The sequence below is a fragment of the Acromyrmex echinatior genome, chromosome 10, assembly GCF_024713525.1.
Source record: "Acromyrmex echinatior isolate Ae372 chromosome 10, ASM2471352v2, whole genome shotgun sequence".
Taxonomy (NCBI): Eukaryota; Metazoa; Arthropoda; class Insecta; order Hymenoptera; family Formicidae; genus Acromyrmex; species Acromyrmex echinatior.
In genome coordinates this window covers 3,649,482-4,125,122 of record NC_141861.1, presented here as the reverse complement: position 1 = coordinate 4,125,122, position 475,641 = coordinate 3,649,482, and the positions used below count along the sequence as shown (strand labels likewise).

The window sequence follows — 475,641 nt, the reverse complement described above, 5'->3', positions numbered from 1 at the left end:
ATTTTGAATGAAAATTGTTAAGCAAAAATGCATTATAAGAAATAGGAAAAGATATATATATATATATATATATATATATATATATAAAATAAAAAAAAGGAGAGAAAGATAAAAAGACCTTTGTACATTGTCTGGCATAATTAAAAATTTAAAAAGCTGACGTCAAAGGAAACTTTACGTTAAACAGGCGTAATTACAGCTGTTTGTTATGTAAAAAATAGTATTTAAATTATATGTTTAATAAAAAAAAACAATAATTTTCTTAAAACTATAAATTAATTTAGATTTTTATTTAGCAATAATAAATTACTAATTAACATCGAATTATTCTTTAGGAAACAATTTTATATAAGCTGGCAATTAATAGAAAGTAGGTTTATAGTCGGTAGTTAAGAAAAGAGGTGAGCACTTTTAATAGCATAATCTTAAAATTACTTCATTAATATATCAAAAGAATACACGGAGAATAATTTCTGTTATTCATTTATTAAATAAATAAAAAAAATAATTATTATTTATGAAAGTTCGCTTGCGGTATTCAACAAAAAAAAGCAACGGAAAAATATAATAAACCTTTACAGAAATGCTCATTTCATTGTTGGTTTTTACAAGATCAAATATCATCCAGATACGTTAATCTTAACTAATCTTTCAGTATTTTCTGATAAATAAGGGTATTCATCACAAATTGTTGATTGGGTAAATGGCGAAACGTCTAGATCGACTTTCGATGCAGTCAATATCGCTCTAGAGTTCCAAGGAGATGATAAAAAAAAAATGATAGCAAGTGTTCTTGGAGCAAACCAAGAAAATCGAGTTTTATATTATTTCTTTCTACAGCGATTGCTGATTGGGTCTTGTTTATTCTAATTAGTACTACCATTTATTCTTTTCATAAACTTCATTTTATACTAAATGTCACCATGATAAAACTTATTTATTGTTTGTCACAACTTTTGAGATAATAAACTTTTTGGAATACTAATAATAAAACTATGCATAATATCTAGACATGCTTAAAAGCCGATAGTATTATAAATATATGAACTGTTAAATAGATACAATGTCTTAAGGAAATACAATCAAAAATAACATGTAGTAGTTCTTTTTGTTTTGTACATATACGTGTTTTTGTACATAACTTAAAATATTAAAGTCACAAATTGTAAAAGAACTATAAAATAAAAATTTTCGCTATGGATACAGTTAGTTTATAGATTTTTGAACAATCGAATTGTTATGTCTATATTGGCGCAGTTTTCGATGGAAGTCAAAAACGATCAAGCAAACATAATTCTATTTGCATGGTCTATATTTGCATTTCTCCGGCGCGTGAAAATGCGTCTATATTCTACGAAACGGAGGCCAAACAAAATGGAAGAAACAAGAAAAATTGCTATTTGTTTTAATTTTGAAGAAAGGACTAAATTTATTTTTAATCTAAGCATTTGTCCAGGAAAATTAAAAAATTACTATACATACTATATTATTTCTATTTTGTCATAAGGCAAAGTAAACTTTTATTGATTTTTGAATGTAGAAATATTTGAACGGTAATTATTAGGCGCTTGTAATTAAGATAACAATTCGAATTTAAAGCTTTTTAAATAACTGGTTATCTCGCAGTGTTTTCTTCATAAGCTACAAATATACTACATATTGCTTCGTGAGATATCGGATAAGAATGATAAAATTTATTATCTAATGATAACTCGATTTATCAGTGAGTTCAATGAGCATTATACTTCGAAGATCGTTTATTTTCGAATTTTTAAAGCGTACTTTTATCAATTCGGAATTTTCTTTATGAAACATAGCTTGCATGAATAATTACATTGCTATAACATTCTACAAAATGTTATCAAATATTCTATTTTAATTTTATCATGTTGCTTCACAAAATGTTTGAAGTATTATAAAAATATTTTTTGGGTATAATTATATAATTAATATTTATTTAGATATATTTATAATTAATATTTATCTAGATATATTTGTAACTAATATTTATTTTAGACGACAAATGTTCTAATAATTATTCTAATTATTGCTAAAACGTATTAAGAATATTACGAAGCGATTTTTTTCATCCTATTAATTTAAAACAAGTTGAAGTATACTGACGTGAAGAAACCACATTATGCACTCGCACATCATCGATGCAATTTCAAAGTACCCTAACTCTCGAGAGGCGAATTTGCAAAGGAGAAAATTATGCAAACACATACGCAGTCCACTGTTTTATCGAAGACTGGAATATCCCGAACAAACTTTCCCAGGGATTGTTTCTCAACGCTTCAGGATTGTCACAAGGTACCTATCTGGTTGGTACTGGAACTTTAAGCTTACCATCGAGTATAATGGCGTTCGAGCTTCTTCATTATGCAGGCCAATCATGACTGCAACTTCCTTCAAGTCATCCGCCGTGTCAGCCTTTCAATTATACATATACGCGCTCTCCATTTAACGCAGTCTGTAGTGTATTCCTACTACTTATAGTTGCTGTAGTATTCCGTGTTAAAATCTAACTGCAGATATTGTAAAAATGCTTAATAATTTTTTTAAATGTTAAAATGCAGAAATTAAAATATTATGAGAATGATAAAATATCGTTTCATTAATTAAATAGATAATTATTTTGTAGGATTTGTTATAATTCTACGGATTGAGAAATGTAAAATGATATAAGACAGCAATCATAATTATTTACTTTACATAGATAGAGAATGAAACAATTTTTCTACGTAATCTTATTAATACTAAGAGAATTTATTAAAATTTAATAATAAAACATTATTTGAAAGAAATTGTTTGTTTTAAGTATAAAAGTAGATCTTATAATATATATGTAAAAAATATCCATTAAATTCTTTCTCTTTCTTTTTCTAGGAAAATATGAATTTATCTCATGTGCGTAAATTCTCTTTATTCTTATTTTTAAAACAAAATGAATGATTATATCACATCGAGAAAGACCAGTATTTAATACGTTAATTTAATGCTTACAATTATCAAGATATTTACTAAAAAAATAATACTTCTGTATTCTGTGTCTTCGACAAGAAGTATAATCAAATATCAGTGCAAGTTTTATCGGAAAGGATTTGTCTCCTTCTTTCTACAAAGTAAGTATTTGCAAAAGAACAAATGAATTTAATTTATTAGAATATTGTTATATCTTTTTAATTAATTTTAATTTTATCAAGAGTTGCATATTTTACTTTTCTTTTTTAAATGTTCCCCGTAAATAAGTTATAAGTAGAAACCTACCGAGAATCATAACTAGAGGTTAAACTTACGGTATCGCTTAGGTTTCCAATATCAAGATGTATAGAACGTAGGTAAACCTCAACGCAGCCTAAAGGCAAGACATGTAGCCTACGGCAATTATATGCAAATCTCAGCAAGTTGTGCCTAAAACCTCAACACTGTCACCAACTAACAGTCACCATCTCGATCGAACGAAGAATGATACGAGTAATATCCATCAATAAATCAACAAATAAAACAATAAATCTAATTTAAAGAAATAATATTAGAGAATATTAGAAGCAGAAATTAAAAGAAACAATATCAGATTTATAATAGATTCTTCAGATAAACCGAGAATTCCATTTGATAAGAAATGGAAATAATTTCTGGATTATTTTTTTGATCCAGACAATATATTTGACACTTTATACAATTTATAGATAATTATTTGATATAGATAAATTTTTCTCTTTTCCTATTCTTTCGTATTTTTTATTTTATACATTGCTATGCTAATATGAAATCAATATTAACATTTAATAATCTTATAGATAGCGTAAGCATCTATATTCAACTGTGTTCTTACTGATACTTGTTATCGTTATTGTCAGAGATACAAATATTATCTCATTACGTGTCTAATCAAATTTGATGATCTACTTATGGTAAAAAGAGACTGTTAATAATAAATAATATGACAACTACACAATAATTCCGAATAGCATATAGTCTTAAGACGGCGATGCATCATAAACATTGCTGATCGTTGTGCTGTGCAATAAGTTATTAAAACTATCATGTTGTGGCAGTATCAGCAGAAATAGAACTAGTATTTTAGATTCACGCGAATGTAACCGTGTGTGTGCGTGTATCAATTTTTATCTCATTGTCAAATATATACACATATGTATAACGTAAGGTGATACCTTTACCACGAACTTTAACCGAAGGAAATTGATTAAGAAGATTGTTAAAAATCGATTGAGCAAATGTCTGACATTATCATATCTAATCACTCTCCGTTTTTCTTGCTTCTATTAATTATTTTTTTCGCTTTAAATCTAACGTTTGCACATGATAACGACGGCACGAATAAAAATGAAAATTCGAGCCATATTTCTGCACGGTATCGACTACCCAAGGAAATCGTTCCTATATCCTATGATCTATCGATCTATACACACCCGATTGACGCAAATTATGATGGTCACGTACGGATCATCTTACAAGTGCTTGAAAAAACAGATTTTATCGTACTGCACACGGATGCATTAAAGATACAAACAAATGCATCTTTATTTGATAGATCGGGTAGATTGACTCGGATTTTGCGTTACATCCATGACGAAGATACACAAATGCTTATGATTAAACTTGAGCGCGCACTAGATCCTATGAAATACACGTTAGAAGTATCCTTCAAAGGACGTATCGCAAATGATGTATTTGGCTTTTATGCAAGTCTATACGAAGTTGATGGAAGGCTGAGGTAATTCTAAGAAAGAATTATACAAGGTATTCAGAAATTCGAGAATCAATATATTACAGCAAGAAAGTTTTTGAAAAAAGAATAAGTTATAAAAATATTTACTATTTTTCCCGAGCGGTAGTTATTATAACTTAAAGGTTAAATACTGGCCACTTATAGATTACTGTATTATAGATTAGTGATGATGCTCGACACAAATAGTTTAACGTAATCGTCCAATTTTAAACCTCTGTATCTCAAAAATTACTGTTTTGTACGATAAAGGATAAATACTTTTATAATTTATTTTTTCAAGAATTTTTTTGCTATGGTATTTTGATTCACGAATTTTAAGACATACTGTATGTGTCATATTTTAAAGTTGCTACAGGGCAAGTAGTCGAAATAAAATCTGAATGTAATGAGAACTTTACATATATTAGGATATATACTGAGCATGAAATATTCCTTAAGATTTTTTAAAATTATGCACATTGTTATAATCTATATATTATCTTCTATACTTTAATTATAATTTTATTGCTCGTTCAATCGATAAAAAAATTAGAAAGCAGTTATTTAAAAATATCTGTTTATAATAATGAGAACACTCTTTACTTATTGTAATTTATTTTACACTGTTATATTTTTTTTAGACGAATTGGTGTAACACAATTTTCGCCCACATACGCACGCCGTGCATTCCCTTGTATGGACGAACCTTATTTAAAAGCGGAATTTCATTTGCATATTGGTCACCATAAAGATCAAAAGGCGACGAGTAATACTCCAGTGGAATCTATACGAATAGAGTTAGTATACAATTTTTTCAATCTTATCAAACTAAAAACATATACAAAGATATTCGTAAAACAAAAGCAAATAGTTATAAAAATTATTATAGAAATGATACGTATTATGTGACCACATTCCACCGTACACCGCGAATGCCCACGTACTTAGTAGGATGGGCAGTACACAATTTTGTCCCGGAACAATCACAAATTTCGGGAGATTTCAAGATGTGGACAAGAGACTCCATGAAGTTTCATGGATCGATGGCCTTGAATCGCGGTTGGGCAGTCTACTCGGCATTACAGATGTGGTTATTAGTAAAAAGCCCGCTCGTGAAGGTCGATCAATTTGCGATACCGGATTTCAATTTCAATGCGATGGAGAATTGGGGCCTCATCACTTATAGAGAATCTGTAGTGTTGCATGAGGATGGAACTCCGACAAGAAAAGTAGTGAACGGACTGTCAGTAATGGCTCATGAGTACGCTCACAGTTGGTTCGGTAATCTGGTGACACCCGTATTCTGGGATGTTGTCTGGTTAAAGGAGGGCTTCGCCACATATTTCCAATATTTTGGTGTGTCCTTAGTAGAACCGGATTTGAGAATGATGAATGTATTCGTAGTAGATTGTTTGCAGCCAATACTGCTCGCAGATTCTAATAATCATACACGCACATTAAATGGTCAAGAGGTCGGGGATCGTAACAGCATTATGGCTTTGTTTGATTTCGTCTCTTATGAGAAAGGTAAGTTACGTATGGAACACTTATTAACATATTTTATATTACTTAAAGATGGTATTTACACTAAAGAGATGTTTCCATTAATAAAAGAATAATCATTTTTAAATCTATTAAATAATAATTTTTAATTTAAGTAATTTAATTTAAGTAATAATTATTTTCAAACAAAACAAAATAAAAAAATATATAAATTTTGCCATATATATGAGATTTTATACATATATGTGATTGATTTGTATTCACCTTTGATCGTTTATGAATGCTGCGTCACTTATTTCTTACATAATCTGTTAATCGTATCACTGTAAGTATGTGTAACAATCTTGCAAAGACAGATAGGATTATCTTTCGATCATGTGATTTAGACTCTCAGAAATGATTATTTATTTAAATCATGCATAGAATTAATCATTGACGGATTTAATTTTCAACATTTTTATCTTTAATATTGTTTTCGTTTTTTTATATTAAGAATTTCGTAAGAATTACAATTAATTATCCATATTTCTGCTACATTTTTTAAATTTTAATTAAAATAGCGATTACAGGAAATTGTTAAAACTTGTTAGTCTAGGGTCTACATTACACTCAATTATACAAAGCTAATTATGTTATCTGAATAGAATTGTATTTAATATTAATTTTATTAGTATTAATATTAGTAATTTTAATAATATTATCATAAGCGCACAATACATGCAAGATATTTTCTTCTTACATTACTTTAACTTTTAATCTTTTATTAAATAATTTTTAATAACAGTAGATAATAATATGTTTACATATAATCATCTAAGATGCTAAACTTATAACAATTAATTCTATAAAATTAAAAATAGAAAAAATCATTGAAGTTATATATTAATTATAATTTATGTGTTTTTATTTAAATTTATAAAACATAGAAATTTGACTTCTAAAATACTGACATAAAACTCACCATAACATATTAGAAATAGAGTGTAACATATTGTGTCATATCATTTTCAGGTGCCTCTATAATTCGCATGATCAGTCATACCATCGGAAGTACAACATTCCAATTAGGATTACAAAATTATTTGCGCGAGTTGTAGGTGTCTGTATTATATGTGCAGAATGTTTCTAAATTCCTGTTGATATTTTTTTTTAACACAAACGATATTATTGTTGTGATGTATGCAATTATTTTATTTTTTTAAAGTAATAATAATTTTGATTTTTGGTAGTTAACACTATATTTATCATAAAAATTTTTATTATTAGGTCATTTAAAGCAGCCACTCCATTCGACTTGTATCGACACTTGCAAGCTGCATCAAATATAACAAGGCAATTGTACAAAGGCATATCTATAAAAGATGTCATAGAATCCTGGGCAAATCAGCCAGGATATCCCTTAGTGATCATTACACGAAACTACAAGACGATGGCTCTCTTTGCCTCGCAAGAACGGTTTTATTTAAACCATCAAGCAGCACAAACAAATTCCGAAAAATCAAGTTGGTGGATACCATTAACCTTCGTTACCGAAGAATCGAATTCCACATTTAATCGAACTACTACGGCTGCCTGGTTGAAACCACAGGCCAAAAACATGTTAATCAGTTCTGTAAAACCAAACTCGTGGGTGATTTTTAATGTTCAGCAAGTTGGATATTATAGAGTCACTTACGACGAAAATAACTGGAAAATGCTTATTCGCTACTTGAAGTTGAAGAATTTCCAAAAAATACATGTGATAAATAGGGCTGCGCTTCTAGATGATGCTTTTAATTTAGCAAGAGCTGGTTATGTGGATTATTCCATTCCATTTGATCTCGCGATATATCTTACTCGTGAAACCGAATACGAACCGTGGGTCGCTGCAGTAAATAACTTCAATTTTCTCAATCATATTTTAGCTTGCTCACCGCGAGTACAACGTCTCTTTCAGGTAAGGTTATTCTTCTATATAAGCATCAAATTGATTTCAAAATGTAACTTATTAATTATTTAAAAGATATGTCACAAATAAAAATTCTAATAAAAAGTTCTATTAAAAAGTTCTATTAAAAATTCTATTAAAAAGTTTTCTTATCACTACAAACGATTAAACTATAAAATTTGATGATATCCTTTTTTCTTGATATTCTTTTATAACGTTTTAATATATAATTTGCAGAACTATGCAAATAACTTACTTAAACCAATGTCTAGTTTATTAAGCTTTATGGAAAATCCCATGGACAGTTCAATAAAGAAAATGCATCGCGAATTGATTCTATCTACTGCTTGCTCGGTTAATAATATGCACTGCCTAAAGACATCGAAAACCTTGTTTAAAACGTGGATTTTATCTGAGAAAAGGTATGATCAATTACCAATTCTAAAACCAACAACTATTAAAGTTTAAATATTCAAATATTAGGAGATAATCTTATCAATTGTTTCATTTATGTTTCTAATATGTACTTTATCTTTTGGTAAATATTTTCGTGAAGTTTATCTTCGGGAAAGATAACTAATTAATTAACACAATATATTATACATTTATATATTTTCATGATATATTTTATGTATATGCAGTATAATATCAGCAAATCTCAAGAGCTTCGTGTATTGCGTGGGTATTCGAGCAGGCGATGATAATGATTGGCATACTGTTTGGAACAGGTTTCTGCACACTGATTTACATGCAGAACAAGAACTCTTGCTGAGTGCACTCGGATGTACTAAAACTCCTCATTTAATCGACAGGTGGAGTATAAGAAATGAATCATATAGATAAACGCGTTTACGATCCAATACTAAATTTGTCAGCTTTCAGATTTCTCAATGCGTCTATAATATATAGACTCAAACTTCGCAAACAATATAGAATGACAATAATCAATGCCGTTTTAAACGGCAATCCTGAAAATGTTAATTACGCCATTGATTTTATTCACCATAATTTGCCCCTGATTCTTAAATCGTATGTATATGCGTTCTTATTTTCTTTATTTTTATATTTTTTATTGTATAACTTTATTTTCTTTTATTACAATATTTTATTTTCTTTATTACAATAAACAGAGTATCTCAATCAAAACTTATTATTTAAGAGCCAAAATAATACTGTCATTTATTACGTTTTCGTTGTAACAGCAAATATTTGATTGTGCGCACCATTTCTATCGGAAAGTTGTATCGGAAAATAAAGTTTTACGAAAAAAATGTTAAACTCAAATAACCTTTTGTTTTATTTTTTATTAATTAAATGTGACTAAAGAAAAACATAATAGTTTGATTGTTTATTTGCAATAGATTCTTATATTTACAAAACAAGTCTTGAAATATTTTATCTTACGCTTTTACAGAAGAGGAATAGATTTCTTAACCAAAATGCTCACTGCTGTAGGCAATAAAATTGTTATGGAAACTCAATTAAACAAGGTATAGAGTTTGTATAATTCTAATTTAATATATCAATCACTCACACATTTCTCTTATATTTTAATTATATATATACAAAATAATTTAAAACTTACATTAGATAAGTACATATAAAATGTTTCTAATATTATAGCTTCGCTCATTTGTTAATGAGAACATTGAAAATCTAGGATCAGCGTTGAATTCAGCAAAAAAAGCCATAAGTGTTTCTACTTCATCCTTAACATGGATCGATAAATTTTTACTTACAATTGAAAAAGCATTGTTAACTAATTATTTAAAGATATGATATATGTACACATATATATATATATATATATATATATATATACACACACACATATATATATATATATATCATATCTTTAAATAATTTATGTTATAAATGTTATTATAATATATTATGTAATTATGTATGTAGAGTATTCCAATATACATTATATTTGAAATCGAATGTATATATACAATAAAATAAAAAGGTATTAAACTTAAAAGTTTATTATGCAAGCCTGTACAAGCAACTATCCCAATTTTAAAAGAAATTCAGTATATAAGATGTATTATTTTTACGGAAAGATTAATTATTATTTGATACCAAGACGTAAGAAACATGTTTTAGAATGATTTGATATAAGAAACATATTTTAGAATAGAATATTAAGATTTATTGGACTATTATTCCTAGATTTCGTTTTTCTTTTTACAAAAAAATTGATTTATATAAATATTAATACATAGAGGAAAGCCTCCTATTACGAGATAAGCGCCTAATATGAGATAGCATTTCTGCTAACCTAATAGACTCTATCTATTGGTTCCACCATAAATTTATTGGATTGAAAACTGTTTAGCAGAAAATTTATTATTAGATCATACTTGTAGTTATCATAAAAAAAGATTTTAGAATTTGGATATCTTTAAATTTTATTGAAATGAATTTTTAAACATTGTTTATTATTTAATAAATAAATATTTGGCAATAAATTCTTCATGTAGTAATAGAGTAAGCTCGTACTAATAGAAAAATACGGGATATGTTAAATTGCTTAATTACAGAAATTAGATTTGATCGCAAAACTGTAAGGTGTGAAAATCATAATATGAGATATCCAGGGTATTTCTAATATAAAATAATTCATGTTTCCATGTAGTGAAAATTGTTGCGAAAGTATAAATGTTATCGTACAATAATAAAAAGGACAATCAGAATGAACGTCGAGTGCCTATTTCTGCGATGTTTAATTTCAACTATCTGAAGACGAATTCTAAATATAATGTATCGCATACTCATTTTTCGCGCACCCTGGTTGTGTTTATTTATATTTAAGAAACATTAAATAAAGTTTTTTTAGTTGCAATACTGATATACTTTGCATTTTACTATCGATTTCTCGGGGCATCTCATATTAGGAACACAATTTTTTGACTTTGCGATTTGCTCACTTTTTACATTTCTTTAATTTTCAAAAAAAATGAAATTTGAATTAAATTTTATATGACATTATCTTAAAGCTTATTAAATTCTCTTCAAAAGGATCTATTATTTTTTTTATTAATTGTGCCCAGACTTCTAGCATTTACCCAAAAAGAACTCGGTATCTCATAATAGGAGCTTTTTCTCTATAAATATTATAAACCTTCTTAGTCCTTATTTTATACACAATAATCGCTTCTAACATTGATTCCTTACATATTATATATTTGTTTACAAGTTTTTTACAATATATTTTATGATTAAATTATGCTTTAGATAAAGACTGCTTTCTTTATATATAACACATATTTATTATAATTTTATTTCTTATATTTATATTTATTATATTGTATATTGCATGTGCGTGTGTGTGTGTGTGTGTGTGTATTATTTTTATTAACGCTATAAAAATACATACTTAACACGACAAAATTTTTCTCATTACAATTAAACATTTTTTTCCTATCTGCCAATGCATATATACTTTGTAATATTCTAAATGATATCATCAATTAATTTTTATCTCGGTTTGCGTACATATACTATAGATAACAGAAAATAAAGGTTAACCTAAAATCTTACTTTATGAGCATATATATTTTTATATACAATTATTTTATATACACACATATACATGTATATATATATAAATATATATTTCATATTTGTATTACAAATAAATAAATTAAATAATTAATTAATAATAATGATTTTACTAAATAATATAAAAAAGGTTGAATTCTATAAAAAAATTTTACAAAAGTAAATCTTGACTCACTGACCAACTCTAATTAAAATTTACATTTTAACTTTGACTGCAGGAAAATGGCTGCAGAAAATTAAGAAAAGAGAGAATTTATAGATATTTCCAGTTAACATAAAACTTTACTTAGCGAGAATTGATTTGCAATATAAAAGTAAAAATTTATAGTAGTGATACAAACTCTTCATAAATCGATGCAATGTGTTGTTTAAGCAGTACCATTCGATATGTTCTGAAAGATATGATAAAAAAAGTTAAATCCCGATAATATCTCTGTGTCTACCATCGATTGGTCGGATAATACTATATTTTAGTTATCGCGTTATCAGTGGTGCCGGTGCTGTCCCGGAAATTTTGCGATTCGTGTTCGGGATGGTCCACTTACTTTTCTTACCTCGAAGAGTATAATACTTTTTGCTTGCAAAGAACTAGACGATAAGATTAGAGGTGGTAGCAAAATTTTTTTTTAACGACACATCACGGCCTTATAAAGCCCGAAGTTTTAACCAAGTATAGTCTTTCAATAAATCTCGTCTCTGCGGGGACGAGGAATCGATCTGCACGGCTCTTCATCTTTAACTTTAAGGTACGTTATTAATTATTTATTATATTCATTGCACTTCTCTAGTGGAACAATCAATTATGATAAATATAAATAATATTTTTATTGATAAAACTTATAATGCACATTCTTATCGAGAAATTGTATATTTTTTATATAACATTCAATATGTAATTTACAAAATTTGATGTAATTTCTTTCTCTCTAATTTTATATTTTTCTTTTATCATATTATTAAATTCTTGATTTAATTAAGCAAAACAAAAATAAATAAATTATGTATAAATTAAATTATGTATAAATTTTGAGATTTTTTTAATATATCACATAAATATTAATTAAAAACATTTTAAAAATATTTTTCAAAATTAATGAAAATTAATAATTAAATATTTGCAACAAATATTTAATTAGTTTTTCTTAGATTTATTTATGTAAATTGTCATACACTTTATCATTACTTGAGTGTGTCTTAATTGTATTACGTAACAGAAATTAATTAAATCGATGTTTTCACGGAAAATTTTTTTTGCTAGGTACAATGTTAACGATGAGATTTCTGTTATCATTGATGCTTGTCCTAGCGACTTGCTGGGCGAGCTATCCTAGTTCCGATGATGTGGCTCCTCAACTTATAGAAGAAGTTTTAGATAACTATAGATTGCCACTAAATGTAATACCTACGGAATATGACATCAAATTGCAGCCGATTTTCGAGTCATCCAATCAAGATAATTTTACTTTTAAAGGAGAATCTGTGATCACTCTTTTTACTGCGATAGAGACAAATACCATAATTTTCCATGCTAAGGAAATTAATATTACTGAGAAGAGTATTAAGTTAACAGATAAAAAAGAAAATAAAATTTATAATATAACTGAGTTAAAGGAAGATATAAATAAGGACTTTGTGATTCTCATTTTTAAAGACCTCATTCCCGCAAAAAAAAATATACAACTATCTTTGCACTATACTGGAAAGTTAAACGATAAATTACGTGGATTCTACAGAAGTTCTTACCAGAATAAGGAAGGAAAAAAGATGTAAGGAAGCGTTTAAATTTCTATTGAAATTTTTGCTAGAAATTATTGAATTAAAACTAATATTTTTATATAAGCTTTAATCAACTTAATATTATTTAAAATAATTTTTAGTAGTCAATTGTAGCTTAAATGATTAAATAAGTTATTCAAAAAGAGAGTTATAAATTTAAGTAAATCTGGAAATTTTTTCAATTTTGTAATTAAAAAATTGTTTCGCTTTTTTTGTAAATTTTTTTAAGAATTTTTTATTATAAGAGCCGAAAAATTAATTTGTTTTTAGATAAAAATAGATATCATAATATTTTTTAAACAATATTGAATCGAATTTTTTATAAATTAAAATTAGAATAAACGATTCTTTTAAAAACAAATGATTTTACTTCAACAAATATATGAAATATAGAAAATTATTCATAATAAAATTAATTAATATGTTACAGATGGCTTGCAACGACTCACTTTGAACCAGTAAGCGCGAGACAGGCCTTCCCATGTTGGGACGAACCACAATTTAAAGCACATTTTACCATTACTATTACAGTTCCTCAAAAAAATTACATAGCGATTTCGAATATGCCTGAAAAAAAAACTGAAAATTTAAATACAATTTTCGAGAAAACACCACCAATGTCTACTTATCTCGTAGCTTTTGTAGTTTCGGATTTCACGTCTCTGCAAAACAATAAAAATTTTAGAGTTTGGGCGAAACCTACGGTAGAAAAAGATGCTAAAGAATTTGCATTGAAATATGGATTAGAAACATTACAGGTACTAAAAAATTTTACCAATATTGATTATTATGGAAAGGAGCAAGGAATGTCAAAGCTGGATCAAATTGCAATACCAGATTTCGCAGCAGGTGCTATGGAAAACTGGGGTCTTGTGACGTACAGGTAATGTCGGGTAATGATCATTAATCACAGAATGATCAAAGTTCTTCGACGAATTTATACTTATTTTTTTATTAGTATAGCCCGAATTTATATTTTAAAACTTATAATATATCTAATCGATATATATCTATATATATAATCTATTTGTCAATCTCCTTTATATTTATCTTTATATCTATCTATTACACTTTATCTATTTAATCTATTTTATTGATTGTTATTAAAATTACTTACAAAGTTTTATACAGAACGTAAAAATTTTTACCTTACACAACTTTTTGCCAAACTGACGTGATTATTATATCTTTTCAAACATGATTTTATTTATACAAATTAGAGTAATTATTATCACAAGAACAATATTATTAGTGCATTAAAAAATGTAACATACTGTTTCTTTTTTAGAGAATCTCGACTTCTCTATATAGAGAATAAAACAACCACGGAAGAGAAACAAGCTTTAGCGACAATAATAGCTCACGAACTCTCTCATCAGTGGTTTGGTAACTTAGTTACTTGCATTTGGTGGAATTACATCTGGCTAAATGAAGGATTTGCTACATTTTTCCAATATTATATTACCGATAAAGTTATTCCACAACTGGTAAATATAAAATACTAAAGTACTTTTAAAGTTTTAAATTATGTTATAATAACAATCTGTTGTATACTAAAGAAAAAAAATTAAGAAATATCAGCATAATTAAGCATAAATTTAAGTTAGTAAAAATATAATTATTATACCATTAATTTATTATGTTACTATATTTAATTGTACAAAAATTTAATTGTACAAAAGCCCGTTGACATTTAAAAAAACGTCTTATACTATATGAACTGTAATATCAGTTATCGATAAAACTATCATCTGAATTAATTTAAATTGCAGTATAAGGATGAAAAGTCTTGGCGTCTTATGGAACAATTTGTTATTAAAAATGTGCAAGCATCAGCATTTGTTGTTGATGCAAGTAGTAAAACTCGTGCATTGAATCCTAAAACTAGTAGTATACAAACTACTGCTCAAATTAGAAGTTTGTTCGACGATATTGCCTACAAAAAAGGTAAATCAATTCTTTCTTTTCTATATATATATATATATATATATATATATATATATATATATATAACGCAACAAAAATAATTAATTCAATTTTCTAATTTACGTTGTTCATCTTTGTAGGTGCTTCTATTCTTTATATGATACAAGGATTTTTATCGGAAGATGTTTTTCAAGAAGGACTTAAAAAATATCTAAATGATTAGTAAGTTTATTATAATTATTTATATTTAAAAGTAGAGAAAAAAAGTTTTCTCAACATTTATATTATATAAATATTTAATAATGCAAATCACAATTGAATATAGCTTTAATCACAATAAAATAATAGAATAATCCTACAATTTCATAATTTTAGCAAGGGCAAATCCGTCGATTCTAACGATTTCTTCAAATCTGTCCAAACTTCTACTAAGAAAGTGGAAGAATGTTTGCCAAAAAGTGTTACACTTACACAAGTTATGGATAATTGGGTTAATAAACCTGGATATCCTGTCATTACTGTCACGTGGAATAAGAAATTACCTGGTACTGTTAATATAACGCAGGAACGATTCTTTTCGGTGAAACCAGTGAAAGAAGATAAAACTCAGTGGTATATACCCATCAACTATGTAACAGAAGAATCGCCCGAAAAAGTGATGCCTACGGACAAAAAATCTCGCTGGTTGATACCCGGAACAAATGCATCAATAGACAAATTAAACGATACGAAATGGATACTTTTCAATAAGAATCAGACAGGTATGTATATATTGATCATCGCTATGTAACCTTTACATTCATTGCAGTGCTAATGATGCGTGCACCTATTAATCTACTAGATTATTTGACATATTTACATTAACTTTTTATATAAAACTAAAATAAAATTGTATATAAAGATGTAGAACAAATAACATTAATTTAATTTGTTATATTTGATTTAGCCTTTTTTATAATCATAATTATGTATACAAAAGCAAATTTATGGTGAAGATTAAATGTTGAATGTAGCAAAAAAAATGAAATAATATTATTTACAGGTTTCTATCGTGTAAATTATGACAATTCAAATTGGCAGAAGCTAGCGTCATACTTAAACTCACCTTCTTATCTTAATATAAGCGCAACTAACCGCGCCCAATTGATCGATGATGCATTAAATCTCGCGCGTACAGGACACTTGGCATATGAGATTGCATTGCAGATTACATTGTATCTATCACATGAGACTGATTATATTCCATGGTATACCGCTACCAGAGCATTCAATTATCTGGACACCGTATTAATAAGTAGAAAGAACTACACAAATTATCAGGTAAGTTGAATAAAAAAAAATATCATGTCATAATTGCATATTTTAATAGCAAAAAAAAAGAGAAATATATACAAGTGTTAATGTTTTAACACATCACTTAATTTCAGAAATATGTCGCTGAAAAGATAAAATCTTTTGCACTGACAGTCAACTACACGGATTTGAGAAATAGTACGCATGTAGATAAACTTGCCAAAGTATTAGCATTAAACACAGCTTGTAAATACGGATTGGAAGACTGCAATAACTTTGCTAATGAAAAGCTTGCAGATTGGTTGGACAATAAGACGAAAGAAGATGAGAAGAAGTAAGTCCGAGAGCTTATTGTAGTTTCATAAATTCATAATTACGATCCATTATATATGTTTGCTAAATAACAATAAGATTTCTGCATTGTCTATGAACTTACAGTTTATAGAATATGTTGAACAATACGATGCAAATACATTATACGTTTTATTCTTAAATATTTGTAAAAATTTTTAAACTTAAAAATTCTTCGTTACGAAATATGTGTACGTACAAAAGTAATGCAGATTTCTTGTCAACATTTAGCGATATTACATATCTAATTTATAGAAATTATATTAGCTATTGACTGAGTATTTCTAGACTCTTACCAGACTTAAGACGTGGAATACTTTGCGCCGGATTGCGAAATGCAAGCCCACAAATATGGAACGCGACTCTACAAAAGTACAAAACCACTAAAGATAAAGACGAAAAGGCGGACATTCTGGCCGGTCTTGGTTGCGCCACATCTAAGGAAACTATCCAGAAATTCCTCGCGTTAACTCTCGAGAAAGATTCCGACATCGATATTTTTGCTGCGTTGAATTCGATATGTGCGGGTAATGCCGAATCCTTCGACATTCTCATAGAATTCATCAAAGATAAAATTGAAACGATTCATAATGCGTAAGTTGCTTTTTATTTCTTACTTTGACAATACAAAGTATATCATAAACAAATTGATAATGTAATAATTTCTTTACAGAGATAAAGAAGATAACTCATTGCTGAATGCCCTCCTTAATCATCTTTCCGACAAAGTCGTAACAACAAAGCAATATGGAGAGGTAATACATCAATTAATCTCTTTCTTATTTAATCTATACTACTTTTAAAGATAATAAATTTTTATTAAACTAAAGAGAATTAAACATTCATCGAAAGATATACTCCTTCAAATTTAACATTTATATTGTACGTATCGTATACATATATAAAAATTGATTATGATTTTAGTAATATAATTTAATTAATGTCTATCAGAAAATAATATTAGATAATTTATACTCAATTTTACACTGTTTTAAATTTGAACATTTTTTTTAACTACGTAATTGAATGACATATGCGGATCAGATCGTGATAACATATCTTTTGTGTAACTAAATTTTAGTAATTGGAACCTTCGAAACATTTCGTTTCTATCTCGTGTTCGATCGCGCGCTTATATCTTATCTCAGAGTGGATTGATTGAATGTTTCACAATTTTGTGAAATATTGCGTCTCCAAAATGTATTCAATTCCAGTCCATCACCATGTTATAAAAATTCAATAATCTAATAATATCGATAAATTGAATCAATAATTCTAAAAAATGTTTTTAATATAACTGTTTTTGTATTTTAGTTATCGCTACTCATACATAGGCAACTGCAAGACGCACAGAAGCTTGAAGTATTGTCCGTTGCGATAAACAAACTTGCCTGGATCAATACCCACAGAGACGATGTTGAGACATGGATAGTAAAAAATTGTGAAACTTGTAATGAAAATAAGCCAGATTCTTCAAGTGCATGCTCCATTACTTTATCGTTGTTCCTTCCAATTATTTTGTTGTTACTCACACGATTCTATTAAAAAGTCAAATTCATTATTATGTAATATCTTCAATTGATTAATTTCCAACTTAATCATATTTTCTCAATAAAATCGGATGTATAACACTTTTCTGGCTCTTTCAACAATGATTTATTTGTTGAAACATTATTACATTTGATTTTGTAAATGAGAAGAAGATAAAATCCAATGAAAGATACTGCATATTATGATAATGTATATTATGCATTTTCTTCTCAAATTTCTCATATTCATTCCAAGTTACAATTTTAATGTAAATGCATTTATTGTAATTTATAAGATATCAAAAATGCTTTTAGTAATGATGCATTTAGCTGATAAACTAAATGACATTATAACATTTAACGAATTCTAAATTAAAGACCAAATACAGATCCATGAAAAACTTAATACTATATAATTAATATACTGAAAAGTTATTAAGACGTATAATATAGTTACATAATTGTATGTACATGATATGATTGTAAATATATTGATTGCTATTTATACTTATACAATAATTTATTTAATTTATGATTATTTATAACTGAAATAAAGAAGAATTATAAAGACGTTAATCTTTTCAACGTCAAATTTTATAACAGTTAAAATGTTAACAGAGAGATTATGTTCATAAAATTATATAAGGAAATTTTTTGCATTGTGATTGACTGATTGCTTTAAACTTGCCTTTTATAACATAAAATGTATTTAATAAAAGATATAATTATTTGTATTGTTCGAAATTAATTACGTATGATTTAACAGGTATTAATAAGTATATCTATTCCTAGTGTAGGTATAATTATTCATTATTACGTAAAAATATTCATAAAAGTTTTATATAGATTGAACATCATTAAAATGATCATAATAATAAAATAAGTTTTAGTAGAAAAGATTTTTTTACATTAAAAACGAAAACACGATAACAGAGATAATTTATATTCTTTTATTATAATGCGTAACATAACTCATCGTTTCATAATATGAGACATAGGTCAATCATGTAAATTATTCATGCCTTTAAACATGTTTGAAATAACAATGGGTGTGCGTCGAATATCCGATTGTCATACGAGTAAGTATTCTTACCGAATGTTATAAAAGAAGACTAAAGTCAATTTATTTCACAAGTAAAGACACTTTACTATCGAGCAGGAAGACACACCTAGTTGCAGCAACGTTTCGCTTGATTTCGGCAATTATATTCACGTAAATATATTGAATAGAAAGGTAATATTCATCGACAACAATGAGAAACTGATTACAATAATACAATACGAGAATTATCTCGCTAACATTTCGTGAAGCCATCAATAATTATCTTGAATTCAAATTCAAATATCGATGTATATTCTTGATAAGCACGATATTATATTGTATAGACGTGTTTCTAAACACGGGATTTTCCATAATATATTTAATATAGTGCATATAACTAAAAAAAGATTTTTATTGTGTTAAACAATATTATTAAAATTGTAACATATTGAAAATACCGCACTAAAAATAATTAATTAAATCAACGTTGATTGACGTCAATAATACTGATCCGTCAACGCCGATTCGGCCAATTATTTCTGACTAGGTAATATAAATAAAATTATTTATTAAAAATTTGTATATACATATGTTTGTGTTATAAATATTAAGATAATTTCTGTATTTTTCTTTTTAATCTTTTAGAAACTAATTCAAATAGTAACTATACAAAATTTATATCAATAATATTTATAAAATAAATGTAATACGAAGGGCTACGAGCCCCAAAACAATTCAAATTTAGTGTAATAAACTAACAGAAAATACAAAAACAATTGAGAATATAAACAGACGTTTTAATCTCTTTTAGGTCATTATCAATGCTAAAAATGATATTATGTATAATAATATTTATATACAAACTCTTTTTCTTAAAAACCAATTTATTGAAATATAATAATTGGAAGTAATATTCGAATAATATTCGTACAGATATTTAAGAAAAGAATTCGCATGGCGTTTCTGAAAGTATTATTAAATGTTGGCTTAATATTCACCGCTGCAACGACTCTTTCTATTGACGGAGATTCAGGGAATGATTTGAGCACAGTCAATTACCGTTTACCAGACAACGTAGTGCCAGTGCACTACAACATCAGACTTATACCGTATATTGAAAAGGATAATTTTACCTTTGATGGTAAATCGCATATCATCATCAAGATTCGTCGTACATCGCAGAACATAAGTTTACACGCACTGGATTTAATTATAAATGAAACAGCAACATCATTGATCAGCAGCGATACTGATATCTACGCACCGACGACGCATAATTATGACAACAAAACAGAAATCTTAACTCTTCATTTCAATGATAAATTATCCCCTGGAATTTATAGTCTATATATGCAATTCATCGGTATTCTAAATGACGAATTGCATGGCTTCTTCAGAACATCGTATATCAATGAGAAAGGAGAAAAAGTGTAAGTATAGAAATGTTGATTAAAATTTTAAAGATGTTCTTAATTATTATGTATTATTCTCGATACATGATTCATTAAAATTATCCATTCATTTACTTATTCTTTCAATTATTATTATAATATATGTCAATTTTTAGAACATCTTTATATAATTAAACATCCTCTTTAAATGTATTAGGTGTTGGAATTAATTCGTAGCGTTTTTTAATGAAAGAATGTTATTTATTTCACATGAGCATTAAAAAATACATTAATGAAAGTACTTCCCATCACTTGTAAAACGCTACGAATTAATTCCAACACCTAATATAATTATATATTATTACATTTTACATTTCTTTTTAAATTTATAATGAAATATTTTTATACATTTTTTTTAGAACAAAATTTTATCCGAAATATTTTTCTAAAGCATTTATAATAAAAACACATCTATAATAAAAAAAATAAATTTCGATTGTAATCGAAAAATTGATTTTTTTTTAATTTTTACACATTGCATAAAATTATTATTTTAATCATTATAATTATTCTAATAAAATTATATTATTAAATTTCTAAGCATATGTACTTGTCCTCATTCAAAGGCATCGGATACATATGTCACAACCAGATTGCAAAAAATGAATATTATTATTCAAATATGATTTCTAAACCGCAGTTGTTTCACATTTTCCAAACATTTTGCTCGTTTTAACAGTAGTTGATGTATCCATTATTGAAAACGTGTCATATTGAAATGTGATAGGTGGTTGGCCGCATCGCATTTCGAGGCAAGTTGGGCGCGACGAGCTTTCCCGTGTTGGGACGAACCAGCATTAAAGGCCACTTTCAATATCTCCATAAAACATCGACGAAATTACACAGCTGTGTCAAATATGCCAATACGGGATCAATCGGATGACAAAGACGATATGATATGGACACACTTCGACATGACTCCCATCATGTCTACTTATCTCATAGCGTTTGTAGTGTCCAATTATGTACGTATTCCTAATGTAGATGAAACGCTCAATATATGGTGCAGATCAGCATTGGCTCCGCACTCAAAACTTGTACAGCAGATTGCTCAAAAGGCTACAGACATATTAACAGAATACACCAACATCACCGACAAAGTTCCAAAAATGGATCATTTAGCAGTTCCGCAACTAACAGCTGGTGCCATGGAAAATTGGGGACTTATTATTTATAAGTAATACAATATAATTTAAGAGAAATATTAACAAAACAGATCTCTTATATTAACAAAGCAATTCTTGTATTTTGCATATTCTCCTTGCATCATAAATAGAAAATTCTTTGTGATTTTACATATTATATAATTTGCATGTTAACAGATTATTGGTACATGTATATTTATGTTTAATGCTATATAATTGTCAAAACTCTTTGAAAGAAAATAGCTAGGATTTTTCTCCAACTGCAAGTCAATTTTTATTTTCTTTATGTTTAAATTATATCTTTTCGAAATAATTTTAAACATTTTAAACAATTTAACTATGAATTTAAAATGGCATTAAGCAATTGTGAAAAAGATATAAAGATGATGAAATATAAAAATATAATAGAGTCATATTCTAAATTAAGAAAAATTAAGGATAAAGACACGTAATTATAAATTGTAAATTGTCAAGACTATAAAAACTCTTAATTTAAACAATTATATGTAAACATTATATGGACAAAAAGAGACGATATATAACTGACAATGAGTTATAAAATCATTTTTAGCGAAAAAGACTTTGCGTACAATGAAAAAAAAGATACAATGTTTCATAAACAACGAGTAGCAGTGACAGTAGCACATGAAATGGCACATCAATGGTTTGGTAATGTGGTCAGTCCGTCATGGTGGTCTCACGTGTGGCTAAACGAGGGATTTGCAACATTTTTCGAAGAGTATATTCTCAATGAAGTAAATACAGTTTAAATACAATTTGTTAAATTGAATTTATTCACATTTGTGCATTTCAAAAAGTTGTATAGCAGATAAATTAAACAGATCAATTGAAATAATGGATCTCTCTATATCTATATGATTATTAAATATAAAAATATAAATAATCGGTTATAGCAGTTTAAAAATATCATCAATAATTACATATTTTAAATAATTACTAATTAAATTAAAATAAATTTTTAATTATTTACTTTTATTGGTAATAATAATATTTCATTAATTTTATATTTAGTTAATCTTAATTTTCTAGAGTTCTATATGTTTCCAGATTTTCAAAGATTGGCGTATAATGGATTTCTTTGTTGTCAAGGTTCAACAAGAAGCTCTTGATACTGATGTTGCCAAAAAAATGAAACCTATTGTATTCGAAGTCAAAACTCGTGAAGAAATTGATTCACACTTTTCTTATTCCAGTTATGGCAAAGGTAAGAAGTAAATGTAAATAAATCTTCTAAGTCTCTAACACATAAATAACACGAAGTAATAGAAAAAGTAATGATTTTTTTTTAAATAGAAATTATTATTTACTTATATATTAAATTTGTCATAAGAACATGAAAAAATATGCGTTCTGTTTTTAAATTCCATAAATCGATTTTTGCCTAACATAAATTTTGCAAATTTATGGATGTCCTTATGTTATTTTAACATATTAATCGTACTTTATAACGTTAATTATCACAGCACCTGCTATACTGCGCATGTTACAGCATATTATTACTGCTAAAGTATTTCAGAAAGGTATCATTAAATATTTACACAAACAGTAAGTAACATACAATTCTTGATATTTATAGATATATGAATTATCGTAATATAGCGTATAAAACATTAAATATAATAATAAGATTAGAGGATGCTAAGGCCGGTTGTCATTTAAAAGGCAGGTTGATTTTTAAAAAGCTTATATAATTCAATTTATGTGTGTGTATATATATATATATATATGAGACAGAGAATCCTTTTCTTTTTACTATGACAACCACTCTCGATCTCCCCTACATTTAACTTTTCATTAATTTTTCACAATAAAAATTTTTTAAAATTTTTATTAAAAATTTCTTTATTTCTTATATGATCTATAAAACAAATTAAACAAAAATTGATCTTCTACATTATTTTTCATGTTTATTTTACATTGTGTAGCCAGTTTAGTTCGGTTACTTCCGATGACTTATGGAATGCCTTTCAAGCGGCCCTCGATGAATCAGATGTTCCACATAATGCCTATACATTGAAAGAGGTAATGGATACCTGGGTAAAACAAAGACATTACCCTATGGTACACGTGACCCGAAACTATGACACTGGTGAAATAATACTAGCTCAAGAACATTTCTATCCAAAAAGCGAAAATGAACATATCAATGGCGATAAGTGGTGGATACCTTTGACTTTTGCTACGCGGTCGAATCCCGATTTCTCCAGAACTCTGCCTACTCAGTGGCTAAGACCACAAGATAAAAATATCAGTGTTAACGGAATCGATCCAAATGATTGGATCATAGTTAATATACAACAAACGGGTGAATATGCCTCATGTATACATTTACCAATAATTTTATTCTAATGAAGAAGTATTAGTTTCCGTATACTATAATTTTTCTTTAAAATTTCAGAAATAATTTATTTTATAGTTTATAATAGGAATTTACTTATATATACGTCTTGAATATGAGAAAAAAAATTCAAACACATTTCTCAATAAATCTCAAAAAGATTTAATAATATAATTTTTAATATGAATTAAACAGGGTTTTCTTAACAGGGTTTTATCGCGTTAATTATGATGATACAAATTGGCGAAAAATTGCAAACTACCTCAACTCTGACAATTATACAAAAATACATGTACTTAATCGAGCTCAAATCATTGATGACTCCTATCATCTTATGATCACAGATCAACTTGATATCAAGATATTTCTGGATCTTGCAAATTATCTGTCTCGAGAGACCGATTTTATAGTATTATATCATATGTTTAACTTTTTTGACATGTATACGGAAAAATTTTACAAAATTTTAGAAATTGATTATATCAAGGTAACATTATTACATTTAATAATAAAAAAATATTTATACTTAATATTTAATTTAGTAGAAAGACCATTAAATTAATTTTATTTATAATCCTACATAGCAATACATACTACATATTTTGGATGAGCTTATTAAAAATGTAGGATACGAAGAAGATCCTGCTGAAAATGAATTTATAAAGCTTACAAGAGTCAATACATTAAAATGGGCATGTTATTTCAATCACTCCGAGTGCAAGAGAATAGCCACTATTAAATTAAATGAAGTTCTTGCAAATCCTGAAACACACAGGTAATTTTATTGAGATAAAGTTCTCAATGTACGACGCAAAGTAATAATAAATTCTTATTTGCTACACAAAAAGTTACAGACTAATCTTTTTATTTAAACAAAATAGAATATCTACAAATTTAAAAGAATGGATTTATTGTAATGGTATGATGCAAGCCAACAAAACTACTTGGAATAAATTAAGAGATATATACTTCATTAACCAAGACAAAAATATATTAGATTACTTGACTTGCTCTGAAGATCCTGATATTCTGATTAATTTCATAAATACAAGTATCTCGAATGAAATAATAAACAATCATTTACGAAACAATCATTACTATAATATTATTCAAAATATTATTCAGGAACATTCAGACAACGATGCGGTACTCAACTACATATTAATAAATTTAGAAAAAATCAGCCCTAGGTAATAACATTTTTTACTAATTATAAACATTATGTTTTTATTTACTAATTATAAATCTTTCATAAATTCTTTTATAGAGAAATCTCAAAACGAAAAATGTTACTGGCTACTATTTTTAGCGTACATTCTAATGAACGACTTGACAAGGTAATTTTATTATCTTAGGCATATCGTATCTTTATTTAATTAAATTTATTTTTATTTATTTTTATCGTATATCAATAATTAAACTATATAAACTAAATTTAGATGATATGATAGTTATACTATCATATTAAAGTTATATATATATATATATATATATATATATATATGTGTATGTATATGTATATTTTTTAAGAATTTATAATAATAAAATTTGTAATAATTTATAATTTAGATAAGTGATTTTGTGAAAAATAATTTCAACGAGGAAACATCCAAAAAGATTCAAAATATAATAGAAGACCGAAAATCTAGCATGACGAAAGAGTATAACAAATTTTCATCATTTGTAATACAAAATATAACTATAAAAGAATCATAACCAGGGATCTTTTAAAATAGATATCTGTATTTCTAATATTTATAGTTGAGAACTTACCAAAAAGCTCCTTCTTTTTTAATTTACAATACTTGTAAGTTATATATTTTGTATCTTCACTATTTCTCTCATGTGTATATTTTAATATAAAAAATTTTTATATTAATATTTTTGTTTTGTACTTAAATATATTATATTTTATATTACAACATTATATTTACATTTTAATAAAAATGTACGTAATAAAACATATTGTATTGAATATTATAGTATTCCTCTCTAAGATTAAATTTCTATATTATTATTTTTTCTATATATAAATATACTTAATATTATTCAAAATTGTATTGGCATTTACTTACTTTAACATGTTTAATTAATTTATATCAATTTATTTATAATTACTTTCTATCAATGTTTACGATTATTTAATAAATATTATTTTTGTTTCCTTATGCTACTTATATTTACTAATATTTTAGAAAATATAATCTTCTAAAATTTTTACATTTAAATATTGCCCAATTGTGTTTATTATTATATCTATTAATAATGCAAAGGTAAAAACGCATATTCAAAAGTCGTGCCATAATACTTATACATAGCAAAATTACTTGCCTTGCTTTGCTTTTTCGAAACGATCATTCTTTATTAACATCAAACGTTTCCAAAAATCGTAGCAAAGAGCTTTGTTTCTATAAATAAGAAGTAATAGTGGCTAGTATAATCACTACAATCGTCGGGATCTTGTAACACCTAATAACGTAGGTACGTAAAAAAAATATTTTATAGTAAATATCCATTAACGTAATTAGATCACTTTTACACAAAAATAATAAATATACTGTTAAACTAATCAATATTTACATACTATTTTTGTATATAAGAATTCTTTTTTTTCAAAAATTATTGATTTAAATTTTAAATTATTGATAAATTTTAATTGAATATGTTCTTTAAGCATAGCGCTATTACAACTTTTGTATTCTGCATTTTTACTTAGAAATTGCTTTTTATAATTAAACAAACAATAATTTAATATATTTTTGTAATTATTTGCAAAAAATCTTAACACAACAGTCATTTAAAATTAACACATTTATGATGTCCACAATAAATTATATGAATATAACATATATACATTATATATGTGATTTTTTTTTCAGGATTACCATTCGTTTGTGTTGAAATTATATAAAACTAAACTCAGCCTTGAACATGATACTCACTGCTATTGTTTAATATGCTTAATTCGCTTAATTAACACTACGGTCACGTTAGTTGTTTTGACGCAGAGACGCATTTCCACATTTGTTATACTTTGCGGTATTACATTCACACTTCTCTGATGAACGCGAAGCTACGTTTTTATAAATACAAGGTACACATGTGTTTAAGTTCTATTAAAATATTAAACATTAAATTAAAATAGGATCATCTGTCTATATATATATATATATATATTAATTAATTATATTTTTAAAAATAATATTTTTTATATATAAGAAAAATAAAAAGTTCTAATTTTATCAAATAAATTTTATCAAATAAAAAATTTTAATTTTATCAAATTATAGTTTATTATTTTTAAGCATAAATTGCTTAAATTTAAGTTACATACTAAACTGATACAATCCGAATATGAAAATCGATACCAGAATACAATTAGCATTATTCAAGTAACAAGACAGTAAATTTATAATAATAATGACGTATAAGAGACTTTCATTTTATGTTTGTTGTGAATTTTTAATAAAAAGAAATCTATCAATAATATTTAAAAGAAATTTAAACTAATTCTTTTATTTTTTCAGAATGCTGACATGCAAAATTATCTACATTGTTTTTGCATTCGTCGCAATAGACGCCGTTGCCATTCAAGACGCAAATCTGAATGATAAGGAAATAAATTATCGGCTACCTAATCACACAAAACCTCTATTCTATGATCTTAAATTGAACCCGCATCTTACGTCAGACAACTTTACATTCGATGGCGAAGTACTCGTCCATATCGAAATTTTGAACCAGACAAGAACTATCACACTGCATACAAAGAAGCTGATAATAGATGAAAACGCATCTTTTCTGAAAACTAACACTGGATTTGACTTTTACGTTCCCACTATATATAACAGTAACAATATAACTGAATTTTTAACTCTTGGTTTTGCCAAGGAACTATCTATTGGACATTATATTTTATATCTGAAATTTGCTGGTATATTGAACGATAGATCGTATGGATTCTACCGAAGTTCTTATGTTAATAATACAAAAGATATAGTGTAAGTATGAAATCATTCATTATCGGTTTCTGAATTATATATAAAAAATAAATTAATAAACAAAATCTTAGTACTTTATATAAGTAAATACTTTATAAATAAATAAATTTTAATAATAAAACTATACAATAAAAATAAATCATTGTCTTTAAAAATATAATATAATAACAGTTGAAATTTTAACAGATGGTTTGCCGGGACAAATTTCATGGCAACTTACGCACGTGCTGCTTTTCCCTGTTGGGATGAACCGGCATTGAAGGCCTCTTTTAAGATTGCCATCAAACATCATCGTAATTACACGGCTATTTCGAACATGCCGATTTCCGAAGAATCGGAAATCGACGAGAGTGACGGAAAGATATGGACACATTTTGAAGAATCGCCCGTCATATCAACGTATCTAGTCAGTTTCCTAATCTTCGATCTTCGTAATATAAGCAATTCCGATGGAACCATCAACGTCTGGAGCAGAGGCAGTGTAATTTCCTCAGCAAGTTTCGCCCACGAAGTCGCGCAGAAAGCGGCGATCGAATTGGAACGTTACACCAACAGTTCCGTTCGGTTGGCCAAAATCGATCATGTTGCGCTTCCTGACAGATATGTTATTGGATACAATAAGGGCATGGAAAGTTGGGGGCTTATCACTTACAAGTAATGTCATGATACGTGCGTAGAAATGCAATAACGTTTACAGAAAAATAAGATATGGCAATACATCAAATATCAGTGATGTGATATCTCATAAATGCTTGTATGAATTGAAAAATCTATTTATATATTAGGTGTTGGAATTAATTCGTAGCGTTTTACAAGTGATGGGAAGTACTTTCATTAATGTATTTTTTAATGCTCATGTGAAATAAATAACATTCTTTCATTAAAAAACGCTACGAATTAATTCCAACACCTAATATGAAATCATATTACATTAATTTTGTACAGTTAAAAACTCTTATATCATAACGCTTTAGAAAAATAGAATATTTTATAGACGTGTATTATTCTGCAATATCGCAAATTTTGTTTATATATAAAATATTACATTTGCAAAAATATTTTTTGTCCTCGCTTTGATGATGTTATATATTTTTACATATTTTCATATATAAAAAATAGTCGATACAGATGATATAAAATAACGTATCAAATTATTTTAGAATATTTGTGAAACGAACTTTTATATACGTTTGGTATATACATTACAATTATATTATCTATAGGGAAGCTACAATATTATACAATGAAGAGGGAAGTTCAATCAACGAATTGTATAGAATTGCAAATAATATCATTCATCAATCGAGCCATCAATGGTTTGGTAATGTTGTTAGTCCTTCCTGGTGGACTTACATATGGATGAATGAAGGACTTGCGGAATATTTCAAATATTACACTACTGATAAGGTAAAAATTTAATAATAAAGTTCACAAATGCATTTTATTTTATTTCACAATCAAACATTGTTTTGAAAATATATCACTGTACATCTCTTTATCTAATAGTTTTCGTAAAATATATGATTTTCTTCTAAGAAAACAAAAATATCAGAATTAGAGCATATCATAATTTTTAAATATAATATACATAAATATTAAGTAGATTTTTTTTTACATTTAGATTTATAAAGATTGGCGAGTTATGGATTTTTTAATTATGGAAACGCTAAATTCAATCCTATTTTTGGATAGTTTAGAATACACACAACCTCTTAATTTGGAGCCTAATACTATTGAAGAAATTAAATTTAAATTTTCTCCATTAAAAAATCAAAAAGGTGAAATATTAAATAATAACTACAGATTACTCAAATTTAAAATTATCTTATAAAAAAGTCGCGAATCCTTCCTTAAAAAATACGATTGTCATTTCAGCTTCTCTACTTTTAAGAATGCTTTCACATTGTCTCTCTGATGATGTATTCCACACAGGGCTCATCAGATATCTTAATAAGCAGTTAGTAAAGTATTATATTATAATTTTATACAAAAATGAATACATTTATAAAATATATTTTCAATTAGGCTATTAAATTACTATTATTTAAATAATAATAGAAGCCATTAATACACAATATATAGCTAACAATTGTCTAACACATTATAACAAATAAAAATTTATATTGTTTTATTATGTATAATTGTACGTTGTGTTTTAATATATATACATATATATATATATATATATATATATATATATATATATATATATATATATATATATTACAAACATATCATATATGATGCAAAATATGTTGTACATTAGAATGTTATGTGTATTATGGCTTTTCTTAGGCAATATCTCATAAAATTATTATAAAAGTTATAATAATGCTACAATATAATAGGTAATCTATAAACTCAATGTATATCTATAAAAAAAATTATTAGCAAGTACGGCGCAGCTAAGCCTGAAGATTTATGGGCTGCTTTGCAAGATGCATTTGATGAATCAGCGGTATCTCAAAACAAATTCAAAATTCAAGAAGTAATGGATACCTGGATAGAACAGAAAGGATATCCCCTTATTACAGTAATTAGAGATCAACATACTGGAAAGATAAAGATTACACAGAAATATTTTCAACCATACGAAAAAATAAGTGTACGTAAGAACCTCATTAACATAGATATTACGAATATAAAGTGGTGGGTACCAATAAATTTTGCAACTCGCACCGATCCAAATTTTTCATCAACCTTAGCAACGCATTGGTTGTCGCCAAAAGCTGAAGAACTCGTAATCGATGGTATCGACCCACAAGATTGGATTATCATAAATGTTCAACAAACTGGTAAGATTTACATGGTTTTATAAAAGATTATTTAGATATTAATTCAAAAATTCAATATTTGATAATATATAAATTTAAATTATACTAAAATTTTAGGTTTTTACCGTGTGAATTATGACACAATAAATTGGTTGAAAATTGCTGATTATCTGAATTCTGAGAATTATACAAAAATACATGTACTGAATCGCGCACGGATAATTAACGATGCGATTTACCTTATGTTCACGGATAAATTAGATCCCAGAATTTTTATGGACCTTACAAAATATTTACGACGTGAAACGGATTATGTAGTATGGTTCTCACTATTTAAAATTTTAAGAGACGCAACCAAATATTTTGCTTATAATGGAGGAGGTGAATTGCTTAAGGTAAATTATAATATTACATATAATAAAATGCAAGAATAATTAAAAAACCTGTACAAGAATTATTAAGAAATGTTTCAGATAATATATAGAACATTAAATTAATTAATAAATGCAATCATTACTGATTTTAAAACCCATTGATATATAAAACTGTTACATAACATATTATCATTTTAATAATACATATTCCTATTTTATTATAGTAATTGATTAAAATGCTCTATATTTAATTTATAGTACGAATGTATTATAAAATTGATCAAATTTATATAATTATAGTCATACATTTTGGACTTGATAAACAATATAGTAGAAACTATAGGTACACAAGAGCATCCGAATGACGATTACTTCACGAAATTCACGAGAAATGCAATTCTTGAAGATGCGTGCGTTTTTGATCATCCTGCATGCTTAAATAAAGCCTATACTCAATTAATTGATTATTTAAAAAATTCAACAATATTTTCAAATAGGTAAATACAAAATATTACATATATAAGGAAAGAAAAACAAATAATATGTAATACATTTATTTGCTAAAAGTAAATAATATTGAGAATAATTCTTTTTTATATACATTTCTAAAAATTCTGCTTTAGAACTTCATTTCATACGAAAAGATGGATATTTTGTAATGGTATAAAACAAGCGAATGAAACTATTTGGAACAAATTGTTATATTTGTACACAAACTTGTCTGAACAAACATTATACTGTCTGGGACACTCTAGAAACCCGACTATTATCGAGAAATTTTTAAATATGACTGTATCTGAAGATGCACCAATTGCGAAAAATGATATTCATCGTATTATTTATTCCGTATTAAATGGAGGTTTTCCAAATGTCGATGTCGTCATGGATTTTATTATGAATCACTGGGATAAACTTACAACTATGTAATAATCTTATTATATTATCTAATGTTTTAAAAATTGCATATTTTCTTTTAATCACAAAATTCTATAACACATTAAATTTTTTATTACAGCGTTGATCCAGTGGATTTAGTGTATGATATTAGTTGGAGTATTGTATCCAGGAAACAAATCCAAAAGGTATAGATTTTGCATAAAAAATTATATAAAAAATATATAATGTTATATGTATATATGTATAAATATTTTTATTTTTAAAAAAGAAATTTATAAAAAATAATAGTATATTTTTTAAATATGTATTTTTTAAATATATTTTATAAATATATATTTTTTTGTGGCTAGTATATCATATATATATATATATATATATATATATATATATATATATATATATAAAATAATGTTTTCTATGCAAAAATATAATTACAATATTTCTTTTCAGATAAAAGCACTTTTAGATAAACTTGGAATGGAAGTACCACAAATCATGAAACTTCAAGAGCACAATATAGATTTGATAGAAACAATAGTAAATAAAATTCGTGTATGGTTAGTACATAAAGGTTCAAATTCATCTACAAATGTTATATTACAATAAATTCGATATTTTATCGATAACGTCACCAATAAAAATTTCATAAAGATTATTATAATTGTCAATAATATCTTGTAAATAAGATTTTTATGTACAATAATGTATTCAAAAATAATTAATACTAAATAATAGTGTAATAAAAGATAAATTTAAATATATAGTTGATGATAACTAATAAATCTATCTAGCATAATTAACAATGATTTTATCAGACTATTAGTAACATTTCAGTAATTAGATATAAGTAGCCGGTAAATATTCGAATGCTATCGAACTTATAAGTGTTAGATACACATTTGTGATTTAATTATGTACCGCAATGTATCGTATCGGGTATTGGGTTGATATAATAAGTTCGAAATAACGTCAAATGCAACCACATCAACATATTCAAATTGATAATCGTGATATTTTTCTATTCTTTAACTGTTCATTAGAAAAAAAAATTTGTTTGGTAGGTCCACGCTATAAAATGTCAGTTAACATTTTTAGAAAGAAAATTTTTTAAATCACGTAATTTAAAAAATCGCATGATATTAAAAATAATTTTTTCATCCACCATGTGATTTTATAATTATCGAATTTTAAAGAATGATAAAAATAGAAGAAAAAAACACATTATCGTGTAACTTTTCAAATTACATGATTCTAAAAAATCATGTACTGATTTGGATCCGTTACTGATTTACTTGTCTTAATTACATGATTCCGACTTATGTGACTTCATAACGTGATTTTTTTCAGTAAAATAATTAGATCTTATCTGATATCAGAGTATCAAGAAATAAAATTAATATTTATACATTAAACTTTTATCTTATTTTGAAAATATTTTCTAATAAACATTTGATCATGCTTCATAAGAAAGAGAAATTGTAAAGTCACAAACAAAGTAATCAAGTTTATATTTTTGTATTATATTCGCTATTCATCATTATCAGAAGAGGTATATCACTTTATCATAATATACGTTATACAGTAAGAAGTATTGCGTCAAATGCAATTTTCTACATTTATATTTATAATAGAGAACAGAGATTATCGCGATAAATGCACTGTTGTCATTCGTAATGTTATATATGTTATATGTATGAGTACATAGATAACAGATAAAAGAAGAAAACCAGTTATGACAAGTAATAGGGATTTCCAGTGTAGTCAGTTTCTTAATTAAAATAAAACTATATTATTACATTCTAAACACAAAACAATTTTAAATAAAACAATTTTGTATTGTTATGAGCGGAATTATAAAATCTTTGATTATCACATAAATGTGCGCGCATACATGTTTTAAAATATACAAACAGCATCATCATAATTATATTTATAATATAATTATGTATGATATAAATATATTTATAATACATGTGTCATAATTCTATAAATTCATTATAATTTCTTATAATAGTTGCTTACAAAAAAAATCATTATTAGGCATATATCTTTCAAATTAAAAACATATTTTAGAAATAAAACAAAATAAATTCGTTTTAAATACATTTAAAAGAATCCGAGCAAATTTTAGCATTATTTATAAATGTACTATATTTTACTATCAAATATTATGTATTGCGTTGACATTTATTTTGTTACAAGTGTATTCTATTTTATGAAAAGATATATTATTTGTCAGACTTTGATATTATCTCAAAGATAAGGTTAGTGCAGATTTTAATTAATAAAATATAAAACTTGATTTGTATGTTTATTTAATATAATTTTTTAAATTATGATTTTTCACAAGGCAGTTATGAAATTTTAATACAATCGTACAATTTGATTAATATAATTAAATGATTTCGCGATTCTGATTTATAATAATTTATTAATAATAATTAATAATATTAATTACATAATTTATTAATTATGTAATTTATTCAAGACTTTTGCTTTTTCATAAAATATTATAAATCTTATAAGATATCAAGAATAATTTTAAAGATGTTAAAGATATATGAGAATTATTTGATAAAGTTGTATCTCTACACAAAAATTGCATTATATATATATATATACTATAGATCATCGATATAAATTAATTTGAGAATAACTTGCTGCAAACACAATTATAGTGATACAATTAGTAATAATAAATCTTGCAAGTTCTAATCTATAATATCTTGTTGGCACTCTCTCGTATTTTTTCTAGATATTTAATTATTAATTTGTTCTAATACGTGACGTTTTGTGCAAGCAAAGATACATTTGATAACATAGTTTATATGAAAAAATTACAGCATCGTCATTGACAAACCAGTGATAAGATATCAATATATTATAGATAATCTCTCGGTAACAAAAACCAAAACGTATTTAATAAGGTCTCATTTGATCAAGAACTATTCGTGCAAATTGTTTATGTGCTGTGAAAATCGGATACATCTATTGTCTGCGATAAATGTGTGACCACAAATCTTTATACCATAATTATTTTGTTTAAAGGTTGAAATATTAGGAAAAGTGGTGAAATAGTTATTTGGTGACGTCATTTTATTGTGGATATAATAAACTTTTTTGCTTTTACAGACAAAATTACGAACATTTATAACATTGTGAATTAAAATATAAACCATGAAAAAACAACAATATTAGCCATAAATGGGATGACACTTTTAGTAAAGGTAAATATAATTAACTTTTAAGTAGTTGAAATTTTTCTATTTTCGAAAGACTATTGTGTTAATGACATATGTTTACTGTAAAAAATTTTAAAAGCATTAAATCTCGGGTAGCTCGTTTCATTTAATTTAATACGTTTATGCATAGATCTGCTCAAAAAGTAAGTAAAGTTTTAATATTTTGTCAGGTTATTTTTTTTTGTAATAAATAATTAAGGCAAATTGTATTTAAGTAAAATACAAGGTAAATATTTATGCGACATACTTGATTAAGTTACTAAAACTAAATAAAAAAATTTATGTATTCACGGATATAATGTGTCCACGAATATCTTCATACAGTTCGAAATTCACGAAAAATTATGCAATCCTTTCAGATGAGGATCTCGCGGGAATATTTGTTCCTTTGCACCCTAATCACATTACTCTGCGGAAACGTAGCACACAATTCCCCTCTTTATGATGGTAATTCTACCTATTTTATATTTAATATACACATATTTTGTCACATCGATTAATCTTTCAAAAAATATTTATAAAAAAGTTGAAACGTATACCTATATAATACTAATACATAAAATTGTGTGGTTTTGCATTTTATATGAACAAACATGCATTCTCTTCAATATTTGTCTATCAATATATGTCCGTGTTCCAAAATAAATTTGAATTTTACAAGATTATATGTATAAAATGTTAGTGTTATTAATTAAAATTAAATACTTACATAAACTCATAATAAACTCATGTAAACTAATAATAAAAAATATTATTTATCTATATAACAGCTATAAGCACATTTTTAAATTGATGCACGCGATTACTAATTCTAGCTAATTTTGTGTGACAATTTTGCAATGTATCATTTTTTTAAATTGTTTCGTATATGCAGCTTTAAGATAATTTACGTAATTTTCTAGGTACATTTATGCGAAATCTGGATATCTCACAAAATGACTCCATCGACTATAGACTACCAACAAACATTAAACCCCTTTCGTACGAGATTATGTTGAATCCAGATTTTAATAATTTTACATTTATGGGAGTAGCAAAAATTGTTGCTGTAGTACAAAATTCAACTGACACTATTACGCTGCACGTGGGAAACATCAAAATTGAAAAATTGTCTCTTAATACATTCGCGATAGATTCTACATCTAATTTTCCGACTTCGTATGACAATATTACTGAAAAGTTTACTATTACCCTTCCCCGATTACTTCTAGTAAATATGAATATGACAATTAGCTTTGAGTACAGTGGAATCCTATCCGACAACATGATCGGATTTTATAAGAGTTCTTATTTCGATGAAAATGGAAAGCTTAGGTAAGTGATATGTCAATGTATATGTTTTATATCAATAAAAGAAATAATAAAAAGAATATAATAAAAGAATATAAATATATCCCAGTAAATGTCATGATGTTTTCTAATAAGAATGTCTGCTTAAAACTAGATGGCTAGCTGCAACACAATTTGAATCGACATACGCGAGACATGCCTTCCCATGCTTCGACGAGCCGAGTTTTAAGGCAAATTTTACGATAAGAATAGCAAGAGATGATAATTATACGACTATCTCTAATATGCCATTGGTAAAGTCTGAAAAATTGTAAGTGTCAAAAAAGTGTCAAAAAGTTTAATTGTCGATATATTTTCATTCCTGAATTTTTTTGCTTTAATACATATGTGATACATTTGCTTTTAAGAAAACCTGATGGCAAAACCTGGGATGTTTTTGACCAAAGCAACTTAATGTCTACATACTTAGTGGCCTTTGTGATTGCGGAATTCGTTCAAATGGAAAACGATACAAATTCATTTAAATTTGGAGTATGGTCCAAACCGTCCACCATCAATCAGACTAACTATGCGTTAAAAATCGGCACTGCAGCTCTCGATTTGTTTAGTGAAAAATTTAATCAAAGTTATACATTTCCTAAAATGGACATGGTGGCCATTCCTGACTTTGATGCCGGAGCTATGGAAAATTGGGGATTGGTAACATATCGCGAGAGCCGAATGCTGTACGATGAGAAAGAATCATCGGTGTTAGCTCAGCAGGATGTGGCTTCCGTAGTCGCTCACGAACTCACGCATATGTGGTTCGGAAATTTAGTAACACCAGAATGGTGGAGCTACCTTTGGCTTAGCGAAGCATTTGCCTCATATTTTGAATACTTCGGTACCGCACTGGTAAGATTGAAGATTTTATTGTTATATAATCATCGAATATAGTTAAAATATAATTTTGAAAAGAAAATCGAGATTTATATAAATGTCATAAATTTAATTAATTTTTTTTACAAAATTTAATTTTGCTCCATGTAATCCATGTAATCATACATTACATTAACATTTTTAAAAATAAATGATTGATTCACCTCGACATCCATAATAATATCAAAAAATATTTTAAAAAATCTTATTTTTACACAAAATTTTTTACATTATTTTACAAAAATTCAATTAATAAATTTTGCTTTTGTATTCTAACACTTTTATTTGTTATAGCTCGAGGATACATGGAACATGGCGGAACAATTCGTGGTAGATCAACATCAACCTGCATTAATGGCGGATAGTCTTGAATCTTCTCTTCCAATGACTCGGGACGTTTTTAGTACATCGCAAATCGAAGAAATGGCAGATACTATTACCTATTTCAAAGGAGCCAGTATTCTACGTATGATGAGTCACGTATTTGGAAACGAAATTTTCGAAGAAGCATTGCGCAGCTATATAAAAAACAAGTAAGTACAGTAAACTATTATCATATTTTAGAAAAATTTATTTATTTATTAAAAGATATTCGATTTTAAAATATTTATTGAAAAAATTGCATAACTTATAAAATCAGAAATAGCTTGTAAGAACAACTATTTTAATTAAATATACAAATCATTTTTTTTAATTTAGTGCCTTTATTATTAAATTAATCGTAACATATATTATTTTTTACGCAAGAAATTGATTTATTACTACTCGATTACATATTGTATAGATTAAAATCATTTTAAATCACAATTATCTCATAATAATCTCTTAATATCTCTTTCCCTTAATGCGGTTGAGGGATTATACAAACATAATACATCTTTTAGCAAAGAGAAAGGATTGGGCCATCCAGACACTTTATGGGAAGCAATAAAGTCAAGTTTCAATATTGATGTAAAAACAATAATGGATTCTTGGACTACAAAAGCCGGATACCCCGTTGTAACAATCGCAATTAATGACAACGGTATACTAAATATTACTCAAGAACGCTTTCTTCTGAGAAATTTGAATGAGACTTCTATCGATACCATTTGGTATGTCCCAATCACGTTTACTACACAAACAGATCCAGATTTCGATGACACGATTCCAAAATTTTGGATAGCTTCCAAAAGATCCACCGCTTATTACGAAATTAATCCGGAAGACTGGATTATATTCAACATTCAATCATCAGGTTAGTATAGAATAGTGTTTTTAACTGCACAAGAATAACATACAGAGCTATAAATGAATAGTAATATTTAATACACGTTATTTTATTAGTCAGTTATACTATTATATTATTGTATGTTAATTATTAAATTGTTATTAATTGATAAAATATATTATATTAAAAAAGATACTTTAACAAAATAATTTTGTATATATGTTAAAAATATTAAACAAAAACTTTTAGAATTTAAATCTTAATGCACTCAATTGGGTCATTTGTGTCCTATGCATTTCTTTTGTTTGAAATATTAGGAGCAATAAGTAATTACAATATTTATTGTAAGTTATAACATTTATATACAATTTATTATTATATATACTTATTGAAATCTTTCTTAAAGGTGTTATGGTATATGTAAAAATCACTTAATAATTATATATTTAATAATTGTATATTTATAAAAGTATTAGGTGTTGGAATTAATTCGTAGCGTTTTTTAATGAAAGAATGTTATTTATTTCACATGAGCATTAAAAAATACATTAATGAAAGTACTTCCCATCACTTGTAAAACGCTACGAATTAATTCCAACACCTAATAATATAATTAATCCGAGACACGAACGACGCATTATGTGTTGTAATGAATCGGAAAATCATCATGTATTAAGGATTAATGTCATAAGTTCTAAGAAAACTTACATTTTATATAAAAATTACTTAAATACTTATTGATAATTATTGTTAATTTTGATATTTTTATTACAGGTTTTTATCGTGTAAATTATGACAGCCGTAGATGGCAAAATATTTTCAATGTCTTGAAACACGGCAACTTGGATGATATTCATGTATTAAATAGAGCCGGCATTGTAGACGATCTATTAAATCTGGGTAGAGCAAAATATCTAGATTATTATACGATTTTCGAAGGATTGAGTTATCTTAAAAGGGAAACTAATTATCTGCCCTTTAAAGCAGCATTCAATGGTTTCGAATATCTAAATAGGCGATTTACAGGACATGAATTGCAACATTCTTTTGTCAAGGTTTATTTTTGTTAATTACAGAGCACTAATTTGCATACATAATTAAACGAACTTATCTTAATTATAACAGAAATTCTCAACTATTTACATTGTCTGTCATACCAATTTTTTTGAATAATTTGCAATTTCTTTTTTTATAAAATTATTTAAATGCATATTCAAGCAATTAGAATTCTAAGATATTTGTATAAATTCAAGTAAAAAATATAACAAATCTGTTATACATATTATTACATTATCATTTTACATATATTACATTATTATTTTATAACAATATTTATTTTATATTTCTTTTCTAGATCTATATCTTATCTCTTATCGATGGCATAAACACTCAACTAGGATATGAGGATAAGGAATACGATGATAGATTAACAGTTTTGTTACGACAAGAGGTGAATAATTGGCTCTGTAAGCTTGACAATGACGAATGTATAAACAATTATGCAAAGAAATACAAAAAATGGAAAGAAGATGCTACTGCTCGGTAAGAAACATTCTGTCATTTTTATTGAGATCTCCATAATGTATACATATAAAATAAAATATAATAAAATGTAGTATTCAAGTAGTCTCTAAATATCTTTATAAGATGTGTGTGTGGTGTGGGTATGTATTATATATGTTAAATTGTTTAATATTCAATAGTATCAAACCGAACGAAAGACCCACAGCGTATTACGTAGCCATAAGACACGGAACTTTTGAAGATTGGGATTTTTTGTGGAATGAGTATGTTCATTCCAATTATGCGACCGACAAAATGGTGATCTTAAAGGCTTTGGGATACAGTCAAAATACCACCATCTTAGAAAAGTAAGGTTTGAAATATACGCTGAAATGTGATTGAACTATCGCTACCACTTAATGTATAGAAGTATTATTGTTTAAGATAGCAAAATAAAGAGATATATATGATACTTATTACAGATAACAAGTTATCTAGAAACAGCTTAAATGTTTTCTAATTAATTGATATAATTAAAAATGTTTATTAATAATACACAAGTAATTTAAATTTTTTAACAATCCTTGGTAGCGTTAATTTGGCCTATATAGTTGTAGCTGTAATTCCGATAAAAGAAAATAGCACTATGATAAAGTTTAAGCAAATATTTTATGTACGCTACATAATATTTTCTTATAAAATTAATTTCTATTATTTTCGTGTAGATATCTGAACTCTGCCATTAGCAGTTATAGTACCAGCCGAATTCGCAAACAGGACAGTACAAGCGTCTTTGCAGCTGTTTATAACTCTGGCCTCCTTGGCGCAGAATATGTTCTTGACTTTGTGGAAAAATATCATCAACAGATGGAAGAATAGTAAGTTATTTTTATAATGCAGTAATTTTATACAATATTAATTCATAAAGAAAAACAGAATATAAGTACTTAATATTTTAATCACATAAATAAACGTGAGGTGTAATATTTTAATAGTGTACCTGCATATTAAAATGCATTACACATAACATATTCTTTAAAATATATTTGTTCAAGTTATTTTGGGCTTTACAAAATGTTATTTAAACGATATCAACGGATGTATAAAAAAAATCATTTCATTTCGTTGATTTATATACATGCAACTTTTAGCTACGGAGGACAGAGTACAATAGCCGCAATCCTCAATGGAGCATCACAGCATTTCTCTACCGAAAATTTAGTAAACAAATTCGAAAAATTCATAAACGCTCACAAAACAAACTTCGCGTCGATTCAAAAATCTCTGGAGTACTCCTTAAAAGTCGCTAAATATGAATTAGATTGGTATAATTCCTATTCGGCATCTATAACTCAATGGCTGCAAACATACGACAACTTAAGATTTCGTCTACCCAACAATATAATTCCTACACATTACTTCATTTCTCTTACGCCTCATCTCAATGAGAATTTTACCTTCGATGGAAAAGTGACGATCAAAGCCGATGTTATACAACCAACAAATCAGATTATTTTACATTTGTCGGAAATTGAACCTGACGAAGTAATCGTGAAAGCCAATCAGACAGAAGTAAAAAAATTAAAGGAAAAATTCGTAGATCGATATGAATTCTACGTTATATATCTCACAACAGAACTAACTACTGGAACGAAATTGAACATCAAAATCAAATACACAGGTCATTTGAATGCTGAGCTTCATGGCTTTTACAAAAGTTCTTATGTGAGTGAAAGAGGAACTAGGTAATGTTGAATATTATTATTATATTATTTATTCAATTTGTGTCAAGCAAGTTATCATTCGATATTTTCTTGAATATTCTTTCTATTTCAAGAAATTCGCGTTTATAAAAAATCCTGAGAAAAATTTCTAAAAACTAATATATTTACTATTATTTATTATAATTTATTTCATGTTAATGATAATTTTACAATAACGCCTTAACAATAATTTAATTTTAAGTTATCATTTTCACCAAATAGATTTAAAAAATTAGAGGAGACAAGATATAAGAAGTGTAAAGAAATATTTTTTTATATTTTATTATATTTTCTTTTTGTTTGTAAAATAACTCTGGTATTTACGCCGCGCGGAAATTTACATCACAGCAGTCAGAAAAAATAGAAGAAGTAGGGGTAATTTGCACACAACTATTCTCTCTCTATTATATGCTTTTATATTATATTAGTATTCTTACAATTTTTGTTCTTTACTGTTATTATTAATGAAATTACTGTTAGTTGAACCAATATGTAGTAAATAGCGCAATCATATATCATTACCTACATAAAATGATTATTATAGATATTGCAATAATGGTTATTTGGTGATATATAAGTGTAGAGAGATAGTAAAGAATAGAGTATAGCAAAATATAAGTGCTTAGTTCTTATATTCTTTGTTCATCTTAATGTCATGTATATACGGCATTTTTAGCAAACAGAATTTATTCAAAGCATATAAAGTGCGCGGATTGAATTCCATTATCTAGTGCATTAAATGCAATAGAGCATTATAATATTACATGTACCTCATATCGTAACACTTGTAATATATGCAAAATATTATAATAATTAATATCTATTATATATATATATATATATATACACACACATAATTATCATTCATATTTATCATTCTTGTTCCTTGATAAAACTTTGTAAACACATTTTATTATGTCATTTTACGTCTTATTTCTAAGCATTATTTGTAAGTTTATCATGAGCCATACATTTTACCTAATAGTCATATATCCCACCTCTATAGACAGTACAAAGTTTTTACTGGTATAGTTCATTTAGCATAAATATGTAATACTAATAGATTAAGTTTTTGTTAGATGCGGCGTATATATCGGAGTTACATTGACAAAAATTTTTACATTAAAAATCAAATGTTAAATGTTTGATGTACTAGATGGCTTGCAGCTTCGCACATGGAACCCGTTAGCGCCAGAAAAATGTTCCCTTGCTTTGATGAACCAGCAATGAAAGCGTACTTCACTATTCAAGTTATCGTACAAGAAAATGGTTACAAACCTATCAGTAATACGGCGATACAAGTGCAAAGGATAATGTATGCATAATGTATTTCTTAAAAAGAATTTAATTGGATCTTTTTCTTATAATTTTGCATCATCAATTGCAAACACACACACACATTTTATTTTAATATTATTATTATTTTTTTTATCTCTAGTAGAACAGAGAATAAAATCTGATTAATAAATATTAATATGAATAAAATATTAATATTAATATCTCTTTTGAAAAATGTGCTTTAAATATGTTGTGTGTGTTTTTGGAATATTTTTTGGAATTTATTAAAAAATATTACAGTATTAACAATAGAAAACATTATAAGTACGTTTGCTATTTTGAGAACAAAAAATTACATGTCTATTATAAATCTCATTGAAATACAAAAATTAAAATGAATTCTTAAAAAAATGTTGCAGCGATGGTGGTATATCATACACCTTTTTCAAATCAGTACCGATGTCGACATATTTAGTGGCAGTTCTCGTTTCCGATTTCGAGTCTAAATCTAACCAAACTAATGGAATTGAATTATCTGTATACGCACGTCCCAACGCCATCAATCAAACCGATTACGCTCTATCTGTAATGTCTCAATTGATAAATTTCTACGAAACGACATACAAGCAAAAATATCCACTTCCAAAACTCTATATGGCTGCACTGCCCGATTTCGGAGCAGGAGCAATGGAGAATTGGGGCCTTTTAACATACAGGGAAACGAGTATGTTATATGATGAGAATCATTCGCCGATCACAAACAAACAAGATATCAGAAACGTGATTGCTCATGAAATCTCCCATCAATGGTTCGGAAATTTGGTCAGTCCTCTGTGGTGGAAGTATGTGTGGTTGAATGAGGGATTTGCTAGATACTTCGAATATCACGCTCCAGCTCGTGTACGTAATTAATACACTCCGCCAATGTAATGCCAATTTATGATTACACTTGAAATTTAAATTTTTAATACATATAGAATTTTTCTAAGAATTAAAGAAAGATTTAGAATTTTTTTAGACTGCAAATACGTCAATTACAATCTTCTCTGTACATGTATATATCTTTCTACATTTTAATATTATATAATAATGAAATAAATACCAAAATAAAAATATTGCGCATTACTTAAGTGTTTCTTTAAGTAATAAATTTATTATTTACATTCCAGGCGTTTAATGACGAGACATTGGAATCGCAATTTGTTGTTGACCAAGTACATTCTGCTTTCAAAGCAGACAGTTCTTCCTCTACACATCCCATGAGTCACGATGTAGCAACTAACCGTGAAATTCAGAGTATATTTGACTCAATCACTTATAACAAAGGTGGTAGTATATTGAGAATGATCGAAAAAACATATGGAATTGACGTGTTCAACGATGCATTAATTGACTATCTTAATAAACGGTATTTAACAATAATATCTTTCTTATAATAAATATTTTATTAACAAATTGAACGTTTTCCATTTTTAATTGATAATTGTCAAACGTTTACTGAATTAATTGTTGTACATTAATTATGTACAAGTTTCAGTCATAGATAAATATAGCTAAATAAATGTTTGTTTAGAAATTGTAAAATGTAATTAATATTTTCATATCTTTAATTATTTGCATAAACATATTATCAGCTAAATTTAAATATCATTACGGCATAAAAGAAATTTTAAATTAACTGAATAGGTTTAATATGTTAAATGTTAATATGTTATATGTTTAATATATTAATATGTTTAATAAGTTTTTAATGTAGTTAAATTTTAGCAAAAAAACAAATTTAATACTTAAGATATAACAATTAAAAATTTTATTTTTTAAACGGATATTTTTATTAGGAAGAATAAATCACTTTTTAATTAATTTCTTAGAAAATATGACGTTGCTACACCGGATCACTTATATGCATCACTTCAACTAAAAGTAGATGAGATAGGATTAAAAGATGATGTCAAAGTTATCTTAGACACATGGACAACTCAACCTGGCTATCCCATCGTTACTGTCTCTGTTTCAACAAACTTTATATTTTTGAAACAAAAACGATTCTTCCCTAAAGAACATGAGAATACTTTTGATGATACTATATGGCACATCCCAATTACATGGGCAGTAGTTCAAAATACTTCAGACTATTTTAATACCACGCCGAAATTTTGGTTGACAAAAAAAAGGATAATGGAAAAAAAACAATCGGACTTATCACCAGAATCACTTTTAATATTCAATAATCAGCAATCAGGTAATTATGCAAATCAAATTAAAAACTAAGACAAACCAGAAAGAATGACAAAAATATAAAAGAATATAAAAATTTTTATATTTAAAAGAATATAAAAATTTTTATATTTAATAATGTTTAATGTATGGATCTGCATTATTTGATGATATTAGTTATTTTTGTATTTACAAATATTTATATTTGTTTTTAGGTTATTATCGTGTAAATTATAACAAACAACATTGGCTGAAGCTGATTGATTATCTTAAAACCCAGGACATTCAAACAATTCACGAAATCAATCGTGCAGCATTAATTGATGATCTTATGAACCTTGCAAGAGCAGACTATATTGATTATGAAACTGTTATATCTGCTACAATGTATTTGGAAAAAGAAAATAATTATTTCCCCTGGCGTGCGTTCTTCAATAATCTGCCTTACTTAAACAATCGTTTTGTAGGGCGCGATAATGAAGACATATATAAAGTACGTATGTCACAATTATATAAATTAAATTTTATTTTAAATTGCAAATCTATTTTAAGCTTTTCAATCGTTATTCAGTTTCTTTTATGTTTATTTTTATAAGAACTTTTGTAAGCAATTCCGTAGAGAAAAATTAATATGTATGATTTTTTTTCAGAAATGGTTAACATTGTTAATAAAACAACTTTACACACGAATTGGCTTTGAAGATTACACGAGCGATGACGATCTTACTAAGATATTAAAAATACACACTCGCAATTGGGCTTGTAAATTAGATGTAGCTGATTGTAAATTCTCCGCTGCAAAATATTTCGAACAGAAACAACGTTCAGAAATGTGAGTCCAAAAACAAATTAAAATATATTCCTTTTCTTCTTTGATATAAAGCTTCTATAGTACATAATTCTGATATGTAATTACAATTAAAAAAATTAAGATATAAATAAAAATGAGATATATATATATATATATATATATATATATATATATATATATATGTGTGTGTGTGTGTGTGTGTGTATAATATCATATCAATTATATTTAAATTATTGATTTTCTTACAGAATACCGCCAAATTATCGCGATGTTGTTTACTGTACAGCCATGAGAACGGACAAGACAAATAAAAATTACGCTTTCCTCTGGAATGAGTATTTAAATAGCAATGTGGTCACAGATAAGCTTGTAATTCTTAATTCATTGGCTTGTTCAGAAAATAAAGATGTTTTAAAAACGTAAGTATGCATAATTATATTCTTTTTATTGTCTGTATGAAAAAGTTGTAAAAAATAATTGAATCAATTATTTTATAAAATATAATAATAGCATATGTTGTATAAAAATTACAAAGATACAACTTCGGTAAATTTTCTAATATTACATTTATGATGTCGTTCTATTAACTTTACGAATAACAGACAATTTATAAACTAATATTTTAAAAAATTGTAATGCTAAACTAATTATGATAACAAATTTATTTATTATTTCTTATATTAAATAAATTAAAAATTTATATAATTAAATTTATGTATTATTCTTTATATTAAATAAAGGTTGTTACGGGAGGCAGTCACAGAGAATTCACAAATACGGTATCAAGATAGTGCAAAAGTATTCTCAAGCGTTTACGATGCGAGTTTAGTTGGCGTTGAAGTTGTCATGGAAGTAATTAAAACGTATTACGATGATATACTTCACCGAAAGTAAGTAAATAACTTTGTGCAATAAAAATTCTAATACTACAATGTAATAAATACCGTTCATGTATGTGTGTGTTTACAGTTTTAATGATTCTACCAAAATCGCAAATATAGTGAACGCTTTGGCAAGTAGATTATCTACTTATGATCTCTACAATCAGGTAATTTATCATGTCATTTTAATTTAATTTTATTTAATCAAAATTGCAAGAAAAATATCTATATCAAATTTTAAAAAATTTTTATAAGAAACAATACAATTAAATAATTTTTTTGTATATATGTGATATACATTTTATTAAATATTAAATTTAAATGACAAGAAAACAATTTAATAATAAAATAAAACAAAATATTTGTAATTAATAAAGCTTTATTCAAATTTTCGTAAAAAATGTAAATTCTTTAAACTCGTTGAAATACAAAATTTTTCTGTGTTATAATTTTTATATTTTATCAAATATTTTATATAAATATTCAAATTCTTAGTAAAATATAGTTTAGAAGAATTCTTCATAATTAATCAATTAATATCTATTCAATAAAATTTTTTTTTTTATTCGCAGTACCAAAAATTACTCGATTGGCTGGTTCAAAAAGAACCAAAATTCGAGAACTCTGTCACTTCCTATTTGGCAACGGCTGAAAATGAATTTGATTGGTATGAAAGAAAAGTTCCAGGAATTTTTAAAGCATTGGACAATCTATTTCCCAATACGTACCGCTTACCAAAAACGCTCAATCCAAACCTGTATAATATATCTCTTACACCTTATATGCAAAAGGGCACTTTCACAGGGAAAGTGAAAATACACATGACAGTTCAGGAAAATACTACTTTGATAGCTCTCAATGCTCACAAACTCAACATCTTAAGTGTCAAAGTCTTCAGAAATGACTCAGAAATAAATATACAAAATTATACGACAAAACATAGCCCACAACAACTAAGAATATATTTATCCAGCTACGTACATACAAATGAAAAAATAATAGCGGAAATCCAATTTAACGGAATTCTTAATGATGAAATGACTGGATTTTATCGTAGTTCGTATGTCGATAGTGACGGAGTGCAACAGTGAGTGTAACATCCATTATTATATTATACAATAATAAATAATACATATATATCTAATATAATTTATTAAAAAAAAAATTAAAGCGTTTTGAAATCTTAGTTTTCAACTTTTTAATTGAACTGTTATTACTTATGACTTAATATAAATGTCGATGCGTAGAAGTATTTAATAATATTTATAATTAATTATACTATTATTTTTAATATTTGATTTATTAATTTTTTTCAGTTGGCTGGCTACAACACACTTTGAGCCTACGTATGCTAGACAAGCTTTCCCCTGTTTCGATGAACCAGCGTTTAAATCAAATTTCACAATTAACATTCAAAGGCTAAATAATTACACCTCGCTAAGTAATATGCCACACTTAACAGAAACTAAAGATCCAAAGTAAGTATAAATGGAAATACATTTAACAAACTTTTTATTACTACTGCATATTTCGCAGTATAATTTTCAAGTATAAAAAAGTACCTAAATCAACACAACTTTATATCATTATAATTATTTGTTATTTAGGAACGATAGATATACGTGGGACACATTCGCCACTACCAATGTCAGTATGTCAACATATTTGGTTGCATTTGTTGTCTCTAAATTTAAATCAGCGGTTGAGCCTGAGAACGTAACTCCTGAACACGTAACTTTCAACGTATGGGGTAGACCGGAAGTCGTGGCATATGGCAAATACGCTCGAAATATCAGCATAGCAGTTATTGACGTATTGCAGAATATTACGGACATTGATTATGCTTTACCTAAGCTGGATTTAATAGGAATTCCAGATTTCTCTATGGGCGCAATGGAAAACTGGGGCCTTGTTACTTTCCGGTAATAATATTACTTTTTCTTAATAATTGTTGAAATAGATATATGTTATCTTTCAAATTTAGATTTTATGTTGCTAATTTCGTATAAATAATTTAATTTTTTTATCAGCGAATATGGACTTTTCTACGACGAAAAAGAAACTACAGCTACATATGAAAAATATATAATTATCGTAATAGCACACGAACTTAGTCATATGTGGTTTGGAGATCTCGTTACTTGCGACTGGTGGGATTATATTTGGCTTAACGAAGGTTTCGCGCAATATTTCGAGTCGTTTACATCTGATCGAGTACGTGATATTTTATATTTGAAATATAACGAATCATTTTTCTTTAAAAATTCGAGAAATTAACCAACATTTAATTGTCTTTCACTTTTAAATTTTCTCAAATTTTTAAAAGAACGTGCTAGTTTACTGTGAAAAATTCAATTGTACAGTAATTTTTGTAAATAATATAAAGAATGCAGATATTATAAATAACAATATAACTATATTATAAGTAACAAATAATTTTCAAATAGTAATAATAATTTTTATCCTCTAGATATTTCCAGACTACAAGTTCATGGATCAATTCGTGGTTTACGAGGTGCATTCTGCTCTGTCACAAGATGCTTCGATTTCAGCACATCCAATGACAAATTCTGTTAAAACACCGGATCAAATAGCTGGTATTTTTGACTACGTCACTTACGGAAAATGTATGTATAATATTATATCATATAAAAATTATAATAATTAAAATATGTAATGTATAATATTAAACATATACACACTTATACAAAATATAAAATTGTTATTATGTAATAAATTATTATGTATAATTGTTATTTGAAAATTTACTATTATAAACTTATTATTCCGAAAGTAATTAAAATATCATAACGATTTTGTTTTTTAATTACAAATTACTTTATTATTAAATTAAGTAGTTTATATATGTATATGTATGATATTCAAAACATTCTTTTAAATACTTTAATATTTAATATTAAAATATTTATATATATATATTTTTTTTTATTTTAGCCGCTAGTGTTTTACGAATGATGTTTAACGCATTCGGCGAAGAAGCTCATATATTGGCACTCCGTAATTATTTAACGAAACGAAAGTATCTTACAGCACGTCCTACAGATTTATGGGAAAGTTTCGAGTCATTTGTATCGATACCAATTGGCAACAGAAACGCAAGTATCGAAGAAGTCATGAATACTTGGACAAATCAACCAGGATATCCCGTTGTGAATGCTACGTTAACTAACAATATAATAACACTTACTCAGGTACATTATATAGCTTTTATTAAGCTCTTCTCTAACGTTTTTTCACATCTATTTCTATATAATTCTATAACTTAATTTAACATGTTGTAGGAACGATTCTTGATAGACAGAAATACCTCTGGCAATGAATTTTATTGGATACCAATTGATTTATTCGTTTCATCCAACCTGAAAACGTATGCTGATGTATCTTTAGAAAACAAAACGTGGCTAGGATCAGAACCTCAAAAAATATTTATTAATTCTATTAACGACTGGTTTATCGTGAATTACAAACAAACTGGCTTCTATCGTGTTAATTATGACAATTCCTCATGGCATGCGTTAATTGACAAGCTAAATAGTGCAAATTTCGAAGATATTCATGTCTTGAACCGTGCACAAATTATAGATGATCTCTTTAACTTGGCTCGCGCTAATTATGTGGAGTATAATCTATTGATAAAAGCATTGGCATATTTGGGAAGCGAGACGAATCACTTACCTTGGAAAGCATTTTTCAACGGCCTATCATATATCTATAGAAGATTCGAACTACCGGAGGATCTAAATAAGGAGAAGAATTTCCAGGAGGATCTAAATAAATACGTTTTGAAATTATTGTCTAAAACGTACGATAATGTAGGATTCAATGATGACGATAATGATACTTATTTAAATAGGTTACATCGAGAAATGATTCTTCAATGGGCTTGCAAGTTAAATAAAGAAGAATGTATACAAAAATCTGTAGACTTATTTGCGACTTGGCGTAATAGTTCTGAAAAGTAAGATTCTAACAAATTTTGAGTAATAATTACCACATTATGACATTTGTTTTAATCCTAAATACCTGACATATTTTTCACATGTTTTCATCAATTATCTTTTCACATAAAAATTAAAAATTTTCATTTAAAAAATTTCGAATAATTGAAAATTTCATATAATTGAAAATTATATATATATATATATATTAAAAATGAAAATTTTTATTTAAAATTATCTTGGAAAATTATAATATAAAAAAATTCCAGAAAAGATTAGAATTATAAATTTTTATTTTTTTAGAGTTTAAATGAGTATGTAAAGACTAACAAATTTAATAAAGAATTAAATTATCAATGCATCTATTAACTTAATTATAAAATTAAATTATAGTTTATTTTATTGTAAAATTTATAATTTTCATCTAAAATTTTCTTGTTCATAGAATTTCACCTAATGCACGACCAGCTGTTTATTGCACCGCAATAAAAAAAGGAAATACAGATGATTGGGAATTCTTGTGGACTCAATATCTACAGGCGAATCTTCAAACAGAGAAAAAGATCATTATAAATGCACTCGGATGCTCGACAAATAAGACGGTGCTCCAAAAGTAAGTTTCCAAATGTAAAGGATGCAACAATAACATAATTTACTTAAAAAAAAAAGAAAGTTTTGTTTATAAATATAATTTTTAAATGTTAATTTAATTTTGATGTTCTTAAAATGCTTGAAATAAGTTATTTTTAAAATTAGCTTGAAAAATTAAATGAAAACTTAAAAAATTATTTTTTAACTCTTGTTAGTAAACATATTTATGACAATAAAACTAAATCTATGTCTTTTTATTTTTATATTGTAAAACTTGTTAAAATTATAATAGTCATAATAATTTTTCTAATTACTTTGATCCCCCTCCCCCCTGAGCAATTATATAATTACTTAATTTACGAACAATTTATTTAACAGTTATTTAGGAAAAGCCATTGAAAAATATGATCCTGCAAATGCCGCCATTCGTCGACAAGATGTTTCAGCGGTGTTTACTTCCGTGTACAGCGCAGGTTCAATAGGAGTAAATGTTACCATTGACTTTTTAACAACAAATATCAAAAAACTGCATCGATAGTAAGTATCATTACAGCGTTATTAATTGCAATCGTAGCAATAAAATTCTTACGCTTGTATATTTTTATTACAGTTTTGGAAAATGGGACGATATCGTAGATATATTTACTAACGTGGCATCATATGTATCAAGCGAGGATCAATATAATCAGGTATGATTCAGAATTCTTATTTAATGAATTGAAAATGGACAGAACGAAAAAGAGAAACTTAATCAAAGATTTTTTTTTACATTAATTAAATTGCTTGTCAGTATATTACAATATTAAAATATTCTACACAGCGTTATATTACTTAATATTATTATTATTATTATTTAATTATATAAAAGTACGACAGTTATAAATTAGATAATTTCGTTGAGTAATAGATTAAATAATAATAATATATTCTTCTTTTTTTCTAGATGGTATACTTTATTGAACATAATATACATCAGTATCCTTCAATCATTAGAGAGAGATTAGTTTCTGCTCTTAATATTGTAGAAACTAACTTATTCTGGTTCCAAAATAACGGTGACAAAATTAGAGAATTAATGATCGGTTCGGAATCTGGAAATAATCCTGAAAATAGTTCTACCAGATTAGGATCACTGAACGTCGTTTTTATGACTGTCATTGTTTTAATATCGTACCTTTTAAATTATTACTAAATAATTAAACTGAACAGAAGACAAAAATTGCTCTTTAGAATTTTTATCACGCAATAAAAAAATATATTCTTAATCCATGTTTTTTATTTAATGATTTGATTTGTTTTAAATCTAGAAATAATGAAATTAGATTTTATTTATATAATATTTTAGTGTATATATATAATGCAAAAAAATTGTATTTTTAATCAAGTTTTATAATTAAGTGAATAAATATAAAATGACAGAAAATAAAAATAACAATGATGTACTATTTATTAAAAGATTTAATATTATAAAGTACAACCCATACAGAAAAAAAGATTTCTTTAAATCAAACAAATTTTTATGCTTTGGAATAGTCCAACTAAATGGATGTTTAAATTAAGAATGTGATTACTTTCATTAAAACTAAATTTTTTTAAAACTAATTTTTTTTAAACAAAATATGTTCCATTTAAAATTAAATTTGTTTCAATGAAACAAATGTAAATAGAATTCTCGAGTTTAAACATATCTTTTTCTCTGTGCAACTGACAACTTTAACTTGTAACAAAATTCAATTATAAAAATTGAACAATTTAAAATGAACAATACATACTCCTTGACATATATGCTTTTTGTTTTCTCGTATTAACATAGATAAATGTAACGTACGAAAGAGTCACGAAATTTTTTTAACTAAGAAATTTGATTAATTCGAATTATACATTATTTTAGATTTTTAAATTGCTACATTTCACAGTAGATATCGATTACGTAAATAATATTATAAAATGCGTAACATTATGAATTCTCAGTATAATTATATATCACAAGTTCTTTCGTTATACTTTATTTTAAATTAAATTAATATTTTTTAAATCTAAATCGGATCAAATTAAAAATAAATTTATATGAATACAACCTTTCGCACTGATACTCAAAATTGTTCCAATTGTAAGCATTGTGACAATTTTATTCTCTTGGTCTGTCGATTTTCTTTATCTTTTTTCACACTTGATTGTAGCGTCTCATTACTACGAATCAATCGTAATAAGATGAAAATTTGTACTGCAACCTGACAAATATTATGATCGTTTGCATAAATATAATTAACAATAATTATACAGAGAGATTTGTCTAGCGACAAATATTCTTTGTGTAGAGTCTACTTTTATATTTAATATTCTAAGGATACGTCTATCGATTATACAACATTTTTCTGTAACCAATTATAAATCTTCACATGATGCTTATCAAACCATCTTATGTTAGATTCTGCATTCTCTATTACTTGTTGCAGGGTTCTTGTCGCATTACTAAATTCATTCAGATGTTCTTTTACAAAGTTTATCAGCTAGAAAAATAACATAAAAAATAAGTATATTGCAAAATTATTTTTTTCCTAAAAAATAAAATTTTTATGAAAACTGATGATTATCAACCCATTGATCGAATTTATCAAAAGAACAAAACTAATTTTATTTTTCTTATTTAAATTATTTTTAAACTTATTTTAAATCACTTCCAATAAATATATTAGGTGTTGGAATTAATTCGTAGCGTTTTACAAGTGATGGGAAGTACTTTCATTAATGTATTTTTTAATGCTCATGTGAAATAAATAACATTCTTTCATTAAAAAACGCTACGAATTAATTCCAATACCTAATATATATATATCAATATATATATATATATATATATATATATATATATATATATATATATATATATATACATATATACATCGTAATTTCTCATAACTTAATATATCATTTTTTACACAACTTACATCTTTGAGTTCGTATTTTGTATTTATATTTCCTGCTACCGATGGTATGATGGCATTCATAGCTGATATTGAAGATGATATTCCGAAACTGAAAATGATAAATGATATTTATGTAATATTTAAATTTCACAAATGAAACATAATTTAATCTAAAATAAAATCAATAACCATTTAAACTATAAGTAAGAATAAATTGCTATCTTTCCATAGGAAAGATTACGGAGGATTAATCGACTCTTCTAATTAATGTTCTGCTTCACTTCAAGGTTTACCGTGATGTATAAATATATATATATAAAAATAAGGGAACTTACTATTGCCTGAGGTCCATCCATTTGTTTCTAATGTAATCAAATGTGAGTGAACGTCCGGCAACATTGCTGGCAACCGATTCAAAAACTCGAGTAGCATCCTGTTTTCTGATTCCTGAATTTTCCGTCACAGCCCAATCTAAATATCGACTCAACAACCATATTTCTCTTGAGCAGGATAATGCCTGCAAAAGCAGATCCTTTTCTGATCCGACGTTGGCTGCTAGATACCGTTGCCAAGCAAATTTCCACTCGCTTTGTCCACCCACCCGAATGGCTGTGCAATATACCACGCTCTTCAAGTTCGGTGGAACCCTAAACATAATATTAGTAATAGCTACATAAATATACATAAATTTCTTCATTAATTATTTTTCAAAGCGAAAAATTTACAACATTGAAAATAATATATTCAAATACTACAATTAATACTACAACTAATATATTCAAAACAAACAGGATGACTCAACCAAGAAGTACGATCATGTGCATTGAAAAATGTAATAGTATGGTTAGGTTAGATTAAGTTAGGTAAGGTTAGGTTTAGGTTAGGTTAAATTTAGTTTAGGTTAGGTTATGTTAGAGTTAGGTCAGGATAGGTTAGGTCAGGTTAGGTCGGGTTAGGTTGGAGTTAGAGTTAGGTTAGGTTAAGTTAGGTCGGGTTAGGTTAGGTCTGGTTATGTCGGGGTAGGTTGGGTTAGGTTAGGTCGAGTCAGGTCGGGTTAGGTCGGGTTAGGATAGCTCGGGTTAGGTTAGGTTAGGTTAGGTTAGGTTAGGTTAGGTTAGAGTTAGAGTTAGATCTGGTTAGGTCAGGTTAGGTTAGGTCGGGTTAGGTCTGGTTAGATCGGGTTAGGTCAGGTTAGGTTAGGTCGGGTTAGGTCGGGTTAGGTTAGGTCGGGTTAGGTCTGGTTAGGTTAGGTCGGGATAGGTCGGGTTAGGTTCGGTTGGGTTAGGTCGGGTTAGGTCGGGTTAGGTCGGGTAAGGTTAGGTCGGGTTAGGTCCGATTAGGTTAGGTCGGGTTAGGTCCGGTTAGGTTAGGTCGGGTTAGGTCAGGTTAGGTCGGGTTAGGTTAGGTTAGGTTAGGTCGGGTTAGGTTAGGTCGGGTTAGGTTAGGTTAGGTCGGGTTAGGTTAGGTCGGGTTAGGTCGGGCTAGGTTAGGTCGAGTTAGGTTAGGTTAGGTTAGTTCGGGTTAGGTCGGGTTCGGTCGGGTTAGGTCACGTTAGAGTTAGAGTTAGGTCTGGTTAGTTCGGGTGAGGTCTGGTTAGGTCGGGTTAGGTCGGGTTAGGTTAGGTCGGGTTAGATCGGGTTAGGTTAGTTCGGGTTAGGTCGCGTTAGGTCGGGTTAGGTTAGGTCGGGTTAGGTCGGGTTAGGTTAGGTCGGGTTAGGTCGAGTTAGGTTAGGTTAGGTCGAGTTAGGTCGGGTTAGGTTAGGTCGGGTATGGTCGGGTTAGGTCGGGTAAGGTTAGGTCGGGTTAGGCCCGGTTAGGTTAGGTCGGGTTAGGTCTGGTTAGGTTAGGTCGGGTTAGGTTAGGTCGGGTTAGATCAGGTTAGGTCAGGTTAGGTTCGGTCGGGTTAGGTCGGGTTAGGTTAGGTCGGGTTAGGTCGGGTTAGGTCGGGTAAGGTTAGGTCGGGTTAGGTCGTGTTAGGTTAGGTCGGGTTAGGCTAGGTTAGGTTAGGTCGGGTTAGGTCGGGTTAGGTCTTGTTAGGTTAGGTCGGGTTTGGTCGGGTTAGGTTAGTCGGGTTAGGTCGGGTTAGGTTAGGTCGGGTTAGGTCGGTTTAGGTTAGCTCAGGTTATGTCGGGCTAGGTTAGGTCGGGTTAAGTTAGGTTAGGTTAGGTCGGGTTAGGTTACATTAGAGTTATAGTTAGTTCTGGTTAGTTCGGGTGAGGTCTGGTTAAGTCGGGTTAGGTCGGGTTAGGTCGGGTTAGGTTAGTTTCGTTTAGGTCTTGTTAGGTTAGATCGGGTTAGGTTAGGGTTAGGTTAGGTCGGGTTAGGTCGGGTTAGGTCGGGTTAGGTTAGGTCGGGTTAGGTCGGGTTAGATCGGGATAGGTCAGGTTAGGTTAGGTCGAGTTAGGTCGGGTTAGGTCTGCTTAGGTTAGGTCGGGTTAGGTCGGGTTAGGTTAGGTCGGGTAAGGTCTGGTTTGGTCGGATTAGGTTAGGTCGGGTTAGGTCGAGTTAGGTTAGGTTAGGTTAGGTTAGGTTAGGTCAGGTCGGGTTAGGTCGGGTTAGGTTAGGTCTGGTTAGGTCGTGTTAGGTCGGGTTAGGTTAGGTCGGGTTAGGTCGGGTAAGGTTAGGTCGGGTTAGAGTTAGAGTTAGGTTCGGTCGGGTTAGGTTATGTTAGGTTAGGTTAGGTTATAGTTAGGTTAGGTTAGGTTAGGTTAGGTTAGGTTAGGTTATTTTATGTTAGGTCGGATTAGGTTAGGATAGATTAGGTTAGGTTTTGTTAGGTCGGATTAGTCGAATTAGGTTAGGTTGGGTTAGGTCGGTTAGGTTAAGTCGAGTTCTGTCGGGTTGGGTTATGTAGGTCGGGTTAGGTTAGGTCGGGTTAGTTAGGTTAGGTTCGGTTAGGTTATGTTATGTTGGTTACGTTAGGGTAGGTTTGGTTATGGTTAGGGTATCAACAAATAATTTTATTTTAAATTATGATATGTGATATTTCTATTTACGGATTATTAATATCTGGATTAGGAGTGTTACGCCAATATTTGAAGTATTGCACAGCTTTCATAACGCAATGCTCATGGTCCAGATAACATGCCCAATTTAAAATATTAATTCGATTGAAGACTGTCATCTGAGGATCATCCAGTTTATCAACAAAACCTACTTGCTTGTATGCATTATCAAGTATCTTTAACATATGTAACTGAAAGGTATTAATGATAGTATTAAAGATTAGAGTTAATAAAATATTATATATATCTGTATACTTTATATTAATATTACGAATCATCAAATTAAATTATCATTGAAATTTGTATCTCACAGATTTCTATTACTCTTGATTGACTATAATTTACCCTAAATTTATCGTAACCTCGTGATTTGATTAACATATTGTTGAGATAACTTATAGCCCGGAAAGCTGCTTTCCAGGGCAAATATTCTGTTTCATGAGCCAAATAAGATGTGATATTGAAAGCAATATCATAATCGAGTTTGCCAGCTCTAGCCAAGTTAAGAGCGTCATCGATCAATTGTGCTCGGTTAATCACCGAGATATTTTTGAAGTTTTTAATATTATTCAACTGTTTTATTATTAACTTCCAATTTCCCGTGTCATAATTCACTCTGTAATATCCTGTCACAAACGCAATATTAAATATTATTATCGTATTTATTTCTTCATATTTCAAATAATTCTATCACCTTTTAATACTTCCATTTCTGTTTACAATTGCTTTTTAAATAAAACATTCATATTATTATCAGGAGATTTACTCTCCAAATATTTCTATTAAATTTAAAACAAAGTTTTACAGAGATATTAGAATTAGTTCAAAAAAATTATTTAATAATTATTTTTTGAAAGAAATCTCAGAGATAATAAATTATTGATCATAAGAATATTTTTTTATTTTTACCACAAATAACTAATTACCAGTTTCTTGCACGTTAAAAAGTATCCATTGAGAGGGTTTCACATCTAAATCGTTAAGAGTGATCGAACGTTCTGCTTTCATCCATTTTGTAGGTTGAGTGTTATTGAAGTTTAATTGCTTCTCAGTCGTATAAGTAATTGGTATCCACCATAATGGTTCCCACTTATCAGATGTGATTCTCGTAACATTATTATCAAGCAGAAAACGTTCCTGCAAGAAGTAGAAAGAATGCTTACAATGCTATATAAATCGCTTACCAAACAATTCATTAATCAAATAACTATATCTTATTAATAGCGTTATAATGCAATATAATATGTATATATTTTATGATATTTTATGATAACAATATCTTATATAGAATATAGAAAATGTTGAGTAGAGAATTATTACGAATAAGACACTTCTATTTATTAAGTAGTAATTGTTGTTGAAATAATCATGCTTTATTAAATCAGCATTACATGTATACTTATTAGCATACCTGCGTCAGTATAATACTACCATTGCTATAGTTTCGTAAGACAGTAACTACAGGAAAGCCGGTTTGCAGAGTCCAAGTATCCATTATTTTCTTAACAGTTATGTTCGAATCAAGTACCTTATCTTTATGAGCTTGTTTGGTCAAAGCGTACCATAAATCATTTGACTCGGCACTTTGATATGCTCTGAAAACACATAGAATTGTTAATTTTTTTTTTAATTACATAAAAATATATTTAAATTGCTAAAATATTATTTACATTATTTATAACATTGCAAAAATTTATTTACATTTATGATATGATCAAAATATTACACATAATTACATATAATAATTACTTTGTAATAATCATGTTGCAAAATGATATTAAGGAGAGGGGAGAGTATTATTATTTTTAAATCGTTATTTATACAAAAATTTTCTAATTGATCTTTACTTACTTTTCATTCAAATAATTAGTCAAACCCTTCTTAAAAACATCTGTTGTGAGAAAATGATCCATCATTCTTATTACGGCAGAACCTAAACAATTTCAATGTAATATAATTACACAGTTTTGTTTAAAATCATCATATTTCATAGATCGTCATAAACTGTACCTTTTACGTAAGTAATGACATCAAAGATTTCATTGATTTCATCCGGATAGTCGACTTCAATAGATATAGGATGGGAAGATTCTAAAGCATCTAAATTGAATGAACTTTGAAGTTCATGAACAACATATTGTTCCAGCACTCTCCACTTCGGTTCTACCTACATATTTCATAAATATGAAATTTACATTATGATATAATTTATAAAATAGATTCAAAGCATTTTAGTACATTTTTAAATCAAAATTAATTTTTGATTTAATGTAAATAAATTTTTAAAAACATCAATTTACCATCATACAGTGTTACAATTCGACATTTTGTATGAAATGTAATCCCGTATGAAATAACTTACCGCATTTGTGCCAATGTATTCCATGTAACTAGCGAAACCCTCATTTAACCAAAGATCTGTCCACCAACTTGGAGTCACTAAATTCCCAAACCATTGATGTGAAAGTTCATGTGCTAACATTAAAGCTATTAGCTGCTTACTATCATTGTCTGTTATACCATCCTCCTCTTTCTGGTACAATATTCCTGTTTCTCTAAATTGATAAAATAGCTTACTAGGTATTTTCATATCTGATATAATTATTAGCGTCTTTTATATATATTTATTAATATAACTTATAATAATACAAATACATATAATCTAATTTATAAAGTTGTATAAATTGCCTCTAACATTCCAAGTATCATACTTTTGCTAATACTCACATAAATTATGTTCTAGTAAATTATTTAAATGCTGACAACATTTTTTGTTAAGATCAAATCAAATCTATCAGCAAAATATATTGTCTTATTACTTGTTTTAATATTTATTGATTAATCATGAGGTAAAATATAGAAATTAATATAATTATTCCATAAATTTATTTGCAAAAAAACTTCTGTCTCTGTGATATAAGTTATTAAATTATATTAATAAATAAAAATAATTAACGTGAAAATTTTACTATTAAATGAATATATTTATGCAGAATGTATCAACGAAATCGTAGACCAAAATACTTTTTATCAAAAAATATCGATTTAAAAAAAAAGATTTGCATCGTAAAATATAATAAAATAATAATTGCCAAATTGCTTTTATCTATTTAATATATACAAGTAATTACGTATTAAAAATATTTGAAGAATTTAGAAGAATAAAATATCTGAATAACTTTATTTTTATACCTCATTTTTTGAAATTGTTTCTGTATTACTTAGAATATTGGGAAATAAAATTAATAATATTCTCTTACTAATAATATATCTTACTAATCTTCTCTACTAATAATAATAAAGTAAATGTCATTTCGTTAATTCGCACTTGATAATCTTACCTAAACGTCATTAACCCCCAATTCTCCATGGCGCCAGCTTCGAAATCTGGTAACGCAGCTATATCCATCTTCGGCAAAGGGTACTTGATCTTGAAGTAGTCCTCATAGAATTTAAGCATTTTCGGTCCAATACTCAAGCTATATTCTGTTTGAGCAATAGCATCATGGCGTGCCCAAACTCTAAAGTCGCCATCTTTTGATTTCCTTACATTAAAATCAAAAACTATGAAAGCCACCAAGTACGTAGACATCGGTACCGAACGCTCATAGTGATCCCACACGTACGTATTTATATCGGGCCTGATTATTAAACAAAACAAAAGTATGCTTTAAACTCTGTGCACTCACTTAAATAATTTGTCCTAAAATTAATATCTTTAAAAAATCACACATTATTATTTTAAATTATTTCTTATCATATATATGTTTTTACTTAAATAATAGAAAAATTTTATCTCTGTGAACTTATTAATATCTAATGTCGCATATATGATATACATTAAACTTATAAATTTCATTTGTAAAATACTTAAATATAACTATATATTAATTGTGTTAAATTTTATATTTCAAATTCTTTGCTTTAAATAAAATTCTAAATTATAAAAAGAGAACAAGTTAAATCATAAATTTAAGCGCAATCGCGGAATTATTCCAAAAAATATAAATCAGATTTACAAAAAGACACAGCTGCGCTAATCCAAAAATATAATATAATTACTCACAGTGGCGTCGTTTTTTCTTTTTTGGGCATATTTGAAATAGATGTCATGTTTTGGGGACGCGCTATGTTGATCTGGAATTTGGCTTTCAAAGCTGGTTCGTCGAAACATGGGAAAGCACGGCGTGCATCCGTTGGTTCAAACTGAGTCGTAGCAATCCATCTATAATGCAGAAACTAAATACCTTTGGCAAACTGTCAACAATCCCTCTCTGAAGACGCATGTTAATCAAACACGTGATGCATCTCCGTCCACAACGAGATTATTTAAAGAATAATTATTCTATAATTAAAACACTTTGCTATAATAAGTATAAAATAATGTTAGAAATCAAGGGATTTTAGTGAAATAATTTTAAGAAGATCTTTTTTCTATTTTTTTCTTTAGGAAATAAACTTAAACTTTTTGAACATTCAAATTTATCTACTACGATTGTAACAGTGCTTCTTCATTTAATTAAGTATTATATAAATTGAAGTTTTAGATTTTAAATTTTATATTAATGATTGTAGTAGCAAATAAAACAGCTTTCTATTGGAAAATTGGTGCTTAAATTTAATAGTACATTTAATTAAATCAATCAAAACACAAAGCAATAAATTTAAATTTATATCACCCACAAAGTTTTATATTGTTTACCTTGTCTGATTACCAACTGTGTACGAACTTCTGTAGAAACCGTGCAAGTCGTCGTTCAAATATCCAATGAACTTAAGATGTACGATGTATTGTTTGCCTTTTTTCAACTTCGACGTTCTAATCACGTGAAATTGTCTATCGGTATCATTTTTCTGCTCCATAATCCTGATTACCGTAGTCTTATTGTTGCTCTTATCGTTAGACGAATACTCCCTGATACTCGTAAAACTCTCATCAATCTTTATGTCAACGGCATGTAAGGTAACATTATTCGTATCGTTTGTCACGTTTACCAAAATTTTGATCTAAACAAATCGATAATACTTCTATTTTTATAAGACAGCTTTTAAATAAATTAATAATACGTTCAAATGTTACAAAATTTTAATACTAAATTTTAATTATGTGTAAAATTCTTAATTATTTTATTATAGTATCCAAAGATACTTCAGAATTGTATATAGTAGTATATATATATATATATATATATTATATACAGTATCCTATATAAATATAATGCATAATTAATGCATAATTAATGCAACCGTGACCATAGAATTTTCTTTAAGATCCTTGCCGCCTATTGGAGCATGACGTCATAAACAAAAAGTATGACAAGTTAAAATTTCTTGCATGCCATTTATAAATAAAGAGAGATGGATCTTATTATTTTATAAATAAAATAATAAGATCTCTTAAAAACACTTGAAAAACGAGCCAAAGTTATTCTTATCCCTCCTAACAGTCAAATAGTCGTAATAGGTACATAAAGTGCATTTACCTAATGTTTACTTAATGACAATGACAGTTCATTTTTACTTTACTTTTTCGACTGTTTACTGACTGTCATGTGATAGCTTCCATTTTTTTAAGTGTTTTAAAGCGATCTCATTAGTTTGTTTATTTAAATTCTCTTTATTTAAAATGGCATGCAAGAAACTTCAATGTGTCATTTCACGCTCGGGTATGATGTCATGATCCTATATGACTGCGGCGATTAGTCAGAACCCTTAATATATGCAATAAAATGTTCTTCTTTGCATGCAATTCAAAAAATTGTTTCGAATCAGAACAAACAATTTATAGAAAAGACAAAGCAAAGCTTACAGGAGTTAAGAATGACACACATGATGGAATGGGATGATTTACCTAATTTTCCATAAATTTAAATGACATTGCATTAATTACTAAAGGCACGTTCGTAAACACACGTATATCGTTATAACCTTATTTAATTCGGTGAACAACAAGAATAAAATGATACATTGGAGCATTTGGATGTTGTTTCCGAATGTAACTTGATCGTTTCTTTATAATAGTAACAATATTTAAATATAGAATTAAATACATAGAAAAACATTTCAAAGTTCTCAATAAGAAGTAATCATTCATAACGCAGTCTAACCGATTTGTCTATAAATAATTGTAACAAAATCATAACGTCAAAAAAAATATTTTGATAAGTGACATAAATAAATAAAAAAGACGTAATAAAATAATGAATCATTATGAAATAATCTTTAAACATAAAAAATACAATTCTACAAAATTATAAAAAATTACATTATAATAGAGATCGAATAATACAATGCCAAACTTTTAATTCTTACATATTCTCACATATTCTCATAATTCTTTTAAAATTGTTTTTCTTTTAATAAGAGATACAGATATTTGTTAGAATGCGTTTGTCGATACATTCATCAAACTATTTTTTATTTATTACAAAAAAAATAAAATGGAAACATAAGACTAGCCAATTAGAGTATAACGCAGATCGCAAAACATAATAAATTTTAGAATAAATAAAATGGTTACTTACATTTAAATTCTAAATACAAAAATTCGAATTTTTGTATCTAGAATTTATATATATGTATCAATTTTATGATTATTAAATTTATTGCGCGTTACGATCTGGTTTGTACTATCATATTAGTTCTAATGTTTTTGTCAATTTTGGAAGTCTATTAATACTTTTATAACAAAAAAATGTTACTAAATTAAAAAGCATTACCTCGCCGTGGAAAGTGAAGTTGCCTTCCCATATGAATGGTATCAGCCATAACTCGTACAAATCCGGCACAATATTTCTCGGTAATCTAATATTTATATCTTTCTTTGTTGGTATCGTCGGAGAGAAAATATCCGTTTCCGTATTTGTCGAAACTTGCTTCTCATGACAAGGTGCGAAATAATACACTAACAAACCAGTGGTGGCCAAACTGAATAGAAAAAAAACGCCCAGAAAAGAAGCGCAATACCAGGGAACTGTACAGCCATTTTTGCGTACAAACGTAGTCGTATTCGTGTCCATCGTTGCCAGAACCCTACAAGACTGAGTCATATACATAACTGGCAAAAAGGCAAAAAAAAGTATACACGTACATTTTCAGTTTTATCGCGTCTGCAGTTGTGTAAACTACACTAATATTGCCCAGCATAATTAAATATAAATGAGTTAACATTATTTTTTATCTACGCCACGTCATCAAATTATTTGATACTTACCTCGTTATATTTTTATATCTATTCTCTGTCTTTATATTTATTTTTATTTAACTACATTAATAATTTTAGTGAGCCTAGTGAAATTATAATTATTAATCAATTTTTACTGTATTTTTTAAATATTTACTTACTTTCTCTTGTAATGTTAATTATCATCATAAATTTCTTATTCTCATACTTATACGTTAAATATTTTTAAAAATCTAATAAACAACAAATGTTTTTAAATTTTATTAAAAAATCGCATCTAAGTTCGTCAAAAATTGTATTATTGAATAGTATCAAGATTAAATTTTCTGCGAAATATAAATACATTTATAAAATTGATGATTAACGTAATATTTTATTTCTTGTACAAAACTTTTAAATATCAGATATAACATTATCATAAATGCTATCGTAGAAGATTGCACATACGCTGACGACTTTTATGAATAGTTGTGTATGTATGTGTGTGTGTGTGTGTGTGTGTGTGTGTGTGTGTGTGTGTGTGTGTGTGTGTGTGTGTGTGTGTAGTAAATACACTTCTACAAATGCAATAGTAATTAACAGTTGCTTTAAATGTACATACATATACATATAGACAGTAAATCTACATGTATTTATATTGTATGCGTATTTATTATTATCTATGCCAACGAATAAATATAAGAAGGAAAATAAAGTCACGAAATAAGTCATGATTCTATTTAATTTGCTTAACAATCATAACCTTTTCTCTCTAATTTTAAGGAAAATAAAGAAAAAGAATGTGTCATAATATAGATACTATAACATTCGCTTTCATCAATGTAGATTAATTTTAATCTCGGTTCAATTTACTCTTCATTTTTTTTTCTAATTCTTAGAATTAGTATCTTTTGCAATGAAATAGCATGCAAAAGTCGGTCGAAACAATTGCAAAGCTAATGCGATATCATACGAACCTAATTGCTATGGAAATGCTATACCTACAATACCTTCTTATGTAACGATACAAAGAGGACATACTCATTTAAACTTCAACTTCAATACTTTCAATATTCATTTTAAAATTTATAATATGCTTTAACTATCTATACAAAACGTTTTTATGAAATGTTACTCAAATGTTTATATAAAAAGTATTATTTTTTCAACATTCTTCTAATATCAATATACAAAGAATAAATGTGGAATATATTTTTTATCAAATACGAATATTCGTGTAGTGATTGTATCATCACTATTTCGGTTGCACATTCTAGTTACAAAAGCCTTTAAGATATGAAAATTCACGAGAATTATATACAGTTAAACGTACATATCTGCGAGTAGACTAAACTATCTGGTGAGAAAGAAAAAACGAAATCATAGAAACACGAGACAGGTGAGTCGGTCACGCATAGCGAGACAAAGCGTAACGATTTTCTCAACGCTTTATAAATAGCATTTATTTCACAGCTCATATTTTCTCGGACAAATAGAAAATGCAGTCAGTATACAACAGTTACGCCTAGTTAGGAGACATGGTAGTGTCTCGACGTTAAGAATAATATCATTAGCATTTTAATAACAATAAACGTCATTAAATATAATCACTACATCGAGAAAAAAAACTTGTTCATTGGACTTAATTAATTTAGTTGTCTTGATTTCTTTCGTTGAAAAATATATAATACGTAAATCAAATATAACATGTTTGATTTAAATACGTATATTCTTCATCAGAAAAAAATAAAAATAAATTAAATTAATTTAATTAAATGAACAATTTTCTCAGTGTACAGATTGCAAGGACGAACAAATTCAAAACGTTGCTCGATTTTAAAAGCTTAAATTTATAAAGTCTTTTCGAATAATACATAAAACAAATAGGAAGATAGATTCTCTCCGAAAGAAAGATCGCGACTGATCGCGAGATGACAACTGAGGCTTCGTTTGCAAGATTTCGACGTGAAGGGACGATATGTATGACAGTACAGAATATAACTTAATCTTAAAGCGAATAACCAGATGATCAACCTTTTCAAAAGCTATCCGAGACATCCTAACTTGTATTAAATAATCTAAATTCATTTTACTTTAAAACAAATATTATCTACATGAATTTGTTAAAATGTTTAAAACAGACACAAAGAAAGCGATAAAATCAATGATAAAAGTTTTTCACGTTTTAACTAGCCTTTTTACAATGTAAGTAAGTAACGCGTTACTTGTAAAGACTTTGTTGAATGTTACCTTGTTATAATAAGAATTTGGTAATGACATTGTTAATTTTTTATGACATCAATGCTAACATCGGAGATTAGAAAAGTCAATCGTTATTTGTAATGGGTTGAAAAAATTCGTTACTAAAAAAATAACTGTTAATTTGTAACGCGTTATTTTTTATACGTTACTTGTAATAAATATTGTTACGCGTTACTTATTACTTTTTTCAGTAAGACGTAATGGTAACAAATTACTTTTGAAAGTAACTTTTCTATTCTTAGCGTTTAATTAATTAACATTATCGTCATAAAAAATTATAACATCAGTATCAAATTGTTTAGTATAAAAAATAATAACAAAGTAACGTTTGCCAACTTTGCTTATTTTATATAAATGTATATCATTTATAAATTTGGAAATTGTGGAATTATTTGGCTTTCCTAATCGATAAAAATTTTTACTCGTACGTATTAAGATAAAAAATAACAGTTTCCATAAAATTATTGTACAAAAAAAACTTTTCGTTCTACGTATACCAGATAAAAGTAATCGTTAAAAGTAATTTTTATATTCTAAACAATTCGAGTGAGTATATCAAAGAAACGCGAATGTGGAAAACGCTTAAATTGATGAAGTTCCCGTGTTTATAATTTATCATAATATAAAATGAATCATTTAAATTATTAAAATCGTGAATCATTAGACATAAATCTTTGATTATTAAATATATACTGGAAATTAAGTAATATGTACTGAATGATATGTATATTTGCCGTAATCACGCAAGATAAACTATAATAAATCTTACGCGTAATTGCCAAATTTGTATTTGAATGAAGCGCTATGTTAAATTTAACAAACACTTTAATATCACAAATCAAATAATATTTGACTACGTGTTTTTTATTTGCAGACAACTCACTTTTTACTGAGGAATTATTTGCACTTATGTAAGTTTGTTGCACTTATACGTTTCGCGTTACAAACATTTGCGAAGTAATCAGCTATGTTTGCATCCTAAAAGAGATATAACTGCCTTAGATAGTTTAAGAAATCTGAGGTGGCATTGCAATTTCGACCATCACACTGATTGTGAGCATCCGTTCAACGGTTCGCGTGCAACTGTCAAAAGACAGAATGACAACTTCGTCGTTTTTTCTGCTGGAAGAGGAAACAATGTAGTTATGCAATATTTTAAATTCAGATTTAGATCAGATCATTTATATAATAATATTGTATTTTTAAAAAGCCATATTTTTCATTTTTAATATAAATGATATTTTTTTCTTCAAATAAAAAGTCTAATTTATTTTAATAAATTTGAGAAATTTACATTCAACTCTCTTACTCTTAAATTGATCAGCTTTTTTAGTCGAGTCTTTCATAAAATAGAGATATTGTTAAATTTATTATTTCTAACATAGAATATACAATATATTTACTTTGAGATTTACGCTACAACTTACGATGCTACAACTTATTTTGCCAAAACATATTTCAATTTCAGTATATTTAATGACAAATTTCATATGCATAGAAGAAATATCTGATATTTGTTATTACATCAATTAACAAAAATTTATAATAATGATATCTTATAAAAATAGAGAAATGCAGAATGCAAAAAATATAAAAATTATTATAAATTTCCTAAAAGCAATTTGTATCATAATATCTTACTTTATAATTAAATTAAGTGCGTAGCTCACATATTATGTTGATATTCAAATTTCAATGTTCAACTAAATGGTTTAATATTTCATAAGAAAGACTACTCTTTAATTTCTTATTATATGTATAGTAAAAACACTTTTTTACGTATTTTTTATGATCTATGTTCTTTTATGTAATAATTTGTTTCCTTTAACTAAGAACAACGAATTCTTTTTTTATGCAACGCTTTGGCATTACTTAATACAAAAAGCTGTACTTTTAATCGATCTTTAACAATAAATGAGTAAAATGATATAGTAAAATGTTAAAAAATAAAAAAATAATATAAATACGAGTAAAATATAAATGAAATATAAATAATAATCTAATATCCGTTTAGTAAAAGATTGAATTTATACTAATTTTTACTTTTTATTATTACATTCACATTTATCTCAATTTAATAAAATTATTAAAATACATCATTTTTAACAATTTTTAAACAATATTTACAAAATCATTTAATATGACGTTTATACTTACCGTAAAGTAGGATCATGATATAAATAATGATACACACTGCTTTATATTAATAATAACAGAATAAATAGCTATATTGATTTTATTGTAGCTATTCAAATTAATAGATGTAATTAAAGAATCATTCTTTCTTTACACTAACTTAATTTAAAAAGTTTATTTCAAAGTTTTAAAGTTCGAAAATTAATATTAAAAAAGCATATCTTTGTTTCTCTATTAATAAAGAATAAAATAGGTATACATAATTTATAAAAAAATCTATATGATTTTATTGTATCTATATGATATATATCAATATTTTTAAAATAAAGCAATATTATATTTTCTAAATTTCTGGCGTTATAAAACATAGACTGTCACATAATAGCCGCACTGCAAATCTTTAATAAATAATTAAATCTTATCGCATTGTCAGCAATTAGTTATATAACGGATATTCATGTATTAAGAATAGAGAATTCTTTAATATTCTAAGTACATGTGAAGCATTGACTTATGCTATAGATAATATTTAAATTTTAAGCAAAAAACTTTTGTATATATAATATATTTGCCACATTATACATTATAAATATCTTTATTGTCTTTATTAATGAGCGATTAAAAATATCTAGTTATTTTCAACATGTATTATATTCAATATTTTTCAACGGTTGTTGAAAATTCAACTCCTAGTAGTTATACATGAGTATTTATCAATCATTACTTACTAATTATTTTGATCTAATAGACAATTATCTATAATGACATAACTATAAACTGATTTCCAGCAATATTTAATTTGCCAAGAAAACTTACAACTTTAGAACTGACAATAAAAATTTTGCGACAAGTCGCTACCTCCAATAATATTCGTTTACTTCGAACATGAATTCTCTTTCCTGCTCCTTTGGTATCTATTCATGGTATGAATTCATGGTAAAGTTCTTCAGGCTTAGACTAATATGCGCAGTAATTGTAATCGGAAATCTATTATAAAAGAATTAATAACGTTATCACTTTTCTCATATTTAAAATATACTCCATAATCTCTGGCGGAATAATCAAGAATGTGAACACGGAACGCTGTGAGCGTCATATTTCGCTCTGTATTATAAATATCGCATTAATTATGCTGGCTGTATATTTACAAATACATACAAAAACACATAATACTCTTGTACGATTCAACGATAGACTATTTTGCAATTTCCTCGTGTCCCATTTATAGTTTAGTGCCCCATTTATCGTATAAAGATGTTTCGCGCGTCACTTTCACGCTACGATGAATTCGACGAAAAATCGAACAACCCATCTATGTTGCACTCACGATTCGACACCGTGAGGAAGATTCGAATAATTTTCAATATCGATGATTATGCGGTATTCCTCTGCAACCAATCGCGAATTGTCGCATGATAGTTGTCGAGCCATCGTATGTTGGATTCCGCTCGCTCTACCGCTTGCTGTATAGTTCGCGTTGCAGTACCAAGTTCATCCAAGTGCTCCTTTGCAAACTCTACCAACTAAAAAAATAACATAAAAAGAGTGAATAAATACATTACAGAATTATTTTTCTGAAAGAGTAACATGACATTCTTATGAAAATTATATATGTTCATCCATTTATCGAGTATATATTAAATTTAAGAAAATAATTATATTAACATTTGCGCGTCTCTTGTTTTTCACTAAAATTATTTTTAAGCTAGTTTTAGATCATTTCCAAAATATATTCACGTTATTACTCTTCAACTTACAAGAAGACTTACATCTTTCATTTCGTATCTTGTACTTATTCCTCTTGTCGCTGACTTAACGATAGTATTAACAGTTGATAACGACGTTCCAAAACTAGAAATAATAAAATTTTATCATATCAAACTTTCATAAATAAAATATAATTTAATCCAAAACAAAAATTCGATAATAAAAATCATAACCAATAATAAAAATCTTTGATATTTCTTAATTATTGATTGAAATTTTTAATTAATAATGTTCTCTATTTGTATAAATAAAACTTCCTGTTATAGAAACATACAAATACAGAATATACAAACTTATGAATATAAAAATAAAAGATTGACAACTTACTATTCCCTAAGATGCGTCCATTTGTTTCTGAAGTAATCAAATGTGAGCGGTTGCCCGACAATGTTGTTGGCAACTGATCCGAAAACTCGGGTAGCATCCTGTTTTCTAATTCCCGAATTTTCCGTCACAGCCCAATCCAAATATCGATTTAACAGCCATATCTCTCTTGTACAAGCTAATGCCTGCAAAAGCAAATCCTTCTCCGATCCTACATTGGTCGCTAGGTATCGCTGCCAAGCAAATTCCCATTCGCTTTGTCCACCCACTCGAATGGCTGTACAATAAACTACACGTCTCAAATTCGGCGAAATCCTAAATACAAAATTTATAATAGTTAAGATATACATAAATAGCTTTATTAATTCTCTAAAGGTAACGAATTTAGAACATAAAGATTAATATGTCTTAAATATGCATCTTGATTATTGTAACCATCTTATGCATCAAAGAATGCAACAGTGCAGTGTATAAATAATCTAGTCTTGAATGATATGATATTTACGGATTGTTAATATCCGGATTGGGAGTGTTACGCCAATTCTTGAATTGTTGCACGGCATTCATAATACAATCCTCATGATTAAAATTACACGCCCAATTTAAAACGTCAATTCGAGTGAAGACTGTCAGTTGAGGATCTCCCACTTTGTCAATGAAACCGACTTGCTTATACACATTGTCGAGCAATTTTAATATGTATAACTAAAAAATATTAAAAATTAAAATAATAAAGTATTATTTATATTTTATGCTAACATCATGGTACATGTAATTATTAATATTTCTTACAATCTCTATTCAATATCTATCATTAATGCAATTTGATAATACATACCCTGAATTTGTCATAACCTTGTGTCTTAATTAACATATCATTGAGATAATCCATAGCATTGAAAGCTGCATTCCAAGGCAAGTACTCGATTTCGTGGGCTAAGTAAGATGTAACATCGAAAGCAATAGTGTAGTCGAGTTTGCCAGCTCTAGCTAAATTAAGAGCGTCATCAATCAACTGCGCTCGGTTAATCGTCGAAATATCTTTAAAATTTTCCTTATTCAATTGTTTAATTATCATCTGCCAGTTTGCTCTATCATAAGTCACTCTATAGTACCCTGTTTTATAAACATAATATTGTATAAATATAATATTATAAATATAGTATTATCTCTAATGATATTTAAATTTTCATAACATCGGAAAATAAATCTATTAAGATTATTAAGATAAATCTATAAAAATATTTTATTTTTATCAGAGAAATATATTTCTTTTATCGACGATATTTTATCAGATATAATTACCAGTTTCTTGAATGTTGAAAAGTATCCACTCAGATGGGCTTACATTCAAATCGTTAAGGATGATCGAGCGTTCCGCTTTCATCCATTTTGTAGGTTGAGTGTTATTGAAGTTTAATTGCTTCTCGCTCGTATAAGTGATAGGTACCCACCATAATGGTTCCGCTTCAGATGTGACCGTCGTGCCGCTATTACGAAGCAGAAAGCGTTCCTATGAGAAATAGTTAATGCGTATAAGGTAATTATAAGTCGCTTAAAGCATAAGTAATTCGTTAATTAAATAATTATCTGCTATATTGTAATATTATATATATATATTTTTTTTTTATCATTTTTTTAAATATCTGTGTATAATAGAAGACGTAACAGATAAAAAATGACTGTACGAACCAAACACACATTGGCTTTTACTTATTAAATTTTTATAATAAATCACATTTTATTCAATTATTATTTTATTTGTAATTGTTAGCATACCTGTGTCAGTGTAATACTACCGTTGTCATAGTTTCGTGTGACAGTAATTAAAGGAAAGCCGGTTTGCAGAGTCCAAGTATCCATTATTTCTTTAACGGATACACTTGAATCAAGTACTTTGTCTTTGTAAGCTTGTTTGGTCAAAGCGGACCACAAATCATTTTGTTCGGCACTTTGATAAGCTCTGTTGGATATACAAAAAGACCATTAATTATTTTTGCATTATATTAAAATTTATATAAAAATATTTATATATAGTTATATTATAATTACGTAAAAATGTTAATCATTATTGATTTTAAATTATATAATTGAGCAGAAGTTTAAGATATCAATTAATTAATCTTTACTTACTTTCCATTTAAATAATTACTTAGACCCTTCTTGAAAACTTCTGTCGTGAGAAAATGATCCATCATTCTTATTATGGAAGCACCTGAATAATTTTAATATATATATAGTTACAGTAATTTCATTTAGAATCGTCATAATTCACGTAAATCGAGTACCTTTTCCATAAGAAATCTTATCGAAGATTTCACTGATTTCATCTGGATGACCGACTTCAATGGATATAGGATGGGAAGATTCCAAAGCGTCTAAACCGAAAACATTTTGAAGATCGTGAACAACAAATTGTTCAAGAGCTTTCCACGTCGGTTCCACCTGTATGTTTTAAGGATGTAAAAAATTTATATTATAATATAATATATATATAAAATAATTAAACATATAAAATAATTAAATATTCAAGGCATTTAACTTTTTCTAAATCAAATTTTTTATCGTTAATTTACCAATGAAATATTATATAATAATAATTTTGACATTACATACGTATGTAATTCTATTGATTAAAAGGCTTACCGCGTCCATGCCAATGTACTCCATATAACTGGCGAAACCCTCATTCAACCAAAGATCCGTCCACCAACTTGGAGTCACTAAGTTTCCAAACCATTGATGCGCGAGCTCATGAGATACCACGACGGCTACCCGTTGCTTGCTACCACTGGTCGAGATGCCTTCTTGATACAACATCGCTGTCTCTCTAAATTGATGTAACAGCAAATTAATTATTTCCATTTCTTATACAATTATTAGTATGTATCTTTCACGTATACATAAACTGATGTTACTTATAATTGATATAAATATCAATTACCTCAAAGAAGTTTTATAAATTTTGATCAAATACCATACTTTTATTGATATTTTTCTTTAAAAAAATAAAAAATTATTTGTATACAAATTCCTTCTCTAAACTTAGTTTAAATCCATCGCAAGTAAAATATATTCGATAAAAATTTTAATATTTAAATTAATCGTGAGTAAAAGTGTATACATTAATGGTTTTTGTACCATGATAAATCTATTCTTTTGCAAAGAAACAACTGTCCCACTAATTTCATTAAATAAAATAAAACGTAGAAGTATAAGAAAAATGTTGTTGAATTTTTTTTATTACAGTTTTAGCTTCTAAATAATTTTAATTAAAAATTTGTCGATGTAAAAAACTTCGGATAAATCTAGCGAACTTGGTAGTGACACAAACATGTACGTGACGTTCACGCATCACACAATTCGTTTAATATTTTTATGTCCTTGGTCGAGATGCCACCGTGTTATTATTAAAATAAAAATCAAGTAGTAATGAAGATACAAATTTTACTACTAAATAGATATGTTTACAGTCAAGAGAATTGTATACTGTATACTTCTTTAAAAAAAATCATCATTCATATATTATCTTCTCAAGTATCAAATATCAAATATAAATATTGTATCTAAAAATATGTTATATATTTAAAAATAAGTATATACTGCACGTTTAGTAAAGTGACAATTTAAATTACTTTTATCTATCTGATATACACAAATTATTAGGAGTGAGTGGGAAAAATGAGGACAGAGTAAACGCGAACGATACTATTGCAGTGTGTACGAGTAGTGACCTATTATTTCTCGCATCCAAAGATAGTCCGATATATTCCTAATCTCGCATTAATAATAGAACACACATTGTTTAAGGTATATATAATTACATATGTATATAATACATATCTATTATATATGCATGCAATGTTTATGCAGATGAATAATTGTATAGTGTGAAACATATTTATAATATTGCAAAATGGAATCGATAATATTTTCTTATTACGGTACTTTAATACGGTAATGAAACAAATGTAATTATTAATATAATTAAATATTAATGTAATTATTATCCTCACTGAATGCATGATTTACCTATATGTTATCAATCCCCAGTTTTCCATGGCGCCGGCGGAGAAGTCAGGCAACGCGACCATATCCATCTTCGGTAAAGGGAATTTGATCTTGAAGTAGTCCTCATAAAATTTAAGTATTTTCGGTCCAATATTCAAGCTATATTGTGATTGATTAATAGCATCGTGGCGCGCCCAAACTCTAAAGTTACCATCTTCCGATGTCTTTGCATCAAAGTCAGAAACTATGAAAGCCACCAAGTATGTAGACATCGGTACCGAACGATCGTAACAATCCCATACGTATGAGTCTAAACCGGACCTGATTATTAAAAGATAAAAAAGAAAGCTTTTTAAAATGGCACAATACTTTATAAAATAAATGTTCTGAAGTCGAATTTTTAAGAGAAATCCGTGTTAAATATATTTTAAATTATTTTTCATTGTTTTTGATTGTTATTTAAAAGTAAAAACAATATTTTTTTAATTTGTAAACTTTTAATGCTAAAATTAATGCTAAAATATGATATACATTGGATTTTTTTAAATAGATAAATATCATAAAATATTTAGATAATTAACAATTACTAACAATATCACTTTAATTAAATTAAATTTCACGCGTTTCAAACACTTTGCGCTGAACAAAAATTAAAGTTATAAAAAGAAATACAGTTAAATCACAAATTTCAATCACGAAAATTCTTCAGAGAAAATACGAACCAGATTTACAAATTGCCAACGCAAACGTATAATATATATTTACTCACACTGACATCGGTTCCCCTTTTCTGGGCATATTTGAAATAGATGTCATGTTCTTAGGGCGCGCTATGTTGATTTGGAACTTGGCTTTCAAAGCCGGTTCATCGAAACATGGGAAAGCACGGCGCGCATCCGTTGGTTGAAACTGAGTCGTAGCAATCCATCTATAATGCAGAAACCAGATACCTTTGGCAAACAGTCGACAGGAGTCCTTGTTTAAGCCTGTACGTAAGCCAAACATGCGACCGCAGCAAGACTATACAAAGGATAATCACTCGCTCTAATCAAAACACTTTGCGATGATAAGACCAAGTATGCGACAAAGTTAGAAATCAAAGGTTTTACTAAAATAATTGTCTTCCTTGCCTCTTTTTCTCGAAGAAATGAATTTAAATTTGTCTTTCGACATTCATATTTTATTTACAATATGATATTACTATGCTTTTTTATCTAATATTAATTTTGTAAATTAAAGTTTCTTTTTCTTTACATTTTATATTAACAAATTTAGCAATAAGTAAAGTAGATTTCTATTAAAATGAGTTTAGATTAAATAGTATATTTAATTAAATCAATTAAAGCACGAAAGAATAAGTTTTAATTTACACAGGCTACAAAGTTTCATTGCGACATCGTTTACCTCGTCTGATTGCCGACCGTATACGAACTCCTGTAGAAACCCTGCAGATAATCGTTCAGATGGCCAATGAACTTGAGATGCACGACGTATTGCTTGCCTTTCTTCAACGTGTTCGATGTTCTAATCACGTGAAATTGCCTCTCGGTGTCGTTTCTCTGGTCCGCGATCCCTATTAACTTGGTCTTGTTGCTCTTAATCGAGTACTCCCTGACAGTCGTAAAATCCTCATCAATGTTCATATCGACAGCGTGCAAAGTAACATTGTTCGTATCCTGTGTCACGTTTATTAAAATTTTCACCTAAACAAACCATTAATATTTCTGTAATAATAAAGCAACCTTTATATAGTAATATTATGTTAATATTATATATTTTAATTTAATTTTAAGCCACTTTAATGCTCTATTTTTAATTATGTATGAAATGCTCATATGTTCTAATCTTATAATACTCGAAGTAATACCGTTATTAAAATTATATATAGAATCCTCTAAAAATATAAAATTTTGTTAAATTTAACCACGACTTTAGCATTCTCTTTAGTCTCTGAAATATTCATAATTATAATTCGTACTAGACCGACAAGAATAAATCAATTAAGAGAAATAAACCTATTTTCAATCAAAATGGATCTTAGTGAATATAAATATTTCAGAGTGAATTTACATTCTGCAAATCCAATTTTGCAAATCGAATATCAAAAATAAGTTTCTTTCTCTTAACTGATTTATTCTCGTCGATCTAATACGAAATATAACTGTTTGTACACGTCTCGGAAAACGATGTTTCTCTCATTAGTTACTAATTATTGCGATAAATATTGCCATCGACAAATAAAGTCTTGGTGGTCGAATGAGAACGTCTGGAATATGAGAGATCCAAATTCGAATCCTGGCTGAGACAATATTTTTCGCAATAAATTAAATTATTTACAATTCTTAAAATATTCAAATTGGCATCAAATTAATATCCTTCTAAAATGCTTATTAGCATCAAAATTATTAATTGTTTATCGATTTAATATATGATAATGCAATTATACTTTAGTTCCGTTTATGATGTTGTGTTTCGAGACCAAAAAAAGATTTCGACGCGCGGTTGCAGAATTGGATATGTAAAATAATATGAAAATAAATTCATTCATACTTAAATTATTTAAACACTAAGATCCGCTTTGATCGAAAATACATTCATTTCTCTACAAGATATTTATTTAAATCTCTCTTGTATAATCCCTCTTTAATAATAAGCCCTCTTTGTATAATTTGAACAATCTTTGCAAGTCAGGACAAATAGAAGAAAGCAAACGAAAACGAAACTTGGCAAAGAGTTAAGATCAGAACGCATGTGATCTACCAAAGTCTATTTCTCATGAATCTCACATATGAAAGTGAACGGTTGCGTCAATCGCTAGGCGCGTCTCTCTTCGTAACAGTGTGGCAGTAACAGCTTACGTATAGAATTGTGAATTAAGTACATAAAAAAAATTACACTTTTAATTCTCAATAGAAAGTAGGCATTTATAATGTAGTCAAACCGGTTTTATTTGCCAATAATTTAAAATTGGAAAGAAATCTCTTAATATGTCAAAAAAAGAACAATATATTTCGATAAATAGTTAATAATACTTTACATTAAATACAATAATCAATCGACAAACATAAAATATTGTATTAATGTATTTCTAAATAAATAAATATATTTCTAAATGATATGAAATAACAAATTAATATCATATAATAATAAATTATAATAAAATAATATATAATAACAAGTAAAAGTCATAAGTCAAAAGTGATAAAGTAACAATAATCTATACGTAATCTACATAACAAGAAAATACATTGTTTTATAAAAAAAATTATATATGTTAATTTGCTCTTTTTTAATTCTATAAAAAATTATATTTAAATAAGATCCGATAAAATAACAAATGTAAAACAGTTGTTGAGCAATTGCATGTAATTTAAAATTATTTTTCTCTTGAGAAAAAAATTAAAAAATATAATAGAATACGATTACTAATAAAATCCGTTCATAAATAGAATTTTTTTTTATTCGTTACAAAATATTAGGTGTTGGAATTAATTCGTAGCGTTTTTAATGAAAGAATGTTATTTATTTCACATGAGCATTAAAAAATACATTAATGAAAGTACTTCCCATCACTTGTAAAACGCTACGAATTAATTCCAACACCTAATATATGATTATAACATAAATATAACAAAATAAAGTATTACCTCGCCGTGGAAGGTGAAGTTGCCCTCCCATATAAAAGGTATCAACCATAATTCGTACATATCAGGCACGATAGCCTTTGGTAATCTGACATCTATTTTCTTCTTTGTTGTCATCGAAAAACTCCTTCCTGTCGACAAGAGCGAATCGCCAGCAGAGTCCATGCATGGCTGAACGTGTTTTTCCTCGAGACAAGGTGCAAAATGGTATACCAACAAACCAGTGACGACCAAGCTGATTAGAAAAAATGCGCCCAGGAGAAAGGCATTACATCGGGAAATCGCGCAACCTTTTTTGCGCCCGAATGTAGTTGTGTGTGCGTCCATCATCGCTAGAACCTCACGAGACTGAGTCATATCATGCGTGAGCCTGAAAAGAAAAAAACATACATTCAGCTCACTTTTTAATTTCATCTTTTTTAATTTATGCTAAATTATTGTTTAGTATAGTTGTTTTATAAATGAATTAATATTAATTTTCTTTACTCTCTTACATCAATTTATTTAATTCTTACTTAATTTCATCTTCATATTTTTTGTTATATACCTGCATTAATAATTTTAATAAGTCCTATATATAATGCAATTATATTATCAATTCTCACTACGACTTTTTAAAATCTTTACTTTTGTAATCTTATTTTATAATATTACGACATTGTTTTTTATTGCCATATTCAAATTGAAAGGTCTAATAATATTTTTTTCAAAATTATAAGAGAAAATCGCCTTCGAATTCGTAAAAATTATTAAAATAAAAATTGTATCGTTTTCACGAAATGTAAAATATATATATATATAAAATTGATGATTAATGAAATTTTTGCAGAAATTGTACAAGCATCAAGTATAGCGTCATCATAATTACTATCGCAGAAGGTCACGCGCTTTAATTGATGATTATATAAGTAGTATGTGTGTGTGTAAAAGTGTAAGTATAGAAGTAATAGTAACATGAAAATTCTCAGTCACTTTAAATCTATTATATATGAATAGATCTACACTTGTATGTCTGTTATTTTCAGTGTCTGCAAACGTAAAGTAGAAATATTCTTACGTTTGTAGACATGAAGTGAAAAATAAAAAAGTAATGAAAAAAAAAGTACTCAAATACATACATTTAGAATCTTTTACAATAAAGTAGCATGCAAAAGTTGGTCAAAACATTTGCAAAACTAAAGCAGTACACGATTACTGTTAAACTGATATACCTAATCATACTTTTGCTTAACGAAAAGAAAACATATATTTAATTAAATTTTAACTACTTTTTTATCCGTTTTTTTTTTAAATCTATAATATATTTTTAACTACTTACAAAAAAACATTCACATAAAATGTTACACAAATATATTTCAATATTTTTCTTGCATTACGTAAGAATAAGTATAAGTTTCTATTAATTGTATATATAAATATCAATTTTGCTTTATACATAAAAAATAGATAAATGTTTAAAAACATTTATAAGATAGATACAAGAAAAATAAAATTAGCTATGAAGACTACCTAACATTTTAGATAAATATTCTATACAAATATACATGTATATAATCGTTGAATCTTGCACAATTATGCAGTATTTCTAGTTCCTAATTGGTAAAACTATCAGTCAAGCACATTAAAACAAGAATGACAATTTTAATAAGATCATTATATCGGAAGCTTTTTATCTTGCGTAAACCGGGTGAAGGCAACCGATCATTGAAAGTAATTTCACGTTCCAAACGGTTCGAGTGAGCGTGTCAAGGAAACGCGAATGCCATGCTTGAATTAATGTAAGGTTCTTGCACCGAACTGTCGTAAAATAATCTTACAACATAATCCTACGTGCACTAATCGCATGTAATTTGAATTAAACATGATTTTTATGCGAATATTAGCCGTATAGATGAATTAAAATTGGCACAATTATCCGATAAAAATGTTTGATAAAATTCATGCTAAGTAAAAGAAATATATCGTATCGTAAAATTTAATTATTCAAACAATATTAGCGTATTCATTTTAATTACGCGAGATAAATTATATATTTTTACGTGTGCTATCTAAATTGTATTTATTTATTTATTAAATAAATAAACACTGGTCTGAAAGCACAGCAAATATTTAACATCATAAATCAAATGCGTGTGTGTCCAAGCAGAATAAAAGTTATCATGACATGATATCAATATAGATTTAAAATAATTTTAAAGAGTCACTTTTGTAGTCATTTGTCATTCTGATATTATCATTGTTCTACTTGGACACGTGTGTTTTCCATTTACATTTTGTCGGTGAATTATCATACTTGTTGCACCTGTATATTTCCGCAAACGTTTGCGAAACAATCAGCTGCGTCGATTTCACATCGCAAACAAGTTGAGATATATTTCAGAAGTCTATGATGGCATTGCAGTCTCCTTCGACACAATGTCGCATCATGCTCACACCTCGTGTTGCTAATAATAAGATTTATCTATTGCGTTTATACTCTTAGGACAGGAAAGTTGATTGCAGATTTCCTGAACACTCAAGTCCCACTATTGCCGCGGATTACAAAAGACTCTTGCATAAGAAAACGACTTTTTATCGTTTCTCTGGCTATTCACATCCTCTCATTACGATGCACCGTTACTCAAGGTTATTCAAGGTTATTTAAAAGATATTTTAAAAGATATTATGTATTCATGTTCTTATTCAAAGAACACTTTTTTTATCTTTTTAAAGAATATACGAAAATTTAGTAACCATAAATAAATAAATCTAATATATTATTTAATTCTTATACTTAATTTTTTTTCTTACAGAATGAAATAATTTTGATATTTTGGATAAAAATGATAAAAATGACACTTAGGATCAAATCGGCATCAAAATATAGAAAACACTGGCTATAGTCTCACGTCTGAATTCAATGATTTACGTATATTTTTGCGCAAATAATGACGTTACAAATTCATACACATAACTCTAATAACATTGAGATTATCCTGAGATTATTATGTGTACGTCAACGCAAATTAAGAGACAAGTTCTAAGTTTTCCGACATCGTACGCCGGTAAAGCCGATCAATATTATGAACTTTGTTTTTTCTTGAAACCGAACGCTGAACTCACACGATAGGTATCTCTCGTACTCGTGACTATTTGGTCTTCTATTCCACGTCACTTTGTACCATCGAACACTGATCAGAAAACAGGATTACTATCGGCAACGAAAGCGCTCCGCTCCGCTCGATGGTTCGCGCGCAACTGCTAAGGAACAGGGCGCAATACAGCTTCGTCGCTTCCTCTCCTGGTCATCCAGGTTTCCTGATCATTGCCACGATCGTTGTATCAGCCAGCACGTACGATGTCTTTCCACCTGCCAGATGGATCACGTACATGTCGCCTTCCAAATCGCGGGATACCGTATGAGCGGTGTCCGGTTTGTCGCAACGACGATCGTAACGATCGATATCTAAAGGAAGGCATGTCTCTTTCTTTCTCTTTCTTTCTCTCTCTTTCTCTTTCTCTCTTTCTCTTTTTCTCTTTCTCTTTCTCTTTTTGTCTTTCTTTCTCTTTTTCAAGCATGCATACATTCCAAATCCAGTATGTTTCGAGTTCACTGTACCTTGCCCTCGTCCTAGTGAAGTCCGATCAAATTCGAAGTCAATCCTTGCTATTAATTATTATATACTTAATTCAATGTTATTTTCTATTCTTCAAAAAGAATGTTTCTTTATAATTGCCATTAATTGTTTAATGTTTAATTATTTTACAAATATCCGAGACTCAATTAGTTCTTATGTCATAGCATTGCAGCTTATTCTATAGGATTCATACATTTTTTATAAAAAAGAAGTAATTTTTATATTACAAATACATAAATTTCTGGTTTATTATCAATGTCAAAATTGCTAATAAAAAGTTTGCAAAAGTTACAAAATTGCAAAAAAACCCGGAACTGCTAATTTTTATGAACAATTAATTAGAAATCACATGTTTATGTAATACAGCACAACAGTTTCTAATGACCTTCTCACCAGAAAATCGTTAAATAAATTACAATTTCGTGCATGGTATATGCATTCATGCGGATATAATATATAAACAAAGAGCTCCAAGAACTATGTATCGCACGTTGCATTAACATATTGGTCAGTATATTGATTGGCTATTTTATAAATGTAGTGCCTTTACTAGCAGGCATTTCATTTATAAAATGTAATCTATCGATCAATTTTATATATGTAATGCCTGTTAGAAAGGGCATTACATTTATAAAATAAACTCTACATATTGATGCAACAGTATATTGATGCAACACGCGGTACATGCGATATTAAAAAAAATTTGTTATATTGTTTTTAATTATATTTTAATTCAATAAAATTTTACTTACATAATCAACCAATAATTCAGAAATTTATTTTATTAAAAGAGTTTATTAAATCATACAATGCGTAAATACAGAGTGCGCAAAATTCGCAATGATTAATCAATCGTCAAAAGAGAAAGAGATAAAGCAAACAGTTGTTTACTTTGAAAAAATAATATTATTTCAAAGTAATTTGAAACTACTTAGTAACCGTTTATTACAATGTCACAAAAGAATTTACATCGTGTTAACATGACAATTGCGGTGCATATGCAATTAATTCAATAATTATAATAAAACACATCATATATAATAAAAAGCGTGTTTATAACAATATAATAAATTATACAATATTTTTTCGAGATATTTTAAAAATAAATTGTTAAAATCCAATTTATTCTATCACAATTTTCAATTAATTACTTTTAAGCATTTAATTAATTTAATGTTAAGCTTAATATTTGTGTAAAAAAATTGTGTAAAAAAATTTATATATAACTGTTTCATTTCTATTAATTCTTATTTTAACTAAAATTCCACGATTTATACATTCTTAAACGCAGTACATACTTAATTAGATTTCAAATATAATTTATATTAAATAAAAAATAGTTTTAACTATTTTATTCAAACTTGCATAACAATCTGTATTTTATGAAGTTTCAAAATATAGAGTACGATTTCTTCATAATTATATAATTTATTTATTAACCCTAACAAATATTTCTAATTACAACTACGTAATCAATGTGATATTTGTAATAAGAATCACCAGCGACAAAGACACTACTGAAATAAGTCAAGGCACATAAACGTTTCTTCAGTTAGTGCAAACATTATACGTTGTGCGACATCTGACAAATCTTTCATTTAACACACAAGTGCGGAATATGAAACTCAAGAAAGATATATATATATATATATACAGCATGTTACCTAACGTAACTTCTCTCAACTTTGACAAATTAAACTTTTATTATATATAAGTAAAAAAAACCACAAAATGTTGTTTACGGATTTAATCAGCAAATATCTATTTTATTTAAATAAACATTAAATTGAAATAAAAGGAAAAAAATCAAATAAAAATTTATAGCATTTATAGGATTTAAGTAACACACTAATGTTAAAATCATTAAAAGAATCTAAACAGATTTACGTTTATGTTGTAAAACTATATTGTAAAATTTAAGAAAAACGATTTCAATATTTTCAATTGGACTCTACGTACATTATATATTTGTACATAATTTAATAAATAAAACATTTAAATCTTCTACAGATTCTATATCTAACCAACAATTACATTTAACAATGAAAACTGTTTCTATTTTAATAATTAGAAAAATTTTGTTGTTTTATATTAAATATATTATATCAAAAATTTACACCTCATTATGTGAATTTTAGTCACTCTCGTATAATAAATACGTGTAATTATTACATATCGTTAATAATGTAAAGAAAGATTTATTTAATCCACATTAATTTATACTTATAGTCTCATAATTTTAAGTAATCTGCAGAATGTAATGATTTCCTCCGCAGCAATAATAAGTTCTAATAAAAACATCAACGACCGTTGCATTTGTGTAAACAAACAAAGTAACGTAATTATTTCGAAGTGACGTAAATGCAGTTGTTACGAAATACATATCGTTTTATAAATACATATCGTCAAGCAATTAAGGCTAGTCTTACTTAAGCGACGTCGTGAATTACACGTCACAGAGAAGCGGGAAACGAGTCCTTTAATCCGTCAATCGAAAATCGATTAATTAAGATCGGGATATCGGTTCAGTAGTAAGTACCTAATAATCCTATAAATTACCAGAGCCGAATAATTGAGTTAGGCGAACGAGCGTCCCTAATTGATTGAAGTCATCCGCCAGCGACGCCGGCGACGGCTCGTAGCGCGCGATTTGTCACACACGAGACCCGCGTTATTGAATCTTCCATGTACCAATGCGCGCTGACGATATAAGTGCAAAAGTGAATTAACCCAGAACTCCACTTTCACAATCGTGTCATATCTCGAACGCAAAGCTACGAACTTCGTCAAGATGCGTATCATCCGCGCAAACGCGCGTGAGAACAACAAATACAGAATCATATTCACGCGTGTTTATTGTATTATTCTTAATTTTTATTCGATATTCGTAAAATTGCTTTAATGAGTCTCTTTTCAAATATTTACTTTATCGAAAAATAATTGATGCCATTTTCAATTTTGCAGCATGTTTATCTTTGTTTATAGTAACCAAAGGTATCCTATTACATTTAACCACCTCGAGCAAGTTGTTATTATTACGAGGAGTATATCTCGCTTAAAATCGTGGAAGAAAGATACAGGAATACCTTTGGTATTGGCACAATACCATTTTTCATTCACATCGTTTTAGCGACGTTCTATCACAACGCGGCGTTGTCGTAAGTCAAAGCGAGCGAGCTTCGCTATTCCATTAGCCGCAAAGACTCTTCTTATCAGCCCGTCGTGCTTCGGCGATCGAATTCCCGAGAGGTTGGCACATCAAATTTCTTTTTCCCGAGAAGCTCTTGAGATTCGAATACGGGTGAATCGAAAATCCCAGAGCATGCCGGTAATCCTATACCGTGAACAGTACGAAGACACGGTCCATCTGTGCCATGATAGAGGCTTAGGTTACTCTTCATTGTGGTGTGCCCTTACGGAACGAGACACCGACATATTCACTATTGTAATCGAGCATGCCGTGTACGCAACGTATACGAAACCTGCGTACAGACTGTTCTTTAGCGAGCCCAAAAATTTCTTAAGGCTTCTTCCGCCCGGATACGTTTCCTTCATACTTCCTCTCCGCGGTCTTACAGGATGTTCGGTAATAGATGATACGGTAATAGGCGATATTTGAAAGTTAAAATAATTTTCTTTTCAAAAGATGATTTCTGAGTGCAATCGATTTAGAAAGAAATTTTCGCGAGTTGCAGAGATGTTTAAAAAAAATCTTAATGTTTGGCTAATCTTATGGCATCTTCACTATAATTAAATATTGACTTAAGAGGCACAGTTATAATATCAAATTTATAATGTAAAAACTGCAATAAAAAATTAGGAAAAAAATTTCAAGAGCAAAAATTATTTTTATCTAACAGAGAATATTATCTTGTTTATCAAATATATTTATTATCGAATAATATGTCTTTCTTTAATGTGCATGCGTATCTCTGTACATCAAATTTTATCTGTTAAAACATAAATACGATGATTACGTGTGTCTCCATCTGTCCTAACTCGAGAGCCGCTAATTACAATTTAATATCACTGACCCTGACCTGGCACAAAATAAAAAGTAGATCGATTTTTCCATCTACTAAACACAAAAATTATCATAATGTGTACAACATGTCGATATTCAGCGACGAAATCATGAAACTAACATGAGGAAGATCAGTTATTTATCACAATGACAGACCACTTTGCTGAATAACTGCTAAATCATATAGATAAATGCGAGTCGAATAGGCAACTCAAGAAGGAATAACGAGATGTTTGCTTCTGAACAATTCGTTATACACATTATAAATAAGTGCGTTCTTATTCAATACAATTTTAATATAATTTTAAGCTAAGACTAAATGATAATTGATCTTTTACTTGACATACAATATTATCGTAAAAACAATATTTATTTCTTATTGTTCGATTATGATTATTGCTTCGTTAAAACACATCGAGTTCAACATCACAGGTAAAACTGTTAATAAACCGGATAAGTTTTGCATATCATTGCTCTAGCATATTACGATGCGGTTTAAACGAGATTCTCTTGCGGTACCGCAATTAAATACATGGATAATCACCGCAAGTCGTGTCGCCGAGATCTGTTTCAAATATATACGCAAATGAATGCACGTGTTACGTTCGCAAAAATCGCGAAATCTCGCAAAAACAGTGGTCCAAAGTAAACATCCAACCATCGGCGCCGAATACGCAATACGCATATTTGCTCATTGACTGTGGCTGCATACCCGGTGCATTCACCCTATATCTATTCTGCCATTATCCACTTGGATCCCGCCGCCCACCCCTGCGGTTCTACTTCCGCCCGTCGCGTATACTCGTAAAATAAATCGTATAATCGGATAACGAGAGCTGCCTCTTCGCAGCTCAAGCGAATAACTCGCGATAACTCGATCTTGGCGCGAATCGTCTTGTTCGAGCCAACGTATATCGACTACCTATATCAATATCGCGTCGGAATTGCACCACCCGTTGCGAGGTAATCGTCCCGCTATTTATGGATAAAATTTATACCGAGTAACGGTACTGCGAAAAATTATAACTCTTGATAACTGTATTCGAAAAAGATGGAATAAAGATTATATACAATTTGTTCGGATTATCTCTTCGCGTTGTTAATTAACTGGATTAAAAAGTTTAGGGGATTTTGTTCAGATTTAAATATCTTATTTAATTACATCTTTAATAATCTTCTGTTTTAATAAAAGTTTTATATTTTATATAAAGATTAAAATTTTGGTTCACTTAAATATATTATTATTATATATCCAAAGATGAGAACTTTTGCTGTTATTTTCTATAATAATAATTTGGTAATGACGCAGTTTGTTTGTAACGATAACAATACCTAACTAAAAGCTGAGATTGGAGAAGTCACTTTTGAAGTGTAACTTGTCATCACTGCGCATTATTTATTGATAAAAGTAACTCATTCTTGTTAACAATTCGGTATAAATAATGAGTTATTTTTTTTTAATAAACGACGTTTGACAAGTTACCTTTCAAAAATAACCTTTCCTCAACTTTGCTGTTAGTTAATTATCGTTATCATCATAAAAATTGCAACGTCATTATCAAATCGTTATTATAAAAAGTAACGATGTTATTTACTTTCCATCCCTGTATATCTATTTGTGCCATTAACGCTTGTTTCCTAAATATCTTCAGGTTTTTATTTATTTAGAATTATCAATATTTTGTAATTTTTGTTAATGAAAACTGTTGATTCTAAAGTTCAAGTTTTACATACGATCAAATTAACCGCGAGTACCGTAAATTCGAGAGATTATATACGCTATATATATCTACATATCTAAATTCTTGCTGGTCGCAGCTAACTGGAATCGATAATTGCTGTCTTCTGATTTCGATATGATCGTTCCAACGGCATTTGCATTGATATCATCAATAAATGCCTGACGTTATCAGAAAATGCACGCCCAAAGAGAAAATAAATACTTCGACCCGTTATCAATACTCTGCGTTTACGTCGGTCATTGACATTGAAATCCGTTACTTGCGGTAAGCTGGATACCAGAATCCTGCCCGTTTGAGCATAAGCCAAGTAATTCCAAGTAATTCGAAGAAACTAACGCAAGATATATACAACAAACTCTAAAAACTAACGTGGGACGACGTGAAATCTCCGGAAAATAATTCACCGTCGTGTCTTCAAGTTTTGCTTTTATTTTGAGACAAGCGCCACAAACTCTCCGTAGATCCGTCCGAATGTTCACGATTTTTTTAAGCGCGCATAACGCGTATCTCTACGGTAAACATAGCTTTCCCATTATCGTCGACAGGTTACGCGCCACGCGCGCCAGAGAGAGTGCCTCGCTCCAGATTCTATCCGCCGGTGGGCCGATACCGCGTTTAACGTCTGACCCGCATTCCGTCAAGCAGCTTGAAATTTCGCTCTGTCCGCACCACGTCCCTGTCTCTTCTTCCGCATCGCCTTCTGGCACGCAGCAGCCGGTTTGGCCGCGCCTCTCACGTCTCCACTCTTCCATCTCTCGCTACGACCGCACGGCGAAATATCTTTGTGTGTCTTCGTGGATGGCGCCGCGAAAATATTGTTATTCCACAGTCGAAGAGACGCCCCACAAGCATACGTGACGAACCTTGCGATGCGAACGATGCCACCATGCTAAATCTTTCCTTGTGCTCGCTGAACGCAGAATACCTTAATGGAGCACGGACAGACTGATGACTCCGGTTAGAATTTATTGCCTGAAGAAATACCTCTTGAAATTGCGACGCGTTGCATGCCGCTCTGCACTTTCGCGAGCGATTTGTCTAAGTCAAAAGTTTTACATACGATAAAAATTATGCTTATTACAGTTTTTCGAATTTTCCTCTCTTTGCGTTAATAAATATAGATGATACTAATGCGTATCAATTTTCAATGCTTTTAACGTTGATTTAACATTATTGACGAAAAATAGTACGAATGAGAGAGAAAAGTCAGATTTTTACAAAATATATTGGTATGATATATCAACGAAGTAAATTCTATTGATAACGTGAACGTAATTTAATAACGTTGGATAAAAAATCTATTTGTCTCGTTGTTTTAGAGCAGAAAAAAATATAAAAGTTAGAATGAAACTAAAGAGAATTTTCAAGCGTGTTAATATTAAATAAAATTATTAAATTTTTTGTTCTATGTTTATTATTAATACATTTTTATTTTTGATTTATTTAAATCGATCTCTCTGTAAATCTGTATAAAATAATCCCCACCCTAAATTTTTAGAAAAAAAAATAAGAAAATAGAATATTAAATGATAATTAAATACACGTCTTGAAACAAAGTCTTATTTTCTTAACGTACATTATTTTGGATGCACTTTAGCTGGCGCCAGAAAGAAGAAATCCAATAAGAACGTCGTTACATGGCGCCGCTTAATAGAATGTTATCAGGATATCCAATCGCACTATCTCGTACATCTCGTTGATTTATGTCACATTGATATAATAAGAGAATAACAATATTACACTCAAATGTGTATACGTAATTATCAACGAGCGTATACGTTTGTTCATCCGATATCAAGACGTTAAATATTTTGATTATACATGTCACATGTTGAATGTCACTTTGTAATGCTTTAATGCAATAGCGCGGTAAGACGCTACGCAATATCATCACAAAATTAGCACATCCTACACAGTTATTTCTCATAGTGTCAAGTATGTAAGTTAAAGTATGTTAAAAATTTATTTTTAAACCATTTGTTTTCTGTCCTGAAACTTCAACGAGCACTGCATTTTCTCGGCAGTGTTTTTTCTGCATAGCCAGAAAAATTATCAGTTTAAGTGTTTATAAGTAGAAGTAGATCTTTTTCTAGTGGTATCATTAATTATATAATTTTTTTATGTTATTCTATTTCTATCACTGTGTTTCTGTTTTACGTAAAGAATTTTATTTTTCAATATGAAACATCTCTCTAATAATATAATTTATCTGATACATCAAAGATATTTGAGTTACATTACGAATTATTGTGTGTCTAAAAAAATTTACAAAAATAGATTCTGTTTTGATAAATGGTGTCATTAATCATAAAATTTGACATTATTGCGTTTTCTAAACGAGAAACAATGTGACGTTTTGTGTTTTATAAACGCGAGGAATGTTATCTTTTAACATTTCTGATAACGCAAAACTTATCTAAAATATCAGATGTTTAAATATCATATATTTATAACTGCAGCTTATATAATTTTTTACATACGATTATAACAGCTCACATAATTAATATTGCACGAGTTATTTATATTATAACAAATATAAGAGTGCCATTCAAAATAATATCCGCAATTAGCGTCTAAACTTTTAATTCGCACTTGATTGAACCAGGAAAATGTGAATCACGTGATATTACCTTGAAACTTGATTCTATTAAGTGGAATGACAATTCAATATATCGGTCACTTAATCGACATTGTCGAAATATTGCCGATTGTATACATACGAGCGTATGTTGGTCGTTGTGTCGCTGGCACAAATTATCTCGAAATTTTGTCCTCACCTCTCATAGATAAAAACGATCACGCCTCGACAGTAACTTTCTCTTTCGACAATCATTGGAACGCTGCATATACTTCAACAAACGCGAGGGACGCCACGCAATGCAATTACATTTAAAACCAAGGCAAACCATTCTAATGTATTCGCAAAAACTCGTTAAAGCAGCGATCTTTAATTTAACATAAATTATATATGTCTCATATCAATCAGTGGTTTGTACACAAGAAGACGAAACTCATGCAGAACTGACAGTTAACAATCGGTCGTAGACAAGCAGTTGTCGCATTTTCGCATCTTTCAATTTTTGTTGAATTTCACAAGTGAATACTCACAGTTTCTGCTCAATCTTTTGACACGCGAGATAAGGTTTGGCAACTTAAAGCTAATTGTGAATAATTCTACCTATTTGTTATACTTCACAAGACGAGCCATCATGTTTCTCACACATTCACGACGGTCATCGTTGGCAATTATTATCTTGTTATAGTAATGACGTAGTAATGTCAAGGCACAAAACATATACTTAATTGAAGGGTCCGACATGTGGGACGTTATTTAAAATAGCAAACATATAATTTAAAAGTCAACTGATAAAAAATATGTTACACGTGTGTATATTTATCGTCTAATAACAGTTAAATGGTCAGATGATAATTTATTTGATGTCAGTGAGTCATTGTAGGGTTCGCTATACCCCATTTCCATTCTTCTGCGTTCATTGACATGTTTGTTAGCTTCTTAAAGGCTATATAACCATCCAATGATTCTATTGTGAAAATAATATGTCGTAAGAATTTCGATAAGAAGCATCGTGGTGATGCTGACTGGTGACAGTGGTACAATAATTAAAATTATTCTTAATATTGACTCTGTACTGACAGTTGAGTCTGAAAAAAATTGTAAAGTACAAAGAAATTATTCGGATATGCACGTCCTGTGTTTGTAAATTTGAAGAAAACGCTGTGAATTGGTGATTCTGTCAAGGGATTTCTCCGATATCGGTACTAATTATTTTAACAATTAATAATTGAAGATAAAAGAAATGTTAAAATGAAATATTTATGCGAACGCGAGATTTTTTAAAATTTGTGTTATCACGTGAACGTAATTAACGATATCAAAATTTAATAATAAAGTGATAGATTTATAATAATGACTGTGAGATTAGTTTTTAACATGACAATATATCGCGGAGAAAATAAACTTCAAATGGTGTAGAACAAAACCATTGCAACCACATCCTTTAATCGGTAAAGTCAAATTGCATTCCGTAAGCAACATAGCGAATAGAATTTTTTGTAGATTCAAAGCTATTAATTAAATGTAAAGTCGATCTTAATTAAAATTAAACTAATGTTAATTAAAATAATGTTATAAGATTATTAATTATAATATTATAAGATTATTAATTAATTACATAAAATCGTTTTTTAAATATACAGAGTGTTTTTTAAAACTCCAGCACTTAAAATATCTCTATTGTTTTTAATGATAAAATATAATCAAAAAAAGAAACATGTTCGTTTCAAAAAGACATTATAATAAGCACAAAATTTTCTCAAGTTCATATTTCTTCGAATTTTAATATCATTGCCATTTTTTAAATGGAATTATATGATTTTTTTACATAATATGATTTCTCTGTGTATAAAAATATTAAGGTAGAAGAAATCAATAGTCTACGAGAGATTTTATATTTTATTCTGATACATTTGTTGTGACTTAAAACATCTCATAAATTATTATTAAAGTAAATATTATGTTTTTTTCTATACGATAATAATTTTATGCAATAATAATAAGATAAACTAATCAATGTAAAAAAACACATGGTTGCCTTTCAAAAAAATCGTACAATTTGCAACATACTCTTTTTAAACAATTGTTTAATATCTTTAGATCAATTAAATTATTTCATTATTCTGTACATAAAAGTAGGAACAATTATTAAAAAATGAATAGTTTGAGATATTTTATGTCAAAATAAATTTTATGCCAGAATAAAGTGTAAAATATCTCATAAATTATTGATTTTTTTACTATTATAATATTTACTATTATAATATTCGTATGTGCAGAATAATTAGAAGAATTATATTATGCAAAAAAACACGCAACTTCGTTTTAAAAAATAATAGTGATACTGAAATCTTAAAAAATATGATCTTATAATTATATCTTAAATCATATTATCCATTTAAAAATGATAATGATATTAAAATTCGAAGAAATATGAACTTAAGAAAAATTTTTTGCTTATTATAATATTTACATTCAACGATCCGTTTTCTCTTTAAATAGTAAAGTAATTTCATAATATATTGCAAAAAATTAATTCCTTTCTCTTCCTTATCCTATGAATTTCGACATTGCGAGAATTGGCATCTCGGCGCGAAAGTAGGCATTTATCAAAGTGAAATGTCAGCATTTCCGACAGATATATACGTAAAAAAGTACTGTGATAATATGTGATATCATCATGCTTTGGCGGTTGCGCATACAAACTATTATTTGAATACCAAAAATAACTGTTATTATCAATACTATAATACTCTCTTAAAACTATAATTCTCTCTAACACTCTCTTAAAACTCGAGTTTATGTATATATAATCAGTATAATAATACTGATAAGGAATCGGTTTATTCCACAAGTTAAGCCATCAAGTAGTTTTCCACTTTTAAATAAATTTATTACTTAAAATATTATTTCAAGAATATATTAAATTAAGGGCGATGATAGAAAATAATTAATAATGATCGCAAAATCTTCACGCTATCACAGATTGATTAGATAAAAAACATTATATTGACCTAAAAATTTGTTAAAAATTATCAGATAAATATAATCATCAAAATTGAATTTAAATTAAAAATAAAATTGTGATCTTAAAATGTAATAACTAATAATCTTAATAATTTTGTCCAAATGCAAAATACATTATCATAAATGTATAATCATATTTTGATTTCTTATCATACAAGATAAACTATCTACATCTTTTTAAAGAAGGAAAAATGTAACATATTATGAAATATCTTTCAACTCTAATATTTTTTTATTCATCTCATTTACATTTGTGCAACTATTCAATTTATGCAACTAATGGTTACGTTTAGGAGATAAAATCACATGAGCGCTCAGTGATTTTTTAATATGTTTTTTTAATATAATTAGTTCTTGCCAGTTTATTGCTGAATGTAAGTGTAGCAATTGTAATAAAGACTTACTGAGTGCTCACTGAGTAGCTTTATCTTCTGACCGCAATCTATAATTCTGGCAGTATTATTTGTTATTTCTTATTTCTTAGTGAAAAATAACCGCAAAATTGCTTATTCAATCAAAAAATTTCAAGCAAAAATATCGATAATGATTATATTAACACATTGCTCTGATCACAAAGTCAAGCATATTTATAATTATTTGTAGGCAACTATTTATAGGCTCTCGATTATGGTCGTCGGTTTTTGATAACGTAATCGCCTTATGCGAAACGCTTTTTCCGAGCTTCACGTCTTGCTGAGAACAACTTACTGATCTAAAGGAATTCACGCGGAAAAAAACGAGCGTGAGTGACTGATCGCGACTGACGATCGCGCGAGTGACTGTATCGCGTGCAAGGGCAACCGCAAATTTCGTTAAGTACTACAAAGTCTACTTGGAAGAATCGTCCAATCTCCTACATTTATGTTGGAGAACGGAAAAGTCAGTCGTTCTCCTCAGCTCGCCGGAGATATTAGACAGCAAAGATTCGCGCAGCCGCTCTCCCACTTTTGTGATCGAAACCAATGCACCGGCAGATTTATTAATCATCGACACACAAGCCATCCGTTTGTCATTCGTCGTGATATGCCATTGCGATCGTGAGGATTTATTCTTCAGGCGTTGCACAATTACAGCTAAAATTAAGGTATTGCTTTTTATGTCACAGTAATAAGCTTTGTGTCGTCTAAATTAAAAGATTTAGTCTCTAACTTGTGCTTGATAAATAAATTTGAAATTTTTTTAATAACAATTAATTAGAATTAATCAGAATATAAAATTTCATCAATTATTATAGCAATCTATTTTTATTTCTTTTTTTATAAATATTTCAATGTTAACATTTAATAATATTATATGTACAAAAAGAAGAAGTTTGTTGAAGTATCAAAAAATTTAGCTATATAATTTATTGAGTCACATAATTATATAGAATTCTCAAGCACAACAAATTCTACAAAAAATTGTGACACTAGCAGTTTGAACATCTTACATAATCATTTGGATGGTCCAACAAAATTATTTTCAGATCTGTAGCTAGCTAAATTTTTAGATACTCCAGCAAAATCGTTCTTTCCGTGTACAATATACTTTCCTATAAAATTACTGAGGAATTTAATTTTTATTGTACGAAATTGATACTCTAATTTTCACATTTTTTTAATAGATTGAACAATTAGATCAAAGTGTATAGTAAAAGTATAGGTATATTTTTAGTATAGTCAGCAATTTACTGTGATATGCGTCACGCAAAAACATCAATAATTTGCAATATGATTATGACAGCATATGGAAAAAAAGTAGCTATTGCATTGCAGATATAATAGACAAGCAAACTATTACTTGCAAAAAAACGATTACTATGACATTACAGTGGCCCGTTTCTTTTACGAGTAAGATAAGTTTCTTTAAGCAATGCAAATAATTACGATTAAAATTTCTTTTTCTATATACAGACAAAAATAATGTATTAACAGTATTAGATCTAATTAGAAATAATTTTATTAATTTAATAATTAATGAAATAAATATTTGTTTTTTAATAAAATAAGAATATAACGTATAGAAAATGATTTATCATTAAAGACTGACATTGTTAATGTATTATCATTTTTCCATAATGTACAAACTATACATTTTCGTAAGAAAGAACATAAATAAAATTTATAATTAGTAGAAAAATTATTATATAATTTTAGTAAACAATATATGTATATGTGATATATAACAATTAATACATAATGAAAACTTTTTTCACAAATAATTATTAATTTTATATATATATATATATATTAACAAAGGAGGTAGTAAACATGGAAATATTTATTAATCATTTAATTATTAGGTGTTGGAATTAATTCGTAGCGTTTTACAAGTGATGGGAAGTACTTTCATTAATGTATTTTTTAATGCTCATGTGAAATAAATAACATTCTTTCATTAAAAAACGCTACGAATTAATTCCAACACCTAATAATATTTGAAAATTTATTCAATTATGACATAATGTATTTTCGATAAATTTGAATTTTTTCAATTTCAAACTTAAAATAACTTTCTTAATATATTTATAGAAAAATTATATATATATTATAATAATGCTTAAATGTTAAATAGGACTGCCATTTCATTTGATAGATCGATAGATATTATCTCCACGTATATTAATTTTTGTTATTCCTGAGATGGACATATTCATTATCAGAAACTTTATTTATGTATTAAATAAATATTAATATAATATTAATAATTTTTACGTTGTTTCCAAACTAAAAGGAAATTAAAAACTCGGATTAAAAAACATAAGGCTGACATAAAAAAACCTTCTTCCGAAATTTCAGTGGTTTCACGTCACCGTTTGAATGAGATGCATGAATTAGATTGGGATAATATAAGAATTTTAGATACAGAACAATCGTTAATGAGAAAAGAAGAATTTCGGAAATGATACATATAAAAAGACAAACAAGAGGTATCAATAAGCAAAGTGACACGGAAAGTTTGCCTGATGTTTATCTTCCTCTTCTTAAGAAGGATCTCTCTTTCTTTTAATAAATAATTCTAGAACTTTCTAAACTGTTGACTCAGATATATAAATAGTGGTAAAATACATGATATGACAAATAACAACACATAATGTCACGACAAAATTCTAATTGTGCAAAAGAAGTACTTGAGATTCATCGTTTTTTTGCTGTAAAACAGATAATGATTCTATTTCTTTATATTCCGATTAGAAGATAAAACAAGGGGTACATTGATTTAAATTTATACAAAAAATTGTATGTGTCGGACGAACTTCCGAGATCTTATGGACTGCCAAAAATAAAGAAGGTCACCCTCTAAGATTAATTGTCAGTTGTATTAACAGTGCTTTTTATCCATTGGCGACCTTCTTAAAAGAAATCATTGACAATAATAATATAAAAAATTTTAGTTATGTAAAAAACAGCTTAGATTTAGTAAATAAACTCAATGGTAAAGCAATTGATAAAAATTTTAGTATTATATCATTTGACGTGGTCTCCATGTACACGAATATTCCGACTGAATTAGTATCAAAAAGCATTGAACGTAGATGGAATTTTATTGAGAATAAGACTTCGACATTTACATGAGTTTATCAAAGCAATTATGATTATAATTAATTCCACATTTTTTAGTTTTGATAAAAAAATATTTAAACAGATTTTTGGCATGCCAATGGGTTCTCTTTTGTCCCCTATACTGGCGAACATAGTTTTACAAGATTTAGAACAAGAAATTATTACCACGAATAATATTATTTCATCTTTTTATTTTCGTTATGTGGATGACATTGTGTTAGTTGTACATAAATAAAAGGTTGAAGGAGTTCTAGAATTGTTTATCTCATATCATGAAAGGCTTAAATTTACTGTTGACTTTGGCGATGAAAACGGCATTAATTTCCTAGAGGTTAAATTAATGAAACAAGAAGGAAATATCATCTTCGATATTTATAAAAAATCTACCAATTCTGAGAGATATTTAAACTATTTTTCGAATCATTTGTTAACACATAAAAGGGGAGTAATTATTGGGCAATAAAATTCTATTTTTATCCCATCCTAAATTTCATGAAAAAAACATCTCTGAATTAATTCATACGTTTTTAAGTAATGGTTATCCTTCAAAGTTCATATTTTCAACAATAAAAAATAGAATAAAAACATTGGAAAATAAAACTAATTTAGATCAAAATCACGAAGAAATTAATAATGAATGTGATTCTAACGTTACTTCAAAAAAATTTTTCACGATACCATACTTGGACAAAGTATCTGAAAAATTCAAAAAACTTTCACATGTTTATGGTTTTAATATTTAATATAGCTATAAACCTATGAATAAAATGAATACATTTATTAAGATAGGAAAGGATTCTTTGCCTAAGGATGACCAATGTGGAGTAGTTTATAAAATCAATTGTTTAAACACACTGTGAATCGTCCTATGTTGGCCAAACTAAAAGGAAATTAAAAACTCGGATTAAAAAACAAAATAAACAAGAGGTATCAATAAGCAAAGTGACACGGAAAGTTTGCCTGATGTTTATCTTCCTCCTCTTAAGAAGGATCTCTCTTTCTTTTAATAAATAATAATTCTAGAACTTTCTAAACTGTTGACTCAGATATATAAATAGTGGTAAAATACATGATATGACAAATAACAACACATAATGTCATGACAAAATTCTAATTGTGCAAAAGAAGTACTTGAGATTCATCGTTTAGTTTTTTTGCTGTAAAACAGGTAATGATTCTATTTTTTTATATTCCGTCTAGAAGATATTAATGATATACAATTTTATTTAAATTAGAATCTGGAAATTCTTGTTCTACACTTTTCTTGATGTGACAACTGATGTTGTAAAATTATTGTATGAAGCATCTTCACATAGAAAACATGTTATTTAATTAAAACACCCGATTGTTGAATGTCAACTAGATGTAATACTCTGTGTTTTAAAAATATTATTGAATTACTGAAGATGGCCAGATTGTGGCCGAAACGTTTAATGTTTTAATTAATGTAATAATAATTAAATATCACAAACTATATTACTTGTGCTGTGGTTTTTTATGCTCTTCTTTTTATATGTTTTAATAATTTTTAATAAAAGATTTTATATATACATAATTATATAGATATATATAAAATGTAAAATGTAAATCCACATTCTCTCTTTTATTTCGCAATTTAAATGCGCTGAATAATTTACATTTGTAAATGTTCTTTCAGCGTAAACGCATGCGGCATCTAACTCGAGGACGATCAACGATTTAAATAGCCACAGTATCCGGCAAAATATCTGAATAAATTTTCCCATTGCAACCGAGATGGCGAGCGTGGACAAAGATCTCGAAGAGCTTATGTCTCACTTGGGTGAATTCGGTAAATATCAATTCCGGCAGCATTGCCTTCACTTATTCGCTGCTCTTACGGCTGGTGTGCACATGCTGTCTCTACTGACAGTCGCGGCGGTACCAGCGCATCACTGCAACATCCCTAAAGCGAACGAGTCGTTGACCAAGGAGCTGTTCAATTTTACCACTCACAATTGGAACAACTCGGACATAGCTCTTCCACGTCATCTCGATAGCTGTTACTATTTGGATCACGACAACATCATCCGGGAATGCGACTCGTGGACCTATGACACAACATACTTTCAGTCGTCACGCGGCATAGAGTGGAACTTCGTTTGCTCGCGACGTTGGATGAGCGCCGCGGCGCAATCCTCGTATATGTTCGGCGTGTTTGTGGGTGCGGTCACCCTCGGTAGCATGGCAGACAAATATGGCAGAAAGATCATATTCTACGTGTCTGCCGTGGCGCAATTAGTGCTCGGAGTATTGGTCGCCCTAGTGAATAACTACTATATCTTTCTGATAATACGCTTTCTGTATGGTATTTTCGGTTCCGCCGGCGCGTACATCACTGGATTCGTGCTGACGATGGAACTGGTGGGTTCGTCCAGAAGAACCGTGTGTGGCGTGTTGTTCCAATTGATCTTTGCCGCGGGTTTTGTATTGGTGGCTGCATGGGGCATTGTACTCAAGGATCGTATGTGGCTCCAAATCGTATATGGTTTGCACAGCGTAATTCTGCTTGGCCACTGGTGGCTGATGGACGAATCGCCTAGATGGCTGTGGGCACATAATCGTGCCGCTGAGGCGATCATCATCGTACAGAAAGGCTTAAAGATGAACGGCAGCGACATCCACGTGAACGCCGCCAAGCTGATCAGTAAATCGAAAGTACAACAGGAGACCAAGGAGGAAAAATCACACGGTGCGTTGGATCTCTTCCGAACACCAAATCTCCGCAAAAAGAGTCTAAATATCTGCCTCAATTGGTTTGCCAATTCAATCGCTTATTACGGACTGACGCTTAACATGGGTAGTCTTGTCGGCAATCCATATCTCATGCTGTTCCTCAGTGGCGTGCTGGAGGTACCGGCGTACATTTTAATAATATTTACCATGGATCGCCTTGGCAGAAGATGTCTAATCAGTTCGTTCATGATGATAGCCGGCGTGTGCTGCATCTGTGCCGCCATCATCACCGGCACGACTGGCGACTTGGTGGCCATGGTCACTGTCACGATAGTGCTCGTAGGTAAATGCTGTATAGCCGGTTCGTTCGCCGTAGTGTATAATTACACAGCCGAGCTGTTCCCCACGGTGGTGAGAAATACGGCGCTCGGTATTGGTTCCATGTGTGCACGTCTCAGCGGCTCTCTCACGCCGATGATCTTTCTACTGGACACGCTGGATCCGCGAGTACCAGCTGCACTCTTTGGCTTTGTCGCCCTGGTGGCGGGCTTCTTGGCGCTCTATCTACCGGAAACGCTAAACCAATCGATGCCGGAATCTATCGAGGACGGCGAGAACTTTGGTATAGGTGATACCTGTTTCACCACCTGCATAGGCGGAAGCGCGAAAGTTGCCATGAACGAAGTCACGATGGACAAGATACCCGAGAAAGACGAAAAGGAAAAGTTGAATGATACATAAACGATCATATCGCCTTAGAAAATTCATCAAGTGCTTTTAATTCAACTAATACTTAATTGTAATATGTTGAGATAAAAAACAGATACACTTTGATTTCAAAGTCATGAAGTTCTTGCGTATATATGCTGGTAGATGTGCTGGAGTATCAGAGATATTCAGAGTTAGAAATACTTATTCTTTAAAATTAGAGTTCAGCTAAGTAATACGCACAATTCTTCACTAAAAAGAAGATACTTAGAAACAATTTGTGTATCATATATAAAGAAAGAGTGTAAGTCATTTCTCGAAACTGTATATAAAAAATATAGTTGAATTAATTAACAATATTATATTCTCTATTTTTATAGAAATGATAAAAAATATTTTCTTAAATTTTTATAATAATAAATTTTAATAACATATAATATATATATAATAACATATAATATATATATAATAAATATATATATAATATATATAATATATAATATATATATAATATTATATAATAAATATGTAATATATATATATATAATTTAAAAATTATTTCTAAAAATAAAAATTTTTTATTTGATAAAATCATTAATATATTTTGTTGATTAAATTTATATAGTAGCATTATTTATATTATAGCGATACTTTACTGTAATCCAGTTATTGTAATTTTTATAAAATTAAACGCGTATATAGAAAATATTCAATGAATGCTTTCAACATTTTTGAGATTATTTAAATGTATAACGATTGTGTTAATAAAAATATTTAAATAGTACTTATATTTAAAAATGAACTAATTTGTCATATTAATTTTTCATATTAAATTCTTCCATTTCTTATAAGAATTATCATCGGGTTTCCACTACACGTGAATGTTCACAGTAGAGGTGATTAAAGATTCTAGATGCTATGTTCGCGTTTGCCATAAAATCCTTATGAAACGCTAGAATAATTTGAGAAAGAGAAAGAGAGAGAGAGAGAGAAAGAGAAAGACAGAGGAGTCAACGAGGGAATAAATTTGTTGACATCCCCGACTTATCTCGCTATCTTTAGTGAAATGGACCGACCAGAACCGACCGAATTGAGGGTTATGCGAGATAATGGGAAGGACGCAGGAGGGTTTAGAGCCCACTATGATCCTAATGGTGAGGATGCAATTCAGAGAAGATCTTCCGGGAAGATGCGGGAGATCTTCGGTTCTGATGAAACCGCCGACTCACCCCTCTCTTCCTAGCTAATGGAAAAAGTTTGTCGCCCGGTCCAACGCTTTTCCAATCATAAAGTTTGAAAAATGGTCACGTCTTGTTATCCATGGATTTTTTTACTATACAGAAAAATTGACGATAGTAACAAAAGGTCTTGTCTCCTTAGAAAATTTTGTAAAGTTTTCGCCGAACACTTCAAGTTATTTTTTATTTTATAACTGATATTATTATAACACATTATGTGCATTTTAGATTTAGGAAATTTATTTTACATTTATTTTGTAAATTTATTTTGGATTTAAATACTCTCGTTATTTATATTTCGTTTAAACACTTATCAGACCCTCATTTAATTACTCAAATAGGATGATATTATATATGATGAAATAAAATTCGAAAGCTCTCTGAGTTGTTGAAGATTAAATGATATTATATAATAAGACGCGAATTTTTTATCCTGATTTTAATCGGTTTTAATCAAACAATATTTTTTTATAAATTAAAAATTAATTACATCATAAAGTGACAAAAATAATAATAACTGAACAATGTAAATTTAGCCTCTTAAATCCCGCCAAAATGTACCGCGCAATAACTAAGCAATAACTAAGATATAATGCGCTTCTCTTACTAAAGTTTCTGATCCGCAATGTCACGGCAGCTTTACGAGATTTCACCGCACATTTTGTAGATAAGTTATTTCGAAGAAGAGTACAATCTGTGGCGTTATAATTTATGCACTTATAATTTATGCGCAAGTTACGATGCAATGGCTGATGGCGCAATGTGTCTCCCTGGTTGTCCGACGATTAAAAATAACCTGCATCGTGCAATCATTCGTGCAATGATGAACGCATTTTCCTTTCAACACGATGATTTGAATCAATACAATTAATAGTATTAATAATTTAATGCGATCGATGTATACATCATCAATTACTTTTATGCGAAATTAGCGGGATATTATAACGCTTCCGCATCCGAATTCCCGAAATTCCACACGTAACGTCGCCGATGTCGGTGGAATTAAACTATACTGCAGCTCTAATTTGTAATCTTAAAATTCTACCAACTAAATTGAAAACAATTAAATCGACAATAAATTATAAAAAATGAAATTTATAAATATCTTTAAAACGTTCTATCCTTTATTTCGCACAAATAGCTTGCAGTTTTTTAAAAAGACATCTCAATTAATAAATCTGAATAAAGAAGCGGTAATTTGAAATTTAGAATTAAAAAAAAATACATAATATGATTAATAAAGCGATATTTTTTATTTTTTATTCGCCTATTGCAAATGAAACATTTAAGAGAAATCCAGAAGAACGGAGAGAAATATATGTAACTTTTTATTCATCTGTTCGTTCATCTAGATATATTTAGGAGGAATCTGGGAGGACGCATTTCAGATGAATGTGCGCGAATATTTTAGAAAGTAGGACGTGTCCCTCAGGAAAATGAAGCGACTCCTTGCAACTGTGAGCTGTAAAGCTTTAATTTATGTATGTAAATCCGACCCTGATGATCGTACACTCACCTGCGTTATCGAGCGTGTACGAAGTCCATGCGCGAGGAATGCTGGAGGCCGGGATGTATACGGGAACACACGGTGACAGGGAGCGCACGTCGCCTACTGAACTCTCGCTCTGTTCTCATCCATTAAATCGCAGAAAATGTTGCACCAGCGCGCGCAACTCTGTCAAACACGCTGCCGCAAATTCGATCTCCCATAGGATTGGATCCCTCGGAAGTGCTGTTGTCCTCCGAGTTTACGTCCAAATAGAAGATCGCAAAACGGGTGAGTTCCCTGCAATCAATAATACGATCGAATAGCTTCGAAGTTGTTAGTGCAAGTTAATTGAAGTCCTCCGATTTTCTTCGTGATTATATATACTCTGTATCGAGACTTCTGCATAATGATCTACAATATTCAATTCCATAATTTCAGAAATAGTTTCGCTGAATAGTTTGCAAATAACATTTCTTTGGAATTTTTCGTAAAATGCTTTAAATAATAAAAATAAGGAATCACACATACATTATCATAAAGGGTGTTTTTTTAAGCCCGATAGAACTTGAAATTGTAAAAAATAAAACAAAAAATTAAATTAAACAGCCGCGGTGGCCATATGCCCGAAATCATTTTCAAATGTTAATGCCATGCATTGATCTTTCGACTAAAAAAAATTTTTTGATTATAATTTAATTTTTGTGTTAGTTTTTACAATTTTAAATTCTATCGGGCTTAAAAAAATCTATCGGGCTTAAAAAAACACCCTTTATATTACGTTAAACTTAATTTAATCTTAATTGTAATAATATTGTCTAAACTTATAATTATCGAGATCAATTGTTATATATATATTTAATCAATTTAAAATTGCTATTGTATTAAACAATAATATAACTTAATCAAAAATATAACTTTAAAAAAACTATAAATCAATAAATATTTTTTCTAATTTATATATTTTTTGGAGACAACAAAGACAGGTATATTAATTTAAGTTTTAATTTCCTAGGCAAAGTTCAGTAAAAGCTGTCATTTCAATTGAATGAATAGGAACTTTTTTACTGCGCTTTCATATCTCTTTTTTCAACAATTGTGACAGAGCTTTTGCCTCGCGTCGATTGAAAAGCAAGTCTGTGATCGATTTAATACGCATGAAGTGGATTTCGTTGATACCATGATTTATATTTTGCATTATTTAAATTTTACAATAAACGTTTTATTATGTATTTTCAAAATAAAAGGCTAATTGATCACAAAAAAATTATTTGATCAAAATTGAACCATTTTGGTTTACAACCAAGTATTAAACTGAACAAATTACGTTCACTATTAATGCAATATTAAATCTTAACAACGTTAAGTTATTATTACATCAGTAAATTATAATATAACTGATTATTATGCGAAATTTTTTGTTTTTATTTAATTATTTCTCAACCTACATCGTGTTAAATGCATTTGATATTCGCGCATTATTTTGTATATCATGATAAATTCTCTCGTAAGGAGGTGGTCACAATTTAATTATCGCCGCCAACTTTAATTAAATTGATATCATCTTCGAACCGTAAAACAGTTGGACGTGTTCTAATTGCGAATTCTCGATGACTTGTTTACAAGCAGCGGGGGATACAACACATCACGTCGTACATCCAAATCGTTTTAATTAGAAAAGGCATACGAATTTTTATTCGTTTTTGTGCGAAAACAGGATGTCCGAGATAGCGATTAAATGAAGACTAAGAAAAGTTGATTAAATGACTTTTTTATTGGAAAAAGTTTTAAAACACCTTAAGATCATCTTATTTTTTTTTCTAATTAAAACTAATTTCTCTGTTTCTTTGTGAAAACTACAGTAGATAAAAGATGTAGATAAAAGTTCAATTGCACATTTTTGCATTTAATCAATCATTAATTATCATGATATTTAATTTATTAATAAAAAAAGAATTTTTTTCGTTTCACGCAAAATATCTGAAAAATTGTTATCATAAAATTATTCTTTACGAAGATAAAAAGACTATAAGTAAATTAAATACATTTTTAAGAAGTGTCACGTTGATAATTTAGAAAGAAAATTGAAGATAATTAAAATAAATAAAAAGGAAAAAGGGCTACGAGCCTAAAACATAAATTGACAAACTGTATAAATAGTTAAAAAATGAAATAAAACTATGTCATAAAATTAAAAACGTAAAATATAATTTGACAATCAGAAGGTGAACAAAACAAACGTTTTGATCCTTGTTGGATCATTTTCAATGTGACAAATAAATTAACAATGATAATTAACAATAGAGTTGTAACGTAGATAAAAACATAAGAAATTAAGTAAAATTCGCATTCGGACGCAAAAACTCGCTCCAAATTGAGAGGAAATCAAACAACAATTATAGTTGACAAAAATGTGTGTGTGTATAAGGACGAACATGTTTCTGTTAGCAAGTATAAATTATAATAATAAATTAACGATGGAAGTAAATAAAAATAATAAGAAAAGTACAAATCGAGTCGCAAACAATAAAAAGAAAGGTACAAAACAAGTCGTAAATAATAAGTCAAAATTAAAAGAAAGAGGCAAAAATTATCTTTGATATTATAAGACAAGCACATAAGAAATAATAATGATGATAGAAAAAGAGTAAATTGCCGACATTCATTGTATATGTATGATGAGTTTAGAACCAATAAATTTATAATAAATACCTTATGTGTGTGTCGAAATGATGTATTATCGATTAGGCAATGCAATTGGAATCGAAATTGATCATCTCTCTAGGAAGCTAAGATATAAAGTACGACATATAAAGACAAGAAGGTTGAAATGGAAAACTAGAAAGGGAAGGGGGAAAAAATAAGAAGGAAAGAATAAAGTGGAAGGGAGAGAAAGTAGATTTACTCTTTTTCTATCATCATTATTATTTCTTATGTGCTTGTCTTATAATATCAAAGATAATTTTTTCAAAGAAGTTTTTAATTTTATGACATAGTTTTATTTCATTTTTTAACTATTTATATAGTTTGTTAATTTATGTTTTAGGTTCGTAGCCCTTTTTCCTTTTTACTTATTTTGATTTATTGAGCCTTATTATTTTTATAATTTGAAGATAATTATTTCCATGTTTAAAAAATAAGCGTGTAAATGGTTAAAAATTCACGGAATTTAAAAGATTAATTCAACGATATTTTCAACTGAATCACTTTAACATACATAAATTTACGATGCAAAATAAGTCTAGTCTATTATAATTCGTAAATGGTACATACTAATTACGAAAATATACGTAGAATAAACTAATGGAAAATATGTCACACACAGCTTCGTGCATAACGTTTTCTTAAAGAGAATATATTTATTTTAAAGAGAAGATATTTTTATATGTATAGTATTTGCGTAAATGAGATTTACAGATTCTCTCTCTATTTTTTCCTTACATAAAGTAATTAATCAACATTTTTTTACGATTTTTCCAGCGAAGCACGCACGTACATAACTTTCAGTGATAATCAATGTGATGTCTTTTAGATGAGAGATTAAATAAACAATAGAAAAGAGAATGGTAAAAAACATGTTGATATGTATGCAGTATTTATCAATTATTTTATTATTTTATTTTAACACGTTGATAAAATATATATTGAATATTTATATACAGATACATATACACAAATTATCCCAGAGGTCTTGATCTTAATTTTAACGAAATTCAGTTAAACTAAGGATCAATCTTTTTTTCGAAAACATTTTTTTCTTTCTTAAGAAAACTTTTCAACAATCATCTCTTGCCACAACGTTCTGATATTCGACAAAATAATTTTTGGTAATTAACTGACTTTCGGTAATTAATTGACTTTACTTTTGCAAAGTTCACGAATATTTGAACATCAGGTTTTGTTAATCAATCACAGCACATGAATTTGATTCACGAGAAGATCCTTATTTCAAACATTGTTATATGCATAGGCCGAAAATGTTTGACGCCTTCGTAACGGAAACTTGGCTGAAAATCATATCATCAATGAATCCGTCGTGAAGATCGGGATCTTGGAAATATCTCGCGCATGAATATGAATACATCGTTCTTTTTTGACGTCGCATTAATACCTATGGTGGATACAGTCGTAATGGTAACTTTGCATAAGTTTGAATATCTTTTGGTTACCAATCACTCGGAGAAAGATTTGTACTCTAGTAATACAAGAATGTACATTCGCCGCTCGTCCGTCGAGCATCAATCAGACCGTATGATGCAGCACACGATTCGGATCGTAATGTCTTTATCTTCTAATTTCTTCATCGTAGCGCCATAATTACAACAGCTTCGATCACCGCTTTTCTGCGCGGAGAATGGCTATATATAAGCGCGACATTATGAAATATTACAACGCGCGGCGTGCTTAATGACGAGCTACATCGACTATGGCATGTCCACGTTATTAGGTAATTAATGGAATGAATATAATGCTCACTCGACAGCATTAGCAGTAGCGTAGTTGCTAAATCACACACACTTTTTGTACTCCTTTTCCGTTGAAATAATACCACGATTATGGTCATTTAACGTTGGACAAGTAGAGTTAGCTCTAATTGCGAATCTTATCTTAACATGAAATAATTGATGTACCAATTGAATTCGTTTTGTTGCGAAGACGTTGTTGCACTTCTTTTTCTTAAAATATATTAAGGTATTAAACTGTAAGTTAAAATAATTATATACAAACAAATAAGAAATAGACAATTTATTAACGCGACAAAATTTAGAACCGGCTTGGCAAATAAGATTCTGTAAAAATTTATTATTTAAATCCGAGCGAATTAAATAAAATAATTTAAAAATGAATAATTAAAATAAACTTTTATAGTACGCGTCAATTTTTCGACCGATATTATTATCCACGTGTAAAAAACATTTAGAAAAATGTATGTTTCTTAAAACTCTTATTGCAGTTATTGTAATTATCGCGCGTATTTGGCCAATAAATATAGATATGTGATCGGTGGTTGTAATTGTTGAAGAAGGCACATTGTCAGACTCATTTAAAACAATCCATGGCAATTTGGTCCTTCTTGTATTTTTCTAGGCAACAAGAGAAGGCCTCGCATATATGAAAATATTTAAAATAAAAGAAAGTTTCGCGCATAATATTCAATAATTATATGTATATCTAACGATTATTGCTGTGAAGACTAGTGGCAGCATCTATTCTTCAGCATCCTCGGCATCTAAGATACTCTTGAAGTAAAATGGTTGGAAGGGGTATCCTAAGCCCTCGTAGAATTTACTCATAAACTCGACCCTAAAGAATAAAAAATACTAAGTAAATAATAGAAAACAATAGGATATGATGATAAAATGTTTTAATTCTTTACATTTTATCCAGTAGTTAGTAATTAAATTAACAGAAAAAATATTGATAAAAACATTTGAAATTAATACAAAGATACAGACTTAGTTTATTTGTCGAAGTTAAAACGATCAGTTCGAGATCAGTTGAAAATAATTTTATTGAACAATAAGATTAATCTGTATTTCTTCTATTAAAAAATATTCCTTGAGTCTCTTTTTAAAAAGTTTCGAATTTCCCTAACTTCACTGAAACAAAACTTTATCGAAAAAGCACAGACTTTTTGGAGCAGCCTAGTATGTTGTACGTACCAATGAAGTCGAAGCGTATGAAGGAATGCCGAGAGGCCTTCCATTAAAACGAGAATGACGACGGTGAAGAAGGCCCAGACAGCGAACACGAAGAACAGAATAATACTATTAACGTACTGATCCTCTTCGGCACCTAAGCCTATCCGCAACACTCTATTCCAGAGCACTTCTGACAGCTGCGAGTGAGCCAAAGACAGGGCCCACAATCGTAAATAAGAGGCAGTGTGCGAAACTGTAGACAACACATATTCTATCGTGTGGATGGCTTGATGAATCATCAGTTCACCAAAGCTGTCGTCCTCGTGACTGTGATCTTCCGCTGCAGTATCCTTGCTGGTGCCTGCGCCAGGCAATTCTTGGGCCTGTAACTCGATGTCCTGAGACGCACTCCCATTGCTCTGAACAAAAGTAACAACGCACGTATTACGTCAACGATAATGCCATTCATAATCGCGATTAAATACAGAACACTAGTTCTCCTTCATTTTGTCTAATAATCCATTATTTTCAGACATTTATTATTATTAGTTATGTTGTTTACTAAGTTTACGTTACCGATTACATCTACGACACTCATCAAACTTACTAAAATTACTAACTTTATATATGCAAATGATGCTTACAACGTGAGATAAAAATCGAAGAGTCGCATTTTTATTGTTATAAATTATGGATACTATAAAATAAATCATTATTGTTAATAATTTTATAAATAAGTGATAGTAATTATGCACAAAGCAAAACAACAAGTTACTTACGTAAATCTTCCTTCCTTGAGATTTTCTCTTTGAAAATAGAATAAATAATGGTTTCCCGAAGAGCATTACTGGAATGCACAAAAGAGCGGACAAAAGCAAAACCAACTGCAAAATATCCTGTCCTTCGAACATGTACTGGGAACAATCCTTGGGTACAGTGGCATCTTTGAAAAGCATCATGTTAATAAATGTAATTAACACCGATGGTGCACAACCTGGTCTTCGTCCTGGATCTGTAAGTACACACAAAGTATCGCATTACGATAGAAGTGTGTGCCATGTATGCATGTTGCAATTACTGATTTGAAGATAAATTAAATTATTTACCTTCGGCCGAAGCCTCGTATAAAATCCACTTAATAAACATCAGGACAGTCATGTAAAAAAATAGCAATAGAAGGAAGAATAATTGTGGCAGAAATTCAAGAATCAGGCTAGCATATTTCTTGAAATACCTGAAAAAAATTACAACGCATGACATAATATATATTAAACAGACTTTGATTATATCTTCTTTGGAAAAAATAAAACTATTTTATGCGAACGGAAATTCGAAAATACTTTCTACTGAATTATTTTGAAATCACTATAATATAATTCTTCAAAGCTATCATTTAACTCATCATGGCGCACGTAAATAAAATATTGTTTACAATTTTACAAAAAAAAAGCTACGAATGTATTTTAACGTACGTTACTCAATATTAAAACATATATTGATAATGCGTAGGTCTACAACAGTACATCTTTCTTTTTTTAGGAATAGTACATCTTTGTAATCGCGACTCTTAATTTCGTCCGTTCAAATTATGATACTTACATCATATTGACGACGTTCATACAGACGCCAAAGATCATGTGCGCAACGCCAAAGATAATCGATACTTTCATTTTGAACGAATTGTGAAATACAATTTTGTTTTCAGCAAGAGACCAAACCGGGTCTAAACCCAGAGGATAGGGATATTGTAGGTAGCTCTCGTTCGCATTTGGTGACAGATCTAGTGCCTTGTTATGTGTCGTATCGTTGAGCGAATACTTGATCCTCCAACTAGATCCGAATATGTTAACTGACTTTGCGAATATGTCGTTGTAGATTAAACCACTGTAGATGGAAAACAAACCCATGAGAAGGATGATGTAACGACCGCCGAAAAATAGATTTCCGATTTCGTTGTCCGACTTTTGCGCGCTGATCTTTTTCTCCATTAACACCATGGCCAAACCAAAAAGCGTCAGTATGAATCCTAGCACAACAAATCACACACCCATAAGGATTACTTAACAAAATATGTAAATACTTTTTACATATTGTTTACTGTTTTGCTTGCTTGAATTTACTACTCACCATGGCCAGCGTCGCCAAACATCACGGCAAATAGAAAGGGAAACGTAATGATAGTGTAAAGTGCTGGATTAGCTTCACGATACGATGCCACACCGTAAGAATCAATTAAATTTTGAAAACCTCTCGTAAACTTATTCGTTCTATTGAACGTCGGGGGATTTTCATCCGTGTGGATCACGTTGAGAAAAGACGGTATGGAGCTTCCACATTGACGCTAAAAAATCCCATATTTCTTCGTTCAATAATTTAGTCTTATGTTTCGAGTCTATATTATCTGCTGTTACCAGTCTTCCCCTCCCAAGTTGATAAACAATATAAAAACTTTCTGCTTCGCAACAAATTGTAAAATACGGTTTAAAATTATTTCTATACATGCAGCTTTCTGCTCAGAAATTCAAATTACTTATAAATATTGACTCAAATATAATTTCTAATCTTATGAAGTTTTCTATTACATCGACAAATAAAATTTCTGTGTGTGTATATATATATGTATATATATATATTAATATATATATATATTAGGTGTTGGAATTAATTCGTAGCGTTTTTTAATGAAAGAATGTTATTTATTTCACATGAGCATTAAAAAATACATTAATGAAAGTACTTCCCATCACTTGTAAAACGCTACGAATTAATTCCAACACCTAATATATATACATATAATATATTATATATACATAATCAAATTAAACTTATAACACAGAATGTGGATATTTTTTTATTTATTTCTTATATATTTTTAAAAAATGATTAATTAATTGATTAGAAGCAATATTATGTTAAAGAGAAATATAATTTTTCCATGCATAGTAGAAAAAACTTTGTATGTAGAACTAATAAGAAACTTATATACATATTTAAATTAAATTTATACATAAAATATACACTAACCGATCCTTCCGTAAGGCAATTTTGCACGGTTCCAAGATCAGCAATGGGCACCCAGCATTCTCCGATGAGACATTTTTTGGATACGTCCATGTTGAACAGATTCATTGTGTGATAAATAGCTTTCATCTTTCGCACCATGATACTCCAGTTTGGTATTTCTTTCGCTACGTTGTACAAAACACGCTGACGATGATCTTGCGTTTGATTTAGTACCTTAGTAGAAAAGTTATTCAAATAAGAAAATAAGACATTTTCGTATTGCCTAGATTAAATACTCAAATATTAAAATATTTTTTTAATTTAATTAAAATTAATTATAATAATTAATATCAATAATAAAATTTTTTGTAATATTTAAGAATATATCTATTAAGTATATTTATAGAAGACTCACATTTGTATTAAGCATTATTTAAATATTAGCATTTCTAACTTTGACACAACAATTCTTACCAATTTAAGGTCCTCTAATCGTGTTCGCACACCTTTTAGCATTTCCTGACGTTCTGCATGGCTAGTCGGGCATGGATAGAGCGAGGCGTGGAAACCAGTGCAAACCTTTTTAATACGGGTTTTCAATTGTTCTCCTTGAAAAAATGCCACAAAAGCTGTTTTATAGATCTCGTTGCCCTGAAAACATTCGCGAAAAAAAGGGAATCAGGCGCATCGATGAACGTGCGACTTTCTTATTTTGCGACGTTTATTTATAAGCAAAGTCAAATTAATCTTTCGTGGTCCATTAGTTCCATTTTGATATTTACGCGTCGCATTTGTTTCATATATGAGATAACTAACAGAGATTTGCAAATACAATAAATTAAATAATTTCTCCGCATTAAGATAAAAGAAGAATCAGAGCTAACCGTAGCTGGATCTTCCAACGGTTTATCAAGTTCAGTTTGTCGAAGGAAAACGTTTCCACGTGATATACGCCACAGCATTCTCTCAAAGGCTGGAACTCGTTCGCGATTTATTACCCCGCCGACGAATCTGCAAAAAAATTAGATATCAATTACAACATCATGATTTATTAAACAATATATTATTGCGTCACTCGTCAGTAATTGTAGATGAATGTATATACTAAATATATATCAGTGTCTTTTTGTGTTTGTCGCAACGCTATAAGAATTCTTATATCAAATTTATTAGAAAACAAATTATATAAAATAAAATTGTTTGAAAATAAAAATTTATCTAAAACTTTTACCTCTAAATTTTTTTATAAACTTAGAATTAGAAATGTAATAAAATAATATCTCTAAAAATTATGTAAAGCAATGAATCAAAGATAAGTCTTTTATTTAAAAAACTTTCTTAATAATCTTTCATTTTCATTACGACCAAAAATTATCCAATAAAAATTATTGTCCATTATATATTTTTAATCGAATTTATGTAATCGCAATGGATTAATTACACAATTAGTAATTAAACTAACAAAAACTAATTAAACTAATTAAAATTATTCCTTTAGATAAATAATGAGTAATATAATAAAAGTTTATTATTTATAGCAAATCCCATTGGATTATACAAGCTTATCAACACAAAAGCAGCGAAACCATCATAAAAGCGCTTACGCGAACAAAGATGTTCTTTTAATATTATTAAATGTCATATATTTATAATATACTAATGTTATATTTAACATACACGAGAGAAGATCTTATCTGACAATTTCGTCGTAACTATAACTTACTCCAGACGTCCGCGAATCGAAATGGCGGGATTCGGTGCTTCCTCGTTGATGAGCGCCTTGGTGATCGAGTCGTTGGCTTCTTCCTGTTGATATAGAAGAAGAAGAAACGAATCTTGATTCTTCGACAAAACGGTAACATCGATTACACGAAGGAGGACGGCGCTATGAGCAAAAGCTGCTGAACTACGAGTACTTTAGGTACCTCCGTGAAGAACGCTTGTGTCTTCTCGAGTACGTGTTGTAATTCCGTCAGCTCGAGATAGTTGCTCTTCAGATTCACCGCGTTCTGGCTCAGCTCTTGTATGTCGTTCTCCGTTTTCTCGAGATGCGCCTGTTGAGGAAGATAATGCAATTGACATATAGTCAAACGTATGATGTGCAATTTAAAAATATCAAAATTATTAAAAATAATATTTTTTGTATGTAATAGCAATTAATTAACAGCAAGCTTTTAATTTAGAATATCTCTCAATTCTTATTTAATTAACATTTTTTAAAGATATTATAAAACTACATTTTAACGTAAACATTTATTGTATAACATGATTCTTTTTGCATAGATACGTATGGCATATTTACGCTTGTTGAACCAAAACACAAAAAAATTCATTTTTTATTTTAGTAACTATCTAAAAAAATTTTTTTTCCATCAAAGAATAAAATGTAAAACATTTCTATTAAATCATATTTTGTGAACATGTCATTAAGTCATGATTTCAAAAACAAGAGATTAGGTCTATTTTATTCAAATTTATTTTACGAGCGATAAATACATTGAAATAAATAATTTCAAAACATTTTGCATGAGATTTTTACCTCGAGATCTATAATTGCACGTGGGTTGGGCGCGCGTGGCAGTTCCGTAAGATTATCCGGGATCGGCACACCATCTTTCTTGACCTCTGCTTCGATGTACCGAAGTTTGCGCTCCAGTTCGTCGCATCGTCGGACTTCATTGACGAACTTCCGTTGAAAATAATTCAAATCGCCGTTGAGCTAGATATTACATCAAAATAAACGTGATTAATTCTCAATGTAGTTAAAGTAGAAAATATCGTATTGATGAACTGTTCAAACAATTTATAACAAGTGCATCAAAAATTTACTGTTTCTCGCATAACTTATGCATTCATTAATTTTTAATTTAAAAATTACAAGATTTTATATCTCAAATAAAATTTATATACATACTTTATAATATCTATTGAAACATTTTAATTTGATTACGTAAAATTTATATTAAAAAATAACAAAGTTAAAATTGTTTGTAACATTTTAAAATAAAATTCGTAAAGTTTAGATAAACTGTAATAAAAATTCTCGCCGTTAAGAATTAAAATGGCATTCTATATTTAATTAATTATTTACTTCAATTTATCTATTATTATTAGAAATTTAATTACATATTTTATAATATAGAATTTCAATAATATTTTAACTATTTCTTTAATCTACGGATTACCTTTGTTAATTAATAGAAAAATACTTGCTTTTCTCTCTTTCTCTCTAACAATTATAAAATAATAACAGAAAATGAGTTTCTCATTTTTACAAAAAAAAAAAATTTTTTAATAACTTCAAACGCATCAGCTGACATATTCAAATCATCATTTGTAAGTAATAACAAAATAATCAGATTATTATAATGTTGAATCTCAATGTTGGACTGACGATTTCTCTATGAAAAGATATCCAAGACCACATGATGAGTGATTTTATTAGAACGAAGTTGCTTGTTTATTTGACAATATTAAAATTTTCTTAATCTTCTTTCTCTAAAACATCAGGAATAAATTTCAACACTTGGTCTTTTAATCGATTGGCAACGATTTCACAATGTCTCATAGAAGCAGTCAGTTGGTCTCATATTTTCGAATTGTTATTTATCTGAAGAGGGCACAATAAAGATGCCGAAATATGTAATAATTTGTATCTAATTTTTACATCTTACATTATAATATATTTATATTTATTTACTCTAATTTTAATCGTAAACCATTGACTCTTATACACCTCTTACTTTTTTCATTGTTTTAAACCTCAAGAGTCTTTTATTATTTATTTTCCAAAAATAATCAAACTTGTTAAGTAAACTAAAGTAATCAATGGAGATTACACTTAATTTTCAACTTACGTCGCGAAATTGCACCGTACCAGTTTCTCCAAGTTCTGAAACAGAAAGGTAAGCTGCCTCCGGCTGAATGAACAGCTGGCAAAGGGCCATCTCCTCGCTTCTGAACATCGCCCCCATCTTCAAAGCAATTTAATCCTTACCCTGCGACGAAAAAGATAATATTTCTTATAAATTGCAACTTGCATCAAATATAACAGAAAATAACAAAGATATGACGCAAAACGACAATTTTAAAATGAAATTTTATTTTGCTAATAAAGAAAATTGTTTATATAAGTCATAATTTTTATTAAATTTTCTGAAAATTATTAAACGTGTATTTCGAATATCTTGTTCAAAATAAATTTAAAAATCTATTATATTTCTGTTTAATGTAAATATTAATAATATAATTAATTGATCAAATGGGGTGAAATTTTTTCTTGTTAGTTATCTGAAAAAAAATGTAAAACAAAATGTGCGAGTAAAAGAGATACATTAAATACGTAAAAGGAAGTGAAATACTCTCAAATTTTTAATTATTTCCGAAAGCATCAAGCAATCATTAATATTAAATAAAACAATCGTAATTGTCTTGTTAGCACGATACGCGTTATATAATTATTATCGATCAATAAATATGTTAAGACAAAAAATTTAAAACAAGAAACAAAAATCATTATATCGGTATAATGAAATATTCATATTTTAAGTCTTTGATAATTAATATATTTCTAAGAATGTAAGATAATATATTTTTAAGATCTTAATAAAATGAGTAAAAGAAATAGTCTTTAAATCATTAGATAAATAAATCAATATAAATGGCAGAAAACTCTGCTATGTATTTAATAGAAACAACATGTGAAAGACAAAGCAAGAATGCATAAATTTCCAAATGGATCATTCATTTCTTTTCTTCAGTAGCTATTCTAGAGTAGCTATTTTACGAGAAACGAAACCTTGCAGAAAGCGATTGTGAAGAAAAATCATGAGAAAAAAATGCGGAAATACTGAAAATCGCGATAAAAGATTTTCCTTGTCGACGGGAAAACCGCCAATATTTGATTTGCAAATAGTTCGTCTTCTAAACTCGACCTTGGAGAATCAAAGATCTTCTCAAAGGAGCGAAGTTACTATCAAATGTAGCAATGTACATGCACGAGTTTTATCTACTGGAAACATAAATTTCACATCAATTTCATAAAAAATGTAATACAAGAGATGCACAGTTATATTTTAAACTCATTATAGCGTAACTTTGGCAAATATGCCATGCTGGGATTTACGCCGCAGAAGTCAGAAAAAATAGAAGGAGTAATTTTCCCACAACTACTTTGTTACATGTCTTTATGTTATATTAGTATTGTGTTATGATTGTAGTTTTTCTTACTGTTAATATTAATAAAATTATTGTGAATTATCACTATGTTGAGTAGCGCCATCATAAATTATAATCTACATAAAATGATTGTTGTAGGAGCAAAAGATTTAGTGGTGATTTATTTCGTAATATTGAGTGTAGAGGAATAGTAAACAGTTATTGTATAACAAAATACAAGTACTTTGCTCTTGTATTCTTTATTTAGTTTGTTGTCTTGTATATCCCATCTGTTTGGGATATTTAAAGGCATTTTTAACGGGTGGGATTTATGCCCAAAGTATATAAAGTGGACAGATTGAATTCAGTGCACTAAATGCAATAAACGCATTACATGAAATATGTACCTCATGTCATAACACTTGTAATACATCTGGGAAGATTGTAATTATTATTTATTACTTCATATACATATTTATCATTTTCTTATTCCTTAATAAAACTTTATAAACGCATTTTATAAGTTATCGTGTCATTTTACGACTTATTTATATGCATTATTTGTAAATTTTTCATGAGCTGTACATATTCCCCTATAAGTAGCCATATATCTCTTTTTGCTCTACGGCAAAAATACAAGGGTTTAAAAAAGTTCACTTTTTAATACGAAATATAAACATTTCGGATTTTCAATATTTTTTTCATAATAGACAGTACAAAATTTTTACTGATATGGTTCGTTTACTTTAAATATAGTAAATAATACTTAATAAATTAAGTTTTTGATAGATGCGGCGTATATATCGGAGTTACCTTATCTAACGTTAAATTCGGTCGCCGTAAGTCCAAGTAAAATGTTTTACGGCGCTATTTTCACGTAGTAGGACACGCAAGGGTAAACAGGAGTGCCAGATAAGCGAGACGCTCCATAAATATGTACGCTGAATAAAAGTGTTACACTCGTGTCGGCACACCCTCGTCGGGTTAAATTCTCGCTTTATCGCGTCCTACTCCAGAATAAAAAAAATAACGTCGATGTGTTACACACTTGCTCTCAAATGCTATCCAAGAACTAATATCGTATAAATTATACGCGTATCGTACTCGAGAGGGAGGAAAGCAAAAATCTTAAATGACATAACAAACGCTTCGAGACACATAGGATTTTAGGAAATTCATAGAAATCGAAGATACGCATTCACAGAAATCATGCATTTTAAATGACGTTTTTCGGAAACAGCAGAAACAGTATCCTCTTCTCACAATAAGTCTTAGTAATCGATAAGAAATCATGAAAGAAGAAGCAATTAAAAGCAAATAATTGACAACTACTTAAAGCTAGTATTCATAATCTATTTTTATTTTAAAACCGTCTTAAGTAATACCTTAACATGCTACGACTTTTACTTGGCTTATAATATCTTAAGATTGTACTTATAAGATGATATTAAATATAAGAATCAATTATGAATACCGGCTTATAACATTTTTTGGCATTTATCCATATCTTTTTTAAATCGATCTTTATAATACAGCATCAATAAAATTAGCCAAAAATTAACATTTTTATCTAAGCAATTTTAATCAATTTTCTTTTCAGTTCACTATTATTCATACGGCTAATTTAACCAAAAAGTAATATTTATCTAAGCAATTTCCTTATCGGTTCACCATTACTCATCCGGCTAATTTTCGATGACGTCAAAATACTCTAGTAGACGTCATTATATAGGTCTAATTGCTTTAAGGACGTTCTCCGAAAAAATTCATTTTCTTTAAATTTTTTTTGAAACTTGCAGAATAAGCATGTTTTAATGTTCTGATCATATGTGCTTTAAAACTCAATACCCGATGCGGGATTAAAAATCGAAATATTCCACTTCTAAGTCGAAGCGTTTAAAATATATATATATACATAGGATCCCTATCTAAAGTTTATTCGAAAATGGTCTTTTTATTCACTGCAAAAAAGTTTTTCTTAACAATTTTTTGAAACAATGAGACATAAAACTTGATATCACAAGGAATAATATGAAATTTGTCTGAATATGGTATTCGTTTTAAAAAAATCATTGAGCAAAGTAAGTAAAGTCGCTATTTTTTTGACCGGCGGTAATAGCAAAGGCGGGAGGCATTTTATATTGTATAAAAAAATTTATATAAACATATTAACACTTATGGAATATCTTATACTATATAAAAGTGAAATAAATTTTCATAAAAGTTTTCATAATAGTGAGCAGTAATGTACTCATTAGGTTGAACACAACTGCAGTCAAAGAACGTCCTTAATATAAAACGTTCATTTCATAATATAAAACATACTTGTTGCACACTATTTTTGAGATGACAGATTCATTCTTATTGTATTTCAATGCCAAGACGACATCAGTTTAAGAATCAATTTAAACAAGCCACATTAAATTGTTATATAATATATTGTTTTTTTTTTAAGGAGAAAATAATATCATGAGAACATTCTACGTGGGCAGTAGGTCAGCAAAATATTTGTTTAGAAGATTGTTGAATTTAATGTTGCCTGTCGCAAGTTCTTCTCTTATTACTTGATCGCACGAGAGCCTGTAATTGGCTAAGTGGCTTGTTTCGTTTACACATGCAGATGTGCTCACAAGAATGAACATTAAGAACGATTCTCTTACATATTTCATCTTGTTTAATATTTATTTCACAAATTAATATTTATTTATCGCAAATAGTTTCAATTGTTAGATCATTGATATTAAAACGTAAAGGAAGAAACTTTCTCTGACTTTTCATGATTCATGTTAATAAAAAGAAAGAGACTCTCAAACATTTTTCATGATTCATGTTAATAAAAAGTTTAAGCTTGTTACATTTATTAAGAAAAAATGCAAACAATTTACCGTAAATTCTTTATAAAATACTAAGAATTCTTTTTTCTATTGACATTGTTTAATTTAATTTTATAACGAAGATGATTTATCTTAACCGATCATAAATTAATGTATTGCCAAAGACAATAACTTTTATAGAATAAATTAAAGTCTAATCTCCTTAATTAAATGAAAAATGTATATAAAGAGTATAACATTTAATGCCTTTAACATCAAATGAGATAATTATAGAATACAATACGTTGCGTGCGAAAATGCGATAAATAGGTAAAACTGCGACGAATTAATGGCGGACGGGCGTTGGTTTCCTGTGAAATGAATTGTATGAGTATCCGAGTTTTACAGTGAAACATTGGCATGGCGAAAGTAGATAAATTGTTAATTTTAACATTCATCTCCGCTCATTGTTATGAAAAAAAAAGAGAAAGGAAGAAGATAGTCAGAAAAGTTCACTATATTTCATGAATAAAAATTGTTTAAAAAAAATTTATAGTAAAAGGAAAACGTAAAGAATTTAACTAGATGAAAGAAAGAGGAAGAATAACCACTTATGTTTGCTAATTAGGTTGTAACCCTAATAAACTCGAAGCAATAAGTTCTTCACACAGTAACTGTCGTTACTAAGTACTTAAGATTACAGTTTGCAAGATCATATCCGATAAAAGTTATTTGAAAAAAAAGAGAGCATGTCGATTAAATGATAATAAATCAAAGTAAACAACAAATAATTAGCGAGAACAATATATCACGTGATTATGACATGATATCTAGTACACAAACTGTGTCATAAAAAAAAAGAAAACAATTAATAGATATAAATTGTAATGTAATTATTCGAATTTAATAAGAAAAAGTAATGAACATTCTTCTTGCGACACAAAAAATGAAACTTCTTCTCAAACAGTAAATTGTTCTCCAATTAATCGTTAATATTATTCATCCAGATTAATTATTGAAATAATCATATTAATGCGTATCATTTATTCAATTATGATTGATTATCTCAACAACATTGAAATAAGCTTCTAATTATCATTCTAATAACTCATAAAAATTTCGGATGACATATAACATTCAAAACAAATGTTCATACTGCAAGTAAAATATTAATGTGAGAATATACACACATAATAATGATAAACATATCACATATATCGGTACTACATAATAATGATAAACATATCACATATATTGGCTTATCAACAACATCATAGATTAATCTAGATTAAGATCTAAACCCAAGGTTATCATACAAATTAAATCGAATTCATTAACTTCATCGATTAGTTGAAAACGACGCATAAGTCCAGAATTTATGAAGCTAATTAAAATAAATTTGCGAAATGTGTTTTACTGGATTTACGCCAAAACAAATTCACGTGATCACTTCGATCGTATTGACTTCGTCCGATTATTATTATTATCATCACGTCGCGTCGCTCGAAAGTAACATAGATCGTATCCTACAAGGATATCGATCGCTCTTCTACTTGACAAAAAGAATTTGAATCATCTAACCGCTTACATCATTCTCGTAATAATAACAGAGCAATTTTATAATACTAATTAATACAAATTACAGATCTATGGAATTATAAACATATCGAGCTGGAGGTGTGGACATGATGGACGCGGACTATAAAAATAGCGTGAAAATATCGACTCACAGCTGGGTAATATGCGTTTGCCAGGTTACGTTCGACGTGTGTTGGGGCACTACCGTGACGATAAACGTTATGTGCGCACCGTAGTGGAAAAAATTAAAAAAAAAATGATTATGTAACGAGATCCTATGAGGGGATTCGAGCGAGCACAATGGATACCGCGCGACTGGCGCGCGTCTCGTACTATCGCGGACTTTACGACTTCGCCGTTGGTTCCTATTCAATGTGGCGTGTTGAACGAGTCCGGGCCAACACAACACAATGAATTACAAACGAGTGACGAGGCAATGAGAGAGGATCGAGAAGCGCGAACGATGAGCTTATTCATTGTACGCGCGGCAGATACTCATTCAAATCAATCTAATGTCAGGTATACGGACGACATCCGACGTTACGCGGTCGACGAGAAGCCGAGCATTGGACCAGTATCAGTTACGCGCTCGACCAGCAGAGATAATAGCTTCTCTCTACGGGAAGCCCGAAGATAAAATTCCTATGGAAGATGACACAAGAAATATTCGCGCGAAATGGACCGTCGGGACTCTCGTGATATGCTCGAACTGATTGCGATTTTTTTAAACATCTCTAACTTCTATATTTTTTAGAATTCTAAATTCTTAACTATTTAAAAAAATTTTCTCTCTGTATTATTTTGTTTATTTTGGAAAGCTATTCAGATTTTGTTTAACTTCACTCTTCCAACTTCTATACTATTTAGAATTTTAAATTCTTAACTGAAGTATTTAAAATTTTTCAGAGAATATTATTTTATTTATTTTGGAAAGCTGTTCCAGATAAATTCCAATTTACATAAATGATTATGTAAAACACTTATAGCGTTTTTTTGAAAAAATGTCGAACGTATTTCTCTCTCTCTCTCTCTCTCTCTCTCTCTCTCTCTCTCTCTCTTTCTCTCTAGGCTAAATTGCGTAATAATGTTCAATTACGAATCCTCGAGATAATCCTCGAGAATTAGAGGAAGAAGTATTTCCGTTGAACTTATAAATTCTGAATGTGAATAATTTTGTTTGTCATACAAAATATTTAAATCGCGCTAATTTATACGTTAAAATGCATGAATTTTTGCACGAATTTTTGTGGTTTTGAAGTAAAACCAGGAAAAACGAGAAAAACGAGAAAATTTTTTAAAAATATAAATCGTTGAGCATCAGTAAAAAATATAACAGACAGAAATGTGCCGCCTTTTATAATGTGTTATTATATGTATGCTCCAGCACATCTTCAAACGTAGATATGACTATTCAGTTCATTAATCATATTTGACAGCCGGTTAATTAAGATTTTTTTCAACGGTAATAATTACGTCAAGGCGTGGTGAGCATTCTTCAAAAAAACAAGGAAACGCAAATGAGCATGTAAATTACGGCCTTTGTTTCGTATTCTCTAGAAATAATTAAAAACAATAATGATTGTAACTCTAAAAAAGAATAGCTAAAAAAACCAGCTATATCTTTAGAAACTGATAGATATTTGACAGAAATTTCATCCCGTCATCGCGCGAATAATCAATCAAGTGTCCTTTTCGCGATTGGCGAACGCATTGGAGAACGCAACACATTTTCAGAACACATTCTTCGCACGTTAAACGAGATCTTACTCTCAAAAAGGTAGTTTAAAAAGAGAACACTTCTCCTTTCGTATAAACTAAGAAAAAAAAGGGAAACAAACCTTGTTGAAAATGAGGACGCCTTACCAATTACTGATAGAATTATATATAGACAGTTCTGTTCGTCACTCAGGTACAATACTTTGCAACTGATTTGATTCAACACTCGATACGACACAACGAATAAATCCCACCTTCGCGGTATGTAAGGAGGTAGGAGAGTGTGTGGAAAAAGGAGAGGGAATCTGAACTCGTGACGATCTTCTGTTAGCAGATAAGAGTGGATTGTGGCAAAGCACTGTCTCTTTTGTGTCTGCGGTAGTTTTGTATGCGATGCAGGTTGTACTTTTGCATGGGTACACCTGATTGCAGAATCAATTGCACAGATAATTGCGACACTCTCTCAACTATTGTCTTACAGAGTCAGTTTCATTGGAAATTGTGCTGACTAAATATTAATCGTGACATGAAATAAAAAAAAAAGATATGTAGGATTGAGACATTAAATAACATTAAATAACGACTTTATAAGTTGCATGTATGATCTTTTTAAGATACGTTTTGTAAACAAATCTTATCTTCGTTTCGTATAATTTCATCTTCAATCTACATCGCGATTCCATTGTTTGGAATTATGGCTAATATTTTTAAACTCATTTTTCGTGACTATTTCAGGACAGATGTCATAAAAAGCTTATTGTAAATTGAATCGTGTATATAATTCCGGATTATACAAAAAAATAAGAAAAACTCATAATGGAGCATGTCAATATTGATACGTAATTGCGCGACGCAAGTTCTTGTTCAATAAATCATAATCATAGTAGCTCATGAATTGCACGATAAACCATGATTACATTCGTCACCTACGTATTATCTGCAGAGCAATGAATTTTTCTTCCGCTACGTTTTGCGTGCACATCCATTCCATTTCCACGGAAAAAAAACATCAAATATTCAACCGCGAAAGGAAGATTTTCGTTATATGATTTTATTAGAAGCAAATAATTCTGCTTGAGAAAATAAAATGCGCCAAGTAAAATAACACTAAGATATATGCAGCAGACAATATAATTGATTTCGCAAATAACTTCCTGAAATAATTATTCCTTTACAGAATATTTTGCTGATTGCGGTCATTAAGTTTATCATTTAGTAAAAAATTATTTCTAGGGAGATCAACGCTGGTTCTACGTTTTGTTTTGTTTCGCATTGGATTTAAATACAAAAGTAAGTTGTAAATTTTGCTACGATAGAACGAAAACTTTTGTAACTTTCGAGCCTTGTGCTGTTGTCGTTTCCTCCTTGAAAAAATTGCACCCAGATAAGACGACAATGATGATAAGTCGCGGGTGTCGTGCTACCTTTATATGACATACTTTGTATAAATGTTCGTTATCTCTTTGATTATTTGTTTACCGCTCATATGACTCCATTATATATATATATATATATATATATATATATATATATATATATATATATAGTTTTACATACCGATTCTTAGCGAGCGAAAGACTTGGTAAGCTTATTTCTCAAAAAAAATATTGCTTCGCAATTATTCATAATTATGTAAAGACAACTCTCGGAAATATTAATGCTCGACAATAGACGTAATTGATGAACAAAATGATTTATGAGGTTATTCGAGATATTCTTGCGCTAAAAAATTTAAAATTAATTGAATAAAATCTCATTAATAAAATTATTTTCTACATTGCTAAACACAATTCTTCACTTTTTTTTAATGACAGTTGAAAAATTATCTCCAATTCTCAGAGAAATTTATATTATCTGTATTATCTGTATATGTCTAAATACGTATTAAGTATATAAAAAATTATGAAAATCTGTTACTGTTACACGGTATGTTTTTTAATAATGCATATACTGATCCAATACTGATTAGAAATTCCATGAAGTTCATACCTGTTATCAACATTTCAGGACTATTAACAATGTCGATATCGACAGTAATGAAAAATTAACATTACTTCCCAAGGTTGTATAGGACTCCTTCCCAGATAGCATAGAATATTTATGATAAATGTTCATTATAGTATTCATTTTTCGAAATGTTATGTAAATATTTTATACATATTTTATATAAAGCTTTATTCAAAATATAGATTCAAAATATTTTATGTACAATAATATTTATGATAAATATAAATAAATATTTTCAGTAAGTATTTTTAACTTATTAAGTATTTTCATAGCGTTTACAATATTTACAATAAATATTTCTTAATATTTATAATAAATATCTATGATCTGTGCAACATAAGAAATATTTACAAAATATTTAAAATAAGTCTTATAAGTATTTACAAATATTTTGTAAATATTTCATAAATATTTTGTGCAGCTGTTTGGGTTTGTTCGGTAGTTAAAAAATTTCGATGTATCATAAGGTCGGAATTTATCCTTCTGCAGTTTCTAGGTTGTCGCGGGACGACCTCCGATCTAACGGTCAACTGTTACGCAAACTGGCGTATCTCCAGTGACATCTTTCATTATGCGGAACGATAAAATTGAAGCATTATTACATTACATATACGCGCGCGTTCCTCCCGAGGAGAGCACGCGTGATGTCATGTCCACAGATTAGATTCACGTGACAGCTTTTCGCTCTTTCGTAAAATAGATCTGACCATTCATCGTTAGTCTGCAATTAATCTATTAAAGATTACAGTTAAATTATAAATGTACTATATTTTTTAATTGAATACTTTATGTGTGATTAAATATATATATTTTTGCTAATATTAAAATCATTATAAGATTGATCTTTTCTAATGTAATATCTAAAAAAATATCTCTTTAAAAAATTGAAGATTATCTATAAGCTGTAAAATTTTATGATTAACAATATTTTTTTATTTAAAAAATGGATTGTTAATTGTTAATGAGCTAAAGTTGCGCGTGACTATTTATCTTCGATAATGCAACGGAAATTATCGATCATTGCAAGAGCGAATCGTGTAGATATCGTTACATAAAATGATTATAAAAATTACAAATAATCTTATCTTGAGTGGTTTGTTCAATACAGTGATAATCCATAAATTTTAGTCTTATGAAAGAAGTATTATAAAAATTCAGTATTATGAAAAAATTCTATTGAATTATCGTCGAGTGTTTCGGAAATATGACAGAAATATTCTAAACAAGTACTCTTTCTCACAATGCTTGCATCTATTAAATCGTAATAATAGCAAATTAAAAACATATTGGTAATGACGGGTTGCATTGCATTGCGTGACATCTCATATAGATAAGTTTTCAACTAGGATAGCCATATTAAGTTCTACAATGCCTAAATTAATGCCTACGATTGAAGCTCATCCACTCATTGTTACTCTGGATAAATACAAGTTTCAAACAATAGTTACATACATTCCGACTGTCAACAATGATACGAGAATATTGAATTTGACGTGTGTGTGTATATATATATATATATATATATATATATATATATATTTATATAGTTGCATAAATAATAATTATAGATTCCAACTATTAAAGTGCGATAGAGAAAGGTTTGCAAATCGCAATGTAAACGAGAGAGAGACAGCTTTCATGTTTTGACAAATGGAAAAATTTGGAAAAAATTAAAAGTGATCTTCCGCGTCACTTTAAACATTTACGAGAATTAATAACTATGAATTAATATTTTTTAACATAAATTGCATTTTATTTAGGATAAAAAATAGTAAGAATTTTCATATAATCATACCTTGTTATTGATATTTCGAGAAGGTATGTAAAATAATGAGAGCTAGACAATGATATTTTAAGTTCACCTTGTATACGCTTCGCAGTTGTCGCGTCTGCCAATAGATGGCTATACTTTCCCGTAAGCAGAATATCAAAATCAGTATATATAAGGCCTGGCAAGCAACAAGATTCATCCTTGTCTTTGGGGAGCAAAGTATTCAATGATCGTTTAGTGAGAGTACTGTTGCTGAAACCCATAGCAAAATATTTTACCGCATCCGTTATATTTACGAGATGCAATTTTTGGGTAGCCTCTTTACTTTACAAGAGGCTTTTTTTTTAGAAAATAATCCAATAAATGATATAACAATATATTCTTGCCTGATTTACACATTAAATGGATAATTATCGATATTGTTTTATTACCATTAATTTAAACAACAAAATTATGTAATATTTAAAATTGATCTCAAAAATTTAGCCTGCTACATTTAACTTTTTATACTTACTTTAACGATATAGCAGAAGAGTGCTGAAGATTAATATCTTGATTTTAAGTAGTGTGAAATAAATATTAAAAAATTTCATACAGCATTATCAATTGTAATTGACGTAAACGAATTGACATTACTGCGATCTATAAATGCACAGTTAACGCCAACTAAAGGTCAAACGTTTAACAAACGGTTTCAACAAATTGGTATTGGCACTACGCAATAGTATTCTATATGCATTGCATAAGATTGAGAACAGCATTACTGTTAGGAATAGTATTTGAATGTGAGCCATTACAAACCAGTCCGTTATTAGTTCACGGATTTTTGTCATGCTGGTACCACGATCCAATAAAAACACGCGTAATGAAATTTCTATGTTTTCGAATAAGATAATAATAAATCACCTCATAATGTGATCTCAGATAAGAGATAAGATATGATCCTATTTAAAATGTTTACAGAGATCGAAAAATATAATTTATATTACGTTTAGTATTTAAATTTTATTGCATACTTTTATAAAATTAAATTTGACAAAAGCTATATTAATATGTTTTGATAAGCGACAAACCTTATCATTAGTCTTAATAATAATAAAATAACAAGATAAATATACATTGAATAATTAATTTCAAATTAATTCATTTTATTTTCAAATAATTTGGATTAAAAAGATTCAAATTAATTATATAAATGTTTTCAAGAAAAAGGTTGCTATTTTGATTGAATCTTAATTAAAAGGATCCAGTAGACAATAACTTAAAAGAATACATACACATTTAACGATTTTAGAATAAATCCATTTTGCGTGGTAAAATAATTAGTCATCGCATCTTCAACCCGACTGTACAATTGTTCGTCCTTATCGTCGATTAAATCTTGTTTAAGAAAGGCTGCTTAGTTATCCACTGGATAACTGCGGCCTTTCGCACGGACACATCGCTCGCTGCATATCAATCTCAACGCGTACCAAATTAAGCAACCGCGTAAGCGATTGGCGAAAGACCGAGTTACATGTTCAAAATGTCTAAGCAGCAGGAACCTTGGACACCAATCAGTCACTGAGTGACTTTAACAAGCACTGCGGACCATCTGCTCGACAAAACCGCGACAAAGGATGCTGCGTCGTCTTTTCTGCTGTTTACGAGCCACATACGAATATATGAGATGCTTCGAATTCTTTGAGCTAAATTTGAGCGACACTTTCTTCCAACAAAAATCAGAAATCAAACAATTCTTGAATAATTAATCTCATTGAAAATGCATTTCTTTACATACGACAGCAATATCTTTTCTCAATTCTTCAAATTTGAATATATAAGAAGTAAAAAAGAAGTTTCCTGTCGAAAGGTAAGAAGAGAAACAAGAATCTGGCATCAATTTAAATTAATTAAAGAACTTCATTTTCTTTCGATCTACAACATTAGAAGCAACAGATTATAAACGGTTTATTTTACAATCTAGACATTAATCTCCATTCCTGTAATAGACAAAATTATCGTGCATGCTTCACCATAACGTGAGCCAAACGATTCGCAATTTTAAATAAACCTTACGTCCATCACGTACATAATCGCTTAGTTGCAAAATGCACGCATATATACATACACAAGAATCTCCTAACGACTTCTTCGAAACGTCAACCTTGAAATAAAACAGCACAGTTCTCGAACGAGTTACTTATTTCACGATAAATAAAGTATTTTGTAAACGAAAACTTTCCAAGTAATAATAATAACAGAAGAGTCCTTAAAAAGTTATAAAGTAGTCACGAGTAGTTATCTGTTTATTACGCGCTCGTATTCTTACTATATTCTATTTTTATTTTGTACATATTAATTTATAATACAAGTTCGCGTATATAATGTATAATACATTAATTTAAGATTAACATCTACTTGGTTATATAACTAATTAATTTTTTACATCCAATGAAATCGCAAAAGATAAATTTTAATATGCAAAAGATGATTGTTTTTTTCTTTCCATCTATACAGTTATCAGTTAAATTATTATTCGTAGATTATAAATATAAATATAAAAACAAAAAAATTGGATAAAATCGGAGAAATAAATTTTCCCTCTGAATCTTTTTTCGATAATTAAGTTCAAACACGTGTTGAGAGAAAGCGAATAAACTGCGCCAAACAAGAAAAATAAAGCTAAAGCTAAACTAGGTAGGGTATGAACCGCCGACGGGGCATCGAACTTTTACTCTCAACAGAATTATGTATACTGTATACATACAGCGAGACGGTCTATGAATCGTTCGATTACCTCATCTCGTAGTCGCACAGAAAACTGCTGGGTGTCCCCAGACCTGTCAGAAAGATAGACCTGTCAGAGAGCTTTAATCTACGGGTCCTTTGATCAATTTAGAGCCGTTTGCACGACAAAAATACTGGTGAACCGTTAGCTTTAGAGTTACAATTCAAAAATTTGACATGAAACATTTTTCGGGAATTAAACTTAAGGAATAAAATCTATTCTTTAACTTCACGTAAACTTTAGATTTATATAAATGATAATTTTATTTATATATTTATATATATATATATATATACACACATATACAAAGATATTTAATGTTAAATTGAAAGTGTCAAATAAATGTTCTCTCTTTTTCTCTTAATGTTCTTCTAAAGAAAATTTATTCCAGATTACTCTTCCAAATTATTATTGGATTTTAAGTTATTCTTCTAAATTGCTAAATTCTAAGTTACTTTGCGAGATACTCTGTACGTCTTGGCGCAAATCCTAATCGTTAAATGATAAATATGACGAGTGTGTGCCAAGGTAATCACTTGACTATGTAATCAATATTGATCACAATTTCTACGACCCTTCTGTCACCCTTTGACATGTGGAAAATCGATACGGCGCTTTATTTATATCCGACTCGTGCATAAAGTGACTAGCTTGGCACTGCAGTCAAGCGAAGATGAAAGACTTTTCCAACGACTGCTGTTACGGTAACAATCTCACGTATAGACTTGACGCAGATACGCACTCCCAGGTATAACGTCTTCGTATATTTGTACTATTCGCGATATTTCGCCAGCCGACTGTAGAACGAGCTCGTTGTTCGTCGATTCCTACGTATACGTTGCTTCACATGCCCCGATGCTATTTATACAAGATATATGCAGCTTTTTATGTACGCTCGGTACACGGAATCAACCCACTTCTCGGGCTTTCTGTGGCGGAAATATGTGTTCTTCACAAATAACACCATGAGGAACTATTCCTCGAAGCTGATCGAGAAGATATATAATATACACACTACACTTCACTACATTTCAATAAGGAATTATTATCGCAAATAGCTGTTGCAGTCGACATTAAATTATATTATTATTAGGTTATCTATTCTTACCTAAAATTGAAATTATCAATGATGTAGAAATTTGTGTTTTCTAATCTTAAAAATTCAGTAAATCATAGAATTAGAAAAAATATTAGGTGTTGGAATTAATTCGTAGCGTTTTACAAGTGATGGGAAGTACTTTCATTAATGTATTTTTTAATGCTCATGTGAAATAAATAACATTCTTTCATTAAAAAACGCTACGAATTAATTCCAACACCTAATATATATATGTGGCTCTCACTATATCTCGATAATTATTGCTTTTTATCTCTAAGAAATAATCTCATATGCGTGATTCACTACATTTTAGAAATATCTTTCAGAAAGCAATGTAAAACGAAGAATTCAGTCTACCAAATTTAACGTTAGACGCAGAAACAGACGGTACGCATATCAACGTCGTTTATGATCCGATGAAAATTTAATATTAATTATACTGGGAAAACTGCCAATTTTTAAGCTGTCCTGTACCTAAACTCGAGTTTCATTTCGTAGCTTGATTAGCCTCTGCATAATCAAAGGCGTCTCGCCAATTACTTGACTTGGCTCGTGCAAGATAAAGCAAGATTCGTAGACAACCGTAAAGATTAACACCACCGCAGCTGAATGCGAAAATAAAATAAATGGCAAAAATGCCATCGATGTATTGCATATTGCACAAATTAAAACTTGTGTTTGCACGGAATTCAACGAACAGATTTTCACACAGCGTAACAGACTCGAGTTTATAGTAAATAAGTTTTATGGTCCATAAACCTGAAACCGCGACATTGCAATTTCAAACTGAATTTTCGTTCGATATATCGTTTTGTTTAAAAAAAAAAGAAAGACAAAGAAATTGTTATTTATTGCGCAATTTATTACGAAGGCTTGAAGCCAGCACAGAGTTAAAATCGCGCCGGTTTGAAATCAGATTCCCGTCACATGATCGTCGTGAATTTTCTCTAGCGCAAGGCACAAGAGATACATAAACCCGATTCGTCTCTCGTACGTCTATTCTTACGTTCATAAGGTTATTTACACTCGGTGTCTGACACCATTTCGGTGGCTCGAGCCGCGGCATCCAGAGCCAAGCTCGACTATTCGTCCGCGTTCAAAGTGCGTCTAGCGAGACCCTCAAGTATCCGTCGAAAAGCGCGCTCCGCGTCTCACGAGAAGCACGAGAGGAAATCCGAGCGAAATAGAGCCAATTGTTTGAAGTTTGAGAGCGTACGAGGCCTGAGACGAGTTCCCGCATTGTGAGCCGCGATTCCTGTGCATCATCTCGGATTTCCATCACTCAATCGTTTTGAAAATTTTATTTCAGTCGCTTATACCTAAAACTTTGTTTAAAATATATCAATTTTTTTGGAAGATTATATAAATATTAATCTATTGTCATTTTTATCAATGAGTAAATTTTGTACGATTAAATATATATATATACATTTATGTAAAAATTCGTAAAGAAATTCATAACATAAGCACTCGTAGCTTAAAAAATCTTGTAATGTCTACATCCATAACAAAAAGAAAATCGTATTTTTATCATAGATACAAGAATATTCATGGACGTCTCAGAACTGTCAACGTCAAAAGACAAGCAATAAAAATAGATCTGTGTTGCTCTAAAGTTTCGTCTTATAGTAAAATAGCATATAGTAAAACATCTTCCTTAATTTCATAATTTTTGAATTTTTTCTACACTAAATGTATAAAAATTTCCGTATCATTGATTCTACTTCAATTTCTACCTCAAATGATTTCAACATTCAAATAGCGATATAATTTAACAATCAATTGTTGAAGCCATTTATGACAACAATCTCTTTATCTATTTAAATGGGCTATTATACGTTACATCCTATCTTAGAAACAAATTCGTTTGAGAACGAATATACGTGTACAAAATTAATATAGAAACGGCACAAATGCATTAAATTATCAAATGATATAAAAATAAAAATATTAGATCAGCATAATACACATTATAAGAATATAACCCAATATAAACTCATTATTGCAGCAACAATTATTTTTAAATCATCCTGCCATATATTTTTTTTTAACTGGCGTATTAGCTCAGATATTAATTCAAAACATTACATTTTTACTCGCTATATAATACTCGTTAGATAAATTCAAGAAATATTTTATTATAGATACGTGTCCCCTTTATACGTTATGACTTATAGTCGCGCCAGCGGACTAGCAAGCTTACCCAATTCTGGAAAGCACAGAAAAGTGCGCGCTGGCATTTGTTCGATACCGCGCGACAGCGCGACGATAAGACACGATAAGCACTCGTAGATTACGTGAACCGCACGACGCGACAGGCCGAAAGAAACTGGACGGTGGTCTCAACCCCACCACGAGCCGGCACTCGGCCGACAAATGTAAACAATCGCGACAGCTGATCGCCGAAGTACACGCTCCGATTCTATCCCCGATAGTTGCGGCAGCGACTTGCTGTTATATGAGTATATACGTCGAGTATTATAGACAGATACTGTCTGGGGGATACTATTTCGACTCGACGCTCTCACTGTGCCAAGTAAATACTTGCAATGAACACGTTTTGTTGCGTTACCTAGAAACATTCGAGAAAGATTTAACGAGACATATTTGAGTTTCATGGACTTCTTACATCATATGCTATCTGTGTACAAAAATCTATTAAAATAATACAAATCGTGTGCAATGTAAAAAATATTTTGATTGTCCAGACAATACAAAACTTTAAAATATCTATTTAAAAAGGTAACTTTTGCATCTCTATGATGTCTTTTAGACTTTTGTGTTATCTAGACAAATATTTTTCACTATAAGCTAAATTAGCAATTACTATGTAGTAAAAATCAAAAATCCGATAATACATACTATGGAAAACAAACGCATAAATGAAAGCAAACACTTTTTTTAGTCTTCTATAATTACATAATTTCTACAAAAAAAAAATTTAGTTTAAAGTCATTATTATTACATCGCTTTGGTTCTGTGTAGTGATCGATTCAATGGTAAATCGCGAGAGTTTGATTTTTATTTCGTATTTTATAAATTATAAAAGATTGAAAAATTAAAAGCTCCGAATAAAAGAAAGTTTTGAATAAAAATTAAAAGCTTTAAGTAAAAGAATACTCTTAAGTAAAAGATTGTTGCAGTATAAAACTAGAATCTGTTTCGGAATCGATAAATAGTACAATCATATATATATCATGTGACCATAACTCTTTCGTATGCGCAAATAGGAACTTTTAATTATAATAAACTATAGTTTGTACTTTTTTTAACTAATATCTAAATTAGAATGCATAACAATATATTACAAGATTATTTCATTGCATCTCGCAACGATTATGACAAACATATTGAACCTATATTTAAGAATGAATGCCTGATAATATGTACTTTCCAGCACTTACACGATACTATGTAACACAGTGCACGATTCTACGTTTTCTAACTGTGACACAAATCAACACAATCACAGCTAAAGTATTGTGTTCAATTGTGTCCCTATTATATCATTTCACGAATATCAAATTTTTACATTTTATTATTTTTTTTCTAGGAATACCTCAATAAAAGGTTTCAAAATTACATTCGGATATATATATTCGTACATAAGATATGTGAAACCTTTTATTTCACTCTGGCACTCAGGAAATAAAAAAGTTAATCGTTTCACTACAAATCGATATTAGATACCTTCCAGTAAAGAAATGACACATGGCTGTTTTCCAATTAGGACATTACCACGGAACATTACGCTGTGTAAGATACTTGTTGGAATGTAGTTTAGTTTCACAGTATAATACCAGAATACATTGTAGTCTTCCATTCTTATTCTTATGATTATATTTACCATATCAATAGTAGGTATTCGATTTTCATTTAGATTTAAGGGGGTATTCTAATCTAATGGATAAAAAAAATTGATTTTTTTTACATATTTTGCAAGTATTTGATATAGAAAATATGTCTGTAAAAGGAATTAGCTCGATTCGCAAAATTAACAGTTATAGCACCTGATAGGGAGCAATCTCCGACTCGTTTTCGAAAAAAAAAAAAAAAACTGTAAAGTTCGAAAGATATCAACTTTCCTATTTCAAAAGAATTTGGTGATGAGAAAAAGAATAAAGAAGCTGAAAATGTTGTAACACATTTATGGTTTCCGGCGACAGAATGGAAAAAAAGATTCTAGCTATCTCTATATAACCAGTACAAAAAATTTAAACGCGTTTTTCTTGAAACTGTTGAAATGTTTTTCAAATTAGCTCCCATGACATCTCGAAAACCAGTTGACCAATCGAGTCGGGCATATGCATATATTTTCAGCACATATATGACTACAACCCGTATTATAATCAAATTGAAATACATATTTTTGTAACTTTTACAACCATTTTAGTGAAAAAAAAGGCAAAAATCGAAACTTAATTTTCGACATGACATTTTTTAAATTATTACTATTTTTCTTCGTTCCTGTATCTGCTATAGCCAAACTCATATTAATTAAGAATTTCTTTAGGTTTTTTGTTTCAGATGAGCAAAAGAGCTGGAAGCCATAGACCTAGTCTTATTTTTTATGACGTTACTTAATATTTTATACAGCACATATCAATAATTATTTTTTAAACAAATATATAAAAAGCTCGAAAGAATCTATCAGTAAAAAATATAAAAAATTAGAACCTACATTTCATTTAGTTACATTCCACACAAGAATAAAGCGTTTTCTATGCATCCGAATAGCTGATGTAAGCTCTGATGGGCTTTTTTATATTTTTTACTGATTATTTTTTAATAAAAAAATTCTAAAACGTTCTTCAAATATGTATAAATATGGAAAAAAAGCTTGTCCCAAAAAACTTTGTCTTATATTTTTAAAAAATTCGCAAAAATATTAAGCATAAAAATTTGCCTTCTAAACTAGAATACCCCCTTAAGTTATAATTTTTTTTAGAATTAGCAATTTTTGACGGTTATATTGCAAAATAAGTATGGCTACCAAATAACTTTTTGAAAAGTTGATGACATATTTCACACGCTCGTACTTAACTTTTTACAGTCGAGCAGTGTAATCCTGTGTCATATATGGAACACTTTATGTAAAACAGTATTACACTGTCATCTGTGTACGTTATTGGAAAATATCCTATGTCACACAGTATACGACTGTATTCCATTGTTAAAAAGCACCCATGATATTTGATATTGTAAAACAGTTGTAAAAAAATTCGTAAATTTCTAGCTAATATAAATACAATATCATTCATAATGATACATAATTTATGTTTGACTAATCAATTTTTATGTTAAATGATAACTCTATCCAAATAAGACTCATGTATACAAATAAAAATAATTCAATTACTATCACACATTATTTTAAGTAGAGATTCCACAAATGCCACAATGGTGCCAAAGCCATCAGAAAATTAGGATGTTTTCCAACAATGGAACATAGTCATACACTAATTTATTTACCGCTAAAGTAAAATAAAAAGGCTGGAATTCGAATATGCTCTTGAGCAGAAGACATAAAATGCATTCGGGGAAATACTATTAGCACTATTCTTCATGTCGTTCTAATCAGTGATGGAAACTTTTGACTTTAATGGGAAGTACTCATCTAAACGGGGAGAGGATATCAAAATAACAAATATTTTATCTTTATTCTTTTGTTGTATATGTAAATTTATATTTCTTCATATACACCCTAACCATCAAATACTGGTTTTTGTCAAATCACTTAAAATTTTTTTAAATTTGTAAAAATTGACAATTTTTTTTAAACACCGAATTCTGAAATTCAACATCCATTTCAGAAGATCTGAGGTATGGGAAAACTCTATACCCTCTATAAGGAAGGAAATTTCCTTCTTTGATTCCATCCTTATTGTCTAATAAACGAGGAAAAAAAATGACAAAAATAACGCTAATAGCATCTCCCCGAATGCACTAAACTAATTTAAAGTTTTTAGTAATTTTGCTCTGATTGGTCAACTTGCAATCTAATATCAATCCATACTACATTAACATAGGCTTCATGTCATCGTATCAGAAGTTCAATATTCCTATTTAAATATTGATACACATCAATATCGAAAAACAAAATGTCAGAAAAAGTATCGATATTTAAAATAATGGCATTGTATCGCCCATTCGTATCATACACTGTGTTACAATGTCGCCTATATAAGTTTCTAGAAAGCACTCTTATTTAAAACTGATTTTTAAAATAAAAAATTGTCATTTTAGTTTATTATTACTATTCAAATCAAACATTTTAAGTTTAACTTTAGCTAATATTTAGCATTTGACTTAAACCATGTCTAAATTTGCATCATTTATCCGCGTTATTATCTTATAATTACATTAGCAGAATAACATTACAGATATTTCATTTATACTCTCCCTAGAAATTCTATACCCATGGTCCAAATTACCGGCGTATCTGTATCCACAGTCACTTTGGAATCTACATAAGTATTTGAAGTACTTATCAAACCGCCAAATTGCATAGTTGTTTTATCTAAAATATAAGAAAAAAAATAGAATCAGAATTCAGAAAAATTATTCAAATAACAAATAATAAAATATTTACGTAATGTAATAAAATGATTTACTTCAAGATAAATGAGATATAAAACATACTTAAATTCCATTTCAAACCAGTCGTTGATATACAATTGACGATACAACCAAATGGTAATAAACCACACCAAGATTTCTGTTGAACCAAAATTTCTGGTATATGTATGCTATGCATACCAGGTTTTAATATCCATGTCATAGAATTGCTTGCAAGTTGTATCACCTGTAAAAACAACCTCCAATCAGAATATACCTAATATGGAGACATAATCACAAGTTTGTCTGTTCAAATAAAAACTCTACCCGTGTATTTCCCACAAGCTTGTCACTTTTGTATAGAGTATTGACGTTGGCAATGATATGATCAAACCTGCCTGATGTTTCTGCAAGTACATATACTTCATCTAACTGCCAAAAAATATCATTCATATAAATTTCATCATATAACCATTAATTTAAAAAAGCAATAATAAGGATCTAAAAGATTACATTTATGTTGTGCGTCTTAGCATAGTGTGCAACTTCCAGCAAAGCTTTGGTACAATCTGTATTATCCTGATCAGGTGTCTTGATGACAGTGGATCCTATACTTTTAAACTTCTCAACAATATAAGGTAGACAGCTATCCATATCCCCTGTGATGAGATCCGGTACATAATGCTTGTGCTCAATGTTCAATGCGTTTATTCCCTGTTCTTCCAGATACTTCAGCCATCTCTGTGTTCCACCATCCACAGTGACGGTGATTCGAGCTGTTTGTACAAAGAGATACATAAATCAACAATAAAAAAATTGCTTGCATTGTAAATCTCGTTAATCACTTTCTATTTGATGATACAAATCGACATAAGCATTATTCTATCTTTCTTGACATTCAGTAAATAGGGACCTAAACACAAAGATGACTGTAACTGAATCATGGAACGTAAGTCATAGGCTGTGGTCAAAGTCTCGCTACAAATACTTTGAAGCATTTGATGGACCAATTAGAAGAAAGAATTTTACAAATTGACCAATTAAAAAATGCTTCAAAGCATTTGCAGCATACTCATAGTCGTAAGTTGATTTAAGTTTATTCTACAATAGAATCGCAAACTGTAAACTGTAAAAAATTAATCAATCATAGTCAATTATTTGTTTCATATTCAACTGTGATTGGCTAATTTCTTGCAGCTTACGACTTGCGACCTTATCATAGAAGAAGTACAAAATATTGTACATTGATCTATCGTACTATGACTAACGTTCATAACTCAATTTTGATCATCTTTATGTTAAGGCTCTAACAAAGACAGAAATGTAAGATATATATTTTTTCAGTTAGTATACAACCTTTTTGCCAAAATCGAAGTAGTACGTTGTGTTGCCAGCGTATGGGACGATTCAATACGATTATCGCGTATTCGCAATGTGTACCATTCTTGAACACGTCTAATGGATTCCATGTTGTGCTATCACCGGACATCTGCTGCTGCATCGTACGATCCGACGTAACATGTCCCATCACTGAAAAGCGTCGAGCAACAAAAAGGTCAAGGTTAAAACACAAATAATTCCGCAACATGAGTTTACGTAACATGATATCGGTAGGTGATTTTCATGCCTTGAAATCTTTTCCGCAACAAGAAAAAACGACACAGCAAGGAAAAAGAAAGTCTATCTGCTATGTTCAAAACTTCAAGTTGCTTCAAGTTACTCAACGTTCGTCATGTTCGTTCTCACTTCACATGACTTCGCAGATCCTTACTTTTTCACGCGATCGTCACTTGTCTGCCGAGTGCCGTGTGATTCGTTTACAAACTCACGCTATCTCATTTAAATATTCAAAACATGTACTCGCGAAGTGCACTGGTAAACCGAGAGAATTGTTTCATGCCTCATTACTACGTTGTACATTATTCATTACATTCATTACATATCACTTGCTTATCTTATTACTTACCGTTGTCGAGGTCAGAGATGATATTTCGTAATTGCTCGCCAATAATCTCCGAGGCCTCATAATGCCTAATTTCGCTTTTAAATTAATCATCGCGAAACGCGGTTGTCTTGAAAATTGCATCGAGATCGCACCTGATATTTCTGCAGACGTTCTTTTCCATAAAATCATCTGCTGAAGTGAGATGAGGAGATACACATATATATACTTTCGAGTAACGCGCCGTATTATTATACTCCATTATCGGATTAAGGTGCCTTTTTATGTTGACATCCGGCGCTCTTTTTTAAGACCGCAACACACTTTTGCATAACCTCGCAAATACAAGCTTTAATAAATTGACCAATCATAGTCGATTATTCTTCTCACATTCGACCGTAACTAATTTTTAATACGAGGTCTACAATAGAAATCATAGCGGTCGTAAGGTTTTAAGTCCTAGAAAATTAACTAATCCTAATCTATTATTTTTCTCATATTCGACTGTGATTGGTTAATTTTCTATACCCTATTATTACTTCTATTATAAATCCTGCATTAAATCGTAGAAAATTAACCAATTACAGTCGAATAGGAGAAGAATAATCGACTATGATTGGTCAATTTTTTATGATTTAAGATCCTATGATTGCTACGATTTCTATTGTAAATATCATAAGCCGGTTCTACATTAAGCTGATTCTGCTTAGTTGCAAGCTGATCGCAAGTTCGTTGCGACAGCCAATATGAAGCGTTAATTTCAAAATGCAAGCTTCAGATTGATTATCGCAACAAACTTGCTATCGGTTTGCAACTAATGTAGAACCGGCTTAAGAGGGAAATACGCGACTGTGATTGATTTATTCTTACTATAGTATGCAGTATACGATTACAATCAGCACAAACGCATCCTAACTGCAAATACTTCTCTGTTCAATCAGAAGAAAGAATTTTACAAATTAAAAAAATACTTTAAAGCATTTACAGCACGAAGTGAATCGCACCCTAATCACATCTGTTACTTTGAATATAAAAGTGCAGGAAAACGCAAATCAAAACAAATAGACCTCATACCTCCGTAGTTACGACGCAATTTCATATATAAGTTTGTACACAATGTTGCACAATTGTTCACGCAATCGATTTATAATGCCATTTTAATCAGCAATTTGCTCCAATTATCAGATTGAGCAATACTTCATTTTTGCGAAGACGCCGACTCCTTTCCGATTTATTTCTTGCAGATAGTGGTCGATGGGCTCGAAAATTTGGATATGGAAAAACATACCGGGCATTCCAGGTCGATGCAACGACATAGTTTATACACGGCCGAAATTGCAGTCAACGCACGATCTTCTTATATTTTTTGGCGGCGACGTCCAAGTATGTACGTTCAGGAACACTTCAGTTTTCGTTTTTAAAAAATTAATAATTCCTATTCTTTCAAATGTAATGTAAAATATTTATTGTATTGCACTAAAAATAATTATGTAGAATATACGAGATATTATATTTTAGAACTATTAACTATATATATCTTTTATATACCTATTAGTGATTTTTGTTGGCATTATATTTATATTGATTTTATAATAACTTTTATGATATATTTATATTAACAAAATTATTAAAAATTATTACAGGATATTCAAAAAAACATGGAAAAGCATTCGGATAGCAAGAAATATGCAAAATGGAGCTTAGAGAACACAGCGACTATACTATCTGAACAATTTCCTAGAAGTCATTTATTTATTGTTCGTCCATCAAGGTAAGATATTATTATCATATGCTATGCACAGAAATATTACAATATTTCTGAATGATATATAACTTCTTGTAGGTACTCCATAAAAATTATATAGAGATTAGAAAAATGCTAAGTGATTCTCTTGACTGCCATGTTTAGCTCAAATACTTAGTATGCAAGAACTTGGTACTTGTTTCAGGATGACAATAACTAAACACGCAGTATTCAGTTGTTTTGATAATTTCGTATCAGGAGATACATATGGCACACCTACATTTTGCCCAATGTACAATGCTTTAAGGCATTTAAAAGATCTCATTACTTGCTGCTTAGAACATGTTAAAACATTAAAGATTGAACAAGTATGTATTAGACATAAACGAATCATAATTCATGAAAAATTTTATAAATCATCACATTAATAACCTCCTCCAACTTTAATGTATGTACAACTATAGTTATAACTTGTACCTTGACAATGTTCTTAAAAGATATAATACATTGCATGCATCGAGTATAACATTGATTTACTGAATACATAATATTTTAATATTTTTAAGGATACTGATATCTATAATATCGAAGCTACAAACTTAAGTCTAATGGGCTTCAGTAAGGGATGTGCAGTTTTGAATCAGTTTCTTTATGAATTTCATTATTACGATAACGACTCGAATAACGATCCCAATATAAATAATTTTATCAAACTTATCAAAGATATATGGTGGTTAGATGGCGGACATAATGGTCCCAAAAATACGTGGATTACAAATGAGGATATACTTCGTTCCTTTGCTAAATTAAGTGAGATAATTTGGAAATATCTTGAAGTAGTGAGATTTTTCAATATATTATGTTTATATAACGTGATTAAATATCTTCTTCAGGAATAAATACTCACATACATGTAACGCCATATCAAATGCAAGACAAACATCGACCATGGATTCAGATGGAAGAAAAGAGTTTCAATGATACCTTACAAAGGATGGGAGTATCTGTACAACAAACTTTACATTTTAGTGATAAAGCGCGAAACCTCTCATCGCATTTCAATGTTCTTACAGATATCAGAAGTAACGTGCAATAAAACTATCGTATTCTTCTCTAAATTTACGGTATAATCGAGCATTTGTGCTCGAAGTTGTGTTATGAATCATAAAATAGATCGCAATTTCTTTACATCATCAGGATCAAAATAAAATATAAAGTCATGTGAAAATTATGATCTTGTTGACAATATTATAATTGATATATTTCTGTATTGCGAACTATTTTATAATTTATACAAAAAGTTTAACAGAATCTATTTTCGCAATGTACATATTGATTATTATTTATATTTTAATAATACACTCTTAATCTCTAGTCCTATAAGTAATAGAAATCTGTTAAATATGATAAACTGTATATTTACAACTGTATTATTTACGTTGTACAATTTTTTATTAAATGTATTGTTTTGTTGCTTATATGATATGTATAACATCTTTGAACAATTACTAATTAAATCTAATAAAAACTATAAATGTGTTTATTTTATTTAACAATCTGAGAAAATATGATAAAGCTGTTATTGTTTCTTTTTTTTATACAAATTTCATTTCGTATTTTCTTTTTTAATTATTAGTAATATCTATCTTCGTAAGTATGAAGCAGAAAATGTAAAAAAAATACATATATACGACAAAAAATATAGTAGTAAAATATGTAGCAAAATAATATATATAAACTCTAGATAGTACATAATATTACAATTACAGAGGAATATCTATGTAAAGAAAGACTCTCATCTCTGCGTACATAATTACAGTTCTTACATTAATCTTTGAGATATCTATTCTTCATAAATAAATATAATTCTCTATGAATTTGCAAAAAAAACTTGTATTATTTATTTACTTACTCAAATATACTTTCTTAAATCTAATACTTCTTTCTCTTCATAATCATCTTTAAATATATTAATAAACTGTTTCTTTCAATTTATTTTAAATGAAAGAAAAATAAGAAATTATATCTCTTCTGAATTATAATATATTAAAATTTAAAAAATAATGATTTAATGATAATAATTTTTTAACTCAAATTTAACTTAAATTTAAAAATAACTTCTTAATCTAAAGAATCTCATATATCATTTTTTTTATAGTATTGAGCAATCATTTTTACTGTATAACCTTGTTTTATGTATGATTAAACAAATATACTTTCATGAAAATCTAAAATGAAAAAAATATTCTAAGCATTTATCTATCATATATATTTGGTTGTTGTCATTCTTGTTACGATGCATAAATTAAGAAGCACTTCCCCCTTCCCCCTCCGATATGAATTATACTTCATTTTCTTCACTAACATTTGTTTGGACATTTAGGTCCATAAAAAGTTATTTTTAATTCTGTAATAAATCCAAATAATAAGTAAGTCTAAATTATAGCAAATACAATAGATATTATAATTGTTTCATATACGTTCACATAAATAAATTGAAAAAAATATAAATAAATTGAACTTACTACTGAGTTTATACAACACTGCAGCTTCAGACCATTCATCAGAACCATCACAACAATCACAATGTCCATCATTGACTTTGTACGATGGTATTCTTACTGAAAATTTATATAAATTTCATAAATTACTTCCGTTGTGTAGCTTCTAACATTGAAAATTTTATATATTGCAAAGAGATTTGACTGCAATACCTGCTGACTTTTTTGAACTCTTCTCGCAATTAAAGAAACCATTGTTGCAAGCGTTAGTACCTGGTTCATCACTACCGTCTATTGGACAGTCACAATAATCATCATTGATCTTTACAAAATCAATCTCCCTCTTCGAAACAAAACATACAAATTTCCCGTTGATGTTGGGAAGATACTTGGCTATATCCTGATCCCGTGTACCACGCAATGATACCGTTTGACCATTCGTGTCGCGAATGAGTTTCGAATGATATGGTTGATTCCACTTATCAACTTGCTTGCCGATAACAACACGATGGGTATCTTTCACCGAGCCGGCAATCAGCTTGCCTACGGTATCTTGGTTCAATTCTTTAAAGTAGAATAGCTGATGGATCACGAATATCACGGCGACCACGAGCACGCACACCAGCATGTACTTAATCTTCTTTCGCAGAAGACGTCGCTTCCAGGATACCTCAGTCTTCATGTTTGCCAGCTAACCGTTACCGTCGAACACTATCGCGGAGCAAATCTCTTCTGAAAGTGATGTTTCGTGTATCAACACCGTGCCGGATCGTCATAGCGCAAACATCTGCAGAGTGTATCGCGGGTAATTACAATTATCGAGTACCTATGCCTCTTTCAATTCGAACGTGCGACGCGGTTAGCAAGTCTATTTGTACGCACATTAATATACAGGGTGTCCCGTAAGTTCACATCCACAGAACACACATTTCAGGCCGGGACACGTGGAGGGAATGATATCGTGATATAACCTCTCATTTTGAGCATGCGGCATTTATAGACTTTTCTCTCTATGTCCAGCAGATTTTTTTACAAGTCGTATTCCACGACGATAAACGTAGGATTCGGTAGATCGCCAGTAGAAATGACAAATCGGAAGAGTCCGTTGATCTTTGAAGTGCATGCCGAATGCGAAACCACAAAAGCCAGAACTGGCAGAATGACACTTGTTCATCATCATGTGGATACACCGGTGTTCATGCCGGTGGGAACTCAGGTTTATAAAAATTCTCTTCCCTTCTTGTTTAAGCTGTACACGAAGTGATCATATAAGAAACATATTAGAACATTAGGTTTTTTTGATTTAAAATCCACATGAAAAGATGATAACTTTGATAATTCTTTAATTTTTAATACTAAATATTTTGATAACATCTGAAACTAAATTTTGTTTTAAGTTTACGATTCCTGCAATTGTAGTAAATTGTATTAATAGAATCTCACTTGTGTGTGTGTATATTCATAACTTAATTTGTAAACGAGCTTCTACCTTTTTTGTCTATCAAATTTTCTTTTGAATTAAAATAAACATTTAACTTAAAAATCTAAATTTTTTAAATATATGACTCAATTATAAAGCATTGTGTTCACGATGCTAGAAATCATTCTTCAAACGTTTTAGACGAAACAAGAATTAATAAATCATATTTGAATAATTGAATCTGATCAATACAATTGTTCAATTCTTTCTTTTTCTGAATCTTGGAGTGATTTTTAACATTTTGGACGCAACGATTTAAAGTTACATTAAATTTGTTATTGCATCATTTTCAGGGAACATTGAAAGGATTGTTGCCTCAACAACTGGAGCAACTGGATTGCCAAATAATTCTTGGTAATACCTATCATCTTGGAAACAGACCTGTAAGAAATCATGCATTATCATTAGAAAAAAAATATTGGTTGATTTAGGTAGAACAGTCAACGAGAGTTTTAGATGTGTTAGTAAATTTTTAAAAATGTAATTTCGATTGTATTAAAATATATACTTTATATTGATAGGGTGCAGATATTCTACGTAAAGCTGGAGGTTTGCATAAGTTTATGAACTGGAAAAGGGCTTTATTAACGGACTCAGGTGGTTTCCAAATGGTTTCATTGTTACAATTAGCTGAAATAACAGAAGAGGGTGTAAAATTTAAATCACCATACAATGGTATGATATATATAGCTAGAGAGATATATTTTTAAATACATTCAAACATAACTTATACATAATTTAATCGGCCTATAATAATGTTTACAATAACGTTTCATATAGAATCTGAATGTATGTTGACACCCGAACATTCTATTCAAATTCAAAATTCAATTGGAGCTGACATAATCATGCAACTCGATGATGTTGTTAGTAGTACTTTAACCGGACCAAGAGTAGAAGAAGCAATGCATAGGTACAATTATTTTTGTAAACACATTTTCTAAATAATATATTGTCTAAATAGCCTGGCTTAAGCGAATGTTATTTAACACAAACCATTTCAGAACGATACGTTGGCTGGACCGTTGTTTGTTAGCGCATGAAAGACTAGATGAGCAGAGTATATTTCCAATTGTACAAGGTGGTCTCAATCCCGAACTACGATCCGAATGCGCACGTCAATTAATTAAGCGGGAGGTAAATGGATATGCTGTAGGAGGTTTGAGGTAGATACTGGATTATTTGTTGATATATATAGCTGATAAATAAAGATTTTTATATAATACAGAAATATCTAAATCTTACATAATACAATAATAGTAATTCTTATAATGATTTCAGTGGCGGTGAGAGTAAAGATGATTTTTGGAGAATGGTCCACTTATCAACGAATATCCTTCCAAAGAATAAACCACGATATCTCATGGGTGTTGGATTCGCAATAGATTTAATCGTATGCAGTGCGTTAGGTATCGATATGTACGATTGTGTATTTCCAACAAGAACTGCTGTAAGTATTTCATAAAATACATACTTGTTTGCGTAGAAGATGGAAATTTCAAAACATTAAACTAAAACTTTCAGAGATTTGGTTGTGCGTTGATAAAAACGGGACAGCTCAATTTGAGACAGATACAATATAAAAAAGACTCAAGACCAATAGACGAATCGTGCGAGTGTAGTACTTGCAAGACTTATTCTCGCGCTTATCTACATCAAATCGCCACTGTGGAGACAGTATCATGTCATTTATTAACCGTTCACAATATTGCATTCCAAATGAAGCTCATGCAAGATATCAGAGACAGTATTAAAGAGCAAAGATTTCCTAGATTTATACAGGACTATATGTTGATAGTTTATCCAAATAAAGACTATCCAACATGGATAATTAATGCTTTACAGGCTGTCAATGTTACCCTATTATAAAACAGGATACCATTGATTTGTACTGCTACATACTTCTTTAGACAATATATTTTTTTTTCTGTCTACACGAAGATTTTTATAACTTATTCCCGTATTTTATTTTTATAATTTTATAATTTTATTTTTTTCATTGAAATCATAGCAATATATCTAAATACTTGCAAGCTATTAATGTATGTAAGTACTGTTGCAAGAACTGTTAATATTATTTGTCAGCATAGCACGGTTATGGTTATACAGTATGTTCTAGAAATTTTTGAATGACAAAGCAATCTTCTATTACAGACAAACATAGTGTGTACTGATTCTACAATGACATATTTCTACAATTTTGCAAATACAATATTTGCAAAATATAAATCAAATAAATAATCGTACTTGAAAGAGATATTTTACACTTTTTATTCTGGAATCCTTTTACTGGAAATGATAGAGAATGAGGCACGGACCACAAATATAAGTAACTTCATCACATGAAATCATCTGAGTCATATCCACTGGTTTCTGTGTTTGAAGTCATGTTAGATGTATTAAATAGAGAATTGTAACTCCTGAAAAGTAATTTTTTATTAATAATTTTTCATAAAGAATTACTTAATCAATATTATTTATTTAATAGAAATATATCTGGTATATACTTTTATTAAATAAGTATTATTATAAAATTATGATTCACCTCATCTCTGCTTCTTCCTGACGTCGCTTTTCTTCTGCCTTTTCTTTCTCTTTCTGTTCTCTCAAAAGCTTCTTCTTGTCTTCCCGTTCGTTCTTATCTCTTTGTTCTCTCTCATTTCTAAAGTTGACTTGCTCTGAACGTTTTGTCTTGTTAAGACGATTCACGATAGTATTTACTCGCTTAGCAACATGAATTTTACGAACGTCTTTATCCTTGTGAAAGCCAACCTGTCCAACTTCCATACCTTGTGTCTTTTTCAAATTCGACCACATTGTGTACACAACATCGATATCATTCATTTTATTCCCTTCGATACTATTTGCTTTTACTAATTGTGCAGCATCTTCTAATACAGTACTAGGAATATCATCTATTGTCTGACCCTGCAATTTCAAAAAGAATTACTGTATCATTCTTTAATATCAAAAACAGGAAATTACTAATTATGATAATTAAGCTCACATGTCGAAGTCGAAGATATACGTGGGCAGACGAATATTTGTCAACATGAAACCACACATCCTCAGGCCAACCCCATTTAATAAGATCTTCATCTATACAAGCAGAATCCAATAAATCACATTTTAGATTATGCACAAGTTTTTATTAATTATGATAAATAATTACAAATGATTTTTCCACTTACTCTCAAATTTGTCTATTCCCATAAACAAAGTAATGGGTGGTTGCACAACTGCAATTCAAAATTATGACAATTAGTCACGTTTCTTAATAACTGATAACAAAATATTATTGTTGATAATTTAAGAGAATATGTTATTAACCTCTTAAAAAAAATCAAGATCTTAGAAATGTAAAAATTACCTTCGCTAGTGAAATAATAAACCATTATTAACAATTATTAACGAAAATTTCGAGTAAACACGTGCAACAAAATCAGCTGTCAAAAATATTTTTGTAGCGCCGACTGGTGGTCTGATGCTAATGATGGCGCTGTCGAATATATGAGTTAGAAAATGTCTTTTTACATATAGCCGACAGATGGCGATCTGGTCGATTTTTTACGTGTCATTATTGGGCGCATCAGCAGACTCAACAGTTGAGTGAATGTTCGCAGTTTAGTGTATTCTTAAAGATTATCCAATCAAAATTTTAGATCTAGAAGAATACATCAATAGCAGCGAGCGCTCACTCAACTGTTGAGTCTGCTGAACGCTTTGACTCAGAGTGCTGATTGGTGAAAAGTCGGTTGTGAGGGTAAAATTTACCTTCATCACCCGTTTTTCACCAATCAGCGTTCGGTGTCAAAGCGCTGTTGCCTGCATGAGGACCAAACATGGACTAATCGGAATATAGCGTTTAGAGTGTAGCATTCAAAACATTTGGAAGAAGCAAATGGATTGCAGCCTAAAGAAGACATATTAGGTTATATATCGATGGAAAGATGCTATTTTATATAACATTTTGAAATAGATTGATCATAAATTGAACGATACTGACGTATTCAATCGAATTTAAAAATGAGTGTAAATCAAGAACATCTTCAACACATTTTACTTCTTTATTATAAAAAAGGTAAGACTGCTGCAAAAGTCAAAGAAAAAAAAATTTGTCGTGTTTATGGAGAGAATGTTATAACTAGACAAACAGCAGCGAATTGGTTTCGCTGATTTCGAGATGGAAATTTTGATGTCAAAGATGCATATCGTTCTGGTCGGCCTATTGTGAAAAATGTTGATGAAATCTTAAAAAAGTTAAAGAAAATCGTCATGTGAGCAGCTATGACATAGCTAAGGAGCTAAATATTGATCATAAAACCGTTTTTTGGGATGCTTGCGTAAAGCAGGATACATAAAGAAGTTCAATGTTTGGGTGTCACATGATTTGACGGTAAAAAATTTAATGGACCAAATTTCCATTTGCAAATCGCTGCTGAAACGAAACAAAATTGAACCTTTTCTGGAAAGATTGATAACGAGTGATAAAAAGTGGATAACATATGATAATAATGCAAAACTCGGGTTGACGCCAAAGAAGATGATGCTATGTGGAACCGGAAAGGAGTCTTCTATTATGAACTGCTGCCACCAGGCAAAACAGTTGATTCTGATCTCTATTGTCAGCAATTAATGCGATTGAAGCAATCTATTCAGGAAAAATGGCCAGAATTGATCGATAGAAAAGATATTGTTTTTCATCATGACAACACTAGTCCACACATGTCTTTAATAACTCGACAAAAATTGAGAGAATTTAACTGGGAAGTTTTGATGCATCCACCTTAAAGTCCTGACCTTGCACCGTCCGATTACCATTTGTTTCAGTTTTTGCAAAATTTCCTTTAATGGAGTAAAAGTAAACTTAACTTCAAAAGAGACTTGTGAAAATCGTTTATCTCAGTTTTTTTATCGAGAAACCAGAAATGTTCTACACCGATGGAATAATGGTTCTACTTGAAAAATGACAAAAAGTCATTGATCAAAACGGCACATATTTAGTTTAATAAAAGGTTTATGAACAATTTAAAAAATATGTTTCAATTATGCTCCAACTTGTAAAAAAAATTTTTCCCTAACCTAATAGACAATTTAAAACTTAGTTATCTGTTTTTTAACAAGCAACTAAAGTGAGTCACTGCTCCTCGAAGAGGCTCTATGGATCAATATAACATTCTGACACTTTGACCTTCATTAGAGGAGTCTGAAAGTCAGAGAAAGAAGAAGAAAGGATCTGTTTTACCGACTAAACGCAATAATTTTTTCTTTTATAGATATAAAATTTTTTTTCAAAATTAAAGTATACGCGTTAATATGTGTCTATGAGGTGGAGTTTATATCGAGAATGGAAAAAAAAATTTTTAATTAAAGATGTGGACGTTGTTATCTGCTTGTTGGAAATATTTGTGCATCTTACGTAGTTAAAGCCGAGGAAAGAAATACCAATAAGAGCAACGATCAATGAAAGCGCCATGATTTTCGCCTCAGAATAAATATATTTTTTTTTAAACAAGAATACTTAGAATCGCATAAAACACAAATGCGAAAATTTCTTTGACTTCTTCTTAGAACTTATAATTAATATATTTATTTTAAAAGGCTAGGACAAAAATTTAAAACTGCAATCTAGATTTTATAACAATTTGTAATATTAACATTGACTAGTTTTCGATCTGCAGAATGGAATTCAATTTTTATTGTAAGAATTTATATTTACACATTAAAATAACAATTCTTTTTTTAATGTATATTAAAATACATTTTCTTTTTTTAAGAACTGTCAACAGGCAATTTGTACAAAAGCAATCAGCACTGTGTAGAAAATTATATATGATTAATAGCATGTTACATTATATTGCGTTGGATATCACATAAGACCTTTATAAATATAAGCATTCTTTAACTAGCGATGACTATAATTATAACTATTAATTAGTTATAATTATATATAACAATTAAAATTGCAATTATTATTGATCATTATTATTATAATATAATAATCATAATTATTATTATTGATAATTGATATTCCAAATCTCTGCAAAAATTATTTATAAATTTATATAAAAATATGAATGTTCCACAGAGACGCAAATAGGTTTTACCGTAATATTAGGTATAACGATTCATATGAATGGCATGTTTCTCAGTGTGATATGTCTTGGATATTTGGTTAAGCACAGGTGCAATTTCAGGGTCGTTAATCCATACATTTGCCGAAGCAGGTGTTTCTATCATTGACAAATATGCTGAAAGAAATAAAAAAAAATGTTAGGAAACATGATTATAATTTATTTTTTTTTATTGTTTCATTTTACCAAGCAACATCTTTGGTCTTGTAAGACTAAGCTGAATATGAGGATTACTCATAATTGCTTTATAAATTAGACCATCGGATTCGAGGCCTTCATCCAAATCTTGTAAACTACGTCTTCTTTCGCCCAGCAGCCATTCACACTGTCACAAGAGATATAAAACTCGAGAGATATAAGAAAATAAAAATATAATTTAAATTTACATCTTTAGTACAACCATTACATCTTACAGCATTAGCTTGATCATTCCCAGTAACTTTCAATGCCCCTACAACATTCTTATCCTCAAAGCCCATTTCTACAAGCGATCGCATTGCTCTCTTATTAGGTTTAAATTCCATTCTCTTCCATTGTCGAAAACTTTGCAATAATAATTCTACGATATATACCAGATCTTTTTCTTCTTGATCCTGTTTTTCTTTTAACGTTAAGACATTTTTAAATAATCTGATGTTATCTTTTTTCATATGTTTTATTGCTTTCAACTTGGATTATTTTCGAAATAATAACGCATATTTCAGTTTTGTGTAAGAATTACCTTTGAACAGTTCCAAACATGCTTCTTTAAATGACTTTTTCTTAGTGTTTGAAGAACTAGGATTTGCAATATCTGTGTCTGTCATTGTATTCGCAGGCGAGAAATCTATTTCATCATTTGAATCATCATCTGAATCATCCTGATGTTCTATAAGCCATTCTAAAGCTTCTGTCATATTCGACCTAAAACAGAGGCATACTCTTCTATAGTATTATTCACGAATGCGTTACATATAATACGATAAAAATATTGATACTTGCTTTCGAAGACATAACGCTTTAAGAACTTTCTTACGAGGATAACCCATTTCTACAAGATTTTTTATGACTTTCAGATCATTAATAGGATTACACCTAGCTTCAAGTTTCTCCTTAATATCATCGTATAATTTTTCAGCATAAGGACTGTACATCAAGATTTTTGCAGATGCTTGTACCAGAGTTATTAAAATCTTACGGATTTCATTCTGGAACTACAAGAAACAATAAAGACGTGAAATAGTGATAAACAAAAGTATAAGCATGTAAAATATATATATTTACATCCGCAGGGCATTCTGTAGATGGCAGAGGCTTAGGTGGATTTCGTACACTAGGTAAATTACTTGTAGCTTGAGCTATTGCTTCTAGACTTGGACTTTTAAGATCTTCCTCCGATGATTCTTGTGATCGTATTTCTACTAATAATAACTCATCTGTAAGAACAAATTATTGTGTTAAAAAAATATAAGTACACAATAAATTTGTACAAATTAAAAAATAATCGAAAAAATTATATTATAATCTATAAATAGCTTAATATAAATAATTATACCACATTCATTGATATCCTCGTCGCTTACATAATTTTCATCCTTAAGCTGTACAAATTTGGTTGAATGAACTAAGCGATAGTTTGAGATAGATTTGGTTGTATCTTGACCATAAAAATGTACCACTGCTGTTTTCTTAATATTTTCCACAGTAAAGTTTGGTTTTATTGCAACATCTAATACATTGCCTTCTATGCTGTATAAAAAGATTTGATGTTAATTAAACACCTGGCAAGATTTCTTGGAATTTTTATGATATCAAACATAAATGCAAACCTGATAACGTTGATGGAAAAGTTTTCAGGCGAGGTAGGTAATGGTTTAAGCATAGTGTCATTGCTTGTAGCATTGCCTGCGCTGACAGAAGAAAGGGCCAAGGACCGCTTGTCAGCCGTCCTTGAACTTTTTCTGTTATGCCAGGCTTCTGCTATTTGATCACGCATCCATGGGATCATTAAATTTACCTGAAATATGTGAGGATAATTATTATTATACCACACTGTTATACAATATAGAAAATATAGTAATATAAGTTGCATATAATACACTCGAATTTAATACCTTCTATCTCTACACAAAACTCAATATCTAATTTTCATAGAAAATTAATATGAGCAGATAATAATCATATTTTCTTACTTTTATGAAGCTTTTCACATAAATAATTTAGATCTCAATTTTGTGTTGCATAAAGACTCTCAATGAATCGATTGCGGAAATTATATCGAAAAATACAAATCATTTTTTCGGCTAAACTGTCAAGCACGTTAGAGAATCGATAAATCAGCTAACATCTTCGCAAATATGGTGCGTCAAAACATATTATTTTTACAAAACTTGGCCTCTTTTATTCTGTAAGAATCGTAACTGCCATAACAACTGATAGCCACATTTCGCATCACACACTTTCTGTCTGCTAAAGTCTTAAAAATTCCAACTCCAATCGTAGATAATTTGGACAATTCGCAGTAATCACTCGCACTTGCAACTATCAGCGGCTGTTGGCAGCTCTATTTTTTTTTTTTTTTTTTTTTTTTTAGCTGGAGGACATTTAGTGGCGCCTCTATGTGTACAAAGTATGCATGTTGAACTATGTAGCCACGATTATTTCCGGTGGGTAACTTCTATAAATTGAGAGATTATTTGGTCTTTTCCATTGTTTTTTTTTATTTTGCATTAAAACGCTATTAACTTTACGTTTTTTTATATTTTGTTTTTTTAGGCTTAAAATATTCTATTATGGAATACATACAGAACCTAACAAAACAATCGCGAAAGAAAATTAAAATATTTTATGCCTAAAAGAAAAACAAAATGTAAAAAAAAACATAACTGAAGAGACCAAATAATGTTTCTTCATTTTATCATTTTCTAGAACACTGTCACTTTCATTGTAAGTTGGTAATTATTATATAATATGAATTGCAGTCTGGATTTTCGGGAAGAGAAAGAGAAAGACAAATAATGTAGGAAAGAGCACCGGACATAAAGAGACTCCATTTTCCTTCGCCCTCTTTCCGTCGTGAATTTTCACGGATTTCTATGGCGCAAAAAAAAAAGCACCTTGCAAACAGACTCCATAGGCTAAAGAGGGAGAAGGAGGAAGAAGACCGGCGCGTCGCCATGGCAACGGAACATATGGAACGCGCGGACTGATGTTTCGCGTTTCGCTGTTCCAGCCAGCAGCTGCGACTGTCAGCTGTTCAATATGGAACGATAGCAAAGTACAGTCACTTGTAGGAGTCGGCCGCCGTCGGAACGATTTCAGCTAGAAGAGACATCCAGAACCGGAGCCGAATCTACAGGAGCGATATCGACGGAGTGGTGCGAGCGTGTTTCTTTTTCGTATCAGCGCGCGCAGAAGTGGGCGCGAACGGGACCGGACGTCGTAAGCGGGGGTGTGAAACAGTGATAGGGGAGAGGTATTAGGTACGCGCGCTGCGCTGAGGGCGAGATAGAGAGAAAAGGAGTTTTCGTTAAGAGCGTGTGTGTCGCGCGTGTACGGCCACGCACACGTGTCACCGAGATTTATGCGAGAGATCCCGCGCGAGATCAACCTGGATGTATTAACGCAAGGCTTAAGGTACAGCATATCAGGACTCATGAACCTCGCAACCAACCAGACGTCCGACACGACGTCCGATGCGCAGAGCAATGGTCCCTACTTTGTTAACTTCAATCAGGACTGCACGTAAGTACGAACGTCGCATTCTGCTATCTAATCACGGAATCGTTCCTCGAAATCTCTCCTCCACCTCCGTTGTCCATCTCCTTTGTCTGATCCTAACCTCATTTTTCGACCGTCTCCCGTCCTCGACGCGTGTCATCTTTTCTCTCTCTCTCAATATATCTATATATATATATATATATATATAAAAAACTAAAAAATTATATGTACACATGTGTGTAGCGAATGTACGCCTCGCGCCAAGGTTTGCATGTCGCGCGACTCCGCGCTCCCATGTTTTCCTCACGCGATGTTTTCGTCGCGTTATGCCTGCGTCATTCGCTGTTCCCCCTTTCACCGATTAATTGCGTGTTAACGAGAGAGAGAGACCCCAACCTTCGCGCACGTTCTCCCGCGCGTTGCGGCGAATGACTGAGAAGTGAAAGAAAGAGGAAAAAAAAGGAGACGGCAATATCGCACCTCCCGGCGCGCGAGCCAATCGGTCGACCTGGCCTTTCCGCTCGCGCCTTATCCAAGGACTTATCCTCGGCTCCTGCTCCTCGCGCGATTACATATCGTTCGTGACGACTCTGTTATTATTTCTTTTTTTTTTCTTTCTCTCTCTCTCTCTGTATACGATATTTGCCAGACAGCGATGGCAATAATATGGGAGATAGGCAAACAAAGGATATATACTTACGTGTATATACTTATCGAAGAAACTTGATTCTATGTTTTGAATATTATCACGTCTTTCTAACTAAAAGAAAAGAAAGTCACTGAGAAAGATGTTACAATTATACTCACAAGAAACAAATAAAATGAATTCTGATCATATATTAGGTGTTGGAATTAATTCGTAGCGTTTTTTAATGAAAGAATGTTATTTATTTCACATGAGCATTAAAAAATACATTAATGAAAGTACTTCCCATCACTTATAAAACGCTACGAATTAATTCCAACACCTAATAAATCAGAATTCTAATTATCGTGATTGAACTTCTGGTTATCTTGATTAGAATGTTTGATAGAGTTAACTATATAAGTGTCTGATTTGTATATTTCTGAATCTAACTGAATTCTAATTAATGCAACAAGATGTTTTCTAATGTAGATTTGTAATAGCATGTCCCAAAATGGAGGCAAAAGACTTCTTAAAGACTTTAAGATGTCTTATGATGTGATGTCTAAAAGATATCTTAGGTATTTTGTTTTTATTTCAAGATCATCTTAAATAATATGATTGGTTTGTGACATTTTAAAATGTTTATGACTTAAGGCAGTCAAAAATATAAGAATCGATAATTAATATTAGCCTTAATGATGTCATTAAGATGTCTTATATCAGTTTCGGATATGATGCTGTGTAAGTGCATTTTCAATAAAATTCCTTATTACCTTTTAGGTCCTTGGCGGTGGGATCGAAATCAGGATACAAACTTTATTCCATCAGCTCCGCAGGACATCTTGAGAAAATATATGAAAATGGTAATAATTAGTTTTTCTGTATTCTATCAATAATTCTTGCAATTTAAAATAACTGCTACAATAATGATTAATAGAATGGTAATAAATAATAAGCGAGATAAAAAATTTCTAAATATCTTTTATGTCAAAAATATTTGTAGCTTTTGTGTCGCATTAACACGTCTGCCCAGCAACTTTTACATGTATGCCATGATAGAATTTTCATTATCGTAAGCATATGATAATATATTGCATGATATGATTAAATAAGCTTATATGCTTATAGATAGTGTGGTAAACTGTGCACTGTTTACATTGTTATCTAATTATTTTATATAATTCAAAAAATTTTATATTAAATAGTATTTATTTTTTACAAGTGCTAAAAAGTTAGGCATTGGTCATGAATGACCATAATATCGACATGTTATCAACGAGTTCGAATAGAAGTCTTTGATGTTATTAATTAGAATATTTCATTTTTTCGAGATGATGCAGACTTCGAGGATATATGCATCGTTGAAAGATTGTTCAGCAGCAGTTTGGTGGCGATCGTGAGTCTTAAATCGCCTCGTACCCTTACGGTGTGCCACTTTAGGAAAGGAACAGAGATATGCAATTACAGTTATTCGAATACAATTTTGGCTGTGAAACTCAACAGAGCGGTAAGTTATTCAAATTTATGTTTACATTCTTCTTCTCTTTTACAATAATAGTACAGAATCTATTTCAAGTCTTGACTTCAAAACATTACAGTCTTATGTGAAACCTTGGTTTTTTTCATATAATTTACAATCACGATTTTTATGGAAAAGGATTTTTATGGAAATCCATTTTTGCTTGTTAAGCAACTACTAACACTGAGGTTTATTCAACATAGTTGAACAGAGTTTGGATTGAATGTAAACCTTTACTTATATTTAGATTTAATCAATGAACATTGGTTTCCATATTTTTGGATCTTAAAAATTTCAGTTTCCTCTTTATAAACAACAGTTTTTATATAATGTAATTGTCAGACACATACATAATTCTCAATTTGGAAGGTCAGGGAGCTTTTACTGATAATAAATTTAAAATATATGGGATTAAACTTGAGATTCGCTATTACGAGGTAGCTATTCTTACACAAAACTACGCAGCATTCCAATGTTCACATCCCAATTAATGAATTAACATTATAGATGCTTTTATGTACACGTATATAATCGTATAAATGTATAAATAAATACATATATACAATACAATTATTATAATTTTAAAAAATTATATCTTATGTTAGACATGTATTCATATGAACTAACTTACTTTTTAAATTCTGAATTTGCATATCTTATGATAATTCTCACATATTTTAAATTGTAAATTTATATGTAATGTTTTATTGTAAAATAAATAAAGTTTTGATTATAATTTTATAATATGTTTAATGTTTTTCATAATCTTTAATACACTGAAGGCAGTATCATTTATTTCAGAGATTGGTGGTGTGTTTGGAAGAATCACTATACATTCATAATATACGAGACATGAGAGTGTTACACACAATTCGCGACACTCCACCTAATCTTACAGGCCTTTGTACACTTTCGCCAAATAGCGACAATTGTTATGTAGCTTACCCAGGATCGAATACTATTGGGGAAGTTCAAATATTTGATGCGAATCATCTTGTATGTATTTTTTTAAACAAATTTCAATAAATCAGTAAAATCTTTGGAGCATTAGAAATTAACATTTTTAACATCTTTATGTTTTTCAATTGCACAGCAAGCAAAAACAATGATACCTGCACACGATAGTCCATTGGCAGCAATTGCTTTCAGCTCAACTGGCACCAAAGTGGCAACAGCCTCTGAAAAGGGTACCGTTATTAGAGTTTTTGATGTAAGTAGCTAGTAGATACAATAGTAGATACAATAGTGCCTATATTTTATTCATAACTGCTGCAATATCTGCATACAATTGCAACAATTTATTTTTACAGGTTCACGAGGGTACAAAGTTATTCGAATTTCGACGCGGAGTTAAGAGATGCGTCACGATAAACAGTCTTTCTTTCAGTATGGACTCTATGTGGCTCTGTTGTTCTAGTAATACGGAAACTGTGCATATATTCAAACTGGAGGAACCAAAGGAAACGTATGCATTACTGTTTTTTTAATGAATATTTCATTAAAATGTAGAAATAAATGTGTCACTTGGGTTATAGGCCAAACAAACAAACTGCAGACGAAGCACAAAGCTGGATGGGATATTTAACGAAGGCTGTGACAGCGTCGGCTACGTATTTGCCGTCGCAAGTGACTGATGTTTTTACTCAAGGACGTGCTTTTGCTAGCGTCCATCTACCATTTCAAGGTTTAAAAAATGTCTGTGCCATCACTGTGTGAGTATCCGAAAATTCGTTATCTTCAATTTATGTACACTGTTAAACTTAATTTATTACGTACCCGCGATACATTTTATTTACCTACATTTTAGAACACATAAAGTACCAAAACTGTTAGTAGCTAGTGCCGATGGTTACTTATATGTCTACTCCGTGGATCCGACAGAAAGTGGATGTTGCACGCTTATAAAACAACACAGGTTCGTAATATTATAATTGCAATGAGTTTTGTAAAATTGATAAACAATTGTTATTTTGGATTGTTTATTTTCGGATCGTCATTTTTAATCATTATTCTTAAAATATTAATAGACTGTGATTAATAAAAATGAAGATGGAAAGATATTTTACATTTTTCACAGATTAGACGATAAAGAGCGAGATGAGTCAGATTGTGGCGGTTCTGGTTCAGGAGCAGCTACCACGAATAATACAAATACAGGTATGAAGAAAGAATTTTGGACTATACATTTACAAATTAGTTGAAGCGAGTTGACGATAAAGATACATTACCGACAGTTAATTTGAAAGTATATTTAATAATGCGAAACTTTATATTTATTCACTATAATACGTTTGAGTGTGTATAGAGTTTCTTTTGTCTATTCTTTTTTAAAGTAATTTTGTAATTTGAGATAAGTTTCGCAATTACTCGAGCACTAACAGAATAGATTAAGTATCTCCTTCTTTAAAGTACATATACACATACACGCACACACAGAATTGGTACTGGCAGATATTTACATTATTTTATGCCATAACTATAATGAACTTATTGAAACATATTCATAATACAATTGATTAGTGAATTTCAATAAAAAGAAAAAAATATCATTTCTTTCGTTAAAGTTAATCTCGCTATCTTTCATCCATAAAACTAATGAAAGAAAAATTATCTGTCGATAACAAATTCAATTAATTATTTTTATTACAAGAATCAATATAAACTCATATTTTTGCTCAGACAAAAGCTATATTCTTATAGCTCGCTTGCTGTTTTATTGTGTAGTAGACAAATCGCTATTTCCATGTATTTGTAGATAGATCAGTGCTATGGTCAAGTAATTCATTAAAGTTGATCCAGTATCAGCTCTAATAAAATGCTTATATCCTTGGCTATGTACCATGCCGCGTGGGTGTGTATGTGTGTACGGCGCGCCGCGTATTCCAGACGCCTTTACTTTTATAATTTGCTTTATATCTTCTTTTTCTCGCTTCTAGCCCCCCTTTATGAATAAAATAGCCAGATAATTTCTTCAGGGGCTCAGGGGAGGGGAGGGGGGCCCGATAGTTGACCTTACTTGATGTAATTTTTTTCTTTTTAATATCCACCGAAGCCTGCATAAATAGCTACGCGGGTGTGTTGCGTGGCCGCTCGCCAGACTCCATGTCAGGTACTGGTATGTCCTCTATTCTGTCCCTCGAATTTTTTTTTTCGCTCTCATTCTCCGTATACAAAACACCTAATTCTCCTTTAGAGCTTTTCTCTCTTTGTGTACGTGTGTATGTGTGTGTGGATGTGTGTATGTGTGCCTCGCTATTAGCGTTCACGCATTTTTATTCTATACGTACACGCAGCGAAAGGAAGAATGAGAGCAATGCTGAATAACAATGTGCCTTTTCACGCGGTCTACATCCTCGCGTGTTAATATGAGCAATTTATATTATTCCGTATTACAAACGGATAGATCACAAATTGATTATGCTTATTAACTGTAGAAACAAATTCTTAAGATGGGTATATGATACACATGTGCACAGGACATGCATGTAGATACTAGTCTATTCTCGGGATAAATCACTAAGCACGTATGCAAGTTGTTTTACTAGTCAACAGATATAATAATATCTAGCATTATTGCATCCTGTTATAAAATATCACGAGAATTCCTATAAGCAGTAGTCTATTTTTAGAAGACTATCTCATAGATATCTTAATATTACAATAATAATGTTAACAATTGTACATAATTACTAATATATGATTATTAAGGCTGTTAACACAAATAGCTTGTATGATATTAATTATGTATGACGTTATATGATGGCAGAGATAGTAGTGACATATATTTTTTTAGAACAACTTAACTTATTAATCATTATAAAAGTACATATATGACGTGCTACTGTTAACGGTATTGTTCCTATACATTAAGTTCAGTATATGTAATATATAATGAGCTATATAGAATTTAAGAAAATAGATAACTCTTTTTATCTAATATTTTCTTCTTCTTTTCTTTTGGTCTTCATAAAATCGAATAATGAAATCGAAAATAGGCTGTAATAATTTGCATTTCATTTGTAAGAAATAATATTAAACAATACTTGAAAATAGAAATGTAAAAGTAAGAGTCGTATTATATATATATATATATATATATATATATATATATTTATATATATATATATATATACACACACACACACACACACACATACATACATACTTACCTGTCTAGTTTTGTAAATATTGCATCATATTTTCTCTGTTTTTTTTTTATATCGCATTTTTGAACGTAAAATTGAATGATAAAGACATCGTATTACGTAAAAGTATCTGTTTCCAAAGACGAGAATGCCATATACGCACGATTATTTTTTAAATAGTTTTTCCTTAATTGATAATTATACATATAATTTGATATAAAATATAGTTTTCTTATTAATTAAAAAAAATTGTGTTTTATATTTTATATTATATACATATACAATAGTGTATGTATTAGAAAATTAAATGCCTGTGTGAGATTAATTTTTCTTTTTTTAGAGAAGACCATAATTTCATATTCATTAACGAATTCATTAGTGAATGTATTTCACAATGTGATGTAGACAATGGTCAATGAGATATTTAAGTTGCACTCAGATAAAAACGTTCTTGTGCAATATTTGAACTCATATTTTATTCTTCTAGTTTAAGACTTGTATTCTAGTCCAATAAAGTTGGGAATCTTAGAAATCGAATTTACATTAAGAATCCAAATTGATCCAAATTGAGAATATATCTGAATGCATAAAATATATCATATATCATTGAATGATCGTCTGTATACATCTTTATCGTTATATCCGCTCGAGATAATGCGATCGAGATGGAAACCTGATAATCTGAATGGATTTGTAGAATCAGAGAAGTATCAAGAAATGATAGCGGCGACAGAAAGCCCACCAAAAGGCGGTGGTCCGTTTCGTCTGGACGATGATGCCGAATTTCCACCTGTCACGCAAAGGACAGATTGAGCATAACCCATACACAATTAAGGCATATCAAAAGCTCAAACTGAATGGAAATGAAAAAAGCCATGCGACGAAAGAGACACAGAGGACGTCCAGTATTTACAGACGGCTCTATATCCAGTACTCTATACCCAGTTCAATAGAACCAAAAATTTTAAAAATCTGTAGGCAATATTACCGAGATTGTTACGTTATTTTGTACGCGTTAAAGATCATAAATGGAATGTGTGCACGCTAAATTAGAAAGAGATCGGATTTTTATATACTAATCCACATATATCTGTGCAACAGAAAGGAAAGAAATACTGTTGAGTAACACTCGTAATATCAATAAGTTGTTGAATTTTTAAGCGGAATTTCTTTTATCATTAGTTAAATAGACATTGCATTTGCAAAAAGAATGCAATATCGCGTGGACAATATAGTAATCCAATGATAATAATTTTTTCAACTACAGGAATTACGCGATGAGGATTTTTTTTGTCAAGTGCACAGAGAGTGTATAATATATTATAACGCGAAGTATTTCTACATTCTAATACTTCTGTACTTTATATATATATAGAAAACATGTGTTTTTACTGTAGCCTAAGACGGCTCAGGATAATCCAATATCGAAAATGACGGATTAGTATAATTAAATTGTTTTATTCTTAACGAACGCCATACTCTTTACGAGCAATAACTGTTATTTATCTGGACTTTTATATAAATATTTTACCAAAAAATTATTTTAGTTTTAGGAAGAAGAAATTGGAACAGTCGATTTTGGTTCAATAATCAAAATGACTATGACTTACATTTATTAGAAGACTTTGAAATTATTTTTTTATAAGAAACATGGGACTGCATCAAATTCTAATATCCACGATTAACGCCGACTAGCTGTTCTTGCTTATTCAATCACGCTTATTATTTATGTTTATATTTAAAAATCGATATAAACAAAATTGGAAACGGTATAAACAAAAATGTCTGCTTTTTATCCCATCATATGAAAATCATACAAATGGCGAGGATTTGGGCTATTTTAAAACACGCTTTTGAGCTTGTGACATAACACATCTGTTTTGTTGCATGTCTCATTGGATTGCTATATTTTATGATGAAATCTTTTTTGTGTTTACAAAAAAAAACTCATCTTCTTTGCGGATGAAGATGTAAAGATATATAAATATATATGGCAAATTGTCGAACGATGAACTTCTTGTAAGCTGTAATTCTTGTATAAAATGTAAGATCCTTTGACATATGTTAGCTTCTTATAGAAGAATGTAAAACATGATGAAGTTGTATAATTTTGCCAAAAAAAATATCAATTTTGTAATGATATGATGCTTTGTTGACATTTAAAGTTCAAAAAGTACTTCAGTCTTTACGTGATAGCTATGACAATGGGACAATGAAATAATGGCAAATGATAGCAGGGACAAGTATTTATAAAAACGCGGGAAAGGGATTCATTCTTAAAATCCACCTTTCTTAAAATCTAAATCATTCTAGATATATTATTTCATGCTGATCAGACAAGATAATTTTAAAAATTACGTGTACTGAAAATTCTAACTCGATGAAAATTTTATATCTGTTATCAAATCATCATGCTGTATCTTAATGCTTTATCAGATAATTATGTATAATATGTATCGAATGTGTGCAATAAGCAGTGTCTCTTTGAACGCTTTTTCCGAATCGATTATTTAAAACTGTCATGACATGTAATTTGTATAAATAGTTCATTAGCGGGGAACAAAGAATTTTCGATACATTTGCGTTTTTGTTTAGTGTCGACTTCGCGGTCGAACTAAAACTGTGAATAAAATTTCTCCATTGATCGGTGCCAATTTACCGAAATAGAAAGACGACATTAGCGCTAAGTGAAAGTATTTTGTCGTTGTATGATGAGCACAGCTATCGTTTCTTTTTTCATAATTCTTCGCAGCATATTATATAAAATTTAATGGATCTTATAATATGCCTCCGATTATATATATATATATATATATATATATATATATATATATAATAGATATTATATATATATATATAATAGATATATTATATATATATATATATATATATATATATATATATATAATAGAAAGTTTCTTTCGTGTGAATTGAAGTATTCAGCGCGATCACGAGTATGTCAGTATCATAGATCCATAAATGTGTCATGTCGTTACGGCGGTTTTATACTAACGAATTTTATTTGGTAAATAGTTTTACTTTTATAAAGATAAATAAAAGTGTTAAAATAACCAATGTACATATAAACGTGCTAAAGCTTTGAACGTCATTGCGTATAAAGTTTCTTATTAACACACGTGATTGTGCTGGTCTGCAAATGAAAGAAAAAAAAAAGAAAAAAAGACTGTAAGTCTCCTTATCTACGATTGGTTCAATATCCTATTTTTATTTGTATTTAATAAAATTGCTGACGATTTTTTATAAATCAATGTTTCTTTCATTGAAAATTTGCGTTATCATAACTTTGTTCGTAGGAAAACTTGTGTTAATATTGAATGTTTTATTAGCAAGAGACACAGTGTAACACAATAAATCATTACATTCTTTTTGTTTGCCAACATTAGACAAAGATGAAATGGTAACTGGGTTACACTGCTTGTTCCTGGAAAACATCAGTTATTTCATATAAATATTGCGCAAGACTAGTAGTATAATCATTACAAATTTTCGAATGAAAAATAAACATTTTCATGATTTTATCGAATGTATTTTTAGCATTTGGATTAACATTCCTATTATATGCGAAACCCATTATTTTCAAAATAAAATATTTAAAAATGCAGATTATAAACGTAAAAACTTGAAAATTTTTCGTTGATTAAAATATGCATTCAACTGTCTTATAAGTTTGTTTTATAATTGTATCTATTTTTTTAGATTGAAATTAATTATTATCTTTATTACTAAAGTAAAAATTATGCATCGAATATCAATCCTTACCTCTCCCCCCCCCCCTAGAAAGAATAACTATTTCTGATATAATAATATATTAATCTTTTAATTTTTTGTGCTACTTTTTTAAATTTTAATTCTATTCTTGAAGTTTATACCAAATACTGTATCAGAGTGGTATAATCAATTACGGCATAATAGTATCAACAACTTGCTACTGCTTTGTGAAAAAAATTGGACAAATCTCTTTTTACTCGTGTTATATTTATATTATTCGGCTCCTTCATTATCAGAAATTTCAACGTTTATAAAACTGCGTTATAATGCAGATAATCATTATGATTCGAATGACGAGATTGAAAAAGGCTCTTTATCGTCGTATATGGATTAATTTACTATCAAGGGATATTTGTAAAATCATCAACATACATCAGTTGACAATCTCATCTCGACATGGCATAAATTTTTATATTACTGCAATGTGTGAGTGTGGACAACAGAATGTAATCTCATCGAGTACAGTGATAATGCAGCAAAAGGGTCCATTCTGAGTTCAAGCTCGACAAAATACATAATCGTTGACGCATGTAAAATTACGTAGCAAAATTGCAATGGGTAATATGTATATTCTTATAATACGTGTATAAAGTGTCATTTCGCCACTTTGTAATAATCTTCCTATTATGTAATTGTTAATCAACGATGATTATATTTCTATTACATCCATGTTGTCACATTCGTGGAAAAGAAAGGAAAGATAATTTCATATAACGATATCGCTAAAAGATCAAGTTCCATTAATAAAAATGGAAATAATCATATGGACAAAGTTTTCAATCGATATTTTATATCCGAATGTTTCTTAGCTACATGGATTAGGGTCTGTGCCCTTTTTTTCTACAAACACAAAGCTGTATGTACCTCATATAAAATTTCCATTTATCTCATCCATTTATTTACGCTCTTTATATTTCAATTGTATCACTTAAAAACGATTCCTGTGCTATATATTATGTGGTAACAGACAGGCCCTTTTGTCGTATGCTCACTGTAATGACATACAAGGAAACGAAAACTTAGCTATAGAGATCGTCATCTCCATCATCTTGAAAGGTTTGATCGCCTTGTGTATTATCTTGAGCACCACCTGCTCCACTTTGTGGAAATCTGCAAATAATTTTTTAAGATGAAAAAATATTTTTTATTATGTACAAATCTGTCTAGTAAAAATATCATATTTTTAGCATTTAAAAAAACAATAACTATAAGGATTTAATTTGATTCCTTTGTTGTTTTGTAATGTATATTAGAATTGAAAAAGAAAATTCGTACCTGAAATTAGTCCCAAATCCTCGAGATTGCTGAAGCGTTTGCGCAAACATTTCGTACTTGCGAATGTCGTTATCGGACACTGAACGACGCGCAAACCTCATTGCTTCCTCGAAGTGAGCTCGCGTTATTTCTGGTACAGGATCATCCTCATCCATCTAGAAAAAGCGAATAGTAGAACTTAGAACTTAGGAGTGATATACATATATATTAATAGCAATTTTTGTGTTCGAATTATTTAATTTCTATATAAATATATATATCGTTTACTATATATTGCTAAAAAAAAATGCATGAAATGATTGTTATATGCGATTATAAAAGTTTTTTTCCCTTGCGATCAGAAAATGAAATATTGTACTACTTATCATAGTACGTCATAAAAAATAAAAAAAATGTATAAGAAAACTTTCTCTGCTGATGTTTCGAATATGACTCGAATAAAGTCTAATGCTGACTCAGATGTGAGTCATACAAAATGACACAGCAGAAATGAGTCTACGAAATAATGCAAAAAAAAACGCTGTAAAATGTGAAGTGCATTTTATAAAGATATCTTACATCCATAGACGCGGATGGATTATTTGCTCGTTCTTTTTCCCTTCGAATTTCAGTCTCGATGCACTGTCTAATGGCAAGTTTGCATGCCCGCTGGCAAATTTCTGTCAAATCAGCACCGGAAAAGCCGTGCGTGACTTTGGCGATGTAGCTTAGATCCACATCCTAACAAAAGAAAAGAATATTTTTTTTTATAATTAAAAACACACACAGGAAAATAAAAAATACATCGCTATTATTATTTGTATTTTTTAGGCAAATTTATAGAATTATTACCTTAGCTACAGGTGATTTCCGAAGATTGGCGCGGAATATCGCTTCTCGAGACTTCTCATCGGGTAATGGTATATAAATTAATTGATCTAATCTACCGGGTCGTAGAATTGCCGGATCGATGATATCGGGTCGATTTGTTGCTCCTATGATGAATACATTCTTTTTCGCACCCATACCGTCCATTTCCGTTAATATCTGATTTATCACACGATCCGCAGCACCGCCAGCATCGCCGACGGTGCCTCCTCGAGACTTTGCAATAGAATCAAGTTCATCGAAGAATAGTACACAAGGTGCTGCTGATCTTGCCTGAAAACAATTTATTGTTAAACGATAATCTCGAATTCTCCATTAAAGAATGCGAGATAGTTTACCTTATCGAAGACATCTCTGACATTAGCTTCCGATTCTCCAAACCACATAGTTAATAATTCAGGACCCTTGACAGAAATGAAATTTGCTTGACACTCATTGGCAATCGCTTTGGCCAATAGTGTTTTACCACAACCAGGTGGGCCGTAAAATAATACACCTCTTGACGGTTGCATACCGAATTTCAAGAATTTATCAGGGTGTTCCACTGGATACTGCGCGACAAAGACACACACGTTAATAAATATGTAATTTAAAACTTATGTATATGTATTAAACCTTATATCTATTCTTACCTGCACCAATTCTTGCAACTCCATTTTAACATTTTGTAAACCTCCAATATCATCCCAGGTAACCGTCGGTACCTCCACAATGGTCTCACGTAGAGCACTCGGACTGCTTTTCGTCATTGCATACTTTAACAAAAGATATTGAGATTTAATAAAAAGATATTTAACAAACAAAATATTTTCATTTAGAAAACGATGTGAATAAATTCAATACAAGATCAAAGTAATAACCCACCTTGAAGTTCTCCATTGTTACCGCAAGTGAAGATAAGACTTCTGCGTCTATATGGTCATCTTCCAAGTCTATGAGATCCATTTTTTCACGTATTTGTTGAAGAGCCGCTTCGGAACATAAAGACGCCAAATCAGCACCAACGTGTCCATGAGTTTCTGCTGCAATCTAGTGATATTTTTTTTTAATATTGCTTTACAGTTATAAAATGTTAACTATTTTGATTTATTAGAAGTGACGTAAAAATAAATGACACCTCTTCTAAATCAACATCATCAGCAAGCTTCATATTCTTCGTGTGGATTCTCAAAATTTCCAATCGGCCAGTAGCATCTGGTATACCAATGTCAATTTCTCTATCGAAACGTCCGAATCGGCGCAGTGCCCCGTCAATGCTGTTCGGTCGATTGGTAGCTGCCATTACAATCACATGGGAGCTTTGCTTCATACCGTCCATCAGTGTCAACAGTTGAGACACAATACGCCTTTCGACTTCGCCATGCGTCTATATAAAAAAAAATAATTTTTATTTCAAAATGCGATTTATAAAAGACATTAAATTTGACTTGGTGAACCTTTTCACGTTTCGGCGCGATCGCATCAAGTTCGTCAATAAATATAATGGCCGGAGAATTTTTCTCGGCTTCCTCGAACGCCTTCCGCAAGTTGCTTTCAGATTCACCAGCCAATTTGCTCATAATTTCAGGACCTGCATAGAAAGAGGAAAGTCTTTAAATATCTTATATTGCCTCATGTTCCTAATTCATATTATACATTTTTATTCCTATAATTAAATACTATTTTGCTTGTATACAGATTGCATACCGTTTATGAGAAAGAAGAATGCTCCGGTCTCGTTTGCCACAGCACGTGCAATGAGAGTTTTTCCTGTACCTGGTGGTCCATATAACAATATACCACGTGGTGGCTTAACACCGATGGCTTTAAACAGAGATGGATGTCGCAGAGGCAACTCTACCATTTCCTTAATTTGTGCCAACTGTTTACGGACGCCACCGATATCGTCGTAACCTACAGCATTTAATGCTTCTTCTTCTTCCTGTAAATAAATGCTCTCTTTATTATCTACGTCGGTATTGAAAATACTAAAAACATATAACGTATTTTTCTGACCTCTCGTTTTATCGGATCACCTTCACAATGTATCACTGTATCAGGCGCCACAATGCAAAATGGTCCCGGATCAGTTTCTACAACTTTGAACTCCACAGCTCGCATGCCACCTCGTACAATAAAATTATCATCTTTGTGAATAGGACGGTACGCTTCCAGGAAGTATGGTTTTAAATAGACTTCAAATAGATTTCTACAAAAATCGAAAAATACATAATTTATATATTTATACTATCATAAAAATATTATGTAATTAAAAGTAAAATGCACAAAATTAATTTCAAAAAGATAACAAACAACTCATGATTTTACTGCAATTAGATATTTTCAGTACTTTTTTAAGTTTCATTTTAGAGTTATTAATCTTGTGATGATATTAATCTTGTAAATTATTATATATGTGTACACACACATATATAATAATTTACAAGATTACACACACACACACACACACACACACACACGTATGTATATTTCAATTTTATTAGAGTGATGTTTGGTTCCGTGTAAAAGTGACTGTGACAAGTCACTTTTTTAAAGAATAGGCCTTCAAAAGGCCTATTCTTTTTGGCAGATCATCTTTCTTCCTTTTCTTTTCCTCTAAAGAGAAAAGGAAGAAAGATGAATTGGTACAAAAGTTCAGCTAAAAAGAATAGGCCTATAATTTGCAGATACCAAGTTCAATCCCCATGTACATACACCCTCAATTTTGTAAGATCAATTAAAAAGTTGAAGGTTATATTGTGAAGAAAATAATAGAATGAAATCTACTTTGGATTTATATTTTATTTGCATCTAAACCTTAGACATAACGTTAAATTTACCCAGCAAGACCATCGACAGTATCATCCATTGGCAGCACATGAATACGTTTTCCGTACTTGACTTCTGGACATGCTTGTACAGAAACGACGTCACTTAGACGTACACGTAAGTTATTTCTAACAACGCGGTTCATACGGATTTTCTCATCCGGACAGGTGTCATCTGAAAGTACGATGCACACTGTTTCCTTACGCCTTTTCCCTTTCAGCAACACAGTATCTCCGCGAAACAATTGCAATTCATCCATTTTTGCTTGAGAAAGCGCAACCACGGAATTATCATCGGCAATTGCTTCATCAACCAACAGTCTGTTTGGCCTGTCCTTCTTACGAAGGATAGCCGTCGCCAAATCTTCACCACTGAAATATAAAACATTAATTATATGTCAAATGATTCTTATATGATACTCCTTTGTTTAACATTTTATATTGTGAACACAAATAAATGTAACAAAAATTAGAAATAAAAATGTTATCACCAATGAGAATGTACAGATATAAAATTTTTTAGACAAATGAGACAACTATAATTTAAAAAAGAAATCAATTTTTTAAATTTAATAAATAAATTTAAAAATAAAGGATGGTATTCTTTTAACATTTTTTTCTTGAAGGAAACAACTGTAAATGCTATTCTATATCCTATACAAAAATCTTTAAAATTATTTTTCTTATTAATTTACTACAAAGTCTTCATGATGAAATAAACATGTCCTTATATTCTAAAGTGAAAAAAAACAAAACTAATTAATGACATATCACATATATAAATGTGTACACATATATATATATATATACACACATATATATATATACATATATATATATATACATTCCACAATGCATTTTATTTGTTATTTCCTAAAATCCTTGTAACATAATTTCGAAAGGTGATATGTAACAAGTACACGAAATTAACATATTTTTGAATTTCAGACACGTAAAACGAATGCAAAATTGTAGCGAGAACATTCGTGTTCACGTTCATAATTTTCGCATCCGTATGGGCAACCAGCTGACTCAGTGTCGCGAAGAATCGAGCGTCTTCTTCCCTTTTGTCATGTTTGGTTCGCGCACAGCCATGATCGAGCGATATGCCAGAAAATTTTTAAGTCTCGATCCGCGGTCCGCGGGAGCACCCCCGGACGAATTGGGATATCGCGAGGACGAGGAGGCGCGTGATTCACGACGTCATCGGCTGCCACGATGAGCGCGGGTCTTTGCGAAAAACAAAGCGTCGCTCTGTCGACATGATGACATCGTGAAATTGAGTGCCGCCTTGGCTGTCGCGCTCCGCGACACACACATCGCTCCGCCGACGAACGCGAGCAATCGGCATGGAATCACCTTCGATCGATTCAGGTCGAGCCCGTCACGAATTTCCTCACCTTTTTGGATCACTCATCGTCCAACCTTCGGTGTTGTCCGCGCAAAAAAAGGAATCCACACGATGCACGATCACTCCTTTCGGTACACGCAATGAGTGTAGCAACGGAGTCACGGACACAAATGAGAGGAAACCGTCTGTGATGACTCGCTTCTACCCGTTGCCAAATCATAGAGTAAAGGCGCGTCCATATTTCGCGAAATCGGAACCGCCGCGTGACACGGCGACACGTCAAAATAAACATGGTAGCCAATGGCTGCGTTCAGCAGAGAAAGCAGCTTTGCAACTGTTGTAAAATTCTTAAATATGATTGGTTTATACATTTAGATCCAGTGAGAAACTAAGGACAATCATATTAATGAATTTTACAACAGTTACAAAGCTGCTTTTTCTGCTAAGATCAAGTTCTACAACTCATGGTTAACTCTTAACTGAGATTCAACTTGTTTCTTATCTCTTTCCAATTTAAGAATTAGAAAGAGACAATGAATAAGTTAAACCTCGGTTAAGACTTAACCGTGAGTTGTGGAACTAGGCCTAAAAACAACCATTGGCCTAAACTTCGACGGAATCGTTGACAAAAACAATTACGTGGTCAAAATTGACGAATATCAAGAGTCAATTTTGATCACGTAATTCTTTTTGTCGCTGAAACATCCGGTTTGAGCAGCTCATAAAAATGTACAATATAATTAGTTAATCATCAGAGTCCTTCATTTCTTTTTTAGGGCTACGTTTCAAAATTTCCTCTCTGAGGAAAATTTTACTCGAAATATATAGTACACGTAACGTATACTACAGCATATAGAGTAAAATCTTCCTCAGAGAAAAAGTTTTGGAACGTAGCTTTAGATTGTGATTGATTAATTTCCTACTTAAAATCCCACGATCGTCTACAATTTCTATGTAAACGAACCTTAATACATGTCCAATTGTATAACCATCACCTTCACTGGGCTATGAATCTGCTATCTCCTCCAATGGATGCATTCAGTACTGCAACCGCTCACTGAGCGCTCAGTAAGCTCTTGCATCTGATTGGCATATTCTGTTAGAACTAAAAATATAGACCAAACAGATACAAGAGCTCACTAAGCACTCACTGAGCGGTCATAGTACTGAATGCACCCAATAATGTACTTTAGTATCAATTTACGTCACGCGCAATTCGCGGTCTACGGAGTGAGACTAGTGATAGTTCGATAAATATACACATTTATCAAATCGACTCGTAATGGCCGGGATTAAAGGTTATTTCTGATCATTTCGCGTATGCGATTCCCCGTGGCATGAATTCTCGAGAAATGTCATCGTCGTAGAAACCTCGCGCTAAAACCGCGAAAATTGGCTGTCAAAACATAACCTCTTCGCACCACTATTGTCATCGTCGTTTGACGTTTGGCTACGCGCACAATCATCACTTAATTAAGTTTCGTAACTTGATTTAAGAGCAATGTGCGACTTTCACGTCGCGTCTCCCTTCGATTCTTTTTTTTTTTAACGTAAAAATAAAAATTATAATTTAGAACAGTTTCGTTTTATGATCGCAATGCATTGTTTGCAACTTTTAGGATCTTCAGTTTAAAACATTGCGATCTTTCATCTGTCGTTACGCAAAAATTTTATATGAACTTATTGCTACAAATAGATTCAAGACTAGACAATCAAAAATGCATTATCAAACTCGTAAAAATGTAGGCTGTTAGGAGGCAGTCAACAAATATTTTATATCTTCACATTTAATGAATAACATCGATAGAACGACATTTGTCAACTATGTCTTCAAAAAGGACAACAGCCATAGTATTAAGGGCATTCTACAATGCGTTGCAAACAACCGTTGTCAGTTGAAATGTTTGTCAAGACAACCAATCAGAAGCATAAATAATACCATTAACGTTTCTAATTGATTGTCGCGACAAATGTTTCAACTGGCAACGGGTGTTTGCAACGCATTGTAGAATGCCCTTTAATACTGTTAAACGCAATAGATTAATTTTGTATTTTTCTTATTTCATGGCATTTTTTGTGACACTTCCTCGAAACAGCGTAAGTATCTTTGCGAGCAAATAATTGGCATAAGATACTTTATGCTTTCCAGCAAGAAGCACAGTATATACAGTGATCATTTTATTTTTATTTATATCATTGGCAAACAAACTTGATTCACTATGGCTGCGTTCTATTTAATACTCACAACGCTCATAGAATCATTTCATCTTTGTAGTTTATCAAATGTTAAACAAGGACAAACAACGCTCGTGAGCATTATGAGCATTAAGTGGAACGCAACCTATGCCGTCTACATTTCTCTCTCTTGCTGTAAAGCATCCATTTTTTTTTCTTAAAATTCGCGTGAAGTAGATGCTTCTCTGTTATTCACAAAATTTAATTAAGCCAGTTTTTTAGTACAATGATAACATGGAAATATATAATTACAGATTAGTACTGCTAGCATTTGCTGGTTCCATTGGAATGACATTTGTCATTCTTGGCTGTGCATTACCGATATATAAGTGAGTAACTTTATGAAACTAATCAGTTTTATTCAATTCTCCTAGAATTATAGAACATTATAACACAAACATAATTTCTAGAGTATGGTGGCCATTTTTTGTTGTACTATTCTATATATTGGCACCTATTCCAACTATAATAGCACGTCGCTACACAGATGATTCGGGAAGCAATAGTAATCCATGTTTAGAGTTTGCAATATTTATTACAATGGGATTCGTAGTATCGTCCTTTGCTCTTCCAATAGTATTGGCGCGATCTCCGGCAGACCAGCCAGTGGTAAGAGTTACACACCTTTTTATAGAATATTTTAACCCTCTCTGCAATCTGAGTCATTTTTTGACATAAATAAAATTTCTTCCTTCATTTTTGTTCAATTTTCAATTTTTATTCAATAAAAGTTAACATTTGTTTTAAAAATTGTTTGGCAATGTAATAGGGACATTGAAAAACCCTAAACTTTTTTTTTTTAATCTAGAATAGTAGACAAAACTTTTGAGCTGGACAAAATGGACTCACATTGTAGATGAAGAAAATGAAAATATGATTGCTATAATAAATTAGCTTTAAATCTGTTGATTAGAATATAGATTGTTTGTCTTTACAGATAGAATGGGGTGCTTGCTACTTGACATTAGCGGGTAATATTGTTGTGTATTCAACTCTAGTCGGATTTTTCATAACCTTCGATCAGGATGATACTGATTACAATATGTGGTGAAGTACTACTGCAATGTACTTATTCATCATAATAAAAATGTAAGTATATGAACTAATTTATCTTGAAATAGTAAAAGTCAATGCTTTGATAATTATTATTGATGAGATGAAATTATTTTATTTCAAGACCTCATTTATAGCTTATTTTCAAAATGTAGAACAGACATTTATTAAAAACATGCCACTTTTGTGATACATGAAATACATGAAATTGTTTCAGGTTTTCTATGAGATTAGAAGGAAAAAAATATCAATCATACAGTGCACTGACTGAAAGCTACATGTTGATTCTAAATTATGAAACTTATTATACACAGTTTACATAATAAACCCTAATATGGATACTCTACTTGATGCTACAAAAGAAAATAGTATTATATTATAGTGCACTAACGATAGAATGTGTTAATGAAAATACACTACATTGGATTCCATGCGTGTTACGGAGCGGCGAAAAACAAAATGCATTTGATGTCTTAGATTTTTCGTATGAGACTATTCAGGATAACCTGAAGCGCAACAATACAAGGATAATGTTGAAAATATTTTTTATTTAATCTAAGTCTTTCGTAATAATAATGGTAATAAAGCTACGATTTATTACTTAATCTTATTTCTTCAATCCTTGAAAAAAGCGGTCAAGAATGTTCTCGAGATCATGTTAAAATAAAATAACTTGAAAATCATTCTCTCATACGCATTCCTTATGTATAATTGTGATTGTTACAATTTCAATATGAACAGGAACAGTGCGATTATTACTCTATAATTTCTTGATTTGAATAGATTTTTAAACTGCAATATTTTACATTTTAATGACGAGAAAAATTTGAAAAAAATCATGCTTATTTTTTCATTTAAAGTAAATCAAAAATTTTTAATCGCATGTATTTTTAAGTAATTTAAATAGTCGCCATTATGAAGTACAAGATGATTTCCGGTTACTGTTGCAACATTAACCGGAAATCATCATTTCTTTAACATGGCGCCCGTTTAAGTAAAAGCCGAGATTGGTTGTATTCAGATTCCAATTTGAGTGTCAGGTATCATTTTATCCTTGTTGCTCATCGAAAGTTAAAGAAGGACAACACGATACCTGGGAACACGTGGAAATCTGAACGCGCTTATTGACGTCCGATTTCTTAGCGCATTACTTCGAATGATACAGATTCCAGTGGTCAGGTAAGTCATTGATCTTTTCTTAATCACGATATTTCAAATTTCTTTCGAAGAGATTTTCTCGCATCTTAATTTTTCCTCCTGGAAGCAACTGCTGTTGCAAATTAGCACTTTTAGACGTGCCTAAAAATCAGCGACTACCAGCAGAAATCTGATCGCACGAAATCCGATAATGCATGTCGCAATTGTCGCAAGGCGCGAAAAGATTCGAACGTATATCGCTATTTACAAGAAAATTGATGAACGCTACCTCGAACAGATTTGAGAGAGAATTCAGTGTAATCTGTTGAAAAAAAAATCCGATTTAATTTGTTTGCGTGTGTGGAAGGTATATTTTTAACAATAGAACTGTATTTCGAAGATTAATGTACAAATTTCGTCATTTTAATAAGAATTAGGTTAGAAATGATTAAGACATTTATTTGTGAAATTATTATAGTTTTAACACTATTTTTAAAAGAATTTTACCGAAAATAATTGTGAGTTTAAGTTTAAAGTAATTACGAGTATGAATAAGTCGCACATCCAATTGCATAGGTAATATTGGAATTTCATTGATGCATAATTGAAATACCATTGATTAAAAGAATATCAAATTATACGATTAAATAATTCAGTGTATAATTATATATATATAATTTTATATATAATATTTGGAATTGAATTTTATGATATAATATGATTATATTTTATGGTAATAAGTTTTAAGTATATATACCATACATTTCAGAAGAATTAAACATCTTTATCATGTAAATTTTTCCACTTTGGGCCAATATGTTTTATCTAATCGCATATCTGCACCAAATCATTTTCCAGAGATTGTAATGTAAAGATATATATAGTTAATATTTATCTTTTTTACTTGTGTGGATTGCTTGTGTGGAAAATGATTGCTAGCTAATGACTGTTTTTTTAATGAAGAATATTTTGATAAAAGGTAAGTTTATAATTTAAAAATGATATTTTCGATTGTATACCAAGCATTTGTAAAATTACTTTCTTTCTAGGACATAATTTAGAATTAAATATTAGTTGATTTTATCAGAATGCCTTTTGAAATTCAAGAAGCAGAACTTTGTGAATCTTTTGATCAATCTATTCAAATGGAACAGCTACTGCCAATGGAATTAGGGAGTAAGTGTAGCTTTTGAATTGTTTGATGATTTAAAATTTTTATAAAATTTCTATATGTATATAAAGTAAAACATTTCTAGGAAAACATGAAGGGATACTAGATCTAAACTCTATTATTCCATATGCTACTTTGAGAATGCGCAATGTTGCTCATTTATCTAATGAAGAATGTGCTAATGCTATTGCCAGTCACCTGCAATCAAGCGAGAAGTTTATGCATGATGATCCCAAATTGGAACAATTTAGAATGGAAACAGTGAGAACAATACCACAATGCCTTGCTGTGAAACAATCTGTTAAGTTACAGCTACTGGAAACTGTTAACCAAAAGACAACAAAGAGATCAATTAGTTGTTGGAAATTGTTTAAATATAATGTTAGTTTAAAGTTTACAAAGGTAATGTTAATTTTTGTTGGAACTCTTATCTTTATATTATGTATAAAGAAATGAGAAAACTTGGATTTTGTTTATATAGATTTGGATAACAATGCAGAATTTCTTGTCAACAATGAAATTATGGCATCGAACAATAAAAACCATTGAGAGTCACCATGGAAGTGGAATAGCAACATACTTCAAATTCTTGAGATGGTTATTCTTTCTTAATACAATTTCCTGTATTTTGAGGTAAATACATTTTATTTCTTTTTTTTTTGTAAAATTATATTTATAAGTTCATTTTGAAAAAAAAATTTGAATCAATTTAAAGTTATTTAAAATTAAAAATTTTAAAAATGTTTATAATTCTTATTTATTTGATAAATACAAAGTGCTTTATATATTACTATATTAAATGAAGTAATCAAAATGAGATTTTGATGAATATTTTATATTTACAGTGTATCTTTTATTGTGATTCCGCAATCATTGGATCAAGTATATGTATCAAACGATATTAAAGTACTGGATTTTTTAACAGGCAGTGTAAATCTAATCATTATTTTATGAGCAGCATGTTCTAAATAATATAGCGCACATATCACAATATTTTGATTTGCAGGGCTTTTTATCTCACACAATAATGTATTATGGTTTTTATTCCAACGGCACAGTAGATGTATCATTTGGAACCAAATATAGCATTCCATTTGCTTATTTCCTAACGCTGCTTTTTTGTTATATAGTTACATTTGTTATACTCTCTCTCAAGTATGTGTGAATTAATAAGATTAAAAATTATTCAATTTGTAATTTAATTGAATGTAATAATAATTTTTTCAGAGTCATATCCTCTTATAGAAAGTCTTACGTCGAAACACGCGGAAAAGTACACAATTTATATAGCAGCAAAATATTTTGTGGATGGGACTTCAGTATATCTTCACCAAAAACTGCTGTTTTGCAATCTGCATCAATTTATAAAGAACTAGAAGAACTATTAGCAGAAACGAAGCAGCATATGCGTTTGCATTGGTGTACTAAATTTTTATTAATTATAATACAATTTGCTGCGACATCTATTGTTATATTTATGATTTTCGGTGCTGGTGCACTCGTTTGGATTCTTTTAAGCCATTACAACATAGAAACACCTGTAACTATCTCGATTATGATTGTGCCAATAGTCATTACCGCCATCATTCATATTTTTCCAGCGATTATCTCCTACCTAGTAAGTAGCCTGCATTTTCTGTTTGTAAAAATAATTGATTATAATATTAATATTTTTAGGCATTGTTAGAACGCTACAATAACAAACGTACGGAACTTTATGTAACAATTGTTAGAAATTACGCAGTTGCTGCGATAATAATCGGGACTTTATTCATCTTCTGGATAACACACAGTATGTCATATTGTTGGCAAACACACTTAGGAGAAGAGATTTATCGGCTTATTGTACTGGATTTCATTGCTTCGCTATTTGGGGCATTTTTGCATTTTATACGTTCTGTGCTGTACAAAAGATATTCAACAAAAGTCGGGAAATCAGAATTCGATATCGCTCGCAGTACATTAAATCTCATTTACAATCAGATGCTCTTTTGGATGGGATTTTATTTTAGTCCGTTAATATCTATTATGATCATGATAAAACTAATTTTTACGTTTTACATAAAGAGATATGAACTGAAAAGATACTACCAGAGACCATCGCAGCCTTGGCGAGCGGCACAAACACAAACATTGTCCTTAGCTCTCACATTTCTCAGTATTATTGTAATATTATTCACGATAGGATATGTTATCACAAATGTGAAAAGTGATGAATGCGGACCATTCAGAAATCATCTTCATACTTGGGATTTTATTGTCGACGGGATGTTATCATTGAAAAGAGATAGCACATTCTGGAAGGTTATTTCGGAACTTGCGTCACCAGTAACCGGTGCTGTAATATTGATTGGCATGAGGTAGATTTATAATTATGAATTTAAATATAATGAATTTATATTAGATATGTATTAACTAAGTATTTTTATTAAAAGTATTGCAGTGTATTGTTTAAGAGCAAAAGCAGAAGCGAGTAAGGAAATATCACGAATTTTTTCCAATATGCTTCTTCTTCAATCTCAAGATAAGCAATTTCTCATAAATAGTTTTGGTAAATGTGCTGAAAATAAACGTAAGTCACGTTTACTATTAAATTATAGATATCTTTATATAATTATTGTTAACAATTTATGTATATTTTTCTTTTTCAGATACCTTTGTTCCTAATGAGATTAGTTTTGTCCAAGATATTAGACATATTGAGCAAGATTGTACAAATGAAGAAGCTTTACTTCATCGACATAACTTACCATCGACAAGTTTCGAAGAAAGATGATTATAGTTATTAATATAAACTAGTTGACAATTTGATAACAAACTGCCAGAGCATATATTAGCCGATTAATTTTCCTTCAGTTTTATTTATACATTTAAATTGAGTTTTTCAAAATATTCCATTGTACGCGATTTTGCTAAAACCTGAACGCTCAAGACTGTTACATATGATAAAATATTCCAGACAACATTATGTCCAAAATGCAGACATAAGACATCTTCAAGACATCTTACATCCATATTTTGAACATAATGTTTGAATTATTTTATTAGATATAACATTCTTGAGTGTTCAGGTTTTAGCAAAATTGCGTGTGCGACAGAAGCAATACTTTTTAATTGGGCGCGCCGCGGCACTGAGTGCAAACTTTGTTTTTCTAAAAAATCATTGATAATGCAGGTCTTTTTTATCAATCTTCGGTATTCCTCATTTAATGTTAAATTTTGATATTATATTTTATTATAAATATATTTTACTTGCTTTTGACGACTGTTCAATTATTTATCCAATTATTATAACTCTGAAAAAATAAATTTGTGATGTGGCATTTAATGCCACGCAAGCCTACTAACGTTTGGCCGGGAGGCACGCCCGGTTAAGAGTTAAATTTAATTGACTAAATTTAATATGGTTTAAAGTGTTTATTTATTTAATATAAGAAATGTTATATTATAGAAATAATTATTTCAATATAATATTTGACACAATATATACAAGTAATAATCATTTATTTAATTATATATTTACAGAAAATGTATACATAAATTAATTCTTTATTTTAGTATACAAAATATAAATATAAATCCACGAATTTGTTTTTTTTCCGATCACTTTCAATAATTTCCACCGCGCCATGCCGTCGTCATAGTTACGTGATATAGATAGATATAACATGTTGATTTGAGCTAAGAAGACATTATCTTTGTCGATTATACTTGTTTAATTAAATCTACTAATTGCGCATCAATGTAGATAGTAATCCTGTTAATTTTTCAAGAACTTATTTATACATTTTTTAAGAATAACAATGACATAATGATAAGAATGTAGGACTTTTTTGGCTAGACTTACTAATGATTATTTGCAATTAGAAAAAGTGTCTTTGTATTTTCAATATGTCAACTTAAGTTAAGTGACAAAAATGGCTGAAAGGAAGGAGACAGGTGGAACTTCGGACAAGATTCACACAATAGCGGGACATAAGGACTGTTCATCATCAGAAACATTAAAAGCACTGCAATTTTCAGAGAAGCAGCAATTGATACAAGAATCTTCGTGGACGAAAGCTGTTCCGTATAAATATTGGCATAGTTATGTGAAGCCTACCGACAGTATAGGCAGTATCTTCACACCTGGTGTGCATACATATCGAACTAAAACTTTAATTAGACGCGATGTCAAGCTTGTACGATGGCATCCTTTTGGAATTGACGGTATGCTCGTGAGTCCACCTCGCATTTTTATTGAACGACACAATGAAGAAGTTAAACGAAGAGCCGCAGCCTTGGCTGAGAAAGAATGTGACACTTTGCCGAAAAATATAGTGAATTTGAGAGATCTAATGGATGATACATGGTTGCGGAAAAAACGTCAGAAGGCGAGAATCTTAAAGGAAAAAGAGTTATCTATACATAGGAGAAAGATAACAAAGCGAAGATTGGATCGCAAGGTAATGAGAGACGTTTGTGTAAATCTCACAAGTACTTCGAATTAAAAAATTTGAATGTTTTAATTTTTTAATTCAACTAATAAATTTATCTAAGAAAAATAACATCATATATTGTAGATAGTACGTTATATTGAGGCAGAAATTCCAAAATCTGTGGAAGAACAATTAGCCGAGTTAATGGCAATAGTTGAAGAACAAAGAATAAAACCTGAAGATATTGCTAAAGTAATTTATCTTAGAGATTATTGCATAAGCGACCATCACCTGCAGCCATATGATTACATTAATATTGATGCAGCGAAGAAGCGTATCATTGGTAAATTGCAAGAACGTGAAGAGTAAGTAGATGTCATAGTATTTATTTATTTCTATTTTATTTCGAAAATAGTCTCTAAATTCGAATTTTTAGAACATCACTCACTACTAGTTTTAATATTAATTTTTAATTTCTTGATTTGTTCATGTATATTCACAGTGTTATATTTTGATCAGAATGTGAAAATAAACAGTAAAAAAATAAAAATTATTAATTATTAATAATATAAAATAAAAAAATTGAATATTCTGTATAACTAAACATTAACTATACAAGTACTAATACAATTGTACTAATACAAGTATTAATATAATTGTTAATTATTTAAAAAATATAAAATAATTTTACATATAACGCTGAATTTATAAAATATTTTTATGTGATTCTTACAGCTTTGACGCTATAACGAAAGATTTGGAACCGGAAATAATCGATGACTATAAACGAAGTCTTCGTAGCGCAATAGTGGATTATATTCTAATGGATTCTGATGAACGAAAACGTTTTTGTATTGAAACAGTTCCTATTGAATTTCCTATTTTATGCGTTCGCGCGCCAGTGCCCTGGCATCAGTCCAAAGTTACGGCAAATCATTCCATGCAACATAATCTTTTTATCGGCAATGAGATTTTAAGAGACATCCGAGATTTATGGTTTACAAAGTAAGATTATATGAGAAATTAGTCAAAAGTTTAAAATTTTAATCTTTCCGCTCTATTGATGTATAAGTAATTTAAAATACAGATACATTGTGCTTTTATTGTCAAATATGAGCTAACGCTCTTCTCCGTTTTAGATATCGTCAAGTAAGAATAATTCACATGCAAGATTTCGTGCTTCCTATTCTGGCCATAGAAATTAAACCAAGATTCGATGCTCTGTGTGTTGCCGCCACTGATGTTCTCATTAAAGAATGGTTGGCCGATGTAGCAGAAATCTTTCTTGAGAAGAAATACGATTGGTCGCAGTATTTCGAAACACAGCCCAATGCGTCCACTACAATGATCGAGAAATATTTTCGCAGCGTCAATTCTTTATTGTCAAAACAATTACGAATCATGATAATAAAGACACTAGAAGACGTGAGAGACTTCTTCATGCAGTACGATGCTGGCAATGCTTTCGAAGGAGACTATAAGGATCTTATGTTTCTCAAGTAAGTTCAATTCCTCTTTGATATTTATATCAGAGTGTAATCGAAATTGCTATCTTTTAGATGTTAATTACGATGGATTCGAATACAATAGAAATTACATTGTAGCACTCCTTTCGTAACAGTAAAAGTGGAACCGGAACTTGGCACGACGAAATTACACTGCGAACCGAGCGTTCTAAAGTTGCACATCATAATCTCATCATGTTTTGACAAGATTATTGAGGTAGGCAATATGATACCCAAGATTGAGACCATTTTGTTTCCGGAATTGAAGGATGCGGGTCACTTATTTCCTATTTCGCGATTCGAAGATACGGTAATTATTATATAATATATATATATATATATATATATATATATTTATATTCTAAAAAAAAAATTCTGAGAAAATATCAAATATTCGATAAATTCATTGCACAATCCTTTCATTACATTATCATAGGTAATGAGCATCATCACCAACGTTTTAGACGTAATTATTAAGCATATGACTGGTCCTAATAATTACCTCCAGTGCTACAAAAATTTGCTGTATATTACAAACGGAGTAGCCAAGAAAAAATTGGACGATTTCTTTATGCTCGAGCCGGTACCATTATTGCGAGAATTTGAACAGCAGATAAAAGCGTACGACGCTCTGCGAAAAGAGATTTCTATGTTTCGATGTAAAGTAAGTATATGATTAAGTCACAATTAATAGGAAAATCTCCGAATAATTCTTTACATTACATTCACACACAGTATAAAAAAGTTATTATTTAAAAAATGTTTTTCAATCTTTTTATTTAACGTAATATTATTTATCAATTCCTAAGAAAGATTTATAGCGCTATACCATTTTCTTGTATAATTGCGTTTTAAAAATTGATAATTTAAATAATTTGGCTAGTTTTTTTTAGATCCCATTAAATATGCTCGAGATTGATTGCAGTACAGTGAACGATACAATGAAAGAAATTCTATATGCCCTTCGAAGTAGAATTTGCAATTTCTTTGCGGATGAATTACGAGCCAACAATCGCGAATTATGCTCGATCTTTGATGAGATAGCGGAGAATATCTCGAAGATGCCAGAAACAACACAACAGGTTGTCGAACAATACAACTACTTGTGTGAGAGTCGCGACACAACAATGTTCAATCTGAGGAGACGATTAGCTCGTTCGGTTGAGTTGACATTATTTCTATTCGATCATCAGCCGCTCTCAACCGACGATATTCACTTAAATTCACGCACCATCTCCTGGCCGAAGGAAATGGAGGTTGTGATGGAATTGACAAGCAATAGATTGAGCATGAGAAAGGACTTCCTAGAAACGGTGCTTCGTACGAGACGAAATACCTTCGAAAAGAAAATAATTACGATACAATTAGCGATTGATCAATTTAAGCGAAAAGATCCACCAATTCTTACGATGGAGGAAATGGAACAAGCTGTGGAAGAAATTGAGCACATTTCCATAACTATGACAGATATCCGTAAAGAAGTCGAAGAAATTAACGAGGAGGAAGGATTGCTAGACATAGAATTGAGTCCATATATAGAACTGCCAACTATGTCTAGCACAGTAGAAACCTTCGACAAACTCTGGCATACTGTTTTGGAATTTCATAAAAATTACGACAAATGGTTCTATGGTTCGTTTGTGGGTCTAGATGCCGAACAAATACGCGAGGATACCGAAAATACGTGGCGAACTCTGTACAAGTTATCGCGCATACTGGCGGAAGTGCCAGGCGCGAGACGTGTCGCCGAGATGGTACGGGGCAAAGTGGAGAAGTTCCGGCAGTTCATTCCAGTATTACAGATCATTTGTACTCCAGGTCTACAAGTTCGACATTGGGAAGCGATCAGTAAGATTGTCGATGTACCGATAGTACTAACAGACATTAGTAATTTATCAGAGATGATCGAGTATGGTCTATCTGCTTTTATCGCCAAGTTGGAAGAGATAGCTTCGGCGGCCACAAAAGAGTACACATTGCAGCGGAACCTGCAGAAGATGAAGGAAGAATGGCAGGAGGTGTACTTCGAGCTTATTCCTTATCGAGAAACCGGAGTGTTTATATTATCCGCCGTGGATGATATACAGATGTTATTGGATGATCACATTCTCAAGGCTCAGACTATGCGCGGTTCACCCTTCGTGAAGGCATTCGAGGAAGAGATGCAGCAGTGGGAGGAGAAACTGATATCAATGCAAGATATTATCGATCAGTGGTTACTCTGCCAGTCCACTTGGATGTATCTGGAACCGATATTCAGCAGCGAGGACATCATACGCCAGATGCCGGCCGAATCAAGAAACTTTCGTAAAACCGACAAGATTTGGCGCAAAATCATGTTGTACGTCTTTGATAACAAGCGGGTAATCGACGCCACTGCGATGCCAAACATGTTAAAGGAATTCAAGGTCTGTAATTCACTCCTCGAAGAGATCCAGAAGGGTCTAAATGACTACCTAGAGAAGAAGCGTCTGTTCTTCCCGCGATTCTTCTTCCTATCGAACGACGAACTGCTGGAAATTCTGTCCGAGACCAAGGATCCGCAGCGAGTGCAGCCGCATTTGCGAAAGTGCTTCGAGGGTATTAGTAAACTTCGTTTCACCAAGGAGGAGGAGATTATTGGTATGTTGTCGGCCGAGGAAGAATACGTACCTCTGAGCGGCAAGATTTATCCAGCTGATGCGAAGGGTATGGTTGAGAGATGGTTATGCCAAGTGGAAGAACTCATGCTGATATCGCTGCGCGATGTCGCCGAGCAGAGTGTATTAGCGTACTTTGATACCATGCGTGAAGAGTGGGTGCTCTTATGGCCAGGTCAGATTATCATTTGTGTCAGCCAAATACATTGGACCAACGAGGTATACGAATCCTTTGAGCAACGTACTACGCCGATCTACTTAAGCAAGTGCACTGATCAAATAGAGGATATTGTAGCACTTGTTCGTGGTAAATTAGAACCTGGTGCTAGGATAACATTGAATGCCTTGATAGTGATAGATGTGCACGCCCGGGATGTAGTAAAACTGCTGGTCGACAAGCAGGTCGACGACCCTTCGGACTTCAATTGGATAGCACAGCTTCGTTATTACTGGCTGGACGATTATATCACCGTTTCTATGATCACGACTAATATCACGTATGCCTTCGAGTATCTCGGCAATACGTCAAGACTGGTGATAACACCGTTGACAGATCGATGTTATAGGACTTTAATGGGAGCATTGAAGTTGAATTTAGGTGGTTCGCCGGAGGGGCCAGCGGGAACCGGCAAAACAGAAACGGCCAAGGATCTTGCAAAGGCTGTGGCTAAGCAGTGCGTAGTGTTCAACTGTTCCGAGGGACTTGATTACAAAGCGATGGGCAAATTTTTTAAGGGTATTGCACAATCAGGAGCCTGGGCGTGTTTCGACGAATTCAACAGAATTGAATTGGAGGTGCTATCTGTGATTGCTCAGCAAATACTGTCGATACAGATGGCTGTAAGCATGAAGCTTGACAAGTTTATCTTTGAAGGCACCGAGATAAAGTTGAATCCCACCTGCAACGTCATCATAACTATGAACCCGGGTTACGCCGGACGAGTAGAACTACCGGATAATCTGAAAGTGCTATTTCGAACAGTAGCAATGATGGTACCGGACTACGCCATGATCGGTGAGATCACCTTGTACTCGTATGGCTTTACGGATGCCAAGATTCTCGCGGAGAAAATAGTTCACACTTATAAATTGTGCTCCGAACAATTGAGTTCTCAAAAGCATTATGATTATGGGATGCGAGCAGTCAAAACCGTGCTGATAGCGGCTGGCAATTTGAAGCTCAAGTATCCAAAGCGCAACGAGCACATACTGGTTCTCCGTGCCATTGTAGATGTTAATCTGCCGAAGTTCTTATTCGAGGACGTTTCTCTCTTCAACGGCATCTATACAGATCTCTTCCCGGACGTGACACTGCCTCAACCAGAACGTGACGAACTGGTGAATCTGCTGAAGATGAATCTAGAAAAGCGAAACCTCCAGGCTACCGATTGGTACGTGGAGAAGATTGTGCAAATTTATGAGATGTTACTCGTACGGCATGGTTTGATGATTGTCGGCACTGCCCTGGGTGGAAAGACGCAGGCTTATAAAGTGCTGGCCAATTCTCTGGGCGATTTATCAGGTATACGGAAAGCCACGATTCGAGAATACCGTACAGTCTATCGAGTGATCAATCCCAAAGCCATTCCGCTGAGTCAACTATATGGTAGCTTTGATCCGGTATCATATGAATGGAGCGACGGCGTGCTGGCCAACACATTTCGCGAATACGCACAATCTATTGCGATCGAACGCAAATGGATCGTGTTTGACGGCCCGGTGGATGCAATCTGGATCGAGAGCATGAATACTGTACTGGATGACAACAAGAAACTTTGTCTGATGTCAGGTGAGATCATACAAATGTCCGGGAGGATGAATATGTTCTTCGAACCAGCCGATCTCGACCATGCCTCGCCCGCCACTGTCAGCAGATGCGGAATGATTTATATGGAGCCCTCTCAGTTGGGTTGGCAATCAATCTTTGAATCTTACAAAAAATATCTTAAAGAGAAATTGTTATTTGAACAGTACGAGCTCGTTGTTGAATTGATTGAATGGCTGATCGAACCGATATTGCGTTTTATCCGATATAATTGTAAAACTTTTATAGACACATCGGAGATATACAAGTTCTTGGTAAGTACATTGGAAAAGTCTGTATTATACTAGATTCATACTCGATGTAATAATTGACTTTATTTAAAGTAGAACTTTATGGAAAAAGAAACTTTTGAGCTTAAAAAAATTACAGTATTTTTTTTTTAATATTTGTAATTTTTCATGTATTTAAATGTAACATTTTAATCCAATATTTCTTTTTGCGTAATAGTCTTTTACGAGAGTATTCAGCATGATGTTGACAGACGAGACGCAAGTAAGCACAGTGTGGCTTCAGTGTGTATTATTGTTTAGCATAGTTTGGGGCGTTTGCCCAACATTAATGAGTGATAGCAGAAAAATTTTCGACGCGTACCTGCGAAAACTATTACTCGGTACTATCGAAGAATATCCCAAGCCAAAGATGTTTAAGTTGACAAAACAACAAATCTTTCCCGATAAAGGTACAGTGTATGATTGGATTTATGATAAAAGGAATAACGGATGCTGGATATCTTGGATGGATATTACGCAACAGGTATTAAGAAAAGCAATCACATGAGTAATTGAAGAGATAAAATTTTAAATAACTGATATTTTTTTATATACTTTCGAGATTTACTTAAAAGTACATGGATTTAATTAATTTTAAACAACATTAAAAAATTAATAAAAAGCTAGAAAACAAATAATAAAAAATCGAATCTATTAGAAGTATTTAAAATTCTATAATTTATGAATACAAAATAAGAAAATAATTAGACATTTAGAATATATGCATTTCAGGTACCTTTACCAGCAACAGCGAAAGCCAGCGAGCTGATCATTCAAACAGGGGAGACGTCCATTCAGCTTTTCTTTATCAAGCAATTTATGCATCGATCGATACCGCTTTTATTCGTGGGCCCGACGGGCACTGGCAAATCTGCGATCGTGCTAAATTACCTTGTATCGTTGCCACGGGAAAAATTCTTGGAGAATGTTATAAACTTCAGCGCACGTACAAACGCATCGCAGACACAGGAGATAGTTATGTCAAAGTTAGATAGAAGGAGGAAAGGGGTTTACGGTCCTGCCATGGGAAAAAAGTGTGTGCTATTCGTGGATGACCTTAGCATGCCGCAAGTGGAGATCTACGGCGCCCAACCACCAATAGAATTACTTCGACAATGGATAGATCATGGTTACTGGTTCGACCCGAAAGATACCTCGATGTTGCATCTGGTGGATATTTTGTTGATTACTGCTATGCTACCTCCTGGAGGCGGTTCTAATGTCGTGACACCGCGATTCACTCGCCACATGCATGTGATTGGCATCGATTCTTTCGAACAAGCCACTATGACGAAGATCTTCTCATCGATTCTCGACTGGCACTTCGCCAAGGGTTTTATTCCAGAGATTTCAAGACTGAGCAAGATGATAGTGAGCGCTACCATGAATGTGTTTCTCGAGGCCATAAAAAATTTTCTGCCAACACCATCGAAAAGCCATTACAAGTTTAATTTGCGTGACTTTAGTCGAGTTATCGGCGGCGTGCTTTTAGTTCCGGCCACTAGAATGAAGGATCCCGATAAACTTATCAGATTGTGGGTTCACGAGGTATACCGAGTTTTCCATGATAGACTGATAGACGACACCGATCGTGAAACACTGTTCGGGATGGTACGATACACATGCTATGATCAGCTGCGTCAGCCATTGGACAAGGTACTCGCAAATTTGCTCAAGCCGGATGAGAAAATGATAAAGAGATCTCACATTAGCAACCTTTTTTTTGGAAATTACATTGAGCCCGATGCTGATCCGAAGGTATACGATGAAGTAACGGACCTGGAAGATCTTCAGGAGAAAATGGATTACTATTTAGCTGAGTACAACGCGGTTTCGCAAACGCCGATGAATCTAGTACTGTTTCGTTATGCCATCGAACACATCTCTCGCGTTTCTCGAGTATTGTTACAGGATAATGGTCACGCTCTACTCGTCGGGATAGGTGGTTCCGGTCGTAACTCTTGTGCCAAATTGGCGACCAGCATGTGCGAATATCAGATATATCAGATCGAAATTACCAGGACCTATGGATTGACTGAATGGCGAGAGGATTTAAAACAACTACTATTACGCGTCGGTTGTGAAGGCAAACCTACTACTTTTATCTTCGGTGATCATCAGATCAAGGATGAGTCTTTTATCGAGGACATCAACATAATTTTGAATACTGCGGACATACCGAACTTATATGCGACAGACGAAAAGGCGGAGATACTGGAGAAGATGATGACCGTCGCACGGGACGTAAGCGGTAAAAAAGCAGAAATGACGCCGATGGTGCTCTACAATCTTTTCATTGAAAGAATTAAAAAGAATCTTCACATAGTCTTGACGATGTCACCAATAGGCGATACCTTTCGCAATCGTCTCAGGACGTTCCCATCGCTTATCAATTGTTGCACTATAGATTGGTATACGCTCTGGCCCGAAGATGCCCTCGAGAAAGTAGCTAGGATGTCATTGAGAGATCTTGACATTGGTTCAGAACTAAGAGAGAAATGCGTGCAGATGTGCAAACAGTTCCATACGAGTGTCTCCGTGACGAGTGAAGATTATTACTTGACTTACGGTAGAAAATATTACGTCACACCCACGAGTTTTCTGCAATTGATCAAATCTTTATACAGATTGTATGGACAGAAAAGCGAGCAAATCACCATGCAACAGAATCGCTACGAAACCGGTCTAGAAAAGCTAGATTTCGCTGCCAGCCAAGTATCGATCATGCAGAACGAATTACATCAATTACAACCGAAGTTATTAGCGCAGTCGCAATTGAGTGATAAGCTAATGATCCGAATTGAACAAGATACTGTCAATGTAGAGGCGAAGAAAGAAATTGTGGCAGCTGATGAGGCTTTGGCGAACGAAGCGGCTGCGGCAGCTCAAGCAATTAAGGATGACTGCGAGAGCGATTTGGCAGAAGCTACGCCGGCGTTGGAAGCTGCTTTAGCGGCATTAGACACTTTGAAACCGGCAGACATCACAATTGTGAAGTCAATGAAGAGTCCGCCAGCCGGCGTTAGATTAGTGATGGAAGCGGTCTGTGTGTTGAAAGGTATAAAACCAGATCGAGTTCAGGATCCGACCACCGGTCAAATGGTGGACGATTACTGGCCCGCATCCATCAAGCTGTTGGGCGAAATGAAGTTTCTAGAGAACTTGAAAAATTTCGACAAGGATAATATACCACCAGCTTACATGAAGCGTATTCGCGAAAAGTTCATAAATGACCGAAGCTTCCAGCCAGATGCAATCAAGAAGGTATCAACCGCGTGTGAGGGTCTCTGTAAGTGGGTGCGTGCCATGGAGGTGTACGATCGCGTAATCAAAGTCGTGGCGCCGAAGAAGGCGATGCTAGCGGAAGCGGAAGCTGCGTTAGCTGCACAGATGGAAATGCTCAATGAGAAGAGAGCTCTACTGCAAGAAGTAGCACAGAAACTGCAGACCCTCAATGATGAATTCGCTGAGTGTATGCGCGAGAAGAAGAAGCTGGAAGATCAGATCGAGTATTGTAGACAGAAATTGGAAAGGGCTGAAAAACTACTGGGCGGTCTGAGCAGCGAGAAGAGTAGATGGAGCGAGACCGCCATTAAACTGGGCGCCAGTTTGGGGAATGTGATTGGAGACGTTTTACTATCATCCGGAATGGTGGCTTATCTGGGAGCATTCACAGTGGAATATAGAAATAAGTTAATCGATCAGTGGCACATTTCTTGTATGCGAGAGGCTATACCATGTAGCGCGAAGTTTAATTTGATCGATATACTGGGTGAAGCGGTAGAAATCAGGAATTGGACCATCCAAGGGTTACCAGCCGACAATTTTTCAGTGGAAAACGGTATAATCGTAAAGTATGCTGATCGTTGGCCGCTCATGATCGATCCGCAAAATCAAGCAAATAAATGGATAAAGAACATGGAGAAGCCGAATAAACTAGCGGTGATTAAACTTACGGATCCCAATTACTCGAGAGTGATGGAGATGAGCATTCAACTGGGTTTGCCAGTGTTGTTAGAGAATATTTTGGAGGAGATTGATGCGATTCTAGAGCCTGTATTGCTGAAGAACGTATACAAGCAGCGTGGAGTGCTGTACATAAAGTTTGGCGAAGTTGTGATGGAATATAATCCGAACTTTCGATTCTATATCACCACTCGTTTGCGAAATCCACATTATCTGCCCGAGATCGCGGTAAAGGTGACTCTACTAAACTTCATGATCACGCCGCAAGGTTTGCAGGATCAGCTATTAGGCATAGTCGTGGCCAAAGAGCTACCGACGCTGGAAGAGAAAAAGAATCAGCTGATAGTGGAAGGTGCGAACAACAGAAGGATCCTAAAGGAGATCGAGGATAAGATTTTAGAGGTTGTCACGACGTCCGAGGGCAACATACTCGAGGATGAGACCGCTATCAGAATACTCTCAACCTCGAAGATGCTGTCAGAAGACATTGAGGCGAAACAGGAAATTGCAGTAAAGACCTCGGCAGAGATAGACAAAGCTCGTGATGGTTACAAACCCGTTTCGAAACACGGTGCGGTTCTCTTTTTCTGTATCTCCGAATTGACCAACATCGATCCCATGTACCAGTACTCACTACCATGGTTTCTGCACCTCTACGTCATGGCAATAATCAACAGCGAACAGTCGACAAATTTGGACTTACGAATGGAGAATCTCAATTCATACTTCACGGCAAGCATCTATAGAAATGTATGTCGTTCTTTATTTGAGAAGGACAAACTGATATTCTCTTTGGTCCTCTGTGTTGGTCTACTACGCGCCGCTCATAAACTAGATGAAGAACTCTGGGTATTTTTATTGACGGGTGGAATAGCTCTCGATAATCCTTATCCTAATCCTGATCCCTCATGGCTATCCGACAAATCCTGGTCTGAGATCGTAAGAGCTAGTCTCCTGCCAGGTCTTGAAAAATTGAGGAAATCCTTCCAGTCCAACACATCGCAATGGCAAGCATACTACGATCTGTCGAATCCACAGGAACATTCTTTCCCACCACCATTCGAGCATGAAGATGAGAATTTGAGAAAGCTCGTAATCCTGAGATGCGTAAGGACCGACAAGCTAGTCGCTGCCGTTCAGGCATTCATCATCCATCATATGAGCGCATCTTTCGTGGAACCGCCACCATTTGATCTCCAAAGTTCATACGATGACTCGAGCAATGTTACGCCTCTCATCTTCGTGCTCTCGCCTGGATCGGATCCAATGGCTGGGTTGATCAAGTTCGCCGAAGATCGCGGGATCTCGAAGAAAAATCTCATGACGATATCATTGGGTCAGGGTCAGGGTCCAATTGCAAATGACATGATTGAGCGTGGTATTAAGAGCGGCGAGTGGGTCATCTTGCAGAACTGCCATCTCGCCATATCGTGGATGAAGGAACTCGACCGGATATGCGATGAGATTATCATACCTGAGAACACGCATCACGATTTTCGTTTATGGTTAACCAGCTATCCATCCAAAGGATTTCCGGTGTCCATACTACAGAACGGTGTCAAGATGACGAACGAACCGCCGAAGGGATTGAAGAATAATTTGCTGCGAAGTTACCTGAACGATCCTATATCGGATTTCAAATTTTTCCGCAAGTGTGCAAAACTAGTAGAATGGACGAGGTTGTTGTTCTCTCTATGTTTCTTTCATGCGGTGGTGCAAGAAAGACGAAATTTCGGTCCACTCGGCTGGAATATACCTTACGAGTTCAACGAGTCCGATTTGCGTATCAGTATTATGCAATTACAGGTATGACAGTAGCATTCTTTTATTAATTTAATAGATATTATCAGGGATTATTATAATTGTGTTATTTTATTAATCTAGCTATTTTTAAATGATTACGAAGAAGTACCATTCGACGCGCTCATTTATCTAACAGGAGAATGCAATTATGGAGGCAGAGTAACTGATGATAAAGACAGAAGGCTGCTGAATTCACTGCTGAAGAATTTTTACAATCCTGAAGTTATTATAAAAATAAAGTAATATCACTCGTTCTTAATGTTATATAGAATTCAAAAATCTAAGAACATACTATTTTCTTTGATTTTTTCAATTTTTTTATAACGAAAGAAAATTTAAGCTTAAATAAAAATAAATAAGAAAATTATTCCTTACATTTCTAAAACAGAGATTATAAGTAATCTTGTATTCAGTAATATTGTAATTTAATTTTGTATAAAGAAGAGAAATGAAATATGAATTAAAAATAGAGAAATTAATAAAATTATGAAAGGAATGATTGTTAGAGATAAACAAATTTTTAAGACTCTAAATTTGTTAGATAAAATGTTATAAGTTTTTTAAGTTTTTATTAATATTTTATGTAATTCGTATCTTCCCAGATATTCATTTTCTCCGAGCGGAATTTATCACATGCCGGAGGACACAGATTATGAAGAATGTCTGAAATACATTCGCAGCTTACCAATTAATCAAATGCCGGAAGTTTTTGGTTTGCATGAGAACGCAGACATAGCGAAGGACAATCGAGAAGCAATGCAACTGTTGGCTGGTGCACTTTTAACCCAGCCACAGATCAGCGGAGTAGGCGAGTAATATATATTTCTTTAATTTTAAATGTTTATTGAGTTATATTTCTTTTTTTCTTTGTTTTATAATTGAAATATTGCTAAACTTATATTAATATGTTAACACATTAATATGAAAGTTTTTACATAGTTCAGTACACTTAACTTACACTTAGTATACATTATTGACAAAATTGTGAAAATATTGTAGAAATAATTTATTGCACAAGATCACAACATTATAAAAATGCTACACCATTTTGCTATTATATACTACCGTAAAATGATAGCAATAAAAATGTTGGCATGGAATTTATTTGCGATAATACAACATTACTGCTTCCACATATTATAATACAGTTTGTGTAATAACATTTTTATTAATTTTCATCAGGTGTCGAGAAAGACACAGATGAAGTAGTTTTTACTCTGGCTGGTGAGATTTTATCAAAGATGCGACCACAATTCGATATTGAATACGTATCGAGGAAGTATCCGATACTTTACATGAATAGCATGAACACGGTGTTGCGTCAGGAACTCGTTAAATTCAATGATCTCACCAAAGTTATCAAGGAAACATTGGACAACGTGCAGAAAGCCATTAGAGGGCTGGTACTAATGTCATCAGAATTGGAAGATGTTTATCTAAGCATGAGCATTGGCAAAGTGCCACTCACTTGGGACAGAAAATCGTACCCCTCCCTGAAACCACTCGGCAGCTATATAAATGATCTATTGGCGAGATTGCAGTTTCTTCAAGATTGGATCGATCACGACGCACCGAATGTGTTTTGGATATCCGGTTTCTTCTTCACACAGTCATTTTTGACGGCGGTACTGCAGAATTATGCTCGCACGCACAAGATATCGATCGATCAGTTAGACTTTGAATTCGAGATCACCCGGTTCGAATCGAGCGTCGATGCTGCGCCTTCCTATGGAGTTTATATAAGTGTACGCAAAGTTTTTTATTAACATATAATCTTAAATAATAGTTCTAAAAAAATTAAAATTCGATCTTTTAATATAATTAACAGTATTATCTTACCGCAATGACATGTTTTTTTTTATTTACATTTCTTATTAATCTTTATCCGCGATGTTTTAGGGTCTCTTTTTAGAGGGAGCTCGATGGAACAGAGAGACGAGATTGCTGGATGAATCTAAGCCTAAGATAATGTTCGACGTGCTACCTATTATATGGTTAAAACCTGGTAAAAAAGCTAAATTCATAATAAAAGATGTTTATTATTGTCCAGTGTATAAGACAAGTGCTAGACGTGGTGTATTAGCTACCACTGGACATTCTTCTAATTTTATATTATATATCCTAATTCCGACGGATTTACACGAATCGCATTGGATTAATCGAGGTGTAGCTGCCCTTTGTCAACTCGATGATTAATAAAAGTAATAAAATATGAATCAGAGTGATGTGTGCACAATAATTTATTGCACAAATGGACAATATATCTCGAAAAACTGATAAAAAATATATTTAATGAAATTAATTACATAGAAATATTTAATTATTAAAGAATTTTACGACAAATTATCGGGAAATCAAAAAGTACAAATACTTTTATAATATAAATATATTTGCTAACAACAATCATACGTCATCGTCATTTATAACATTATTCAATCTCATATATACATTATATTGTATATTAATTTATTATCATAAATTCGTATAAACATATATATATATTTCATAAAATTTTGCGTATAGACTAAAAATCGATTAAAAACAATAATGATCATTCTTGCTTGATCATACATGATCGGAGCTTGATCATACATTGTACGTGCTTTTAAAATAGAATGTGATCTTTCTCAGGTACACATCCAAGAAGCAATTCTTATGTACAAAAAAAATACTCTATAATGTACAAACACGCACATGTATGTTACGGAATGTAATAGACTGTAATATGCATAAGAGATACTACACGAAATCCCCTTTCTCTTTGCGAAAATTATGGAGGCAGGAATGCGTTCTCTAAAAGTATCACGATGTCTCGTATACATATTCATTAGTACAATGTCTTCAATAGAATTTTGATTGTCAAGAGAATAGTTAATCATCATTGACTATATATTTCTACTCATCTATTATCAAAACATATATTCAACACAAAACATATATTTCATGATCAAATAACATACGAAGAATAAAATGCGTGGGTATTACAATGCATACAAGATGTTTCAAAAGCCGCACGATTAGATTTTGACGAAAAAGATTTTATAAATTATTTTATTAATCATTTTAAAATGTTATCTTAAAACTTTATTTTAACAGCAAATCTGTGTCATTTTGTGACTTCAATTCAATGCGATTTTCAACTAGATATCAAGATACGATTTTTTATTTCCTATTAACTTTTCTTATGTGTTTTACAGCTTTGATTCTTGTTTAGAAATTGCGAGGAAAGTGTCCGACTTTTAATACATCTTATATGCATGTCGCAGTTAATCTATCTATTCATCGCGACACTTGAAGCAAACGTTGATCAACGAAGGAACAAGATCCTTAAGTCTGATCTCGGACAATTCAATCGAGTTTCGAGCTGTAAATGTCACGTACTGTTGTGCGCCCACATTCACGCATACACACACACACACACACATGCATATTCACTCGTGTACACACGCATATACATACGATCAGACGTAAAGTCGATATACTGCGTTATGGACTAGTTAAACGCGAGTTTTTTTGTGGTGGACTCATGTTACAGACTAGTTAGTCACAAAATCGCAGTGCATTGCAAAACTGGTGCGAAAATCACCTAAAACAAACGTGATTTCGTAGTCAAACATACATAATTAGAACTTATATAAAGAAGCTTGCAATGAATGCAAAGCAAACTTACACAGTTTTCGAGTAAATGAAAAAAAGAAAATTATATCAATTATATCCCTCATTAAGATGAAAACCTTGCATTCTAATATAACAATATCGGGTGTCTGAAAGAAAATAAATTAGATCAATGTCTTCAAGGCAGCGTTCTTTCAGCTGTGAATGATGCAACATTTCAGCGTAATGGGAACATTGACGCCAATAAATACGTTTGGCATACTTGCATATATAAAGATTGCTTTGAAGGAGGGAATATCTAAAACACAATTATTCCGAAATAGAGATTGAGAAATATACATGTATATATATACACACTGGAAGACTATAACATTCGACGGAAAATATATTTCTGGATGTCCTCTTTATCTAATCGCTCATACAATATTAGATGCTTTTCCATTTGATGATACAAGTCGACACAAGTGTCGTTCTATCTTTGCCACTCTCTGAATGTCAGGAAGGATAAAATGATGCTTGTGTCATCAAATGGAAAGCACTCATTGTTGAGCTTGGTATAATAAGGCTTCTTACATTAGCATTTTGAAAAACAAAAATCACGAAAAAACTCGCAATTCGCAATTAATATTTTCGACTGCTTTTTATTTGAGATATGCTAATATAAGAGTCTTCAATTATAGAAGGATTCATACATCATTCAATATTTGCAAAAATATCTTATTAATCTTATCGTTAATATGCTAAAATAATGTGCGTTAACGTTCATTCAAGCTACCGTGAGTTGTTTTACTTTTAACGTAATTTTTTATGTTCCACGATGTTATTTCTCGAGAGCTTTCACAGCGCACACTTCATTCGCATTCGAACTCGCTATGTATCTTTGCAATCTAAAGAATTTGCATTTAACTAGCCTTATCAATCTTCACCGCTTGTGGCATCAACCAACGCTGGATCAATTTCCTGTGGGGATTCATTCTTCGATTTTTTTACTTTGTATTCGACATAGCAGAAGGCCCCCGTACCAATGAATATAGCCACGAGTAGCACCGCGAGTTGTACATACAATCCCACCTCAGTGCTGTACGAGAAGCTAATAGCCGCTGCGACAGATTGACAGAATTTGAAGAGAGCGAAGGCTGACGCGCTCTCGTTAGCGAACAGGACGCCCAGCAACGAGTAGACCTGTGTATTGTAGCAGGCGTCACCGAAACCGAGGGCAAGACTGCCTGCCAATGCGAGGATCTTTGATGTCTCAATGTAGCCCACGTTGTCTGTGTCCTTGAACGACGCATCATTTGGTAGATTCAGGAAGATGCTGATGAAGGCGAATAGATGCACAGTCAGACCGGTGAGTATCACTGGCCAGCCACCGCACTTACGGGATATCTTGGACGCGAGAATGCCGAAGACCGCGCCGCCCACGACTTCGCCGACACCAATAAAGATACCGGATAGTCCCACCAATTTCTTACGATCCTCACCCAATGCCTTCACGAAGCCAATGCTGCTAGAATACACACCGGAATAGAAAGTAAGCTCAAGACCTGTATAAATAAACGTCAATGATAGTAGCAGCATGTTCGACGTGAGGGAGAGCCTAATTGCATCCACGAAAGCGTTCCATGCAGCCAGCAGCGGTTTCTCACGCCTTGGTTCCGGTAGGCGTAATTCTTTGTCGGCGTTAGATACCCCCTCAGCCTCACCCAGCAACAACTTCTGTGGCGATTTTCTCAGTACGAGTAGTACCCCAGTACCAACTACTGCGAGGCCAGTTAGCACGCTGAATACGATTGTTCGTTGCTCCTTGTCAATTTTAGACTTTGTGAAGATGAAGAAGACGAACAAATTGCCGGCGAACTGCGATGTCTGGAAAATCGCCCAAAATATACCGGCGTTTCGTGACATTGTCTCGTTATCACTGTTTTCCGTCAGGTATTGTCCATGGCCGGTCCACATCAAAGCGGCGCCGATCCCGACGATAGCGGACATGGTATACAACAGGGCATCATGCGGCCAGAAGAACGAGGCGATGAACAGGACATAACAACAGGCACCTGTAAGTATCGCTATCCGTGGCCCTGTCGCGGAAATGTAGGATGGTGCTAACCAGTTGCAGGTCGCAAACACAGCATAGATTATGGCCAGGCTGACATAAGCATTACCATGGAAGTCTTCAAATTCGTCCGAGATGCTGTTCAAGACAGTTTTCTGTAAACAAAAGAGATCGATGCAAGAAGATCAATATACTTCTAATATGCTATTTCTCGCTTCTGTAATAATGTTTCATATACTTTTAACGATATTTCATCGAGTTTCTATTGTGTTGTATGCAGGGTCGGTTGAACAACTATTCATAATAACTTGAAAATGCCAATTGATACTAGCCGCACTCATGTCAGATAATTTTTCTTCCATGTTAAACTTTGTTACAGAATTTTTATTTTAAGCACATTTCCTAATTAATTTAGGAGAGAGAGAGAGAGAGAGAGAGAGAGAAAGAAAGAGAGAGAAAGAGAGAGAGATTTTTCCTTGAATTATATTGAATTTAGTTGAACATAAAAAATCTCTATCATTTATATTAGATGTAGTAAAAAGAAATCCATTATTTTTCGCGAAATACAGATTACTAAAGCCATCTATTGGAAAAATAATGGATTTCTTTTTACTACACCTAATATAAAATTAGATTAATAAAAACTATATTAAAATAAAGTTGATACATAATATGTTTTGTTTTAGTTTTATTAAATAGTGACATGAAAAATATTTCGGACAATGGTACTGTAGCAATGGTGGTGGTAGAGAAATGGAAAGTGATTAAATCAGATAAGAAATTGAAGAACGTTAATAAAAGGCGAAGCATCAGAATGTGAATTGTATCGCCAGTTCCGGCATTCTCTTTTAGGATTCAAACTGGTTATTCTGTATTTATAGAAACTATAAAAACTGGATTATATTTACCTTAGTCAAGGATAACCACAAAATATCAATGTAGGAACGAATATTGCTTTATATTTCCTTATTACGAGTACGCTGTTATTAGGAAGAATTAGGAATGTCTAGATTTAATGAGCAAGAACTGCATATTAATTATCAATATAAAAGGAAACAGTTCTGTTGACGATTTACGATTTTATCTTTAAAAAAAAAGGATGCATAAAATTCCAGACAGAATTTATCAGATTAGAGATATCGCTTGTGCTTATTTTTAAAATAAGACAAGCTTCACACACAGAAATATTAGTATAGTTTCAATAAGAAAACTGCAGATGTGTACAACAAATTTATTAAAGCAAATGAGGATTACTAATGTGTATTATAATTAATCTAATCAATTTTAGTTCAAAAAATTCGTAATATAACATGTTCGTGTTATTCATGATTTCACCTATCATCACTATCGTATTAGGAGCGAATCGGTCAAACGTCAAACGTATATGTTGTCAGTGTAGTTTCAACTACACTTTCACATATAGGAAAGTATAGTATATCCTATTTTACGTCGTATTTCTGATCAAATTATTTCACATCTTCTCGTTATTGAAAATCATCAATCATATCATTATTTGTGATTTGACATTTAACATTTCGTTGGCTGTTTTTTTTTTGCGCATAATATTAAACATTGTTATAAACCGTAAGTTCAAGTAAATGCTAACATAAAAAGAAATATATCTTTAGCGATTCTATTATATTTCTCTAAAATGCAGTGGAGCAAAATATATAGATATATTTGCTTAAATAAGTTAAATAGATTCATTAAATATTTTTAGGTTCGATAAATATTTGAAGTGTTATAGTTTACTAACTATGTTTATCGTATTCGCGTAAATACAGCGTTCTATGTCAAGATAGCAGTTGTCAATAGGCGATAATGACAAACAAGCGAGCCTTTTGGTAAGAAAACAATTTCTCTGACAAATATCTTTGTAGCCTCATTTTTTTTTAATTCGATGTCAGAGAGGTATTCACAGTTGATAACGACAATCGATAAGATCTATAGTGGTATTGCAAGATTACATAGATGTTTACATAACGTTTACGTTATTGTCTCCGATGCGATTTCGTACAGAAAATAATCTGTAAGAGATAAAAAAATTACTACGAATCTGGAACGCATCGTATTTAATAATTGTATTTACACGTTAATAAAACAATTTTATTCTATTAAAAATAAATTCAATTTATATATTATTAAAAATGTAACAACAATCCTAAATTTGTAATTTTGTTTATTAAGTCTGTAGAAATAGATAGATATTACAAATATCGTTTGAATAGACTATTATCTATATTTTTCAAAGAATGTTTTTTTAGTAAATAAATATTTTTATTATTTAGCTATATATATATATATATATATGTTTTAGATATAAAAGAGTACATTATCTGCGAGAGCATCCTAATTTTTTTCAGTCACATATATTTTAATAAAATACTCTTAGGAAAAAATGTTTCAATATACTGACCATTCAATAACTGATGATATTTCACCAGTAACTGATGAAATATTCTCAGTTACTGAACAGTTAATCAGTATATTAAAACACTTTTTCTTAAGGGTATTGTAATGAGTATATTTTAATTTCACAATATATCCATTACAATACTCTATTAATGATTTTTCTTAGTCATTATGATGTAAATTGCAGTAATTTGCGGACACAAAACATATTTTTCAGTTAATTACATATTTATCAGCAACGTCCATTTGTGAGTTCAAGTCTATTTCCTTAAACTACTGAACGTGTTGTCGCACAGATAACTGATGTTGTTTAATGACGTCTCCTCCTCCTGTCTCTTGCATTCACGTGCCTAAAAGTGAAAGGAGACTGCGTTGTACGGCTGCAGTACTAAAATAAAACTGACATTCTATTTTAGATACAGGGTTGACCATATTCGACGGAAAGATCTGGCAAACACTGTAACTTTTGACAGAGATGTTAGATCGAGTAACGACGTTTCCCATGATTGAAAAAAAAAACATCTTTCCGTCGAATATGGCCAACCCTGTATTTCTCTGAGCGCATTATCGAAGATCGAGAATTTTTCAAAAGTAATGAATTATCTTGACGACGTTATCTCATCCAACGAGGAAAATTCTTCGAGAATTCAAAGTCATTGTGACCCTCGATGAATCGCGATACGGCGAAGGGCGCATGAAGCGTAAAGTGAATTCGGTGGGAACCGGTTGCGTCGGTTTCCGACAGGTTTCGGTGGATACAATTATCGAGCATATCTAGGATGAATTTCGTTTTGTGTTGGTAAACTTTCTCTTTCACCACTTCAGCGAAGTCAGCGGTCTGTTTCCAGAACTTCGATATAATAGATAGAAGGATCCTGCATCTTCTTATCGTTAGAGTCTTTAAGAACCATAATACATAAAGAAAAATATAAGGCAGTAAGATGTAAGCGAATCGGTCATACAATTACAGTAAAAGACAATAACGTAAGCAATAACAAATCCAAAATGTTGTTTATTTACTAATAACGTTTTTTAATGTTTCACAGTTTTAGTACATTCCGAAATTATTTAGGCGATTAAAGGTACAAAAAAGAAATTTTGTTTACAAAAATGTAATACCATTTCTTTCCAATTGAATATTTCATATAATTTAATCAATTACGATTAGACTACGATGACGACGTGTCGACGTCATCGATCGACGGACAATCTCAGGCAATCTCCATTATATGATAATGACTCGATTGCAATCTAGCAGAATGCAATATCACTGAAAATTGATATCGAATTAGCTCAAAGTTAAGAAATGTTATTTTCATAAAGTCCGAGATAACAAAGTCCGAAAAAAATCAATGCGATTTAATTATTACAAAAAAGGATGGTGAACTTTTAGTATACTATACGTTGCAAGAATATCGATAGTAATCATGAAATTTTAATCGAGGATTAATATCTTCAAGATCTTTAAAAGAAGAAATTAATATCTCAGTTCTTGAAAATCTGACGTAACAAATAGATGAACTTTTTGCGATTAAACGAGCAAAATAAGGCTATCAATACGATAATATAAAATTTTCGCATAAGAAAAATCCGATAAGTCGATCAGAATTATCCAATATTTATAAGCATTTGTAATTAGCACAAATAACTGTAATTTTTTATTAATTGTTAAAACTTATTTAAACAAAGAGAAATTTCATACAGTATTAAGGATAATTAATTTGAAATTAGATAACAACAGAGGCATTTAATTTTAAATTCTCGAGTTATACTGGTAGAAAACTTATCAAGACGAATATATTTTAAAAGGTCAGCGTGATTACAAAATATTATCATTCTGAAGTCATTTTGAAATCTTCGTAATTGACTCTTTCATTGCATAAATATTGATTAATTATTCAATATATCTGAATTTTTCTTCTCACAGTTACGATTCTTTCGTTTTCTCTTAAAATATTTATAAAAACTTAAGAAGAAAAGAATATTATTGTAGAACTCTGAAAGCACCAGTAATCTAAACTACATCTGCAACTTTTGTGAACTAATCGGACGTGATATTGTTAGCGGCCAGTGAATTCGCGAGTAAACAAAGATCGTTGTATCGCGCTGATCAATTATTCCACTGCACGTTTGTTAAAAATTTCGCACATATCCAAAGATACTTTTGAATTACGGAGATAATGGCAGAAATGACTGACAGACGTTACCAATAGCTTAATTACCAGAACGCAATTTTCGCGCACTCCCAGATTATACTTGCGATATCGCGCGGAATACAAAATAAAATATATTATGTAAGTTTTGTTTCATATAGTGATATGAAATTCAGAAGACTATAGCAACAAATGTTATGCAAGATGACTGAGTGAAGACAAAAATATGTCATTAGATCCTGAAATGATATCCTCAGGAACAATCAAATCGCGCAAACAAGATAACGCAGGAGAATGATGAAATATTAAAACTATTAAAAAATGAGACAAAAAAAAATCCAACAAAATCATAGAGGTAAAAATATAAATATATTTATTTGTTAAATATGAAAGATAAGAAAAGAGAAAGAAGTGTTCTTATCATATACAGAAAGAACAAATAGTCCAACAAAATTATTTTCAAATCTGTAAACTTGAAGTTTACTCTACTAAATTGTAGATACTTCAAAGTCGTGCTTTTGGTGTAGCGACAGAACTTTATAAAAACAATATATTTATGTTTTATATATTTATATTTTTCCTCTCCACGGTTAAGATATCGTAAAAGAATCTTTTTAGGTTTCACCAAGATATTTTTTGACTCTTGGAGAAAAATTGTATAACACGAATATTTCACAGATCGCCAGTTTCGCCATGCCGAAAGTAATCGATAATGATACCGTATAATTTAAAGGCGTTCCAGTCTCGCGCTTACGGCGATCGTGACCGGTTAGCTCCTTGTCTTTTGTTGCTACTTTCTAAACTGCGACTAATCACACGATGTCCTGATCCGTGTACTTTCTAGAACTTCTAGACTAATACGAACATTTCATTTGCTTCACAGCAATCAAATATTCTTCGATACCTAGCAATTAATTCTTCATTCTTTTTGTTTCTTTCTTTTTCTAATATTCATTTCTATCGATATAAATTAACTTTTGACTCTGTTAATCTGTTCAAGTATATTGACTCAATAGGTCTATTTGACTCAAAATGTAATTTATTGTGTTATTAATATTTTATTTAAAAACTTTTCTGATATTTGATAGCTACTGTTAATGTAAAATCTTTTTCCTACAAAAATTTATTTTTTATTTTTTACATCTTTTTAATCATTAATTGATATATAAATAATATGATTATATAATATGATTATATAATAAATTTGAAACTAGGAGTTGATCCTGGTTCAACTCTTTAGCTTTAAAGTAAATTAAATCGAGATTAATGTCAATATGTATTGATAGAACGGGCATAAATTAAATCATGTCCACTCTCTCATTTCGAGCGTTTCCGTTCTCCGATAATATGGGCACGTGCGGAAAAACGAAAGCAATTCAAACAAATCGCTCGTGTTTGAACGCTTAGGATGCTATGGAGTTCTTCACTTTAAATTAGTTAAAAAAGGGATCTCTCGACGCTGATCGCCTAGCATTATCCAATCATACTATTAATCCGATTCTGCCTACGTCAGACTGAATGAAAGATCATGTAAATAATATTCTTCCACGTTCAAACATTGGAATTGTCAGGAAAACGTTGTTCAAAATTCTTACGATTTATTTACTAAAAGCATACATGAAATGAACAAAATTAAATATAAAAACATATAAATACTTTAGGCCTGGTTTCACCAATGTAAAATTAACTTTAATTTCGATTTCACTAAGAATTAGAAAAAGATAAAATAAACAATAAATTAAATTAAAAGATATAAATTCTTAGAATTAAAAAAAGATAAAGAATTAATTGAATCGAGATTATAAAGTTAATTTTATAATGGTGAAATTAGACTTAAAATATTTATGTTTTTACATTTAACTTTTATTAAACGGTTAAATTATACGCAGTAAAGATATTGTCACATTATTTAACAGAATTTGTTTTTATTCCTGTATCGGACTGGAGTAGAACTTTCTTTTTTTTTCAATGAAATATAAAATATGTACATATTATTTCACTTCAAGTTCTGAAGTGTAGTTTTTCTCTCCAGCTTAGATATATAAAAAACAGATCTAAATTCATTTCTGTAGATTAATTTTAGTTTATTCTTTATCTTTTAATTTTTAGAATTGGAAAAAGATAAAAAATAAGTTAAATCGAAATTAAAGTTAATTTATAATAAATAATAGTATAAATGCATTTAGATAACTTTATATAAAGCAGCCTTCAATATGCACTGATTCAATGTAACGCGAGTGACCGAATTCACTAATAGATTATTCACTGAACGTTCGCTGATATGACGCGCTTTCCGCTTGCTGTAAAAGACTATAGAAACTTTGCTCTCTACTTGCTGCATCATTAAAACGCCACTTGTTTTTGGAAACGAACGCATGAAGAACGTCGGGGAATTAATTCTTCCTCGAAGAAGAAAACAGTGTAACCTTCACGTGTCCAACTTCGTTCAATCGTGAAATTCAATATATTTATTCCGAAGGGCTCAGTCAATAGATTTACTCCAAAGGGCTCCTCTTCGAATTTCTCAACCTTCAATTATCGCGGCCTACGCAAAGTAAAACACGGAAGTGCGCGCCGACGCAAGCGATAGTATGAATAATAATGATAATATGAAAAACACTCACGTGCAATGTTATCACTCACCTCTATATTGCCCATCGTTTGAAATGCCGTGAAAACCAGCATAAATCCCCAGCTGAGGATCATTACGTTTAAAAAGGCTCGATCCATGATTACAGTCGCGGGACGATCCTCACGGTATTGTCGTGTATGTACCTGTCGCGTGTAAGACACGAGAGTGATTTGCGTTTCACGCGCGGTCTCGAAGCAGTCTACTCCTCGACGACTCCGATACTGTTGATAGATCGCCACATGGGTAAAGGGGAAACCGCGCGACTGCGAACCACAACATTATACATACATCCATACAGTTACCTGCGCAGCCGCCTGCGCAAATACGCATTGATAAAAAAAAACATCTGACATCGTGAAGTTGGCAACGAATCGCGCGAGATCTATCGATCGATAGGTCGCTCTCGATTCTTGATCGACTATCGAGTTCCGTTCGATATGAAGTAATCGGTCGTAATCACGCTAGCGATTACACGATTGGGATTTGCGGGATTAAAAAAAATAATTATCAATTACTAATCACAATTGTATAATTATTAATGTGATAATGGTTTTATACCCAATTCTACCAATGTAAAATTAACTTTAATCTCGGTTTAATTCACTTTTTATCTTTTTCTAATTTTCAGGACTAGAAAAAGATAAACGGCAAGTTAAACTATGATTAAAGTTAATCTACATTGGAAAACGGGCATTAGAGGAGATAAAGCTATCGATCGATCGATCGATCTTGGGTGAGTCTCAAAGGCGAGATTGGACGCGAGCGACTTTTGCGCGGGTTTGATGGATCATCAACCGTGCCGTCGTGCTATCGCAGAAGGAGTTCGACTAGTTCGACAAAAGAGAATGAAAGAAAGAAAAAAAGAAAGCGAAGCAAAAAGAACAATATAAGTCGCGGGGAGGCGGTCGCCTGATGCGGCGAGCTTCAGGCCGATTGTGTGTGTTGAGCAGATTGAAGTAAACCGCGATTCACCGTGTTTCCTGACGAAGAGGACGCTTAAAACGCTCGACCGACATGACGTAAGAGCGCCACGGTTCTATCGATACTTATACTTTACACCTCGCCAACCCCGATTTATATGACGTTGCCGGGCATCGGAACGTTCCCCGACGTGAATGGACATTGGTTCACTCATCTATTATAATCTAGAGAAAGAGGGAGAGTGCACAAAGAGTGGAGTAAGAAAGACAACGAGAGAGACGACAAAGTTAGACTAGACTGAGACTGCTGACTAGATTCACCTAACCCTTCGTCGTGACCGGGTGCAAGAAGGCGCTGGCTTGAACTTTTATCGGCAGATTTTTATCATCGATGGTGCGCGAGAACCGATCGGCCGTGAGTGCGTCGATCCTCATCACCGATTGTGAGATCATCATGCAAACATTATGACGGACGTCCGCCCTTGTCGCGACACGAAGAACCCTCCCAGCTGCCCGCCCCGCGCTCTTCCACTGGTACCGCGCGAACACGGCAGTGAGGTTGGAAAGCCAAGGGGATAAGAAGAAGAAGAAGAAGAAGAACACGGTGAGGGAGTTACGGAGGGATGTACGAGCGTGAGCGTGAGTCGTAAGGCGTCGGTGTGTGAAAAACCTGTGGGATCTGGACGACAGGTCGCCGTGATTTTGCTCGAGTGTCGAGACCACCCAGCCAACCATGAAGAAGCAGTTTTTCCGGGTGAAGCAGCTTGCCGATCAGACCTTCTCTAGGTAGCTGAGTCAGCTAAAATCGCTAGTCTGCATCACCATTTTCCATTTCTCCTAATTTTATCTGTTTATCTTCTTTCTGAAAAAAGACACATGATTCTTTCGAGCAACAGATGTAGTGTAACACACATAGTGATCACTTCTTTGTTTAATGTTCGCAAACAAGAAGGATGTAATGATTCACTGTATTATACTGTGTCGTCTGTGTCTCTTGTTGAAAAGTATCTATGAACGCCACAGTGTATCACAGTGAATCATTTTATTTTTTTGTTTAACATTAACAAACAACGAGGGTATAATGATTCACCGTAGGTACTTTTTATTTTGTGACACAAGTCAACATGAGTATCATTCTATCTTTGTTACTTATGGAATATCAAGAAACAGAAGAATAAAGTTTATATGTTGATTTGTGTCAATACTTGTTTCTACCAATGTAGTTTAATTTTAATTTTGGTCCAATTAACTTTTCTTTTTTTTTCTAGTTCTAAGAATTAGAAAAAGATGGAAAGTGAGTTGAATTGAAATTGAAATTAGCCTACATTGGTAGAAACAAATATTATTGACACAAATCAACATACACAAATTCATTCTATTTCTTGATACTCCATAAGTAACAAAAGACAGAACGATACTCATGTTGACTTGTATCTCCAAAGAAAAAGCTTCTACAGTGAATCATTATATCCTTTTGTTATTTGTTAATAAAATGATTTACTAATACATTGTGGCATCTATAGATGCTTTCCAGCAATATGAGGGTATTTTTCAGCAAATGATACAAATGTACATCTACAGTGTTACGTGTGCGTCAACTATATCTTTAGTTGAAAAACATTCTAATATGGGAAACATTATTGGCTGCATTTGATTTGGCTGTTTACAGGCTAAGCTTTATTCTTTCTTCATGAGCAATTAAGATATAATTAAATGCTATTGTTATAAAAACAAATTGAATCTGATTAACTAGACGTATCTTTTTCTTGTTGGAGATAATATATCTGAATTGTCGACAGATCATGTTTTAATAGAGAATATTGAGATAATCTTGAACAAAAGATATTCCAAAATAGACTTTGAAATTAATTACATGGATATTGGATAGATTAAAAGTGATAAAATAGACTTCAAAAAAGATAAAAGATAAGACTTGTTATCAAATGTACAATATCTTAGTGAAAGTTTATTTTTCATGTGAATAGATCTGGTAAAACGGAGGTGCTAACAGATGATTTAGTGGCTGCTGACAAACATGTTGAACAGATTAGAGCAGCTCTCACCTGTCTCAGCAAAAGACTTGGAAATCCACCGAATCAAACTATCACTCAAGATCCGGCTCTTAAGGAGAAACGCTTGGTAAATAGAAAAATCGTATTTAAGAATTTAGATTAGAATTTAAGTATAAAATTTAGACTATATTTAATAAACTCAACTAGCAATCGTTATTGCAATATCGGAGTGTTGATATATGGCTTATTTTTGATAATTTTTTTAAGAAAATAGCTGTTTCTTTTACACATCTACTTGTACATATTTAAATTTATTTTTATTTATTTTTATTTGTAAAATCTATATATAAAATCTATATATCTATATATAAATTTTGATATGATTAAATGTATATTAATTATGTTATTATGTTATGTAAACTCAGAAACAAAATGTTAAAAAACATCGGTGATTGACATGTAGCTTTCTAACGTAATTGAATTAAAAAATTTAAAAGGATTATTCATTATTATGAATTGTGCCTATAGTCTAAATTGGGATAAATATTGCAAATTGTTAAAATGACTTGGTTTTAAGGCCAGTATCGATTTTTAAATAAAATTTTGGTTTTAATATTTATGAAAGATAATTCATTTATAGATAATGACAATATTCCGTGTCATAAATAGGCGTGTATTTTATCTGTACATAAAAGTGTAAATCGAAATAGGTTCGGTAGTTTCTGAGAAATCATGTCAACCGATTTGAAAAGTATGTTTTGAGAAAAACGTGTTTAAAATTTTAAATACAATTACAATAAAAAACAAAAGTTTATCTCTAATCAATGTCGAACAACAAACCCTCTGTAGTTACTTTTGTGTGAGCACATTAACAAAGCATATTAAATGATGTTTGTACTTTACAACTTAAAAATACCTACATAGTTATTATTTCGTTAAAAGCTTTTATATATATATATATATATATATATATATATATATATGAAGAGAACTAGAACTTATTTTTTTGGAGAATCTAAATATTAAAAGAATGTAAAAAAATTAATGTTTTTTTCAAGTTCTAGGTAAGATTACTTCTTTAAAGACTCTTTATATTTATTGTTTTCATTCTAAAATTCATTAAATGATTGCTAATATGCTAAACCTTTATTTTTTAGAAAAAATGCCCCGAGTATGTACTCGGGCAAACTATGTTGGAGAATGCCGGCGAGGATGGCCTCATGAGTTTTGCGCTAGTAGAATGTGGACGAGTGCAGATGTCACTGGCTAACGAAGCCATGGAACACGAGGCTAAAGTCGAACAATATGTGGCTACTCCGCTGCAACATATTTTAGACACTGACGTACCAAATATATTGAAGCATAAGAGAAATCTGCATCGTCTTACTATGGATATGGACAGTGCCAGAACGAGATATTTTCAAGCAGTTAAACTTAGTCATAGTAAACTTAATACTGGTAATGATTTGTTTTTTTCTTTGTTTTATTTGATTATTATATTATATATATATTATATTATATTTATATATTATTAGAAAATTCTTTTAATTTATTCTACATATACAAAGCGATTTATAAAGATTTTGAAATGTGCTAGAAAAATTATTGCTTTGAAAAATTATTATTTAAAATAGCTAAAGTTTATGTTACATTTTATATAGGCCCAGGAGCAACAAAGATAGAAAACTTGAGAGAAGAATTAGAAGATGCCGAATCGAAAGTTGAGCAATGCCGAGATCAGTTGGCAGCAGAGATGTTCCAGCTCATGTCACGTGAGACTGAATTAGCTCAGACGATTATTCAGTATGTAAAACTTCAACGAGCATATCATGAAAGTGCATTGCATTGTCTTGAAGATCTTATACCTGGATTGGAATGCTATATTAGTAAGTTTTAAGTTAAATTATAAATTATAAAAATCCTTTTATATAGTAAAATCAAGCAAATTGATACAACTCGTAAATAAAAGCGAAAGATGCTTATACTACAATTACAATTACAGATGACAATGAAATGAAACCTGTTTATGGATATCCTCTTGAAGAGCATCTTAGAGTTACAAACAGAAAAATCGCACTGCCCATACAATTGTGTGTATCCGCGTTACTGCGTCTGGGTATAGAGGAGGAAGGTCTTTTCAGAATAGCTGGCGCCGCCTCGAAATCACGACGAATCAAATTAAGTCTGGACGCCTGCTGTCTTACTTTAACAACGGCTCTTGAATACAAAGATCCACATGTTATTGCCGGCGCATTGAAATCATACTTACGGGAATTACCAGAGCCTTTATTGACGTACAAGTAAGTATTATACCCAATCAATATCAATAATTATCACTGTACGTATAATAATATAATGTCTATGATTATACATCAGATTGTATCCTGAATGGATGGCTGCTGTAAAAATCTCACACAGTGATATGAGATTACGAGCTCTTTGGGAAGTATTACATAAGTTACCACCGGTGAACCTGGAAAACTTGCGGTTTTTAATTAAGTTTCTAGCTGTTCTCACGAAGAATCAAGATGTAAATAAAATGACGCCGCAAAACATCGCTATCGTCATCGCACCAAATCTAATTTGGAGTCCACAAGAGGATACAAATACAATAGTGTAAGCAATTCTTTCTTTGTGTGTGTGTGTGTGTGTGTGTGTGTGTGTTAGAATTAGAACACTTTAATGAATGATTAACACATTATTGATAGAAAAACTGCTCATGCTTCTGTTATGTTTACAGGATGAACATGAGTACAGCAAACAACTCTAGTCTTATAGTAGACCAATTAGTTACGTATGCAGATTGGTTCTTCCCCGGCGAAGTGGATTTTGATCGCGATCTTTGGGGCATCATCAATGATACAGAACATCAGCTTGTCGGCATGCGTCGCTGTGTATCTAACAGTAGTCTTAGTGATCACGGCGAAAGTCCAACGCAAGGCAGTCCGAAACCAGCAGCACGTCGAAAGAATAAACTAGCGCCAACACCGCCAAGCGGCAATACCCCAGATCGACATGACAAACCTCCACCGACACCAGACAAACCACCGAGAGCCTTGACGTCCACTCTGAATCGAGCAACGTATAAAGGTCAAAAGCACGAAGTGAATATCGAATTGATAAGACACGAAAGCAATGTGGAAAAACGAGATATACAAGAGAAGCATTCGGAGACGGAATCGAAATCACAGTCGATCTCAGAATTGATTTCGACGGATGTTCATTCTACCGATAATCCTGAACGATTGCAGGAAACCGTCGTTCACCAAAGTGAAGTATTCAATTACAATGAAGCAGACAAAAATGTCCAAGAACAGCAGAAATGCGATGCAAAAGTAAATGTATCGAGTGCAAAGGAGAAACCAAATGGAAACTCATCCGATAGTACAAGTGTTGCTAAAATAATTAGCAACATTAACCTCTATCCAGAAATGGAGCATAATGAAACTATAGTGCAGAAACCAAAACCAGTGCCTACAGAGAAACCAAGCACATTAGAAAGAAAAAGACCGATCGCAGCACCGAGAAGTATAACGAATATCGTGCATAACACAACAGGTAAAATATTTCTTAAAATATTATTTTGATATAAAATATTAATATAAAATATTATTTGATTATAATGATATCTGTTTAATTGTAGCAGAAGAAGGAGTCGAATTACGTAAAAAGCTAGAGAGTAATACGAATGTAACATCGAATGAAAGAATAAGCAGTAAACCGGCGATACCTGAGCGACCACCCGGCTTAATTCGTCCGTCGAGTCTTATGAGGCAACAGCCACGTTCCACTAATGATAATCTAGAAACCGATCCGGGGGTGAGTAATAATTTAGCGCAGCTAAAGTTTTATCTGTATAGATATATGATAATTATTTATAAATGTAGTTACTACGGGTGGACAACAAATAACACTGCCTGGATATTACATTTTGAGATAACGTAAGCTATATGTGAAATAAAAGCTGCACCGCAATTGATCTGAAGCTTTCTCACGCGTACATATTTGCTTCCTAATGGCATTTTTTGTTATGTATTTCGTTAAATAATAATTTATAATGAAACTCTAAGTCTTCTTTTCTTTTAAATCGTCTACAGCTTTTAACGCTGGAACGAGCTCATGTGTATTCCGTGGACAAACAGCAGGTCAGTATAATACAAGTGCGTGGGGGGAACAACGCCATCCCGGGCGAGAGCATTGGCAACACGGCAACTTCGAACTTGCAGAGAAGCCCAAGCGTGGGTAGCAGGCCCTCGTCGATGTCGTTATATGGCGCTGAACGCCCGGAGAAGCCCGAGAGGCCGGACGCGCCGCGTGAACAGCAGGCGAAGGCGCACACACGTACTAGATCGGAAGGTAATATTATAGATGTCCAAACACAGACCAATACGGTGGTGACGGTTCTCAAGTCGCCGCAACAGAAACCGGCCTCACCAAGGGTTCACCAGCGACCGCCGAGGCCGCAACCGCCGCCTCCACCGCCGCCTACTGCACGGCCTAAATCGGATCAAGAAAGTACCAATCTCTAGCATAGCACGATACGATACAAGAGACAATTGCGATCTTGAGTTCGGGACTCTCGAGAATTCACCGATTTATTACGATTAAAAAAGTTCTACACATGACAATATGTCACTGACGAAGTCTATTAAGTGAATAAGAATTATAAAAAGTTAATGGAAATCTTTGATCGATTGAAAAAGCTTCGTGATCGTATTTATGTAAAGAAACAACGTTCATTCGTCGGTGAATGGAAACGTGGCGAATATTTTGTAGGTTGATATAAGATTCGGACAGAGTTACTCTATTTTTTCCGTGATCTCCCTATTTGTACGATTTCTTATATCCGGTATCCAATTCGCAAGATAATCCTTATAAGAGCATTCTGACAATTGCCATTGTATGAAAACGAGAGGAAGACCCGAGTACGTATTTTAAAGGCGTTTTGCATTCGGCAGCTATTAACACGCCGCGTGTATATGTCGTTTCCAAACTGTTTTAGGAACATATCTAATTTTGATCATAATATTTTGCAGCCTACTATTATCGACTTTTATACTTATTGCGAATAAGGAAAAACGAATTTAAGGGTAAGAACACTTCGCATTTCCACTGTAAGCATTCAACAAGCGCACAAAGCTCGGTGCGTATAATATACATGAAACTATAATTACAGGAGTGAAACTTGAACCCGCAGAACGTTAAATAACAACATTTTTACTTATAATATGAATTTGTAATCGATACGTCCATTGAAAAACGAATTAATGTACGAAATGACCGACATGATCAATATGTTGGAATTGAATCAACGGGTGATATTTATTAGTGAAGCTTGTTTGTTAATCGTTACAAAATGCCGAAATGAACGTATCTTGCTTTATATTTGATGACTTTTGACATTCGACTCTGAATTACTGTTAATACCTAAGATTCGACTTTTAATATAGTTAAATATTAATTTTTACATGTTTAAATCACGGTATATTTCCATGCAATAAACTCGTGATCCTGAGTTATCAGAATAAGACCGAAAGATTGCATATGTATATACATATGTCGTACATATATATGTGTATATATATATATATATATATATCTAAGAAATTTGTCATATATCAAGATATATATATATATCAAGAGATTTGTCAATCATTCTCATATAATTATATCATAATTATGTGTTTTTATATAATATTAATAGATCAAATTTTAATTTGACATTTTTTAAAAAATTATTATACGTAAATTTTTAATTCTCAGCATTTTAATTGAGCAGCGTCGATAGTTACTCCATTTTTTGGAGTTTTGAGTAAAATTTACTTTATATTATGTGGGAAAAAGATCTCGAGTTTATTGTATTGTGTTTCATTGAGAATGCTAGATTTGTCAAATGTAAGAAATTAGCATGTGGTTAACAATCATTACATATATATAGATTAATATATATCTCCATATTACAAAATAAATTAAAGATTCGAGAATAATTCGGAATATGTATATTTGTTAAAAAGTTTTTGTTTAAAATTTCGTGCAATGAATCAATAAAATTTTTGTTTTACAATTAAAATGGACACGATAAAATATGTATAGTTATTCGTTAAAAAAAGCAAATGCAGTATTATTGATTAAAAGATAGATATAATACGTTAACAATGATTATATTTTATGGAAACGTAAGAAATAAGAGTTTACCAGTAAGCCATATTGACGAGAAACTTCTAAATTATATAATTACAAGAATTGACATTGTTTTTTGTCATTTTTTAGATTTTTGTTTTATTGTTGCTATCGATAATAACAAACCTTGCATTCTCTACAAATTTTCTGTGTGCTTATTTTGCAATTATCGCTCGTAATATTAATTAAACAGTGAGCGAATTATAAAAATCTAGCTAATGACAAATCACGCATTTACCTAAGGTGTGCTTAGGCTGTGAATGTAATGGACTATTAGAGGAGTTTATTTGTACATAAATAAAGATTTACTCTATTAGAATGGAGCGGATTAATGTAATATAAGACAATACACTTTTTATGATTTCCATGTGAAATTATCAGTATACTGGATTTATTAATATATGCAAACAGAATTAACAATTGTAAACGCAGTGTGCTTGTGTACAGCATAGTGTTAGTATTATAAAAGAGCTGCGATCTGCTCGTTCGCAATTTCTTTGGGTGTCATACCATCGTTATCCGCTATATTTGACTGAGCTCCGATCGAAAGCAAGTACTTCACCGCATCTACGTGATCGCAACTTACCACGTAGTGAAGGGCTGTTTGCCCGTACTGATCCCGCGAGTTTATATTCGCGCCATTCTTAATCAAGTAATCCAAGATTCCAAGATAGCCGCGATCCGCAGCCCAATGTATGGGATGCATTCCCTCCTCGTCTGGCTTGTTGACGAGCGCGGGTTCGCCACTTAAAAATTCTCGCACCTTTGCCTCATTGCCCTCCTTGATCCAATCTAAGAACGTCTTATCTTCGTCATTCAATTCCGCGTTTCCATATGACAGCTTACTAAAAACAATCCATTGTTGAGACCCGGCTTTTGCCTCCTCCTCGTCCCACGTCGGGTTTATTTTCTCGATTCCGTGGATGTAATTTGTCATCGCAGTCTCGCGGCTCATATCCCCAAGATTCTTCCATGCTTCCCACTTGTGCTTGGCTTGCATCTGATACCAATTGGGCCGCGGGATGTCGCATGGTCCTACAGTAGCTTGTTTATACAAACCATAAAATGCAAGCAGCTGACCTGAATCTAATTCCGACACCAACGTTTGCAGATATTTGCTAGCTCTGTTAAATGTCTCCTCTAGATCAGTTAAGGGCTCGCTTTCTAAATCGCTCTCAGCCATCGTTATCGAATTCGCGCGATATATTTTCAATTAAAAGTATAAAGTAACTAATCAATTTTATTTTCTTTCTTGTATACGACTAAATCTTTCCCTTCTAAAGAATGCTTACATTCGAGCGCGGCATTCATGCATTTCTTCTTTAAGAACGTTACATCTCCATAACCCTGATGGAGACCAGTTAGCTTATCGAACGCTACAAAAGTATTTCTTACACAACCGAATTGGGAGAAATACAGCCAGAGCTCGTGACGCCCCACTGTCCAAGGAATGTTGGTAATATTAATTACGTATTTCCCGGCGCTCATGGTAAGAAAAAGAGATTGATTTGCTTATACTGCTCGTTGTATATCTAATAAATGTATCGTATGATCTTGCATCAATTCGTGTAAGTTAATATCAGGATTTGTACTGAGATTGTCCAGTGCTATATGTATACACGTCAGTCCCCACTTATTCAGCAGATGCTCTATAGACCAATCGGCACTGCGTTCCTGATAAGTGCAGAGAAATTTCGCACAGGGATTTTGCTCCAACAAAAACGCCACAATGACCACTATGTCCTCGAACACGGTAGGCTCGTAGAAACAGTCCGAACCGATGATTAAATCCAAATGTCCAAGCGAGAACAAGTTGGACAAGAATAAGCCCCAGGTGATGCCGACGATTTGGACTTGATCTGCGACCCCGTTCAACTCACAACACCTCTTGATGTGCTGCAGAGTTCTTGGTTGACTCGCCGAGTCGCTCAAGGTCACAATCGCACCGCACTTGCTGGCGAGAATACCAGGGAGCGAAGTACCGGCTCCTATCTCCAGAACCCGCTTGCCAATCAAGTTTTCTCTGTGCTCCCAGAGATACCAGGCAAGCACAGGCGCGCAGGGCCAAGTATTGAAACTATAATTAGCCTGCAGCAACTGAAATCAGTAATCACCGATGCTATACACGAAGTACTTCAAGAATATACTTTAAGAATTTTTATATGATATAGAAAAGATTAAGCTGTGGTTCTATAAAATTAATGCAGAATGATATTTTATTTCCTTCATTAATGGAATTAAAATGAATCGTTTTAATTTAGATATCTCACTTGTGAAAAAGAATTATGTCGAGTATTGTGACTGCAGATATGAAGTCTTGAACATGTCATTAGGCATGTAGGAAATATGATGATGAAAAAATAGTGTTAGAACTGAGAGGTGTCTTAAATTAATGTGTATGAGTTTATTAAGACTAAGATTGGTTTACGTTAAGGATTATTTTTAATTTTATCAGAAAAATTAGAATTATTTACTAGTTTAAGTCAGTGTATAACTACTCTATTTAAACAATGTAGGGCAGAAGATATCTACTTCTCGTCCAAAGACCTCAACTCCAAAGACCTCAACCACTCAAAAAAAAAAAATCATTAATGTTAGTAATCTATTGATATCTGAAGTATCCAGAGTATTCACTGAAAACCTTTAAAGACTTTATTCTAAAGATTGAAATTGCTGAAATCTATCTGCTATCTGAAGCCCAAGTTATGTAACAGTCATTTTGAAAAACTCAGATCTTATAACAGCATAAAAATAACAATCACTAAGAAAATACAAAATTATATATATATATATATATATATATATATATATATATATATATTACAAGTAATAATAAATTGCACCCTCACATATTAATGGTTTAATAATCAGCCAGCGTGTTGGAATAGTAATGTTGACGCTCATTATAGATTCGTGAAAAATTAACGAAAAAATTGCAAACTGACAGTTTTGAAAAAGAAAAAAAAATGAATTGAACGGAACAAAAAGGTAAACGAAAAAATTTCGTGAAAATTTCCCAGAAATAATTGTAGGTCAACGAAATGATTTTTCGTGGAGCAATCTAACCAAAAAGCACGTAATACCGGTAGCTCGCGCGTGCCGGAAATACTGCGGGCGTGCGAGGAACTCGCGCGCGAAGTTGTCTCCTTACCTCAGGTATGAGGATCTCCAGACTCTCCTCGTGCTCGTCGTCTTGTGCGCAGTCCTGCGTCTTTCGTGATCTGAATACGAACCTTTTCACCACTTGCTCGGGCACCGCACGATCCCCACCGGACATTAGGGCGCGCGTGGGAGGTGGACTCGTATCGTGCGAAATACTTCCCTCTAAACCGGGCATCACTGACGCGCCTCTCGGCACGCACTAATCATTTCGCATCGTAACTGCGTTAATTTATGCGCCCGTCTGAATTGCCAGTATCCAGCGCGTCGCATCGAAGGGACGGGGATACGGATGGATATGGAGTATATGGACATAGTTTTGTTGAGAGTAGTCGATGGCGGAATCGTTGGACTTCCCGCTCGATATGGCCGCACTTCCTGCCCTCATTCTCTCTCTCTCTCTCTCTCTCTCTCTCTCTCTCTCCCTCTCCCTCACACACAAATGCAAATGAAATATTTATAAAATATTTCATTGCATAATTTGAAATCTTTCAGAAATTTTTTGAAGTATTTCTATGAAATATAATTATGTTCAAGAAATTAGAGCTTTAATTTGAAATACTTTTTTTTTCTTATAATATTTAATAGTTCTAAAATATTTTTGTGAAATGTTTTAATGTAATATTTTTTAATGTTTTATAAATATGTTTGCGAAATATTTCAAAAGATGATTTACATTAATATTTCATGCTATATGGATCTCGCATTAAAGACTTGTAAATTAAAAATAGCATGAGTCTTTAGCACCTCTTGTATCACTTAAATTAAAACGCATTTAACTATCTTTCAAATATAATTAAAAGAGTTTTTGCTGTTTTGCTTTAGTACATTATATAGTACATATATTCAATTCCATACATATCTGTATATATTACATATATTACATATAATTTCTTGTTAAATGTGTGTAACAACTACATTTTTAAATTGTATGTGTGCGTTTAGAGCATATTTATAAATATTTTTGTTTTCCAGCAATGAACATAGGCGACACATGTACGATCACGTATTTTCCAATTGTGATACAAATCGACACGAACGTACGCTATTAAAATATTGTGTTCGACTGTACCATTTTATATCATTTCACGAACTCCAAATTTTTATTACTTATTTTATTAGTTGTTTTTCTAAAAGTGATACTCCAATAAGAGGTTTTAAGATTATACTCGGATATAGATATAGGAGATCTTTTTTTTTATTTCACTGTGGTGGTGAAATAAAAAAGCTAAGCAACGTTTCAGTCAATACTGTGTTGCACAGTGTATGACTGTATATAGTGCGACACAGTAACACTGTGTCTTTCATTGCTGGAAAAACTTACACATCAACACTTTATAGCCATAACTACAAAATGTCTGAAGAAATTTACACAGCGTTTATACAGCTTTCGTATTTATATAGTAACTTATTCGCGACATCCGTGGCTTCTTTAAGATTTATTAATATCTCAACAATAGTTAGTCCGAAGTCAAAAGCCGTTCCCGGTCCTCGGCTAGTTATGAGATTGCCTGTAAAATTATTGAAATATTAATATCAGTATTAATGGAAATAAAATATAGAAATCAAATTCTTAAAGATTATTAATTGATTTGGAAATAATTAATATCAATAAATATATGATAAATCAATTATTACCATCAATCACCACGTTCTTATCATCCTGATAGTCATAGTAGTCACACAGATCTCTTTTCATACTTGGGTAAGAGGTAATTCGTTTTCCTTTGCCAATGTTATGCGCTTTTAAAGCTGTAGGAGCTGCACAGATAGCTGCTATTAATTTGTTCTCCTTGTCCTGCTTTTGTAACAATCTCCCAACCTCCTCCGACTAACAAAACAAATTTTATTAGCTATCATCATAACAAACTCAGACACTGTAAAACAAACTTACAGATGTAAACGTCTTAGCTCCACCGAGACCACCAGGCAAAACAACAACGTCGTAACTCTTTTCTTGAACATCCTTAAATAGAGATTCTGTGCAGATCTTGACGTCGCGGCTGCATTTCACGCAATTGCTGTCCTGTACACCAGCTGCTGTAACTGTGATCTATCCAAATATATTTCAATATAGAACATCTTATTTTTTTTTTCATTTAGAATATATAGAATACCTTAATTTTTTCGCTCGTCTTTGGCCAAATATTAATATTGTTGACATTGAGTTTCAATAACGAGCAAGTTATTACTATTTATCTTATTTCAATATAGTTATTTGAGTACGTTAATTCATTTAGTTAATAAATAGTATCTTTTGTATAGTTTCTTTAATAGTTGTAAATTGATATATAATTAAATATGACATACAATCATCAAGAAGCTCTTATTATCACAAGCAATACTTATAAAATTCAAAAATAATCACCAAACAAAACACACAATTTCTTATTAAAAAATTGATTAAAAATTACATAAATAAATATTATATAATATAATATTAGGTGTAGTAAAAATAATGGATTTTTTTTTACTACACCTAATATACATATCTCGCTCATTTTCTATACATTATTCGAAAATTATCATATAATTTTATAGTTGTTTTCAAAAAAATGGAAATATAAAAAAAAAAGAAAAAATTTCTTTGCAATTAACAGTTATTATACTAAAATTATATTTTAAAATTAATATTAAAAAATTTTAGTGATTCAAAATATTTAAAAATTTAAATTCATTTTTTGGAAAAAAAATTTGTTTTTCTAAAATGTGTTATAACAAATGAGCAATGTATATGTACATATATGTATACATACATATATGTGTATGTATATTGGGTACTTCTAATTTGGGTACTTCCAATGATGACACAAATCAGCAAAAGTGTCGTTCTATTTTCTGTTAATCACTAAAATGCCGAAAAAGATAGAATGTTTCAATTTACATCACTAAATAAAAAGCATTCATTGTATATAATACATCTTGTAATTTAATTCTTGCGAAGACTAGAGAGTATTATGAGACAGAAGATAATTGATCATTTTGGAGCGTCATAAAAAAAAATACCGATAACTATCAAGCGATGAAATATAACGTGGAATGCCCCTTCAGAACAATAAAAAAATAAGGAGAAATAATCATGCACATGAGTTGTTTATTTTCTGCCAAGGAATCGATCGTTCTAGGTGACGTACTCCGGCGCGCCGTAAGACGTCGATAGTTATCACAGCCTCCATTTCCTCCGTTCCATCGGCGAGCAACACCAATGCGGTTTTTACTTCGTTCTTTATATTTGCCATTACGTATATGCGTATTCTACGGAATAACGTTAAACTTCTATTTTATTCGGGTAAAGATGATGGATTTGAGAGAGAGAGAAGTCGAGAAAAGTTGTATTTGGGGAAGTCTGTTCAAATTGTGGTTCAACGTAACAACAACCACACGTATTGATCCGACCAACTATGTTTCATGATGTAAAAAATTTTCATGAGGATGAGCCATGATTGATGAGCGCATTAAGGTACATTTTCAATTCAAACCAATAACCGTTCTAGTGATAAAAAGGATTACGTGGCCAAAATTGGTGAATATCAAGCAAAATATTCAATTTTGATCGTGATACTTGATTGTCGTTAATAGCAGGTGAAAACATTGAGCAACTCGTGAAAATGTACTTTCATACAAACGCGCTAAACTTAAATTATTCTGATCAATCTCCATTATATTACTTCTCCGAGATTCCAACTTCGTTCGATTTGAACAATTTAGACGCTCAAAGGAAACATAAAACCAAAATACATAAAATAAATAGGCCATGTTCGTTTTGACGTTCATAACGCTTTAAACGTCATTTCATCCTTGTTAGTAAATATTAAACAAGGACAATTGATACTCGCAAGCTGTGAGTGACAAAGCATAGACGTGCCATAGACGCGCTGAAAATTCAAATCAAACATACCTCGGTTTTTCAAAATTCGACTGTCACGTGGACGCACCTTAAACGCTTAATGCGCATAAGCGAACAAACCGAACGTAGCTGTAACAATTTCCAATTTGATGTCCTACGCCGCGCATTTCATTGGTCGACACATTAGTCAACGCAGCAATAATTTCGACACTAAATTCATCCGAAGAACTTTATATAAGACCTTAAATAAAGATCAAAGATATCTCAAATGAGCTTTATAAACGATCGAATGGATGCAAAGCGAGATAATAATAAGTAGAACAAGGACAATATGCTTTTCGAGATCGTCGAAATTTAAATTTCAAAGTCGCGGGCGGAATCGGTAATGGTTCTCGAGTACGGCTAGTCGCGTCGCTACCGTGCGTCGCATTATGGCCGTCGCGTTCGGGTGTTGTGGATACTGAACTTGGGCAGGTACGTAAAGAATCGCGGCAGTCGTCGCCGTCATTATTGTCGTCGTCGTCGTCATCGCCTCCATTAAGTGGGGCCTTTCCTCGCGTGGAGTCGCACCAGCCCTCCGCACTCGTCCGACCGCGCTCGCGCGCGCGTTGGTCGCCCTGCAATCATCACACGGAGCGCGTGAGGTGCGAGGCGCGATCGTCCTCGGGGGAACGATGACGCGTGCACATCGCTGAGGGAGGCTGCCGCCGGAGTGCGGGGACGACAGCAGGGGTGAGTTCGCGGAGTCAACTCAGAGGATCTCCTGCGGGGCCACCTGGGGTCACCGCGCCGTGTGTATACGTGTGGACGCGACGCGACAATCGCGTCGAGTCGATCCGATCTCGATCGCGCGTGACAATAATCGCGAGCGTGCGCGCGCGCGCGCGCGCGCGTTCGCTCGTTCACGCGACGCATTCGTGAAGAATTTTTCACACTTCCGCCGCGAGAAATTCGAAATCCGCGATCGAGAATCACGACTTTGACCGTCGCGATCGTCCTCCTCGTCGAAGGCGTTCGAGCTTGCGCGCTTGTTAATTAGCCTGTTTGCCGCTTTCACCGTGACTCAAGACCACGAAGGAGAGAGAAAGAAAGAGCATGTGTGTGCGCGTGTCAGTGTGTGAGAGAAAGAGAGAGAGAGAAAGAGAAAGAGAGAGAGAAACATAATGTGAGACGTGTAGGTAGTAAAATTCTTTGAATTATATATTATATAATTCAATATGTATAAAATAATTCTGTGTAATGTACATATAATTGAATTATATATTATATAACAGATTATACAGACTGATCTTCTATTTTTGTAAATTACTTTATATATTAGTGATCTAGAGATATATCTGTCGCGATTTATTTCTTGTTATTTATTTCAGTTTGTAGACCTTAAGAGGAATCGATTGGGGTAGATATCTTGCATTTGTGCTTTGCATCAGGAAATTTTTATTTCATTTCGAGCATATCTGTAACTTGTGTACTTAACTAATGTTTGTAATTTATACTGGAATTTTATCGATACCTGACTCGAGGATATTCATCACGTACAATAGATTCCTAGATATTGAACGTGACAGTTTTGAAACAACAATCGCTTTCCGTATGTTTTCATTTGATACCAGCAAATCAGTAGTATGCAAATACGCTAGGTTTACACTAAGACTAAAGTAAAAAATTATCAAGAGTTCCATTACATTATCTCTGTAAATAAGGCGCCAATGCATACATGTAGTTTTCTTATCTTTTACAAAGATACCGAGGCGAGCATGTTAGCAGTATATGTTTTTGCCATATCGTCTTTCAATCATATTGATGGCATAACTATACGGTTCAGGGGGTGGATGATAGGCATTTACTGAAAATCCAAGATCAAAGCCATTCAAAACGCTGGAGAAAGACGGAGGAGCTTCGGAGGAGGGGGAGATGTCTGCTGGCACCCAGGGCGAGATTCGGGTTGGCCCTTCTCATCAGGTTTGCCATATATATCTTGAAAAACTTTCTTGCTAATTAACTGTTTTGCACAATGTGCCTATCTCGAGGCTTGCTATTAGTATAAACATTTGTTGCAAGGTAAAGGGCGTGTGTGGATACAATCTCGAATCATCATTCTCCCCACATTAATCGATCATTGTTACGTAATCATTTCATATGTATAATTATTACAATTTTATTTATGAGTGCTTTCCATTTTGTAACTCAAGTCGACCCAAACGTTCTATTTTCTTTGAAAGCTAGAACGACACTTCTGATGATTTATGTCACTGAATGAAAAGCATCCTATGTGTGGACTAAAAGCCTTTTGTGTCTTATTACAAAGGCCAAGAGCATAGAGTCTTGCATAACGCATAAGAAAACAAATCGTTACCAAACTTATGCTAGTTTCCATCATTGTAGATTAACTTTAATCTCGACTCAACTTCAGTCTTCATTTTTTTCTAATCTTTAGAAAAAGATAAAGAGCAAGTTGAACCGAGATTAAAGATAAGGTTTGTTCTTTTTCGAAGAATTCCGAAGTAGTTCTCAACTAGTATAATAAGTTAGAGTGAAACAAACTATAGCTGTCTCTCACTTTAACTTATTGCACCAGAGTACATCAGTTTAGTACTTGGGATGGAAAAAAAATAAATCTTTAATCTATATCTATGGAAATGAGCATTAAAGTTTCATTTCCATCCAGCCTTCATCCATTTCCTTCTTTTTTGTAAAATAAAAGACTCTGATCGGTTGATCTTACATATTATCGTAACACATGCTAATCTGCATAATCCATTCTGGATTAAGTGATTTTGGAATCACTAGCTGTCTTGAAAATAATATATAATTATAATATATAATACAATTATGAGAAAAGCTATTCGTGCACCTACATTAGAGAGATAATTGCGTTTCTCATTGCATCAAGCAAAATGTAATTCTCTAGTTTTAAAGTGATACAGATTGTTTCTTGAACAAAGAAAGTGAAAGATTATGGGGATCTTCACACGCTCTTTACATCAATGAATCAGAGAAATGTAAACAAATGTAAAAAGAACTGCACGTTCGCGCGTGTACGTCACATACATGTATACGTGCGTACACATGTCTAAGCAGATACGCACGCGCGTACGGATGGTTCGAAAAGTAATGCAGAAAAATATACTCTGCGGAGGAACATTACGTGTATATGTGTGTGTGTGTGTGTGTGTGTGTATATATATATATATATATATATATATATATATATATATATACACATGTGTAATCTAATCTGAAAAGTATGAAGTACGCGGATCAGTCTTAAAGTTTCTCAACAATAAGACCGATAAAGTATGTACCCGGGATCGGCACATACTCCATGCAGGAAACTTCCATTTCTTTCGCATCGCACGCTATCTCCGAATATTTTCTGCGACAGTAAATGTCACGTGTTTAATGTAAATCCGAGGATATTCTCATGAGGGGACACTTTATGGTAATCGAGGAATGTTTAAGCCGCGAAAGACATATCGATACGTTTAAGTGGCAGTTTTATGTAAAACTTTTTAAAAATTATTACCAAGATAAGATCGGACTCTCACGCATTCCGGTTCCCATCCGATGGTTCAACTAACGCATCACGCATTAAAGAGCTTCGAATGTTTCAGGTGTAGACCTCGTCTCGTCTGCAATACATGAAATGTATTCGTTAAGCTCTCCTGCGATACTTGTTGTATCACACGAACGATGGCCGTGCTCGGCGAATAAGCCGGCGGAAAGTCTTTCTTTGCAAGCAGCACAACGCGCGGTGCGTGAAATACATACTTGGGAGCCGATGCATAAAGGTGGTTTAATTGCAGTTTATTTGAGCATGAGATGACACTTTCTTAATTTGGAGTGGTTTTCAGTCACGGTGAAATAATTGATCGAAGCGGATCAACTCGCGCCTTCGCACTATTTATATACCCGTTGGCATACAACAATTATTCGCGATTGCTTACTTGAACCATCTGTGAGCACGAGCGTTTGTATTGTCCCGAGACCTAGCGAAGTCACCTTTCACTTTGAATGCTTCTTAATGTGCAGGATATCCCAGATATGAGAGATATACTTGAAGCGATATCAAATTAAAATCATCATCAAACGTGCGAAGATGTGAAGCTTTGTTTTCATTTACTTGATGTTTTGCATCTGTGATTAATAAGCAGCTTCTACATTTATCTTTTTTCTTCCTCTTTTTATGTATGTTTTGCAAACATTTATTATTATATTCGCCGCGAATCATGACTTTATAAAACGGTACGTTACGCAACTTATATACTTCTTGCATTAATGCAGATTGTAATTTCTATTTTTAACACAATCATCAGAGACAGTTTAGCCGATTATCGCGTTAATGAAGTGTGAGCGTTTGCTTGCGAATGTCTGTCTCGCGTGCATTTTTAGAAACAGAAAAAAAGGGAGATTATAAATTAAGACATAGTTTTTTTTTATTCGCTTATAAGATACTGAAAGAGGAAGTCGATTGAGAAAAAATGTATAGCTTCATTATCGATACTTTTCTACATAAAGAATTTAAAAAAAGGAAGGATTGGGACATAGAGAGCGATTAGTTAGCTCGTGTTGAAAAGGCAAGCCAATATGTGACATTTAACTAACTCGCTTTGGCATCATTGGTGCTAACCGCGCGCAATCCCGAATTTTGGGATTTACAGGAGTTGGTTTCTTGTCAGGCCCGTTTGCCTGAGTATCGGCCGGGTATACCCCCCGGAGAGCTGCCACCCGATCCAGAATTCTCCAAGGAGCGCGAGGAGCTAAAATGGGTACCAGCCATGGCGTTGGACGGGGATCTGCTCATGTACTTGAGGGCGGCCCGTTCAATGGCCGCGTTCGCCGGTATGTGTGACGGCGGTTCTCCAGATGATGGTTGCGTGGCTGCCTCTCGAGACGACACTACCATCAACGCATTGGACACCCTTCACAATTCTGGCTATGATCCCGGTAGGGCGCTCCAGGCACTTGTCAAATGTCCTATACCGAAAAGCGTCGACAAGAAGTGGTCCGAGGACGAAACTGTACGTGCTCACTTCATTCTTTTATTGTCAACATTATTTATTGATCATTTACTGACCGCAGGGAGAGTTTTCTAACAGATAGATTTTCTTTCTTTTCATTGCTCATAGAAGCGATTCGTCAAGGGTTTGCGGCAGTTTGGAAAGAATTTTGCACGTATTAGGAAGGATCTTCTGCCTCACAAGGACACGGTAAAGATTTTATTCTTTATAGGCAGTTTGTTCTTCTTACCTGTTAGTTAAGATTGCTGTAAGTTTGATCTTTACTATTTTTTTTCTTTTTTTCTTTTTCCTTTATATTTAAATTAATTAATGCAATTGTTTGAGATTTAAAAAATTGATAACTGTAGAAAATACATAATTACATTAAAAATTTTAGTAAAAATAATATAATAACTTATAATACAACAAATAATTTTGAAGTATTTTATTTTTAAAGTATTTGTCTCTATAATCTAATATATATATATATATAAAACATATACTTTTACATTTGGTAGAATTGTTGGAGTATTTATCTGTTTTAAAGATACCTAAGACCATATTCCGATATATACTGCTAATTAATCTATGGTTCACATTACATATACTAAAGATTTTCAGTACTGGCATGTATCTTGGAACCGCCTTAGACATCATTTGTTTTTTATATGTCCATCATTTGTTTTTTATATGTCCAGATCACTTCTAGCTGTTTTGAAAGTCAATCCACATATTTTATCTTCGATTGTAAATAAAAAGATGTCGCGCAATGCTTAGTCAGGATTGTAGGGCGAATGACTCATTACTTTTACGCCTGAGTTAACTAAAAACGAGTAGTGCTGCAGTGTGAAAGATTTCATTGTTGTAGAGAATAAAAATCCGGCTACATGAATTCATTGAATACAAAAGTACAAAGATTATAGTAGCAAATATTCTGAAAAACGGTGAAAAACGGTGAATTCGGAAAAAAATGAAAATATTTTTCATGAATCATTTCTTATTTATATATTTTACAAAAATTGTTAGTAATTTACATATAACTGAATGTATTATACAAATTATTACAAAGATTGTCGTTCTAAAAGTTTGCAATACTACTTGAAATAAAATTGAGAGATACAATTTTTTTCGTATTAAAATTTTGAATATTGAAAAGCAATAGGATTATTCTAATTAATAAACAACATTTCATATAAGCAATTTTTGTTTTTTTAAATTTAGTTACAAAGAAAAAATTTTAAATTTAGTTACAAAGAGAAAATTTTTTGAATTCAATAGATTTGTCATGCTGAGAGAAAGTTTTACGACATAAAGAAGTGTCTATTATTGTATTAATATCATGTGTCACTAATTTCGATAGAAAGAAGCACTACTATTGTACCATGTGTCACTAATAAATTTTTTGCACAGCCGGAGCTCGTCGAATTCTATTACTTATGGAAGAAAACACCGGGCGCAAATAACAATCGGCCACATCGGCGGCGTAGGCAAAGCTCTTTGCGGCGAATCCGCAATACACGCAACTCACGCGCCGGCACGCCTAAAGAGGAAGTACCTACGCCAACTAAGGATACACAACCAACGGCCAACATTAGTGCGAAGGAGGCCGTGTCTGAGGCTGAGACTGTGCCGGTCGGCACTCCGGCCAGTCATAATCCCGGTGGTGAGATCAGTTCTGTGACCGAGGACGATAATTCGGAAGAAGACAGTGACTCGCGTGATACTAATACGAACGGCACAGCACATTCGTGCCAACACTGCTTCTCCACTAACTCGAAGGACTATCAAGTAGCCGGCAAGGATCGATTATTACTCTGTGCAGAATGTCGATCACATCTAAAGAAAACCGGGGAACTCCCACCCGCGCCGCCTTATCTGTTCCGCCCGGTGCCCGCGGAATCGCCTGAGAGTCCTGGTAGAATGCGCACGCGGAACAAAGCAAAGGAAACACCGAGACCAGCGAGACCGCGACGAACTGGTGGCACAGATACGCCTGATCAGGAAAAGCAGCAGCAACAGCAGCAGCAACAGACGCCCGATAAGAGTAAAAAGAAATCTGGCAAAACGGATACGCCTAAGAAAGGTCAGAAACGCTCAGGTCAGATCGACGACGCCTGCAACGACGAGGACAAAGACGCACAGAAGCGAAAGCGCGGCGGCGGCGAACGGCCCGACAGTCCGTCCGAATCTCTCACTACTGACAGCAATTCCCTGATGGATGAGCCGGAGAGAGAAACGGAGGGCGACGCAAACGAGAATCAACCGACGCCACCAACGGTCGCCGGTGTAGCAGGTACGGAAGAGCCCGTGAGTAGTCCGGCTGTTACGACGCCCGAGGAGCCATCCGAGCCGACGCCGGCGTCAACTCCCGTGCCAGCCGTGATACAGAGCTTGCCGATATCGGTACCAGTGATACACAGTTTGGAGAAGAAGCCATCTGGCTTGCTTGATCAAGAACCAGTAGATCAAAGCAAGATGATGGATCAAACGGAAGATGTGCCGTTAGCCATGAATCAACCGTTGAAGTTGGAACCGATGCCGATCGAATCGACGATGTCGCCAACGATGTTCAACGAAGAAATAGGTAAGGAACCCGAACCGACTCAGCTGAATCTGAGCACATCTGCGCAGGTCGGAGCTGGATCCAATGATGCGAATTCGACGGCTACGGCTCGTAACTTGTCACAAACTATACCCGGTATTATAACGAGCGTAGGCTCACAGGCAACTATGCCAAACTCACAAATTCCAGTGATATCGCCCAATCAACAACAAAGTGCTGGCGTTGGTGTGTTGCCGACAAGTCTAAGTATGCAATATGTACAACCACCACCACCGCCATTACCGGTGCAGAACGTGCCACAGAATCTATCACAGAGCATACCACCGCAGATAACGTCAAATAGCGTTCCACCCAGCGCGCAGAATATGGGACCAACGAATCTTCGTAGTCATGTGACTGAGAGTTTACAAAATTCCGTGCAAACGTTACCACAGAACATGACAGGACCACCGCCGTTGAACCTCAACATTTCACAGAGTGTATCGGCCGGTATCGGTGGCCCAATCGGCCAGATGTCAATGCCAAGCCCGCCGTCACAGCCGCTTGGGTTGACGGTGATGTCGTCCGATAGTAGAAACGCCGAGAGAATGGCAGACGAGAGGCTGTCGGTAAGCGAACGGACTCGAGATAATAGAGTTTCCGACTCTCGCATGGTGCCAGAACGTATTCCGGAACGGACGAGCGAGAATAACGAACCGGAACGACCGGAACCAAGTAGTTTGTTCCAACCAATACAGCCCAGTGGAATGTTGCCAATGGAAAAGCCTGTGGGTATCTACAATCTAGCTGGAACGCCACCGATGGAGCCACAGAATTTGAAGATTAAGCAGGAAATTATACCACCGGAACCAGATCCTCTGCAAAGTTTAAAAGAGGTCAAGGTACCGGGTTTTCAAAGCTCCTCTTTCCCTGGTCCGAGCCTGGACAATATCAAAAAGGATCCGGATGGCATAAGCAAACCGCCGACGCCAAGCAAACACTCTATACCGCCGACGAGTCAGATACCATCAATACAGCCGGTCGCGGCGTCGCCGACGGCTACGCCAACACCAACTCCGAGTCTACCACCACCGCCTAGTTCAATCCCACAACCAGTGATGCATCCCGCGCAGCAGCCAAGTCCGCACATGGCACATCCCTTCCATCCACATCATCCGCTGATGCATCATTCGATATTCACCGCCATGCATCCGTATCATCCTCACGCCTATCCAGGATATGCGCCAGTGGGAGGATATCCGTCCTTCACGCCATATCCTTACGGTCCAGTACCTCATGCCATTCCACCACCCTCACCTCAGCGTAGCCAAGAAAGCAGCAGCACCATGATGACGGCGCATCATGCTAGCACTAGCTCGAGCGTTGCAAGCAGAGAGGAAGGCGAGAACCTGATTGCGAGTCATCACCATTCATCCAGTATGCATCAGCAGCCAACCAATTTACATCACGACAAACTACTGACTATCTCCTCTCACAGTTCCCACAGCCATTCCTCATCACACAGCTCACACAGTAGTCAACGCAAATCATCGCTTGTCTCAGCTACGTGCCTGACGTCATCCAGTTCCGCACACCATCATCATCGTCCACCACAATCGCAACAACCACAGGTTGTTCAAGAGCCAAAGATCGAGCAAGACTTGGATCCGGAACCGGAGGAGCCCATTAGTCCACGTGGACCATCGCCGGAACCGCGTATCGAGGATTCCGAATGCCACCGATCGCAATCAGCGATTTTCCTGAGGCATTGGAATCGCGGTGAGAATAACTCGTGTACGCGCACCGATCTGATGTTCAAGCCCGTACCAGATTCGAAACTTGCGCGGAAACGCGAGGAGCGCTCGCGGAAGCAAGCGGAACGGGAACGAGAGGAGCGCGATCGCGCCGCCGCTGCGGCGCAACAGGCCCGAAAGATGACGACGCCCGAGAAACAGCCCGAGGCGTGTAAACCGCCAAGCCGTGGTCCTCTCGAACCTGTCGTTTCGCCTTATGACCGTTATGCCGCTCGTCCTGGTTCCTATGCAGATACTCCAGCACTCAGACAACTATCCGAATACGCTAGGCCGCACGCCGCCTTCTCCCCCGCCAGACATCCGGCACCACCCGACCCGATGCTGCACTATATTTACGGGCGTGAAGCTGCGGCGCAGCGGTTAGAATTGGAGCATCTAGAGCGTGAGAAGAGGGAACGCGAGATACGTGAGCTACGCGAGAGAGAATTAAACGATCGATTGAAGGAAGAGCTGTTCAAGGGTACACCCAGACCGATGCCAGCGCCGCCAGTTGATCCCCACTGGCTGGAGATACATCGTCGATATGCTGCTGCTGGTCTGGCACCAGGTCCTTCTGGACCGCCTCAAGCCTTACACCAATTTGGCCTCTACGGAGCTCCACCAGGTCCGAGTCAACTCGAGAGAGAACGACTCGAACGGCTAGGTAATTGTTGACAAAACTAATACTTGATATCTCGGCAGTAGAGATAGAGACTCGTCGATTAATATTCGTTCGACCGTATCACTTGTACTTTTCAAAATTCGAATTAATTTAAGAATATAGCCTAAAGGCTGATGTAATAGAATTCGGGTAGGCCGGGGAAAAAGAATAATTAGATCAAGAGCGCCAAGAGCTTTGAGGGATGCGACGTAGGTAGACTAATTGTTAAAAATTAATGGCCGATTTCTTCAGCGCCAGTTAACTCTGTTCATATAATAGCTAACCTTGGCTCTCTATATTACAATTAGCGGTATACATTTGAAAGGAGTGGTTCCTTCCTCTCTCTCAGATAATTTTATCCGAGTTAGCTGGAGATGAAGAAATCGGGCATGAGAATCGTATCTGTGATCTTCGAGTTATGTGATCGAAGCGCTGTCGCGTTTAGGGATTCCGACTGCAGCCGGCGGGGGGCCAGCGGGTGGAGCGGCTGGCCATCCCGTGGCGGCTCATCACCACGGCCAGCTGGAAGAACGGCTGGCTCTGGCCGCTGACCCGATGGTCCGATTGCAAATGGCTGGCATCTCGCCCGAATATCATGCTCACACTCACGCGCATACGCATGCGCATACGCACTTGCACTTACATCCGGGACAGCAACAGGCCCAGCAACAGGCTCAGCAACAGCAGGAAGCCGCTGCGGCTGCGGCTGGATTTCCTCTGCCGGGTAGGTCCTAACACAACCAGGATGTTTCTTCTAAAGCTTCCTGAAGAGCTTCTCCTTTAAGAAAACGCCGCTCTTGCTTATTCCTCGTCGTTCGGCAGCCCGTGTGTTTCTCATTGATCGTCCTATGTTACCTATACTTGCCTAGGTCTAGGTCAAGACGATCCTTTTTTTCCCGTACCGTTAATCGTCAGCACGCCTGCGATTTTCCAGTTGCTCGACTCTGATCTCTGGCTAGTCGCTTATCACCGTCGCAGGTGCAAGTGCGAGTGAGTGTTGTCGAGGAATAGGCGCGAGTGTGCATGTGCGTGTGCCTGAAGATGATTAGTAACACTTTGGGAACGTAGCTTAAGGGTTTATTTTGTTAAATTCTGCGCGCGGTTTTCTCTATCTTTACAAATTACGAGAAATACGCTTTTGCTAAGCACGAGTACTCTTTCAAAATGGATATCGTACGCGCGACAATTAAACAATACGAATTAGTAATATTCTTTTGAATTAATTTTCTTTTTTTTTAATAACGCACATGATGATGTTCGTCCACAGCTGCAGCCGGCGCTAATTACCCTCGTCCCGGTTTAATGCCACGCGATCCTGCCTTAGCGCTTCATCCGGCGGAACTCCTAGGAAGACCCTACGCGGATATGGCAGCGCATCACGAACAACTACAACGGCATCTCATGATGGAGCGTGACCGATTCCCTCCGCATTCTATCATAGCTCATCACGAGGAATACATAAGGTTCGTCCCTTGAAAATCTATCACTATCACAACTTGCCTGACTTATTGCATAATGTTATGACTTAAGGCAGCACTAGTACCCGGACTAACGAAGGGTATTTTTTAGACAACAGCGTGAGCGCGAGCTTAAAGTTCGCGCACTGGAAGAAGCCGCACGTGGATCGCGTCAATAAGCACATTTTTATTTATATATATGTATATATGTACTATATATATATATATATATATATATATATATATATATATATATATATATATATAGATAGATAGAGAGAGAGAGAGAGAGAGAGAGAGAGCCTTGATCGTTTAGGCGCGATATATATGTATATTCGCGTATATTAAACGTATCTATATACATATATATATATACGTGTGTATATTATATATATATATATATATGTATACATACATATATACATTTGAGCGTTCCTTCGGCGCATCGACGATTTCTGAAAAATTGGGATATTTCTGTAATCTATCATCTAAGAAATTATTTTTATGATCTATCAGATCAATGTAAACAAAGAAATATATATATATATACATATACATTATTATATACATATATATATATATATATATATATATATATATATATATATACATATACACGCGGCGAATATTGTAATTGTAATTGTTTCGCTAGTGTAAATAGTACAAGATATTTTAGCCCCAGCGCTATATCATCGGTGCTGGCATATACTTAGAGAGATTTATACAAATACAACAGATGTGCTTGATATATAAGCTATTTTCAAGTTCTCTAGATATTATATCATTAATTGCTCCTCTACGCTGTCAATGTCACCGCTCGTCGATCGCGCCTGACCTCGCGATTGGCCTTGCTTTTTCCTTTTTAATCTGATTTTAAGTGGTATACATGCCAAAGTGCTTGTACGAGGTGAAATTACACCGCGTTTTTTTATTCTTCCATATATGTATGTACATATATTTTTAAAGACATATAGGTACATAAAATATATATAAGATTCTATATATTAGGTGTAGTAAAAAGAAATCCATTATTTTTCCAATAGATGGCTAGTAATCTGTATCTCGTCTACGCGTGTCTACAGATTACTAAAGCCATCTATTGGAAAAATAATGGATTTCTTTTTACTACATATAATATTAAATTTATGTATAATTATGGATATTAAATATATTATATTATATATAATGTATATAGATTATGTATTACATAAATATGTAATATATATATAGATTATATATTGTAAAATATGTTTAATATGTATAGATTATATTGAACATATATAATAATATATATATTTTACAAGATTTATTTCTACAAATGATAAGTGCAAGTAAAAGCGAGGAAAAAAGATAAAGGTCGAACGGTATTGAAGCGAGTGGAACACTTTGTTTATTCATCTTTTTTACATATCAAACTTTTTGTTTACTCATCATTTTTACACAACAAACTTTTATTTTGTTTATTCATCTTTTTTATATATCGGAACTTTTACCTTGTTTTAATTGATTTTATATTATGTCACATCATGTAATGTGTATAAGTAAAATGAAATGTGACTATTTACGTTTACATATGTAAACTTACTATGACACAGAATTATTTCGAGCATTTTATAGTCGCCATTCGATGAACCTTCCACATCGATCTGTTTGATCGTTCATATAATCGCATAAAATGTATAATCTAAGTTCCATTATTATTTTATTAATATATCAGACACTTTTGTGCATATTTTCTATATATATATATTATTTCTATATATATATTCTTTAAGATATTCCTTTATACCGCGGGCCTTCGGTAACATAGCGTGCGGTCAACGATAATGATTAAATCCAAAACTTAATTTTGTCTTATATTAGCTGATTCTGCGTGATGTTTCTTCGACAATATCGTTGAAGTATAATCTTATGAGACCATTTGAGAAACATGTAAATTTTATGCTGTGTAACTGATTCGATGTAACCAAGTTATTTAATTGAGTAAACATTTCATACAAAAGCTTCTTCTTCTTCAATTATTCTCGCGCCTTAAATAATTATGCATTATATCGTCACCCAGCTCTGAAGTTCAATCAACAAACGACAAGATATAAATTTAGCATCTGTTTCAGCAGCGTAATTGTATAAAACAAGAGAAATCGGGAAATTGCAGACAAATGGAAGCACTTTGTAATAGAACGCTAATTAGTTTTCCAGATGGAATTTATCCTTCTCTATCATCCGGTTACTACAGTCATCCACGTTTTTATTGAGCTTAATGCGAAACGCAGCCGTCGTCCACTTTACACTCGGAATGCATCACTCGGCATATAATAGTGTGGGAAACAGGGACGAAGTTTTGAGTGCGTGTTGTATGGATTCATTCTGTTATGTATGTATTTCATTGTAAATTTAATTCCAATGCATGAGAGACGATCAAGTGTGTGTAACAAAGATCCTATTATAACTTCGACATTCACATTTTGACGTTCTTGATTTTCAATGCGAACAATTATCTTCAGAGACATATACATATATATATATATATTTTTTTTGTAAATGTAATTTATATAATTTATTATTTTGTTTTATAATGTTTAATTCATTATTCAATTTTTTATTTTCTTCGCCGTAATTTTAGCACGTTACAGTAGAAACCGAGAAAGGAAGAGAAAGAGAAAAGGATGAAAAAGAGTGCGAGAGAGGATCTTATCCGTCCCTGATCGCACACATGTGCTGTTCATGTGCGTGTCGGATATCTGAGAGAAAGAAGGAGTAAGGGAAAAGAAACGGGAGGGCGGGGGGAGATGTTAAGTATCCGTGACACCAGAGAGATGAGGAAATTTTCATATTCCGGAGGAACGGAAAGAGGCTGTACCGGTCGCCTCATTGATGAAGATAGCGTCGTTGTGAACGGTCAGCGAAAGCGTTTCTGTAGTCACGTCCACAGCATGGCAACACGCAGGAGGGAAGAGTCGACGAAGCACCGATACCAAGCGAACGCTCGAGAAAGAGATCGCACTCTTAGGTGAAAAAGTATTTTGCGCATATAATAACGAGAACGATATAAAAAAAAACGAGTGAATTATCTAAACATTATTTCTTGTTGCGCGAAGAAGTTGAAGAATTCGGAGGATAAGCGCGCGGTTCTTGTTCACGTGCGGAGTTTCTCTCGACGAACCGTTTATCTTTGGACGCTTTTTTTAATTACTTAACGTGTTTATAATAAACGAAATAGACTTGATATTAATAGAGCGATTTAGGATGCGAGAGACACTGGATGAGATCTTCTCTGAAGGTACACGATCTTCGTTGTGCAGCGTGAACACGGCTTTCAGCGCCCTGAGAACTTTGATCCCAACCGAGCCGGCTGATCGCAAGCTGTCGAAAATAGAGACCTTAAGATTGGCCAGCAGTTACATTAGCCATTTGGACGCCATACTTATTGCGGGTGCCATGGATCAACCGTGTACGCGTCTTTTAGAAAGTAGCGGCGTTTGTTCGACAAGACCACAAGTTTGCACCTTTTGCTTGGCTATGCATAAAAGATATGTAAGTCATGTAGCAGTTTGCGTACATTTTTTTTTATATTAGATAACGTTCTGCATGTAATTTAGAGCATACATATGATGTTAAATTATATATTTTTTTATGAATATCTGTAGTTATATAATATAAAAAGTAATTATTAATCTTCATGTTCGATTTGATGGATTAGTGCAGCCTTCAGAAAGCTTCTGTTGGTCTGTACTATTTTATTGTTAAACGTTAAATTGTGCGATTAACAATGCGATTTATAAAATATATATAATTATATTATAAAATATAGCCCTTTTTTCATTTCGAATTTTCAGAATTTTGATATCTCACAGGGAATCTCGGACTATTCAAATGAAGAAACAAGACCGTATGTCTACGTACCATCGACTGCAACGTGTTTTGATTTAAATGTGAATGATGTCTAAAAAATCTGAAAATAGTATAATATCTGTATATTTTGTTTGTAAATATTTTTCGTGTGATCTCTCTCGCAATCTTGCGATAATGACATATTGATATATTTACTAGAAATATCATGTAAAATGTAGGTAATTAATTACTTTTTGTTTTATACACTGTTAAAAAAAAATAGAAATTTGCTTCCGCATTTACACATAATGGAAACAAATATATTAAAAGCACATTAAAAATATTAAATGTTGTTAATGAAAATGAAGTTACAAGTAACCTAAATTTAACATTTAATCTTACATTAAATTTTATGCAAATTACATAAAATTTAATAAAAAATGTACCAAACTTCGTAAAATTTTATGAAACGTATACTAAATTTCATGTACATGTACATAAATATATTTTTTAGTTACAGATTCATAAAATATATTTTTCAGTTACAGATACATAAAATTTAATTTAGTCATAAAATTGAATTTAATTTATGTAACTTAAAAGTAATTAAATAGTAATTAATTACATTAAATTTCATAACATTTTTAACAGTGTATATTACTGATATTAATCGATATATTCGGATGAATATCGATTATTAGTATTATTAGAATTTCGATTTTTTATGTTAATTTTGTTGATATAATTTTGATATATTTGAAATACTTACTCAACATTGAAACGATGCAAATATTTAAACGTTTCTTAAATATAGAAAATACAGGAAATATAACGGATATTTTACATTTAAAATTCGTAAAAATTGAAAGGACAATGTTTTAAAAATTAAAAAACGAACTAATAAAATTTAAAAAAGCAGAAGTTATTAAAAATTTAATTTCTAACATCGATATATTTTAATTTTTAACAAACTTTCAAAATATCTTTAAATTCAATTTTTTAGAGGCAATATAGAAGAAAAAGATTTTTTTATCTTGAAATTATCAATGTGACATTAATCGTCTCAAACTTCATAGAGTCAACGAAAGATGTCACTCGCGATTCTTGAAACAGTTCTAAATAAAAAAAAGGAGTAGAGTATTCAGTGAAACACCTGACTTAAAATCGTTAATGATAGAATTGCGACCAAATTTTTAATAGTATCCATTGTTTCCTATCGACTCGTTCTTTCTCGGGCTACGTTCGGTTTGATATTCGCCTCCGCTCTTCCTTTTGTTTCCGTTCGTCGGAAACACTTGAACGGCAATCTCGCGCCAGTCAGCTCACTTCTGCAACGCTAGTCAAAATGGTGTCGCGCGTCGCACGGCCATTTAATCGGCGTCCCAGAGACGATCGACGTGTTCAATCGGTCCACCGTGAAAGATAATCTCTCCATTGAATTATTCTACCAATTCCACATCGCATCTCATCAACAACGCGACGCGACGCGGTCACGTCGACCGGAAGTCGCGGTATCTTTCCCCCTCCCCTTCTAACCCCTCGTCATCCCCCAGCGAGCGATGTGCTCGCGTTCAGTTTGGTTTCAGTTCCAGTTCCGTTTTCGTCCCTGGTTTTTCTCGTTCATCGTTTTTCGTATTTTTCGTGTTCCGTTTTACTCAAACACTACAAATTTTCATCAGCCGCACGACGTCGCCAACGAATGTCGCCGCGGGATCGCCGGGTCGCGGATTAATCGGTAAGTCCTGGATAGATCTCCGTTAATCGCGAACACGATTCCGGAGCAACTTCGTTGAACGGTTTCGCGTTCGACGTGATCGATTCGCTCAATTTGATATCTCACAGAGATCCCGAACTATTCAAATGAAGAGATTTATATATCAACGAATTTGGATTTAACGTATTTGGATTTAAATGTGAACGATATGTGAAGTCTAAAAATAATATGATACTTGTACATTTTTGTCACTCGTCCAATTTGCTCTTCCTTCATGCTCCGTTATCCTTATTATCATTACAGAAAACTTCGAATGGGATTGCATGTAAAGTTCAAACCCAAAATGCATTGTAAAAAAAATATGAATGAGCAGATGTGATTTTCAAAAAAAAAACGAGGATAAGTTAATAATTAAATACATTTTATTTATTAATTTTATTTTAAAATAACGCGCTTCTCTCTAAATTTTGTAAGTGTTGTTTTAGTAAATTAAAAAAATTTACATTATATTAATAGAATTTATTAATGTTTTGTTGTTCGACATATGACAAAAAGGATTAGAAGGATCAAAAGTTACGTAGAATTAAGTTAATCGAAATTATCTTTGACTGCTCTCCACTTTAATTCTGATTAATTTAATCAGTAATTAACTTATTAAGTAATTTTTTAATTTAATTTATGAATATGAATAAAAATACTATTTTTTATTGTTTAATATGGAAAAAAAATTAAATCAGGAACAATGAATTGTAAATAAAATTTTCTACAATTTTCAAATATCTGTTTCTACCAATATAATTTAACTTTAATTGTGGTTTACATGATTCCTTATATTTTTTATATATAATTCTTACAATTAGAACTATAGGAAAAGATAAAAAATAAATTAAACTGGAATTAATGCTAATTTACATTCAGTAGAAAATAAATAAATATAAAGATAATATCTTGTGAAATGAACATAAAAGATATTAGGAACAAATGTTGAATATTAGAAATAAAAAAATTAAGAATAGAAATTGAGCGTACACTGAATAATTATGTACAAATTGCAAATAAAAGATGATAAGGCATTTATATGTGCGCAAAGCTTAAAGTTTAATTAATCGCCAATTAATATTCGTTTCCACAAACAAAAATTAATTTCGTTTTAACTTATTTTTCATCCTCTAATTTTGATAACTAAAAAAAGATGAAGAGCAAGTTGGACCAAGATTAAATTTAATCTACATTGGTAGAACTCAATCTAATTTAGTCGAAATTTTTTTCGGACACGCAACATATAATATGTTGTATCCAAATATCAGAATGTCCAGTGTTTTCAGATACCGAATGCGCGAAGACGTCAACGCGGTCTAGTTGAGCTTCTGTGCGACGGAAACCCGACGGAAACGTGACGACACGATTGGCTTTACCCACTCTCGATAAGGTGCGGGCGCAAGTCTCTACGAGTCTCTACGAGGTTCCACGAATTTGGAGTACGCGGCGCTTCGCCACCGGCCGCCATCTTGTAAGAGCTGCCTGCCTCGTAGTGTTTGGAGGTTTACTGCGAGACGGGAAGGCAGCTTCTCTGCCGGAGGCTGGAAGTGCTGCTGAAGTGGTCGGTGCTACGGTCCTTGGCAGTCCCTGGGCGTCCAGGTGACTGTCGCACGAGGCCAGGGTACCATCGAGCCGCCGGGACAGCTGCCAGCAGATCCTCCAGCACGTCCAAATCCGTCGAAAGATGGTGAGTGCCCGCCGTTAACACCCTGGACGGAGAAAGAGAACGAGCGAGCGCCTAGATATTTATCATGAGAAAGAAAGAGAGAGCGCGCGCTCTCTCCCTCTCTCTCTCTCTCTCTCGTCCTCGCTCGCGTCCCTTCGACTCAACATCGCGCAGCGTCGTCGTCGTCGTCGTCGTCGACGGTGGTGAGATCTCGTCAATCACTCGAAAAATTAAACACCGGCGTATCCTTCAATACGCGGAATTCGCGTTTTGATCTTTACAAATTGCAGCGGATCTGAGAGTTTTCGACGATGGTGATATCGACGAGGAGCGACCTGTCGGAGCACCTTGCACATTCAAAAATGTCGTTCGCGCCAAGTATTCTCTCCCTGTCCCCCATTTATCTTCCTCATCACTATCGCTTTCGTTCCCGGAGTATTCTTGGAAAAACGATCTTGACTATTGGTTCGCTCTAATGTAACCATGGAGCGAGCACGTCGTGCGTGTTTCTTCCCGGTATGCCGCGACTTCCGGAATTGTCGAAAGGGATGAAAGGGGAAGGCGAGGAGAGAGCGCCGATAGGGTCCTCGACTCGTCGCGAGCCTCACGACGAGACTCAGAATTTCAAAGCGTTGATTTTTAGAGTCTCTGATCACTCTAGTCACGTATTGTGAAATTATTCGGAATGAATTGCGATCAGAATTATTCAATTGTTCTTTGGATTTCTAGGAAAAAAGGAATAATTCCGATGAGAATCTATTTCCGTGAACTTATTCCATGATAGGCAGGATTGAAGGTAAAAAATTCTTTTGAAATTCAATTTTTATTCTCTAGAGTGAGATTCCACTCCAAAGAGACTAAATCTGCCGAGCACGAATTGTGTCACCGATCTCATTGTCGCGGATGTAAACACGTTGGAGATTCATTCTCGCAGCATGAAAAATTGGAGTACGATCTCAGGTGAGATCACCGCTACTTGTTCTCTCTCACTCGCTCTGCGTTCCTCTCGCTCTTCCCGCTCGCTCCACGCGGATTCGAGACGACGCACGACGTACGTGCTGCTCGCTTGTTTGGTCGGTTGCTTGCTTGTTTGTTTGCATTTTGGCTGTCATCGCTCGCCATCGTCACGAGCAGTTACAAGAGAGAGGGAATGAGATAGAACGAGAGAAAGGAAAGAGAAAAATGAAGAAAAAAGTGAGAAAGTTGAAAGAGGGGTGCGGTAGTGTCAGGTCCACTCGACACCTTTCCTCTCCTCAGCTTCTCGAGTTCTCACGTGCGTCGCGAACCCGTCGCATGCTTCCTCGTGAAATTCACGTTAACTGGAACGTCGACATGTCGCCACCGCCGCAGCAGCCGCCTCTGGCCGCTAGTCGATACTTCGCGTAGCTTCGCTCTCGGCTCTCCTCGTCCCGGCGCCGCGCCGACCGGATGCCGATCACGCAGCTGCGCACGTCACGCCAAATCTCAGCGAGATCTGTCATTCGCAAGATCAACACTGTCGTTGTAGCAGGAGACTAGAAATGTACTAGAAGACTAGAAATCAGGGAAATATATATGTAGGAGAAAGTGGAAACGCTTAGGGAAATCGGGGAAAATTAAAATTCTTTGCTTTAAAAAAGTTGAATTCCCACATTACACCCTCCCTTAGCAGTTTTGAAATATTACTAACTTAACAATTAAACGCAAACAGCAATATTAGTTTACATTGCTATGTTAAATTGCTCTTTTAATAAAATATTTGATAGTTTCTAAATCAGGACAAAAATATAGAAAATTTTAAAGTATTATTGAAAACATCAGGGAAAATCATGAAATTTTGTCTGAAAGGGGAAAAGTTTTTATGAAATTTAAGACTGAGGAATTTGTGATAATCATCGGATAAAGTAATGCAATTTCGAATATATTATAATTCTGAACAAAGTAAAATTTGAATTTTCGAGATCTAAGTTCGATAATTATTTTATTGTGTGGAGAATACCGAAGGATATCAAAGAGGAAAAAACAAACTTGAACTTAAAAAATTGAATTTAAATTTGATTTCGTTCAGTTTTGAATACCATGTTTGAAATTGTATCACCACCCTATCGAGCCTTGTGAGAATCTCGGAAGCCTTTGAACGAAGAAGAAGAAGCAAGATTGACACGTTGCGATGCCCTTCACTCCCGTGACTGATCCCCACGTCGGACGGAAATCCGGAGTGACCCCCGCAAGCTTCCGAGATTTGTCAAGAGCGAGAAGGAGACAAGAATATTTCGACGATGCGAAAACGCAGTTTTGGATCCCTCTCATCTCTATTCGGAAAATTTGCGGAATACGGAAAAATGGTGCTTTTGAGATTGATACTTTCTGAGAAAAGATCGCTTTTGAGATCAGCATTTCCGAGTTAAAATTCTGCGCATTTAATTGAAATTATCGAGTAATGCTGCACAGGAGAGATGTAAAGAAGCGGGTGATTATTGGATAGAATGCGCCGCGATAAAAACAGAATATAATTCCTGCTGACTCCTACCACTTCATCAGAACAGATACTCTAAAACTTTTAGAGTGAACCCCTCACTATGAAGAGTGAAATCTCACTCTTAAAGATTAAAATTTAAGCCACTCTTTTTCAAGACTCAATTTTTACTCTTTAGAGTGAAATTTCGCTCCAAAGCATTTGGAGAGCACTTTTCCATGTATATACTTAAAATGGTAATTTTAACAGTCTTTCATGCGTTTCCAATTCATTGTGTGACGATCCTTGTATGACGAGCAATTTCCTTTTTACGCAACGGGGTGCTTTGACGATTCTTCTTTTTCTTTCAGTTTTTCTAGTCGTTACAGCATCCTACTGTTCGGCGTTGAAAATTGACAATTTTATCGGCTCATTTGATATTTTCGCATTTTCTCTTCGATTAAACATATTTTTTCAATCCCTTGGATCGGAATCAATAAATTGAATGAAATTTTTTGGAATGTTTTACTTCTGTGTCATTGTCCCATGTACATTCCTGCAATAAATGTTGCCTACAAATACCTGCTAAGATGTTAAGTAATGGCCAAAATTTACAGAAACGAGGAAGAATGTTAATCGCAAGAATCGGCGGAAATGACACATGTTTAAAATATTTTCTAAAACTTTTAGGCCCGATTTCACAATATAAAGTTACTTAAAGATTGAAGATTAACCAAGAAATTCATGAATGAATTTCATTGATGAATCTGTTGGTAATCTTTAATCTTTAGGTAACCATATATTGTAAAAATGGGCCTTAAAATGAGATTTCAAAATTCCAAAGAATGTCAAGAGTACATATTGCCGATGTTGAAAATGCGATGACAATTACTATAATTTTGTGATATCTTTTGATGTAGTGGGTTTATAGAAAAACTGAATGAAGAATCATTAAGCCCTTATTATACAATTATTTATGCAATATTATTCTCTAAATTCTTTAGAGTGGAATCTCTCTCTAAAAAATAAAAATTAAGCGTCTTGAAAAAGAGTAATTCAATTTTTAATCTTTAAGAGTAAGATTTTATTCTTTAGAATGAAATTCACTCTTGAAGTTTTAGATAGTATTGATATCTGCTTTATAAACAATTCAAAACAGTCTATAGACTCGATGTAGCCTCCAGATAATCAATATTGTACAATATCAATTATTGTGCCCTGTTTAGAGGTCATTTTAGGGACACGACATTGTAAGTTAAAATTTTACGCAGCAAGTAAACGAATTTCATCTCGAACTGAATTGTAATTCTTTCGGCGTAAAGAATACTTGATACTGCTGTAACCAAGTAACTCCGAACACTTCTACTCTATATGCAGAGGTACTGCAGTGACTCATCAGTTAAATGGCTAAACAAACTCCGATAGTTCTTCAGTCGTCTTATGATAATTATATGTATATGTTAATCTACATAATGCGATAAAGTCGCGCATTTTAACTCTACATGGAAAGGAAAGAAGTATCTCTCTTGAAGTTGTCGTTTCGTATTATCGGCTCTTCCGTTCGAAGAAATTACAGGTGAAACATGTCGAGAAGTACAGAAACACCGTAAACTTTCGGCCGCTTTTCTCCGTACTATACACATTCTTGGTTCGTAATCACGCCCCTCTCACTCGGTGCTCCTAAATTAATGATCGGCGTTTATGTATGTATACAAATCGTCGGACGGCCGCTTTCAAATGTATTTCTACGACAATATTGCTTGACGTATATATTATAAAGATTATAATGAGGGATCGTAATATCACAAGTTTAGAGAAGCAAGGTTGGCGCTGAAAGAAAGAGAGGGAGGGGGAGAGAGAGAGAGAGAGAGAGAGAGCGGTTCATATTTGCACTTGCGATAGTTTTTCACTTTCATTACTGTTTTGCCTGTGCGTGAATACATTCATAAACAACATTGTCATTGATTCGCGTTTCAGGAGAGGCAAACTTCTTAAGGGATATTCCCAATGATGACGTTGAAAATCGTTAAGACAAATCTTACATCTGAGAAACAGTTACTTAATTAAGTAAATAGCAAATTTATCAAGATAGAATTAATTAATTGTTACTTAATAAAGTATTAAATTTAATGATAGCAAGTATAATTAACTTCGATTAGATATCTACACTGCTAACTATTTGTTTAACTCTGTGACACACGCGAGTGATAAGAAGTCACGGTGAAAGAATCGACTAGATCCAAACCATTGTCTTTTTTCTATTTTCTACCTTCACAGGTTTTCCTTTTGTCGAAAACGAACATATTGCATGGGACAAATTGCGTCAAATGATAATCAGTCAAAAGCTTTGTTATTGCCAGTAAATTCTGTCTCGAGGAATCTCGGGATGGAGCATTGTCACCCCACGTGATTTCCGCGCGATAGCAAATTAAAGGAAGAACTCATTTGATTGTTGTATAGAGCTCGGCTTCGACCGGTGGTACGGAGGGGTCTAGTCCTGCCTCTAGCCCTGCCTCGGCCGCGAGTCTTACGATGGCTGCGCCGAAATACGGTACGCTGGTACCGAACCGTATTTTCGTAGGTGGCATTTCGGCCAGCACCAGCGAAGCGGAGCTAGCTCAGGTTTTCTCGGCCTATGGCAATGTCAAGGCCACGAAAATTATATCGGACCGCGCTGGCGTGTCAAAGGGTTACGGTTTCGTCACCTTCGAAACGGAGGAGGAGGCTAAGCGACTTCAACAAGAGGTTTGTAATTGATGACCATGTCTCTTCGATAAACAATCGATCCATTCCTTTATTCATCGCTTTCGTTTGTTCCAGGCTGAATGCATCGTCTTGAGAGAGAGGAAACTCAACATAGCGCCCGCAATCAAGAAGCAGCCCTTCTCCAGATCTTTTGACGGTAGTACCGGTTCGCCTCCTTCCGTGCCTACAAGTACTTACTACTATGCGAACGGTATGTAACACTTCTTCTTGATTATGGATTTCCGACACCTTGAGTCACATTTATTATGATTGAAATCTTTCAGTTTAAATTTTTATATTGCAATACTTGATGCTCATTTCTTCAATGGACTCAGTATCTTGTTGTGCCAAGTTATTTTGAATTTATGATTTGGATATTTATAGTTTTGACTTGTGTTTGTTACTAGATATTCTTTTACTTAAAATTTTATTTTTTTTTTACGTAATTAGTAATAAATATGCAAGAATATTTTTGTAATAACGCGTGTTGTATTAAATGAACAAAAGTTATTAAGGATAGATTTTTAAGAAAATTTTATAAAATTTCTTGATTTGACGTATTTTGTTTATTTAGGAATGTTTACATAGCTGATTAAAAAATTTTATTTGAAACTGATTCTTATTTATTACAATTTACAGGGAACTTCAAGATATTTTGCATATATTTTTCAAGCAACAATATTACGTGTGATCGAAAAGTGCAGAGATCGCGTTTCTAATTTCTCTCCTCCTTTGCCTGTATAGGTATGGGTCTCGCTTATCAGAATGGTATGACATTCTATAACACGGCAGCTGCCGCACCAGCGACTTCCATTGCTCCACCTACGGATCCAGGAACGATTTATCAAGCTACAGGAGTGTTTGGTAAGCACTCGCTACATATATATGATCTTACGGTCTAGAAATGGTTGCAACAAAATCTAAGGAATTCTACGAATTTTTGTTTATCAATATACTTAAGCAAAATATTCGGGAAATCGAATTTTGTTATGAATCCCTCCTGTAAATACAAATACAGTCTTACAGAGTCTTCCATTAGATCAAGATGTGATCACAAGGCTAATCATTCATTCATTTTATTTCATAATCATTCGTTCATTTTACAGGGATTTTAATTTATTAATTTTCACTTACATGCTCAGGGCCTCAAGCCGCTACCGGACATCAAACGTTTGCTCCTGTGATGTATCCATGTCCGGCCCCATCATTGTATATGCCACAACAATATCAATATTCTCCTATGCCGGTACGTAAAATAATATCGATCACTGCCCTGATTGATTTTTTTCATACTTCTACTCTCCGTTTAGATGGGTTTCCCCTCACACGTACATATAGATCCTAGCATAAGATCCTGACCGTCTTTGTCTGTATTTGTATTTTTATTAAACGGTACATATCGGTTACGGTTTGACAGACAAACGGTCTGATGGGAGAAGCCATACCACCGGCGTTTCTACCCAACCCTCAGCAAATGCCTACTTACGTCCTTCTCGACGCTATACAGTATTGAGGTCTAAAGGTATAAGGTCTAAGCTAAACGACTAGCATGTTGCTCTTTTTGAGCAGTTTACTTTACTTTCTCCCCCTTTTCCCAACCTTTCGATGCATGGCCTGTTGATGCATGCTTTTCGTTTTTTTCGTTTCATAATCTGTACCTTGTACTCACTGGCTCATATTAATCTTTGACACTTACATGTTCCCGTCACAGTATTAAATCTAAATGTATAATGAAAATTAAGAGCGCACATTTACAAATATGTATGAATATAATAAATAGATAAAAGTTTAATAATATATGATATGCTCTCGGTAGTTATAAATATTCTCTTTATATATCTCTGTCTACATAAAGTAGACAGTAGAATATATCTATATAAATATAATAACTCTCTATAATAACTAACTATAAGTTATAAATATAATAAATGTGATAAATTAGTCAGTATATAAAAATAAATAGAAGATAAATAAATAAAATAAAAGATAAAGAAGATAAAGCTTACATGGTGAATGTGAATCACAATAATAATTTCCAGTGAAACGGTTATAACGATATCGATAATAGGATAACGGTATTTTTAATCGTGTCAAAATGATAAACACGTATTAATCATCTTTGCAATCATTTGAAGTAAAGTCATAGCAATAAAAAGAAAAGATTATAAACTATCGGTTTCAGTAGCATTTAAACATATCTTAGATCTATTTATATGGCCTCTAATTTCTTAACTCTCTCTTTTGCTCTTTTTGTTTTATTTCCTTTCTCTTTTCTTTTTTCCAACTTGTTTTAATTTTTATTACAACTCTTATTGATATATTGTGATTAAATGTTATGATAGAAATGTCAAGGTGTTTGTCGATTATCTGTTCAGCATGGTTGTTTGTTTCATTTCTCGTATTGCTCGTTTTACTTTTTTAAAATGACACGAGTTGCACTTAACGCAGACGCGAATCCGAATTACACGCGATCGTTTTGCACGAGCTATTTAAATATTATTGTATAATATTATTTTAGCAGGCAATTTCTCTTGAACTCTGTGAAACTCTACGCTTAGAAGAATAGAAATATGAAAATCTTTATAGATCATTGACAATGAAATTATTATAGGCATGTATACATTATGGATTTAGATCGTTTAGGATGATCTCTTCTTTCTTATGTACATGAGATGCAAATAAAATAAAATAATTTACTTTGCGTGGATGTTGATAAATTGCAGATAATAACGATTAACGCTTCACCAATATAATAATTGATTGTTTGACTAGTTTCTTAAGCACATTACAATCTTTTCTAACTTGGAATGATCTAGGAAATGACACATCGTTATTTGGAAGCAATATACGAATTGAGATATCTTTTAATCACCTTCGCTTGACTTTTATATGGTTACAGTTATTGATTTATCACTATCATTACAATAAAACTATTCTTGTGAATGTTAGTTAATTAAAATTCAATACACCTTTTTATTTTTATAAATCAAAATAAAAAAACGTGTATAAAAATGATAACCGTTAAATCCTTGACGATTATGACATTTGCATATGAATAACGAATTTATTTTCCATTTGATACTATTTTTATTCATACGATAATATAGCTTATACAAAAAATAAGTATATACATCTTTATAAATGCTATATATAGTATTTGCAAAGATTTATATCTGCACCGTGTATATTGTCTTGCTGGATAAATAATAGATGGGTTTATTGAAGTACATTTCTATTTTGCTTGTTGACATACGTTAAAAACGGGATTAGAGTAAAGAAATGAAACTCATTAAAGGATTAACCAACATTTACGAGAACGGTCGTTATAGATGTGACTCTATGCAAAATATTTGGTATTCATGTGCAAAGAGCTTTTTACAATGACGAATATCTAAAGATTTTTCCGTCTCTGTCTACAGTACGAACCGTACTACGCAGGAGCGGCCGCCGGAGCACCTCAGTACTTGTACGCTACTACTGGCAGTTCGCCAAGCAACACGAATAGTGGTGGAGGTGGCAACAGTTCTGGCAGCAACAGCAATAACGGTACAGGAGCTACCAGCCCACCGACGGGCCCACCGCCACCTCTTCCACCACCGCATCCAACGCATTTTTACGCTCCTGCCGCGCCTGCTCCACATCATCATCCACCTGTACCAACGGGCCCTCCTCCCCCAGCGCAGGTGGATCATCTATATTATCCTTTTGCGGCTGGCCCGCATCCTGCGCCGCCGCCGCATGCACCTATGGGACTGACCGAGCAGCAGCTGTTGTTGTACGCTACGGATGCTACTTCGTGCCAGCAAACCTCTGCGTCTGATAATCAGGCTCCACAAGAGGTAAGTTTCTCTCTTATCTAACTGCAATCGATATCTTCTCGACTAATGCACGTTTAGCGATCTGTCTCCGCGATGTGTCTTTGGCGCCGCTTCCAAATTCCACAAGAATATAGCTGCTCACCATTGAGTTGTCATTCTTATTTCTAAAGTAGTAATGCATGCGTTATTAGTCATTATTAATGAAATATTGATGGTTATCATCGCAATGAAGATTTATTTGATCACACTGAGATCACAGGATTATACTCGATTACGAGATCAATTATAACAAATCGCCATAAATATTTTTATTGTTAAATGCACGTTTTATCAGGCAATGTATTGAAGTTAGGCAGGTATTATTCTATAAAATAAAATCGTAGGATTCACGTCCGACGCCAAGCCACTCGGAGCAACCGCACAGCGAAGTGCAACAGGCTGCTTCAGGCTCACCGGCAACACCTCTGCTGCCCCTAATGCCCGTCAAATTCCCTATGTCCGGTCGTTACCACACTAATTACCATCCGATCACGATACACACGCCGCACAGCGCGCAAAACGACAGCGAGGACTGCACTACCAGTCCGATGCACTGTCGCATCCTCTATCACCCAACCGTATACATTCCGCACACACACCCGCCACCGCCATACACACATCACAACGCGTCTGGTACCGCTAGTCTTCTGCCGACACCGTTCTCGCCCTTGCCGCATCAGTCCGGTTACGACAATAGCAACGCGAAGACGTACGGTCACAATTCCAGAGATTGCAATAAGTACTCAAGCGGTCAGGGTAACAATTTACGCGGTCAGGGGGGTCAGAATCATGGTTATCCGTTAGCACACCATAATACACATGGCAAGTCGCAGAACACACACGGCGGTACACAGTCACACAACAAATGTAGTGGAAATGCGGCGGACGGGTCGCACAAATATCCGACAATAGCGGTGTCGTCGCGATTGCCGATACAGTACAATAGGAGAACGGCTGGATCGAACGTGGGCTCGTCGGCGATCCTCAGGTCCGGCGGCGGCTACGCTTCGAATCAGGCTGCGCACAAGGTCAATCACACTACGTCCAACTACTCGTATTCGACGAACGGACGTGCGAGACACTGCGGTGACGATCAGTATTACGAGATCAACAAATCGTCAATGACCGGTGGTTATGGCTCGGGTCGTAAGAATTGCCTCTCGAGTAGCAACAATAACAACAACTACAGAGGAAGCGCCACCCGGTTAGACGTACACGGAAACGACAACGGTCGGCCTAACAACGACACGGTTCAGACGGACAGCGTCGTCGTCACGAACACATCGACGACGCTGTCATCTCGCCTGTCTCCATCCGAGCGGATAAACGCGGACGCGTCCAACACCCAGGAGAAGCCGGCGAGCCCACCGCCAGCTCCGTATTCACCCATGACACGGCCTCTTCCAACTCTCTCCCCGCCCACTCTTCAGGTCCAGTTTTATGCTCCGGCTCAGAATCGTTATCAGCCATCTTCCATGCCCTTGTCCCAAACACAACAGCAGCAACAACAGCAGTCCGCCGGCAATCAACGCAGCCGGTATTCCGTCGGCCAGGCGCTATCGTCCACCAACCGGAAGCCGTCCGACAAATATTCAAGCACCACCGGCTCGCAGACAACGATGCTGCGACAGTCCAAGTATAAGATGAACGGTATAATGCAGACCACGGCCACAGCGGTGGCGGGCAAACTCGCCGACGATGCTCTAGGAGGTGCCGGCGACGGTCCTGGAAGGTTACCGATAACGCCACCCGGTACGCCGCGGACGTCTAGCCATCCGGCAGCTGGTGATCAGCTGAGCGACACGTGCCATCAGATGCAGGCGCTGACTCTGTAGACGCTTCCTATCCTCCTTTCTTTGTTCTCTTTGCCCTCTTCGTAATAAAAGTAAATATTTATCTTATAAAAGTCGAGAGAGACCACGCGCGACCTAAGACGACGGCTGCAAACTGTGAAAAACAGTACGGAAATCAAGACGCAACATATATACATACATAAATACACACTCATAAATATTTATATATATACATATATATAAATATATACACATGCTACGGTATAATTTCTCTGGTGATCTCAGACTCGACATGCTAAAGACATTCTGTAGAAATGAAATCTTTCCCAGTTCGATCATAGTTCGCTGCGATCGGTTGAGCGGGATCTAAATGAAGGATTATCATATGATACGTGCAAAGAATGATATATTATTAATTATATATATGGAGGGAAAGAAAAAGGTAGATGTATCTAAAAAGGAACTAATTGTTCTAGATACAACTACCTTTTTCTCTACTGTAGCAAAGAATTAACAAAGATAAAACTCTTCTATCTTAATGCATACACACAAAAACACACGTATACACACAGATATATATTATACGTACGATACATCATTTACATATATATATATATATATCTACGTTATATAATATACACACATATATATATATCTATTACAATATATCCAATGTTATATGCGTGATAGGCTCGACAAACCATGAATCTCGCGAGCAAGGCTAGATTAGTTAGCAAAGATAGAACCGAAAGAAAAAAAAGGAGAAAATAACGTTGTTATCGTACAAAGACGATGTGTTGTCATGTGTTCAAAAACAAAAAAAAAGATGATGAAAAACAAAGCAGAAGGGTAACAGGGAGGCGAGATAGGGTTAATTTCATAAACGGTTGCTCAAGGCACTGCCACATCTCCATGATTTTTCGTTTTCTATTCCCCGATAGACCACGGGGGTATTATCCGTACTTATAGTTTCTCTCTCTCGTTAGAGTAACCGTGAATCTATATTTCACCGCGTATTTCGAATATAGAGCGGACTAACAACTGGATTCCGTTATGCCTTTCGTTGAAAAATTTCTGCGCTAAATGTTGTACATGTTGTAGCTGTTAAATACCGAGGGGAAAAAAAATAATAACCGAGACCCAAGTACGAAAGATGAGCGCCCCGTATACCCAAGTGAAAATAAGATAAGATATTAAAAGAAGAGAGAAATAATAATAATGAATTAAAAAAAATGTGTCGGCTGTGAGCTTCCAAGCAAATAACAATAATTAAATTATTATAATATTAAAGGTTAAATAATATTCTACCTAATTGTTACGAAGGTGGATTTCTTTTACTTGTAAATGTGAAACAAATTTGTTATCTCGTATCTCGCATACCGTAGCTATGATTGTCCATTCGAGAGAGAAAGAGAGAGAGTGAGAGAGAGAGAGAGAGAGAGAGAGAGAGAGAGAGAGAGAGAGAAAGAAAGAAAGATGATTTATAGCGCCGTCATGTGATTGTCGTGGCGCGTGTTACCTGAGAATTTCAGCGACATTCGAACGTCATATAGGTATGTAGCTAAATGCGAACGCGACAGACAAGGCCTAGGAGAAGGCATAAAGATAATATCTGAGAGTGAGTTGTTATAACACATGGAGATTAATTTATTGAGAAAAAAAGAAAAGCAAGAGTGCCTTCTATTTGTTTTCGTGATTGTATTGTTGAACATTTGTTGCGTTACGTTCTCCGAGAGCCTCTAATGTTGTTATATAAGAAAAAAAGAGATGTTTGAAGAATGTTGTTCCTCTATTTATTTATTGATTTATGGGCACGTGTGATGCTAGTGCGCCCAACTATAGCCCCAGCGAATTCGGAAGTGTGAAAGTATGATGATGCTGCTGTAAGAGCGGGTCCGGCGAATACGAGAGAGTAACTGTGTAACGAGAGAGCTATCGGTTAAAATATAGCAAACGAGTCATGTCACGTCATGTCGATGAGAGAGAAGAGGAATGAATGAAAAAGTGTTGCGAGTGTGTGAATCGTGTGAATGAGTGTCACAAGTAGAGGGAGAGGAAATAGAGAGAAAGAGAGTGAGAGAGAATGCAGCTTATTATTATTGGCACCTTAGTACTACGTATAGACAAAAACGCGAAAGAGGACATCCTCGTATGTGTAGCAATATGTGTATGTGTACATATCCGTAGTGTGAGTGCATACATTTCCATATAAATATGCACACGCACGTATGCGTGTATCGATATGCACATATACACGTAATATATATGCATATATATAATTATATATATATATATATGTATATATATATATGTATACATATATATATATATATAATGTCAGAGCGAGATGATAAAACATATACCGAAGATATCTAGGATGTAAATGCGAAAAAGATATGCGTTATTTAGTCGTATGTATTTGTGCTCGCGCGCGAATTTGGATAGGTGGCTGTGATTTATTGCGTGCAAGTACAGATTTATATGTGAGCAGTATGGCTCGTGCATCTACTCATACAGGCACACGCAATTTCACACACACACACACACACATACACACACATATATATATATATTTATACACATATGTATATATATGTGTGTAAATTACGTGTATCTATTTGAGAGAGAGAGAGAGAGAGAGAGAACGATAGATTATTAAAAAAAAAAGTGCAATTCTATGTTGACTTTGGTACAACAAAGCTAACAAATCGAACGAATATTGTTAGATTAAAACCAAGTATTAAGAACCTGTACTAAATTTAACGTAGAATGGTGCTGTACTTGATTGAAGAAAATATGATAAAATATATATTACATAAAATATATTATAGTTTTAATCTAAAAAGGATAAAAAGAAAAACAGGAGTCTAAGATAGACACCAGAGCTATATGTAGTAAAGAGTATAGGGTTTACGAATGTATCATACGCAGCAAAGAGTGCATTTCGAATCGTGGAATTTCGTCCTGGTTTCCGGCCGCACATTTGCGAAAATTGCCGGACAAGATTTGATAAGCGTGCGAATTTCGTGACAATCTGTGTTAATTTATTATCTCGCAACGGAGCTACGTTGCTCCACAATAAGTACCGCGACTTAGTGCAAGGTATTATTAACGTGAGACATTTCCCGCGAGTCGACGACAAGATTATTTGCACATTGGATACATCGGATGATAATAAGTATTTGTTATATTTGTTTACCGTGGACGACAATTTCAAATCCTTTGCGGTTTCCCGAATTATTTCTAAATGAACTGAATTATTTCTAGATTCGCACTGTCGCCAAATACATTGATACACAATGTATCCATCGTGGAATTATAATTTGATATACCTCCGTGTAGATAAGTATAGAATCGGTAGTATTGTTGATTTCCAAGAAGAAACAGAAGGACGCGTTCCACGATTCACGTGTGCCGGTGAGACAAATTTATGTATTAATAAACATAAATTATACAAAATGGCATACAGGTTATATATAATATATATATATATATATATATATCACAAAAATTATATAAGATTTAAGTACTCTATGGTAATAAAAATATGTTACGCATATAAAAAAAAAGATGCAAATATTTAAAAAGAGATGTTAATAATAATAAAAGATAAACATCTGTGCATGAAAATCATAGAGAAAAAAAAATTAGTAAAGAGATGATATAGAATGAATCTGCTGTAAATTTCTTCTGCAATTATAATAACAATATTAATGTGTACATATATACATCTGATGTGTGTATGTATGTACAAATTTTGTATATGTACACACACCATATGTCTACAGGTTGTATAATCGCGGACTTCATCTTGGCTACAGTTTTTCTCGTAAATTTGAAATTGGCTTTTCAATAGCACAAAAATATTCTAATAGTTTTTGAAATAATTTTATTTTAATTTTCAAAAAAATAAGGAGACTTAATTTTATCTCTTAAAAAACTCTCATCCTTTATTTAATTTCAAGTAGCTCTAACAAAATAACAATATATTGTTAAATATTAGAAATTGTTGTAAAAAAAATTGCGTGCTCGCAATTGAATTTTTTGCTACGAAAAAAACTTCGAATTCTTGAGAAAATCTGTAACTGGAAGGAAGTACGGTAGCTTGAGCCACCGTATATAACTATTAATACAATCACAATAGTAATATAACGATATATATTAATAGCAACTTTCATTGAAATAGTGAAACATACAAAGCTCGATCATAACCGATATCATTCGGTAAATGCAGGCTAAAAGTGCAGTGTCTACATGCGTAGTGAAAATCATCGGATGGGCAAGAATGGTTGGCAAAAACGAAGTGTTACTCTTTGGCCATAAATAACAAACTGTATTTTTATTGATACTATAATACAGAGATCATACAAGTCTCTCCTCGATGTAATAATGTCTTACCCATGCGAAAAAGTTCGGGAACTAATCGCATCGTAAGTTTGAGATTGAGTGTTTATCTTTCCTTTCTCGATAGTCTTACAAAGATCCATTTAAAATACCTTCACAAGAAGAAATGGCACACTTTCTCGCCGGTATATCAATATTGTCAATAATAATCCTACTTCCCGAATCTAATATCTAATCTCTAAATAAATGGATCGAAGCAGTATTCCTGTCGACGATAAACTACACGTTAAATACTCTTTACGATACATTGAATACTTTACTAGAATCACAATGATAATCACATCTGCAGGAAAATTATCTCGGACGTCAAACTTATATCTACTATTAATTTGCCAACATTGTTTCGTAACGTACGGAGAAAATGCTTCGGTCATGGCAGTGACGGAATTCTAATGCAGTGATCTTATAACCGTTAAAGATTATTAGAATATAAATAATCGTTGACAATTGTTTTCTTTTTCGTGCCAGATTATAAAAAAAGATCCAAATATGGACAGTATAATTTCCTTAATCTGCTAACAGGTAAAGTATTAAAAAACGATTCTTCGTTAATATAATGGGATAGTAAATATCGGTTTTGAATATATGAGGTGTGAATAGAAGCGGAATAGAAAAATTGTGTACGCATAAAAAAGACCTATAATACCGTGTATATAGCGGTACTTATTTCACTACAGTTAATCACAACGATACTTGATTTAACATTTCATTCGTATTTCCGAAGTTTCAACAAATTATATTGCTTATATAAGCTTGTCGCGTCTATATATTTATAATTCGGTCGTCATATGAGACGTTAAGGCTTGGACACGGGTAGCATTGCAACTTTTACACAAGATGTGATCGTCCAGGGGATAGCAGCCATGTCCCTCCGAATCGGATGACAATACTAATCCACAATCTTCGCACTTATAGCATTGAATGTGGAAACTACGATCTAGTGCTACCACTCGTATGGTTTCATCCTGACCAGGCTCGGGCATTATAGGCAGCTTACAGACGCAGCAACGCGGAGCGAATTTCCTGCAAACGCAAGAACGTGAATTAGTTAACCAGAATTGAATAATAATTGAAGAAACCAACAAAAGAAACTGGGATGAACTCACTTGTGGAAACACTGAATACAATGTATTTGATTCGTAGCATCCACAGTGAACGGTATACCATCGAGACTTTGTCCACAGACAACGCAGGTGAAGCACGAGGGATGATATGGTTTGCCAGTAGCTCTCAATATTCGGTCCAGTATCGGTCTGGTGCAAACGCAACACTTTTCCAGAGTATTGAGATAATCCTCCTCGCAATAAGGTTTACCTTCCAACGAGTAGAAAGGTTTCCCTTGTAAATTGACCTTGCATACGAAGCAGCAGAAACAACTTATGTGAAAGACTTTATCCATCGCCGAGCATCCAGTTCCTTCTCCCTCTACTTTGCGTCCGCATTGCGCACAGATGCCATATATATCACTGTCTTCATTATTATCCTCCATTCCTTGAACTAACAGATCCGTAAGAACGTCGACCTATAAATAAAATCAGTCATTTAATTTCAACGCATACTTTATAGTTATGTTCAATTACTTCATAATTATAATTAATAATTGTTGAATTAATCTAATTTTTTAAACTAAATTACACTCTTCTCTCTCTTATTACAAATAAATACAAATAAAAATAATTTACAATAAGATATAATTACTTTAGATAATCGAATTAAACATGCAAGTGTGAAGTCTATTTTTACCTTACATTTCAACAAACTAAAATCATTTCAATAAATTTTACATACAGTATAGAATTTCAAGACTCACTTCTTTAACGGGAGACACTTTGCCCTGCGGCTGAGTAGACGTAGCCGATCCGTAGCCGGAATACATGGAATAGTTACATGACAATTGCGATGGTGGTCTAGGATTAATCGGCTCATATATGGATTCGTACGTTGAGCTGGACTGAGAACTCGGACCGTAAATATCAGCGGGATAGTTGCCTGATGGAAAATCGGTCTGGTAAGTAGCACGTCTCAACTCGCTGTAACTCGACGAAACAGGACTCGGTGGCGGAGGCAGCTCGTCAGGCGGCGGTGGAAACGAATTCCCGGGTACGCAGGAAACGTATTCTGACGGCTCCGGCGGTGGTGGTAAATCGTCTACAAGCAGAATACTCCACTGATTTACCAAAAGATTGCTGCAAAACTGGATCTTATTTTCAACTCCTTAAAAAGGTTCAGACGCTTTTTATCAATTTACAACTTTTACAGCATTGCTCATTATGTTTAAGCGTCCTGCATAATTATTTTAATGATTCAACAAAATTATTTCCAGGTTTATATATAGCTAAATTTTTAAATATTTCAGCAAAAATTGTATATTGTGTTTTGTCTTAAATAACATAATATTTTGTTAATATTATTTTTGGACATTAATCATTTAAAATATTTATATAAGTCAAATTGTACAGACTCAAAATCTTAAAAATAAAAAATAAAAATAAACAATCTATACAGGGCCACTAAGAGTAGGCTGATGAAGGTGCCAACGATTAAATTCTATACCATTAATCGAGTATGTGTAATTTTCTTTATTTTGTTGAACGGCTCTCTTTGGAGTCCTCTTCAGCAATACATATTTCAAATCCTAATTCATTGAACTTTCCATCAAATGAGTCACTAACAGGTTCTCAACTGAAGTGGATCCTGATTTGATATGTTAGGTGTAGTAAAAAGAAATCTATTATTTTTACTACACCTAATATATAAAATTAAAATCATCAGCCTACTCTTAGTGGCCCTGTATAGATTGTTTATTTTTATTATATATTTTATATATTTTATATATTTTATATATTTAATATATATATATTTTTATTTATATAGGCTTTTATTTAATTTTTGCTAATTTCATATATATTCGCTTTTAGGATGCACTAATCAAATGTAATGCAAGTGGCCAAATTCGCTATTAGAAAGATTCTTACCAGCCCCATGTGCAGGAACGTTACAATATGTATTCTCTGTTTTAGGATTCCACTGAATGTTGCTGTATATAATTTCCTTATTCATTTCGTATGGGACATACTCATACGCGGAGCCTACCGGTGGTTCTATATTGCTGTACACTGCGTTTCTGGTCGCTCTATTCACGCGATCGTCCGCCACAGGTACCTGAGGTGCCGGCATGTTCCCTATATTGGAGTAATAATTCTTCTCGTCATATCTGTACTTCGGCTCGAACTTTTCTTCTGGCTGACGAGCATACAAATTATCATTGTTCTGATAAATCTTCGACGTCTCCTTGCCGTTCGCAGGTGTCATTTTCTGCGAAAAGTCGTTTTTTATATCCAACGGGACATACGGCGAGGGTGCGTTCATGTACAAGTTTGAAGTCTTGTCGCTGGACGTATTATTAAGGACCGTGCTGTACGACGGCACAGGCGGGGCCTTTATGGTGTAACTTTGTGGTATCTAAAATAGATAGGTCATTAGTTAGGATTTTCATGGATGGTCCTCGTTGATTGAATTTAAGGATCTCATTACCGTTTTGCATCCATGTTTAGAGATGCGTGCGAATAAGGAAGCACTCTTGTTAATATATGTGATAAATAGAGACAAATATGATTTTAAGTTTGGAAGATTAAGATTCACCTGAGGTTGAGACTTCTTCGGCTTCGGCGGCACCGCGGGTCCGACCTTCTTGCCAGACTTAGCAGCACCCTTGGCCGCCTCATCGCTGATCTGCAGGCTCGAGATCTGCTGCTCTAGATTACCCAGGTTCGCCATCCTTCTTTTTCTTTTAGTGTCTTTCGGTTGAAGGGAAATGAGTGCTTTCTGTACCTTACTTTTAGATAATATAGCACAAAGAAACTCAATAACAAATAAAACAATACTTTGATCTAAATTATCAGATAACCTTCTGCGACAACGGCAGGTTAAGTTTATTCAAGATCTGAGAATCGCTTCTGCATCTTGGAACAAAGTGAAAATTGCAAAAGTGAATGAATGTACTAGAATATTCATAATTTTAACACTTAAATTTGTTCATTTTTTTAATTTTCACAACTCGTTTCAAGATACAGAATTGATCCTCCTGTTTCTCCACACTGCTTTTGTCGTGGACCTTACCTAATCAAGTCACCAGTCTCAGAAGGTTCAAACACGACCTGCAGTATTCCTGGTGTGAGGTGGCCTGTAAAAATCAAAAGGGAGCCATTCCAATTCGATCGAACTATGACTTTGACTTTGACAGCAGGAGCAGTCGCGTAATGGCAACGACCCTGCCAGTCTGCATGAGCACTTGAAATATGATGTTCGCACTTTCTACACTCGAGAGAGGGAGGGGGGAGAGGGAGAGAGAGAGAAAGAAAGAGAGAAAGAGAGAGAAGATCCAGTGGTCTGTCGGGTCTGTCTAGTCTAGAGAAAGAGGAAGCCCGAAGAGAAGGTGCGACTGAAAGGAAAAAAACAGACATGACTCTCGTGACTCATGAGACGTCGCCGGGTTGTCGCTTCAATTATCTTATCCTTTGTCGAGGACAGGCATATGATCTACTGAAGGATATACATACTTGACTCGTCGAGGATTTTTTCCACGGAAATCGGAGGAATAATCTTCTCTTTTTTTTTTGCTTTAGGCCCAGTCACTTTCGTTCTAGATCAGGGCATGAACGCGACTCAACGGAGTCCCCTTATCGGCGCGTGACGGAAGTCGCGCGTTATCTTCGCACCACACCCTCGGTGACCAGGAAATCAAGCCTGATAGGTCTCGCGAGCGAGCGAGAATGAATGCGGTTCGATGACGGTTTTTCAGACTCCCACGACTTTCCTGGACTTTTTCGCGACTCTCCCCGAGTATGAGCTGGACGTTTGCGAGTATCACACAGTGAGAATACAACGGAGAATTGACTACGTGCGAATCTGCCTCCCGCGCCGGTGAGAGTTTGGACCAGTTTGGACGGGCGGGGTAGGAGAGAAGTGCGTGAGGTGGATGACGCATTCACGAGCATTGTCGTCGAGATTTTAAAGAGCAGGAACTACAGGAGTTAACTCCACGATCCCTTGCAACGCCAAGGCGTAACGATGATTAATATCCGCTCAATAATCTTATTGTCTTCGATCCTACTTTCAACTGAACAAATATTTATGATGACACTTTCGTAATAAACAAATTAGTCATGCACGTGTAAAACTTTTGACTTTTATAACTCTTTGCTTTATTCCATTTGAAACTTATAGAGGAAAACAACTTCAGTAGAACTTCCTGGATGAATCTTGGAATTTTTTTTGTTTGCAACTGTATGAATATATAATGATTTGACACAACTTAAAAAACAAAATTTTCCAGGAAATGAATTTGAATCATTAAAATTTTGTAATATTAATTTCAAAAGGCAATTTTAATGTAATGTTTAATTATAGAGGAATAAAAATATGTACTTTAATTTAAAGCATATTTGTTTTTTTCGTCTTTATATTTTCGTTATTTTTGTTCTCGATGGACAAATGACAATTTAAATTATTTTAAGTTATTGTAGCAAATGTGTGATATAACGTTTGGAAACACTTTATAAAGTTTAATCTCTATAATGTTACGCTTTGCTTCCTGTTCTTCATAGCTTTTTACAGTTTTTTGTTTTTTGCCTTTTTGCTTCTTATAGCTCGATCTTCCTTTTCTGTCGCCCGAGATAAAAGTTGATAATCTTCAAAAAAGACAAGAAACACTCGAAGAAACGTGCGAAACACGATACAAAAGTGTTGATAAAATGGTTGCAAATAAGAAAAAACAGCAAGAAATAGATAACAAAAAGTATTACGTTTAAATGTCAGAAAAGCTATTTCAAGACACACAATATACAATGCAATATAATTTTTTTTCCGTCAGTCGACATATTCCGAGTATTTCATTCGAGATTTCCTTATTTTTGGGATTACCGGGATAAATCATTCAGAGATTTCTTATTATTTATTGTTACAATGTCGTAAAGTAAAAAATGAAAAGCTAATCATGCATGTAGCTGTCTAGCAAATTACTGAGAATCGATAAAAATTAAAATGAAATGTGAAAGAAGATTCTTTTATTATAAATGTCTTTAAAGAATGTCTTTCAATTTCAAGATGTTGAAACATCTTTCAATTTCGATTAATAATTGGCAATTATCTTGCACATGAACGTTTATATTTTGTTAAATGTTCTATTAATACGAGGAAAATTATTAATTTATTGTTTTTTAATACACAGAAGGATTAAAAAGATTATAAATAACGAGTTACATATAAGTATCAAATTTTGCGTTAATGCAATTCTGCCGAAGTTTAGTCATTTTTACCAAACAGGTTGTTTCGCTAAACAATTATTCAATTTAACTAATAATTAAGGCTGTGTTCTAAAATTCACTGCCAGCACTGAAAATTTACAGTTTACGTTACGTATACATTTTCAGCACTAGCAGTGAATTTTGGAACACAGCCACAGTGTAACAGTTTTGATCAACTTTCTTTACAAACAATGAATGTTTTTTGTAAGATTTTTTTTACACTGAAAAAATTTATGCTTTTCAGAAAATTCCTCTAATATTTATAAATTAATATTATAAATATATTATAAAAGAATAATTTAAGTTTCTGATGTATAATACTTGTATATTACATATATTACATTTAAATTTGCGTTATTCATAAAAATTTCAATTGAACATATATCACAGAAACTTGAATATTCTTTTATAATATATTTTTAATTATCTTAATTATAAATAGCTCTTTAATCGATCAATTATAATTGTCCGGTTAGACGTTTCATTTGTAACCAGTGTCTGCAGCAAACAAGTTAGTCTGTGCAAACGATTAGATAAGTATCAATTAAGTTGATTAGGATCTTAAATATTATTATTGCTCTTGTAAATTGTTAATTAATGAAAATAATCATTTTATCCGTTAACCATTATTATCCAAATTTGATAACAATAATATATTACTACAGTTATAATTCTCGATAACAGTTACTAGGATAGATAACAGAATAACCATTATTTTTTTTTATAACAACTTTGATTCTTGATGAAAATAATTTGCAGCATACTACACGGAATGATGAATACGGTATTAAAAATTATAATAGTATTGTAATATCATGTACATTTTGGTTTAGAACGATGTTGAAATATTAAGACTACATTGAAAATGACTCGATTAGAGTCGAAATGTTTATTGTTAATTATAATTGTTTATATGAATTTTTAATGCTAATTTAAATTAAAGTTCTTTGATACATTACTGGTTCTTTGCCCTTCTTTTTTGTACCACATTGTTTTATACGTACAGAGCCTTATTATTATTTATTAATATAATATTATATTTATTAATAATCATTATTAATTTGACGATTAAATTAACCGGAATTTTGTTGAAGTGTTCATTGAAGTGTTTGTTGAAGAGATCATTGCATTAAAAAAATTATTCTCTTAAATTAATATAAGTTCCATAATCCTTCTCATAAATTTCTTCGCATATTTTTCTAAAAAATTAACTAATTGTTAGTTAATTTGTAGAATTTATGTAAAATCGAGCTTTTTATATTTAATTTGGTTCTTTCTGTCAGTCGCTTTTACTGACATTATATTAAATTTAAAAGTCAACAATCATTATATAAGAGCTAGGCTTACGCTTTAATTGCGGTCATTTACATTCCGTATTTTATTTTCTCGGAAAACAATTAACAAAGTAAAAATAACAAGTTGTCGTGCATTATTATCGTGCATTATCTGTTTTATGTATCGTACATAATCGTACATATCGTACTTGATGGTTAGACTTAATAAATATAACAACTTAATTTCTCTTTTTACACGAAAACAAAGAAGCATGGACTATAAATAAAGCAATCGCATACGTATGTGTTATTATCACACCAATTAATTATTTTATTGCGATTAAAAGCTTCTATTACTTCATACTTCAAAAAATTTACTCTACTACTAATAGCGTAATATATTTTTTTAAACATTTATTCTTTTATATTAATTGAATAATATTTCCTTATATATGTTTCTATGTAACGGGGATAGGTAATCTAATTGAAATTATCTTCATTATATTTTTTTATTGTACGTGATAACATATCTCAACATTTTTATGAACTATTTTAGTTTCGGTGCCCAGCAGCGAGATAGATTAGAAAAATGTATCTACTCATCTTCAGTATCTAATCTAATGGAATACTAAAATGTCGATATCAAGTTACGTGGTAATTGTCAGACAAAACATCTCTTCACATTATCGAATAAAATGCACATATTTTTTAAGAGGACATCGCTCTTCGAGTAGAATATTTCGATTTTATTTTCTTCTTTTAGTTTCATATTTGAATTACAGTATTTTTGTTTATGAACACTTATAAAGATGGTAGTTCTTTTACTGCTATTGCAATATATAATTGTAAAATTTCTAGGCAAAATGCGTTTCTAAAAGAAATATTAAGTTCGTTTCTTTTTAAAAAAATTCAGCATTGATAAGTATATAATAAAATACTTCATATATATGTATTCCTTCTTAACTTTAGTTATCAATAAAATTAATATATCAAGATTAATTTAATTTCGTTTTTGTATGTAAATCTCATAATTCTAAAAATCATGACAGTATAATCGCTGTATTAATCTAATTTCTTTTGCAACTGTTTTATTAAGTATTCGTTCGATATTACGTATTATATTATATGTCACATTATTACATTCAACTGTTGACTGTATTTGCGTCGAATGTTGTGGAATTTGCGATATTCCAGAATAATAATGTATGCAAATTATGATATGCACGCGGAAAACGTTTTGTGATGAAGAAGGTTGGAGAGAGACATAAGAGGATGAAGGACGTCGCGCATATTCCGCACAATTTGATATAACGTCGGCGACGCTAAATCTGGGGATCTCCCAGATTATGTTACGGTCTCTTTTCGTGAATTAAGACACGTAGATTTCTCTACATTTACAGAATATTTGTCTTTTATAATAACTGATATTATCCATGCTGATAACATGATTCGGAAAATTTGAGCTCCTCTTGTCGTAGACGAAGACTTTTCTAAAATGTACACGCAGAAGAATGTTTGTTAAGTCTGCAGTAGACAATATTAAATTATATTTTTAATATTTATTTAATATTAAATCAATATTTTGGACATTTTTCATATTGAATAAATATTAAAAATATATTTTAAAAATATTGTAATTGTATTTTCAAATTTTTTAAGAATAAAGTGTTTTTTTTTAGCTGAATTCTTGTACGATTTATCTTTTCTATTTTTCTTTTAACGTTGAAGAGAAAAAAAAAGAAACAATAAACTGTGCAAGAAATTCAATACAAAAAGATTAGCCCTCATGTAAATTTTTTTTAAAAGCGGAAATATTAAAAATGAAAATTTTTATTATTGAAATTAATGAAGAAATTAATCATTTTTCACATTTTTTACCCTTGAAAAAATGCTATCAGTACTCTAGATTATCAAAGAATATATCTGTAATATTGTACGTTATTTATAATAAATAAAATTTTAATCTAACGAAACAGTGCTCTTAATTAAAAATACCATCTTCTTTCTTTTTTTTTTTAACTCGAGAAAAATATATAAGCATCAGAAAGCATTGTGCTCATTGCGATTATGGACTTTCTCTAATTTTCTAATTTAAAAAAAATGAATGACATTTAAGACAAAAAATAATAATTTTGAAAAAGTTAATATAAGATTAAAATCAATACGTGCTTTGCAACATTACTGTAATTAGAATTAAACGTTAACTCATTAAAAATTAAATAACATAAATTAAAAATTATAACTTTTTAATTTTTTATTTTTTTAACTAACTCATTCAATGTCATATTAAAATAAGGTAATTTTGAAAATCTAACTAACGCAGTCGACGATTAGTTCTGAAATAGAATTGTATTGCTATAAGAAATTTGTAATTATATATAATTCTTTATAGGAGAGTCTATCCTGAGACTCGATCTCTCATCTTTTTTCTCATATATTTACAAAAATTAATTTATCCATATATAATATCTATTTCTTGATAAGATTGTTGTTGTTTAAATCAATCTGTTGAAATTACTCTTCAAAGTCACTCTTTTGATTTCAACTTAATTAACAATTTGTCAAGCTTTTTTTATTGCTACACTAAACTACACTAAAATTTTTCTTTTGCCAGATATCAAACGTATACTGATTTCTCTTTAAGTATAAGGAGTGCATGTTATTAAAAAAATTCAATTATAAAAAAATAGATTTGTCAATAAATGACAAACAAATTTTTTGTCAATGATCTTGGCACACTCCGAGATTTTGCTTCGCTACGTTCCTGGCAGTATCCCCCGCTCCAAGATTTCCAACCTGCCACATTACGCGGCCAAGTTCGTGGCGTTCGACTGATTCGTTACACTGCTCACTGCTACAGTCAACAGCTGTAAGCTGGATATTCGGGTAGTGAGTGATTGCGAGTTGCTAAGTGATTGACTATTGACGATTTTTCGCGGTTCGCATTTGATGACGTCGCTCCGAACGTTTTAATTCTTACTCAAAATCTTACAATCTCGTTGACTTGCATGTTCCATTTTTTCAAAGTAAGTCGAAATATCCAAAGAAATACTTTGTTTTGTCCCAGGTAGATCATCAACATTCAGCATGACGATTCACGATCCAGAGATCCATTAGAGATTCACCAGTTCCACCTGTGTTCTTTCTTTGTCTGTTATAACGAAGGAGAGCTCGCCGTTGATCCGTTAAAATAGTTCCGTACGTCGCCGACGATTATCTAACATTTTTTCCTTTTTCTTCTTTCAGATCTTCATGTTTTATCAGGATCATAGTCTACTTTTCAATTTCGTTCACTTAGGCATCTAATTTTGCATGCTGCGAACGTAAAGTTCATATTCCATAAGTGTCCCTTTTTTTTTAGTGTTGTATTAATACATTATGCACAGTAGTTACGACGTGAAATCTAGTGACGATGTCACGACAGTGCCGCATCAGCGTATGCACGAGTCAGAGGCTGGAAAACCTAATGAGAACACTTCCTTATCTCCCAGCCACGATCAAACCTATTTCGCCGATGAGAGAGTGCAAGTGCCAGAAACAGGCCATGTAAGTTGGTCTTTGTACTTTGTGTATTGTTAAGTAAGGTGGTAAGAAGGTGAGAAAATATAAATATACAAGATAAGAAAGTAAGATGATAATGAGACAATTACGAGGCAATAAAAATGTACTGGTCAAGCACTTAGAAATTTACATTGTTAAAAATAAAATGTTAATTTTAACTTAAAAATGTATAGTGGACTTTCTAAGACATCGAAAATGATCAACATTTTCTTTTTATATTAATTTTAACATAATTTAATCAATAACATTTTTAATTTTAACATTTTTGCGTATCTCAGAAAGTTCACTATACGTCTTTAAATTATAATTTAAAAACATTTTATTTTTAACAGTGTATTATCATCCTAGTTACTTAGAAATTTAATATTGTCGTTGTTTTTATCTTCATAACTTTTAGCAAATTCGTTGGACTTAGTATACATTAAAACAATTGTACAAAAGTTGACATAAAAATGTGTGTTTAATATAAATATAAAAATGGAATAAACCACGAGATTCTCACTAATGCGTCCAACCGAATTCGCTAAAAATCGTATAAGTAAAGGTAAGATGGATAATATTTAAGTTTCTAAATGATTGATTAGCACATTCTTACTGCATCACTTTCATACTTTTAAGCCCGAGACAATATTTATATTTAAATAGCAGAGACAATATAGAAATAAGGAATAAAAAAAATAAATTTCAACTTTTCAGAAACAATATATGTTAGAATACATTGTTTTTGATAAGTTGAAATCTGTTATTCTCTGTGCTTTTCAATTGTACATCAGGCTTTATTTTAATTATACATTAGATATTTTTATTGTTTTATACTCTTTCTATCTTATGTTATCTTATCATCTCATTCCTATCTTGTATATTTTTGTATACAGTCTTAGTTTTTATACTTTATTGTACTGTTTAGTAAAATATTGTATTTTATAATTCAAAGTATTTGTACTTCACTTTTATCAGATTAAATCAAATTAATGTACAACTTTAATACGCACCAATATGTACTAGTGCGTTCAAAATTAATCTCTCAACGGTCTATAATTTTTGTTTGCAGGCGGGATTTAGCTTTAGAAAACTATGGGCTTTCACGGGACCTGGCTTCTTAATGTCCATAGCTTATTTGGATCCTGGCAACATAGAATCAGATCTACAATCTGGAGTGGTAGCAAGATACAAGGTACACCTGCCGGAATGAAAACAAATGTTGCTGCAATCAGTTTTATTTATTTTATTATCATGCTAATTTTCGATTATCTTTTTTTTTTGGTAATGATATTCCTTGTTGACGTCTTCGCTTTCAGTTATTATGGGTCCTACTAAGCGCTACTATCCTAGGTCTCGTTATGCAAAGACTCAGCGCGCGTCTCGGCGTAGTAACCGGTCTACATCTGGCAGAGATGTGTTTCAGACAATACAAAAAAGTACCTAGACTTATTTTATGGTTAATGATTGAAATAGCAATTATTGGTAGTGATATGCAAGAAGTAATAGGAACGGCTATTGCCCTTTATCTCTTATCTAATACAGCGTAAGTGCCTGATATGATTGCTAAATATTTATACACGTAAGCTAACGCATATACAAAACATTCTTCGAAATATCTGAAACATTTAAAATCGTAGTTCGCTAATTAATTTATTAACTTCTTCAGTGGAGACATTGAATCTCTACTTGAAAATCTGAACACCATTCTAGTTAAATACAAAATATATGGGGAATAAAAAATGTTAAAAATATTTTACATACTATAGAAGAACAAATTATAATCCGCGTGATATACGTATGTACATTTATGGATTATGTTTATTTAGATTGCAAATATTATTAAACATTTTATTATTTTCATGTATTATATTATTTTTCTTTGATTATCTTTATTTCTTTTTTTTTCTTTTTTTTTAAATTAATTTATAATCAAATAACGCACATAAATATACAAAAGATTTGTGATAAGGAAAGTTGCATTTCAGGATTCCTATATGGGGTGGCGTTCTTATCACAGTAATTGACACATTCACATTTTTATTCTTGGATAAATACGGATTGAGGAAATTGGAGTTTTTCTTCGGTTTTCTCATCTCAATCATGGCAGTTACTTTTGGTTACGAGGTAGACGTATTTCGAAATATCTCGATCGTATTGTTCATGTGAATTTCAACAACGGCTTTCAATGTTGCAGTACATAGTTGCCGCGCCTTCTCAAATAGACGTTATAAGAGGTATGTTTGTTCCATGGTACAATGGAATGAATTATGATAACAAGGTATTGCTCCAAGCTGTAGGAATTGTCGGCGCAGTCATTATGCCCCATAATTTGTACCTTCACAGTGCTTTAGTTAAAGTAAGAATAATAAACATGATATGCACGACTGATTTTTCAATGTACAGAGTGTTTTAGGATTTCTAAGATAAATTTTAGAGAATGATAGATTTCACTAAAAGGATCAACTTTTGGAATTTATGTCCTCCCCGATACATTTTTAAGGAACGCGGCCTTGTTCATGCCAATGAGATACTCAATTAATCACGCGGCAGCATTTTTGCTTTTTTGGTTGTCTTTTTACAAAAAGAAAATTAAAGGACGTGTATTGTTAATTGTCACGCGCGACTGGACACCTAGCTCCTTAAAAATACATCGGAGGACACAAGTTTTTTAACTTTTTTTTTTTAAGAGATCTACCATCCCCCGAATTTATCTCAAAAGTCCTGAAACACTTTGCATATAAATGTATGTATAATGTTATTAATTTTTTTAGTCTAGAGACATTGATCGACGACAGCCTGCAAAAATCAAAGATGCCAACATGTATTACTTCATTGAAACCTGCATTGCACTATTTGTTTCGTTTCTAATCAACGTGTTTGTCGTAGCTGTATTTGCTGATGGTCTCTATAACAAAACGAATAACGATGTTGTAAGTACATTTATTGAAACTAATTGTGATTTCGAGTGAGAATATAGTTGAATTAATTTTTATTTTATTTTACAGTATAAAGTTTGCGAAGCGAAGAATTATACCCTCGGTACAAAGACTTTTCAGGTAAGCGTTTTTATGTCTTTTACATTTAACTCTTTTCATCGCATACTATTGTTTCTTAGGCAATTTTTTAACCAAACGATTTTAAGTATATTTTTTTACTCTAAACTACAGCAAAACAATGAGACGTTTGAAGCTGATCTTTACAAGGGGGGAATCTTCCTTGGTTGCTCTTTCGGCGCAGCTGCAATGTACATATGGGCTGTTGGTATTTTGGCCGCCGGTCAATCGTCCACTATGACGGGCACTTATGCCGGTCAATTCGCGATGGAAGGATTCTTAAATCTGCAGTGGGCACGATGGAAGCGAGTCCTGTTCACTCGAACAATCGCCATAGTTCCTACATTCTTGGTAGCATTTTTGGCTGACATGAACAATTTGAGCGGCATGAATGACATTTTAAACGCTATAATGAGTCTACAGTTACCTTTTGCCACCTTACCAACAATTGCTTTCACAAGCAGTACTCAAATTATGGGTGAATTCCGAAACGGAATGTACGTAGTTTTAATTTTAATTTTCTTTTAATTTTCAATACTTTTAATATGTTGAAAGTTGTCTTTCTTCTTTATGTCCGCATCGTATTATCTGTATTGCAGAGTGAATAAAATCGTGGCGACTGCTTTGTCGCTCCTAGTAATAACAATAAATATATACTTCGTGATACAAACTGTTCAAGAAGACCTGCCTCATCATTGGGCTATATATTTAGTCATGTGTATATATGCGATTTTGTATCTTATTTTCTGCGCTTACTTAGCCATCCACATGGCTGTGAGCATGGGTGCTACTTCCCTCGGTAATAACTGGGTATGTATATTTTTGCTTGTTTTTATTGCGTGCGAATGCTATTTGTTTGGACTCTAAATTATGTCTTAGCCATAATTTTTCTCAATAATTTGATAATTATATTGATAATAATATAATACGATCCATTTTTTATAAAATACAATCGTTAACACATTATTTAATTTATTATTTTTTCATTTTAGTTGGTTACAAAATATATCGGTACGCCCGTAAGCCCGACACTTGGAATATCAAATCCTGCAGTTTATGCCAGGTAAGAATTTTGACTACAATCATTTATCACAGTTGTGACTAAATCCAGTAAATTCATAATTTCGCCAAGCATTAATCATGTATCTATATTTGTATCTATATTTGTGGCGAAATGTTTTAACATTTAACATAAAAAAAGCTAGATTTGTACGTATGCACGGGTTATTATATATACAAAATATTTGATATAATCAAGATTAATCTTGTATGTAAAACTATTTTATGGTTTGTGGTTTTGTATATACCTCCTTTTGTGTTGTGTGCTTTCATATGAATTGTATAATAAAAATTTCTTATGAAGCTTGAAATGTATTTTGCAAATTGTGAATAAAATGCATTTATGTATTGTGGCGTTCGCGTTAAATTTGTTGTTACGAAAATGCGATCGTATATCAAGCGCAATTATAACAGATACATGAAGTATATCTCTCACCTCGCTTTTAGTTAAAGCTTTTAGTTAAAGAAGTATTTAAAATTTAAAAGCTAAATTAAGTGCATTTGTGGACTGCTTGAATATACTTATGTTCATTTCTTATAATAATGACACATCTTAAAAAACAATGTTTTCCAGAAAATAAGTTTGAATATGTTGAATCATTAGTGATTAAAATTTTGTAATAATAATTTTAAGATGCAACTTTAGTGCAATAACAAAAAAAACTAAAAATATAGAAGAATAAAATGCATATACAGGGTGGGCCATCTATTGGTACGTTTTTGAATTTCGTCGTATGGCAACACCGAACGAGCTACAGACCCGAAATTTTGACAGTTTATTAGTCATACCGTCCGCGGCACGAAACAACATGTTTTCTCTTGAAGAGCGTTTTGAAATTTTAAAAACTTATTTTCAAAGTCAGTGCTGTGTCGCCGAAACTGTACGAATTTTGAAAAGAAATATGGGTCGTGATAGAGCACCCACCGAAGGAGCTATACGCAAATTGGTGAGGAAAGTTCGTGAGAAAGGGATGTTAGTGGATGACATTATATTACGACTGTTTTGAGTGAAATTGGCGCCGAGGTAGTCCAAAATGTCATTAATAATTGGGGTGACCGAATGGCATACTGTAAGGCCAGTAGAGGGAGCCACATGAACGAAATCGTTTTTCATTCTTGACGCGGATACTTTTAGCTTCACAACAAAAAAAAAATTAATAAAAAATATCAATGTATGCTCATTTGATCGCATTTTTAAAAACGTACCAATAGATGGCCCACCCTGTAGAAGATAAAAGTATAATTTTTGCATCGTGTCATTGTAACAGATGATCGTATGTTTTTCCGAGATTTATAATTGGAAAAAAAATATGATGAAAATGGAAAAATGATTGAGAATGCAAAATTTGCTTCACGATGTAATTTTTGTACTGAATTAAGATAAATGGTTGCTAAAGAGTAAATCGACTTGTGACTCATTATACTTCTTGCATCTCATCTGTAAAAAGATAATTAGCTTCCTGTTATCTACTAATAATAGAACGCGTTTGAATACTCACACGCGTCTAATTAGACAAATAATTTATGACTTGACGTGTCAAGTGCTTCTACTATAAGGTATTTTTATCGTATTATTTTTCCTTCTATTAGAAATTATATGGATAATTATTCTAATTAATTATGTTTATTAACTATTTTTGTTAAAAAATTAATTCTAATCAATGCATGTGTTTTAAAATTTTAAGCATACAATATTAATATTTTTATTTTTATGTTATACTATGTGTACTCGTAAACACTATGTTTTCTCTCTTGAATATAAGCTTATTTATCTTTTAATTAATTCGTTAATTTATTCTATGATTATTATTTAGTATTGTGTGTCAAATCTGTATAAATGATCTTTAAGCAGAGAAAACTGTACATTACAAAAAATATCATAGACTACTTTTATATATGCTCATGATACAGACAAAGTTCTATTCATTCATAGTTTTCACAATACGTCGGAAACCTCGTTAAACGCTTAGTTGGAGTAATGCAATTGAATGTGTGAAAGAATATGCGACCTATTATTATGTATTACACAAACACATGAAAACAATGTTGCATTGGAAAGGTGCTTATATCATCTCTCTCGTGATGTCAGCATAAAGCTCCATGGTACGTGTATGATTACTGAAAGATATATTTTTATAATAAATAATGGTGCTTTTATCATAAAGTTTGCTTCGCCATTGTTAAATGATATATTACGTAATGTTGATGCTCCTATCCTTCTACTACTGTCAATCCTTTTTGTTTCTTTATTTGTTTCTTGTTTCTAAAAATAAATTTATGTATGACGAGCATAATTAACCAAAACTATTTTCATTGCATGCATATTTCTAACAAACAAAAGTTTGAAAATGAATTCATTCAAGACTGACTTGTCATAACAAAGGTAAGAATGCTATGTCGAAATTCAGCCGTTGCCTCGATTCGATTTATTGTTAGATCTATTTCAAAAAAAACATATCTTGAAATATCTTGAATATTAAATATATTACAGAACAAATCCAGCGTTTACTATTCAAGAAAGTGGCAGTTTTTCATCTATATCAGAATGGTAATGTGGTCTTGACAAGTATCAGCATAGGATATGTGCAAACAGTATGTGTCACGAAGAGGATACAAACAAGAGTCTATTTTCAATTGCACAATAAAATAAGAGGTTTAGTGCCAGATGCATCGCACTCATTCCATCGTTAAATTCGTTAACATCGTAAATTTTAAATGTAATTTTTTCATTACATGATAGGATAATTAAAATTAATTTGTATTAATATTGATAAAAGACAATTATATTTTGTTCAACAAAAAATCTGCAGCTTTCACATATAGAGGCATAATGAGCGAAGTGAACATGTTTGAGATTATTTCCCGCTCAATTTTATAGCCTGTATTTGAACGTGTCCTATTTACGTATAATTCAATATAGGATATGTCTCTACTTTGTCCGCTTTATACCATCTCCTATGCGCAAAAAATAATAAATCTCTTAAACAAAGTATATATATATATATATATATATATATATATATATATTGACAATATTACATATTTAGTAATTAATATATTTAAGAACTCAATAAGTATTTTAAATATATATATATTTCGACGATATATCTTTCAAAAAATGTTGACACACTTGTAATATGTATTTACATTTGTAAATTATATATTTATATATATGTATACGTACGTATACATATATAAAAATTATATTATATCGAAGTAAATTGTATTAACTTTTTCATGCATAATTATCTAGTTGTAGATGATATATAAAAGAATGTAAATACTATTTCGAATGAATTAATTTTTATTAATCTGCATATAAAATAATGTCCGCAATTTTTTCAATAGCAACAAATGTGATAAAAGTTTTTCCGCCGGTTATATATCACACTATTGTTAAAATATCACAAAAATATTCAGAAAAATTCTTAATGAGATACGCACATTATGTATTTTCCCTTATTTATAAGTACTAAATAAGTTGAGACGCACACTGAGTTGTAAGGTAGTCAATTTTAAAACAGGAATACGTTTCGCATATTTTAACTTGTAGCCCGTAATTGTACAATCGCAATTCGTAAAATTCCAATTAACATTATACATATATAAAGATCAGAAAAAGATACATCTATACAAATATATTATGTCATAATTTGAACAATCATTCTACTTGTACGATCACTGATAATAAGACTGAATTTCTGTAAATAAAATTTGTTTACGGGCAGTGCTCTGAATTAGCTATGTACTTCTCTTTTAAAAATTATTATGTCATATTGTACGAAGCTCGCAAAAAGTTCAACTTCGATACATCATGACTAGACAATCACTGCAATATCACATATAACAAACAATTGTAACAGTAGTTTAATTGTGTAGCTATTCTATGAAGTAAAAGTTTTTGTTTCTCATAAAAATTTTGTTGCAAAATTTGCCGGATTAATCACATTGAACATTTATTATACAAGATATATATGCATTTTCAAGTTTGATGATTTAAGGCATTATTATAAATAGCATATATACGTATGTTTTATAAAAGTACCTGATTACTTGTGTCTTTTGGTAGTCTCATAAAATAAAATAACTTTATAAAATTTTTCGATATTGATTTGTCTATTTGAATTTACTGTTTCTTAAAACAGTGATGTATATTAAATAGAAATTGTTATTATCACGATGGTCGGACTTTGATCTTGCTCAATTTCAAATAAGTTATTATCTAAGAATGAGCAAACCAAAATTTCCGAAGGAATGCTGTGATTTCTACATAGATAAAAATACATCTTTTCAAAATTTTTTCTTGAAAATGATCTAAAATTTGAAATATTATGCCTATAATATAGGTAATAATATATCATAATATTGATGATGTGATTGTATATATATATATATATATATATATATATATATATATATATATATATATATATATAATATATTACGATTGACAAGGAAATACAGTTCCTGTTCAAATTAGTAAAAATATCCTCACGATAAGAAGATTAATCAACAAATTATGTCATTCATTATAAAAGAGCTCCTTTAAAATATATAGATAAAAATTATTTACAATTTAAGCGAATATATATATATATATTTTTATATATATTAAATATATGTATATATATATATATATAGAAATTTGTTCAAAATTTAAAAATTGTAAAAAAATACACTTAATTTTATTATGGCATTAATAACAAATGATTAACCTGTACTCTTTAATACCATATCAGTTTTCACCATATGAATTATTTTTATCAAATACCCGTTATATGGCATCGTTATAGCCATTATATGCTAAGCGAAAATAATACTGTCTATGTTCTTTTTTATGTCGCCAATATATAAAACCGATTATTATTAGGACCAATAAAACTAGCATTAATATGGACGATGTCAGAATTGCTGAAACATAAATATAAAATGCTAATTAAAACTTGAAATGAACAATCTAAACAATTACATGCAAAATTATTAAATAACTTTGCGTATACATATAAATACTGCACAATGTCAAAAAAATTGTATAAATATTTAATGCGATATGTTAAATCTGATAATTACCGATGACATCGCTAGAACTTATCTCATTTCGACTTATTTGACATTCTCTTTCCCAATCCTCAGGTACAACGTCCTTCGTCAAATTAATAAATTCATTTAAAGGGCATAACGTATCGCAGCCCGGTAATGTCATAAGAATTGGTTCCTCCGTCGTATTTTTATAAGAAACCTAATGATAAAGAAAGGATAAATATTAAAGTAAAAAAATTGTATGAAATATTTCGCATACGAATTAAATAAAATTCTTACTGTCACAAAATACTGATTTTTTAAATTCGTCCTTAATTCGATAAGAACCACAGCAGCATAAGGTGGAGGGTGAGGGTCAAATACGTTCAAAGTCATAAGTAAATTTCCTATGGTCTCATCATGAGCACTGTATATCCATATCTTTCTATCAGGTTGTAAGGTATGTTGTGCTTTCTTGACCATGTGATCTATCATTTCTCCAAGTAGTGGACCTAATGTTTTTAAAATTGAATGTCGACTATATAATGGAGAAGATTTAACGATATCTTTGGAAGCGTAAAAAATATTAATATATTAAAATATCAAAAATATTCCACATAAAAAATGTTAACATAATAAAATATGTAAATACAAATATAAATACATTAATAAATGATAGATACATTGATTATACCTGCTTTTAATCTTTGAAGTATCTTATTATAAGCCTCAATCATGAAACTAAGTATAGCGAGAGATTTCAATTCTTCTGGAAACACTGATTTCGTCCACTGCGGTAGAGTTTTGTTGTACAATGTCTGTAAATAAATTAAAGCTAGTTTTATCGTATGTTTCCCTAAGCAAATGAGCAAGTTATGATTGTAATAGTATACACAATTGATAACATAGAACAATGTACCTCAATATATAAATTATCATATAGATGTTCAACTGCTCTAATCGAATTTATATTTTCGCCACTGTGCTTAGTTAAGTAGGCAAAGAGCTTCGCATTTGCTTTTTTTATATTTTCCATTTCCGGCGATGTTAAGAGCTTTTCCAGCTCATATTTATATCGCGGGCAATACTTGCTCGCCTTCAGCACATAGTCTTCCTGTGCCGGTATGGTATGCACAGGGATCGGTATCCAATAAACGTTGTTGTCCCATATTTCATTCTTCACCGGTGGATAAAGACCTGCGAGGTTCACCTCGGCTGACATCAAGGTACGATCTACGTCCGTACTTTGAATGTAAATGTCATATGGCGTGTAAATATCGTTTAAAAAACCAGAGTATCGTTTCCTTAGCCAGCGTCCGAGAAGTAGGTGTTGGTGTTTCCCAATCTACATTTTCCAAGCGTTAAATATTAGTAAAGTTAATGCGCAAGCTTTTAGAAATCAATATATAGCAAGAAAAATAATTCTTAAAATTGGTTTAATATATCCTAATATTTTTATATCAGTGAAATTTTTTCTCATGTCTGTTATATGCCTAAATCTATTTAAAACTTGATTCATTGTATAATCTATTTTCTTCGCTTTCTTTATATAGAATGCCAAATGGCCAGACTGGCCATTTGACAGAGTAAACTCCACAGTATTGCATTTCAAATTCAGATATGTTTATGTATGATAAGATAAGATAACAATAAGACCAGGAACAATATCTACTATGTTAAAATAAAAACATGTTCTCGATGCATATAATTACTTATGTTTACATTTGTCAATTATAATTATCTTACTTTGATACCAATAAGGATTTTTATTATTTTTACATCTAACATATACACTATATTGTTGTGAATGTAATATCAGATTGATGACAGGATGCGATTTTACAGATAGCTATTTGTTTTTTTGTATTATCTTATTAGTTGATCTTATTAGTTTAATTTAAGTCGAAATGATGTCTGTTATTTGTTATTTGCTTTATCATGATAATTATATCATGATAATTATATTTGTTTCTTTTATTTATACATTTACATTATTTTTTGGTTCATAATCTTTCTAAATACTTATTTTTAATTTTTATTATTGAACCATGTTATATGTATTATAATTATCTTACATTTGTTAATTGTCCAAATGGAACCGGCCACAACGATTCATTCTTGTAAGGATCATTCGTGTAAGGCGCAATAGGAGTTCTATCTCCATGTCTGTACAACTGTAAACAAAAACGAGCTGCATTATGTTTTCGCAATAAGTTTATGAGTCACCAAGCGTCAAGGCAAAAATAAAATCGTCTCTAAAATTTTGCATATTTTACAAGTGACGTAAAAACTCAAGAGAGTATAGACTGTCTTCCAACAAGACACACATAACACGGTGCAAATTATCGGCGGTCAATTATCCATGTTGTTTGTCAATGTTAAATAAGAATGAGATCATCACTATATTGTATTGAGTCGCTGTTTGGAAGGTCCATAATTAATATATTAGGTGTTGGAATTAATTCGTAGCGTTTTACAAGTGATGGGAAGTACTTTCATTAATGTATTTTTTAATGCTCATGTGAAATAAATAACATTCTTTCATTAAAAACGCTACGAATTAATTCCAACACCTAATATATTGAAATAATAAAAACATTGATCTCTACGAAACTTTCAGAAAACAATATTGCATAATAAGGATATGAAACTTGATATAAAACAATAGAAAGACACAACATTAAAAATCGATCGAAAAATATTCATCACAATAAACGAAAAAATTATGTTCGATCAAGATAGATCTTGACGCCAAATAACATTTTTATATAAATTTTACAATTTTCAGTTCATTCAAAGTGAATTGTATGCCAATGTTATTTGTTGGTCTCGAAACACAATTTTAAATCGAAACTGGATTACGTAACATGTCAAATTAAATTGCCAAAAAAAAACAATAAGAATGAGCTCCAAATGAGCATCAGACAATAGCAGCATTAACGCCAAGCGAAAAGGTGAAAAGAAAGAGTGATTTAAATTCACTTACGACGTTCGCAAAGACGATCGTGCCCAGGTCGAGGTCGTCGGCGCCGGAGCAGCTGGTGGTGAGGACGCTCGCGAGCAAGAGGAGCAACATTCCGGTGTCCATGCTGCGTGGAGACTTCAGCTCGGCGTTGATGCGAACTTCGAACGGCGGCCGCACGTGTCAACCGCACGTGACGTGCGAATAAGTCGGAGCGTGGTCAGCTAAAATCTACGAATGTTCGCACGCCACGAATACATTTTCGACGTGTGGTGAAGATACCGAACAGCCGTGTGTACATACATATGTTCACTCAACTTCACACACATTCGGACACAAAAAGATCCCATTCAATCCTATTGCCGGGACCGTCGGGTTGTCCCCCACCTGAGATTTTCTCCTACCATTCTGCGAATCTTCTGCTTCCTCCCCGCTCCAATGTCCTCCCTCTTCCGTTCTCTCCCTCTCTCGTTTATATTCTGACGGCCTAAGATACTATGGATAGTAGAAGTGCGTGGCATCTCTCCCTCTTTGTCACCTCTTTACTTTCTCCATTTTCCGTTGTGCACGGTCAAGTGCAATGGGAAAAGAGGTAGAGACAAGAGAAGTTGATAAGGAAACAGCTGTTCCAAAATAGAGGAATGTAGGGGAGTCCCATTATGTAAACATTGTAAACAGGCTATACAGCAAGTTGTTCCACCGGTTGCACAGCGGGTTCTTGCAAGTTGCATTCCGATCTTCATGAAGTACGGTTCTCTTGGTACTTGACATTGGACGCATATATAGCGTGAATGAATCATCAATAATTATTCATCGAATATAAAACTTGCAGACTTCCTCTTCTAAATTTGAAGGAAAAAAATCTATAAATCTAACTTATACTCCTTTTAACATTCTGACACATGACAGCATCAGAATGTAAATAACATGCAGAAAACATACATTACATAAGCTATCTAAAAGAAGTCTTTTAAATATCTTATGCAACACAAATATGTTATCTGGAAATATAGCTGTAATAAATTTAAAGAGACAAGTATTTGAATAATGCTTGTTTCCACCAATATAGATTAACTCTTTAATCTCGGTTCAATTTTAGAACTAGAAAAAGACGAAGAATAAATTAAATTGAGATTAAAGTTAATCTACATTGGTAGAAATGGATATAAGAGAATTTGAAGATATCTTCTTATTAGATCCTAATTTTTTTACATTCTAATGCATATTGATATAAATGACATAATTCTAATAAAAAACTATATATATTAATACAAATAACACATGTAAGCTTAAGCTCGATTTCATAATTCGCGATTAACTTTTTATTTAACCGATTCAAATTTTTCTTATCTCTTTCCAATTCTAGAATTGAGAAATAAGTTGAACCTGGTTGAACCGGTCAAAGAATTGAACCGCGAATTGTGAAACTGAGTCATAATTTTTCTTTCGATAAAGTTCTATATTTTTACATTCTTCATATATTTCTTGCTGATATCAAAATTCGATCGTATATCGTTCTGAAATAATTTCAGACTTGAAAACTTAGGATTTAACAAGGAGACATCTTCAAATTCTCAAATAAAATTACAAAGCTTTTAAAGTTATTTGAACTTGGAAGTTTAAAGAAATGTCCTTGTCGAAACTTTTCGAAATTATTTCAGGACGATTGAATTCATTTTGACATCAACAAAAAATATGCGAGAAATACAAAAATATATACTTTATCGAAAGAAACATCATTAATTTTACGTTAATAGGAAAAAATTAGAGAAAGCGAAGACGTGATGCTTAATACATTAGTTCTCTGTGAAAAGTTACTCAAGTTTTATACTGTTTATTTTCTCGCAACTTTGATCTAAGAAAGTGTTCTTGCTGATTCACCTTGTGTATACGTCTACATGACTTGCTATTCATAAAGAGGAATAGCACTTTAGTTACACTTTCTACTTTGTGCCTTTTCTACTTTCTCCCCTCCATGGAAAAAAATGTGACTAAAAAGGAACGAACACTCTCACTGTATTAACAATGGCAGGCGAATTTAGTTGTAAAATATTGTGTTAATAACGAGAAAAAATGTACATAAGTGTAACACAAATTTTAGCTGATAATTAAAAATTTGTATATTTTCACATTGCACATATGTACATAAAATTTATCGCAATTCATTCGGTATGTATAAATATTCCTTTGACACTAGAATTATAATTCGTATTAATAATAATTAATATTTATCATTGTCGCAGTGTCAATAGTAATACACTTTAAAAGATTTTTTTTTTTTTCTTAAAAACCCACATAATTTACACATAAAACGCAAACTGACTATTGTACACGTTTGCATGTACAAAAGGATTTACTTTCTCTGTATGAATATATTACAATCTATACGATTAAAGAGCTAAATATATTACAATCCACCTTAGAAAACATTATAGAACAATATAGAACTATACCTTTATAATTTTTATACAGATTGTCCCGGAAGTCACGAACTTTTTTTTAAAATATAAACACAAGAAATGAAATAATTCATATATCCATATATTATTTCGCATATTTTTAGATATGCGGTAAAACATTGTACCTCTCTAATACATAAAAATATCATAGACACTTCATTATAAAACAATACAAACATGAATGTATAAAAAAGAACACAAGTTGTGTACCTTTTTATATGTGTTTTAGGATATTTATATCGTTTTATAAAAATGCGTAAAAAAAAACAATATATTAAGGCGTATATCTATTAACATAACTGCAGAAGTGTCTTTCAATCGAACTTTCGCCGTCATCAATCGACCCATTATTCAGCAGTGACTCTACAGGCGAGAGAAAGTGCAACTTCCGAAACAGGCCGCATATGCAAAAATATACAGAGATTGATCTAATCATTTTTATCACAATTCACGTTTACTAATGTAATCGTAGATTGCATTAGGACAGCTTTGTCTCTATAAAGAATATAAAATTAAACAAAAAAATCTGTGTGTACGTATTATATACGTATACTATAACGCAATATTAATAACCCAAACACTGGGAAATGTGTGCTCAGCTGCGTAGGAATGATAGTCGTGACATCACAGTCTTCGTTGGCGACGCCAACGCTGCATAAAGTTGATCAGTAAGTGAGCAACAAATGGCCATAAAATTAGTAAGACGAACAAACGCGGCGGGCATTCTTGCAACGGCCACCATTTCAGATACTTTCGTCTAACAGTGTGCTCCTAAAAAAAAAGAAGGTTGATATCAGCGTGATATAATAGATAAAATAAATAACAAAAAATATTTCTCATTTTGTTATTTCAAAGAAATCAAAGATATTATTTTTTCTGTTAAAATTAGATATAGCTAAATAATAGTTATGTTGCGTACTGTCGAAGGCGCCAGCGCTTGTAGGGCTTGTCCTTCTAAACCTCGTACTCTGGCCGTTATGCGATCTAGATCTCTCTGTAGATGCTGCATAGTTGTTGCGATTTGATTTAGAAATTCTGCATTAGCTTTATTATCATCTTTCTTCGTTCTCTGTCTACTTCTCTCTCTATGATTCTCCGATATCGTCTCCGCGTGACCGTTAGTATTGCTATATCCATTAGTTAATTCAGTGTTCTCTTTTATAACATTTTCTATACTTGAATGATCAATTCCATTCTTTGCCGTGGTTTGTACCTTTTGAGAAGCAATAGTGGACTTAAGTGCATCTTTTTGCGCTCTCTCCGGCGCTGACTGCAATAAAATTGAATTATTCGTAAAACAGAATAATTGACGTAACATGAAACGTAATGTTAATGTCATACTTCAACAGTATCTATAAATTCTTCTTCTTCGCCATCAGTGTCCTGTGGCAGCGGGCTCGCAGTGCGGCTGCTAGTCGGGCTAGTTTCCAAACTACTCGTTATGTGCCGAGAAGCATTCATTACTCTGTGAGGTGATGTTTCTCTCGACACTAATAAAATAAGAAAATAGCTTTATGCAAAAGAAGAAAACATTTTTCGATATATATTATGCTTAAAGAACTTGGAACGTACTGTTCTTACATAATATACATTACATAATATACATTGATAACTCTGATAAAAATTCGCTTCTTTAAGTTATCTAATAAACCTCTACGATATCCGCAATTTAATTTTTTGATAAAAATGTTTATATAAATGAAAAATATTTTAGCTTATTTCTTAGTATATCCGATTCAAAATATATGTCAGCAATTAAAACGGTATAAAAATAGTAATATATCGGCATGTTTCGATATTATGTAATATAATCAAACTAAAACTCTAATTAATATAAACCGGTGATGGTATGACGTCCGGTATGACATAATTTTTCGACCGATATAATTTTTCGAAAACACTAGTATGACATGATACCAGTATACAGTATAATTTTTCGAAAATAAAAAACCGATATTATGTCATATTATACCGGTATTACTACTATTATAAAATATCTTTATAACTTACTTTCATAAAAATCTATTTACATCTCGAGTATTTTTATGACTTGCAAAAATGTTATTTACATAAAATTTAAGTATTGCTAAAAGTTAAAAAGAAATGTACCTAATGGTGAACCAGACAATGGTGATCCCGGTTGGGAGCGTATACGTTCCAATACTGGTCCCACGAGTAATTCCAAATCCTCAGCTGGTACGCTTTCATAAAAAGAATCCAAACTGCCGAGAAACGTTGCCACATTATCTGTATAAGACATCGTCTCGACAATCTGCAATATAACGACGATTCTCGTTTAATGCATTCATTTTGCATGAGCTTTTAATCTACAAAATCTATATTTACTTTCTTCAATTCTTCCACATAATTATTCATGGCTTCTGTACGGCTCATATTTCCAAGACGTGTCCATGCATCCCATTTCGCTTTCTTCACTACCTCCCAGAATGCGGGTTTAGATTGTTGGCAGGGTCCTTCAGTCGCTTGTTTGTAATACGAATAAAAACGCAACATAATCTCATGGCTGGGCTGATATGCTCCTGAAATGTTGTATATTATAATTACAAAATATTTATCATTGATTTTGTTATTCTTTCAAAATTAAATGTTGTAACATAATACGATATGTAAATATGTATTGCAAGAACAGATAATTTTAATTAAAATTTAAATAAGAATAATTAAAGTTTGGCTCTTGAGATAAAAACTAAGTAATAAATGAAAAAATAGGCAGTCTAGATTCGCAGTAATTGAAGCGATTACATCAACATATATTTCTCAATATAATATATATATAACAAATACCGAACATTTCGGCTTAATTCAAGCCCTCTTCAGCAGTCTAGTATCTCAGCAGTCAAGAGATTTTATCATATTAGATTATTGAAAATAGTTTGAATTAAGCCGAAATGTTCGGTATTTGTTATGTATATATAGTACTGAGAAACGCTCGAGGTAGATTCATTGTTAAAAAAGATCAAAATATGTATCAAAAGAATCAATAAAAATATATGTTAATATAATCGTTTCGATTATTGCGAATCTAGGCTCTTGATTGCCCGTTTTTTAATTTATTATTTAGTTAAAATTGAAATGTTTTTTCTGATTAACCAAGCATTAAATGGAGATAAAAATAAAAACATCAACATTGCATCTCATTAAATAGATGATGATATGTTTATTTCAATCTCCTTGAGCCTCTTAGTGAAAGGTTAAGAGTATTCTGAAATAGATAAATGATGTGATAATTTATGCATCATCACATGGTATATATATATGTAATTTTATATATATATAAAATTCCGTTTATTTGCAGAAACAAGTTTGTGCTCAGTTCTAAATATACGAATTCATAAGATTTTTCCTAGTGTTTTTAGTTTATCTCTTTAATGTGAAAAGAAAGAGAAGAAAGAAATGCATGCAAAAAATTCGGCTGAAAAGAACAGGTTTATAGCTGAACTTTTAATTATTCGAACTGTGGAACCATAATTCGAAAAATAAAAGCTCGATATATTCAAATTTAGTACATTTGGTTATCAGAACTATTTTATCTCCCTAATATGTTTGGATAAACAAAGTTCTACTGTTTTTACACAGTTTTAAAAGACCTTATATTAAATATTAGGATATTTATATTTTTATACTAAATAATAGTAAATTAATTAATAACAATAATTGTAAAAGCTCTCAATATTGAAATAATTAAATAAATAATAAAGCACAGCACAATTATTGAAACACAAAAATTTAATTCTTCGTATAAAATATACATATATATACATATATATTTTACATTTTATAGTAAACATATATGTATATATATATATGTGTATATATATATATATATATATATATATATATATATATATACATATATGTTTACTACAAAATACGTAAGTTTTATTCGATAGTAAGAAATATTAGACATAGTGAAAATATTCTAATTGAATTCGTATTTCTAATGGAATTCATGATCTTCGAAATTAATGTTAATAGAAAATAACTGTCATAACAATTATTGTGAAAGTTTATTATCTTAGTTAATAATGTCTCATTAAGGTATCTTCATTAAAATTCGAATACATATATTTATATAAAGTTCATATTTTTTGTATTATGCATCATGTACTTTATACTTCACCGTTGCACTGCAATTATGCCTGTTTTTTGTCAATAAGCAAGTTCATAGTACAAGAATGCAGAGATGAATTATCAAGAGATTACGTACAATAACAAGTTTTAACTTTATATTTTATATATTGCCAGTGACCTGGAAATAAATAATTAGCGTTAAATAATAAGCTCTTATTAACAAAATTTCATAACTGCTGGTGCAATACAAATTATTTTTTTTGTGATCAGTGAAGAAGAACATTTTAATTTTAACCACTAAGCGTGTCTTACATTCTTAGAAAGTAAAGTGGGGACTGTGGGGAATGATACAGTCACTTACAGCTATATGAAGTGACTGGAAAGTATAGTATACTTGAACGTACAATATCCAACATCAAGGCTAAATAGTACAAAAAATACATTATGTATATTATGCATTATACATTATGTACAGATATGATACAAAATTAGTATTAATACAATAATGAAAATAACAAGCATCTTGATTTAAAAAATAAACTCTTAATAAGAAAACTTTTATTAAAAAATAGCCATATTCTTGTAAACAAAATTTCTATTCGTCGTTTATTATTTAATTCATTTGCAAAGAGTAAACTCGGTTTTTTTCAAAAGAATTGAATAATAATAAATTTCAATAGAATTGAATAATAATGTGAAATAATAATATGCAAATCAACTTGTCTCTTTTTTTGGCATAATTATCAAGTGTGAAGGCGATTCGCGTCACAACGCAGAGAGTATCAAAATGTGTGTCGTCCAATAGAACAGACAATACGACGGACATGGAGGCTTCTTCCGTACAGTGCGCGAGCATTCGGGAAATAGAATTTTTTTGTCCTATTAATCACTCTCGACACCGCGAATAAGAAATTGACTTAAGAACATTCACTTTCCTCGGACATCATTATAGATCTTGCCAATTTCTCCGCATGGTAGCGCGTAACGACGACGCATATAAAATCTTCGTGTTTTTTTTCATATATAAAATCACCTAATAAAAAAAGCTAGAAGTTTAAAGACTCATGTGTAATTTTTACTGTCATTGCTCGAATAATGTTTTCACGTTAAAGAAATTTATATAAAACATTCAGAAAATATATATATATGCTTGCAGTTGATTTATTCGACGCTTTTAAATACGCGAAAAAAACTAATTACGTATTATCGGCTTCTCATTGTGAACAAATAATGAGCCTTCTCGCATGAGGAAAATAAATATCGACAGCGACGTGGACTTTAGCCAGCACGCAGTAAAGTTATACGAAGGAAGAGAGGCGAGAAAGGGAAAGAAATCAACAAGCGTGGAAAGCAAAAAGCGATTATACTGTGATATCTGCCGCGTTCTCAGGCGAACGCAACAGCGGATGCGAATGTGTAAGAGGTAAAATGTTTTGGAGTGTATGCACGCAAAGGAAAAATTCACTTTCGAGATACGCATCCGCGCTTTCGAGACGCTCCAAGATTCGCCGTGCCAATGCGACGATAACGTGGGTGTAAGATTATCATACCGTTTTTCGGCAGACTCCTGATCACGTTCACGGCAGCGTTGAACTTCTCCTCCGTCGTCATGTTTCCTGGACGGACAAGCAGCGGTCCTTTTATCTTATCTCTCTTTCCCTCTTATATCCTATCCCTTTTTTGGGACGCAACGTGGCTCCCTCGGCTACGTCGGTTGTGATATACCTTCTGGCAATAAAAAGGAACGGGTGGAAAAACACTCCGAGACCGAGCGCCGCAGTACAAGCGTAGCGTACCTAGCCAACGACTGGCGACTACTGACTGTCACTGCGAGATTCGTCCGTCGAGATGCAGCGGAGTGACCTGGCACAATGCAAACCACGAGCGACTACTGAGTCGACTACCGTTGTTGACGTCTGTCGGGATGTTGATCATCCGGGCGGGTCACGCGATGGTCGCGATGACAATGACTGGCTATACTGACGATGACTGACAAATTGTTGCTGTGGATTACCGTACCGTTTGACGATTGGCAGTCGTCCGGGGTAACATTCGCGGACATGCGCGAGCTCGAGTTGTTCAGGAAACAATCTCTAGCGGCTGTAAATTATTAATACAAAATTTCAACAATTTTTTCAATTAATTACTTGATATTGATCTCTAATTCTGTGTCTTACCTTATCACAAGCAGATACAAATTTTCCTTTTATTTCTTTATGAATAACCACAGTAATCTCTGCTGTTCAATCTTTAGAAAGCAGAAAGGAGAATCTTTTTAAAATTCTGTGTCTTTGATTATAATTCATCATGCATATGTTTTCCTTGTTTTAAAGTATGATAATATTTCAGCATTAATAGAATAGCTTTCTGTCTTCAAGGTTAATTGATGGAATATATCTGTAAATAAAATTACATAACTATATTAATTGTTTCTCATTTAGCTGGTCTCTGTTTTAACTATTATAACTAAACACTACATAGATTATTAATACAAATTAATTTCCACAATTCTTTCAATTGTTTAGAAACAATCTTTAATAAATAAAATTAAATAATTATTAAATGTCACTGTTTTCTTAGAGTAGGCATTAATATCTTCTCATTTAGCTAATATTTTATTATAATTTGCTGCAAATTAACATTGTCTAAACTAGAAATTATTAGTGACAGCTTTATCAGTGTGGACATTAATATCTTTTTATTTGTCTGGTTTTCTGCTTTAGCTTATTGTAGGCAAGCATTGTGTAAACTAGAAATAATTCTCAACAAATAAAAATATATATTATAATTATATTAATTGTTACAGTTTTGTCAGAATAAATAATGCCATCTTCTCATTTAACTGTAGTTCTATTTTAGCTTATCATAAACAAATATTAATTAAATAAATAATCTTTAACAAATAAAATTAAATAATTAAATTATCAATTATCATACTTTCTCAGAGTAGACATTAATCTTTTTATCTAACTGATGTTCTTTTTTTGCTTATCACAAACATTCGATAAATTAGAGCTAATTAGTAATAAATACAATTTAAATAATCATTAATTGTTACAATTTTCTTAGAATAGACATTAACATCCTCTGTTTTAGTTGGTATTCTGTTTTAGTTTATCACAATAAACATTATAATATATAGCATATATACATAAATTAGCAATAATCTTTAAAAATAAAATTAAATAATTATTAATTGTCACATCAGCTTTTTCAGCATAGACATTAACTAATTCTCATTTAGCTAGTATATTCTGTTCTAGCAAACAAACATTAAAATTAGACATAACTTTTAACAAATAAAATTATTAATTATAACATTTTTATCAGAATGCCATTACATTAACTTCTCATCTAGTATTTTACCTTAACTTATTGTTACCTGAATTAAAAATAATCCTTAATAAATAAAATTACACAATTATTATTATTCGGAATAGATTGGCAGATTTCTAGCGTTTAATTCATTTCATATCTCAGTTTGTTATCGCGTAGATATCGTGTAGATATTGTATACTATAATTAGGAATATAAAATTGCACAATTATCGCTTCTATGCACCTGTCGAACTGTCAGACCCACGATGATACGCTACACTGGTCGAAGAAAGAGACAACGATTCCGCAATTCCGTCTCGACTTTTCAGGAGTTCAACTGTCGCACGCGAATTCACTCGAGCGAGCGTAATTGCGAAGCGTAACGAGCTTCAATCGATTCGCAATCTACGGATGAAGAAATCTAACATAAATACTCTGTACGGTGCAATTTATAATATCGGTACGTTTGGAGAAGTTAAATGCTAACCAAATTTGTCAACTTTTCGCTATTTCTCTTCCTTCGTTGTCCAGGAATTAATCGGCGTCTAAACAGCTCCGGATCGCGTGACGTATCATATTTATCCGTAACAGACGAAATTGGAGAAATTTAAACGCGACGTCGCTGGCGGCAATTGCCAAGCGGCGCATCGATAATTCATGAAAGATGCATTTGTTCCGTCTACTCTTTCTACACTTTATCACCGATGTCTACTGCAAATATGATATTAAATAGAAAGAAAGGAAAAGCAAGAGATAAAAAATATTCAGCTGCAAAAAGAGCGAAAAGCCTAAAAATTTACTAATCTTCCCTTTAAATTTTATTGTCTTTTTTTCTCTACAACGTCTAACCATTAAACAGGAGGTGTGTTATTTTTAGCTAAACTATCGATGAGATATATCATTTTGTTGATGGCTAAATTTGTATTTTCCTCTTTTTCTTTTCATACTAGAGAAAAAAGATAAAAAAAATAAACGATGCATGAAAAGAAAAAAACGAACAGACCACTGCACTGGCAGAACTTGTCGCAAGTGCAGAAAGTGCAAATGGTACAACATAGTGCAACACCAAGAAACGGACCCGTATGGTTTGCCGATCGCATTGTATACAACTTCAAAATCTAGAGAAGAAGCAAGTGGTCGAATCGGATTGTATCCTGCACGTTTGTATTTCTCAATAAAATTGTTAAATCATGTTACTTTTCAGTCACTGGAAATATATTGACATATATCTTTTATGTCAAACAGGTTGTTAAGTGAGGATGACTTCGTTTGGTCGCGGTCGTGGATGGTCCAATCATCAGAACCAGAACCAGGACAAGGATCAGGGGTTACGTAGACCAGGAGGAAGCGTATCCAGTAACAACAAAGTCTTGAAGGACATAATAGATAAGATAGTTTCGTATGATGAGTGTGAGAGCGTCTCGCCGAAGCTAATCCAGGATATCGTAGACCTGTTGACAATTGCCATCAACGAGGACAGTCTAAGGTTACGAGTTTTCCTTCAGGAAACAAGATGCTTTTCATTTGGTGACAAATTGATACAAGTGTCTTTCTGTCATTGGCTGTTTTTCTTTTAGGAGACACAGGTTTCTATTTATATTCGTTTTTAACAAGATTAACCTGGTTCAACTTATTTTTTATCTTTTTCTAATTCTTATAACTAGAAAAAGATAAAGAATAATTTTTAGAATAAGAAAGTAAACCGAAATTAAAGTTAATCTATATTGATGAACATAAGAATTAGTGATACAAATTGACACAACCATTATACTATCTTGACTCAGAATTACTTTAAGATAGAATGCACTTACATTTACTTCTGTCATCAAACAGAAAGCACTTGTAGTTAATACAAATGTTGACATTCATTGGCCGTGTTTAATAGACTGTTTATTTTACAATTGTTGGAAGTTTCCTTCATTCTGATCAAATTATATTTTTAGATTAGAAGAATAATCCTATCTCAGCAAAGAAAACTTTCAACAGTTACAATATAAACATTTTACTGAACGTAGATGAATAACAAAAATAGAAAGATATTTATCTCTCTCTCTCTCTCTCTCTCTCTCGCTTTCTCTCTCTCTCTCTCTCTCTCTCTCTCCTAAAAAGAAAAACAGCCTTTATCATTCATTAAAATATCAAAAAAAAAAGATGTTTGTATCGACTTGTGTCACTAAATGGAAAGCACCAAAGAAAAGAACCATGCAAGAAGTTCAGCTGAAAAGAGCAAGATTTCTCATCTCTTATGGTCAGACATTGGAGAAAAAAAGATGAAAAACAGTAAAGAGAAGATGTAAACTTTTTAGGTCTACTCTCTTTGCAGCTGAACTTTTCTTTCTTTCGTCACTTTGGCAATTATTCTAATCCAAAGTCATAAATTTTAGATATGTATGTGATTCTCTTTGGAAGCAGGCTGTATATCACTCATTGACCACGAAAATAGCCCTGATATTCAGTGATAACATGGTTGTTCGGTTAGAAGATACTAATAAAAACACTATACGAAGCCGTTTCTTACGTTTCCTTCAGGATAATTATATATGTTGGTATTTTTGATTTTTAATCTCTTGTTCTATATTTTATAATATACTATACTGATATTGTCCTTTTAGCGAAGGAAAAAGATAGAGTAGAAGATAAAAGAACATTTGCCAATAAAATTTTACTTCATGCAGAAGTTTATTATCACATGAAATTGAGCGACGGAAATAGATTGAAAATATTAGCTGAGCCGTTAATTCAATATTTGGAAGATCTCTTGCAAGACAATCCTAAGGATAATATTTATTTCATCATGATACAGGTAAGAATAAAAACAAGGTATTGAATGTATGCGAAATGACATATACGAATAAGAATCAAATACTGAAGATTATTCATTTATAAAAGCATGATATTGTAATTAATAAGAAATCTCATTTTTTTTTTTTTAGATACTTAGAGCTGGTAAAGATCTTTATGCAGCGTGTCCAGGTGGATTAGACAGCTTAATAATGACAATCAGGCAATTGCTGGTAAAGGAAAATTTATATAGTTCCGAGAACAATGCGGCATTATTATTAATCATAGAGTTAGCCAATAATGACTACGAAATTAAGGACACGCGGTTGAAACATTTTTATTTCTCAAATATCAAGTCTCTCTCTTTTGAACCTCCATTTTTTCATGAAGAATTGAAGGTGATCTTAACGACAAAGACTGAAAATGGTAACATGATTTAAATTATTAATCGTTAAATAAAAATATATAAATATATTATGTGAATAATACTACCGCTACTATCATAAATCGACAATTTTTTGATGTTCTAGATAATCAATTGCGGGAAGTTGAGAATAATCAACGAATTATAAAAGAAGAAGTGAAAAATGATATACCTGAGCATGGCAATTATTCAAAAAATTCTAGCGGTCCAAGAGCGATACGTGGTTCAGGTGCACTGGATAAATCAAAAAAAGGAATTAATATTAATGCAAAATCAAATTCGTTGAAGACAACTCCACCGAGGGAAAGGAACAAGGGTTGGGGTCACGATGATAGGTTTCATGAACATTATGAATAAATATCTTGTATAAGGTAAATATTCATTATAATTTTAATATAGCTAAAATAACAAAATTGACTTTTATTTGATTAAATGAACTTTGATTTACAGGAACTTGTATGCAATAATGATAATTATAAAATTCTTTCTATATTGTAATTATCAAATTGGCATAGGAAATAAATATAGCTATGGAAAAGGTTTTACAGAATGATCATGGATATATACACACGACATATATTATCGTGATTGCAATCAAAGCGCAAGGAAAATATATTGGATCTTTTTCTTCGACAAAAAAATAAGAAAGTAGTCCTATTTTGTCTTATTTTAACATCAAAAAGTTACGGAGTGTATACTGTTATTTTGTGTTTTTATCTTGTACTCAGGTATTTCCGAAAAAACATGTTTTATGTGAGATCATTCTTATGAAAGCATCATTTGCAACATCACAAAATACAAATTTTAATAAGCAGTTTATTTATTTATATGTCATTTAGACATTCAATAATCTTGTCTCATAATTTACAAAACAATATCGAGAGCACATAAAAGTCAAATATAACGAAAAATTTTTAAAAATTCAAACGAGAAGTATATATAATATAATATAATATTCTGTAATTCATTAAAAACTATATATATTAATTATATATATTAATATCATTATATATATATATATATATATATTATATATATTATATATATATTTTTTTAATTACAGAGTACTATACAATACTGTATTATATATATACTTCTTGTTTGAGTTTTTGTTTCAAAATTTTTCGTTATATTTGACTCTTATGTTCCCTGTATACTCTTGATATTGTTTTTTAAATTAAGAGCTCTTCGTTCTTGTAAAAACTTCATAATTTACCTAAAGTAGGATTATTGTGTAGAATGTAATATTTTTTACTTCATATTTAATAATTTTGGTTTATGAAATTTTAACGTGTACATAATTTTTTTTTTCACTATCAAATTGTAAAAAAATGCAATATAATACTATGTACTACATATGCAAATAAAGTAAATTTATCCTATGATTCCATAGCTCAAGTCAGGCTTCCCTCAATAAAGGGGATTTCTATACAAATAAAAAGATAATAAAGCTTTATTTATAGAAGTGTGATGCTATGATCATTAAGAAATTTTGTTTTTAGATGCCCAGATCTGGTAAAGATTTTTATGCAGTCCAAGGGATTGGTAATAATTATACAACTGCTGATGAAGAAAAAAACTTATTCAAACAATCCTAAAAATTGACTAGCTTATTGTTAGTTGGCTAACTATGAAATTATAATCAGAAATTAATTAGCAAGTCATTGTGTAACTATCCACTATTCAACCATTGTTTACTGTCCAATCCTAATCCTGAAGAGTCAGAGAGTGCTTTACGCAAATTATAAAATTTGTATGTAGGATGAGAGATCGAATCCAAGATCTGTCAATTATGACTCAGCTGTTTTTATGTGGAATCACGTAACATCTCAAGTAAATTGCAATTCTATCATTATCTATTTTAAATTTCTGCTTAAATTCATTCAGATTTTATAATTATTCTTTGTAATATTTTAGATTTGTCGTTTGCAACTGCACTATGTTATGTCTATACCTATATTTTTTTTATTATAAAATAGGTGTATAATTGGTGTGTGTATGTATGTGTGTGTACGTGCGCGCGTGGTGTGTGACATTGAAAGAAAAAAAAATGAAAACTACAAAAGGTTCAATTATAAAGAGTAAATCTCTAAATAATATTTTTAATTTATCACAATGTGTTATACTTTTTGCATTTAAAATGAGAAATAGATTATAATTGGATGAAAAAAGAAGCCTATTCTTTTTAACTTCAACTTTTGCATCCAGAAGGAAAGAAAAGGAAGAAAGATAAACTGGTGCAAAGGTTCAGCTAAAAAGAACAGACCTATTGACAGGAGATAAAAAGGTACAAAAAGTTCAGCTGCATGCAAATCTATATTTATAAATCTATATGAAAATCTATAATATACACATAACATTCCTGGTAAAAATTTTTCTTAGAATTTTTTATATGTGAATATATTCTGAAATATATTCTAAGATTTCTTATTCTATACTCTCCAAAAAAATACCTCAAACTTTTTTTAAATTGTATAAGATTTTATCAAAATGGAATGAAAAATCTTTAAAATCTAATCTTACATATTTCAGAGAGAATTCATATATGAAAAAAAGATTCTAAAAAAGTCAGATTTTCTTGACATTTCTGAAAAGTGTTCCAATTTGCATTTAAAAATCCATTAAATTTTTTAGAAATTTAAAAAATTCGAAAATTGTGAAAAAATTCTGAAATAAAAATAAAAATTCTGAAAAATTATATAAAAAATTCTAAGGAAAATTGTTATCAGGGGAAACTACCCTTGAAATTTCAGTTTCGTTCGTATGCAATATTTTTTTGAAAATAAGACCCCTGATAGAATGTTTTCTAATCTCTCGAGTTCCCTCTTGTATGTCGGGTAGAGGTGACACATGCGCAGGAGAGCCCGCTTTCTAGAGGAAACCACTGTCGAGAATTCGAGATTCGATCTCGTGGGACACATGCCGGGACAAGATCTGTGCGACGTCAACAGACACGCAAATTCAAACGGCCGGACAGTCGCGATCCCCAATCGTGTCACGTTACGAGTCACGTGCGAATATCGTCGTCACGGATCGCATTTTCGTGGCAAACGGTAAGTACTGCTGAGTATCGCTCGATTTTCCTTCTGTCTCCGTGTAAATCTGTTGGCGAATTCATGCGGCCGTTTTGCATGGCGCGCACTTCACCAACGCGTTGATTAAATCGGAGTAAGGCAAATATGACTCGACGCTATTGTTTGTAATTAGCCGGATATTACAAACACAGTTATCTAGATGGATATATAAATTCGTTACCCGTTTTTAACTCCTCGCAAACATTTGCTTTCTGTTACAGCTCGCTAGGAAAACAACGCATCGAGCGACGCACATCGTCGCTTAACGAACACCTGAGGAAGAACGTTCTTGTAAATTATCACTGGAAAAGAAAACATTGAAAAACACTCGCTGACATTCTCGTTAGGAATTCAAGTGAAAGAGAAGAGCTTGTAAGATTAAAAGAACAAGACGGTTATTTTTTTCTTAGTTTGCACATTTTCAAGTAGTATTTCGCACCTGTTTATAAATGGTATTAACAGATTGATAATTAATGCAATTGATGTGAGTTAACACGATAGTTTCAGTGCACAGGACGTTATTTGACATAAACACGTAAAACAGTTTGTTTTATCGATGAGACCGGATCTGTCATGTCTTACACTGAACTGGAACATGGTTACCAAGTAAATTCTCTTTATAACCGTCAAAATGAAATTATATGTTCCACTTGATCTAATGGGTTTCTTTTCCTTTACAGGGTCTCAGGAATGCAAGCAGACCGATGTTCTATATAGGAGACATAAATACAGTGCAGTCATCTGTTATTCCCTCAATCTATCGTTCATCGAAAAGAGTAAGTTTGGGATGATTATTTTACTGTTGGTGAAATACACGAGGTCTATTTTCTATAACTGAACTAGTGTACGCTGGTGGAATTTAAAGTGAAATTATGTTTGATATTTGAAAGCAAAAAAAAAATTCGAGTGTAGTCTAGTACGGGAATAAAAAACAGGCCTATGACTGCAAGTGTCTATAATATTGCACAAAGCATAGAAATCTATCCTTCAGCTTCCTAACAGCACATATTAGTATGTTTATAAAGTTGTGTATAAAGTAATTTATATATAAAATTTTTTAAAATGAGTATTCATTTTTGTTATATATTATGCGAATAATTTTCTAGATCTTGCATCTAGTTAATTGTATGTATGAATCTGATCTTTATCTGATGAGGTATCACAGACGTAGAAAAGTAATGTGATGCGAACAGAGCCACATGCCGCTGTGCCAATCGATTGTTATTCAAGAAATGGATTGATTTGAAATTAGTAAAACAGCGTTGTTGCACTTCTATCTTTTTATCTTATGTTTATGTTATAAAAACGACAAATATAACATAATACGCCAGCTGTAAAGCATCTGTGTAGGAAAACAGCATAGCATTCAGAGGTTAGAAATCTATATATATATATATATATATATATATATATATATATATATATACATACATATATATATGTATACATAAGGAATATGTGATACATGTAAATATTTTTTTACACGTTTAAATAATTATATATTCTTTTACAATATACTTGCCTTTTACAAGCGAAAATATGCCAACAGTTACTTAAACAGTTGCTAAATAAATGTTGATGGAACTTTTGTCGATTAATCACTAGTACCTACATAGTCAAGAGATATACCCTTATTACATAATATCAGCTTTTAAAGAATTAAATCAATCAGTGCAAGCATTTGCAATAAATATTAATAAATATTTCTATATAGTAAAGTGTATAAATATAATCAATAAAAGAATAAGCTAAATTTTGTGTTTTTCCATGATGTTCGGTCAGACAGGAATTTATCTCATCGTAAGACACATTATTCGAGCACGAATGGTATGCACGTGATACAGCAATTTAAATTTTCTATTGATGCATGTGTAATGCAAACAGTTATCTCATTTGTCACTTAGGAATATTGTACATTTGTTAATATTTACCATCAATTAGAACAGTTCTAATATTGATCGAATTATAAATTCCTTCTAACTATGCTTGATAACATTATGGCAATTGTGAGTTTGATTCAGAAGATATCCGCTGCTCGTTACTCTAACAGTGTGTGAATGCAGTTCATATAGGCAAACAGTATGCATATTATTGAAATCTAAATTAATTGATAATTTAATGCTATATTCTTATATCATTTGAAGGTGTATAAATATGCTGCCACAAGAATATATTTGAGTCCTAAGTTATAGTGATAATGTTCAAGTGACAGTGATAAATTTTTCTTTATCTTTCTATCATGATACGTTAACTGTAATCATACTTTAAATGATCGACATTGGAATTTTATCAATTAAATCATTGCTTATTATCAGAACAGAAGACATCAGAATTTATGGAGTATTTAATTCTTGAAGATATATAACAATGAATTTTATTTCCAAGGTAAAAGCGCGTGTGTAATGTGTATGACTAAAGAAATACGTATTGTAATACTCTAATAAAAATGTGCTTAAAGATTAACTCTATAGAAATAGCAAACACACAAATAATAAAGATTTATCAATTGAATGTATAGTAGATATATAATTTTCTGTGATAACTTATCAGAATTATTAATCACATAGAAATTTACTATTACAAGAACTTCTTATATTCATGTATTCGAATTATTATAAATTATAGGAAATGAAGATAGATTTCACTATATTTCTTTAGCTTGCTGTAATCTTTTTTTTCTTTCTTTTATCACATCAATATCTCACCTTTTTTCTAAATCTTTCATTGCAGTGATTAACAAACGCTCGTGCTTTGGTTTTACTTGTTGCTGCATGACTGATATTGCATTTCTCATTGATTCTGGATTGTAGTGATAATGGTATATGTGTGGAATAATGGCAAAGTGAAATAAACAAAAATAGGTAAAAATATAAACGTGTAGGTGAATGAAAATTTCATACTGAATGAATTACGAATTTTTTAAATAGCGTGAATTTTTATTTTCAAATTTACATATTTCACGCTTTGTTGCTTGATATGTATTACCTTTCTATGTAGGCAATAACATATGCGATCGACGTATAACTTACTTATCAAAAGATCAAACTAAAGAGTATAATGAGTAATCTTACAAGAGTTCGCGATGAAAATTGTCCTGCTGACGACAAGCCTAGATTTCTATCCTGCCTAAAGGCATACTGGGTGAGCACTATTTAGCTTGAAGATTTTACAATCTTCATCACTGCTTGTTATATAGCGGAGTTTAGAAATCATATTCATTTTTAGAAACGATATAAAAGTATTAGGCTGTGACATTCTACTACTTGATCTATCACTGATTTTTCAAAAAAAAAAATGAGTGTGTGATAGTGAATTTAATTTTATATTAAATATGTATTAATTTTATTGAAGTGTTTATTAAAATTATTTTTTTTATTGATATGGCATTAGATATGATTTGCGTAAGTGATGTATTCTTCTGTTATTTATTGTTTATTTTACTTTCTAGCCTGAATTATCAGAAGGCAACCAAGATGATGCTTATATGGGTGGGAGTGATGTGGAAGGAGAGGGAAAGCAAGTTCTGGTTGGAATATGTGCAATGGCGAAGAAGTCACAGAGTAAACCGATGAAAGAGATTTTGACAAGGCTCGAAGAATTCGAATATATAAAAATTGTCGTCTTTCCAGAAGAAGTGATATTAAAGGTAATGTATATTTACGTTGTGGAACTATATCGTATTTCTACAAAATTTATATCTTTTGTTTTTGTTCATTTATAGGAACCTGTAGAAAATTGGCCTATAGTCGATTGCTTAATAAGTTTCCATAGTAAAGGCTTCCCCCTTGATAAGGCTATAAATTATGCGAATTTACGTAAACCGTTCATCATCAATCATCTCCCGATGCAGTACGATATCCAGGTATATAAGCCTTTAATTTCAGAATATTAATGTATTTTTCTATTACGTATATCCTCTATTAATACAAATTGCTGTAGGACCGAAGAAGAGTTTATGCTATACTGGAAAGCGAAGGTATCGAAATTCCACGATATGCCGTTCTCGACAGAGATTCACCAGATCCGAAACGTGAGTTACAAAATTTATATACATTATTTATAAATAAATTGTAAATATTTAATCTTCGCGATCCGGTTTTGAAATCAAATAGCCATGACGTACGGTAATGAATTTAAAACATTCATGTGTATCACTTATACGTTTAGCTCTTTAGGGACGGCATCATCTTGTCATAAAACAATTTTTTTACTGATTTTGCTAAAAATTGTTTTATTAATGAAGAATTGGATAGATACCTGTCTCCTTTGTCAATATACAGGGTGTTAGTTAAGTATGTTGCCATACTCAACAGAGCGATTCTTTGGTTTATTTCAAGTAAAAAATTCCATATAAACATGTATCCTAAACGGCTTAGTTTCCGAAATACAAGTGAATGTTCGCAAATGTTTGACAAAACAGGTAAGTTGCTTTGGAGACATCTTCCATAAATATGCCTTGCTCTGTTGAGTATGGCAACATACTTAACTAACATCCTGTATATAGCTTCTCTGCAATTAAAAATAATATATTTCAATGTTCAATGCTACGTACATTTTCATCTTCAGTTTTTAAGTAACTAATCTGTACATCCCGAATTAACTTCAAATTTATTCTGAATTTAATTTTAAAGTAAACAAATATGCAAAACTCATTTTTAGGAAGTTAATCTTTACATATAAAAAATATAAACTGCATTTTAGAACACGAATTAGTGGAGTCAGAGGATCACGTGGAGGTGAATGGTATTACTTTCAATAAACCATTCGTGGAAAAACCAGTATCAGCTGAAGATCATAATATTTATATTTATTATCCTACTTCTGCTGGAGGAGGAAGTCAGAGATTATTTAGAAAGGTATATATTATCTTTTATTTGAATTATATTATCTTTCCTGAAATTAATATATGATTCTTTGTACAAAATGTAGAAACATCGTTTTTCTACATGGAAAAAATTAAAAATGAATACTTATTGTATAAATAATGTTTGTTTGTTACAGATAGGTAGTCGTAGTAGTGTATATTCTCCAGAATCTCGCGTTCGCAAGAGTGGTTCTTATATCTATGAAGATTTTATGCCTACCGATGGCACCGATGTTAAAGTCTATACCGTGGGACCTGATTACGCTCATGCCGAAGCGAGGAAGAGTCCTGCTCTTGACGGCAAAGTTGAGAGAGATTCGGAGGGTAAAGAAATTCGTTATCCGGTGATATTGAATAATGCTGAAAAATTAATTAGTAGGAAGGTATGTTTGGCCTTCAAGCAAACGGTGTGCGGTTTCGATTTATTAAGGTATGTGATCGTACATTTTCATGTAATAAAACCAATATGATAAGAAATTCAGTCTACTTTTTCGATAATTCTTTTTATGAACAATGATATGTCAAATTCGTTAAAAAAACTGTTTCTTATATAAAATTTATTTTATTTGTTTGTGTAATATTAAGATGTGATACATTATGTATCAACGTATAATAATATAATTAAGATGTAGTTATCAATATTATTTTCATATTATCGTATTATATTATAATATTATTTCATGTTACACATTCAATATCTTTGATTTTTGTTGCGACATTGACTTTAGTCAAAAAAAAGATATTGACAGTGTGTATCGTGCAATTTACGTAAGTGTCAAAAGTCAAGTAAGTACAATTGATACAACATGATTTTGGTTACAGAGCAAACGGCCAGTCGTTTGTGTGCGATGTGAATGGATTTAGTTTTGTAAAGAACTCGAACAAATATTACGATGACTGTGCCAAGATTTTGGGGAATATGATACTTAGGGAGTTGGCTCCCACGTTGCATATTCCATGGAGCGTTCCCTTTCAATTGGACGATCCTCCTATCGTGCCAACCACATTTGGCAAAATGTTAGTCTAACCACAAGTGATAATTGAACTATACACAATTAAGTCCTGATGCATGTTTCTCAATCATTATTAATTACTTCGATATTTATCTAGGATGGAATTGCGCTGTGTCGTGGCAGTTATTAGACATGGTGATAGAACCCCAAAACAGAAGATGAAAGTAGAAGTGCGTCATCCTAAGTGAGTAAAGATCTTATATGTTTTCTCATCTGAAAGTATCATAATTTAAAATTTATAATGTCTCACAGATTTTTTGAGATATTTGCAAAGTATGATGGCTATAAACACGGTCATGTCAAATTAAAGCGCCCTAAACAGCTGCAAGAGATTCTCGATACAGCGCGTAGTCTGCTAGCGGAAATACAGCATCGTGCAGCGGGTCCCGAGTTGGAAGAAAAACAAGGGAAATTGGAGCAACTTAAGAGTGTCTTAGAAATGTATGTAGCAATAAACAAAACAGTACAGTACTTTAATGAATTAAGATGTACATGATTATTATTAATATTACACAATTGAGTAATAAATGATAAATTTATAATAAAATTATTAACTCTACATTGCAGGTACGGGCATTTCTCTGGCATAAATCGCAAAGTCCAATTAAAGTATCAACCGCGAGGACGGCCGCGGGGAAGTTCCTCCGACGACGGTAGCGATCTTAGTATGCTTCGTTTGTTTTTTCACTATTTTATATAATATACATACGATATATACGATATATATGTATTTTTAAGGATATATATTTAATGAATATTTATATTCATATAAGCCCATATTCAGAATGCAATGTTAGCACGCATATTTGCCAAATAATTCACATTACATCTACTATATAATTTTAGAAATAAAATCGCGTATTTGTCGATAAAAACGCTTACGGGCCGTAATATAATATATTTAATAGATATATTTTATAAAAAATTATATATCATGTATATGAAGAAATACGCGTACCTCTTCACTTTTTCTCTTTTAGATCGATTAGGGGAACCATCTCTCGTTTTGATATTAAAGTGGGGCGGAGAACTAACGCCGGCTGGACGTATTCAAGCGGAAGAATTAGGACGCATATTCCGCTGCATGTACCCCGGTGGTCAAGGTAGACACCTTAGTGGTTCGTATCTTATGTTCATATGCTTGCCATGCTCGCTTTTAAGTTTCTACACAGTATCGAAAATCGTTTCTATAATAATTTTCCTCTATTAGCTAAACCTGATATGGGTTTACCTGTGATATATGAAGTATAATCTGAAAGCCTGTAGGCTTTCGGTACGAATTATTGTATCTTGAGAATGCTATATTGTACAAGTTGCAAAATTATTGAACGGCTTAAAAAGATTGGCGTATTGATATTAAATACGATATTCTCACATGATTTGTATCACTATATCTTGTATGAGAAATGTAAAAGCTATTTGAAAGTAATATCGAATTTGTGCGAGAGTAATTGCCAGTGTAGCAACCACTGTGGCACTAACAACCATTGGCAATCATATCTAACTGGTAGTCAATAGTGAGATGTAGTAATATTACACTTTCGAGAGTCACATATAGGATAATCTATCTCAAATATTATTTCAGAGGAAGAATCAGAGATGTTACCAAATCACGGTAACCTTTTATTTACGATCCACGCTTATTCCATAGTTCTCTGTAGATTGTATTGCTGTTCTTAGAAATAGTGATGTTACGGTCGACGGCGTTAACAGTAAGAGTACACTTGCACACTTTGTATCTTTTTATTTGAACGAGTTCTCGAGTTGCCACTCGATTTAACGGAAACAAACCGTTGTCGGCAACTAGGGAATAGCATGGTTTAGCGATTTTAGCGTACACCACACTTACCTCTCGCCACACGCTTTCTTTATGCTAATGTACGTTTCCATTAGTTTTATTTTTAACGGCACTACAATACGTTAAATATAATTTTTTATATGTAAAATGTTATGCACGTATTTGTACAATATGTGTTCTTCGAAATGTAATTTTCTATTAAAATACCAACAGAGGAGTTTTAAGGTAACTCTAAAACATTTAGAGACATGAAAAACTTGCAGTACCTTCCGTATTGTCACAACGTTAATTAATATAATATAATTAATCCCGATATCTTTATAATATAATTAATCTCGATAATATATCTTGATATATCACGATGATCTCGATACTAGAGCATAGGTCATCTCGACAACTTTTTTTTTCTTTTTTTTTTTTTAATACTCTCTAAATTGTTCCGTTGTCGTTGTGTTCTATGATTATGATAGTTGTGACAGGAGGAATCCCGTCGGTGTGTTGATATTATTCCCCCTTGTTAAATGTAGGTGAATACGCAGGTGCACAAGGATTGGGTTTGTTACGTTTGCACTCTACGTTTCGCCATGACTTAAAGATCTATGCTAGCGATGAGGGACGCGTTCAAATGACTGCGGCGGCTTTTGCAAAAGGATTGCTTGCATTGGAGGGAGAGCTAACGCCTATTTTAGTGCAAATGGTGAAAAGCGCGAACACCAATGGTCTTCTAGATAACGACTGCGATAGTAGCAAATATCAGAATATGTGAGTAGATCTTCACTAAACGCCTGAATTGTAACTTTTTCCATATAATATACGATATTTATAATTATAGGGTAAAAACGCGTTTGCACGAGCTTCTACAACAAGATAGAGACTTTACTCGGGAGGATCGAGAACAGATCAATCCGGGAAACGCGCTCAGCATCAATGCCGCTTTAGATTTTGTCAAAAATCCGGTCCGATGTTGCCAACACGTTCATACTCTTATCCAGAAACTCTTAGATATTGTGCGAATAAAAAAGGAAGATCCGAAAACAAAGGACACGATACTCTATCACGGTGAAACGTGGGAACTGATGGGACGTCGCTGGGGAAAGATAGAAAAGGATTTTTGTACGAAAAATAAACGTTTCGACATATCTAAAATTCCCGATATTTACGATTGTATAAAATACGATCTGCAACATAATAATCATACATTGCAATTCGAACATGCGGAAGAATTGTATACGTACGCTAAATCTTTAGCGGATATAGTAATCCCTCAGGTATCATTTATTTTCGCCGTTAATTCTATCAATATTTTATTTTTCTAACTGTAAATTTTATTATATATTAATGCGCAGGAATATGGTTTAACGGTACAAGAGAAAATGACTATTGGCCAAGGTATATGCACGCCTTTGTTGAAAAAAATACGAGCTGATTTACAACGAAATATCGAAGAATCTGAGGAGACTGTAAATAGGCTTAATCCTAGGTATAACAATTGAGTCTTGTTTTTGTAGAATTTTCTTCTCTAACAGTTTGAGATTTTTTTAATAACTATACACTTATTATTATTAATGATCTATAGATATTCCCATGGTGTCTCGAGTCCAGGACGCCATGTACGTACGAGGCTGTACTTCACAAGTGAGAGTCATGTACATTCCTTGCTAACCGTGTTACGTTATGGTGGTTTACTCGATGTAAGTGATATGTTCGTATTATAATTAGGAGAAATAATTTCCTATTTTTCTAATTTCTTATTCATTCGATTCGCAGGTGGTGAAAGACGAACAGTGGCGGCGCGCGATGGAATACGTTAGCATGGTCTCCGAGTTGAACTACATGTCGCAAATTGTCGTCATGTTGTATGAAGATCCAACCAAAGATCCATGCAGTGAAGAACGTTTTCATGTCGAATTGCACTTCAGTCCTGGCGTTAACTGTTGCGTGCAGAAGAATCTGCCGCCTGGTCCTGGATTTAGACCACACTCGCGCAATGAGAGCAGTCACAATGTGGTAAGATTTTAAATTATCTGTATAATATACTACCTCAATACAAATTAATAATTTTTTCTTTTTTTTTTAAGGGGGAGAGTGGTGGTTCTGGTCAGGATACTAGTTCACAATGTAGCACCAGGATAGAGGAGGAAGATGCGGAATTGGGCATTATCGAAGACGATTTGATAAATCCTACCGCGCAAGCTGTAAGTACAGTTTGTTTATTTTTGGTAAGTGTTATTTTGTTCTCAATCATTTAAATAGTTATACGATAGACAAAAATTTGCTTTCAGGATACGCCTCCACCATTAATGGAAACAGATACTATGGACTCTATGCTAGACAGTCCAACGACCAGTCGTGGGATCGACATGATGGATCTAGATCCGAATATGATGGACGAACCGTATGATAGTGGATTTTTGCAGAGCTCGGCACCGATTCCAATCAGGTCTGCTATTATATGCAATTTACATTGATCATTTTTCTATACACATTTTATTATTCTAATAAAATAATATGTGACGAATAAAGGTTTCAATGTTACTGTACGTACAGCGCTAGAACCGTGGCCGGACACGAAGCTGCTAGACTTGGCAGCCAATTGGCGGCAAGTCAGCGACAACGCCGAAGCAAGGAAGCAGGGAATATTGTGGAACCACGCGCGCGAAGCTACGATCATCAACGGCAAGAGAAGCCCGAGAAAGGTAAGTGCGTCTTAATGTGCAAGTTACCCATATCGGTGAGCAGATTTAGTGAAGTAAGTGTGAAAGATGTCGCTGATAAACGAGTGACATTTGGCCGAAATGTAATATTAACGGTTGATCTATACTTGTTGTATACATATGTGCGTGCATACGCGTACATACACATGGATATACGGAATGTGTAAGACGTGTACGGTATCCTTAACACATTTAATAGTTTGTGCATGATTATATAATTATTGATTATTGGTGTCTTCTTTATATATTTATACATCACTTTAATGGCAGTTATCGACATTTATAGTATGCTCTATAATAGTATGAATGCCGTATATATCCTCCCTCCCAAATTATATAATAGATTCACACCGTGAAATTATATTTCACGATAAATCCTATTTCCCTTGTATAAGTAGTGATTAATGAAAAATATCGAAGTTTAAATCGTGCTTGATATTTAATTTAATGAATCAATGATTCGATTAATTTTACAATTTTTACAGTACGTAATTAAAAATATTTATGATATTTATAAAAGATCAATATTACTTATCTCTAAATTTTGGGCTGAAGTTGTATTGTTAAATTTGTAGATGTTTCTTGTTATCTAAATAAGAGATTTGAATTTATACCATTTTTACGAAATCGCATGTAGATAAATGGGTCGTGCGATATAATAATGATAATATGATGTAAAAATGCTTTGTTTGCTCTTCGAAGAATAGTTTTGCAAAAATGCGCGCAAACATATAATGACGTTTAATATATATTATGTATGTGTTATGTTAACGTTAAAGGCATCGAGATATTAGAGCTTTTAGGGACTAATTACTGGCAATTGAATTAATGGTGGAATGTCGCCACAATGCTCTCTTCTGTGTTCTACTGTTCTCTTTTTGTAGCTGCGGACAAGCTGCAGTATCAGAGCTTGGACGCGGTCAACAAAGAAGGTACGTTTTTACCGGTTATCAATTTTTTTTAAAAATCATAACATGATTTTTTGAGATAATACATGTAAACTTTCGGATGATATTTTTATTATCGGATGATATTACATATCCTTATTTTTTTCCATAATCAAGTAGATCCGTCCTAGCCACATGTACATTTTTTTTTACTCGTAGAAACACTTTTATGCATATGTTGCAATGAAATAATTCCATCAATCGATATTGCATATAATTATGCTAATAAAATTTCATGTCGAACATATAGTATAATTCTGATTCTCATATAAAGCAGATAATTCGGTGGATTTTTATTTTCGTTGCAATTAATGTGCACAGTTGTTGGACCGATACGTCAGTACCCAGAATGCGCTTATGCACATCGTCGGTATTACAAAGTGTTGATTAAAGTAATTGCCAACTCTCACATCCTACACCTTAACTACCTCCTACCTCGTAACTATAGTCTCGTATCTCTAGTATAGTTTCATCCCTTCCTCAGTAAATTAATCTTGTATATATTTTGCTCGAGTTAATTTTTCAAGATATGTTGCGAGTTGTAATCTGCATTTGTTGATTTCGTTTTTTTCTTTTAATCAGTTCTACAAATGGCACGTATTGTATAGATCAGAAAAAGGATTGGTATCATTTTTTCTTTTCTTTTAATGATTGGATCTCTGGAACTCCGGATGAAATGCGAAACATGGTCTGGTTGATCTATCCGGATAGGGCGATCTATCTGGAAAAGTTTAATATATCTTATTTCATGTAGTACAGCCGAAAGATGTGTATTTTGCCAATGCCAGGGTAGGAAGTGGTGATTCCAGTTGAAATAACTCTTTGCTCAGCGATAGTTGTGCGCGTGGAAGCCAACTAATCAAGTATCGGCGACTGTCTGGACCACACACGCACTGTAGTGTGGTTCATTTAGCTGCCCATCCGAATCCTCGATCCTAAGATCATCATCTCCACGAAATTCGCACATCTTCATTACCATCGAGTCTTCCTTCTTGGAGCTCTAAGCGTATTTGTCATACGTTCACCGTATAAGTTCATCCAAAGTGTCATCGAATTTCATATCATCGATTTTCTCAAACAATACTTGTTGACGCTCATCGAATATTCATAGCTTCTTTTTTTGTATTTGCGTTTCATGTCGATTCGTCGTTATCGTGTTCATCTTACACCGCCACCATTTTCATTGATCATCGAATGTTATCTTTGAATAAGTAGCTCATAAAACATATAACCTTGTTCCTCTTCTTCATTCATAACGATAATCAAAAAGAAAAAGGGACTCGGACCAAGAAAAGCATCATATCTTTCCATTATATCATCACAATTGTATACTAATGCCGTTCGAGCTTCGGCATCCTAACAAACTTCAATGTTGAGGCTGTCTATATGTAAAAAGTCGTGTGGTTTGGTTGGCTTACTGGTTGCATGGCTATCGTGTGCCACGGTTGTTGTATGGTGTGCGTACTCGTGAAAAAAAATCCGGCATACTCGCTAAACTATGCGCAGAGGATGTGAAAGGTATACTCTATCCTTAATTTACTTTATTTCTTCCTTGACGAATCTTTAAACGCCGAAGCAATTAAAATATTTATAAATATTGTAATCTTTTCAAGCGTCAAAGTATATTGTTCGTTTATGACACGAGATTATTCAAAAATTATTTTCTATATACAATATTTATATTATTTCATACATATAGATGTAATAACTATAACAGATTTTAAGATCTTTACGTTGATGATTCTTATATTTGATAGAGATTGTTTCATTCTTTATATATAATTTTTTAATTATTATTCATAATCTCTGTAACGTACCATAACACGTAAAGCAAAGCATGTCGCAAGGTGTATAATAAAATGACAACGTCCTTTATATCCGTATCAGATTAGACATTGAGATTGAGATTGAATTTTATTAATCAAAGCAAAGTCCACTAACTTTGATATTAATTTTATTTTTTATGATTGGTGAAATTCAATCTCTAGTCTGATACAAGTATTACGGTAATCATTGCTTTTTTTTTACCGCGAGAGCAGTGATCCAAAGATTCGTCCTTTCCGGTTCTTTAGCAAATGGGTTTTTTAATCGGCTCTTTCTCTCTTTTGTTTTCTTTTCTCTCCTCTTCCTCTCACTACATCGTCATTCCGAATGCTGCACCGTACCCTGCCGTCTCCTTCTGATAACGCTATCACATCTGGATCTATTGCCTGCGCATTTCACACTCTCCTCATGCACCGCATCGCACCGCTACGCAACGCAACGCAACTCGCTATCAGCCGCGGAGTCAACTCCGGAGGAATCTCGCGACGAGGAACGCACGTGGAAACCGGCGATGCTGCTGCAATCATATAGCTCGCCGGAGCTACCGGTTTCGCCGGACGAGAGCTTCGCTTCTTCGTGCTCGCTTCGCAATGCGTGCAACGATAGACAACTATCCGCCAACCCTTGCTCGTTGCCCGATCCGTCGTTCGCGACCGTCAGCAACCTGCCGGAGCGGACTGTCACCGGGTACCGTGGCCGCGGCAGAAAATACGAACGATCGCGCTCCGAAGTGACCTTGCTCTCATCCATCGAACTCTGCGGTGAGTTCAAGGGTAACGACAAACTTCACGTGGACTGGATCGTCGCATGTCGGAGTGGCGCACGGAAGAACCTGAGAAAAATGTTTGGTTGAAAATGAATAAACTGGAAAACTCTTGATATCAATCAGAATTCCAGTTGTCATAATTAGAATTTAGTAGATTTAATCAGACAATTCTAATTTGTTCATTTTCAACTAGAATTTTAATTAATCAAACGTTTCTCTCAGTATTTCTCTCAGTTTTATTCAGGTATTCTAATCCTATCAATGTCAATGAGAATTTTGTTTGTCCAAATATCACACTACGGGAACAATACACTGTAGTATATTCACCCAATTCGATTGTAATTTCATAAAAATGAACTTTGAAAAAAATCTTTCTCAATCAAAACGGCAGATATTAAGCATAACGGTACTGAGAAAATATATGTATGGAGTATGTAAAAGTGTTTTTCATTGCTTTATTAATGAAAGCAATGGAAAAGTACAAGAAAGTTGGATATGCCATAAATAGCGAAAAAGTTTAAGTGTTAGTAATATAAAGAAATAAATACAACGTACATCTGGTGATCGGGATTAACATCATTCTTCTTGAATCACTAAATAATGTTTCGTCTTGTCCTTTCGTTGATAATTTCTTTTACGAACTCTTATTAGCATCGACACGCAGGTTGGACGTGACTGAATTATTTATTTTCCATGCGCTACTCTGGAGTTTCTGCGACTTCAATATTAGATACTGGAAACCTCGATTCACGAGATCAATAGAATACGAAATTGATCCTACGTGAATTGCTGCATTATTTTATTCTAGATTTGACGAAATTATGTTGTCTGACAAAGAAATTATTATATTTAACAAACTAAAGGAGACCAGATTTATAAAAGAAAGGGAGATAGTCAAGAAACTATTTACTGCAACATAAGTAGTACAGCAAATTAATTGGGCATTCGCAAAGTTTAATTCTTTATCCGTTATATTTTGCTAATTTGTTCAATTAGTTTGATATTCTTTTTCGAAGGAAGACCAACGCTAGTTTTTTGTTTCCTAATTTGGATTATTCCCACTAATTGAAATTCGATTCGAGTCCTGATCTTCTATTTCTTTCTAAATTTACTTTCAGAAAGAGGTAGAGAATTAATTGTGTTGATTAATATAATAATTAACATTGTGGGAATAGTCCTATGCTCACCGATTTGCTTTGCTCGTTATCACTCTGTCGTCTCTTTCTGATTATTAATGTTCCTCTTCTCACCTTGAGACGCGAGTACAAACTCAAGCACGGGCACGAGCACGAGCACGAGCACGAGCACGAGTATGTCGTGATAGAATTTAAGGCCTCACAGTCGATCTCTGCCGGCTTTTAATAAAGACATGCCAATTATATACAAATATTCACCAATTATCACTACCATCAATCCACGAGACTAATCATCATCAATGTCTGGAGTATCTATCAGCGTCTGAGTCCCCCGTCTGTCCAAACATCCCGTGTCCAGACCTCATTCCTCTTCTCCACCCCTAGACACACAATCGCGGATCATTCAACCTGATCCTACCTGCACAGCAAGGCGCCACCGACACAGTATCTCCGGACAGATGAGTTATTTCAAGCTGCTGGGCTACAATGTCAGCAAGAAGCTCACTGGTTCGGCCAATAGTCTCTTCAGCACTGCCGTAATAAGCGGTTCCTCGAGCGCGCCGAACCTGAAGGACATGGTACCACCTCATGCGTCCGCGGTTGCCGGTAGCATCTTTAGATTATTATATATTTAATATGTAATATAAATAATTAATCCTCAGTAATTTTATGCTTAATATAAAATTAGCAAGATAATTTCTCGGATTTAGTCAAACTTTCGTAACAAATAATATAAAAGCTATTGAAACGTATTAAATCTTATCCGAACAATTTATCTTTCAATTTGAATAATTGTATATCTGATAAAATTCAGATATACAATAATAGAAGCTTTGAAAATATCGATATTTTATTAACTTATCTAATAAAATGAAAAATCCGGATAGAAGAGAATAAATTAAAATATTGAAAAAAATGATTCCAATAATTGGCATCTTTATTCTATAGCGATAGAAGGCTTCGGCGGGGTGCCTCCCATCAGACCCTTGGAAACTCTACACAATGCGTTGTCGCTACGTCAACTAGATTGCTTCCTGGAGATGATGACCACGGCGCCGTTATATAGAACCCCAGCCTCGTCACCGCCTAAATCGTCGCCGGCCGGATCGACGCACGAGTCACTCAATCCACCCCTCGTCCATGCCGGGATTAGTCGCGAGTACCACTCTTCCGACACGGAAGCTGTCAGGTATCGTAAGAAATTATATAAAACATGTCCGTGAGTATTTAGTTCTTTCTTCTGTATCAACCAAATTTCGAGTAAGAATGCTCCTAAACTTATCCCGATGAGTGTGTTATATTCTATTACATCTTTTTTTGTTTGAATAATTATTTAGTATTTGTATAATACATATATTGTTTTACAATTTAATTACTAAAAACTCTAGTATGCGAATTATGATTAATATCCAATATATAATCGTGTTATCATTTTATAGGTACATTATGCCGACACCGATACAGTATAAACCTCTTGGTGAAGCAGAAACGTGTGACACTAGGAATTTACCATCACCCACCAGTCCGAACAGTATGTATCTATCCTATCTAAAACTGTGGCAGTAATATTAATTTTATTTTAATAATCTTTTATGTTTCATACAGGTACAGGCTGGAGTAGTGAGCCACAATCTTTTCTATCCTCCGAGCCATCATCACCTGCGCCAACGTCGACAGGCGAATGTAGTATGTCTATAAGTTTAATCAGCAACGAAAGGTGAGTCTTATGTGTATTTTGAGATACATTTTATAAATTTGATCTATTTCTAATTTTGTACGTTTTCTCCTTTTATGTTGAATTTATGTGATTAATTAACTACTGATTTAATTACTTGCATTCTATAGTCCTAAATTTACTAAATATATCATTTTGTGATTGTATCTTTGTTGATTAATTTAGACATTTTTACATTCTCTCTAATATCTTACTACGTTGTGCGTTGAGTGTTAGTAGTATTAGAAATAACACCTCTCCCTTCACAGTGCTCAACTCTTTATTGCGCCGAAATTCTCCCCGACCTCCTGCCTGGACGTAGACTTTAACGAATTTTGTATTCGTCTCGATCAAGAAAATCGAGAAAGTCGCGGCAGCGTCTCATATACGGATTATTACAGCAACGAGGACGGTCAGATACGTAAAATAACGCAAATACCGCAAACGATACAATCAGGTGTCAGCGGCGCGCAAACAAAGCTCGTTTGTGGCGATGATCTTCCCTGCGATAATATCGACGAAGACGAGGACCACACGTTAACTTTAAAACAGACCGAAGAGCAAAAGAAACAAGATGTTAAATCGATATTCGAGCAGAGGGATGACATTAATCCTACGAAACTAAGTGGCAGCTACAAGAAGATCGGACGGTAGGCAAATCAAATCGGTTTAACACGAATATACATATAATACATGTACATATGAAAAGATATACCGATATTTATCGCGGTGTTATTTGTTTACTGTAGTTTCCTGGTGGAAAGCACGGATGTATCGCACGGCGACGTCCGAATTAAAGACACTGACAACGCCGGTACTTCCGATAAAATAAAACTCTCTACCTCTCAGAAATCTGACATTTCAAGCACGGGTAAATCCATCGCGGAGAAGGCAAAGAAGGATTCCAAAAAGTGCGGCGGCTCGCATATCAATTCTCAAAAGCGAAAAAACTTTTCTCGATCACAGAGCGTCACGACGCCGAAGCCGGTTGCACCGAAACCTGATACGACTTTCAGTTATTCGAGACAAAGCTCATTCTCGACAATGTCGGATGCGGATCTGGAAAATTGGAAATTAAGCACGGATCCGACACATTCCTCGAGAACGAGCCAACAGGAGGAACCTATACTCACTGTAGCCGGCAGTCTCACAGATAGCTCTAATATCACCGTGGGTTTCGATGTCAAAGAGGAGGAAAAGAAATAGATATCAATCGCAAATTAATTTACTTATTTGATATTTTTTTCGATATCCTCGTGATATTAGATCTATTCTTACAACGTAGCGTTTTACACTACTAAAGTTTTAGAAAGGATAGTTTCCTAGAAATTCAAAAGTATTAAAATCAACAAGTATTAATTAAACAGAGCTAAACAGTCATTTTGATGTTTCGTAGCATTATTCATCAAGGCTGATAAAAGTATACGATCAGGACCAGATTATTTAGAGAGAGAGTTATAATAGCGAAACTTTTAAACCCCATCTTCCAATCTTTATAGCATTATATAAATGAGATATTAAATCAAAGACGATATATTCTTGTTTTAGCTCGAGAAATATCTTTAGAAAGCGATCAATGTTTCTAAATCGCTTCGTGACTTAAAATAACATATTTTATCAATACAAATAGAATAAAATTATGATAATTTAAATGATAGACAAACATTTAACTTAGAATGGGTCTTTTTTATAAAAAGATCAACGAATTACTGAATTGATAATAGTGAGAAAGAAAAATTAATCTTTTCACTTATACATATCACTATCTGCATGTTTTAATTTTAATTTAACATATTTATATCATTTGTAGAATCAGTTTTAAAAAGAATTAAAAAATTTTTAAATTTTTAAGGGAGTAGATTGATGCTACATTTTCGATCGTTTATATTTTTTTAAGATTCTTAAATAAGATTTTGCCCAACAATACTGTCTAGGATCATCGCTGTTGACTGTGACTCGTAATTACATAGAAGATTACCTCTTTCCTAAAGAGATTATTGCAGATGTACAAACGCTATGTAGATAAACATAGCCATTACGTGTGCTTCAATTAAATATAAGGATGACTGAATAGGAGAAGAGACAGTGGAGAAAAAAGTACATATAATTACAAAAGAGGCATTTTAGAAAGAAATGTAAAAATGTATATTTACTGCATTTTATTCTGCTCTTTAAAATATATTGCAATAGTTTTTAATAGTCATATTTTCTTAAAGTTACCGAATGTACGAGACTGAAAATGTATGCATGCGCCAGCTAACAATGTTAAAAATGACAACGAAGATATCTATTAGATATCTTATTTCGTGCGACTGCATGTGTAATTGAAGATATTACGTTTTTTATATATATATTTTTTTTTCAGTATAATAGTAAGTACTGGAGAGAAGGTTTTTATCCGAGCCAAAGAAAATGTCCTGATTAAGGTGACATAATTACGCTTGAAGTTGCACGAAGAAATATCCTGACTGTGAATACTTGACGTGCGACTTTTGGTATTGCGAAGGATATGTATTATGGAATTATTCGAAATGGAATTCCGATCGGAATTATTCCCTATTATTCGATTATTCCCTAGATTTCTATTGTTTTCTAGGGAAAACAAAATAATTGCGATCGGAATTAATTCCTCCTTAATAAATATCCAGTATAGAAAATACGTAGTAATCGCAGATTAACTGTACTTGTAAAATAATAAACAGCGTGCTCATAAATATATCAAAATATATGTATGTACATATATATCTATGTTACAAATGTTTGAATAAAACATTTAAAACGTAACCTGTTCGTTGAGATTTTATTTTTCCTAATATTCTTAAATTAACAGTTGAGAATATATCAGTATATTTCTTGCAAAAAGTTTAACATTATTATGAAATTTATTAATATTTATATTTTTCATTTGAAAATGAATATAAATACAAAACAATTATATGAATAACTTATATTTGTTATATTTATTTAACAAAATGTATTTTTATAGTTTATTACATTTTTATTTTTATTATAATATTTTAACTTTAAAAATTTTAATTTTTTATAATAATAAAAAATAATAACGGCTGATATATCCCTAAACAGCGTGAGAATGGTTTCCAAAGAAAGCCTGTTCTTTTATATTTTTGTATTACAGGGATAACTCGGCAGCCGTTTCATCGGTGATTTTACGGTGATTGTTTTCGATAATCCTTCCTGTCTATAATTAGCTTTGTCAAATCGATAGCACAGAGTCAATTTGCGATTTCAACGAACACGTGCGCGCCTTTTCCGTCCTTTCGAGGGACAGCCAACATATTGTTTGCGCGCAAGAGAGCAGTTTGAGGGGTGCGCTCCATCCCTGAATCAATTAAATAGATATTAGCCGTGTCACTTGACGTGGCTAAGAGAGCGAGAGACCGACCCTTACAACGAGCGCGTATAAACATCGCGCGTTTCCGCGTGTCAAATCGGATCTCGTGTTTATGCTACCCCGAGGTGACTTCGACGAGGGGAGGAGGAGGGATTGTATAAAGTTATTAGTTATTCCCCGGCGCATCCCCTCGTTTCGCGACATTTCCATGTCCCAGAAACGCTCTAATTACGTCGCGCGAATGGCGTATGATTTATCCACCACATTTTTTCATCCCCAAAACCCCTATATTCTCGCCCCGCAATAGCTCGACGCCGACAAATCGTTTTCCAATTTTCAAGATAGATTTATCGCTTAGATAGTCGAGATTTATCTTTTTGTAAAATTATTTTGTTTATTCCATAAAAATAATAGAATATATATTAGGAATATATTAAGAAATCTATATATTTCAAAATACATAAATGTCGATTAGATGCTTAATGGCATTTGTTGTATACCTATAGACTCTCTAAAATTTTTAGAATGAATCTCTATAGAATAAAATCTCTCACTCTCTTAAAGATTGAAAGTGAGCTACTCTTTTTCAAGACTGGCGTAATTTATACAATTTATAGTGAAATTCCACTTCTAAGAATTTACGAAAGGAAGTATGAATATCTCTGGATTAGCATAAGCAAAACTCGCGCTGTTTCCTACAGTGTGCAAATACTTGCCCTCTTTTTAATAAAAAAAAAATACATTGAAATTTACTCTGTAAATTCTTCGTAAAATCTTACTCTAAAGAGTGAAATCTCATTCTTCAAGTTCGAAAATTCTGCCACTACTTTTCAAGAGTGGCAGAATTTTCATTCTTTAGAGTGAGATTCTACTCCAAGGAATTTAGAGAATATATGGAGTTTAACATCATTTTAATCGATTTCTTCTAAAAATCTGAGAAAATTAATCTGTTATATTTTTTACTATATATTTACATTTCTATATTTTAAAGTTTCTTATATTTATATATTATATTTATATCTTATATTTATATATCTGTGTCTTAAAAACGTTGACTCAACATTTCACAACAATATCGATTTTGTAAGGCCTGTTTTCTTCCTTACATCGCGACAAAATCGTATAACAAATTACAACAGAAGTTTGAAGAGAAGATGTCCTGCGTGAGCGTAATATCACTCAAACTGTTTGATAAACGGTATGCGTTAGAATTGTAAGCGCAAGTAGAGAACGACGTGGATGTTTAATACAACCCTCTGCTGTAATATGAACTATATACATAACTGCAAGCTGACGCCCCGGATCGATGTTCCAAGCGTCGGCGCCGGTAAGCTCCAGCTCTTTCTGCCGTCATTTTCTGGAGCAACCGATACGATACGTATGAAATCAAATGTGAAATTAAATTTTACTTGAGCATTCTGCGAAAGAGAAATAGACCAACTTTAGAAAGAATCGGTAACAATTCATAATAAGAGAAATTAATTTCTGGAAATTTTCAAAACTTACAGATTAAAAGTCGACATTATTAAAATTTGTACATTATTTTTTTAAATTAAAATTAATAAATTCTTCATTTTTTTCTTCATTATTTCTTGTTTCCACATTTTCATTTTAATTTTTATAAAAAAACTGCCTCAAATATTTATTACAAAATCTTTTCAGAATTGAAATTTAACGGAGAGCTACTATTTATTTATTATATTATCCAGTTCTAATTATATTATACATCGCTTATTAAAATTTTGTTATTGTTATATCATTCATGTTATATATCATTATTGTTCGTTTCTTTGAAATTTATTTCGCAAAAAAAAATAAATTGTTAATTTTTTGCTCACACAACTCATCTTCATCTTATTAATTTCAACCATTATGTTTATAATAGATCATAATATTTAATTATACCTAATGTAAATATAAAAAAATTAAAAATATGTCAAAATTAATATTGCAATATTGTATATTACTTGAGGAGCAATCTGTACTAAATTTTTCCGAAATTCCATTCGGATTCGCAGGATCATGCATTACACCGTGCATTACGAAAATGGGGTGATTCCAGCCAAATTTACTAGAATGAACGGAGCCAGCCACGTAAACACCGTCCTCCGGATTTCGCACGTGTTCATCCGATCCGATTTTAATGCGCCGCTAACAATGGCAATGCACCGACCCCGCATCGTCGCCCACAACGGGGTTACGCCTCTGAGCGAAATTACAGGATTTCGTCACGGACCTTTCCAGACTTTTCTGATGCTTATTATGCGGATTCGACACGGAAATCCCTTGAGCAGTTGTGATGAGAGATGATAACGCGAGAAACCAACGTAGAAAAAAATAGAAATCAAAACGTAGAAAAAAACAGAAATCAAATCTCTAAAGAATATAAGGTATATTACTAATTAATATTTAACAATAGATATATGTCAAAAAATATACATTTAGGTAAATTAATATTTAGTTAGGTAAATTAATATTTAGTCATTAAATAAATACTAAATATTATAAACAAATTAATTTAATATATACATAAGATAAATATATACATAGATATGAAAATATCAATCTGCTTATTTTATATATTCTACATTTAATTTATAGAATAATCTTTCAAAGAATTATGCGCAATATTTGACGAAAGTTTCATTATTATATAGAATAGATATTAAACTATCAGAAAAAATGTGATCGAAATTTTCAGAAACTTTTAAATTTAAACTACATAAATGTATTAAGTTAATTGTTAAAATTTATATTTGTATACGCAACACATAAAAAAATTTTGCCACAACCGGAAATAATGATAATTTTCGCCTATCAATACATTTGATTGTGATAACCGTAAGATAGACATATGTTTACAGCATAATCGTTAAGATATGCCAATCTATCTATCACAATCGTATAGTTCTTATAATCAAAAAATGATGGACGACTTTTGGTCGTGACAACCGTAGCCATTTTTTCACATAATTGGAGCTGTAAGTACATCTTATTTTTAAGTAGCAGTTAAAAATAAAATAAAATAGATCAATTATTTATTTAAAATAAAATTCTTTAAGATGCAAAATAGCGCAAAGTACATCTCTTGCAAAGAAGTGACAAAAACTGGAATACTCTCATATATATATATATACTTAATAAAATATAAACCTTTGTACTTAATTTGTATTTTATTTATGATTGAATATTGATTAGTTAGTATTGGAATATTAATTTTGATTACGTTCTTTTTTTTACTTTTTATTCATATATTAAATATTAATCTATTTAAAATATATAATGATTCAAATTAATTGATATACACACGTATATTATATACATATAAGTGAAATGTTTAAAATAAAAATCTTAAGTTTGTTATTTATAAATTGCAAAAGATTTATGTAAAGTATAAAAATATATACATTTTACAGATTATGAACCAAAATTATTCGAAAATTCTTAACCGAAGTCTTCAACAGGTTTATATTATTTAGTTCGTAACTTAATATGGCGTTTCATCAATGCATTATCAATGTAAATTAAAATAAATCAATCAAGATTTAAGATAAAGCAATTGACTTTTTAACTTCTTTACAAAATTCCTCTCTATAGATTCTCTTGACATCCAAATATTAGTTTTTCTTTAAAAAAAAAATAAGGGAGATGAAAAATATTGATATTAAATATAAATAATTGGAATATTTGTTTAATTACAAACTATAAATTTAATATAAAATCTATATAAATTTAAGGCGCGAATAAGATGTGATAAAACACTTTTTAAATAACATTCTTTTTTTCTTTTGCTCACTTATGTGTTTTATTTAGCTACTCGTGCATACATTAAGCTTCTTTAGCTGATGTCTCTATACCGGTCCATATTCGCCATTCACCGAGATTCTCATTAATCGATAATTCTGATTACACATAAATGAAAAAAAAAAATTGATTATACATATTAACCTTGTATTAAATATGATGTTTAGTCCACATAATGTTTTCTTTATTTGTCAGACTGGAAGCTCAATTTTCTCGTCGTTTGGTTACTGTCCATCGCGTCCATCTTACAATCTTTCGGTCGATACACGAGATCAGCTCTCGTGGTACCGGTAGGCTGCGTCACGGTAAGCACCGCCCAACGGGGTTACGAGGGGTACGAGGGAGCCCCAATGTCGTGTCTGCGTCGCGGCGCACGCGTCTTGTAGTGAATCCGCGCGCATTCGGGGATTGCAACGGGGGCGGTTATCCCCGGGGGTATATTCGGCAAAATTTCCGAAAATGCGCTATCAGAGCCAGCAGAGGATTCTCAGAAGAACGGGAAACTCGGACCCCGTAACGTCGCAGGACGTTATCCAAGTGTCATCGCGTGCGGTAACCCCCTTCTTTTTTTAAATTTTTTTTCATCCTCTGCGAGAGTGAGTGAATTAAGCACGCTGGTGGTTCGCTCGTCACTGAAGAGGAAGCGGGATATGAGCTACACCGAACCGCTGTGGGAGATTAATGGAAATCAAACACCAGTGAGTCGAAGGATGAATTCCGCACGACGCGATTTACAGTTTTGTCTTCGATATTGGTGATAAAAGATGAAGAGCAGAAAAGACAATGGTTGTATATACCGTGATAGCAGCACGTTTTCGCTGGCGACTTTAATTAAATTATAAATTAAAAGCTGTTTCCTAAGATTTTAATTATCGCGAGTTAAATAAAAGAAGTATTTTGACTTTGATTGTTCATAATTCCATAAAAATCATCGTATCGCAATTAAAAAACAGATTCTTAAAGCTGAAATTTTGCTCTATCGAATAGTATAATTGTCAATGTTTTTTAAATAGAATATATATAAATCTGAGCTAAAAAATACGACATTACTTTCCTTTCAATTCAATATCTTATATAAATCATCGAAAATCGTTGTCTGTCCTAACTGGAGCCAAGTAATTCGCACATATCCCCAAAAATGAAATAAAATACAGTATTAAATTACAGTCACAATTCGACAGAGTACAATTAACAATTAATTGAGCTAATTGATTAATCCTCCGTTTACATTGGCATAAAAAAAATTTTATTCTCGAATTTTATGTTCATTTTTTCTTTAAATTTCAATTTTCTTAAATTAAAGTTTTAACATTTAAGTTACAAAATTATTTGATAATGTAATAGAGATGTTGAGATGTTATAATAGAAACGAAAAATAATAGTAATTTAAACATAAATTTTTTGGAAGTCTAAAACAGTAAAAGAACTTTGGCTAGATAAAAAAGATCCTGATTGCAGATGGAAGGTTGATTATGTTAATCAAAGTTTGGTCAAAGTAGCTCATATCAGTTATGACGGTTTTTAAAACCGTCTTAAGTAGTCTTGAGACGTCTGATGTCTTATAAGCCAATCATAGAGCCATGTTAGCATCTTAAGATATTTACTTAAGACAATCTTAAAATAAGAATCAACTATAAAATACGGATATATAAAATTAATATATAATATGAAAAAAAATTATTCAAAATCAATATAATTCTATTAGACGCGTTATAAATATGTGTTCGAGATTCTCATGTGATTCGCGCTATCCGAGCCAACTGATTCCCTCAAAGAAAATCTGTATTCGCGTAACAGGTAATCGCGGAGATGTCGCAGTACGTTGGTGGTGAGATCGCTAGCTATCCAATGTGGGACAGTTCCGTTTTGTACCAGACACAGCCGCCTGCTCATCCGCACGTGAACGAGCACGGATTGTACAGACAACCCTGCGCGTTGTTGCACCAGAGGTAATTCATTCCACGAAGAATTGTCCACAAAGTAAAATCAAAAGGTAATGGGACATCTGGAAAATTTATTAATTCTTATACAAGTTTTGTTATGCGGTTTTGTTATCATTCTCCTATAGTCTTCACAAACATCGATGCATTCAACATCCAATGTTTAACAATGCTTTCGAAATTAGGAAAAAAAAACTTTAGTCTGGCAAAGTCATTTTCTGCTTTACGTAGAAAAACGATCATAAACTTGTGCAAGAATTAATTAAATTCTTTTTTTTACTTTCCAAAAGTCCCTTTACTTTTTAACTTTCCTCTGCATATTCAAGTAGAATAATATAATTTCTTGTCTATATTGATTATACTAAATTGATAAATACGCATGAAAAGTCTTTAATAGTTAATATCAATTACCATATTGCAACATACTATGTGATAAAGTATATAAAATATGAATAAATATATAAAATATATAAATAACAATACAATGAAAAAAGGACAAATAAGAATCGATTCTTCCAGATATTAAGTATAAAAAATTCTTAATGCGAAACTAAATACATATACAATAAAACACTGATATAATAATGTTATTATATAATATTATTATATCTTAGTGTTTTATTATGTGTTTAGTTTCGCATTAAGAATTTTTTATACTTAATTTGAAAGAATCGACTCTTACTTATTCTTTTTTATCGTTGTATTATTATTGAAATTTAAGAGTTCTTGATTATTTTATATGATTTAAAGTATATAAAATTTTGAAATTTCAGTCGTTACACGCCAAACGGTCGTTCACCGAACTTGCCATCGTCAACGACGAAAAAACCGAGACGTCGAGTGGCAACGGTATCTCAAAGGAGAGCCGCCAATATCCGAGAGAGACGCAGGATGTTCAATCTGAATGAGGCCTTCGATAAACTCCGCAGGAAAGTACGTATTTTTATTTTAAAAATAAAATATTTAATAATTTAAATATTAGCACATTGATATTAATTTTTTATTGTATTTTTTAATGAAAATTAACTCTTTAAAATATCTATAATTGTGACATAATATTTTCGAGACGGGCGAACAGCTCGTCCAAAGTAAATAAAATAATATATTAAATATAAATATAAATATAAAATTATATATTTTTGAGAGAGAGAGAGAGAGAGAGAGAGAGAGAGAGAGAGAGAGAGAGAGAGAGAGATTATATTAGGTGTAGTAAAAATAATGGATTTCTTTTTACTACACCTAATATATGTATTATACATTTGCTTCAAACAAAGTAAGCTTATAACTTAAAAATCAATTAGAAAAATCCACAAAAATTATTAAATTATCCACAGAATTATTCTGAAAAGATTATTTTTAAGACGAACGATTCGCCCCTCTTAAAAGTCAAAAAATTAAGAAATTATAATACAAAACCTGAGAATTTCTCTCGATTATCTTCAGAAATTTCTCATTTTTAAGTCTTTAATTATATTTAGGTACCAACGTTTGCCTACGAGAAACGACTCTCGAGAATTGAAACGCTGCGTCTGGCGATCACATACATCGCCTTCATGGGAGAGTTACTCGGTATCGAGCCAAGTAGTCCGAAAACGGAGTACATACCACGAGAATACTACTTGCCGAACTGAACTCTTTTCTCTTTTTCGATTAATAAGCGCTCACGCGCCGATGCGAGCTGATATCCTATCGATGGAAAACTTCTAGTCGGCGAGAAACCAGTCTTCCATTATTAATTAGTATTATAGCATTAAGTCTCGAAGTGTAATTTAACGTCCGTATGTGACTCATTATACGATCTTCGACAATATTAGCCGATTTTTGTTTCAATCCATTAATTTTTTCGATACTACTACTTTTCGAGTTGTTCAGAAACTAGTATGAAAGAAATGTAAAATAAATAGTTACATTATATAAATCCTATAAATTTCCAAGCATCTCTCGAAACACTTGTTTTAGTATCGAAAGAATTAAATTTTCTGTCAATCAATCTTTTTTCTTATTACGCTGAAATTAATCCTGCAACGTTTTGTCGTCTCGATTGTGAATCTCATGTGATTGAAGGGAATAATTGCAATATTAAGGAATAAAATTAAACTTCCCTGTCTTTTACTTTTCACAAATACGCGCTGTATATTTAGATGACATTGGATTGCAGCGAAAAAACGAACATATTTTGACTTGAAGCTTCAATGTTGAGAAAGTTAATCGGCAAATGAATCTCGGAATCTCGTACATATCGAAATTGTAAAATTAAAAAGTTATACTTTTTACAATATTAGTGAGAATATATTCATCGAGACCCGATATCTTACATTGTAATTTCTGATTTTAATAATTACTGAATATATATTATATATATATATATACTATATGTCGCTAATTACCAAATTTGCGAACTGTGGAAATAAATAAGTGTCAAAATAAGTTAAAATAAAAATTTAAGTAATATATTATGTCTGGCATTTTAAACTTATTTTCGTGTGAATTCTGGAAATGACTTAAAATATTTATCGATTAAATTTTCATAAGCCATAATTTTTAAACATTTTTATATGAAAAGAAAACTATTATAATTTTTGTAAGCTGCATTATTGTATCCCAGTCAACATAAAAAATAACATTATAATTTTATACGTTATAATTTTATAATTTTATAATACTATATTACAATATTTCGCTCTCAACAACATAACTGAGAATGTTACTGAATACTAATGTTATATTACATTTACTATATATTGTTAAGATCGAAATTATAATATTTGATATTATATATTTCCTACAGCACAAAGTTGCATAAAAAAAATATTGCAGCATATTGCAGAGATTTTGCAGAGATTTTGCAGATATTGTTGCGATATTGTTGCAAATTCTGTGCTATATGGGATATTACTCTTCATTGTGTCGACTGGGATTGCATTCATCTATGTATCACTATGTGCATATTTTAAAGCATCTTTCAGACATATCGTTATACATTTAAAATATATACCACTATATGACTTTTTTACATTTAAAAATACCTTTAAAAATTAAAAATGCATAAACAAATTCACTTAGCACAAGTGTATGTTATTTAATTTAATTTTCCGAATTAAATAAAATAATATAATATACTTGTACATTGTAACTAGCAAGTATTCAATCGTTTAGTTTTCCATCCCTTATATATTATATAATAAAGTCTACTTTAATGACAATAAGCGACTGAAGGGAACGAGTCATCATACAAAGAGGAATTCTGCACGTACATCGCTCGATAGTGGTTTGTCGTGTTATCGATGGAACCTACACGTTATCAGCGTTCTGAAGAAACCTGCGCGAGATAAACCACTCGGTTTACTTGGTGTCGGTATCTGGCAAGTATATTCCTTCTTATCGACCCTGCGTTGACAGAACGGTATAATCTCGCGAGATCAAAAGACCGACGATACTATAGAACATGGTCGCGCTATAAGAGGATAAGGGGTTGACCGAGAGGAACCGGTGGCCACCCAAGAAGACGGTCTCCTTTCTCTCTGTGCCGAACCGGCCGTTTAACAGGACCCCCTTTGATCTTTTCTTTTTTTCCTCATTCGATTTTTGTTCCTTTTTCCTTGCTCTCTTAAAGTTGCCGCTGAGAGATCGCTCGCTTACGTGAGAGGGAGAGGAGACCGAATGGAGACGTCCTCCGTGCTCGAACGATGCAAGTGAGCTTGTTAGGCTGACGTCTCAATTTTAACGCTCTCGATTGGGAGTCGAGGAGTCGTAGGGTTTCGGAGGCGAAGAGAGATACGGTGAGAGAAAGAAAAAAAGAAAAAGATACTGAGGGTGGGCCCCGCATGCGTGGCGGCGTTCGCATAAGCGCCAGAAAGGGCCACACGCATTCACCTTTTGCGTATGTATATGAACGAATACGTATGTGTATTTACACGAGTCATGTACATGGCGAAAGTACGCATTCTAGATGCCGGGATTCGGAATAAAGACAAGTCCCGAGAAGACAAGAAGATAAAGTACACGCAGCGGGGAGAGCGGGGAGTGGTGAAATAACGCGGGTTAAAAGGGCTCTCTGTCGGATCGTGGAAGGAACAAGGGGGGGGGGGACAGGACAGGGAGGAGAAGATGGGGCACCCAGAGGGGGCGAAAGGAAGAAAGACAACGGCGGGTGGCGTCGGGGATGAAACCCGCGGGGAAAAGAAGAAACGCGAAGATAGGAGCCTTGGCTCATAATAGGTGGAGAGGCCGGCGCCTCTCGTAGCATCACCACGTGGCATGCGGCCAACTACTGTCTCCTGATCAATATGCTTACGGCTACCTCGCCTCTCTTTCTATCCCTTTCCTCTCGTACCGTCTCCCTTTTGCGTCTCTCCGTCGTAAGAGAGCAGTGGATCAGGCGTTTCGGTGACGCGATGCGTTATCCGATGACACCGAGGTATCTGGCGTGCCGAAGGTAATCGAGAAAACCGAGTTGCCGTTCTTCTTCCACGAGATCATCGCGATCCTGATGTGCAATCGAAGGATCGACTTTCGACGCGACATATTTAATCAGTATATCAGATAAAAGAGATGTGGCTTCTTTTCAATCTGAGAAGAAGTTTCCCAATTTTCTTTTTAAAAAAACCTGCATTGATAATCTTGCTTCAAAATTAGATTCGATAGATAAATGATAAAAATATATTCTTGCTCTCTAAATTCTTTGGAGTGGAATCTCATTCTAAAGAGTGAAAATTGAGCCAGTCTTGAAAAAGAGCTGAATTTTCAATCTTCAAGAGTAAGATTTCACTCTTCAGAGAGACAATTTAGTCTAAAATTTTAGAAAATGTGGTACCAGTTTCGTATTACAATCAATTGAAAAAATATTACTATATCTTTCGGTTAAAATGTTCAAAACGTTCGCATTCGTGTAGTGAGGACATATTATTATTTTAAATGTTAATGAGGTATTCTTAAACTAGAATTGTAACAAATAGATATATTTTTCTGGCAAAGAACGATTGAAACTATCGAAATATCTGCAGTACGAAGAAAATACTGTATGTGTATGTGATAACTGCGAATAAATCTGAAGATCGTTTTTCAAGTAGAGCAAGCAGTCCGATTTTTCTCCATTCTCAAGAAGTAATTATGGCTATCGACGTTACAAATATATGTGCGAGTGTATCGTTTTTGTGAACTAAAGATCTATGGTGATCCTTGCTCCTGAGGATTCCGAGATAAATGTCTCGTGTAACCATCGCATGGGTGGGACGAATTGGTCATCCGTTTCCACTCGGGTGTTATCTTATCATCGACGAAATTTTGTCGCCGTGGTATACCGTTAGCGCCTAACAGGTGGTCCTCGTTCGCGCCGACTGGCGGCCTCACTCACAATCGGTCGACGTTGCTAATGACGCCGAGATCATTGCGATGCTGCGCGAATCATCCGTGGTACCATGCGTCAGTCACATGGTGGTGATCGAGTGATCTCTCTGTCTCTCTCTCTCTCTCTCTCTCTCTCTCTCTCTCTCTCTCTCCCTCTCCTCTTATTCTCTTTCCCCTCCCTCCCTCCTCCATCTCTCTCTCTCTTTTTTTTTATATTAATTGGAGAACAGTATCTTTACATACCGCATAATGCATAAAGTATGATAAAATCAACTCTCACAGAGTCTTTTATTTAAAAACGAAGGAAATAAAGGACTTTGATTGGTCTATTTTCTCATACATTATGCGTTATGCAAGATTCTGTGCTCCCGCTTTTATCCTTTTAAAAGCCGGTAAAAATGTGAATGGCAGACATACTATGCTATTAAATCAAACACAACGGCGTTATCTCTTTCTTTTTGCTCGGTCTATCTTCCACTTCTTAAATCATCCGACCCTGAAGAGATCGCTCCCGCACACTATCATCATCAAGGGTCGAGCCTACACACTCATATACGTTTACATGCGTGGAATCTTTAAATATCTCAGCGGCGGATTACGAAGACCTATCGTTTATAAGGGACCACCTATATAAAGTTACTGAGAAGTTTAGTCGGCCGTTGTAGTACCTATATCGTGGTGGGTGGGTGAACAGTATCTCGTTGGTTGCGCTCGACACCGCCGTAGTGGGTGGTTGATAGTGATGGTGTTGGTGGTAGTGGTGGTGGTGATGGTAGGTAGTGGTGGTGGTGGTGATGGTGGTGCTGCTGGCTGCTGCTACTGCTGCTGCTGTTCCTGATGCCGGCTCACAGCCGCTGGTGATGGTACGGCGGTGGTGGTGCCGGTATCGGTAGTGGTGGTAGTGGTGGTGCTTGCCCCTCAGTGTCCGGCGCGCCTCCGACAAGCGTGCTTCGGTCGTTACGAGAGGATCCTATGAACGCGCTCCCGGCGTTCATCGCGGATGACATCGGCTGACTTTCTGCCGGCGTCGCAAAACAGAGAGACAGCCAAAGAGACGGACCAGGATAATAACGGCAAGTGGGCAAAACGAGAAGAGTTGCAGGTGGAGGAAGAGAAGGAGGAAGAAGAAGAGAGGAACACGTCGAAGAAGCCGAAGTCGGGACGGGATTACGATCGTATACGTGGGATTACGCGGATTACCGTCGATTCGATCGGGTTGTTGTTGTCGCACAAGGAAGGATGCGATTAGTTTCGACCACGCTACGGTGCTCGTCGTCGGTGACGGGGTTCACGGTGACTGGTTCACGCGGATCGTTGGCGCGGGTCAGGACCGGCCCGCGACGTTTGCCGCATGCGGCAGACAGACACGACAACGACGAGTCCTGCTAACCGACGAGTCGCAGAAGAAGTGGACCACTGCGAGCATCCGGACGCCCGACGATCGTCCAGAGGAGATCACGTTCCAGAGGGGAACACGGGCGACCGTACTCGTGAGCGCGTGGGTCGCTACGGGTGAAGTGTGCCCTGTAGTCGGAGTATCGGCATACGGAGCCACGCCAGACTTTTAAATGGTGCATTATTATTCCGGGGATCTTAGCCGTAGTGAAGAGTTAGGTATACATAGGAAGTGCCCGAGAAAGTCGAGAAGACCCTAGTCGATAGCGAACGACGTCGCCGCTTCATTCGTTCCGAGGAGCCGGCGTGACAGGGAGGAAGAAAGAAAGAGAGAGAAAGAGAGAAAGAGCGAGGGAGAAAGGGAGAAAGATAAAGAGAGAAAGAGAGAGAGAGAAAAAAAGGGGTTAGAGTAGCGAAGTGAAGCGTGCACACACAGTCAAGTTCAACGACCCGCTCGGATTAGCTCGCGCGAACGAGCGGAAGGCCGGCTCAAGGACGGTGTTCAGGAGGAGTCCGACGGAAAGAGAGACGCATGGAAGGAAAGAGAGCGTGAATAGCGCGAAATATATATATCTACAATTTTATATATATATATATATATACATATATATACATATATAATAAATATATATGTACATACGAGGAAACGCGTTTATGAGTGAACGTGAATACGCGGAAGCAAAGCGAATGGCCGAAACTACGAGTGGCGTCCACCGGTCGGTTACGGCGATCCATCGCTTGGGTGAGAACGATTTTAAGGCGCCGGCAACCGGTAGTTGGTGATGGGGGGTTTAGGCGAGGATGCCTTCTCCCTGTCTTCTCTGTCGTCATCATCACCGTCGTCGTCGTCACCGCTACACGCCGTCATCCCCTACGCCGTCGAGTCGTTGTACTGTTCCGTCCCAGGTCGTCCCGTCATCTCCAGTGACCGTCATCGTCGTCGTCGTCGTCGTGATCCCTCGGCATCACCGCAGGCAAAAAGCGAGCCCGTTAACGGCAAGCAAAGGAAGATCCTCACCGGTGCGAGAAACTTCCTGCTCTTCGGCGTCGAATGCGTTGGTAGTAGCGATATCAGCTTCGTCGTTGACGGGGAACCTAACGATACCTCAGGAGAAAGAAAGCCGGAGCCTCTTCGCGCATCAGGTAGGACACTCGGGGTACCGGTATCGGATCAAGAACAGAAGGAAAGAAGGGAGCACCGAAGCAAAAGGAGGAGGAGGCGGAGGTGGTGCGGACGAACGAGGTGACTCGCTGTCGAGATGCACCAGGTGCCCTACGGACACAGCGGTATCTCAAGCGAAAACCGAAACGACAGGATCTTCTGGGAGCAGCAGCAGCATCAGCAGCCCGAGTGCACCAGGCGAGTGTTGCAACAGCAGCAGCCTAGATCTCGCGGTCGTGCCCGTGCTCGTGCCCGTGCTCGTGCTCGTGCTCGTGCCCGCGCCCGTGCTCGTGCCCGCGCCCGCGCTCGCGCTCGTGTCCGCGCTCGCGTACGCGCGCGCGCTCGAACGCGCCGATTGCCGACGACGACGACGACGACGACGACGACAACGACAACGACGACGACGACGACGGCGACGACGACGACGACGACGACGACGACAACGACGACGACGACGACGACGACAACGACGACGACGACGACGACGCGGCAGCGATTACGACGGCACGACGCCGGGCCCGACGTGGACCGCGTGTCCTCCCTGCATTGTCTGGGCCCGGTGCGCACCGTTCACGCTAGTGCCCCGCCGTCGCTGCCATCCAATTTGCTGCTCATAGGATTGGCTCTCTGTTGTCTCGCCCTACCGGCGGTACAGCCGCGTCTCAGCGGCCACCATCAGACGTGTCCGGGTTGCCCACATCAACAACAGCAGCAACAACATCACCATCATCATCACGTTCACCATGAGGGTCCGCCGAGGGGCGGCCTGTTCAAAGACACCGCCACGCCTAGCCCCGATGATCTTAGGTTGGAGGCGATCAAACATCAGATCTTGCAGAAACTTGGCTTGAGGACTCGCCCGGACGTTAACAGGACGTTGGCCACCGTGCCCCGGCACTTGGCCCTGGAGACCCTTTATCGGGCGGAGGCGCAAACGCCGCCGCGCTACTCCGACCGGTCGAGGGTCGACTACGAGAGTGAATATTCGGGCGAGTTCCTTTACGGCGGCGACGAGTACTCGTATAGGAATCTAGATCAGGAGACCACTACCACCGAGGGTAACGCTAGGACCACCGCTAAGTCCTATCAGGGCTACGATGATGTTCAGGAGGAGCTAGATGATTTCTACGCGAGAACTTCGGAGATTATCACCTTCGCCGAACCTGGTGAGTCCGTTAGTACTCACTCGAAAAATCTCTAACAATAAGTCCTCGCACTTTGTTTCGAAAAATCATATTAATTTCTCTTGTTTTTCGCATTTTCATGTTTCGATCAAATTAAAACATTGATTTAACAGTTATACGAACGGTATCGAGAGATTCCGATCGGAGTAATCCGATTAGTACATCAATAATAAGCATGATATATAACTATGGCTAAATATTAATAGTCGGATTATATTTAAGACCATCTTAAGTACAGTCTAAAGATGTCATAAACCAATCACAAGATTGATTATTAACATCTTAAGATATTACTTAAGACGATCTTAAAATAAAAATGGACTATGAATACCGCCCTATGTCTATATATTATCATTCTGACGTTTAAGTCTGACGCGAAAGTCTAAAAATTTTTATTCCAAGACCGTCCTCTAAGTAATGTCTTAAGATATTAATATGCGCGTGGCTTTACTGTTAATACAGTAATTAATTTATGACATCTTAAGACTGTACTTAAGGCGGTCTTATATGATGTTCCAGGAGGAAAGAACATAATGATGTTCACCTTCACATGATCATTAAAAAATGATCATGTGAATGTAAATATCATTTTAAAATGAGCAATATCATCATCTCCCAGAATATCTATCTTTCTTTCTGGGACACTCTGTATAACAACATGTTGATTTTCTTGCTGCTTACGTCCAGCTGCTCTTAAATTTTTCTGTGTACTGTGGCCATAGTGTGTTTTCTACAATAAGCCAAGCTTTAAGTTTAAGGCGTTAATTATCCAAGCTTTAAATTTTAGGCGTAAAAAATTGACCAATCATTGTCGGTTATTCTTTTCACATTCGACTGTGATTGGTCAATTTCTTAAGACGGCTTAAGACTTAAAACTTAAATAATGGTTCACTGTAAAAAATCCGTCATAATAAAGCCTTCAAACGTGTGATAATCTGCACCATTTTAGTACACATAGAGAATTCTGTATTAGTAGAATTTATATATATATATATATATATATATATATATATATACACATGTATATCGATTGTATATATAATTTAAAACGCTACTATAAGAATTGGAGATAATGATCTGTATTTACACTTCACTTTTATTATAAATGTACACATTTATTTCTAAGATTCTGTAGTATAAATAAAATAAACGATATGCTAAATGCGCGTATTCATCGATAAAAGTGAAATGTGAATACAGATCTAAGAAATCGATATAGGTAATCTAACGGATTTGCACTTCGACACAAGAAAATGATTTCTGGATACATTCGTGACAACAGAATACATATGAGAACTATTCAGAATAGTTTCCATTCGAAATTGTGCCGTTTTCTCTAACACACAAAAATCTAATAAATGATTGAATAAATGTGAAAATCCATTCCAAGATACGTGCCCAGAAGCACAACAATTAGCGTAAGATACAGCATGGCAAATTGGATTCATCGATATTAATTTTTATCACTTCACGTTTCTATTTTCTCCGATGCATCCTCGATGCAAAATGCAGGGATTCCGCGAGGAAAATTTTTATTTAAGAGAAACGTCGCAAATATTCCTGCACAATGTCACAGCTAAGCTGCGATCGAACAATTGAGAACGATCTAGAGAACGCGAGTGTCCTTGCTACACGAATGTGATTTCTAACGCGACCGATCTCACACGTGTATAAAGTTTGCTTCCGAGAAAACATTTAAGCGCGAGGTGCCAGTAGCTTGAAGAGGATCCTTGAAAAAGTTGCAAAGATTTCTGCGAAGCGCGAAACGTCGACGTAAGCCGCGACTGGGTCTTACAACTTTGTCAACTTCGTTCGATAAGCATCGCGGCATTCTCAATCAAAATATTCCGCCTACATATAAGAAAATTATTCTGCATCGGATAAAGGACTACTTACTGCATCTATAGACGCGAGCATTCTATTGCACGTCATATATGAATGCTGCAATTATTAATTATTCGCGATACGTCACGTAAAATCATTGAAACAATCAATAATGCAATCAATAATGTCTCTTTCTAACACTTAATTTTATAATGCTTTTAAAATAAACATGTTCTGTATATAAATAACAATTAATATAATTACCATACCAATTTAAGTTGAAACAAGTTTCTTAGCTTCTTGAGTTGGTTCAAGTTGATTGGCCTCTTCAGTTCGCAATCATTTCTTCAATTTGTAATAATTTAGTACAATCTTATTTTTTATGATTTGAGTTGTTAAATACACAAATCAATTGATATCTTAAAAAAATAAAGAATGATGAACATTGAGAGAGTTATGACATTATTCAATTATGCAATGTGGATGCGATTCTGCATTATATTTGGGGTATATAAATCCGAAGCTGTATCCAATCGATAGCGATTCGGAAATGTACGTACATGCGAATTGCAAAAAATCGAAAGCCAACGGCAATTTGATGTTGTACTTTTTTCCTGTCGTTTGATATCGCCGAAGTAAAACTACTGAATTAAGCCGAATTCGTTCGATGCTAAATTGTGCGAGGAGAATTCATTGATTCCACGTCTAATTGGATGATCCAGTCCCTCGATATAGAAGTTCCCCAAACTCTTTCTCATACGTTTCGATATATCGTAATAACGTTGTTCGACCGTATTAAATCGAAAAACATAGCGACTGCTTATTTCGTTTATCGATCACATCTAATGATTACTTGCCGAAATAATGTTATTTCTCGAGGGTCATATTGTTCACGATTGATACTCGGTCATGATTTTTCAGGGCTTTTATTATACCAAGATGTTATAGATGTTATAGATAGTATGATTGTTTATAAGATTGTATTGATCAATGATGAACGTTTATCGCTTGCGAACTATACACGCATACGTATAATTTAGTCAGATTGTCTGTAAAGTATAAGCCTCGAGCCAATCGAAAAGTATTTTAGTATCTATAGAATAAGTTTTATTTTTTAAATATCCAGAATAATTCCTTGGAGAAACGTCGCAATTTTCAACGTTAATCTTTATAGAATTTAATTTCCTTTTCTTAAATCACGAATAAAGGGTTAATTTTCGATTTCGACATTTTGTGATATGTCAAATTAAAATTGAGATTTATACACTATTAATATATTAAAGACTTAAACGATGGTAAATCATACCATAGTACACCTTAATATTCAAAATCGAAGTTTCGCATTATATGATGTTACTTCCATAATTTTATATTTTATTTTGTATTAAAGATGACTTAAACGCTTGAATGGAAACGCGTATTTTATTCATTATATTGTAATTATATTGATTTTACACACACGTGAATATCCAGTGTCGGCTTAATAGCATTAACGCTTCGCTTGATATAAATTTAATATAGATTTGAAGAATGTATGTTTTGTGTCTTTTATCGCGAGACTTGTGAAAATAGAGCGAACGATAGCCTGTGTATTAAATAACAAGTATACGCGAATGGATTTGAAATAGCAAGTTGCAATAAGCTTGGTCTCCGATAACAGGACGACTTCCACGAAACGCCAAACAACACGTCGCATGTTCAACACACAGCGTGCCCGATGCACACAGATATAATGTAATAACTTGTGGTGTGTACAACGCGACTTCGGGGGTTAATCTATCCGCGTGTATTGCATTACTTCTCCGGTAACGACACGTAGGGTACGTTTTATCGCTTTATATGATATGACGTAATCCGTAATAAACACATTTATCTGTACAAATGATTCTAGTTAACAATTGATCTCCCATGATTTTACGCAGCACTTCGTTCTTTCGGATGAGGATCACCGTGGAAAATTATATTGAAAAAAAAAAAAAAAAAAGTTTGCAACAATAAAAAAAGCTGACTCATCGCAAAATTTCGAGTGGCTCGTCATACTTGCAACTTCTACCATGATTCCCTGAATTATTCACTATAACATCATTTTAGTTTCACTTCCTTAGTAGTTTCGCCTAGTTCGGGGCTGAGTCGCGTCCGCGACGCGATTCGTGTACGTAATTGCGGGAAAATCGCGGTCAGATCTTTTTCCGGTTCCAGCAAACGTCAACGACGTCGACGAATCTTGCAGGCGTGTGCGACAGGTAGCGGGGAAAAGGCGGGGATAGGGGTTGATTCCAGGGTGGAGGGATCACGGCGGGTCGTGGCCGACGAAATTTTTGCGAGCTTGACGAAAGGCGGAATACACCGGTCGCTCGTTGACGACGCTTGACGAGCCGCTCGCACGCGTCCCAGCGGAGCCACACACCTGCAGCCACGTGGCCCGCCGCAGTCGGCGCGAGTGTTGCGACAACAGAGAAGCGGTCTATAGTTCACTCCGCAGTTCACAGTAACTCTAAGTTTAACAATAAGGGTAATAGAACCCCAAGGTAGAAACGGTAATGTTGCCCCGACTCTCGTTGCCGCGACGTTAGCCGGCGCTTGCACCTCTTCGCCACCGTTAAATTAACGAGCACCCTCCTGCCCCCGCAGAGAGTTTCGTGCCCCGTTTCGCTCTTTTAAAGCCGTGTGAAACCGTCGCGTGGCGTTCCAATCCCACGTTTGAATCGTCGGTCTCTCGCTTGATAACAGCGACATCGATTCCGGAAAATCAATTCGCTAATAGAGACTTTGTATCGAAATGAGAATTCTAGAAAAAGAAATAATTAAAAATTAGGATAGTCTAAAAATTTCGAGAAATCGAGAAAGAATCTTAAGATTAGAAATATGCAAAATCCTGAAAGGTTTTGAATAATTAAATTGGAATCTGAGTCAAATCAAAAAATCTTGAAAATCTTTAAATTCTCGAAAATAAAATTAGGCTTCGCAAGACACCTTGTACACGTTTTTATTTCTCTTGTGATATTTTACTTCTATATAGGCATTAATTTGTAGAGAAGAAGTAGCTTTTTCCATTCTGATTTACATGGATAGATTAAGGGAAGTATTATATCAGCAAATACTGATAACGTGTCGCGACAAAGCGAAATTTCGGTTTAATTGCAATTTCAGCGCAGTATTACTCGGTTCGGACTCGTTCGCGATCGATTCGTGCGAGCCGTGTCGGGGGAGTCGCGAACTTTTCTCGGCGCGATATCGATGTCTCCGATCCTCGCGCGTTCCGAGCGAGAATTTCGAAGCGTGCACCGCCAACGATCCCGTAACACGAAATCCGTCCGCCGGAATTCCTCCGGTCATTCTCCGATTTTTCCGAACACCTCGCGCGTCGAGGCGTATCATAATGCGCCATATGTGATACTTTAACGTTAATGTCGCTGTGTCACTATACATAGCCGATGAACACGTCATTCTTTTTGAAGAAACTAAAGAAACTATAAACGACCACCATTGCTCGGCCCGGCATCGACCGCGGGGTGGTCGGCGGACGCGCGGCACGCGGGGGTTGCAACGAGGGAAAGTTTGTGTTCCACATTTTTTTGTCTACGTGGAACACGCGAAAAAAAATACCGCGGAACCCGAACAACGCAAGTTCCCACTCCTTCGCGGCCAGCATTTGTAGTCGTACCGACGTACCGCGGATACTTTTCTCTACCTACCCGGTTGAATCGATATACCCGACCGCGCACAACTCCAGCTGACGGACGATAATTACTCGTCGCGTCGCCGTGAATTTTCCCAGCCGATGCACTCAACGTTCTCACCTCGTCTTCCAATTTGTCGTCGAGCCGCGGTCGGTCGTGCGACAGACATCGCGTGCGAGACAGAATTTCACTCCTCATCGCTCATCCTCGATCGTATTAATCGTGGGATCTCTAACGCAATTTATAGTCATTAGCTAACTAAAGGAAAAATCGAGATTGATAAATCGCGTAATTTGCGACGCGTATTTTTACACCTTACACCTTCGTGTAAATTAATGCTTTCAGAGCATTCGATTATTCTTAACATTCCATTAGCGAATGAAAATATAGAGGGAGTAAGTAATGTAATATTTCCACATAATATGATAAACAAGAATTTATACACGATATAGCAGTTAATAAGTTGCCTGATTCAAACGCGTGACCCGCTTTCTAATATAAATCACTTCCAGTCAATTCGCGATTCTTTTCTTGTAAGTTTTAGCAATCATATACAACTGTGAAACTTAAATGTCTCTTAACTCCCTTAGATCTGATTAATGCTTCATGTTAAAAATTTTTTTTAATTCAATTCAAAGACACTTTAATAAATGATTTGTACTAAACAATTAATTTTTTCCAAATTTTGACTATTTTTGCAACGTATACATTATTATGTATATCTGGTTAATGAATTAAATAATTTTCACGGATAATGTTTTTAAATTTGATGTACGTTACAATATATACAGGGTCTGAAGGGGTTAAACATGTTACTTTTTAGATTATTTTCATTGAAGATCAGAAAGAGAAAAAGTTCTCAAGCTCAGAACGTATTCGGTTAATTGGTCCGGGGATGAGCGATGTTTTTCTACGGACACTAGAAAAATGATCTCGGCGGGAAAGTTTCGCTCTTTTAGCACCACAGTAAAAAGATACATAACGCGCCGGTATAGCCTGTTAACGAGTTTTCTAATAATAACTGCATGAGAGTCATACTATCGTTGAAAACAATTTTATTACCATTCAGGTATCGTCTCGTCGTCCTTTCGTTTGTCAAATTCCCATCGATTAAGCCATCCTCTTTTTTAAATTTGTTTGAGAGTACAGTGTATGATTATGAAGTAAAATCCTCCCTGTGGCCACGAAGAGATCGTTTGTCCTTAATCGCGATCTAAACGACTTGTTCTTCTGCGTTCTTATCTCTCTCATAATTACATAAATAGTAATACTAAGAGAGAGAGAGAGAGCGAGAGAGAGAGAGAACATTCGATATAATTATTATTAACCTTTGTGCCACATTATTGGAACAACACATTGGATATGGCACACCCAACCAATTCGATTATTTATTGATTTTATAATTTTCATATGTAAAAATGAACATATTGTAAAAGTTTTTTTTCAATCGAATTAAAGAGTAAGATACGAACTAAATGTATGTATTTTTATTAATACAAAAATTATAGGCAATGAAAAAAGCATTAGAAAAGGAAAGCCGGATATGTCATATCCAGAGTGGTATCGAAGCATTAATTAATTTGTTTTACAATAATAAATGCTTATTATAAATTTATATATCTCTCACATTTGTTCCAAGTGCAATTATTTTAACAATAATTATGATTAATCTTTTTTTATAGATGTCAATAATTATTAAGTTTGATTTCTTTTGAGATCATACTATGTTATAATATAATACTATGTAAATGTATTGAACATCCTATAGAAATTTCTCATCTATGATTAAATATTTTCGATGTGGTTTTTTTTACCAACATGATGCTCTCCTTTCTATACCATACATAACTGGTCGAGTAAAACAGTATAATTCATTGAGTAATCAAATTAATTCATTTCTCCGATCTGATTATTCGGTTTTGCCAGGCCGATTTGGAAAGAAAGATAAAGCAGAGAGGTAACGTTCTTTCACGATAATGCAATGGGAAATTGTACGAATGCAATCGACAGTAGGAAAACTCGTAATGGAGCTCGCCGAGCGATCGAAAGTTTCCACGGTGAAGGCTACCAAAAAAGATCGTCAAAACTCGTTTCGATGGAAACCTTTCAGGCGTTATTGCAAACTACAGGGGATGAATTCTGTGCGATGAAAGCAGAATAAAAATTATTGTCTGGAAAGTATCGATGTTGAAAGATAAATAATGAAACCGCACATGTTTTAGAATTGACAAATCGTTAATCCTTAAGAATATTTTAGCACAAAATATTAATAAATTATTTAAATAAGACGGAATAATCTTGTAATACGATTAAAAAATCGAGATATACTTTGTCGTAGCGAAAACAATTACGCAAGTCGGATTGTTATTTAAAAATTCATTAGAGAGAGATAGTGAGGGTAAGAGAGAAGATATCCGGACCTTGTACTCTCGACAATCGATACAAAGTGTCGGCATATGGCCGTGTAAGTCTCTGATAGCGAGTAAGCGTATGAGGAGGTGTTAACTGTCAGCAATAGCGACAACAGCAACAGCAACAATAACGGTGGCATCGATAGCAACGTGATCAAGCAGCCACAGGGCTTTACAACCCGTGAGTAACGTTCCTATGCAAAAACAACGTTTATATTCTCGCCACCCTTCGCCGAGCTGGCGAGCCATTCCAAAGCACTTTGGACCATAAGATACCATAAGAATTTATGCGTCTCACTCAACAACGCCACCAGCGTTACCATTTCGTCGACGTCGTTATTATCGAGGATGCGAAATCCCGAACGACGATAACGACAACGGTGACTACGATAGCGAGGAAGCAGAAGGGAAAGTCGATGGATAACGAGAGACGAAGAGAGTGCGAAGTTACTGAAGAAGATTAGGCTGGGGAAGAATATCCCTGAGGACAGTTTATTTTTATAGAAAGAAAGATATATTCTAGCGACAAATTCGTATTTAAAGATAAATGATACTGATATGTCTACGAGAAGATCCCTTAGTCTCCATCGATCGAAACCGACTTAGTCTCTGAGCTTATTAGAACTAATTAGAGTTAATTAGTTAGAAAAGGGAAGCTATTTTGCGAAAAGTTACAGAAAGAAACAGAATACACGACGTTCAGTTTGCCTTCCAACTAGAGTCATTATATTGAGTCATTTAAAAAGTATCCGCGGTTTTTTCATTCAAAAATTGAACAAACCGCGGATACTTTTTAAATGACCTAATATATAAATCACACAAGAAAAGTGTGTGTGTGTGTGTGTGTGTGTGTGTGTGTGTATAATAACTTTTTAAAAAAGGTTGTAATTTATAGATAGAAGGAGGGAATATAATTTTTTTTTATACGTTAATGTAAGTATTTGATAAAATAAAATTTCTAGAACATAATTTTTACTGATAATTCTTATTAATATAATTTTATAAATATATTATTAAAATTTTACTTAATGACTAAAAGTTCTGCGATCTCAAAAAGAGTACACACTCAAAACTTTTTAAAGAGGAATCTCGTTCTAAAGAGTGAAAATTGAGCCAGTCTTGAAAAAGTGTGATTCGATCTTCAATCCTTAAGAGTGAGATTGGACTCTTTAGAGTGATAATAACTCTCAAAGTTTTAGAGACCATGTACTCTTAAAAGAGTACGACTGTTAACCCTACTTCCAACAATGCAACGATGTACCTATAGAACGATATCGCGACGATATACGCGATTATTCCTCTCATCTTTTCCTGTCTCTTTTTCACTTCGTCAGCTTCATCGCGTTCTCTTCCTTTCGCACGCGAATTCCATTCCCCTTTAGACGCGGCCATTCCATCGCCATTACCAAACGATGCCGTAAGCCAGAGATCGTAATTTTGACGGTTTATTGTGTCCCACGTTTCTCATGTTCAAGAGGAAACCATTATCTCTGACAGGATACATTGCATACAGTGTATTACCCAGTCGCGCCTAGTGACGGACGGCCGAATCCGCTTGCTTGCTCGCTCGCCCCCGTTCGCGCGCGCATGCTGTTGGCGGTGGTTGATAGTGGTTGGTAGCCCCCACCGAGATATGCTGCCAAGGATCATTTATCTCGGTTAATTACACGTAACGCGCCTTCGCTCTCACCTAAGCGCGACGGAAGTCGCGGAGAAAGTGGTTCCTTGAAAAAGGGTATATTAGCAAAATTTGACGATTTTGGTATCTTTAAAAAGACATTAACAATCAAAAGAAATTGCGAAAAAATGAGAATATAATATATACAGAGTATGAGCGATTTCGACCAATTCTGATTAATTGATGATTAACTCATTAGAGATGAAAAAATAAATAAATTCTCTAATACGTAGTTCATTGTTCGTAATCTCTTTTCGAAATTTACATTAAACATAATTCTATTGATTAATTTAATAGTTTTATTCTTTTTATAAATTTTATTTATTATTATATTTTTATTATTAATTAATAGTCTTATTTATTGTGTCCTATTTTATTTAGTAGTATTATTTGATAAAATAGTATTGATTAAGTTAATCGAAGCCGCCCTAATTCCTTTTCTCACAGAAAAGCTAGACACAATAAAACAAAAAGAGACAAAAAGAGCGAACAGTTACATTTTTTTTTTCAAGTAAATATTCTGCGGTCATCTTCCCTTGCTTCGCACAAATTTACCGTCGACCGCAAAGGGCGTCATTGCCAGCTTTAATGATACAGCATGATCCGTTAATCGATTCTGATACGCGAATGCGTATTATATATTGTGCATCGAGAGAAATGATTAATCGCTTGAGAAGACCCGACTTGCTAAATTCCTTGCGAACTCTCGGCAACACCCAGTAACAATTTCAAGTACGCATGTTTTATTACACAAGTAGAGACGATTCTACGATATTGCGCATGAAACACGCATGCGGCACTGTTTAGCAAAACTTGCCAGGCGTCTTGAGAATTTATGAGAAGACAAGGCGCCCGCCATTAATAATAATAGAAATAGTCTTTTGTCATATAGTAGTGCTGCACGTTTGTTTGTCAATAAAACTAGACGTTAATAAACTAGCGATAGCAATAATTAATAGCTATTATGCGCTTTTACCGCTTCTGCACTTTTTTGAATTGAAATCGATAAAATTAAGTTAATAAACTGTTATAATAGATTCTACAATATTATATAAACTTTATATAATACTGTATAAGCGCTTTATGTGCAATAATGATGCATTCACATATACTATGTGTAAAACTATCGAATTTTTATAGCTGTCTCTTTATTCTCTTCATAGCTTGTAAATTAAGAGTGGGTTCGATGAACAGAATGTTGTGGGTGTCATTTTGAGACACTCTATATTGACTAAACAATATATTTATTTATAAGTATGATAAGTATAATATCTATTATTATATATTTACTTTTACTACATAATGAATTATTACAATATATAAATTACATTACAGTAAATTATATCAATTACATTACGTAGTAAATATGCTCACTACATTGTACCGTTCGTATACAGCAAATTTATACACGGTATTACGGTAGATCTATTTGTTACAACTATATTCTCTAGCAAGAGGGAAGGGGGCTTACTTTGTCAGTATTATAGAATACAATGGCATAAAAATCCGCTTGCACAAACGAATCGCATCGCGACACGATGGTGCGACCTGGAACGCGGGGACGAGGTGACGCGACGCGACGCGACGCGACGCGACGCGACGCGACGCGTCGCGTCGCGACTCGGCGCGACACGATGGGCGAATTGACGCAGTATTTCTCAGGACGTTCGTCATTGCCCGGATGAGATCCCCGTAGACTAGAAAGATAGAGAAAGAGAGAAGGACTCCTGTCGCGCGCATAGATCGGCCATTATGCGCGCTAGACGGTTGTTCTCTTTTAAAAGAACTTGGCGGCGGATCTTTATGAAAGCTTGAGCGTTCGTGGCTCGTAACTCGTGGTTCTTAACAGTCATCGGCTCGCAGAACGTCCTCTTATTTAGCTTCTTCAACTCGACTCGCGTAGGCACATGTTTCAGACTCTCTTCCACTATTTGGACAGGTTAACTGTCTATTAAATCTGCTCCAATTCGTCCTGACTTCTTCATCCTTCGTCTTTTCTTCAAATATTTCACACGCGCATACATCTTTTACGTATTCATTAAGTTGTGCGACATGAAATTTATAATATTGATCAAATAAAGTTAAAAATAAAATTTTAATAAAATCAAATAGTTTTATTCTTATATAAAAAGACAAATTTTTCAGCTTCCCCTTTTTAAAGAATTCCAGTTTACTAATTTTATAATTTTACTTAACGTTATCTAATTTTAATTAACAAATGGAAAAATGAATTTATTCGCACCAATGTAATATATTCATTGCTTCAATATACATGTATGTAACCCACGAGATACATTGTATTCATTTTGATTCGTATTCCTTCCAGCTTACTCGCATATTCATTAATTGTACCAATTGTATACATTGTACTCATTCATACGTAACGACGTTTGCGTAAACATCGTTCCACTTCTTCACGAGCGATGCACATGCGGGTTAGATTACACTCCAAGTATCCGAGAAAGTTTAACGCCGCTAATCCATCTACGAGCTTTTAACGCGGATACTTTATTCAAGGCCACCTCGTGAGAGCTAATACGACGGAGAGACGATCATCTCGTGGACCTTGAAGCACCGCTGAGAACCGATACAGCGATATAACGAGAAAACGAATGATATCGATTCCGTTTACGTTTGTTCTCGCAACACACACGATGCGACGCGAAGCGGAGGCACTTTTGCTTCCATTATCCCTTTTTTTACGGTTGTGGAAAAGATTGCGCCAGGCGTATTATATAGACGGACGTATATTTTCGCGCAACGCCGCGATTCTATAAAAATGCCCTGCCAAATCGTGAAAGAGGACGCGATAAAAGTTGTGCTATAAAAAGTCGATTGAGATACCGAGAGGGGCCCGATAGGCAGTAAACGACGTCGGTTAATTTTTTTCCCCTTCATTATTTATGGAGGCGCACAATGGCCGATGACGTGCGATTTAGCGTGTGTGACGACTTCTCGAGAAATTCGCCAATTTCCCCTCCCCGAAAGGACCGAGAGAGCGTGCATCCCGAATTTCGCTCGAATAGAATAGAGTTCGTTCAACCTGTGGGAATTCCGAGGGAGAATACCAAGTCGGACACTACGCGCGGGGGTTAAAATTCGCCCGCCCTCGCAATGCCTCGCGACATGCACTATCCCACCTCCTTTTCCCTTTTCCCTCCCTCTTTCTCCTCCTCTTTATCTTATCCTCTTTCTCTCTCTCCATCTATCTCTTCATTTTCTTTTTCACTTGCTCTCTCTCTCTCTCTCTCTCTCTCCCCCCCTCCCCCTCTCTCTCCCGATCTCTATCGCCTCGCATTTCTATCTCTTCTGTCACTTTTTTCCTCCTCTCTTTCATCCCTTTTCTTCTCTTTCTTTTTTTTCTCCCGCCCTTCGTTCTTTTTCGCCTTATCTCTTTCTATCTCTTAGCTTTTCTCATTGTCAATCTCTCTCTTTCACTTTCTTTTTCTTTCTGTTTCTCCTCCCTCCCCCTCCCCCCCCCCTCCCTCTCTCTCTCTTTATGGGGAGTATTAGAACCGGGAGTTTGACGGTTCAGGATGGGATGAAACGGTTCGGGATGAGTTGGAGTGGGGCAGGGTCGAACTCATGGACGAACGAGCCGACGGATAGGACGGCTGGCGCCTAGTAGTCAGATCGATGCACGTGGCTCCAGCTGGGCGCCGCTCTTCGTATATCTCCTACACCCCCTTTATTCCCTCTTGACTCTCCTCATCCTAGTACACTCTCCGCTTCAGGCTAGAAAAGGGTAGGGTTACTTCCTCTCGCTTCCTCTATTCCCCTGTACCTTTCCTCCCCCCCTCTCTCTTTCTTTCTCTTTTCTCTTCGTCTGTCTTCCCGATCGCCTCGCGTCTTCACCCTCATGTCTTCTTCTTTCCTCCCTTTTCTTCCCTGCTGTCCTCCTCCGTGTACTTCCCTTCCGTCTACACTCTTATCCCTCTCCCATTTTCTTCTTCCGCCCTCTACCGCTTTTTCTCTCTTTGGCTACGCGACCTCTCTATTTATCTACCAATTCATCTCTCTCTTTCTCTCTCTTGCTCTCTTTCTCTTTTCCTCAGGCTACTCCCCGTTGTCCCACCGCATTCAACCCCGCATGCTATCCGCCGTCGTATCTTTTTCTTGGCATTGTCTTTAATTTCTCCGATACACGTTCGTCTAATGTATTATCGGGGTCTTACGTGTACAATCGCGCAACCCCGTTCGCGTAAAACTCGCAGCGTAATTCATTGTACCATTCCAACTCCTTCACTCTCCCGTGTACATCAGATTCTCTGTATGAGGTTCCTGATTCCCAAAACTAAATTGCATAAACCGACTTGTATCATAAGGTGTCACTTTTAATGCCTTACGAGCGCGTTAACATTTAACTATCTAACACTACGTGACTTAAAAAAAGAAATAACTTTTGCTCTACGTCGTTCTCTTTGCCAGCTGCTGCTCCGTTTAAGTTTACAAATTGTAACAATGCAACTCCGAGAAAATTGAGACGATCGCATAATTTCAAAACTAGAGAACGTCTGACCTTGTTCGATCGTTTCTACTCGCTCCTTCTCTACGCGCAGATCAGACATCTCGGTCGCATAGGTCGCAATTCCAGCGTGAACCGCACCAGCCACACCCAAAGCGACGACGGACATCGTCGATTTTTCCTTTAACGAGGAATGGCATGCGGTGAAATTGTCGCTCGATCGAGTCGGTCGACGACGACTTGATCGAGATGGCGAGAGAAGTCAAATCGCGAGATTCGGGGGATCGTATATACGCATTGCCGCGTATATACGATCGCGCGAATACGTCACACGTGCTTTAAACAGCGAGTACGTAGCTGCGAGCGACCACGTGGCGATAGATCTGGATCAGGGTTACTAACTGGCTATATCTGACCCTCTTATTTGACTGGTCGTATTACGGTCAATCGCCTCAGCCCTACACGATACGAGTCAAGTTATCGCGCTTGTATACGTGGTACTATGTCTGGAACACGTCAGTGACATGTCGCGCTGTAATTAAATTCGCACTGAGCTTGCTCAGGTTGGACTTCTTATCTAGTGACGCTACCGGATGGTCTTTGCGTGTAGGATGTTTTCATTTTAACCATCCGCGTGTGTATGTGTGTGTGTGTGTGTGTGTGTGTGTGTGTGTGTGTGTGTGTGTGTGTGTGTGTGTGTGTGTGTGTGAGAGAGAGAGAGAGAGAACATGGTATTATTTTAAACTTTTTATCGACGAACGTCGTAGTGTGCACCATGCGTTTTCTTCATTGTCCGCGGCGACGCAGACATCAGTTCGATCGAATCCCCTTACTATATTCCGCTTTCGACAATAATTACCGGACTCGGTAATCATGTGCACGCAACCGTTTTCGTATACGTCGTCGGTTGATGTAACATTTTACCATGCACATCGCCAGGATAACTTATCTCGTATTTCGAGGCCTTAACTTCAACGCGTTCCGAAGAACCGCCTTGAGTAGGAGAAACCTCACGAACTTCCGGCTTTCCGCCCTAATAATCACTCTCTTACGCGGCACCCTAACTGCGAGAATTTCTTTCCGTTTCCGTTTGACTCCCCGGAGACCCGTGAAATTATATCCCGCCTTTAAGGGCGCCCCGATTTAAGCGATGCTTAAAAATCGCATTCTCCTCGTCTCTTCATCAATCTCAAGCCGCAATCTCCTCGCTTCCTGTTACAACCCCCGTCCCCCTTGTCTTGTTCGTTCTCGTTCTTAGTAACAGTTGTAATCCCCCTTCCGCTCTCCTTCCGTGAATCGCTTTTACCTCGAGCCAAACTTCCACTTCCTACCACACTGATCTAGTCTAATGCACTTTGCTGGTCCATGTGAATTCGTTTCCTCTGTTCCAACAATCGATCCGATGTTCGTTCCATCGAGCGATCATTTTCAAAGCCTACGGAGTCTGTCCGAAATAATTATTCGCTCTTCAACCAATTAAATTCGATTTAACGATATATTTACTGAACAATGTTTGACTTTAATTATCAAATTTTCGTAATTATCGTCGTAATTATCTAATTTTTTCAACGTTAAATATCTAACTAAAAATAAAAAGGTTCTTATAAGTTTTTATTCTTTTATAATCCAAACGTTGTTGAATTTGATTTGATCATGTAGTCTCTGAACAACATTCAACTTTAATTACCGTTTAATTAAAAAATTCTTTCAGAGCTAAATATCTAATTAAAAATAAATTTTTTTTCTAAACTTGTATAATTCAACTCTTTTATAATTCAAAGGTTGTCGAATTTGATTTGATGACGTATTCTTTGAACATTTGATTTAACAATCGATGTAATTATCAAATTTTCTTATCGTCATAACTAAATAAATATCTAATTAAACAATAAAAAGTTTCCTTTAAACTTTCATTTTTTTATAATCCAGAGTAAGTTGTCGAGATTGCGAAATTTCAGCCAAGAATCGATTCGAGATCGGCTGACGAGTTTGCAGATAAAACGAAGTAGGTACGGGGGACACATTGTGTATTAGAACTTTTGGAACCACTATCTCGGGGGACCATTGTTACATCCTTGCGAAGATTCTCGGTACCAAAATGATGAAAGTACGCGAAAGAAAATTTTTCTCGAAGCCTCGCCGTTATCTCCGACCACCGTGCCGTCGTCTCCGTTTCGCTGTCTGGCTTCAAGTCGCCTCAGCAGTTTTTGCGGGACCGACTCATTTGGGAAACGGCGAAGTAGGGTTTGCTCGGCGGTGCTTTTTCATTTATTCATCCAGCCGCGATCCTCGCAACGATGCCGATTCGTACGACAGGATGTGCGATCTCTCCTCTCGTCTCCGCGTCTCGATATATCGAGACGACCGCGAATTGTCTTAGAAATCACTGCTTTCTCTCGCTATTTCCCCGGCCTTCGAAGCGGGGAGTTTCGTGTTTATCCCTCGAGGCTCATCCTATCTCCGACGATCTCTCCGTCCCGACGGAGGACTCCAAGGACGGACCAAAATCTCGTTCGTCGGCGAGTTGTCAGTGACAAACTATGTAAGCTGCCGCTTACATTCGACCGGATCCTCGGATAGTCTTCGTTGCCGCCCTTTCCTCCCAATTTCTCTCCTGCGAAAGAATTATAGTCTCCGACGCTTCGTCGGGGATCTCTACTCGCGTGTCGACGGCGGAAACAAACCGCCCTTGATATCGCCGCACGTATCGTCCAAATAGAACCTGAGTAATCGTCTTTGAAAGTCATTGGCTGCTTTCGGCGGTGAAAGCAACTTTGTCATTATCCTATAATTTTCTGTTGAATGTTTCCCAACGATCCATTAATTTTCTAAATGCATATCATTTTTTTAAGCATATTAAAAATTATCAAGCACATAAATAAATTAAAGGTATTTAATGAAACCTTCAACGAGGTTAATATAATTCTATTTTCATTGTATGGCTGTGGTATACATTCATAGTTCCTCCATATTTCATATTTCATCATTAATTTTTGATTTTCTCTGTTGTCATTGACAAATTTGAAAAAAATTGATATTGCACATTTAGCAGCGATTTTGCATGAAAAGAACAGTTACGTTAAAGTATTAAAAAATTTAGCTAGATATAGACCTAAAAATAATTTTGTTAGGTTATCAAAATAATTATGTAGAATACTCAAAATAGTTAAAATGTCAAAACTTTTCAACATTACTCACATTTGGACTTTTTACATAATTATTGGGTCATCTAAAAAGTATCCGCGGTTTTTTGTTACTAGATGGTGTTGATGGTCCAACAAAATTTTTTTCAGATCTGTATCTAGTTAAATTTTTAGGTACTTCAGCAAAATTGTTCTTTTCATGAATTACTTTAATTCAATTTTTTAATTTTGACGTCAAAATCTAGTTTTATCTTATTCCTAGTCTAAATCAAGCTACTCTTATGGACAGACAGAACTCATTATCAGACAGAACACGACAAAAATAATGGCTCCTATACACCTAACGCGGCAATGCTTGCCGTACAGTGGAAGTTAGCGCAGTAGCCAATCATTCTTTCGCTTTTATAGAAAGGCGATAAACTGATTGGCTCTCGTGCCAATTTCTGCCGCACCGCAAGCTTTGCCGCGTTCGGTGTGCAGGAACCATTATCCTTAATCAATGAAAACCAATCCCAATTTGACTGCGATAACTCATCCTTTCGTAGGCACACTTGGCGGGATGATTCTACCAACTCGATAGGTACTGCCAGGGCACTATTTCCCCCTCCCCCCCCCCCCGTTTCGCGATCCTTCGCGACATTTTCTCGATTTTCTTTGGTGCCGTCGCGCCTTTTCGATATTCTATATCGTAGCACGTTTCAAATGGACAACTTGGCGACGGAAAGACCTTACTTTGCCTTACTGACATGCGCGTGTGCGAAATTTATTCTCCGCCACCGAGAGAGATCGCGCTAACCCCGATTACGCGGTCGTGGCTGATGTAAGGAATACGAAGTTAGGCAGAGGCATGTGAAAATTTTTTATCCCATTTCGGATCCAATAATATTATTTAAAGCAGAAACAATTTAGAATATGCATGCTATGCTCATAACTTATAATATATTTATATTAGATGTAATAATACATATTTATTATATCTAAACAATAAAATTTGTTCCTTCTTGATAATTTATATTTATAATTAAAACACAAGGAATTATAATCAATTATAATACCAATGAGATCGATGAGAATAAATATAATTAAGAGAAATTTTATATTCGGGAATTATAATGTTAGAAATTAAAATAATGAACGATGCCCTTAGATATTTGCTAAAGAAAAATTTTTGAATTCATAACAATAATAATTATATTATAAATTATTATTAATAATAAAAGGAAAATTTCTTTTTAATTATTTATTTCTATTTTTGTGCAAATCTCGAACTTTATATTTCTTTCCTCACTTTTTTTATAATCAATCCTGTTTAATTTCCATAAAAAGCATATTTATCAAATAGCAGGGGTGAGTTTTGGATTGTCTCTTTGTGTGCGCTTGTAAGTGTAGGGAGCGCAGAAAGACGTCGGGACGATATATCAGCGTCTTCAGGGCGAATCTAGGACCTACGAATCTAGAACTATATATCTACGGTCTAAACTCGGAAAAGCCCAGACCTTTTTTTTCCCACGTCGCTCGTACCTCCAATGAAAAAGCTTTCTATTAAATTAGAGAACGCGGAACCGGGAGTTCTTAAACGACAATTTCGATAGAAAGCGCCGCCGGGAAAATTTCAAAAGTAGGACGACGCGAGTTATCTCGCGGCAGATATCTGACGCAAGGTCACGAGGAGCTTGCCAATCATTGTCGAAGCCAAGTGAGACGCTTAAGGCATTTGCGATTCTAACATGCCAGCTAGAGATCTGAGAGTCCTTCTATTTCGAGAATAATAACGATCCGCTAAAGATCGCATTATCTCGGAAGTATCATTGCTTCCAAGTGTAATGTTCAATGTAATATCTTTCCAAATGCAACATCTATAATTTGCTACATACAAAGCTGCATTGTTTTCGCACACTGTACGCTGTATATTCACACGTTTACAACACACTCCATTAACTACCCTGGATTTTCGAAAATTATGGACTTATTTTGTTGTCGGAATAATCGATTAAATCTATATCATGCAATTTATTACCACAATTCCTTAATATTTTAAATCATTTTGTAGTCTCGACATTTCTTTCGCATTTTTATTCCGTTCTGGTTTTCCTACATTTCTTTTTTATTGTGAGATTATTCTTAGAGTGTTTCTCAGAAAATTTTGCTCATCGAGGACGCAATAGGTGTGATATAAGGCCTATAACACTCGAACCTTGGCCATACTAATAGATTGATTCGCTCGATAATGTTTGCTCACCATTATAATCCGAAGCCACGCACTATATTTGAGCGATATCTTTTACATTGGCTTTAGTAGAAAAAACAGCTTTGCAATTGTTATGAAAATTCTTTGATACGATTGATCTTATCCATAGTTCCTCATTGAATCTAAATGTATAATAAACTAATTATATTTAAAAAATCTCATAATAGTTATAAAGTTGCTTTTTCTGCTAAAAACAATCATTTATTATATTATTAATTCAATTTATGTGTCATTAATTTATTTTGACAGCAATACTCGCTGCAGCTTGATATGAGAATAATTTCTGAAATCACCTGATTTGCGATAATTACATCGAAAATCAATCGATTAGAAAGATCGGAAAGCAATCGTTTACAAAAATATTATTAAAAATTGCGAAGTAAATGTACAAATAAATATTTCAACCCCCGATTTCAACCTATCCCGGAAAATGTCGGTTACTGAAGCCGCGATAGTTCTGCTGCTCTGGCATTACGCGCATACAAAAAAGTGCCAGGCGTTTGTCGACCATTCATTCGTGTGAATTTTATTCGGAATGATATTCGTCATAAGGGAAAAAAAGTCTCGTCGTTTCTGTGAGAGAAGAGAGAAACCGGGCGCAGATTCCCGTGGTGGTGTCGCATTGCGGCGCACGGGGGGCAAAAGTACCACCCGATGTACCGACCTCGAAATGTGCGACAGACGACGCACTCGAAACTCGAGCGAGGCCGTTAGAAAATCGAACTACGAAAATGTAGAACACGCGACCCAGGGTGAGAGAGGGAAAGAGAAAAATAAAGAGAGGGTGGGAAAGGGGAGGAGAGAGAGAGAGAGAGAAGGCCCAAAAGAGAGAGCCCAGTAGGAGATCGTGCGGAAGATCGAAGATACGAGATTCTTTATGCAGAGCGAAAAGTCGAGACAGAGTAAATCATATCGAGATGTCGAATCTCGAAGAATAAGTGACTATAAGCGACCTATTTAATTCGAAATTTCAACGTTTTATTTAAACCACTAAGCATGGCGATTTTAATAAGAATGTGTCTGTCCGGAGTAACGCAGATATTCAATTTTTACGACTTAAACATATACAATACTTGGCCGCCGTAAACGAAAGGAAGATGTAGAGAGAAAGAATTAAATTGAAAAACGAAAAATGAATCCACGGTTACACGAATGTTGTAATTTTGTGGGAACGCGATACAGAGATGATACAACAATCCGGTCCTTATAAAATTCACTAAGCTACTTTCTATCGACCCTTAATTCTTATGTAAAATGTTATGTTTCTCAATCCGAATATAATCGGAAGAAAATGAACGACTTTCGGTGTGCTAAGGAGAGATGCCAGTTTAGGAAGCCAACGCATAATTTCGGTGTCTTGTGAGGGATCGTGCTACAAGTATTCCACCACTAAAAATCCTTATTACTCTTGTTGTCGATCATGTGCCAAGGACGTGGAGCATTCTGGAGCCGCGTTTTATATCGCGCTTTTTCCTCCATATCCGCATATCCGCCTCAATCTCCTCTCGCTAAATCATGAGATAAAAACGTTATCCTGTTCCTCTGTTTAGACGCGTTTAATTCATAATGTAAAACATTAACAAACATTGAAGCGTATACACCAATACGAATGTATTACTACATTGAAAAGAAATTACTATATATCTTAATTACAAATATTTCTTTGAATATTTGCAAGTAAATATTTATTGAATGTTAAATATTTGTTTGATACAAGAAAATTAATTTAATTTAATTATCATTTTTTTCATTGAGTAAATATTTATTATAAGTAAATATTTATTTATAAATATTTTTAAAAAATTTATTATTAAGATATAAATATAATAAATATTTTTTCAGTATACGCAAAAACACTTAATAATTTTAAAAGTATAGAGATAAATTTTTTAATAACTTTTAATTTTTTTTAATTTTATTGGATTATCAAAATTATTATATGGGACGCTCAAGCATAATAAACAATACTGCAAAAAGTTTTGATATTCTTGAGCTATAATCCTATAATATAATTATTCTGACAGTCTAAGAAAATTATTTTAAAATTGTAAATATTTTTTGAATAAAACTGTTCTTTCCGTAAAAAAAGAAGAAAATAGCTTCGCATCTGCAATAAGATATCGTATTCATATTTTTGATAGAAATAGAATATTTATAAAATGTTTAAATCAATAATAAAAATATAAATAAAAGAAAATAATTAAAAATTGACAAGATTAAATTGTTCAGTTCAATTTGATTAAATAGATAGAATTCAATTTTATTTAATTTAGAGAAAATCTCTTTCTGAATATTCTTGAAATTCAATTATTATCGTGTATAGTTATCCGTAGCAATTTTATCATACAAAAATTACATCGCTCCCGATTCCATCTTCTAAAAGAAGATCGAGTCGAGTATGTTCGGGCGTGGTGCTTTCGCGAAGGATGAGAACGTTACGAAATTGTTCCATTGTGCTCTCCCTGAATTTCGCAAAATCGATTGAAACCTTCCTTATCTTCTTTTCTAGAATCGTCTACGATATTATAATTCTTTTATTCACATATTTTGCCTTTTTAAATATCTTCTATCTAAAATAATCCAATCATTAAACGAAAAGTTAGATCATCAAATAAAATTAATTTTTCTTACAATCTATGTATGTCATTTTTTGCAATATTTCATTTCTCTTCAATTTAATTCTTAAATCTGCTCTCGCAATTTTATATGCTTTTCATGCAATAATAATCATAGTTTATCAGAAGACCTTCCGAAATATTCACGTGCATATTATACACGTATCTAATTGAAACATTCCAAAGTTAGAAGATTGAAGATTATTCGTCAAAAGTCTACAATAGAGAGCAAGGGAAAATTCTCTGCGAAATGTTCGAGATGTTGTAAATCGCAGTATATTTTTCTGAAGCTTCATCGCAAACGATTATCTCGTGTCGTGGCAAATCGTTACGAATCATCCCCATGAGACGCCGCAAATTTTCGCGTGACGTTACTGGTCATTATAAGTCATTACAATCGCAAAGACAACGAGCGGCAGATATAATCGCGTGTATATCGGCCGTCGTAGCGCAGAGAGCGACACGGCTAGTTGACTGCGGAGTCGAGGGTGCGAGTGGGTGGTGGCGGCGGCGACGGCGACGGCGGCGGTGGTGGTGGTGGCGATAGAGGGTTACGACGAAGGGGTGCGCGGTGAAAGGCAGAAGGCAGACGGGCGGCAGACACCCTGTGCTTATCCCTACCCCGAATCACCCCGGTCCGTGACTCACCAAACCGTTAAAGGATGAAGCCGCCCTGCTTTCACTCTACACGCGCCACACAGACGCGAGCAGGTGTATACGTACATCCCCCACGAAGAAGAGAGAGAAGAGAGACGAGAAGCGATGCTTTCGAGTGAACGAGCGTTGAACGCAGCACGTGTACGTGTCCGCACGTTTCTGTGTGTACCTATATATGTATGCGCGTACATATATAAAGGGTGGCTGCGGGAAGTGCGAAGTTTAATTACAATGATTAGATTCTTCTAAGCTCAATTTAGGAATGGACTTTCTCTTGAAACATCGAAGCATGCTGCTTTTTGATACCACAACTGATTAAGAAGTCGTTCTTCGGTCGCGTTTTGACAGAGGTAGTCGACTTTTGAGAGAATCGATAATTGAATAATAGAATATTCTAGAACATTATTTGATTGAATAATAATACACAATTGAACAATAGAACATTTAAGTCAATTTGTTAAAATTTTAATTCAAAGTTTTGATTACTAAGATATTTGATATAAAACACTTGAAAAATACTGACCTGTTAATTTTTTCCGCGTTAATTTTTTTTTCGATGAGATGTCAACAGGGAATCTATTATAAATTTAAGCTTGAATATTATAAGACACCCTGTATGTAAATGAAGTCCGGCGCGTAATTTCTAGTACATCGTAAAAGGGAGAAAGAAAAAAAACGAAGTCTGGAAAAACCTATCCATGCGGACGCGACATTTTTATCATGAACACGCCGGAAATTAGCAATTGCACACATTATGTTGCACATGATGCATATAATTAACGCTTCATTTTCGAGATTCTTTCTTCTTGTGAATACTAATTGCCCTCTCTGTCTTTATATTCGATTCATATCTATTGCTAATATTCAAATAAAAATATTCGATATTTTATTACTAATTTATCGAAAATATATAAATGGCTGTATCTTTAATATTTATCCCATCAAAACGTTTAGTCTCGTGCTTCTAATTATGCAACGTGGACATTTTAAAAATAATTAATTTCTTGAATTAGAACATCAAAATAGAATTATGCAAATTATGATTATTTAAAGCAAGCTTAATTTTATTTAATTTTGTATTTAATTTTATCTAATCTTCCTAAAAATTAAAATATTTTTTCTATTACAGGGCACACGTTGAATGGCCAGCCATTGCTGGAATTTCCGATGTCGAGTGGCGAACCGGCATTGGAACCTCTGAGAATCAAAAGGGCCACCTTGTGGGCGAGAGTTGAGCTCAAGCATGCCCATCACTATCAGCATCATCGTCACAGTCAGATAAACCAAAGAAATATCACTCTCTGGGTATTCAGAGTGCACTGCGGTAATACGACACATCTCCGAGGCAAGGTAATCCATTCCTCTGATCGATAATTCAAATGAGAATATTATTTCATAAAAATCTTTGTTTTAAATAATATAAATAAAAAAGCGCTATAATTGTGTGTGTTGCTATTCTGTTTCATTTCGTATTAAACACGTGTATGTATCTAGTTTTTATTTTTCTTACACGAAAAGAACGATCTTGTCGAGGTATCTAACATTAGCTAAATATACATAATAATCTGAAAATAATTTTGCTGGATTATCAGAGTAAGACGTTCAAGCTGATTGCTAGAATGTCAACAATTTTTATAGCTTCACTCATCATGCTTGAGAATTCTACATAATTATTTTGATGCAATAAAATTTTCAGATCTATATCTTTAAATCTTTAGATATTTCTGCAAAATTATTTTTTCATATAAATGTAAATATTCTTTTTGCAATATATTGAGTTCGGGTCTATGAGTCCGCTCGAAATGATTGCGTGAATCAGTTATTCTTGCGAAATTATGCAAATCTTTAATAACAAGATTTTAATACGCTCTCTTGATCCTTCAATTCTTTTAATTAATCGCATAATTAAAAAAGAAATTAAAAAATATATCTAACCGAAATATTTCTTGCAATCGTATTAATTATTTTGAAAAAATATATAACTCCTTATCTCTTAAGACACATAAAAGTATCACAATACAACTTTACAATATTATGTTATGTTAGAACAAAATTTTTTTGTTCTTAAATGAGCGATTCAATCTATAGGAACTCGGGCAACACTTAGAGATGGTGACATCTCTTGTTGTGAACGTCGGCCAGCTCGGCTGGCAGAAATTCGACGTGACGAAGGTCGTCAGCAGATGGTACACGACGAACTACTCGAAAGATAAACTGACGTTACTCGTCGACTGCAGCGGGTGCGGCTCGCATGTCCACGTATCGACCTTCGATGGACATTCGCCGCACGTGATCGAGTCGTCCCTAAATTCGAAAGGTAATTCCTGACGAAAATTTCGAAAAATTTGACAAATGTTCGCGGTCAATTTATTTATCTAACTTAGGAATCAGCAAAGTCATCTATTTTTGTATGACAAACGCAATTTTTTATATATTTTATATATTTTGTGTATAATAAAAAATGTGAGGAAATTTGTTTTCTCTTTTTTACATAAGTATCAATATAACTCTTTTTAAATAAAATTTAAAATATTTACTATATAACTATTTTACAGAAAAAGTTTACCGACCTCTGATCTAATCGATTTATATATCTATATACATATTCGAATACTGTTATGAATGTCATCTTGAAAACTAGCATGGAAATATTATTAATTATTATTACTATAACATTAATTCTGTAATGATTTTCATTTTATTACAACATACAGGATGTGCTCTTCTTTAATGATTTCCAAATTTGCAAGGTGATATTCACAAGCAGCTAAGATTTCAAATATTTTTTTCAATCCGTAAAAAAAATAACAATTTCGATTTTAATTAGTTTTATTAGAGATAATTACGAGATTTTGAATTAATTGTTTTATTTGAGAAGGTTGAAGCATTCCGATCGATCGTATTGTCGAAAAATATTACTGGTCTGACGTGATCGATCAAATAATGTTTTACAATTACTTATAACATTATACTTCGGTCTCAAATGGAAACACGTTGTAATTAAAAAGTACTTCCTTTCAGCCGATCACGATCCGGATAGACCGTTTCTAGTCGTGCGTACAGATCCAGCGGCCGCGAAGCGCGTTAGAAGACGAGCGATCGAGTGCAGCGGCGCGATAAAAGGTCAATGCTGTAAGCAGAGGTTCTACGTCAGCTTTTCTCAGCTTGGGTGGGACGATTGGATTATCGCTCCTCAGGGGTAAGTAATACGAACAGCATAAAATAATTCCTATATAATTACTCGCTTATTCATAATTACAACAACGATTAAGCATTCAAATTCAAATTTGACCAATATCTGCACTGAAAAAAATTCAATAATAAATCTTAATATGCATATTTCTTTGAATAGTACTACTGAATAAACATTTACTTAATACATAAAGTAAATATATATTTAAATAAAAAAGATAACGGTTTTTGTATCAAATAAATATATGTTTAAATTTAATAAATATTTATACTTAGAATTATTCAACAAATATATTTATTAAAATTTAGTAATTTTTTAGTATATAAATTATCTAATTATTCATAAAAATGCATATCAGTTCTAATGCCAGTAATAATATATTATCAATTGATATATTTTTCTCTCAAAAGAAAAACATTCTAGATTGAAAATTAACGTGATATACGAGTATCATTACTGATACGCTAATATGATCTCCCTGACAGATACTACGCCAATTACTGCAGAGGAGACTGCGCGGCTGGTCACAGAACGCCGGACACGTTTCTCAACTATTACACCCACGTGATTGAGGAATACCGGAAGATGGATCGGCTGGCCGGCATGCAACCGTGCTGCGCGCCTCTCAAGTTCTCACCCATGTCGCTCATCTACTACGGCCCGGACTCGAATATAATCAAAAGAGACCTACCGAAGATGGTAGTGGACGAGTGTGGTTGTCCTTAAAAATGCGACACGGAGACGAAAGAGCACGGTCGAAAAACATCGTCGTGCTTCTGCCTTGTAAAAAAAAAAAAAAGACAAAGAAATGATCGCGGAATCATAAACGCGAGCTCGGACTCGATCCGACAAATCGGTTTAGAAACCGTCCGAATTCCGTGAGAATTATCTCGCATTAGAAATGAGAAACCGATAAATCGGAACTCGATCGAGCACTGTGCGAATATTCAAGCGCGCGGCGCTCGAACGGTGGTCCGCGCGAGGGTGGTTTCTTAAAAACACCCGAGGGTAGACATGTATGCAAAGATAGTCAAAAGAACTAGGTAATTTTGCTAGATTATACGCCACGTCAATGCGATTGCGTTTCGAGCGCGATTCGCGTGGGATGATAAAGTAAAAATTGGCCTTTCTATATATATACAAAATATAGAACGGTCGAGTACGTAGAGTAGACCTTACCGGTTGGTAATTTGTAAAAAAAAAAAGAGAAGAAAAGAGACACGGCGTCTCGATTTCAAAGCGTCGTTTACAATACGCATATATAATATATTTATCTATATCTCTCCGGTTTATTTGTACGTGATCGTAAAAGGCAGAGAGGAGATAGTATTCGCGAGAAAGTATTCAGAGTCGGTATTCTTACCCAAGAGCTTAGTCTTTCTTTATTAGTTGCGCGATGAGAATGAGAGAATAAGAGAAAGAGAGTGAGTGAGTGAGAATGAGAGAATAATAAAAACGATTGAAAGTAAAAGACGTGACTTTTACGATTATACATATATATATATATGTATCTATATATATATATATATATATATATATATATATATATTATATATAAGATGTATATATTATATAAATATATATATATATATATATATATACATTCTCGGACACATACATACACATGACGTGATTCAAACGAAATATCGCGTACGGGCGCGCGCGCGCATTAAGTATAAAGACGAGAAAGAAACTCAATCTCTCTAATTGCCTTGTTTTTTATGCAAAAACTTAGTACTGAAAATAACGGTTTAAAAAGTAAATAAAAATGCTATTTAAAAGTCTAAAAATATACATATATATATATATATATATATATTATAAATATATAATACACACGTACGCACGCACGCATACGCAGCCATATACACCGACACACCTATATAATAACGCATAAATACACGTAAATCCAGTGTGCCGGGGTCGGGGATTGGAAACGAGAGATGGGCGAGATGAGTACTCAAAGTTAAAAAAAAGCTAAAGAGAAAAGTTATAATATTATTATTAATTATATTACTAAGCGTAAGGTTTGGCCCTAGGACTATGATCGGTTACGAGGTGCTGCGAGCGTGCGTATATTTCGACGATTTTTACAAACACCGACAATTTGATGTAATTCGTAAAATGCAAAAATATATGACAATATTCGGTGCGCGCGATCGAAAAGAGGGATTCTTACACTCGCGCGCCCGATCTCGTGCCGTAATGTTAAGAACATTTTGCAATTTTCCTTAATCTGAATGAAAAAATAAATTGTATTGTTGCTGCTGGGAATCAACTTGCGAAAGTCCACTGAAATGCGTACGCCGAAAATGTGTCTAATTGCGAGCTGCTCTATAAATTCTTTGGAGTGGAATCTCTAAAAAGTGAAAATTGATCCAGCTCTTGAAAAAGAGTGGCTCAATTTTTAAGAGTGACAATTCACTCTGAGTTTACTCTATTTTTACAATATATGGTTACCTAAAAGTTACCAAAAAATTCATAAATGAATTTCATTGATGAATCTCAGTAATCTCTTTAATCTTTAGATAATCGTATATTGTGAAAACGGACCTAAGTTTTAGATAGTTTCTAATGGCAAAATCGTCGAGAATTAGAAAATGATTTAGGAACTGGAAATTATGAGAAGAGAAAAAGTGAAAAATGTGCATGATGATCGTAATTGCGGGAAAACAATAATGCGACAATAAATGAGAGAAAGATGCCTTGAATATGAGACGACAATTTTCGGATGGTGGCACATATTTTCTTTCCAAACCAGTTCATTGAATGCATCTCAAGATGAGATGTATCTATGTGATTTATTGTTCCAAAGCGACGCGCGCGATTAAAGAAAAAAAAAAAACTTAAAGATATAAATGAAATTTTTTTCGTGGGAATGTCACGTTCGACCCACGCAGCCTTACTGGGCCTTATTAAGGTATCGTCGTACTATTACTAAATTATTATCAAAGTAAAGCTTAAGTAATGAAACAATAATGGCGAATGTGGTGTGAACAACGCGATAACATAATATTGTATTTATTCGATCGACGATGTAAAGTAAATTGCGATGGATGAAGAACGGTGTGATTAATGGATCATAGAAAAATTCGTGATGAAGAAGAGAACGATACGAAGGTGTAATCTAACCGCGAAAGAGTTCGGAAGTAGAAAATTAGAATCGAGTTGCCGAATTGTCCATTTCCTCGGTACGATTTTGACTGATCTTTTTTTTTTTTTTTTTTTTTCAAATTGTTAGAGCGTGGGTATGCAATGAAGTATGCACGTGCGAGAAAGGATTAATTAAAAAGTATGTATGTGTGTTGAGAGGAAAAATTACACGAGAAGAACGGTTTTGCTGGAGTATCTAAAAATTTAGCTAAATACAGATCTGAAAGTAATTTTATCAGACTATGAAAATAATTCCATATAGCACGGCAGCTTGCAGCAATACATTGCTGTAATATTGCTGGAATAATCTGTGCTGTATGGGATTATGTAAAATCTTCAAGCTAGTTGCTGGAATGTTTGCAGCATTGTTCATCACGCTCGAGTTTTCTACTTAATTATTTTGATCCACAAAATTGTTTTCAGATTTACATCTGGCTAAATTTGTTAGATACCTCAGCAAAATCGTTCCTTCAATGGACAAATATGACTAGAGACATTCCGCCGTTCAGCTAGAAAAAAGAAGAACTATACTTGCGTCCATGGTTTACGAATGACTTTAAGCAAGCGTATTTCTAGCACTGTTAAGGAACATTTCTTCGAATTCCTCTACTTCTTCATCTTCTACTATTATACTACTATTACTTCTTTTTTCTACTTAATTCCTTTCGAAGGAAAAAGCTATAAGTGCGTACAAGTCTCGATAAAGAAAAAAAAAGCCTTTAATAAGCTCAAGGAGTGCGTTTACGACTATTGCACCGATCGTAATGTATAAAAAATGAAAAAAAGATAATGACGGTGGTGATAAAAATGATGATAAAAATAATAATGACAACAATAATATTAGTAATAACAGTAATAATAATATTAATAATAATGATGGTGGTAATATTAATAATAATAACGGCAACAACAATGATAATAATAATAATAATAATAACAATAATATTAATATTATTAATGATTATAATGGTAATATATAATATTACTACAAATATTACCAATAATAACAAAATAACAACAGCAACAACAATAACAGTACTAATAATAACTTAATAATTAACAGTTAATACATAACAAAAATAATAATAAGAAGAACAATAATATATTAATAATGCTAATAATAATAATCATAATAGAGTACCGATAATATAATACTGAAGATATTGATAATATTCATATTAATACTTTAATGACACAAAAGGTAATATTAATAATGATATGCTATAAGATAAACGGAGCGCAGGCATCAAGGCTGAGGGTCGACGAAAGTCTATCCTCTTTAATTTAAGAACAAATTCCAAAGGAAGTGAGAGGTATTCGACGCTTTGAGTCATTGACTACGTTTACACGGATACCCTTAATCGGATTTGATAATATCCGTAATTAGAAACTGGCCGATCACAGTCACTCCATTTTTCAGAGGAATCGCTACGATTGGCAAATTTCATAACTATGAATATTATTAAACCCGATTGATAAGGATGTTCGTGTAAACGTAATCACTTTGTGATTGTTGGAGACGCTGATCTCGTCGACCGATCCGATGGGCGACGATACGTCACCTTCTCGACCCAGTGAGCATAAATTTAAATACGAAAAAAAAAAAATGAAAAGAAGAAGAAAAAGGAGAAAATCAAATTCATAATTCCTCTCGTATTATCGTTCCTGACTTTATATAGATTGCTTACGTGTTACTTGCGCGAGAATAATAAACGAAAAGTCACTATCTCAGTATTCGAGTAGATTAACCCACTAACTAATTAATTAATTAACTTAAAGAAAAAGAAAAAATGGAAAAAAACGTCTTTTTTATCTCTCTCTTCCAGTAATTATCCGCTAACTTGGAAGGCGACGATGGTCGCCGCTCTGGATGCGTGCGACGCCGCGGAAAATACACACGACGCGATTGACACTCTATTGCACTGACTTCCGCGAAAAGGGAAGGATTTTTGAGGAGTTTTTCGAGCTTCGAGAAGATGCGACCTGTGCTGCGATTGCGTCCGCTCGGCGGAACGAGACTTCCTACCACGAGGAATGCCGCGCATTATCAAATATCAACCAGGTATCGCGCGCGCGCGTGCTATCACACTTATCGGCTTTGGAAATTCCGATTCTAGACTGACGGAGACGCATTTTCGGATGAGTTCTCCCCTCGCAAATCCAATCGACGCTCAAAACGACGTAGGGAAAAAAAAAAATGTTTTACAAGTGTTTGCGAGGAAAGATAAATAAACGCGCAATTAGCGAATAAATTCAAGCAAGTGCCCTTGCACTTAAATGCCTTTTAGCGAATTCTCGTCACGGAGCCTGTGTATCGAGTCGCGTATTTTTGCGTTTAGCGAATAGTAATAGTGAGTTTCGAGAAATACTGATATATTTATTAGCGTACACGCGTCATGTTCATCTAACGATACAATTTCGTAGTGCAGGTAAAAGTGCCTTATAACGGTCCTCCACGAATACGAAGCGAATTCGTTACGCGAATTTTCTCCGGCCGCTGACCAACGAGCGGATTATTTTTGCGAGAGGATCGTCCGAAATCTGCGCAAAATTTGTCTGCGATTAAAGATAGAATAACAAGTCTAAATCGGTTTCCCGAAGTCGATTGGAAAGAAAGAAGATTTCGCGTGATAGTTAGAAGCGATTTTGAATACTGGACGAGATGCAAAAGTCGATGGAAAAACGATTGCGCGTGCGTATGTGTATGCGTGTTTTGTGTGCGTGTGCGTGATAAAAAAAAATAGAGAGAGATAGATAGTGAAGGGAAAGGAAAGAGAGAATGCGAAAGAAGTTTATTGTGTGTCCTGCAATATAAATATAAAAAAAGGCAATCGGAAATTCTACACACACCCTGTAATATATATATTCCGATATAATTATACAAGTATAATAATTTAAAATAATCCTTGCAGTTATACGTAATAAGTTTCGAAAATAAGCACTTTGTCTTGAAATTCGGAAAATCTAGTAAATTGGAAGAAAATCGCCATTTGCTCGAAATTGTAGACTCTAAAAAGTATAAAGGTATAAAAAATATTTCTTTTAAATTGCTACATTCAACAATTCAAGCATGGTTTAGTTTCAAAAATCTAATCGCAATAATTATACATGTATTATTTAATAAATATACAGCTAGACTTGTGATTCTCTAAGAGTCGAGTACGTGAAATACTTAATTGTATATAACTTTAGTTTATGAAAAAAGAAGGGAGATAATGGGAGAGGAAAGAGAGAGCGAGCGAGAGAAATGGAGCGAAAGAGGAAGCGAAATGTAGTGACGATTATCCCGCTAGGATAATCAACGTCGAAAGTGAGTGATACCAAAAGAAAAATCACGTTCTCTCATCTTCTCGAGTTCTCAGTTTCGGCACGGCGTCAGCCGGGGAGAAAAAAACAAAAAGAGAGAAACAAAAAAATGTGTGTCGGTGATTTTTTCGCGTTCGGCGAAGATTCCTTCTTTCTTCCCGTCGCATTTGCTGCAGGGTCAACGCGTCCGTTGCGAGATATTAATTATATATTTCAAAGATGGATGCAATTCCGAAATAAAAACCCCTTAAATATGTCAGATGGTTGCAAGTTATTTTCTATAAAAAAAAATACTGCCCGATTCCTTTCAAATGATATCCTTCTTCTCAATAAGTTTTCACTAACCTAATTTTTTATTTTATTGTATCAGAGAGAAAGAGAGAGAGAGAGAGAGAGAGAGAGAGAGAGAGAGAGAGAGAGAGAGAGAGAGAGAGAGAGAGAGAGAGTCATCAGAAACATAAATATCCTTTAAAACTTTTAGGGAAAATCTCATTCTAAAATCTTACTCCTAAAAAATGAAAATTAAGCCATTCTTTTTCGAGACAGGCTTATTTTTGCATTCTTTAGAAAAAAAAATTAGAAGTAAGTATAGTTTTCAATTCGTTTCAAAGGCCATTACATTACGACTTTTCTCAATTGAAATATATATTATAATTTAAATATAATATATTGATTTTTAATTTAAGAATGGAAACCAATTCTTGCAAAATTATTTTGCTTTCGTATTTAATTATTATTGACGATATTTGTCGCAAACTAGTCTTGCTCAGATACATAATTACTCGTTGGAAATGATAAAATTTCCTCTTTTAAACAAAATCAAGATAGTTTTACCGCGATTTCCTCAAGATTTTTTTCTAAATATATTGACAATTTTATCAACAATTTAATCGATATAATGCAAAGTCAAACACGTGCATTTCTTGATAGCGACATACATTTTTTCACATACATGTTTTTTTAATTAACGTTTTACGCATTTGTCAAGTTATACATGCAAAAAATACACGCGCTGGATTTTTAAACCGCAGTAACCTCACAAAAAATCGACGTAAAAAAACGAAAACTGATTTGCGTTTCTAATTAAAATGAAAATAAAACATGTTTTGAGACTCACCAAGCGATGAGTAACAACGATGTCTTTCAGGTCCTCTCTTTCTGCTCTTCCTCTTACTTCTGCTGCTGTTGACTATTCTGCTTCCTCATCTTTGATTATTTTTGAATGTCTCACACAATATCACTCGCGCAACCGGCACTACAAAAGCGCGATTTCCCACAGCATGTTCCTTACGCATATGACGCATAAATTATCAATTATCATATCGCGAAAAAAGGAGAATTCTTACAAAACAAAAGAACCGCAAAATTTATAATCCAGTCAATATTTGTGAGTTTCTAATTAGCACAGCAGTTCGAATAATCAATTTCGAAGACGAAAAAGTTTCCGAAAGAGAGAAATGCCGAATTTGCACGTTTGATGACATATAAAGTTCGTTCGCATTGCTTGAAATTCCTAAAAGTTCTCGCACTTGAAATGAGATAAGTACATATAAGTACATATTTGAGCATTAGAGAGAGAGAGAAGGAAAGAGAGAGAACGAAGATTCCGAGTGCTAAAAGTGCAAGCAACGCGAACAAATTTTGTACTCGTCAACTACGCCAAATACCAACTTAATGAAAAGCTATCATTAATATGATAATCAATTGCAGGAAGTAATCAATCGCGGAATAGCGATAGCTGATGATCCGCTGATTTAATTATTGAAAATTGCAGATCGGCATCTCTCAATACCTATCATGGTCGCGTCTCGAAGAGTAATACGCAGTAATACGACGCCACGAACGACCGTTCAGGCTGCCGCCGCCGCCGCCGCCGCCGCGCCGACCCCGCGCGAAACGACACACAGCTCGGATAAACAAAGCACGCCGTGCGTCGTAAGAAAACAATGAGCGTCACCGTAACCGTTTAACTGTCGTCGAGCGTTAACTGTCGCGCGCGAAATATTTGCGAGATCGATGACGCGTAGTGAAGCAAACCGACCAATCACATCTAAGATTTTGAAACAGGTAGCTTTGTTTGACTATCTTCAACCGCGATTAACCGATTCGCTTATTACCACTCGAATCTTGCATTTTTTTCAAAAATAAAATGCGCCATTTTGAAATATTCCGTTTCTCGAATTATTTGACAAACGTGCTGTGTGCCTCACTTCACGCTTCTCGATGCAAACATGAACGAATTGTAACGAAAATTATGAGAAGCTCGAGGTGCAATTATAGGAGAGATATACGAATGAAAATAATATTCGATAGAAAAATAATTATCATGCGGAAGTATAATAATGAAGCGGTTATTACTTGTAAGCCATTTTTTCCTCCGTTTTGATATTTCGATTCGGTCTTTGATTCGAGTGAAACGCTTATCTTTCAATAAGGACGAGAAGATTCGACGATCCGATTCGACTATAGGAGCTGTTGATTGCTGAAGTTGAATATACAATCCTCAATTAATTATCCGTATAGAATCACGATTCAAGTACTTGTCGCGATCGAGAAATAATACGAAGTTACGCGGAGCGCTTCGCCGTGTTGCTTACCAACTCGAGGTTTCGCGCACGAATGACGATGAATGATCACGCAGTAAACATGGCGCCCCGCACGGCGGGAAAACAAACGCCAAGGCTAAACTTCGTTTTTTTTTCTCTTTTCTTTTTTCGTCGCTGCGTATTCAATCTTTTGTAAAAATACCCTGCATATTTTGTTCTATATTCGATGATTATTATCGAATATTTTTTGTATCTACTTTGCTTCGAGAATTATCTGTATCAATTAACAATTTAATTAAAAGTTTAAAATTTGATTAAACTTCATTTCGTTTAATTGAAAGTGATTTTAACAGAGATATGGTTATTTAAACCCTAATTCAAATTCGAATAAGTTTTAATATATTTAAAATTATGCTTAAAATTTACAAAAAATCGAAGGAATAAAATATAGTTATGAATTTGAACGCATAATTCCATTATTGGACAGTTTTATCATTTTATAATTTAATTAAACAATACCGACAATTATATTTTACTTCATTAAAATGTTTTTACTTTAATTAAGAATATATTAACCCTTTTTTATTAGTATAAATGATGAGTTCTTCATTTTCTATGCATTTCTTTTCTTTAAAATACTAGAAGCACGCGATTAAATAATAATCTATACTTTTTTATTTTTTAAATACACAACTTTACAAATATTTTCTAAAGATGTTAAAGTATATGTAAGAATAATTATTTAATAATTTTTGTATATTTGTAAAAGTGATGAAAATTAATCCAGACATGAAAGACTCATCGTATATGATAAAAGATAAAAATCATATTAAAGGGTTAAAATATACATGCGAAATATTTAAATTTTACGGGATGTCGGAACACTCTTCTCTGCTCGAAAAAAAATCTGAAACATGAAGATATAGATATTTACATGTTGCGGTATATTTGGTATAAAATAAAAGGAAACTTTCTCAGTATTTATTCTCTTTCTTACAGCGAATAAATCGCATCTTACAAACATACTATCGACATTTAACATTTACATTTATCCATTTACAGAGATGTAAAATATAAGATATGTACACGCTCCACATCTCGCGCATAATGAATTTCTCTGTACAGCTTTCTCTCTCATTCCTTCCTCAATTATCAATATTGCATTGCAAAAAAGAAATGTGCTCTTTATTGAGCACGATCAACGATTTTTCACTCCAAGCAGATCAAGCTTTTTCCTCTTAGCGTTCGTTTTTGATGTCAGAGCTGGCAACACACAGCCCTTCGATTCAGGAATCAGAAGCCCTTTGTGCTCCAGTCGTCGAATATATGTGGTGTTTGGTATTACCGAGACGGGTCCAAAGTAACGCAATTCGCGTGGTCGATTTATTTGTAACTTACTCGCGGCATTCGTATTAACACGACGATCTTCTGGCGAATTTTCGCTTTCCATGGCTTCAGATTCCGTATTGTTATTTCGTCTCTCTTTGATCAACGTCATTTGCCATCTAAAAAGAAATTTAATTTATATTATTATTTAAATATTTAAATTGTATTATTAAAATAAATGCAAGTTATTTATAATAAAAAGAAAAACATAAAATTTAAATCTGAAAAAAATATCAAAGAAATCATAACAGTTTTATGTATTCTGAAGTTCTGTTAGAGCTTTTACAATATTTAATACATTTTATACACACACACACACACACACACACACACACAAATACACACACAAAAATATTTTATTAGAAATATATATGTATATACATATATATTTCTAATAAAATATTTTTAATGGAATTAATAACTTATTTTTCACTATTAATATAAATAAAAGTTACTATTTATCTATAAACTAATCAACGTTTCAGTTAAATTAATTAATAAATCATTAAGTCAACCTTCCAATGCTGCTACGACAGATCCTAGAAGACGATTCCGCTCTCTTGGTTCCGAGCAAATTTATCGCGGATTCTTTGACGACAAGTCGCTGCAACTCGCTGAGAAACCTGTCGGCGAAATTGTCTTGCAAGAAGAAAGGATGCTGCAGCAACGTGAGACATTTCGGTCTGAAAGTAGGATCTGTACGAAGACACTGCGTCAAAAAATCAATCGCCACCGAGCTCCACGTTGGAAAGAGATTTCGAAGACTCGTGGATCGTGTTAAACTAACAGTCTCATCAGGTTTTGTGTGCCGGAGTATATGTTTGCCACTACCGTTCATCGATTTGTAAAGAGGACCTGTTTTAATATATTGCTAGATACAATTCTCGGAGAGAAGCGTTTGATATTTGTGATTATAATTGCGTGATAAAGTAATTGTGATTAGGTACTCCATTTTTATAATTATTTAATAATTTAACCATATATATATAATTGTTTGAAACATAAAAAAATTGTACGATTATATGATTAAAAATAATTCAAGTTAGATATAATTTAACATTATATGAATTTAACAGTAAATAAGCAATTCGCACTTAACGACATACTAAATTAAATAAAGCAAATTTAGAAATTAATCAAGTTACAATAGTTTTGTTAAAAAAAATTGTGCATGAATAATATATTTTAAAATTAAGTATCTATTATTGAAATTGTAAGTCCAACAACAAGGTTAAAGAATATAAAGATCCATATCATTTACAAAAATTTCAAATCTACAAAATGCTTATCTTTCTTTATGTTCTCCAATATTTATATTATTGTATAATAAATAAAAATATAAGAGAATTTTTAATAAACTATTTTATCAATTCTTCGGTTATCTAACAAGATTTATCATCCATCCTCACCGAGGATCTTCGTGATGCGATACAGCTGGTCGATGTCACTGTCGCCGGGAAAGAGAGGCTGGCCGGTGACCATCTCGGCGTAGATGCATCCGGCCGCCCAGACGTCGATCTCTCTACCGTACTTGGAATCACCGATGAGAAGTTCTGGTGCGCGATACCATCTCGTCGCCACGTAATCGGTACAAGACTCGTTAGTGATATACCGTGCGAAACCAAAGTCGCAAAGCTTAATCACGCCGTTCGGTGATACGAGCACATTCTCAGGCTTTACATCACGATGCATGATCTGTCGAAAGAAAAACCTTCTATCTCATTAAAATCAGACAAATAAAAAGAAAATATTATAATTAAATCTTTGCGAGTCTGATAGAATATATTAACGAACGCTTCTTGAGCTGAAAAGTGGCTGAAGAAATCTTTAAATTTCTAAAAGCAGAAGAGTCAAAATAGAATGAACTATTTGTGGAAAAAGGTCAAGCTAATTACATGATAAGATGCAGATTGTATTCCGTTCGTAGAATCCTCATTTAAAATCTAATGCAAACGGGGAAATGCGTAATGTTTTCTGTTAACGCTAGAACTTTCCGAGTCGAGCTCGACTAAATGCGGCAACCATTGCCCTCGTTTGTTACAATGCTATCATTCATTAAGTATCCGACCCCGTCGCGTGTTACTATACATGCACGGTTTACTGCAACTCGAAATTTAAGCGTCACGGCCGTGAACTTTACCGTAAGGGAGGTGGTATTTATTGCCAAAGGTTGCTGATAAACGGAAGTACATCATCATGCGCTCAGATACATAGTTTGCATAAATTAATCAAAATTTTAGCATGAAATATACTCTGAATATTATTTATTAAAATAATCACTTTTTAAGAAGTTCACGTAACTCTTTAAAAAATTAAATTATATGAGAATATCATAATATATGTAATATATGACAAAATTTATGTTTTATTGTAGATTGATTTTTAATGTTATAATGAATTATATTAGGTGTTGGAATTAATTCGTAGCGTTTTACAAGTGATGGGAAGTACTTTCATTAATGTATTTTTTAATGCTCATGTGAAATAAATAACATTCTTTCATTAAAAAACGCTACGAATTAATTCCAACACCTAATAATAAATTGCGATTTTTAGTAAAAAATACAATTGTAATTTTATTATATATAAATAATAATGTATATATATATATTATTTTGATAAGATTTATATTTCATGCAACTCTAAAAATATCTTAAAATAGTGATATGAGATGTGAAGATAATCATAATAAAGTATGTAATTACAGTGAGAACATTTTTTTACAGTGTAACAAAAATATAGTATTATTACTTTTGCTCACTTTATGATTATGACAAAAGTCCAATCCACGAAGTATTTGGAAAATATATCGCCTTGATTTCTCCCAATCGATACCATTTTTGTTTTCCTCCAATTCGTCGAGCACGGTGTGATCAAGATATTCAAATACGAGATAAAGCCGTTTTCTTCGACGAAACACCTCGATCATGTTCACTAAATTCTCGTGACGTAATTTCTAAATAATATCATCCTATTTACTAAATATTAAATAATATTATCTTAAATAAACATTTAATAAACATAAACTATTTTTATAAAGTAATATCAGAGAGCGTTTTATTTATCGGATAAAACAATCAGGTTTAAAATTTAACGAGCGTAATTCGTATAATACATTACACAGACTTTAACAATAATAATAAAAATTTTAATAATTAATACCTACCTTTAACATCCTTATTTCACGAAATGCCATTTTTCGAATCTGTACATCTTCTTCCGTCGCCAAGAACTTTTTTATCGCCACTACTTGCCCGGTTTCGCGATGCTTGCATTTCATCACGAGTCCGTAACTTCCCTCGCCTACTATCTCAATATTTTCATATTTCTCCATTTTACTCACAAAGTTGGCAGTAAGAAATTTCACAATTTTTTTTCGTTACGAAAAAGTTACTAATAAACTTTTTTATATTTATCAAGATTTATACACTGAAAAGCAAATTGATTACTTAATTATGATATTGTGTATGAATGATAATTAATCAATCATTTTTGTTACACAATTACAATTACTTTTAAATGATTCCAAGCTAAATTAATTTTTTATAATTTCTTTTACCTTTTAAATAATGATATTAAATTTTTTGAATTTTCTATCACACATCTTAATCAATTTACGTTCAAAATCTATCATTTTAATATCTTTTTACAAAAAATATTCAAAAATGCTACGAATTCAAGATATACGAACAAATAAACACGATAATGTCACAATCTTGTGTATATTTGATACGATTGAAGAAACCACAATTCTTAATGTTGCCTCGCTCGTCGACGAGCCTGGACTGCTCCGAAAAGCCTCGTGCACGACCCTTATCGATGATTATCGATCTGCTGGTAATTAGTAAGGGGTAGTCCTCGCTCGAGGAAGGCACAGGTGAACCGGTTTAAAGGAATAAAGGGTCAAACATAAGAAAAAAGGACACTTCTAGCAATCTCTAGGACGCAAAATAAAAATCGTTATTTTAAATTAGAATCTTATTCTACTAAATTTTATAAATTTTATACATTTCATCCTTACACTTGTAAGCCTATTATTATTCAATACTAAACTGCAATTTTCTGTCGAACCTGAAAATAGTATCACATTATTAAATTGATAATCAATTTTATCAATAATATCAATGCTAATATATAATATTTATTCTCTTCGTATATATAATAATATCATATGCATAACAATCGCAAATAACTGTATTTACTTAGCTGTATTGACTGAATCACTTTTTTAATTTTAATATAATTCTTTGAGAGAAAGTCAGAACTATCAATTATATCAATATTCTAAAAATGATAGATAAAAATAGATATAAAAATGGATTTAGAGATCAAGATAAAAAAAATATGCATCGAACAAACACGATTACATGCATTCTAAGCTGCTTTCAAGAACATACATAATCTTTGATAACGAAATAGAGGAAATTTTAAGCTTCTAAATTTTTGAATAAAATAAGGTAATAAAATAAGTAAAACAAAATCAAATCATAATTTGTGAATAACGTTTGAAATCATTGAAATAATTAGGAAAATTCTCAAAATGCTCGAATATTATTTTGATTAGCTGTTGTAACCCTTAAGTTCACAACAGGTCTCGTTATTAAAAATATACTCAGCATTTTGTGATTTCATCGTCGTCAAAAAATTTCTATTAAGAGCAATTCATTGTATTCCACGAGCAAATACAATTATTGCAAAAAGATACCGAAATACCTTCAATCCACTTTACCAACAATAAAAATACGATATCACAAGTATATCAGACCTCAAAAGCCAGTACTAGATGTTGTAAATAAAGCTAAAATTCCGTCAGCACTTTTATTATCGTCATCAATATTACGCCAGAAAACTAGATGAAGGTTCAATTCTGTGTATAGTAAGTCTTTTTTACAATAAATTTTTTATGATACGATATTCGCACGCATGTCAGATCATAAGTTTCCTTGAGATAAAACAAACCCAGATTGTCTATTTCTATGTATCTTGAGCGACACAACAGGACGTATTATCGGGATGAAGATTCAATCAACTTTATTGTCAAATGTGCAATATTGGAAAGAATAAAATCATTGAAATGTGAAAGCAAGAATTTCGGAACGGTTTTCCTCGGTTCGATCCTCGTATCGATGACAACTCGGATGATCGTTCAGACGATTGCAACTTCCCTACTGTCGTGTCAAAAAGGATTCGCGTCATAGCGATTTGTTGCCGCAACTCGGTGAGCGTAATCGATACACGCGAATAGCAATTGAAGTTTATTTATAGGTGAGTTCGGTGACTTTTCTTGGTATCGTGACCAAAGGCATAGTCAACGGTCCTTCAATCAAAAAACGCGATTCTAACATTAAATAGTGAAAATACCGATGCAATATAAATAACGCGTGTACGTGCATTACAACATACTTATCATACAATCTATATCATACAACTTTCCTCGACGAACAATAAAAGCATTCTGATTGTGCGCATATTACGTAATTATTTACAGTTTATAATTAAATACATCATTATCAATTATTTTATGTAATTCATAGAACATTTACTACAATGGCTTAAAAATCTTTTTTAATTTGAAATGTGTTTGTAGTAAAATGATAAAAATGCTGCGTAATAGAGATGATACGTAATGTAATAACTAATAACACATAATATAATTTTCTTATAATTATAATTATAATTATTAAGGTTTCTGTTTATTCATCACTACTATTTCAAATTGTAGTCAGTTGTCAGAAACGAGAAAATGCACAATAAAAATTTTTGCAAAATATATTGAAAATTCCTCTAGATCCGTTAATTAATATCTGAAAATGAAATATTAGTTAATAATAATAATAAACTAATAATAAATTATAATTATTTAATTATGTTCACAGCTAGCATTAACAATATATATAGAAATATAAATATGATTTATTAATTTCTCCCCCAAAAAAGATAGTTTTCGGTATATTTTATGTAAGTCTATTATATTATGTAAGTCTACTCTATTAAACTATAAAAACTTTTTTATTGAAATATATTTCTATTTATATATAATATAATTTACAAGAATTTTTATTGTATTTTTCTCGCGAGACAATAGTAATGAGTGAACAGGAACCCCTCTCTCTAATATTCTAAAAAAAAAACACATTGTGTACATATCTTTTGGCAGTCGGCACGAAATAATGGAGAACATTAGAGAATATCCGGAAGTCTGGATATTTGAAGACAACGAGAAACATTTAAAACTATTGTTCGCTATATATAGATAGACGCGCGTGGATGGTCGTGCCTGACAAGCCACGTGGACCACGACCATGAGAAGTTACGCGGCGCGGATCAATCAAGAGCAGCAAGAAGGAACCCGCTTGAGTCGGAGATCCATTCGGAGGCGCCATGTCGGTCGAGAGCAAGCACGGAAATAGACGCACCACATGGCGGGGCTCGAGCTCCTCAGCTCTCTCCACTCCCTATGTACACGTCCGTCTTGCCTTTACGCGTTTGCTCTGTACGCATTCGTTTAGTCGCGCGTCTCTAGCGTTTCGTCCAACGCCGGATCCGTCCTCAGTTAATATGACGTTTAGTACTTGAACAACGAAATGCACTCGTCACGATTGAGGCCCGTCTCGAATCTCTTGGCCTCACCCGATCGCATGGGAATCGTGTAAAAATTGAGCTAGTGTTAATTGTAAAACAGTGATCTCGAGAAGTACATACGTGAAGAAATTATTAGAGAAGTCCGAAAGTTGTAGAAGTCTGTGACGAAGACTGATGTATGCAAACAACGCAGAAATAGTCATTTTGTTTGTCATATTGATTGCTTAAAAATATGCGAGTTCAAGATACTTTAAGTGGTGATTTTGACGCGTGTAATTGAACAGGAAATGAATGTGATATGAGTCATGTGGGTTAATATATGTAATTTCACTATCGTGGCTGATGACATAGAAACTATATGTATATATTTTCGATTTTAAAGGATTTCAGAACTATAAGGATAAGTTGCATCCATTTATGAACTAAAACTGAGGAAGAGCGTTCTCTTATATATTGTAGAACCATTAAACGTGATCTCGCAAGAAGAAGATGATTCATTAATAATTTAGAACGTAATTTAGAACGTTTTAACAACTGAGACTTTACTGTGTGGACTAACATCAAGATTAATATAAAAAAATTGGGCAAATATACTTGGTGATAAATGTGACGATGTGGAATATTTTATGAATGAACTTCCGTGGCTGCTGAGAGCAAAAAGTATCGAATTGAAAATATCGAAGAATTCGAGGACAATGTTCCCATGTGTGTGTGTGTGTATACATGAATACACATTCCGGTAACATATGCAGAGAGATACGTTCAACATGTGCGTAAAAGCGCGTAAAAGCGATCCCCGTAAAAGTTAAGCACTCATTTTGAAGAACCCATTCGAAAGAAGATGGCACTTTTCCGAGAACTGTTACATCGAGAGAACGACTGACGTGAAGTGACCCAACGAAATTTTATAATAAAATTCTAAAAAGAATAAAAAGAGAAACTTGGAGCATTTCCGAAGTTGCAGTGCAATGAAATTATAATATTTTCACTTCTTGGATGCCTTCCTCATCGAATATCTCCGGTTTCATGGTAGTATCCTCGAAACATCAATGATTCTCGTAAACGATAATGATATTTCAAGTGAATGATATTTTATGAAAATTTGTAATACTAGTTCTAAAGTTGGAAGCCATTCGTGCTAATCGTTAGTGGTTGTCGCATTATCGATCACAGTAAAATATTAAGGAATATTAAAAATATTAGCATAGTTTTCGATGAAAATTAAATGAAAGTCACTCGGATTCAAGGGCAAGGAAATGATAAACGATTACCGAAGAAAATTGTCGTTGAGGGCACGAGACGACGACGACATCCGGAACTGATAAACTTACCGAGTCGATTAGATAAAAATATGGCCGCTTGCCATTCGACACCTGCGGTGCAACGCCTGCAGTTGCAGGAGTCAACTCGGATCGGTTACGGTGCGATCAACAACATAAGTGCTTCGAGTCAAAAGACTCTTCAGCAATCGACCTACCCGCCTCTATTCAATTGGTTCTACCTGGCCATTACTGAACAAAACCCGTCGCAACCACCCGATCAGGTACCTCACGATCTTCACTACAATTGGGACACTTGAAGATCAGGATTTATCATTGAGTCAATATCTAACTTATCAAACAAAGTCTAGCAAACAAAGCATAATAAAACCTGGCAAACAAAGAATTTATTTCTAGATTATCTTAAATCTATAACTTTAGGAAATAGATTGCCTGCTGAGTATCAAGTTGAAAAAATAATGATAAAAATATGTGAAAGATCCAGATCAGAAGAAGCTAAGCATTTTATTATTTGAGGCTCTTTTAAAATACCGATCGCTTTATTTAAAATAACAAGCTATTTTTAATAAGTTGTCTATTGGATTACCCGTTTACATTTTTTAGAGCAAGCTACTTCCTGCGATCTGGAGCAATTTTCCCGGTACGACGTCGCAGACTTATTCACATCAAAACGCGTTGAATCAGTCTGGACCCGTCAGACCCATGAGAGATAGCGGGACGGAAAGTATCGCGGATTTAGCGGTACACTTTAACGAGTTAACAGTAGGCGACCGGAAACCGGCGAAGAAACCGCCGTCAACGTACCTGTGTCATTTGTGCTTCAAGAAAGGACACTACATCAAGGATTGTCCACAGGTCGGTAATTTCTTCTTTAAATTATTCTTCTAATAATATGTAATATGTATCGATGATCTCTTGAATTAATTTTCAATACACTTAAAACTTGATATTTTTCTGTTTATTAAATACTAGTTCCTGTATTTTTAATCATTTTATAATTACTTTAAATATTTTAAATAATTATATACAGTAATTACATATTTAAATTTGAATAAAAATTATACGTATCATATAGGATTTCGTGAATAATTTGGAGTCGATTAGAATTTGCAATTTTGCAACAATCTCTAGAGATCTCTGATAAAAATATAAATCAAATGAAACGAAATGAAGTTTAAAGAGTCAAATGCACATAGTAGTGAGAGTACTGTAATCGAATGTAATCCTTATTATATCATATGATTCGATTCCAAGATTTCAAGATAAGATTAATCAGTTTATTATCTGATTCATGGAAACCTTGGATTAGTTATCGTATAATGTTTTATCAACATCGTCCAACGCAACTTAAATCTATCTTATCAAATCTTTGTTATAAAAACATAAAGATGGGTTAATTGGATAGAGCATCGAATAGAACATCGATATTGGTTAGTTCAGTCTTTTCTTTTCGTCTCTCAGAAAAATAATTAAATAATAAATGTAAAAACAAAGTAAAGACCTTCTCTCTTGTTTCTAGCTTGACACAATTCAAAAATAAATCTTTATTAAACACAAAACGATTTGAAAGGGCCTATTGTTAAATTTAGCAATACACGTAAACGATGCGCATCGATGGAACAATAGCGAGATATGCGTGGCTTAATTGAGCGCTTAATTGACATATAACAAACAGTATTTCTGGAACATATGACGTCATACGGTCAATTATCGCGATATGAGGGTGAGCGAATTAAGTCACTTCTCCTGATGAGTTCTGATTATAATGACGTTCTTCACGTCATTTTTATTTATCTATAATACAGGTAGAGAACACAAAAATGTCAAAAATCATAATGATATTATTATGACTTTATGTATCTCTTAAAAGTTACTGATAGAATAAAAATGATTTAGAAATGAAAAAAGAAATCATAGGGCACAGATAAAAGCGTTCAATTTTCAAATATTTATGTTGTTTTAATATATTGTTGTAATTACTATAGATAAAGGCACGATAATGTTACGATAAGGTTACGAATACAGTAAATAAAATTTCTGTGATAGATCTCGCGTAGCACAGCAATGCTTAGAAGACGCTAAAAAAGCTTATGCAGGTATAATAAGTTTTTAGCGCTTTCAAAATCTACTATGAAAAGCACATTATAAACGCATACAATCAGCGCAGAATAAATGCAGTCCTATAGCATATTTATAGCATTTTTCACGTAGCACAACAATATCTGCAAAGCGTTCAGAAAGTGCTATAAAGCGGATGAAGCATTTATTGAACTGAAATTTCTCTGAAACTTTGTTGAAAATGAATGTTTCAACTAAAAATCGCTGAAATTAAATCGAAATTTTATTAAATCGAAAAATAAACAAAACGTAAAATAATTTCAACAAAATTTTTCCACCAGGATGTGCATGTGATATTGTAATTATAATATATTATATACTTATCGCCGAAACTAGCCGAGACATTCATATTTATAAATTTAGATATTCTAGAAAATATTCAACAAATTTATCTTTTATTTATTTTATTGTCAAATAAAATTTTCTTAAATAATGTCGGCAAAATCTCAATGTTTCTGTGCTAAAAAAATTCTTCTGAATTGCTTTTGAAGCTTTAAAACGTTTTTTACGCGTAATCATTTCTTGATCAGTGTGACTTGAAATCTGCTGAGTTATTCACATTTAATAAAAGTGTACAATAACTGACAGCAGTTTTGAGAACGCAAGAACGCTCTCAGAGCGCTTTGCAGCGATGTTGTGCTCCATGGGGGTTTTCATTTACATTTTTCATTTTTATAATTTTTAGTGAAAATATATCATTTTTATATTATGATTCCATGTAATAAAAAAAAGAAGGTAAGCTTTAAAACTCGTTTTATTACAAAGTAACTAATTTCTCTCTTTATTTCTTACAATATTTATACTTATACGAATTATATGTTAGATTAGATTAAATTATGATCAAAAACTGTTTTTATATTAACAATATAAAGATTGCTATCTTTAAACATTTTCGTACTGAAAACTTTAACTTTTTGTGGATTGGTATTTGGGTTATCTCCTTTTATTTTGTTTGTTCACTCGATCTTCATGAAACTTGGCCCATAGCTAATTTAATAATGCTTTATTCGAATCTAAGATCAAAAATAAAAAATTTTAAAAATAGTGGATTCAATATGGTGGGTAGAATTAAAAAAAAATAATCTGATTATCATACACACACACACACACACATGAAACTCAGGGAATTTTTAATTGGTTAATATATATAACATCATGTTTCAGTTTTAATTTATTTGAAGCTTACGATTGTGCTATGCAAATAGTTAGAATTGATTTTCGTACTGATTTTTAAACTTCGATTATAAGCCTTATGATATATAATTCTTTATTAAACTGCTAGCCTTTTGACATTTATTCAGCGATACCAAAAAGATCTCCCAAAACTGAATTTCCTGTAATAATCAGATTATTTTTTGAATTTTAGTATTCTAAGGCCAGAATCGAATTCGACTTCAAAGCCTTTAGAAAACAAGGTCTTCTTTAAGTTTCTTTATTAGAAAATTCCCGACCTTAAAGAATTAAGAATAATATCTTTTCGGAAGCTGCATATGTATGAGTACCATAAATGTTTTGCGAATCAGCTTCTCATACGTCTTGAACATTTTCTTATTACTATTTTATTTATTGATATTTATTATTTGATGAAATTTATTAATAAAACATTACGTCATCATTCTCAATTCTATACGATATTTAGAAATTTGTTCGCATTAAAATCTCCAAAAACTTTTTCACTTAAAATGACACAAATATATATTGAAAAGAGGAGAAGCAAAGATGCTGGGTGCAAAAAGTGTAAGCAATGTGAACAGACCTATTAATAACATCTACCGATATGCAAAGATTTACGGTCCATCACTTAATTGGAGCCAATGTACATTCATACACCCACGTATGCTCGACGATTGATTCAATCGTCCAGTTGTCGTCACATTGCATTCTATGATATCTGCAAGAATACAAATAAAAGAAATGAATTTCCCAATTAGGATAATTTACGTGATTTTCACAGGCACGGCCGAAGGGCGAGGGTCTGACGCCGTATCAGGGTAAGAAGCGGTGCTTTGGTGAATACAAATGTCCCAAGTGCAAGCGCAAATGGATGTCGGGCAACAGCTGGGCCAATATGGGCCAGGAATGCATTAAGTGTCACATAAACGTGTATCCTCACAAACAGGTGAGCGAGGAGGAGTCCAGTTTGTCCGCCTCCTTCGTGTCTGCCTTCACCCGCCCCCACGTTACGGGTTCTTTCCGTGATCAATCGTTAAATATAAAATTAGTCATGATTCTCCTCGACGAAGTCCCGGTCAGATTCGCTAAAAGATTCGACTCTTGGAACCGTTTCGTTCTCTCGAAATATTGCGCGGCCAAGAGAACGAAATCTCGTGTAAACCAACGCGAATGCTAATTATAGTCGCATAATCACGCTCACTCGCTCGCTCTTTTGCCTGCCCGGTGGGCAGAAATACTCGGAGTCACCGGTAATCGTTACGTTACGGTTCCCGAAAAACATTCGCGAAATTCCTATTATAATTGAACATTAGCTATGCCGTGTCGCGAGCGAATGCTTTAAACTTTAAACGATCCCAGATTCGCTGTACAATCGCCAAGTCTCGAAAATCGAAATCTCATCGGAGTATTTCAATAATATTAATGCTATCAGTATTAATGTATTAATGTAAATTACGTTAATAACGTTAATTAAATTAATGACAAAAATGATAAATTGTACTGAACAAAAAAAGAGGGCATGTTTGTGTGAGAAAATGAGATATTATCTAACAAGATTTCTATTCTTATCTTTTGTGAGAAACGTAGAGTGTGGGTATAAAATCATTTCTATTATTTTCAGAGGCCGTTGGAAAAACCCGATGGTTTAGACGTATCCGACCAGAGCAAGGTACATCCTCAGCATCTCTGCGAGAAATGTAAGACGTTGGGTTATTATTGTAGACGAAGCGCTATAATAACTTAACGAATTCCGTCCAATTCATCTCGCTGATTCAATTAATTGCAAGAAAGGGAGGGTTTAATGATGAACTAATGAAAGACAGTTCGATACACTGGAACGCATCGATACGCATCGATGTGAATCTTATAGATAGAACGTCCATTTCTGTTCGCGAGATTAAATCGAGAGAGTAAAAGAGAAATAAAATGATATATTTTTATGTATTTTTACAGTTAGAATTTTTTTTATTGCATGGTTTTTGACGACCAAAGACGTGGCGTTTAATCGCAGCTTTATATTTATATATTGAATTATAAATATATATTGAATAAATATATTATCTATATACGAACATAAAATGCACACTCAAGTGAGCAACAGAATTTTTTGATTTTTAATATTATTTTGATAGTTCAAGTATCCACGCGGAAAAAAGCGTGTGTTGTTCGAGTAAAAAAAATGAGGGCATTGTTCTCAGGGATATAATAAAATGTTCTGACCCTAAGAGCTAAGAATAAACATAGATAGATCCTCGAGAAAGGGAGAGGCCTCTAAAGAAAAATAAGGGGAAAAAATGAAGGGGAAGAAATATTTCAAATGAATGTTCATAGTATTTACAGTAATGTCGAATTGCATTGAAATGCAGCGTCGACACGCAATCCCTGCGCAATCAACATTGTTTCACAATATTGCGCAATAATACATTGATTAATGTTTATATTGATATCAATGTTACATCTACAGTCAGTATTATATATAATATTATTGCACACTTTCTCATATTGTGGAATAATTAACATTAAGCACTTAATACGAAGATTAATATTACATATTAGTATTTATATTATATATTAGTATATAATATATTGCATCAATAACATTGATCGTGTAGGGATTGCTTTATTTGTTAGATATTCTTTGGCTCTGGGAACATGAACATGATGCATATATAAATCTCTTCTTATTCAATATATTATTTGCATATGTACAGATTGGTTTACTGAACGAATGAAGAAACATTCAAATTGCGTTAAAAGTATAAGTTATAACATTAGAAATAGAGGCTATGAAACCGATGTAATTTCATAAAGAGTTCAATTTTTGACACTATGAATGCTTAGCGATTTCTTTTACCTGTCTGTTCATGTGAAACACGACTGGCAAGAGCTTCCAATTTTATTTACAATTGAAATTAAGTTCATTAAAATCTTAACGGTTTCTTGATCATTATTTAACGGAATTGTCAATTGATTCGACATTTTCTATGAGTCGCATTGAATATGTACGTGTCTAACATGTATTCATGCAGACATGAGAGAAAAGTTCTCTTACCTGTTGTAGTAGTAGAATTTGTAAATGCTTAAGGAGGATTTGTATGAATCGATAATCCTGTTCACCGTTCTACGTAAAATACATGCAACACGCCGATAAAACAATCAATGGCAAATAACTAATCGATCGTTTTCCAAAATGATTTTGGCCTACGTATTTGGCTTATTCGCGAAGAGCTCCTATCGTCCATAATGAAAAAAAAAAAATTCAAAAATGGAAATACGACGTAGCGAGTGCTAGGAGTGGTGCCGAGAACTGTATTGTGTTGTCACTAATATTGCTAAGATTATACGTTGTACGATAATCTTAGCAATAACGTGTACACATGCGTATAGTACAGATATATATTATTTGTATATAATGAGTGCTTTCCAAATATACAAACCAAAGATACAATGATTCTGCGCCTACGTTCATCCTCCTTTGTCTATAATCGATCACTCTCGATACTGTTCTACACGATCAACATGATCACGCATTGTAGAAATGTTTTATATAATACAATTTATACATAAGAAATATACAGTGGTCAAGGATTAGTGACGACGAAGAGGAGATCCGCCGCCGGATCCTCGTTAAAATACGCCGCGGAGTTAAATGTCGTCGTCCCCGTGGAATCTACTGTCGTCTGCAAATAAAATATTCGGTTACGTTCTCTCTATCACAACTTTTATCACTTTGGAAGAAATAGATCTGATTTCTTTTTTCAACGAGATTCTATCATGGACGTTTATATTGATTTTTCACAATTGCAAGTACGCTCGCGTAAAGATATTACCAAGTATGTTTATATTTGTTAATAAATCTTTACGTATTGATCATTGCGTTATCTTAGTGTTGTTTGTAAAAGAATCAAATTGTTTAATCGAGACAAAGCGAACGCGTTTTTAATTGTAAGAGTCAATCGGTTCCGGACGATTGGCTCCTCAAGATCCTGCTAAGATGCAAGGCATTGATTCACCTCAGATGGATCCACGCGATACGGGGAATTTTCCGTCGTCGGATGCTGATACTGCGTCGATTGCACATGCTGCGTGCATTGTTGCTGCATCAGCATTTGTTGCTGCTCCTGTTGCTGTTTCCATTCCTCATATTTTCTCATCGCGAATATCAAATCGCGATTCTCGTCTGCCAAACCAACATTTTGCGTCATATTCTTCGTCAACTTGCTATACTCTTCCTCGTTTGGCGCCACTGACTGTTGCTGTTGCTGCTCCTGTTGATGTTGCTGTCGTTCGTCTATCTTTTCGATCAAAGAGTTTGCCGAGTAGCAAATGTCAAAGAAATTCTGAGCTGTTGGTTGCACCGCGACTGGACTGGACACGCTGGGTGCCGGTTGACTAACTAGAGTGATTACTTGCTGCGTTTCCTTACCCTCGGTATTGTACATCAATGTCGGTAACGGAACTGGAACCGGAACTCCGCCAGATTGCACAGAATTTAGAATGTCCAATGGCTGCGTCACGGTCTTCGTATCTATATTATTCTCATTAGAGCACTCGATATCGGGCGAAGAAGGAATATTTTCTGGTTGCGGCGCTATAGATCCCGGAAAAGACAAAGGCTGCTGTTGGCCAACCAAGCTAATAACTTGCGGCTGTGACGATTGCTGCTGTGGCAGTTGCGGAGGCGGCAGAACCGCAACAGGCGGTTCAGGAAAGAGCTCCGTTTTCAGGTTCGGCAAAAATGCATCGATCGCTCTCCACGTAGGTGCCCAGAGATTGGAACTCGGCGCTAGAACATTGGCCGACGACATCACCAGCAGCATGTTCTTCAGCGATTCAGGAATCGCTTCGAACAAGAGCTCACTGTTATCGGCGTGCATATACGCGCGCAGAAGTTCCAGCACTGTTAACCAAAGCGGCAGGAAACCAGGTAGAGTTAGCAGTGGAGTCAGATGATGAAGAAATACCTTGGAGAGTAACATTGCGGCCCTGACTCTTGTTTCTTCGACGCCGATAGGATCGTTGGACGCGATCGGACCTAATAATTGCGCCAACAATGGAAACAATACTTCCTCCAAACATTGCGACCACTCGATCGCGGATAACTGTGCTAAATCATGCGCCAGCAAGGTGCTTTGAAGATATGTAATCGCTGCCGTGCGTACTGGACGACGAGCGTCGCAACAGAGTCGTGCGATACCTTGCAGTAACGGTCGCCAGGCTTGCGGCCACAGAGATATACCATCGTCAATGCTACCTTCTTCCGCCCACCATCGGAATACCTGTGCGATTCTCGTGTGCAGCGTGTGCATCAAGTCCAGGAGTTGCACCGGACTCTGTTGATAACCAGCCGATTCCTCTGTGGAGTTGCATACCTTGTTTCGTTTGCCCGCGCATTGCAGCACCGCCTCGGCAAACGTTCTAACGCAGTTGACGCACAGATCAAAATTGAAGGGTGTTACATGCGCCATATCACGCACTAGAAAGTTCAGACTTTCGCAGCATTTGACGAACGCCGCCGAGTCGTGCGACTGTAGATCGCGCGCTAGCACTATCGTATCAGCGGCTACTGGAAGCGGTGCCTCGGTACCAGTTGGCGACACTAATACCCATTCCGGCACAGGACTGATGGGTCTGGGATCCAAGACTGATGTCCGAGTGTTCGCAGTTTCATCTAGAACCGTGTTGGATCGCTTGGGCGCCAATGCGCCGGCACCCGCGCACTCCAGCAGGCTAAATACTACCTTCCAATCTTCCGCACTATGGATATTTGCGGCGCCCGTTTTCAGTAACTCGAACAGACCGTAGGCGATTTGTCGAGCTAACGGCGCGGTCGTTGCGGACGGCAAATGGGTCAAAGGTAATAGAGGTGATAGACACGCAAACTCTTCTCCGCGTAAAAGCCTGATAGCCAATCTCAACATGCCCACAGCTACTCGTTCGAGCAAATAAGGATGGTTCTCACGCGCCGCCACCGTTAACAAACGATCCAAGTGACTCTGAACCACAGGCCAGATACACGTTACTCTGTCACGATTCTGTATAGTTACTTCTAGCAACAGCTCCAGTAGAAAGATGGATATATCTTCGTCGTTAGGATTAGCCGACACCAAAGCACCAACAAGAGAATTGAGCGATTCACTCTGCAAATGATGAAGGCTGTTAAAAAATATATAAGGCCATAATCCAATAATTACATATCATCGAGTTTACCTGAAAGAATTTACTTTCGTCTATAATTTCTTTAAGATAACAATTGGCAATAAACTCTACGGCCTTTTTTCGCGCGGTTGCTTCAGCGGGATGAGGCAGACGTGACGTGTCCATAGCGATGTAGGAATAAAAGGTGGAAAGTATTCCTTGATCACCCGGGGAAGCTTTGGGTGTGGTCGGTTCTCGGAGTAAAGATATTTTGCCGGACGGATCAATGAAGTCTTCCGCCTCCGTAAGATTCTTTGGTAATAATCTCGCCTCATAGAGTGATTGCAAACAATCGATGATGTTCTTCCAAGACGCTCTTAAGGCATCCCCGTGTAAATGTGTGATCTTGAAAAGAGTGCGAGCTGCCATTTGGGATTTTGGGCTTCCACCGAGATGTAAAACTACTTGCTCGGATTTCCCGCCGATTATCAGACCCGTGAACTTACAGAGACTGACTATAAGCGTATCTAAATCATTGCACATGCTGTGGTAAGCGCTGATTGCCGCGCAACTGAAAAAAGAGAGAATAAGCTGTAGCTAATACAAGAATAAATTTATAATAGATAGCAACAGAATTATAATAGATAGAACAGGAAACAAACCTAAGGAATGTTTGAGCGACTTTGCGTTGCAACGATCTGTCTGGTGCTTTATCATATGCTCGACAAAGAGCACTTACAATGGGAGCCCACGCGTGTTCAGCTAGGTCTTTATCGATGAATTCGCCAGAATTGCCTACTTTCAAATACATACTTTCAGGTCCGGAGCCTCTTCTTAATAAAACCTTCCATAAATAATTTTCCTTTACTAGCCCAGTTTGTTCGGCTGGCATCACGATTTCTTCCCCTCTGCACAAATAACAGTTAAACAATATTTAGAATTGGAATATTCGCACTAGATCTAATTTTAATATTTATAACACTTACTTAATTGAAGTATATATTTCATCGAGCATGTCTTGATCAAAATCAGTATCGCCGTTAACCTTCTTCAAATTTCTTTTAAATTCATCGGCAGTCATAGGATTATTTTGCCTCTTTACGTTATAATTATGTTGATCGACATTTAACATGATAACCGCGTAAGCTAACGTAAAAGCGGCATCAGCCGAAGCGAAAGGTCTACCATTGCTATCCTAAACACAACAATAATTTGTTATTCTATCTTCATGCTTGCATTATTTCTAAAAAATATCAGAATATATATATATATATATATATGTACACACATGCCAATGTTCGGCAAATTTCTCAAGTAGAAGAGATATAAGGGGAGCTTCCCCAGGTAACCTGAAGGATTCCAAGTAAAGTCGCAAAGCTTGATCGATTCGAGTATTTCTTAAGTCAAAATTATGCACAAAATAATTGAGAATGTTCTTGTTCTCTTTCTTGCTGATGTATTCACCGATTGCTTTCTTATCTAAACCAGGATTCTCTCTTAGAAGTTTAGCGATTTTTTCTGGATCCGAGTGACCTGGAGTACCGCCCAGCAAACCGTGCTCTGTAAGTTTCGCGATACCCTCTCGTGGATTCTCATTGAACTTTTCTGTGCCAAGAGCCAACCACTGAAAATGACAAGGAGAGATTTGATTGTAGTTATATAAGAAATAAGTGGAAAATAAATACCTACTCGCTTATTCGCTTTTATAGCAAGCAAATCTTCACGCGTGGGCAGATTTGATGACGCCTCATGACGCGATGGTTTGCACAATTCCTTGCAGCCTTTGCAACGAATTTCCATACCGACGATCAGCATCATTATGGCGTCCAAGGAAATCAATTGCATGGTATGCATACCAGTGGTCATTGGTAGAGAAACATTCTAAGAACAAATTTTAAAGATATAGAGATTTTATATCTTAATAATTTTATTAGATATCAATTTAATATTAATATACGAAGAAAGAAATGTACCTTAGAAAACATTTTCATGAGTTCCTCATACAAGTTCGTTGAATAAAGTCCGCAGTCGTAATTTAAATATAATTCAGCGGGTAAACCAGGTATTCTCCACAATCTTACTATAGCCTCTGCAAAGTATGGAAATAAAAGTTGTGTTGCCACAATATATATATATTGTACAATTGCTGTGAAATAAAGACGTACCAAGCGATAATTCTCGTTGCTCGTACGATATTCTATTAGATTCAGAAACAACTATTTCCATTAATTTAATTAAATAATGTTCCAGTTGGAATTTTAGATGTTCTCTTTGCGACTCAAACAGCAAGAACGATACTTGAAGATTTACAGCGAGGATTGACAATCTATCTGTTCCTAGTAACTGATACATAAATATGATATTCATTGACTATTTCTTTATTAATAAACGATGTATAATTAATTAATCGCATTCGCTTACCAAAATTAGATTCCTACACAAGTCGTCCTTCGCGAGAGCAAGTAGGGACGAAAAATTAGATAGAGCGTCGGCGGCGATTTCCAACGCTACTTGCAATAAACTAAGACCTAGATGAGTTATAATTTCATTGTTCTGCTTGTCGAGGGGACTACATAGAGAAATGAGAAATCTGAACAATTCACGAACGCATAACGCGCCATATGGTGCCCGTTGTTGCAATGGAATAAATCGGACACCCTGACTATTCACATACTCCTCGATTTGTTCAGAATCTTTTATTTTAGACGCTTTAGACAGGTTTTCGTCTATCGATAAATCTTCCACGCTATCAGTCGGAGATTGTACTAAATCGATACTTTTTTCTTCGTCACCTGCATAATTATCCAATTAAATTAGAAATTATTAAGATTTATTTTAAAATAGCGAAAAGAACAAATACCTTGATTTTCTGAAATAGATTGCTTGATGGAAGATTCGGATTCATCCGTGATTTTTTGATCAGTCGCATCTTCCTTCTCTACACTGTTACTTTCTATTAAAGCTGCAACTTTATTCTCCACGTTGATATTTTCAGGTGCATTATTCATCTCGACCGTTTCTATTTCATTTTTAACATCTTTATTGTTTTCGTCTTTATCAATTTCCTGTTTCTTATTAATTTCCTGATTATCCACTGCTTTGATGCAGTCATTTCCATCTTTAATATTATCTTTGTTAATATTATTCTTGCTTTCATTTTTTTCGTCCTCGTTTTTATCAACATTTCCATGATTCAACGATCCCTGCATGTCAACGATATTGCCAACTGGTGAGACGGGTGTGGTAGTCAAGTGACCAGTTCGTATTTTGTCAACTGAACTTGAAATCATCGGTTCCTTCTCATCGATGTCATCCGTGGTAGACTTGGATTTTTGCCTCGTGTAACTTTTGTGTTTTCTATTCTTGCCACGAGTATTCTCTATGCTATTTGTTCTCATTTTCTGTTAAAAATAATGTTGTCTCATGTATGTTTGTTTTTTATAAGTAGATACTTTATAAATCATATATTACAAAACTTACTTTCATATTTGGCAAGACTCTGGTATCGTCAATAAATTGAGGTAATCTGGTGAACAAATGTTGAACCATGTCCCTCAGGCAATTCTCTGCCGTTTTTCTAAGTATTTCTATAAAGATGCCTCATTATGATACACTCGCAATTTGTTACAACAAAAATATAAAAATACAACTCACCACTAAGACGAGTTTCAAAACATATCCTAAAGCAACTCAGCATAATTTCGCATACACTTTCATTGGAGAGATGATCACCAGCAGACGACAGCATGAGGGCTCTCAGAACTTGCAGAACTCTCATAAGAACTACTCCATCACCAGACGCGTCAGCACCTACAAACCTCGCGTGTGTAACAGCATCCGCTATTGCTTCTACGCAAGTTGCTATGGCAGGATGATTAGGATCTAAAAAGCAACATATTATGTTTTACAAGGTAAAAATAATAATTTTTGTTATCACAATAATTGAGACTGACCAATGAGACTATAAGAAATTATCTTATTAACAGCCGAGAGCGCTAGACTAGTCACAGGTCCAGTAGTTTCTTCAGATCTTATGATTTCCAGAAAGGGAGTGAGAAAAACTGCGGGTTCTAATTGGGATAAATCTCTATGTTCGTTTAATACTTCTTTCAAAGTATTCAAGCCTTTCATGAGAGTATCCTGATCATCATCCTGGAAATTAAATTAAACAATTAGAAGATAAATATCTTCAAGCTTTTTCGTGACAGTTATCTCCATCTGTCATATTAAACTACAGCTGGAGAGGATTGTAATGGTAAATTTATTTATACAAATTTAAGATATCTATTTATACAAACTTGAAGTGTCATCAGATGAATCTCTACAACCTGTTTGATTTTATTAGGAACAATAACAAGTGTATTCTAATAATAGTCCTAATAATAGTCTGAATCGTTGAACAGTTGGCAAAGGAGATAAGAAAGAGTTTCTACCTGGTGAGAGTGCGACGACCATCGGGTACCTCGTCGCATTGCCGTCACCAGGAGGCACACCTCGTCCTCGACGACGTACAAGCCGCCTCTACAGGGGCCTCCAGGCCTCGTGATTCTATTCATTCTTGCGTGATTCCGTTGCTACGCCATAACAGGATTCCGAAAGATCATACAACACGGCTGAACAAATTCGATCACTGGACGTCAGCGAAAATCCGTCACGTCAACTGCCGTACAGCCACTTCCCTGCACTTTCCACGTCCCCGTACCACCGCAAACTTCTAACTTCCAACGCGATAATCATCGATTTTACCATCAACCGCTATCGATTCATGAATCTCGCAGTTAAAGCACCGACGTTCGATTAGTCGATAGCCACACTGCCAACGTCAAATAATGTGAGTACCGTCTATCTAATATATATATATATATATATATATATATATATATATATATATTGCAAGTCCGTACTTGAGATAGTTTTGTGCCCTAGCGAAAATAAAAATTGGAGTGCAAGTCGATGTAAGAGGAGAATAACAAATCATAAATAAAATTTCTATATACAAGACGAAAATTAAAACAACGAAACGTAAAAAAGATGTAAACACCTTTTCTTACGTTCACGTTTAATTGTACTCTCCTCTCATATTTGATTTAATGCAACAAACTTTATTAAGTTAAATATTTGCAAGCAAATTAAGCTTGAAATTTTAAGTTTACGAATTACAGAAGTTTTTCGAAAATTGAACAGGAAATTCCAGAAATTGCAAATTCAATCCTGCCTTATTTCAAATATTTTTAGAGTAACTTCAATCACAAACTCCGACTAATAATATATTTAATTAATGATTAATTTATCATTATGTTATAAATAAAATTTTTTTATACATCAAGTAAGACGCTATATTTTATGTTATTTTAAATTACTAGAAAATAATATTATTTGCTTAATTTTATTATACTAATTTTTGCTCGTTCATTATAGTCATAATTGTCCTTACATTGCTTTGCAAATATAAGTTAAAATGTCACTTAAAAAATTATTTTGTTAAGATTCACGAAATCATCAAAAGTATATCGAATAACATATCATAATTTTTTCTAAAATGACTATAATTATTTTAATTAATTATATTGATCTTGTAGTAATTATTTTGAGGTAGGACCCCTAAATTTATTATTACATTTATTTTCATTCAAAATGATATATTTGCTAATACGGATAAAATATTAATTTAAATTTGTAGACAAAAAATTAATAGATTATAGGTACTGAAATAATAAAAATTTTGCTTCAAGCAATTTTGCTGACTGTTTATTCATCAATTATATAAGGCTCGTATAATGACGATAACGATTTTGTTACATATTGTCGTTACATAATTATTGTTTCACATATGTAAAAAAACTACACGCAATAAAAATATAACGACAAATCGTTATAGAAAAGTTATAGAATAGAGACCTAATAAATGTTCTACCAACACAGATTAACTTTAATCTTGGTTTAACTTACTTTTATCTTTTTTTTAGTTTTAAAAATGAAAAAATATAACGGGTAAATTAAAGTTAATCTACATTGGGTGTTGCCGTTTATTTAGTGACGTAACGTGAGTGTCAACACAAAACATTCTATTTTTCTCGATTTTCAGAGAGATAACAAAGATAGAACGACACATATGTCGACTTGTATCTCCAAATGGACATAAATTATTTAGAATTTAGTAGCAGCTGACTTCATTTTCATAAACCTTTTCTGCAGTTTCTTCATTCGCGATATCACTCGTCAATGGGTGCTTTTCATTTGATGACACAAGACAATATAAGTGTCATTCTATCTTTGTCACTCTCTAAATGTCAAGAAAGATAGAACGACATTTTTGTCGACTTGTGTTATCAAATGGAAAGTACCCATTAATGTCGTGTGAATAAAGCTTAATGCTAACCCTAATAAAACCTAACCTAAAATCGCATTGATCAGGTGAAACAACAACGCGTCCTGTGTCCTGAGATAGACGGTTTTACAATTTTCATTTCGTTGCCGATTTGTCGATTGACAACCAATTCATAGTGACACATATTTATTCCCTTAAAAAGCGACGTTAATCGCAATTATAGAGGTAAGGACGAATCTAAACGGATGAGGTCTTTGATCTTCTGACGTTTGTCATGTATCGTTAATCATTACTTGCGTTTCAGTACAAATAGATCAATTATTATCTTCTTTTGTTATACTTGTGTGCCTCGGGCGAGTGTTGTCTTAACGCTAAAATGTAGCACATTCACTATTTCGTTTCTTACCGATAGCTATTGTCACACTGACCAAACATTCGGTTTAAAATAATAAAATAGTTTATAAATGACGATATTCTCGATTTTACAATTATATCAAAATTAGCAGAATATTATGATACGATTAATTATATTAAAATAATTAGTTGATAAGAGACTGTTTCATATAAAATCTCTAAATGCAGCCCAAGCTGAACAACAAATCATTATGATGTCAAAATGACTCTAAAATAAACATTAAAAATAATTTTTCAATCATTTCTGATTCATTTTAATATCATTTTGATATCATTATTGTTCTGCTTGGGAGTGAAGTAATCGATTTTGACAATGAAATAGTACATAAATATTCTATATATTAAAAAAATAACGTGACAATATTTTGTTATTAGGTATTTAATCGTTAAAAATATTTACATATTTTTTATATTTAATTTTATTTAAGTATATCAGTTTTAATATGCTAAGTAGAATATGCTAAGCAAATTTCTATCAGACATTGCTAATTGTAATAACAAAGTGAATGCTGTATGAATTCGCGTAATACACGATTATCGTAAGAGTAATTGATCGATTCAACCCACGTCTGATATCCATCAGCAAGATTTTTGTAGAAAGAGAGATACATTATCCAAAATTCAGAACGTAAGTCTCTGTCAGACTCCAAACATCGCGGACAATAATAATGGACATCGGACATCGGACGCGATTCGAATCTATTCATAAACAAATTGCGAACGTTAACGCTAACACGTGCGAGACTAAAGCGCCGAGGCGCATAATCAAGCGTAATGATCTCTTTAGCTCAATAGAATGGGTATAGTTTCCAGTACAAAAAGGACTATCATGCCGTCAACACGAGACCTCGTCAAAGAATTGATCGCCAAGGACTCAATCGTCATATTCTCCAAGACGTATTGTCCTTATTGTAAAATGGCCAAGGAGGTATCTATATGCTTTCTGTTTAATATGAGATTATAAACGAAACAACTACGTCACGTGACAAGTGACTATATCGCTGTATTGAATTTATTGATTGACATATGGGCTTCAAAAATTAAAGAAATACCTTCTGATATTCTTAGCATCTTTAAAAATTAATCAAGTTTTATTCTCCCTGTAATTTTCAATCTAACGTCTCAGCTGTTTAAGTATATCAACATTGTAATTTTTCGTGAGTCTATTAAATGTTATATATATTCTATTAAAAATTGTCCTTTTTATACTAATTTGCAATTTATTGAAAAAATGTCGCGTTTTCTGCACTGCGGTATGTAAATTTAAATATAATAATTTACATTATTTATTATTAATTATAAAATATGGGAATTAGTGATAAATTATTAGTTTATAATTTATTTATTTTAATCAATTTCTTTAAATTTTGGTGTAGGTGTTTGACTCGTTACAAAAGTCGTATACAGCGATAGAGTTAGACGATAGAGAGGATGCGCAGGAAATACAAGATGTGCTGGGTGAAATAACTGGCGCCAGGTCAGTGCCCAGAGTATTCCTCAACGGAGAATGTTTAGGAGGTGGTACCGACGTAAAGAAATTGTTACAGAGTGGCGAACTTATAAAAAAATTTTGAATTTCCACTGTCGAAGCGTCTTGTGATAAATTGTGAAAATAATTCGTTCGTAATAAGGAACAGATTATTGTAACAATAAATCAAATATATATCTGTGCTGATATAAGACAGGAAAAAGATATCTTTTGAATGGACTTAATTCCTATCCTGCTTTCATTGATTGCATTCTTTATTGGAAATAAGGATGAATATGAATGCGTAAACATCAATTAATTTTACTTATTAATCTTACTTTAATTACTTAATTTGTCATTTAAATTTTATTTATAAAAAATAGCTCATAAAATGAAGTTGCGTTTATTTAATTTAAGTTACAGGTTTCAATTAAATTTCAACTAAAGTTAGAATTTGATTGATTTGTTTATTGAATATTTCTTACGGCAAAAATTACAAGAAGTTTGCTTAACTTGTCCTTAATCCCCAACTTTATTTTCATAAAATAATGAAACTAATAATTCCATTTAATTAACAAAAGCTGTATTATTACTCGACGAATTAATTGGTGATTAAGTATTAATTACAGTCTGAGTTATTCTTAAAACTAACTGTGATTGACAATTTTAATTTATATGTACGAAATATCTGTATAAAAAAATTGCTTCAAAATTTTAATGCATTCATCAGTCGAATTACGTAACTTATTACGCTTTATTTTATTATTTTCACGGAAAGAAAGTTACGCGTCTTTCGTCAGCTGCTCTTTCTGCACTCTTGGTTTCCTCGCTCTTCCCGCAAATCGACGTATCAATCTTGTCGCGGAAAGAATTTATTAGTGCGAATAAAAAAAAATATAAGCTAAAAAAGGCGAAGTAATCAAGTTCAAAGTCGATACGGTTGACAACACGGGGCACCACGTGTCTACCTCGATGACGGTGGTGGACACGCACACGCCTGTCTAAAAATATCCACAGTTCGGTGAGAGTCGCTCGATTGAGTCGATCCAGGGCCGATCGGCCGCGAAGTGAGGAAGAAATGGATCTGACGCGGTATCGCAAAATCATAATTTATGTGCTGACATTTCTGGCGTATGCCTGGTCCGGTTACGGCGCCGGATTATTGACGAATCTACGGGACGCCGTGTTGGCGGCGGAGACGGTCTTCCAGGACCTTTTTGCCAACGCCATAACCGTGGCGAAGAAAATCAAGGACATACACGAAGTATTCGATGCCGCCGTGGAGGAGCACTGCATCTTCAAGTGTCCTGACGGTGTGTAATCAGTGTAATTCTAACGTGTGATGTCATCAGCTGTCATCGTCGCGTTATCAGGTTATTTTCCAACGGCGTGACGTTATTGGTCGGTTCTCTCGATCGATTCGCTCGGATCTCTCTCTGACTAATTGCACTTTCTACACCCCTTTCCTTTTGGCCTCCTTACGATATTTTTGGAACATTTGACTATCAATTTTGATTAATGTCCAAATGTCCATTTCTATTAATACAGGGTTGGCCATATTCGACGGAAAGATGGTTTTTTTTTCAATCATGGGAAACGTTACTCGATCTAACATCTCTATCAAAAGTTACAGTGTTGCCAGATCTTTCCGTCGAATATGGCCAACCCTGTATATAGATTAACTTTAATCTCGGTTTAACTTATTTTTTTATCTCTTTATAGTTCTAAAGCATATTACAAGAAAGTAAAGAATAAATATATTATAAATCAAGATTGACCAAGATTAAAGTTAATTTATATTGTAAGTTTTTAGTTTTCATTTTCTAGTGAACTTTTGATTCAAGCTTAATTTCGTATAACTTCATAATATAAAAATTATTTTTTTTTTTAGCTATGATTTAATCACTAAATTGTTAGTTTTGTAGTAGCTTTAAAAATTATTACCAAACTGTTTTAAAAAAATACAATTTTTATATTATTATATTATTATAAGGTTAAGTTTAACCATAAATTCATCAGAAAATGAAAAATCATCGTGCCTAACTGAATCAGTGACTCAACAATCTTTCTGTTGTGTGTCACGCAATAAAACATTAATAATTCTATGATAAAAAAATAATATATAGATATTATTTGAATAATCGCCGATTAATTTGTTAATCGATGATTAAGTTAATCAGAGATTAGTTGAGATCGCCCCATTAATTTTTGCATTTATAATTTTGCTACTAAAAATTATTATCCTTTTTGTCATTTTGTTACGCTTTCCGTATCGATCGTAGAGGTTATGAGGGGAAAAATTGTGATGAATAAAGAATCTTTTTTTTCTCGTGAGCGCACAAATTATAAATGTGAAACGCGACGACTGACATGGTGCGTCGTGATTGGATGAGCGGTTGCGATTGAATAAATGGCGCATTATTCAAATCGTTTTCAGGATCCATACCGAAAGCAAACTGGAATCACAAACCGCAAAGTGACGGATGTGGATCCCTTGGTATCCAGGTTGGTGTGTTTCCCTGAGAGGATAGATAAGCGATAAATGATATGCAATGTTTTTATATGTATAAATAAAATTTTTATCGCATTTTGTCAATTAATTGCATGAATAAGTGTGCATGCATTTATAATTTAATATATAATATAAATTTCTCGATAATTTACATCTAATCTAAGTCGGTAATTAAATTTACAACTTAGTTAGCGCTTGTAATTTAATGTAGTCGAGCTTGTGATTTAATCTAGTTGAGTTTGTAATTTAATTTACGACGTTACTCGAAGTTTATACATTTTGCAATATCTGTTGGCTTGTAATGTTCTTAATTATATTAATCACATCAAAGCAAAGAACAAAAAATCAAGATGACATCAAAATAATTATTAAAATTCATTTTTCGATCAATCATTTTAATATCATTTTGGTTTTATCATGACCTCCAATAAACACAAAATAGTAACACAACAGCAGTTATAATTTCACACTCAACGATAATATAACTATTGCATAAAACATGTATTATATTACATTTATATAAATACGTTCCACTTGAAATCATGCAACTTTTATTTGGCACTTTTCCTTCTATTGTTAAAAATAAGCGAGTTATTCAAGTGGCCTATTTTAGATGTATTACTTACTCTGTATTGTTGAATGTGAAATTATATAGAATGAGATGACAATTCTGAACGAAAGAGAATTTAAATTCAATTTTTAAGATTCAAGTTTGATAAACCGCCTCTAATTGTATGGAGAGTAATGTAGTGTGTACCAAACAGAAAAAAAATCACACTTGGAGTTTGAAGATTGCATTCAAATCTTATTTCATTTAAAAATATTCAAAATTATACCATTGATTTTATACTGTTAGTTGGTGCTGACTAGGCTATCTGTTTGAGTATAATCGTTTCATCTACAAATTATTACAAACATTTGTAGGTGAATCAAGAATATCTTCCACTCGCTGAAATGACAAAGTGCTGCGACGCTCATGACATTTGCTACGACACTTGTAACACGGATAAGGAGAAGTGCGATCTCGAATTCAAAAGATGCCTCTACAAATATTGTGACATGTATCAAACCACCGCCATCAGTATCGTCAACACGTGTAAAACCGCGGCCAAGGCTCTTTTCACGGGAACGATTGCGTTGGGTTGCAAGAGCTTCCTCGACGCCCAGAAACAGGCTTGTTACTGTCCCGACAAGTGGAGCAAAAATAAAAAATCAAAGAAAGCGGCGCAGGCCGGAGGAGAATTATAACGTTGCACATATAATATAAAAATAATAAGATGTATTTATACAACAAAGTATATCAAATAGAATAGAAATTTGTAAATTTTAGATTTACTAACAAAAGCCAGAATTTTTGCAATGCCGTTCTCCTCATAGCATAATTTGTAAGCCTTAGATTAAATGTGTGTCAAATTTTATAAAAGATATAAGAGAGCTAAGTTTCCTGTAAAATAATCGTTATTAGAAATTTTGTTAAAATGAAGAAAATAAGATATGTGTATATTAAATTAATTGAATGGTTGAGAATGATTTCCCTTTTGTAATATCAATTCAAGTAATACTAAAATCGTGTGTCTTTTGAAAAAAACAATAGACGGTCTTTCTGATACAAATGTCAATGTGACAATTGTCCCCGAACAAAATCACCGTGCCGGGACCGGCGTGAATAATAATAAATAGTAAATAATAAATTATCAAGTAAATAATAAATTATCAATTTAACACTAATTGTCGAGACATTCGCTGACACTTCCATAAGGTGAAGTGGAAATGGGAAACGCTAACTTCGCGCAACCTCCCAAATTTCATAAAGAGCAGAATGAGGGCGAGTAAGATAATTTCTACTTTATGACAGAACTGGTCTCGTATAACTTCGCATTTTTTATTTTTGATTCGTTCTTGGAATAGACTTGTTTAAGTCACTCATTTATATTCATTTAAAATTTTTAAAAAAGCGTCAAAAGTGAAGACAAATATGCACATCATTTTCCTGCAATCTATATCTATGCGAAACATTTTGCTGACTAAATTCCTTTCTTTTTAATTTATACTTAGTTTTTATAAAAAAAAAATTATTTACTCAACTAATAATTACATGTATGGATGTAAAAGCGCAAGAATTGTCTGCTTTTGACGTTGTAATATAGAATGCAGTAAGTGGAACTTATCTTATTACGAGATCAATGGGACATGTAAAAGCATACTTTGCAGTTTCGCCTTTCACGTAGCGCAGATACCGGAAAAAGTAGACAATCCGCGAACGGAAGCGGTAAAGCTGCTAACCAAAGTTCACAGGGTCAAAACGGATACAAAGTTGATTCTCGAGCGACAAATCCTTTCATCATTTTCTTTCTGCGACTTCGCAGCAAAAAACCGAATGAGCATGTCACCGTGATAGCGCGAGCTGCGGGCAAATTGTGGGCCCGGATGACTCCCGAACAGAGAAAGAAATATGTAGATCTTGCCAACGAGGAGAAGAAACGACGTCAGGATAGGAAACGGAAGAGAAAACGATCGTCTATACATTCGAGGTAATCCGTGAAAAAGAAATAAAAGTAATGAATAAAAGTAATGACAATGATAAATTAGCATCAACTCTAAGCCAAGTGAATTGTTTAAGATAAAAGTGGACTAAGTCCATAAAATTATAAGTTCAAGAGGATGTAATTATATATCCAAATAATGTATCTAGTAAGAAAAAGTAGAGAAATGTAATTTGTAAAATCTAAGAGAGAGAATATTATATATCTTTCAAGAAATCACATAAATTATGGACTTATTTCACTTTTATTCAGAAATCCTTCAAATGCAAGCTAGAGATGTGATCGCATTCCTATGTTCAGGATGAAATAACAAAGCTTGTAGAGGATCTATCTCGCGCAAGGAGGTGATCTTACACGCAATACACGTCGTACGTGGCACCTGGAAACAATCAAAGACGCAATTATGTATTTTTGATTTCTTTTTTATTTGTTAGTAGTCTTTTTTAGATCTATGTACAATAAATATTGATGTATTTTTATACATTATTAATTATCTTATCATTCAATTACTCTAAGCTAGGCGATCTGCCGTTTTTCTTTCGTTTTTTTCGTTTCTCTCGTCTGAAAAAATTAAACTCGTAACGTTTCGTACCATAAATATATTATTTTTTTTGTCGTCACGACCGTTCCGCGAAGCGTCGCCCACAACGAGGGAGGGAAATTACGCGATTCGGGGCAATATCTTCGGGGCAACGTATTTCACGCTACCTCCTTCCTCTTTCCTTCACTTCGCGAAGGGAAATCGACGTATGCTTTCTCTCGCGATTTCGATACAAAAAATAATTTCGGCACGAGTCTCGCGACGCTTCGTGGAAGAGCCTGATTGCGCGCTCCGTTATTCTTTCCGAAACTAGAGCTACCCTCTCGCGATATTAGATAATAAAAACATATAGAGAGTAATGAATACCGAACGAATGGATGTGACATCATATATGTGACAATTAAAATATAATGTATGAATATGTTTTTTAGAGAGAGAGAGTGTGTGTGTGTGTGTGTGTGTGTGTGTGTGTGTATGGGTCTTTGTATGTGCGGGTCTGTTTTGTATGTGTTTCATCATCTCCCACAATAGTAATGATTATTAATGATAATAATAATGATAACAATTGATAAAAATTATGTAAACGATGGCGCTGACGATCGAGATTGACGATTTTACACTGGTGAGACGATGTCGGCGGCAATTAAACGACTTTCGTAATAATACAATGAGGATTATCATAGCATTACGCAGTTATCTTTTCTTCTTTATGATACAGTAAAGTACAGTGTGCCAACTTAAATAACAATGTTTAACAATTGATAATATCAAACAGAATATTATTCGCAAATATATTTATATATATTTATAATATATATATATATAAATACATAAAACGTAACACTGCTGCGGTTCGCGAAGGAATGCCCTACTAAAATAGGTATCCGCATTTTTTTTCTTTTATCTCCCCCTCTCCACTTTTCTTTCTTTCAAATTAGAAATGAAAGAGCGATACCTTGGCCGACCGAAATTAATCCGTCCAAGATAACGTCTAATCTCCCTTTCTTTTTTTTTTATATTTAAAATGCACAAGTATGCAAACTCATGCCTTCGAAGAATCACCAATCGATAACTATGATTAAATTGTACCTTGTGTGCAATCTTTGTCGACAAGTTAAGAATCAGTTTAATACGAGCCTTCCTCGAGCACGGAGAGGAGAAACGTCCCGCTGTCAACGGGCGTGAATAAAGAGACGAAAGGGTTATATCAATATCAATTATCCTTCCTTATTTCTCTCCTCCTGTTTTTCTGAAATTGAATGTGCAGTTAAAATAGTAATAAGCATATATATTCGCGCAACGACTTTGATTGTACTAGGTACATCGGTCATTCGCGAATATAATCTGCTGAGTCACGATAAAGAACTAAAATAAGATTGTGTGCTTGACGAACGGATTACCGAACGTAGATTCTGCTTATAAGCGTGTCACAGAGTTATCTTGCGATCTGCACTGTCCATTACGGCTATCGATGTATGCCCTTTGTATTCGCCAATCGTAGCGATTGCAGCACCATCATCTTCGGAGGCTCCATGGAGCATCTGGATCGGAAAAGAAGATTGTCGCGAATGGATCAGTGTGACGAGAAGACTCGAACAAGTCTAGTTCGCGGACAGAGCTGATTGAAGGCAGCGAGTGATCGGGGAAGTACAGCCTGCGGCGTCAATCACATGGTAGAAGATCGAAGATTGGTCGCTGTCGATGATCGTATTGAAGAGAGCATTAACTTGTCGCGCGAAAAAGTTCGTTCATCCGTCCGAACGTCGAGAGAGATTGATCCAATTGGAGTAGGCAATAATTGCGGTGGCTAGCGCGGCCTCATGGAGCTGTTGAGGGGTTGCATGAGACCACCATTGATGTAACCGTGATACGTAGTGTAAACAGCCGCCGGATTCTGTTGATGCGGGTCCTGCGGATACGGTGCTGGTACGTTCACCACGCCGACTGGTAGCTGGCTCGCCTGGTTCATAAAGCCGCCAAGCTGCGCTGCTTGATTCATATAACCGGTCGCTGGTTGCGCTACCCGGTAACTATACTGGGCGGCTGCCATGAGATTCGTGTTGAGGGCAACATTCGGGCTGACGCGGCTCGCCGCACTTTGCATCTGTGGGCAGGTACCGCTCGGATCGAGAGTCTGTCGGTAGAGACTCTCGCTGGGATACGGCTGCGTGAGCGATGGCATATTGTTCGCGGACGAACGCGAGGTGGATCGGCTAGGTGGTCCGGGCGTGCCAGGAGGCACCGTGTTGACATTGTAACAATAATTTTTTGCATAACCCAAGGGTCCAACTTGAGGTGGCGTTGGTAGCTGCCGCGATGTCTGCGGTGGTGTCATAGTATGTGGGATTGGTGGCGGCGGCGTCAGGTTCATCGCCGGTGGCGGCGTGGGCGGTATCATTTCCAGACCGTTGGTCAGCTGTTGCAATTTCGCCAGGCTGCACGAATTGGTGGTCTGATGACTACCACCGGAAGTGGAGAGTGGAGTTGGCGCTGGGGTATGCGAATGTGGCGGCATCGGGGGGTTTGTTTGTATATAGAAATTCGTGGCGGTGGTGCAAGGTGTCGGCGCACCGGAACGGCCGCTGCGATGTTGGATCACAGCGTAAGTATTCTGTGGGAAACCTTGCGAACCCGCTACTGCCATATAATTGCCTTGCGAAATCACTGCCATGTTGTGCGAATGCGCGGCGTGCGGAGTGTGCGAATGCGGATGTACTGCCGGTGGTACGCTCATCGACGACGGCGATTGCTGATATTGTGGTGGCATCGCAATGTGCGCCGTGTGTGCCACGGACACATTGCTGTGACTGGTCTGCGACGTCGCAGCGCTGTGCTGAGAAGTCTGGGTGGTATGAGCTGGTGGGGTGGCTCGATGTGACCTACTACTCTGTTGCGTCGACCTGGATCTATGTGTGGTCTGTGAACCACTGGCGCGCTTGCTGTGTGATTGATGAGATTGACTTTGCTGTTGTTGAGGCTGTGGCTGTTGCTGATGCGTGGATTGTTGTTGCGACTGCGCAGACTGAGATTGACTGTGCGCCATACTTTGACTCTGCGCTTGTTGTGCCAACGATAATTGCATTGGTTGTGGCGTATGTGATTGGGGTAACGGCTGAGGCGTATGGCTTGGTGGCAATGGTTGCGGACTCTGCGTAGGTATACTTTGCGGCGTGTGCGATTGTGGCATCGGTTGTGGCGTATGGCTCTGCGGAAGTGGCTGTGGGCTCTGAGTCGGGATGCTCTGCGGAGTACGTGGTTGCTGAAGGGATTGCGGAGTATGTGGCTGATGCATTGGATGGATGCTCGGATGATGGGTCGGCGGGGTATGCTGCGGCATCGAGCAATCGGCGTATTGCACTTGCTGCGGCATATTCACTGACACCGATGACGTAACAGGTGTTGTAATCTGCATGGCGACTGAGATCGGTACGTTTGCAGGCGGCGGAATAGACGGTAAAGCACTGGGAGGTCTCTCCACGCTATTCTGCGATGCAAGATCACTGGCTATGGAAGTGGGCGATTCCAGACCCAATTGACTCACATCCAGATCACACTGGCTGTAATGCAACGAGTGCACAGAATTAGTCGTCGAGTCCGGTGTGTAGACTCCCATAGATGGCAAATCTGGCTGCGACGGTGGTGTTCTCTTCACTGAGCCCGGATTCTCAAGATGTGGCGTGGTTTTACCGCTCTCAGGCGAATGCTGTTTCAGTTCCTCCGTTTGAGTTTGTAATTGCAAAGTTGTATCCTGATGTTCTACTGTGGGCAATGGTTTTTCCTGCGGCGTGAGAGGCTCGGCTTCCGATGTCACCACCGCGTTAATGAGAGTGCATGTGTCCTTCTTGTCTACGGGTAAAGGCTCCATTTTCGGTCGCGACAGATCAATCTTGACATCCTTCGGCGTTTCATTAACGAGTTCCTCTTTAAGAGGATTATTGCTATCATCATCATCCTTTTTCAACATAATGCTGCTTTCTGATTTTTCGATTTCTTCCTCTTTTGGTGAAACAACTGGTTCAGGTACTGATTTCGATGCCTCCGGACTGCAAACTGGGTGCTTGTCAATCTCGGAGTCCTTATCACATTCGTTTAAAGTTTCAGTCTGATCGTCGCCGACCGTTGGTGATAAATCCGCTGCTTCCACCTTCTGCAACGAACTTTCGTCGTTGTCTTTCTCCTGAATCTTGTTATCCGCCTTCTCGTCCTCACATGATTCTTTCACAGGGCTCTCCGTGCTGGGCGAGGCCAATTGCATTACTGGTTTAGGCGTTGGTGCGGTTATTTCTTCCTCTTCCCCTTCATCCTCATCACCGCCCTCATATTCGCCGGAACTCGCGGATACTACTTCCGTTTCCGTGGGAACGGGCAAACCATTGTCCTCCGTGCTCTCCTCGCTCTTATTATCATTGTTACCGGAGTGCTTCGTGGACTCTGGCACAGACGGCTGTTTATCTCGAACGGGAGAGCTCTTCATCGATTCAGGCGGTGGAGACAATGAAGGTGGCGGTATCACAGGACTTTCGGCTCTATTCTTCGTGTTGGGAGATTCAGGCGTGAGTTGCGGCATCTTTAGAGCTTCCATCGTTTTACTTCTACTCCGCCTAGATAATGGAGAGTTCTTAATATCCCGCGCTTCCTCTTTACCATTACACTGCGTTGCATCCTCTAGAGCTTTCTTTTCCTTTGCCTGCAATTTAGTTTGTCTGCTGGTAACTTTCAACAAAATATCGTCCACTTTGCATTGTTTCTTTGCCAGTTTAGGTGGACTCGATACAGAATCTAACTTAGGAGGTGTTTTTCTAGTGTCCACCAAAGTTTCTTTCACAGATTCTCTTTCTTTTGCTTTATTATCCCTCTCTCTTACTTTATTCTTTTCTTTCTCGCGCTCTCGTTCATTTTCTCGCTCTTTCTCTTTTTCCTTTTCTTTTTCTCTTAGAGATTCTCGCGTCCTTTTCCTACTACTGACTTCTACTTTCTCTTCCTCAGCCTCAATCTTCTCGGAATGTTTTCGTTTTCTTAAAGGTGTGATGATTGATTCGGACATAAGCGTCTTAGGTGGTCTGATCCTTCTCCTCGACATTGTCATTACTGGCGTCGATTTCGGCGATGTCATCGGAGTTACATTTCTTGCCGAGCCAAGAGCGCGCGCGTTTCTTGGTGTAGACGTTGCACTCTTAGCGTCTGTTTCCGCGCGAGAATCTTTCCGATTCTCTGTGCTCTCGACGTTACGGCTTTCCCTTACGGATTCTTTTGGTTCTCTCAATTCTTTCTTAATCTCCTTCGTATCTTTAACATCCTTCTCTTCTTTGGATACGTCCTTGTGAGATACTGCAGTCTTTTGCGAAGCCTTCGGTTTCACAGGTGTTGATTTCAAAGGTGTCGATTTCGAAGGTGTCGATTTCAATGGTGATGATTTCCTTTGGCTTACTCTTCTAGCCCGAGATTTCTTCTTTATCTTCACTCTTTGTATTTTCTCGACGACAGCTGGCATAGGTTTAGGCTCAATTGCAGGAGACATTTCCGAGCCAGTGTCACCATTCTCCTCCTGGTTCTGATAAGGATTAGGGATCTGCGTGACTAACGGTATCCATCTGAGACAGTCGGCGTCCAGTTTGATGCGCAAACTCTTTCGTACTTTCGTCATGTGAGCATCTACCTTGCTCCAATCGACTACCACAGCCACTTTACTAGTGTTCACATCTCCTGGTAAATGAACCGACCTTATAAATCCAAGCAATTGCATTGCTGTGGAGATATCATGCGCTGATACGCCAGTTTCCTTCGTGATATCGCCCAGCTTGATCTCAGTATCGTTTCGATGCGTGTCCAAGTATTCGAGCACTACGCTTTTCCAGAAGGAATGATACGACACTCGACCGAGGTCCGAAAGCGGTTTCTCCGGTGTTCCCGGGAGGCCCTCGACCTTGGATAACAGGTAACTGAATTCTATGAGAAACCTGCCAAAACCTTGTCGTTGATACTGCGGCAGAGTCATAATGCAGGATACGTTGTACCTTTGTGCCGGACAGTGTTTCTCCTTGCTAAAATAACCTACCAAATGACAGCCGTGTTTGTCGTTTTTGGTCATAGCATAAAAGAGAAACGGCTCGACGTCATAGTAGAGAGTCTTGTGATCCAAAAATAACTTCGCCAGTAAACACAGATTTTGACAATATATTTTGTTTACGTTACCATCGATCTAAAATATAAAAATATTTAGTTTCGTTAATCAAATGAGAAAAGTTGTAAAATATCTATTACAGTACGTACCTCAAATACGGATAATCCATCGCACCTATAAATTTCAGTGGCGGGTGGATGCCTCCACTGACACTTGTCCATGTGCCTGTCCAGCACAGCCCGGCTTTTCGTGTATTTAAGACAAAACTCGCAGAAGAACAATTTAGGTAATCGTGCATATTCTTGAGGAAACGGACTTGAATACCATGTCTCCACTTCGTACCGACCGAATACTATTGCGGCAGGATTTCGTGGTGCGTTACCGGATGCATTCGGCGTGTTAACGTACGATTGTTCATTTTCGTCGTTGCTTACTGTCAGCCGAGCCCTCTCACGAGCCTCTTTGATGAGATCCACGTCTTTTTGTGTGACTCCTGGAGGTAAAGTTTGGGGTACAACTGGCTCTTCTGTAAAATGAAGAAAAATGATTACGAGTGTTAATTGAATTCGTTTAGCAATCTGTGCATTTTAATATTATCTTTCTTGAACAATATTTTTTTTTAATATAATCAATTTTATAAAAAATCAGTCAATATTTAATCATTAATAATTACTACGTGATACTGCTACCTACAATTGTAATAGTTTATTGTATGAGAAAAAATAAAAAAAATGATGTGTCAATGTAAAAGAAAGTTAACAAACGAATTCGTAAATGAGAAATGTCATGAATAAGACACAATAGTTAAATACATCATATATGTGCATAGTTTGAAAATATTATTTTTAAAGTATGTTGATGAAGTGCGCACTGATACTGCACGTTACAAGATAAAAAATTATGTTAATATTGTAACAATGACTTTTTCTAAATGTACAAAGAGTGAAGACAAACTTTGCTAATATTTATTAGCCGCGATTTAAATATTAATGATTTGAATAAACTAGATATCGAGGTATATCAAAATATCGAGGTATTAGTTACGTCCTGTTGGAGAAATCAGTTGGGGTCAAACATAAAAAGAAAGCAAAATTAATCGAACGGCATAGCATGGTGATAATAGCGATCTAATGTAATGACAAAAGAATGCGAATAATTCATTTGCCGTTAATAATGTGAGTAGTATCCAAAGCAAAGCTGTGGGTTAGATTAGTGGGATGTGTTGGCAGTATCAAAGTTGGCTCTTCGACGGCAGGAACTTTCTTGTCTTTTTTCGTGAACAGGTAAGGGGCGGTGGTATATAACAGTGCCTGCTAAGTGTCAGCAGCAGCAGGTAGGCTCCAGTGTGAATGGTACAAGAGAGCGGCTGAGTAAAATAAGCCACCCAGTGCCGTATTTTTCTTCAGTGCCTGGAAATTATACCTCGGTTTTTGTACAAGGAGGGGAAGAAAAGACAACAAATCGATCACGTAGCGTTTGATTAAGCATTGCACAGTACATAAAATGAGTTTCATTTTACATAAAATGTGCAAGACTGATCACGTGTATGTATTTTTTTTGAAAAACAAAATTTCGTAACGTCTCTGTAAATTAACTCGCCGAAATTCGACAAAAAAATGTTTTGCGCGATGTCAGAAATCATGTAAACTATAATATAAATCGATCAATTACTTAAAATAAAGAATAGAATCGAAATGTTACAATGAAAAATTAAAATTTCTCTGTAAAAGTGCGAATATTATATGTACATGATGTGATACGTTTGCAGATGCGACTATAGTTAATATCCTGAAAAATGATGACTAAATTTAAAATAATAAATATAGGATGAAGGCCTCTACAAAAGGACGTATTCTTCAAAATTGTTTTAGTATTTCTTGATTTGATAGCCATTTCCAAATGTAGCATGGACAAAGGAAAAAAATGCCAGAGCCAAGTAATAATATGATTAATAACATGCAATAACCACAATAGTATCCACATAGTGTAAAACAAATGAAAATGAATTCTTTATAAATTCTTCTAATAGATGTATATATCTTCTAATTATTGTATTTCTGTACATTTCTTGCAATAAATATATTTACACATTATCATTGGTTTTACACTATGCAGCAGATTAACATCCTGTCAAGAAATTGTGATTGTTCGCATTTGTTTTTAAGATCAATTATATTAAGTTGTAATTAAAGTTTTTATATATATAAAATATTTTTTTAATTGAACATGTCTAAGCTAAATAATTTTTATATCTTTACTACACATCGGAACAATCACGTTATCTTGAAAAAAAGTTACAGTCATCAAACGCACGGTCATTAACACCACACTCATCATAACACCACACCGCCAACACATCCACGTGATCGTGAGCTAGGATTAGATTAGAAGGAAGTCTTCATTGCGACTTTTTTTAGGGTGCATCGAGGTTAGGAACTTGTGAACGGGTGGGGTAGACTCTTACCCTTCCTGATGGAGCAGGGTGTCGCGCGGGGTGTCGTGGTGGTGTTGGTGGTGGTGGCGCTAGTACAGGTTCGTGGATTGGATTTTGGATTGGGATTTGACTTGATAGGATCAAAACCGAGGCCTGAGAATTTCCCAACGGCGGGTACAGGGTGGCGTATGTTCGTATCCGAAGTCATTTGTTTCTTTCGTAACTGTTGTTGCTGCTCATGTTTCGATGATGGCGATGATGGATCCGCGGCGCATTTTACAAGTGACGGTGCGTCTCGCATCAGTTTTCTCCTCTCATGTTCGTGTCTTTTACTATTCACTGCAGTTTTTACCAGACCCGAGGGCGTCATTCTCGGTAATTTCTCGTTAAACAAACTTAACATACTCTCGTCGGAAGGTACAAAGATACCAGGCCTCGGTAATCTCGATATCTCAAAAGTAACTTCAGTCTTTTTACGATCCTTGAGTTTACTCGTGCCAGTCGAATCGTCTGGTTTGTTTTTCTGTGTTCCTTTCGGAATTTTGTTCGTTTTAGCAGTATCTTCTACATTAGGCCTTTTTCTTCGATCTGGAGCATAATTCGGTGCCGATGCACCAGCCGATCTTGCCCTGCTATTTGCGGATGCTGAAAAAAAGTGACTCAAGCCGTCAAAGAGACCTTTCAATTGGCCGCTTCCGGGCTTGACCTTGTTATCCGTGCTTGCAATGCCGGTAGCGTTGCGTTCGGATTTGTCTTTCTTTTTACTATCTGATGGACTGATAATGGCTGGCTGTTGTATGTGTAAGCCAAAGGTCGGCGTATCGCCCACATTGAGTTTAGGTAAAGATACGCCAAAAGTATTGGTGATATTACTGAAGAAAGGTGAGTCTACGTTCAGTTTTGCTGCGGCAGCGGCAAAGCCCCACGGCTTGTCCTCATCGAGGTCACAAGCGAATGGCGCCTTCGCCTTTGGAGAATTAATTCTCTCATCTTGGACATCGTCCGACGAGGAGGAGTCGCTGCTCTCGCTCGAGCTATTGCCCTCCTCATCGTCCTCATCGTCATCTTCGCTACTGTTACTGCCCTCTGAACTCTCACTGCTATTATCAGCCTCGCTGCTGCTGCTACTGCTGCTGCTGCTGCTAGATACGCGCGACGTTCCGATTTTCTTCGGGTTCGCGGCACCGCCCCGAGTTGACCTAATGTTAACATTCCGCGAGGGTTTAGATTTATCACCGCCCCCCACCCGCTTCAATTTATTGTGCTCAGCATTAAATGCGCTCAATCTAAAGAATTTTTGTTTCTCCTTAGAAATTCTGTCGTTCTTTTCCTCGAGCAGCCTACCCTGGCCTGCGAGTGGGGTGGGGGGTTGTGGTAAAGGAGAGGAAATCATAGGTGGTTGACGAGGGGAGACAACACCCGCATTACCGTCCGAGCTGCTGTCAACCTGAGCCACTACCGCATTGCCTTTCTTGCCTGGAGTTGCGTTCGCCAAGCTCTTTCTGGATACCATTGATCTGTAAAGAAGTAACCAACAATATATATATTAATCCTGTCATATAAAATCATATTACAATACGATTGTATTTTTTATCTCAAAGTCGAAAATATTATTTGTCACGAGGCAATGAGAATGAAAGAGAACACTTGTTAATAAAATACACGTAAATTATACACACTTTCGATTCTCACGTAACTTGCTGAGCCTTTTCCTCGCGCTAGTCGGCGTGTCATCAATCGAATTCGCATCTTGCGCCCTGCCTCGTTTATTATCTTCCTTGCTGACCGGCGTGTGTGCTGTTTGACAATGCCGACATTTCCAGGGTGCCTTGATTTTCTTATCAAGGGCAGGCTCGATGCAAGCGGGATGGTAACACTTGACGCAATCGGCGCACTTGACGAGATAATTTTGCGACTCCCGTTCTAGCTCGCAGCCGGCACAGGTTGGCGAACAACCATCGCAGGACCAAGTTATACCTCGATCGACGAGTATCGAAAGCTCCGGTGGCGCACAAGAATTATGTAGAGCCGCACCACAAACGCAGCACCTGCTTAACTTTTCGTTGACGTTCCGCTTGCTATTATTGTTGTTACCAGCCATTGTGGCGCCGAGGCACTCTCTGCATATCGGCAAAGGAGCGGGCAACTACAGGAACAGAAATCGATAAATCGATAAAGTAAAAATATCCAAATAAAAGTATCTAAGTAATTATAACATAACGTAGCGTACAATATTAGAATTTATAGAATTTATGTTATTTTCAGCTTTGTGCATATACATATTTATAAAATTAATATTATGTTATTGAGAATTTTTCTTGTCATCTAGAAGAGGAAAATCCTATAAAATATAAATTTAAATAGTGAAACTTCCGTAGCCTTCACACGCCAGCTGCATATCAGCCTTCACATATCGACTCGATACTATCTATCATTGCGTATTGCATATACAAAAGACGAGTGAGTCCCGGCACGGAACATAATTATTCATTTAGGTGGCAGTAACGCAGAAATACTGGCTAGACACGACGGTACTCTTATGCTCCGGAGGGGTGCATCTTATTAAGAGCGTGTTGCGCCAACCATGCAGCAATGGTAGCGATAATTTTGAAAGAAACGCTCGTTCACACACAAATATTCTTTACATTCAGGGAAATATTCTGTAACATTCTCGCTTTCAATCCTATTTATCCTATTTATCCTATTTATCCTTTTTAATTCTACATTTAGAATTATTTCTAAGCTTGCAACAAATTGAAGTTACTCATATTATATGTATAATTAAATATATAAATTTAATACAATTATATAATTAAATTAAAATTAATAATATATATAAGATACAAATCAGTATTAAAATCAATATTAAAAGAATCAATATTAAAATGCCCCTTAACTTCCAAAAATTTAAATAAATATTTAACTTGTTAATACATTGTGAATTTGATTCTTGAAAGGATAAAGAAAATTTTCCATCTCTGAACAAATAAATTCTCTTTGAAAAAAGGTTTCGTAGAGTAATATTTTTTTTTAAACGTTTGTTCGTTAAAGGAGAGGCAGTAATCTAATGCAAATACACGTGGGGGGGCTGTTGTTTTCTTTAGTCAAGAAGACGGAACGAAATTAGAGAGAAAGTGTATGCAGGCAAACACAGCCTCCGTTTCTCGCACCAGCCGCTGCGACCTGTTGCGCGATTGGACGACTCGCTGTATCGGCGCTTTTACGCGTGCATCCGCAAATGCTTCACGCGCCAACGTCGTCCGTTAATTTCATTCCGCGTCGAAGCCGCGCGAAACATACTTCAGGTCATCACGATTCAGAGCAGTATTATTTTATCGTGTGCTACAAACATCGACCCATCGATAGACATTCAAATTAGTTTAATCGCGAAACAAGGACCAATTTTATCTCTCTTTTAAAATCATGTGTCTTCAAACGTGAACAATAAGATCGAAGCACAGAATCTTTTATTTTATTTAAAGGAAGGAAATGAAGAACTTCGATTAATTCATTTTCTTATGTATTATGCAAGATTCTGTGCTCCCACAATAGAAACTATTCACTTCAAAAATTATTTTTCATCCCGCTATTTATCAGGCAGACATCCGTCATGAAAGTCTGATATGCACATTTCTACGAATTTAAGTTAATTTTAATCTCAGCTCGGTACTATCAAGAGGTTGCTTGATAGTAATACATTTGAGAATATTTCCTCAATGAGTTATAATATGAGAAATCGTAGAGTCTAAGGCTCAGTTTCTCCAATAGTAAGATTAATTTTAATTTCGATTTAACTTACTGTTTATGTTTAACTAATGCTACTTTCTATCAAGGTGGATTAATTTTAATCTCAGTTCAATTTATTCTTTATCTTCTTTTAATCCTCAGAACTAGAAAAAGAGATAGTTAGAATTAAACGATACCGAATTAAAATTAAACTACATTGATAGAAACGGGCATGATTTTTAGAATTAAAAATAGATAGAGATTGAACCAAGTTAAAGTTAATCTTACATTGATGGAGCCGGGCCTAAGTAAACAAAATTCCGTTTCTTTAGATCACTAAGGATCAATGACTTTCTAAGAGGACCTAAATACTCTCTATTCTATAACTCATAATGACATAACGTTACATTATCGTTGTATAAGTGTTGTACACAATAAAAAAAAGCTACGAAACAACAATATAACGATAGCATTAACTGTCGTTAACAGTTACAGAATAGACATTACAGAATAGAGACTTTAATTCGGACTCGGACGACGGGTTTATCTTTTTCCATACAGGCTGACGAGGGCTGACGTCGCTGACGAGCGTCACGATCGACCCGGGCGGCGGGTCTCGCCCGCTGCAGTGTAATTTTCAAAATGGTCGTTCTCGCAAAACAGCGCGCGGCCAGCGATCGATCGTCTCACCGGCCGGCGATTTGCGGTGTAACGACGAGGCAGCGGGGAAAAAAAAAGCGCGGGAAATGAACCGCCGAGCGACGTACGGCGCCTACGGTTCGACCCCAGGAGTAACCCACCCACCTGATGCATGATGGGGACGATGGGGACGTATATTGGTGGGACCCGCGTCGGCGCGCCGCGATTTTTCGCGCTCGAAACGCAGTGGAAGAAAGAAAGGGAGCGCGATTCCGCGGTGGAGGATCAATAAAAGAGAAACGTTATACAAAACGAGTCCGCCGGAAGTCGTCCGAGATAGCCCATCGTCCCGTCCCGGCGCGATCTCGACCTTTCCGCCTCCCCTTCCCGCCCGTTCTCCAGCTATCCTCTCCCCTCACCGCGCTGTCGTCCCACTCCAGTGATCGCCAACCGACATTCCCAACATCGCCGGAACGTGGGCACTACGGCGTGACCCGGCGCAATACTTTTCCGGCTTTGAACGTTCTCGTTTGCGCGCGAACCGAGCGGCGCGTAACGCGAGCGACGTGGTGGGAAGAGATTCACGATTAGATTCGACGAGTACGCCAATGTCATCCATGTACGCGTCTCAACCTCAGCAATCTGATCTGAACAGTTTACTCTTATTATTTTTCGAGGATTATTCGAGGAATTTTGTGTTGATCGCGTAAACAATTTGTCACTGGTTCATAAACCGTACTAGACTTGGATTAACTTTAGTCTCAGGTCAATTTACTTTGTCTTTTTCTAATCCTAAGAATGAGAAAAAGATAAACAGTGAGTCAAACTGAGATTAATCACATATTGGTGGAACCGGATCTTAGAGATTTAAAAACTGAAGTGCGAAACACAAAAATCTTATAAAATCACTAGAGAATTTGATAAACGCTTACATCCGTATTTGTAGCGATTTATTTGATGAATTATTCTATATTACGTTCTGATTATCTCATTGCGATAACGCCGCTCGGTTGCGATCACAACACGACATCGAGGAAGCTAAATTTACTCGAGTACTTGAGGGTATTCGGCTTATGTTCGAGTTATAAAATCGTAAAAAATATTCATAGAAATATTGCTGCGATATGATATCAAAAATAAAATCATAATACGAAGCTAAGAACCTAAATTAATAAGTCATTATTTCCTTCTAGCTGGTATCGTTAATGTCAAGTAAATTCAATCAGAATTAACTCTTTTACCTAACTTTAACCTAACTTTAACTCCAAGAGCCCTAGGACGAATAGTTCTATTATAGTTGTATATAATTTTGAAATAAATTGTTAATAATTAGATTGTGAATAGTTTCAGTTAATCTGATTAGACCATGGATATAGAATACATATATAATAGACTAAGCATTGCAATAGTCAAACGCGCAACCTGCTGTAAAACTACATAGAAGACCTATTTGTTTCTCTTGCATCTCATTGATAATTTTGTCTCCCACTGGAATTTAATCAAAACCAATGAAATACTAGCAAGAGAGATAAAACAGGAGGTATCACTTCTCATTCTACATTTTTTCTGCTCCATTCTGTCTGTCCGCGTTGCTTAACATTCCCCAAAATTCTTATACAATACTTAAAATGAGATAAATATATATTCGAGTGTTAAAGAGAGAGAAAGCAAAGATGCTGAGTGCAAAAAGTGCAAGCAACGCAAACAGATCTTATGCTGGATTAGACAGAGAAGAATCATTCATGCTAAAACTAGCGTTGTCCAATGTTTATGATAAAACTAGATTGCCATCTTCTAATAGACCGTATCGTCAGAGAATACGTAGAGTATAGAGAGCTATAAAGCTGTAATTCATCCGACATCTCCGTCGGTAATTTTGGCGAGTCACAAGACGTGTTTTTCCACAGAATGACTCATTATCGAATGTACGACTTATAAGCTGGTCGAAGTGACTCACCTTGGGCATGGGCGGTTCCCCGCCATCGCTGCATCTTTTGCCATGTGGCCTGTCCGTTTGCCGAAAGAGTTTGCCATCTTGAATTACTAGTCCTCGTTCAATAGCTCGTTTGGCCGAAAGTTTGAGGGAGATTCTAAGATCACCCTCGGCACTCTCCTCGACGGTGTGACTCTGCCTAATATATCTCTCGAGGCTCCTCAAGCTCGATCCGTCGCGCTCGCCGAGTTCGCGTACAGCCTTGCTCAAGATCTTGCTGAGATCTGCTGATCTGGTGACCGTAAGCTTCTTGGATTGAACAATACCTGGATCTTTGTACGAGGATTGACCCTTGTTGAAGATTTTGAGCACATCGCCGCGCTTGACAGCGATTTCCAAGTGTTCGGCGATATCCTCCTCGTGATAATAATGATGCTGGCGTATAGCGTGACATATTCGCTCAACGCTCGGCCGCTGTTTCTGACTGCGTATCTTTCGGATCGCATCTAGAAACCAGGTTGTCCATGTTTCGGGCGTCTCGGACTCGTCCATCACGTCTCCGTCGGCGGCGCGAACGGCGCGGACGGCGACGACGACGACGTCGTCGACGAAGACGAAGTCACGGCCGGTGCTTCCTTTTCTCCCCTTCCTCCTCCTCCTTCTGCCAGTAGGCAACGTCGTGGTGAACGGCAGATGTTTACATTCTGTTGCAACTCTTCGGTTTCTCTGCTTGGATGCTAAGCCCTTCACGGCTTCCTCACGTTCTCACCGCAAGCTATTGCGCTGACCCTGAAACAAGAGCACGGTTGAATGGGGTTGCAAAAGTCGCTGCGTAGATGGGAGTCTACCGAGTTTCGGCCGCCGGCATTAAACGATTTTTCCGATGTGTCGTACGATATTTTCGACGAGTTAGAGGACATAAGATGTATCTGACGTCCTCTAACTCGTCGAAAGCCATTGGGTAATTGGCATATACATCGTGCAAGAAGTTGATCGAATTACTCGCCATTGTTTACCGTAAAAGATACTTATCCAGAGGGATAAGACGCAGGATTGTAATTAAGCTATGTGCAGTGTAATTTCAGTAAATTTTATTTTTGATCGATAATCTACGTAAAACGACTTCTTGGACCTCCGAGTTGAGGATTCAATCATGTAAAACAATTATTATTGCGGATATGAAGATTCATCTTCAGAACAGGCAAAGATCCACTTGTTGAGTCAATGTTGATCAATTAAAATACTGTATGTCATTAAAATTCTACATTATATATAATAATAGAACTAATTACATTAACACTAGAAATATCAAAAATGTTATCGATCATTTCTTTTTTTTCAAATTAATATTATATCTTTTATATAAAACATAAAATTCTGAAAATTTTTGACTTTTCAATAATCATGTCCTTTTAGAGATGAAAATAACCAAATTTTATGATAATTTACTCAGCAATTTAAATAAATGCGGTAAATTAGTTAATAATTTATGGAGACTGGTAAAATCGTAATTTAAAAAAATTATAAAGATAAAGTAATTTAATTTAAGAGTATTTAGTCATTAAGTTAAAAAGTTGGAAAACACTTTATTTAATTTAAATTTTCATTTCGATACATAATTATATATTGATAGAATAATTAAGAAACCATATAATATAAGTAATAACTAGAGAAACTTCAAATAAATTTTTTATTAAAATTTTTAAAACAAAAAGTGTGACAGGTACAATAAAATCCTTAAAAGTTAAGAAGTTAATTATATTTTTCATACCTTCTAAATTTATAGCCTACGTAGTAAATAGAAAAACTTTAAATAAATTTTTTAATTTTGAAAACAAGTGTAATATAGGTACAAAATCTTATATTATATTTTTCATATCTTATAAACTTATTATAATACTTTTATTTGCTTGCTTTTACTTTTAGCGACTGTCATGTTTGTACTAGAGTAAAAACAAAAAATAATATAATCATATATCAAAATATATATCAAAATATATACAAAAATATATTAATTATATTTATATTAATTGACAACGTTAGTGAGCTTTGTTCCGATTAAATTATATCCTATTGAAAAAGATCACGTAATTTGAAAAATCACAAGATATTAAAAATAATTTTATCTATCATGTGATTTTAATTTTATAGTTATTAAATTTTAAATTTTAAATAAATTAAATAATTAATTAATTAAATGATAGCAATAAAAGAAAAAAATATATATCATCTAATTTTAAAATTTTATACATAAGAACGAAAATACAATTTATTTGTGCATAAAATTATAAGAAACAAATTTTATCAAAATTATCAATAAATTACTATTTTACCACAATTTTACCGTAAGTAATTGTAAGATTGAATTTTACAATATTTTTGCATCTCTATGTCCTTTATATTGATAAAATATTTGATTTTCATCACTTTCTTTATTTTCATGCAAGTTTATTCATTTAATTCTTTTAGTAAATAAGAAACATTGATATTTCTAGGATTAACAAATTTTGTTTAAATACAATTCTGCGTCTTATTATCTGCAATATGAGCTTTGTGTTAAATTAACTCAAAAATTTGAGTCTGAAAAAATGTGTTAAAATGAACACAAATTTTCCAATTTAGCAGTTGTTAGCAGTTGTTTTTTTTTACTAGCACTTTGAAAAACACGTAGCAGTCAACGTGTTAACAAGAATATTACGCGCTTGTTCAATTAGTCTCGCGCTCCATTATCGGGAGCGCGCGTGAAGATCATCCTCGCGTGCTCGCGGAACTTGCCAGAATTATACCGACTTCGGGATTTATTCAGCGCGTCTTTGTTCGCCGCTAACGCGGCGTTATACAACACCACGTTCGATTCTACGATCGGGTCATGCGATTTTCGACTTCGGTCTTAAACGACTGTCCGGTTTCCCCCTGAGCGATGAACTTTCTCCTGCGCGCGCGAAACTCACACGTGCGTACATACATGCGTGCATACACGTGGCAACGCACACACGAGCGGTTCGGAGCAAATATTTAAAATCGCCATATCCCGACAGCGAGTATTGCGCAACGCGCAAACAGCTCACAGGCGCGCGCGGTTTATTGAAGTCGGTCGCGTGAATACGCTGAAACGTATGTCGGTGATCTACAGGATCATGACACAACAATAAGAATAAAGTAAATAGTATATCGATTGATCCACCTGAGGTAACCCTCCCGCCAAGAAGCTCTGAAGCGGATGTACAATAGCAGATAATATAAGGATGTAGCATACGATATCTCAGATCTGAGCTTTTTCACAGATTTGATTGCTTTAAAGAACTCTTCTTGAATATCGAAGAGATCGTTATTTTCTTCAAATCAATAAATAATAATGAATAGTAATAATATAATAATACAATAATAAATAATGAATTCATTTATCATTTTAGTCGTCTTTATTTCTTCTTGTTTATTATCCTTTAAACATCTCATGTTTTTATTTTTTCGTGTCCCTTTAAACAGCCTTACATGGCTGTGGTTCAGTAGAAAAAGTAGCTTTGCAACTGTTGCAAATTTTTTCATAATTCTTTACAATATTTTAAATCAATGATCAATTTAATTGTGACATTATTATTTTAGTTTGAATTTATTTGATTGTATTTCAATATTTTCACGTCCAACAGTAAATGGCGCGTGGTTCATTATATTGAAAGATCTATTTAAAATTTGGATATAAAAATATTATTGGACATCAAGATCTAACTTCGACTGTATATATAAATATTGACAATGAGATGATAAAAGAATGGTAACAAGAAAGAATAAAGAGAATAATAAATAATTGAAGAAATAAAAATGACCAAAATAAGAAATAAATTTATTATTTATTATTGGCAATATTTGTAATAATTTTAAGCTACTTCTAGCATATCCAGTTCTTTTTCTCAAAACTGATAAATGTATCACAGAAATAATATTTTATAAAAATAAGTACATTACTCAATTAATTTCTCAACAAATACATGTCCAGTAATATGCCTATCTAAATTATTTACTGATATACATATACATATATACATATTTATCTTATTTGTAATTTTCGCTCTAGTTCTCTTATGGTAAAATTAACTTCAAAGAACTAAGTGAGCATTACAATGTCTCAAAGAAAGATGCACTATAACATTTCGAAGAAAGTCTCAGTATTAAATAAAAAGCACAGCGATCCGGAAAAGGATAAATTTCTCAGACTAAACTTTTGAAGATCCAAGAGGTACTTCTTATAACCTTCTTCAAAACATCGTGTCGACAAAATTAGTTGACCGCTGAACTTTCGGAAATAAAAAAAAAGGAAATAGAAAAAGAAGGTCGAATGACTCTCGTTCGAGAGTCTCTACCATAATCTGCCATGGCTCAAGCGTGAGAAACAATGCGCTTAGTGATCACGTGGCCTAAATGCTCCTAATAGAACAACATGTATATACAACGGCGTTTATTTAATGCGCACGGGATACACAAAGTGTAATTCTCCGGTAAGCATAGCGGAAAGTTCGACCGTAGGTCGGTCGAGAGATCCATTGTTCGAGAGGAGACAAAGACCACCCACCGTTTTCGTGCAATATCCATATCGCGTAAGCACGCTTCGATCGCTGACGGAAATCGCGTTAAAAGATCATGTTCACTTCACAATTGGATAACAGCCGCTCACAATCCGGAATTACACACCTTTTACCTATAGATACTCCCCTATTTATATCGTTAGGTAACTGAATCCATAATCTCATTAACTACCCCGCTCAAAAGTACCTTTTCTAAAATTGTAAATAAGAAGATTAAGTGATTTGCATACCTATAACAAACCACGAACAGCTGGTTGTGTTCAGCGGAAAAAGTATTTCTACAACCGTTGTCAGATTCTTTAATTTTGATTTTTGACATATAAATTCTGTGAGGAACTATAAGGCCAAAATCAATCAATATTAAAGAATTTGACAACAGTTGCAAAACTGCTGAAATTTGCTAAACAGACATTTTTTTAATTTTTTGGAGTAAATCTCACTTCAAAAAATTTAAAGAGTAAGAAAAAAAATAACATACTAATTCATTTTTCGATTCGTGAATCGAATTGACGACAGAAATGTTGGACATCCTAAGTAATTTTTTTTAGGCAACAATAGGTCATCTACAAGACTAATGGAAATTTCCAAAATAAATGTCATGTATCAGAATCGGTTAAATATCAACAGACGTGAAAGTTCGACAGAAAATGTTTCCAATACCACGAGCGTGAAAAAGATTAATTATGCGAGAATTAAACGGCAGCTGTGTCGCCGATGTAGTCGCGATACGAGTTGACCTAGGCCAGTGATAATAAATACAGGCCGACATTCGTCGAGGAAGGTGAAAGAAAAAAAAAAGAGACACCATAGACCTCCAGCAAAACCGGCTTCATTAGAAACCCTCGCTACCGGGATATTCCTCACCACGTGACGCGTTTTTTATTCTCAAAAGTGATGTCTATACGATCCTCAGGGCCAGTTCATGGTTTCCCGCCAAAACTTCACCAACTTCTGACGACCAGTCCTGTCGACTGTTCACGTTCGACTGTTCTTGAAACGATAAAATAAGGCACACATAATGCACTACTCCGCAGGACTCTTTTGACCCTGAATAACCGGAAGACCACTTTGAAAAGCGTTGAAGGATTCGAAAAACTCACCTCGACATGAATGAAACATTCTTTAGGAAATTCGTATTAACTTTTCTATGATGCTTTCATTTTTTCATTTTACAAAAAAATGCCTTAAAATGTAAAAATGAAAGCAAGATAAAATCTGTACCACATATTAAATTGACAAACAATTTAATAATATTGATGCTAATAAGCATCTTATAAGAAAATATTTTAAAAAATTAAAAAAATTTTTTAATTATTTAAAATTCGATATAGATATTCAAGATTGAGAAAAAAATTGCTATTTCAAAAAAATATTAATTGACTCAACTAAATGCAACAGTCACGGGCTATCAAACAAATATTTATTAATCCATATAAATAACACGTTTTAAATAATTTAAATTACAAGATCTTGTTAACCTATTATATAAATATATAAATACTTGAATTAAATGAATAAATAATCACTACAAACTAAACACATTTAGTCAAAATAACAACTTTTTTTCTCAATATATTGACAAAAAGACTATATATTATACAAGAATAACAGCTTTTTTTTCGCAAGCCAAGCACATAATAATAATGAATGAAACTCGCGATTCCAAAACACCATGCACAATTATATACATTTTTTTGTAAATAAATTCAACTTAATACCTGAACTATTCAATAAATTATATTATGAAGCTATACTTAAAGAGAAAAAAAGAGACCAGTTACGCGTTAAAAATGTAAATATATAGCCATATTATTATCGCCGGAAGAATGACGCGACATGACGCAATTCGGCGGTGCACTCCAAGGCTCCCGTTGCATCGACGTCGATTAGCGCTAACATCTATTATTTCAGTTTCGTCACTATATTTCAAGACAATCGCTATCAAAAGAAAAAAAATAACGAGTCGTTATCTGAGTTTATCAGAAAAAATAGCTTTGCAACTGTTCTAAAATTCTTCAGTATGATTGATCTTATCCTTAGTTCATCACTGAATCTAAATATATAAACCAATCATATTAAAGAATCTCACAACAGTTGTAAAGTTGCAGCTAAACGCAATCATTAATTTATATTTCAGTAATATTTACTATACTAATGTGTCTGCAATCGCAACGAAGCAAATCTCGCTTATCTGGCTCATGAAAGTTGTCGTATCACATTGCGTGTATCGGCTCTAGAGATTAAATCGTAATTTCTGGAAAGGAGAAACGCGGCTGAGAAATTGGAAACCTCTCGAACACAGACGGCGGAATGCACAGGTCAAAAAAAGAAACGTACGTCGAGCAACCGTCGACAGAAGAAACGATCCTCGACTTCGCGCGTTGCACGCTGAAACGTCAATGGAACGCCGCGTGTTTATCGTAGTTTTATCATGCGGCTTCAATGAGAGATACCATAGTACTCGCATCTTTACTACGTGGCACGGAACTTTTAATGTTCCATTGACGCGCACGGTTCTTTCCGTGGAACGAAGGGAGGGATGAGGTTTTCTACGAATGGCGACACACTTTCGGAGCGAGGTAACTCGCGAAAACCAAGCGTGCGTTTCTCGCGAAATGTTGCGAGAGAGATCGCCACGGTGATATTCTTTCAGGAAAAATAAAGGGCAAAGCTGAAAATTTTAAGACTTTATTCCTCGATATATCCAAATTAGTTTGTGACTGTCAGAAGTCCGCGCAATAAATTTCTGAAATTTTCTTGCGCAATATATCTTAGACAACTCCTAGAAGTAAAGCACAAGTCATAACATTAAAATGACGTTATACACAAAATAGCTACAACTTTGACTATTAAAAGTCACTTTTCAATCACGACGCGATTGTCATTTTGATGTCACTTTGTTGCTGTGTTTGGGCTAATATTGCACTTGCACGAAACTAAATTTGTCGGTTATTCTCATATAAAAATTCGCCCATTGATTGGAATGTTAATTTATTGGAAAAGAATTTCTGGTATATTACAATAAAGGACAGAACTGAGTTTTGAAAAAAAATATTAGATCATTTAAAAAGTATCCGCGGTTTTTTGTTCAATTTTTGAATGAAAAAACCGCGGATACTTTTTAAATGACCCAATATATAAATTTAAAGAACTTCAGGTACCTGAAATGAATGAAGATCCTTTACAATAAAGAACGTATAGATCCACCGTGAAGATCGTGGAAGAAACGGAAAATTCCACACAGTCGAGTCTGGTTGTATTACTGAAATTCTTTCTTAGAAATGGAACAAACTAGAATTTTCTGATTGAATCTTTCATAATTACAGTGAAATAATCAGAATGCTAGTCAAATTCTAGTTAGAATTCTGCGCAAATCAGTAAAATCGGTAAAAGTTACCAGCATGACGAAGTATGACAATTTCAGCCAATTCGATCGAAGCCTTTTTCTCCGACACGTAACTCGGAGGGAAATCTACATGCCTTCGATTTCGACGAGAGTCAATTTCCCAACGAATGTGCGAAAATTATCGCGACGCTTCGTGACGACGAAAACGCGGCGGGACGGCATAAAGGACGCTTCCAAACCTGTTTCGAGCATCCGGAACCTCGAATGGAAATATTATTTTCTGGAACGCGTAAGATCCAGCAGGTAGGCTTTTCGTAGATGAATTAAGGATCGATCATTGCATAGGACAAAACGACGAAAGAAGAGGACAGAGAGAGAGAGAGAGAGAGAGAGAGAGAGAGAGAGAGAGAGAGGGGGATAGAAAGCGATGAAGGAAGGAGGCCGCGACGCGCATTTCGCTCTCCTGTCCGCCGTCTTTCTCTACTCGCGCGCGCGGCTATCTTATTAGGCGAAATGAAATACAGGCTGAACGAACACGTCCGTCTGTTTGTCCGCTGTTCGTCCGGTTAAAACGATGGGGCCGAGGGCGAAGAGAGGCCGCCGGCTGCGCGTGTTTGTCGGGGCCCCTCTTACCCGATGAACAAACGAACGAACGAACGAACGAAACGAGCGTGTGAGCGAGCGAGCGACGGCGGCCGAAGGTGAGGACGCGGAGAAGAGTGGAGACAGAGAGAGAAAGAGGAAGAGGGAGAGAGAGAACGAGCCAGCTGCCGTCGTTACCGAGGAGCGGTTTGTCGTCAACGATCCTAACTGCTGCCGCCCGTCGCTTGGCGAAGCGTACACGCGCGAGAAACGTATGCGTTCGCCGTCGTCCGTCCCGGCGGAGCGATCGGAGGCAAAAAGGCAGAAAAAGAGAGATGTGGTCGAAAGAGAAAGAGAGAGAGGAGGAGACAAAAACGAATGGACGGATAGATGGACGAACGAATGGACGGATGGGCGAGCGGGTGGATGAGCGAGCGAGCGAGCGAGCGAACAAGCGATCGATCGGTCGGATGGTCGACCCTGGCGAGACGCAAATTGGCGGGCGACGGAAAATCGCGGGAACGCGATAAAAGCGAGATTGTGGGAATCGCGCGAGTCACCGCGACTCGCCGCCGAGCGTTGAACGGCACTCCGCCGTCCGACGGGTAGCCATTTTGAGCGACTGTTCTCGCATGGGATGTTCACGGCGAGCTGTATCCGCACGAAATGACCTCCGCGATCGAGCGGATGACGCGCGGACGACGTCCGCGCGTTCGACAGCGACGGTCGGGGACGACCTCGTTGCCGACGATCGTCGCCGAGCGACGCGACGGACTTCCGACGAGCCGAGAATCACGAGTTGATCGAGATTCGGATGACGCAGGCGAGTAAACGTCTCGACTGGACGTCGTGCTGATTGCGACGGACGTGATACTCGCTCCGACGACGTCCGCGCGACGTCGAGGCGAACAGATCGGAGCGTGCGGAAACGTTGAGGCCCGTGCGACGGGCAGCCATCTTGAGGCCAGAGGAGTCGGACGGGCTGCTTCTCGGGTTCCGTTCCGCTCCGTCCGCGAGGCACTCTCGCGCGCCGTCCAGGCGTTTCCGACGCGACGTCGCGCGTGTCCTTCTCCTCCACCGCCATCGCCGTCGTCGTTGTGATCTCCTCGCCGCGATCGTCTCGTTTCCCCGCGCGGTCCCTGGCACGGCCCAAGGAAAAAAAACGTTCCGATATCGCGACGTACGATACCTCGTACATCGGAACAAGATGCAGGGAACATCCCGATACTCCGAGTTCCTCCTTCTCTTCCCGTCGTATCGCGTCTTCTCGCGCTGTTAAACGAGGCCTGCAAGCGGCTTCGCGACGGCACCGTTCCCGGTCCTCGTATGCATCGGACGAGTGACGACGGCGACGGCGACGACGGCGCGTGGTTTTTCCACGCACGTAAGATCGGCCGCGATGGCCTGGGAAAGCGGGCAGACGTTTACCTGTACGCGGCGATCCCATCGATATATCCAGAGAGCACGAGGCGGTCGCAGGTCCACCGGATTCTACCGTAACACGAGATACGTAATCACGATCACCAATTATCTCGCGACAACGGCGTCACATTTCACACAAATCAACAAAGGTTACCCACTTGACAAAGATGGCGGTCGCGCGGGGGTTACACACTACGCGCACGCGGTGGGGAGTGCACTGCGCGCACACCGCCGCGCTCCTCCGGCTCGCAACGGCGGAAGCACGAAACACTGAAACGCCGTAAGCGGCACGCGTTCCCGTCTGTTCCCCCGTCGGCCAATCCCAATGCGGCGTCTCATTCGATACACACACACACACACACACACACACACCGATGTACGTACTCATGTACTCGCACACCACGCGCTCTTGCCAGCAATGCCAGCTCTTACGGTGTGATCACATGGCGTCGCACCGAGTCCAACCGAGTCCGAGTCCGAGATCCGACGATCCGACGATCCGACTCCGATCCGAATGCGTGACGTATGTGTTATGCGCGCGCGTGCGCACACATGGAAGGGCGAGTGCACGTATGTTACGTCGCGAGACGTTGTGTGTTATTAATGCGTGCATATGCTCCGACCGCGAGTAGCGTTCTCGTGCGATCAGGCGCGTTAATAGATCCGATTGTTACGACCTGAAAAATTAAGAGACAAGTTAGTGTCTCTCGGCGTTAATCTAACCTTACCCGCGAACGATATTATGCTCCAAACCACGTGCCAGACTGGCAAACTCACGATGACGTAATATCTATTCAACATCGAGGAAGAAAGGATATGAGGAGAAGGGGAGAAAAGATTGATGATTATTTCATATAATATGTATACATCATAGACCCAGCATTGTGCCCGTAGATTGAAGCTGAAAGTTGACAACTTAAAAAGCCATTGGCTTTTATAAAAGTGATAATAATATCACAGGACATCATCATAACTTTATTTGTCACTTAATCAGGGAACACATCAACGCAAGAAAAAGTTAAAATGATTTTATTTATGTGACGTCATGAAAGTCAAAAGATTAATGATTTTTTTATTATAAAATTTGACTGTTTATCGAATAAAAATTAAATCATTTTGATTTTTTTAATTAACTTTTGTGTGTTCCTTGGATATAAGTTTATTTTTTAATATCAAATGATGATATGATGCATTTCTAAATGCATCCAAGGTGTAGATGAATAGTGAAAGTTTAGCTGAAATACACCTTCAGACAAGATGAGAAGTTAAATATCAATTATTTTATATACAGGACTGGGCATGTATTAGAAATACTTTTATTTAAAACAGTTTTTGCAATGTAAGTGTATTTTGTATTTAAAATTGAAAGATTGAAATAAAGTTTTATATATTTTATAATTTTATATATTTTATTTCAAGTAATAAAATTGATTGTCAATTATAGTATTTGAAATACAAAATACAAAACACTTTCATATTCTCTGCTGAAACACAAAATACAATTGTCTTACAAATACTATTTTTCAAATAAAAATATTTCAAATACACGTCCAATCCTGTTTATATATTTATAAATTTATTTACTGCCAATTTTCAGCTTCACTTCGTACAATATAAACATAGTAAAAGCATAGAAATGCTTGGTCTACAATACGTTGCTGAACTATTCATATAGATAGAATACAAGAGACTGTAGCTGTTTTAACAATGAAAGCAACTTTGTAACTGTTGTAAGATTCTTTAATGCAATTGATTCTTGCATTTAGTTCTTCAATCAAATGTATAAATTAATCACGCATCTGCGTGCAACAGAAAAAGTAACTTTATAACTATCGTAAAATTCTTTAATATGATTGATTTATACTGTTTATACATTTAAATCTAGTGAAGAATTAACGGCAAGACCAATCAAAGAATTTTGCAACAATGCGAAGCTGCATTTTTCTGCTGAAAGCAGCAATATTCGAAGGTTCATTCACGTCGCATACTCCATTGAAGCATTACGATGCGGACAAACCTCAAGACGATAGTTCCGTAAAACATCACGTGGATCAAGAAAGAAATTATTCAGAAAAAAACATGATTTACATTGTATTCTCTTCGCAAAAAAAGAATAACACTGATGCACTCACAAGGATATTTCGCAGTATAAACAACTATCGATGTCCTTTATTTTTCCAGACTGAAACTTTCACACACATTGCACGTGTAAACGGAAAAACGTAAAACTTCTCGAATGTCGAACAGAGAAAGATCCGTAGGTCGGCCGGTTGAGAGATGCACTTGACATGCGCCCGACTATACTGCACAAACACACTATCGGTCACATGTACCACGTATACATGGATGTATGCATGTATGTACTCATTTGCTAAAAAGTTGCAACACTTTTGTCTCGAACTCACCCTTGCACGTAGAGCAGTTGAATGTAAATTATTAGATTCAATATAAGTAAGAATCAATCGCTCGATGAACTGGCTGCATTCCGAAAGCCTGCACCGAAAAAGAAAGTATTATAATTTTTTAGTTGCTTTTAGTAAAGGACTGTACACGCAACGTAGCGGTATGTGTATGCATCGCGCGCGAAATACGAATCTGTACTAATCCATGACGCGTGCGTGTGCGTGTGCGTGTGCGTGAACTCGCGTATCACGCGCGATACTTTAACGGCGATACTGGGCGATACCGCGTGACGAAAAGCGAGATCCATTTCGCGCGGCAACGGCAAATATGCGGTACAATGGCCGCCCGCTTCTCGATCAAGGCGACAGGCGTGCATCCGATGACCAGACGACTCCGACGACTCCGACGAGTCCGACGAGTGCCACGCAACGCAGCTGAGAAAACCGGGAGAACCGCCGCGAACGACGCTAACAAGACGCGACAGAGATGTACTCTGATGTCTGAACTCGTTGGAGATAATTGTTTCCCCTTTTTTTTTCTCGGCTGCGATGCACCCTCCCTGCACTTCTCTCGCGTCGTTTAAAATTCAGAAGGCTAATATTAAACTTGTTCTTTTTTTAGCTTTTTACACGGTTCACATCTTCCCTCCTTTCCTTTCCACATTGTGGAATAAAAGGCGAACAATGAACTGTTCAGCTAAAAAAATAGGCCCATTTCATTCGTCGAAATTGTATGAAAAATTTTTTCAGTTGCATCAACTGACTACAAAATAAAAAAGTTTTTGAATTTTCAGGAATATTATATCTCTTAGATACATAGTCAATCAACACATTTAAGAAATGTTTGAAATTTATCGACGATGAATGAATTACTAGCTTAATGAGTGCGTTCTTCTAAATTAAAGAATTTTTAAAACAACAGTTGCAAAGCTGCTTTTTCTGCTGAACGCAGACAAATATTGCTACCGAGAGTGGTTCACTTGCACACTGCCAATCACAGTAATTTCTGTGAAGGGAGATTTTTTTTTTTTAGCGCTGTGATTGGTTTGTGCGTAATTGCCTCGTGTGTAATTGATATACACCCTCTGCCATCAATGTAGAGTAAAGCTTGTTTTTTTAGCTGGACTTCTTGCAGTTCACTTTTTTCTTTTTTTTTTCGTGCTGAAGAGAAAAAGAAAAGATGAATTGTACAAAAAAGCTGATTACATTAGCTACATTAGTAGAAAATGATAAAATGAACAACTCAAGTAGAACATAGGAGTCATAATAATACCATAAAAATGTTATCATGACCTATGATATCATTATGGTTTAATTATGACTATAATGTTCTACCTGGAAATCTGAAGAGAATGGAATTTTCAAAAAAAAAAAAAAAGAAAAAAATGAACGAATGAACGAATAAATTTACATGCTGCTAGGTTTCGAAAGCGGAAAGTTCCTCTTGTATAAAATACAACGTGGATATATTTATCGTAAATGGAAATCGATAACTTAATTTAAGACGGTCACGCAAAAGAGCGACAGATCCTTCACGTCAATCTAACATTAATCTAACTTGTACCTCTGTATTTCTTTATTCGTAAAAGAAGTGAGGAAGCACGATTGTTCCAGAAGCAAAACCGAACACTAATATCGCGATCGAACGATCGTCGTAAACTCGTTTCATCGAAAGGTGAAAGAGGAATACGGACAGAGGAAGGTGCTGGATTAATACGGCACTGCCCGGTGCAGCGAATGTGACGCGCGTTACTTCTGTTTATATGCAAAACGCACAACATGTCCAATGCAATTTCGTAATGAGATTATTGATTTTTTTTTTTAAGAACCGTCCATCCGTCCCGCTCGCCCCCATCTCATTCTCTCTCTCCCTCTCTCTCTCTTTCTCTCTCGCCCGCTCGATACGTTTCCGTCCCGCTCCAAACTCCGCAGTTCGGCCGCATATCGCACCGCGCACGACGCACGCGTGCAGCGTCTCGCATAATTGAATACCCTGCACTCCCGGACGGTATCGCCCGTCCAGCGGCCGCGTATGCGAAGCTAACCGGCAAATTCTCGGTATAATATCTACATACCTCGGTGATTGTATTGATTTTCCCCGACAGTATGTAAATTAACGTACGGCGACGTAAGTATGCGCGAGGGAGAAATTCTGCGCAGTTCACGTCTTTAGGCGAACACTCGTGAAACGATGTAGATTTAGATTAAATTTTTCAACTTCTTGGTTCAACTTACACTTCATCCGTTTCTAATTTTTAAAACTAGAGGATAAAGAATCGAACTGAGATTAAGGTATAGTGAATTCGGTCACTTGCATTACACTGGATTAGTGTACACTAACAATTGTAAGAGCTGCTATATATGAATGTAGCAAAGTTAAATGCAAAAGCTATTTATATTTTATAGATATTTTAAAGGATTAAATACTTAATAATGATATTATTAGCAGAATATATGTAGGCAGTCAGTGACTTTTTAAAAGGAAAATATATATTGAAAAATAAATCAAATTTTAGTAAAAAGATCAAATTGCCTGTTAAATGTCAAAGTTAATTATATTATCACTGATTCAGATTACTTTGAATAAAGTAGGCTTCAATGTATTAATCCAGTGCGAGTGTCCGAATTCATTATTAATTACATTTAAACGGTGGAAACGGACATTAATTTCGCAGCCCTGTAAAATGATTTATGATCTTATTAATTCAACAAGAATTTATTGATTTCTTTTTTTTTCTCCAAAATTATGTCATTGATCTAATGCGCTTAGATTAGCAAAATAAATTAGCAAAATAAATTGCTAAATTTTAATAATATTGTACAAATATTTATAATCTTGCAGCTCGAATTTCACTTGTAATGTAAAGTTTAAAAGGTAAAAAAGATAGGGATAAATTCAAGGTAAAAAAAATTATTAAGATATCTATTAAGTACACGATTTATATTCGCTAGCACATTGGCACCAATCAAGACTGGAAGTTCGGCTCTCCCTCGTAAGTACATCCGAACTTCTGCACGATCTGCGTCGCCGCCCAAATGCCACATTTTATACACGTGTCTATGCTTTTATCTTGTATAAGTTGTGCTAGAAAACCTGAAACAATTTATCCAGTCGACATAAAAGTTAAGCTTTCAATTAGTTTTCTTTTTATATATAATCTCTTCTATTGTCATTGTATTTCAATAATATACTACGAGAGCGAGCGTGGCAAAGCAGATAGCGTACTGATCTGTTATGCTAGAGATTACGGATTCAAATCCCGGTACAACCAAAATATTTTCATATACTCGTATTTCCTCTCGGAAGGAAGCGGCAATCCACCGAGAATAACTTTGCCAAGAACACTTCTCTAACACGTCTGTAAGTTTCATATAACTGTGTATAATCAGTGTGTGTACCACAGGCATATAAGAAAAGTCACCACGCTCGAGCAATAACATTAAGAAAAAAAATCTCAATAAAGATATTACTATATATATATCTCAATAAAGTTATTATTTCCGCAAATATTTGCTATTATAACAGCGACTGATCCGTACTCACCACCGACAAAAGCATCCCCGGCGGCATTAGTATCTACAACTTTTTCCTCTGGCAGTTTTATAATAGGATACTCGGTCACAGTGCCATCCTTAGCTAAAAGCACTGCGTCAGTACCCTGTGTTATCACAACGATCCTTTTCCTCTTGTTATTTATCTTATCCATTTCCGATATCTTCAGCGCGATCTGCCTTCTGTTCGTCGCGTTAAGATTGTTGGTTTTTGCAAACGTGTCCGCTTCTGTCTCATTCCCGAATAAGATGTCCACATAGGGAAACGCCGCTAGCATCGGTTCTTGGAAGAATTCGCATAGAAACGGTGCGCTGAGATTCATCATGAACATTTTGTCGTTTTCATAAGCGTGTTTGGCTACTGTTTGTATGGATTCGGGACTGACCGTTAAGAAAAATCCCTGAAATACAAAATAATGAATTTCATGACTTTTTATTTTACTGAATCGCTCTTTCATATATTTAGGTATTAGGAAATCTTTGCGTTTACCGATATGTAGATGTATCTCGCGATATCTATCAGATGCTTGTTTTCTGGCTTTTCGATATGTGACTGTGAAAAGCAATTTGCCGCTGCCAAATTGGCGCATAGGGAGCGTTCTTTCCCCGTAATGAGCACCGCGCACGTCCCAGTCGGTTCCTGATCGGTGTATTGATAACGAACATTTAAGCCATCCGCCATTGCCTTATCCTCCAGGATCTTGGAATATTTGTCTTTGCCGACACAGCCCATGTACGTGGTGATTTTCGGTTTTGGCAGAAGCCACTGTAATACAAATGTTGATTATTTATAGTGTGACTTTTGCCCATTTTTACCAATGCAGATCAATCTCAGTTTAATTCTTTTTATTTGTTTCTAATTCTAAAAATTAGAAAAAGATGAAAAGTAAATTAAACCAAGATTAAAATTATCTATCAATAGAAATAAATTTAAGATTTTTCTTCTTTTACTCGTCAGATAAATTTGTCAATGTCCTCTAAATTTAAAAGCTTCTTTAAAAGCTCACCCTAAAAAGTGAAAATTGAGTCAGTCTTTTTAAAGAGTGGATCAATTTTTAATCTTTAAGACTGAGATTTATTTTAAAAGTGAATAATAATTTTCTTTCTTAGAGAGTGAATAATAATTTTCTGTGTAGATTCTACCTACTTGCGCTACTCTCATAGTATTCTGCACAGATCCACCCGCAGTAAATTCAGCATTGTATAAGTCCATCAGCTCATCATATAAAGGCTTATGCTTTTCTTCAGCAAGAATGGCATTGTTGGACTTCAGATCATATTTTTGCAACAAGTCATAATTAACATATGCTGAAATATCCAGGAGAGGATTTCCCATACCCAACAGCAATCCTTCTCTGAAATGTTCATTTGATAAAATTTTCAATACAATTTTCATCTAGATCAGTCTACAATTTATACCTGATCCTACCAATGTAGTATAATTTTTATCTCAATTCAATTAATTTTGTATCTTTTTCTAGTTCTAAAATTTATTATAATATATAATATTTTTCTATCAATGATAGAAATAGATTATTAACTTCAATCTCGATTTAATTTATTCTTTATCCTTTTCTGATTCTTAGAATCAGAAAAAGATAAGTTAAAACAAGATTAAAAATTAATCTACATTGATAGAAATAGACATTAGAAAAAAATAGACATTAAAGTCGATCTATATTAGAAACGGGCATTTAAATTTTAAAGGAAAGCAATCCTAGATATGCTTTGCGCAATTTTATTAATAAAAAAAATTTCCTGAGGAACGGTGATAAGATAATGTCAAACAATTTATTATCTTCGAGTCAATTCGAATAAGAAAAGCGATATTATTAAGAAAATAATAAAAACGCATACGGCAATTTCGTATTACGATACCATTTTGAAGCAACCGCGACTCACATTATCGAACTCGCATTACTCACAACTCGGTGACGAAATCGCGTCTATGAGAATCGACCTTGAAGATTACATAACCTGTATCTTTCCTCTTGCCGGACATGACTAAAAATTTCCACGAGTCTGACGTTGATCGTTCGTGCAATTTTTACGATTGAAACAAAAATTATAATATATGCACCATTCTTTGCAGATCAATCCTTTCTTTTCGACAGCGAATTGGTTGTCATCGATGATCGCCGGGAGTAGTGAAGTACATACGCGGCATGCCGAACTTAACCTTGTGTAATAAATCCTGATTCATAACCTCCGAAGAAAAGATAAAAACGCTTCTGGTTCGTTTAATAAATATTTTTCGAGATCGAAAAAAAAATTGGAATTGCGAAAAATTGGATGTTACACTTACCGTAAGTCCTCGGCCATTTCCGTGCGATTGCAGTTTTCAAGCGATTACGAGGAAACGCCAAGGTTGGTCTGGTACGATCGCAAGGCGCGCCACCGACGCCTTCAGCTCACCGCTGTGCCGCTTCTCGCGCGTGAAAATGTAAAAGTATCCAATGGTATCGACTTGCGGTTGTTATTGAAGAAGTCGCTCTAACTCGGAATCATTATTATCTCTATGTCATAGCGGAGACTTATCGAGGGAAGGGATAAAAGAACGACGTAAGAACCGTATGAGATTATAATTAAGCAGTCTATGTTGATTCAACGACACTTTCAAATGTTTGTAAATATTGTAAATCATTTCTTACATACTTGCTCAAATTACTCAATAATCTTAAGATTATTTCTATACTCTATATTTAGATCCCAAGGAACATACCAAGTCAAGAGAAAATCAAAATGACTTTATTATAATGTCACGAAATTCAAAATGATGATTTTTAGTTATAAAAACTATTGATGTTAAAATTCAAAATAGTCCTTTAGATTTTGTTACCTCTTTGTATATTCCTTGGATATTATCTTAGTTTATCTCAGAAAAGTGAAACAGCTTTGGCTATTTCTATCAAAAATAGATTAACTTGATCTCCGTTTTGACTTATTTCTTATTCTTAGAATTAGAAAAAGATAAAGAATTCAACCGAGAATAAAATTAAACATTGAGATAGACAGAGAAACAGACATTAGTCAAGAAGAGATTTAATGACATAACAAGATAAGTTTAACGGTTTTTTATTACTTTGCGCGATAAGTTTTGTCTTAATCATATGATTTGTAAAAACACAAACTGAGAAATATATAAATTTAAACGAGATAAATTTATAAGATTATTTATTCCAGTCCTAAATTTAAATTTCGTTGATTTTTTTTTTACGTCGAAATATAAAACGCGTATAAAAGAAAATTTGTCGTATAATACAAATGTATGCAATAGCTTCAATGTGTTAACGAGACAGTTAACGAGTTCTAGAGATGAAAGACAAAGGTCTTTATTGCTCAATTACACGCTGAATATTCTCATCAGTCGACTTGGAAAGTTTCGTATGGAACGGCGACATCCTGTAACATATATTTCACACGAAACTTACTTACGGTACTATTTTTTTCGCGACGATCCATTGGGATTAAATAATACGATAGTAAGCTATCTTTACTACTGTGGGCAAAAAGTATCGATAATTTCAAATTTAAATTTCCCGGGGTTTCCGATAGGAACAACCGAATTTATTTTGAAGTTGGCAATTCTGTCAGTGACAGCTGCGCCAAGGTACACGTCAAAATAGTCATTAGTGTTTGAGATAAGCGTCTGTTTGTAAGCACGTAAAAAGTGATTTGTCGTTTTTTGAAATGTCTGAAATTATGGAACAACGAAGTACGATAAAATTTTGTGTCCGGAATGGAATTTCTGCAGCCGAAACGTTGAGAATGTGTCAGAAGGCGTACGGTGATGGCGCTTTGTCACAAGCAAGAGTTTTTGCATGGCACAGAATGTTTAAAGAGGGCCGAGAGAGCGTTCAAGACGAGCCACGTGCCGGACGGCCATCCACATCAACTGATGTGATTCACGTCCAAAAAATCCGAGATTTGGTGCTCGAAAATCGTCGATTGACTGTCCGAGACCTTACTGATCTTGTTGGCATATCGGAGTGAGCTGCGGGCCATACCTACAGACGACTATGCGGCATGTTTCGAAAATTGGAAAAAGCGTTGGCACAGTTGCATTGCAACCGGGGGGGACTACTTTGAGGAGGATGATACGAATGTGGATGAATAAATAAAGAATTTTTGAAAAACAAACAAATTATCGATACTTTTTGCCCACAGTAGTATACCTCTTACCTGCGGAATTGTACTTACCGTTACGTATTTACGTCTAAATAACTTTACTTTCATTAGCAATGAAATAGCACAAAAATATTTAATATTAAGGTTTCTCTCATTACATATTGGATTATAATATCAAAAGTGAAAAATTGTATAAATTTTATTTTGCATTATTGAAATAGCTTAATTCTTTCACATGTCACTACTTGTATTTGATAGTATTGATAAAATATATTAGGTGTTGGAATTAATTCGTAGCGTTTTTAATGAAAGAATGTTATTTATTTCACATGAGCATTAAAAAATACATTAATGAAAGTACTTCCCATCACTTGTAAAACGCTACGAATTAATTCCAACACCTAATATAAAGAATTTTTGATCCATCAATTAATAAACAAGTCTTCAAATTTTTTTTAATGGTTACATATTCGTTAAAAATATGACTATAGAGATTTGATTATACATGGTGAGTTATAAGTATGTTTTCTAATTTTATGACTCTTCCTTTTTTTCAGGGACTCACAAAAATTTAAAACATACTTACTTCGTATATTATTTATTAAAGTTGAGTAATAAAAAAGAAATTTTTCGGTATAATTTACCAATGTGCACAAACGCAAATGGAAGCATGTTGAAAGAACCAATTCATTTCAATGCATAAAAAAAGATTTATATTATTTCTTGCTTTTGATCATAATCTAATATACTAATAATAGTTGCATTGAGAGAAATGAAGTGTTCTGAAAACCGTAAAAAATTAGTGATAGTAGAACCGCTATAATCCGTCTGAATTAAACTTTTAATGTAAGTCATGAAAACTGAACTAAGATATAAAATCACTCTCGCATGAAGAGTTGAAGCAAATATGATCAATATTACCACGAATGTTATGCTATTTGAGATCGAAAGTGTTCAATATTTCTCTCGAGATTTTACCCAGTTAACACCAATTAAAAGTAACATCTATGTTATAATATCGCATTCAACAATCTAACTGTTATGTAACATCATATGTTATATTTATATTGTTGAGTGTGAAATTACAATATACAGGGTGTCCCATAAGAAAACAGGTCTCAATCTTCCTTGAGACAAGAAACACCTTGTAGATGTTTTTGTTACTTGTAGGGTCTATTCTGTAACTCTTAACTGTAACTGTAGCGTTACAGTGTCGTTAGTCACAGATATTGTACATACATGGTAAAAAAGCTGTACAACGACATAGTAACGTTACAATTGTTAAGAATTACAGAATAGGTTTCTAGTTGGTGTTGACTGGGAGGGATCGCAGCGCGGGGAAAGTATTCGTTCTTACGATACCTTCATGGTCCCGTCGAGCGGAGACTCTCGAGAATCCGCTCTAGGGCGAGATTCGGCGTGTGTAAGCACATGTCGATCTCACAGTTTTGTCCAGCGCACCCTACAGAAGAAGATTCCTCTCGTAGAGATGGGCTCTCCCTTAAAAAGCGCCGCTTTTCCTAAGAAAGAAAACAGGACTCTCAAAGGCGTTCGGGTGGAATACGCGGGATGAATTAACGTGTCGTTTTTTTTCTTTTCTTTATATTACTTTTATTCATTTTTCTTACGCGTATCAGAACAATATTGAGAGGCTGGACCCGCGTCTTGAATGCGGTAGCGCAATCCCGCGTCTCTATTACAGTATACATCTCCCATTCGCACTCTCCCCCGCTCTCTTTCGATGTAGTTATAGAGTGCTGTGATGAACAATTACCTCTCGCTACACCATGTCGCTCCTCCACCAGACCTCTCGCGTCGCTTCTACTTGAAACCCTCTCGTCTCTCGAGCCTGGCACGCTCGCTCCTTCAAGGGTACATCCTTCGTAGATGATGCCGGCGTAGAGGGCTATCACGTCCTATATCACATATCATATTACAATACAGCGTGTTACAATCCCTGCTGCCGCGTTTCTATCAGTTTTGCGCTTTTTTGCGTTAATGCGGCAACCGACGATGACCGACACGTGTGTGTTCGTTTTCTATTCACGCGAGATCAAGGGGTAACCCGTGTCCCGATGACGTGCGTCCGGTTTTTTTTCCGTTATATACATGTACATGTTTTTCTCCGGGTTCTTGTGCCGACCGTGTCTCTCAAAAATCCGATGCACGGATCCGATCGGCGATTCACGATCTCCACGTGCCTCTAGTGAGAATTCTGCCGAGAGGGACTGGGTACTTTTTTTTTTAAATCTTTTTAAGCGCCTGCGAGGGTCTGTGCCGGCGCGTGTCCGGAAATGTAGCACAGCGATCTAGCTACAGACTGGGCTCGGAACTTGTCATCTCGTTGAGCTTCTCGGCGGCCAGCGTGTGTCCCGAACCGTTTTGTAACTCGAGCTGCGTGACTTTATTAGACGACGTTGACGGCGACGACGACGGCAGCGGCGAGGGCGGCGACGAAGCTGACGACGACGGCGATGTGACGACGAAGAAGACGACGACGAGCCGGAATGTCGCACGTCCACGTATGGGCTACGAGAGCGAGGCTGCCGACCCATCGAGCAGACCTTCGCTATCCGACGACTAGTCCGGCGGCACCGACATTACCGTAATCCTCGAGAGGGAGTATGTACTTGCAATACAGCGATACATCGCGTATCGAATATATCCGACGAAGCTCCCCGATGTGACGACTCCATGCTCCCCGAGTCTTTTTTCCCGCACGCGTGTGCTATACGCGCGCGACTCGGTATCGCAGATTTTCTTTTTCCCCGCGTACCTCGAGCCTCGTCAAGTACGTCAAGCATACGTATCGCGGGTCGGGGATCCACACCTAAGTGGGTAGCTAGTTGCGAAGGGATAAATATATGCGCCAATACGAAAAAAAGAAAGGAAGGAATAGGCTGTAATTTATAATAAGACTGTCTCAAAACCAGTTATGAGAGAACATTATTTGTAATGTTTGATTATTAAACTTAAATATCTTCAATAATCTCTCCGCCTCTTTTAAAAACCATCGACATATAGTACTGGACGGAGTATAAACCATCTTGATAGATCTAGAAAAAGATCGAACAATGTATGGGTAGAATACACTACTGTTCTTTCTTCCCTGAAACAAAACTTGATCAATAAGACAATAGTAGAAAAAGAGTTCCATGTCCATATTTACCTTTTCTCTTAGGTCCGTCGAAAATGAAAAATTAGATTTCACCACATGCTCCAGTATTATATGTCGATGAAACTAATGTCTCGAGCCAAAGACACATTAATTTTCTGAAGCTTTTGAAAGCAGACTGGACTAAGCTTTGTTGGATGTTTAGTGGTTCTGAGACATCTTGTATAAGTTCCTGTCGACGATCATGCGCCGAGGTCTCCCGGTGAAGCCAAAGTTAACGGGCATAGACGTACTTGTTATGCACCGATCAAACTCCTCCGGATTCGAAATAGTCTACGTATTATCGAATAGCATCGGACAGCAGTTTGCTCACCGCATCTCAATATGGAGAGATGATCGAGTAGCGTGCCTGGTTCTACACATTCGTGTTCCAAAGTCACTCTGAGAGAGATTCGCTCGGTTATCTCCGAGGATTCTGCACGATGTCTTTTAAAGTAACTTTGAGGGGAAGGAGAAGTGACTGCGTATAAGCTACAGATCGTGGCCGGTCACCTCCGTGTCTTGCCGTTGGTAGGATGGAAAAGCGATCTTCAGCAAAGTCCGATTTTGTAGACCTGCTCAACCTCCGAGTCTGCAAGTTTGACTGGTACATAACAATATGAGTATTACCATAATACAAAATCGACTTAAGATATATAAAAAAAAGAGGAATATTTACTCTCGTCTATTTACATTTCCGTGTCCGCTTGGTACTTCTGGAAACAGCTTTAACTTTGGCTTTAATCGGAAGTTTATGCAAGAGAACGATAATCGCACTACTAAAGATGTGAATACGGCGAAAGGATTGCAAATCTTTCCTCCGTGCTTATGGAATAGGGACAACAGATTAACCGAGAAGAGGAAGAACGCGTGAAAGTCATATCAATAGATTGATGCTGTAAATATACATGTCTACAATATTCATAGTTAGGTAATAAACATATATTTGAATACGTAAGCAATTGAGTTTAAAGATGGGAAGACTGTCTCCTTCTTCTTCTCAGTTAGAGTTTCAATCTACAAACGATACAATCGCTTTCGACGAACAAACTCAGCCTAGTTCGAGAGAGCCAGCTAGAAAAAGGGTTGAATTCTCAGTCACAATTTAAGGAGACGTCGTTCGCACGTGTTTTGATATTTATTAAAAAATAAGAACTAGCAAAAACACACGTGAGTCACGTATAAAAAAAAAATGTACAAAACAGGTACTCATCTCGTACTGTTAACACGAGAAAGGTACGTAGCAGGCTTATATCGGAATTCGATATTATTTCCCAGTGTTCCCTTGTTTTAACACATATAGAGGGAGAATTAGTATTCCACATCCGTGTATGCATGATGAAGCGACTTATTCGCGCTATATGCTAGCTCGTGCGCGACCACCTCATCCGCGGTGCCAATTGTTCTGAAAACATCAGTCATACAACGAACGATTTCACTTAGTGTTCGACGGATCTTGCTACGATGACCCTTAATTCTTTAAGACAGAGATAGAGGAATCAGAGATCAAAGCTGTTATAATCTCTAGACTTCAATTTTCGATGCCGTAAGTACTGAAAAAAATCTTAATAGCTACAAAATGTCGAGTAAAATAATTTCAATCATATAACCAATTCAATTAATATAACTAAAAATAATTTTATTTTTTTTTAATATTTAGTAATTATTATCAAACGGTTGATTTTTATGTTTGATAATGCTTATTAAATATTTAGGAAATTAAATTATTTTTGGCAATATTAATCAAACATTTAATTAAAATTATTTCACTCAACATTTAGTGCCTATTACCAGACTTTCTTTTACCACCTTACTTTTTTTTACCAGACTTCAGAGAAAACATCGTATAATTGTTGTTCCCAACATCTACAGCATCGAAACTTGAACTTTACAAAACTATAACCCGTAGCAATCCCTGCTTTCGACTACTGAGACTGAAACAAGCAATTACAGAGGAGAAAAGAGAGAAGCAGACACATCTCGATAAAGAGACATGCTTAAAGGTATGAGCGTCTTAAAAACGAAGGGAATCGACAACGCATCAGTTCGAATAGATCGCTTAATATGTGATACGATGGTGGTTCGCGAAATAACAAGCAAATGACACACATAGATCGTGTAAAGATTCTTCGAAGAACTATGAGAAATTATAAAAAACTCTCCCTGTACTTTTAAATTGTTTTCTTTATTTTAAGATGATCAACATTTGAAGGAAACGACAACGTTGCTAAGTTCAAAATCTCCATTATTTTGTTGGTTCAAAGCAACACGTGAGAGATGCACAAAGAATACTACTTGGACTAGATAGGATGTTATAAAATCATCGGATAATCCTTTTAGACAAGCCAGGAAACATGCAAGTTGTTTTAAACAAAACAAAAAATTACAGCAATTTAGAAAGAATTTGAATTAAAAAAAGCATCTTAAACAATTAATTTGATAAAAAATTCTATTCTCTCAAATTTTATAATTTTATAGAAATACATTCAAACAAAGTATGAATATAATGCCACTTATAAAATTTTCGCTACTTAAAATTATTCCCAATTTTTATCACGAGATTCGTGTAGCTGATAGAATATCTCTAGTGATTCCGGAACATCCTATATTTATACACGAATGCTGAAATCCTTTCGTCATCGGACATGCATCGTGCGACTAATTTAAATTTCCCATTGACGTTTGTCACGAAAAAACCATGAAATCCGGGAATGATTAACGACATAATCAACGCACGACTGCATGCCCGACGAGTGCGAAAATAATATAGTATATTACATTGTACTATATTATATGTGCATCTTGTCTCTACTTTTCCCACTCTATTGAGAGTAAAATATAGAAATAAAAGGCTGGTAAGGCTTCTTCGAGAGAAATTCGTTTAACAGAACTAAGAAAAAAATAGTCATCGAGCCAGGAACACACGAAACGTGAAATAGTTCTCGATGAATTATGAAGAGACACTAATTTCCAATGATATTAAAAATATAGGACAACGTCTATATAGACCAGGATGTCTAATCTAAATATTATTCACATATGCAATTACAATTAAATTACATGTCCAATTATGATTGTTTAACAAATAATTTGATTAAACGTAATTTTGGCTAAGTAATTGACAAACTCGTAACTCTAATTGATCCCTAATCTACCAAATTATTGGACGGTCTGATTACATGACTAAAATCTAAATATCGCTGTAATTAATTCATACAGATTGTACTGTATCGCAATTAAATAAAAATTTAGAAAAGTAGAAGCAGTTTGAGTTGTTCGATGGAGGAAATATCGCTGATCTATCTGCGGATCGACAATCAGACTTGTGAAGGGTAACACAAGAATGGCAGCAAAGATAGACAGAGTAACATGAGCGAACACGTCGCGCGCGTTTCATATCGAGATTTTGACGGGAAATTTCATTCATTTTTTTTTTATTGAGCTAATGCGAAGCGGAAACGCGCGCACGACGCGCAGGAAGCCAGCGAAGGAAGCGCGCGTCCGATCGTACCCGATCAAGATTTTCGTAGTGCGACAAAGGAAGGATTTAGGGTGGTTTCCTGGATGGTTGTTGCTGGCAAAGGGTACACCGCGAAAGAGAGAGAGAGCGGTCGGTGTGATATAATTAAAGAAACACGCAGTACACGTTTTTTTCTTGTGAATTTCACAAATACATGTTATTACATTTCTCTTATATTCAGCATCATTATTAGCAATATATCGTGTGGTTATAATTTATTATAATCTTTAAGAAAAAAAAAAAAGAACACGGTTCTCAGCAAAAAAAACAAAAAGCGTAGACGGGAGAAAAAAACCTTACAGCAAGTCTCTACGCTCGAACAAAACGGAAGTGCGATTATTACAGACTACAGCACGTCTTTTCTTTACGTCAGAATTAATCCTACGTTAATAAAAAGATTACGTTACTATACGCTAAGAATAAATGTTCCGCCACTTAGATTTCCATACAGAATCGGCGCATCCTACCGGGTCTAAGTCCAATTATAACTTTTTCTTTTCTTTTTGCAGTGAAGAAAACAGCGTTATGAAAACAGGTTTTTTCTGAACGATCAGACCCGCACGCTACCCCCCTTTGGGGAAAGATTTCGGCAAACGCTTATTTTTTCTTTCTTCTTTAAACACGGTCTACGTCTTCTTGATATATTTTTAAGAATACGCTAAAATCGTAAGAGAGAGAAATCCAATTTACATTTCTATAAATTATATGTGAAAAATAACAAAATGCTTCTCAATATAATATGAATTCTATCACTTGGAAAATGAGGCATGCTCTCAACTTTAACACTTTAAAAATAATTTCTAAAATTACTCATTCAGAAACTTTTCTTTTCATCTCCGTTTCACAAACCGCGTCACGGTTTTCGTCGATGAACATTAATAAAATCCAAAAGAGAGAACAAAGAGCTTTAAGAGCAGACCAATCGATAAAACAATTTTTGACGCAAGTAAAGTAGCATATCCGTCATTCCTAATAATTTATCTTTATTACGTTTTCCTCATATTTCCTTTTCGTATATATACATGTACATATATACGCAGCATATTATTTTAATGAACAATTTTGTAAAGAAATGTAAATTAAAGATCTTACAATTGTCAGCGTATTCGTGAAGGTGTCACGAGAAGACGTAGGCCGCGCTAAGTGTATACAAACGCACATGCACAATTAAAGCGATCTTCATTTTTCTTTTTAAGGGACCAACCGCGAGTACCGCTCTCGGAACGTAAGAATGCTCGCGACAGTGAATCTCGCATCCGTTCGACGCATTGAATAAGATCGTAGTTTGGATTCAATCCATCTTGTTCCGTTTATCTCTAACGCGCGATGATATCCACGTATGACGCAGTCGTATAAGAGATTGACAATCGACAATAGTGGATCGCGAGTGTTCAATTGTGTGAAGAATTACAGTGATACGCAGTACCTTCGCCAAGCGGTTGTTACCTCGTCTAGCGGTCCCCGCGGAAAGGTGCGTAACGCGCGTAACTATGGTGTCTATCGATTGTTACGCAGAGGGATGGATGTGTCATCGTCACAGAAAACCCGAAAACGATCGGCGGATTCAACCGCTGCGAGATACGACTCCACTGCAAAGCTTTCGTTGATCCTACATTTTTTATTTATTTATTTATTTTTTAACAAGTTATAAGTCTTTAAGTTACAAATTGCAAGAGTTATATTTGAGCTACGAGTTCCCAAACAAGCAAGAGACTTTGAGAAAGGAAAATGAAGCTTCGAGGATCGAGAAGTGTCTCCGCAGTGGAGCCGTATCCCTTTTTTTTTGACACGTCGAAGATACCTGACTTTATACAAATGTATGAGGGAGGGGTGCGAAAGTGGTCACAGTAGACAACAAGAGATACGAAAGGATCGTCAAGCCGGGAGTCTCTGGAAAGATACGAGGATTCGTCGGATGGGGAATGATAATTTTCCATAATTTTTGCATATCTGTGCTATTTTCGGCTGGCTATGTTTCGGTTTTTTTTCCGTCTAAATAGATCGCACTGCGGGTAGAGCACTTGTTTCTCATAGAGCGGGCGGCAGATCTTCACGCGTGCAGTTTGCAAGACGGCCAAGAGTATCTCGGTTCCGAGGCTTCCTGCTAGCGACAGACAGACCCGACGGACCGACGACCGACAGAGACCGATCCGAGCCCGACGCGACGATTTAGTATGGTGCGAACCGGCGCGACGGCGATGGCCCTCGTAATCCCGGTCTGGTAACCAAAATTATGTCACGTCAGTCACGAGATCGATGATGCGGATCAAAGCACGGATAGATATAGATTGTAAATGTTAAAGGTAATATATTTGCGTGAAAAAAAAAAAGAAGATAGAAATGTAGAGTAATAGAGCACGTACGTAGAGTGAAATATCGTAAATAGTAGAATAAGAAAGAAGAAAAAAATGATTAAAAAAATAAAGAAAAGGGGAGCGGACATACAGCTCGGATAATACCTCGTTTTTCTCGCTAAACTTTTTTTTTTACTGATTCTTCTGCTTTACGATAGTAGGAATATTCGCGCAACTTGCATTAGAACATTCAATTCTTTATCCGAGCACTCTTCTTTATGAAAGATCATGTTTTAAAATATCTTGTGATGTTGAATGTGTTTTCAATCATTGCTATTAAATGATCTGTACAAATTCTTGCGAATCACGATTCATACGGAATAAAATAATGCGTTCCAAATTGATACAGAAAATCTACAACTCACTTTTCATATGCTCTAGATTTTCATTACTGTCAGTATACCGTGTCTTATTTTAATCGCCCCAGGCAAATATTTCGAAAAATATGGAATATTAGAAAAAAATGTTTCAGACAAAAGTTTTATGTATTTCGAGGGGAACATAAGACAGTGCTATTAATTTGACTTTGAATAATTGTATGAAGGTCACTTTTAATTTCTTAAATGAATGATGGAACGCCCCATTTTTCATTTTATTTTCTTATCTCAAGAGATTTCCAAAACATTATAATTAAATATTTTTTCATGACGTACTTATGATCGAATTATGAGGCTTGAAAGTCACATGTCGGATTAGCATTACCAAGGTCTGACCAATACCTTGGCTTGTATGCTGTTCAGAATCATATCCTGAATAACATTTGTCAAGATCAAAACCATTGAAGGTTGTACTTTTAATTTTCATTTTTAACATAAAAATGAATTTTTATTGCAAAAATGAAAATAAGAGGAATAATCTCTAATGGTCTTGATCTTGACAAACGTTATCCAGGACAACATTTAAAAGGTTTTTAGCCGTCAGTTGGACTCATATAACTCGAAAAGTATGTCATGAAAAAATATTTTATTATAGCGTTTTGGAAAGCTCTTGAGAAAACTATAAGAAAATAAAATAAAAAATGAGACGTTTTATTTAAGAAATTAAAAGTGATCTTTATGTGACCTTCATACAATTATTAAAGGTCAAATTAATAGCACCGTCTTATGTCCCTCTCGAAACCATACAACTTTTGTTTGAAACATTTTTTCGTATCTTCCACATTTTTCGAGATATTTGCCTATGGTAATTAAAATGAAACACATGGTATTTCGAAAGAAGGTGAAAATGAATATCTAAGTGTTCAAATTTTTTTTAAACAAAAATATTTTCTTGGCACGATCATGATATAAAGAAGAGGGCGATTTAATATTGTTTCTAAATCTCGCGACATATGAGGATTTCAATTTGGACATAATATTATAATCCCAGGCACTTCACTCTACTTACCTACGCTCTTCAAACGAATCTCGGCTGAAGTCCTCGTACATGCCTCTACTATAACAGCGGTATAATAAATAATCGAATCTACCAATGAGATCAGATCAACATATACCATATACTGGCTCCCTTGTCCAAGGCTTAACTTTGTGAATTAGTCCCTGTATATACATATAGATTCACGTGCAAGATCGCGTGCCTCGCCTAATATGACTCAGGATCGGGGACGGAATGTTTTGTCTATTACGCTACCTTGAGAGTAAAAATTGGGACAAACAATGTAATAGACAGGATATAACACGCAGATCATAGAATTACTAAATTTACAGTACAATTTCCTATCACTCCATTACATCGGATATACAAATACAAACGCGTGCACGTGTGCGCGCGCACGTGTAGGCGTATGTACAAGGAAAAATTTTGATCCGTTAAATGAGTTTGACAAACCTTCAATGATGCATGATTAATAATCGTTCGCAAACTCGAGCGCAGAAACGCAATGGACGAGTAACAACTACAAAAACCTACGACAGCGAAATGCAAACTATCTGTACTAATTCGCTATCTGTACAACTCGATCGTGAAAGTGAAGGGCTGGCCAGGAGAATGTGGGATGTAACTAGTCATATGAGGCAGGCAGCGGTAGACTGGATTTTTAACCCATGCGACTTGTATTACAGCTTCTCGCAAAAAAAAACCAACAAGAGTATTATAAAAAATAAGAGCCATTTGCAGCCCAGGCTGGGATAGTATGGGGTAATGAGGTGGTAACGTGCAACAACAAATTCAAAGTATTTAGAAAAACTGAGAAATTCAATCAATTCTGTTTTCTATTTGAAATTCTGTTTTGCGAATGGATTTACATACATGAAAAGCTTTGAACCTCGTGAGTAGAAGTCAACTTCAAGAGCTATGGATACTAATTTTAGAAAACACGCGGACAAACTGACAATATCTCTTCGCGGAATTCCGATTCGACCGAATGATAATGATAGGATAATTTTGTAATTTATGATTTAATAAGATAATTTTTGTGTTTCGTACGAAACTTTAAGTGTATTCAAATTAATACATCAACTGAGACGAAAATGTATCTTCAATTGAAAATGTTTGAAGTAATTGGTTATTTAATGAAACGGGAAAACAGCAAGAAAAAAGCGATTTCCATAGTCTAAAACAAGAAATTCAATCTCGCATTACAACTTAAAAATATATACTGCACAAGGAAAAAAATATACATTTTACTGATAGTAAACAAGAAGAAAGAAAAATATTCCCAAGCTCATTGCTCAATTTGAAAATACTTCCACTGTCATCGACATAACATCTTTTAAAATTTGTTATGTCAATATTTTTACTATTAAAGTGACAGTATTTTAATCATGATTTAATCAATAAAAAAAAAGTATTTGCGCATCAAAAAAAATTGAATCGAATTAGATTCAATCGAATCGATGTTATCAAGTTTATGTTCGTAAGTTTGTGAAACTTGAAAAGATTACGGAAGATACCGATATAAACTTACTGATCCAAATCGTCTGGAGAGCTGGTTTCTACTTACGACACGTTTCAAAGACAATCAATTCGATGCGTCATTCCAAAATCGCGCCAGCCCTGTTTGCTTTTCTTTCTTTTCTCTATCTACAGCGTACGAGTTTCGTTTAAAATTGCAGAGCATCCTGGCTCGCGGTAGTGCGATCAAGAAATTCTAATTCGCATTCCTTAGGTACGTTTCTTCATCCCAGGCCTCCGCGCCACTCCCGGCTGAGTGATGTACGTAATAGGGAGCGCTTGAAACACAAAGGATTCAGTGAGAGACATACAGGCCAATTTCGCAGTTAATGCCATGGATCAAGAGAGTCTATGAACTAGGACATCCCTAGAAGAGCAGTCGACATGTTCAAGGAACAATCAGTCGAGACCCGGAAAAAAATTCAAACACCATGGGACGCAGACGACGTAGGCGGCTGCTATTGTATTTCTGACGCGGGTTGTTGCAGCGACAAGAACGAGGCGTGACTACTCGCTAACAAAATGAGTCAAAGACTTACTCTTGTACGACTTGAACGCTGACCCGGGACTGTCTCTCTAGGGTTGCCCGCGTTCATGGACAAAGATGGTACGCCTGAGGTGCACTGAAATTTAGAATGTACAGAAACGTCCAAGCGTCATATAATTAACATTTCACTACGACGGAGTCTGCACTCATGTGGGCATCGGGTCGACACTGGTACGTGTGTGTAAAAGTATTAAGTCTTAAAATCTCAAGTACGAGAAAGTAATATTTGCATAGACGATAACGATCATGCGTTGTGCCGCGCGATATCAATTGTCAGAGAGAAGAAGTTTATAATATACGACGATAGAAAAGTAAGAAGAGACAGAAGAGATAAAAAGAGTGGCAGTACATTTAACAAAAAACGTCGAAAAAGGACGACAGAGGTTTATAATGAAGTAGATATGAAGTGAACATTGTAAGACTCGCGATCGCTTGTCCATAACTTAACATTCGCTTTTTCATGGGAATAAAATAAAAAAATAAGGAAAGATATACTATAAGGAGATACAAGCTGAAATCTATATGATAAGAGAAAGAAAAAATGTGCAACAGAGACTAGAAATAATGTCGACGAATCACCGAAACCCCAATTCGCATGAGCTGTTAATCCAGCCTGGAACGTTCACAATGTTAAGTCGGACGAATGGGCAGTCGGTACGCCGGGTACCTACTCACCTGAACCGGCCGTTGTTGCCACTTGGAGGGGGTGATCGGCGGCTGAACATTCCATACTCGTTACCACGGGAGAAGCCAGTGTCACGCATGGATCCCATACCTAGAGGAGGCATAGGAGGCATTGGGTCTCGTCTTGGTGGTAGAGGTGGCATTGTCATTGGTGGAAAGTCTAGCCCGCACATGGTAGAACCCATGTCACTGGGCCCTGTCATACCCGTAAACCGCCTCTCGTAGAGGTCCCTGGTGTCCTCGAAGCCGCGCCTGTCGTAGTAGCTTTCGTAATCCTGTTAAACAAACGGAAATCCCAGAGGAAAAATTAATACAAGATATTCTCATATTGCAATCATCTATGCTATCCATCAACATGAAAGTCATCGATAACATGAATGATCCGAATGTTTATGTATACATACTGTGTACATAAACGGTATGTGAAACATTGGTTAAAAAAAAAACTTACCCCAAAGCGGCCACCACCCATGAGCCGGTCCCGTAGGAACGGTGGTGGCGGCGGTGGAGGATAAGGATCGCGTCCAAACATTCGGTCCCTGTATCCATTCCTATCTGGTCCACCTCCCATCCCTCCCTTGGGACATTCCTTCGACCAGTGACCGCCTCGTCCGCATCGGTAGCATTGTTCCGGATCCCCCATGCCTGGCCTCTGTCGTACTCGACTAGTAGATATCTGGACCTTCATCGGTTGTCCATCCACGATCTGACCATTCAGCTCCTTGATGGCATCGTTCACGTCGCCAGTTGCCTCCAGATGAACGAAACCGTAGTTTCTTACGATATCGCACTCAACAACAGTGCCGTACTTAGCAAACAGTTCGCGAACCTGCGGCGCCTTAGTGTTATCTGTAAGATTGCCCACAAAGATCTTCGTCGTGGGAGTGTTGGGTCCCTTGCGACTCTTTGCAGCTTCACATTTTATCGGCTGACCATGAACCATGTGTCCATTCAGATTTTGTATCGCATTTCGACCAGCTTCTTCATTTTCCATATGCTGTGTAAATAAAGGTATCACTCTGTATTATCAATTATCAATCCTGATAATCATATCATCGCCTGATCACTGATTAAAGTATTCGATTAAATTGATACAACACTTACCACGAAGCCATAATTCTTTACCACATCGCATTCCACTACTTTTCCATACTTCTCGAACAATGGCTTTATGTCTGCGTTCGAGGTCTTATCGGCTAAATTACCAATGAAGATTTTAAATGTGCCAACGCTGCTAAAACCCGGCATTTTGCGGCTCGTACAAGAACCTAATGTCACAAAGATGTACATATAAGAACAGTAATACCACCTTTTGTCTCTCTCCATGCAGCTTAACATAAATTTTTAAATATAAAAATATAATCACTTGTAATAAATTTTTTTTAATTAAACTTAAAATTATATTGCATTTTTATTTTCATTTTTATATATTTTCAAATTAAAAATAAAAATTTATTTACGGTGGCGTCATTGAAATAATAAACAACTAATATTTGTAGGCCCATAATAATAAATTATATTACTTCGAAGATGAAAATTTTTTCGCGATAAGAATTTTAAATAATTATAAAGTATAGTATCAAATATTCATCTGCAGTCTGCATCGTGTTCCAGATATATCTAGCGACGCTAATCCATTTAGCGTACTCGTCCCCGCCATTTCATTCAGCCATAGAATTCGGCCGGGAGTTTAGATGCCTGCGCCGCATAGCGTTGCGTCGCTAAAGCGAGGCAATGGAAGCCGGATAATACCGGCGGATGTGGATTTCGATGCTAGGAATGTGATCCTCATACAATAAATATTTACAAACATCTATGGAAAAAATACATCAATTCTAGCCGGTCTACATCAATCTAAACACCAATCACGCTAGAACAACCTGGATAATTGTGACGACCGTTAGAATTTAATTTCAAGGTTACTCAAAACGTTAAAATCAGCTTTCTCGTCATTTCTCAAAATAACTAGCGTTCCATACATCCACAATTTTGCAACCATCTCTTTCGCCCGAATGACGCAATCTCGTGGGACGATATCTTTCTCGGCGACTGGGCGACTACTCGAAAGAAAGGAAATCAGAGTAACGCGATTGACTTCGATTCCAACGCTTGCCTTTCCTCCATCTTGTCTACGATTCCCAGACTAATTTACGCATAGCCGCGATATTCCTACAGCTCTAACGAACTTGCCTTGTGATACGAAAGAATTTCAACTCATTCGCGACTACGTTTCTTGTAAAAGGATGTTGTAGGAACCGCGACGACAAAGAGATCGTCATGACGATCTTTCGTCGACGCAAAAGTACGTACCTGCGTCGAACTGTTCACGGCAGCGTATCGGCGTACAAAGGAATCCGCGTGGAATTCACGGAACAATAAAATCGCACGCGACTCAGACGTGACGAAAGAAAGCGAAGTACGGAAGTAAAAGGTAGAACGATTCCGGTCCCCGGCGCTGTGAAACGGAAAGATCTAAGACGCGCACACTAGAGAAACGCAACGGTAGTAATGGCGTCTCTGCCGTTTGCCGCGTCGTCCGCCTGAGCTCGGCACTAGTGCGTTCCGCAACCTATCACGCGCTTGCCGGCGACGTGAAGATAGGCGTAGACGGAGCGGAGCGAGCCAATGGCGAGTAGCGCTGGTCGAGCGTAGGCGAAGTTGTACGAGCCAATAGCGAGCGACGCCGGTCGAGCGCGGGAGAATTCAAACTGCGCTCCGTTCCCGCCATCTTAAATGCTCAGTTCAATCAGAAGTATCGAGCCTCACTGCGATCCGTGTGCCATCGACGAGATACTATTAAAGATCGACATCCTTACGGAAGTCCGCGTTCTTGTGAATATTGAAGTGATTAAGAGTTAAAAACTGATAATATTGTACTAATTTTATGATTTATTAGCTTAGTAGACGAATTTATAAGTCAATAAATACTCAATTTTTTTTTTAAATTGCGATTTCAGTGTTATCGTAAAAGTTTAATTATCAACAGAGATGATAAGTGCAAAGAAAAAATTGTAATTTTTGTGCAATATATAGAATATTATAACTTTATAAGTATGCATATTTATTTATGGAATATTTATGTAATAAAAAATCATAAATTTAATAATGTAATGAGCCAAATATTTATGTTAATAATAGCAAATTTGTATCAATTGTCAATAATGCCAGCGTTCTTTAATTATCTCCGGATCCTTGAGGCCCTTTTTATACCGCCAAAAATTTGCTCAGGATTGACGGTCTTTAATAGTATCTCATCAATACGTGTGCCAAACGGAGCAGGAAGAGTGAATATAACTTGGACACATCCGCTTCCCGCAATTCCCTACGTTACCTTCTTCCGTTGTGTGATTAATGGATATATAGGGTGCTTTCCATTTGATAACACAAGTTGACACAAACGTCGTTCGTCCTTCTTGACATTCAGAGAGTTACAAAGATAAAACAATACTTGTGTCGATTTGTGTCACCAAATGGAAAGCATCCATATTCGGTCTCTCAACGACAGAGATAAAGGATATTTATAGTATTTCTTAATAAATAAGAGCCCTAATGCAACAAACCAGAAATTAAGCACAGGGAAATTGAAAACATAGGTATTTAGGAGCAATGAATTTATCGTATTTTTCTAAGCATGACTTCGTATATGTTGAAACTTATACAATATTTTATTCTCAATTTTACGAAAATAAAGAAAATCTACAATATATATATATGTATATTATTGTATACATTTTGTGGTATTATAAATTAAAATTTGACTTTCACAACAAAAGCAACATCAAATTTTATACAAAAATAAAATTTATATGAAAATTTATTATTCATTCAGTTTGATAAATATTGCATTATATGCAAACTTTCGGTGCATTGAAAACTCGGACGCGGTACTTTTAAGAATACAAGCCCTAGTTCTTTGTGTCTTAACTCTCAGAACTTTTTGTATATGTATGTATTATCATATAAATGAGTAGAAATATGAAGATTTTAAAATTGAAATTTGACTTTCATAACGAAAGCAACATCAAATCCAGTACAAAAATTATTATTATTATTCATTCAATTTGATACATATTTATAACGTTACATGCAGTGTTCGGTGCATTCAATCACGTTAATACTTGCATGCAGTATTTTTAGAAATAACGTCAGCCATATGACGGTGCGCTTTATCCGCCTCCTTAATGCCGAATTTTCATGAAGCCAGCCAAAAAAAACACGATGAGTCATTCACTCGATTATTGATTTTCCAGTAAGAGTAACAGAAGAAACACAAAATTTGTCGCTTTGCTATTTAATCCTCCGGCAACATAAATTTTTGCTCTTCGTCAGCAATAAGGGTCTTTCAGAAGCAAAGCATATCTTTTTGTTGTTTTGTATTACAAAAGTCTGAAAAAATTTCTGGTATGCTTATTAAAGTTTTACAATGTGTTTTACCATTATAGAAGTAGGATTGTATTTTACTTACTTTTTATAGATTTAGATAAAAAATTAAAATTAAAATTATCAGACTGGTCGAATTCTAATAGGCTTTCTATCAAATTATTACCTAAGCTTTGAGTTTTGAGAAACTGACCAATCTGTAATTAGTCAATTTCTTACAGCTTAAAACTCAGGTAATGACTTATAATAGAAAACCTATAATCTCTAATTCACAATCCTCATCTCTAATGTGTGATGTGACATGAGCTTAAATACCCCAATTGTTGGCGGAACATTTAGATTCCTATTTGAATTGTTAACGAATGAAATATTAAACAAACACGAATTTCCGAGCAATGACATTGATGGTAGGCCAAAAGTCGTGGATGATATGATATTTGTCAAAACAATGCGCAATAATTGGAATCTTGCCTAAACCTCGTATTACCAAGTATTATTAACTTTGAGGAAACGTAAGGCGACTGAAATTAATAAAGACTACGGCACACAATGCATATTTTCCTGCTGGATCGATTGCGTTGTGTTGTGACGAATTATTAGAAATTCTGTATTCTGTGGCGAAATTCTGGTAATTCATTAAAACGCAAGCAATCCAGTAGGAAAAATTAGCTCGTGTGCCATTGGCTTAACGGAGACGATACAATGCATCGTTTGTAAAGACTACAGTCGTGCCGGAATTCAAGGATCGTCTGACATGTGTAGCGTCTCGACCGTGAGCTCGCGAACGATACGAGGCGCGAACCGACGATGGAAAATTACCGCAATGGATCAAGAATGAGCGTCCAAGAGAGACGAGGATAGACGATAGAACTCGTCGGGCGCGAGAAAGGCGTCGTCCCGCCAGTCGATAACTATAAGGTCTGTTCTTTTTCGAAGAAAGTTCTAGAAAGCGGTTGTGTATCTTGAAATAAAATAAAAATTATAAAAGTGAGCGAATTCACTAAAATATTTATAATTTCATTGCTCAACATTTAGTGAATTTGCTCATTTTTACAATTTTTCTCTCGTTTCAAGATACACAATGAGTGGCACTGAACTGTACTAAAAGTCGATCGTGCATCTTAAAATGAAATGAAAATTATAAAAAATGAGCAAATTGACTAGATAGCGATTAATAAAATTATAAATATTTCAGTAAATAGTCTCAAAATATAGTTTATTTCCAATTATAAATAAATATTGCATCAATTCAGAAGTTTCTTCGAAAAATAACAGAACTTTAAAGGACCGTTTACAATTGGAATATGAATAAGTCGTACAAAATCTATCAATCACAGTCAAATGGAAAAACAACCAACTATGATTGATCAATTTCTTACAGTTACACAATATTATTTCAATTGTAAAGTCTTTGGCACACAAAAAAACTTAAGCAGTAAAACCTTAAACACAATGAAAAGCAATAAGAATAGAGGATAAAAGATTTCAATCCATCAGAAACTGTATATACTAGAATTCTGATACATTATTTCTAATAGATTGAAATCTGTTGTGCTTTGTTCCTATTTGCTTTCATTGTGTTTAAGGCTTTACTGTTCTTAGATCCGATTGAACCAACGATATTTTGACTTCAAGCGAAGCTTCTCTTTTTAAAATCTTCTCTCTCTTTTTAAAGCTCTTCTTTCTCTTTTTAAAGTCGACAGAAAGATAGAGAGAGAACCTCGCTTAAGGTTAAAATAACGTTGATGTAATCATCCTTACTGTACATTTTTCTATGTGTCATGGGCTTTAATTTCATCGCAGTGTCAAGAAAATATAAATCGCGTGATCGCGAACTCAAGTCCGAATTCTCAACACCGCGAAAAAAAATGATGTGGAAGAAAAACAAATAAGGGAAGGCACATCGATTCACTCCATGTCGCATACAAATGACGTGACGCATTTGATGCGAGACGCATCATCATTCGCGCGTCACGAAATGTCGACAGGATGAGTTTATACAACTCAAACATACCGGCGACCATCGCGTTTGTTTTCCCAATTGATAAATCGCGGGAAGAAGGAATAGCACGCTGCGAATCGAATGGAGTACAGAGATACATGCATCGCGACATTGCATGAGTAAATGCTCTCTAACATTCCACCTCGTGATAATGGAAGCGCAGTGATCGAACAATCGAGAACACGACGCATTTACTCTGTTCACGCGACGCCTCGCCCGAGTCCGATCACGCCGATCACCGCTCGTCACGAGAGAAACGATCACGATCGCCAGCGGACGCACATTCCGCAGTAAATGTTTCCGCTAGATCTGAATACCGATAACTTAATCGTTCGAGAAACTATATTAGGAGATTAGGAGAGACCGGCTAAACGCATCAAATGGAACGCCGCATCGAGCTCGATGTGGCATTATCGAGTCGTTCAAACGTATTCCAGTTGATGTCCGTATTTGCTCGCTCGCACGCGATCGCGGCGATTCCAGCAAGATGAAATAAATTGTTTTGGTACTCACCAAGTCAGTAGTCCGTAAAAAATACGCGATAGAAACAGGACACGAAACGGCACACGATTTCCCGAAGTAAAAGATGGCGAAGCGGAAGTATGCAGCGACGCGAGAGAATGCGCGTCGCGGTTGGCGTCTCTTCCTGTACAGAAATCATTGCTGCCAACTTAAATATTCCAAGGAGTCAACTTAACTTAACCTAACCTAACCTAATTCGACATCACAGGTCTGTTCGTGTTGCTTGAAATATTATATTTTTTGCTCTTCAAATATTTCTGCATTTCAAATGAGATGGATATATATTTAGAAGTTGAAAAGAGAGAAAGCGAAGATGCTGAATGTACAAAGTGCAAATAACGCGATCAGACCTAATTGTGGAGCGTGGTATTATTAAAGATAAATATTACCGATGGAGCATTAAAGCAGTTGAAGAATAAACAGATCGGACTGGAATAGTGAAAGAAAAACATGTATTAATATATAATTATTTTTACGATTAATTACGATTAATTACGATTTTTTATTAACACAATTTTGTTAGAAATTGTGTTAATAAAAAATCGCTTTTAAAACTCTTTACATACACCTACAATAATTGATAATTTAAAAAAATTAATTCTGATTGTCTCAGATATTATAATCAATTATCACCTCACAATGCATTGATAAATACAGCTTTCTCTTGTGTTTAAATCTCTTGTCTGCATATTACATTTTAATCTCTCTGAACCTTGTATGTTTAAAGGAAAGCTATTTTTGCTAAATAACATTTTTTCTATGGGAACAACATTTAAACAATCTGAATTTAATAGTCTACTAGTCTGAAATAGCTTAGCTGTTCTGAGAAAGCTTATAGAAATATAAGGAAATAGTATTATTGTTATTATTGCTTCATTTTTTCAAAGTGAAAATGACAAAGGAAACGAAATTACAATGAATTGATCTCTTTACATTGCATTTTTGTTTCCTACATTTGTAATCTTTTCAAAAATAATTATATAATATACTCTTAATTAAACGACGATATTTAACATGCAGAATATAAAAGTGGAATATAAACTTAAACATATAAAGAAAATAAAGACCATATACTTTTTTTGACGAAAAAGGACATAGAAAAAATGAATATTTAATTTTTAGAAATATAAATTTCATTGTTCAATTAACTAACAATCATCTACAATTTTTTTTCTGTTTAATTACATAAATTTCATACGTAACAATCTCATGATCAACTTGATAAGAAAAAAACTTTTGAAAATAAAAAAAGGAAGAGAGGGAAAACATATTTTTACAATCTTTAATTTACATAAAAAGATTAATTAATTTGATTAATAATTAATGATTTTGATCGTTACATAGTAAATGCTACACAAATTCGAAGGGATATGTGGGATTACATATTGCCTTCTAAAATAACATTATATCATTATATACTGTTATTGCACTATGTAATTGTTAACTTTTTCACAATTTCCTTCTTTCTAGTTATTTTCACTGTACAAAAGCATAAAAATTCGAAGAGTACATCGGCAGCATAACGAAAACATTTTGGGATGATCAACAATCGATCATATATATATATATATATATATATATATATATATATATATATATATATATGTATGTATGTATATATATATATATATACATACCCAAAATAGTATTTCGAATAATTAATGTATTCCATTTGTACAAGTTAGAAATATAAATTACAAATTTTACAAATGATAATATAAGCTTGCGCATAATAATTTGCAGTTATCAATTAACGTAACTCTTTTGCGTCATATATTATATAAAAATGTTATTCTCAATATTTAATTAGTTCACAAGTTGCGCGCGATAATATGATTACAATTTCAATTATAATCGAAATTGTAGTCGTATATAAATTAATCTGCGATTATTTGTTACAACGCGCGAATTTTGGTTTCACATAAATTTCATCATATGCGCAACGCGTATATTGTGAAGCTAGTCTTCAATAATAAATATATTTTGAGGTACTTAAAGAGAAATCTCTCTCGGCATGTGTGACATAAGCCGTAAAATAGTATTACCTTAGCTTATAAGATCTCGTTAGGCACATTACATACGCTTTCAAATTCCGAACACAAAAAGAGTGATGCGACGTAGACGAAAATGTATCTTGTGTGGAAAATTTGTATTGTGACATATCAAATACTTTCACACGCTGAATTCGCTTTACATCTCTATATAATCAAATATAGTCTAAATTATATGACTGTTCTAGTTTTTATTAAAATAATCTTCTATTAAAGTAATTTTAATAAAAGATAGAATATTAAGTATTCAACGAGCTTTAATATGGCGAATTGTATCGAAATCGTCTCGTCAACTTTGATAAGCTTCATATAAATATAAAAGAAAATTATCACAAGAATGTTAAATTTTTTGCATTCATTTTTTTCTTTGAAAATTTATATTTTTAACATGAAAATTATTTTTCTTTAATGAAGAGAAATCGGATTATATATCTATATATATATATATATATATATATATATATATATATATACGGATATTTTTCTACATATATGTACATAATATATACATGTCAATTACATCTACAATCGGTCAGGTCATTCATTTCTTACTCATTCATACTCTCTTTCTTTCTCTGTATCTTACATTTATAAACTTCTAATCGTCAGTCTTCAGGCTGCAGTCTGTCAATAATTCTATTGTCACTAAGGGCATATTTACAGGAGTAGGAAGTTGTTTGTTTAACTAGAAGAAGAGTCAGTTTTTCATAGTCACATCAAATCACTACACGATTTTGATGCTAACGTTATCAATGTGTAGTTTCGACAATGTCTTTTTAACGCGAAGAGCAGTTAAGCGAACTGGTGGATTTGGATGCCAACATTCCGACATCATTTTGCTTAATGCATATAGGATCTGTAAGAAAAAAAGCTATTCGTTATTCAATCCGTAAAATCTGGGTTAATCGGAAATTTGCTTTTCTCAAAGTGTTTTTCTTACCGAATCGTTATCCCATCTCGTTGGAATAACTGGACGCAATCGTTTCACGCAGACTACCAGGCGCATATCCTCAAAGTCTGGATCGTTTGGTACGACATCGTGATAAGGCAAAGCATAAGGCTCCGCCATAGTATTCTTGCCACCTGTAACACATCTTCTACACGCTTCCCAAAATACAAGACCAATAGAATACATATCTGCCATTTTAAACGCATCAAAGGATGATGTATTCAAAGTCTCGTCCAACACTTCTGGTGCCATATAACGTCGAGTACCCACTCGAGTATTTGGCGCGATATCAATCTCTCCGCTCTCGCTAAAAAAAGATAAATTTCTCATTCTCAATTTGCATTCTAAAAAAAAAATACTAATAACAAAAGATATATCTCTTAAATCTCTACGTACCTGATGTAGCGAACCGCCAACCCAAAGTCAGCTATGGCACATTCTCCGTTTCTCTTAACTAAAATGTTTCTGCTCTTAATATCTCTATGAGCTATTGCGGGTTTCCCTTGCGTGCCAAAGATTTCCGTGTGCAAATGTGCGATACCAGACGCGATCGACGAACAGATTGCTAGTAAGGCTTGATGATCTAGTGCAGTTGTTTGCAGGTAATCGTGCAATGAACCTCTTTCGTGATAATCCGTGATCAGCAACATCTGAGTCCAAGAGCCAGTTCCTTTAATATCGGCAGCAATGAAGCCGAGGATATTATCATGTCTCATAAGGACAGTTTGATAGATTTCCGTTTCTCGGAACCAAGACGCTTCTTCTAACGTAAAGAAGACCTTCACCGCTACTTTTTCACCACCTCGCCATCTAGCTAACCATACCTCGCCGTAACGTCCCTTTCCCACGCACTGCGACATAGCTAATTGTTTCGCAATCGTCTGTTGTACTAAGAGTGGTAATCCCGAACCTGATCCACTGCTCTGATCTATGAAGTCCTTGAGGGTTCCTTGTGATGGCACTAGGCATGGATCTCGCTCTTTCTTCCGGCATTTAAGATACACGATTCCTATCGCTATCGAGGCGATGACAAAAACAGCTGACAATGTTATTATTAGGATGATTAGCGGCACTCCCGATGACACGACTATAGGACTATTGGTATCGATGGTAGGACGGGGCTTGTGAGTTATATCGGGAAAATATTCTTTGTTGCATAAATTCGTATGATTACAACATTTTATACTCTTCTCTTGTAAGTGAGGAACTTGATTTCCCTTGCATTGCATGAAACCTCCTTCGGCAGGTGGCAAGCAACCGAATGACCATTCAGGAACGTAGTCTCCCTGCTCGGGGTCCCACACTTCTTCCACAGCGCTGAAACATTGGCCTCCAGGTCGTAAATCGCAAGTTCCATTTTGCCTACCGTCTGGGCAATGTCCGTCGCAATAGCAAAAACCGCCCAACACTGCAACAAGAAACATCGATAGTATTATTAGGCACTGAGTATGAATGAATCAATAGTGTATACTTAGAGAAAACATGCAAGATTCTAATATTAATCATGTTCAGTCATTCAAACATTTTATTTTTGAACATGATTCCTCTGAGATTAATACTTGTTTATAAGCGAGCCAAAGAGTGGTAAAGTAGGAGATGCGTTGCTATATGAAATAATATGAAATCAAGTGTACGATGTGTTGCGCGAGATGCTAAATAACTTAATGATAATTGATATAAAGAGAGGCGAAACTAGGCGTGGAGTTGAGCGAATTCGAGAGGCTGTTTGACAAGTCATGAGATGTGTCGTGTAGGCGAACGACCGTCGTCGCGTCCCACGGAGAGGCGTGCACCACCACAAAGAGAAAGGAGTGGTAGGTGCGTCCCGACTCGGAAATCGGGGATATCTTTCATAAGCGTCTCTGCATGCAAATTGACGTAAATCCCCATCGGGGACCGATAATTCTCGCTATTAAATTTTGCGCACGTATAAAAGCGCGATTAACACACAAATATGATGAAATATATGTTAACGGATCATAGTGTTAATGGGTCATCAGTAAAAAAGAAAATGATATGATAACAAATAAAAATAGAGTAAAAATCTGAAATGAATTAGATTCTGTAATCTGTAGTATATTATAGAAAACAGTTGCACGTATGATAGTAAGTGCTTGTATGCACTGAAATGCATCAAAATTTAAGATGTAAACATAAAGAATAATTAGTACTTATACTAAAAAAAAATGACGTATTAAAAGCATTCATTATTTTAATTGAAAATAATTTTGTTAATTCAATAACAATAATGAGACAAATATGTCATATTCTTGTTTTAATAAAATTTTATTTCGTTAATACTGTTATTGAATTAATAAGATTATTTTCAAAATTATTTTAAAATAACGTTATTGATATCATATCATTTTTTTTTTTCAATGTCTGAATCTTTCTAATATTATGAAAAAAATATTTCTTTTCAGATCGGATAATTCTCATTGAAAATATTTTCTACTGTTATGTTTCATCAATACTTAGGCCCAATTGCATCAATATCACTTTGACTTTGAACGAGACTTAAAACTATCTATCTCGTTTTAAAATCAAAAAGAGACAGAGACAGAAAGCCTCACTTAAAATCAAAGTAACATTGGTGCAATCGGGCCTTAATCGTTTAACATTCAAAAGTCTGTTTATCAAATCTCAATTATGATTTGCAGTGACGTGAAGGATCCAGAATTAGAAATGACTCCGAAATGAATCTGACAGACCACGAAACTGGAGGAGTTCGCCACGAGACATCCGCCTCCGTCACGGTGGCCGATAACGGCGAATTCGATGCAAACATACGGTGTCACGTTTCTAACGAGTATGCAAGCGGGACGACCGTCGCGGGACACAAAAGGAGAAAGAGGAAGAAAGCCTGGCGCGCGTGGATGCTACGCTTATCTACCGCCACGGAATTACTCTCTTGCGTGTCTATTTTACGGTGACCGCTCTATTTATAACGCACGAATATCTGGATGACGGATTCGATTCTTCGCGCACGTTCTGCGTTCGCACACTTTCACTTCTTCCCTTCTCTCGTCAAGGGTGTCACCAGAATTTTTTAATCAGAATCTTTTACTGATCTGTCCGACTCTATTTGATCCAAAATATAATTTATGTTCTTACTAGTATTTTATTTATTTACATAACACTAGAAGGATTGAGATAGCCAATTTGGCTCCTTACGAAATTCAAACTGATGTAACTTTTTTCAATTTTGCTTCCACGCAATATCCTTTTGTGACTTTTCATCATTTGTCATGTTCTTAATTTTAGTAAAAAAATTTTCAATTTACATAAAATGGTTGAATTTTTATTTAATTGTCTACCTAGAAAGACCGTTGGAGCCAATTTGGTCCCTTTAGTGTTAAAAACTATTATTTTTATTTTAACATTATTAACTAATACTTTATTTATTTCAAAATATTATTTTTAATATTATAAAATATTATTTTAATATTATTTTTCTCTGATATTTCATTAACAGACTTTTCTGTTAATCTTTTTTCTTATAAAAGTTTACTTTTTTTAAAAGAAAAATTGTTTACTTTTTTTATTACTTTTCAGACCTTTTTAATCATATTGATCTAAATTGATATGATCGTATAATAAATTTGAATCAGTAGGATTAATTTTAGCATAACTCTCAAATAATTTAATTTCGAATAGTCAATGAATCTGACGTTGAAAGCAGTGCCAAGGATTTGGATAAAGCGAAATGTGAAACCGAGACAGTAATAATCTATTAAATATCTTTTCTCTTTAGATCTAAAATCCTTCTAAGAAATCTATGTTGGGTCGAATTACATGATAATCTCAGTCTAAGACTTAGCGGAATTCGACCTGCTTTCAGGTACCATGACCGTGCCTTTTAATAGGGATAAACATAAACAGAAGGTATAAAGCTGAAAGCAACGAGCTCTCGACGGCCACGATTCGCTTATGCTTATATATCTGGAAGCGAAATGTAAATAACTTTGCTGAAAGTATTTTTCTACATCAACACGTTCTGTCAACGTGTACGATCGTCACACGGATACCATTGCTGTCATGGCTGACGATTAATAACCGCAGTATATGAGAACATGCGAGATCTAGGAAAGGAATCACCTAAGTGACACTTATACCGTGATATCGATCTCGGCCTTATCTAGATGGAGACAGTGTCGGATTTAGAGCTTCAGAAGCCTTACATAGCCTTTAGTATGATGGATTTCTGAAAAAATCTGTTCAATAAATTATATTTATACCTACTGTTTCTAGACTTAAAACTACTGCATTTGTTGCTTATTTTAATCGTTATACTCTACTAATTTTTAAAAATAAGCACACTGAAAAAAATTCTGAAAATGAATATTCCCATCATATCAACCAGGATTCTGGTAATTATAATTGAACATGATTATTTCGACTAGAATTCTAATAGATTTAACAAAAAAATCCTGATTTCCACTATCAATCTAATTAATGCAATCAGACTCTTTTTTTAGTGTATTTATAAAATTAGAGGACTATCAGAAGACTTAAAGACCAATGCATTGAAGTTTCAAAACCACAAACTGACGACTATAATTTGATCAATCAATTTTAAAATCCTTCGTCAGCAACATGTAATTTTGCACCTTCCGTCAGCAACCTTGGTCTTTAAACTTCAGTATAGATTTATATATTCTGGATTGTATAAAAATTTGAAAAATTACTGTGAAAATTTTAACAACGTTTTTATTATCACAGAGGTCTCTCTCGAAATGTATTTTATTTATTTTTTACAGATTTAAATTTAGTCGAGACTTCACAATAAAAAAATCTGTGCCTTCAAAGTCCCACATTGCCGGATGAGTTAATACGTTTTGTTCTGGTTGGTTGAATTATAATCTTCAATACGTAATCTAATGCGGGCTTTAAGTTCGTCACACTACGCATTGCGGAGATGAACCGGATCCGGATTGCGTGTCACGGATCATAAAATAGAGAATCACCTATTCTGTGATTGACTATTTGGATCTTTGGCTACTTCATTTAAATTGACTAGTCAATGATTCAAGCGATTCCGAATCTAATTCACATCTGCAATGCGTAGTGCAATGTGGGCGACCAATCGATGGTCTTAATTTTAATCCATTTTGATCGGATTAAATGAATTCTGCAACTTGTAATCTTCAAAGGTTCTCAACCATTTGAGATTGAGGATTACAAATTGCAGATCAGAATTCATTTAATTGGAACAAAACAAAAATCGAATGAAAATTAAGACCGTCTGATTAATTAAATTCTAATCTTTAGTTTATAATTCTCAATCTCCAATGCGTAGTTTGATACGGACTCAACAATCGGGTCCCCGAACGAACGCTTATCAGTTCGACCACCACTGGCGAGAAAAGCCATAATGAACTGTTTAGAAAACTCGTAAACACGCGAATGTGTGTACGAGCTCGCGCGATCGGCCGAGAGGCGGTAACGCGCATATCTGCTTTCGTGCGGGTTTCGCGACGCAATCGGCGCCCGTAATCGCACGAAGGTTTCAATGAATCGCGCGAGGCGACGCGCGACGTGCCAGCTAGTTGCGGACTTTATCAGCGTGGCAAAGAGCAGTATCAGCGATAGCCCCGCGCGTCTATGAGTCGCGCCGAATCGCCAAGTTCGCCGGCGACTCTAGAAACGCGGCGCAGCTATTTCGAAACTAAGACATTTTTTTTTTTTAATTAATAACGTTGATCATAATGTCGCAATATTCCGAACTATAATGGAATGACGTCAAAGGTAATCGAATTGGAGAAGGTGCGGAAGGGAATATTTGTCACGCATATTCCCTGGGGAATAACCGATAAGCGGGCGAATGTTGGTAAAAACAGGCATTAAGGTGATTGCAACTTATCGGAGATAATAAACGAAATTGGTTACCAATTTAAGTAAGTGGAAAAAACAGTAAATATTGAACGTAGGCTAACTTTGTGAGAGGTGATTTTGGTTTGTATTACAAGAGGGCATTGATTCCATGTCGAGTGAGAAAATCATTCTGTTATCTCCTTCTCTGTTATCGCTTTATCAATATTTAAAAGTCAATAAAAGAGGTACGTGATTATAAGGAGATCTGTGTTTCCGTTTAACAGAGGTGTTAAAGTACACTGGGAAAATTTTCTGATTGAGAATGAACGAATCAAAAGAGTCATATCAATTAAAAATATGATTATCTTTTAATTATAATTATAATAGATTCAAGAAAATTCTTGCTTGTTCCAAAGTTTCAGAATTTCAATCAGTGCAACCAAACTCCTCTCCGATGTATCATCAATAAAATGATTTTATTTGTTAATAAAGGAAAAGCTCTTTGATCTTTGATCTTATCGTATCTTTATAATTCCATAATATTTATCTCATATTATTTATTATCGCGATGTGACTTTTAACTTTAATTATTCGCTCACCGGCTGAAGCGAGTAATCTCATCAGAGCAGCTCTGCACTGATAGTTTGGTTGTTAATTGAAATTCTGGTCGAAAACGGACACCAGAATCTATTAATTCTACTTATGAGAATTCTAATTGATATAACCAGAATTCTAATTAGTATGATTAGAATTTTTTGATTTGTTCATTTTCAACCAGAAATTTTTCTCATACCCGTTTCTACCAATGTAGATTAATTTTAATCTATATGGAGAAAATTTTTTTTTTAAATTTACCCTGAAAATATGATAGTTGTGATACAATATTTTAAAGATTTTTGACCATGCATTTTAGTAAAATTAATCAAACTTATTTTATATTTTATTGTAAGTTTATCAATAAATGAGAGAAATTTACATTAAAATTCTTCAAAATACAATGTTGTCCCACGACTACCATATTTTCAGAGTAAACTCTAAGAAAAACTTCTCTCCGTGTAATTAATTTCTATCTTTTTTTAATTCTAAGAATCAGAAAAAAATGAAGAATAAATTAAACCGAGATTAAAGTTAATCTGCATTAGAAATGGATATCAGTGTGGTATAATTGATATCGAAAAGAGGGACACGTTATGACATTCGCGCTGGAAACGTGCATAGGAAATTTAATACCCGCGTCGCGCTGCAAATAATATTGTCGAGAAAAGCAGTGGGAACTCACGGACGGATTTGCGCGCGTAATCATGATACTCTGCGATCATAATTTCGTGGAAGGACAATCAGCGTGTATGTAATTTTACTCCGCAAACGTGCGGCGTGATTGCGAGGTGGAAATCCCCAGTCGATGTAAGAGAGACGTGATCATCTCCGGCGCGAGTCACAGCATCCACGATTGTCGATCGAAAACTTCCAGCGAATTTCAATTTTCGACACTACAATCTTCTATAATTACTATAATTAGTTATTAGCTGCGTTCAAATAAAGTAAGTTTGCAACTGTCGTGAAATTCTTTAATATGATTGATGTTGCTCTTCGCTGGAAAAATGTTTGGTTGAAAAATAGACAAATCAGAAAATTCTGATTATATCAATCATTTGTCCATTTTCAACCAAACATTTTTTTCAGTGTTAGTTTCTCACTGGATTTAAATGTATAAATTAAACGTATTAAAGAATTATACAATTACTGAACGCAATCATTGAAATTGGTTTAAGTTTAAATAACTATTTGCTTGTTTCTAAAATTCTACCACATAGATAAAATTTGTTGCTTGAAAACTTGAAATCCCGAAAAATTTTGATAAAACAAGATAAATACGACGAATCAGAATTTTCTGGTTAAATTTATTAGAATTCTATTTGAAATAATTAGAATTCGATGATACAATATTTCTGGTAAAATTTACCAGAATTTTTACTAAAATAATTATATCAATCAGAGTTATTATCTCAACTAGAATTCTAATAGATTTTATCAGAAAATTATGATTCGTCCATTTTTCACCAGAATTACTATTTAATTTAGACTATTTTTCTCAGTATATATATTAGGGTACAGTATATATGTGATCAATTTCGGGTAACACTCAGTTGATAAAAATACACATTAGAAGGAAAAAGCGATTAGAAGAAACAAAATCCATTAAACCTCGGTTAGCCTTTTAAATAATCCGAAACGACTCATAAATACTTTCTGTCTATATATTAATTCGCCTTTTTCATTTTGCCGCGCAAAAAAATGTTTTACAGCCTCGAACTCTGGACCCACCGAACGTGGGGCTTTTTATTCTGACTTAAATTATCGGGGATCTCATTAATCATTCTTTTCACTGAGAACTACTACTTTGTTATTCAGATCAAACGTGCGTGCGCGCGTTTTTTTTCTTGCTTCTTTATCATATTTTTTTTTTGTTTTTTTTTACATATTTCGACAGATAATATATATTCTCTTAAATCCTGGGGTTACAAATCTCTTTATCTGATAACGGTCGATATGTTTCCGGCATCGCACTTGAAAAAGAGTTCGTTGTATTGCGAGCGAGAAGTCACATGTTACGAAACAGCGTATTTTTATATCCCGGATACGACTCGCGCGCTTGCATTGAGAAAGGCCGCCTTTTATTCGCCTTATTCATCACGTACGCACGATGTACACGCGCGATGTCCTTGCGGGGTCTCGTGGAAAATAATCGCGTACGTCATACGTCATATGCGACGTAAGAAAAGAGAGAGAGAGAGAGAGAGAGAGAGAGAGAGAGAGAGAGAGAGAGAGAGAGAGAGCGCAGCACGAGAGGAGAAAGGCAGAGCGGATTGAAACAGACCCGCGTTTTCAGTGCAAAATTACTGCAGACTCCGGCAAGGGAAAAGGAAAGGGACGAATGTCATGTCTCGCTGAAACGACGTTTATCCTTTGATGTATTTCGAGCCCTATGCACGCGTTCGCTGAGGCAACATAAACAATCTCTCCATTTCCTACGGACAGACAAATGCCGTCCCAGCATCTTCGCGCCGCATTTAACGCTGAAAGTGCTCGATTGCGTTGCTGCGATTATTAATGTCCGTTTCTACCAATCTAGATTAACTTTAATCTCGGTTCAACTCATTCTTCATCTTTTTCTAGTTCTTAGAACTACACTGAGAAAATATCTGATGGTTGAAAATGGACGAACCAGAAAATTCTGATTCGTTTTCAACTAGAATTCTAATTAATCCAATCGGACACTTTTCTCAGTGTAGAAAAAAGATGAAGAGTTAATTGGACCAAAATGAAAATTAACCTACATTGGTAGAAAAGAACATGAATAACTTTAATTAGACATCAATGACTGCGAGAGATTGGAGCGATAATTGTGCGTTTTAGAAAACTATTGTTTTTAATTCAGTGTTTTTTCGAAAAGTGCAAAAAATACTCGGTAGCTTCAGTAATGATGCAAAATACATTCATCGCTGATTATTTTTATTCTACTGTCGGTCTTGCATTAATTTTTTTTTAATGTTATGGGATTATAAGTTGCTTACTCCGATCAAACTTCGAATTAACTTATCAAGCTTATACTTTATTTGTTAAAGTGAAAAAAATAATTGAGATATTATCTTCTACTGTTTCATATATGAAAAAAATTCGATTATGGACGAGGAATTATATATAATTATAAATTTTGCAATTGTTTTGCTAGTTGATCACCGATTAAGTTAACCGGAGTTTCATCACAGTCACTCTTAACGCATGAATGAATCTAATTACATATATCGAGATAGATATCAGGATATATTTAGGACGCGTATTTTTCATTTCAATATTAATGCGTTGTAACTGTTGATTATTCGAAAAACAGCAATATCGTAGAAATTTTTTAAATTTCTGACGAAACTAATCGACTTTTGGAGTCGATATATATGTAAATATTTTCTGATTATACATATATAATTTTATATTTATCTATTAAAATCGATTATTGTGATAATTATTGACCAAATCAATTCCAGTCTAAAATCGTAATCAAAAGTCCATTTCAACTAATATATAAAACTAACTTTAATTTCAATTTAACTTAATGTTTACTAATTTTTAGAATAGTACCGAGATTAAAGTTAATCTAACAGAATCTGGTTTAAGAACGTTATAAAAAGATTAAAGAAGCATATCATTTCAAAACAATTTGAGACAATTGAGACTATTAATATTTGGCAAATAACTACAACAATATTATAATCATCAATAGTCAATGATATTTCTCAAATAATTCACAGTCGTACTAAGAGATTACAAAATTTATTTATAAGATATATTTCACTGAAATATATCTTTTTTTTTTTTAAGAATTAATGAGATATATTTCACAATATATACATCTAGTCACTACAAATTTTTTTTACAATCAATAAATATCGAAGAAAACGTCACATATAACGTTTACTTGCGAATATTTTTCAACCTATAACAAGAAGTTTGAAATGTGTTCCCGATATGTAAACAAATTCTGAGTAACCTCTAACTGTATGTGCTCTTCATGTCGCAAATATATGTTGAAAATGACAACATATATAGAGGAAAGTGAATTTCAACATCATTTCCATAACAAGGTCCTATCTGAAACGAATAATTTAACTTTTCTTTCGTCATAAACGTCAAGTCGCTGCAAGTAGATTAAGAAAAGAAGGTATTAAAAAAAGTAACAGTCATACAGACGCATTGCGTTTCAAAGGGTTAAAGTCTAGTGTCGTCGTCGTCGTCGTCGTCGCTGCGACGGCGTCATCCCCCGCCGATACAGAATCGCGCAGCAAGATCGGTCGGTCCAGCATCGGGATCTGGATCCTATGATCGAGACGCGCAAAGAGGGAAGCCCGTGAGAAACCGGAGAAAAGAGGGAAAGAAGAAAAGTGGAAAAGGCGTCTCGCGGGAGAACAACACTCTCGTCGAGTCGATTCTCAGCATCGCTGGTATTTCAGTCTCTAACGTTGGGAGCACAGCTAACCTCTCATCTCCGTCTCCCTCTCCTTTTCTCTATTCGTCTCTCTCTCTCTCCTCTCTCTCGTTCCCGTCCCATTCAGACGTAAAAAAGTACAGCCGCGTGGTATGTTGAACGACGCAGAAATTCCACCCGAGAAAACGTATCAGTGGGAGAACGTTCGATTTAATTGCGAGGGAAAAAAATTAATAACGCTACTGAGCGCTATAAAAAAAGAAAATTCAATTAGATCTGTTTGCTTAAAATTCCTAAAAATATTTGTAATTAAAATGAGATAAATATATATTAAGGCGTTGAGGAGAGAGAAAGCGAAGATGCTGAGTGCAAAAAGTACAAGCAGACCTGTTACTGTTACAAAACATCCGGGAGTAAAAGCTTTGTAATTTGAGACATATGAATGTTTGACAAATAATGACGATAAAACGGAATTGAGAAAAGTACGCGATACATAGAATTATGAGAATCGCGGAACCAAGAAGTGTCACACGAAGGTATTGTCGATCACCGTTGCGTCGACGGAGTTTCCCCGTATCTAGGGGTGTTTCCTCGAAGGTACTAAAAAGAGTGCGATACAATCGAGGGATTCGAGGGCGCGTCGACGATCCTTCACGATGATGATGTTGATTAGTCTTGTGGCGTTTCTCGTTTCTCTGTCAGTTCAGCCTGGTTTTATAATCTTTAGGCCCGATTCTGTCAATGTAAGATTAGCTTTAATTTCGGTCCAATTAATTCTTTATCTTTTCCTAATTCTAAGGATTAAAAATATTTTTATCTTTTTTTTCTTAATTCTTAGAATTAGAAAAACAATAAAGTTAAAGAGATTAAAGTTGATCTTACATCGGTAGAGCCTTATTATATCCATTTCTACCAATGTAGATTAATTTTCATTTTCAGATTCAACTAACTTTATCCTTTTCTAGTTCTAAGAAATAGAAAAGATGAAGAGAAACTGAACGAAGATGAAAATTAATCTACATTGATAGGACATGAATGACAGTAAAGATATCATTACACTGTCGCAGGTTTTGTACATGGTAAAATAAAAAAGCTGCGCGACAATGCGATCGTTATTATCGTTATTAAGAATTTCAGAATAGGAGTCTAGAAGGGAGAGAGAGAGAGAGGCGGAGATGCGAATGTGCGAACGAACGCGCGGCTCGCGAGACGGCGGACGCGGAGGACCGAACCGAGGATGAAAAGACGAAGAAAGAGAGAAGAGAACGGCGATCGGGTCGAAACATCTGTGTGGCAGAAGGCGAACGGCGCAGAGACCAGGGCGATCGTTTCGCGGCGATCGTGTCGCATCGCGCGGCCAGTCCGCATCCGATCGATTCTCTCTCGACAGCGACGGGACGCAAACGTTCTCCGCGGCCACTTCGCCTCGCCTTCTCCGCTGCCCGTTCTCGAGCAGCAGGCAGCAGGCAGCATCTCGCGTACACACAGAGGCACACACAGTCACATGCACGTACGCACGCATGCATACACGCGTGTAGCAGAAACGCGAACGTACGCACGCATGTTACGACGCGGATCGAGCGGAACGCGTCACGTAAGAGGCGGTTGTTACTCACCGCCGAGGTATCTCGCGGCAAGCACTCCTAGGCCGAGCCACAGACCATATTTACATCCGCCCGAGTTAGCGGAGAGCGCAGCCATTTTCTACTTTCGGGAGCACATACTTCACTATGACGTAGAGCGTTCCGCGTCAAGTCGCAAGGCGCAGGCCGACTCGCCTCGGCCATCTTCGCCGTGAATTGGTGGGGCGCGTCGCCGGTGGTGGGACGACGCCTCGTGCGTCGTCGGCATCGCCGACGGAGAGCGACGATCAACGTCGTGTGAGAGAGCGAGACGATGTTATCGGGAAGGATCGGGGCTCAGGTCTGTCTTAAGGAACCTCTTCGCCTCTCGCTGTCGAGAGTATCTGATCATGCGGCGCGATAAACAGAACTGAGAGACGCAATGACGAAGTGACGAGAGGTCTTTGGTATTAAGTCGGATTACGCGATTCTTCGCGCGTTGCGAATGTTACGATGTGTACAATGATTTTAAATGGTTTTGACTTAAAATCGATGTTGTCTCGATTTTGTCGTAAGAAGTATGATTTTTTAATTGTCAATAAAGGATAATTCTTTGGATACAAAATTTAATGCTGCAAATGTCTATTTTGTTACGGATGAATTATATATGTATGTAGACGGATAGCTATATATGTATATAAAATTGCAAAACTAATCAAATCGTATATTACAAGTTTCCTTGAAAATTAATGAATGAAGATATTTATCGAACAAGATCATATTTTTTTAAAAGTTTATTATTAATGGTAAGTTTAAGTCTTAATAATATTAAAAGATGACCTTCTTCGAATCAATTAGTCGTAGATAATTGTTGTATCATTAGATCATAGATTAGTTTCGTGAATCACTCTATATATTGGATTGCTATACTGATAATAAGAAACAAATGTTTGGTATTTTTACATGAACTACAATTACATGTATAATTGCGGTAAAATAATTATGATTATAAGCTCTATTTTTTTTTAATTATTGTTGTTATAACGTTATAGTAATGATATTTATATTTATAGTTGTGCAAAGAATATATTGTTGGCACTGAAAATGTGATTATAAATTATAGTCAAATTATAGTAATTGCGATCATTTTTTCCTTTAAATGTACGTGACATATATTAAATCGACACCATAAAAATCGGCGGCAATATTGCACTATTTTTTAACGAAATTAATATTCATTTTTAATATAGATTAACTTTAGTCTCGGTTTAATTTACTCTTCATTTTTTTTTACTTCTTTAGAATTAAAGATTAAAGAGAAAAACTTCTAATTATTCAAAGCACTTTTGTCCATTTCTACCAATATAGATTAACTTTAAATTTGATTTATTTTTTAATTTATTTTACTTTACCTTTTTTCTAATGCTAGAACTAGTAAAATAATAAAAAGTAAGTTCAACCGAGATTATAAGATACGAAAACGGAGCAAAAATACGAAAAGGGACAACATTGCCTTTTTTCTAAGTCATCTCAAGGTATTTAAGTGATGCAGATTGTTAGGTGAAATGCAAAGATAATCGTGTAATATACGACAGCTATGTCAAAGTTATTTTGGATATTTTAAAAGATCCTAAAACGTTACCTAAAACTTATTTTTCTAAAGATTATCTGTTTAAGAAGTTTGACCATCCTTTCAACCAGCCCTTATTTTTCGAAGATGCAGACGAGCCGACGAAAGAATTTGCGTATGCCGATATTGTCAGGTACGGTCCTGACGTCGTCGTCGTCAGCGGGGAAGTGCGCGACGGCGACGGCGACGGCGACGACGACGGCGCCCTGCGGGCGCCACGATGCCGCGGCGCGAACGGCAGCGGCGGCGCAGAGACCCGGAGATCTTTTTCCGTCTTTCTCTCTCTTTCTCTCTTTCGGATGGATCGCGATACTTTGCCTCCTTTACCTCTTCTTCGACTCCTTGGAAAGGCGCGAATGTCTATGCGCGGCGCGTCACCGCGGAATCTAGAACCCGGTTAGAATCTGGAATCTTTTTCTCCACCATCCGGGATAAGGGCATACGCGAGACTACGCACATTTCTCTTTTTCTTTCTTTTTTTTTCTCTCTCTCGGGAGCGGTATTTACATACTCCAATGCGTACCGTTGCAGTAAAACTTATACCTGTTTCCATCAATTTTTCAACTTTAATCTCGGTTTAAATTATTATTTTAGGTCTTTTTCTTGTTCCAAGACTCCGGTTCCGCGATTTGTTTATTTCTATCAATGTGGATTAACTTTAATCCAGGTTTAATCTACGTTTTATCCCTTCGTAATTTTTAGAATTGGAATTCTTGAAACTGGGGAAAGATAAAAGCAAACTAAAGATTGAAGTTATTTATTGGTAGAAACGAGCATGGAAAATTTTTCTAAATTTAAAGATTAAAAAAAGTAAATTAGACCGAGATTAAAGTTGTTAGCTTTATTAATGGAACCAGTTAGAATTAGAAAAACTGGAGGACAAGTTAAAGCGAGATTGAAATTAATCTACATTGGAAACGGGGATCGAATATTTCAAGCTTAATCTTTAAATGATCGCAAATATTTTCAGTGCGTTAAACACCTATGGCACACAAAAAATGTAAGACAATAAGCAGTAAGCGAATCGGCCAACGACACTAGAAATTTAGGACAATAACAAATAACAGTAGCAAATAAACGGAATGTTGATTTATTTACTGCTTACACTTTACATTTCTCTTTACATGTCACTGGCTTCACGTTCAACGCGTACACGCAGTACGTGTTGTTAACACCACGAAGTACAGGTTATCAAGCTCGTAATGTTTATATCGATAAAGCAAGTTTCTCGCGAGAAGTGACGAGAGAGGAAGCCGGCCTTGATATGAAAAATTATGCTCCGCGGAGCGTAGCGTACATAACGCTCTTCTCACTTCGAAGAAACGGAGCCCCCTTCGTGCGGTTGTAGTTCTCACACTTGTTTTCTATCTTCTTCCTCTGCCACTTCTAGAAGTGGAAGTCCATTCAGGCCGTATACCGAAGGTTGAAGTCTCAAGAATTCAACCAAAAAACGGAACAAAGGATGCTGAGAAGGGACAGAGATCGAGGTTCAAGATTGGTTCGAATCGAATTCGAATCCCCGATTCGCAATCCTCAAGTTTCAATGCGTATAGTTCCGATACGGGCTTCACGGTACTGAAAGAAAATGCGAGGAGGCGTAACTAAGGGGAGCAGACCTATACTTTGGCGAGGAAATCGAAAGAAGCGACGGCCCGGTGATGAAACGCAACGGGGGTACAATCGAAAGCGCGCCACGCTGCGCTTTCAAGTAGCGATGAAGCGCATGCATTCACTTGAATTCACTTGCATCGCGGCCTGATGCGATCCGTCTCGTCTTAGCACTCTCGGCTCTCTCGGCTCTCTCGGTTCTCTCGGTGTGCGAGTGTATACTACTATCGATATCAGATTACCGGTTAATTGTCGACGGCGCGGCGCGCACGATTGTTGCACTCGAACAGCAATATTTCACGCTTCAGGAGGGCGACTTGCTACCGCCTTTGAAACGATCTGACGCCTAGTTAATCGTGGCACGATTTCAACGAGGGTTGTTGAGAATGCGAAAACTTCATGTCTTCTAATAAAATCTGTCTCGATACCTGTCGAGATTGTACACGTAGGCCTGTCCTTTTCAACTGAATTTCATGCACATTTATGTATCTCTCTTTCTTTCTTTTTCTTTTTCCAGAGAAAGAAAGATGAACGGTGCAAGAGTCAAGGACAGGCCATAGGTCTGTTTTCTACAGCTGAATTAGTGTATACTTTAAGTGAAATAAATATGTGTTTGATGTTTGGTGAAAATGAGAAAGAAAATTCTTGCAGTCTCCCATACATCACAGAAGTTTGAAGCAATATTACTATTAGGTGTTGGAATTAATTCGTAGCGTTTTACAAGTGATGGGAAGTACTTTCATTAATGTATTTTTTAATGCTCATGTGAAATAAATAACATTCTTTCATTAAAAACGCTACGAATTAATTCCAACACCTAATACAATATTTCTGGAACGTTGTAATGTTACGCAGTATTGCTAGAATATCTTTGTTATATGGACTAATACAGGAATAAAAAAATAGACTTCTTACAAGCTGTAAAAAATTGATCGATCACAGTCGAATGTGAAAAGAATAATTGCTTAAGTAAATAGCTCATTGTATAAAGCCTAATTATATACAAATTTACGTTGCGTACGTATAATTTTCGAGTTTTCTATATTTGACGTGTACAGTTCTGTAACAAAATTCCAGCTACATTAGAAAGAGGCAGCAACCTCCCTAAAATATTTCACGCCGGATGTTTTTTTTTTCTCTCTCGACACGCGTCTTACATGCATCTCTGGAAGTGAAAAACGAATTCGTAGCGCCGCTCAGATGCAGTGAATATTAAGGTCCAACAAAAGGCGCACTGTTCACGAGAGAACAAAGCCCGTGGTAATTCTTTCAGCGCCGTGGCAGCTGAAGCCGCTGAAGGAGCACGAAACGCCGCGCGCCGGCACGCATCGAGATTAGGTCGCCGCGACGCGACGCGACGCGACGCGACGGCGACGATGCAGCGTTTGCTCGCGCGTAACCTGTTGCGTGTATATCGCTCACGCGTGAAGTCGCGCGATCCAGATTGAAGCCGCGACCGAACCCTCTCGGCTGCGCGTCTGTCTCGCTGCTTAAAGGCGTCAGTCATTATATTTTTAGAGATGATCTTCGGCACTTTTATGGAAAGACGTCCATACACGCTGATCCCGCGCCAAGAAGGCAATGCGCAGCTGCGGCATGCTGGATCTCTTTTCCAGCAGCAAATGTCGCCGATTTTTTTAACGGTTCACTTGAGACTTAACGTTAAAAGAAACAATGTCTCGTACCCATTAAAAGGACCAAGTCAGTAAATTATTATAAAAGTAGAGAAAGTATTGAAAAATAAAAAAAATTCAGAAAAAATCTTATTTTTTATGTAGAAAATATAATATTCATCTAAACAATAGAAACAATTAATAATGACTATGGTACTTCTATTTGGCGCTTCTTTATTTATTTGATTTAATCCTAATCCACATTCATAGGTCCAAACAATTTTCTTCAATTACGTTGTCAAAAATTGTTTGCAGCAAATTAAATATTTTTCATAGGTTTACAAAATTTTAAGTTATGTATTTTTATTTCTCAGAAAAGAAAAAAGAAATCGTTCAATTACATTAACTAAATTAGCTTAAATTAATGTCTCTTAAGATACATTAATTTAAAGTACACCGATTAATTTATGGAACACAAGCTACATTAATTTAAAGTACACTCGCGAATATCAATTAAGACAATTTCAGAGCAAATACCGCATTGAGATTAAGACCCGAGAGAGCAAAAGTACAAAATGTTCTTTCTCTTTCTCGGGGTGGGATCTCAATTTCAACGACCGGACCTTTCGTCGCATTTAAAAGGTTCCAATTCCCCTTATTATTCGCTACAGAATTGTTTCGCGTTATGCATTAAACGCATTTCTCAGTTGAAACATTCCACGGTCGCGTCCTTTATACATTCTTGCATATCGATGCAAATGGCTAATATCACTTGCGCTTAGCGTCGTCGCGTGAGAACGCGTGAACAGGATGACAAGCAGTCTCGGCGATTGACAGTAAATCACTTAACATCGCTATTAAGCTCGCGGAGTACGTAGTGTGGAAACTGTTAATGCGCGTCCGACAGGGCATTTTCTCTAAAGTAAACGACAGGCTCTTTAACTCAATTCAATACTTCGACGATCAACTCATCGTCGATCTTCGGCACGACGTAAAAATCGTTCTAGCGTGTACTTATAATGATTTGCAGATGCTTGGAAAAAGGACGCAATGAAAGTCGATCGCGTGCGCGAGAAACGTCAAAGCAACTGTAAAGATTATGTTGGCTTCAAATGGCAGCATCTTACGCGCAATTTCTTGCTATTAGCCTACTCGAATGAGAGGCCTCGCCTATCGTTCTTACCGGCGATCGACCGGAAATCGATTCGATCCGGTGGCCGCACATCGGAGAAACTGCGTACGAGATAATCGTCGCTTGAAACGAAGCATCCGAAGAGGAAGAAAAAAAAATTAGGTTACTGTTTTTTTTTTGTAGTTTTTTTTCTTTGAACTAGTGTACACTTTTGGAACTTAATTAACACTAGAACCGCGGATTTAAATTAACTCCTTGATCCCATCTCTTAAATATAATATATCCCACCTATTAAATCCGTAATGATCACACCGAAATCAAAATGATCCAAGAGCGCATTTAATCGATTGTATTCACGGTTTTCGTTTTTTTAAATAAAAGAATTGAATCCTGGTTAAATATGCTCTGAAATCATTTTGATCCCAGTGTGATCAAGAAGGATTAACTCAATTGCGAGATAAATCTGGCTTTTTCTAAAGGAGGATCGTCACCATAAAAGTAAAATTACTTGAATTACGA

The 475,641-nt window shown here is 33.6% G+C and overlaps 47 protein-coding genes, 5 long non-coding RNA genes and 1 other non-coding gene across 167 annotated transcripts; 30 read left to right on the top strand and 23 right to left on the bottom strand.

Moving 5' to 3' along the window:
* The first annotated feature begins 2,568 nt into the window (after positions 1 to 2,568).
* Positions 2,569 to 9,944, top strand: LOC147908230 (aminopeptidase N-like). Its single transcript, XM_087410513.1, has 10 exons — positions 2,569 to 4,741; positions 5,377 to 5,532; positions 5,625 to 6,262; positions 7,250 to 7,331; positions 7,505 to 8,174; positions 8,403 to 8,587; positions 8,807 to 8,977; positions 9,048 to 9,194; positions 9,580 to 9,655; positions 9,789 to 9,944. The coding sequence occupies exons 1-10, from the start codon at positions 4,242 to 4,244 to the stop codon at positions 9,942 to 9,944; spliced, it is 2,781 nt and encodes a 926-aa protein (XP_087266639.1). The 5' UTR covers positions 2,569 to 4,241.
* A 2,113-nt stretch (positions 9,945 to 12,057) lies between these two features.
* On the top strand, positions 12,058 to 19,126 carry LOC105143821 (aminopeptidase N). Its single transcript, XM_087410409.1, has 12 exons — positions 12,058 to 12,478; positions 12,991 to 13,498; positions 13,939 to 14,391; positions 14,797 to 14,995; positions 15,281 to 15,455; positions 15,575 to 15,656; positions 15,810 to 16,195; positions 16,477 to 16,754; positions 16,862 to 17,061; positions 17,367 to 17,672; positions 17,752 to 17,833; positions 18,393 to 19,126. The coding sequence occupies exons 2-12, from the start codon at positions 12,996 to 12,998 to the stop codon at positions 18,621 to 18,623; spliced, it is 2,895 nt and encodes a 964-aa protein (XP_087266535.1). The 5' UTR covers positions 12,058 to 12,478; positions 12,991 to 12,995; the 3' UTR covers positions 18,624 to 19,126.
* Positions 19,127 to 19,701: 575 nt separating this feature from the next.
* Positions 19,702 to 26,565, top strand: LOC147908229 (aminopeptidase N-like). Of its 3 annotated transcripts, none has more exons than XM_087410253.1 (12): positions 19,702 to 19,841; positions 20,583 to 21,079; positions 21,828 to 22,277; positions 22,817 to 23,000; positions 23,314 to 23,470; positions 23,730 to 23,811; positions 24,192 to 24,571; positions 24,814 to 25,091; positions 25,189 to 25,379; positions 25,486 to 25,794; positions 25,872 to 25,941; positions 26,174 to 26,565. In XM_087410253.1, exons 2-12 carry the CDS (start codon positions 20,604 to 20,606, stop codon positions 26,318 to 26,320), a joined length of 2,724 nt encoding a protein of 907 aa, XP_087266379.1. In that variant the 5' UTR covers positions 19,702 to 19,841; positions 20,583 to 20,603; the 3' UTR covers positions 26,321 to 26,565. The 3 variants fall into 3 exon arrangements, with proteins under 3 accessions (XP_087266379.1, XP_087266377.1, XP_087266378.1); XM_087410251.1 differs by having other exon boundaries at positions 19,718 to 20,196; XM_087410252.1 differs by having other exon boundaries at positions 19,718 to 20,196; positions 20,461 to 21,079.
* Positions 26,566 to 27,489: 924 nt separating this feature from the next.
* LOC105143827 (aminopeptidase N-like) lies at positions 27,490 to 33,291 on the top strand. The gene is made up of 12 exons (XM_087410376.1): positions 27,490 to 27,698; positions 28,132 to 28,605; positions 28,792 to 29,259; positions 29,829 to 30,012; positions 30,227 to 30,383; positions 30,481 to 30,562; positions 30,997 to 31,400; positions 31,497 to 31,774; positions 32,054 to 32,250; positions 32,377 to 32,676; positions 32,769 to 32,835; positions 33,101 to 33,291. Exons 2-12 carry the CDS (start codon positions 28,133 to 28,135, stop codon positions 33,254 to 33,256), a joined length of 2,766 nt encoding a protein of 921 aa, XP_087266502.1. The 5' UTR covers positions 27,490 to 27,698; position 28,132; the 3' UTR covers positions 33,257 to 33,291.
* LOC105143833 (putative aminopeptidase-2) lies at positions 33,101 to 53,748 on the top strand. Of its 2 annotated transcripts, none has more exons than XM_087410369.1 (33): positions 33,101 to 33,207; positions 35,783 to 35,877; positions 36,252 to 36,339; positions 36,795 to 37,206; positions 37,337 to 37,492; positions 37,590 to 38,076; positions 38,395 to 38,633; positions 38,985 to 39,337; positions 40,085 to 40,365; positions 40,665 to 40,852; positions 41,014 to 41,181; positions 41,539 to 41,691; positions 41,965 to 42,558; positions 43,733 to 43,891; positions 44,274 to 44,754; positions 45,024 to 45,262; positions 45,726 to 46,096; positions 46,287 to 46,564; positions 46,722 to 46,903; positions 47,131 to 47,301; positions 47,623 to 47,772; positions 47,852 to 47,930; positions 48,336 to 48,850; positions 49,080 to 49,241; positions 49,371 to 49,685; positions 49,794 to 49,977; positions 50,234 to 50,390; positions 50,719 to 50,975; positions 51,066 to 51,742; positions 52,168 to 52,335; positions 52,692 to 52,850; positions 52,924 to 53,002; positions 53,257 to 53,748. In XM_087410369.1, the coding sequence occupies exons 2-33, from the start codon at positions 35,860 to 35,862 to the stop codon at positions 53,503 to 53,505; spliced, it is 8,169 nt and encodes a 2,722-aa protein (XP_087266495.1). In that variant the 5' UTR covers positions 33,101 to 33,207; positions 35,783 to 35,859; the 3' UTR covers positions 53,506 to 53,748. The 2 variants fall into 2 exon arrangements, with proteins under 2 accessions (XP_087266495.1, XP_087266496.1); XM_087410370.1 differs by lacking the exon at positions 33,101 to 33,207 and adding an exon at positions 35,577 to 35,656.
* A 5-nt stretch (positions 53,749 to 53,753) lies between these two features.
* LOC105142917 (aminopeptidase N-like) lies at positions 53,754 to 68,774 on the bottom strand. 4 transcript variants are annotated; one of them, XM_011050844.2, is made up of 15 exons: positions 68,553 to 68,774; positions 64,965 to 65,285; positions 62,948 to 63,252; positions 62,312 to 62,470; positions 61,587 to 61,886; positions 60,608 to 60,800; positions 60,256 to 60,412; positions 60,097 to 60,178; positions 59,657 to 59,840; positions 59,172 to 59,382; positions 58,591 to 58,871; positions 58,237 to 58,436; positions 55,576 to 55,887; positions 55,262 to 55,349; positions 53,754 to 54,823 (listed from the first exon to the last, which is right to left on the bottom strand). In XM_011050844.2, exons 2-15 carry the CDS (start codon positions 65,262 to 65,264, stop codon positions 54,674 to 54,676), a joined length of 2,922 nt encoding a protein of 973 aa, XP_011049146.2. In that variant the 5' UTR covers positions 65,265 to 65,285; positions 68,553 to 68,774; the 3' UTR covers positions 53,754 to 54,673. The 4 variants fall into 4 exon arrangements, with proteins under 4 accessions (XP_011049146.2, XP_011049134.2, XP_087266498.1 ...); XM_011050832.2 differs by having other exon boundaries at positions 64,965 to 65,277; XM_087410372.1 differs by lacking the exon at positions 68,553 to 68,774 and adding an exon at positions 68,439 to 68,525 and having other exon boundaries at positions 64,965 to 65,277.
* Positions 68,775 to 70,120: 1,346 nt separating this feature from the next.
* Positions 70,121 to 107,092, bottom strand: LOC105142958 (aminopeptidase N-like). Of its 2 annotated transcripts, XM_087410375.1 has the most exons (16): positions 106,917 to 107,092; positions 104,235 to 104,504; positions 79,555 to 79,921; positions 77,312 to 77,610; positions 76,677 to 76,835; positions 75,929 to 76,228; positions 74,543 to 74,726; positions 74,185 to 74,341; positions 74,030 to 74,111; positions 73,676 to 73,859; positions 73,202 to 73,409; positions 72,735 to 73,012; positions 72,402 to 72,601; positions 71,900 to 72,211; positions 71,575 to 71,656; positions 70,121 to 71,328 (listed from the first exon to the last, which is right to left on the bottom strand). In XM_087410375.1, exons 3-16 carry the CDS (start codon positions 79,906 to 79,908, stop codon positions 71,179 to 71,181), a joined length of 2,949 nt encoding a protein of 982 aa, XP_087266501.1. In that variant the 5' UTR covers positions 79,909 to 79,921; positions 104,235 to 104,504; positions 106,917 to 107,092; the 3' UTR covers positions 70,121 to 71,178. The 2 variants fall into 2 exon arrangements, with proteins under 2 accessions (XP_087266501.1, XP_087266500.1); XM_087410374.1 differs by lacking the exons at positions 104,235 to 104,504; positions 106,917 to 107,092 and adding an exon at positions 82,654 to 82,800.
* Positions 83,816 to 101,837, top strand: LOC105142949 (organic cation transporter protein). 2 transcript variants are annotated; one of them, XM_011050884.2, is made up of 2 exons: positions 83,816 to 85,699; positions 99,736 to 101,837. In XM_011050884.2, exon 2 carries the CDS (start codon positions 99,834 to 99,836, stop codon positions 101,511 to 101,513), a length of 1,680 nt encoding a protein of 559 aa, XP_011049186.1. In that variant the 5' UTR covers positions 83,816 to 85,699; positions 99,736 to 99,833; the 3' UTR covers positions 101,514 to 101,837. The 2 variants fall into 2 exon arrangements, with proteins under 2 accessions (XP_011049186.1, XP_011049179.1); XM_011050877.2 differs by lacking the exon at positions 83,816 to 85,699 and adding an exon at positions 93,386 to 95,620.
* Positions 107,093 to 107,792: 700 nt separating the features above from the next.
* On the bottom strand, positions 107,793 to 134,274 carry Vha100-2 (V-type ATPase subunit a family protein Vha100-2). 5 transcript variants are annotated; one of them, XM_087410378.1, is made up of 14 exons: positions 133,964 to 134,274; positions 116,707 to 116,847; positions 115,389 to 115,568; positions 114,775 to 114,903; positions 114,573 to 114,691; positions 113,734 to 113,860; positions 113,324 to 113,500; positions 112,871 to 113,083; positions 111,974 to 112,187; positions 111,446 to 111,872; positions 110,953 to 111,080; positions 110,626 to 110,858; positions 109,868 to 110,265; positions 107,793 to 109,508 (listed from the first exon to the last, which is right to left on the bottom strand). In XM_087410378.1, exons 2-14 carry the CDS (start codon positions 116,821 to 116,823, stop codon positions 109,412 to 109,414), a joined length of 2,559 nt encoding a protein of 852 aa, XP_087266504.1. In that variant the 5' UTR covers positions 116,824 to 116,847; positions 133,964 to 134,274; the 3' UTR covers positions 107,793 to 109,411. The 5 variants fall into 5 exon arrangements, with proteins under 5 accessions (XP_087266504.1, XP_087266503.1, XP_011049216.2 ...); XM_087410377.1 differs by lacking the exon at positions 133,964 to 134,274 and adding an exon at positions 124,236 to 124,352; XM_011050914.2 differs by lacking the exon at positions 133,964 to 134,274 and adding an exon at positions 124,236 to 124,351 and having other exon boundaries at positions 114,573 to 114,655.
* LOC147908228 (U4atac minor spliceosomal RNA) lies at positions 128,086 to 128,207 on the top strand. The gene has a single exon (XR_015546552.1). It is a non-coding gene; the product is annotated as a U4atac minor spliceosomal RNA (small nuclear RNA).
* LOC147908227 (uncharacterized) lies at positions 131,664 to 132,355 on the top strand. The gene is made up of 3 exons (XR_015546396.1): positions 131,664 to 131,754; positions 132,087 to 132,147; positions 132,259 to 132,355. It is a non-coding gene; the product is annotated as an uncharacterized LOC147908227 (long non-coding RNA).
* A 490-nt stretch (positions 134,275 to 134,764) lies between the features above and the next one.
* LOC105142979 (thiamine pyrophosphokinase 1) lies at positions 134,765 to 140,853 on the bottom strand. Of its 3 annotated transcripts, none has more exons than XM_011050936.2 (6): positions 140,285 to 140,853; positions 139,675 to 139,848; positions 138,832 to 139,094; positions 138,646 to 138,750; positions 138,403 to 138,565; positions 134,765 to 138,280 (listed from the first exon to the last, which is right to left on the bottom strand). In XM_011050936.2, exons 2-6 carry the CDS (start codon positions 139,844 to 139,846, stop codon positions 138,153 to 138,155), a joined length of 831 nt encoding a protein of 276 aa, XP_011049238.1. In that variant the 5' UTR covers positions 139,847 to 139,848; positions 140,285 to 140,853; the 3' UTR covers positions 134,765 to 138,152. The 3 variants fall into 3 exon arrangements, with proteins under 3 accessions (XP_011049238.1, XP_011049233.1, XP_011049246.1); XM_011050931.2 differs by lacking the exon at positions 140,285 to 140,853 and adding an exon at positions 140,090 to 140,269; XM_011050944.2 differs by lacking the exon at positions 140,285 to 140,853 and adding an exon at positions 139,946 to 140,083.
* A 128-nt stretch (positions 140,854 to 140,981) lies between these two features.
* LOC105142994 (mitochondrial protein C2orf69 homolog) lies at positions 140,982 to 143,539 on the top strand. Of its 4 annotated transcripts, none has more exons than XM_011050973.2 (6): positions 140,982 to 141,134; positions 141,505 to 141,643; positions 141,904 to 142,031; positions 142,210 to 142,372; positions 142,571 to 142,814; positions 142,898 to 143,539. In XM_011050973.2, exons 2-6 carry the CDS (start codon positions 141,515 to 141,517, stop codon positions 143,098 to 143,100), a joined length of 867 nt encoding a protein of 288 aa, XP_011049275.2. In that variant the 5' UTR covers positions 140,982 to 141,134; positions 141,505 to 141,514; the 3' UTR covers positions 143,101 to 143,539. The 4 variants fall into 4 exon arrangements, with proteins under 4 accessions (XP_011049275.2, XP_011049266.2, XP_011049257.2 ...); XM_011050964.2 differs by having other exon boundaries at positions 141,125 to 141,365; XM_011050955.2 differs by having other exon boundaries at positions 141,125 to 141,643.
* Positions 143,320 to 145,281, bottom strand: LOC105143016 (Glucosidase 2 subunit beta). Its single transcript, XM_011050991.2, has 3 exons — positions 144,719 to 145,281; positions 144,530 to 144,625; positions 143,320 to 144,411 (listed from the first exon to the last, which is right to left on the bottom strand). The coding sequence occupies exons 1-3, from the start codon at positions 145,185 to 145,187 to the stop codon at positions 144,365 to 144,367; spliced, it is 612 nt and encodes a 203-aa protein (XP_011049293.1). The 5' UTR covers positions 145,188 to 145,281; the 3' UTR covers positions 143,320 to 144,364.
* Positions 145,175 to 147,919, top strand: Tgt (tRNA-guanine transglycosylase). Of its 3 annotated transcripts, none has more exons than XM_011052364.2 (8): positions 145,175 to 145,310; positions 145,529 to 145,721; positions 146,279 to 146,368; positions 146,507 to 146,660; positions 146,766 to 146,898; positions 146,990 to 147,151; positions 147,267 to 147,435; positions 147,510 to 147,919. In XM_011052364.2, the coding sequence occupies exons 2-8, from the start codon at positions 145,590 to 145,592 to the stop codon at positions 147,852 to 147,854; spliced, it is 1,185 nt and encodes a 394-aa protein (XP_011050666.2). In that variant the 5' UTR covers positions 145,175 to 145,310; positions 145,529 to 145,589; the 3' UTR covers positions 147,855 to 147,919. The 3 variants fall into 3 exon arrangements, with proteins under 3 accessions (XP_011050666.2, XP_087266510.1, XP_087266509.1); XM_087410384.1 differs by having other exon boundaries at positions 145,233 to 145,310; positions 145,526 to 145,721; XM_087410383.1 differs by having other exon boundaries at positions 145,237 to 145,407.
* LOC147908226 (coiled-coil domain-containing protein 25) lies at positions 146,664 to 149,519 on the bottom strand. 5 transcript variants are annotated; one of them, XR_015546392.1, is made up of 6 exons: positions 149,356 to 149,519; positions 149,177 to 149,224; positions 148,993 to 149,084; positions 148,531 to 148,913; positions 148,233 to 148,405; positions 146,664 to 147,433 (listed from the first exon to the last, which is right to left on the bottom strand). XR_015546392.1 is itself a non-coding variant. In XM_087410388.1 (5 exons), the coding sequence occupies exons 1-5, from the start codon at positions 149,378 to 149,380 to the stop codon at positions 148,324 to 148,326; spliced, it is 630 nt and encodes a 209-aa protein (XP_087266514.1). In that variant the 5' UTR covers positions 149,381 to 149,519; the 3' UTR covers positions 146,664 to 148,323. The 5 variants fall into 5 exon arrangements, 1 of the variants encoding a protein (XP_087266514.1); XR_015546393.1 differs by having other exon boundaries at positions 146,664 to 147,430; XR_015546394.1 differs by having other exon boundaries at positions 148,251 to 148,405.
* Positions 149,520 to 149,640: 121 nt separating this feature from the next.
* LOC105143073 (uncharacterized) lies at positions 149,641 to 151,021 on the top strand. Its single transcript, XR_845676.2, has 2 exons — positions 149,641 to 150,066; positions 150,134 to 151,021. It is a non-coding gene; the product is annotated as an uncharacterized LOC105143073 (long non-coding RNA).
* A 593-nt stretch (positions 151,022 to 151,614) lies between these two features.
* Positions 151,615 to 155,241, bottom strand: Kpc2 (Kip1 ubiquitination-promoting complex subunit 2). 3 transcript variants are annotated; one of them, XM_087410385.1, is made up of 10 exons: positions 155,132 to 155,241; positions 154,291 to 154,775; positions 153,928 to 154,115; positions 153,654 to 153,847; positions 153,383 to 153,534; positions 153,101 to 153,312; positions 152,841 to 153,022; positions 152,533 to 152,720; positions 152,306 to 152,444; positions 151,615 to 152,236 (listed from the first exon to the last, which is right to left on the bottom strand). In XM_087410385.1, exons 3-10 carry the CDS (start codon positions 154,104 to 154,106, stop codon positions 152,100 to 152,102), a joined length of 1,383 nt encoding a protein of 460 aa, XP_087266511.1. In that variant the 5' UTR covers positions 154,107 to 154,115; positions 154,291 to 154,775; positions 155,132 to 155,241; the 3' UTR covers positions 151,615 to 152,099. The 3 variants fall into 3 exon arrangements, with proteins under 3 accessions (XP_087266511.1, XP_087266512.1, XP_087266513.1); XM_087410386.1 differs by lacking the exon at positions 155,132 to 155,241 and having other exon boundaries at positions 154,291 to 155,110; XM_087410387.1 differs by lacking the exons at positions 151,615 to 152,236; positions 154,291 to 154,775; positions 155,132 to 155,241 and having other exon boundaries at positions 152,304 to 152,444; positions 152,526 to 152,720.
* A 126-nt stretch (positions 155,242 to 155,367) lies between these two features.
* Positions 155,368 to 165,658, top strand: Atg18a (Autophagy-related 18a). 4 transcript variants are annotated; one of them, XM_011051014.2, is made up of 11 exons: positions 155,369 to 155,842; positions 157,227 to 157,309; positions 157,778 to 157,953; positions 158,767 to 158,961; positions 159,059 to 159,175; positions 159,276 to 159,430; positions 159,501 to 159,677; positions 159,773 to 159,880; positions 160,043 to 160,122; positions 161,018 to 161,074; positions 162,808 to 165,658. In XM_011051014.2, exons 1-11 carry the CDS (start codon positions 155,682 to 155,684, stop codon positions 162,921 to 162,923), a joined length of 1,425 nt encoding a protein of 474 aa, XP_011049316.1. In that variant the 5' UTR covers positions 155,369 to 155,681; the 3' UTR covers positions 162,924 to 165,658. The 4 variants fall into 4 exon arrangements, with proteins under 4 accessions (XP_011049308.1, XP_011049316.1, XP_087266508.1 ...); XM_087410382.1 differs by having other exon boundaries at positions 161,018 to 161,080; XM_011051006.2 differs by having other exon boundaries at positions 155,368 to 155,842; positions 157,787 to 157,953; positions 161,018 to 165,658.
* Positions 165,659 to 166,089: 431 nt separating this feature from the next.
* TER94 (transitional endoplasmic reticulum ATPase TER94) lies at positions 166,090 to 172,409 on the bottom strand. The gene is made up of 13 exons (XM_011051091.2): positions 172,249 to 172,409; positions 170,861 to 171,220; positions 170,037 to 170,229; positions 169,728 to 169,962; positions 169,478 to 169,611; positions 169,159 to 169,407; positions 168,906 to 169,070; positions 168,674 to 168,796; positions 168,380 to 168,592; positions 168,006 to 168,314; positions 167,733 to 167,894; positions 167,175 to 167,329; positions 166,090 to 167,009 (listed from the first exon to the last, which is right to left on the bottom strand). Exons 1-13 carry the CDS (start codon positions 172,263 to 172,265, stop codon positions 166,919 to 166,921), a joined length of 2,406 nt encoding a protein of 801 aa, XP_011049393.1. The 5' UTR covers positions 172,266 to 172,409; the 3' UTR covers positions 166,090 to 166,918.
* Positions 172,410 to 173,362: 953 nt separating this feature from the next.
* LOC105143082 (leptin receptor overlapping transcript-like 1) lies at positions 173,363 to 176,092 on the top strand. 2 transcript variants are annotated; one of them, XM_011051103.2, is made up of 5 exons: positions 173,363 to 173,497; positions 174,689 to 174,763; positions 174,845 to 175,043; positions 175,372 to 175,523; positions 175,705 to 176,092. In XM_011051103.2, the coding sequence occupies exons 2-4, from the start codon at positions 174,723 to 174,725 to the stop codon at positions 175,483 to 175,485; spliced, it is 354 nt and encodes a 117-aa protein (XP_011049405.1). In that variant the 5' UTR covers positions 173,363 to 173,497; positions 174,689 to 174,722; the 3' UTR covers positions 175,486 to 175,523; positions 175,705 to 176,092. The 2 variants fall into 2 exon arrangements, with proteins under 2 accessions (XP_011049405.1, XP_011049412.1); XM_011051110.2 differs by lacking the exon at positions 173,363 to 173,497 and adding an exon at positions 174,142 to 174,296.
* Positions 176,093 to 176,238: 146 nt separating this feature from the next.
* Positions 176,239 to 181,280, top strand: LOC105143099 (transmembrane channel-like protein 5). Of its 5 annotated transcripts, none has more exons than XR_015546470.1 (12): positions 176,239 to 176,666; positions 177,394 to 177,603; positions 177,674 to 177,800; positions 177,881 to 178,197; positions 178,277 to 178,428; positions 178,641 to 178,725; positions 178,802 to 178,950; positions 179,023 to 179,413; positions 179,473 to 180,155; positions 180,231 to 180,367; positions 180,447 to 180,674; positions 180,867 to 181,280. XR_015546470.1 is itself a non-coding variant. In XM_011051151.2 (12 exons), exons 3-12 carry the CDS (start codon positions 177,713 to 177,715, stop codon positions 180,569 to 180,571), a joined length of 1,734 nt encoding a protein of 577 aa, XP_011049453.1. In that variant the 5' UTR covers positions 176,239 to 176,666; positions 177,394 to 177,603; positions 177,674 to 177,712; the 3' UTR covers positions 180,572 to 181,280. The 5 variants fall into 5 exon arrangements, 4 of the variants coding, with proteins under 4 accessions (XP_011049453.1, XP_011049444.1, XP_011049425.1 ...); XM_011051151.2 differs by having other exon boundaries at positions 179,473 to 179,587; positions 179,981 to 180,155; positions 180,447 to 181,280; XM_011051142.2 differs by having other exon boundaries at positions 177,397 to 177,603; positions 180,447 to 181,280.
* A 236-nt stretch (positions 181,281 to 181,516) lies between these two features.
* Dnah3 (dynein heavy chain 3, axonemal) lies at positions 181,517 to 196,441 on the top strand. Of its 2 annotated transcripts, XM_087410610.1 has the most exons (13): positions 181,517 to 182,240; positions 182,358 to 182,578; positions 182,949 to 183,218; positions 183,353 to 183,712; positions 183,818 to 184,028; positions 184,155 to 184,382; positions 184,612 to 188,436; positions 188,630 to 188,935; positions 189,184 to 194,223; positions 194,302 to 194,459; positions 194,823 to 195,028; positions 195,403 to 195,965; positions 196,120 to 196,441. In XM_087410610.1, the coding sequence occupies exons 1-13, from the start codon at positions 181,713 to 181,715 to the stop codon at positions 196,414 to 196,416; spliced, it is 12,213 nt and encodes a 4,070-aa protein (XP_087266736.1). In that variant the 5' UTR covers positions 181,517 to 181,712; the 3' UTR covers positions 196,417 to 196,441. The 2 variants fall into 2 exon arrangements, with proteins under 2 accessions (XP_087266736.1, XP_087266735.1); XM_087410609.1 differs by lacking the exons at positions 181,517 to 182,240; positions 182,358 to 182,578; positions 182,949 to 183,218; positions 183,353 to 183,712; positions 183,818 to 184,028 and having other exon boundaries at positions 184,305 to 184,382; positions 184,602 to 188,436.
* A 147-nt stretch (positions 196,442 to 196,588) lies between these two features.
* LOC105143123 (UNC93-like protein MFSD11) lies at positions 196,589 to 207,389 on the bottom strand. 2 transcript variants are annotated; one of them, XM_087410644.1, is made up of 3 exons: positions 207,097 to 207,389; positions 202,526 to 202,650; positions 196,589 to 200,043 (listed from the first exon to the last, which is right to left on the bottom strand). In XM_087410644.1, exons 2-3 carry the CDS (start codon positions 202,544 to 202,546, stop codon positions 198,751 to 198,753), a joined length of 1,314 nt encoding a protein of 437 aa, XP_087266770.1. In that variant the 5' UTR covers positions 202,547 to 202,650; positions 207,097 to 207,389; the 3' UTR covers positions 196,589 to 198,750. The 2 variants fall into 2 exon arrangements, with proteins under 2 accessions (XP_087266770.1, XP_011049476.1); XM_011051174.2 differs by lacking the exon at positions 202,526 to 202,650 and having other exon boundaries at positions 207,097 to 207,383.
* A 456-nt stretch (positions 207,390 to 207,845) lies between these two features.
* Positions 207,846 to 216,516, top strand: LOC105143136 (rho GTPase-activating protein 44). 7 transcript variants are annotated; one of them, XR_015546469.1, is made up of 11 exons: positions 207,851 to 208,791; positions 209,991 to 210,144; positions 211,175 to 211,475; positions 211,679 to 211,903; positions 212,020 to 212,317; positions 212,394 to 212,633; positions 212,758 to 213,575; positions 213,661 to 213,836; positions 213,905 to 213,958; positions 214,115 to 214,162; positions 214,244 to 214,293. XR_015546469.1 is itself a non-coding variant. In XM_011051211.2 (10 exons), exons 1-10 carry the CDS (start codon positions 208,739 to 208,741, stop codon positions 214,544 to 214,546), a joined length of 2,616 nt encoding a protein of 871 aa, XP_011049513.1. In that variant the 5' UTR covers positions 207,848 to 208,738; the 3' UTR covers positions 214,547 to 216,516. The 7 variants fall into 7 exon arrangements, 6 of the variants coding, with proteins under 6 accessions (XP_011049503.1, XP_011049513.1, XP_011049496.1 ...); XM_011051211.2 differs by lacking the exon at positions 213,905 to 213,958 and having other exon boundaries at positions 207,848 to 208,791; positions 214,244 to 216,516; XM_011051219.2 differs by lacking the exon at positions 214,244 to 214,293 and having other exon boundaries at positions 214,115 to 214,206.
* Positions 216,517 to 216,549: 33 nt separating this feature from the next.
* LOC105143154 (acyl-CoA-binding domain-containing protein 6) lies at positions 216,550 to 217,380 on the bottom strand. The gene has a single exon (XM_011051227.2). The coding sequence runs from the start codon at positions 217,378 to 217,380 to the stop codon at positions 216,658 to 216,660; it is 723 nt and encodes a 240-aa protein (XP_011049529.1). The 3' UTR covers positions 216,550 to 216,657.
* A 37-nt stretch (positions 217,381 to 217,417) lies between these two features.
* Positions 217,418 to 217,685, bottom strand: LOC147908225 (uncharacterized). The gene has a single exon (XM_087410647.1). It carries the CDS (start codon positions 217,683 to 217,685, stop codon positions 217,428 to 217,430), a length of 258 nt encoding a protein of 85 aa, XP_087266773.1. The 3' UTR covers positions 217,418 to 217,427.
* Positions 217,467 to 219,678, bottom strand: LOC105143161 (histone-arginine methyltransferase METTL23). Its single transcript, XM_011051239.2, has 2 exons — positions 219,349 to 219,678; positions 217,467 to 218,294 (listed from the first exon to the last, which is right to left on the bottom strand). The coding sequence occupies exons 1-2, from the start codon at positions 219,532 to 219,534 to the stop codon at positions 217,710 to 217,712; spliced, it is 771 nt and encodes a 256-aa protein (XP_011049541.1). The 5' UTR covers positions 219,535 to 219,678; the 3' UTR covers positions 217,467 to 217,709.
* Positions 219,679 to 220,161: 483 nt separating this feature from the next.
* On the bottom strand, positions 220,162 to 222,758 carry LOC105143166 (protein dj-1beta). 2 transcript variants are annotated; one of them, XM_087410645.1, is made up of 5 exons: positions 222,491 to 222,758; positions 221,474 to 221,491; positions 221,251 to 221,409; positions 220,995 to 221,187; positions 220,162 to 220,867 (listed from the first exon to the last, which is right to left on the bottom strand). In XM_087410645.1, exons 1-5 carry the CDS (start codon positions 222,593 to 222,595, stop codon positions 220,725 to 220,727), a joined length of 618 nt encoding a protein of 205 aa, XP_087266771.1. In that variant the 5' UTR covers positions 222,596 to 222,758; the 3' UTR covers positions 220,162 to 220,724. The 2 variants fall into 2 exon arrangements, with proteins under 2 accessions (XP_087266771.1, XP_011049556.1); XM_011051254.2 differs by lacking the exon at positions 221,474 to 221,491 and having other exon boundaries at positions 222,491 to 222,754.
* An 894-nt stretch (positions 222,759 to 223,652) lies between these two features.
* LOC105143174 (uncharacterized) lies at positions 223,653 to 237,410 on the top strand. Of its 12 annotated transcripts, XR_015546468.1 has the most exons (9): positions 223,662 to 223,935; positions 224,947 to 225,165; positions 227,865 to 228,224; positions 228,333 to 228,413; positions 229,614 to 233,202; positions 233,645 to 233,923; positions 234,467 to 234,662; positions 236,848 to 237,030; positions 237,280 to 237,410. XR_015546468.1 is itself a non-coding variant. In XM_011051273.2 (8 exons), the coding sequence occupies exons 2-8, from the start codon at positions 225,118 to 225,120 to the stop codon at positions 234,833 to 234,835; spliced, it is 4,620 nt and encodes a 1,539-aa protein (XP_011049575.1). In that variant the 5' UTR covers positions 223,653 to 223,677; positions 224,947 to 225,117; the 3' UTR covers positions 234,836 to 236,658. The 12 variants fall into 12 exon arrangements, 11 of the variants coding, with proteins under 11 accessions (XP_011049575.1, XP_087266758.1, XP_011049583.1 ...); XM_011051273.2 differs by lacking the exons at positions 236,848 to 237,030; positions 237,280 to 237,410 and adding an exon at positions 234,769 to 236,658 and having other exon boundaries at positions 223,653 to 223,677; XM_087410632.1 differs by having other exon boundaries at positions 236,848 to 237,303.
* Positions 237,411 to 237,445: 35 nt separating this feature from the next.
* Positions 237,446 to 239,509, top strand: LOC105143197 (uncharacterized). Its single transcript, XM_011051321.2, has 3 exons — positions 237,446 to 237,666; positions 237,902 to 238,190; positions 238,493 to 239,509. The coding sequence occupies exons 1-3, from the start codon at positions 237,446 to 237,448 to the stop codon at positions 238,601 to 238,603; spliced, it is 621 nt and encodes a 206-aa protein (XP_011049623.1). The 3' UTR covers positions 238,604 to 239,509.
* Positions 239,510 to 239,736: 227 nt separating this feature from the next.
* On the top strand, positions 239,737 to 254,402 carry LOC105143203 (uncharacterized). Its single transcript, XM_011051336.2, has 7 exons — positions 239,737 to 241,927; positions 246,801 to 247,085; positions 247,161 to 247,296; positions 247,830 to 247,949; positions 248,228 to 248,331; positions 250,505 to 250,924; positions 251,287 to 254,402. The coding sequence occupies exons 1-7, from the start codon at positions 241,925 to 241,927 to the stop codon at positions 252,775 to 252,777; spliced, it is 2,559 nt and encodes an 852-aa protein (XP_011049638.2). The 5' UTR covers positions 239,737 to 241,924; the 3' UTR covers positions 252,778 to 254,402.
* Positions 254,403 to 257,047: 2,645 nt separating this feature from the next.
* Zyx (lipoma-preferred partner zyxin) lies at positions 257,048 to 262,077 on the bottom strand. 5 transcript variants are annotated; one of them, XM_011051345.2, is made up of 7 exons: positions 261,699 to 262,077; positions 261,259 to 261,322; positions 260,674 to 260,974; positions 260,115 to 260,601; positions 258,950 to 259,287; positions 258,246 to 258,661; positions 257,048 to 258,162 (listed from the first exon to the last, which is right to left on the bottom strand). In XM_011051345.2, the coding sequence occupies exons 3-7, from the start codon at positions 260,914 to 260,916 to the stop codon at positions 257,910 to 257,912; spliced, it is 1,737 nt and encodes a 578-aa protein (XP_011049647.1). In that variant the 5' UTR covers positions 260,917 to 260,974; positions 261,259 to 261,322; positions 261,699 to 262,077; the 3' UTR covers positions 257,048 to 257,909. The 5 variants fall into 5 exon arrangements, with proteins under 5 accessions (XP_011049647.1, XP_011049656.1, XP_087266764.1 ...); XM_011051354.2 differs by having other exon boundaries at positions 260,674 to 260,936; XM_087410638.1 differs by lacking the exon at positions 261,699 to 262,077 and having other exon boundaries at positions 261,259 to 261,590.
* A 4,712-nt stretch (positions 262,078 to 266,789) lies between these two features.
* Mvl (solute carrier family member malvolio) lies at positions 266,790 to 276,110 on the top strand. 12 transcript variants are annotated; one of them, XM_087410641.1, is made up of 13 exons: positions 266,790 to 267,656; positions 267,790 to 267,916; positions 268,080 to 268,264; positions 269,331 to 269,453; positions 269,578 to 269,804; positions 270,247 to 270,385; positions 270,456 to 270,617; positions 271,033 to 271,191; positions 271,267 to 271,317; positions 271,429 to 271,811; positions 271,914 to 272,124; positions 272,307 to 272,377; positions 274,865 to 276,110. In XM_087410641.1, the coding sequence occupies exons 3-13, from the start codon at positions 268,097 to 268,099 to the stop codon at positions 274,923 to 274,925; spliced, it is 1,755 nt and encodes a 584-aa protein (XP_087266767.1). In that variant the 5' UTR covers positions 266,790 to 267,656; positions 267,790 to 267,916; positions 268,080 to 268,096; the 3' UTR covers positions 274,926 to 276,110. The 12 variants fall into 12 exon arrangements, 10 of the variants coding, with proteins under 10 accessions (XP_087266767.1, XP_011049719.1, XP_011049710.1 ...); XR_015546471.1 differs by adding exons at positions 274,307 to 274,476; positions 274,715 to 274,756 and having other exon boundaries at positions 266,793 to 268,264; XM_011051417.2 differs by having other exon boundaries at positions 266,790 to 267,587; positions 267,786 to 268,264.
* Positions 276,111 to 277,087: 977 nt separating this feature from the next.
* Positions 277,088 to 282,322, bottom strand: LOC105143261 (Acid phosphatase 1). Its single transcript, XM_011051456.2, has 7 exons — positions 280,379 to 282,322; positions 279,468 to 279,566; positions 278,312 to 278,737; positions 278,087 to 278,210; positions 277,693 to 277,904; positions 277,444 to 277,612; positions 277,088 to 277,284 (listed from the first exon to the last, which is right to left on the bottom strand). The coding sequence occupies exons 1-7, from the start codon at positions 280,478 to 280,480 to the stop codon at positions 277,148 to 277,150; spliced, it is 1,269 nt and encodes a 422-aa protein (XP_011049758.1). The 5' UTR covers positions 280,481 to 282,322; the 3' UTR covers positions 277,088 to 277,147.
* Positions 282,323 to 282,449: 127 nt separating this feature from the next.
* Positions 282,450 to 366,354, bottom strand: LOC105143331 (uncharacterized). The gene is made up of 9 exons (XM_011051606.2): positions 364,951 to 366,354; positions 289,083 to 289,302; positions 288,702 to 289,005; positions 288,456 to 288,633; positions 285,160 to 285,353; positions 284,923 to 285,085; positions 284,155 to 284,303; positions 283,733 to 284,083; positions 282,450 to 283,584 (listed from the first exon to the last, which is right to left on the bottom strand). The coding sequence occupies exons 4-9, from the start codon at positions 288,514 to 288,516 to the stop codon at positions 283,438 to 283,440; spliced, it is 1,065 nt and encodes a 354-aa protein (XP_011049908.1). The 5' UTR covers positions 288,517 to 288,633; positions 288,702 to 289,005; positions 289,083 to 289,302; positions 364,951 to 366,354; the 3' UTR covers positions 282,450 to 283,437.
* Positions 288,247 to 295,087, top strand: LOC105143326 (uncharacterized). Of its 2 annotated transcripts, XM_011051581.2 has the most exons (8): positions 288,247 to 288,328; positions 291,173 to 291,382; positions 291,468 to 291,708; positions 292,607 to 292,764; positions 292,835 to 293,025; positions 293,156 to 293,429; positions 293,534 to 293,798; positions 293,878 to 294,812. In XM_011051581.2, exons 3-7 carry the CDS (start codon positions 291,482 to 291,484, stop codon positions 293,782 to 293,784), a joined length of 1,101 nt encoding a protein of 366 aa, XP_011049883.1. In that variant the 5' UTR covers positions 288,247 to 288,328; positions 291,173 to 291,382; positions 291,468 to 291,481; the 3' UTR covers positions 293,785 to 293,798; positions 293,878 to 294,812. The 2 variants fall into 2 exon arrangements, with proteins under 2 accessions (XP_011049883.1, XP_011049893.1); XM_011051591.2 differs by lacking the exons at positions 288,247 to 288,328; positions 293,878 to 294,812 and adding an exon at positions 294,930 to 295,087 and having other exon boundaries at positions 291,186 to 291,382.
* l(1)G0196 (inositol hexakisphosphate and diphosphoinositol-pentakisphosphate kinase) lies at positions 296,310 to 316,061 on the top strand. Of its 21 annotated transcripts, XM_087410620.1 has the most exons (32): positions 297,187 to 297,277; positions 297,608 to 297,873; positions 298,817 to 298,886; positions 299,232 to 299,362; positions 299,499 to 299,642; positions 299,950 to 300,147; positions 300,223 to 300,363; positions 300,441 to 300,531; positions 301,203 to 301,357; positions 301,503 to 301,795; positions 302,188 to 302,382; positions 302,476 to 302,562; positions 302,631 to 302,819; positions 302,946 to 303,043; positions 303,359 to 303,496; positions 303,964 to 303,993; positions 304,704 to 304,938; positions 305,009 to 305,444; positions 305,523 to 305,656; positions 305,753 to 305,867; positions 305,944 to 306,183; positions 306,255 to 306,371; positions 306,459 to 306,616; positions 306,700 to 306,872; positions 307,775 to 307,822; positions 310,117 to 310,422; positions 311,990 to 312,169; positions 312,512 to 312,752; positions 313,003 to 313,094; positions 313,169 to 313,280; positions 313,547 to 313,927; positions 314,027 to 316,061. In XM_087410620.1, the coding sequence occupies exons 5-32, from the start codon at positions 299,559 to 299,561 to the stop codon at positions 314,481 to 314,483; spliced, it is 5,124 nt and encodes a 1,707-aa protein (XP_087266746.1). In that variant the 5' UTR covers positions 297,187 to 297,277; positions 297,608 to 297,873; positions 298,817 to 298,886; positions 299,232 to 299,362; positions 299,499 to 299,558; the 3' UTR covers positions 314,484 to 316,061. The 21 variants fall into 21 exon arrangements, with proteins under 21 accessions (XP_087266739.1, XP_087266740.1, XP_087266741.1 ...); XM_087410613.1 differs by lacking the exons at positions 297,608 to 297,873; positions 298,817 to 298,886; positions 299,232 to 299,362; positions 299,499 to 299,642 and adding exons at positions 296,310 to 296,480; positions 296,723 to 296,873; positions 297,003 to 297,107 and having other exon boundaries at positions 297,182 to 297,277; positions 302,946 to 303,031; XM_087410614.1 differs by lacking the exons at positions 297,608 to 297,873; positions 298,817 to 298,886; positions 299,232 to 299,362; positions 299,499 to 299,642 and adding exons at positions 296,310 to 296,480; positions 296,723 to 296,873; positions 297,003 to 297,107 and having other exon boundaries at positions 297,182 to 297,277; positions 303,359 to 303,481.
* LOC105143265 (48 related 3) lies at positions 316,163 to 324,829 on the top strand. Its single transcript, XM_087410646.1, has 3 exons — positions 316,163 to 322,382; positions 323,147 to 323,306; positions 323,852 to 324,829. The coding sequence occupies exons 1-3, from the start codon at positions 322,243 to 322,245 to the stop codon at positions 324,002 to 324,004; spliced, it is 453 nt and encodes a 150-aa protein (XP_087266772.1). The 5' UTR covers positions 316,163 to 322,242; the 3' UTR covers positions 324,005 to 324,829.
* On the top strand, positions 328,431 to 358,589 carry Actbeta (inhibin subunit beta). Its single transcript, XM_087410637.1, is given in 7 exon segments — positions 328,431 to 330,704; positions 330,706 to 330,780; positions 330,782 to 331,442; positions 355,311 to 355,531; positions 356,270 to 356,498; positions 357,203 to 357,380; positions 357,860 to 358,589. Coding segments are annotated over 7 exon segments (2,394 nt in total). The 5' UTR covers positions 328,431 to 329,915; the 3' UTR covers positions 358,101 to 358,589.
* Positions 366,355 to 367,349: 995 nt separating the features above from the next.
* On the bottom strand, positions 367,350 to 373,820 carry LOC105146045 (cyclin-dependent kinase-like 4). 2 transcript variants are annotated; one of them, XM_087410591.1, is made up of 6 exons: positions 371,325 to 373,820; positions 370,932 to 371,194; positions 370,527 to 370,721; positions 369,175 to 369,460; positions 368,281 to 368,620; positions 367,350 to 367,884 (listed from the first exon to the last, which is right to left on the bottom strand). In XM_087410591.1, exons 2-6 carry the CDS (start codon positions 371,097 to 371,099, stop codon positions 367,578 to 367,580), a joined length of 1,296 nt encoding a protein of 431 aa, XP_087266717.1. In that variant the 5' UTR covers positions 371,100 to 371,194; positions 371,325 to 373,820; the 3' UTR covers positions 367,350 to 367,577. The 2 variants fall into 2 exon arrangements, with proteins under 2 accessions (XP_087266717.1, XP_087266718.1); XM_087410592.1 differs by having other exon boundaries at positions 371,457 to 373,820.
* A 468-nt stretch (positions 373,821 to 374,288) lies between these two features.
* Positions 374,289 to 382,369, top strand: LOC105143338 (uncharacterized). 4 transcript variants are annotated; one of them, XM_087410606.1, is made up of 4 exons: positions 374,289 to 374,654; positions 374,730 to 375,890; positions 376,231 to 376,482; positions 379,700 to 382,369. In XM_087410606.1, exons 2-4 carry the CDS (start codon positions 375,573 to 375,575, stop codon positions 380,093 to 380,095), a joined length of 966 nt encoding a protein of 321 aa, XP_087266732.1. In that variant the 5' UTR covers positions 374,289 to 374,654; positions 374,730 to 375,572; the 3' UTR covers positions 380,096 to 382,369. The 4 variants fall into 4 exon arrangements, with proteins under 4 accessions (XP_087266732.1, XP_087266733.1, XP_087266731.1 ...); XM_087410607.1 differs by having other exon boundaries at positions 374,289 to 375,376; positions 375,595 to 375,890; XM_011051619.2 differs by having other exon boundaries at positions 374,306 to 375,890; positions 379,700 to 379,864; positions 380,540 to 382,369.
* Positions 377,137 to 379,700, bottom strand: LOC147908224 (uncharacterized). The gene is made up of 2 exons (XR_015546464.1): positions 379,502 to 379,700; positions 377,137 to 378,758 (listed from the first exon to the last, which is right to left on the bottom strand). It is a non-coding gene; the product is annotated as an uncharacterized LOC147908224 (long non-coding RNA).
* Positions 381,593 to 389,893, bottom strand: garz (Sec7 domain-containing protein garz). The gene is made up of 15 exons (XM_011051640.2): positions 389,490 to 389,893; positions 389,010 to 389,208; positions 388,711 to 388,938; positions 388,537 to 388,643; positions 387,917 to 388,457; positions 387,478 to 387,848; positions 387,222 to 387,399; positions 387,030 to 387,145; positions 386,746 to 386,937; positions 386,345 to 386,680; positions 386,043 to 386,251; positions 385,719 to 385,964; positions 385,129 to 385,627; positions 382,932 to 385,058; positions 381,593 to 382,598 (listed from the first exon to the last, which is right to left on the bottom strand). The coding sequence occupies exons 1-15, from the start codon at positions 389,610 to 389,612 to the stop codon at positions 382,500 to 382,502; spliced, it is 5,571 nt and encodes a 1,856-aa protein (XP_011049942.2). The 5' UTR covers positions 389,613 to 389,893; the 3' UTR covers positions 381,593 to 382,499.
* Positions 389,894 to 391,393: 1,500 nt separating this feature from the next.
* On the top strand, positions 391,394 to 393,489 carry LOC105143358 (uncharacterized). 2 transcript variants are annotated; one of them, XM_011051651.2, is made up of 3 exons: positions 391,394 to 391,609; positions 392,586 to 392,726; positions 393,175 to 393,489. In XM_011051651.2, the coding sequence occupies exons 2-3, from the start codon at positions 392,595 to 392,597 to the stop codon at positions 393,370 to 393,372; spliced, it is 330 nt and encodes a 109-aa protein (XP_011049953.1). In that variant the 5' UTR covers positions 391,394 to 391,609; positions 392,586 to 392,594; the 3' UTR covers positions 393,373 to 393,489. The 2 variants fall into 2 exon arrangements, with proteins under 2 accessions (XP_011049953.1, XP_011049962.1); XM_011051660.2 differs by having other exon boundaries at positions 391,397 to 391,609; positions 392,605 to 392,726.
* A 593-nt stretch (positions 393,490 to 394,082) lies between these two features.
* On the top strand, positions 394,083 to 397,290 carry GXIVsPLA2 (phospholipase A2 group XII). The gene is made up of 3 exons (XM_011051673.2): positions 394,083 to 394,579; positions 395,704 to 395,771; positions 396,703 to 397,290. Exons 1-3 carry the CDS (start codon positions 394,345 to 394,347, stop codon positions 397,024 to 397,026), a joined length of 627 nt encoding a protein of 208 aa, XP_011049975.1. The 5' UTR covers positions 394,083 to 394,344; the 3' UTR covers positions 397,027 to 397,290.
* Positions 397,291 to 397,968: 678 nt separating this feature from the next.
* On the top strand, positions 397,969 to 398,807 carry LOC147908223 (uncharacterized). Its single transcript, XM_087410608.1, is given in 1 exon segment — positions 397,969 to 398,807. A coding segment is annotated over 1 exon segment (345 nt). The 3' UTR covers positions 398,314 to 398,807.
* A 1,056-nt stretch (positions 398,808 to 399,863) lies between these two features.
* Positions 399,864 to 425,964, bottom strand: enok (histone acetyltransferase enoki mushroom). 4 transcript variants are annotated; one of them, XR_015546461.1, is made up of 7 exons: positions 423,652 to 424,023; positions 413,740 to 414,504; positions 409,097 to 409,563; positions 407,448 to 408,934; positions 405,133 to 405,509; positions 400,263 to 405,061; positions 399,864 to 400,111 (listed from the first exon to the last, which is right to left on the bottom strand). XR_015546461.1 is itself a non-coding variant. In XM_087410589.1 (6 exons), the coding sequence occupies exons 2-6, from the start codon at positions 414,265 to 414,267 to the stop codon at positions 400,670 to 400,672; spliced, it is 7,251 nt and encodes a 2,416-aa protein (XP_087266715.1). In that variant the 5' UTR covers positions 414,268 to 414,504; positions 425,778 to 425,964; the 3' UTR covers positions 399,864 to 400,669. The 4 variants fall into 4 exon arrangements, 3 of the variants coding, with proteins under 3 accessions (XP_087266715.1, XP_011049986.2, XP_011049994.2); XM_087410589.1 differs by lacking the exon at positions 423,652 to 424,023 and adding an exon at positions 425,778 to 425,964 and having other exon boundaries at positions 399,864 to 405,061; XM_011051684.2 differs by having other exon boundaries at positions 399,864 to 405,061.
* Positions 425,965 to 428,744: 2,780 nt separating this feature from the next.
* On the bottom strand, positions 428,745 to 432,045 carry Adk2 (Adenosine kinase 2). 3 transcript variants are annotated; one of them, XM_011051714.2, is made up of 6 exons: positions 431,905 to 432,026; positions 431,680 to 431,778; positions 430,747 to 430,954; positions 430,090 to 430,365; positions 429,592 to 430,000; positions 428,745 to 429,141 (listed from the first exon to the last, which is right to left on the bottom strand). In XM_011051714.2, the coding sequence occupies exons 3-6, from the start codon at positions 430,933 to 430,935 to the stop codon at positions 429,014 to 429,016; spliced, it is 1,002 nt and encodes a 333-aa protein (XP_011050016.1). In that variant the 5' UTR covers positions 430,936 to 430,954; positions 431,680 to 431,778; positions 431,905 to 432,026; the 3' UTR covers positions 428,745 to 429,013. The 3 variants fall into 3 exon arrangements, with proteins under 3 accessions (XP_011050016.1, XP_011050006.1, XP_087266730.1); XM_011051704.2 differs by lacking the exon at positions 431,680 to 431,778 and having other exon boundaries at positions 431,905 to 432,045; XM_087410604.1 differs by lacking the exon at positions 431,905 to 432,026 and having other exon boundaries at positions 431,680 to 431,827.
* A 750-nt stretch (positions 432,046 to 432,795) lies between these two features.
* On the bottom strand, positions 432,796 to 453,921 carry lark (RNA-binding protein lark). 15 transcript variants are annotated; one of them, XM_087410601.1, is made up of 7 exons: positions 453,774 to 453,920; positions 447,983 to 448,146; positions 447,330 to 447,875; positions 447,084 to 447,153; positions 446,870 to 446,969; positions 444,142 to 444,186; positions 435,313 to 437,485 (listed from the first exon to the last, which is right to left on the bottom strand). In XM_087410601.1, the coding sequence occupies exons 2-7, from the start codon at positions 448,124 to 448,126 to the stop codon at positions 437,461 to 437,463; spliced, it is 930 nt and encodes a 309-aa protein (XP_087266727.1). In that variant the 5' UTR covers positions 448,127 to 448,146; positions 453,774 to 453,920; the 3' UTR covers positions 435,313 to 437,460. The 15 variants fall into 15 exon arrangements, with proteins under 15 accessions (XP_011050059.1, XP_087266727.1, XP_087266728.1 ...); XM_087410602.1 differs by having other exon boundaries at positions 435,313 to 435,643; XM_087410596.1 differs by lacking the exon at positions 435,313 to 437,485 and adding an exon at positions 438,001 to 438,286 and having other exon boundaries at positions 444,142 to 444,189.
* On the top strand, positions 438,270 to 439,049 carry LOC105143482 (uncharacterized). The gene is made up of 2 exons (XR_845755.2): positions 438,270 to 438,427; positions 438,709 to 439,049. It is a non-coding gene; the product is annotated as an uncharacterized LOC105143482 (long non-coding RNA).
* LOC105143414 (uncharacterized) lies at positions 451,997 to 459,898 on the top strand. Its single transcript, XR_845721.2, has 2 exons — positions 451,997 to 452,176; positions 459,443 to 459,898. It is a non-coding gene; the product is annotated as an uncharacterized LOC105143414 (long non-coding RNA).
* Positions 454,893 to 469,336, bottom strand: tkv (serine/threonine receptor kinase thickveins). Of its 2 annotated transcripts, none has more exons than XM_011051727.2 (4): positions 469,194 to 469,336; positions 457,179 to 458,190; positions 456,774 to 457,089; positions 454,893 to 456,689 (listed from the first exon to the last, which is right to left on the bottom strand). In XM_011051727.2, the coding sequence occupies exons 1-4, from the start codon at positions 469,276 to 469,278 to the stop codon at positions 456,558 to 456,560; spliced, it is 1,545 nt and encodes a 514-aa protein (XP_011050029.1). In that variant the 5' UTR covers positions 469,279 to 469,336; the 3' UTR covers positions 454,893 to 456,557. The 2 variants fall into 2 exon arrangements, with proteins under 2 accessions (XP_011050029.1, XP_087266716.1); XM_087410590.1 differs by lacking the exon at positions 469,194 to 469,336 and adding an exon at positions 460,898 to 462,432.
* Positions 469,337 to 475,641: the final 6,305 nt, after the last annotated feature.

What these genes read in the sequence shown, in the direction of transcription:
- LOC147908230 (XM_087410513.1), top strand. Translation starts at nt 4,242, where the DNA reads ATGTCTGACATTATCATATCTAATCACTCTCCGTTTTTCTTGCTTCTA. An exon ending in GAGTACAACGTCTCTTTCAG is followed by an intron (nt 8,175 to 8,402) that starts GTAAGGTTATTC and finishes TATAATTTGCAG; the next exon opens with AACTATGCAAATAACTTACT. An exon ending in TGGAAACTCAATTAAACAAG is followed by an intron (nt 9,656 to 9,788) that starts GTATAGAGTTTG and finishes CTAATATTATAG; the next exon opens with CTTCGCTCATTTGTTAATGA.
- LOC105143821 (XM_087410409.1), top strand. Translation starts at nt 12,996, where the DNA reads ATGTTAACGATGAGATTTCTGTTATCATTGATGCTTGTCCTAGCGACT. An exon ending in TGGGGTCTTGTGACGTACAG is followed by an intron (nt 14,392 to 14,796) that starts GTAATGTCGGGT and finishes TTTCTTTTTTAG; the next exon opens with AGAATCTCGACTTCTCTATA. An exon ending in AGAACTACACAAATTATCAG is followed by an intron (nt 16,755 to 16,861) that starts GTAAGTTGAATA and finishes ACTTAATTTCAG; the next exon opens with AAATATGTCGCTGAAAAGAT.
- LOC147908229 (XM_087410253.1), top strand. Translation starts at nt 20,604, where the DNA reads ATGGCGTTTCTGAAAGTATTATTAAATGTTGGCTTAATATTCACCGCT. An exon ending in AATGAGAAAGGAGAAAAAGT is followed by an intron (nt 21,080 to 21,827) that starts GTAAGTATAGAA and finishes GAAATGTGATAG; the next exon opens with GTGGTTGGCCGCATCGCATT. An exon ending in TTAGAAAAAATCAGCCCTAG is followed by an intron (nt 25,795 to 25,871) that starts GTAATAACATTT and finishes ATTCTTTTATAG; the next exon opens with AGAAATCTCAAAACGAAAAA.
- LOC105143827 (XM_087410376.1), top strand. Translation starts at nt 28,133, where the DNA reads ATGCTGACATGCAAAATTATCTACATTGTTTTTGCATTCGTCGCAATA. An exon ending in TCCATTAAAAAATCAAAAAG is followed by an intron (nt 30,384 to 30,480) that starts GTGAAATATTAA and finishes TTGTCATTTCAG; the next exon opens with CTTCTCTACTTTTAAGAATG. An exon ending in CCAGGAAACAAATCCAAAAG is followed by an intron (nt 32,836 to 33,100) that starts GTATAGATTTTG and finishes ATTTCTTTTCAG; the next exon opens with ATAAAAGCACTTTTAGATAA.
- LOC105143833 (XM_087410369.1), top strand. An exon ending in GATGAAAATGGAAAGCTTAG is followed by an intron (nt 37,207 to 37,336) that starts GTAAGTGATATG and finishes GCTTAAAACTAG; the next exon opens with ATGGCTAGCTGCAACACAAT. An exon ending in GATAGTGACGGAGTGCAACA is followed by an intron (nt 48,851 to 49,079) that starts GTGAGTGTAACA and finishes AATTTTTTTCAG; the next exon opens with TTGGCTGGCTACAACACACT.
- LOC105142917 (XM_087410371.1), bottom strand. Translation starts at nt 65,300, where the DNA reads ATGTATATGACTCAGTCTTGTAGGGTTCTGGCAACGATGGACACGAAT. An exon ending in ACAGTTGGTAATCAGACAAG is followed by an intron (nt 62,471 to 62,947) that starts GTAAACAATATA and finishes TCTGCATTATAG; the next exon opens with ATGGATTGCTACGACTCAGT. An exon ending in AATACATTGGCACAAATGCG is followed by an intron (nt 60,413 to 60,607) that starts GTAAGTTATTTC and finishes TGAAATATGTAG; the next exon opens with GTAGAACCGAAGTGGAGAGT.
- LOC105142958 (XM_087410375.1), bottom strand. Translation starts at nt 79,908, where the DNA reads ATGACTCAGTCTCGTGAGGTTCTAGCGATGATGGACGCACACACAACT. An exon ending in GTAGTATTACACTGACACAG is followed by an intron (nt 73,410 to 73,675) that starts GTATGCTAACAA and finishes TATTTCTCATAG; the next exon opens with GAACGCTTTCTGCTTCGTAA. An exon ending in TTTCAACATTCAAGAAACTG is followed by an intron (nt 73,013 to 73,201) that starts GTAATTATATCT and finishes TTTATAAAACAG; the next exon opens with GGTACTATAGAGTGACTTAT.
- LOC105142949 (XM_011050884.2), top strand. Translation starts at nt 99,834, where the DNA reads ATGGCGAGCGTGGACAAAGATCTCGAAGAGCTTATGTCTCACTTGGGT.
- Vha100-2 (XM_087410378.1), bottom strand. Translation starts at nt 116,823, where the DNA reads ATGGGGGCGATGTTCAGAAGCGAGGAGATGGCCCTTTGCCAGCTGTTC. An exon ending in GTTTGGCGACGCTGGCCATG is followed by an intron (nt 111,873 to 111,973) that starts GTGAGTAGTAAA and finishes TTGTTGTGCTAG; the next exon opens with GATTCATACTGACGCTTTTT. An exon ending in CATACGCTTCGACTTCATTG is followed by an intron (nt 109,509 to 109,867) that starts GTACGTACAACA and finishes TTTATTCTTTAG; the next exon opens with GGTCGAGTTTATGAGTAAAT.
- LOC105142979 (XM_011050931.2), bottom strand. An exon ending in CTAAGACGCACAACATAAAT is followed by an intron (nt 138,751 to 138,831) that starts GTAATCTTTTAG and finishes ATTTTTTGGCAG; the next exon opens with TTAGATGAAGTATATGTACT. An exon ending in AGCTTGTGGGAAATACACGG is followed by an intron (nt 138,566 to 138,645) that starts GTAGAGTTTTTA and finishes TTGTTTTTACAG; the next exon opens with GTGATACAACTTGCAAGCAA.
- LOC105142994 (XM_011050973.2), top strand. Translation starts at nt 141,515, where the DNA reads ATGGGCTCGAAAATTTGGATATGGAAAAACATACCGGGCATTCCAGGT. An exon ending in TTTATTGTTCGTCCATCAAG is followed by an intron (nt 142,032 to 142,209) that starts GTAAGATATTAT and finishes TACTTGTTTCAG; the next exon opens with GATGACAATAACTAAACACG. An exon ending in TCGTTCCTTTGCTAAATTAA is followed by an intron (nt 142,815 to 142,897) that starts GTGAGATAATTT and finishes TATCTTCTTCAG; the next exon opens with GAATAAATACTCACATACAT.
- LOC105143016 (XM_011050991.2), bottom strand. Translation starts at nt 145,187, where the DNA reads ATGAAGACTGAGGTATCCTGGAAGCGACGTCTTCTGCGAAAGAAGATT. An exon ending in GAGTTCAAAAAAGTCAGCAG is followed by an intron (nt 144,626 to 144,718) that starts GTATTGCAGTCA and finishes ATAAATTTTCAG; the next exon opens with TAAGAATACCATCGTACAAA. An exon ending in AGTGTTGTATAAACTCAGTA is followed by an intron (nt 144,412 to 144,529) that starts GTAAGTTCAATT and finishes GATTTATTACAG; the next exon opens with AATTAAAAATAACTTTTTAT.
- Tgt (XM_087410383.1), top strand. Translation starts at nt 145,247, where the DNA reads ATGTTTCGTGTATCAACACCGTGCCGGATCGTCATAGCGCAAACATCT. An exon ending in TCATGCCGGTGGGAACTCAG is followed by an intron (nt 145,722 to 146,278) that starts GTTTATAAAAAT and finishes CATCATTTTCAG; the next exon opens with GGAACATTGAAAGGATTGTT. An exon ending in ATTTAAATCACCATACAATG is followed by an intron (nt 146,661 to 146,765) that starts GTATGATATATA and finishes CGTTTCATATAG; the next exon opens with AATCTGAATGTATGTTGACA.
- LOC147908226 (XM_087410388.1), bottom strand. Translation starts at nt 149,380, where the DNA reads ATGGTTTATTATTTCACTAGCGAAG. An exon ending in TTATTATTTCACTAGCGAAG is followed by an intron (nt 149,225 to 149,355) that starts GTAATTTTTACA and finishes TTTGAATTGCAG; the next exon opens with TTGTGCAACCACCCATTACT. An exon ending in GGGAATAGACAAATTTGAGA is followed by an intron (nt 149,085 to 149,176) that starts GTAAGTGGAAAA and finishes CTGCTTGTATAG; the next exon opens with ATGAAGATCTTATTAAATGG.
- Kpc2 (XM_087410385.1), bottom strand. Translation starts at nt 154,106, where the DNA reads ATGATCCCATGGATGCGTGATCAAATAGCAGAAGCCTGGCATAACAGA. An exon ending in CGAGGATATCAATGAATGTG is followed by an intron (nt 153,535 to 153,653) that starts GTATAATTATTT and finishes TTGTTCTTACAG; the next exon opens with ATGAGTTATTATTAGTAGAA. An exon ending in AAAGCGTTATGTCTTCGAAA is followed by an intron (nt 153,023 to 153,100) that starts GCAAGTATCAAT and finishes CCTCTGTTTTAG; the next exon opens with GTCGAATATGACAGAAGCTT.
- Atg18a (XM_011051006.2), top strand. Translation starts at nt 155,682, where the DNA reads ATGCGAGAGATCCCGCGCGAGATCAACCTGGATGTATTAACGCAAGGC. An exon ending in AACTTCAATCAGGACTGCAC is followed by an intron (nt 155,843 to 157,226) that starts GTAAGTACGAAC and finishes ATTACCTTTTAG; the next exon opens with GTCCTTGGCGGTGGGATCGA. An exon ending in TGAGAAAATATATGAAAATG is followed by an intron (nt 157,310 to 157,786) that starts GTAATAATTAGT and finishes GAGATGATGCAG; the next exon opens with ACTTCGAGGATATATGCATC.
- TER94 (XM_011051091.2), bottom strand. An exon ending in ACTGTCGATGGTCTTGCTGG is followed by an intron (nt 170,230 to 170,860) that starts GTAAATTTAACG and finishes CGATTTTTGTAG; the next exon opens with AAATCTATTTGAAGTCTATT. An exon ending in TAACAATGGAGAACTTCAAG is followed by an intron (nt 168,797 to 168,905) that starts GTGGGTTATTAC and finishes CTTTTGTTAAAG; the next exon opens with TATGCAATGACGAAAAGCAG.
- LOC105143082 (XM_011051103.2), top strand. Translation starts at nt 174,723, where the DNA reads ATGACATTTGTCATTCTTGGCTGTGCATTACCGATATATAA. An exon ending in TGTGCATTACCGATATATAA is followed by an intron (nt 174,764 to 174,844) that starts GTGAGTAACTTT and finishes CATAATTTCTAG; the next exon opens with AGTATGGTGGCCATTTTTTG. An exon ending in CTCCGGCAGACCAGCCAGTG is followed by an intron (nt 175,044 to 175,371) that starts GTAAGAGTTACA and finishes TTGTCTTTACAG; the next exon opens with ATAGAATGGGGTGCTTGCTA.
- LOC105143099 (XM_011051142.2), top strand. Translation starts at nt 177,713, where the DNA reads ATGCCTTTTGAAATTCAAGAAGCAGAACTTTGTGAATCTTTTGATCAA. An exon ending in TTAGTTTAAAGTTTACAAAG is followed by an intron (nt 178,198 to 178,276) that starts GTAATGTTAATT and finishes TTGTTTATATAG; the next exon opens with ATTTGGATAACAATGCAGAA. An exon ending in CAGCGATTATCTCCTACCTA is followed by an intron (nt 179,414 to 179,472) that starts GTAAGTAGCCTG and finishes TAATATTTTTAG; the next exon opens with GCATTGTTAGAACGCTACAA.
- Dnah3 (XM_087410610.1), top strand. Translation starts at nt 181,713, where the DNA reads ATGGCTGAAAGGAAGGAGACAGGTGGAACTTCGGACAAGATTCACACA. An exon ending in AAATTGCAAGAACGTGAAGA is followed by an intron (nt 182,579 to 182,948) that starts GTAAGTAGATGT and finishes TGATTCTTACAG; the next exon opens with CTTTGACGCTATAACGAAAG. An exon ending in GGATGGATATTACGCAACAG is followed by an intron (nt 188,936 to 189,183) that starts GTATTAAGAAAA and finishes TATGCATTTCAG; the next exon opens with GTACCTTTACCAGCAACAGC.
- LOC105143123 (XM_011051174.2), bottom strand. Translation starts at nt 207,183, where the DNA reads ATGGATCGAGCCTTTTTAAACGTAATGATCCTCAGCTGGGGATTTATG. An exon ending in AAACGATGGGCAATATAGAG is followed by an intron (nt 200,044 to 207,096) that starts GTGAGTGATAAC and finishes TTTTGTTTACAG; the next exon opens with AAAACTGTCTTGAACAGCAT.
- LOC105143136 (XM_011051194.2), top strand. Translation starts at nt 208,739, where the DNA reads ATGAAGAAGCAGTTTTTCCGGGTGAAGCAGCTTGCCGATCAGACCTTC. An exon ending in GCCGATCAGACCTTCTCTAG is followed by an intron (nt 208,792 to 209,990) that starts GTAGCTGAGTCA and finishes TCATGTGAATAG; the next exon opens with ATCTGGTAAAACGGAGGTGC. An exon ending in GAGGATACAAATACAATAGT is followed by an intron (nt 212,634 to 212,757) that starts GTAAGCAATTCT and finishes TTATGTTTACAG; the next exon opens with GATGAACATGAGTACAGCAA.
- LOC105143154 (XM_011051227.2), bottom strand. Translation starts at nt 217,380, where the DNA reads ATGGCTGAGAGCGATTTAGAAAGCGAGCCCTTAACTGATCTAGAGGAG.
- LOC147908225 (XM_087410647.1), bottom strand. Translation starts at nt 217,685, where the DNA reads ATGAGCGCCGGGAAATACGTAATTAATATTACCAACATTCCTTGGACA.
- LOC105143161 (XM_011051239.2), bottom strand. Translation starts at nt 219,534, where the DNA reads ATGCCCGGTTTAGAGGGAAGTATTTCGCACGATACGAGTCCACCTCCC. An exon ending in TGGAGATCCTCATACCTGAG is followed by an intron (nt 218,295 to 219,348) that starts GTAAGGAGACAA and finishes TACTGATTTCAG; the next exon opens with TTGCTGCAGGCTAATTATAG.
- LOC105143166 (XM_087410645.1), bottom strand. Translation starts at nt 222,595, where the DNA reads ATGGCAAATATAAAGAACGAAGTAAAAACCGCATTGGTGTTGCTCGCC. An exon ending in GAGCTAAGACGTTTACATCT is followed by an intron (nt 221,188 to 221,250) that starts GTAAGTTTGTTT and finishes TTGTTTTGTTAG; the next exon opens with TCGGAGGAGGTTGGGAGATT. An exon ending in TAAGAACGTGGTGATTGATG is followed by an intron (nt 220,868 to 220,994) that starts GTAATAATTGAT and finishes ATAATTTTACAG; the next exon opens with GCAATCTCATAACTAGCCGA.
- LOC105143174 (XM_011051273.2), top strand. Translation starts at nt 225,118, where the DNA reads ATGTCTGCTGGCACCCAGGGCGAGATTCGGGTTGGCCCTTCTCATCAG. An exon ending in GGGTTGGCCCTTCTCATCAG is followed by an intron (nt 225,166 to 227,864) that starts GTTTGCCATATA and finishes TGGGATTTACAG; the next exon opens with GAGTTGGTTTCTTGTCAGGC. An exon ending in AGAACGACTCGAACGGCTAG is followed by an intron (nt 233,203 to 233,644) that starts GTAATTGTTGAC and finishes TGTCGCGTTTAG; the next exon opens with GGATTCCGACTGCAGCCGGC.
- LOC105143197 (XM_011051321.2), top strand. Translation starts at nt 237,446, where the DNA reads ATGTTAAGTATCCGTGACACCAGAGAGATGAGGAAATTTTCATATTCC. An exon ending in GAAAGAGATCGCACTCTTAG is followed by an intron (nt 237,667 to 237,901) that starts GTGAAAAAGTAT and finishes AGAGCGATTTAG; the next exon opens with GATGCGAGAGACACTGGATG. An exon ending in TGGCTATGCATAAAAGATAT is followed by an intron (nt 238,191 to 238,492) that starts GTAAGTCATGTA and finishes TCGAATTTTCAG; the next exon opens with AATTTTGATATCTCACAGGG.
- LOC105143203 (XM_011051336.2), top strand. An exon ending in TCAAGCTACAGGAGTGTTTG is followed by an intron (nt 247,950 to 248,227) that starts GTAAGCACTCGC and finishes TTACATGCTCAG; the next exon opens with GGCCTCAAGCCGCTACCGGA. An exon ending in ATAATCAGGCTCCACAAGAG is followed by an intron (nt 250,925 to 251,286) that starts GTAAGTTTCTCT and finishes ATAAAATCGTAG; the next exon opens with GATTCACGTCCGACGCCAAG.
- Zyx (XM_011051345.2), bottom strand. Translation starts at nt 260,916, where the DNA reads ATGGCGAACCTGGGTAATCTAGAGCAGCAGATCTCGAGCCTGCAGATC. An exon ending in AAGTGTCTCCCGTTAAAGAA is followed by an intron (nt 258,662 to 258,949) that starts GTGAGTCTTGAA and finishes TTTTATTTATAG; the next exon opens with GTCGACGTTCTTACGGATCT. An exon ending in TGTATTCAGTGTTTCCACAA is followed by an intron (nt 258,163 to 258,245) that starts GTGAGTTCATCC and finishes TTGCGTTTGCAG; the next exon opens with GAAATTCGCTCCGCGTTGCT.
- Mvl (XM_011051417.2), top strand. Translation starts at nt 268,097, where the DNA reads ATGCACAGTAGTTACGACGTGAAATCTAGTGACGATGTCACGACAGTG. An exon ending in TATCTCTTATCTAATACAGC is followed by an intron (nt 269,805 to 270,246) that starts GTAAGTGCCTGA and finishes GTTGCATTTCAG; the next exon opens with GATTCCTATATGGGGTGGCG. An exon ending in AATCCTGCAGTTTATGCCAG is followed by an intron (nt 272,378 to 274,864) that starts GTAAGAATTTTG and finishes AATATATTACAG; the next exon opens with AACAAATCCAGCGTTTACTA.
- LOC105143261 (XM_011051456.2), bottom strand. Translation starts at nt 280,480, where the DNA reads ATGGACACCGGAATGTTGCTCCTCTTGCTCGCGAGCGTCCTCACCACC. An exon ending in CATTTGGACAATTAACAAAT is followed by an intron (nt 278,738 to 279,467) that starts GTAAGATAATTA and finishes TGGAAAATGTAG; the next exon opens with ATTGGGAAACACCAACACCT. An exon ending in ACTTCAAAGATTAAAAGCAG is followed by an intron (nt 277,905 to 278,086) that starts GTATAATCAATG and finishes TAAAAACATTAG; the next exon opens with GTCCACTACTTGGAGAAATG.
- LOC105143331 (XM_011051606.2), bottom strand. Translation starts at nt 288,516, where the DNA reads ATGACGACGGAGGAGAAGTTCAACGCTGCCGTGAACGTGATCAGGAGT. An exon ending in ATTGTCTGGTTCACCATTAG is followed by an intron (nt 284,304 to 284,922) that starts GTACATTTCTTT and finishes TTATTTTATTAG; the next exon opens with TGTCGAGAGAAACATCACCT. An exon ending in AAGCGCTGGCGCCTTCGACA is followed by an intron (nt 283,585 to 283,732) that starts GTACGCAACATA and finishes CTTTTTTTTTAG; the next exon opens with GAGCACACTGTTAGACGAAA.
- LOC105143326 (XM_011051591.2), top strand. Translation starts at nt 291,482, where the DNA reads ATGACTTCGTTTGGTCGCGGTCGTGGATGGTCCAATCATCAGAACCAG. An exon ending in TTTATTTCATCATGATACAG is followed by an intron (nt 293,026 to 293,155) that starts GTAAGAATAAAA and finishes TTTTTTTTTTAG; the next exon opens with ATACTTAGAGCTGGTAAAGA. An exon ending in AACGACAAAGACTGAAAATG is followed by an intron (nt 293,430 to 293,533) that starts GTAACATGATTT and finishes TTGATGTTCTAG; the next exon opens with ATAATCAATTGCGGGAAGTT.
- LOC105143265 (XM_087410646.1), top strand. Translation starts at nt 322,243, where the DNA reads ATGTCGCAGTACGTTGGTGGTGAGATCGCTAGCTATCCAATGTGGGAC. An exon ending in TGCGCGTTGTTGCACCAGAG is followed by an intron (nt 322,383 to 323,146) that starts GTAATTCATTCC and finishes TTGAAATTTCAG; the next exon opens with TCGTTACACGCCAAACGGTC. An exon ending in TCGATAAACTCCGCAGGAAA is followed by an intron (nt 323,307 to 323,851) that starts GTACGTATTTTT and finishes AATTATATTTAG; the next exon opens with GTACCAACGTTTGCCTACGA.
- LOC105146045 (XM_087410591.1), bottom strand. Translation starts at nt 371,099, where the DNA reads ATGGAGAAATATGAAAATATTGAGATAGTAGGCGAGGGAAGTTACGGA. An exon ending in GTGAAATAAGGATGTTAAAG is followed by an intron (nt 370,722 to 370,931) that starts GTAGGTATTAAT and finishes GATATTATTTAG; the next exon opens with AAATTACGTCACGAGAATTT. An exon ending in ACTTTTGTCATAATCATAAA is followed by an intron (nt 369,461 to 370,526) that starts GTGAGCAAAAGT and finishes TTCTTTCGACAG; the next exon opens with ATCATGCATCGTGATGTAAA.
- LOC105143338 (XM_087410606.1), top strand. Translation starts at nt 375,573, where the DNA reads ATGAAAGTCACTCGGATTCAAGGGCAAGGAAATGATAAACGATTACCG. An exon ending in CGTCGCAACCACCCGATCAG is followed by an intron (nt 375,891 to 376,230) that starts GTACCTCACGAT and finishes TACATTTTTTAG; the next exon opens with AGCAAGCTACTTCCTGCGAT. An exon ending in ACATCAAGGATTGTCCACAG is followed by an intron (nt 376,483 to 379,699) that starts GTCGGTAATTTC and finishes TGATTTTCACAG; the next exon opens with GCACGGCCGAAGGGCGAGGG.
- garz (XM_011051640.2), bottom strand. Translation starts at nt 389,612, where the DNA reads ATGAATAGAATCACGAGGCCTGGAGGCCCCTGTAGAGGCGGCTTGTAC. An exon ending in ATCTATTTCAGAAAATCAAG is followed by an intron (nt 387,849 to 387,916) that starts GTATTTGTTCTT and finishes ATAATTATGCAG; the next exon opens with GTGACGAAGAAAAAAGTATC. An exon ending in GCAACGAGAATTATCGCTTG is followed by an intron (nt 387,146 to 387,221) that starts GTACGTCTTTAT and finishes CATACTTTGCAG; the next exon opens with AGGCTATAGTAAGATTGTGG.
- LOC105143358 (XM_011051651.2), top strand. Translation starts at nt 392,595, where the DNA reads ATGGGTATAGTTTCCAGTACAAAAAGGACTATCATGCCGTCAACACGA. An exon ending in ATTGTAAAATGGCCAAGGAG is followed by an intron (nt 392,727 to 393,174) that starts GTATCTATATGC and finishes ATTTTGGTGTAG; the next exon opens with GTGTTTGACTCGTTACAAAA.
- GXIVsPLA2 (XM_011051673.2), top strand. Translation starts at nt 394,345, where the DNA reads ATGGATCTGACGCGGTATCGCAAAATCATAATTTATGTGCTGACATTT. An exon ending in CATCTTCAAGTGTCCTGACG is followed by an intron (nt 394,580 to 395,703) that starts GTGTGTAATCAG and finishes AATCGTTTTCAG; the next exon opens with GATCCATACCGAAAGCAAAC. An exon ending in GTGGATCCCTTGGTATCCAG is followed by an intron (nt 395,772 to 396,702) that starts GTTGGTGTGTTT and finishes AAACATTTGTAG; the next exon opens with GTGAATCAAGAATATCTTCC.
- enok (XM_087410589.1), bottom strand. Translation starts at nt 414,267, where the DNA reads ATGGACGAGTCCGAGACGCCCGAAACATGGACAACCTGGTTTCTAGAT. An exon ending in ACCCTGCTCCATCAGGAAGG is followed by an intron (nt 405,510 to 407,447) that starts GTAAGAGTCTAC and finishes TTCATTTTACAG; the next exon opens with AAGAGCCAGTTGTACCCCAA. An exon ending in ATGGATTATCCGTATTTGAG is followed by an intron (nt 405,062 to 405,132) that starts GTACGTACTGTA and finishes TTTATATTTTAG; the next exon opens with ATCGATGGTAACGTAAACAA.
- Adk2 (XM_011051704.2), bottom strand. An exon ending in CGAGATACATCTACATATCG is followed by an intron (nt 430,001 to 430,089) that starts GTAAACGCAAAG and finishes TTTGTATTTCAG; the next exon opens with GGATTTTTCTTAACGGTCAG. An exon ending in CGGGGATGCTTTTGTCGGTG is followed by an intron (nt 429,142 to 429,591) that starts GTGAGTACGGAT and finishes AAATTGTTTCAG; the next exon opens with GTTTTCTAGCACAACTTATA.
- lark (XM_087410593.1), bottom strand. Translation starts at nt 448,126, where the DNA reads ATGCCGGGTTTTAGCAGCGTTGGCACATTTAAAATCTTCATTGGTAAT. An exon ending in TGGGTGGTGGCCGCTTTGGG is followed by an intron (nt 447,154 to 447,329) that starts GTAAGTTTTTTT and finishes TTTGTTTAACAG; the next exon opens with GATTACGAAAGCTACTACGA. An exon ending in GGCAACAACGGCCGGTTCAG is followed by an intron (nt 444,190 to 446,869) that starts GTGAGTAGGTAC and finishes CCGCTGTTATAG; the next exon opens with TAGAGGCATGTACGAGGACT.
- tkv (XM_011051727.2), bottom strand. Translation starts at nt 469,278, where the DNA reads ATGGCTGCGCTCTCCGCTAACTCGGGCGGATGTAAATATGGTCTGTGG. An exon ending in TTGGCGGTTCGCTACATCAG is followed by an intron (nt 457,090 to 457,178) that starts GTACGTAGAGAT and finishes ATCTTTTTTTAG; the next exon opens with CGAGAGCGGAGAGATTGATA. An exon ending in CGAGATGGGATAACGATTCG is followed by an intron (nt 456,690 to 456,773) that starts GTAAGAAAAACA and finishes TTTTTCTTACAG; the next exon opens with ATCCTATATGCATTAAGCAA.